Raw genomic sequence first — 560,418 nt, 5'->3', positions numbered from 1 at the left:
ATGCTTGGTGGGCCGGGGGGAGGGGCAGAGGAGGAGGCCGGTGCAGGGAGCAGCCTGCCCGCTGTGCTCAGGGAGCTGGACCTGAGAGCCCATCTATTTTTAGTGGGGCCCGGCCAGGCCAGCCAGCAGCAGCAGCAGGGCCTTTGGCTCCCGGTCTCCGGAGTGTTTACAGCGGCATCTGCCTGGTGGCCCTTGGCACCAGAGGGCCCACCCAACCTGGGCCAGGCCCCCACTCAAGTTTCCGCCATTAATAAATGCCGAGCGCAAGGAAGCCTTGCTCGGAGACCCTTCCCGTCGCAGGGTAATGCCCCTGCGTTGCAGCGCGGCCCTTGAGAGCTCCTAGCTCCTCCTTGGCGGCGGATGACATATGGTGCTGGATTCCAGTCCTAGCTCTGCCAGCTGCCATGTGACCCTGGACAAGCCATATCCCCCCATTTCCCCAGACCTCTGGTGGGCACGATACAAGTTCTCACCCGGCTGTTGTGAAAATGACATGTGCTTGAGGGGCTAGGTGCATAGTACCTGGTCTCCAAGTGGCAGATGTCATTCATAACTCATTTTAAGGATGACGGAAAGGATAGGTGAAGTGACAAGTCAGTGATGGAGTTGGGGGGCTATGCAGACATACCCTCAGATTCTGAAGGCCTTTCTCCACTGATTGTGACTCACCATTTATCTGACAGTAGAGACACCACCTTGCTGTGTCACCACCACTGCCTTGCTCACTGGGCATCTGATGAAAGATGTCACTGGTTTCTAACAGTGTTGACTTGGAATCCCTAGAGAGCTGAGCTGTGGGACTGGTGGAGGCAGGTGGGTGACTCCCAAGGCAGGTTTCCTCATGCAGTGTGTCCTGTCCTTTACTGTCACGTCTACGTGTGTGTGCTCGCGCACATGCGCGTGTGCGCCCACATGCCTGAGGCTGGCTGAGCCTTGTGCTCTCTAGATGCCTAGGAAAGTGAGGACTATGGATTATTGAAAGTCCCTGGGGTCTTGAAGATTGCCCAGGCATCATCCCCTCATCTGACCTGGGACGGTGTGTCCTACCTCCTTCTATGGTGTAAGTCCCAACAGAAGCTTCTGGGTAGCCCCTCTCACTCAGTAATGAATGAAATTTGCCTGAATTTGTATTCCATCCATCTCCCTTGTCCCCCCCTCCCCCGGAAAGTGTCACTGATGGGAGCTTGCTCACTTGGCATCCCTTTCCAGACTTGCCTCTGAAGGAGAAGATGATGACCTGGGGGTGTAACAACCTGAGGTCCAGGAAGCCATTCTAGGGGCCTCTTGCCTCTTTAGGATATCAGATCCTTTGAAGTGGGGCTTCTTGTCTGTAGCACTACAGACATTTAGGGCCAGAGAACTCCTTGTTGTAGGGGGGTGTGCTATGCATTGTAGGATATTTAGCAGCATCCCTGGGATCTAGCTACTAGATGCCAGTAGCACCCACTCCCAGTTGTGACAACCCGGAATGTGTCCAGATGTTGACGTATGTTTCCTGGAGGACAAAAATGCAGGCAAAACACTGCTTTGGAGCAAACCCATGAAATAGGGGCTGTGTTACTTTGTTCTGAAAAATGCTGCCGCTCCTGGATCCTGATAGTGTCCAGAGCCTGGACCCACTCCTCAGAGGTTCCCACTGATGGCTCTCAGTCTAGTAGCTGGCTTCTTGGACGTGTAGAGCTGTTCCCTGCCAGCAGCATGGGCAGAAAGATGTGATGCTGGCCTCATTCTTCATGCCCCCACTCTGGCCTCTGTTGACCCATCCTCTCATCCGCACTGCTTTGGCTGAGAGGGGACCAGACACCACACCACAGGAAAGCATTTGGATGTATTGGAAAGGGGAGGGGGAGCAAGAAGGAGTGAGGCTATGAGGCATCATTCACGGAGTCTATACCTTCTGTTCAACACGCCCCCCCCCCCGCCCCAGCCCTAACCAATGGCACTGAGAACAGTCCCTCAGCCTGTGAGTTACACCCTGGGGCCAGCCTTCCTCTACAGACTCACCTCTTCCTCTTTCCTTGCCAACTCACACATGCTGCAGCCGTAGCTGTGTCCACTCCTGCACAAACACATCTACGTGGCCTTTCTGCTTCTAGGCTTTCCTCAACACACTAGCCCCTCCCCCCTGACACCATCTTGAACAACATGGGACTCAAGTACTTCCACATTCTGACCTAACACATTTCTCTACCTCGTTGTCTTAGGATATGACAAACGAGGGGCTCTCTCCATTGTTGGGCAGACCTTTAACGATTTTAAACACAATGAGTTAGAAATTTCAGGACACCAAAAGTCAAAGAGCCGTCAAAGTGGTTGTATTGCTGCCTTTATCCCCCATTACACTGAATACTCAGACATGTCCTACTGGCATCTACACAGCTTCCACCCTTTTAGTTGAAGATGGGGTTCATCAGTTGTCCTAATGGTTCTGAGCCCTGAGCTGTCTTGCAGATGGGAGGTGGTTGACAGGGGGGAGGCTTGCTTCTGGCAGATGACATTTTCAACAGAAGGGGTGTGTTCTGACTCACGTTTTTGTTTTTCCTAAGGAATAGTGGTTCTTTTTTTTTTTTTTTTTTTAGGATTTTATTTATTTGAGAAAGAGAGGGAGAGCACAGAGGGAGATCGAGAGGAAGAAGCAGACTCCCCACTGAGCAGGGAGCCCGATGCAGGGCTTGATCCCAGGACCCTGAGAACATGACCAGAGCTGAGGGCAGATGCTTAACTGACTGAGCTACCCAGGTGCCCGAAATAGTGGTTCTTCAGGGACCACCAGCCCTAACTCTTTCACCCTTCTAGAGATCCCAAGAGGTAAGTTTCTCCCTTCTGCATAGAGATGAAATAGGCAAAGCCAATACACAAAAGGCTTTTAGCAGGTGATTTGTAGACATCACATGGTTTTCTCCATTGGTGCAGTGGGGAGGGAGCACGCAGAGAGTGGGGCAGCTCGGTAAAGAGCACGGATCACGTCCCAGACTCTTCATACCCTTGCTTCTGCTGAGATGGACAAATTGTTACATGAGAGACCAGAAACCTTTTCGAAAGCTGGTACAGGCCTCCTGTGGTGTCTTCACTAGCCTGACTTGGCTCATTCCCGTTTCTGAATTTGTTATTGCTGTCACTTCTTCCTGAAATGCCTGTTTGGACATTCCTGGCAAGTACAGTCTAGCCATCCTTTGAAGTCTGACACTGGCTCTCACCTCCACCCTGAAGCCTTCCTGGTCACCCTGGTTCTTGGAGCTCCTGGAGAATGCCAGTTCTCTGTGGTGCCTCTCTTTTTAACCATCTTTAGTTCCCTTTTTCTACTGGAATGGCACAAACATTTATTTTTTTTAAAGATTTTATTTATTTATTTGTGAGAAAGAGAGAGAGGAGTGGTGGGAAGGGGCAGAGGGAGAAGGAAAAGCAGACTCCTCACTGAGCAGGGAGCCTGATGTGGGGCTCGATTCCAGGACCTGGTGATCATGACCTGAGCTGAAGGCAGACACCTAACCAACTGAGCCACCCAGGTGCCCCTGACATGAGCATGTAAATGTTAGTTTTTTAAAAAATGCTCTTCCAAACTACCTCAGGTATTTCCTATTTGCATAGGAAAGTGTATGGTGAAGTCATTGCCTGGCCTCAGATCACATTAAGCTCTCTGAGGGCCAGGTCAGGGTCTTCCTCATTCCTAATCCACCCCCCACTACCCCCCACACACTGTGCCTCCTATGTGTATTGCACACAGGAGGCGCTCAATAGATGCTTGAATCAAATTGGGCAGAATGAACGCTCCCAGCCACCCAAGACTTGTCCCTTTAGCCCGGAGGTGTAGCAGCCTTGCAGAGACTTGTAGCGTTTGCTCTTCTGTGCCTTTCTCTCAGACCGTCAGAGAGTGGAAGAGAGGGAGGTTAACCGAGGACAAGCAGCTCTAAAGGCACCTTCTCCCACTGCTGACAGAACCATCTGGAGCATGAATTTGGGGGAGTGCTTGGTTCTAACAGCACTGCTGGGTCCCCTGCCGCCGCCTCCATCCCGCCCCAATCAGGAGCCAGAAGCTGTGACATTTCTGTTCAATACAATTCCCTCTCTCAGCCTTTCTAGCCTGTGTCCCCCTGGTCGGCCTGTCAGCCTGTTCTGGCATTTCTACCCATGACGCCTTCATCGGTTTCCCCTCTTTTTCCTGTCCATAGCTTTTACGATCCCATTTTGTTGCACACAGTGATGTGCAAATGTGGGAAGCACTCCATCCCAAGTTCCAGGGAGTTTGAATTTTGGAGTCTTTATACACTATGGCATTCTTGGCCTTTTCCTGGGGATGGAGATGATGAGAATCAATTTGTCTCTCACCACCACTTCCAAAATATCTCCGGCCGTGCCAAGAGAGGTATCCAGTGGCACATGAAAGCCCATGGAGAGATTACCTCTTCAGCTTCGCCAAGTGTTTATTGCCCAGCCATTGAAATGCCCCTTGCATATTCCTCGATCCGCCTCTCCGAGGGACACCAGAGGTCCTCGCACGGACGTCACGCTTCCCAGTTCACCCCTCGGTGGTCAGTTACTCCTGTAGAGAAGTGTGCACTTTTACTCTCATAAACTCAGGTCGTCCTCACAGTAATTCAAGGCAGGGCTGATACATTTATGCACATTTTATTGACACTAAAACAGGATCGAGACATGGGATTGTGCGATTTTCCCAGGGAGTCAACACCAGCTTCTAGATGGGCCCAGGGCTCACACCAAGCCTCACACGCTTGCCATTCTGTATGCTTTAGTGGGGAAGGGCACGAGCGTCTTTTCCACCAGCAGGCTGAGATTTAGGCCAGCCACTTTTTGCAGGGCCCAAGGCAATGCCCTGAGTGACGTGTCCTGTGGGAGAGAGCACCCACGCCTGGGGTGGGAGGTTGTCTAATGAGGAGAGTCACAGGAAACAGCTCTGGAGGGCTTGCACCAAAACACAAATGAAGTCAGAACGGGCTTCTGATCAGTCCCTGGGGACTGTTGGAGTGAGGTTTGGTGCCCTTCTGCCCCAAACGGGATGGGCACTGTGGCCTGGATCCCACAGGGGCAAGGGAGCCAGTTTCTCGTGTCAGTGCAGACTTCAGCCCTGCCTGTCCCTGGGGCACAGCCTCTAATAGGAGCTGCGGGTATTTTTAGTTTCACGTCGGCAGGCACAGGACAAGGAGAGCTGGACAGGAACAGCTAATAAGCCATGGTCCTTATTAAGTTGGGAAGGGTGAAATGAGGGGGAGGACAGGGAACTTGCTGGAACTTTTGCACATGCCTCATTTTCAGAGAACTCTTTTTCCATAATTCACCAAGAAAGATTGAGGTCAGGGTGATTATGCTTAGCCCCAGTTAGAGAAATCTGAAAGTGGAGCATGCTCCCCTCCTGTGACCTCTCCCAACAGGCCCCCTGCTCTGCCCTCTGGGTGACGAGGCTGGGCAGGAGGGATGTTCAGCTTTGGGACTTGATTATCAGGGCTCCCCCAGTGGGGGTGACTCCAAAGGACAGGATGAGAAGCCAATTCCCAATGAGACCCTTGTAGCCTCAGATGATAGTTGAGCAGTATCAACTATAATCCTTTTTTTTTGAAGATTTTATTTTTCTTTTTTTTTAATTTATTTTTTATTGGTGTTCAATTTGCCAACATACAGAATAACCCCCAGTGCCCGTCACCCATTCACTCCCACCCCCCGCCCTCCTCCCCTTCTACCACCCGTAGTTCGTTTCCCAGAGTTAGCAGTCTTTACGTTCTGTCTCCCTTTCTGATATTTCCCACACATTTCTTCTCCCTTCCCTTCTATTCCCTTTCACTATTATTTATATTCCCCACATGAATGAGAACATATAATGATCAACTATAATCCTGATTTTGCGGGTGAGGGAATGGGGGTTCAGAGAGGTGCAGACACTGTGCAAGGCCACACGGCCGGGGCGAGGTAGAGCTGGGTCAAGCTCGGAGCCCTAGGTCAAGGTCTACCATTGTTTTTCAGTATATCCTTCTTTTCCCCCAATGACAGGCAGTTGTGTTGGAGACTCCTTATCCATTTTATTTAACTGCACACATTTTTTTCTATGCCAACTCTGTGTCAGGAACTTCCTCCCTGGCCTGAGGCAGTGAGGACGATACAGATGCTCCCAAGAGTCCTGGGCTTAGGGAGAGCAGCATAGAGGCCCCTTGCAGCCGACCCTCGGCACAGCCAGTGTGCCAGCTTGCCCGGTGGCAGAGGCAGCCCGGCAAGCGCCATTGAAATTGGCAAGTTTCCAGCCTTTGGTGCTGAGTACGAGGACACTCGAAGCTCTGCTCATACAGTCAGTTCCCTTCTGTGCAGCATCGTCCAAGGGTGAGACTGGTGGAAGTGGCCAGGGAGGGGCAAGGGTGCCCTCAGCCTTCCTCCAGTCCTGTAGCTCGCACTGGGATGCTGGCAGCCTGGGGGGCAGGACTCACCAAGCGAGCGCTTGGCAAATCTGCAACCAAGATGGTACCGGCTCCAGCTGCTATCAGCCGCTCTTTTCCTTCCCTGCCACATCTTTACGGTTTGAGAGCAGGAGACAGTGAAAGCATTGATTTGGGATGAAAAGCATTGAAGTGGGTTCTCTGCACCTTCCTGCCTCAGTGTGAAGCCAGCCATGACATGTCTGCCCATCTACCCATCCAACAATCCATGCTCTCACACACTCTTTCATGTTGATCCATCCAGGCCCTCTACCCCGTCTTGTCCATCCATCTCTCACTTAGCCATTTGTTCACTCATGCCTCCCTCTCTACCTGAACATTACCCCTCAATCGCTCTGCCAACCCCATTCTTTTATCCCTCCCATCTGACTTGTTCCACCCATCCATTCATCTCTTCACCCAACTGTGACCCACCCCATCCATTACCAGTTCCTTCATCCCATCTGGAACCAGACACTGTGCTCCAGGTCCTGTGTCTGGAGTTGTGGGGACACAGAGATGAATGGGTCTCTCATTGTTGACCTAGAAAACAGTGCAGATTCATTTATGAAGGGAGCAGTGGAATCAAAGAGAGAAGGAGAAGAGGGAGCTGCAGCTGGATCAACCAAGATGATTAGTCTCTGCATTTTGGGAAGATAATAATGGAAAGAAAGAGAGAAAGAGAGAGTGGGTAGGGGATAAGGAAGGCAGGAAAGAAGAAAAGAAGGAAGGGAGGGAGGGAGGTGGGAGGGAAAGGAGGAAAAAGTATGTGTTGAGTACCGGACCCTGTGCTAGGAGCGTTTACTAGTCTTACTTACCCCAACCACCTTTCTAGGTAGTTCCCTGCATCTTAGAGATGAGGAACCCCAGTTCCTCAGGGCCCCTGTTCCACATGAATAAATCATGAAGAGCAGGGCTAGGTTGAACATGCTTGCTAACACAGAGCATCAGAATGAGAGCCTGAAGCAAACAGGTCCAGGACAAGTGAAAACCAGGCTGTCTGACAGTTAACTTCTGCACTGCGTTGCCCGGAGGCGTATTCGGATAGGAACCACATAGTCACTCCTGTGGTGACCGGTGAGAAGGAGGTTGGGGGCAGGGGGACACACACAGCTGTTGGAGTTTGATGCCAGGTTGTACCTGTTGGATGAGGAACTAGAGCATCCCTTGGTGGCTGTGCCAGATCCAGCGTCCTTCTGGAAGATTCCTGGCCCTGGACTCTGTCTGCTGGGGATGCACTGAGCACCCTTAGGGAGATCTATAGGCATTTGCATGCCAGTCCAATGTCCAACTTTTCTTTTCTTTCTTTAAGATTTTATTTATTCATTCATCACACATACACACACACACACACACAGAGAGAGAGAGAGAGAGAGAGGAGCCAGACGTGGGACTCGATCCCGGGTCTCCAGGATCATGCCCTAGGCTGAAGGCAGCGCTAAACCACTGAGCCACCCGGGCTGCCCTGCTTTGCTTTTCTGGTCCAGGTTCTCCTCCTGGGGAGTGTGGGGCCCCTGGAGACCAAGCATAGCCCCAGGGATGAGAGCTCAGCTTCACCTCCCATCTGTTAGGGCTTCAGCCAGGGTCCATGAGCCCCAGCCCCAGGCCCCTCTGGCACCCAAGGTGTGCAGTTTCCCACTGATGTATCACTCCTGGCACTTTCTGGATCCATACCCAGTTCTCGTTGTTTGATGCCCCCAAATTGTTCACTGCCACCTGATGAACTCTAAGTGTTGACAACCACCACCCCAAGGCTGGAGGATTTCCAGGCGGTTAGGTAGGTGGCCCAGGCAACCATGGGCTCTACGGAGGGAGACGGCTTTGTGGGGCGAGGGGCGGTGGCTCTGCAGTTTACTACACAGAGGCTGTCTAGAAACAGCTGCAGAGCTGGTGGGTGGGTGGGAGGGGAATGTGAAGGTGGCCGGCTGAGGGGCAGTGCAAGTGAGAGATTCTAGAATGACACAGGTTTCATTTATATGAGCCCCACTGGCTCCTCCAAACCTGTGGGTCTTTGCGTCTGAAGCCAGGCTGTCTGTCTGTTGAGATACTATTTGGCTTTGGCTTTGGCTATCCTGGAGAGCAGAGTTTGGGGGAATGGAGTGCAGGCGCCCAGGTGCTGGAGCAGAGTCCCGTGGCCCCGGGGTGGCTGGGAAGAGGGGATGTGTGAGGAGGGCGGCTGCCTGAGGCCCCAGTTACCTCAGCCGTCCTTCCTCCCCGGCTTTCTCCCTCAGCATGACCAGGCCACCCACCTGCCAGCTCAGCTGTCCTCCTTGCTCACCATGTAATCCCTGCCAGGAAGAGAGGGGAGAAACATGAGCCAGCCTGCTCCCACTGCATCCTGCCATCCTGTCCTCCCTCCAGCCAGGAGGGATGAAGGGAGGGGGCCGGGGACAGGGGAAGGCAGGCCCTGGGGAAAGCTCCCAGGCTCCGTGGCCTCCTCGATGTATGAAAACCACAGAACGGACGCCTTCCCTCTGAGCCCATGTTGCAGGGACTGCTCTCGGCTCCTCTGGCATCTGGACACCTGCTAGGCACGTGCCATCCGGCAGAGCCTCTCCTGCCTCCCCTGGACTCCGCCTTCCCCTTCACTTCCCTGGGTCTGGGGTGGGGTAGGGAGGTCCCTGTTTACATTTTCTGTTTACATTTTCATCCTTAAAAGATCGCCCAGCATCGCCAGGCAACTTGGAGCCTTGGTCTTCTGATCTGTAACCTGGGAGCAGTCCTGCCCACTGTCCAGGGTAGAAGACAAAGTGAGGTGGTGCAGAGTGTGGTGCCTGTTCTGAAACGGTGCCAGTCCAGTCCCCGAGCCTGGGACGCGACCACAGAAAGGCCGCCGCTCACCTCTTTGTCAGGGCACCTCTGGGGCGCTGGATGGGAGGAGCGAGGACAGAAACAGCCCCTGTGCACTCACGTCACTGCAGGATCTCAGGAACATCAGGTGGTGGTGTGTCTACTGTGTGTTTGTGTGCAGAGCGCTGCTGTCAAAACCGTGCCATTCATCTGTGTTCTAGAACAATCTCCCGCCTGCCCATGGCAGGGATTCCTTTAAAGCAATTCCAGGGGTGTGTGCATATGTGTAACAAGACCACTGTGGGTCCCCCACTGGTGCTGTGGGACCTTGGGAGGGTCACGTCATTTCTCTGGGCCTTGGTTTCTCATCTGAACAATGGGTGTGTTGATTCCCGCCCGGTGCAGCTGTTCCAGATTCAGCAGCTGGCCTTCTGCATGGCCTTCTGCATGGCACAGGGTAAATGAGGGATCCAGTGACATCTGTCCCCTCTCCCCCATCCAGCGCAGAGGTCTTCTCCAGGTTGCCTTCGGGTCTACTCCAAGAAGACGGGAGAGGACTGGCTAGAACACAGGATGGTCAACAGATGTGGGGAGCCCTGGCTTCTCACCAGACTCTGGAAGTCTCTGCAGATCAAGGTGGGGCAGGGCTGGCCTAAGGTGAGCAGCGTGAAGCCACTTCTGGGCTCACCCCTCAAGTCTGGAAGAAATCAGGCTGGGGCATTAGGGCCCTTCACCAGCCTGGCTTCTTCTCCTCCATGTCCTGGTATGAGAGGGGACCAGGGTGAGGGCCTTGACCATGCCTCTCAGGGAGAGAGGTCAGGGCTGGCCTGTGTCCATAAGACCCCTAGCTCCCGGTGCTGTAATGGGGATACGCTTACTTGGAGCCAGGCTTCTCCCCTCCCCCTGCCCTCCCCTCGAGGCCTCTGGTCCCTGGAGCTGCTGTTGCGCAAGCAAAACCCCACAGGGTTACCTGAGGCAGGCTGGGCCCAGGGCTGGGCCAGGCCCTGGAGCACAGTGATGACAGGGACCTGTTGGTGGCAGGACAGTTTGCACTCCCCAGGTGGTGGCTGAAAAGCTGCCACTGAGGGAGGAGCCTGTGATGACATGTGCCTCTGGCCAAGGCCTGACAGCCATCTGTTCCCAGCCACCAGCCTGGGGGCCTCCAGGGAGGGAGAAGACAGGGAAAGAAATAGCAAGAGAAACAGGGGACAGAGAGACACAGAGACAGGGACACAGAGACAGAAGAACGGAGACAAGAAGAAAGAGAGAGAGAAAGAGGTAGACAGAGAGATAGCAGGACCCACAGACAGAGACAAAGAGAGACGGAGGGAGAGAACAATAGGAACAGAGGAGCAAAGAGAGCGAGAGAGAGAGCGAGAGAGAGAGAGATGGGAGGGGACAGGGAGGGGTGGGAGAGAGAGAGAGACAAACAGACAGACAGAGAAGTAGAGAGACAGGGGAGGATGGACATGGAGGGAGACACTGTCAGGGAGAGAGACTGAGAAAGACAAATTCCTGGAGGCAGATAAAGAGGGGGTGCGTGCTGGGGTAGCTGGGTTGGAGGGGGAGATAGACCAAGGTGCTTCTGGTCAGGCTCCTGGTGGAAGGAGAGCCCTCATGAGCCAAGGCTTTTTCAGTCTCAGCACATCAAGAGGGAAGAAGTCACATGTGACCCTGGGCCCCTGAGTCTGAGGTCCTGATGGTGGTTCTCAGGTGTTAGTGGGCCACAGAATCCCCGGGGGGCACGTTCTAGTTCAGGTGCCAGGCCCATCCCCAGAATCTGACTTGCTGGGCAAAAGGAGTTTACTTACTCTTGCTGCTTTATTACAAAGGATATTTTAAAAGCTCGGAACGAACAGCCAGGTGAAGAGATCTATAGGGTGAGGACAGATGTGAAGGATCCCAAGACTGCATTTTCATCAGGCTCCCCAGGAAATTCTAGTGTGGGGTCACCCCAGTTACAGTCAGAGACACTGCAGCAGGAGGAGCCGGGAGTCGGTGGCCCTGTCCCGTCCTGGCCTGGCCACCCCGTGGACCCTGGCTGGGCGGGGGCCAGGGTTCTGAGGGAACTCTGTCCACAGACTTGGGGGCTTCCCACATCCCTTGTTTCACCAGCCAGCGATCCCCAGGAAGGCTTGGGGCCCTCTGTCTACCTGTGGATGGGCAGACAGGGAGGCTCCTTGGTGGTGCCTCAGTACCCCCTTCTGCAACTCTGTGCAGTCGAGGACACTCAGCGTCTGGGCCAAGGCAATAAAGACAACATGACACGTTAATTTATCCATCTCCGGCTATGGCCCAGGCTCTGTGCTGAATATGAGTTCCATTTGTCGCTTCAACAGGGGAAATGTTGTCACTGTCTCTACCTTGGAGGTAAGGAAATGAGGCCCAGAGATGACAAGTGACCGTCCCGAGGGCACACAGCTAGTAAATGGCAGAGCCTGGGCCAGACGCCGTGTCCGTCTTACCCTAACACCCATGCTCAATTCTCAGCTTCTCCCCTATTTCTATTAATGGCTCTACTGGCTCTCAGGCTGAGCTCCCAAACGCAGCTATCTTGGTCCCTCCCCTGTCCTCATCCAATCAGTGTCCCAGGCCCGCGGGTGCCAGCTCGGGTTCCCCCTGGAATAGCTCATCCCCAGTTCAGCCTTTGTACCTCTAGCACCGACCCGCGCGGTACTCTGCCAACTCATCCCCACCCCACACCCCCAAAACTTGTTACCTCTACCCCTGGATGTGAGGAGGGGGGGCTTAAGTACTCTGTCTTTCCAGGCACTCTAGAAGACGGCCCTCGGCAGATTCTCACGCTAACACTTTGTGAGACTGGGTGGGCTGGGCTGCAATCCCAGGTCAGCAGGACGGAAGGGGAATGGCTTTGAGTGAGGCAGGGAGGAGAGGAAGGAAGATTTTTTTAAAAAAAATTTAAATTCAATTTGCCAACATATGGTATAACACCAGTGCTCATCATATTATGTGCCCTCCTTAAAGCCCGTCACCCAATCACCCCATCCCTCCACCCACCTCCCCTTCTGCAACCCTTAGTTGGTTTCCCAGAGTTAGGAGTCTCTCATGGCTTGTCTTCCTCTCTAATTTTGCTCAGTTTCCCCTTCTTTCCCTTATAATCCCTTTCACTATTTCTGATATTTCACATATGAGTGAAACCATATGATAATTGTCTTTCTCTGATTGACTTATTCCACTCAGTATAATACCTTCCAGGTCCATCCATGTTGATGTAAATGGTAGGTATTCATCCTTTCTGGTGGCTGAGCAATAGTCCATTGTACACATATACTAAGACTTAAGAAGCTGTGCCTCTCGGTCCGGTCATGGTCTCAGGAAGCAGGGCCCGTTTCTTGAGGTACACTGGCTGTTTCCAGAAAAAATTGGGAATGTCATCTCTTGAAATGGTATATTTCAGCAGCTCACAGAACCCAGGAGACAGTTTGCTTACTCTTGCTGATTTATTACAAAGGATATTTTAAAAGCTAGGAATGAACAGCCAGGTGAAGAGATCTATAGGGTGAGGACAGATGCGAAGGGTCCCAAGCACAGGAGCTTCTGTCTCTGTTGAGTTGGGGCGCACCACCCCCTCCCGGCACATAGATGTACTCACTAACCTAGAAGCTCTCCAAGCTCCATGCTTCTGGGCTTTTTAGGGAGGCTTCATCACACAGTCATGATGGTTAGTAAACCCATTTCCTTGCTCCAGTCCCCTCTCTGGAGGATGGTGGTTGGGGCTTAAGCTTGTAATCATGGCTTGGGTTTCCAGGAGCCCACGAAGAATTAGCTCCTCCTAGCCTCCTATCACCCAGAAATTACGAGGTTTTTAAGAGCTTTGTGTTGAGAACTGGGCTCAAAGACCAAATATTAGCAGGCATTGGAGGCAGAGACTAATATATACATTTTAGTGTTTCACAATTTGGCAGTATGAAAAACCCAGTGGGACACCCATGGGCCAGCTTCACAGACATATCTGCCTAGTGACACATCCTGGAAGGGGACTCCCTGGCTCCTAATGTGGTAGCTGGCAAAATGTGCTCCAGCCACTCAGGAGGGACGTTCGGGGAGCCGCCACACATCGGATCACAGGCCTTTGCTCAGAATCCTCTGATGGAGGGGCTAAGAACTTGAAATGTAGAGATCCAGTGTGCTCAGAGGTTGCCTTGTGGGACTGCCCTGAAGGGAGGAGCTTGGGGCCTGTAGAAATGTGTAAATCCAAGTCTACACTTTGCAAACTCTTGGGGTGCTCTGATGTATTGCTTCTTATGTCGCCCTAGCTAGGTCATGGATGGAAGAAGCCACAAAGCCCATGACCATGGGCCTCCCTCTCCATACAGTTGTCCACCTTGGTGTGAGGAGGAAGTTGAGGACTGAGAAAGGCTGTCCTGGTGGAGCCCACGATGGGAGGAACCGCTGGGTGGCCCTTGGCCCCCAGGAACTGTCCTCCCAGAGCAGAGAGGTCAAGTAGGAGGTGGCATTATGAGCCTACTGACTCCTTGACCTTCAAGACAAGGCAAGAACACATTCTGGACAGAGCTGCTTTTAGCAAAGTGGGCCTTCCTCTCTTTTGAATGGCTTTCAGTCCAAACGGTGTCCAGTTAACTCCCATGATAAAATCATTTACGTTTCCTCTTTTCACTGAACTCAGCTGCTCTTCAGGTAGACTGCAGAGTACTCACATCTTACAGGTTTCCACAGAGGTGAGTGCACTCTCTTCTTTTCCCTTGGACTGGTTCCTTCTTAATAAAGTGCATCTTACTGCTATGTTTCTATCAAGAGGCCACCACCACCATCTCATCTCCTCTACTTCTACCTCTACTTCGACCACCATCACCACCTCCACCACCATCACCATCACCACCTCCACCACCACCACCATTTCCATCACCTCCACCACCTTCACTCTCTTATACCCAAAAGACTTTGTCTTACATCTCAGAGACTCTCACTCCTCGAAGTTGCAGGTAACGAAAGAGGCAGACTGTGCACTAGCCCAAGGAGCACAGGCCATGGATTCAGAGCAACAGTCTTTTTCCTCCTCTTTATGAGCCTGTTCTTGGGGGTTCTGGCCAGACACTGTGCTGGGGAGATGTTGGGCTTCTCCAGCCCTGATGCTTGTCACCCGCATAATGCAAGAGCCTGGCAGGGCAGGAATGACCAGTGACTCTTAGGCCCCGCTCTCTGGCTGCTTTGCGTGGCATGGCTGCACGAGGCTGTCGGCAGCTGCTATGTGCTCCGACAGATCAGCTCCTGCGTGGTGTGGACCAGTAAGTATTTTGCAGAACGCCAATGCTGTCCCAGGCTAACCATGCCTCCGTTCTTGTCACTTCTTGATGAGGGTGATGGTGATTTCTAGTCATGGTAAAGCTCTTTAGTCATCGTTCCATAGTTTCTGGAGGACTGAAATGCCTGGGAAATTGGGCCAAAGATCTGAAGTAAAAATAGAGCCACTGCGTCTTAAAAGGTAGAATTTGGGGACCGGAAAGTAATTTCTGAGCACAAGAAAAGGTTTTTGACTATTGTCAACAAGATAAACCAAATCAGATACGATTTTTGAGGCTCTCTGAGCTATTTTCACAAGTTGTTTTGCAAGTTGTTTGCCACCAATGTGAATACACTCCTCCCCAAACCACACAGCGCCGCTCTGCCAGGGGCTGGGAGTAGGGGGAAATGGGACGTGACTGCTAGTGGGTACAGGTTCTTGGTGCAGGTTGGCGGAAATGTTCTGGAATCAGATAGTTGCACGACCTTGTCAATGTAGTTAAAATAACTGTAAGGTGCAAGTGTACATTCTAAAAGGGTGGATTTTATAAGTGAATTATATCTGTTTTTAAAGAGAAGAATTTAAAAAGGTGCACCTGTTGGAGAACAGGGTCGACAGTGAGGAATCAGAGACAGGAGAGAGAGGGAGAGAAGCCAGATCCGTGATCCCACTTGAGCCCCTATACCGGGTCGTGCCAGAAGTCAGACTACCTTGGAATGTTTCAGGTCCGTGAGCCAACAGATTCTCTGTTTCGTAGCTCAGGGTAGATCAGGTTTTCTGTCACTTACCCCCAAAGGATCCCAGGCTGGCACATGTGCCCTCTGAACCCCAGGGGCTGGGCCTCTCGGGTAGCACTCTTTCCTCCCGTCCCCCACCTGTGCCCCTGTTGGCCCTAGCTCATACTTCTCCCATTTAAAAATTAGTTCCCCCCGATGCTGCTTTATACTTTTTCCCTTCCCCATTTCACTCAAATCTCCCAAAGGGGGGTCCACATGTGCCATTCCGCTTCCGGGCCATCTTTCCCTCCTCACCCCTGCCTTGCTCACCTCCCCACTTCCACGGGCACGCTACTGCCCTCCGGTGGCCGAGCACGGCCTGCCCTCCCTCCACCAGGGTGGGCTCAAACCTCTGCTCCTGCCCTTTCTGGAGGTTCCTTCACCGTCTACTCATCCGTGCACGCTTGCAGCCTCCCCTGACTCTGGGCTAGGCCTCCACTCTGATCTGCTCCCTCTCCCAGGGCTGCTCTCTCCATGCTCCATGCTCTGGACTTATCCCTGGACCCCCTACCTGCATGTCAGACTTGTCCTCCCCTCTGACCTTCTCTTTCTGAGGCCTGCTCATGGATCCAGCACCCTGTCCTCCTCTTCTTATGGTCACCCAGTCACATCGTGCCATGTCCTAAGTATTCCTGGTGTCCTTGCTCTCTCTGCATCCCCATCACTAGGGCCCTACGCTCATCTGCTCGTGGCTCCCTTTCTGTTCTCCCCTCTAGTGTTCTCTCCTCTACTTTCACCTCTTGCTGTGCTCAGATTTAACGCACAAATCTAAGTATGCTACTCCCTGCTCAAACCCACATAGGATCAAGTCCAAGCCCTTGGCAGGGCACCCGAGCCGCCAGGCGCTGGCTTCCCCCTGCTTCTCAGATGTGTCCTTTGTCATCTCTCCTTAGGCATGAGCTCTTCCAACCCAGAACTCCCCGTTGGTTGCCATGGGAACCACGCTGCCCCACATCTCTCTGCACGTGGTGCGCTCCTACCTTCAGCCCCCTCCAAAGATGTTTCTACTTCTCAAGACTGGACCAGGTGATACCTTCTTGGGGATGCTTTTCTGGACTCCCCATCCGATATCTCCCCTCCCTCCACTTCCGCTGCCAGGTCACATGCTTTTCCTGGTTTCCACAGAGTATTGGGATTATCTCTGAGAGACTGTTTATAGCTGTTTCAGTGGGTTTCACATCTATGCATACTTTGTGCTTCTGGAGGGCAAGGCTGTGTTCCTCCCATAGTGTCGGACACATACTGGTGCTTGTCCAAAGCTGAAAGAAAAAGCAGGGTGAACCATAACAGCTGACACTCCCTGGCCACTCACCATGTGCCAGTTACCACCCCCAAACCTCTTGGTATATGACTCATTTAAAGCCCACAACAACCTTATGCAGTGGGTGCCATAATAGTATCCATTTTTACAGATGAGGACACCGAGGCACAATGAGGCTAAGAAGCTTGGCCAGACACGTGCAGCTGGATTCAAAGCCAGCTCTAGGGGCTGGCCGGTATCTGCCACACTGTGCTGCTTCTGCAGATCTGTCCACACCATCGCTGGCTCGCTGACTCCTGCCCTTCATCCCCCCCACCCCCGCCCTGCTGGGAATGCCAGGGCCCCAGTCATGTCCTGGGGATATTGCTGGGGACTCAGCTCAGGCCCCACCTCTCCCTCTGCATGAGGAGTTCCCTGACACAGCAGGAATGAACCTTTTACATATACCATTCATCGGAACAAAGCACAATACCCCCTTCCTCAGAGCTCATTCAGGTCCCACTACCAGTAGAGCTGGTGACATATGGGCCCATTAGACACTGACTCTGAAGAGACACCACCAATGATAGCCATGCTTTGGGAAATGTCATCTTTCTGTGGGGGGACATGTTAGTTTACTCAAAAGGGAAAAAAAAAACACGTTTTAATAACTTTCCCTTATTTGGTATAATTACAGTTCATAATCTACTGCCGTTTCTTTGCTTTATCTTATTTGCTCTCCCCTACTTTCCTGTTGAAGTGTTTAGGACAGGTTAGCCCCATTTTATTGGACAGACAGCTGAATGTCAGCCAGGCTGAGTCACTTGCCCAAAGCACCACAGTGCATCAGGACCCAGGTTTGTTGGTTCTAAGCTTGCACTTGTTCCTTGCTTGATGGAAGTGTCTAGACACGACCTGGCTCCATGCTGACCCTCAGTAGGACACCGTTCAGCTGGTGGGTAGCCAAGGAAGCCCTGCACTTAGGGATCTTAGCACAGCCCAGGGTCCCTGGGTTAGGACTGCAATGTATGAATTTGTGTGTGTGTGTGTGTGTGTGTGACACAATTCAGCCCATAGCAATGTGTGTGCTCTTCTTATGTGTGTGTGTGTGTGTGTGTGTGCACGCTCTTAAAAGAGAAAAAACAGAACTACGTTGGTGAACTAAGAGCCCAGTCGGAAGCTGTCACGGGAGGGCAGTACTGTTCCGCGTGCACTGAAGCCCTGACAGCTAATGCCACAGAATGTGACTGTCGTTGGAGATAGGACCTATTAAAGGGGTGATTAAGGTAGAATGGGGGGCCATTATGGTGGCCCTAATCCAGTAGGACCGGTGGCCTTATAACGAGAGGAAGAGACACCGGCTAGTGCGTGCAGGGACACAGCGGAAAGGTGGCCTCCTGAAAGCTCGGGAGAGACCAACCCGGTGGATGCTGAGATCTCAGACTTCCAGCCTCCAGAGCCGTGAGCCAGTGAAGGTGTGTTGTGTAAGCCGCCCGGCCTGTGGCTTCTGTGACGGCAGCCCGAGCACACTCAGATATATAGATGTTCCAAAGCTCTGTGTGACCATTTATTCATGTTCGGTTTTCGATAGTCCCAGCCTTGTGAGCCCTGTGAAGTTTCCCAAAACTCTGGCCATGGAGGCGCAGGCTCTGTGATGAGTCCTGCGAAGTCACCACCTCGGGAGGCTGCGTGCCGAGCAGCACAGGAATGAGGCAAGGATTCCGGACAACCGTGAGAGCTCCAGCTGGGCCACTCTGGGCAAACAGGTAGACTTTACTGAGCCTGTTTCCTCCCTTGCTAGATGAGCTTGTTGAGACGCGTGACTGCGTCCCCTTCCAGCTCAAGATGGTCATCATTCCCCGGCAGGAGAGAGTAGAGCATTTCTGGCTTAGTGAGGCTATGAGACGTTCACGTTTCCGATTGGGAAGGTCCAAAGCCCCCCACCAGTCTCTTTCTACTGAAAGGCTTACATACAAAAAACCCTTTGGTTTCTTGGCAGGACTGTAGCTGGTGGCTGGGCGAGGAGGTGGCTCAGAGATCTAAAGGAGCCTGGGACTGCCAGCTCACAGCAGAGGCGGCAGGAGTTTTATGAGGACTTCAGCGAGAGCCTTTGAAACTTTCTGCTATTCAAGTCTGTTTAGAGTCTGCTTCTGAAGCCTGCTATCTTTCAACTCCAGTATCTTAATTCTTCCCTCCTGCCCTGGTGGCAGGGCCCAGAGGAGCTTTGCAGGATGGTGGCACTTGTCAGTGAAGCCCTGGGACAGGTGGCTCTCAGGACGGGAGCCTGGGAACACGCAGGGGTGGGCCTCGGAGTGGGACGAGGCTCAGGATGGGGAGAGCTGGAGGGGGTGGGGAGGTGGACACTGCAGGCCCAGTTCCTGGGAGGGTCAGGAAGGTATGTCTTTTGAGGCAGACACCACACAGAGGGGGCTGAGCAGGTGTGGAATCAGCCTTCCATGACCATTCAACTGAGAATAGATCACTTTGTTCTGTGATACTGCGTAAACTGTGAAGTAAAGGACTTTTACCCTGCTGCCTTTGGGGATGAACCGAGAACACATGGGTAGCAGCAGTAAGGGCCAAGCACAGATGGGAGGGCCAGAAGCCCTAAAGCTCTGTTAAGGTGGAGGATCTTTTTTATTTTTATTTATTATTTATTATTTATTTATTTTTTATTCATGAGAAACACAGAGAGGCAGAGACATAGGCAGAGGGAGACGCAGGCTTCCTGCAGGGAGCCCAATGCAGGACTTGATCCCTGGACCCCTGGGGATCACGCCCTGAGCCAAAGGCAGGTGCTCAACCACTGAGCCACCCAGGCGTCCCAAGGCGGGGTATCTCAATCTTGGGGTGCACATGCCCTAGAAGGCATGGGGAGAGGCTTCATGGATCTCTAAGCCTTTGAAAGTCACATGCAAATATGTGGTTATTTTCATAGGGAGCATGGCCATGAAGTTATGGCAGGAAACAGCAGAACCTAGGAAAAGGTGATGAGCATGAAAACCATTTGGAGTCTATCCATCTGTATGTGGGGCGTGGCGGGGAGAGCGAGTGGATCCCGGCGCTGATGCTGGCTGCGGGCACAGAAATATCTCCCAAGAGGAGGAAGGACATTCAAAACCACGGAGATGTGCCATTTATTGATGCAGCAGGAACTTTACCTGTACGATCTCAGTTCCCACAGCTACTCCGTGGGGGTGAGCATCGTGACCCCACTTTGCACCGGGACCCGGGGCTCAGAGAAGTTAGAAATTTGCCCAAAGCCATGCAGCTAACAAATCTGGCGAGAGTAACAACCCAGTCCTGCTGGCCCTTGGCCTCTTCTTCTTTTGCTCTGAGTGCTGTTTGGAGGGTCTATGCCTCCAGGTCGGCCAGCCCACTTGGTTCCACAGCCAGTGAGTGGCCTTGTGGGTGCTCGGGGGGTGAGTCTTCTGAGAGGGAATTCTCTAAGTGATGCCAGGGACTGGGGCTCTGGTCTAATCTGCTTCCTATTATTCTCAATAAATGGTCTTTCTGAGTCATCAATTGTTTCATTTGAGAGCAGGTTAGAAGAATTGGTTCCCAAATCCTGTTACTTCTGGGTGCCCCAGGGAATTGAGGCCTGGGGTCAGCTGGTCACTCTGGATATCTTTCAGCCTAAATAGACATAATTGAGAAATGAGTCTGCAGTTGTCTTGGGAGCAGTTCATATCAGGTACCAAGAAGGGCAAATCCACACCAAGAGCTGCACATCATCGTTAACTGGACATCCTAGGCCCTGCGAGCCGGTAGCAAAAGCTCTAAGCAGAAAGGATTTGCTGGAGACTTGGGGGTAGGCAGAAATGGCAGGAAGGGGAGCAGGCTCTGTGATTTGTTCCCTCTGAATTGTTGCTTTCATGTCTCTAGAACACCATTGTTAATACGTGCTTACTGATAGGGATGCCTGGGTGGCTCAGCGGTTGAGTGTCTACCTTCGGCTCAGGGCGTGATCCCGGGGTCCCGAGATCGAGTCCCACATCGGGCTCCTTGTGCGGAGCCTGCTTCTCCCTCTGCCTGTGTCTCTGCCTCTCTCTCTCTCCCTCTCTCTCTTTCTGTCTCTCTGTCTCTCATGAATGAATAAATAAAATCTTTAAAAAAATAAGCATTTACTGATAACCTACAGGACGTGAAATATTTTCTTGAGTGCTTCACACTTTTAACCTCTTTCTTCATCCTCCTGTCCAAGTGACCATCCGTTGGCATGGAGGAGTCCCTCCGGGACGATGATGGTGAAGATAAGAGCGAAGACTCATATGGTGCTTACTGCATGCCAGGCACTGTTCTGGGGATATTACTCATTCAGGACTCACAGCGACACTCGGAGGAAGGTACCATTATCATCTTATCTCACAGATGAGGAAACTGAGGCCCCAAGAGATTAAGTGATACACCTAGGATGTGCAAGTAGGCAGGAGTGGGAGAAGGGATGGGAGCCTGCGGGCAGGCATCTGACTTGGCATCTGGGAGACAGAGAGTCGCCAGAGGGCTTTGGGAAGGGGCCTTAGATTCTATGGACAAAGCAACCACAGTTTTGTTTTCAGATCTGTCTGAGGATTGTTAAACTGTTGTTCATACCCCATCTCTGAAAGTCCAAATGGGATAGTCGGGCTGCAGCCACACCTGGGAATTCCTCAGTAGAGGGGGTGCGGGGCTGGGGGTGGTGGAAGTTTTCAGGCACCAGAAGCTAGCAGGTGACACATCCGCACCATGTGGTTCTATGCTTCGCGAAAGGAAAGAGGCCTTGCGTGGTTTTCATCATCTGACATTTGATTTAAACTTTTTCCAGTTTTATTTTAATGTTTTGAATCCACTCTCTTGAAGAAAATAGTTTTGTATCTAATTCTGAGTGTGAAGGTTGCTAAGACACTATTCATAGAAGTCCACAATTCCAGAGCTGGAAGGAACTTATGAGATAGGATCCAATGCCCTCATTTTACTGATGAAGGCACGTGGATATGACCTGTTCAAGGTTAGACAGCAAGCACTCGATGACGTTAGGAGCAACCCAAGGCTTTTATACAGGACTGAGAATCAAATAGTAAGAGAGAAGGAAAATCACTGTCTTTTAAGGTTGAAATTTGTTATCAACCCAGACTCCATCACTTATAAGTGCTAGAAAAACCAACAGAAGTGATGATGCACCAATAATGTATCATTTGCACACATGTCAGTGCAAGGGCCTGGACACTGGCTTTAGACATGATGTTCAAATGACATAATCAGGACTCAGTCCTCTGCTTCCCTCTTTCCATATTCACTCCATTTTCAGGCAGATTCTTCTCACGAGCTACCCGAGCAGCTCCAAGGTGCCTAGTACCTTTATAGGCTTCGCAGATGAAGAATCCTCTTCCCCACTTCCCACCACCACCAACTCCGTCTTGTTAGCTTCAGTTGGCCGGGTTGGGGTTACCTGCCCACATGGGAAGCCAGGAGATGCGATGCTCTCAGAAGCTACATGCCCAGCCTTGGGCCTGGGGTGCAGTCACACCCACCGCCAACCATATTGCCTCAAGGCAAGATGGGGTGCTGCTAACAGACCCGGGAGAAGTGGATGTAAGGCAAGCACAGCAACAGATGTGCACTCTAGGGTTTCATGAGAGCGAGTTGCCGTAAGACCGTTTTCATTCTCATTTGGCCTTTGCCATGGAAGGAAACGTGCTGTTGCCTGGGGCCTCCAGGACAGTTAAGAGCGTCTTCTCTTAGACTGGAAGAAAAGGCAAAAGATCTCTCTCATGTGTATCAGGGCCTGGAAGGAAGCCCCTGGCAGGTGGTACAAGCTGCCTAGGAGAGCTTTAGGTTCAGACTTGCTCAGAAACCCTCAAAAGGTGCCACATCCTGGGGACCCCAGTGGTCAATGGCATGTCCCCCTCAGTGCCCTCTCCCACGGGGCTCACTCCCACCCCTGCTCCCATGCTTCTTCCCTGAAAAATGGGGAGCCAGCTGTTTGGGGCTGATTGTGTGGTCCTGGCTGCACAAAACCTCTCTCCACTTTGACCTTCCTTCTCCCTCAGGGGCTGGGGCTTGAGTCTAGACCTCCTTCCATCTTTTCCCATGCTTCTCCTGTCAGATAACTCCAGGTGGGCAAACGTCTTTATAGCTTAAGCACAGGCTCCTTCACGAATCCTTTACTTTCTCCCACCACCTCCTACTTTGCCTCCCTATCTCAAGAGAGTCGCTCCCCCCATTATCTCCAGACATAGCGCCTCCAGCACAGTGATGCCTTCCTGCAGCAAGTAGAAGATTCCCTCCAATTCAGCAAAGGCGTTTACCATCCTGCAAAGCAGAAAGTCCAGAGGTGGGGCCGAGTGGCACGACACAGGGAGACCCAGGCTCAGGTTCCCCAGGATCTCTGCTCCGCGCTCCTCTGTGGCACTTTGTTCTTGGCAGCCTCACTGGTTACGGCAAGATGCCTGCCTGCAGCCACGGGGACGACATGTTCTGTGCTGTTGTCCGGCCAGGAGCCCTCTCCTCCACCCACAGGACAAAAGAATATTCCTTTGGTGTACTAGACCAACTTCGGTCTCACGTCCCTCCCTGGATCCATGACAATTGCCAGAGGGATCCCAGGTGTCGGTTGGATTCCTGAATACAGCACTGGGAAGAGATGTGCTTACCCTGCTGGCTCCCTGAGCCCAGATCTTCCCCGGAGCTGTGGCTGGTCCAGGGGCCTCGGTGTCATGTGGCTAGAATGGAGGAGGGAAGGGACTGGAGGCTGGGTAGACATTATATCATGTTTAATTGGGCTGTACGTGTTTACTATGTTCTAACATAAATGTATTTTCCTTAAAAGACACGGTATTGCTGACATAGGATTGTTTTAACAGACCTTTATGGATTTAAACTTATATCCTAAATGTCATGTATAAAATTGTTTGCATGGGGAAAATGCCTAGCCTCATGACAAAATGTCTTATTTATAAATGCATCTATACCAATCTAAGCCATGTTGAGTTGAAGCAATGATTAGGATAATTAAGACTTTGTTGGGGGAAGTGTGGTCACTTGGACTGCTTTCAGAGCTCTGGGCAGCACTTTGTTTGACCCATGCACTGGAGTGAGCACACAGACACAGATACACAATTGGGGTTTCTCTCTGGGGACGGCCATCAAGCCCCTTGAATGAGGGTTCCCATCTGCTTTTATCCTTTGCCCTTCGTCCCAGGGTCTGGCCACAGACATGTGGTCTGTGGCTTTCTGTGTATTGATAAGAGTCTGTGTTTGGAACAAGAGAACTTGGGATTTCACCTTCGGATACTCATCTTTAGCCCTTTCTGAAGAACATTCTGGATTTGGGGGCAGGAAGACGATTTGGGGAATAAGAAGCCATAGATGCCACCCCGTCTTAGCTGGTGCTTTTTGTCTTTCTAGTTCGAATCCTGAATCCAGTGATTTACTTCTTTCTAGTCCGTCCACCATCAGAGTTCCCAGGGCTTGGGGGAGACCACCCAGGCATGCCATAGTGTATACAGTGGAAAAGAGCATGAGCTTGTCAACGGCTTCGGGTTCTGGTGGAATGGGCTTCAGTGTCCTCGCAGTTAGAGGGGGGACACTGCTCCAGTGATTTATTTCGCTGCCATATATTGAGGGCTTACCCTGTACCAGGCTCTGGGCTACCAGTAGGTTCTATATCACTTCATCTCGTTCTCAAAAGCTGTATGAGGTAGGTTTCATGAGCTGTATTTACAGACGAGGAAACTGAGGATCCAGGAGGTGAACCCTGACTTGCTCAAGGTCAAACTGTCAGCCTGTGGCAGAGCTGAGGTTCGAGCCTGCTCTGTGTGACTCTAGTGTCCCTGCTTCCACCGGCCCCTCCCTGCCCAGGGCTGTAGAGAGGAAGAAATGGGAACCTGGGGCAGAGCTCGGCACCCACTGGCTGCTCAGCACATGGTGCTGGTTGCTGCCACTGTTGTTATGAAAAGCAAAGGTCCTGGATACTCCCCAAACTGACAGCCGGCCCTGCAGAATCTCGAGCTGGCTATGGTCTCCCTGAAAACTTGTTTATTGGCCTTGTGGTTGTCTGAAGAAAGAGTTGTCTGTCCTCTCTCAATTGCTCGGGCCCTCAGAAGGTAGGCTCGAATTACCGGGCACATACACCTGTTGTCCTGGGCTGGGAGGGGCTGGGGAGCTCAGGCGACCAAGCACACATCTGACCTGGGGTGGGGTCAGCAACGTCCTTGGCAGGCCCAGGTGCTGGCTGGCCAAGGGCCTTCCAGTAGGGGCTGCAGAGGGGCTCCCATAGCCAGAGACCCTCCAGTCTTCCCCTTGTCATCCTGGAACCCCACTATTCATCCCAGACATAGCACAGGCTCTTCCTGGAGGCAGCCCCATATCAGCAAAGCTCAGAGCAGCTCCCCACCCAGGGAAAGGTCAGAAAAATGCAAGTAACAGCAGCTACCATATCAGGCCAATGCTAGCAGGTGCTGCTTAGTATGAAAAGCTGGGCTCAGTGTTCTATTCGCTGTCTTCTGGGAGTCCCACAGCACACCTACTGAGTGCGGCGCTCTCATGGGCATCATTGCAGGGCTGGAGAAACAGGCCAATGAGAGTGGTAACTTGCCTGACTGCACACAGCAGGCACAGTATGACCTGCGCTAGGTCATTTTCTCAATTGCAAAGCCTTAGCGTCTCCCCCAAAGCAAAGGATTGGGGCGGGGTCATTTTATTTTACTTTCCTTCGGTAAACTTTGGCATGACGACAAAGCGGAGAAAAGTGCCATCCATGTGCCAGGACACTGTGTGGTTGCTCTCCTCATCACCAAGCCTCACAGAAGTCTTGTAAACTATAGCTCAGAGAGGTCAGGTGACTCACCCCAGGTCACACAGCTCTTTATGCCTGCATAGAACCAACTCTGGTCACCCAGGAAAGATGTACCATGGAGAAATTCTCGAAGTGCACCAGGACACACATTTTCTGATGCCTGCCAAGTGTATCTCCATCTTCATCAAATTTCTCAAAGTCTGCTGGTTCGTCTTACCACATCTTGTGCTTCTTTGGGAGAAACTGTAACTTAGCTCAGCTGAGCCTGCACCGGGTCTGGAGAGGGGGGTTCTAGCCTGGACGAATGTGCTGCTTGTCACCCCAGGGACCCAGAGAGCTGGGCGATGGCACCGTCCTTATGGCTGAAGTGTTCTCCCTGACGTTTGTCTCCATTAAGAATAAATCCTGACCCCATGAGGCCTGCTGGCTACAAACCTTTGGCACTTTGGCTGCAAATGAGGTCAAGAAGAGGAGGCTGCGGGAAGTATGCAGTTCAAATGGGTGCTGTTGCAAGTAACAGAATCCCACTCAATCTCACCTGACCTTTTAAAAGCCACTTTATTGGAAGCACATGGAGGTTATACACAGACTCCCAAGAGAGTAGGATATCAGGCCTCAAGAAAGAGAGAAATCCAGGCTGCCTGGGTCCTGCAGCAGGATGAGGAGCAGCTTCCTCGGGGTGCTGCCGTCACGATGGGCCACCCACAGCCATGGCCTGCTCTCACATTCCTGTGTGGAAGTCACTGTTTTTCAGATTTCTGTTGCCAAACACAATTCCCAAACAACGCAAGGTGTTGTTTTCTTTATTGGGTAGAAAGATTCTTTATATACAATGGCAGGGAGCAGAAAAAAATGGGCTCATTTATGGCTGGTTTACAGTTGCATTTGGGGCTCAGACATTGCCAGGAGGCAAGAGCCTCTGCAGAGAAATGATTCTTCATCTCTGCCCACAGTCACCAGACTATTTGCTGAAGATTTGATAGAACCTGAGTGAAGGGGGCCCAGGGAGAGGGCTGTCTTCGGGGGGCAATCTGTGGGTGCTTTTGCCTCACCTGCATGGACACGGCCTGATTTCCCAGGGGCGGGTGGTGAGGTCCCAGTCCTCCCCCTCCTGGCGGTGGGTCCGAAGCACCCCCCAACTGACTGCTGCTGGCTGCAAATGTCCTGGAGGTGGTGCGGGGAGAGGGCTCAGGGCTCTGGGCGCCGGGAGGAAGGCAGTGGCATCCTGAGGAGTGTTGGCAGCCATGCTGTGGCCAGGTGGGCGGTGCTCCCCACCCAGGCCCAGATGCTAACCTTCTCTATCAGTCTCCTGGCCTCTGGCCCCTACCCCAGGAAGCAAATCCTCTGGCTCCTGAGCATGGCCATCATTTTCTGTGAAGGGCAGGGGGTTGGCCTGGGCCCCATGCAGATGGCAGGCAGGTGCAGTCACCCTGTGCACTATGCTGCATCTGCACACTCGTCCTCCTGGTCCAGGAGCAGGGCGTGAGCACCATATAGCTGGTGCCTCCCCCTCCCAGGTGTCAGACCAGGCTCCTCCTCCTCTGGCCACAGGAGGACCCCGCTCCTCTTGGCTCACATCCTGTTCAGCAAATACACACTGTTGTTCTCCAAACGCTGGCTGAAGTAAAACGGCACCCAGAGCTCTGAGCGGAAGCTAGCTACCCTGCTCCTCTTGTATCTTCCCTTTTTTCCAGCATCATCAAACATTTCCTGAGCACTGGTCTGTGCCTGGGCCTGTGCTGAGGGGTGGGGGACAGAGATGTGTGGCTGTCCTCGGGGGCTGCAGGCTATGACAGGAGCCAGATGCACAAGCCAGCTGGGAGGCCGCCAAGGCACCATTTCTCGCTGAACCTTCTTCAAGGACTCATTCTTGAGCGTGGGCTCAGCTTCTTTCTCTTCTGAGTCTCCAGGCCCCACGTCCATTTCCTTCACCAGGTCCTGATAGCCTACAACCTAGATAATGAACAAGTTTTTCTGTCTTATATGACAAGGAGTGCTTCCCTGGGATTGTCGCAGGTGAAGAAGCAAGCATTCACTCTGTGTGTGTGTGTGTGTGTGTGTGTGTGTGTGTGTGTGTGTCTGCGTGTGCGCACGTGTGTATGTGTGCGTTTCAGGAGGACTCCCACATCTGCAGAGGAAGAAGGCCGGACCAGAGCATGGGCTTGGGGACAATGATGTGAGGAGGGCCCGTGTAGCGGGTTCTTAACGAGAGGAGTTAGCCAAGCTCCTGACCAGCCAGCACAGGGCTCTGAGATATCAAGCAGCCCCAGGTCAGCCAGCCACGACCTGCCCGAGCTGTGGAGGGTGGGAAGTTGGAGGTAGGACAGGCTGGGTGCTTGGGCTCCAGGTGTCCCTGCAGTCAAAAGCCACTAATGGAAATAACCACCGGGGCATGATTTTTCATGCCCTGATTCCAATCACAGACCTGTCATCCAAGAAGAATATTGAAGGGGAAATTCCATTTCCTTTTAAACCAAATGTTCCCCACAGAAGCCAAGGGCTTGTGGGAACAATCCTGATTGGAAAGGCTTGAGCATATATTGTTCTGGCTTCTCGAGTGAGATGTGACAACACTCATCATTTATTGAGAGATGAGTTTACGGAGAGAGGGGGCCTGCCCACACGTGGCGGTGACCTTTTGTGCTTCCTTGGACCAGATACTCAACCACAGGGGGAGCTTGGGGCCCATCTGGTCCTTGTGAACAGATGGATGTGGATGCTGGCAGGTGGGGAAGCTGGGCATGAGGCACTGCACTGCAGAGGCACCACATTAGGGCCCGGTGGAGTCCCCGAGGGAAAGAAGGGGCTGGGTACCACTCCCAGAGCAGAGCCCGGAGCTCAGTGTGCGCACCCTCTGCTTCTGCAGTTATCCACACGTGGGCATTTATTAAAGGACAGAGAAGGAAGGAAGGCGAGAGGCCCGATGGCCTGAGCAGCTGACGCAGGGTCAGGCAGCCAAGTTCCCCTCCCTGGTCTGCCACCGGTAACCTCTGAACGCTGATGGCTGGTAGTTTCTGTTTTAAGTGCTTAGAGGCACTGAACTCAGTGAATCCTCACGGCCACCAGGGTAGACAGCCCCACTGTTATCTCCATCTTATACTAATAAAAGCTGAGATTCAGAGACGTTAAGTAACTTGCCTTCGGTTACACAGCTGGAAAGTGCTTCTGAGCTTTTCACCTCTTCACTGAACTCCTTCCTTGTTTGGGCAATGCTCTGCTCCCTGTCTATATATGAGACGACATCCTGGATGGGCTCTTTTAGAGATGCATGGGGACTTACCATGTAGGTGAAATCTGCCCACATGGCGACCCTTGATGTATGATAATGGCCTGGCAAAATCTGGCCCCAAGGGGAGCATGTGAAAGGCAGGCCTGTTGCTGAGGGCACCATTTTATTTACTCCCCAAATATGACCTACTCTGGAATCATGACCTCCTGTCTTTTGCTGCGTGTGCATTCTCTGTCTGGGACAAGACCTGCCTGCGGCAAAAACATGCCCCATGGTGTCTCCAGCAGGGGTACTGGGTAAGGGTGGCTCCTCCAAAATGCCTCAGGGCAGTTGGCTGACGACAAGTCTGTGCCTCTTAGGCTTCAGGACAAGGGAGGCAAGGACACAGCCCAGGGAAAGTGACCAAACACCCTGTGCTGGTCAGACAATATGAGGGCCCTGTGTCCAGTTCTATTTTAAACAGTAACTTTTCTAGTTGCAAATGGGAAGTAGTATATACCTATTGTAGAATTTTTTTAAAAATTTATTTATTTATTCATGAGAGACACAGAGAGAGAGAGGCAGAGACACAGGCAGAGGGAGAAGCAGGCTCCATGCAGGGAGCCCGATGTGGGACTCGATCCTGGGACTCCAGGATCACACCCTGAGTCAAAGGCAAGCGCTCAACCACTGAGCCACCCTGGCATCCCCTATTGTAGAATATTTGAAAAATACTGACAAAATATAAAAAGGATCATCCCCCAGAATGCCGCCGATATGTATGTCCTCCACTCGCATTGAAGGGTGTTCCTTCCTGTTTCGTGTGTGTGTCTGTGCGTGCACGTCTGTGCATAGGTATGTGTGAATGTGCAACATGGGCGTGCATCTGTGTAATATTGGGTATATAGCAATGCATCTTTCTTTTTTCTACATTCCTGAAAAAGTTAGGGTTTTACGGTCACATAATGCTGCATCATTACATAGACACAACATAATTTATTTGCCCAACTTCTCATATATTCTTCCATAATAAAGGCCAATGTTTCAAGGGAAGAGCTTTAAGATGAACACCTGGCTGCATATGTAGATCATTTCTTTAGGATAGTCAGATTACGGAAAATAAAAACTAGGAACATTGTCAAGTTCCTTGATATCCATTGCAAAGCACCAGCTGCCCCCCTCCTCAAGGGGCTTTGATGCAAGAGAACATGTCCAGGGCCAGGTGATTGGTCTGAGGTGGGTATCAGCTCCCTTGAGGGATTATTGAGAAGATGAGAGCCTTTTCATGTTGAAAAGGGGGGTGGTGTGAACAGAGCAGCTGCCTTGAAATGTTTGAAGGGACATCCTGTGGGAAGGGGAGTGCATTCTTATGATGACTCCATAAGGTGAAACTGGCACCATGGAGAGATGTGAAGGAGTAGCATCTTGGCTTAACGTAGGAGGAACTGAAAGCAAAGCAAAGCTCAGCGTTGGGTGGAGGCTCGTAACGGGGTATCTGGGCTGGTGAGGCGCACACTGCCTGCTGGGGCAGAGGCAGCCCGGCTGTGGCTGAGCGCCTTCCTGGAAGCCTTCACAGAGGTGGGTTGTAGACGGGTCATATGGTAAAATGTCATGTTATAAAAGGGGCTGTGTGTGTGTGGGGGGGTGCCTGGATGGCACAGTTGGTTAAGCATCCAACTCTTGGTTTTGGCTCAGACTGTGATCTTGGGGTCTTGAGATCAAGCCCTGCCTCAGGTTCCGTGCTCAGCATGGAGTCTGCTTAAGACTCTCTCTTCCTCTCCCTCTCCTCACCCCTCAAATCAATCAACCAATCAACCAACGAGTCAATCTTTAAAAAGAAGGGGCTGATGGGGGGGAGAGAGTTCCTACAAGACGTAGTCTTCATAGTCTTTCAGAGTGTATTCTCCAGCATGTTATGTTGGTTAATTTGTTCTTCCTTATAATCACACACACACACACACACACACACACACACACACACACACCTCAACTCGGGGCTACAGGTTTGGTTCTTTCAGTAATGCCTACAGGTTCCCACCTTCCTGTCAACTGCATTAAGTTTTTCAGACATTTTCTAATCAATATTAGCACTTTCAACTAATTGGGGAAACCAACACAGATGAAGTTAATGGGGCTGGGAGAGAACTGCCAGCTCGCTCCCGTGTGGGGCCACAGAGTGGGATGGGGGTTGTCCCCTGATGCAGACGTGTCTTCACATTCAGGTGGAGCTGTTGTGTGAACAGCATGGCTGTGCAGGTCGTCCCGATGTGGAAGACTGCCTGCATGGCCTATCCTGCACAGCGGGTGTGATGAAAAGCAACAGCCAGACACACTGTGGCAGGCATGGGTGGCACACTCTCCAACTTAATTTCAGGAGGAAGACCTGACCAGGATTTGCTTTCAAACCAGCAAGCTGTATATCTATGCAGCCATGTGTAGAGATTCCCAAAGTGGCTCTGGGCGGGGATAACCATATAGGTGCCTGGACAGTTGACTCTGGGAAGTTCTGTAACGAGCTGAGCATGGATCAGTAAATCGGTTCCTTTCATCTGCTAGCTTCTCTGGCTTCCAAGTGAAGGGGGTTGAAGTGGTGCAAAGGCTGGGGCTGCCCTCCCCACCCTCTGCCTCCAGAGCCAATTTCCATAGGGATGGAATCCAGAGGCCCGGAATACCCCTCCCGCCCCAAGGAATGCAATCTTGCAATGTCTTGCTGGGAGTTTGCAGCTGCTGCCTGTCAGGCTGAGATTGTTGAGAGGCTGCTCCAAGCTCCAAACTGCTGCTAAAGCCACATGCTCTGGAGAATGGGATACTGGGCTAGCTCCAGGACCCAGCCTGAGCATCAGCCTGCAGATGGAATAGGGAGCAGGTTTGTGGCCTCCGCCTGGGCTCAGAGAGTGCTACAGGGGCCAGCTCTCTGGGCTTCCCTTGTCCTTCCCTTGTCTCTAGGCAGATTGACCCCATACACCCATCCCGCAGGCGACCTTCATCAGCGCCTCCCGTGAGAAGATTCCTTATGTATTTGTTTTTGTTGTTGCCAAAGATCATTTGTATTTTAACTCAGGGTGAGCACTTCACTCATTTATCCACCATTCCAAGCACCACCATGTACCAGGCACTGTACTAGGATCTGTGCTGAGTGGGCACATAGTTTGGCTCATCCTGGGCATTCCTCTCTCCAAAGTGGATGGTTCCAATGAGCCCATGTGTCATGGAAGGGTTAATGTTTGGGCTCCTCATCACCCCATAGAGATTCACTGGGCCTTTCTACAGATTTGGTCAGGGGGCTTGGAGCCAGAATACAGACTTGGGCAGGTGAGGAGCTTTATCTGAAGGGGCCCAGTGCAGAGAGTGTCAAGGCAGACATGAGTCCTTCAGGGTAACTACTTTGTCCTAATCACCTTTGTGTTCACTGTGCCTGGTACTAGTGTTGGCATGTTGGGTGCTTCATGAGCAGTTGTTGAATGAATGATCGGAGTCCAGTCCTTAGAAAGCAAGGGTCAAGAGAGGAGGTGCATGAAGTCCTGGGGAATGGATAGGCCACAGACTGCAGAGAAAGGCAGTGACCTGGAAGCTGGGAGGGCACAGGACTGACAGTGAGGCAACACCACAGGTGGAGAGAAGCTGGAGTTATCTGACATCCCAGGTGGACACATGGACACTGGCCTTGAGCAAGACAGAGGACGTTCACTTCCAGTTCTCTTCACTTCCATTCCTACCATGCCAGCCCTGTCCTCACCAGCTCTCCCCTGGTTCACTTATAGAGTTCCCCTGGTTCCATTCTTGCCTTCTCCCAATCTGTTCTCCACACAGCAGTCAGGAATGCAGTTTTCATTTTTACAAAAGTGATATATGGACATAATTTTAAAAGGCTTCCAATGGACAACAGCAGGCTCTTGTTGCACGACTCGTTGGTCACATTTCATACTTCCCAGAGGTGAGCACTTCCAGCTCTCAGCAGCTGCCACCATGCTTATACTGCTAACATTTGGCTTTCAGGTTTTACTTATTTTCTACTGAATTCCAAACATGGAATAAGACTTCTGTCTCTTATTCCCCTGCCCTCATCATGCAGACATGTCCCAATAACATCTTGCTAACTTAGCTACATCACAAGTTGGATTAAGTTAGCAGTCTATATGCCATTGCTGTCCATGCAGGGTAGAAGGGGTGGGGGGAGTCCCATGGATCCTCAAGGATCTTCAACCCATTCTCTTGTGTTCAGCCCCACCTGTCCCAGCCTCCGGAGCGGTCTTCCTTCTTCCAGTTCTAGATGCTGAAGCAGGAACCAGCTTCCTTTCTGGCTTCCCCTTCTTCAGACAAACATAGTTGTCCCTTGCTTGGTCTGCCAGTGTGGCTACCCTTGTCCATCTGCTTTCCATATTACATATGTTCATATGTCTAGTCTGCTGTCATCTCCCTCTTATTCTTTTTGTCTTTATGAGTTCATTTTGTTTTTACCTCTTTGTCATTTTGTTGGGATTTGGGGAGGACACAGGTAGTCAGTCCAGCATGTTCAATTTGGAAGCCAACATAGTGCAATTGTGTTCAGCATACACTGCTCAAACTTTCTTTTTTTTTCAAAAAAGTCCACCCCCCACCCCCGAGATTTATTTATTTGAGAGAAAGAGAGAGAGAATCTCAGGCAGGATCTTAAACAGGCTCTGCACCCAGCATGGAACCCTACCTAGGGCTTGATCTCACACCCTGAGATCATGACCTGAGCTGAAATCAAGAGCCAGACACTTAACCAACTGAGTCACCCAGGTGCTCCTCAAAAAATCATTTCTTGGGGCAGCCTGGGTGGCTCAGTGGTTTAGCGCTGCCTTCAGCCCAGGGAATTATCCTGGGGTCCTGGTATTGAGTCCCACATCGGGCTCCCTGCGTGGAACCCGCTTCTCCCTCTGCCTGTGTCTCTGCCTCTCCTTCTCTCTCTGTGTGTCTCTCATGAATAAATAAATAAAATCTTTAAAAAATCATTTCTTGAATGATCAAATGGCATATTATTGATATAAATATTGCCATGTACAATGATTGTTATGACCTATGCTGATCTAGGGCATAGTTTCGCTCTGTGTGACAAATAGATTGTAGGGGCAACAGGAGGAACAGTCAGTTTTAATCACCCAGGTGTGGGATGGCAATGGTTTAGGTGAGGGTGGCAGCAGAAGGAGTGGTGAGAAGTGTTGCATACTGGACATACATCCACTGAATTTTCTTAGGGTTTCAAGTAAGGGGAGTGAGGGATGACTCCAAGAATTTTGGCCTGAACATTTTGGCAAAGGCTGAGGGGTAGAGGAATTTGGGGGGTGGGATTCATGAATAATAAGAGAATTGGATCCATGAAATCAAGCCTAAGGTAGCAGGAAACAACACAGAGGGCTCTCCTATGTAGTTTAAATCACTGATGACTTTCCTTTGCACACAAAGTCAAGCTCCATGTCAGGATGATTAAGAACTTACAGAACTGGCTTCCTCTCACCTTTCCCACCTTACTTTTAATCCCTCTCTCCAGTACCCACTGCCCTCCCGCTACACCAGCCTTCAGGATATTTGCCCCAGCTCCTCTGTATGAAATGTTCTTTCTTGGTGTGTGTGTGTGTGTGTGTGTGTGTGTGGAGGGGGGACCTGAAATGCTTCTAATGCTGTTTTCCAAGTGGCTGCCTCCTTATCATTGAGATCTCAGTCTGAATGTCACCAACCCAGAGAAACTTTCCTGTCACCTAATTTACCACTTTATATTATGTCATGCTGTTTTAATTTCATCATAACACATTCTACAAACTGGTATTTTCTTGTTTGTGAGTTTATTTACTATACAAACTTATTAATGTGCCTGAGCTATATTAGAATGAAAGTAGCCTTGCCTGTCTTGTTTCCTGCTATGTTCCCAGGCATAGACCTATACCTAGTGCATAATAGGGGTTTCACATTGCTGAACGAGTGAGCATCACACAGAGCCTTCCATCTGAAGGCAATTTTCCTACCGGCTCCCCCACTTTTACCCTCAGTTCACTATTTGGTTTTCAGGTTTTTTAAAAAAAGATTTTATTTATTTATTTATGAGAGACACACAGAATGAGAGGAAGAGAGAGGCAGAGACACAGACAGAGGGAGAAACAGGCTCCATGCTGGGAGCCCGATGTGGGTCTCGATCCCAGGTCTCCAAGATCACGCCCTGGGCTGAAGGTGGCGCTAAACTGCTGAGCCACCCGGGCTGCCCCTCACTATTTGGTTTTAATGTGTACTAGTTTTCTGCCAGGACCTGAATTGGCTGCACTTCACAACTTCTGATCATCTGGAAGCTTCTGGTTTCCCAGGAGGGTTGCTGGTGGTACAGAATCTCAGCTAACATTCTGGGAACCAGTCAGAGAGGAGATAGTCAGCAGGCTAGGCTGGAACCTGGAATGTCTCTCTCCCTGGCCAAGGAAGATCCAGGAATCTGGAGAATCTTAAAGTTTTCTTCTTCCTTTCTTGTTTCAGTCTCAGTCAAGCTAAAAATACCATTATTGGAAGGAAATGAAGGGACTTGTCTTGACCCTATGACAGGGATATCTCTCCAAGAGACCTCTGATTTTATTTGCTTTCAGCTGAGTAAGGATATGGTTGGTGGGGTCAGGGGTGGTCCTAAATAAGGTCCTTTCTCCTTAAGGAAGAAGAGAAGAAGCTTTGTGTGCTATTTGTTCATCATCCTGGCTGCTTTTAGATGACTTGAGAAAGCAAACCTCTACTCTAATCTAAGGTATTTTGACTTCAATTTTTGTCCCCAGAAATGCATCCTAAACTCTGCAGCCAGAATGATCTTTTTCTCAGATAAATCTCTCTGTGCTTTGCTTTGGATATTTTCTATTGACTTGTCTTTGGATTCACTAATCCTCCATTCAGCTGTGTCCACTTTCTTTAACATATTAATTATAACTATTTTGTTTTAAAAGATTTTATTTATTTATTTGACAGAGAAAGAGAGAGAGAGAGAGAGAGAGAGAGCACAAGCAGGGGTAGTAGGAGAGAGAGATGGGGTTCGATCCCAGGACTCTGAGATCATGACCTGAGCCAAAGGTAAACACTTCACCAACTGAGCCACCCAGGCACCCCTAATCATAGCTATTTTAAAGTGTTCTAACTTATTTCTATTATTCATTTTTTTTCTCTTATCAATTGCATCTTCTTATATCTTTGCATATCTAGGAATTTTCATTAACTTATTTCTATTATTCATTTTTTTCTCTTATCAATTGCATCTTCTTATCTCTTTGCATATCTAGGAATTTTTCATTAAGTGTTGGTCATCATGTATAATAGAATCATAGAGGTTTTGGGTGATATTCTCAACCAGCAAGGGTTCCTTCTTTGTTAGGTGGAGAGGGTAAAAAGACTACTACCTCAATCCAATCAGAGATTGGGCTGAGTTGGAAATGGATTACAGTTTTAGTAAGACTCATCTTATCTGTAGTTTGTCCTTGTTCTTTGGGTAAAATCTTTCTGAAGTTCTGATTTACAGCCTGCTGGCACTCTCTCCTCAGCCCTGAGTTCCTCCCCCTTTAAAGGATGTGTTACAGGATCAGGAAATTATGGCTCACAGGTCACATCTTGTCCACTGCCTGGTTTTGTATGGCCCACAAGCAAAAATGGTTTCTACAGATGAAAATTTGCAATCTGTTTGGTGATGGAGAATATTAACTCTGAATCCCTATTAAGTGAAATGTTATCTTATCCAAAAGAATTATGTTCTTCTTATAAGTAGACCTGTATTACAAGAAAACAATTCATCTTAAATTATTTTTAAGGCAATTTGAATTTAGTCAAAAAATTTGTGGAAATCTGTTTTCTCTTTTGTTATGTAAGTACCTTTACAATGTCCTCTTAGTCTTCAAGGCACATATATAAATATTTACCATAAAATAAATACATATTGGGACATCTGGGGGGCTCAGTTGGTTAGGCATCCGACTTTTGATTTTTGGCTCTGGTCATGATCTCAGGGCATGGAATTGGGCCCTGCATTGGGCTTTATGATCTTGGGGAGTTTGCTTGGGGTTCTCTCTCCTTCTTTCCTTTGGCCCCTCCCCCCACTTCCACTTTCTCTCTCTCAAATAAATAAATAAATCTTTAAAAAATAAATATATATTATTTATAACAATAATTATTATTATATAAAATGTTTACATAAGAAGTTTGCTGACCTCTGATGTATGAATTAGAGTTTGATCAGAGCAGCAGAGCCAACATGAATGACATGGAATGATGATTATATGGATTAGACCTTATGCAGTTGTGGGAGCTGGTAGGGGAGCCTATGGAAGGCTGCTGTGTCTGTGTCTAGTGGTGGGCCTGAACTTGCTCTAGATCAGCAGAGTATTGTTGCCTCAATCTGCTTTCCAAATCTCAAATTTATCTTGTGACCACCCATAATCTGGTACAAAACAAGGAAAAGAATTCTGGGAAAGGACTTCCAATTTAGTTAAATTAACACAGTTAACACCACTGATATTTCAAGTGTAGATCTCTATCTTTCCCCTCTGAGTATGTTCAAAATTTGGCAAGGATCCTAAAAAAGACTGACATGTTTGTCACAGCCCCCCTCCCTCTGATGATGGGGGGCGTGGAACTTTGTTCATTTTTCCAGTCCTGGTGCCCAGTCTCTAGTGCTGACCTAGGTCAAAACCAACTTTGCTTTCGGGCTCCTCCTATTTCCAGTCCATCAGCCAGCCCGTATGACCTTGAAGATTTTACTTGTTCCTTTTTCCTTTTGAAGATTCCTCTGGCTCAGCCATCACCAGCCTGTGCCCTGAATTGACAAGGGTCTTCAAGGAAGAACAGTGCCAACGTTCATGGGCTCACCTACGAAAGGCTTTTCCTTCCTTGGACTTTAGTTTATCTAGACTTCATTGCTTCCATAGTACTCTTAGATCTTTAAAAAAAAAATTTAATAAAAGATCTTGAATTTTTTCCCCCAATTTATCCTTTTCCTCCTAGTCATTGCAGCAGGAACATTGGCCTGCTACAACCTTTCATATCCTGCCTGAATACAGAAGTCTCTCTCAGGTAAATCCCATGAGGCCTCTTTCCATTTCAACTGTACTTTCCCATTGGCCTCCGGATAAAATCCTATCTCTGCACATATTGCTCTCCATGCTCTCTACTTACCTATTCAGTCTCACCACCTGGACTTACTCTGTTAACTGACTCTGGCAACACCTTGTTGCCTGCACTTTTCCAAACGCTTACTCTCTCAGGCCTGGGTGCTTTTACCCATTAGTGTCTACCAGAAATGTCCTTACATGATTTTTCCCTTAACAAACGTCAGTTAATCCTTCAAATTCCAACTCAAATGCCAAATTCTCTTTAATAGGCTTGGGTGCTCTTTTTCCTGTGCTCTGTATTGCTGTGTGCTTCTGTGAATGTGGATTTATGGTCTCCCTTTCCAGCTCCCTTTCCTTCTCTGATAAGAAGGGTTGGGCCTTGTTCATCCTTGCGTCCCCAGCACCCAGGGCCTCACCTGACATCCAGTAGACATCTACACTGCGCAAAGAGAGACTGAAAGCAGAAGGCGAGAAGGAGGAAAAGGAGACAGAAAGAATTAGATAAAGAACAAAAAAGACAAACAGAAAGAGAGAGAAAATGATGGAGGCCCATCTTTGAAGGGTATTCTGCTTGAACCCAGAGATCACTATGATTAAGAGTCATTCCAACCCCAAACCTGCCATGGGAAGATGCTTATGCCACAGGTCCCTCTCCTCTGGAGCCAGGACTAGTTCACACTTGCTATTTGCAGGAGTCTGTTCCCAGCGCACCTTTCCGATGAGCCAATCTGCCATCATGGTCCCTATGTGCTTTATTTGGACTGACTGGGCAAGCTAGGACTTGTCCATGGGCTGGAAACTTCTGCAAATAGTGTGTGGATCCCAGAATGGAAGGGCGATGGCTTGCTGGGGAGGTGGGGCCTGGCAGGAGTTCGTGAGCTCTCTCTGGAGGAAGGCAGCCCAGGGTCTGCCAGCCTCACAGAAGTAGACCAAATGGGCTTTGATCTCCCCTATCCTCTTAGACCTCATACACAGGCTCCGGGAATTACGGGGTGCACACAATGTCCCCAGGCTCTGTCTAACTTTTCAGAGCCCTTTCTATTTAATACCTTAGCAGGTGCATAAGCAGCCCTGGAAAAGCAAAAAGAGTAAACAAAACTAACCTCCTGGAGGCTAAGGCTCCCTCATCCCACTGTGAGGCTTCAGGGTACCCAAGGTTTATTCACAGGATTGATCTACTTTGTCTTCATGTTGGTGAGAGTGCCTGACCAAATTCCAACCCTCGTTCCTGGGACCTGAGTCCCCAGAGCAGGTGGTGGTTGCTCACCTGTCCCTGGGCCGGACCACCAATGGGCAATTCACATTAGCCTCAGATGGATGGTTGTCACTACCCTGGAGGGTACGAGTTAATGATGTTCATTGAAATTAACTGGAATTGATGGCTGCTCAGCCCTTCTCTCACTCTGGGCTGGAGCATGGCTGAGGACCCTCTGAGATACCGCTGGGTGAGGTCAGGTTTTCCTGGAGCATAGAAAGGGCCGGGCCATCTCAAGAGGGCTGTAGGGTCCCCTTTACTCCACACACCTCCTCATGGGCTCAAGGGCTTTTGCTATCTGGAGTAAGACTTCCTTCCCCCAATGGCCATGCCAGAGAGGGAGGGATAGGTTAACTCAGGGCAGCCACAAGCCCAAGGATGGCAGACAAGCAGCACCTGTGATGGCATTGTCCCTGGAGGGCTCAGGGCAGACATCCCGAATCGATGCCCGCACTCTTGCTTGCTGTGCTAACCTCGGGCCTCAGTCCGCAAACGAGCACTCCAGGTAGCCCTACCAATCAATCACGGTTGGCAGCAGAAATGAAATCCATTTGCCATCCTTACATTAATCTTTTATCAGAGATTAATTTGTCCGATTGGTTAAGGATTTCCCACAACAATAAAGCTTTGCCTAGTGGAGGCCGGGTCCCTGAGGGAATAGGGAGGATTTTCATCATCTTGATGGGTCATTGAGGGAATGATCAAGAAGCCTGGAAACTTAGAGGCTCAGATGATGGAAGTGGTCACTGAGAGCCCTGTCCGAGATGCCCCTTCAGGCTTGGGAGGCCCTCACATTTGCCTCGTTCTGTGGTATCTTGCTGGTTGAAGAATTTTGCCTTTACCCCGTCACAGCACAGATACGGTTCTGGCAATATCTCCCATTTGTACATCTTATTCTCAGACTCTTGGGTTTTCTGTTTTATTACATAAGCATCAATTACTAGATATTTATATCTCTTGAAATTTCAGGGCATTGTCCTGAGACGTGGGGAGGACCCATGCCCCTCTGCAGCCTTCTGACCCCAAATGATAAGGTCTAAGGGTATTGGGACTTGACTGTGGGAAGGTGACCAAGCAGGATGAGTCAGGGTGGGCAGGAGTACAGCTGTGCATGTGCGCGAGTGTGTGCAACTGCATGCCTGTGTGCATGTGTGTGTGCTGGGGAGTCAGCCCACCGTGGGGCCTCAGCTGTGTCAGAGCGTGTCTGGAAGGTTAGTTGAGGTTTGGTTTTGTTTTGTTTTTTAATATTTTATTTAGTCATCTGAGAGAGAGAGAGAGCAGAGAGCACAAGTGGGGGGAGCAGCAGAGGGAGAGGGAGAAGCAGACTCCAAACAGGGAGTCCGCCACGGGGCTCGATCCTAGGGCCCCAAGATCATGACCCAAGACAAAGGCAGATGCCCAACTGACTGAGCCACCCAGGAGTCCTGATTAGTTGAGGTTTTTATGAGGGACTGAGGAGCTTCTAGGGAAGAAGAAGGCAGGCGGGAGTCAGTCTAAGGAGCAAAACCTCTGTCCTTAAGAGGGGCTGCCACTTGGATTTGTCCCCAGCTCAGCGTCCTATGGACATATGTAAAACTCAGGTTCAGATGAAAGGAGACTTTTCAGTGGATACCTTGAAAGATTTTAGGTACAGGAGCAGCCTCGCTGTGGCCCCAGGTGGCGGAGCCTCCATCAAGGCCCAGAAGGCCATGTGGCCTCAGCCCTCAGGTTCCAGACGCTAGAGCCCCATTCTGGGATCTTCAGGATTCCAGAACTTTCTTGCTGTGGTGGCTGCACTGTGGTCCTGGGGTGTCTGGAGCTGGCTGAGGCCTCAGCAGCTGACAGCCTCAGACAAGAGGGCTTGAAGGGGAGGAGAGCAGCCGCTGCTAAGTGGCCAGTGGCGGACACGTCCACGGCAGGGGAGAGGTGGCTGAGAGCTCCTGAAGATCAGCAGGGGTCGGATTCGCTTATCACAGAGCAGGGCTGATTGGTTCAGCGTCTTCCTCCTGCACTGGACTGTGCCCTCTTTGAGTCTAGGGACTGCACTTGGCCCCGGACCTTGCATAAATACTTCTCGAATCAACAAATGAGCATTGTGCGGTGTAGTAATGTTTATAAATATTCTCCCAGGGAAACTTTGCATCCTGCCCACCCTGGGAATAAAACGTGTCCCTCCCCATTTCTAGAGACAGTCTGGGAAAAGGAAAAGAATTCAGACTTTGGAGCCAGTAGAGCTGAGTTGGCAGTTATTACCTGTGTGCTTGGGGGCGGGTCATTCAGCCTCTTGGAGTAAGAAGGGTGAAGTATTTAGCCCCAAGAACCTGGTGCCCCTGGATTGTGGTTGATGGCAGGGAAGGTTGATGGCAGGTTGATCACCGAGACAGCTGGTTGGGCTCGGGCATGGATCTGAACACTGGGTCTTTCCGATCTGGATTCAGTGTCACTGCACCCACGGCACCAGCTTCGGTGGGACTCTCAGTGGGCAGACTGGTTGGCAGAAGCAGCCAGATGTGGAGACAAGTGTGGTGCCTCGGGTGAAGAGGTCTGGGGCCGGCTGGGGTGGGGACACCCATGCTCTGTCTCCGCCTGGCGGGGGCCTGGTCCCGGCAGATGTGCTGTAGCCCAGCACCAGCCCCAAGGCCCCAGGGTGTTTGGAGCTCCAGGATCGGCTCCCAGCCCCTTGAACCTGGCACAATGGGCCCACCACTCTGGGGCTCAGGGACACAGAAAGGTCACACGGGAGGTTTGAGGCCTAGCTGGAGGTGGCTGGTTGGTTTTTCCCGGGGAGTTTTCAAAAGCTTCGGTGGCAGGATCCCTGGGTGGCTCAGCAGTTGAGAGCCTGCCTTTGGCCCAGGGCGTGATCCTAGAATCCCGGGATCCAGTCCCACATCGGGCTCCCTGCATGGAGCCTGCTTCTCCCTCTGCCTGTGTCTCTGCTCTGCTTCTCTCTCTGTGTGTCTTTCACATGTAAGCAAAAAAAAAAAAAAAAAAAACAAGCTTCGGTGGCATCAGTGGTTCCAAATGAAGACTCTGCAGGCAGCCAAGGGGGGCCACTCACTATTGGCCAGGAGCACACACCCGCTCCTGAACCGAGGTCCCGCAGCATCTCCGTGAGTAGCCTGGGCTTTGGTGGGTTTTCCCTCAATAAGTGAGAATCATTTATATCTTTGAAAGATATTCTTGCAAAAATAACAGGGACATAGTTGAATAATTCAATTAACAAGGTTTGGCTGACGGTGGACCTGCCTCACTTCTTCCACCCTGATGCGCTATTCTCAAGAGAGCCCTGGCTCTGGCTTCTTCTGTTCATTTCTCCCGGCAATACACGATTGTACTTAAGTTTCTTGATTTTCCAGCTTCAACATAATCGATGGACTTGTTATTTCAATATTAGGATTTAGTCCTTTTACACACACACACTTCTATTCCTCCCTTCTCTCAATCTGCTTAGATCACAAGATTTGATTAAATAAATATTCAGTGTTTACAATAGTATGACTACAAGTATAACTGACAATTAAGCAGCCTATTGTTCCATGATTACATTTCCATTCTTTAACAACTTATAGCTTATTGTTTTCTGGGAGGGTGGGGTAGGGGGGTAATTGCCTCATTTTTTATTTGCTTTAGCTTCCCATCTCTATCACTAGATCTCCCCATTCTCTTTCCCCAGCACAGCTGGGAACTGCCAGCTTCACATCTTCTTGGGGACGCCTGCTCTGAAATCTTCCGTCCCTCCTGGTGTCTCTCCAGGCCTTCTGCACACCTGTGGCTGTCGTCCTACGGCCTTCCTTCATGCCATTCTCATTCTCATCATGAATTAGCCTGTGTTCCGGGTCTGATTTCTTCCTCTTCCTTAGTATTTTCCCCTGTGAGTCATGATGTCCTGTGGCTTCCTGAGAAAGGTGCATGATTCTGAGACCTTGAATGTTTGTTGAAATGTCTGAAAATGTCTTTCCAGCACGGGAATAATCATTTGACTATTTATAATTATTTGATTTGTTACATGACTATTTTTTTTTAAAGATTTTATTTATTAATGAGACACACAGGCAGAGGGAGAAGCAGGCTCCATGCAGGGAGCCCAACAGACTCGATCCCGGGACTCCAGGATCATGCCCTGGGCCGAAGGCAGGCACTAAACCGCTGAGCCACCCAGGGATTCCCCTGTTACATGACTATTTGACATCATTTTTCCTCATCTCTTTGATGGCACTGCACCGCTGTCTTCTAACTTACTGTGAGAAGTTTCTGGCTGGAGGTCCGATGCCATTCTCATTCCTCACCATTTGGAGGTGACTTTTATTTATTTCTCTCTGGACACTTCTGCCCCAGTGTTCTGAAACGTCATGATTACATGACTCAACAACATTTGCTTGTCACTCTGGGGCTGCACACTAGGATAGTTTTTCCACCTCCCACAGTTCTGCATGGGCTCCTGGGGAAGGATCCAGAGCAGCCGTTCCCTCCTCTTCCATTTTGGCCAAGTCCCAGATGAAGTGTTGGATTGTCTATGCCTCTACAAGGGAGCTCGAGGGTCCATCCAAGTAGGCTAATCTCATCAAGTCCTTTTCATTTCCCCTTGCCAGCAATTGGTTCAGGGATGGGCATGTCACTTACTTCCACCCAACGTGACCTGAGGGAGATCTGCTGGGAAAGCACCCCTCACTGAATTAGGGGATGCCTGGAAGAAATAGCCCTTCTTCCTGTCTGATCACGATGCCAGCTGCCATCTTGTGACCATGAAGGGAGGTGCCTTGTCTTCAAGGAGAGAGGTACAAGCTGAGAAGGAGAACACTTGTATCCTTCATGATACAATAGAAGCACTGCAGTAACCCATCACAGCCACCCTACCTGGGAGCCCCTTGTTAGATGAGGTGATAGCTTTTCCCTGTTGTCTAGGTCCACTAATTTATTCCTTGCACCTGGATGCTTCCTAACTGACAAGGTGAATGTTGTTGGTATGAATAAATTATAGTCCCAGCCTCCAGGGCCCGGATATATGCTTAAATCATGGAGCTAGTCACAAGGGTTCAAGCCAGGTGCAGGTTTGGTCCTGGAGTAAGATGTCAATCAGAGCCAGACAAGGGACACACATGTAAGGTGGTGATGTCTCGTGGTTAGGGCTCCATGCTCTGGAATCCCGGCTTTCATACTTGCTCACTTGGTGAACTTGGTGAGCTACTTCACCATACATCAAAGCCTGGCTTCCTCCTCTGTAAAAGGAAAGTAATCACAGTATCTGATGTTGAGATTATCAAATGAGATAACACGTAAAACCTCAGGACTTTGCCTGCACAGAGCGAGTGCTCATGACCGCCAGAGGGTGGACCCCCTGAATGCTGAGCCAGGGCCTCTTTATATCCTCTGCATAAGGGATGCCGAGGGCCCGAGCCAGGAGTGCCTGAGCTGGGCTGCTGCTGAGACCAAGGCCGAGTGGATGCCAGCCATGGAGAAAACATTCTCCCAAAGACAGTGGGGAGGAGACTCACAACAATTTGAAACATCACCAATCCATGGAAGTCACACGTTTGAAGATTTAAAGAAAATACTCTAGATCAGCGGTTCTCAAACTTAAGCATACACTGGGATCATTTGGTGACTTGTTAATCACAGTTTGCTGGGTCCCACCCTAGAGTTTCTGATTCAGTAGGTCTGTGGGAGCTTATGCATTTGCATTTCTTGGAAGTTCCTAGGTGATGCCAATCCCTCTGGTCTGGGTAGCAGAGTTGGAGAACCATTGTGTGAGACGAGGTGAGGAAAGAGTAAGACCATGAGGGAAAATCATTTGCAGTTAATGTCTTTTTAAATTTTAAATCTTACTTTATTAAAATTATGTTACTATAGAAAAATGCAAACATCCACAAAAGTAGAGAGATGGATAACAAGTCCTCATGCGCCCATCACTCAGCTTCAACATACACCAACTCATGTCCCGTCTTGTGTCTGTGGATGCCTTCTGAATGTGCCCCTCCTCCCCATGGCCAAGAGCACAGGACCCAGCCCCATCTCAGGCTGGCTCCCAGTGCTCATCTTTGGGGTCCAGCAGCATGGAGACATGACCAAGTGAGGTTGTTTTTGAAGAGCTGGAACAGGCATCTCTTGACAGCCCTCTGTCACCCTCAGACATCCACCCCCAGCATGGGTAGGCAGCCACAGCAGTGCCATGCTATCTGTAGCCAGCTGCTCAACTGGATGGCCATGGGCTCAGGTAGCTGTGACCACCAGTCTTGGGCTCTGAGGACTAGCTCTCCTCCAAACAAGCCAATGCCCTGCCACTCCACCATTCAATCACCTACAGTGTTCCTGGTTCTGGTGGGTGCTGGGGAGACTGCAAACAACAAGGCCCACTCCAGCTGGGCGACTTGGCCCATAGACCAGTGATTGTAAGACAGCAGCCGAGTGCTTGGGTAGAAGCTTCTGCAGAGAGTGTCATGGGAGCTCGGTGGGGAGCATGCTCCAACTCCAGCTCAGAGCGGGAGGCAGGAGGTCTAGGGAAGCCTTCCTGACTTGCTGATGCTGGCCCTTGTCTTCAGGGCCGAGGAACAGAAGGCCCTGGCCACCCTTGTTCATGGGCCATGCATCTCTTGCTGTGAGAGTCATCCAGCCTCTTCTCAGCTCATGGTTCCTGCCTGCATTCTCCTTATCAAGTGGCCAGGGCACCACTGTCCTTCCCCCTCTCCACGGAGCCTGTGCCCGGCTGCAGCCCCTTTTGTGAGACACTGTGTAGATGAGGCATGAGGGGTGGCACTGTGGAGGTTAGGGGCATGTTCTGGACTCTTGACAGGCGCAAGGGTTGGAGGTCAGCTGCTCTGGAGTTAAGCAGTTTTGCAGCTCTCTAATCTCTACTAAGTTTCCTCACTTATTAATCAGAGCTATCCGGCGGTGAACTGCGCTCCTCCTGGCTGGCATGTGGGGGTGGGGGGGGCATCCTGGCATTGGCTGCTCGGTGTGTGCGTGATAGGCATGGGGTGGGGCCTGCACTTCTGCACATTTAGGGATGGGGTTGATGCCTGGAGGGCTGTGCAGTCAGGGAAGGGGTTTTTCCTCTCTGGGTCGGGGTCAGAGACAGACCCAGAGGGCCTTGACCTCTTCAAGGGGTCCTGGTAGACTGGTCTGCACAGAGCTCTCAACTGATGATTTACAAATGTCCTCTTTCAAAGAACGTCTGAGTTTCCCAACATTCTTATTACACCAGAGCCCTTGTTCCAGATCTCTCTTCCCATGACTAAACACAACCCAGCGATTTATCATCATCTTTATATTTAATTAAATTGCTGTTCCCCGTTTAGTATTTTCAATTAAGCTCCCAAAACCAGATCTTACTTATAGATCTAAGTTTTACATTGCAGGTTCTTTCAAAGGCTTTGTCATGGGAGCTTTTTTTTTTTATTACTATTAATCCCCTATAATAAATAACATCAACTCCAATAATGCTACACTGGTTGCTTTCTCCTGACTCCCGTCTCCTTCCACATTTGTTATTGACTCAATTTATGTTCCTTTAAATCTGTTTCAGTCTGGGTGGCAATTCTCTCATTTACTGACTGATCAATTTGAATTTGTTTTATAAGATTCCATTAATTACCGTGTCCAATTCTCTCGCAGTGTCTGGAAGCAGGGCATCCCTTCAATCCTTTAGAATTCCCTCCAGTCCCTCCGGCTGCATATTTTCACAGGAATGATATCTTCGAGTTAGGACTGGTGGGCCCTCAGATGCTTACATCATCAGATATTTTCAGCTTCATTTGCAGCAAGGAGCAGGTGGCGGAGTTGGAAGTGGCCTGCTTCTCCCTGATTCCTTAGTCCTCTCTTCTGGCCTCTTCTCTGGTGAATCCCCTGAAAGCCCTGCGGGGAGTGGACACGAGGTTTGGAGAGAAGGTCTGTTTCTGAGCAGGAGCACTGGGGGACTCACGGGCCATTCCTTTTGTGAATGGCTGGGATTTCCTAGGATTGGTCCAGTCTGCCACATAGCAGCCCCCTTCTCTGGGCCAGCCTCCCTCTCCCAGAGGCTAGAGGTGCAAAGATGCCTGAGCTTTGATTAATTTCTTCCTTTTCCTTAAGCTGAACCCCTCACCTGGCACTGTCTCCAGAGCCATGTGCAGCAGCCTCCCAGCCTCCTCTGCCCTCGTCATTTGGAAAGACATTTATTCTGTGTTACCTGGTGGCCTGATCATTTTGCACCCTTTCAGTTGGTTGGTGACTTACAGGGAGCACGCGAGGCTGCGCGCCTAAATCTCTTCAATACTCAGGTGCAAGAGGAGGGATGTACGTGACAACTTCGGGGTGTGCGTTAGGTGAGCACCACATTCCAGAGTATTACCCACAGACTTACTGAAGAGCAGCCTGGGCTGTCAAATCTGTGTCTCCTCCCTTGGCCACAGGGATCTGGAGAAGGGTTGAACTTTAGACTGGGGTTGGCTTATTGTCTGGGGCAGAGCAAGAGCTGGTCTGATAACATTCCTCTTCCTGGATGTGAGAATGGGACAGTGCAAAGCAAGTCAGTTGGTGGCTGAGTGTGAGGATTCAAACAAGTGGCCTCTGGCTAGCCAGGTGACTAACGGCAGAGTGCTGGGTGAGCCTGGGTGTCTTGCTGCGCAAGTCCCAGGGCCATCCTGATTGTGGGAACTCAGTTTCTAGCTTCCGTGAGGACCGCAGGTTGGCAGTGATTCCTGTCCCAGATGCCCCCAAACACTGCCATATCCACCCCAAATGCTACAATATCCACCCTGCTCCACACACACACACACACACACACACACACACACACACACTCCTTTCTTTAGTTGGCTTGAGAGATAAATATATATATATTTATTTATATTTCTATTTTCTTGCAAAACAAAGCACCTCACCTTGAATAAGGGATGAATTTCCAAAGAACAATACACAAGAGATGATAATGCTCTGCTGAAGCCTCATTCCATGCGTCCTTGAAGAGAGCATCTTTAATAACGGCAAGGACAAAAGGCCAAGGCCATTTACAGAGAGTGTATGTTCAGGCCACGAAAAGTGGCTTAAGAGAGAAGACAAAAGGAACTATGCCTGTTTCTAAAAGGGCTTGAAAAATTCTATGCAATATGAGTTAGGAAGCTTCTTTATGATGCAAGGTATTTTGAGGCAGAAACAAGTGCCCAGGAGTGAGAAAGAAAGAGACCACGGAGAATCGCTGTCCTTGTGATCATGTAGGGTTTGACTCCCATCCACTGCTCCCTGCTGGACAGGGCGCTGGTGATCATTCAGCCTCTGCTGGGATGTCTCTGGAGATGGGGATCTCTCTCCCTCCTCCCTTCCCAAAGGAGCCCCTCTAATTTGCAGTTTATGGCAATCTGTTGGTTTTCCTGACACACTTCTATTTTCCCTCCAGTAAAGAACAGCCAGGCTATTTTTTCTTTGAAGAATCACCTCTCCTCTAGTCTCAGTCCTTGTGGTTTAGGCAGGACAGACTTCACCTCTCAGCTTTAGTGGTGGGCATGTGATCCCAGGCTGGCAAATTGTCACCTTTCCCATGATGGCCATAATGACTGGTTATATGACCCAGCGTGGGCATGTGACGCAGGCTGTCCAGCAAAAGCCAGCCCTGACAGTTTTGATGATTCCAGGCTCAGGCGAGAGACATTCACTCTTTTGGTTGTGAAACTGATGGGACCTAAGCCTGGTGCTACTAGTGACCATATTGACACCCCTGGAGGAGGATGTGCCTGGAGATGGAGTTAACATGGAGAGAGAGTGTGCAAAGATGGGATGCCTGAAACCTACCTCTGGGCTCACATGTAACGTGACAAACAAACCTCCCATCTAGCTTAAGCCAATTTGTGTTTGGTTTCTGAGTCCCAAATGATCTAGGAAGCATTGAATTATTAAAATTGTATTACCTTTTTGTTTATTGGAGTGACTTCCCTACAACCCTCCCCCCCTTTTAAATCTTTGTTTTGCCCCCTGGATCACAGAGAAAACATTCATTTCCTCTTTCATAGGCTAGCCCTCACTTAAAGCTGGCATCGCTTGGCTGCATCTTTACTTCCAGATTATAAACCTCGCCAATCCTTGCACCAGTTCCCCTTGTGACAACATTTCCAATCTTCTCACTATGCAGGTTACCTTCTTCTAGGCAAACTCTCACTTCCCGAGGGTCCTCTTAAAGGTGGCTCCCACATCTAAACTGGGGACTCCGATCAGACTGGACTTCATGGGCTTTCCTTACTGGGATGGACTCTCTATTTGCAGTAATTCAGTTTCAGCCTCCAGAGTCTCAGTGCCTGGGGTGAACTCCTGATGCAGTTGAGGTCATGATTACATAGAATTGTTTTCACAGCAGTTGAGGGGAAGCCAGACCTCATCCCTTCTTCACTTCAGCACTAGTTAGCACCTCGGCTGTCACACAAATGGAACTCAGGCTTCCCAGATTTGGTAGCTGTCTGACCCTGAGAGAGCTGCTTAACTACCTAGGATCCTGCTTCTTCTAGGTGTGGCATGGGCAGCTTGTTAGAACTGCCAAGTCTTCAGCTCCATCCCAGACCTATGGATCCAAATCTGCATCTTAACAAATCCCCTGATGAACTGCATGCCTATTAAAGTATGAGAAGTGCTCTCCTAGGATGAGTGCTTTTTGCACCTGTGCAGTCAATTTCTTAAAAAAATAAAAGCTTTATTGAGATATGCCACGTACCACATAATTCATCTATTTAAGTATACAAATCAATGTCTTTTGTTTATTCACAGTGTTGTGCAACCATTGTCACATTCTAATTTTAGAGAGTTTTTGTTTCCCTTAAGAAGAAAACCCATACCTATTAACAGTCAATTTCCATACCCCTCCTACTCCTAGCCCCCTGCCCTAAGTAACCACTAATCTACCTTCTGTCTATGGATTTTCTCCTTCTGGACATTTCATATAAATGGAATTACACAACATGTGATCTTTTGTGTCTGGCTTCTTTCACTTAGCATAATGTTTTCAAAATTTGTTATATGTTAGCATACCAGCACTTCATTCCTCTTTATTAGCCAATGATATTCCATTGTCTGGATGTACCATATTTTGTGTACCCATTCATCTGTTGACAGTCATTTGAGTTGTTCCCTACTGTTTAGCTATTAAGACCAGTGCCGCTACGAACACTCGTGCACAGGTCTTTGTGTGAATGCATGTTTGCATTTCCCTTGGCTGTATACCTAGCAGGAGAATTGCTAGGTCATATGGTAACTCCACATTTAATTTTTTAGGAAGTGCCTAACTGTTTTCCAAAGTGGCTGCATCATTTTACATTCCCACCAGCAAGGCATGAAAGTTCTAATTTTTTCAATTCCTCACAGGCACAAATTGTCTGTCTTTATTATCCGTCCAAGTGGGTGTGACATAGTATTTCGCTATAGTTTTGATTTGCATTTCCCTAATGGCTAGTGATTTTGAGCATCTCTTCATGTGCCTTTCGACCATTCTATATCTTCTCTGGAGAAATATCTTCAAATTCTTTGCCCCTATTTAAATTGGGTTGTCTTCTTACTATTGATTTATAGGAATTACTTATTATAGATAAAAGTTTCATATCAGATATAGGATTTGAAAACAATTTTCTCTCATTCTACGGGCTGTCTTTTTATTTTTTGATAATATCCTTTCAAGCACAAACGTTTTTAATTCTGTTGAAGTCCAATTTATCTATTTTCTATTTTATTACTCATGCTTTTGCTATCATTCCTAAGAATCTATTGCTGTCTTAGGTCATGAAGATTTACTCTGATACTTTAAGAGTTTTACAGTTCTATCTCACACATTTAAACCTGTGATCCATTTTTAATTAATTTCTGTCTATGAAATGAGGTAGGAATCCAACTTCACTCTCTTGCATGTTCAGTTGCCCCAGAACCATTTGCTAAGGAGACTGCTGTTTCCCTCATTGAATGGAGTTGGCATCCTTGTTAAACATCAATTGGCTATAAATGTAAGAGTTTATTTCTGACCTCTCAATTCTATTCCATTGATCTCTATGTCTGTCCTTATGCTGGTACTACACAGTATTGATTACTCTAGCATTGTCATAAGTTTTGAAATTGGGAAATGGAATCTTCCAACTTTGTCCTTTGTTTTCCAGATTGTTTGGACTATTCTGGATCTCTTCAATTTCTACATGAATTTAGCTACATGATTAGCTTCTCAATTTCTGGAAAACAAAAACCTGGCAGCTGGGATTTTGGTAGGAATTGTGTTGAATCTGGAGACTAACTTGGGGAATATTGCTAACTTAACAATGTTAATCTTCCCAACATTAAACATGATATGCCTTTCCATTTATTTATATCTTCCTTTATTTCTCTCAACAAGTTTTGCATTTCTTTTGTTAAATTTATACCAGTACTTATTACTTTTGATGCTATTGTAAATGGAATTGTTTTCCTAATTCTAGTTTTAGTTACTTAATTTAATTGTTCAACTTGCACAATTGAATTTGAATTGCTAGTGTATAAAAAATACATTTATTAGTTCTAATGGTGTTTAAGTGGATTCCTTAGCATTTCTTTTTTTTTCCTTAGCATTTCTATAACCAAGATCATGTCATCTGAAAATAGAATTTTACTTCTTTCTTTCCAATTGTGATACCTTTCATTTCTTTCTCTTACCCAACTGCTCTGACCAGAACCTCCAGTACACATTAAATGGAAGTGGAGAAAATGGATATCCTTATATTGTTCCTAATCTTAGGGGGAAAGTGTTTAGTTTTTCACCATTTGGTATACTGCTAGCTATGAGTTTTTCATTAATGTCCTTTAGCAGATTGAGATGTTCCCTCTGTTACTAGTTGAGCATTTTTATCATAAAAGTGTATTGATTTTTGTTACTTTTCCTGCATTTATTGAAATGATCTTATGTTTTCTGTCCATTAATTTAGGCCATTAATATGCCATATTATAGTCATTGGTTTTTAAAAAAGATTTTTATTTATTTATTTATTTATTTATTTATTTATTTATTTGAGAGAGAGAGAGAAAGTACAAGCCAGGGGATGATGGAGAGGGAGAGGGAGAAGTAGACTCCTTGCTACACAGTGAGTTCAATGTGGGGCTCCATCCCAGGACCACGGGATCATAACCTGAGCTGAAGGCAGACACTTACCTGACTAAGCCACCCAGGTGCCCCTACATTAATTGATTTTTGAAGGTTAAACCAACTTTGCATTCTCTGGACAAATATAATTTGCTCATGGAATTTAATTATTTTTATATGCTGCTAGCTTGGGTTTGCTAGTATTTTGTTGAGGACTTTTGTATCTAATGTTATAAAGAATATTGTTCTGTAGGATTTCTTTTTCTTGTGACATCTTTAGTTTTGATATCAGGGTAAAACTGACTTCATAGAATGGATTGAAAAGTATTTCCTCTTTTTCTAATTTCCTAAAGTTTTGTGAAGAACTGTTTTTAACTCTTTATGGAATGTTTGGAAGAATTTATCAGTGAATCCCTCTGAGCCGAGGCCGCTTATCTTTATGGGAAAGTTTTAAATGATCGGTTTGATCTCTTTATTTGTTGTAGGCCTATTCAGATGTGCTATTTCTCCCTGAGTCAGTCACAGTAATTTGTATCTTTCTAGGAATTTGTCCATTTCACCTGAGTTATCTAATTTGTTGATTTACAATTATTTAGTATTCCCTTATAATCCCTTTTGTTTTTGTAAGGTCAGGAATGATGTATTCTCATTCCTGATTTTAATTATTTGAGTTTTCTCTCCTTTTTTGTTGATCCGCATAACTAAAGGTTTATCAGTTTTGTGGACCTTTTTAAAGAACCACCTTTGGTTTTGTTGATTTTCTCCTATTGTTTCTCCTATTGTTTTTCTAGTCTCTGTTTCATTAATTTCCATGATAATTCTTTATTTCTATCCTCCTGCTTGATTTGGATGTAGTTTGCACTTCTTTTTCTAGGATATGTTTTTTTAATCTGAAAGAAGAGCATAATATTTGCTCCAAAGTATGTTGTGAGGATTAAATAAAAATGTGTGCCTGGCATATAGTAGGTGTTCAATAAATTGTCAGTTTCCTTTTTTATTTATCCATCCTTGTTATTTTAGGCCCATAAATCTAGCCTGTTGATGCCTTTTTGAATTTTGATTTCATCATCAAAGGGCATTAGTCACGCTGCTCAGCTGTGTTTCATCTGCAAATCTGATAAAACATGATTTGAATACTTACATCCAAGATGTGGATGAAAACCATGAAGCAGGGCAGAAGCTGATGGTATGCCACTGCAAACTTCTTCCAGATGGACATCAATCCATTAGTCAATGTCCTTTGGGCACTGTGGTTCAGCAATAAATCTACCCAGCTGTCCACATTTGCCCCTGCCAAATGCCCTACTAAAGCTGTGTTGTCTGTGGCACTCCCCAATTCTCTCCTCTTTACAGTGGGCTGCTGGCCTTGTCCATCTGTCATCTGTGCTCCTTCCTAGGTATGGTAGATTGAAAAATTATCCCCAATTTTTCACACCTCTCTGCATTTACACCCTTGCCATAGGCTTCTGAGTAGAGTGCTCTTTACATCCTTTACTTTGATTTTGGCTGTATGAGTTGCTTTGGCCAATGGCATGTGGATGAAAGCCATAGTATATCAATTCCAAGCCTAAGTCTTAAGAGGCCTCATGTGTTTGTGCTCATCATCTTGTACCTCTGCCATGGCCCCGAGAAGAACATGCCTAAGCTAGTAGTTCTCTGGTCCAAGGAGGCTAAGAAATTTGTGGAACAAACCTAGACCTACAATCCTGTAGCATGAAGTGGAGTCTCTAGCCAACCCACAGTCTCCGGAGAATAAATGATGGTAGTTTCAAGCCAAAGGGTTTTGGGGTGGATGGTTGCACAATATTGGAGCAACACTTGATCAATATGCTAAGCAAGACCCATTAGAAGGCTATGCCTGTGGTATTTGGGAAGAAATGAGAAGAAATGGTAGAGTTACCTTAAAGCTGAGACTCTGTTCTGAACTAGTGGAAATAGTTTTGGGCTAAGGCTGGTTTACAGAGAGTTTGATCCTGGCCCCGGAAAGCCATGGGCAGCTCTCTCTTCTCTCTACCCGTAGCATAAGGGCCTCTCACTAGCACAGTGGCCTTTGCCATTTTTCTGCAGGTGGGGCATAACTGGTGGACCATGCCCATATGTGAGATGCATTTCCTCCACAAGATCCAGATTTTGACAAAATTCAGAAAGATAATTTTGGGGAAGTAAGTCACTTCAGTGATTGACAAACACCACAACTAGTGGTACTGATGTAAAGCGCACTCACACGGGGTCATGGCTTCGATCCTGAACACGTATCTACAGGTTATTTAACTGCTTTCTTTCCTATTTAAGAAAGCAGAGGAGTGAGATTATTATTATCCACCAGAGGCCAATTAACTTGAAAGCAAGTGAAGCTTCAACCCCAGGCCCCTCACTTTCTGAGCCGTTTTTAAGAGTCCTGGCAGGGACCTTCACAGTGTGTGCATATGGTTCTGCATTTTTATGAAATTTGCAAAGGTGAGGGGTTTGAGCTATAACAGTATGGCCACTGTCCATGTCCATTCTTTCTTCTGCTCTGCCAGACTTCTTTGTGTCAAGTGGCATTGGAGTGGCCAAGGGCCTTGCTAGCATCTGCAAAAGGGGTTGATGCTGGGACGCATTTAGTTTGGGTTAGTGGGATATATTTCTGTGGTTTGCTTCACTCTCGAGGATAAGTCATTGCTGGCCCTGCTGGCCTTGGGTTGGCTTCCAAGAATGCTCTTCCTGCCCATTCTGTGACCTCTCACAACACCATGACCTGAATGCAGCTCCTGAAGCATTTGGGTAATGCAGGAGGAACAAGGCTTGGAATGTACAGAGACTATGGTAGGATAGTCTTCTGATTATTAGGCACATAAAATTGTAAGCAACGGATTCAACTCTCATCAATGTCTAGTCAAAACAGAAGTTCACTTGTGCAGGAATATACTCAGTAAGGCAGGGCATACAATTATAATTGTATGATACATCCCTTTTCACTTTTTTTATGAGAATTATGTAAAATAGAATCGATTAGAATTCCTATGCTGCAGGCACAGGCCTGTGGAAGTACATCAAACTTCAAGTACAACTGTAGCAGCTCATCGATGAAAGAAACTTGACAGAAGTTTTTCTAAATTTGACAACAATCATAAAAATGCACATAACATTACCGATAATGAGGGGCAAAGCTAGAAGAAACTTCTCTAAACTATCAATAATTTAAACCAAATTTCAACCCTCGATCTAGAGGAAAGAGTGAATGTCTATCTGTTCTCTCTAGAGAAAATATTATAAAATCATTTCATATGGAGATGTAATCAGAGTATACAGCCAGAAACTATAGGAAAAAGGCATTATAGAGGCATGCCAGGCAGTGAAGTATTATTTTTCAAAATTATATTATCTTTCTAGATTCTGTGCATATTGTGTGTACACTGTCAACACTTGGTGATTTCTAATTGCCACCGTTGATATTTGTCATAAAAATTGTCATTTGCTGTCATTTCTTTTCTCATTCCAAATCAATCTTCATTTTGCATTTAACTTTGTGTGTGTGGTTTTATTTTTCTTAAAACACACCCCCAAAATTGTGTGGGTTTTGGCTCCTGGAAAGTCTGCTTCTGCCCCAGTCGGCCAGAGGTCATATCCCAAATGCCTGTGTGGGGCCAGGAGCACCTCAGCCGGGGAAGTGGTATGTCCACTCAAGGACTCAGTGTCCCTCAGAGAGAGCCCTGCTTCCTGCTGAAAGGACAGAGCCTCTCAGCTCCCATCCAGGACTGGAGCTGGGGAGCACAGCCCCAGGTTTTCCATGAGAAGCTGAAAATATAAATTCATATACGAATTATCCCAAGCCTTAAAAGTTAACATGCATGGAGGGTGTGGGCTGCCATTTGCACCCCCTCTTGAGAGAACTTTACCCTGCTCAAATTTACTTTTTAAAAGGCAAGCAATGTGTAAGTGCCAGAGCTTTACTGTTGACAACAGTGGCTTGCCATGGGCCTCCTGGTGACACCAGTAGGTCAGGACACTGCAGCAGGCACTGGGGCCTAGGGAGTCTCTAGGGTCCTGTGGCTCTGATGCTCCGAGGTTTCTGTCCAGCAGGCTCTGGGCCACCTGGCAGCGGCGCAGGTGAGGAAAGACCGTGAACTGTGGCGGCCAGGACGTTCTCCTGGGCCTGGGCGGGCCTGGGGGCTCGGAGGAGCGAGGGCAGCAGAGGCCACATCCACAGAGCTGGGGCTGTGTCCTCTGTGGCCTTGAAGGTGAGGCGTCTGTGCAAGGGCAGGGGGGATTGCAAGAGTTAATGTGATAATGACCGTTGATTATTTTAAGCCACATGGAGGAAAAATACATTATAAATAGCAAGGGCCATCACAGATTCAAAGGGTAAGTGTATTGATAGCCTTTTCCTCTTCCTAAGATTTCTGATGTTTCAAAACAAGATTATTTCGGGAGTGCATCTATTTTAATTCAAAAGATTCTCCTATAAACACGTTTCATGGTGAGAGAGCCTGTCTTCTCCTGTTCTCCCCTAAGTTTTTCCACGGAAAGGCAAAGCTCTGGTTTCACACACCTCGTGCCGGCCTAGAGTCTTTAAAAACCTTTCTGGGTGCCACCTGGCCACCATGCATGTTAGCAAAAGCCTGGCTTTGGGTCGGGTTTGACATTTTAATTCCCAGAATCCACCTTGTTTACCACTTGACAGCCGGCTTCATTTTGAACGAGGTGCTTTGCAGCTTCCAGGTTCCAGAGAGGGACACAGCGGTGCATGCGAGTGCACGTCTGTGCGCGCACCCACCACCCACCACCCACCACCCCCACCACCCCCACGAGGTTATTGTTACTGGGGCAGGCTGAGCTGCCACTGGCTCTCCCTGCCCCACAGCCGGCCAGGAGATGCTAAAGGGTTGGCACAGGGCGAAAGCTTGACCCGAACACGCGCTGGTCAATAAAGGGCATTCTGACTTCTTTGGAGCAGGCTCGGGACTCAGGCCACGGCTGGTCTTGGGCCTTGACAAGCTGGTATTTCTTCGCTCGCACAACATAACTTCCCCGGATCTACAGCCCCAGCCCGCAGCGCCAGATGCTGAAGTCAGGCAGGCAGCTCAGATTCCAGCGGCTCCTGTTGCTCTCACTGGGATTAGCACAGGGAACGGCTGCGCTGGAGCTCTGGGGTGGCGTGGCCTTCTCCTCTTCCAGCCTGGCTGCAGTTATGTCTTTGCAAGCACTTATTTTTAAAAAACGACTTTTGCTGTCTTGCAGACATGTCTTCCTCATGATTTCTCTCTCTCTCTCTCTCTCTCTCTCTCTCTCTCTCTTTCTGTCCTTTCCCACCCTGCACACCTGTAGCCCTCACATTTGGGGCAGCTTGCTTGGAATCTGATTCATTCCTACAGATACTTGAAATTGGACAAAAGTGGTTTCAACAGAGGAGATAAAGACACCGTCACCATCTTGGAGTTCCACTTACTGCATGAAGCCTGATCTGCACAGGGGAGGGCAGGGGGATTCGTTGCTTCCAGCATGGCACAGAAAGCTCCATTTAACAGAGAGGGAAGAGGAATAAATCCCACTGGCCCCTCTCTACATGAACCACTAGTGAAGGAAGACAAACTAAAATTTAACAGTGTTAATGCTGTTGAATTGTGAGTTTGATTAAGGTGGGCAAGCAGTTAGTAAAACACAGGCCTGGAGACGAGTTGTTTACATGCTCAGCAAATGCAAAATTGGTGATTCTCCTAGGTGAGTCTCCTATCTGGGTGACTTTGGCAAAGCCTTGGCCATGCATTTGGCGTAAGTGCATGGCTGCGATATTTCATCAATACCCCATGGAGTGCACACTGGGGGGGCTGAAGAAGGACAAAGGCCACATTCGATGTAAAGAAAGTGTCAACTAAATGTGGAGAAATGATGGAGGGCTGCATTCTGAAAGGTTATAAATAAATTCCTAATTGTAGAGTCAATCCGTGTACTTAAATAGAAATACTCATATGGCAGCTTAAAAACTCTTTGGATATTTATGGGCAAAATGCTATGATGTCTAGGATTTGCCCAAAATACTCCAGAAAAATTTTTTTTTAAATGTCTATATGTGTGTGTTGGGGAAGAAAAAAGATAAACAGATGAAGTTGTCAAAGTGTTCAGAATCGTTGAGCTTAGGTGATGGGAATGTGGGGGTACGTTGTACTATTCTCTCTACTTTTGGATCTTCTTGGAAATCTTCCATAGTATAAATCTTCCCTAATCTCCAAAAAAATTCCCTGGAGACAATTAGAGGAGAGATAAGCAGGGAGATTCAAAATTTAAAAAAAGAAGATATAGAAGAAAAACATGAAGGTCCAAGTAGATAGATAAACACAGTGTATGAGCAGACAACTGGTTAAAAATATCGTGTTTCATAAGATCGGAGAGCCTATTTATCTTCACTGAAACAATTAACAACATTTAAATGAAAGCAGTAGGATGCCTTTGCTCTTCCCAGGCAATGAGCAAAGATTTAAGGAGTAGGAGCTCCTAATTTCAGTGAGCGTCAGTACCAGGCCTCCCTAAGCAGCTGCTAAGAGTGCATACCAGGACAACTTTTTGGAAGGCAAATTAGCAATGTGATTTCAACAACCTTCAATTTTTTCCTATCCATTCAGCCAGTAATTCCACTTCTAGGAATTTTGCCTAAGGAAACAAGTGAAGACACGTGTCATGCTTTGTGATATATGTATATGGATGACTGTGCTAGCGTTATTTAGGAGAGTAAAAACAACTGGAAATGACCCAACATCCAACAATAAGCAACGACTTAGATGATTTTTATATAATTAAGTTGTGCATTTCTCCAACAGATATTTATCAAGACCCCTCTACAAGTCACACATGGTGAACACAAAGATGGAGAAGACACAGTCCCTATCCTCAGGGAGTTGATAGGGTCATGGGAACATAGATTAGTGACCCAAAGACAAAGGCCGTTTCTATAATGGAGTGTCCTGCAGATATTAAGACAGAAGTTGCAAAGGATATCTTTGCTTTAAGGTATACTACCCTATGTAAAAATGTTTAAATAAAATTTAAAGATTGATAAAGTAATCTGCAAAATGCTAACAGATTTACTTCTGAGTGGTGGGATGAGGGGTGATAATTTTTCCTAAGACTTTACTCTGACTTGCAAATTTTTGTCTAATCAAGCTTATAATTTTATAACTAGGAAAATAAAAAAGAGGAAGGTGCTACATTTAATGAATGACCATTATATGCCATGTAGGTTTCTGGATACCACACAACACATAATACACAAACACACATACCGTGTATATAGTCTTATTTAACTCACACCTTTTAGAGGTAGATTTTATGTTAAATATTTATTTATTTATTCAAGCTTTTATTTAAATTCTCTTAACATAGTGTAATACTAGTTTCAGGTGTAGAATCTAGTGATTCAACATTTACAACACCTGGTACTCATCACAACAAATGCCCTCCTTAATACCTATCATCTACTTAACCCACCCTTACCCACCTCCCCTCTATTCAACTTCCAATTTTTATTTTTGAATAAGTCATATATAGTTTTTGAATAAGTTATATAAGTGGTTCCAAAATCAAAACAGTGTAAAATGCTATATAGTGTAAAAATCTCATTCTCCAAAGAAAAAAAATTCATTCTCACCTCTCCTCAGAACCACTCTTTTGTACCACCATCCCTCATCTTCACACCAGATTTAACCAATTTTTAAAAAAAAGATTTATTATTTACTCATGAAAGACACACAGACAGAGGCAGAGACATAGGCAGAGGGAGAAGCTGGCTCCTCACAGGGAGCCCGATGTGGGACTTGATCTCCAGACCCAGGATCACGCGCTGAGCCAAAGGCATATACTCAACTGCTGAGCTACCCAGGTATCCAGATTTAACCACTTTTATTAAGTTTTCTGTGTTGTTTATGTAAAATAAGAAAATGAGATATATATGTTTTAAAGATTTTATTTACTTATTTGACAGAGAGAGCGTGAGAGCATAAGCAGGGGGAGTGGGAGAAGCAGGCTCCCAGCTAAGCAGGGAACGCAATACAGAACTCTATCCCAGGGTATTATGCTGAGTGAAGTAAGTCAATCGGAGAAGGACAAACATTGTATGTTCTCATTCATTTGGGGAATATAAATAATAGTGAAAGGGAATAGAAGGGAAGGGAGAAGAAATGTGTGGGAAATATCAGAAAGGGAGACAGAACATAAAGACTCCCAACTCTGGGAAACGAACTAGGGGTGGTGGAAGGGGAGGAGGGCGGGGGGTGGGGGTGAATGGGTGACGGGCACTGAGGGGGGCACTTGACGGGATGAGCACTGGGTGTTATTCTGTATGTTGGTAAATTGGACACCAATAAAAAATAAATTTATTATAAAAAAATAAAAATAAAAATAAATAATAAAATAGAACTCTATCCTAGGACCCTGGCATCATGACCTGAGCTGAAGGCAGATACTTACGCCTCTGAGCCACCCAGGCACCCCTGAATGGTTTCTAATAGGGTAAGTGTGGCCCAAAGAAGTCAGTTATACTTGTCCCATTTTATAGATGGGGAATAGAGGTCTCAGAGAAGATCAGTGAATTGTCCCAAATCAGAAGCTAGTAAATGATTGATGAAGGCCTCAAACTCAAGCCTATTAGAGTCAGAGCCCATGTTTTCTCACAACTGGACTGAGAGATAATCATCACAGATATAACTATACTTGTTATATACCACGAAGAATATACCAGGAACTTAGAGTTTTGTACAAAATGGTCAATTATTAGCTTATTAAAACTATTTTAGGAAGGAGAGGAAACAGTGGAGACCTCTGAATAATTGTGAGCCGGAAAACTCAGGAGAAAGGATTTGGAGAGTGGAGAGGTGACCAAAAGATTCAAGAGGACTTTGCAATGACTTGGAGGGACTCATAACCATTGGAATCAATACATTTGTTGTTTTGGGGTAAATGATGCCTGCTGGGGCAATTGCTTACCAGTCTTTTCTTAAGCTCGGGGAAGAGGTAGTGCCTGGCCATGATCCCTCAGTGTGGGGTTTTCCTGGTCAGTTCCAGCTTCTGAGGTCTGACCATGGCAAAAGGTCTAGGTGTGTATGTGGTGGAGGTGGTGGCAAAAGAGTTGTTAGCAAGGCCAGATTGGAGCTGTAGGATGCTGACTCCCATAGGCTGAAGACCAGTGGCCATAGTGTCCTTATACCCTGGGTTAAGTGCTAAAAGGGCCTCTGAAAAGGTGTTAGCAAATAAGAGATGATGAGTCCTGGGTGTCCAAATAGAGAGCACACATTTCAGCTCCACTCAGCAGAGAAAGGCCAAGATTTACAGGGAAGGACCCTCTTGCTCCCCTCTACTCCCCAATGTAATGTGTGGGTAAGACCACATGAAATCTAGGACACAGAGCTATATCTGAGTCTCAGATAAACAGCTTGAAAATTTTTAGTATTAGGATATTCCGTGTCAGTGTTTTATTTGCTAAATCTGAAACCTTGTCATAGGGGCTCAGCTCAGACACTCCTGCTAGCACCCATTCTTTTTCTGTACCTGTTTACTATGCATAAGAGAAAACATTTAGGGGAGGAGGGATTGAGGAGTTTCTGCCTTTAGACTACTTCCATTTTATGGCTGTTGGTGAATCTACCTAGTTGTATTAACATCATTTCCGTATAACTTTTATTTACTCATTTATTTATCCATTTATGGATTAAACTACCTTTAAATATTTTTTATTTTACAGAGGTCATATGTGTTCATTGAAGGAAAAATAGATAAAAATAGATACATGTATAGGTACACAATACCCAAGTATGTAACAATTTAATTATACTTGGAGTGGACAGAAGAAAATGTAAAGAGTAACTAATAGAATTGCTAAACACCAGGTAAATGGAGCAAGCAAGAGAAATCAGTTACTTAAAAATCTTTAAATTAAAAAAATAGTAAGTCAAAGTAAATATATGAAACAAAATAACATAGAAAATTATTTTATATAAATATATCTATAATCACAATAAAAATATACCAAACTCTGTAGCTAAAATATACAATTATCAGATTCAATTATAAAATCTATACATATTCTGTTTGCAAGAGCCACATTAAAGCAAAAGTGCATGAAAAGGCTGAAAATCAAAGGTTGGAAATATAGATTTGCCAGGTAAAATAACCAAAATAAAGTTGATATACCTATGGCAATATCATATTTTTATTAAGTTTCAAATTTTAATTCCAGTATAGTTAGCATACAGTGTTATATTAGTTTCAAGTGTACAATATAGCGATTCAACAATTCTATACATTACTCAATGCTCATTGTGATAAGTGAACTCTTAATCTCCTTCACTACTTCACCCATCCCTCTACCCACCTCCCCTCTGGTACCTATCAGTTTGTAGTCTGTAGTTAAGAGTCTGTTTCTTTATTTATTTCTCTCTCTCTCTTTCTCTCTTTTTATCCTTCGTTTTGTTTCTTAAATACCACATATGAGTGAGATAATATGGTATTTGTCTCTGTCTCTCTCTGACTGACTTACTTCACTTGGCATTATATTCTTTAGCTCCACCCATGTTGCTGCAAACAGCAAGATTTCATTCTTTCTTATGGATGTATATTATCTCATTGTATATATTTATAGCACGTCTTCTTTACCTATTTATCTATGAATGGACACTTGGACTGCTTCCATAATTTGGCTATTATAAATAAAGCTACAATAAATATAGGGATGCCTATATCTCTTTGAATTAGTGTTTTTGTATTTTTTGGGTAAGTATCCATTAGAGTGGTTACTGGATCATAGGGTAGTTCTATTTTTAACTTTTTGAGGAACCTCCATACTGTTTTCCACAGTGGTTCCACAGTTTGCATTCCTACCATCAGTGCATGAGGATTCCTTTTTCTCTAGATCCTTACCAACATTTGTTTCTTATTTTTGATTTTACCCATTCTGATACGTGTGAGGTGATATCTCATTGAAGTTTCGATTTGCATTTCCCTGATGATGAGAGATATTGATCATCTTTTCATGTGTCTGTTGGCCATCTGTATGTTTTCTTTGGAGAAATGTCTGTTCATGTCTTCTGCCCATTTTTAATTGATTTATTTATTTTGCAGGGGTTTGTTTGCGTTATATAAATTCTTCATATATTTTGGATACTAATCCTTTATTGAATATGTCATGTGCAAATATCTTCTCCCATCCCATAAGTTGACTTTTAGTTTTGCTGACTGTTTCCTTTGCTGTGCAGGAGCTTTTTATTTCAATATAGTTCCAATAGTTTATTTTTGCTTTTATTTCCCTTTGCCTCAGGAGACATATCTAGAAAAATATTGTTATAGCCAATGTCAGAGAAATTACTGCCCGTGCCCTCTTCTAAGATTTTTATGGTTTCAGGTCTCACATTTAGGTCTTTAATCCATTTGGAGTTTATTTTTGTGTATGGTTAAAGAAAGCGGTCCAGTTTTAGTATTTTTGCGTATAGCTGACCAGTTTTCCTAGCACCATGTGTTGCAGAGACTCTTTTGCCTATTGTATATTCATTCCTCTTCTGTTGAAGATTAAGTGACTATGTAACTATGGTGTTTTCCTCCCCCTGGGTTTTCTATCCTGTTCTATTGATCTATGTGTCTATTTTTGGGTCAGTATCATACTGTTTTGATTACTACAACTTTGTAATACAACTTGAAGTATGAGATGTGACACCTCCAGTTATATTTTTCTTTTTCAAAATTGCTTTGGCTATTCAGGGCCTTTTATAGTTCCATACATATTTTAGGATTGTTTGTTCTAGTTCTATGAAAAATGCTATTATATTTATAATATTCCTGGTATTTTGACAAGGATTGCATTAAATCTATGGATTGCTTTGAGTAGTATAGATATTTTAGCAATATTTGTCCTTCCACTTCACAAGCATAGAATATTTACCCAGAATAAATGGACAAATTCTTAGAAACATCTAACCTACCAAAGCTGAAGGAGGAAGAAAGAGAAAAATTTTATTTTATTTTATTTATTTATGATAGTCACAGAGAGAGAGAGAGAGGCAGAGACACAGGCAGAGGGAGAAGCAGGCTCCATGCACCGGGAGCCTGATGTGGGATTCGATCCCGGGTCTCCAGGATCGCGCCCTGGGCCAAAGGCAGGCGCCAAACCGCTGCGCCACCCAGGGATCCCAGAAAGAGAAAATTTGAACAAACTGGTTAGCAGTGATTAAATTGAATCAGTAATCAAAAACTGCCCCCCCCCCCCAAAAAAAAAAGTTCAGGACCAGATGGCTTCACAGGTGAAGTCTACCAGGAATTTAAAGAGGAATTAATACCTATCCTTCTCAAACTATTCCCAAAGCTAGAAGAGGAAGGAAAAATCCAAATTCATTCTATGGGGCCATTATTCATCCTGATACCAACACCAGATAAAGACACCACAGAGAGACAAAACTACAGGCTAGTATCTCTGATGAACATAGATGCAAAAATCCTTAACAAAACACTAACAAATCAAATTCAATAATATGTTAAAAAGATCATACACCACAATCAAGAGGGAGTTATTCCAGGGATGCAAGGGTGATTCAGTATTCGTCAATCAATGTGGTACATTACATCAATAAGAGAAAGGATAAGAAACATGATCATTTCAATAGATGCAGAAAAACATTTGAAAAAATACAATGTCCATTTATGATTTACAAAACTCCTCTTTCTTCAGTCTCATTGTTAGTGTATAGAAATGCCACTGATTTCTGGGCATTGATTTTGTATCCTGCCACACTGCCGAATTGCTGTATGAGTTCTAGCAATCTTGGGGTGGAGTCTTTTGGGTTTTCTATGTACAGTATCATGTCATCTGCGAAGAGGGAGAGTTTGACTTCTTTGCCAATTTGAATGCCTTTTATTTCTTTTTGTTGTCTGATTGCTGAGGCTAGGTCTTCTAGTACTGTGTTGAATAGCAGCGGTGAGAGTGGACATCCCTGTCGTGTTCCTGACCTTAGGGGAAAGGCTATCAGTGTTTCCCCATTGAGAATGATATTTGCTGTGGGCTTTTCATAGATGGATTTTAAGATGCTGAAGAACCAGCCAACAAAACTAAAAGACAACCTACAGAAAGGGAGAAGATATTTGCAAATGTCGTATCAGATAAAGGGCTAGTATCCAAGATCTAGAAAGACCTTATTAAACTCAACAGCAAAGAAACAAACAATCCAATCATGAAATGGGCAAAAGACATGAACAGAAATTTCATCAAAGAAGACATACACATGGCCAACAAGCACATGAGAAAATGCTCCGCATCACTTGCCAGTAAAATACAAATCAAAACCACAATGAGATACCACCTCACACCTGTGAGAATGATGAAAATTAAGAAGACAGGAAACAACAAATTTTGGAGAGGATGTGGAGAAAGGGGAACCCTCTTGCACTGTTGGTGGGAATGTGAACTGGTGCAGCCACACTGGAAAACTGTGTGGAGGTTCCACAAAGAGTTAAAAATAGAGCTACCCTATGACCCAGCAATTGCATTGCTGGGGATTTACCCTGAAGATACAGATGCAGTGAAACGGCAGGACACTTGCACCCCAATGTTTATAGCAGCAATGTCCACAATAGCCAAACTGTGGAAGGAGCCTCGGTGTTCATCAAAAGATGACTGGATAAAGATGTGGTCTATATATACAACAGGATATTACTCAGCCATTAGAAATGATGAATACCCACCATTTGCTTTGATGTGGATGGAACTGGAGGGTTTTATACTGAGTGAAGTAAGTCAATCGAAGAAGGACAAAAATTATATGGTTTTACTCATACGGGGAATATAAAAAATAGTGAAAGGGATTATAGGGGAAAGGAGAGAAAATGAGTGGGAAAAATCAGAGAGGGTGACAGAACTGGAGAGACTCCTAACTCTGGGAAACGAACAAGGGGTAGTGGAAGGGGAGGTGGGTGGGGGGACGGGGTGACTGGGTGACGGGCAAGTGCCCCCACCCAAGTGCTCCTATCAAGTGCCACTGATAGGATGAACACTGAGTGTTATACTATATATTGGTAAATCGAACTCCAATAAAAAAATACCCTCAACAAAGTAGGTCCAGAGGGAACACACTTCAAACATAACAAAGACCTTATATGAAAAACCCACAGCAAACATCATACTCAAAGTGGAAAAACTGAGACCTTTCCCCTTAAGGTCAGGAACAAGACAAGGATATCTACCCTCATGACTTTTATTCAACATAGTACTGGAAGGCCTGGCCTCAGCAATTAGACAACAGAAAGAAGTAAAAGGCATTCGAATTGATGGGGAAGAAGTAAAACTTTCACTATTTGCAGATGACATGATACCATATTTAGAAAACCCTAAAACTTCCGCCAAAGAATTATTGGAACTAATAAACAAATTCAGTAAAATCACAGTATACAAAAATCAGTGTACAGAAATCTGTTGCCTTTCTATACACTAATAATGAAGCAGCAGAAAGTGAAATTATGAAAACAATCCCATTTACAATTGCACCAAAACTAATAAAATTTCTAGGAATAACCTTAACCAAAAAAGTGAAAGACCTGTATTCTGAAAATCATAAAACATTGATGACAGAAATTCAAGGTGATGCAAAGAAATGGAAAGACAGTCCACATTCATGGGTTGGAATATCAGGTTTTTTTTTTAAAGATGAAAAGAGCAACATATAATGATGAAATCTTCAGTTCATTAGGAAGAGATAACCAATAAACTCAAATATAGTTAATAACATAGTCTCAAAGAAACATAGTCTGCAAAATTTGACAGACTAACAAGGATAAATTGACAAATATATATCATACTGGGAAATTTTTGTTATGCTTCTCTGAGTAATTAATAGATGAGCTAGACAACACATCTTTCATAATATTCAAACAATATAATTAACAAACTTCATCCAGTGAACATATATAGAGAACCATAAGAAACTGGAACATAGGGATGCCTGGGTGGCTCAGCGGTTGAGAGTCTGCCTTCAGCTTAGGGTGTGATCCAGGGAATCAAGTCCAGCATCGGCTCCCTGCGAGGAGACTGCTTCTCTCTCTGTCCATATCTCTGCCTCTCTCTGTGTGTCTTTTATGAATAAAAAAATCTTAAAAAAAAGAAATTGAAACATATACATTCTTCTCAAGCACACAAGAATCATGTATAATATGAACCAAAATCCTGTCATTAATTAGGTCTCTATATATTTCAAAGAATCAGTAGCATAAAGACCACATATCTGATCTCAAAGCAATTAAGGGAGAAAAATATTGCTAAAAATAATTTTAAAACCCCATACATTCTAAATTAAAAAACACACTTCTAAATAACTATGTATTTAAAAAGTACTCAAAGTGGACATTTAAAATACTTAGTATGAGGGAGAGCTTCCAGGCCTGAAAAATCACGGCAGCTTCCCCATCTGTTTAGCTCCACACATCACATGCAAAGTCAATTAAGTCCAGAGGAAGGACAAGTAAATCCTCTCTGACCCACACCTTTACATCACTGTGAGATGGAGACTACCACAAACTTTAAACTAACTGTAAGTTGAGGAATAAACACCATGCTCCAACAGAGCTTCTGCAGATCTGTGGGGAGGACAGTAGGGGAAAAGAGGCTTAGAAGAATGTGTGAAAAGGAAAATAAGGAGAAGAAGGCACAGACAAAACACATACAAAATCACTACCAGAAAAATAAAGGCAACAGTAAGTGTCAAAATACTGAGCACAGGGCTGGGACACAGTTCTTCACAGCTTGGAAGGGAGCTGGGCTGGAAATGGCAGCTGCAGAAAGGCACAGCATCTAGGAGATAATCAAATAAATAGGGATGAATTATTCCCTTTGTAGATCGACGCAGTAATCATATCTGAGTGTATCATAGTACATCACGGTGATATAGTAACAGAGGAGAAATACTGATCCTGCAGAAATGAAAAAGGAACAAGAAATGCCAAGCTTTTTCATTTCCCTCATCATCATCATCTATAAGGAAACTGCACTTTATCAAACTGACGAAAGAGATACTCTTAAGGTGTGAACTTGATCCATACTATGCTCAGGAATAAAAAAAAAAAAGAGAGAGAAAAAAGAAAAAGCCTAAGTCCATATAAGACTACTAGCTAATCAAAATTCTTCCCTAACAAACACCCACAAAATGGAAGAAACTGATCACACATGTTTCAAACTGTGTTTAAATCCACTTAAAAAAGCACTTAGAGATTTAAAAAAAAAAAATTAGAGCCAAAATTAAAAAAACTAAAAACAGAAGTGAGCAAAACATATGAGGAAATGCAACAAAATTTGACCAAACTCAGGAAGGAAATTGAAGAAAAAAAGCAGCACAATTTCAGAAATAAGGAATAAATGAGAAGGCATGTGAGAAGGAATATAATGAAGTGAAAATTTTTAAAGAACACCGAAAAAAGGGAGAAAAACAACCAAGCAGAAATGAAATGATGAAAGAAGCGTGCGTGTTCTGAGGGGGCATGGCCTGTTGGGCTGTACTTGCAGTTTACTTGATCCTGTCTCCTATTTAATTAGATTATGGGGGCTGAGGACATGATGTCCTTCAACTTTCACCCTCTGGCTTCCCGGCCCTGGGCAGTCAGCTGCCACCGTGTCCTCACTGCCTCCGCTGGCCTCGACCCCTGGGCCTCCTTCCCTCTGCCACCCTTCTCTCCTGCATCTCCACCATCTCCTTCTCCTCCAGCTCTGTGCCCACGAAACAGAGGATGAGAGGGGTTGGCAACAGGCCAACCTGGGTGGGTGGGAGACGCCAGGAGATGTCACTAAGAGCAGCTTGAGGGCCAGGACCATGTGTTACCCCCGGGGGCCTCACAAATCGTGGGCTCAGTTGTTCTGGAAAAGTCTCCCTGGTAGCAGGAATGGGCAAGGCTGGGCAGGAGGGCCCAGGGCCGGAGGCAGGGATGTTGCTGCGGGAACCCGCAGAGGTGGGATGTGGGGTCAGGCTGTGGAAACAGAGATAAGCGGGATGAGCTCCAGGAGCTGTTTGGGTTGGGATTCTTCTACATTGTGAGCTCCTGGTACTCCTGGGCTTGCTTGGTGGAAGCCCTGGAGCGGCCCTGAGTCTTCCCGTCCCACCTGGAATGGCATAGGATGTGACAGTGTGCAACAGCCCTGACGTCAGGACAGCCGTGGTCTTTCTTCACGCAGTCCTCACACCCAGCTGGGAAGCTGAGCTTATCCGCCTCCATAGGAACCTGGCGGAGGCTGCTTCCCCTGTTCCTCTCCCACACTCTCCCCGCTGACACACCTCCGTCAGCACTCCAGCCGCAGCCCAAGGTCTCCTCATCCAGGGTCCAGGACTTTCTAACATCATCCCCTATAATTTACAACCTTGTCTCCCATAGCAACCCTTCTCCTCTCCCTCCCCCGCCCCCCACCCTCCCTCCCAAAAGTGTTAGGGTAGGAGGCAGTGCCTGGGAGTCATGGTCCTCTTTGCGGTGCTTTATGGGGCCCACCCTGAACTATTCAACTAAGCCTGTGGGTCCTCGTGGGGTGTGATGTTCACCCCACCCAGTCCCAAACACACACCTGTGCTGACTGTCCCTGGGCTCAGAATCCTGCTGGGAGAGAACCAGAGCCCGGTCCACAACTGAGATTCAGTTATCTATCACTTGATGGTAGATTCGCTGTGTGTGTGGGGGTGGAGTGGGCTGTGAGGAGAGAATGTACTGTGCAGACTAATGCCAGGTTGTCAAGAAGGACAAGAGGGAAAAAAGAAAGATCGCATCATTACAGAAGGGATTAGGCTCAGAGGCCAGACTTAGCCTCAGATCCAGCAGAGAAGGGGGTACTAGGCTAGGCTTGAATACACCCCAGCATAGGTCCCTAGGGACACCTTTGGATTCTTAGGAGAAGGTGGTCATAAGATGGAAGGGAAAGAATTGTTTCTTTAAGAACTTAAACTACACTTCTAGGGAATAGGGTGGTAATCGGGAGGAGTCATTTGCCTAGGGGCCCAAGCAGCTCTGCAGGGGCCCTCGGCCTTCTCCTTGCCCAGGGCGGAGCAGTGGGAAGGAAGGGGCCAAGTGACCAGTGGAGGAATCAGAGGCTCCAGCCCTTGAGTGAGAACCTGAGTGGTCCCTGAGCATGGCGATGAGTGGGTGCAGAGAGCATCCAACGAGAGAGATCTCAGAGAGGTGGTGGTAATGACCCAGGTGTGGCAGGACAGCTGTGGGAAGGAGCCTCGTAGGGCTTCTCTGTCGGAGGCCCTGGAATGTGGGGAACAAGGTTAAAGCTCCAGAGGAAAATAGTCTGGCAAGTAGCCTAGTGAGCTGGATGTGCCCCTCTTAGGGCAATTGGCTCGGATCTGGGCGGGAGAGAGACTCATGTGCAACTTATAACTGTGTTTCTGATTCTCTGGGCCTGCTGGCAAAATTCTGAACCCTCACTGGAAACTGGATGCAAATTTGGGACAAATATTGTTTGTCAAAAAGCAGAGAGATAAGGATCTTACCAGAAAGCTATCGATTACTTATATACTCTTTAATGAGTTTCTTTTTAAAAATATTTTTTATTTAAATTCAATTTTGTTAACATATAGTGTATTATTAGTTTCAGAGGAACAACTTTGTGATTCATCAGTTGTATATAATTCCCGGTGCTCATTCCATCACATGCCCCTGCTAATGCCCATCACCCAGTTACCCCATCGCCCCCCACCTCCCCTCCAGGAAGCCTCAGTTTGTTTCCTGTAGTTAGTTAAGAGTCTTTTATAGTTTGCCTCCCCCTGGTTTCCTCTTACTTTCCTTCCCTTCCCCATGCTCCTCTATTTTGTTCCCTAAATTCCACATATGAGCGAGATCTTATAATTGTCTTTCTCCGATTGATTTATTTCACTTAGCATAATACCTTCTAGTTCCACCCACATCGTTGTAAATGGTAAGATTTCATTTTTTGATGGCTGAGTAATATTCCAGTGTGTACATAAACCACATCTTTATTCATCCATCTGTTGGTGGACATCTGGCCCCTTTCCACATTTTGGCTATTGTGGACATTGCTGCTACAAACACTGGGGTGCAGGTGCCCCTGTTTGTATCCTTTGGGTAAATACCTAGTAGTGCAATTGCTGGGTCACAGGATAGCTCTATTTTTAACTTTCTGAAGAAACCCCATACTGAGTTCCAGAGTAGCTGCATCTTTAATGAGTTTCTGCATGTGTTTTTCTAATGTAGATTATTCTTCATTACCTGAGCAGAAATACCAGCCCCTCCAAATATTAAAAGAAAGCTTTATTAAAGTTTAATTATATAAAATAAAATGGTGTAGTTTAAAGTAAATAATTTGATAAGTTTTGACATATGGATATGTCAAAACCTGTGAAATCATCTCCACAATCGAAGTAGTGAACATATCCATCACTCGAAAATGTTTCCTCATGTGCCTTTGTCATGTGTCCCTCAGTCCTGTACCTGCACCCCACCCCTGCTTCCCACTGCTGCCTGGAGACTTTCCACAAGCAGTAAACCGGGGTATCTCAGGACTCACCCCATTTGTTTCCTGCTTCTCAGGGATAACCCTTCTCTGCTGCCCAATGCCCAATGTCTCAGGCACCATTGTTCTGTATATTTTGCGTGGGTTTTGTGGTTGTTCCAGATCAGAGGGCAAACTTGGTCTCTGTTGCTCCAGCTTGGATAGAAAAGGAATTCCAACCCCTCCTCTTGAGTGATTGTCTGCAACTTGATATGAAAACAGTGCCTTCCCAACTTCGATTCAGAAAGTCTGAGTTGTGCCATGGTTGATGTCTTGGGTATCCACTATGTAAGAGGTTCTCTCACTCCCACAGTCATTCAACAAAGAAGTGATTTTGAGAATGTTCATGTGCAGGGCTCTCTCTCCATTGGGGATACAAGACAGACAGAGTTCCTGCCTTCACCCGAATCTCTGTCAAGTGGAGACCCAGACAACTGCACAATCTCGGGGCAGTGGAACAAGGCCACATGAGAGGTGGTCATGGCCATGGTCTATGGGAGTGTGTGTTCACAGACTGGTGCAGATGCCCCGCGGGCCCCATTTCTTCTCTCCCCAGCCCACCTCCAATTTCAGCTGCAGCCATGGTGGCAAGTTCCACATGAGTTCAAGCCCTCCTCAAGTGCCCCTTGCGCATCTCCACTTCTCTGCCTCAGGCCTTCCCTGAAGCTTCAGAATCCCACACATCTGCAGATGAGAGCACCTCTGAAGTATAGCCTGGAGGAGGGAGTGGGAAGTTAACAGGCATGTCAGTCCTTAACCAATGGGAGATGGGAAGTCCGCCTCTTGTCCTTTGTTTTTTTTTTTTTTTTTTTTTTAAGATTTTATTTATTCATTCATGACAGAGAGAGAGAGAGAGAGAGAGAATGAGAGTGAGGCAGAGATACAGGCAGAGGGAGAAGCAGGCTCCATGCAGGGAGCCCGATGTGGGACTCGATCCCAGGACTCCAGGATCACTCCCTGGGTGGAAGGCAGGCACTAAACCGCTGAGCCACCCAGGCATTCTGCATCCTTTGGATGGACAGTCTTAGGGGGGTATTCTGCATGCTTCTCATCTCAGGGGTTCCAGCAGGATGGAGGCCTGATTACCTGCAGTGAGAGTTGTATTGGTTTTCCCTCTCTCCTGACTTGCTCTCCCCAGATCTTTTCTCCCAGTCTCTGGACTAACTTCCTGAATAAATTGCCCACATCCAAATCCTTGCCTCAGGATCTGCTTCCAGAGTGGACTCCAATTAAGACATACACTTATCTAAACTTCTATAGTTCCATTTTACAGGTGAGAAAATTGAGTCATGGAGCTTTTCCTGAGGTCGCGGGACTAGAAAGTGACAGATTCAGTGTACAAACACAGGTGATTGGACTTCAACTCCCTACTTCTTTCCGTGTACTCTGGATGCCCCCAGAAGCCAGGTTAATAAGAGCATTGGTCTGGAAGAGCTGCAGGGAGCTTGTTTTGCATCCTCTGGGGGCCCAGCAACATCTCTGTAGTAATAGTGAACCCAGTAGTAAAGTGAAACAACTGTGCCTGTGTGGCAGTATGTGTCCAGAGAAGTCGTGACAGCCTAGGGAGCAGTGCTTGAGGCGTGGCTTTGAATCAGCGGCCATATACATGCAGGGTGCTGGTGTTCAACAGTGCAAACTCATGGCCGTGCCCTCAAAGAGCTCACAGTCTAGGTAGGCAGCGAGAGAGGGAGAGGCTGCTATTAAGTAGTAGGGTTGTAGGCTAGGCAAGGCTGCAGGGGGGCACCCAGAGAAGGAGTGGCCAGTGTGCCCTGAGAGGAGAAAAAAGGACACCCAGCCTGGGGGAACAGGGCATAGAGGCCTCCAACGGCCCTTGTCCAAGGAGTCCTTGCTAGGTGGAGAAGTCGATGCAAGGTGTGCTGGGGGTGGGGATGGCAGTAAGGTTTGGGGAGGAGGAGGCAGGATTCAGAAGATAGGCAGGGAGTCGGTCCCAGAGGTTCTGGGTGTCATGCCAAGGAATCTGGGCCTGGCAGTGGGAACCACTGAAGCTTTTAAGTAGGTCAGTGGTTTTCAACTTCAGCAGTATCACAAACACTTGGAGAGCTTGTTAAAACACAAATTGTTGGACCCTGCCCTGAGAGTTGCTGAATCGATAGGCCTGAGATGTGGTCCTGCATTTTTTTCTTTTTTAACCAGTTCCCAGGGGATGCCAATCCTGGTGGTCCAGATCCACACTGTGAAGTAGGCAGGTGAAGTGCTCAGATGTTCACCGGGATGGCCTGCAGAGGGACGAGCTGGAGCAGAGAGGTAGGTGGGTCCGACGGCTGCTGGCTGCTGCCAGTGATTCAGGGATGGGCTGGAAGGGCCCAAAGCAGTTGTGTAGAGATGGGGAGAGGGGGATGGGAGGGAGAAATGGACAATCAACAGGACTGCAGTCATTTGGAGAAAAAATAATATAAAAATCTAAGTGGGTCTTATCATTATCTCAAAATCTCCAGAAGGGGAGTCTGTGAGTCCAACCTGGGGAATTGTAGGGAGAAGCCAACAGACCCTCCTCCTTCGCTTTTGTTCCTTCTACCTCCTTCCCCTCCAAGTTAGAAGAGCAAGAGGAATTGTTCAGAGAAAGGAAAAATGCACAGGGAAGATAAAGTGGGATGATAACACAAAATAAGAGGTGAGCAGAAAATTGATCCCCAGCTGGAATCCAGAGGCCAGGAAACTGGGCAGCCAGAGGAGAGTCAAGAGGACAGACAGACAGACCTGTCTGTCTAGCCCTGGGCCTTGCTGGTGGAGGGGTGGGGCCCCGAGCTGCTAATGGGTCAAGGTACCCTGTGATAGGTCCAGTCTCCCAACAGTTAATTCAGCCTTTGCTACCAGCTTCTGCTGGCTGGTTTGGCTTTGGAGGGAGGAGCACTTGGAAGCAAGTGCCCCACGCAGCCAGATAACACCTTACCATCTCATCTGCTTTACCTGGGTTGCTCCTTTCCCCAGCCCAGTGCTCTAGAGACCGAATCAGCATTAGCATCCCCTGGCCAACTGTCCCAGTGTGAGCCCTTTGGGACTCATTCCAGAATGAGCATTCTTATCCAAGACCAGGCCAGTCATTGGCCATGGCTGTAAGGCATGATGGGAAGGGGCCTCCAGCTGCATTTTGGCCCACTGCTCCGGCCAGAGCCCTTCACTCCCTGCTATGAAATGTCCTGGCCCTTTGGGCACCTTCTGGAGGAGCAGCCCCACAGAGCGCAGCCTCCCTGCTCCTGACCCCGGGAACTTCCAGAGCAGGACCAGCCCCAGCAGTCCTAGGGCCAGAGTGGCAGGATTCCCCTGACTTTCTCTCTCAGCAGCTCATGGGATGGGGTGGAGTTGCCTTCTGCTTTGAGGCTCAAATAGCTTCAAGGCTGCTCAGGGTGCCTGGGCTGCTGAGGCCAGGCCTGAATGCTGGTGCCTGCGTCCCACCCTCTGTCCCAGGGGCACCAGTCCTACACTGACAAGACAACAGCCTCCCCATGGGGGCAGTTGTGGGAAGGCCAGCTCATCTGAGGAGGGTTGTAGAGGAGAAAGAGGCTTTCTGTAAGCCAGTTCCCCATCCTTTGGCCCCAAGTTCCCTATTGAGTGTTCACACTGCTAGCCTTTCTCACCTGGAAGTGCTGGCATTCCTATTCTCATAACAGAAAAGGGTCTATGTTCAAGGTCAACAGATTCTCCAGGGAAAACCTTGCAGGCTCCTTTAAAAATGAGGTGAAATTCACATAACATAAAATTAACCATTTAAAAGGGAAAAATTCAGTGGCATTTAGTACACTCATAATGTTGTGCAACCACAACCTCTGTCTGGTTTCAGAACGTTTCCACCACTCCAAAAGAAAACCCTGAACCCATTAAGCAGTTACTTCTCATTTCCCCTCCTCTCCAACCCCTGGCAACCACCAATGTGCTTTCTATCACTGTGGATTTGCCTACTCTGGACATTTCACATAAATGGCAGCATATAATGTGTAACCTTCTGTGTCTGGCTTCTTTCGCTTAGCAGAATTTCCAGGCTCTTCCACGAGTAGCATGTGCTAGTACTCCATTCCTTGCTGTGGCTGACTAGTACTCCATTGCATAGATACACCCCATTTCATTTATCCAATCATCCACTGAGGAACATTTGGGTTGTTACCACCTTCTGACTATCATGAATAGTACTGCTAAAAATATTTGTGTACAAACGTTTGTTTGAGTATCCATTTGCAACTATTTTGGGTGTTAACCTATGAGGTGGAATGGCATATATGGGAATGGGTTATACGAGAATTCCATGCTTGTCTTTTTATCTTTAACTTTTAGTTCAGGAGTTCTCATGCCTCAGCCTAACCCTGCTAGAATTTCCAGGACACCATTACTAGTGCAGATGGCGGCTGGGTTGTAGCTCAGGCAACTGGACCAATGGGTGAATGGTGGTGTCGTCACTACAGGACTGCAGTAGGACATGGGCGATGTTCCATTGGGATGTTAGATTTGCAGTGCCTGTTGGATGCCCACAGGGACTGGCCTGTGGGGAGGGATGGTTGTGCTCACCTGCAACCAGAGGGAAGAGTGTGAGCTGGACACTGACGTGGGTCTCAGTAATGGCTCAGGCCATCATACACGTCTTCACTCGCTAAGCACTGACCATTTCCTCAGGTACCATTGCAAGCACTTTCCACTACTTAACCACCCCAACACCCCTTTGAAAAATCTTCATTTTCCATATAAGGGCAAAAGTGCTGGCTGTCTCAGCCCTTCCCATATCCTACAAGCACTGAGCTCATCGACTTTATGGTTGCTTTGTTTCTGGCTGCTCTCCTAGAAGACTGAGCTCCTTGAGTGCAGGGACGGTCTTTCCTCTCTGCCCCCCTGGGCCTGGCTTGGGGGCTGGTGTTCTTGTGCAATGGGTCCTGGGGGTGAATGGGTTTCCTAAGTTAGGGCTTCAGAGTGGGAAGAAGAACGGGCTGGAGTGGCACCGGGGGAGCCCTGACATTTATGGGCAAGTGGAAAAAGAGTAATCAGTAAAAGAGACCAAGAAACACGCTCAGAAAGGGAGATGGGAACCGGAGAAACCACAAGGGGACATAGTTTAAGGTCAGTCAGAGCAGAGGCCGTACCAGATGTTGCAGGATTTCGTCTCATCTGGTTGAAGAATGAATCTCACGGACACAAAAGGGTGAAGTGAACTGAAAGTTTATTACGTGTTGGGCAGCCCGGGTGGCTCAGCGCTTTAGCGCCTCCTTCGGCCCAGGGCCTGATCCTGGAGACCCGGGATCGAGTCCCACGTCGGGCTCCCTGCATGGAGCCTGCTTTTCCCTCTGCCTCTGTCTCTCTCTCTGTGTCTCTCATGAATAAAAAAATAAAATTAAAAAAAAAAAAGAAAGTTTATTACGTGAAGGTGAGAAGGAAAGGAAAGAAAAAATCTCTCCAGAGTGAGAGGGGTCCCGAATGGTTCTCCAGTGGGGACTTTTACGGTCAATCTTTTATAGAAAACTGACCAAGGAACTTAGATCTTCTTGAGGTCACCACTTAGCACCATGTTTATGTCTCCTTGAAGTTGGGTCACTTTCAGTGGTCAGTTTGTAACTATCATGAAACTCTCTTGCCTATAACATTTAAGACAGACAAGGTGGGTCTCTCGGGGTTCCCTTCCCTCTGGTTGCGCATGCCTCAGCGTTTCCCCACCGCTGGGATCCCTGTGGGCCTGGTCACGCAGCCCCCCTATCTCTCCCTACCTAGCCCCACGCGGCCCTCACTCAGTGTGACCATCACTGCGAGGAGCCCGGTGCTGGAGGTAAACAGTCCAGCGGACGTGAGCATGCGACACGACCCCCGTACCCCGGTTCTCCCATCAGGGAGCCGAAGCCACCTTACCCTCCTACCTCCCCCCTCCACCCACCCCATTCCACAGTGGGGGCAGCGGCCGACTCCACTTCTGGGTGGCAGATGATTAGGTACACGGCCAGCACGTTCGCTTATCCCCCTGGGAAGGCATTAATTACAGTCCTAAAAAGAAGACAGAATTTCCAGGGTGCTCCCCCCCAGAGGAGGTGAGGCCAGGACAGGGAAGAGGCCTAGTGTCACAGGGCCAGGCATCATAGAGGAAAAACACCTTCCGCAGGGAGGCAATTGCTCCGGGTCTCATTAAAGCCATTAAAATGCAGGGCTGACAAGCAAAGGTCCTAGGCGGTGGCCCGGGCCTCTGGGTTCAGAGCCCGTGGAAGCCCCCGCCCTCCTGCCCGTCCCGCCCGCCCGCGGTGACCGTCGCCGCCGGGGCTCGGAGTGGCTCTCGTGGCCAGGAGAGGAAGGCCCGTGGGGTGTCCAGGCCAGGAAGCGGGCCCAGAGGTCACAGGCAGCGGGGACGCCGTGCTTCCATCCTCCGTTCCCGCCTCACGTGGGCCACTCGAGCCCACGGCCCGGACGCTGGTCCTTCTCTCTGTCCGCCGTGTCAGTGGCTGGCTGGGCCGGCCTTCCGAGGCCGCTCTCCCTGCGGGCTGTTTCTGCTCATCCCCTTATCCCCTTTGCATCCGTCACCGCTCTATTTACAGTGTCTCTTGCTCTATATTTATCCTGGCTCTTCCCCGCCTTGTGTCCCTGCAGTCAGCGCCCCCTCCCCGGGGACCTGCGGGTCGCTCCCGGGGCTTCGCGGCCCACCGGTGACCAGGGCCCTACTCCCGGCCTGGGACCGTCCCGGCTGCGGGCCCGGACTCTGCTGAGGACCCTCGTTGTCACCGATGGGCGCCCAGGCCACGCTCCATCACTCAGACAGGGAGCGAGTGCCCCCTGGTTTCCAGAGCCCCCCACTCCGCACCGCCACCCTGGGCGTCCGCGCACAGGGTCAGGCACAGACCCCAAACTAGGGCTCTGCAGGCCAGCTTCCCCCTCAGCTCCCTGGACGTAGGTGGCAGGGACACAGGCACTTTTACAAAGGAGAAAGCAAAGGCTCAGAGAGGGGGACTAACTTACCTGAGGACACAGAGCTAGACAGCCACGGATTGCTCTTGGCCCGGGGACCCCCACCCGAGCACCTTGCAGTACCGTCTCGGGCACCGTATTGTGGGCCACGGACGTATTAAGCCGCACACAGGTGTCGGTGCCCGTATTGTATCTGCGAGGTTTCTATGTACGCACGTGTGGGGATTGTTTCTGGGTGTGCCTCTACGTGTATTTTAAGATCCGTTTCCTTTTTAGGGAGCCCCTTAGAACAATGTAAAACGCTCCTTCCAGTCTTTGCTGGAAATGTGATGAAACAGTGTCTCTGAGCCCAAAGGACTTGCCAGGCAAGGCCTCTGCCTCCCAGGCTGAAGCACGCTCCTGCTGGCCTTGGCATCCTATGCCATGCACACATGGGGCTGGGCCAGGCAGGGGGAGTTGTAGGTTGGCCTCAAGGAGTCCTTGTGTCTCAGGCTGTCTCCGGCTGAGCCTGTGACAGCCATAGGGGCCGTGCGGCTCTGGCTCAGAGACCCTGGGCTGTCCTCTTTGTCTATCAGGAATCTACTCAGAAGGCCACAGTTTTTCCCCAGGGTTTTTGTGGATGACACAGCTCATCTGTCAACAGAAAGGCTGTCCCCAATGTGAGGAGGGCCTCCTCCTGCATCCTAGCCCCCTCCCCTTTATCAGGCAGTAGGTTACTTTCCCTTGTGCATTGACCTGGGGCTGCCTGGGCTTATGACCACGCCCAAGGCCTCGGGCTGCCTTGCCTACAGATTTTCAAACTGTATCCTTGAGACTCAGCCTCTCCAAGAGGCACTTCAGTGAGGGCTCAAAGCCAGGAGTGGAGATGGTATACTCAGAGGATGGGACTCTGTTTACCCTCTTCTGCCCACGGCAGCCCTGATTTTGTGTGTTCTGCAATTGGGCTTTCTTCTAGGAGCTTGGCTAAGCCAGCACCCAGACTCATGTCACATTTTTATTTGTCTTCTTAAAAGGGGCTACCACATGACTCTTAGCTAGGGATAAGCAAGATTTCAGCCCTGCAAAGCCATCCCTCCTTCCCCTGTGGTTCTGAGAGAAGCAAACCTCTCGTGAGTGCTGGAAAGAACATTCAGGGCCACCTGGGCAGCTCTGACATGCCTCTCAGATCTCAGCAGCACCCTGGGCTCCCTCTTCACCACGGAAGAGGCCAGGACATCTGGGGCTTCTTGGGCAAACTGAGTATGAGGGCAGCTTGTTCTGACCTCAGACTGGAGGGTGCTGGGCCATGTGGCCTCCAAGAGCTGGTTTATGGAGGACCCAGAATGTACTACAGTGGAGGGGATGCCTCACCCTCCACTCTGTGGGAACTCCTTCTAGAGCCCTGAGCCCTGGAGGCCCTGGGAGCTCCCACCCTGTCCAGAGCTGCCCTCTAGTGGAGAGTGCTCAAATGGCGACTGAGCCCTCACCTCGACTTCCAGAGGGCATCTCCAGGGGGCTCCCCTGGAGACAGGGAGTGGGGTCCACCACACTGCAGGCACAGAGCAATTTGGCTTAAGAGCTGTCACAGAGCTACTCTAAGGCTGATTGGCCTCTAAGCGGGGACAGAGATCACGCTCTCCTTCTTCAGCCTCCTGTGCCCGCTGCCTGGGGCTAGGGTCTCTCCACATGGCACAGCTTCTCCCAGACATGCTCAAGGTACTTCTTCTGAGGCTGTGACCAAATATCAACTTCCTTCCCCCCTCCCTTTTTCAGCTTGCCTCCCTTTGGGGAGAAGATCCCAGAGAGGCACCTCAGCTTTGGTAACCCCCTACCGCCCACAGCTGGGGTACTGCTGCTAAGGAGTTGAACCCTCACCTGGCTCTCTGAGTGTCTGATGCTAGAAAGAGCTGTGAGAACTGGAATGGGGGCTTCACACGCCCCTGAATGTGAAGTCCCATAAACAGTTGCTAATGCAACAGCACAAAGTGCTATTCACACTTGGCCTCTGAGTGATGGTGCAGGAAGAATGGCCCCTGGTTTGGAGAAAGGCTTGCACCTGTGGTCCCTGGCTGGGCCAAGCCCCATACAGGGGGCAGGAGGAGCTTGTGGTCCTGCTGGGAAGCTGGAATCGGTGGGGTGGCAGGCAGGGATGGACAGAGGAGCTCCTGATGGTCACTGAGCCCTTTGTGCTGGGGCATTTGCCCAGCAGAGGGGAAAGTCTCCACTCAGCACTCCAAAGAGTATTTTGAGTGTTCCTGGTCTGGATGGATTTCTTCATTCTAGCTTTCCTGAATTCAGGTTAAAATCAGAGGAGAAGAGGGCCCATGCCTCTGTGTACTAAGCATTCCCAAAGGGATGGTCCATGGACAGCGGGGAAATCCTCCTCCTAGCACTGACCACTCTGCAAAGTGTCAGGGAGGCCCCTAGATAGTAAAGAAGAAGATCTTTATCAAGAGCCTGGTGTGGGAAGTCAAGTCCTACCATGTGCAGGGATGGAGGGCTGCAATGTTTGGTACATTTCAAGGACCAGTATGATGTGGGGTCTGAAAACCAGTCCTATTCTGACAGCTGAAGTTCCAGCTAAACCTGGAAAAAAGGAGACACACGGGATAGGGAGCAACAGTCACGTCTGAAGACTTGTCCTGCACCCTGTCCTTCCAGTTCCAGGAGGACTGGTAGGAGAAACTTCCATATGGGCCCAGAGGTCACTCAACAGCAGAAAGACTCTCATATCTGGGTCTCTGTAGAACTGGAGTTGGGACCCTGTGGACCTCAGGGTCTGTCTAGCTCCCAGGTTCTGAGCCCCTGAACATAGACCACTCTCTTTCCATGGAGACATCAAGCAGTCAGATACCTTTCCTTTTGCGATTTTTGCATGGAGTCTTGGCTGCTTACCCTCAGCTGGTGATGACTCTGGGACCAGAAGGACCTGCAGGATGCAGCACGTGTCACCCTTAGGCCAAGACTGGCCACCCAGGGAGCACGTTACTACACAGGACAGAATCCAGATTTTGCCAAGGAGCACAAAGAGACTGGATAATGGGCGGGTGAGCAGTGGTGTTTGCCAGAGTCCAAGCTCTTCTAGTCCACAGCCTCACTTCTCAGATAAGCGCACTGAGATGCACAGAGTTCCATAGCTGGTGCTGGACTTGGTTCTAGAACTCAGAACTCTGTGCGCCCACCACAAGGTTGTTTTATCAGCACTTCAATGATATTTATTAAATATGCACAGGATTTGGTGATTAGCAGAATATTAAGGGCAGTTATAGGAAGAGGAATCAAGAATTATTCAAAAATTTGAGGTCCTCAAGAGAGGAAGAATGTGGGCACCTGGGTGGCTCAGTGGTTGAGTGTCTGCCTTTGGCTCAGGTCGTGATCCCGGGGTCCTGGGGATGCTGTTTCCCCCTCTGCCTGTGTCTCTGCCTCTCTGTCTGTATCTCTCATGAATAAATAAATAAAATCTTTTTAAAAAGAGAGAGAGAGGAAGAATGTCCACAATTAGGGAAGAGATGAGTGATGAGCAAGTTTAAGTTGGATGCGTGCGTGTAGTAGATTGTGGGGAGATGGGATGGTAGGCACAGGAGGTGCCGCTAGGAGGGAGGATGGCACCAGGATGGCAGAGAGTCCCTGGGACAAGGATGGGACCTTCCATGGTCACCTGTGTCAGCAGGGCCTAGAGGATCCCAGACTGGAGAGAGCAGAAAGGACTGGGGGTGCCTGTGGGAAGGGTGCATCTGGGGGGAAGCTGAAGGCAGTCTGGGTGCTGAGGATGTGAAGGGGACCCACTGGCAGTGAAGGGAGGCGGAGCAGTGGATGGTCATATGGGGGTCAAAGATCAGGGAAGGACCAGTTTGCAAGATTGATGGGACAATGATAGACGTGTAGGCTTTGGTGGAGGAGTCAGAGGAAGCGGGTTTGGGGGTGCAGAAGTGAGCAGATGGACTGAGCAGGGAGGGAAGGGGCAGAAGGGGCTTTGGCACCAGGTGAGAGGAGGGGTTGATGTGAGGGCTTCAGCCCTGCGCCCAGGTGAGGGGCTAGGAGAGCAGGGAGGTTGTGGGGGCCGGGGGCGGGGCGAACCTGTACGTGAGTGTGCATGCGTCCCCATGTGTGACTCACCACCTGAGCCTACGCTGGGATGGGGGCCAGGGAGAGCATCCATCTCAGTGCTGTGTGTAGAGACGGAACAGCAAAAAACGTTTATGAGCACAACCTGTCTGTGCCAAAGTCACCCTTGATCGTAGCTGTTCTCGATTATCAACCCTTGATGGGCTGCTACTGGGGGTAAAGATGTGATCTGGGTGTTAGCGGGGCCTCCTTGAGAGCTGGGTGAGATGGGCCCCAGCCCACCCTTACTGCACCGTCCATGGGAGCCCGAAGGCTTCGCCGCATGTCTGCAGGTGTCTGGACCCAGGCTATTTGTACCCTTCTCTACCCTCGACACTGCTTATGTCACTGCTTGTGTGGTCTGACGACCACACAGAGTAAGCATCTCCCTGGAGCTCTCCAGAGAGCCCGGACACTGCAGGGCCCCTGAGGTCGGGTGTAGGGCAGGGCAAGGCAATGGCCCTGCACCTGCCCCTTCTCTCTACTGTATTCACTGTCTGCCCCTCATGGGAGCCTCACACCAGCCCTGCTGCATCTCTGACCCTCCCCAGCTTGTCTTCTCAACCCTCGCTCTCTCCTCTTCCTCTTTCTCTCCCCTGCCTTTTAGAGTCTTCCCACGGAATGTACCCCCTACCTGAAGCCTTGGTTCCAACAGACATATTTCAAGAGATTCTTGCCAAAAGGAACGACAGCATCCATTAGAAGACTGCATTAAATCAATTTTTCACCACCCACTGATTATTCACATTTCTGCTTAGCTTTATTTTAGGGAGCCCTTGAACTCTGCACTTGACTCTGATCCTGTCTATCATGTTCTCTACCACGCATAGGGCCTGATGACTCTCTGGGTAATATGATCACATGATTGTGACTCCCCAGAACACAGGAGACACTTTCTATGCAGAGGAAAGATCCTGGGCCAGGAGCAAAGAGCCAGGGCCGTACCCGTAGCTGCACCACTGACCATTGTAGCTCGGGGAGAGGGGAGCAGGTTTTGTCTCTCCCTGGGCCACTGTTTCCTCATCTATCAGGTGAGGCTGTGCCAGTCACCCTGATGGGCTCTTTCAGCTGGAAGATTCTGGCTGCAGGTTCCCAGCTGCCTGCCTCTCAGCAGCGCCCCCCAGCTGGGCTCTGGCCCTACTTGTTCCAATGCAGCCACACTCTAGACCCTACATGGCCCTGCTGGGTGTGAATGCAGCTCCTTGAGCCAGCCTGGGAGACTCCCTGGGTACTATCTCCTTTCTTGCTCTTTGTCACCCAAACCACCAGCTGCTCCATTCCCCTGATGTTTTATGCACACTCAAACCCAGGGCATATGTTGTTTTGTCATCCACTTCTCTGGGGACTAAGCTCTAGCTTTAGGGTCAAGCTGGAGTTGCTTTAGGGTCCTTCTGGCCTACAGACCATCCCCATGTGTACCTCCCTATGGGATGGGGTTCTCGTTATTAAGGAACAGATACATACTCTGTCCATTAATTTGGGTATCCAACAATTCCTTCTGTAATGGGTTGAATGGTAACCCCCAAAAGTTATATCCAAGTCCTAACCCCCAGTACCTAGGAATGTGACCCTTTTTGGAAAAAGTTTTTGTAGATGTAATTACATTAAGGATCTTGAAGTGAGATCATCTTAGATTAACCATCTGGGCCCTAAATCAAATGACAAGTGTCCCCATAAAAGGCAGAAGAGGAAAAGACACAGAGAGAAGGGTGTGGGGGAGTTCACATGAAGGTAGAGTCAGAGACTGGAATGATATGGCCACAAGCCATGGAATACCCAGAGCCACGAGAAGCTGGAAGAGGCAAGAAAACAGTTCCCCTAGAACTTATAGAAGGAATGTACCCTGCAGACACCTTCATTTGAGACTCTTGATCTCCAGAACCACGAGGTAGTAAATTAGTGTTATTTTAAGCCACTAAGTTTGTGGTCATTTTTTTAGCAGCTTTAGGAAACATGAGTCTCTGACCAAATGGGTCTGCCTTCCCCATTAGAAGAGCAGCCCTCTTTGCCTGGGGCCCGTGACTTCTGAGGATTCAGAGCCTCACCTTGTCAGCTCCTCAGTGTTTCTGCAAGAACTGGGAACTGGCCCTGTACAGAGGACATACTTTTGTCTCCAGTACCATCACCCAGTGGCTTTTCCTGGCAAGGAAAACCTCATTCCCCTCTCGTGCTGTTACATGAGACCATTCCGGTCCCAATAACAGGAAACAAATCCAAATGAACAGGAAACAGGCAGGATCTGACACTGACTTGTAACACCTGGATTTTAAAACGTGAAACCAATAAAGCCTGACTCGTAGGACTGTGGTGTGGAAAGAACCCCTGGTTCAAGGGATGGCTACCATGGGAGGAAGGGAAACCAAGTCACCTTCCCAATGTTCAGACTTTTATATAGGGGTTTGGGCCTCTGGTACTGCTGTATAAGCATGAGAGCCTTTTAGGACAAGCAACCCTAAAGCAGGAAATACAGCTACAATTATTGCATGTGCTACTATCGATAACAATAAAGACAAAATCTGCAATGCAATAATAAGACTAACAAAGGTTTACAATGTGCCAGGCACTCTTCTAAGCATTTAGCACATAACTTCTTTTTAAATCCCTTGTAGAGTACACAGATGATTTTTTTTCTATTGAGATATAATTCACATATAACATTATGTTAGTTTCAGGTACACAATGTAATTATTCCATATTTGTATATATTGCAAAATGATCCCCACAATAAGTCTGGTTAACATCGATGACCACACATAATTACAGATTTCTCTTTGGAAAAAGTGAAGGTGGCCAAAAGGAATAAACTTCCAGTTATAGAATAAATAAGTCCTGGGGGGTGTAATGCATAGCATGGCAACTATAGTTAATAATACTGTGTTATGTGTTTGGAAGTTGCTAAGAGAGTAGACCTTAAAAGTTCCCATCCCAAGAGACGAAATTGTGGCATCTCCTTTTTCATCTTTGCAGTAATCTACACAATATTTGCCTTTATTGTTCCTGTTTTGCAGATGAAAAACTGGCACACAGAGAGGTTAAGCAATTGCTTAAAAGACAATTAGAATGCATGATGAGTCTGACTCTAGGGAATGCATTCTTTTTTTTTTTTTTTTTTGAAGATTTTATTTATTTATTCATGGGAGATACAGAGAGAAAGAGAGGCAGAGACACAGGCAGAGGGAGAAACAGGCTCCTCGCAGGAAGCCCGTTGTGGGACTCGATCTGAGACTCCAGGACCACGCTCTGGGCTGAAGGCTGCGCTAACGCTGAGCCACCCGGGTTGCCCTAGGGAATGCATCCTTGAATCAAGTGTGAAAATATTCACCTGCACCATCACAGATCCCAGAGCACGTCCCTCTTCCTGGTGTCATTTTGGTGCCCAGAGCAGCAGACAGTAATCCTCACCTGCATTCTTCAGATGAGGAAACAGGTCAAGAGACTGGTCCAAGGAAGTCACCAACCTTGTTCCTGTTCAATGTCTGTCTGGTATATCTGTAGAGCAGGGGCCTGACCTAGGGTTATGGGGAGGGGGATAAATACAATCAGTGAAAGGGCTAGCATCTATCCCCACCATCTGCTGGGGATGGTGTTAATGCGTTATCATGGGCTCATTCAATTTTCCTAATAATGCCTAGAGGTGGAGACCAGAGAAGCTTGCTTGAGGTCATATAGTGAGTAGCCAAGCCAGAGCTAGAAATGCTTTGGGATCTGGGATTGAGAGGAGCTCAGAATTTAATGCAAATAGCTTCCATATCCATACTTGGAGACTTAGAAGGGGTGATGTTTTCTTTTCTTTTCTTTCTTTCTTTTTCTTTCTTTCTTTCTTTCTTTCTTTCTTTCTTTCTTTCTTTCTTTTCTTTCTTTCTCTCTCTCTTTCTCTCTCTCTTTCTTTCTTTCTTTCTTTCTTTCTTTCTTTCTTTCTTTCTTTCTTTCTTTCTTTCTTTCTTTTCTACAAAGCTGTGGTCATCAAGACAGTGTGGTACTGGCACGAAAACAGACACATAGATCAATGGAACAGAATAGAGTATCCAGAAGTGGACCCTCAACTTTATGGTCAACTAATATTCGACAAAGGAAGAAAGACTATCCACTGGAAGAAAGACAGTCTCTTCAATAAATGGTGCTGGGAAAATTGGACATCCACATGCAGAAGAATGAAACTAGACCACTCTCTTTCACCATACACAAAGATAAACTCAAAATGGATGAAAGATCTAAATGTGAGACAAGATTCCATCAAAATCCTAGAGGAGAACACAGGCAACACCCTTTTTGAACTCGGCCACAGTAACTTCTTGCAAGATACATCCACAAAGGCAAGAGAAACAAAAGCAAAAATGAACTATTGGGACTTCATCAAGATAAGAAGCTTCTCTCTTGGTTGTAAGGTGCTGCTGCAGGATGACAGAGGCTCGTGCCTGCTTTGTGCCTCAGAACCCATGGCCTGCTTCCCCCGCACCCTCTCCTGGATTCTCCGGCCAGGACCCCTCCCTGGATTTGGAGTTCTTTGTATTGACTACACTTGTGGCTCAAAAGACTGTTGCTAAAAAAAAAAGGCTGAGGGGTCTTTCTTACTCTTAAATGATAACCTTCTCACGCAAAAGAGCTTCAGCTTTGGGTGGGAGGAAGGACTGGAACCAGCCTCCGTTGTCACTGGGGTGATTGGTCTGCACATGCTGTCTTCTTCCGTGGAAATGTTCAGAAAGCCCCACCCCTGAGTCTGCAAGCCTCCCTTGGCTGACCACCAAGCTCTGCCCATTCGTTCTCCCAGGACGTCCCCCTAATTAAATCTCAGGGCTTTTAATTTTCATATGCATGAATATGGAACACGAACGAGTGAGGCCGGGAGAGGACCGGGGTGGAAAGGCCTGCCGCAGCCGGAAGGGCAAGGTCAGGACTTGGACTCCCTCCAGGAGGCTCCCTTGGCATTGTGCAGACTTCAGAGAGGCTGGCTCTGAGGACGTGCTCCTGGATTCACCACAACGCTGAACTGAGGACCACTCATTCTGTCTGAAAGGGCAAGAGGGAGCCCGTGCGTTGGCAGAGAAGCTGTCAGCAAAGCCACTGCCTTCCACCCTGGGCAGTGAGGGAGCGACACGCTCAGGGCAGGGGCCTGGCCGCCACCAGGCCCGGTCCACCTGGCCCCTCAGGAGTGCTTCAGGAATGCTGGCTCTGAGGGAGGTGAACAGCTTGCTGAGATGTGCCTCTTCGTCTCCACCTTTCATTTTTCTTCTCTGTGTGAATCCTAGGATGTGCCTGAGCCCCTCCCTTGTCCTCCTCCTTTGTCCCTGAGGTAGACCACCTTCTGAGAGTTTCTCTTAAACCTGAAAAGGAAGCGAAACCCTGTAGGATCCTCTCTTGCCTGCTCTTTTTTTTTTTTAATTTTTTTTAAATTTTTATTTATTTATGATAGAGAGAGAGAGAGAGAGACAGAGACACAGGCAGAGGGAGAAGCAGGCTCCATGCACCGGGGGCCCGACGTGGGATTCGATCCCGGGTCTCCAGGATCGCGCCCTGGGCCAAAGGCAGGCACCAAACCGCTGCACCACCCAGGGATCCCTCTTGCCTGCTCTTTATTGTTCCTATAGGAGCAAAATCTTCCAGCGGTTTCCGTCCTGAGATTTAACAGAGTTGCCACATTTTGTAGCTAGTTGGGCAGGATGAGAAGTGAGAAACCTTGATATCAACCCCTTGGTTATATAGTTATGATGTGTGGGACCAGCAGACACATCAATGCCACTGTGGGGAAGGTCCTTGCCTGCCGGATGGTTAATACAGCCGTGAACGTAGGCCTAACCCTACAGGCCCAGTCTCTAAACACGTTGGTGGGCCCAAAGGGAATCCGTCAGAGAGACCAAGACTGAGTGCGTGCCTTCCTACTTAGCTGCCATGAGGTGGGCATTACTGAGGGTGAGTTTCATATCATGAATGCAAATTTCTCCCCTCCACTGTGGAAATGTGCCATTCTCTGGGGGAGCTGGGCCCAGGTAACGTGGCTCTCTCATCCCCTATTTGGCACAAATACGCATGAGTGAGGTTGTTGGATGTTAGGGATTGAATTGTGTTCCCCTAAAATTCATGTTGAAGTTATGACCCTCAAGACCTCAAAATGTGGCCTTATTTGGAGATGGAGTAATTATAGAAGTAGCCAAGCTAAAATGAAGGGTGGCTTCTAATTCCATATGACTGGCGTCCTTGTAAGGAGGGGCAATTTGGGGATCCCTGGGTGGCGCAGCTGTTTGGCGCCTGCCTTTGGCCCAGGGCGCGATCCTGGAGACCCGGGATCGAATCCCACATCGGGCTCCCGGTGCATGGAGCCTGCTTCTCCCTCTGCCTATGTCTCTGCCTCTCTCTCTCTCTCTCTCTCTCTCTCTCTGTGACTATCATAAATAAATAAAAAATAAAAAAAATTAAAATAAAAAAATAAAGTAAAAAATAAAAAAAAAGGAGGGACAATTTGCCCAGGAGGGAGATGGACAGACACAGGGAGAAGAGGGCGTCCACAGCCATGGAGAGATCCTGTCCTCACAGCCCCCAGCGGTGTGTGAGACCTTGTCAACACCTTGATTTCAGAGACTGAGCCTTCAGAACTGGGAGACACTATGTTTCTGTTAATGAACCACCCAATTTATGGGCAAAGTGATCCAGGGAACTTCATCAGTCAAACCAAAACAGAATAAAAGTAAACAAAAAACACTTCTGGGTAAAATTTTAGGACTCAGTGAATAAGTGGGGATGAGAAGTTCCTCCTGAGGTTGGGGGGTGAGAGTGGGGCAGGTCCCAGAAAGCTCACCAGGCAACTTGTAGGGCAATGTATTTATAACATTTCTAACTGTGAAGAAGGCAAAGGCAGTTGGCCAAACCAAATTAAAGGGCAAGAACACTTCTATCGTTAATTTTTAAAAGTAATTTACAAGGCTCATTATAAACTGTGGCTTTTCTATAGTTCAGGGCAACACTGGGGCATTCCATTTTGTCTAACTTTTATGAAACAGGAATCGGACAGGCCGGGACTCCATAACGAGAGGTGTGAGATCAGTACCTCTAAGATTTATTAGGTGTCTATGAGAGATATTATGGCAGCTTGTTTAGTTCTAAAACAACCTGCTTAGGAGATATTTTTATTTGTTTTGAGATAACCCTGAGAATCAGAGGGTCTAAGTCACTTGCTGAACTCACACGGTGAGCTATGTGTTGGAGGGATATTTACATCAAATGCACATATTCTTTTCAGAACGACTGGTTTCTGCTGTGAATCAAGTGTCTCCACCAGATATCTGAGATGACGTTGGTGTTCCTCATCCTGACCTCTGGCCTAATTTAGCCTAAGCGATCATTTTAAATAAGGTCCCCTTCTTAGTGACCCAGTGAACGCTTTTCTGGCTTCATGTGGCGAATCTGCTTTTGGTGGGGTTGGGGTGTTCCACTCCTCCCTGCTCATTTCTTGGGGTTAACACCACAAAGGTAGGGTAGTCCTCTGACGAGGACTGCAGATCCATGCCTCCTCTGTTTTCTTCCAGGGTCAGAAGGGCAGCCCAGGGCTGGCTTCGCCGACTGTGTAGAGTATGTTCTGCTGGCATGTGAAGAGTATCTGAGCACGAGCTGTGCAGGGATGGACCACTGAGCGGCGTTTGGTAGAGCTCGAGCCTGCCACTAGTCATGGTTCACCAAGCAAGCCTAGCCTCTTATTTCCATTTTGCTTCAATGCCAAGTGGCACGAGTTTGCAGATGCCTCATCTTTAGAGGAAGGCAAACACTTTCTGGTGGGACTTCAGAGAAAGCCCTGCACGTTCAGGTTGGGGTTCCTCTTTCCAAAGCCTTCCAGGGACACTGGTGTTCTGCTGTCCCCTGGATCACAGCGCCTCGCCTCTTTTACCCTGACTTCAAAGGGAGAGTATGTGACAGTCTTTGCCTCGTTGGGCAGTACTAACCTGCTTCATTTGTCCCAGTCTGATTCTTTGGCATTCCTAACCCGTCTGTGGCCCCACCCCGAGCCTGGAGCCTCCTCATGGGCCCCAAGGTGCTGGTGGCCACTTGCGTGTCATTTCTGCAGCTCTCACCTCTCCTGCCTACGATGCTTACTCCTCACGAGGGGGTGGCTTGCAGAATTTGGAAAGGCCTCGCTCCCCCAAACCCGCCAGTGAACAGAACACCTCCTCAACAGCACTGCTTCTTACTCCTGCCACAAAACTAGCCTTCAGCTCACCTGGTTTCTTGGTTGTTGCTTTTTTATTCAATCTCCAAATTATTCGCCTGACAGAGCCATCATCTTTCCTCCAAGCTTGGAAACTTGAGCAGGAACCAGAACCACCCAGAGATCTATTAAAACCAGATTGCTGGGCTCTACCCCAGTGCTTCTGACTCAGTGGGTTGGGGGTAGGGCCTGAGAATGTGCATTTCTGAGAGGTTCCCAGGCAATGTTGATGTTACTGGTGAGAATAAAACCTTGAGAACCACTGTGGTAGTGCAGGTGTAAGGTATTTAAAACCCTGTCTAATATGAATGTAGGCTAATATCTCCATAAGACAATGACGAAGTTCATGTTCATTCATTCAACAAACACTTATTGAGCACCCATTGCTCACTAGCCAGGCTTTGGGGATGAAATAGTGACTGGGATGGATCTGACTCTGCCGTCACAGAGAATGAACCAGACCAGCTCTGATGATTCAGGACTCAGGGCTGTAGGAGGGAAAGTGCAGGCTGCTCTTGAAGCTCAGAGCAGGAGGCCCAGCCCAGTCTGATGTGGGAGTAGCGAATAAGGGGGAGGAGAGTAGTCATGTAAGGCTTCCTGGGGGAAGTGACATCTATGCTGGATCTTCCAACAGAGATAGGAGTGAGATAGAAGAATTTGGAGAGGGGTTGTGTTCTAGGTAAAGGAGAGAGCACGTATAAAGATCTGTGGAGAGTTATGGTATGGTATGACCTGGAAATTGGAAGAAGTTCAGTAGTAGTGGGGAAATTTCTGTGTATGAGAGCAGGACAGGGAGTAGGGAGAAAGGCTGGAGGCTGGCATTGGCCATGGTAACAAGGTGAAGCTAGGGCAGCGGCTCCCCAGGTAGTCCTCAGACCACCAGCAGCAGCAGCATCACTTGGGAACTTGTTGCAAATACAACTTCTCAAGCCCCTTCATAGACCTTTTGAGTCAGAAACTTTGGGGATGAGGTCCAGCCATCTCAGTTTTAAGCTGATGCTGCTCAAGTTTGAGAATTACTTGACTAGAGAAGCTGGAAGAAGCTGGGTAGGAGCTATGTAAGTTGTACTAGGGCATCTGGATTTGATCCTACCACAACCACATCACAGGACCATTTCTCAGAAAACACATTTATTGAGTAAGCAAACAAGTGAAGGAATTTAAACAAAATGGTAATGTGACCTACTTGCCTTTTCAAGAAATTGCTTTGGCCAGTGTGAAGGATGTCTTTAACAACATTTCTGTGCATAGTTTTGTTCTCAGGATTAGCTGTCTTTACATTGAGGTAAGGTCTTGGAGTCATAGTCACAGAGGTCAGATGTTGAAAGTATTGGCTGAGCCTGACTCCCCATGACTTTTAAATATATTTATTAATATATACCAACAATAGAATCAACTTGATCAACTTGTATGGAATGAAAGGGTATTCTGGTTCATGAAATGTTCTGGACAGCTGGGGTTGAATATACTCATACTGTAAAAGTACTTGAGATCAGGGTGCTAGATGCTCTCTCTCTCTCTCTCTCTCTCTCTATTAGGATCTACATCTTCCATGATTTTCTTCTCCTGACAACTCTGGAGAGGGTCAGAGATGCAGATATGAGCAGCCCTCTGGGAAGCAGCAGAGTGTCTGTGACTATGAGTCAAGTCTTGCTCTGTCTTTTCTTGTACCCAGTTCTGGTTCTGATTGGAAGCCCTTCCTCGGATTCTTGGGAGCCTGTCCCCTCCAGCATGAAGACTGTCCCAGCGTTCCTGTAGAGCTGCCATCCTATCTGCCTGGACCTTTTGCCACCAGGGCAACCCTGCAAGGACTGCTCTGGTACTAGAAAGGGTCCTTCTTGCCTGCCCTATGCACATCCCCAGTGGAGGCTGAGTGGGCCTGGTTGGGGGCTATATCTTCTGTCACTCTTGGGCCAGTGATGTGGGCCTCTGTGCCTGAGTTCATGTCAGGCCAATTCAGACTCCTCCCTTGAGAATGTGGGAACACACAAAGGATTGGGCCCTGAGCATAGCAGCTGGAGGAGCAGAGCCATAGTGCGGGGACAGTGAGGCTGGCACGGCCACAGGGCTTTGTGCAGTCTGAGTCATGTGGGAGCAGAAACCACATGGTGGGGAGGTGCTGGTCAGAGAGAAGATGCAGGAAGATGTCTCAGAGGCACCGAGGGAGAAACTTGTCCTCATGGTTTTCTAGCTCTCTGGCTGCTTGGACTTCCAGTTTTCCCACAATCCGCAGTTTCACTCCATGGCATCCAGCAAGAGCTTCTCCACCCCTATCCAGTAGCACGTTAACAAACTGGCTTGAGAGATCTCTGTTCTTTGTAGCTCTTCGTCCCTCAGTGGTTGTCCCATCACTGGTTGTGTGCCTGGGGCTGATGGGTGCTCTGTGGGGCCTGCCTGCCCCAGGGATGCCTATCCTACCCACAAAGACTGTGCTGTGCCCTGGGGACCAATCTGTTCTGCATCCCAGCTCTGCCATTTGGCTCCATCTTGCTGCCAGTGGCCCTATGGGCTCAACTGTGGGGAGAGGCTGGCTGTGGACATGTGCACACTGGTGTAACCTGGCCTTTTCAACCCCTGGGTGGGGAAAAATGGGGTTTCAGGTATCCAGGTGCCCAGCTATTGACATGGACATGCAACACCATATGGCTGACTTGTAATGCATGTGGCATTCCTCCTCTTGGCCAAAGAGGAGGCTGAATGATGTTCCCCCTTCAATTAAAAGACTGCATCTGAAGGTTAACTTGATAGTCACTTAAAAACAGGCCTGAGGGTTTTGGGGAAATGGAAGGCACGTGTTCTGGCCCTCCTGGCTCCACTCTTCAGTGCATGTCAAGATGGCAGGCTGGCGGGCTGGACTTCATGGGCATGTGACCTATGAAGTTTACATTTATTTTTAATAAATCTTAACAAGGGACCCTGCATTTTCATTTTGCAATGGGCCCTGGAGGTGAAGCAACATGGCCTACAGACTGGGCCCTGTTCTCATTCTTTCCTGACCTGCACACTGATTATTCCACTGCAACTTCGGGTGTCCTCACCCAGGTCTGAGTACTCTAAGTTCTTGCCAAAGACATTATTCTTGTTGCTTGTAAGACAACATCTTTGAGTGTCTATCCTTTGCCAGGCAGCATGCTAGTTCAGGGAGCTCTTTGTCTAGGGGAGGAGATAGATGCATAACTGGATAATCAGCATTCAGGGGTGCCTCATCTGGCCTAGCCCTGGGGGGAGAAGATCCTTCTTGAAGGAGCAGACATTTGAGTTGAGTGTTGGGTGATTAATGATCCTCCAAAGACTAGGGGGAAAAGATACTCTAGGCAGAGTCATCCAGAGCAACGATCTGGAGATATGGGAAGTCACAATGTGCTGAGTAGCTTAGAACCCTGAGGCAGGACATAGTGTGAGGCCGGGAGTGATGAGACTGCAGGAACCACCAGGGTCAGACCAGGGAGCCTTTTACATACTCCAGGAGCTTGGAATCTTTGGCATCAAATGGGGAGCCATGGGAGGATGAGCAACAGGAAGGAACGTGATCAGATTTGCATGTTGGATAATCCTTCAGTGGCTGGGGTGTGGCCAATGGATGGAAGGGCATGAGTCAGAAGGTTGTCTGTAACATGCTACCCCATTATTGAAGATTATCTCTAGCTAGTCAGACCCGAGTTTCCCAGGAACAAGGACTGTGTTTGTCCTGCTGCAGACTTTGCCTACGGATCTTCATTTTGCAAGCCTTGCTTCACAGTTACTGGAGCTCTAATTAAGGCAATGAAAGGCTTTAATAGTGACCAGAGGCCTTTTCCCTCCCTTCCTCTTCATGGTGCCAGAAGGCTCTGAGAACCCCTCTCTCTTCTCAGTTGGCATTGGCATCCCTTCCTAATTCTGGGAGGGAGCTGGGTGCTGGAAACCCTGGGATCCAACGTGTCCAGGGACTGACTGCTTGCACGCATGACACTAGGAAAGAGTAGCTTCTCTGAGTCCTAGCTCATGGGGAAGCATGAAAACAGGTAGTGTCCTGGGGAAGGCACATGTCTAAAGATGCGTCTCAAAACTCCTGCCCCCTGGTTATTCAGTCAAACACTAATCTTAGGTACTGCTGTGTGGGGACTTTTTTTTTTTTTTAAGATTTTATTTATTTATTCATGAGAGACACAGAGAGAGAGAGAGAGAGAGGCAGAGACACAGGCAGAGGGAGAAGCAGGCTCCACGCAGGGAGCCCTATGCAGGAATCGATCCCAGAACTCCAGGATCACGCCCTGGGCCGAAGGCAGGAGCTAAACCGCTGAGCCACAGGGATCCCTGTGTGGGGACCTTGAAGATGCATTCGGTTGCCAGTCAGCTGGCTTTAAGGCAAGGTGCTTACCCTTGGCTGCCCAGATGGGCTCCGTGTCATCACATGAGCCCTTAAAAGCAGAGGAGGGTGCAGGAAGATTCCAGGCATGAGAAGGAATGATATGCTATTGCTGGCTCTGAGAAGGGCCACGTGCAAGGACCAGACTGGGTTCTGGGCACTAATTTGGAAGAGCCCAGGTAGAGAGCCAGCAAAGAAATGGGGACCTTAGTCTTCTGAGTTCAAGTAACTGGATTCTGGGAACAACCTGACTGCACTTGGGAGAGATTCTTCCCCAGAGCCCCCAGCAGGGAGTACAGCCCCCCTGTCCCTTTCTTATCTTACCGGAGGGCCCTGGCCTGGCTGGAGGGCCTGCTTTGATAAGGAAGGAACAGAAGTCGGGCAGGAGTCTTGGGCTTATTCACAAAGTAGAATAGCTTTGGGTGGCTCTGTGGGAAGGGAGGCAAGGCTTCAGGTGGACCCTGGATACAGGCTCTTTCTTTCTTTCTTTCTTTCTTTCTTTCTTTCTTTCTTTCTTTCTTTCTTTCTTTCTTTCTTTCTTTCTTCTTTTCTTTCTTTTCTTTCTTTTTCTTTCGACTTTACCCATTCATGAGACACACGCAGAGAGAGACAGAGACATAGGCAGTGGGAGAAGCAGGTTCCCCATGAGGAGCCTGATGTGGGACTCAATCTCAGGACCCCAGGATCATGCCCTGAGCCAAAGGCAGATGCTCAACCACTGAGCCACCCAGGCCCCCCCCTACTATGGGTTTCTTGAGATGCAGGCACTAAGTACCTCAGCAGTTCTGAGTGTGGTTCTGGACCAGCAGGGTAAGCATCCCCTGGGAACTTTCAGAAAGCAATTTCTGGGTTCTGCCTCGGGACTGCTGAGTCAGGAAGTGTTGGGTGAAGGCAGAAGTCTGTGTTAGCAATCACCCTCCAGGTGATCCTGATGCTGGCAGTGTGTGAGGGCCACAAATGTAGCTCCAGGACGGCAGTCTCCCCCCTGGCCACGCATCAGGATCACCCGAGATGCTTTCAAGATTATAGCTGCCTAGACCCTACATGAAACCAATTTATTAAACATTTCTAGGGCACAGCCTGGACATTTGTAATTGTTAACAGTTCTGCCAATGACTGTAACGTACATGAGAGAGTTGTCACTCAGGTGCCTGGCACATTATTGAAGCTGAATAAATTTTTCCTGACTGGATGGATGGTTAATAATATACTCTGAAAAATCCTGATGTAAGTGATTCTCCACCAGAGGAGTAACCCCAAAGCTGGACCATACGGGGCCTCAGGGAGTTGTGGGGGGCAGCCGGGGGTCAGCTTTTGGAAGAGTATGGCCAACTTAGGTCCTGGTGTCATCCTCTGAGCGGTCTTCTGACCTCTAATCTGCTCTGTGTTTACCCAAAAGAGGCGGAGATGAGATGTGGAGGCAGGAGAGCCTACATTTACCTCTGTTCCCTCTTAACATCATGTCTTCAGCCCTGGTTTGTGGAGTACAAATTGGTGTATTTCTGAGATATAGGTGAGATGTAATACGTCAGCTCCTCTATCGTGCCTTTGAGCTTCTTTCCTGTCATTTCACTGATGTGCAGGGCCAGCATGTCAAGGTTTCTCTTCTTCTCATGTGGAGGCTTTCTGCAGTAAGGTAAGCTGCCTCAAGTGTGAGATGGGTCCTTGTCTTTGTAGTCCAAATAATCAGGCCTCCCTGGAGGGTGGATAACAGAGAGACCCAAACCACAGTTCTCAAATCTGGCTGCCCATTGGAATCTCCTGAAGGGGCGCCTGGGTGGCTCAGTGGTTGAGCGTCTGTCTTCAGCTCAGGGCATGATCCTGGGATCCTGGGATCGAGTCTTACATTGGGCTCCTCACAGGGAGCCTGCTTCTCCCTCTGCCTGTGTCTCTGCCTCTCTTTCTCTGTGTCTCTCATGAATAAATAAATAAAATCTTAAAAAAAAAAAAGAAATCTGGAAAAACAAGTGACCATTCATACTACCAGTTTCCCTCTAGACCCATCCAGCCGGGAGATTCAATAGTGGAACTCAAAATCTTTTAAAATAGAATCCTCAGAGACTGATATCTCAGTGCATGGGAGTTTGGGGATCACTGCATCCTAACAAACTCTTTTCACAAAGTTATGCTCTTTTTCTAGAAAATGAAAATAGGTCTTAGAGTTGTTACATGTGAACTGGTTTTAGAAAAAAAGATTGCACATCAAAGCTGCATTACTTAGAGTGGAAATTAAAGAATTGCAAATACTTCAGAAGCATCACAATCCTTTCTACTCATCTTTCATTTCTTTTCCACTAACCTGATTCTATTCTCAGGACTTGGTGGTACCTCTCATCCTCATCTCTGATTTCAGAATTTAATTCCCTTCCCCCCGTGATTTTGGGGTGTTATGCTAGTTTGTCATCAAGCACCATTCAAGATGCTTCTACGTTTTCCCCTTCCAGATGCAATCACTGCTTAGGTGTAGCGAAGTGGATGGGAGGTGATGGAATTGATCTTTCTACCGACAGGGTCTTTGCCATTCTCCCTCTTAGCATCCACCTTCTTCTTATCAAATGGCAAAGGAAAACTATAAATAGTTAAATAATAGTGTTGTCACCCACTCTTGAAATTTCCTCTTGTGTCTGTTTTGTCTTACTGGTACATGGGCTAATTAGCTTCCAAGTCTTTCGAAGTTACAGCTTGTGTTGATGCTAATTTGGAAAACAATGATAAGATCTACATACCAAACACTTTCCTCTCCATTCCCTTAGTAACCATCCCCAAACCTGATACAAAATTATCAATCCATGTTGCCCAGAAAGCAATTTTAGGAATATATTTGGACAGATGCTAACAAAGGGAGTCAACATCCTCACTTCCGTTCCTGGGCACTGAGGCTCACAGTGGGCTAAAGTTCCAAAGGCAGGAAAACCCAGCCTCCTGCTTCCACACCATTAACTCTACTAGATCCCCGAATCTGGCCAAGAGGACCTTCTCTGTCTTTCCTCCAGGCCGAATGGAGGTGGACTGCCTGAAGGGCTAGTGAAGAGCAATCCATGTCCATCTCCACCCTCACAAGGCACCGGATCCGGGAGACTTCATTTTCTAGTAGCTGTTCACTGACACTTGAGGAATACCCAGAATTTTCTTAGAGGATATTCTTAAATCCATATGCATTCTGGATCCCTGACTTAGAGGGGAACAAGTTACAGGGCTGAGGGTTATTTGCAAGCATGCTGGTGAGATCGAGTTGCAGACATCTTTGTGCAGGAAAGTGGATCCAGCCATCCAAGGTGGGCGGGACAGAAGCAGACATAGGCACGCTGAGCAGAGGCATCCCGGCCAGGCCCGTCTAAAACATCAGTCTTGGCCACCCCACTGCCTTCTCCCCTGCAGGCACTGTGGGCATTGTGCTGTTTCGGTGCCAGGAGAGGAGGTGGATGGGAGAAACCTGACCCTTTCATGCCAGACACCCGGTGCAGCTGATGCACGGCTGGATCCTCTTGCCAGACTTGGCTGGTCTCCCTCTCTGTTCGAGGCAGCATTAAGAAGATTGATTTCTGTTAGCTGGCCATAATGGGGGACTGTAATGGCTGTGAGGGAGACACTTGGCTTGTGGACACCTTGTACGGGTGCCAGTAGCTTTGAGGGAGACCACTTGACAGAGAGCCAAGCAAGGCTTCTCTTTAACTTCTCACTTTTCTGTTTTTTCTTCTCTCCTCTTCTCTTTCCCACACTTCTCTCCTATCTTCCATTTGCTTCTCCCTTTCCACTCCCTATTATCTCCCTCATGGTTTGGAAATTTCCATTCAGAGCTGCTCTTGGCTTTGGATGCAGGGTGCTCTCTTGCCTAGGTTTTTCTCATCATACCCCTGCCAAGTGCACACATGGGTTCTCTGTAGCCCCACAGTGGGGGGCTCTCACCTCTTCTCCATGACATTCCAAGATAGCCCTTGGGCTCATCTGCCAACTGCAAGCATTTCCTTGTGGAGTTGTTCCCAAGAGGGAGCAGAGAGCTTGGTCATCTCAGAAGCTGAGAGTTGTTTCCAGGAACTCGGCTTGACTGTGACTCAGTTTATGCTGCTTGCAGCCTTTTGGGATGAGGAGAAGGGAATTTGGCTTCTGGTAGGTGGAGATCGCTAACTGGGCTAGTGCTACCAAGGCACTGTGGTCAGTGAACCTCTCTCCTGGGAAGGGCTTTCTAGATTCCAAAGCATGGGCATAGGCTGTGGCCTCTTTCACATACCCCAAGGTGTGCCCAGAGGTGCCCAGACCCCTCTGAATCATGCTTGCCAGCCCCAGCCTCCCACCCACGTGCTTAGAGACAGCAGGGCTACAGGGTGTCCCAGGGGGACAGCAGATACAGCTGCTTCCTCATTCTTGTCCCCACCCCCAGTTTGCAGGATCCTGCTCCCGTTTGCTGCCACCAGCACTCAGAAATGAGGCCAGGCCTCAGAAAAGACAAGGAGACCCAGCCATCATTTAGAGGTGGGCAATGTAGTGGGCTCCTTTCCTGCAGGGGCCAGTCTCTTTTGGAGTGGTCTGGCTGGGAGGAATTTTGGAGGCCACTCAAGCCACTCCCTAAGCTCAGGAAAAACAGCACTCGTAGAGGCCAAGTCTATTTTGAGCATTAAGTTCCGGGCACTGCTGTTGTTATGGGTAGGTGTGGGGGAAAACTCAAGTGCACCTGCCATGTTACCCCAGTCCCAAGCAGATCCCCCAGCAAACAGCTTCATGAGTGCCATTTTAGAGCATAACCCAGAAGAGAGAGGGCCCCATACAAATGAACCCTGCCCATCTTTCCAACCTCATGTCCTACACTTTTAGCTATTTGCTCCTCACTTACTAGACTTCAGCCCCACTGTCCTCCCCTGGCCTCTGGCATTTGTGTTTACTTGATTAATGTTATGTCCTCATACATGCCCCTCCCTCCCCCCAGTGGCCCTGGGTGAAGTCATGCTCCTCATCCCACCAAAGGCACCCCTCTATCATGCAGTGTTTTACTTTCTACATGAATCTTAGTTGATATCTCTGAGATGATCTTACTTGGTATTGTTTCGTTTCTCGGGGGGATGATTGTCACCCCTACAATTTAACATCCATGAGAACAGGGACTTTGTCTTCTTGTTGCTTCTCCAGCGCCCAGCCTTGGTGCCCAGCATGCCACAGGTGCTCACCAAATACATGCCAAATAAAGCATCGACTAACAGCAGGAACAGAGAGCCTCACTCCGCCACTGCAGAGCCTGGGAGTGAGTGGGGAGTGGTGGTAAGCTCTGTCCTCTGGGTGCCAGAGGTCAGGAGACAGCTCCCATTCAGTGGGCCCTGGGACAACATTTCTGATCTAGCACCTCTCCCCATGTGGCTGTGTTGTTGGTTCACAAATTAGCCCCCATACATGGAGGCTAAAGAGAGACTGAAGAAAGAGGCCGCTCCAGATTCGTAGGTGGCAGGCGTAATAAGCAAGAGAACTTACACTAGAGGCTCCTCTTGGCCCCAAAGCAAGATCTCTGTATCCTCTGTCCAGCATCTTAAAACTTTGATAAAGGACTTAATGGAATTCAATCACAAATACCATCCACATGGTCTCAACAATCCTTGAGAAGAGCTCCCACTGTGGGAATAGTGGGCAGACTTGTATTCCAAGGCAGGGGAGGGGGTGACAGGCCTTTGCCTAGAGTTGCCTCCACCAGGCATCCCGTCCTCAATAACCTCCTGGCAACAGGCTGATATCAACGTCCTTCCCTCCTTGTCCCCTTCCACAGGCTCTCTGGGCGATACTGGTACCCGCACCCTTGCTCCTTCCCTTGCGCTAAGTCATGAAGCTAAGGAACGACACAAATAATTTACTCTCCAATTTAGCGTACAAACTTAAAAACTGAATTCTTAACTCAAGGCAGCATAATGACATACCACAATACTAATATAATAGAGAGGAAAATTGCTTTATTAATCCATAAACACCTGCTAAGGAGAGAGAATTCTGTAAACAGAAAGACTCTTGTGCCCTCCCTCTGTGAACACACACACACACACACACACACACACACACCCTCAGCATTTGTGTGTGAGGGAGATATCCCCAAGGGTTCGGCAGTGATGAAGGAGATGATTACTTTGCAGAAATACAAATGGCCTCACAGATAGCATTCGATCTTCTCCCAAGATAGACAAGAGCCCATCAAGGGATTTAGCAGGGCACACTTTGGGGGAGAATTGGTATATGAATACCCCAGCTTCCTTGCTTCCTTTGGGGGGTGACATCTCTTAGGTGTGTGTTCTGCACTGGCTCCCAGTGTTTCCCTAGAGGATTAGTATCTAGTCACCCATGGTGGTGACTGGCTCAAGAGATAGTACACCTTTACTGCCTGCTTCGCCTTTGTCCGGCTCTCCCTGGCCCTTCCCCACCCTCACTGATCCAGGTTTCCTTCCCAACCTGCCTTAGTGAGGTCCCTAGAAACAGAGTTTGAAAAAGGGTCTTATTCAAGTGACTTAGTGGGAAGGGGAAAGAGGCCTGTAAGATAGGGCAGGGGAAGGGGTGGAGCAAAACTGTGGTCTTGCCTGGACACTGGCTTCAGCCTGACCCCAGGGGAACTCTGGAGTACAAATAGTACCACAGAGTTAGTCCCCCTTGGAGTCAAGGGAACTGGCCTTTAAACCCCTATTTCAATTAGGCATTTCCTGAGGATTTTCCTAAGGGTGGAAGAGGGCAGGTAGATCCTCCTAAATGAAGCAGTGCCCATTTGGCCAAAGGCAATGTTCCAGAAAAGGGCTCAGCTGAGCTGTTGGCGGCCAGCATTCACAGCTGGAGATGGGTGCACCAGTCAGTAAAGGGGAGCACCCAGTGTACCTCCATATGGGCTCTTATTTTCATCTTTGTCTTGGGATATGATTCTCGGGTACGGAATAAGATAAATTTATCTAGATCTCTGGGACAAGGGAGACCTCAAATCCCTTGATGGCAGAGTCAAGTTCCCAATGTCCATTTGGTACTGGAGGTCATTCTGGATAATTGACGGAGTTATTCAAACACTAGGTCCTTCTCTCTCCATCATTCTTTCCATGTGAAATGGTACATCTCCTCCTGGAATGACCCAACCTCTCTTTTTCATTCTTCTCATTCTTACTGCCATTCAGTCATGGACGTGGGGCTCTCTGCCTCCCCAAACCCCTCTTTCCTGCGTCAGGTCTATGTAGGGAGCACTAATGACTGAAATGGCATAAGTGGCCAGCTGCTTCTTCAGCAAGCACTTCCCCACACATTAGTCTGTGGGCAGAGATATCTGTGGCATTGTAGGACTGGGTCTCTGACTCACCTCCCTACAAGTAGCTTTGCCCCTCTGAGATGCCCTGCACCCTGCTTTGTGGGGACTTGATACCTGCCTAATCCTTGCTAATAACTGGCCCAACAGAGCCAGATTCTGTTTCCTAGAGTTCTAGTCAGCAGCTGGTTGGAGTTGAAACATAATGCAGGCTATGTATTTTCTAGTAAACAAACTAAAAAGGTAAAGAAAACAGGTGAAATACATTTTAATAGTTTAATATATTGTGTGATATTATAAATTTAACATGAAATCAATATAAAAACTATCAATGAAGTATTTTACATTTTTTTTCATACTAAATGCTTGAAAGCTGGTATAAATTTCAGTATATTTTATACTGAAAGTGCATTTCAGTTTGGACTAGCCCCATATCAAGTGGTCAATGACCACATGTGACTAATGAGAACCATATTGGGAAGCTCAATTCTAGAGTCTTTGGTAGTCAGTCTGGCTTTATTGACATAGCTTGACCATGGGGTCTAGGCTGAACTAGGAGACAAGAGAAGCCAAGAGTACCTAGTGCCCTTGGATGATGTAGAGGAGATGGATTGAAGTTGAAGCTATAGGGTGGTGGTGAGGAGGGGGTGAGGAGGGGGGTGCTGCTAGCCTGGGAGGTCCTGGTCCAAGAGGGGAATTACCAGAGGTGGAAATCATGGAAGTGGGGCAGTGTCTGATGCTGGTGGCTGTCAAGACGGTGTGGAGATAGGGACCAGTTACCTCAAGTGATGAAGGAGCTTTCAGGTGAGTGTTTTTAAGGCCTGTGAAACCATCCATGACACTGATAGGAAGAGGAACAGACAGACAAGCCATGGCACCCATGATGATGCTATTTGGGGAATCAGGACTGGGTTAAGATGAGGTGAGATCAGAGCCAAACTTGCCAGTCTGTGGCTTGTCTATTAATCACTAGAAAACCCAACCATCCTCAGTTCTATTTTTTCTAAGATTTCAAAGGCGAAAAGGGACAAGCACAAATTTAAGTAGCATGCTTCCTATTGCATTATCAAGTCCATGGTGTAGCTGTTAAAAAAGGCAAGGTTTTGTATTGACCTCCTCAAAAAGCACTTGTGGATTTTACCATTAATAAGTCCCCTTTGGTTCTCCCTCCAATTAGTTGTGTGACCATCTAACAGTATTTTGATCTGGACTGTATTTCTTGTTATAATGATTAGCATTTCATACCTCGGACTCTCTGTGAAGAGCAAGATAAATTGCCTTCATTTCTTCTCCTTGATCAACCACATATAGCACTTCATAAAGAAAACGATCAGATTGTGCACTCTCAAGTGCCTGCTAACTGACTTTTGAGCAGAATATATACTCACTTCATTTTTCAGATGGGTAAACCGAGGCTTTGGGCAATTACTGGACTCATCCAATTGACTTGCTTTTTTTAAAAAATGGTAAAACCCAAAAAATTTCCTTCCTAAAAATACATGGAAACAGTTAGTATGGTGGTTTCTACGTCTCACTTTTGGCAAAATTCAATCCTTCAAGTTTGAGGTAGCCGGCCAAGCCTCTTATTGGTTTAAGAACATTTCTAAGGTTAATATTTTAAAACAATTGTTCCTCAGGTAGGCCTTTCGAAGTGGCAAATTCTTTTTGGAAGCAACTGAAAACACACAAAGTATGCACACACACAATCAGATAAAGACAGACACACACACATGTATGAACACACACTCCTATGGGAAACCTGATACTGTTTTCTCTTGTTTCTTCTGTAACTTGCCTTTTCACGGAACCCTGGGTCTTGGAGACCTCCTCGCATTAAGTTGCACATCACTCTTTTTATACTTGCATAATACTTAGTAGTATGACTGGATCAGAGCTTAGTGTTTTCCTTAATTAATGGCATCTAGGTTATTCTCAATTTTGTGCTATTTTAAGATTTGCTGCACTGAACATCTCTGCACACGGCCTCCATGGTTTTTCCTCCAGGTTAGTGCTGATCAGCGAAACAGCAATTCGTAGAGATGCCCAATTTAGGTGTTCTTAGATACTGCCAAAATGCCCCACAGAATAAAACTGCGATTTACACTTTTACTGTCCATCTGCCCACAGCCTTGCCTGGATTTAATATTAACAAACATTTGTTTTTACCAGCCTGTTGGGTGAAAAATTATACCTACCTCATTTTGAGGAGCTAGTTTTACTATGGTAAATATATACAAAATAATGACTAGAACTACATATATATGTATCTATGCATGTATAGACACACAATTTAAATATTAATAACTACTACTCAGTTGAATATTGATGTTGCCTTAGGAGCATCTTCCCAATAGTGCCGTAGTAATTCATTCATTTTTGCTCCTGGATAAGAATATACCCAACTTTATTTATTCTTTTGTTTCACAATCATGGACATTTGAGTTTTTTCCTGGGTTTTTCTTGCCTGTTAGGAATTGCGCATCAATGAATTTCCTTGTGTATACTCTTGGTGCACACATGCATAGTGCTGCTAAGGTGTACCCTGCTGTGAAATTGCTGAGTTGTAGAGTGTAGTGGAGATGGCCAGTTGTGCACTCAAATCCTTTCTCTCCATCTGCCCGCATGGGGTCCAACCAGACCTCTCTCCCAGCCACATTTTGGTTGGATGTGGCCACATGACTGAGTTCTCACCAATGGAATCTCAGGAGTTCCCACTCTGCTACTTTGGGATCAGGACTTTAAAGCAATGAGTATAAATAAATAAATAAATAAATAAATAAATAAATAATAAAGCAATGAGTGTACTTCCTCCATGCTCTCTTCTCTCTTTCTATGGCCCCAAACCCAAACGTGGTGGTGACTCAACTTCAACTTTGCAGAAAACAACAGAGTCCTACATATTGGTAGAGCAATGACTTAGAAAGAACCAGTTACCTGTATGACCATGAGGATCAAAGTTGTCCCACTGATCAGGACAGTAAACTTTGGGTTTGATATATGAGAGAGTAATACATTCTTTACCTTTAAGTTGTTTTATCATTAGTATCTGCATTATGGTAGCCTGTACTTACTCTAATACATAAGAAAGCACATGTTAAACTTCACTGAATAATGCCATACTCCCATTCAGAATGTTTGAACCGATTGATACTCTCACTAGCAATGTATGAAAGCTCCCATTGCTCTATCTCCTACCAACTCTAGCTGTTGTCTGAAATGTCTATTCAGATCTTTTTCTCTTTTGAATATCGGACGCTTTTAAAAATTATGGTTAAATATATATAACATAAAATTTGTATTATAACCATTTGAACTGTACAGTTCAGTAACATTAAGTATGTTCACAATATTATGCAACCATTACCAGTATCTATTTCCAAAACCCATTCATCACTCCAAACAGAGACTCTACCCATTGAGCAATGGGTAGTTCCCCATACCTCCTTCCGGGTAACCTCTAATCTACCTGCCTACCTGAGATATCTCATGTAAGTGGAATCATACAATATTTGTCCTTTTTTGTCTGGTTTTAAAAAATAAAGAACACTTCATGAATTTGTGCAGATGCCATGCCAATCTCTATCTACATTATTTCAGTTTTATTATATGTGCTGCCTAAGGAAGCACTTGAGCACTTTTAAAAATGTTTATTTCTTATGGTTTGTAGAAGTTCTTTATACAATCTGGATGTTAATACTTTTTAAATTAAATGGGTGGCAAATATTTTCCCACTGGTGTGGGTGGCTTCACTATGTTTATGGTATCTTTTAGTACCAAAGTTTTGCATTTTATACAGTCAAATGTGTCTGTATTTTCCTTTGTAATTTGTGCTTTTTGTGTCCTGTTTATGAAATTCTCCTCCACCCACCCCATGTCATTAAAATATTATCCTGTATTTTCTTCAAGAATATTTTGAAACTTTTGTGTTTCATATTTGTTTTTGATCCGCTGGAATTGAATGTGTTTGGTGTGAGAGGAGCCTAATTTTATTTTTTTCAAATTGTCTCAGCAACATTTATTTAATAGTTGGTTCTTTCCAGTATTTTGTTAACATTCTCTTCTTGACATGGATTTTCCATATACACATTGGTCCTAAATCCCTACATTGGTTCCATATTGTTTTAATTATGCCTTCCATTTTGTTTGTCTTCAAAATAGTCTTGGTTGTTCTTGCCTTTTGCCTTTGAATTTTGGATCAAATTGTCGAATTCTTCAAAAATACTGTGGGTACTTCTCTTGTATTAAGTTTATATTTAAAGTTGTAGAGAATTACCATCAGTTTTCTTACCCACGAACATAATGTATCTCCCTCGTTACCTACATGGACTTTAAAGATTTTATTTATTTGAGAGAGAGGAAGAGAGAGAGAGAGAGCATGAACAGGGGGAGGGGCACAGGGAGGAGAGAATCTTGAGCAGACTCTCTGCTGAGCATGGAGCCTGATGCTGGGCTCCATCTCAGGACCCTGAGATCATGACCTGAGCCAAAATCATGACTTGATACTCAACCAACTAAGCCACCCAAGCGTCCCTAATAAAGTATTATAGTTTTTTCCATACAAGACTTCTAAAGCTTTATTTAAATTTGTTCCAAGATACTAGAATTTTTGTTCTAATTAAAAATTATTACGTATTACATATTATTTTCTGTAGATATTTAGGGAAGCAACCAGCAAACTTGCTCATCTCTTATGCTTGGTCTACTGGTCTGTTTGTATAGTCTCTTGGGTTTTCTAGATAAATAATCTTACTGTTTGTGATAATCTTCCTGTTGGTTCTCTTTCTTCCTTATGGCTTTCATTTCTTTTTCATGTCTTAGGATGCTTGCTAGGACCTGCAAGAAAATGCTGAATAGCAACAAGGAGAACAGGCATCCTTTTTCCTTAACTGTAAAGGGAATACTTCATTTTTTTTTCCGAAAGAGTTTTATTTATTTATTAGACAGAAAGAGAGCACAAGCAGGGGGGAGCAGCAGAAGGAGAAGTAGAAGCAGGCTTCCCACTGAGCAGGGAGACCAATGTAGGGCTCGATCTCAGTACCCCGGGATCATGACCTGAGCTGAAGGCAGATGATTAACCGACTAAGCCTGTCAGGCCCGCCCCCCGCACCCCCCTTCCCTGTTCCAACTTTCTGCCTTGCATTCATTCAAAGCCTTGTTTCCAACTGATATACATTAAAATTCAAGCTATTAGATTTCCCAGAACAGGGACTAATCCCCACCCACACTGCAGTGTAAGCTCCCACATTTACTATTTGGGATTTTAGTACTTCTTTGTTTCTAGGCCCTTTGGGAATACTTCTTCTGAGCTCTGCAATATATTGAGAAGAAACTATTTTACACATTATTGAGTTTTTCTAGCTGTGTTTAGCAAGAAGTTTTGCAGGTTAACTTATTACCATGATTGAGAATTATTCTTTTACTATTTATTTTTCCCTTTGTTTTCGGTATTATTATTATTATTTGCCAACCTGAGTCTTTTTAACCAAGTCAGTTCATTTATACTTGTTATTGGAAGTGATTATGTTCCCATATATTCTTACTGTTTAAACTTCATTATGTTTATTAAATATTATTTCAATTCTTTTTTAAAAAAAATCTAGGGGTATATTTTGGTTTTGTCTTTTTCAGGATTTTCAAAGGCATATATATTTCTTTAAAGTATATTTATAAAAATTTTTAACTATTTAAATTGTTTTTAAACCAACTTCAATGATTTTAAAGCAATTTCAATATTTGTAAGATTCGAGCATTAAAAAAAAAACCCTACCCTGAATCCCACCCACGTGAACAGGGAATTTCACATAGCTCTGCTACCCTTCCTTAAATGCTTCTTCTCTTAAAAAAAAAAAAAAAGCTTCTTCTCTTTGTTCTTAATTAATATAATTCAAGTTATTAAATTTAGGATTTTGTCATCAGAATTTTAACAACATGTATATTCTTTATTGAGACTATTTTTGACATTTCAATTCAATTTATTAGTAGTTTGCAAACATTTAGACTTCTATCTTAATTGATTTTATTGCTTGTCACCAAATTTCATCTCTTTGTCATTTGAATATATTTTCAAGTAAATTTTTTTCTGAACAGTTGCAAGTTTTCTGGGACCTGAAAATATTTATTGCTTTCAGTATGCTGGAAATATATTTTCTGTGTCACAAATTTTCTCTTATAAAACTCTATAGCTCTGGTTGCATTTTCTTTTGGACCTTAGTGTTATGAAGTTAACAATCTTTATTCTACTGTAGGTGATCTGTTTGTCCATGTGTGTCCTTAGATAGATGTCAGATTTCTTTAAAATATCCATATGGTTCAAAAATGTTACCTAGATGTAACTATCAGGTTTTTGTTCAATTAGGACGAGGTTTATTCCTTCATAGCTCTGTCACTACTTTCATGGCATTTGTACTGGTATCTCCTTTAATAATGCACTTAGGGACTCTTTCAAGTCCCCAGGCCTTTGCAAGTATGGCCACAATTTTGCATGTGTTGGTTCTCTGTTTTCTGTCTTCCATGTGTTTTGTATTTTCTCTAGATGTTTTCCCTTTTTCTGTCCATTTTGTATTCATTCTTGGAGAGATTTTCCAATCTGTCTTCTACATCATTCATTTATTGCTCAACAGCAACATATCTGCTCTTTCCTGCTATACCAATGCGAAGTTAGATCCCTACACAGCATTTCTGTTTCTTGAAAACTCTCTTTCCCTCCCCTTCTATCATTCTGTTCTCTTTTAAGATTTCATTCATTCATTCATTCATTCATGAGAGACAGAGAGAGAGAGAGAAAAAAGCAGAGACATAGGCAGAGGGAGAAGCAGGCTTCCAGAGGGGAGCCCGATGAGGGACTCGATTCCAGGACTCTGGGATCACAACCTGAGCTAAAGGCAGACACTCATCCACTGAGCCACCAAGGTGCCCAGGTGCTCCTCTGTTGTCTTTTCTGCTTAACCTGGTTTCTTGTAAGCTTGTTCCTTTTACATGTCATTGTCTTCATGCATGCCAAGAAGCTTCCTGAAAATGTCTCCTGCCTGTGCAGAGCACCATCTTCAAAGGGATGCTTCCCTCTGGGTCCTGGAGGTGCTGTTCCTGCTCTTTATTCTGAAGTATTCCAACAGACCACGAGTGTCTTGATTCCTCTTTACTTTTCCTTGAGAAGTAAGAGATTCATTAGTTCTTGCTGTTTTTTGCTAGGCAAGATGAGTGGATTGGCTTTGGGCCCTCCATCTTTCTCTTGCTTGATGGTTGAATCATCTGTTTAGACCTACACTGGAGGGCCAGCCAATGTTCAATTGCCAATTGCCAACAGGCTTCATCTAGTATATATCTGCTCTACTGAGATGGCATCTTTCCCTAACCACCAGCCTGATTCTCTGGTGCTCTGATCTAATGTGTCATAGGAAAAACAATGCTCAGAAAGCTGCACAACTTCCATAGTTATTACTGTGCCTGCTCCAGCCTCTTGGCCAATCTTCATATCCTGAATACATTGTGCTTTCACCAGCCCATCTGTCTGGCCAGTTGTCTTGCTCATTTTTGGGCTCTTCTAGGGTATAAGAAGACCTTGGGGAAGGGAGGAAGATGACCTGGGAAAACTTCTTCATTCAGTGTGAAGCAGAAGCAACAAAACAAAGAATATTTACTCCATTCTCTGGTTAGTACAGATCTTGGGTATCTGAGTCAGGTATTGAGAGAGAGGGAATGACAACGTATCTTCCTATTTCTTCAAAGCAGGTTCTCCTTATAGAGGAGAAGTTGGCATATGTCATCCATGCTCTTGATAGGTTGTTCTCCATCCAGTTTCATCTGCCTTATAAGTATTGTCAGTTCCTTCCACATCCTGGCAATTAGGTTGTCTGTCAGAGTTCATTCACTTCGTTAGTGTGAGTCTTCATATTTGTCTGTGTTTGCTGGGACATGTTCCTGAGAAGCAAGGAAAGGCTTGCTGGAAGCTGCTTGCCAGAGGCCATTTTGTACAGAAAGCACCACAATGCATTTCAATGTCTCTCTTCCCAGCGAGCCCATGAGATCCTTAAAGGGAGGGGCTGGGCCACACATATCACTGAGTCCTCAGCACCTTGAAGGCTATGGACCCAGAACTGCTACCCAATACCTGTTGAAAGAACAAAAGCCCAGGTGGCTTAGTGGTTTAGCGCCACCTTCAGCCCAAGGCCTGATCCTGGAGACCCGGGATAGAGTCCCATGTCGGGCTCCCTGCATGGAGTCTGCTTCTCTCTCTGCCTGTGTCTCTGCCTCTCTCTCTCTTTGTGTGTCTCTCATGAATAAATAAATTAAAAAAAAATTAAAACAGAAAGAACAAAGGAAAGGAAGCTTTTTGTTATTTGTCTTATCTCCTCTTGTTAAAATGTTTCAAATGACTCGTAAATGGTTCACCTGCTTCTCTAAAAAGAATTGAAGAAAATGTATCTTGCAGCCCAAGAATCAAAGTAAAGGTAGCTTGGGTCACGGAGGGTATAACTAAAGCTTACATTTATGGAGTTAAGTATATTTAAAAAGAAAAAGATGGGATAAAGGAGCAACTTAATGTCTTTTCATGTACAAGATAGCCATATGATCATCCTCAGGATGGCTACTATTTGCCTACACTCTCCACAACTAGGGAGAATGAGGAAAACAGGCTTAAACTATAACAAGGGGGATGTAGCTTAGAGGTGAACAGATCCTTTCTGTAGGATAGCTTTATAACATACAGAATTGTCAAGAGAAGTTGTACAATTGTACTCACCAGAAATGTTTTTCAACCTTTTAGACAGACTCTTTAGAGGTGAGGGTGAATTGGGTGACTGCTCCAAACCTTCTAAGCAGAAGGGCTTCTGAGCCCTAGAAGAAGGGTCAAATTGCCCTTGGGTTCCTGGGAATCCTTAGCTGCTGGCTCAGAGGCAAGCATGTGTAGCTTTGAAGGAGTGATTTAGTGATACCAAATAGCTGGGTGATTAATCAAGAAAACAAGTGAGCATTTGACATCAGAGAGAAAAACAAAATAGCCAAGGAGATGCTTTGGGGAAAATAGGCACCCAGGCTTGGATTGCCCAACCAATGCTGTTTTCAGGGATATTTGCAAATCACAACCCATTGCAAGAGAAAGATCAATTTGCTGCACAGCTAAATTAATATTTAACTTGTTCAAGAAAAGTCAATCCCCTGGGTTATTAGAGAAATTAACAAAAGCCCTAAACTGATGCTATTCTTATCTGAGCCATCAGCATGCTCTCAAAGTCATCAATGCTGTTGTCCTCACCCCTTCTGATCTGAAGTGCCCCAACCCCACCCCATCTAACCCTCTCGTTTAACTCCCCCCCCCACTTCTTCCTATTCTTGTCACAGAACCCTTTCTTCAAACAAAACCTGGTAGCGATGCCCCTAAAACAAAAGGTTGCTAGAATAGAGGTGGGTCTGAGGCCCCATGCCCTGTTCACTTAGGTACTTCCCCACTTGGCCAACCCCTGAGATGACCTGAGAGCACGGTATTAAACACCTGGGCAAGAACAGTGACTCCCAAGTCTCACTGGTGCGGCAGAATCAATTGGGGCGGGGGCTATGAAATCATATTTGTGGGCATCCCTACTGACTTCAAATACCCAGGGGTGAAGCCTGGAAAATTAGAAGACATTTCATCAGAGATTCTTGTGTAATTTGGCTGGTATAGCCTGAAAGACCCTGGCAGAGTGCTCCTTGGGATCCCTGTACTTATGGTCTGCTGGGGTTCTTCCAGGAGTGATGTTTTGAAGTTGGACAATGGTCAGTTCTGTCTTCAGCCAGGTCTGAAAGAGCCACTCAGTACTGTCCAAAGAGATGGAGCATGAGACAGTGGGCGGGGTGACCAGCTGAGGGATATCAAGACATCCAGGGAGAGGCGGGGTTTGGCAAGAAGCAGGGTGGGAAACTCTACTCACTTCATCTCAGTTTTGTACGTAAATGTCCAGCACGGTGCTTGTATGCAGAAGGATGCATAACCAGAAGCCACCCACCCCCAACCATGTCTAACTGCACCATCACCCTTTAACTGTTGCCTTGCTTTACTGTCCTTGCTTTACATGCTGCTGCTGCTTTGTCATCCTTCCCCCACTGCTCTGTATCCTTCCTACGAGCAGGGACTATGTTGAGTCCCCACAGTGAGGCACAGGGCCTGCCTGGCTCATCACAAGTACTCAATAAATATTTGCTGAGTAAGTGGGTGAGTGTGTGGCTAGCCAGGTGCAGGGGAAGGGGAGCCTGGGTGTGGGTGTGGGTATGGGGATCAGGCTGGCTCAGCAGCCCAGGCCCAGAAGGCAGGTTTCAGGGAGCCTGCAGAGAAGTCTGGATGCCTTGCCAGAGTGGTTGGTCTTTCTTTAGCAGACAGTGAGGAGCCACTAGTTTTCTGTGCTGGGGAGAGATAAGATCAGGTTTGGCTTGAGAAAGATTAGTTTGGCAGCAGAGTGCAGAAAGATTAGAGGGGGAAGGAAAAGAAGCTGGGTGGCTGAGACTCTCCAGTTGTCCAGCTGAAGGAATATGGTCAGAACTGGGACAGGCTCATGGGTTTGGGACAAGGGCACTGGGAGGAAGAAGGTGGCAGGACAAGCTCTGCCAGACATGCCTGTCAAAAGTCTGTGACATAGTGAAGGAGAGAAAAGAGTCTGAGACTCATCCATCTGTCCACAAGTGAAGGGAGGGCAGGCGGTAGAAGAGCAGGTGAAGCTGCCAAGGAATTGTCCATTGAACTAGAGAGCAGAGGTTCCAGGGACAGAGGTGGTGAAGGGGCTTCTTTTGAGAGTTGAAGAGGGTCAGCAAGAAGCAGTAAGACAGGAGGAACACGGGGACCACAGAAAGGGAGGGCTGTGGGAGACTTGCCTGCCGGTCCCTGATGCAGTCACTGATGTGGAGGGTGCTGAGGATCTGGGCCAGTGATGGGTAACTGGGGGCGGGTCATTCCCATGGTGACTATTCCAGAGATGTTGGGACATATTCAAGGTATCTGGCAGGGCAGAGGGCAGCTGGCATGGCGTTGAGGTGGCTGATGCGGGAATGGATCTCCCTTTCAGGGGCAGAGTCAGGGTGGGATGGTGGGAGAGGGGAGAGGGAAGCAGTGCAAATGAGAGTGGGGGGAGACAAAGCGGTGTCAGGACAGGGACACAAATCTGGCTGTGACTGAGGGGGTGCACAGCAAGGGAGAGACTCTGCACACAGGTGGGAAACGGATTTAGCAAAGCTTGGGAAGGAGAGCAGAGAGCGCTGGACGGGTCACCACATCTGGCCATTGTTAACTCATTGACAACTCTGGGAAGGGCTTGGTGGGGAAGAGGCAGCCGCCTTTGCTGCTTTTAGGGGGGCCATCTAACAGGTCCTCCCTGACCCCATAGGGCCGGGCCATCATCAGCTCTGGGGTGGGGGTGATGGGGTGGGGACACTTCTCCAGCACAACATTACAGCCTCAAAGCAGGTCCTTGATTTAGAACACTATGTCCAGAGACAGGAAGGGAGCCGGGCCTGGGGGACTCACTCCTACCTCCAAGGCCCCCTCCTCTTGTTGCTGCCTATTCAGGTCCTTCCAACCCATGCTCAAGGCCTCACCCACGATCAGAGGGCCTTTCTCTGTGCCTCACCTTGCAAAGCCCTCTGCAGCCCCTCCTTCCATCTGTGTTTTTTATAGCAGGCTGTGTGGCCACCTGATAGTGTCCCACCTGACCTGACTTCTGGGGTCAAGCCTTCTGCATGCTCGCTCGTAGAATGCACTCAGAAGCGAAAACTAAAGCCCGCCAGAAACTTATGGAGGACTAGAGCAGCAGGGAGTTGGACATGAAGCCTATCCAGTGCCCTGCACACACTGGAGCAGTCGTCCAATCATTCTCTGAACCTCATTCATTCACTCACTCACTCACTCGCTCACTCAGTCAACAGATATACCTCATCGCCTTCTATGGGGCTGGCACTGCTCTAGGCATTGGGCATTCTGTAGTGAACAAAACAGACACGAATCCCGAGAATGGAGACCTTCTCCATTCTAATAGGAGGGAGGAAGACCACCAAACACATAATTGATTAGTAAAAGCCATACTGGGTCAGAAGGTGAAGTGCTATGACCAGGAGGGATAGGGTGTGCCTTCGGGTTGCACTGTAATGGGTGGTCAGGGTAGGTGTTGGTAAGATGAAATAAGAAAAAAAATATATATTGTTTAAAGCTCACCCCGTTCCGGTGGGCTAAAAGGAAGGGTAAGGACCGGCACCGGTTCCCCGGGCTGGGCCGCCTCGGTCGGGAGCGGGGCGCGGGGCGCGGGGCGCGGGGCGCGGGGCGCGGGGCGCACGGTGCGCTTCTCCGAGAGCACCACGAGGGGGAGCCCGGCCCCCTCCTAGCGCCTTCCAAGCCCTCCCGCACAGCCTCGCAAGCAAAAGTTTTTCTTAAACTAACAATGCCAGCGTAAGGAGGTGCTCGCGCCTGATTGGCCGGGGGAATTTTGCAGGTTTGATTCCTTGATTGGACAGGAGGTGTTAGGGGTGGAGAGAGAGCCGATGGTGGGGGATCCCGCGCCCTCCCCCGTCAGTCTGGCCGGCTCCGTCCTCCCGCAGGCTCCGCTGTAGCTCGCAATGTGACACCAGGACGCACACGCACTCGCGCGCTCTCCGGCTCACACTCCCTCGCCCTCCCTCACAGACACGCGCACGCACACACCCACCTCTCCCATAAACACACACACACACATGCACACCCACACCCACGCGCGCCCGCACCGCCCCACGCGCGCACACTCCCGCCCACGCCCACGCCGCGCTCCGGGGAGTCCGGTCCCAGCGAGAGCGCGAAAGGATACGGAGAAGCCACCGGCGGGGAGTGCAGCGGCGCCCTCCCCGCGCGGCCGCCTCGGCTCGGGCTCGGGCTCGGGCTCGGCCTGGGGGCCGCCGGCCGGCGATGGCCCCGGATTGCCTGCTGCTGCTCCTCCTGGCATCCGCAGCGGCCGCGATGGAAGGTAACGTGGCCTCCGCCGAGCGAGGCGGCGGCGGGCGGCGGGCTCCCCGGGGCCGCTCCGGCCGCTCCGACCCGAGGGCACGGCTGGGGGGGCGCCCCGGGCGCGGGGAAGGGCCGGGCTGGGCGGCACCCCCGGCGCGCCCCCGGCTGGCCCTGGCTCGCGGCGCCCTGCGGCCGGCTCGCCCGCCCCCGGTCCCGCGCCCCGGCGCTCGGGGCAGCGCGGGGTCCGCAGCCCGGCCCGGGGAGCACGGGGCCCGCTGCATTGCGGAGCGGGCGGGCGGGCGGTGCAGGCGGTGCGGGCGGTGCAGGCGGTGCAGGCGGGCGGGCTCCGGAGTGCGGACGCCGTCGGCTCCCTTCCCTTCCCTTCCCGTCCCGGCCGCGGACGCGCTTAGGGGGCCGTGCGCCGCCGATTCTTGTGCTCCGCTCGGGCGCGGCGGGCTCCGGGGCTCCGGGCTGGCGCCGAGCGCGGGCCCCCGGGAGGGGCGCGGAGTTCCTTGGCCGGGCCCTCGGGGCCGTCGGGTGGTCCCGCAGCCGTGGAGCCGCAGCTCCCCCGGGAGGCTCGGGGCGGGCGACGCGGGCACCCCCAGCCGTCCGGAGCCTGGGAATGGGGGCGCGGTGGGTGGCCGGTCGGTGCGGCCGAAGCTCTCCCAGCGGCGCCTCCTGCCCAGAGGGGAGACTCGCCGGCCCCGGGAGCGACGGGCAGGGACCCCCCCCACCCCCGCGCCCCGCGGCTTCAGCTTCGGCCGAGCTTCGGGCCAGCGCGCCCCCGGCCCCGCGCCTGGCGCAGCGGGGAGCCCCCGCGAATCCGCGTGGGAAATCCCTGCCGCGCTGCCCCCGCCGCCCCCGCCCCCTGCAGCCCCCCCCCCAGAGCGCCGCCCGGCCCGGGCCCCGCGGAGATGCTGCGGGCGGAGCGCCTGTCGGGGGCGGGGGCGGGCGGCCTCTCCGCCAGGACGACCCCCGCCGCCGCGCCCGGTTCTCCCTGCGCGCTCGTCGGGCCGCGCCGCGCCGACCCCGCGGCTGCTCCCGGGAGGCGCCTCCGTCCAGACCCCGCGGCCCGGGCCCTCCCCGCCGGGTCCCGCCTGCGTCCGGGGCGGCGCGGGGCGCGACGGTGGCTGCGGGGAAACCCCCCCGGCTTCCCCGAAGGTGGTGCTCGGTGCGCCCCCCGCTGCCCTTCCCGGCCGCCGGCCTGAGCGGAGGGCTCGGAGGTGGGGAGCGCGGGCGCCGGACAGCCCGCGGCGGAGATGCTCGCGCTGGACCTGCGGCGCCGAGGCTGGCAGCGCTGGGCACGGGGCGAGCCGGGCGCCGCCGCTTCCACGCCGCTTCCACGCCGCTTCCACGCCGCTTCCACGCCGCTCGGGGCCGCCGGGTGGGCGAGCGGGAGCCACGCGCCCGGCCCCCTGGGCTCCGTAGCGCCGGGGCTGCGCGTCCCCCCCCCCACCTCGCTTTCCGCGCCCGCGGGGGTCAGGGGCTGGGCCTCGGGGAGCAGACGGGTGCCCACTTTGGGAGCCCGGTCTCGGCACTGGGTCTGCACCGATGGAGGAGGACACATGCACGCGAGCAAAATTGTTTGGAGAGCAGGTGCGTGGGAGCACACCCGGCGTCTGGATGCCCGCAGTTTCCTTCCTAGACCGCTTCTGGGTGAGCTCTCCCTGCCTGCTGGGCTGGCGCTGCCCGGGAGAGGGTGCCCGGTGCGGGCGCCCAGCCGGGTCCCTGGGCCCTGCCACTGGGTCACCCGGAGGGGCTCACACTGTGGGAGTTGCGTGCCTTCTCTCAGCACAGCCCTGGAAACTTTGCCCGTAGCCTGGCAAGAGGAGCCTGAGTCCCTGGGCTGGACACCTCTCCAGCAAGGGTTAAAAGAAACGCCACATTCAGCAGAATATTAAAGCAGCCCCGCGTCCCTGCTCAGCGCGCAGGGAGAGTACACACCATTCACTCCCATCTCTCCTCCAGCGAACGCAGGCGGGTTCATTTTCTCCTCTTCACACACGGAGCCCAGCCGCCTTCCCGCCTGCCTGGCTGGGCCGGGGCCAGCGTCGTTCGGTTTGTGATGAGTGAGGCATAATTATCAGAAAAGTGGATCAATGAGCTGCCTGCACAGACAGCAGATCCCTCCCCAACTCTGCCGGGGGCTAGGGGCATCGCTGCTGACTTGGTCCCCCGAACGCGTCTGTCTTCTTTCCCGGGGCGGGGTCGGGGGAGCGCTCTGGGGTAATTGCACTGGGGTCTTAAGGCCAAGGGCAAGCAGCTCCAAGACCAGGCAGTTCCTCAGTCCAGGCTGGGGCAGGAACAAAGGGACACTGGCGGCCATGGGCCAGTTGGGGACACTTGGCCAGACAGGCAGGCTCCTACCAGACCCTCTGCCTGGGCAGAAGGAAAGAAGGGGCTGGTTGAGGTAGGGTGTGGGAAACCCTCACTGCAAGAGAGCACCCCTTCCCTCCTCTTCCCTCCTCTTCCCTCCTCTTCCCTCCTCTTCTCCATTCCTAGCCAGAGGCTCTGCTTTGTGGGGAGAGAGAGAGATGCCATTGCAGGGAAGGGCTCTCCTGGACTTTTAAAGTCTATTTTCAGAGGAGAACAGGGCAGGCTGGGAGGCAGGGATGTCGATATCCTCTGGCCTTCTGGACACAGAAGCAGGCCTTTTAGTCTCCAGACAAACACCTCCCTCTTCAAGCCCATGTCTTTTTACACTGGGTCTGGAGCTTGTTGGGAACCGGCTGCTGGACTCTTCGAGGGAAGGCAACCATCTGCATTCTCTGAGCTGCCCTTTGGCCTGTGCTCTTCAAAACAGGGTCTGGAGGCCTGGGCTTCTTTCAGGGTGTTTGTGCAGCAGTAGGACACGTTGGGCTGGCAGCAGACACCCCGCCCTCAGAGTGGACAAAGCCTGTTGGCCTCTCTGGGCAGCAGCCACCCAGAATCACTGAAAGCTTGTAGCATCCTCCCGGCTCCACCCCTGGCATCCACAAATGACTATGTACCTGCAGGTGGCCTCAGTGTCTGGATACTGGCTGACCAGAGCACGCCCACGAGACCTCTTAGGTGTGGCCTCAAGTAAAGTCCTGGCCTTGCCGTCCTGGAACCCGCACATGTGTTTGATTTGGTAGTAGATTTCTCAGGGTTTGACAGGAGGGGCTGCTGAGGCACGGATACATACCTGAGTTACCGTGCCCCTTTCTGGCATGCCACACCTTCAAACGCAAGGGCCCTGGGTTACAGGGTACACACTTAAATCTCCATTACAAGTTCTCGGTGAAAACCCCCCACGCTCCGCCCATGTGTCTACAACAGGCCACTGGGCTCCACACTGATTGGCTGTTTCTGCATTTTATGTTAATATTTCTTTGCTGTGTGTGCATCTGTTTTGGGCATCCATCAGTGTGCATGAGCGTACGAGCAGTAGCAGGCGCCAAAGATTAAAAAAAAAAAAATGTCTAGCAGAGAAAAGTAAATTTGAGGAAATTCTATTAGATGATTTTATTTTCTGTGCATGGTGGAAAGGTGCCTATTACTCAGTGTTTGTGGAGGGACCCCCTCAAGCCAGCGAATGGAATGCCGGTAAGGTAGGCAATGCTGCTCTGGGTAATTGCTTGAGAAAATTCTTGGCAGTGTAAACAGCTGCACAGGTTGGGTCCAGCCCCAGCTTGAAGTTTTCTGGGTCGACAGAGCAGAGTCGCCACCTGTGGTGCCGAGGAGCATGAGGAAGTCCTGCTGGGCCACATAGTATCCTGCCCCAGCCCCTCTTGCCATTTGGTGACCTGTGCAGACCCAGACTGAGATCCCAGAGCCCCTACCCTGGCGCCTCACAAGTACGGATCCTAACAACCAAGATGTGCTTTGGGAAAAGCCCTTGAGGCAGAGGCATGATATGGCATCCTTTACAGTTTCACGCATCTAGAAGTAGTCTTGGATAAAATAGATTGGACCAAAGAAACAGGGTGGTGCCAGGGAGTGCATGACAGCACCTTGACCCCTTCCTCCAGAACGAGTGTCTGGACCCACCCCCAGCCCACTTACCATACACTATGTATTCTCTGGTTGGTTGATTGAATTTCATGAATTTGGGGTGGTGGAGAAAGGTGTAGGGTCAGGAATGGGGTCTGGCCATGAGGATGGGGCTGAGTCCACATGAGGTGGAGACAAATGGCTGGATTGTGAAGCCAGGGTACTCCCCGTAGATTTTTCATCCTCCTACTCTGTGGCTTGGGGAAATCACCTAGTCCCCCTGGCCAAGTGTCTTTCTCTGTACTGCGGGGTCATGACTCACCTTTCAAGTTGGACGAGTTATATATGTTACAGGGTATATCTGTACTATCTTAAAAATTAAGGTGCTCTTAAAGTCAAAGATACTTTTTGATTATTGAAACAAAACAGTCAACTGGGCATGTATAGCTAGTCTCTAAGAGTTCTTAATGACACTCAGATTTGGAAGCAGAGCATGTGCCAGTGTGAGCAAAGGATGGAAACAAATTTTTAAAAAAGATTTTATTTATTTATTCATGAGAGAAAGAGAGAGAGAGGCAAAGACACAGGCAGAGGGAAAAGCAGGCTCCATGCAGGGAGCCCGAAGTGGGACTCGATCCTGGGAGCCCAGGATCACACCCTGGGCAGAAGGGAGGCGCTAAACCGCTGAGCCACCCAGGGATCCCCCTGGAAACAATTTTAAAAACCAAAAGAGGGGAGTATAATCTTGGGCAGTGGTTCTCAGGCTTCAGAAAGCCTCACGGCACCTAGGCAATTTGTAATAGACTCCTGGGAGCTCACTCCAAAAGTTCAGCAGGTCTGGATGGACCCTGAGAATCTGCTTCTGGTCTCTCTAGACGCTTCCTGGAGACATTGCCCGGGGAGAGGTTCTCAGCTAAGCTACATTCAGAAATCATGGGTAGTCTTGCTCCCTTTTGCACTTGCTGAGTCAGAATGGCCTGGACATCTGCATTTTAACAGAGGGCTCCAGTGGTTCAGGTGCAGGCAGCCTGGCACCGGTGTATTTGGGAATTGCCGATAATAGCCAATACTTTACACTAGGTGTTGTTCTAGGTGCTTTACATAAATTAATTCACTTAATCTGCACAACAACTGTATCAAGTAGGTGCTGTTACCAACCCTACTCCCATTTTTCAGGTGAGAAGACTGAGGTACAGAGTAGATAAGTCATTTGCTAAGGTCATAGCTAGTTAAATGGCAGTGCATCTGAACCCAGGTGGTCAGGTTCTGGAGTCCGCGTTCATAACCATCCACCTGACTACACCACTCTTAGTGTGTTTTGCATGAAAAAAGGCTCGTATCAGCCCAAGTCCACGGGCAGAAAGAATTCTGGTGCTAATTCAGCCACTGGCCTTGGGTGCTTCATTGATTCCTGGGCACTCCATGTTCCCATGGTCCTGGGAGAAGAGGTGAGTGAAGTGCTCAGATAATCTCAGTACTTCAGCTCGAACACCAGTCTCCACGTAGCCCCTTCCTGCCCCTTTCTCACCTCCTATCCCTACTCCCACCACACACACACACACACACACACACACACGCACACACGCACACACAGTTAGAGACCAGCACTGCAGCATGGCTTCTGATGAGGAATCTAGTAGAAAAACCGGAGTATCTTTCTTCCCCTCCCTGGCCCGGCCAGCTCTCCTAAGGAAGAAATGATTACAGACAAGTGTCCCCAAAGGAGATGGGCCTGGGCACCCCGTGCATTCCGGGGGTAGTGGAGGGGGCACATGAGACCCTTGCCTGTCTCCACCTGACCGCCTAGAGCACATCCCTCCCCCTGGACTTCGGGAGTCTGCGTTCCCTGGAAGAGCTCCCTTTATGTCTCCCTCTTCTGCACTAGCCACTTAAGCAACCTGAATATTTCTATCAGATTTCCATGTCTTCAAAGGTGGTGGGGAAACAGAGCATTGGATGCCTGCCCTTCTGAGGAAATTACTAGAGTAATAAAGTAACACCCTGGGAGAGATTTCATAGTTAAAAGCAAAATAGTACATGAGAAATGCCTCAGCTCCTTCCGTGGATTCCACTTCAATTTCAGCAACAGTTGGGGCTCTTGGTCAGAGTGTCTGACGGTGCTTGGCGAGGGGGCATCGACCGGCCAGCTCAGGGCCATCGAAGACCCCTGACCTCTGATGTCTGAGCTGCCTCGCTGGCCTGTGTTGATCGCTCATCTGGGGGTTAGGGAAACGGGAATATGCTTTCTAGGGAGGCCTGGAGGATGGGGGGGCTGGTTCTCTGCTAATGGAAAACTGCTTTCCACCTGACCGAAGCCTCAGAGAGCAGCCAGATGCACGCTTTGCTCCCTCTCTCCTTGTGCCTCAGTCTCCCCGTTGTTGACTCAGCCTGGAGGGGGGGTCACTATGGTGGAGAGGGTAATGGGGGCTTAGGGTGGGGGCAGACCCTGGGGTAGAAGCAGTGCTGGAAGTAGGGGGGTTGACAATTATAAAACTGGGGCGCAGTGGGGTATGGCGACCCCCCTGGCTACTTGTGGGTGGCATGGGGCTCCTCAGAGGTTGGTGCGGTTTCTGCAGGGGCAGCTCAGGACCTGGGTTTTGGGCAGCAGAGATGAGTGAGGGCCTCAGCCTCGTGCCTTCCACGAGGCAGGCCCTGTTCTAGGACCTCCCACTGGCCAGCAGCAGGCCCAGGCCTGTGTAGGTGGTGCAGGCCGCACTGGGGCTGCGTCCCCGCTGGTCCCACGTAGTGTCACCTGCCAGTGCAACTGGCTTGTCAGTTTGCCTCTAACGCAATCAAGGAGAAGGCTTCATTTCCACAGCCTAGAAAAGGCATCTCGCTCACCTGCTCACTCGCTCGCCAGCCGGATGGGGTGTTCCTCAGCTTCTGAGAGAATGCCCAGAGCTGAAGACCTGGGAGCCCTTCACCGTGCTGGAAGACCCTGCCGGTGACTAGGGCTTCAGGATGAGCCATCTGCTAAAGGGGGAAAAATGGTGAGCGGGAGAAGGACCTGTTTCCCCCTGCATCACCTGTGGAGGTGTCCCTCCAGGGCAGGTGAAACCCTGGCAGCCCAGACACGCCATTAGCAGCTGCTTAAGGACGCTGCGCTGTCCCCTCATGGAAGGTTCCCCTGGAGTTCTCTGTAGCAGAACTGGGCCAACGTGGACACGCACAGGAAATTTCTTGAGAATTACCAGGACTCATTTCTGCCTGTGGATTGCACCTGAGGCCCTGAGTCTCTCCTCTCTCCCCTCCCACTTCCTGACAGCAAGTGACAAAATGACTGATTTGAATTTAACCTCCTTGCTCTGCTTCTCCATCCCCCAGTGGAGGTGATAATGAGCAGAGAAATGGGCAGAGGCAGGTGGCAAGGAGGGGAGGGGACAAGCGAGTGGAGCTGGGGCCCTGGGCTGTAGCCTAGCACTGGCCTCTGAGGGGTCTCAGAAGCTCTAGGGAGCTGAGACAAGGGGTAGGACTTGAAGGGAAGAAGCTTCCCAGAAATCCTATAGTCTCGTGGCACTAGAACCGGGACTGAACTAAGCTCCCATCCACCGTTGAGCCTTTACCACCTGCTGGTGCCTGTGTGTGTCTTGATCCCATACCCTTAATATCCAAGGACTCATTCTCCCACTTTACAGGGGAGGAAGCCAAGGCACTGAAGGGTTGTTACTGCTTCAAGAGCTAAGATTCAAACTGACCTTCTGACAAGTAGGATGACTCCCCAGGCCTCTGCCTCCCCATTCAGCACCTTTTCCATTAACGTCGCTTATTCAGGAATTAATTCAAGGAGCATCTATTAAGCATCAGTTGTTCACTGTCCTGCCAGGTGCTATCAAAGGTTCCAGACAGTGCCATGGGTCTCCACATTCAGGTTCCTGTGGCCAGGCTCTTCCTTTGCTTTCTGGAATTGCCCTACTTGTGCCCCCAGCTGGAAGAAACCTGTTTTCCTTCCGGTTTGCCTTTTCCTGCATGCTCTTTGCCTCTCCTGTGTGCTCCCCAGCAGGCAGACTGTGGTCATGATAGGTTTTTGTTTTTGTTTTTTTTCTGTATGTCCATCTGGCACTTGTTTCTGATGAGCTGTTTTGCTTAGGAGGTTGCAATTTAGCACCTGTGCCTGGCTTTTAGGGGTGGGAGTTGGAGGGAGTTTGGGGAGCAGAGTCCCCGTGGGTCTCCTGGAGCTCCCTTCACAGGCTCATCCTCCAGGGGAAAGGAGAGCTATGGGTGCTCACCTTTGGGGACCTCCCTGGCTTCTGTCTTGTGGGTCCTGTCCTACCTCGGGCATTGTTGCTTCTTGAGTTTTGGCTGCTCCCTCCCTCCACCCCCCCCCCCACCTGGCCAGGTGCAGACACGGTGACATCAGAGGAGGACACTGGGATTTGGCATCAGCTTTGAGCACAGAAGGGTGTGTGGGAGGATGGGGAGGAGAGCAACCCCTCAGTGTCTTAGTCTCACTGGGCAGTGACTGGTCCCCCGTGGGACTGTGACTGTGGAAAGGGCTGAGCAGGAGGACTGGGTTGATTGCACGCAGCTCCATCGACGCTGGCAGCAGAGAGAATGCCTTATCTGTGAGAGGCAGCAGGCCTGCAGTTAATTATGCTGTTGTTTTCCTCTTGCTGTTTTTCTAACACATCAAGGTAGGACCTTTGCCCTTGGCTTTCTCATTGATGCTGAGGCTGGAACTGAGTGGTGAGCCTGGAGGAGGGGAGAGGGAGAGGAGGAGCCTCACTGGGGAAGGGACCCATCCAGGTATGCTTTCTGCCCCTTTGGCAATGCATCCAAAGGGCCTGGGTGGAGGAGCACAAACTATAATTTTTGGGGCAAGAAAGAGGGCCTCAATATCATCAGAAAATGCTTTGAGTTTTGGCAGATGCTCAGGGGCTTGTGTTGGGCACTGGTCGGACCAAACTTGGGTGTCAGACCACAGATTGGTATTTTGGTTTATCCTGGCCACCATGTATGGGAATCTCTTCCAGCATCTTCCTGACCAGTGCAAGACCCTTCACAATCCAGGCTTTCCTTTCCTCTTCTCCTCCTGGCCAGCAGCATCACCTGCTGCGTCATTTCCCCCTACTCTGCACAGGCACACACACACTACACAAGTACATACATCTGGGCGTCATCCCATTTTCTTTTTTTCCATCTGTGCAGAGGCCAAACTGAGCTTCTGCTGCTGTGTGCCTCTGGGTCAGCACCTGCCTGCTCTGCCTTTGTTGCATTTCTCACTGATCTTTTCTTGGCTATTCTTTAGAATTCATGGTCACCTCCTCATGGAAGCCTTCCTTCCAGCCCCAGGCTGGATTAGGTGGCCTCCTGGTCACTACCACAGCTGCCTGTGCCTCCCTCTGGTTTGTAGTTGTGTGTTGCTTTCACTGGATACCCCATAGCGCTGTGAGCCTCTGAAGGGTGGGGCTCTATCTTAATTGTCATGATATCCCCAGCAAGTGGCACGTAGGTAGCATCGATAAGTGTGTGTTGTGTGAAAACCTGGGATCATGTCCTGTATAGTAGTTTAATAAAACATCTCTGCAAAATTTTTGATGCCCTTCTTATCAAATATTAAGTCCCAGCTCCTCTCCCCTTCAATCTGGGTTGGCCTTACTCACTCTCATGAATAGAATATGGCAGAAGTGATCCTGCAGGACGTTGGAAGTGACATCAGAGAGGATTCCAGCCTCTGCCTGGCTCTCTCTCCTGGCATGCTGGAGACCCAGCCACCATATTGTGAGGAAGCCCAGGTGACATGGAGAGGCCATGTGTAGATGTTCCAGTGCTACAGCCCCAGCTCAGATCCCAGCCCTCTGCTAGCATCAAATGCCAGACATTGGAGTGAAGGGGTTCCAGATGGTTTTAGCCCCCAGCCTTCTAACCATCTCTGTTGACTCCCAGTGGGAAGAGACAGGCTTTCCTCACTGAGTCCTGTCCAAATCACAGATCTGAGAACAAAATAGATGTTGTTACTGTTTAAAACTATCAAGTTGTGGGTTGGTCTGTTATACAACAATTGATAAGCAAAACATCCTAGCAGAAATAGAAGAAGAAAAATGGATGGTTTAGAGAAGACCAGAGGGGATTTACTGGAAAGCTGGGGAGCGGGGGAGATGTGGTATGTCATTCATTCAACATCTAACATGTATTTCTTAGCCTCCTACTATGTGCTAGGCTGTATGAGTAAAACAGGATATGTCTTAGCTCTTGGGGTGGGGGGGGGCAGTCATTAAGACAACAGATAACATAGAATATAATTTTAGGAAAGTGCTGTGAAGGGATAAACAAGGTGATGTGATAGAAAATGACAGGCTTGTACAGGCTTGGACAACTTGAAATGAGGGAGAAGATGGGGAATGGAAGGCCTCTCTCTGTGAATACGTGAAGGCTGGTCTGCCAAACAGGTTAGCTTTACTCTGGATGCAAGATAGATTTTTGACTTATGAAATTCTTTCCAGCCAAGCTGAACCAAGATGCAGTGGGCTGCCTTGAGGGATGATCAGTCCCATCCCAGGTCTCCACGTGAGGGCTGAGCCACTCCCAGACCGGAGATCCCAGATTCTACAAGAAGGAAATGAGGAGTGGGAGCAAAGAAACAAAACTGACAGCTTTGCTTAGAAGCCATCAGTTTCATGACTACTCATGCAGAACACAGTTATTGAACATCTGCATGAAAAACATTGTACTTGAAACTGAAAACATGAAGGTAAAGAAGCCATTCCTTCAAGGAGCCACCTATTGACAGACTGGTGGGGGAGACAGACCACAGGCTGGAAGAAGACATATGGAGTCTGATAAATGTGGTATACCAGTTACACGCCAGCTGCTAGAAGAGACCAGATGAGAGGGTCATACTTCCAGCGGGAAGGATTGGGGAAGGAGTGTGTGTATGTGCATGATGGGCGTGTGCATGCATGTGTGTATGTGGGAGACAGACCATAGAGAGATCCAGGGTGGAGGTCCTTGGAGGATGGGTAGAAATTTGTCAGATAGAGATGCGAGTGGGTAGGAAGGGGAAAGCAAGCCTGGATTATTCTTACTCCTTGTCTCCTGGAGGTGGAAATCTCCATCAAAGGCTTTGCCTATTCTATTAGCCATATCTTTGGTTGTAGGGACAGATGTTCAACTCAAGTGGGAGGAAAGCAAAGGGCAGGGGTGAAGACTGGCACTTGTTATTACCAGACAGCATGGTAATAACTTTGGTTATGATTATATGTGGGGCCACTAGTGCAGTGTCAGGACTCAATCTCCCTTTTCCCATTCCTTATCTCTGTGCCTGTGTCAGCCAGGGTCTTGGCAGAGAACAGACGGCACTCTCGAAAGGTTGATTTAGGAGAGTTTAGTGAAGAGACTCTTTGTGGAGTTCTGAATGGGGTTAAGGGAATCACTGCAGATGGGGATGCAGCCAGGGGCTGGCAACAGTCATGGAAGCCATGACTCCCCACAGCCTGCAGGGCAAGGGGAGGGAAGGTGCTATGGAGACCTGGCAAGAGCTGGAGCATGGGAGAGGGCTCCCTGACCAGGAGCTGTAGATATAGGTAGAGGAATGCAGCTGCTGCCCAAACCATGTGGGACCAGAGAAGGGGCACTGTATTCCCTGAACTCCTTCACTTGCACTTTCTCTCTTCCTGCCAGCACTTCCCATTGGACGAACTCAGCAAGGAGGCAGGAGGCATGGAAGCCTGCTTCAGAAAGGTCAGTCTCCTGAGGCTCAGAAGAGAGCAAAGAAAGGTAGAGAATGGATCTGAGGGGACAATGAACAGAATCATTTTTTGTTGACTTCATCCTCAGGCAGGCCTTCTGCAAGATGGTCATGTGGCCACTGGCAGCTCAAACTCACATTCTTTGGAAACTTCCACAGAAAGATAAATGCTCACTCCCAGGAGCTCTAGCAAAAGCCCTGGAACTTTTGTCTCCTTGGCCTTCCTTGGGTGCTAAGCCCCTCTTGGCGAGGCTTGGGGTGCAACTACCTCTGGGGCTGGGGGGAGAGGGTTAGCCCAGACCCATCTGAAGCACCTGGCCTGAAATGAGGACTGGCTCCCCACAAAAAGTCAGGGTGTTGTTATAAGATGCAGGAGTGGGTGTTCAACCTTTCTGCATAACTGGATCATGGAACATGATGAAGAGCAGTAAAGGAAAGGATGTGGGCCGTGGGTAGGGGAGGGGCAGATGGGGCCTGCTGTGTCTGTGGTGCTCCTGGTAGACCTGGGAAAAGCTGCAGAAACTGAAGGTCATGGGGAGAAGTAACAACCCAAGGTGGCTGGGCAAACAGCTTCTTTCTGGATGAGAATGTTCCCTACATTCCTGAGCATCATGACCAAACTCGAAGTCATGAACAGACAAACAGCAGGGGTGTTTGGCTACAAGTAGTGATTTCATGACAAGGGTATCTCAGCCAGACTTTGAAGGAGGAGGTCTCCTATTTGGGGCAAGATGAAAAAACACTGCATGAGGGGCCCTACCTCTCACTGTCGCTCTCAGGGTTGCAGCATAGATAGCAGAACATCTTAACCTAATCACTGCATTTAAATTGGACCCAGTGGAGAGCAAGAATGAAAGAAATGCAAACTCCTGGGAACATGGGATGGCTCCTTTCCCTTCATGTCTTGGCGTTTTCAATCCTGGCTTAGTCTCACCTGGAATTTCCATTTTATATCAGTAGTTTGTTTGTTTTCATTCATTCATTCATTCATTCATTCATTCATTCATGAGACACACACACACACACACACACACACACAGAGAGAGAAAGGCAGAGACATAGGCAGAGGGAGACATAGGCATCGGGAGAGCCAGATACAGAACTCGATCCCAGAACCCTGGGATCATGACCTGAGCCAAAAGCAGATGCTCAACCGCTGAGCCACCCAGTCGTCCCCATCAGTAGAATATTTATCTGCTGTGCTCTGTGCGGTATTTGTCAAGGCTCTGAGACTTGTATAAAGAAGGCGGGTCTTCAGAGTCCTTCGCAGACTTTTTCCTTCATACTTTAGAGGTCTCTTCCTCTCTTGAGGAATCTGCTTAGAATATATCAGAGGAGGACTCCATTTGCCCTTCCAAATTCCCTGCTCTTGGCTCCAACTTTCCTCTACTCCCAGCCAAGCAGAAAAAGAACAGTTTCAATTTTTTTTTTTTAACACAGTAGCACAATGCTGCTGCTCTGCATGAAAACCCGTGGTTTTCTTTTTCCAATCAGAAGAAAGTAATTTTCCTTTCACTCACCTGACTAACTTGTTCAAAGCGTCCCCACCCCACCCTTTTCTGATATCTCGCTGCTAAGTATTTGCCAATTCATTTGCATCTCAATGGTTCCTTAGCAACTATCGTACCCTCGGGATTAGGTACAAAGCTGCTCTCTGACACAGACCGCCTGGGCTACATTGCCCTCTTTTACGGTGCCTGAGTTCCCAAACCCAGCCTGCCCTGCCCAGACTCGAAACACAAAACAAACAGCAAACAAACACGAAACCCGGTTACTCACAACTGCACAGGTTCTGCATTACAATGCACTTCCTCCTCACCTTATCAGAGCATGCACGCTTCCAGGCGACCCTTGCACAGAGATGCCCCCAGTGGCCTGTTAGCCCCTGAAAACCGTCCTCTAATACCTGTCTCCAGAGAGACTCCAGATCTCAGCATCAGAGGAGAGTCCCGTCTCCTTCAGGCAGGCGGGGAATGAGGTCCCTCTGACAGATCCAGGTGTGAGGAAGGTGCGAGGGCCAGAGCGCAGGGCATCGCTGCTTCCTGGGCCACCGTCACAGGCTGTGTCCTGCCAGGAGCGACCCCGGTTTGCTACCTATTGGTGAGCTCTCGGGTTAAATGTCAAGAAAGTTCTATTTAGCATACTTAGGCGACTCTCTTCATCTGCGGTCCTAGGAACTGTCACTATTCACTTGACTAGAGAATGATTGCCCACGTGAATATGCCAAGTGTGTGCGTTTTCTCTAGTCCTGGCAGTTGATGTTCTTTCTCTGGTTGGGCTGGTGGCCGAGGGCGGCACGGGCGGAGAGCGTGTGTCTGTGTGTGCGTCTGTGTGTGCATTTACGCAGATGATATAGACAGACAGTGACACTGGACCATTTAGCAAATTAGAGTATTCCACCCCGAGGAGGTGGTGCTGTTTCTGTAGCGCACCAGGCCTCCGCCACCAGGGCTCAGCGGCATGGAACAGCCTGGCAAATGGAAGACACTATTCAGAAAAGGACAATGAGAACAGAGCTCATTCTACGGTAGGGCTGACCTTTGCGACTCCCACTTCACGTTGTTATTAAATATCGGGAAGAGACTGAAAGAACAATTATAGTATTGTCATCATGTATAAGCGCACAAAGCAAGCCATTCCCGAGGAGGCTCTGGCTCGGCTGAGCCTGACAAAAGCGGGGCACTCAGCTACGGCGCTGATTTTCTTCTCTGGAAGTTGTCTTCATTATTTAGCACAGCAGAAAACCCTGAACGTGCCGTGCGCACTGCTGCCATCGCAGGTTCCAGAAAGCTCAGATGTCAGGGAGGGAAGAGGTGGAGGTGCTTGGATCTCTACTCGCATCCCTGTGGACTGCCATGTGGAGTCTTGGTTGCAGCCGGCTTGATGGCCTGGGCCTAGCTGGGTGATGGCTCTGGGGGTTCTGGGGGGCGTTCGCTGTGCTGCGCTGGTTTCTTTCATAGGAGGCCCGGGAGTGCCTGGCTTTCCCATGAAGAGGTAGGTGTCCTATAGAGAAGGATCACGGGAGCTCCTGTGGCCACGGCCTCCTACACACCCACCCACCTAAGTTTGCCACCCAACTATGCCGAAGACGAGGGCCCACCACAGAGGTCATCTTAACAGGTGGGAATTCCACACCTGGGCCTAGGCGCTGCCCTGCAGTGTCACTTTCTCCCATGGAGATCTGCATCGAGACCCGTGTTTCTCAGCCTTCTCGTTGCAACTCTAAGGAGTCTTTTTTTTTTTTATTTATTTTTTTTAACTCTAAGGAGTCTTTAGAGACTTTTTCTTCTTGAGCACTCCACGCCCTATGAAATGTAGTATGTACAGATGCACTGCATGTCTGTTCATGTACTGAGGCTTTTTGATGGACCCCAAACCATTGTAATATTTAAGTGTTTTTGTTCCCCTGTGTCCCCCAAGAATCAGTTTTCACCTCCATTCGGAATCAATCCATGACTGAAACGAAATAAGCCTGGCAGCCAAGTAGCCAGCTCTCAGCTGAGTTAGACCACTGCTTTGCACCATCTGTTTCTCCATCGAACTTTTACCCAGTGTGGCACCGACCTGTTGGAAGAGGTGTCCACCTTGGCTGATCCAGGAGGTCCCCTGCTGGCTGGGATTAACCTTTAGTTGTTGGGTCCTGGGGCACAAGGTCACCAGAAGCCTCAGGCAGTGGTGATTTACCAGTAGGGGTGGAAGTATTTCATACTTTAACAAGCGTGGCTTTATCAGCGTGTACTTTCTGAATGGCAGCCCTGAGCTTACCAGATTTGAAAATAGTTTTTTGAGTCTGTGGTCTATTTTTTTTTATTGTGATTTTAATTTTTTTAAAAAAAATTTGATTTAAATTCCAGTTAGTAATATTAGCTTCAGGTGTACAGTTTAGTGATTCAGCACTTCCATACAACACCAGTGCTCATCACCATAAGTGCACTCCTTAATCCCCACCTGGGTCCATTTTCTTTAAATAAATAAATTTTCTTGATATAACTTACATTCAGTAACAGTCACCAATTTTAACTGTATAGTCCCTTGAGACTTGACAAACGAATATGGTTGTGTAGCCATCGTACAAACACGATACAGAATATTTTCATTACCCTCATGTCCCTTCACTGTCATTCCCCTCCCTGTCCTCTTATTCTCTCTCAACAACTGAGCTGATTTCTGGCTCTCTAGTTTTGCCTTTTCTAGAAGTTCATATAAATGGAATCGTAGCATATGTTTGCCTTCTTTCACTCAGCATAATGCATTTGAGATTCATCATGTTGTTTTGTGTATCACTGGTTCCTTCCTTTTTATTGCTGAGTACCATCCCCATTGCATAGATAAATCATGGTTGGTTTATCCGTCCAACAGTTGATGGGCGTTTTTTCCTAGTTTCTAGTTTTTGGCTTTTTTGAATAAAGCTACTGTGAGTACATGTCTTCATATGGACACAAAATGAAAAATAGGTTTGCATTTCTCTTGGTTAAGTACCTAAGAGCGGAATTGCTGGAGAATATGGTAAATGTATGTTTGACTTTACGAGATTGCCAATTTGTTTTCCAGAGTGGCTGCACCACCTTGCATTCCTACCAGAAACATATGAGAGTCCTGGTTGCTCCACATCCTTACTGACAGCTGATATTGCCAGTCTTTTAAGTTTTAACCATTCTCTTAGCCATATAATGGCATCTCATTGTGGTTTCCCCGTACATTTCTGTAGTGACTAGTGATGTGCTTTTCACATGCTTCTTAGTCCTTCATATATATTCTTTGATGAAATGCATGTTCAGATCCTTTGTCCATTTTTATTGTTGGGTTGTCTGTTCTGGGTCCATTTTCAACTTGGATGGTTGTTTGGAGGCTACAGAGGAATGCCACCCCTACTTCTGCGTGTCTGGGTTGCTGTGTTGTGCTAAGAAGACCATGGTTTGTTACCTGCTGGGTCTTATTCCTGGAGTGGAGGTAGAGATGGACCAAGATCTTCCCCACAGGGATGGTTATTAGTTATCAGGGATGAAGTACATCCCCAGATAGGGGCCAGGACCCTGGAAAGTGAGCTGTCACTATGTGACTATGTGAGCCTCCATAGGAAACCCAGCTTTGGGTGAACCAGGATTGTGTTCCTGGTATTTATTTCCCGTGTGTCATCCCCAAATACTAACCTCGTCTCCACTATACTCCTGGATATGAAGGAAGGACTTGTGCCCTGATCCCTGCTTGGTATTGCAGGAGGAACTGTCTCCCCATTGGTGGCAGCAGAAATCAGGTAGATGTCCCCAAGGATTCTGCTTCCCTGGGGTGTTCTTATTAGAGGTATCTTTTGGTTTAGGGTTTTATTTTTATGAAGAAAGGTGTGATTTTCCCATGAAGGGTATTCTCATCCTACACAGGGAATCACATGCAGGCTCAGGCCAGATGCTCAGGGCTGGGCACCCCAGGCTGCTCATCACCTTGTTCCTGCCACTCCAACTCCGAAGGGGTTTCACAGCCCTTCTGATTGGTGCTATGTTCAAGCTGCAGAAGATGCCTTTGGCTCATTTCTGAACTTTAGATGACAGACTCGGGATTCCACAGGCTTTCTAACACTGGGGATGATGTACGTGCTTCAGCCATGCCTACTGTGATTTGCATGATGATCAGTGATCACAGTAATCGTGGGGGAGGTGACAGATGACAAGGATGCAGAGAGACCTGCTGTGGTGTCATCAAAGATTGGTATGCTGAGCCGGGTCCCACGTCACTTCTCACAAGTACCTCTTGTGCCCATGAGCAAAGCTGTGGTTGGTGCTATGTCCTTTCTGGCTGTGGGCAGCACAGGGTCCCCCAGAATCCAGCCCAGGGCCAGGCACTTGGTAAATGTGAAGGGATGGATGAATGGATGAGTGGATGGACAGGGTCTCTGTTATACTGCGTAGGTCACTCAGGGAGAGGCTGATGCAGGTGCCCCCACAGCATAAAGCCAGGGACTCATGTCAAACAAAAGAGACCATAGCAGATGAGAGCCTGAAGATCTGATTGTGGAGACATGACTGGGGTGACCAGTGCTGGGTACAGAGACCCAAGGTCAGATGAAGAGCTGCCATTGTAAGGCCTGTTTCTAGGGGAATCCTAGGGGTAAGCTGTGCCTCAGATATTTGGAGATGGAGAGTGGTGGGGAGTACATCATGGGAGAAGTAGCAGAAGCAGAGGTGTGGCAATGAGAAAGGGAAGCAAGTGCCTGGAAAGGAGAGGCAGGTGCCTGGAATAGCAGGTGAGTGCTCAGGGGTACAGCTGGTTGGTCAGTGCTGTGGAAAGTGAGAGGACGGAGAGTTTGGAGTAGGCTGGGTTAGCCAGGGTGGCTTCCTGAAGGTGGGGGTAAATTTTGAAGGAAAAAGAGAGTTTGCTGTGGTAAAGGAGGGAAGGCATAGGTCTTCCTTCCATCCAGACTGGCCCAGTCCAAGCTGACATCATCTGGGGTGGTGAACTAGCAGACAGGTCTGTTTCTGTGATGCATGCCCCTCTGTCTAGGACATCGTGGCTCTACAAAGGGCAGGAACTGTTCCTGTGAGGGAGGGCCCAACATCACTGCTTCGTCCTGAATCCTGTGGCCCAGTTGACATTGCCCACATGGTTCACCTAGAGGAAAGCAAGATGTTTCTTGCAATGCTCTGGACCAGCTTTTCACTAGCTATTTACTTTGGTCTCATGCTCTGTGTGGTCCGTGGGCTTCACCTGAGAGCTCCTTGGAAATGCAGTATCTCCAGGCCTCGCCTCATAGTGACCAAATTCAGATCCACCTTGATCAAGAGTCCTAGGCTTTTGATTTCTGAGTCAGGGAAGGAGCCTCTTTTTAAGAAAAACAAAAAACAAAAAACAGATCTTATTTATTTATTTGAGAGGGAGGGTGCTGAGTGCACATGAGCAGGTGTGGGAGGAGCAGAGGGAGAGGGAGAAGTAGACTCCTAACTGGCCTGGGAGCCTGATATGGGGCTAGATCTTAGGACCCTGAGGTCATGACCTGAGCCGAAGGCAGATGCTTACCCCAGTAAGCCACCCAGGCGCCCTGAGGGAAGCAGCCTCTTTAAACAATTTAACTGTTTTTTGAGCATTTTTTTTAAAAGGAACCATTCCAGATTTAAAAACAAAACAAAACAAAACAAAACTAAGGAGACACAACAAGTAAATATAACACATGATCCTTAACTAGATCCTGTACTGAAAAAAGAGTTGTTCCAAAGGATAGTATTTGGACAACTAACAACTGACAATGGGCTCCCAAAATTAGGGTAGAGGGTCTCATTAGATGGAAGTATTATAACAATGTTAAATGTTCCAAATTTGATAACTATATTGTGGTCAAGTGAGAGAATACCCTTCCCTCTTGATGTATGCAGCCTACTCTCAGAGGGTTCACGGAAGAGAATAAACAAAATAATCAATGTGTGTATATATATTATAATAAAGGCACATATAACACAACACTGTATATGAAATTTATTATATCCCATTTTACTATGTGTAGACAGAGAATGAAAAAAATTTGGCAAAATGCTAAAAATTGGTGAATCAGGGTAAAAGGCATATGGGGGTTCTTCGTTCCATTCAAGCAACTTTCCTATGTGAAAAAAAATGTTTTTTAAAAATATATGGCTAGTTTAAAAGTTTGATGGATGTTGTAGGTTACCCTCCAAAAAGGTTGAACCAATTTCTATTCTCACAACGCCGTGAGAGGCTTGGTGCAGCTGTTTGATGGAGCTAGTTTTAGTCAGCTATTTTGATGTCAGAGACTTTTTCTGATGGGGTCATATATCAGTTTTGACCCGGGGACATTTTGCTTTTTTCCCAGTGTATTATAAATATTTCTAAAGGTACAGAGTTCAGAGTGCAATGAGCATCTATTGTCCATCACCCAGATTCAATAGTTGTTAATATTTTATGATATCTATCAGAACACAGTTTTGGGGGAGGTTGGGAATTGAGACTCAGCAAAATTAAGTACTTGCCAAAGGTAAGTGAAAGAGCCAGACGTCATATCCTCTACACCTGGCTCTTCATCTCCTGTTACCCAGATTTTCCAGAATTGTTTCTGGGTCTGATAGAGCTGATACCTTTTTTCTTGAAGCAAACTGGTAGAGCATTGGAGGTGGACAGATCAGAATTTGAACTCCAGCTCTGGCCTGGAGGGCAAACTCCTCACCCTCTCCTGGCCTCAGTTTATTCATCAGATCAGTGGGGACGACACCTCTTAACCTGTTCAGATTGTTGAGCAGGGTCAGTGAGACAGCCCGCCGAAAGCATGCGGTAGTCATTATCATCATTATTTCTCCTGTGTCCTTCATCTAAACAGATCTCCAGGCCATCTCCTCCAGGTCCCTGCCTTTTCCCTGCCTCCGGTATGTTGTCTGGCCCGTGGACTGCTGGTGTGTGGCTGTCTCATGTACTCCAGTAGATGGGGAGCCAGTGCTCCAGGAGTGTCTGAAAAGTTGGTACACAGGCACATGTGCTGGGGTGATGTTCAGCAGCCGGCTGTCACACTTCACTGACCCAGAATCCCAGGCCTGAGCAGCAGGGCCTCCCACCCAAGTCACTAACCCCCAGGTGGGCAGGCCTGGACAGAGTCCCAACAGCCCTGGACTAGCAAGGAAAGGGCCTGTGGCCCCTTGTTCCCTTTCCACCCTGTCTCTAGGACTACTCACTGGACCAGAGTTCCAGTTTGTGGGGAGGAAGTGGCACAGGGATAGGACTAGGGTGCAGAGAGAGAGGCACTCACCTTGGGTGCACAGTTTAAGGAGGAACCCCAAATCTCAGTAACCAGGATAAATATTTTTTAAAAATAAAATCTTTAAACTCTGGCTTGTTCCTGGCTGCTTGTCTTTGTAAATAAAAAATAAAGCTTCAAAATAATATTCGAAGGTCTCACTCAGTTGGTCTGCACACCTGCTTTGTGGTCCTTGGAATTGGGCTGGTTGGAGAGCACACTCCTGGCACTTGTTCTCAATACAGCAATATCAACAAGTGTGCCATTCTAGAGTTCGTTCAGTGCCTTCATCCCTTTTTATATATGTGGTTTTGTTTTGTTTTGTTTGTTTTTACTGAAGTTCGATTTGCCAACATAAAGGCATTCTGTGCTCTTAGCACTTGGCTCCCCAGGCCTGTGGTCAGTGTGGCTGGGAAGGAGGCATGTGGGGTGGTGGCTTCAGTTGGTGCTGGGTGGCACTTGTTTTTCTGTCATGGTGGACGAGATACACAGAGTCCCTCTCTGGCCTTCGTACTGAAGTATGCCTCTGTGGAAGAGATGGGGTGCTGGAGGTTGGAGAACTGGCTCACATTTATCTGCTGGTGAGCTTGGAAAGCCACTCATTTTCATCCCTAGTCCAGTGGGCGTGGGGGTGATGGGGTTTAATCGCCTCCAGTCAAGGTTCTTCAGTAAGAGGTTGTGGAGTAGAAATTGGAGCCAGTGTGCTCCAGTGAAATGCTTTGTTCTGGAACTGGGACATGCTCTGGAAACGCAAGCTGCCCTTCTAGTTGCAGTGGATGTGATGGATTCTGGTGGATAGTGTTAGTTCCTGGCCTGAGGCTGAGTGAGTGATCACACCTATAGAGGAGGATCAAGTCCAACACCTCACCCAGCCCAGAGCAAGAACAGATGGAGGGGCTTCTCAATGTCTAGCCAGGTTCACAGATACCTCTTAAGATCTTGTGCCTTTTCCCCAGCCACCTACTTCTCAAATAAGTGACTCCCCGGTGCTTGCCCCCGCTGCCCCATTCCTGGCTCACCTAAGAATTGTGGGGTTGTCCATTCCTCTGACCCTTCAGAGAGCCATATGGAGAGGAAGGACATGGAAAGGGAAGACATAACGGGGTACCACAATATGCCGGCCGAGTGGTTACCTCACACACCTGGATGATTACAAGGCCATGGCTATAGATTTCACTTTTACCTTCCTTTGACTTGTCATTCCACAGGCGGTGGAACCTGTGGCTGGCTCTTGGGTAATGAGATTGGAAGTCCCTGGTGCCATATTTAAGAACCTGACAGGCAACCAGCCAGTTGGGGGTGGGGGGTTCCCTTGGCTTGCAATAGGCAACCCAAGCATGGTATGACCATACTGCTGAGGACAGTGCTATGGTTCCCCAAGAACTCTCCAGGCACCTGCCCTCTCCTCAGGTAGGGCTGTGTTTTAGGGTTAGTAGGGGGCTGATCAGAGGCTGAGGAGCAGAGGGTAACAGGCATCCTGGCTGGAAATGGGGCGGAGGTGAGAAGTGGGGGCAGATTCGTTCTTCAGACTACCATGAGATGCATGGTGGTCAGTTTATGAGCAGAACTGGTCATCTGGACAGGATAGAAATGAATCTGTACATGGAATAGCAGACAGGAGAATGCTTTGCCAGTTGGGAGTTTTGCTAGATGCAGAGGTGAACCCCTCACTGAATACAGAGAAATGGGAGCTGGATAGGCATCAGCACAACTCTGTCTTACATTTCTGTACTAAATTGGGGTTTTCCATTTGGAGTGTGTCCATCCTCTCTGTGCTTCCTCAGGCCTATTGGGGCTGGATTTGGATTTTTTGGATCCAAAAAATTTATGGATTGGTGTTTATGGATTGGTGCCTCGTGTTTATGGATTGGTGCCTTGTGCAGACTGGCACGGGCAGGCAGGGTGTGTGCCCCACAGTTACTCCCCATTTCCCAAGTGTTGGTTTGCAAACTAGGCCCCATTAGGAGGGCACAGAGATGGAAGAAAGAGACAGACCACTCCAGATCGGTAGGTGGCAGGTGTAATAAGGGTGCTTCAGTACGAGGCCTATCTTGGGCGCCACAAGACTCTTAGATCTTCACCAGAATCTTTTTTTTTTTTTTTTTTCTCCACCAGAATCTTAAATGTTTATTTAAGAGGCCTTAACAGAGTTCAGTCATGCTTACCATCCGGGTAGCCTCAACAGCATATTGCTGTCTCAAGCCTATGTCCTTGAAAATGGCTTCCACAGTGGGGACGCGGGCAATGTGTACCCAAAGGCAGGGGAGGAGGGGAAAAGATCCTCCACCGCCCAGGTCCAACTCGTGGGTCAGTCAGCGGTCAGGTCCTCTCAGTGACCTCCTCCAACACCATGAAGGACATAGAATGGTGCTCCTTGGGTGGTCTCAGAGAGCAGGTGCCCATCTGCTCTCTTGAGCACCTCTCTTGAGCAGTTGGGCCACTCTTGAGGTGTGGGTCTTGGGCAGTCATCTCGACCTTGGCAAAATGGAATGAGTAATACCTCCGTACGGGGATTTCAGTATAAGATAATATATGTCTGTGCCACTACGGTGCTGGGTATGTACAGTGCTTTCTTTCCTGTGCTCTTTCTTTCCCTTCTCCTCCAAGGCTTGTAGTGTAGGGGTTCTGCTTGGGGAGTCTGAGTCTCCACTCCGTACCCACTGCAGGCTGCATAGACATTGGCCTCGTAGCTCCCCCTGGTGGGCAGGGTGGCTGCCCTAGGACTGGTTTTACCCGCGGCCCTGCTTCTCTTATCTTTCTGCCCTTCTTCTGTGCTTCCCAGTGATGGGCAGCCAGGAGTACGGTTGCCTCCTTACCTACCCTGGTGCTGCCACCCCAGCCTCCTGCCCTGCGCCTTGCTGGGATGGGCCCAGCTCAGAGGACAGATGGATACCCCTGGTGCCAATTTCCGATTTGGCCGATGTCAGCTAATTGCTGTAACAACCGGCTCCATATGTGTTATCCAATAAGATAAAGTGTATTTCTTCTTCATAACACAGGCCAATGAGGCCAGCGGGAGCTCTGGCCCATCCCATCATTCAGGGGCCCATGAAGGAGAAGACACCCCGTTCCTATGTCCTTCACCCCCGAGGTGATGCATCCTTTCCTCTGTTCAGTGGTCCCATCCAGATACAGCTGAGAAGCCGAGTGAGGAAGAGGGTGCTGGTTTTAGAGGGCAGGTGACAGTGTCCCTGCTGTGCACCACAGCCCCTCTGTAGGACAGGGGATGCCTCCCTGCCCTCAGGGGAGGCCTATTCACAAAGAGGGCTAGAAAAATCCCTGCTTCTTCTCTCCCTACTTCCCTGTCCTTCCCTCCTTCTGCCAGCATTTAGAGAGCATTCCCTTGGACCAGAAACTGGCTGCCTTGATGAGGTGAAGGAAGAGATACCTGACTTTTCACATCATGGAGGCTGGGCTCTCTGATCACAGAGCCAAAAATTATCCACATTATTCCAACACAGAGAGAAGTGATGAGAATAATTAAGGGCGAAGCACTTCTCCAACAGCAAGTTCTTGGTGTTGTTTTGTATTTATTTCTGTTTGCCTGGGCGCCTGCAGTGCACCCCCCACCCTGGCTGCCTCCTCTCTTCCTGGCACTTCCCGCGCTTCCTCCTGTCTCCCAACATTTGCACCTGCTGTTCTGCGGCTGGGTAGAGGGAACAAAAGTCCCATAAGCTTTGAAAGGGAGAACGGATTTTAAAAATTAAGGAAAAGCATTAGACTTAGGCATGTAGAGGAATTTAAAAAAATGATAATAAAGTGGTAAAAACCAGGGAGTTAATTTTTAAATTTTTAAAAAAGATTTTATTTATTTATTCATGAGAGACACAGAGACATAGGCAGAGGGAGAATCAGGTTTCCTGTGGGGAGCCCGATGCAGGACTCAATCCCAGGATTCTAGGATCATGACTTGAGCCAAAGGCAGACACTCAACCATTGAGCCACTCAGGGACCCCAAAACCAGGGAGTTTAATTGTGTAAAAGAATTTGTGAAAAGTGAAAATGGCTCAAGTACAGAGAAAAGATAGGGATAGAAATAACGATGGAATAAAAGGGTAAACCCAAACAGACAGGAGAAAACATGTGAAATCCAGAAACCTAAAGTACTCTAAGGTGAGCCTATAATAACATAAGAAAACAAAATTCAGAAAAAGACAACCATTCCCAAGCCTGGCTCTGTGATTGTTCTGGTAGGTGCCTGCATCTCTTTCTCTGAGGACTCTCTGGGTGTGCAAAGTTCGAATGCAAATAGGAACGTGTTCCTCCTAGGAGGAAGAGGCCCCAGGTGGGCACTGTGAAACTGGGGAAACTGGGAGGCTGGGCAGCTTGCACTACTTGTCACGCCCCTGGAGTCCAGCCCTTCTGGTTCTCCCTTCGTTTGTGGCAGCTGTGTGGGACACAGTGGTTGTGGGGGTCGGAATTTGAGGCCACTAAGAGCAGAGGAGCCCCTCCTAGATGGTATATCCTGGAGAACATTGGTGACATGGAAATTGAGACAGTGTTAAAATGGAGGAAGAGGAGGCCCCTAAGGCCTGGTGCTGTCTGGGAATGTGCAGAGGAGCTGGGAGGTCTCCCTGTTCCACTTCTGGAATTGAGGAATGTATGCTGGGTATAAAAGGGGTGCTTCAGCTGGCAGAGACACCCCCTTTCTCTCCCACTGCCCTCCAGCCTGGAACCTGGTCTCCGGGTCCCCACAGACCGTGTCCCCACTATGCCACAGGCATGCACATACTCTGCAGACACCCTGTGGCCTAGGCTCCCGGGCCCTGGCATCTCTCTGCTCTGACACTGACGGCCTTTGGCTCGGACCCGGCTACAGGTGAGCTGAGCTGTTACAGGCCGGTGCTATGTGCAGGACGGTGGGGGCGGGGGCGCTAGCTGCCATGTGGGAGTCCTTTCTTGTTCCCACTGTGAAAGGATTTGCTCCCTAAAGTCAAGACCTTGCTCTGACCCTTCAGGAATGCTCATGATTCTTTTTTTTTTTTTTTTAATTTTTATTTATTTATGATAGTCACACACACACAGAGAGAGAGAGAGAGAGAGAGGCAGAGACACAGGCAGAGGGAGAAGCAGGCTCCATGCACCGGGAGCCCAACATGGGATTCAATCCCGGGTCTCCAGGATCACGCCCTGGGCCAAAGGCAGGCGCCAAACCACTGCGCCACCCAGGGATCCCAATGCCCATGATTCTTATTTTAAGGTGTAGGATATTCTGACACACGATTTGTGAGCAAGACCTCTCTGGCCTCTTGCTGTCTTGTTCTGATGAACCATCCAACGCCAGAGCACGTTCCTTTTTAATTTCACCTCATTTTGCAAAGATGACAGATCTAGATTACATCAGGGACCCTTCTGTTTTAAAATAGCATACTTTTTGCTATTAAAAATTTTTTTTTGTTCCAATCACCTTGTGTCTTCTCAGGAGCGGTGGGATGGTTTGTGGGAATTGGGGTAGCAGATTATAGCTTTGACTTGGCATAAATGAACCCAGATGGTCTAACCAAGGATCATACTGAGCTGATTTCTCAGCGGGACTTGCACCCTTGCCTCAGATCTGGCCAAAAGGGAAGCAGAAGTGCCCTCGGCGGGTGGACTGGTCCACCGCTCCTGTCCCTGAGACCACCTGGTTTCCTAGTTCCTTTCACCCTGCACGTTTCCAGACACTAGGTTGAAAGGCTTGAGTAGCTTGCTCCTGGGCCTGTGGCCTCTCAGATGACTGATTGCTTTTGCTTAAAAGCTATTACATCTCAGGAGAAGGTGTGAACTGGTGTACACAATTCACCTGCCTCCTTAATGGAGGAAGGAAATTCAGAGAGAAGTGTCCAGAAAACAAGGACAGGCCAGCGTCTCCCAGAAGAGAAGTGTCTTCTGTGAGCTATGAGTGTGGTAAGTGGAATGGGCCAAGTTTGCACAGAAGGGAAAGGCTGGAGGGGGTCACTCTGGACTTCAGAACTGGAAGGAGCAAGATATTTCCAGAAAAAACCCAGCACATTTCTGTAGCAGTCTGGGTTGGGGGTGGGGGAATGGTAGTGTTTGACTCTTGGCTGGAGGAAAGCTCCTTGTAATCCACAGAGGCTGTCTTCAGCATCCAGGGCTTCTGGAGACTTCTCAGATGGGGTCACCGGGGCTAGAAGGTGAGTGCTTGGGATGGTGGGAGAGAGATCTTTCTAGACTAAAGAAGGGTCAGGCTCTGGACTATGGGGTGTGGGAAGAAAGGAAGGAAGGTAAGGGTAGAGGAAGGGATGGAGAGAAAGAGGGAGGGAAGTCGAGGAGGTAGAGTGGGGCTGAAGATGACCTTTTGCTGCTTCATGTGGCCCTTTCTGGGCAGAAGCACCTGCAAAGGGACGCCTGAGTAGCTCAGCAGTTGAGCACCTGCCTTTGACTCAGGGCGTGATACCGGATTCCCAGGCTCGAATCCCACGTCGGGCTCCCTGCATGGAGCCTGCTTCTCCCTCTGCCTGTGTCTCTGCCTCTGTCTCTCTCTGTGTCTCTCATGAAGAAATAAATAAAATCTTTAATAAAAAAAAGAAGCACCTGCCAAAATGGGCCACACATGCTCTTTAAGTCAGCTTGGGGTGCGAGTGGGCATGGAGGGCTGTTCAGAGAAGAGAAGACTTGCCTGCTGAGCACCTGCCTTGCCCCAGATGCTACAACACCTAACCCTCATGTATGCTTTGCAGTAACCCAAAAGGCTCAGTCTCCTCATTTCCATTTTATGGACCAGGAAACTGAGAACTAGTTTGGCCAAAGGAAAGGCAGGTTCTTTCTACTATTCCCATGAGGCGATCATTGACAGGGAACCGAATGAATACTCAGGGAACTGCCAAGTGTCCCACTGAACGAACATCATACATAGGAAGATCCACACCGATATCCTCTTAGGAAATTGTAAATACAAAGAAATTCTATTGCCTGAAATCAGAAGTCGGTGATAGCATCAATTTCTATGGCAACAGGCTATGATGTCACAGACAGATGCCTTCAACAGCAGAGAGACAGCAGGCAAGGGTAGTGGGGAGCCATGGGGGAGAGGATGTCAGACGTGAGCTGTTCGCACAGATGCTGAAGGCCTTCCGTCCACCCTTCCCCCAGCACCTGCTGCTGCTTTTTAAAAGCACTGACACTTGAAGCAAATACATGAGCTTTATGAACCATTGAATTCTTCACCTTGCAAACTCACACAATAAGCCAAAACAAACATGATTTCCCTGAATGTTTTCTTCGAATATTTGCAAAAAGAACCATACTTTGTTGTTGTTGTTGTTACTGTTATAATACTGGGTTCTTGCATTCCACTGAGTGCTGGTTGGTTCTTTGTGTGTCCAGCGCGGTGAGGCTGTTAATTCCTGTTGACATGATGTGCCAGGGTCGGGATGGCAGTGCGACAGGACCTGCTGGGGCTCGAGTGCCGGGAGGCAAGTGGGTTTCTGGAAGGAGATTGGCAGGTGAGGACCAGGTGTTGAACATGCTGGGGCTGACTGCTGGTTGGTATACCTTGGACTTAAAGAGTCTAGGTCTGGGGCTTGCAGGGTGTGACACACAGCAGCTGTGTCCCCTTGCCCTTGCCAGCTGCAAGCTTCATCGTGGTGCTTCATGTTTTCAAACCTGTGGCCCATTATGATTGTTCAAAAATGGCTACAACAGTATCCGCCATCCCACCTGCTCTTCACCAATGGGCCTGTGCCAGCGTAGTCTCCTGCCTCTCGCCTTGAGTCTGGACTGGTTTTGGTGACTCACTCAACCAATAAAATGTGGCAGAAGTTCTGGGACATCTGAAGCTAGGTCATAGGCAGCCTCACAGCTTCCAGCTGGGTCTCTGGCACTCTGCTCCTAGAACGCTCACTCCGGGAACCCAGTTGTCATGGTATAAGATGCCCAAGCCACATGGAGAGGTCCATGGAGGGACTGCAGTTGACAGCCCCAGGTGAGCTCCCATAATGCCAGCCAGCACACCTGCCAGCCTTGTGAATGGGCCATTTGGTTACCAAACTGGGAAGAGCTTTCATGACTGTAGCTTCTACCAACATTGACTGCGATGTTCTGAGCAACCCCAAGTGAGAACTACCCAGTTGAGCCCAGTCAACCTGCAGAACTGTGAGGCGGACTAACATGTTATCGCCTCAAGCCACTATATCTCAGGGTGATCTGTTACAAACAGTAGATAACAGGAGATGACAGATCAAAGGGACACAAGCCATCACCTGAAGCTGTCATGAGGCAGAAGCCAGGCAGGCTCCAGGTCAGTGACCAAAGGGGCAGGTGACTGTTCCTGGCATGGGCCCTAGGGTTCAAGGCTTCACACCTTCGATCCCAAAAGGAACAGTCGGTGGCCTGTCTGTTGGGGAATCCTACTCTGAGGAAGGCACAGTGGAGGTGTGGGGATCATCTGTCAGTCAACTCTATAAGCTTGGCGATGGGTCTGCAGTTTGGCAACGTCACTGCCCATCAAGCCAGATCTATTCTAGCTCTGATGGGATCATTTTGAACCTAAGCATGCAGGACTGTTCATTTCATCAGGTTGGTTTTGGATGAGCATCCCAGCAATTGAGATTGGATGAGTGTCCCTTGCAGGGTTTCATCCAAGTGGTTGCTGAAAATGCCAAAGAGAGCAGAGCCTGTGAAATCTCACAGGAGATGCTGCTTCCACTGGGCCCTCTTTGGCTACTGCTCTTACAGCTGCGAATCCACCAATTTGTACTTGTCTCTGCCCAGAGCTTTCCAGCTGATCCGCCATTTCATGAAGTGCTTTACTGAGATCCAGATACACCATCATCTGGTGGCCTAGGAAGACTTTTAAGGAGGAAAAGAGATTTGGTGGTTCTTGCTCAACCCATGGTGTCTCCGGGCCATCTCTACTTTCCTCTGTGTGTAAATATACCCCAGTCTCCACCTTCCACCATGGCTTGGCTCATGGCACACAGTATTGACTCTTTCTCCCTTAAGGAAATAATGCGTTCGCCTCCCAGTTTTCTACCATGGTTTTCATCCTCTGTCATTCCTTGAAGAATATGGTCATTCTCTGACTATATCTGTATTGTCTTTCTATATTGTATTTTCTCCCAGATAGTATTATAACATAGAAGGTGCTGGAAAACGTTTTCAGATGCATAGCTTAGAAGCCGTATACATTTAGGAAGTTCTTCCTGTTATCATTTTGATGTCTAGCCTAAACCAGTCCGGATGCTTTGCAGTCTTTTTTCCTCACTTCTTTCCCCCTCATCTCACATGGGCCAGACATGGGCCTCTCCTCAGCAGTACTGCTTTGCATGTAATTGACGATGCTTGCTGTGTCCTTCATCTGCCTTCCCTGGTTCTGGATAAATAACCCCCAGCTCCTTGTGCATCTCGTCACCACTCCTGTTTTTCAGGGCCCTAATCAGTTTTATTTCATTCTCCACTATAAATGATTTTAAAGCCCCTTGGAAATATAAAGGTTGTCTAAATAATAAATCATCATTTTGGCAAATGATACCGAGACATTTAGAGACATAAAATTAATCACCCCTTATAGCTACCTCGCAGCTTTTCCACGAGGAGTACAAAGTAGTTTGTAGAGCTCATAGTTAATTCTCTGCCCAGTCCCAGAGAAAGAGGGTAGGGGTCGTTTATCTATTTTACTGGGGGAAAGGTGGCGGAGGTGCAGGTGACTTCGTCCTCAGCACCCTGTGGCAGGCACGGTCCGTGGTGTGAAAGAGGCCTGGGCTCTAGCTCTCTACCCAACATCTGCTACCACACCCAGGGGTGCGTGGTCTCTTCTCCAGCTGGAGGGCGCTATGCGACGGGCTCCCTGGGCGGGCATCATTCCCTCTGCAGCCTGTACCGTGCCCAGGCTGATGAACATAACGCACGCTTTCCTTAGAGCGAGTTCTCTGCCCGGAGTGCTGCAGTGTCTCCCACAGCATCACGTACAAGTGCCACAGATTCTACCAATGTTCACGGAGCCTCCCTTTCCACATACATCAGCTCGTGAATTATGCTCGCTTTGTAGATGAGGAAGCTGGGGCTTGTGGCACCCAAGTGGCTTATTCAGACTCACGCAGCTGCCCTGTGGTGGTGCCAGCATCTGAGGCCAGGTTTCTCTAACACCCTGGTCTAGCGCTTTCTCTCCTCTCTGGTCTGAGCTTACGGCTGTGTCCTTGACGATTCTTTTGGTTCTGAGCGACAGTGAGCAGAACCGATGCATATGCACACGGAGACTCACACCGTAGTGGCCCGTGTGATTGCAGGAGCAGTGTGGTGCTGCTTTCAGGCATGGCATGAGTCAATATGCTAGCAGGACTCAGCTCCTGCCCCGCTTCGTCAGGGTTAGCCTCGTGCTCTCCCAGCATGGGCAGCAGATCCGTTGTCCTGACGACAGCAGCAACAGGGAGATTCACTTCTTGGTCCCTGCACTGTCCTGAGGTTCATTCTGAGTGATTCCAACCTAGATCACATGCTCATCTCTGAACCAGTCACCATGCCAAGGGGCTGGAATTTATTGATTGGCCCAGAGTACTCCTTCCCCTGGGGAGCTGGAGGTGGTGGATGGTGTGTGTGTGTGTGTGTGTGTGTGTGTGTGTGTGTGAAATTGCAATGAGTATAGGGGCACTTATGAGAAGTAGGGCAACAGCCCTCCCTTGGCACTCCACCCTGGGTCCTCACGTTCTGACTGGGCTGCTCCTCAGATGGGCATCCCCCTGCCCCACCAACATCTCTTCACTTATGCGTTTTTCCTGCCCCTGCTTTTCACCCTTCTCGTCTGAATCCCCCACACCCATTGGCCTGTTTCACGCCTCCTTGGACTGAGGAAGGCTTCCTGGACACCAGGCCTCAGAGGCTTTATCTCTTGAGGTCCTGTGATCTGTACCTTCATTTTCCCTCATTTGGTACCCCATCGAGGAAAGACATCTGCTTGGTACCTTGGACAGCTTTCAAGAAAAGAGATTATGTTCAAGTTGGAATAAATGTGCAAAATTCACATCTCAGCGCTATTTGGGCTTTTGGTGAATAGTTGGTGAAAAATCACTGCAGCAAAGGATGGAGGCAAAAAGAACCATGAATGAGAGGGAACAAAAAAGATCATGGGGTCTTAATAGACCCATGATGAATATGACTGAATATAGTGCTATCAGGAGAAGTCTAGCATGGACCTTCCAGCTCCCTGAGTGGGATTAAAACAAGTAGGGCCATTCAAGCTGGGAAGTTGTCCTCTTGCTCTCTTCCCCGTCAGTTAGAATCTTCTTAGAGACTCATCCCCAGTTGGGTCACTAGATGTGAAAATGTGTGTTAATTCCCAGCATCTGACTCAACCTAATTATTTTACAGATTAGGGATCTGAGATTGAATTAATTCCCCAAGAATCTTGCAGTGGGTTAGCGGCACAGCCAGAAGTAGAAATCCTATTTGGTGCCCTTTCCAATTTATGTGGTTGTCTAGGGGGCCCAGCAAGGTGCATAAGGCTGGAGAATGACTCTGTGAGGCTGGTTTGGGGACTGCAGGTTGTCTCCAACCAAAAGGAGGCTGAGGGTCACAGAGAGGGTCCAGTGATGCTTTCGTGGAGGCTGGTCAGCATAGTCCTGGCACATGTGGACATTGAATCAGTACATGGACACCTGGATTGGCTTGATGGTGCTTCTCAAGTTTGGAAGCTTCTAGCTAGGAAGATGCCGCCTTACTGGTTTCTGTACTGCAGGAGAATGGGACAGAGGCTGGGGTGGGCCACACGGGATGGCTGCTGGGTCCCATCTCTGGAGGCATTAGAAGAGAAGATCTGGGTGGCTCAGATATGAGCTGCCTGAGGCTGGCAGGTTGGGGCTTTCCCTCACCCGGTTCATACTCTGGGAAGTACCTACCATCCCCATCCTCCTCCTCGTCAATGAAGTATTGCTGTGCAAATGTGCTGCTTCTCAGACATGATTTGAATAAACGGAAAACTCTCATATGGAGTATGCTATTTTTAAGAGATACTAGTTAAGGAATAAAATTCTGTGAAACACACAATTATTTAGCGTCTTTGTTTAGCAACATTCTTCTAATTAACCACCACTAGCATCTATTGAGATGCTGGGCAAGGACACCCTGCTATATGCTTGCCTCAAACGGGAAAAAAATTGGTTCATGTTCTTGACCCAAATCCTGAGTAAGCCTCCACTTTAAGGACCTGAGTCCATCACTGCAGGGGCAGGGGTAGGAGACTCTCTTTGTTCTTGGGGCATGGGGACTTTGTCACCTTCCTTAGGTGCCTCTCAGCAACTGCCTCCCTGGGGGGCTTTTAGAACCCCAAGGGCCGGAGAAGGCTTCTCCGATCATGCTGTCCTCTGTACACCCTCCCCTTCAGTCCCTTCTTAGAGCTCCTTTCCATTTATCCTTAACAAAAACCTTTTAATTTTGAAATAATTTTAGACCTACAGAAAAGTTTTTAGTACAAAGAACTCCATTATGTCCTTGTGACAGGTTGAATTGTATCCCCCACCAAAAAAGATAGGTTGAATTCCTTACCATCCCCCTTCCCATGCCTCAGAATATGACACCATTTGGAATTAGGGTTGTTGCATATTTATTGGTTAAACTAAGATGAGGCCATCCTGGAGTAGGGTAGACCCCCTCATTCAATATGACTGGTGTTCATATAAAATAGGGGGGATTTGGGGTGGCCCGGGTGGTTTAGTGCCACCTTCGGCCCACGATGTGATCCTGGAGACCCAGGATCGAGTCCCAAGTCAGCCTCCCCGCATGGAGCCTGCTTCTCCCTCTGCCTGTGTCTTTGCCTCTCTCTCTGTGTCTCTCTGTGTGTGTTTCTCATGAATAAATAAATAAAATATTTAAAAAATAGGGGGGATTTGGACAGTTCACACACACAGGGAGATTGCCGTGAGAACACGAAGGCAGAGATCGGGGTGATGTACCAAGAAGCGGAGGGAGGCCAGAAACTGCCAGAAGCTGGAGGAGACGCCTGGAACAGGGTCTGCCTCACAGCCCCAGAAGGAACCAGCCCTGCAGGTACCTTGATCTTGGACGCCCAGTCTCCAGAATAGTCGAAAGATAAATTTCTGTTGTGAAAGCCCCCCTCTTCCTCTACCTGGGTGGCTTAGTAGTCGAACATCTGCCTTTGGCTCAGGGCATGATCTTGAGGTTCTGGGATCGAGTCCCACATCGGGCTCCCCATAGGGAACCTGCGTCTCTGTCTGCCCATGTCTCTGCCTCTCTTTGTGTGTCTCTCATGAATAAATTAATAAAATCTTTAAAAAAGAAAGAAAGAAAGAAAGAAAGAAAGAAAGAAAGAAAGAAAGAAAGAAAGAAAGCCACCTCCCACCCCACGCAGTGTGTGGTACTTTGTTACAGCAGCCCTCGCAGACTAATACATGCCTTTGCTCAGATTTCTCAGTCATCGATGTTCTACCACTTTCTCTCCTGCACACACACACACAGAACTGTCATTTTCTGGACTGTTTGAAAGTTGTATGTGCAATGCCTGTCCATTGCTAAGTGCTTCAGTGTTTGTTTCCTAAAGACAAGGAAATTCTCTTACATTACCATACTTATAAGGATCAAAATCAGGGCATTAGCACTGATACAACACTAGTGCAGTACCGTTTCAAATGTAGAGACTCATATTTTGCTATAATGCCAAAAAATAACTATTTTGATCCATTTTATCTTTTAAATATACATATTTCCCAATTAATTAATTCATTTATTTTAAGGAGGCTCCACACCCATTGTGGGGCTTGAGTTGCATGCTCTACCAACTGCGTGAGTTGCACGCTCTACCAACTGCACCAGCCAGGCACCCATAAACAAGTTTTTTTTTTTTTTGAAGATTTTACTTATTTATTAGAGACAGAGAGAGAGAGAGGCAGAGACACAGGCAGAAGGAGAAGCAGGCTCCATGCAGGGAGCCCAATGCGGGACTCGATCCCGGGTCTTCAGGATCACGCTGAAGGCAGCACTAAACCACTGAGCCACCAGGGCTGCCCCATAAACAAATTATAATTAAAGTCTTTAATTTTTTTCTCGAACAGCATTTTCTTATTTTTTAAAAGACTTTTTATTTTATTTATTTATTCATGAGAGACACACAGAGAGAGGCAGAGACACTGAGGGAGAAACAGGCTCCCCGCAGGGAGCCTGACGTGCTCTATCTCTTCCTGTTCTCAGCCGGACTTCTCATATGTGACCATTTTTATTGTATTTACTTTTTTCTCTTCTGGTGATTATGCCTATGTAACATGTGTATCACAATGTGTCTTGGTTTATCAAATTCAGAGGACTTTTGCATACACTGTCTGTTGACTTACCTGAAATAATAGATTGAAGCTTTAATCTGTTTATCCTTCCCATTCTCCATACCCCATTCCTCTGAACACCCAGATCTCTATTTCTTGCTTAGTCCAGCAGATGACATCTCTTGATTTTTTTTTTTTTTTTTTGTAAGAGGAGGACTGTGGCACTGCCTGCTCCCCAGCAGCTCATCCTGTCTTGTCAGCTGTGCCTTCACTTTTACATTGTGAAGGTCGATGTTTGTATTCAGTTCTTTAACCACAGTGGAACTTTTCATAATTTGACTGTGGGTTGATTCTAAAAGACAAAATCCATCACATAGCATTTATGACATCATAATCTGGAAGTGTTGTTCACCACAAGGCCAGCAACATGCTGTTGATTTGTCTTTCTTGTCCAAGTTTCTAATGCCATCGCTCCTGAGCCATTCAAAATTAAGTATTTCTAGCATTTTTTTTCAAATGATGCCAGTTGCTCAAAATAATGCTTTAATTTGGTCTGTTACATGTTTGGAGGCTGTCTTCCTTGTTCTTTTTTCCTCTTGTAGTTTACATCCTTCCTTCCTTCCCTCCTTCTTTCCTTCCTTCCTTTTTGTAGTATATGCCAGTATCATATCCCCAGTTTCCCCCCATAATAAGTTTACCACAAAGTATTTCTAAACAACCTATCACACTGTGTAACTGAGCTTGCACCCTCTCATTTTTCAGAGACTTCCCTCCTGAAATTCTTCACCCTCATGCTCCAGTCCTGACTGGCTTTCTGCAGGGTTGCTGCACAGTGGGCCCTGCCCCCCGCTCTGCCCCTGCCTGGGGACTTCTCAGCTCTGATCTTGTGGATTGATCCACTCCCTGTGTCCTGGCCCCTTGTCTTTCTCTTACATGATTGATACCCTTGTTTGACTACAGTACTTCAAATAACCTCTAAGAAAGGGGGCCTAGAAAGTAAACTTGGTATTAGCAGGCTGCAAATGGGAGCTGGGTGCCTGGCATGAGCCCTCATGGCTCTTCTTTTGCTTTCCTGTTCTGTGTGGGGAGAGTTCCTTTGCTTCATCCTACAACCATTGTTTGAAAGATACATATATTTTGACAATAATTTTCTAAGCTTTTAAAGATCACTTTTGTCTGTTTGCTCTATTTTTTTTAATATGGTGTCCTATTCTTGCTGCTTGGATCTGATAGAAACAATGCCTTGTTTCTATCTGAAGGTACCGATTAGAGAATTTTTTAATGGGGATCAGGGGAAGATGAGGAAGGGCTGAGGGAAACTATTTTTTGAATTGACCATTTTTCCTATTTGTGTGTCTTTTGTGTTGCAGGGCTCCTCAGAGATCTAGTCCACATTTAAGAATCAGAGAGACTCCATCTCTGTTCTTGCCGATGACTTTTTGCATCCTGCTTCAAAAGGAAGCACTTGTCTGTGGGCTTTCATCAAGGAATTTAATGAAGTCTTTTCTCTAGCTCATTCTCTCTGTGGGTCTGGGTTTCTGCCCCCCTCTACCTACAGGAGGAGAAGATCCTGTGTGTTCAGCCTGCTGTTTTCTGAAGGCTGTGTTTTCTTTTTCTTTCTTTCTTTCTTTCTTTCTTTCTTTCTTTCTTTCTTTCTTTCTTTCTTTCTTCTTTCTTTCTTTTTCTTTCTTTCAGATTTTATATATTTATTCATGAGAGACAGAGAGAGAGAGAGAGAGGCAGAGACACAGGCAGAGGGAGAAGCAGGCTTCTTGCGGGAAGCCCGATGCAGAGCTCAATCCCAGAACCCCGGTATCACACCCTGAGGCGAAGGCAGACGCTCAACTGCTGAGCCACCCAGGTACCCCTGAAGGCTGTGGTTTCTTAAGGGTGCAATCTGTTAAACACGCAGACTCACTAACTGTTATTGGTCCTATTCCTCAGTGTGAAGGGATCCCTTATGGGCAGCTGAGTTTTGATGGAGATGGGCTGGGAAACGCTGGAGAACCTGGTAGAGAAGATCCCTTCTTCACAGGAGGTCCTTCCTATCCTGAGGCCTCAGGACTTGGGGTTTGGGTACTTTGCATTTGCTTGCATGTCATCCATAAACAGCCCAAGGAATAGAGGGCCCCTCCGATGCTCTCCCTCCAGTTGTGAAGTGGAAAATGATTTCCTACTCTTTACATAAACTGTAATGACATCCCTCGTCCAACTAGAGAATTGCTCCTAAGTCCTTCTAATAAAGAAATTTCAGCATGGTCTCCAGTGAGGAGATCATTGAACCATTAAGAGGGTGTGCCTCGTTGGCGTAATGGAGATCCAGTGTCCTGTCTAGGCAAATTACTGCCCGGGGCTCTGAAAACACTCATAAATATGGGCCCCAATCTCCCCCAGAGCTTGGGAGAGCAGCTGGGAGGCTAGGCGTGGACCCACAGAGTTCCAGAATCTAACAAGGGAGCTGTGGCACGTTGAGCTGGAGCCCTGATCCCCCAATCCTAGACCAGCTTGCTGATCCCATAGCTGGGCAGATTTAGGTGCCAGCAGGTGCTCTGGGACCATGCCTTCTCATCCTTTTCTGGCTCACTTTCTCCATCTTATTTTCCCCAGGTTTATAGACTGGCTCATGTCCCCCCGAAACAAGCAACACAGGCTTGCTTCTGGCCTGTCCTTCCCCTCTGATATTTCTCCCTTCTTTTCCAGCATCTTTGACAGTTCCCACATGCTGCCTCCACTTCCTTGAGGACATTTTTTCCCTATGATTGGGGTTGACTCTTCATCTCCTTGCTTTCCTAAAGGTTGCCTCTCTACAAATGGAAAATTACTTTCCACCTTCTCTGCCTTCAGGCCATTGTGACTTGGCTCAGTACTCCCCCCAGCCCATTTTATATGATTTATTGCCTCCCCCTAATCCCATTACAAAGGAGATATGTGCTTCTGAGCTTTCCTTATTTTCCAATGTGGAGATTCCATATTCAGGGACAGCTCACAAGTGATCTGGGATGTCATAAGAGAACTGAATTTCCAGATCTTCAAATGAAGTGTCTGAGTTATTGTACCTCCCTGAAAATTTGCTATATAAACTGGGGACACTCCCTAGCTCCCTAGCTTCTGCCATCTGAGTGTCCCTGCCATGATTTCTCCCTTTGCCCCGTTACCACCGGTGCTAGCATATCTGTCCTTGGTCAAATCACTTAAAACCAATATTTGTCCTTAAGTCACTTAAAACCTTGAATAAATGTATTTCAAAAAGGAAACTTGATTCACCTCTGTCAGGGAAAAATCTCACTTCTCACAAATTGAAATCTCACTTCTTAACAAATTGCAGATAACTGTAAACATAAGGACATTGAAATTGATGGGTATTGAAATCTAACTTTTGACTCCGAGTCTGAAACTTGCTCTTGATTCCTTAAAAAAGTGAAATGAGGATGTGGGAGAGAAGTGCTAAATGACACCCTAGTCCCCAGCTGAAGCTTTCTCCTCCTCCTCCTCCTCCTCCTTCTTCTTCTTCTTCTTTCTTCTTTTTTAAATATTTTATTTATTTATTCATGGGAGACAGAAGAGAGGCAGAGACAGAGGCAGAGGGAGAAGCAGGCTCCCTGCAGGGAGCCCAATGTGGGATTTGATACCAGGACCCCAGGATCATGCCCTGAGCCAAAGCAGAAGCTCAAACCACTGAGCCACCCAGGCATCCCTGAAGCTTTCTTCTTGATAATCAGAAGAACCAGAGAAGAGTTGTAGAGGATGCCTCTTTCTGACCCAGCGAGGCAGCATATTCAGTGCTGTGGCCATGCATTCATGGTGATGTGGCTCACACTTCCAGGTAGTGCTGGTATTGGGTATGGTGCAGCAGTAGCCAATAATACTGGTTTATTATTTATTTAAAAAACTCTTTATAAGTGAATTTATTTTCTCTGTGGAGAAAACAAGATTTGAATATTTGTGCTCAGGAGCCTGACTTTCTGCAAAGCATGCCTGGATTAGGGTTAGGGTCAACTTGAATCCTTTGTAGTTGACCTTAGGGATAATGTCCCAGGACCATGAGCCACCATCTGGCAAAAAACCATCTTGAGGTCCCTTGGGACTCTCATCCCCCCGTGAGTGAGACTGTAGGGGCAAACCCAACTGGACTCTCCAGCTTTAATCTGATGGTGGTTCCACGCTGACCCTGTGACACTGCCTGGGAATGGTTGGATGGGAGGCACAGCACAGGATACGACATGCCAAATGGACCAACATTTGTCCCTGGGACTGTGAATGGGCAAGCCGTGTCCCCAACAGGCCAAGCAGAACTTGGAACACAATTTTTCCATGGAAACAATGTACTAAAGGGTAGTTAGGTTTTATGGTATGATTGGTTCAGGATAGTAAACTTTCATTGAGCACCTAATATGCTCCAGACACTGTGCTGGGACTAGAGAACATATAAAGCACTTTTTCAGGCTAAATGGAGTTCAGTCTTGAGGGAGAAAGAGCAAATGTGCAGGCACTGGCAATTCAGCATGGTGGGTGCCGGCGCTGAAAGAAGCGAGGGTGCTGTGGGGTCTAGCGGAGGGGCCTAGGGCATCTGGAGGAGCTGCTCTGAAGCTGATCTCGAAGGGCGAGGAGGTATTTGACAAGTGAAGGGCAGGGAGGTGGGGCATGCACAAGAGCAAACGGCCAACCGTGGGGCAGGAGCCTGACCAGCTCTGTGTATATTTCTCAAGTGCCTCGAGCTTGGAGAGGTAAGGTGAGAGGGTTATGGAGGCCCACCAGACCCCTAAGAAGCATGGACTCTCCATTTTAGGGAGGGGAACCACTTACCTTTAAGAAAGTTGCCCTGGCCCAGGGCACGATCCTAGAGTCCCGGGGTCGAGTCCCACGTGGGGCTCCCGGCGTGGAGCCTGCTTCTCCCTCCTCCTGTGTCTCTGCCTCTCTCTCTCTCAATCTCTCTCTGTCCATCATAAATAAATAAATCTTTAAAAAAGAAAGAAAGAAAGAAAGTTGCCCTGGCAGCTGTGTGGTTGATAGCCGAAGGCTGCTCGGACAGAGGGAACAGACCAGCTTCTGTGGCTCTTTGGGTGGAGAATGGAAGACTGGACCAGACCAATTGCCAGGTTCCCTAGAATGCAAACTGCATGATGACAGGGATCTTACTCTGTTTTGTTCAGACATCTCTTCAGTGCCTAGAATGGAGCCTGATACAAGGTAAGCAACCAATAAATAGGTATTGAGTGAGAGGCTCAGACTGAAGGGGAGGTTTAGGGACTCCAGCTTTGCAGAGATGAAATGGACATTTGATATTCCAATCTGGATTCCTAACTATCCCATTTAGACCTCTGGAGCCAAGATTTGTTCTTTTCTCTTTTTTTTTTCTCCCCACACAAACCAAACTGACTTATGGGTGGTCTTTTGGGATGTGAGGGCAGGTTGCCTGGGACTGTGTTTGGTGTGATCATCCCCAGGATCCACTCTAGGATCTTTTCTGCTGGATTCAGATTGGCCAGTCCCATTCTCTCTTCTTTGGTCATTAGTAAAGACAAAATAGTGCTCTACCTTTTTTTAATGCTCAGAACATGTCACCTTCTAGCTGTTTCTTAGAGATGGCCCTCCCCTTTGAGCTTTTTACTGTTAACATCAGGTGGTCTTTTCAAATATTCCCAGTTGGAGGTTGTCTTATAATCTTTGAATTGAGGACAGCCAGGCAAAGGTCTCCTGGCCATTAGGGCAGTTTTGGATGTCACCCAGTGGAGGAACATGAACAGCCACACCATCAAAATCTGTGATTAATAGACATAATCTCCACCAGAGCATTAATTTTGGGTATAATCAAAGCCTGCTGAATTACTTCAGTGTCAGACCTTGACAGAGAAGTCAGCCTGGGATTAGCATTTTGATTTAAAGTTCAATGGGTGGTATTTATCTTTATTTCTGCCACATACGAGTGATTGTCTGTCCTGGAAAATAAAAACAAATGCTACTTCCTCAGTCAAGTGAACAGGGGGTAATTTAGAGGCGCTCTCTCACGGTTGGGTGGACACACGTGTAATGGGTTGGCAGCCTCTTTTGGCTTCCAGAGAGTGTCTGGGATTCAGGTTCTTGGTTCTGTCAGAGGTCAGGCGACCATGGGAGAAGTTGTGCTAACATCTGAACAGGTATAGGACTTCTGATGGTAGTGCCTTAGCCATGCCTTTTCTTGAAGTGAGAGATACTGGTGCGTATATTGGAGGTGGTAGGGACTGTGGAGAAACCAGGTCTATCCCAGCGGGACTGGTGTCTGAACACCAGAGATCCCTTCTCCTTCCTGAGCTGGACAGCATTTATTGGTGGTAGATTCCAGATTCTAGCTCTTATGATTGCTACTGCCAGCCCTGCAGAGGAGCTGATAATGGGAACAGATTCACATATGTGTGCGTATGACATTTGTTGATGTTGACAGAGCAGCCAGGCACTGGCCTACTGTCTTTACCAGTATTATCTTGAATCTTGACTACAACACTTTATAGTTAAGGACATGGAGGCCCACAGAGATGAGATGACATGCCTAACAGAAGTAGAAATGGCAGCCAAGAGTCCAGTCCAGAAGAGCTTGACTCCAAAGCCTGTGCTATTCCTGTCCTAGCATGTGATACATCCAGCCTAGTGGAGCAGACTTGGGTGGAGGTGAGAAGACAGGCCACTGAAGGAGGAAGATGGTGGCTCTGTGAAGGAGGAAGGCCAAGGAAGGTGTGTCAGGGCTTCCCTGGCTCCCCAGGGCTGTATCCATTCTCAGCCCCACATCAGCATCCCCTTTATCAGAACCTGGGGATTCCTGTCTCCCTGCCTGTGGCCTCCTTTGGTTGAAGGTTGGAGGCTGCAGGTATGGGAGCTGTTTTGGTCCTAATAAGAAATGACTGGCGCTCTACCAAGAATCAGCAAGCTTCTTCATAAAAAAGGTTTGAGAGAAAGGTTATGTCATAGCAGTTTGTATCTTCTGTGCACATTTCATTTGAGGGCAGAAGTTGATGCAGAGGGTGTCTGGAGATGGAGAAGGGATGCGTCCTCCCTCTGGGAGAGCTGTCCACTGGGAACCCGGTGGGCAGAGCCATCCTGGTCCCTCGGGCCACGCTGGACACACTGAGCACCCCAAAGGCACGATCAGTCCCTATTTGTTCCAAAGTTGATTTGACTGCAAGAGTCAATGCAAGGCATGATTTTAACATATATTATACTTAGCTTTTTCAATTAAAAAGTAAATTATTAATAATGGATTTAAGCTCTTAGATTTTCATAAATCAGATGCAGGATTTTTTTTAAAAGGTGCATTTAGAGAATTAACTTCATTTGTCTGTGTTTAATTTTGCATCTGAAAATGTAGTAATCTTTTAGGAACTTTTTTTATTCACACAAATTGAAGCAGATATTTGTAAATTAAGAGGGAAACCATCTCCAATCTAGCAGGGAAATGATATATATTTGGTGAATTTTTTTAAACTATATTAAGCAAATAAAGTGTAACAGAAATAACAGACGTTCAAATTATTTTGTTTGGTTAAAACCACCTATTTACACATTATAAATATCTACATTCAATAAAAGCACATTTTAACAAAACCATGCACACGCGTTGTTAGTTTTTCAGTTATGAATATGAAATGCGGGCTTAAAAAATAGCAGTAAATATGAATCAGCCTAAGTTTAATCAAGATAAGAAATGCAATATTGTTTATTATGCAGCGACTTCAGCATTTACCTTCTCCTTCCTGCTAATTTATTGACCGGAAAAGAAATAGAAGCTCTCCTACTTTTCCAATTCCCAAGTGACGAATCTCGAATAAATTTGTTTAAAGAAAGAAGACATTGTTTCTATATTTATAGAGGAGGCTACTGTTAATAAAAGGTTATTTTATCATTTTAATATTCTGATGAGTTTAGGTAATGACTTTAACTTACCTAAATTAGTCATCAGCAAATACCTACCTCTTAATGCGTTCATGCTGAGGTTTGACTCATAGAGTTGATATTGAAAAAGGATGATCGCTAGTTGTTCATGTGGCTGCAGGCCAGCGTGTCCCTGCAGTTAAAAGAGTGGCTGCAGCCCTTTCTCTATGGAGACTACTAGCAACCAATGTGTCAGGAGCGTATTGGGACCTATTTGTAAAACTTTCCTTTAAAAGATTAAAATAACCTCGTCTTTCAAGTACCCCGTAGCTGAAGAATGTATTTTCTATTTCATGATTCTTTGAGCTGCAGTGTATATTTTTGGCCATAAAAAGGCAAATTGATGTTTTAAATGGAGATTAATTTTTTTAAATGATGTTTTAAAACCTGGTTTACTCCTAAAGAATCCCTGATTGTCATTCCTCTTGGTTCATGTGGGTGCAGATGTTGTTGACATAAGCTTGAGAATGACCACCAGAGGGTTCCCATAGGGTTCAGGCTGCTGTGCAGGATGCTCCAGCTGCCCAGAATGATGGCAGGGGAGGCGACAACCAGTCTTGCTGTGCAGACTTTGTTGGAGCAGGGGAGGTGTGCGGCTGTTGGAAAGGAGGCCTGCGGGGCTGAATCTTAGTGGGCAAGAGAGAAGTGTTCTTGGCCTGGGGCTTCCTTAGGACTTGTTTGCTCATATTTTTACAAGCATGATTTTTTCAAAGGAATGGAATCTTACAGAAAGTTCTCCCCTGGCTGCCAAAGATTGAGAATTAGCCAATATGAAGGAGCTAGATGTTAGGGGCTATTTGATGGATTTTTTTTGTTTTTGTTTTTTTTACCACATCCATACAAGGAGGATTTCAAAGGAAAGCAGGGAACATGAATAGTCTCATTCATGCTGTTTCTCCGTTGAGGGTGCTCTCTAGATAAGAAAAGCTGTGATCCCTGCCCCACAGAACAGGCACTGGATGTTACACAGCCACGCACATAGCCATACACAAAGAGGAGATGGCATCTAGGTGGACCCCAAGAACAGACAAGCAGTGAGGGCAGGAGTATAGGGAGTACAGAACTGGGATGTGGTTTGAGTGGGATTGAGCTTTGGGACTATTTGAGAAGTTTTAGGGACTCATTGGTCCCGGACTGTGCTGGTCTCCCACTCTGGCCTCTTAACACCCTCAGGCACCAGTGATCAGATTTCATGCAACTGCTTTGGGGTCTGCCTGCGGTGGAGATTTATCATCACAAGGGAAGACAGAGGCTCGGATCAGGGAGATGCAACACAGAAAGGTTGAAGATATGTGTCAGCTGAGGTCACGGGTAGCCACAAGAGACCCTTTACGCCCTCATCTCCTTTTATAGTGAGGAAAGTGAGGCATAGAAAAGTTTGGTGATCTGGGCAGGGGCTCACAGTGTGTTGGGTAGCAGAGCCCAAAGAAAATCCTGGTTTCCTGATTTTTTTTGTCCTAATCTCTTTGTCCCCTCATAGCTTTTCTGGGCTTATTTTAGCTCTTGGGAACATCCCCTGAGTGTCTTCTCTACAGTCTCCTAGCAGTTTATTCTAAAATGTTATTATCCTGTTGGTCAATTAGTTCTTTCTATTATGTCATCTATTTTGCCCAAATTTAAAGCCTTACCCTCTCATGCTATGCTTGAAAGTCATGGGAGAATAATTGCTTAGCACTTTCCTTTAAAAAAAATCCTTCACTTAATAGAATCTTCTAATCAATCATATGTAGCCTTTCTTGTTCTTTGAAAATTAATATCTGGAAAATTCATGGTGGTAGCTAGATCTAAGACAACTCATGAGCTTCCAGCTTGCTAATGAGCCCAAAGCAGCCACCACCACCTGGTGGCAGTGTACCCTAATTACAAGAGAAGTACATAAAAAGAAGGCAGCTTTTTTGCATGTAACTTTGAAGCTAGAAAATGAAGGTGAACACGCTACTCCCAGGGAAATTCTAATAAAAACAAAAGAATGGAGTAATTAGAAGTGGTCTGGAACATGTTCAAGTAAATTCTTTTTTTTTCTATTGTATATTCATTAATTCATCAAATAATGTTCAGATGGAAGAGAACCAATATTTATTTGCATACTGCCTCCTTTTGCCAGACATTGTGTTAAGTCCTCTCATTTGATTCTCAATGTGCAGCCCCCAAATATGATCCCTATTTTACAGATTCAGAGGTTGACAGGCTAAGATACATAATCTGGAACTCTCAGGGTTAGGATGTGAACTAGATCGTTCAGGCCCAAGGAATTGTCTTTGTCACCCCGCTGCTGCTGATTCTGCAGAGTCCTGTGCTCTCCCATCATCAGTGCACAATGAATGGGCTCAGCCCTGTCCTTACCATGCTTATTATTGGCTGGTGGCTAATTCCTGTCCTTGAAAGAATGAATGATCTGAGCTTCACCTGGACTCCTAAAGCCTGTTACTTTATTGTTGGGTGTTCTGGCTGTGTCATCAGCCACTGCCTCTCATGAGACAGGAGGGGGTAGAATGAATCCTGGGGAAGAGAATGTGACAGGAGCCAAGAAAGAGGTTTTAGGTTATGAGAAGAGGACACTGGCATGTCTTTAAAATACCTCTGCCCTTGGGCACACTTTGGAAGCCCTGCTGTGCCATGCGCTCAAGCACAAGACCAAGGATGCCAAATCCTGGTCTCCTGACTAGGTCTAGCCTCAGGCCAGGCTATCCCTGAGTAGGATGACCAGTGCTGTGGACAAATCCCTGATGGAGAGGTTGTAGCCTGAATGGGCTCTGGCATAGGGCCGGGCGGTGGTTGAGTAATACGATATGGACCTCAGAGCCACCTGGCAAGAGTTTTCTATGTCCCTGTGAGCAGAAACCCCTCACCCATCACCCCTCACCCTTGTAAGGAGGGAGTCTGACTCCTTAGATAGTGGGGACTGTTTGTGTGTGGGATGAAGAAGCTTCCAAGTGATTCTACTGTGGACCCTGGGGCACTTTTTGGGAAAAACAAGTGAAAAGTAGAATGTGCTTCTGCTTTGTTAAGGATTAGTTTAGGATGGGCTAGGACTGACACCTCATTAGGGACTCTAGGCCATCCCACTAGAAAGTCTTGGGGCTGGAGCAAGGAGTCACATTTCTTTGTGGGACCCCATTGCTTCTCTCTGCCTGCGAGATCTCTTTATCTCCACTTGGCTCCTCCATTATTGTCTTGTTCTCATTCCTGTTTTGGTCAGTTATTTCTGTGTGTCTATCTGTCTCTCCAGGTAGAATGAATCGCTGGGGCACAGAGATCAGGTCTTACTCGATTAGTTCCCCATGGTGCCTGGCACAGGGCTTGGCCTGTAGGAGACTCCTGTGATAGTGTGTGTGAGTCATCTAGAGCAGGGCCTCAGGCTTGCCAGGCACTACAGGTTTTGTAAGCAGGTGAGATGGCATGATGGGGGCCATGGAGATAGATGAGCCCATTACCCATCTAGTTATATGGGCATTGCCTCATCTTCTGTATTTTCAAGGGGATGTTACCCAATTTTTAAATTTTGATGAAAACATGTTTTCTGTCTTTTTTTTTCTTTTTTACATCTCCGTGTAGTTGGTTGCATTAAAAACCTCTAAATTAAAGCACTATAAATAGTCTGTGTATGCCCTAGTCCTTTACAAAATAGTGTCTTAGTGTGCATGTTTAATGAAATGGGCCTTGGCAATTGAACTTCTGTCTTTCAAATGAGTGAATGTGTAACAGCACCCTCTTCGTAGGAAAGAAAAATTTTATGAAGTTGTCTGAGTTAGAACCATAACAATGCCAATAAAATGTATTTTATGAAGTTGGTGAGAAAGTTGTAATGTGGATGCCATTTTACAGTGCGCAGAACTGGTACATGTTGTAAATGCCAACTCCCTGCCTGTCCCCTTGGCCTCTTCTTTGGTGGCAGATATGAGGTCCCCTCCTTTCAAGAGTCCCCAGAGAAGCTTCCAGCACAGTGGTGGACACATTAGTGGCTCTGGCCACTCGAAGCTTCCAGCACAGTGGTGGACACGTTAGTGGCTCTGGCCACTCACAGCCCTTCAGCTCACTTCCAGATTGACTCATTCTGGGCTGTTATTGGCAGGTATTATTAGGAAGGGTGAGTTTTGAACTGCATGTGATGTGCTGCTCCATCTCAGGGCCCCTTGTAGGAGATGGGATCCCTCCCTGGACTCCCACACTTTCAGAGTCCCCCTCTCCATGCCCCATCAGCAGAGGATGTGTATGCCATGCCCCACCAGTAGAGGCAGAACTCACTGGCACTGAATTGTGACTGGAATCCCCCGTTCCTCCTGGGTTGTTTTCATGATTTCTGTGAAGAGCTCTGATGTGAACAACAAACAGTGGCTAGGATGTCCCCAGAACTCCATTAGATGCTTTGGCTGCCCCATGTTCAGATCCAGCCCAGAAGCCTTGGAGGAGCAGGACTTCCTGCCCCAGCAGGCTTATTCCTCTTGGTATTCATGCTCTTGGCCCAGGGCTGCCTTTTGGTGGCACTGTCTTTCCTGAAAAGGCATATGTCAGTGTGTATATGTGTGTGTGTGTGTGTGTGTGTGTGTGTGTGTGTGTTTGCGTGTAGGGGGTGGGAGTAGGCAGAGATACTGAGGCTGTTCACCACTGCACAATGCTGAGCTTGGGTGTGTTGCTTTCTAGGGAACACAGACAGAGACGAAAGATTCCTAAAAGGACGCAGGAATGAGTCTAGCTTAAACAGCTCTCTACTCACTTCACCACTGATTTGATTGCAAGAGCTTATTCTGGGAGTGGGGGCCTTCTCACCTGAAGAGTGGCTGAAACTGTGGGAAGAGTGTGAGCAGTGAATCAGGCACACATGCATCTGAATCCTGCTTTTACTTTATACTTATATGAACCTTAGGCCAGCCAGTATGTCCTCAGTCTTTTCCTTTGCAAAATGCATTTAATAAAATCTCCTTTTCAGGCTTAAGTGAGGGAATTTGGAGCGTTTATCAGAGAGTCTGGCATTGTGTATGGATTTATTTAATTCTTTCATGGGGCACCTGGGTGGCTCAGTCAGTTAGGCATTGGACTCTTGATCTCAGCTCAAGTCTTGATCTCTGGGTCGTGAGTTCAAGCCCCCTAGTGGGCCCCGTGCTGGGCATGGAGTATGGAGCCTACTTAAAAATTTTTTTGAAAAAATTCCCTTATTCATTCGAGTGTCCACTCTTTGGGGGTCTCCCTCATTGCTTTATGTCTTGATGAGCTTGTTGGCAGCGACTTTGAGAGCTGGGGAGAGAATAAAAGTAAGAGGACATCATAGACATATAATTCCAGTGGGCTCCTGAAAACTCCCTCATAACGTGCCTCACTCTTGCATGCCCATGCCATCTGGAGCCATGCCATCACAGCACCCATTCCATCTGGGACCTGAGCCATTGCAGTGCTGGTAGCCAGAAGACACTTTCCTGAGGCACTGATTAGAAAGATTTATTTCTCTAATAAAAAACAAAAAACAAAACAAAAATCCCTCCAGTTTCCTTTTGAATGGGGAAAAAACCAGTCCTATTTCCTTAGCCTGGCTTTCCACAGGTCTCCTTAATTACCTTTAGGCAAATCTCAACCTAATCCAACCTGGCCCTCAAATCAGACAACTTGCACTTCCTCAAACATGACTTTCTTGTCTCTACACTTTTGGCTGTTGAGTTCTCTCTGCCTGAAGTCCCTTTGCCACTGTCACCACCTCTTAAGACCCCCCCACATCCTTAATGGCCTTGTTGAAGTGATGCCTTCCTCTTCTTTATGCTATTCCTATTGTGTCTCTTGCATTTGTAGGTGCTGTAAACTCAGTACAGTGTTATAATTATTACTTCATAATCTTGTGTTTTTGAAAGACATTAGTAAGCCTTTCCATTATCATTTCTTTTCATGCATTTCTGTGTTTCCACATTACCTTCTGGTTCATTTTCTTTTATACTGAGTGACGCCCTTTACAATTTTTTTGTGAGGGATATTTTCTAGCAATGAATACCCTCTGTTTTTATTTATCTGGGAATGTCTTTATTTTGCCTTCTTTTTTTTGTAGGATAGTTTTGCTGGATATAGAATTTTGGATTGGCAGATTTTTTTTTTCCTTTGAGCACTTTGAATATCATTCCACTGTGTTTGGGACTCCATTTCAGGAATCAGTATCAATCAGATTGATTTCCCTTGTATGTGATAAATCATTTTTATCTTGCTGCATTTACATGCTCTGTTTTGTCTTCTAAAAGCTTGACAATGGTGTATCTATGTGGGAGTCTCCTTAACTTTGGGTTCATTGAGCTTCCAGAATGTGTATAGATCAGTGTTTTTGATCAGATTAGAAAAGTTTTGAAGCATTGTTTTTCAGAAATTTTTGTGTCTCCTGTTCTCTTCTTCACCTTGTGTATCTCTCATCACACATATATTGATGTGCTAAATGTTATCCAACAGGCTTCCAAGGTTCTGGTGCTTTTCACTTTAATCTTCATTCTGTGTTCTTCAGATATGGTACTTTCTATTGATCTGTCTCAAGTTCACGATTTTTCCTTTTTCCTTCTTGAGTTTTTGATTGAGTTTCTCTAGTAAGTTTTTCATTACAGTTCCTATACTCTTCAACTCCAGTTCCATTTGGTTCTTTCTTTATAATTTTTGTCTCCTTAGTGAAAATCTCTGTTGATTCATTGTTGTCACATTTTTCTAATTCAGTAGATATGGTTTCTTTTGGTTGTTGAACATATTCGTAATAGTTGATCTGAAGTCTTTGCTGAATCCAATATCTTGGGACTCAGAGACAGTTCCTATTGACCACTTTTTTTTTCTTGAGTATTGATCACACTTTCCTGTTTCTTTAGATGTATCATATTTTTTAAATTTCAAGCTGGACACTTAGATAATATATTTAGCAACTCTGGGTTCTTTTTTTTGTTCCTCTTGAAGACTGTTACTGTTTTTGTTTGTTTATTTGTTTAGTAACTTGCCTGGGCTAAATCTGTGAAATTTGTCTCTCCTGAAGTGTGTGGTCACTGATGTGTTCTATGTTCAGTTTGTTTTTTAATTTTTTATTTTTTTAAAGATTTTATTTATTTACTCATGAGAGACACAGGGAGAGAGAGGCAGAGACACAGGCAGCAGGAGAAACAGGCTCCATGCAGGGAACCCGACGTGTAACTCAATCCCGGGTCTCCAGGATCACACCCTGGGCTGAAGGTGGCGCTAAACCGCTGAGCCACCCGGACTGCCCCAGTTTTTGTTTTTTGTTTTTGTTTTTTTGTTTGTGTTTTTATGTTTTATCTTACTCTCTTGGGGTAACCCCCCTATCTGGGTAGGTGAGGGGTCTTGCAAGGGTCAACAGAGTTTGTGCTCAAATACTTTGTGTCAGTAAGTCTCCCATTCTCTGTTCATGGATCTGCGTGTGGGTAAAAAAGCACATTCAAAATTCATATCATCCTGAAATATACTCTGGCTTTGATTTTGCTTCTCCTATGAGTAAGCACAGTGCTGGTGCTGCCAGTAGGATGTGAATATCTTGGGTCTTCTCTGGCTTCACTGGATATATGTCTAGCCTCAATCAGCCAGAAATATGCTTGTCCCAACCGTGACCACAGCCATACCTTCTGAGATCTTCACTTCTACTGACAGTGCTCCTGGATGTGGGCATCACCAGCCACTCCAAATCAAGTGAGTCCTCTTTGACCCCACACCTCCGCTCTTTTCATGTCATTTCCTTTCCTGGCAGAATTTCCATGTCAGCTGAGGTGGGGGGTGGGTAGGAAGAAGGAAGCAGCCCTACGCAAGAATGACACAGGTTCCCACCGCTTTTTATCCAATGTTTAGCCTTTGAAATATAAACACTTCTCAGATGGTCTCTGATAAATTTCCAGAGTGCTGAAAGCGTTGTTTTGTTACTTTTGCCTAACTTTGTAGTTACTTTTTAAAAAAGAGAGTAATCTTTTCCCTCTGCTCTAGCCATGCATCTCTACCCGGTTGTGTATTTTTTGATGTGATCAGCTTTTTCTTGGCTGTGGAGTCTGTGGAGAGCTTGAGTTTCCTCCTCTACTTACTCAAGAGCTCCATCCAAATCTACTTTGGATTTGTCTTTGAATCCTCCACGTGTGGCATCAAGCCTGGTGCGCAGCAGGTGCCCAACAAATGTTTGTTGCACTTATGATATGAAAGATGGCTGACAGATGGCATGATCCATTTAAACACTGGATGTGGACTCATGCAGATCTAGCTTTGGGGCTCAAGTAGAGTGCTTCCCCGTATTGATCCTTGGTTTCTTATCTGAAAAAAAATGTCAAAAATAAAAATCACTTCTTGGGATATTTGTGTGAATTAAATAAGATAAGATATAGAAGTCATCTACAACAATACCCAGCCTGAAGTAGTGCTTTGTAACTATTAATTTCATTTCTTTCCATAAGATGTGGGATTAATGAAGATAATATGCCTTGGGTAATCTGGTTTATCCATCCATCCATCTTTATACAGATGCCAAGATAAATGAAACATGATGCATGCTCTGGAGAAGCACATCTAGTAGAGTAGACAGCTATATAAATAGACAATTTGTAATCCTGTAGGCAAGAGCTATGGCAGGCATCAGTGAAAAGCCACAGGTATAGAAGTCAGAGGAATGACATTGAGTGGGGGATCTGGTGTCTGTGACGCTTTGCTGTGGCTTTGAAGCTGTCTGGTCAGGGGCAGGGAGCCAGAGTTAAGTAGAGACAAGACTGCCTACCCACTTCCTTCATCCCATAGAATCTCAGGGTCTGGTCTCTTTTGGGGAGGTAACCCAGCAGATGTCACATGGTGGTGGTCATCTGTGTGCTCACACTGCCATTTTATTTTTCTTGCTCAGAAATTTATCACTTCTATCCATTGTTTTACCCCAAAGCACTCACATGTCATACATAGTTTTTCAGTGGAGTCCAGGAGAGCCTAGGGAGCTCTTGCTTTTTTTTTTTTTTTTTCCTTTTCATGGAGGAGGCATCCTCACCTTTGTAAGATGCCTGGGGCTATATTCCCCACCACAACACACATACACACACACAGACACACACATATATTTAGCACTGGGAGGTTTCCTTGCCTGGGTCAGAGAGAAGAAGACCTGTGGTCATTTCTATCTACCTCTGCAGAAGGTCTGCTGCAGTGGGGCACACCCTTGGGGAAGTGGGGCTGCCTACCTGCACTCCAGAGTTGCATTTCCTTCTCTGCTTCTGTTGCCTCTTCTCCGGGGCCTAGGGCACAGGAGGGCAGAGATCAACACACAGGTTTTCCCTGAGTCTTTTAAGCCAGCAATAGTTTTTCTCTGCAAACACAGACTCATTTTAGAAGGCGAGTACTCAGTGCTGTGTGTGAATAGAAGCCCATTAAGAAGTGGTTCACTGCTTGCACATTTGCGACCTACCAGGGCAGGGCCCTGGGGTTCCATTCGAAGGGATGTTAGCACAACCCAGTGCAGCCCAGGTTGTCCATAACGCTGCCTCCACACGACCTCCCAAGCTCTGCATTGTTCCCTCCACGCACATCACCAGGAGCGTTGCCCAGGTGCTCCTCTGCTGGCCCTGGGAACTTTATAGCTCATATTTACTATTCATTATTGTTTCCAAAGTACATCTTGGGTGATGTCTGTTCAGTGGTAAAATGACTTCCCCCCTCTTCTCCATGGAGTTACACCAAAACCTGCTCCTGACTGAGGGCGGGGGACAGGCCTCTTTAGGAAAGCTTTTGTGGAGAATGAAAAGACACAGAAGCTTTGCTCACCTTTGCAGTGGTGGTTTGGGAGGAAAGGCTGAGGGCAGCCAGGGCCACTCGCTGGTCCATTTTAGAAGTTGAAACTGAAACTTCTGGGGATTTACGCCGCCAAGTCACCTGGCTGAGGAATGGTTCAGGAGGGTCATGTGACAGGAGTCAAGGCGAACACAAAAGAATCCATTTATTATCCTGGCAGGAAATTTGTTCTTTTGGATGCTGTAGCTGCAGACATAATGATTTCATTTCCTTCAGTGAAGGGAGATTAATGGCCCTTACCCCTGGGCCTATGTGGACTGCTGTTTCCTTCATTTCCCTAAGTGTTGTCAACTCCGGTATGCCTGCCTTCCCGTGGGGTCAGAGGGCATGTGCCAGTTCACACTGATTAACAGAATGTGGCCTTCCCTGTGGAAGGCTCCAGGATACCCAGAGGTGACCTGGGTTAAAACACACACATCATGGAAAAACACATCCCAGACAGAGAGGCTGTTCACGGGAGCCCCTGAGAGTATCCAAAGCAAGCAGGGCCAGGCTTGGTTCCCCTCCTGCATCAGAGATGGCTACTCCTCCTGTGGCTGGAGAAGTGTGCTAGAGCACTGACTCCCCAGGAGATGGCTAGCGCTAAGATGGCACTGCCACCGGCCCATTTGCTATGCAACTTGGAGCAAGGTCCCTAACCTCGCTGAACCTAGTTTCCTCATCTGTAAATGTAGAAATGACACCTACTTTACCAGGCCTTGGAGAGGATTAAGTGAGATCTGTGCCAAAGTGCTTTCAAACCAAGGTCCTGTCTGGGAATGGTGGCCACTTGTGGTGCTTCTAAACTCCTGGTGGTTGTGGGGAGGACATATCTGTTGTTGAATTGGTTTTGTTGAAAGGACATGAGAAGGTGGGTGGATTGAGCCTATTGGTCTGCCCTAGATGAGGAATTTAAGAAGGCAGAAGGAGGAAACCAGAAGGCCTTTGAAGGGAATGTCACTGGATGAGCTAAGGTGGCAACTTCTACCTGGCTCCAGTGTTTCATATTGTGTAAAGCAGATGTCCTATATGGGGAGTCAGATTCCATGTCTGAATAAGGATCAGAGTTGTGTTAAAAAAAAAAAAAATCAGGCTTAAACAATTTTCCCACCGTGGCCTTCAAACATTGTGTGCTCTGAAGCCCTGCCTGGAGTCGGGCCCTGGATTGTGAGTCACTGTGGCTTCCTCCTGCTGAGCCTGCTCATAAGTGGTACTTAATGGCTATTTGCTCATTATACATTTTTTAAAAGATTTTATTTATTTATTCATGAGAGACACACAGAGAGGGGCATAGGCATAGGCAGAGGGAGAAGCAGGCTCCCATGGGAGCCTGACATGGGGCTCGATTCCAGGACCCTGGGATCATGCTCTGAGCTGAAGGTAGAAGCTCAACCACTCAACCACCCAGGTGTCCCTCTTGTTATACCTTTTAATTAACACCTTTGCATTCCATAGAGATGCAAGGTGATTTATTTGGGGAAATATTTGTATTTCTGTAGGCCTCAGTTTCTCATCTGTGTCTCCACTCCACCCCAGCCACACATTCCTAATGGAGAGTAATGAGTTTCTTACGCTTTGCATGAAGAGATGTCAGATTGAATATCATGAAATTAAACTGAGTTAAACTGACATTACCGTTGAATACGGGACTATGTGACCAGGACGAGGATTGTTCCCTGGGGCCTCAGAACAGGTTGAAGCTCTCAGCAGAGGTGGGCTTTAGGGTAGTCTTTCTGGAGGCGAGGGTTATCTCGATGAGGCATTACTAAAAATACGTTAAATATGGATAACAGAGCAATTTTAATAAACATTTTACTTTTAATATGTTTATAGTGTTGTTAATTATCTCTCTAAGTGGAGAAAATAGAAATTGTAGCACATTGAACAAAGATTGCTGATTAGGATAATAAAATGGAAATTTTAATCAAGACGATAACTTGAAGTTAAAGGGGGTTTTCTCCTAGGCTGCTGGAGCTTTCATCTTTATTAAACACCCCATTTATCATCACCACTCCATTCATCGTGAGCATTAGATTAATATTGACAATTTAAAATAGAAATAACTTTTTCTTGCCATTATGGTGCTGATTTGATAATGGTGCCGGAGACTTTGAGGGAGCCATCACCAGCTGTCGTTTCCCTCCCCTGCTGCAGTCGGCTGCCACTCTTCCAGCCAAGCCTGAAGGCACCAGCCACCCGGCAGAGAGGGCTTTTCCTGCCAGGAAGCTCCTCCATGACATGCAGCCCACTAATGCTCCTGGGAAAGCAAAAGACCTCTGGTGGCTTGAGGTGATCTCTTCATGGTGGAAGCGGGCTGCCCAGAAGTCCCAGCCTCTGACTGCCTGTGCCCACAGAGCAGCCACAGGTGCTCCCCAGCGAAGAGGGGGAGGTAGATTATGACCAGTGCAAGAGCTATTTATTGAGTACCGGGTAGGTACTATGGAGTGCCCACGGAGGTGGGATAGCCCTGCCCTGTGGAGACCACACCTGTGCCTAAGGCAGGGGGCCTGAGTTTCAGGTGAACCACTTGGACAGATGCACCCCAGAGATTTAGGTGGAGCTTCTTAAAGTGTGGTGTCCAGGCCACCAACATCAGCGTGCACACCAGTGGCTGAGGTCCACTGCTCCTAACCAGTGGTTCTTTGACTTCAAAAGAATCATCTGGGGGCTTGTCCAAACATATTGCTGCTCCCCTGTCTTGAGTTTCTGCTGAGTAACTTCCGGGTGGAACCCAAAAAATTGCATCGTGAACAAGAGGAAACTGATGACCATGCTTTGAGTACCACCCCTGAACCCCACCAGAAAGATGGCTAAGAAGAAGACCGAGAAGATTTCATGGAGAAGGATCTTTTAGCTTTTGTAGGAGAAGTTGAGCATCAGCACGTAGAGGCGAGAAGTCCCCTGGAAGGTGAAGTGGCCAGGGTCAGAAAGAGGAGGTTTGGAGTGCAGCTGGCCCCTGGGGTGAGATATCTGGGTTAAGAACCCTTGATGGCCTACGAGCAGGGGAACCAGCAGGTGGACCTGGGAGTAGGACAGGGGAGCTCTGTCTCTGCCTCTGCAGAGGGGTGAGTGCACCTGGGGGAGCTATTGCTGCCACCATGAGAATGAAGAGGGGCCCCCGAGGGTAGAGTTAGGAGATCAGGGGTTAGCGGCCATTCATTCATAGCAGCTGGACAGCTGTCTCCGGAGTGCAGCCCAGCCCACACCACGAGCACCTGTGCCCATGCCTACTGTTTGGGTTAACTGCGTTTCCCTACACTGCTGTCTTTGCTGGGCAGGGCAGGGGATGGCCCTGGGTGTGCGCCCTAAGCTCTGCTTCACATGCCCTGTGCTGGGGGAGAAGGATCACCTTGGAAAGAGGATTGCCCCTGCCTTGTGCTGGGTCTGCTGGGCTCACCTTTGGGGGTCACCTCAGCAGCAGGGGTCCCTCAGCTGTGTTGGCAAGCTGCCCCGGATGGTGCTCTAGGGTGCTGGGGAGGGGACAAGGTCATTGACGCCTGCATGGTGCTGCCTTCTCTGTGGCTCCACTTCATTCTTTCACCTTCCCCAATCCTCTAGGGCTTCTTAAACGTGCTACATTGCTTCTTAAAAGGCCTCTTTCTTTTCCTTGATCATAAAATTGCCAAGGAACAATGGCTGTCATTTAAAACAGCAGCATTAAAGCTCCTTCCCACCAGTTACTGCCATGTCATCGCCTTCTACATCAAAGCAGCACGGAGCTCCCTGGGGAGGAGAGGTAGGAGGGCCTGGCCCATCGTCCCGGTGCAGGGGGGCCAGTCAGCATGCGGGCTGAGACCTTCTCTGAGTAAAAGGATGTCCTCCACACTGGCCCCTGGGGAGACATCCCTGGTCTGGGGCTTGAGAGAATGAGATTGGGGGCCTATAAGGATGGGAACCCCTCAGTCTTCTTGAGAATCCTCTCGGCCTGCCCTCACTGACTCCTCTCAGGCAGGGCCGGGAAACGGGGGCATGGAGCCAGAAGGGGAATATGTCCCAGGCAGGGAGGAGAGAAGGGGTCACAGAGCCTGGGGGCTGATGTCGGGGTCTTGGTGCCAGCCACTTATGCTGGCCCCAGAGGGTTTTGGGGATTGTTCCTAAGCCAGTAGAGGCAGGCTGCACTATGTGCCCACATAAGCTATGGGGATCCCTGACTTGCTGTCTAATGGGGCTGGTGAGTCATAATCCAGCCCACTTCCGCTTCCCATGGGGAGCACCTGTGGCTGCTCTGTGGGCACAGGGAAGGCCACACAGTCCCCGCATGGAGCAGTGTCAGCCACATCAGATGCCCCCGGCTGGTGTGTCCAGAGCCAGGAGGGTGATTGTCCCCTTCCCCTTGTGGACAGCCCTGCAGAAGCAGCTGGAAGGGAAATTGCATCACAATAGAAGGATGGTCCTTGACCTCTACCCCATCAGGAACTGCTTTTCTCCTCTCTTCCCTGTTGGATCATTGCCCTGTTTCCTCCTGGGCTGGAGGTCTGAGTATGTTTGGAAGGAAAGGTGCTGGTCCTGTGTCCTTCTGGGATCTGGCTGGGAGCAGCCAAGAGGGAAAGGGAAACTGAGGCCCCCAGGGCTGGACAGACTTGATTCAAGGGAAGGATCCTGGCTGTAAGGAGCCTACTGAGCAGTTGCCTACCTGGCTCCTTAATGCACTGCCACCTGTCTCAGTGACAGGTTTCCAAAGGCAGTTGGGTCTCTGGAGAGACTCCTTTTGGGGCCTCCTTGGGGTCTCCTCCACAGCCTTTTCCCCATGGGGTGTCAGTCCTGTGCGGTCCAGCTCCTCCTGGCACAACCTCCTCTCCTCTCTCCTCACCACCCCCTTTCTTCCCTTTCATTCTGATCTCTCACTCACCCCTCCACTCTTTGCCATCCCCCCACATCCTCCTCCTGTAACTTTGCTTCTAGAATCCCCTTCTTCCGACAGCAGCCCCCCCCCCCCTTCCTGGTGGATGTCTGCCTTGTACTCGATGCATATTTGTATGGCCGGGCTCAATGGGGGCTATCTTCGCTTCTGCACTCTTGTTCCTTGGGCCGTTGCCAGTTCATTGTGGGGGCACAACCATGCTCATCGTCCTCAGGGCTCTGCCCCATAGGCAGGGTGGTCACTTTTCACGGCCTGACAAGGGATAGTTTGTTTCAGATCTGAGGTTTGTTCACATGTTGTCTTATAAAAGAAGGTATGAATATTAAATCCCCCTTGTTTCACATTGAGTGAATTATGTTGGCTGAAAATCATATAATGGCACAAAATCTTGAACAACAACAAAAAACTCCTGTAACCTTGTTTAGCATTTTGTATCTGTGTCCGTGCTCAGAGCCAAGCAGTCATCCTTTGCCAGGCTCTGGAGACCTGACGTGTGTCCATGGACCTTAGGATGAGCCAGGGATCTTACTGTGTCCTTCTTTGCTCACTGTCTGTTTTGAAACTCTGGCCAAAGGTGGATTTTCGGTAAAACCCCAGGGCTGTCAGGGTCTGTCCAAGTTCAGATTACGTGCCCCGCCCTCATCCTGTGCAAGCGGCTGTGCACTTAACCCACCTCAGGGGTGTTTTCCTACCCGTTTTAAGTGGTCACAACAGGACAGCGCACCGCCATCTGGTGTCATCCACCTACCCCCACCTCTCACCGCTGTCCTCCTCCGTGGTCCCCTCCTTTCGGCTGCCCACCCCTCTGGCAGTCTGCCTGGACCCTAAATCTGCAGCCACAACACACCCTGACACTCCCACCCTGGCGAGCAGCATTCTCACAGATGGCTCTGTTAAATCTGGATGGGTTCCGAAGATGTTATTTGATTTCTGCGGCCCTCTTGTGCCAAGACCATATGGGGCTACAAGGAGAGAAGGGCAGAGGGTCAGGCACTTGCTCCCCCACCCCTCCCCCTCTGTATTTCCTATGGGTACTCTTTTCGTGGTATTTTATTAAATCCTTTGTGGTGAAATGATGGGATTTTGAAGAGGATTTTTATAGGCGCATCCAATTGCAACAGAATGCATCAGCCTCACCAGGAGGAGAACTGAAGACCTAAAAAGCCACAAAAGTAACATTTGGAGAGGATGAAACTTCTCTTCTCTGAGATTTTTGGGCGCTAGATTCCATGTGTGCAGTAAAATGTAGAGACAGACAGACGGATGTACAGACCTCCCCAAGCATCTTGATTATTGACTTGTGTTGTAGGAAGGATGGCCCTGTCTTCAGCGGAGGGTCACAGACACGGAGTAAGGAACAGGGACAAGGAAAATCAGTGTTGGCTGGGGTCGGGATATCCCCACTGTCCACCTTGCTGCCGGCCGACGGTGGGGAGAACGGGGAGCTGCTTTCCCACCCTGAGCCTCACGTATCCATCCGTAGTCAGACGGGCAGATGAGGTCACTGGCAACTCTGACTGTCACATCTGAAGACCAGGCTGAGGGTGGAGTCGGGGGCAGAGGGAGGGAGGGAGAGAGAGAAGTCAAGGCCAAGGAGTGGGAGCGAAAGAAGCAGAGTGGAAGGTGGAAACAGAAGTGGGGGCAGACATGAGAGAAAAGCGAAGAGAGAGCCAGGTGAGCCTGCCCTGGGAGCTGGTGTCAGAGGGGACAGGAGCCGTACGTGACCGGCTGGAGGAGCTGCTGCGGGCTTGGGCTCCTCCGGGACATCCGCCCCCGCCCCGCCCCGGCCAGCTTGGGCGGTGCCAGCAGAGGCAGCAGGTGCCTCCGAAGGCGCCTCCGTTTGTGTGGTGCCCGGGGGCAGCGTCTCACAGCGAACCTGGAAACGGAAAGAAAGGCAGATCCGTTTCAGGGATAAAATCAACAGATTTTAGTGAAGGCTGTGGGAAGGGGCGGGGAGGCAGTCAGAGGTGGCATCCAGGTTTCTGGCTTTTACAGCCACTGGATGGTGGTGCCACTTGCTGAAATGGGAGGGGGTGGACGACTGCTGTGTTTGGGGGACTTGACGCGGCTGTGTAGATCTGGAGCTCGGAGGAGAGGTCTGCGGTTGGCGTGGACTTGGAAAGTTGGTAGCTGCGGCATAGAGATGGGGGATCCCCATCAGAAGCACCATGGCCCAGCAGTATTCTTGGCCTCTTCTCAGAGAAGAGAAGAGCTTTGGGGAGGGAGAGAAGGTTCTGGGCTCCACCACCCAGAACTAGAGCCAGGGCGGGGAAGTACGCAGCCTGGTTCCATGCAGGACTAACATCACATCTCTGTGAAGTGCGTTCTCCTCAACCAGCACCAGAGTCCATCCAACACATTTTCCTTCACGTGAGCCCATACTCAGCCCCGGAATCCCTCGCTCCAGAAGCTTCTATCAGTTGCTCTGTTGGCATGCAAGCAGGTGCACATGTTCCTCTCCTGCCCTGGAGATTAACCAGAGGCTTCTGTGCTAACAAAACAAAACAAAAGGTGTTTATCTTGCTGCAAGCTCCAAGATGACATCAGGTGGGACTGGCCAGCGCCCTGGGTGTATGACAGGCCTGGGGTTATTGGGAGTAGTTGATGATAGGTGTGCCCGGGAGGTGCTCAGGGAATGTGTGTGGAGTGAACAAAGGTGTAGAGGAGTGGGCGTGTGCAGCCTCTTTGGGGCAGAGGTGTAGGATCCTCTGATGGCCCTACATCAGGGGACTAAGCCAAGCTGAGCTGAGCCTAGGAAGAGCTGAGTTGAAGGAGGAGGCTCTTTGAAAGGTGATCTGTGTCCTCACCTTGATCCTCTAACGTCTCCCTCTGGGTTATCTGGGATCCACTGCGAACTCCGCCTCCTGGGTGCCCGTCCTCAAGGATTTGCGTTTGCGGCACCCCGCTTTGGGGAGATGCCATCAGCCCACACGGAGGGGCTGTAGACGAACAGCCCCTGGAAACCCTGGGTGTTTACTGTGAGTGTGTCGTCGGCAGCACTCATTGTGTTACACGCCGCCCTCTGTGAGGCCCCGTGGGAGGCATTTGCTTCAGGTTTCCGGATCAGGAACGGCTGGGCTCTTCTGTGCAATCATTCGGTTTATGTCCTGTGGACCCCGTGACCCGTGTAACTGATCGGGGTTTCCTCGTCCATGGACTGTTAGAGAATCCGGCTCCCAATGTGTGGCTCGGCCATAGAAAATGAGTTGCTTTAGCCCCACTGGGGGCTCCAGATTATGCCTTTATTTTAGGCTTGGCTTTTTCATTCTTACCTGTGTCTCTTTAAAAGCTTTTTATTGCTTTTCTTCTTATAAAACAGAAATAGATGCTCTACAAAATGTTAAAATATAGAAAGGTGTAAGGAGAAAACAAAATCATTTATAATCCCTACCCCCTCTTGTTAAATTTTGTGTTTCGCTTACCTGTGACTTTCCTATACATTCATGAGCATACAACATAGAGGTGTGTGCACACATGCACGCACACAAACACAATATCCAGACAATTTCACCACATTACATATAGTGTATGGTAATGTACACAATAGCAATATATATTTTTATGTGGTTAGTTAGATATAATATTTTACATAATTTTCGTAAGACCTACCTTATATCTTCTAGAATAGAGTGGGTTATAAAAAAATAAAATGTAAGATTTAAGGCAGTGACTTCCAGGGAAGCTTTGGAACCCAGAGGCAAGGTTTGCAGCAAAATCTAGAGAAGAGCCCAGAGGGGCTCCCCAGAAACTAGAGGCTCTGGACTGTGGTGAGAGACATGTACCTCTGGGGTGGAGGACCCCTGGCAGGCTGCCTCAGGTCCTTTAGGGGGTGTTTGAACACACTGGAAGAAGTTCAGAGGTGTCCATTGGATCCCAGAGTCAGATGGAAAGAAATTTACCTGTTGAATCTATAGATAGAATGTTGGGACAGCTAAGAGGTGTTAGAAACGGGGGGAATGTATGGCCTCTGCGTGATAACCTACTGTTCACCTGAGCAGAAATATCAGAAGTCACCTTAAAGCAACAAGCTGGCTCCTAGTTACAGATTGGGCTGGGACCTGATTGAGTATACTAATTGTAATGGGAATTCTGTTTTAGAAATATCTGCTGATAGGGAGGGGCGCCTGGGTGCTGCAGTTGGTTAAGTGTCTGATTTTTGGTTTCAGCTCAGGTCATGATCTCATGGTTGTGAGATTGAGCTGCTAGTTGGGCTTCGTGCTGGGCATGGAGCCTGCTTAGGATTCTCCCTCCCTCTCCCTCTGCCCCTCCTGCTCATGCTCTCTCTCTCTCTCTCTCTCTCAAATAAATAAATAAATACATCTTTTAAAAAAAGAAATATCTCCTGATATATTGTTCTGTATCTATAGGCTTATTTATTTCCCTGCAGCCCTTCCACCAATGATGTTGGCGGAAGGAGGAGGGAAAAATACTGCCCAGTAGGGAAAAAGGAAGCTAGGAGCTAGAGAAGTTTCTGCTCCACTGTTATAACTCATGTCATTGAGCCCTGACCCGGTAGCAGGCTCTCTTAGCGTATTATGGGTATTTGCCATTCAGTCCTCAGAGCAGCTCTATGAGATGGTAGTATTGGGATCATGCCCATTTTATAGATAAGGAAAGAGAGGAAGAGCAGAGTCAGTTAGTTTTTTTCTAGGTCATGTAGCCACTAATGGGTAGAGCTAAGATCCAAAGTCAAGGAGCCTGACTAGAGACAGCGGCCTTAATTTATGAGGGTCTAGGGCCCAATCAGGATACAAATAAAATCCTTTTGGTTCCTGGAGGAAGACAAAAAGAGAGAAAGGCAAGGGTGGAACTGAGTGCCTGCACCCCACAGCCCCACTTCGGGATGGGGGAAAGTGAGGGGCTGCCACGGGCTGGGAAACCCATAGACAGGTTTGGGGGAGTGGGTGTATGGTGGTATCAGCAGCTGGGACCAAGCCTGCAGTGTGGCCGCATCAGAAGCAGGAAGCACCCTGTGCAGGCATCGGTGAGCCTGATGGGCCAGGCAGATTCAGCATCCCCTCGGAGGGCAGGCCTGGCTCTCGGCGTGGATGGGGACGGGAGCAAATGGCCACACCCCAGGAGGATAACCTAGCTTCCCTGCACCCCACTCCAGCTCAGTCCTAACTGAGAGGTTCTGTGAGTTAAACATACCCTAGGTTTCGTAGACTTGATATGAATAAAGGAATAAAATATCTCAATAATTTTTATATTGATTACATGCTTCACTGGTAATATGTTGGTCATATTGGGATAAATTATTAAAATTAATTTTGCTCTTTTATTTTATTTTCTTAATATGATTATTGAAAACCTTGAAATTCTGTATATGACTTGTATTATATTTCTGTTGGACAGCACTGATTTAGACCAGGAGGAAGGTCAAACAAAACAAGGTTTCACTTTCTGCAGATCTCCCTGAAGTGTGGGAATTTCTGTTGTGGAAAATGAATCACTAGAAGGAAGTGTGGGAATGGAGACCCTCCCGAGTGACTGGGCAGGGTGTAGTAAGGGCTTGATGCCAGGAAGGCAGCAGAAGCTGGATGAGCCAGCTCCAGGAGGCAGCACCCTGTGAGCTCCACTGAGGCAGGCTCCTGGGAGACCCCAGGCTACTCCTTGCCCAGCATGAGGCTGTCCCCCTCTATCTGCTCCCCCCGCCCAGGCACGTGCTCTCCCTCTTCTCTCAGTGTGTCCTCCCTCCCTCCAACCTCTTGCTTCTTTTGAACTTGGCTTCCACTTGGCCTAGGCTCCTCCTAGCTGTCTCAGCCTTCCAGGTCTTACATCATAGTCCTGATATAGGCATTCTGGTTGGTGAGTCACCTTTCCCAGCTGGCCAGGTCACGGTCACTGAATGGCTGAAGATGTCGGTTGCTGGCCTCTAAACAGAGGCCAACTTGACATGTGCCCTTGAGCAGAGGGCAGGAAAGTTGGGTCTGCTGGCAGCAGATAACAGAGGGTGGGGTGATTGATCATGCCAACAGAAGCAAAGACTGGTGGCGTCCATCCCAGCACTGTGCTGGCGGGACGGCAGTGTTCGTTCTGAGTACTATTCATAAGTGATGTCTAGTATATCCCTAGGGTAGAGGAGGACAGAAATTGCTGGAGCCTGATGCTGTTAAGTAGTTAATTCTTAAAAAAAAAAAAAAAAAAAAAGATTTATTTATTTATTTCAGAGAGAGAGAGAGAGAGAGAATGAATATGCATGCTCAAGCAGGAGAGAGGGGCAGAGGGAGAGAGAGAGAATCCTCCAGCAGACTCCCCACTGAGCACAGAGCCTTATGTGGGGGGTGGAAGGTGGGAGTGTGGGGTCGGGGGGCCAGCCAGAACCTGGAGATCATGACACGAGCTGAAATTGAGAGTCAGATACCGAAATGACTGAGCCATCCAGGCCCCCCAAGTACTTAATTCTACCATCAGTCACCCTGTACCTGTTGGATAACACGACTCTACATGCAGCTTGTCTATAGGGAGAGAGCATGTACTGGTGAGCCGATGTAGGTTTTCTGGTTACCTGGATGGGTACTCATTTCATTTGAAAGCAACACTTGGCATCCTGGTTATACATCACTCTTGGTGAATGTTATTAGCAAAAGTGACCACACTTGGGGGTCTGACCTGGTCTGGGATGATTTCATGAAAGATGATATCAATTTGGCAGGCTTTCTGGAAGCCATCCAGGGGGCCTTAACCTGTTTCATCCCCCCACCTAACTCTTCCAGAGCTGCTTCAGACAACTTTCTCTTGTAAGCCTTATGGTCCCATCAATATTATCATCATCATTATTGTCAACTCCAGGATATCACCACAGGTTGGGATGATATGGAGTCCTTGCTTGGGGCCCAGAAGCCTGTCCTGCTATCACCCCAGGTGCTCATTTGGTTCCCTAATTGGTCAGAATCAAGGGCAATGCTTCGAGTGTGTTTATGTGAGCACTCGAAGTGGCACGTGGGAGGGCATTTGGGGCTACCACAGCTGAGTAATTAAACAGGGAGAATGTATCTGATGTCCAGGTAATTACTGCTGAACATCTGCTAAATATGAAGTTTCATTGATGCCTGGTGTTGTTAGGCACGGAAGTGATGGTGTGTTTGCACTCAACATGGCAAGGGATGATTTAAAATCTGTTCCCATCAGCAGCCCACAGAGCAGCCCCAACATAAGGAGCCTGGAGCTTATGTAACTTGACCCAAAAATCACTTCCAGGAAAGGGCACAGGAAAGCTTCTCTACTTTGGAAAGGCTGCTAGAAATAACAGCAGGGAATGACGGACAGAGGAACAAGAAAGGACCCTTGAGAGGTGGTCAAGTCCACTCATCTGATGGATGAGGAAACTGACACAGCACGGGGAGGGCAAGTGACCACAGACTCAGCGACAGTGCTGGAGCTAGGATAGGCCAGCTCATCTCCAGCCAGGACCTCTCCCCACTGGTCCCCAAAGACCAGCCTGTAGACCCCTTGGAAGCACTGGGCCATGCCCACTGGAACATGGGGATCCAAGTCCTCCCTACCTGCATAGTCACATGAGCTGAAACCCATGGAGGAAGGAATTCAGGGAGGTTTCACCTCTGGTTTAGAGAGCTTTTACTTCTCCCCTCCCCTTGGGGCAGGAAAATATCCTGAACTTGTCTTGATTCTTTGTGCCCTGCTTCTCATCATCAGTGTCTCTCAGTTAATTGTTTTAGGTTCTGACTCAGGGACATGTGACGTGGTATCTTCTCTCCTCCCTCCCTCTCCAGTTACTGCTCCTCCTTAGGCCTCCTTGGGAGACCATCAAATGATGGTTGCCAAATAGAGAAAATTCTTCTCCAACACAGCCTTGGAGTGGTGGTTATCAGAAGGCATAAACGAAACTCATTTAGGCAGCACCTTCCACCCCAATCATCCTGCTGGAAGTTAACTTGGGAGTGCTAGGAGCTTCCCGCCTGTTCTAGCTCATTCTGATCAAGATGAGTGGCAGGTCTGCGCCCTGGTCAGGGTCCCGTGGTCCCAGCCTTGAGATCTCTAGGGGGCCCACCCCACAGTGCTGCTATGTGAAGACTGATGCCCGCAACCCCCTGACTGAGATCCCCCCTTCCCCCCCCGCTGGAGCCTGCAGCAGCCAGTAATAGGACTCATAGTGGCTTCCTTCTGAGCCTCAAGACCCTGTCTTCTGTCCCTGTGGAGCCTGCCAGCTGCACCATTAGGACTTTGAATTTCCCTACGCAAGAGCAATCCCTCATTCAATTAACAGGCATTTATTTGCAGATTTCCTCCTTTTTTACAGTAATGATTTATGCCATAAAATTCAGAAGTTCATTTGTTGGTGATTCCTCTTCCAGTATGTCCAGATGCATACAAATTTAATGCTCATATTTTCCTTGTTCTACATGATCTCTGCCATTTTCATTTTTGATAGCTTTGTCATCGTCCATCAAGTGGCTCTATAATACTTAACCACTCCTCTGTTTCATGAAATTAGGATAAGTAGATCTGTATTTCACTTTCCTTCATAGTGTGTTTTCTTTCTTCTGGTAAACTCTGAAGAATGGATTATTTTTGAATACCTTTAGAGCTGTTCTAAGTACAGAGTGGCATCATATGCACATTTAAGTGACCAGAATTCAGCTCTAGCAAAGGAGGAAGGGTAGAAATACATACACACATGTACATGGACACAGGGGAAGGGATACAGTCTCTGCTGATCCCTCAACCCTCCTCCCTCCCACAAGTCTCCCATTCTGGAAATCTCTCCCCACACCCTCATTAAAGATTCTGGTGTTAAAGATGCGTGGTTTTTGTGTTCTCTGGCACCTAAGTGTATACCAACTGCTTCATCTGGCACCTAGCCACAGAAAGGGGCCATCTGTTTCTGGGCTGCTTGGAGAACTGGAAAGATGACATGGTGGTCTCTAGCATGGTGCCTTCCTTGGGGACTCTCAAGGACAGTTTCGACCATAGGGACCTTCAGACCTAACCGTGGCATGAGAAACAGCTCCACTTAATGCTTTCCAAAAAGGTTTCTTGGTGCTGTCACTGGGAGTGACACTAGAGCCTGTCACCAATCATCACACCCACCATGCACCCCGGCTCACCTCAGATTTAATAGGATGAAAAGTAGCACTTAGGACTCACTGCTTAATCTGCATGTGTTTGCTGCCTATTTTGTTTTACTTTCTCTGTGTTTCCCCAAGAAGCGCTTGGTGATTGCATGGGTGAGCAAGAGGCGGTGAGGAGGGGAGAGCGTGGAGAAAGGGCTTGTGAGAGGAAGTGGGTGGACTAGAGTGCCAGCAGGAGGTCAGGGCTGGGTTTGCAGGTGTTGGAATCGTGAGTGGGTGTAGCGAGGAGTGGGGCTGGGGGCAACATATTACATGCGGAACCACACTGGGGTCTGGAGGAGCAGGGAGTGACCCCGGGGCCAGGAAAAAGAAGGAGGTGAAGTAGAAAGATGACTGTGTCATTTCTAGAGTTGGTCAGGGCCAGGGTGCTTAAGAAAGCAGTCAAATGCATGGAATGTGGCTAAGATCATCAGTGAAGGGGGCTGGAAAAAGTGGCTTTGACCAGCTCGTTTCCTGGCACGGTGAGATGGAATCCACGTCATCAGGGACAAGGAGGCAAGTGCACCTCTATGTATAGAACATTCACCTGAGATTCAGCAATCAAAATTAGGGAATTTGCTGTGCCAGCTAGAGGAGGCAAACAGCAGAATAAGGAGGACCATGCCAGGTTCCAGAAAAGGAAGCTGTCCTGGAAAGAAGGTAGGTGGAAGAGTTAGGAAATGGATGGAGTGGGGGAGGGGAGGGAGAGACAGGAAGAGAACACCCCCCCTCCCCTCGCAGAGGTGGGAAAGATATGTTTAGCTCTGTTGGATTAAAAGGATGGCTCTTGTGTCCCTGGCCCTGACCAACTTCTGCCAAATGTCTAACTACAGTATGCAATTTGGAGGGGTGAAGAGGAGCCCTCAGAAATACTTAGCAGCCTCCCTGCCAGGTCAGAGTGGGGGCTCTGCTCCACAGGGATTCCTCAGAATGTCCATCTTGGTCTCACTGATGCCCCTGCACACAGCCGATTCTGTGTCTCTGATACTGCTGACCATCGTGGGTGAGGGAGGGATCCTGTGGGCAGCAAGAGAGCATAGGGTTTGCCCAGGGTCTTCCCTGCCTGCCAGGAGCATGTGGTCCAGTGCAAAGGGTGGTGGGGCTCAGGGGCAACCCCACCTGGGTGTCTGGCAGAGGGAATGATGCCTGGGAGAAGCTCCTGGCTCTCTGGGGAAGGAGTGGTTGGGCAGGTTTGGAGTTGGGGTCAGCAGAGAGGGAGAAGGAACAGTCTGAGTTGGGCCCAAAGAGGTCAGAGCTGTGTATTCCATGGATTTCCTTAGTCTGTCTCCCTGGAGCCTTAAAATAGACTTACGCCTGTCTTAACCACAGTTTTCCCCCAGGGATACTGCTGAGTTGTTTGGTCATGGATTTGTTTTTCTGGACAGGCTGTTGTTTCTTTGGTTTAAATCATGTAAGTTCCAAAAAAAAAAAAAAAAAAAAGGTACCCAATTAGAATAAACCTTTAATTAAATCGAAACACCAATTAAAACATATCATCAATTAAAATAGAACACTAATTAAAGTGCTCCCAACTACAGCAGCCAATATGGCCCCGTGGCCTGGAAGCACCAGCCTTGGTCATGGGGTGACTGAAGGGCTGACTGGACGTGACACTGTGGCTCTTGGGGTTTGGGGATCAAGAAGCAGAAGGCTGGCTTTGGGCCCTGGGAGCAGGACATCTCTCTTGTGGAGTTGTTCAGTTCCGTGACCCAGTTGGTGACCCTCTTGCTCCTCTTGGAGGCAGAGAAGCTCACAGCATGTACTGTCCTCCTGGGCCTCGGAGTAGGAAGGGCTGCAGGACACACTCAGGACTTTGCATGCACCACACCTGATGGAGTCACTTTGACTTGAAACCACATGGACATTGGTGGGTGCTGTGTTCTTCCCACTTAGGATGGAACTTGGGGCTGTCTGGGTGGTATGGCTTTGAGAACCACTGCGTGTCTGGCTCTGCTCCAAAGGGCGCTGGACATCAGCTGGGGTGGGTCGGGTCTCCTGACCTGGCAGACCTGGAGGACCTGGCGGACCTGGCGTTCATGGTCTCGTGTCACCTGGGCCCTCCTCCCTGTCTTTCCTCATCTCTCACCATCCTGTGTGTACAGAGGCCCTCTACTCAGCCACTCCAGTCTCCTCGCTCACTGGTAAACTGCTGGAAGAGATAAGATGTTCCTCTAGAGCTGTCCCTGGCCACCTACTCCCCATGGCCCACTTAGCCCTATCTTCTTGCTGCTCCTCTAAGTCTGTATGTTGGCCTCGATGGGCCTGTTTCACGTCCTATTGCAATTCCTTCTATACACAGCCATTTCAATTCCTTTGTAGAAGTCAGGGTATCAGTTAAAAATAGCATGAAGTTGCATCTTGTGTAGTTGACTAGGTTTTTTTAAGGGTAACAGTTGACCTTTGCTTATCATTTTAGCCACAAATTTTTATAATTAACTCATCAGCTTTTAAACTTTACGAATTTTATATTCCTTCTAAGGAAGCATTCTATTTTGCCAGGAACAAAGTGTCAGTGTGCGAAAGAGCCCTCTCTGTCTCTGTCCAGCCCTGCCTGCCTGCGGGGCCTGGGACCACCGGGCCATAACCCGGACCCCCGCTTACCTGATGTGAGCTCACTTCAAGAGCAGGCGAGTTCTTAGGTAGAAATCAATATAACCTCATGCGCGTTAGTCTTTTAAACCCAGTGCTCTTAAGTGGCAGCTAGCTCCACCAGGAACAAAAGAAGGAAGAAATTAGGTAAAAGGAGAATCAATATTTGTGTTGGGTTTTTAAAGACTTAACAGTCTTTTACTGTACTTGGTTCCGGGGAAGAGTGGCTATTATTCCAGAGCTCCTGGAGCAAGCCTGGGGAAAGAAACTCAACATTTTGAATTTCCTCTTTCACCTCAGAGCCTGGAAATAGAACAGGTGTGGCACACCCTACGAAGCATTGTTCCTTCTTCCTAAGGTTGTATCCTCTTACGCGGCTTCGTATTTAATGCAGGGACCGGGATAAGCAGGCCTGCTGTGTGTCAGTGTCCTATGGACAGACTATGTGTCCCTTGTCCCATCACCTCCCACGTAAAATGGGGAATTGCAGTGGGCTCCTCTTCACAGCCTGGAGTTAGCGTTCCTGGGGAGGTGGGTGGTGGGCAGGTGGGGCTCAGGGCGGTCCTGTGTGTCACGATGAAGGCTGTCTCGTTGGGAAAAGGCTTTGGGGAAAGTGACGCATTCTGTCCTCTGTTCTGCTAAGAACAGCTGGGATGGTGGCTCAGGGGCTCCCCTGCCCCAGTGCTGGGCCTTTTTACATTTGTTAGCCCTACTGCTGTTAGGTGCTTTTTTTTTTTTTTTTTTTTTTTTTTAAGATTTTATTTATTGATTCATTACAGACACAGATTGAGAGGCAGGGACAGAGGCAGAGGGAGAAGCAGGCTCCATGCAGGGAGCCTGATGCGGGACTTGATGCCAGGACCCCGGGATCATGACCTGAGCCAAAGGCAGATGCTCAACCACTGACCCACTCAGGTGCCCCCCTGTTAGGTGCTTTTGTATGAGGTTTTGCTCACCTCCTTCCCTTTAATGCCCTGTTCTGTGGCTTGTGAACCATGCTTGGCAATCCCAGTGTCAGGAGAAGTTTCCAGATGACCTGGGCCCTTGTTCCCAGCAGTCAGGAAGGGCTTCTTGACTTCAGAAACGGCCTGTTTTCTTCGTCCCTGAGGTCGCTGGCCGGCCTTTCCTCCATTTGTTGGGATACCTTTGCACACACACACACTGCCAGTTCCTCTCATTCTCATTTGCTCCTCCCTCTGCCTCCCCACCCGTTCTTCTCTGATGGCTGTACTTCTCTACAGAGCCACAGGCTCAGAGGAAAAGAGAAGCCAGCAGACTCGAAGGAGAGACATTAATTGTTCTATCTCCTTGAACCTTACTTTTCATAAGAACCAAAGCAGCAGGTGGGGGACTCTCTCACCATGGCCAAGAAATGTGGGAGCAGTAGAAGGCCCATGGAGGTGATATGTCGGGAGGAAGCGGTTGTTCATTTATTCAGTGCAGCAGATGTCTTCGGAATGCCCATTCACTGCCAGCTGGGCTGGCTAGAGTGGGTGTGGGCTACAAACCCACCCGCCTGTCCTTGCTCGGCTCCCAGTCTTTGCCTAGGGCTATGGGAGCTCCCTGCATGGCCCTTGCAGAGGTCAGAGACTTTGGAGACATTTTCTCAGAAGAGTTTCTACAGTTTTTTTTTTTCTGATTTTTGAAGAGGTTCAAGATGTAAGGATTTAACATTTAAAAAAATATATTTTATTTATTTATTTGAAAGAGAGCACAAATGGTGGGGAGGGCCAGAGGGAGAGGGAGAAGCAGACTCCCCACTGAGCAGAGAGCCTGACTCGGGGCTCAATCCCAGACCCTGGGCAGATGCTTAACTGACTGAGCCACCCAGGTGCCCCTGAGATTTTAAATTTTTGGACCATGGTGTATGGTAAAAAATTCATATCTTGACTCTGTATCACACCTCTGTGTATGTATATCTGTGTGCATGCATGAATGTGGGGTGTGTGTGTGTGAGACAGAGACCGAGACAGAGAAAGAGAGTTTTCTGGGTATATCTCTATGTACGTCTATATCTCATCTCTGAAACAAAAGTTCTCCAAACAATGGTTACATTGCTTCTACATGCAAATCAATATGGCATTTTCTTTTTTAAAAGAATTTTTTTATTAAGGTATGATTGCAATATAACGTTACATTGGTTTCAGATGTGCAACATAATGATTCTATATTTGTATAAATTGTGAAATGGTCACCACAGTAAATCCAGTTACTATCTGTCATCATTCACAGTTATCTTTGAGGATTTATTCTCTTAGTACCGTTCAAGTATTCTCTACAATATTATTGACTTCAGTCACCGTGCTGTACATTATATCTCCATGACTTATTTATGTTATCAATGGAAATTTATGCCTCTTGACCTCATGCACCTCTTTTTCCCACTACCCTACCTCCTTCCCTTCTGGCAACTGCCAACCTGTTCTCTGTGTCTATGATTTTTGTTTTGTTATCTTTCATTTTTTTTTGTCTCTTAAATTCCTCATGTAAATGAAATCACATGGTATTTTTCTTTTTCAGATTTATTTTGCTTAGCCTAATTCCATCACAGTCCGTCCATGTTGCAAATGGCAAGCTTTTATTCATTTTTATGGCTGAGTAGTGCACACACACACACACACACACACACACCATATCTTCTCTGCTCATTCAATGGACACAAATTGTTTCCATATCTTGACTATTGTAAATCATTATGTGCTAAACAATAGGGGTGCATATACTTTTTCAAATTACTGTTTTCACTTTCTTCAGATAAATACACAGAAGTGAAATTGCTGGATCATATGGTAGTTCTATTTTTAACTTTTTGAGGAATCTTTATACTGTTTTCCATAGCGGCTGCACCAGTCTACATTCCCACCAACAGTTCATGAAGGTTTGTTTTTCTCCACATCCTGGCCAACACTTGTTTTTTTTTTTTTTTAATGTATTTATGAGAAACACACACACACACACACACACAGAGAGAGAGAGAGAGAGAGAGAGAGAGAGAGGCAGAGACACAGGCAGAGAGAGAAGCAGGCTCCATGCAGGGAGCCTGACATGGGACTCGATCCCAGATCTCCAGGGCTGAAGGTGACACTAAACTGCTGAGCCACTGGGGCTGCCCCCAACACTTGTTTCTTGTGTTTTTGATTTTAGCCATTCTGACAGGTATAAGGTGTTATCTCATTGAAGTTTTGATTTGCATTTCCTTGATTATTAATGATGTTGAGCATCTCTTCACATGTGTGTTGGCTATCTGGATGTCATCTTTGGAGAAACGTCTGTTCATATCTTCTGCCCATTTTTAATTGGATTGTTTGTTTTGCTGCTATTGTTTTATGAGTTCTTTATATATTTTGGATATTAACTTCTCATTGGATATATGATTTGCAAATATCTTCTCCCTTTTAGTTGGTTATGTTTTCATTTGTTGATGGTTTTCTTTGCTGTGGTTTAGTTTCCTTTTCTTGCATGTGGCTGTTCAGTTTTCTCAACACCATTTACTGAAAAGACGTCCTTTCCCCACTGTCTATATATTTTGCCTCATTTTTTTGCAAATTAATTGACCATATGGGTTTATATCTGGTTTCTCTATTCTATTCTATTGATAGGTGTGTGTTTTTATGCCAATACCATACTGTCTTGACTACTATTGCTTTGTGATGTAATTTGAAATCAGGGAACATGATGCCTCCTGATTTGTTCTTCTATTTCAAAATTGCTTTGGCTTTTGTGGTGCCATACAAATTTTAGGATGTGTGTTCTATTTCTGTGAAAAATGTTGGAATTTTGATAGGAGTTGCATTGACTCTGTAGATTATTTTGGGTCATCTGGACATTTTAACAATATCAATTCTAATCTAAGAGTATGGGATATCTTTCCACTTATTTGTGTCTTCTTCAAATTTCTTTTATCAATGACTTATAGTTTTTAGTGTACCGGTCTTTCACCTCCTTGGTTAAAGTTATTCAAAGGTATTTTATCATTTTTGGTACAATTGTAAACGGGGTGTTTTCTTAATTTCTCTTTCTGATAGTTCCTTATTAGTGTATAGAAACACAATCAATGTTTGTATATTGATTTTGTACTCTGCCAATTTACTGAATTTATTTATTAGTTCTAATAGTTTTTTGGTGGAGTCTTTAGAGTTTTTGCTATATAAAATCATATCATTTGCAAATAGTGACAGTCTTACTTCCTCATTTCCAATTGGAAGCCTTTTTTCTCTGTCCTTGTCTAATTGCACTAGCAAGAACTTCCAATATGATACACCACTGAATAAAAGTGATGAGAGTGAGCATCTTTATCTTGTTCTCGAACATAGAGGAAAAGCTTCTAGCTTTACACCATTTAATATGATGTTCTAAGCTGTGGGCTTATCATATATGACCTTTATTATGTTGAGGCATGTTTCCTCTATATCCACTTTGTTAAGAGTTTTTATTATAAATGAATGTTGCATTTTGTAGAATGTTTTTTCTGCATCAATTGAGATGATTATATGATTTTTATCCTTCATTTTGTTAAGATGATGTATCACATTGACTGATTTGCAGCTGTTGAACCATCCTTGCATCCACAAATAAATCCCACTTGATCATGGTGTATGATCCTTTTAATGTATTGTTGCATTTGGTTTGCCTTATATTTTGTTGACGATTTTTCTATCTATGTTCATCAGGGATATTGGCCATTAGTTTTCTCTTTTGTGATTTCCTTGTCTTGGTATTAGGGTAATGTGGCCTCATAAAATGAATTTGGAAGCATTCCCTCCTCTTTGATGTTTTGGAAGAGTTTGAGAAGGATGGATGTTAAATTTTTGAATATTTGGTGAAATTCACCAGTGAAGCCATCTGGTTCTGGACTTTTGTTTGTTGGGAGGTTTTTGACTAAAAGATTCAATCTCCTTGGTGATAATCACTCTATTCAGACTTTTTATTCATGATTTAGTTTTGGAAGATTGTATGATTCTAGGAATTTATCCATTTCTTCTAGTTGTCTGATTTGTTGGCATATAATTGTTCACAGTAGTCTCTTATGATCCTCTGTTTTTCTGTGGTATTTGTTTCTCTTTCATTTTTAATTCTATTTACTTAAGGCTTATCTCTTTTTTTCTTGGTGAGTCTAGCTAAAGGTTTGTCAATTTTGTTTATTTATCTCTTCAAAGAACCAGCTTTTAGATTCATTAATCTTTTCCATCATCATTTTAGTCTTTATTTCATTTATTTTTGTTCTGATCTTTATTATTTCCTTTCTTCTACAGTGTGCTTCATTTATTCCTTTTCTATTTCCTTTAGGTATAAAGTTAGATTATTTTTTGAGATCTATCTTATTTCTTGAGGTAGGCCTGTATTGCTATAAACTTCCTGTTTAGAACTGCTTTTGCTGTGCCCCATAGATTTTGGTATGCTGTATTTCCATTTTCATATGTCTCTAGATATTGTTTTACTTCCCGTTGATCTAGTGGTTATTCAGTAGCATGTTGTTTAATTTCCAAATATCTGGATTTTTCCAATTTTCTTCTTATAATTGATTTTAAGTGGCTGGAAAAGATTCTTGATAGGGTTTCAACCTTCTTAAATTTATTGACACTTGTTTTGTGGCCTAATATGTGATCTATCCTGGAGAGTGTTCCATATGCACTTGAGAAGAATGTGTATTCTGCTGCATTTAAAGGGACTATTCAGTATATATCTTATTAAGTCCAACTGGTCTAATGTGTCATTTAAGGCCAATGTTTCCTTATTGATTTTCTTTCTGGATGATCTATCCATTGGTGTAAGTGGGGTGTTAATATCCCCTACCATTATTACAGTGCTATCAACTTCTCCCTTTAGGTCTGTTAATATTAGCTGTGTATATTTAATTGTTCTTATGTTGAGTGCATAAATATTTATAAATGTTTATCTTCTTGAATTGACCCCTTTATTTTTATGTAATGTCCATCTTTGTCTTTTATTATAGTCTTTGTTTTAAAGTCTATTTGTCTGATGTATGTATAGTTACCCCAGTTTTCTTTTAGTTTCCATTTGCATAAAACTTATTTTTCTACCCCTTCACTTCAAGTCTTTACATTTTGTGTGTCTTTACATCTGAAGTGAGTCTTTTATAGGCAGCATAAGGATGAGTCTTGTTTTTTTTTTTTTTTTTTTTTTTTTTATCCATTCAGCCATTCTATGTCTTTCGATTGGAAAAAATTTAGTCCATTTACTTTTAAAATAATTATTGATAGGTATGTGCTTATTGCCATTGCCATTTGTTAATTGTTTCCTAGGTGTTTTGTAGTTTCTCTCTGTTCCTTTTTTCTTCTCTTGTGGTTTGATGACTTTCTTTAGTGTTATATTTAGATTCCTTTTTCATTTTCTTTTTTTTTAATTTTTATTTATTTATGATAGTCACACACACACACAGAGAGAGAGAGAGAGAGAGGCAGAGACAAAGGCAGAGGGAGAAGCAGGCTCCATGCACCGGGAGCCCGACGTGGGACTCGATCCCGGATCTCCCGGATCGCGCCCTGGTCCAAAGGCAGGTGCTAAACCGCTGCGCCACCCAGGGATCCCTCCTTTTTCATTTTCTGTGTATCTACTACAAGTTTTTGCTTAGTTATCATGAGGTTCACATATAACATCCTATGTATATAACAGTCAATTTTTAGTTAATAACAACTTAAATTTGAATGCATTCTGAAATCCTACATTTTTACTCCCCCTTTCCACATTTTGTTTTTGATGTCACATTTTACATATTTTTATTTTGTGTATTCCTTAATTAGTTATTGCTGTTTTAATTTAATTTTGTTTTTTAACCTTCATACTAGCTTTAGAAGTAGTTAGCCCACTACTTTTATTATATATTTACCTTTTCCAATAGCATTTTTACTTTCATGTATTTTTGTTATTAATTAGTGTCACTTATTTTCAGCTTAAAGAAATCACTTTAACATTTCTTTTAAAGCCAGTTCAGTGGTGATGAACTCCTTCAGCTTTTGTCTATCTGGAAAGTTCTTTATCTCTTCTTTAATTATGAATGATAACCTTGCTGAGTACAGTATTCTTGGTTAGAAGTTTTTTCCTTTCAGCACTTTGAATATATCATGCCACTCTCTTCTGGTTTGCAAAGTTTCTGCTGAAAAATCTGATAGATTTATGGAGTTTCCTTTGCACATAATAAATTGATTTTCTATTACTACTTTTAAGATTCTCTTATTATCTTTACTTTGACATTTTAATTATAATGGGCCTTGGGGTGGATCTCTTTGAGTTTATCTTATTTGGAACTTCCCTGGACCTGGATGTCTGTTTTGTTCCCTGGATTAGGTACGTTTTCTACTATGATTTTTTTCAGATAAGTTTCTGCTTCTTTCTTTCTCTTCTTCTGGGACCTCTATAATGTGAATGTTATTCTGCTTGATGTTTTCTGTAAGCTATTTTCACTTTTTAAAATTCTTTTTTCTTTTTCTGCTCTGTTTTAATGAGTTCCCTTGCCCTGCATTCCAGCCTGCTGATCCATTCTTCTGCTTCATCCAGTCTGCTGCTTAACCCTTCTAGTATATTTTTCAGTTTGGTTGTATTCTTCAGCTCTGTGACTTCTGTTTTGTGCTTTCTTATGTTTTATCTCTTTGCTGAAGCTCTAATATTGTGTTCATTCATTATTCTCCTGAGTTCAGCAAGCATCATCATTACCATTACTTTTAATTCTTTTCATGTAGATTACTTATCTCTATGTCATTAAGGTCCATTTGTGAGGTTTTATTTTGTACTTCTGTTTGGAACATATTCCTCTGTTTCTTCATTTTTCTTAAGTTTCTATGTTTATTTCTATATGTTAGGCAAAACTGGTACTCTTCCAATCCTGAAGGAGTGGCCTTGTGTAGGTGATGAATCTTATTGTTCAATCATATTCTAGACCTTGGTTGTCTCCTGAATCTTTGTGATTGTTTAAACAGCCTAATTTACTCTTAATATATCCCTGCTGTTGAGGGTGTGTGAAGACATGTCAGTGTTCCAAAGGGGAGGATCTCATTTAGCACCTAGTTTCAGGTCAATTGGCAGCAAGACCCTCAGAAAGTAGCTTTTAAATTATACAAATATTAGTCCTGTGGGGCTATAACCATAATCCCTGTGGGCCTCTAGACCAGGAGATCTGGAGGTGGCCCCCAGGTGATACTTATGAAAATTGGGGCTCTGGACAAGGTATTAGCTTCTTTCTAGGAGGTACTCTTGAGCTGTAGGAAGGCCACAGGAGTATGCAAAGACAGTATCTCCCTGGTTATATTCCCTGAGAGTGCCTCTGTATCCAAAAGATGTGTGGCAAACTCAAAACCTGTCCCTCATACTGAAGCTCCAGGACACGTTACATGGGCTTTTTCCACAGGAAGACTGGTGGTGTGTTTCCATCTGCTGTCTGTGTAGTGTCCTGAGGGTGGTGGCCTGCCAAGAACTGTCTTTCCAATTGTTACAGTCCTGTGGAGCCCAGGAATGCAAGCCCCCTTGGTGGCCAAATGATCAAGGTACATCCCCCATGTGGATTGCATGTGCCCACTGCCTTTACTGAGGCAGCTGGAAGAATGTATGGGGTGGAGCACACTTGCCAGCTTTAGCAAGGCAGTTGGGAAAATGCCATGTCTGTGCACCCACTGGCTTTAGCAAGGGAGTAGAAGAGTGTCTGCACAGGCCTGTGGGATTTTGCAAGGGAGTGAGAGAATGCTGTACTGTTCATGCGCTCCCTGGCCTTAGCCAGGGATTGGGGGACAACCACAACTCCTCACTCCCACCAGCCTTAGCAAGGCAGGAGGAGGGTACTATGTCCACCTGTGTTAACAAGGGAGGTGGAGAGCACAACAGTGGCATCCATAGCTCCTCTGTCTCCATGGAGAGTCCCAGCTGTCCCCTGTCCCTCCAGCCAATCACCCCAGATTAGCAAATGAATCTCTTTCACATATAGTCTTGGTGCTTTGCAAAGTACCACTTTTGCACTTGGTCCCAAGGCAATGTAGTATTTTCTATTTTATTCTTCTTGATTCTATTATGTGCTATTCTATCTTATTTCATTAAGAAATACTGATTGTAACCCACAGAATTGATTTCATGACTCAGTAATGAGTCACAACCCGCACTTTGGAAAACTCTGATCTAAAGGAAAAATGTTAAGAATCACTGATCTGGGAACTCCCAAACTTCACTAGTGGGAATGTAAATTAGCACATTCTTAATGAGGGCCTTTTGGCAAAATCTATCAAATTTACAAATACATACACCCATTGACCCTGATGTTCCATTTCTAGGAATTTATCTTGCAGATATACTTGTGCAAAGTGATGTTCAAGATAATGCTCTTTTGTTTATAATAGCAAAAGATTGGAAACAACCCAAGTGTCCATCATAGGGGACTGGTTGAATAACTAATGGAACATCCACACAATGGAATAATACTCTGCAGCTGTTAAAAAAAAAAAAAAAAAAAAAAAAAAGGATGCTCTCAATGACCTGAATTGGAAAGATTGCCAAGACTTATTAAGTCAAACAAGCAAGATGCAAAACAGAGTATTTAATATGTTACCTTTTGAATAAAAAAGGGGATAATTAGACTCTATATTCACACCTGCTTGTATTGGATTAAACCATATGAAATCACATTTTTAAAGGTCAAAATGATTGAATATTGGCAATTTCACATGGTTCAATGTAACATGTGCATACAAGAAGGATAAGCTAAGAAATGAAGCTATCTGGAGAAGGGTGGGGACCTTCTCACTGAGACTCATTGAAATAAGGAAGTTTTGAGGTGGTTAATGGGAAAGGCATGGAAGTCTATCTGAGCTAGGATGGAACCAGGGGTGGCCCCATGTCCAAGTGGGGCGAGCAGAAGCCTTCTGTCCCTGGCCTTACACTTGGATCCCAGGCAGCACCAGTCCCAGACAGTGGGCAAGAGGCTACGACTGGGTGGACCAGCTGCTGAAAAATTCCTCTGTTTCTCTCCTTCATCCTCCCTTTTTTAGATATTGTGTGTGAATGGTATGGTGAGAATGAGTTGGAAATTTAACTTTTTCAAAATTTTAAATTTTGAAATGCAATTGCATATGGCAAAGAAAGTGTCAAAGATCAGAAAAAAAAAACAAGTAAAATCAGTGAATCACTGAAAGACTAATTAGTAAAAGTTTATTGTGTGCACACATGGAAAAGATAATTTGCAAACCGGGAGCACTCAAACCAAAACATGCAACGAGACTCTGAGATAGATTGTTATAAAGTAGTGTGAAGGCAGCGACTGTTCTTCACGGTGATTGGTTAGACTATTAGAATTTTCCTAAATGAAAGTGAATTGTTTATTGCTTACCTCATATCAACTTGGGGGAACAATTTAAGTTTCACTTAGATTTTCAGAGGCATTAGCAAGAAGTGACCCAGGTTGACTTAACCTCACTTGCCTTGCAAAATAAGCTAAATCAGGCTTTGGTTGTATGACTAGACTGGTTTTGTCTGTTCAGGGTATTTTCAAGGTGGGTCTCCAGTTGTATTTGATTTTAACAAAAGCATCACCGAAGGAGTGTCAGTCACCATAGGCTGGACCAAAGTGGGCTTTTTACTTCTTAGGGCTAGGCTGGAGAGGGTTCAGGACTCACGAGAGCTTCCCACAGGGAGGGACCACTTCTCTCTTGCCCGGTACCTGCTACCTTCTGCTCAGCCTAATGGTCAAGCTCTGTGAGGTTCCTAGCATCCTAGGGTCATCTGGGTAGGTGTCTGGAGGACTTGGTCATTGCTGAGGTGAGGGTGGATAGAGGTGGAGCCTGGTTTGTTCATTCTAAAGTTCATGCTGATTTTTTTCATGGTTCCCGGGCCAAGGAGGATCCTCAGGCAGCTGGCAGGGTATATTGCTAGCTCTTTATAGGGCACTTACTACCACGGGGAGCTGGATCTTTGGGCTATAGACTTGGAAATTTGTTTTCATCAAATGTGGAGGATAGATCTATCTCTTTAGGGCAGAGTCCCACACTTTAGGCTCCCAGAGGCTCAATGTGGACAGAGCCCTGTGTATTTGTTACCCTGGGAGCAGAACTTCCAAGAGGAGCAGATACCCAGGCTCTCTGGCAAGGACACACTGTCCCTCAAGCAACTCTAAAGGGGCAGAAAAACCTCCCTTTGGCAGGCAAGAATCTGAGCTATGTAGGTCAGTCTGGGGTTATGGAACACCAGCCCTGATGTAGACGTAAGACCTGGGGACTTTGCTTTTCCATTGAAGATGGGAAGTACATGTGTGCATGCTGTGGGGGTGGGGCAGTGCTAGGAAGGCCATGGACTAATTCTCTCTGAGAAGTTTTTTTATCCTCTAGGTGTGACCATTCTCCCCAGTGGGGTACATTCCTTCATTAGCCTTATGAATATCTTTAATTTGGTCATAGTTGATTCTAGCTCGACAGAGATCTTAAGTATCCCTCTGAAAATACCATGTTGGAATATTGACATTTTTCTACTTTATATATGTATGTAGGTAGGTATGTCTGTATGTTTGTATGCATGTATGTATTTTGTAAGGGGAAAATATTATGCTCCCTCTCATTTTCTGCCTACGTTTTACCCAGCACCCCACTGCTCAGATAACAGAAGCATTGGACAGTGGTTGGTACAGAGATTGGTGTGACCACAGTGGGGCTCTGTGAAATGAATCAGGAAGTGCTGGGGAGATGGAGTGGCCAGGTAGGAAGCTGCTGCAGAAGCCCTGAGAGCATCCCAATGTCCCAGGCTGGGAGGAGCAGGTAGGTGAAAGGGAGTGAGAGGTGCCAGTGGCCTTGAGAAGGAGGAGGCTTCAGCTTCAGAAGCTGACTCAGTTTCCGAGGTAAGAAGACAAGACACCACAAGCCCCTGGCTCCAAGTGTGGTGTTGGGGAGTGTGATGGAGAGCAGCCTTGGGGAAAAGGTGCTGCATTAGTTCAGAGCTGGGCATTCCGAGTTGACTTGATGATGGGAATGGAGATCCTCCCTCTCTACCTCCCTTGGCTCCGATTTCCTGACTCCAGTAGTTAATCTCAAGATTAGAACTGGGTTCAAGATTTTGGTCAAAAGTTCATAGAAGCAAAAGACGGTGACTCACTCAGATGGAGGAATGGGTGAACTCCTTTACAAGGGAGCACAGGGGAAGTAGATGGCCAAAGACCAGATCCTGAGGAACACTTTATTGGGGAGTGCTGTTCCCTATCACTGATTATTGGGTTTTGTGCTGGCAGTGAGGAGAGAAGGCTGAGCAGACAGTAAGCTGGTCTCCCAGGGCATCTGAGGGAAATGCCCTGGGCACCGCATGTTGGAGTCCCCTTCCCAGGGGCTCTGGTACCAACAGTTCCTTCTGCCTATAGTGGAAACGGAGCTGGGGGCATTGGAACCAGCAGAATGTGTACCCTGAGGACAATTAACAAAGACCTCATCTCTAAAAGTAAAATTCAGGGAGATTTGAAGGGAGGGTTCTGCTGCATCCAGGGGGAAGATGAGGATTAGGTGAGGCATTGATCAATGAGTTAAGATTTAACAAAAAGATACCAAATGATACTTAAGTGCTTATCTTTCTTTGCTTCTTGTTCTTAAATTATGTATCAGATTTAAAAATGTGGACATGATTAATGCTACTTAGGATCTCTGCCTTGGCTGTTTTAACAAAGACTTATATTTTAACTTAAAGAGCATAACTGAGAGGAGATTCTTATCATTTTTCATCAATTAATTACCATGCATGAAGCTCAGCTGTTTGGACCCCAAGGCCACACGCAAAGGCAGCACTGCCCCCTGGGTGGTAATTTACCCTCATTCTGGACAGGGTACTTTGGAGGAAAGAAACTACCTCATCGGTGCTGCAGCTGTGATGTGAGGTGAAGGTTATGGGGCGTGCAAAGGTTCTGTGCTCCACGGAAAAAGGAAACAGATGTAGAGGGTGGGATAGGGGGGAGAAGTACAGTGCCGATGCTGGGGCAGGGGCTAGTCTCAACATCTAGATACATTAGGGAGAGTCATTGGAGAAGCTGGTCTTTGAAGGGAGCAGGTGTGGTGGAGGGCTGGGGAAGTGAAATATACGGAGTAGGGTCCCAACTTGCACAGTTCAGTTTGCTAGACATTTATTAAGCACCTACTATATGTCAGGTTCTGGAGATATAAATAGGAATAAGATGCATTCTTGGCTTCTAGTTGTTTATCATATCATGGGGAAAATGGACTAGTGAAGAGTTGCATACATACCTGTGGTCTCTTCAATAATGGGCATTCGTTTAAGGCACAGAATCAGGTCTCCTCATGGGAAAATAATGAATCCACATAGCTGTCATCTGCCACTGAGTAGCTACATGGTGCATTTGAGGCCATGGACCTCCAGAGTTTGATGAGCTCTAACCAGAGGGATGATTAAGTGGGTTCAGATCTTGCCTCTGCCTCTTACAAGTTGTGTAGCCTTGAAAAGTCATTGAATATCTCCTTGCCTCAGTTTCCTCACAGCGATATTTACTTCACAGGGCTAGTGGAAGGATTAGATGTGTTATATGGTGTTAGCTTTGATGATGGAAAAGAAGGAGCAGAAGTTGTGTAGAAAGCCAGATTGGAAGAGAGTTCATAGAGGAGAGAAAGCTTTGTAGGTGATTGATAGAAAGCCCAACCCAACATGACTTAAACCAACAAGGAATTTAAGACTGTCTCAGTGGACCAGAAAGATCAGACAGTGCCATGGATCTGCTTTCTCTCTCCCCCTTGGTCACTCCTTCTGGGGTGATCCCATTCTCCCAGATTCTCCACATGACCTTACCAAGATGGCTGAGGGCAGCTGCTGGGACTGTGGCCTTCCAGGATGGATTCAGTAGGAAATACTAGCAAGAGTTGTTATTCTGGAACTCCTAAGAAGAGCCCTTTGATGGACCTGGGAGGGTTAAGCCTGTGTTCCTTCTTGAATATCTCCCTGAGGTTGGCTAACTGCTCAGGGGTCACTCTACTCTGGCCACCTAAAGCGCACCCTCTACAGTGGCCACTTATGGCTTCTTTTAATGGAGCAAGAACTTGAAGACCCTCAAGCATTTTGAATTCAAAATCTGCTAGATTTTTAGTGATACTGTTTCTGATCTTTTAGCTTTGTCTTACCCTGTCCAAAAAGTGAGCAATTTCCTAGCAACTTGCGTCTGTTGTCTTTCCAAAACATTCAACTCAGTGTCATAGAAGCAAAAGCTCTTTTTCCACATTTATACTTAATAGGTTTATTAATAGCTAATTAAATTAAGTATTTATAATAACAAACACAACTGGCAAATAGTTGTGTGGACACACACAGCATACTGCAGGTAATTATTCTACTTCACTCGTGGGACACAAGTTTAAGAGTCTCCTTGAGCTGTCACAAGGCTGTGGGCATTGGCTCCATGCCTTTGAGAGAATGAATAGAAAGAAGAGGTAAAGCAGGCAAATCAGATAAGGTCATTAACGAGAGTTTCCACTGCCCAAGTTTGTTTTCCAATGACTGGAACAGATGGGCCAGTTGCAGTGGATGTTGAGAGAGCCAACGGTCTAGAGAGAGACATAATGATGTTAGTCCATATCTAGCCTGATGTCCGCGGTCTGTGGATATCCAGTCTGAGCAAGGAAGGTTCTCAGAGCAGAGTTCACAGGGGTGGAGCGGGGGAGATTGGGAAAGCATAGCCCCAGCCTGCCTATTTTAAGTGTATTCCATTAGGGCATGGGACAGAGAAGAGGATGCCATCCCCTGGCAGAGCAAAGCAGGGGTTAGCTCTAGCTCATAAAAGGAAGTGCACCCCTCAGGTCATCTGAGGAGTATTCAGGAGGAGTTGCCCATCCAGGAAGGCCAGTATGGCACTGAGCCCTTTGTTAAGGAACCCAGGCAGGCACAACATTTTTTTGGATCCCATGAGATTCAAAATCTCAAGCAGAGGCTGGCATCACCTAATGCTGCCTGGGACCGCCTGGCCTTGGCTGCAGTGTGCTAGAACATTCCAGCCTCAGAAAACCCAAGACATAGGCACATCAGGTTTGAGGAGCTTCATCAATAGGATAGGAACAAGGATACCTACCTGAGGATTAAATGAGATGAGAACCACCATGTTCCCAGTGTAAAGTACACACGTAGTATCAGCTTCCTCTTCGTCGTGTCTCCCTGGTTTTCAGTGTAGAAACAGAGGCTCACAGAAGTTAAGAAACTTGCCCCATTTACATGGCACAGGCGTGGGTAGAGGAGGATCCCAGAGCTCCCTCTTTTTGTCCCAGCCCAAGTTTGGTCCAAGTTGCTCCTGCTTCTCTAATAGCTCAGCCCCCTGCGATGGCCCCTGTGATGGCCATGGCCCTTCATGGTGGGTTACCGCATAGGGAGAAAGGCCTCTGCTGAAAAATGTAGCAGAGATCAGAAGAACGGAGGCCAGAGGGAGGCCACAGAAATACCTAGTTACTAAACCGGTATCAGATAACAGCCTCTTACACCAGGTGCAGCTCAGGGGTCGGAGCCGTGCCAGGTAGGTAGTGTCTACAGCTCCGGGCCTGACGGGGAGGCCATCGCTGGTTGATAGCACTCCCTCTTCCTGCTAGTGCATGTGTGCCCCTGGGGCTGGAGGGCTCCTTTCATGGTCTCAGCAACAAATGAGTCCATTTGATCAATTCTCTGGGCCTGGGGACTGGCTGAGCTGAAGGAGGGAAGAATTTGGCAGGTGAGGTCCCCAGGTGCTGGCATCAGGGCGAGAGGGAGGGGTGGGTGGTAAAAGCTCTGGAGTCCTGAGTCCTGTCTTCCATGTGGATTCATTTGCCAGGAATGAATCAAGTGGATGTGGGGCTGTTGGGCTGCCACCTTGCCGTATTCATTATTTACCGTGTATGGTCATTATTATTAGAGACTTTATTGAGTGCACTGTGCTTTATATTCCAGGGCTCCCTAGGGGATCTCCACCATGTCTGGACTTTTAAATACTATCTCAGCACTATGTCTCCCAAACTCATTTCCAGCCAGGACTGTCCACTCACTCCCTTTTGTCCCTGGATCACTCAGCAGGGATGTCTGACAGGGTCCTCAGGGATAGCATGACCTCAGTCGTGCTGTTCTTCCTCCACTCTTTACACCACAGTAGATGGTGTTATGATCCACTTGGTCACTTGGTCATCATAGCCCCCAAGCGTGGGTCATCTCTAATCCCTCCCTTGCTCTCGTGGCACTTACCCCGCAGACCCTGCTGGCTGTCCTTCCAGAATGCCTCCTGGATCTGTACACTTCCCTCCACCTGTACCACCTGGTGCTACACCTGGCAATCCTTGGCCTCCCTACCAACAGGCACTGCCGCTTCTGGGCTCCTTGTCACCCTTTCTAAGTCAGGTGATTTTTCTCTCCAGTGCAGAAGCTCTCAGTGTTTTCCCATTACACTTGACATAAAACCCCAACTTTGTACCATGGCCCGTGGGTCCCCGTGTGCTTTGATTCTTGCCCATCTCTGTAACCTTGCCTCCTACTTCTCAGAACCCTCCAGGCTGCACAGACCATTCCGGCCAATTAACAGACCATGCTTGTTCCCCTCTGAGGGCCTCTGCAGTTGCTAGTGTCTCTGCCTGGAATGGTTTCCTTCAGAGTTCTTCGGGACTGGCTCCTCATCACTCAGGGTCTACTAAATGCCAGCTTCTCAGAGAGGTCTTCCCAGCCCCCCTTTATTAAATAACACTCCGCTGCTCCTTATCCTATTCTCTTGATGTATCATATATAGAGCACTTATAATTATCTGAAATTATCTTATTTATTTACACTTACTCGAGCAGGAACCATCTGTGTGTGGGTTCTGCTCTGAACAAGGCCTAGCACACTGCCTGGGACATAGTAGGCTATCAGTTAATGTTCTTGAGTGAATTCAGGAACGAGTGTTTTTCTAATTTCAATAATAACCCACCAAAGTGGTTTCTTTTGCTCGGTATTACAGTAAGTTCAAGTTCTCAGATGTCAGCTATCTTGCCTGAGGTCATCCAGGCTTATAAGTGGCAGAGATAAACTTCAAAACCAGTTTTATCATATTTTGACACCCTTCCTGGGGCCGCACCACTTTGCCAAGACAAACCCACTTGGGGGCTCCTCTCAAAACAGAGACCTAGGGGGGTGTCCTGAGAAAATGTTACTTAGCTGGCTCATGGTTATCCTTACAGAAGAGTTACTCTTGCAGGGCCCTGGGGTCTTTGCAATTACTATCATCATCATCCCAGTAGCTGCAGATGAGGGAGCATGGGTGAATGTGTGGGAAGGGCAGGTGGCATAAAGAGTGGCTGCCCTGAAGCCGTGGGTCCTCACAGGGACCACACCAGTGTGGCCTTGTGGTGGCTTGCAGCCAGCCTACCTAAGGGGGGTGAATACAGTTAATTTCACCAAGCTACCAAAGCAAGCAGGGGCAGTGTCTGAAAAAAGTCCAGAAAAGTCCCTCTAGAATGGAACCACTGGGGTAGCTAATTGATAGCAATCATTGGATGCTGTGTTTCCATGTGGTAACACAGGTGCTGCCAAATTGCCCTTCTATCTACCTGCACCTGCTCTTGTCTCCCATGTGGAGGGGACCCCTCCTTCTTTAAAATCCTTGACTTTCTGGTTGTGTCCCCCTTCTTCATTTTGCTTTGTATACATTCTGTTTGCTCTGAACCTTACCTGGCCCCTGCAAATAAAGGTGGCCTCTCACAACAAATTGGCAAAGGATTTCTGGATTCAGGGTAAAGGCTTCACCTCCCTAGGAGAGAACTGATGATCCCACCCTCTCAGGGGGCTCCAGGATACCTCACAAAGTGGCCTTGACATAGTTTACCCGGGCGCTTATACGCACATCTGAAATATGGCTCCTGTTCAAGGGAGAGGCCTTTTGCTAATAGTGTCTTAGTTCTCTCTCCATTGCCTCTTCCGTTCCTTATAATTTGGATCTAGCACAATTAATCAGATTGTGAGAGAGTCCAGGAACAGTAAGCAGAATTTGCCGTTTCCATACAAAGCTGAAAGACATGGCAATTTCACATGCGGCGATTAGACGTTTTTATGGCCAGCCTATCACATTACACGCCACAGCTTTCCAATAAATAAAGGAGAGCTGGAGTGGGGGTGCCGATTGTGTAACAATCCAGCTAACAATATCGTGGACAGAACGGTGCTTTCTTGACATCTAATTTACTCAATTACATGAGTGATCATGTCACTCCCTGCTTAAGCTCCTTCAATGTCTTTCCATAAATTAGAATGACGGGTAAGTACCTCAGTGCTTCCCTCCATGACGGCACTTACGGCAGAGCACTGGGAGAGGATCTTCCCACATGCCTCTCCCACCAGGCTGGGTGTTCCGTGAGGCAGGGACCACGCGATTTTTCCTAGTATCCCTTGACTAGCACAGGCCTAGTGTCCCAAGAGAACCCTCTTGGGGTTCTGAGTGGTTTGCTGAGTTGCCTGAGTGGATAAATGACTGAATGATTAACTCGAGATACTGTGAAGCAGGGGCGAGGTGGACCGGGGAACACTTCGCAGACCTGATGTGGCTCCCGTTCTAGGCAAAATTCACAAAATGACATTTCTAGATATTTGACACGTCATCTGGAATTTCCTGTCTCGGTGTAGACTGTTACACTTGAATCGTTAGCTTAGAATTATGCACTTAGCTGCTCATCCTGTGACAGAGATCAAGAGAACATGAGCCCAGGAGAGAAAAAAAGAAGGGAGGGTGGAAGGAAGAGAGGGAGAGAGAGAGAGAGAGAGAGAGAATGTGAGGCGAAAGGTAATGATGCCTCTTCTGTTCTGGTTCTCCTGTTTTCCTTGTGACCAAAACGTCTTGCTGCTCTGAGTTGTGATAAGGGATTTGTAATTTAGACTGGCCTTAACACCTAATTCATCCCATCCTTATCCCAAATAAGGGAAAACTTTTCTGGGGCTATATTTGCCACGTCTAAGTGACCCAGATGTTTTGGGGATATATGCTGGTTTTATCTGCATCCTATTAGCTGATCCCAGTAATTATCTTTTTATCTAATCTGCAACTCAGCAATGATAGTGTTTATATTTAGTGAAGACATATGGTAGTGGGGACTCATCACATGCTCTTGTCAATTCACAAGGTTCTGCTTGGAGCTACCTGTCGTGTAACCAGGGATGTCCTGCTCCTTAATTCACCCCCACCCCTTCCTGCTGCGTTTCTGGAGAAGCAGGACTGGCCCATGGTATCATGTCCATAATGCCCCATCGTATGTCCTGGGTCAGCAGGTGGGGGCAGACCGTGTCCTGTGACAGTTCTGAGGAGGGGCACTTACTTGGGGTGGGTTTAAATGCAGGGGAGGGGCCTCCAATGTGGGTTGGGGAACAGAAATAAACAAAACCAAGGAAGCAACCTCTCGCTAAACCTCAGATTCCAGTTTTGGCAGAGTAGCTCCTATTGGGAAGTCACTGGCAGGGCTTTGTCACTCTGGTAGCTCTGAGAGGTTTCAAGAAGAGATGAGGAAGGAGGGTGTGGTGTTCTCCGCTGTAGAAAACCTTTGTTAGGAGCTTCAGCTGCTTCTGTGGGTTGGTTCTAGAGTGGAAGTGTGAACTCACAGGGCCTGGCAAGTGATGCCTCCGGGGAGAAGCCTGCCACTCACCTGCAGTAGAGCAAGCTGGACCAGATAGATCTTCAGATGTCCTTTAACACAATCTGGAAATTGGGACTTTTTTTTTCATGTGAAAGTTTTGCTTTTTTAACATTAGCAACAGATTTCTAAAATATCATATGCTGCTTCCTCCCCTCCCCCCACAAAAATCCGTGGGTAGCCTTGGAATCATGGATCTTCCGGCTCCTAGAGGCAGCAGGGTGGCCTGGATGACTTGGGAGACTTTTATGTTGAATTCCTTGTGGGCACACAGTGATTCTCCAAGTCCTCCTCTGAGAGCATAGAAATCATGTCTGATGTGGAGACATGACCTTCTTTTCTTGCTGGAAAATTTGCAGGAGGAGTAACCCCAATGCGTGGGCCATGACCATTACCATAGTTACCCGATGGCCATCTATACAGTGTGGGCCTTCCTCTGTTTGCCTGTCTGGCAGGCTGAGCCGTGCAGCTGGGCCCTTCCCCATGCTCGGGGTCCTTGAGCCTGTCTGTGGGAGACAGTCACTTCCTTCTGTTTCCTCATTGCCTGACTCGGATGGCTGGTGGGCAGGGCTGCCCAGAGCCCAGCTCCTGGAATTCTTTCCTTTTTAAAGGTTTTATTTATTTATTTATTTATTTATTTATTTATTTATTTATTTATTCATTCATTCATTCATTCATTCATTCATTCATGAGAGACACACAGAGGCAGAGACACAGGCAGAGGGAGAAGCAGGCTCCCTGCAGGGACCTGGAGTGGGACTCGATCGCAGGACCCCAGGACCACGACCTGAGCCAAAGGCAGACGCTCAACCACCCAGCCACCCAGGTGCCCGGGCTCCTGGGACTTTAGGAACTCCTCTTCCCAAGGGATCGGCCTCCCTGGTGCTTGCTGGCACCTGGACAGTCTTCAGTTATGCAAGGCCAGGAAGCAGGGCAGCTCGCCTTAGACTCCGCATGTGGCTCTGCTGGCTCCCGGGAGAAGCCGAGCTCGTCCCTGATCCCTTCCGTGTGAATCAGCCAGGAACAGCCGACCCGCCCGCCTGCTGGCTCCGCAGGACCTCGTGTTGGCGGCGGAGGGGAGCAGAGGGCCAGCTGGGAGGGAGGGTCCGGGCAGATGGAGGCACCGCGGGCGGGGGAGTCGGGGTGTGGGCGGCCTCCCGGGGAGCGGCAGGCAGGGGCTGGCGCAGCCCTGCGGGGAGCAGAGGCCGGCCTGCAGGTGGGTGATGGGGACCGCAGGCCTGCGCCGCCCCGGGCACCGTGCAGCACCCGGAGCTCTGCTTTCCACGTCGAGGAAAGGCCGAGAACTACCGCTCACCGAGGCGGTGAGCTCATGTTTGTGAGCTGGCTTCAGACGCCGCAGATGGCTCTTCCTAAGCGACATGCTTGGTTATTCCGTTTACCTGCTTTTATCCCAGTTCTCAAGTACTTATTTTTTCCCAAGTCTTATCTATCATCTATCTATCTATCTATCTATCTATCTATCTATCTATCTATCTATTTATCTATTTATTTTTTATTGGTGTTCAATTTGCCAACATACAGAACAACACCCAGTGCTCATCCCGTCAAGTGCCCCCCTCAGTGCCCATCACCCAGTCACCCCCACCCCCTGCCCTCCTCCCCTTCCACCTCCCCTAGTTCGTTTCCCAGAGTTAGGAGTCTTCATGTTCTGTCTCCCTTTCTGATATTTCCCACTCACTTTTTTTCTCAAGTCTTTAATGCAAACGTTCTAAAGACCTAGAAAACGGAACAGATGGGGGAAGTGGCCACAGGGCCTCTCGAGCCTCCAGCACGGCCTGGGGCCCGGAGGTTCTGGCCTCCGCCCCTAACTGGCCTCCGGCACCCAGCTGGCCCCCTCGGTTCCTTGGGTCACACACGGCCTCCAGAGGGAGCTTTTGGAACCTGCTCTTGCCGGAGCGCTGGGTGGCTCAGTGGGGGTATGCGTGTGCCTTTGGCTCGGGTCATGATCCTGGGGGCCTGGAACTGGGCCCCGCATCAGGCTCCCTGCTCAGTAGGGAGCCTGCTTCTCCCTCTGCCCCTGCCTCCTGCTCATGTGCCCTCTCTCTCTCTCTCTCTTAAATAAATGAAGAAAAATCTTTAAAAAAGAAAACTGCTCTTGTCACCTTCCTGCTTCACAACACCTGGTTTGTAATTCTGCACGTAAGCTGTGCCCTGGGCAGGGGGAGGGAGAGAGGAGATGGAGGGGGGGCCCAGCTGTTCCCTAGGCTTATGGGTTGGGGCTGCTCAGTCCCTCCAGGATAAGAGTCACGGCTCCCAAGGTCTCTGGGGCTGTCCCCTTGCAGATGTCTCAGGCCCATCCTCCTCTGCCTCTTTCCCCCCAGCGTCCTGGTTAAACTCCTGGGGCTGAGTGGCCAGTGCTGTTCCCAAACCACTCCTGGGGTGTGGGGGTGGGGCAGTGAGAAGGGGCTCCCGCGCTTTGCCTGCTCGTCTCCCAGGTGCTCTTTCTTTTCCCTCCAGCCCTCCTCATTTGCCAGGTTCCTGCCCAGGCTTCACGGCTCAGCCTTTGTAGGGTTGCAAGCAATAGAAGTTTAACTTAAAAGAACTTAACGGAAAAGTGAATGTATTGATTCACAAAACTTGAAAAGTAACATGCTCTCTGGGTCCAGGGGCTCAGGCAGCCCCAAGAGCCGGTCTCTCCCATCTCATGGCTCTGCTGTCTTCTCTGTAGGCTTTATTCTTCGGCGGACCCCCACAGTGGGGGCAAAGGTGGCCACCTACAAGTTCAGGCTTAAGATACAGCCAGTGTGCATTCCGTGGTAGTGCCAGCAAAAGGCCCTGGGTGCTGGCTCAGTGGGCTGGTCTGGGGCTTGGGATTAATGCTGGTGGCGGGGGTGATAGGTTAGAACCAGGTAGATGTTTGGTGCAGGATGAGGAGGGTATGAGCCTGGCTCGATCCCATGGACCGAAAACGGGAGGGAGCATTTACCAGAGCAGAATTGTGTGGTCTCACTAAAGGAAAGGGCCAGAGATGCCGCGTGGGCAAGCACAGTAGGTTCCAGCACACCTTCCTTAACTGCTTCTACCAGCCTCGGAGTGGCTTGGGGGTCGTGGTTCCGTGCTTTCCACGTGCCTTGCTGCCCTTATTAGAGTGGAATGAATTTTTGTTCATTCACCTGTTTCTCCCAGGGACCTGTGAGCTCCCCTGAGGCTGGAGTGTGTGTCCCCTTAGCTCTGACTCCTCATCGCCCGACCCAGAGCCTGCACCGCATGGGGCTCACTGAACAAGGCCCCGTCTTGGGCTCCCGCACAAATGGAACCACACTGAGAAGAGTCTGGAGTCTGCTGGCAGACCTGGGGGTTGCAGTCCTGCCACCAGGCTCGGACTCTTGCCAGACACATCGGCCCAGATCCTGTGGGTCTTGTGGTCTGGTGGGGTCCTCTGTTTAGGTCTGCTGCTTTGTGAGCTGAGAATGTGCCACACGGACAGGATGACAGTGCTGCCCGGCAAGGACGGTGGTGCATGGCACATTGTCACAGGAGCTGGTCCTTCTCCTTGGGGGAAAAATCAACCCAGTGGCCAGCCCCTGAGCCCCACAGAGCAGGGCCAGCCCTGAGGCTGCGTTCCTCCTTTCTGAGCACCTCTCCTTATCCTCCACTGAGCCTCAGGCCTCCAGCCAATCCCCTTCAGCAGTTAGCTAATTATACCTGACACCTGCCTTCCATGTCACCTGCTGAGGCAGGGAGTCAGCTAAGATTTGCCATCCTAGGCCTTCCTCCTCCCCTGTAGCGATAGGATAACTTGTCCCTGGGCACCCAGGGTTGCCCAGGGTTGCTGGGTGAAGTTGGGGTGAATCATGTGCAGTCCCTTGAGACAAGGCCAGCTGCTTCCTGTCTGCCTCTGTGTGGAGGTTATCACCAGTCCTCCCAGTGATGGTGTTGCTGAGCCTGAGAACGTCAGTTCTTCACAGCCCAGCTAGGATGGCGGTGGGAAGTCTGGGAGTTCTGGAGAATGTTCTGGTCCCGTCTCCATTGATCTTTCTGACAGATATTTGACTTCAGAACAAGTTTCAGGCTGTTCTTAAAGCAGGTTCATTTCTTTTCTATCTTTTTAAAAGATTTTATTTCTTTATTCTTGAGAGACAGAGGGAGAGAGAGAGAGAGGGAGAGGGGCAGAGACACAGGCAGAGGGAGAAGCAGGCTCCCTGCAGGGAGCCCGATATGGGACTCGATCCCAGGATTCCAGGATCACGCCCTGGGCCGAAGGCAGATGCACAACCACTGAGCCACGCAGATGTCCCTTAAAGCAATTTTTAAAGAAAATAGCTCAGGTGAAATGAGCTATTCTGAATAATTCATTTTCCTTCTTCCAAACTTACATTTGCTTTTCTCTCAGTGGAGAATCAGCCAGATGTGAAGCAGGGATTGTTGGGGGCTCATATTAAAGTTATGAAAGGACAGAGGGATGCCGGAAACCCCGTGACTGTCGACAGAGAGAAGTGATACAGGGGTTGACATCACCATGCACCACTGGAGTAGAGGTCTCCTTGCAGAGCACCAGGCAGCCCATTGGGCTGGAGGGCCAAGCTCCTGGGGACAGCAGGTGTCACTACTTCTGGCTTCCAGATGGCTGGTGGGAAGGGCAGGTTTGGCCCTTGATGAGGACTGTGACAATATATAGGGACAGTGGTTTTCTCAGTCAGGAGACCCATGCTGAGGGGGAAGTGACCTCCAGTGCCTTGTAGCCCAGTGTTTCCTGAACCTCTGTCATTCACACAGCAGCCAGCTTGTTGAATTTTGGACATAGGGGTTTACTACCTGTACCACTGTTGATGCACTTATAAAAATTTAAGTACGTTCATTTGTAAAAGAAAGTTTAAATCACTCTAGTCTGTGGAAAATTGGACATATACAACAAATACAGGACAATTGTCAAGATGAATCAAATGAAAAATTGGATATTCAGCTGTAGCTAAAATCTAAAGCCTGTTTTCTACATTTGAATATCCAGCGTTCAAGAGGTATTAAAGAAATACCACACCCAAATTAAGACTTTCTCCCTTAAGGTCATCAGAAGACAGTTGAGAGGGGCATGTGTTTCTCCCAAACCAACTAGGTATGATTTAGTGTGGTGTTGGCATCCTAAAATTGCTTTGTATGTTACCATTAGTGCTCACCCTGGAAACTCTACTCTCCCAACTCTCTGCTCCCATTTTGCAGAAGGTGTGACTGAGGCTCACTTATTTTTATTTTTATTTTTAGTTTTAGTTTTTAGATTTTATTCATTCATGAGACACACAGAGAGAGGCAGAAACATAGGCAGAGGGAGAAGCAGAGACTCCCCACCGGGAACCTGATGCGGGACTCGATCCCAGGACCCCAGGATCATGCCCTGAGCCAAAGGAAGACATTCAATCACTGAGCCACCCAGGCACCCCCTGAGGCTCATTTATGGAACAATATATTCAAGGTGCCCAGAGCTGGCCAGAGACAGCACAGAGTGAAGCCCAGGTCTGAAGACTGTTGAAGGAACTGGAATCATTGAGTCATGGCTCAGCCTGAAAAACCAACATCTGATCCCAGTTCCAAGCCAAAAACATTTACTAAGCAGAGAGTCCATCAAAAAATGCAAAGGGTAGAGATCCAAGGAGGAAATTGGCCCCATTTCCTGAACTTCAGAGGAAGGGAATCTCTTTTGGACAAAGTTCTGGAAGAGAGAAGAAGAGGTCTGCAAAGTTGTTATAGAATGATTTATATCAAGACCTAGCCTGATACCATGATAACAGGCAAAATCAAATCCAAGAAGGACATTGGTAGGGTTCATCCGTGAAGAAATTTTAAGACAAAGGTCAGAAAATTATATAAATGAGGCTTGAAAAAAATCACATTCCCCAGAGGGCATTTCTGATTTGAAGCACAAATAATAAGGGACTTCTCTGAGAATCCTGGATTCCTGTTCCTTTATATCTACCCCAAATGCTAGAGTTTGGGGGCCTTCCCTGACACCACAGTGCACTCCTTTGTCTCAGCTGTTCAACTGTGCCACTTACTCCAGGGCTAAAAATGGCCTTGTTGGGGGGAAAAACTGTGTTCTGGTCTGAACTGGCCTATGTGGCCAAACAGTAAACACAGAACCAAAGGTGACCAGGACTTTGCTGTTCTCTAGCTGTTGAAGAACTGCCTGGAAAATGTGAGGGTGCCATGCTGGTAGAGTGGGCTTCTGTGGGAGTGAGTTTATTTATTTTTATTTTTTTATGTTTTAAAGATCTTATTTATTTATTCATTCACGAGAGAGAGAGAGACACACACACAGAGGCAGAGACACAGGCAGAGGGAGAAGCAGGCTCCATGCAGGGAGCCTGATGTGGGACTCGATCCTGGGACTCCAGGATCACATTCTGGGTCGAAGGCAGGCACTAAACAGCTGAGCCACCCAGGGATCCCCAGAAGTGAGCTTCTTTAATGTTAGCAGTGGCTAACACTAGGTTTATTATAGTCTCCTAGGCCAACAAAGGTGCTTTGGTGAGGATGCCTTCAGGTCTGGTTTGCCTACTCTGCAGTGAGCACCTCCCAGGTGCTGCCCATTGGAGGTACAGACTGGTTCTGCTCCTTCTCCTGTGTCCATCCCTCTTGTCACTGGCCTAAAATGTTCTTGGTGCAGGTCTGCTAGTGGTGGCCACATGTCCACAACTGAGAGTTCTTGGAGACTGCAATAGCCCACCAAGCCAGCCAAGAGATGGCTTCAACCACTTCAGATGGCATGGCAATGACGGCCCAATACTAGGAACCCCGGGGCCAGACAGCTAGGCCCATACAGCTGCTCAGCCAAGATTTCTCTTCCAGGGCCACCATTAGAACACCCAGCCAGTGCTTGGCCGAGTAAGGCCACAGTAAATGAGCAACTCTGCCATTGAGCTATGAGGCTGGTGGCCTGCATGCCTTCCAGGCACATTCAGCACTGATGAGAATCCCAAATATTTCCTCATAGGAAGGTTAGGCAGCTGGGAGTTGGGCTTCTGGGTCCTTCCTTAAAGAGGGAAACCTGTGGTTGCTTTATCTGTGAGAGGAAGGGGTGGTGTGAGAATTACATGGACAAGGGTTATGGAACTTGGGAAGTAGTTAAGAGGAGTAAAGCTGTCCATCAGGGAATAGCACCAGTTCCACCCCCTGCCTCAGCAGATCAAGGGTAGCACATGGGCTGTGATCCAAAGAGTTCGAGCACTCTGCCCTAGTGGGGGATTCTGGGTAACTGAGCCTTTGCTGATTGTGGGAGGACCCTTTGTTAGCAGTGACCTAGAGTCTTCCTACCAGCATCCTTAATGTAGAAAGTGGCACTTCTTGGGGAGGCAGAGACTCCAAAAGCAGAGGCCCCCTCACCATGAGAAGAGGCGAGTGGGTGTGTTTCACATGTGGATGGATGGGTAGTAGGTGTATAGCATGTACCCAGTGGCATGTTGTATATAGATGTATGTGTAATGAGACGGAACCTGTGGGTGTGTGCAAGCATTTAGGAGCAGAGGATTGTCTGAAAGGAAAACACACCGAGAAACAAAATGCAGACACCAGGCTGATTTGAAATCAAGGTGCCTTCGTTGATAGTGGAGATGAACCCCCATTCCAGAGCTCCTTCCTCTGGCATCCCACCTGCCTCAGATTGATGAGGCCATGAGAGACCACTGGCAGAGACTGAGTACTGGCCATCTGCAGAGCCGGTTCAGAGGAGATGCTCTCCTGGAGGAGCCTCTTTCATAAACCAGGCGAGATCCACAGGGGAAGGAGGCCTGACAAGAGATGCTAATTGGTTTATGTCCATCAGCAGAGCTGCCTCAAAAGACTTCCATGCCAGAATGGTAAATAAATGAATAATTGAGAGTGAGGAAGAACCTCTTAGACAAGTCAGCCCCTTAACACAGGCATAGATCTTATTTTTAATCCTCAGAATTTTGACTTTTCAAAAAGAGCTTGACTTGGCAGGCAGTAGAAGAAAACGTAGGAGGGACTGTTACGTCTGGCCGTGGGTTGGCACAGCTTCCAATCAAAGATGACTGAGCAAATGAAAATAAGGGTTCACGGAGGGTTAATAAAGCTTTATTGCAAAAACCAAACAAAGAATTCATGGAACAAAATGATAATGGGGAGCTGTCCAACTATATTCTTTGGGATGCATCCAAGACTGTAATCAGAGGCAAGCTAATTCAGTACTAATTTCAGGAAAAAAGATGGGAAAAAATGGATAATTAGAAAAGAAAATGGAAACACTAGAGGAATCATATAAACATAAATTAGGTCCCAAAATACTAACACAATTAATCACAGCCAGGGGTGAATCAAATCTCATCCTATCAAAAAGAACTGAATATTTCATAAAGAATACAAAAGAAGGATGAACTGAGGGGCATTATAACCAGCCATAACTTAAAAAAAAAAACAACTACCACTTGTCAGAAATTAACAACCGAAATGTGAGAGAGAAATAACATCTTCATTAACCAGTGGGGATGAAAAATGGACTCAGGAAATACAACAAATGCTCATATTCCTCAAAGCCCAATCTCCTTCTATTGAAATTACAGCCATAACTTTCAAAAATCTTTTTATTTTTCCTCTCTCAGGAACAGAATGATTCATTGTATATAAAAAAGAAAAGAGAACAGAGGAAATAATTAAAGCTATAAAAAAAATTCCCAATTACGAAGCATCAGAGTCCAGATGGCTATACCACAGATTCACCATGAAGAATCAACTTGCACGCGCATGCATGCCCCAGTGTGTGTGTGTGTGTGTGTGTGTGTGTGTGTGTGTGTGTGTGTGTGTTGAGGGGAGAACATCTCTTCTATGCTGGTGGAGCCAGAGACCTGCAGAAGGATGTCCTGAGAAAACACTTCTTTCTGCCTGCAGTGAGAGTGTATTAGGAGTGGAAAAGAATATACAAGCTCGTGTATTCCTCATTTGCTCACCCATATTCCTAATTTGCTCATCCTAACGTGTTGGCACTCTACCTTGAAGGAGGAGAAGCAAGCCATAGTCTGTTCCTAGGGGCAGCACTGGAAGCCTGTCCCAAGAAGACCCCTGGAGGAAATGAGGGCAGGATGAAGAGGAGAAGTCTCAGAGACAGACATGAGAGTCACTGCAAGGGATCTTTCTGAACACAGAGTGTACACCACCTCTCTGATCTGGGCCCTGGCTGTCTTACAAAGAAATGTCCTGCCGTGGGGGGTAGTGAGCCCTCCATCTCAACAGGGGTGGTACAACCTCTTGGCAGAAATGTTGAGGGAGAATTTGAAAGGGTCCTGCTTAAGCCTTGTGTTTCATAATTTTGGGATTGCAAACTGGTCCAACTTGAAACCCTCTTAGAAAGGTCGAGTGATATATTTAAGATTTCTGGAGGAGTTCAGGGTCACATGGCTGGCTTTGAACAACTGGCCATGAAAATAAAGGACATTGCTTCACTCATGAAGAGGAATTGAGGGAGGTTCTGGACAAGGGGACGGCTGCCTGTTCGGAGATTGGACCTTTCTGAGTAACATCTGGTTGTCCTGGAGCCTCTATAGCAGCTCCCAGCAGGGCCAAGATGCTCAGAGGGCAGGTGTTGCCCTGCCTGGGTTAGGGGAGAGAGTGGTCAGGGAGAGAGTCCTCGGGTACCTTTCTGGCATTGGGAATAAATGGATTTCATACATCTCATGGCAACTCTGTGAGTCACAAACCATTTTCCTGAGTTTAAGCAGTAAAGAAGTGTAGCCACCTCGAATTTAAGTGATTTGTGCGAAGCCACACACATGTGGTAAGTGGTGGAGGGATGGGATTTGAACCCATGTCCACCATTCTAGAGCTGGGTATACTGCTCAGTGCCTCCTCTTATTCTGGTTTCTGGGTATCAGGCCCTATGGCTATAACAGGGCTGCTCGGCCAAAGATATCCAAATGGCCAAGCAGTGTTCCAGTGTGAGGCGCCATTGGCTGAGTCCCACGGGTCAGAGGCTGTGGTCCCCACTGCAGCACGACAAGGAGCAGTGACAGTGTGGGGAAGGGATTTGAATGCTCCATGTTGGGGAGTGCGCAGCAGGAAGAATTCAGAGTCCGGGAGCAATCACAATTCTATCACTTCATGAAGCCTCAAAGAAGCCTTTTTATATGCATATGCTTATTATAAATCAATGAACGTGAGCCTTCTTTTAACTCTTTGAAAATATATGCTTGGAGCCAGAGCTTCTGAGATGCCCTTCCTGGGGATTCAGAAGTTCATTTGATCAGAAGGTGGTCTGTTCTTGCTAAAGACTATGGTGGGTTCTAATTAGTTGGGGTTCAAAGTCTGAGCGAGCACTGCACACAGTTCTGTTAGTTAAACAAAATATCAAAAATCAGCATAAACAAGCAACAGGATATGAGTTAATAATACCATTTCCCTTCAAAAGATTTGGATGACCCAGACCGCATTTCCTTTGGCTAATTTGACTCTTTGCATTTTAAGAGGCCAAGGCTCCAGGGCACTAGAAAATTGGCAAGAAAGCCTCTCGGTTTCCTCCGTTGTGTGGGTGAGCTGTGCTGTGCCCGCACCTGACACGTGTGAGCACAAGGGAAGTGCTGGACCGATGAACAGAAATTGAGCAATCCATCTATTTAGAGCTGGTCTTAGAAATGTGGTCAATCAGTGAGCATTTATTGAACATTTATGGAAATAAAGGCCTGCTGGAACTGACGTCAGCCCTTGGAGGAAACACGCGTGGATACGGTGATTTGCATACTGGCTTTGTCTTGAATTTCCCAAGTAATTGAAGAAAGAAGTTTGAGATTCTAAGAGTGCAGAGAGTTGTCTCTGCTCTCTGAGGAGATGGAGGAGTGCATGGACACGGTCGGGAGAGACACAGAAGATAGAAAGGGGGTCGCAGTGGGACTTTTGGAGATGAACATCTGAGATGAGAAATACACCGGGTGGGATTGAAGAAAGCCGAGGAGCTGCAGAAGAGATTAGTGCTCTTGAAGACAGGCTCATAGCAACGATCTAAAACAAAACACAGGAGGATAGAAGATTGAGGAATAATGCCTAGAGCGTCCGTGAACCGTGGACCTTAGAAGAATGACACAGAATAGTACGTGCATGATGTTACGAGTCAAGCAGCAGCCAGAAGTGCAGAATGAAAATTGGTAGCCTCTTTGCCCCGTCTGCTACCTGTTTCTCTCCGCAGTGATAATCACCACTAACAGTTTCCTGGGCTTCTTTTCAGAAACTAAATATGCCCACATCCACCTGTTTGTATTTACATATCCGAGAGGTGATCCCAGGTAACCAAGAAGCAACAGACTGTCTTCCCCACTTCTGTGACTCCAGGACTCCTTCACCAAATTGCCTTACCTGGTCTCCAAGGAATTTCATAGAGCATAACTGATACTGCAAGCCAGAAGGGTTCCATGGCCTAGAAAGTTGGGAAACGTCGGAGACAGCAGAGTCGAGCGAGTGGGCTTAATTGCTGCTGACTTGGTGGAACATTCGACTCCCGGTGGAGGAGAGAGTGAGCAGTATTCCCCAGGCTTCTTTGATTAAGGGACTCCTTCGAGGAAAGGGGTATCCTGTCACTCCCACTGGAGGTACATTCTTCGGGGGATGCTGTACTGCCAACACCTGGAGAGGGCGGCTTGACTGGAAACTGAGTCAGAACGAAGGGGCCATGCTGCGTGAGCCTGAAGACGGGAAGTGTGAGGGAGCTCGGGCAGTGTGAGGGAGCTCGTAGCCTGGGACGCTGAGCAAGAGCCCAGGTTGGGCAGGGTTGGAAGCTGACCCCACCCACAAAAGTGGTGCCACAGGGAGCTGAGGGTTGGTTAAAGAGTTGATAAAACAAAACTAAACAAAAAACCTTTCCGGGGAGAAGCAGATGATTCAGCAGGTGAGTTTAGTTCCAGAAAAATGTATAAAGTGTTGGAGAAGCTGGCTCTGCTGCTGGAGTCGAGCAGAAGCAGGACGGTTTGGGGGCCCATTTTCACAAATGTGACAGTGGCAAGAGCAGAAGGCATGGAGTCACATAGCTCTTCTGCTTGCTACCGGGTGACCCTGTTCACTTTACTCATGCTTTCGGAGCCTCAGCACCATCATCTGAACTAGGGGGATTATGACCCATGATGCATGCTTGGCCGGAAATAACTGACTGACTTCTCACAACAACCCCAGAGGGGAAGTGCACTTTAATCTCCAGGCTTCACAGGTGAGAAAGAACTGAGACATAGGGAAGTTAAGTCATTTATCTAAGGCCACACAGCTTGTAAGGGACAGAGATGAGAATCAAACTTGGGCACTATTTTCTGCCATGCCCACAAGGCACATCATTGTAAAGGCAGAAATAAGGATCCCTGGTACACAGAAAGTGCTCCATAAAATGTTAGGTCCCTTTCTTCCTGCAATTAACAACAGTAAAGGTATTTCTTGAACAAATATTTTGTAGTCATAACAGCAGCTAATATTTTTTGAGCACTCATAGTGTGCTGGAAACTGCACAAACCTATTGCATGTTTTCTCTTATGCCCCCAACAACCCTGGGTTGGTACTGTTGTTATCCCTGTTTTATAGGTCAGGAAGTTGAGGCTGAGACTGAGGTTAAGTTACTCACACAGTTAGTGGTTGGTGGGGTCTGAGGCAGTGTCATGACTTCTGTCCAAGACCAGGGGCTATTGCAGAGTGATATAAACCAGAGTGGTGCTTCTTTCCAGTGTGTTTACCTGGAAGAAAACTGGGAAATTGGAAATTAGAAGTTGGAGATGCAGAATCATGGTGCAACAGACATAGGGCAACAGGTATCCATTGTTACATAGCAAACTACCCCTAAATGCAATGGTTTATATTACTTTCTCTTCTGATTTCACCTGGGCTCACCTGTGCAGCTGCATTTCGCTGAAGGGTCAGGGGCTCTAAAGTGGTCTTGCTCTTGTGTCTGGCAATCGGTGCTGGCTGTTGGTTGGGGGACTTGTTCTCCTCCATGTGGCCTCTCATCTGCAGTGGGTCCACTGGGCTTCTTCATGCCATGGTGAACACAGCGGTGAAGGACAAGGGTGGAAGCTGTCGGGCCTTCTGAGTTCGTGAATTCACACATCACATCCACCCACACTACTGGCCAAAGCAAGCCACAGGGACAGCCTGGCCTCAAGAGGGTGGAGAAACAGACACTGTCTATTGAAGGAAGATGTGGTAAATCACATTACAAGAGGCATAGACACAGGGTGGGAAGATTCATTGGGGACCATGACCACAACCATCTACCATACCACATTTGGGACAAAGGGCAGCCAGGAAGAGAATATTTGCATAGGAAAGAATAGCGAGTATTTATTCATTTTCATTTATGTCTTTTGATGTTAGAGCAAAGGCTACCAAAACAACTGACTCCTTATGAATCTGAATAATGCAATAATGCTTGGGGAGTGATGATAAAAGAAATCTAGTTTTTGTTTTAACTCTGCAGGATGATCTATATTGTAAGTTAATAAAAAGTTGAAGATTAATGAGATTGTATCTATGAAGTATTTAGAGCTCCTTGTAAGGAGTGAGAACTATATCAGTATTAGAAGCATCATCACGCAGCTATCAAAATGCCATTTAAAAGAGGACAGGTCATATTTTCTACTTGAAAAGATTTGCTTCTGATTTTCAGGGGCAGCCTGGATTTGTGTAGAGTGTCTTCTCCCATTCCTCTTGGCAAAAGTGGAGTGAGAACCTGCACTCCTCTTGCTGGGAGTGCTGCGGAAGGGGCCGCGTAGAAAGATCCATCTCAGGAGAATTTGCCCCCTTCCCTTGAGGCAACCACCAGGGGCAGCTGAGGCATACTGTGTGGAGGGAATCCTTTCTGAGGGTAGGGAAGGAATATCACCCGGGAGGCAGCATCTGTGGTTTCACACAGGGGCAGCCTGTTGGAGCTCTGGGGGGGCCTTCCCGTGCCTGGCCTGATCTGGCCTGATGCACAATTTATAATATCACACTAGAGTATCTCAGCTCCACACCAATATAGAAGGTCTCCACAGTGAGTTCGGTGTCCTCAGGGACCTGGGAGGTCCATAGTGAGCTCGCTGTCATCAGGGAGGAGATTCTTTATAGCATCTAAGGACCTGCGGTAAAAGCATTCTGTGGTCTGTTGTGGCCTATATCCCTAGTCCCTCTAGGAAAAGGTACCCCCTCTTTTCTGGAATGAAAGCACGTCTTCCTGGAACGTGAGTCTTAGCCACATGTAACTTGCTTATTCATTAGATATATTGAATGGTGCATACAGGGCACTGTGCGAGGAATGGAGACCCAGCAAGGAACGAGACAGACAAAATGTCTGCTCTCCTAGAGCTTTGAAGAATGTTCTGGAAGGGGAAGCAGGTTAGTGCAAGAGTTCTGAGGGGTTGGGGTTTGGCAGATTCCAGTAGCAGAGAGAAGGTTAGCTGCTAGCGGCTGAATATAGGGCTCAGTGTTGGGTTGAGGTAGACCCCATAGAAGCCAATCATATAGGTCCTGGTAAGGAATTTAGATTTTCTGCTGAGTACCATGGGAGGCTGTTGAACAGTGTTAAGCAGGAGGGTGAATGGATATGACCTACATGTTTAAAAAATCCCTCTACCAATTGAGTAGGGGAACAAGAGAGGAAATTGAGGGAAGGGACCATTGAGGAGCAGGTGCAGGAGGCCAGACCTTATGAGATGATGGCCTGGGCTGGGGTAATCAGGAATGAGAACATATTTTTGAGGGGATTGCACATTCTGCATTCATCACAACAATAAAGCTTGAGTCTTCAAAGTCCCAAATAGTGGGCCAATTTGGGCTGTGGGTCCCGGACCTGCAGATCTCTGTTTACTACCATTTGTCATGAGGGGTACTTGGGTGAAAAACTGTGAGGAGCACTCCCAGACAGAATGTGTTATGTTAGAACGAGTAGGAAGCCTTCTGGAATAAAGAAACAAGAGGAAATTTCTAACTGTTCTTATTTTATTCCACTCATTGACATCTTCTGATGCCAGTACTACACTGTTTTTACTGGCTATGGCATGATGATATGTTTGAATATCTGGTAGGACTAGTTGCCTCTTATTGTTCTTTTATGAAAGCTTTCCTGGCTTTTTTATCATATACACTAGAATGTTTCAGACCTATAAAGAGTAGAGAGAATAATGCAGCACTTTAAGAAAAGAAAGAGAAAAATGTGTTTAGAGACTGACCTCCCAACCACCCAGCTTCTGGAATGTCTCCAGTTGCATCTTCAAATTCAGGGGAAGCCCCCTCCACCTCACTTCAGCCCCTACCCTCCTCCCACCAGGCGGCCACTGAAGTCTGTGCTTTTTATTTCTGCGCATTTTATTCACTTAGAGTATCTGTGTATGTGGACCTAAACAAAACAGTAATCTAGATGTATCTAAATGCTATGTAAATGGTGTACTTTATGTGTTCTTCTGAATCTTTGCCCTTCTTTTCACCCAACTCTACATTATGTTTGAGAGATTCATCCGTGTTCAGACAACTTGCTTTTAGTCCATTATTGCCACAGCTGTGTGGTATTTTATCGTATGAAAATACCACAGTTTATTCATTTTCCTGTTGATGGGCATTTAGCTTGTGTATGATTTTCTGCCATTATAAACAGTACTTCTACTGACATTCTTGTATATTCCTAAGAATTTCCCTTGGATCTTTTGCATCTCTACCTAGGAATGGAATAGCTTGTTCATAGAATATACACTGTTCAGCCCTCCTAGGTAGAGTCAAACTACTCTTTGCAGAGGGTGTACCTGTTTATTTTTGTTTTAATTTTACAATTAGCTTTACCATTTCCAAATGAACATAGAAATAAATAAGTTGTATTGGATTATATTTTTATTTATTTATTTATTTATTTATTTATTTATTTATTTATTTATTCATGAGAGACACAGAGAGAGGCAGAGACACAGGCAGAGGGAGAAGCAGGCTCCATGCAGGAAGCCTGACATGGGACTCGATCCCGGATCTCCGGGATCATGCCCTGGGCCGAAGGCAGGTGCCAAACCGCTGAGCCACCCAGGGATCCCTGTGATTTAGGAATAATTAACATTTTATGATGTTTAGAATTCCTATCCAAGAATATGGAACTTCTCTTTTTTCTTAGTAAGTGTATCTCCAGGTATGTTATCTTTTTTGTTACTACTGTAAATGAAATTTTTCTCTTCCATTCTGTCTGACGATTGGTTGTTGTTTGCAATGATAAAAACCATCACTTTCTATGTATTACTTTGGTAACTTACCCTTTTTCTCTTCAGAGCAGATTGCAAGTTGGTTGCCTTGGGCTTGTCAGGTGTACAATCATATTATCTACTGATGTTGACCATGTTTGTCTCCTTCTGAATTCGTACATCTCATTTCCTAGACTAATTGTTTTGTCTACTGTCCCACAACACTGCTAAATAACGGTGGCAAATGTGGACATTGTGCCTTGTTCCTAATTTCTATGAGAAAAATTCTGGTGTTATTCTATTAAGCATTTTGTGTTGAGGAAATGTATATCATCATGGCTGAAGATATCCATCTATTCATATTTTATTACGAGATTTTAAAAATCAAGAATGAGTGTTGAATATTATTTATTGCCTTTTCAGTGTCCATTAAGATGTTTAGATAATACTTGTGTCCAGTAATATGGATAAATTGTAATATGGATTCTCTAATATTGAATCACACTTGCTTTATAATCAACCCCATTTGGTCCTTGAGTGTGTTGTTGGATTCTCTGCCAGTAATTTATTTAGGAATTTTACATCGATACTCATAAGTAAGCTTGGTTTCAAAGGCCTGTGTGGGTGTTGGGGAGCTATGTATAAGGCACCCTGGTCGGATCAGGGTGTTAGAGTCCTCCTTAACAGCTTCCACACTTACACCAAAAGCCAGTTCTCATGATTACTTGGGTCCCCAAATATTCCACAGACCTTTAGGTTTCCAGAGATGATTTTCTCCATCATCTTGTCACAGGATGGCATGTCAGATAGGAGGGGGTCTGTTCAGATTCCTTGGGAATGGCCATGAACCACAGCCCTCTGTTACAGCTCATGTTATTCTCTCTCTAGTCAGGCTTTCTTCCATATAAGTGAGTTTTGGAGAACTGGGCATAATTCATTGTCTGAGCTAACCCTTTCCCAGCCCCCTTTCTGCTCTGTTTACTGCTTCACTAGAAATTCTTTCCAGTTTTCTAAGCAGATTTTTTTTTCAGAGTTGAATTTATAAGGGAGATCTTGGATTCCAGAATGTATTTTTCCAGAGAAAGGAGGTTTTAAGTAGCAGTTGAACTACTTCCTTATCCTGGCCTTGAAGCCCGTTTACAGCTTAATGTCCCTACCAGGGGTCTGGGTGTGGTAGTCTCAACCACAGCTCCTCCCTCACTCCTTGTCTTGGTTTTGTGACAAGAACCTGAGCTGAGTTCCGTGCTGGTATCCTCCCCAGGAGCCCATTCTTTCTGACCTTGGCCCGACCAGAGCATCTTTACTTTCTAAAGGGCTGTCGGTTGCTTCTGGGGGATTCTTTAGACTGGGCTGCCTACTTGCACCAGAACAGGTTAACTCTATTTAAGAAGAGGTCCCCTTCTCTATTTGCATGAGAAAAGAGAATTCCCTGCATTTTCACAGGAGAAAGCAACTGCCCATCAATCACTCCCTAGGTGACCCCTCAGGAGAACAAAGGGCAGTTAGTTTTTTAAGTCAAGGGTTTGTAAGTTTGGGGTTACCAGCAAATGGGTTCTCTCTTGGTAGGACGCTTTTCTTTTTCTTTTTCTTCTTGATGGACAAATTAGGCTCCATTTTTATTTCTTTCTGACTCCAGGCATCTCTGTAGGTCTCTATTCTCTGGCTTTCCCCATCCTCTTTCTCTTTATTCTCGCTTTCCCCAGTTGGCTACCATTCTGTGCCCCCCCCCCCCATCCTATCTCTTGGTGTGTAATTTGTTTGCAGTCAGGTTGTCTCTTTGATTTACTGGGCCTCTTCTCAGCAGAATTATAATAAATGGATTGCTTTGCTGAGCCCCAGCTAGTTCAACACCATTTGCTCAGCCTGGGTCAAGCCCCTTGCAAACAGAGGATGCGTCCAGCCTGAGCAGAGGCACATGCTTGCGCACACACCATATCAGTCCTCTGCATCGTTTTCTAGCCAAATATAATGAAAAATCACAAGTCATCCATCTGAGAACCAATGAAGTTACGGTCACGTGGGAAGAGACGTGCTCAGGACAGCCTGCCTTCCCACGGTGCAGTCCTGGCTGCTGATGGCTCGGGGCCTAGAGATTGTCCCGATTACAGACTTAATTAGTTGTACATTAGCAAATGTAGGCTTATAAAACCTTTTTTATTTGCATCCAGAATACACATAAAGAGTGTAAACCTGAACTCTGCTAACTGAAACGGGGAATAAACAAATCCGTTCATGGGTCGCTCTGCCTCAAACACTTTCAATGGCTTTCCTTTGCACTGAGAATAAAGTAGAAAAACAAGCATAGAAGCCATATAAATCCAAACAAAGAACATCTTGATGTGGCCTCTGAGGCCCAGCTTGCCTGGATCCCCCTTCTGTTCTGTCCAGTGCAAGTGTGACCTCCCTGCCCTATGCATGCACATGCAACACACACACACACACACACACACACACACACACACACACACGTGCGTGCACCAGACCCTGTGAGGACTTTGGCCTCACCCTTGCCTCAGCCTGACAGTCCTGCCAGGTACCAGGTCCCCTCCTTCAGTAGGCCCTTCTACCAATCCATCTAGGCTCAGCTTCAAAGCTGCTTCCTCCAGGAAGCGTTTTGTCATCTAAATGCTAGGTTCTATTATCTTCACCACCCACTGTCATCCTCCTCTGCGTCACTTAATGCAGTGGTCATGACATGAGTATATGGGCCACTCCTTGAGGGTGATCGGTCTATCCCTCCAAAACATACCCCTCCTGTATGTGGGCTCCTGTCTGTTGCATTCTGGGCTTCATCTGCAGAGCAGGTGCTCCCTAAGTACCTGTGGGCAGGGCTGAGTGAAAGAAGGAAGGAATGCCAAGAGCAACAGCAGCTTTGTCTCTCTTCACTAAGTTGTTGGGAGAGATTTGCAGCGAGGTGTGAAATCTCTCTTTTCTTAGCTCTCTCTGTTTCCTTGTCCTCACTTGCCCACCTTGATCGCTGTGCATGGCTCATTCTTTCTGAGGTGAGCCCATGCTGGTGTCTCTCCATCAAGGCTGGAACCCGAAGAACAGGGCTTGAGCCTCTCCCCATGTGCATGGGCTCACTTCACCTTCATTGAGTTGCGTTGGTGACTTCATCCAGCTGGGGGTCTGGTGTGGCTGGTCAGAGCAGGTACAGAGTGGCTGCAAGGCCTTGGCTGTGGGCAGACCCAACTCCCTGTGCTGTCTCGAGACCCCCCAACTCCTGGTGGCAGCTTCCTCATCTGAGGCCCCTTCTAATGATATGTTTTGAGTTCTCTGAAGCAGAAATGCCTACCAGCCTTCCAAGAGGTCATCTCAGCCCCCTCTTCGCATCCAGGAAAGGTGGCACCTGGTATGTCTGTCTCTTCTCTGACATCTGGGCCCTCCGTGTTGTCCTTCTCCCTGACTAGCGGTGTTTGTGAAGACCAGAGCTGTTGATTCGGTTCTTTGGGTTCTGGAGGAAGAATGGGGAGTTTTGTTTGGGCCAACGGCTCCGATGTAGCACATCAGCCAGCCTCTGTCCCCGGACTCTCTGCTGTGGGCTCTGCGAGATTCGCTCCTCAGTTCGGCATTTTGTGAATACATCAGTCAGACAAAGTACATTTCCCCTGCCTCCTCCTGTGGTCACCTCTGATCCACAGAGCTGTGTTGAAGAGCCAAACGCTTTGTTCCTGGAAAACAACCCCTTCTGATGGTTTGATTCCCCTACCTGGTATTTTTCTCTGTAGTCTCTCATTTTTCTCTTTGTCTCGGGGAACGAGGAGCTGCGGCTGTTATGCCAGGGCCTCTCCTTGTCTTGTTTGAGTTCAGTAAATCTCCAGCATCTGAAAGGATGACAGCCTCCAGCCTTGGGCTTCTGTGCAGAAACAGGCTGCCTAATGTATAGCCAGAGCTTCTGCTCTAATAATCAGCCCCCCTCTCTTCTGGAGATTTGCAGTTTCAAAGGTGTCATTTAGACAAAATTAATGCAAAATGGGAATCTGAATTGGGAGAGCCCTCTGCCCTCCACTTGCCCCTGCTCTCCCTGTGGCCCGGTGGGCTGTCTTGCTTTTTCTGGCCAAGCCTGGCCCCCGAGAGTTGACACCCACAGAGATCAAAGCCGCCTCTATCTTGTCTTCTCATTCTGCATTTGCTGGCTTGCTGGATGCCCAGTGAATTAAACATTTCACCCAGTGACAGAGGATCAGGGTTCAGATGGACACAGGAATGGTCTTGGTGGCCAGTGTGGAAGGGGGTGTCGGAGAGTGACTGCCTGTCCTTCCGTCATCGCACTCGGCGGGGAGGGTGAGCTTGGAGAGAAAAATCTCTAACTGTTACCAATGCATTTTTTCCCACAAAGAAAATAAGGAAGCCACAGCTTTGAAGTGGAAATTTTCTAGGCTTGGAAGAAGCTGAAAAGTAAAATATGGTGCTAGGGACCTTTTGTGTGCAGATACAGAATCTGAAAACATGTACTTTCCCATTAAACATGCTCAAATATCCTTCTAGTACTCATGTAAGCAGACGTGAGTTTGCCGTTTATAAGCTCTCAGAGGAAAAGCCACCCGAATGTTAAGAAGGGCAGCTTAAGTTTCTATTCAGGTTTATGCTGCTGGAGAAGGTGGCCTGCTACTAGGGAAAAGCATGCCAGGTTTTTCTTCTGCATTTTGCAACGGATGGGCAGGGGGATGGGAAGTGGGTACAATTTGAATCCAAACTAAAAGGTGCATGGGCCCTTCCAGAAGGTCACCCTTGACCTTTCTTTTTCAGTTCCAATTTCTGCAGCCTTTTCAATCATTGTTGGAAAGGGCAAACGAGACTTGAGGATGAGGTAGGGGTTGGGGAAAAACTAGAATCTTCCCTTGGATTCCTCCAACTTTCTTCCACATAGCCAGTAGCAGGCAGTTGAAGCAAGAGGGGGATGTGGAAATAGAAGCATTTTAATGGGTGCCCGCGTCAGGTATATGGTATTTTAAGGCCAGGGAAAGACGTTCTGAGACACAATACCAGCCAGACTGCCCAGACCTCCAGGCTTGTTCATAGTTCCAGAAGGTCCTCTGAGTCCTCCTTGTGGAAGCCATCCCAGAGATGCCCAGTCTGTGTTTCATGTGTTTCGGCTGGATGTTGTTTTCTTCGGTCTTGGCGCCCTCCTTCTCATAACCTGGCACACTGGATGGAAGTTATCCTGTTGGTAAAGGGGGACGATCAGAGAACCTACCTCATGGGGTCATTGAGGACTGTGGAGACACTGAGACCATGCCATGAGTGTCTAATAATAGTTGACATTTGTGGCAGTGGATATTGGTGTTATGACTGACAATCCTTATCTCTGTCCCTGTTGGCATGCTGCTGCTCACCTGCCTTGTTGCTGAGTGACTTGGTGGTTTCCTCCTGTCCATGGCCTACTCCCTAGCGGGCTGGTCTCCACCGTAGACCTTCACATAGTCGCCCCCCTCTAGCCCTTATTCTCTGCCCTGAAGCCTCTTGGAGGCTTTGCTCATCGGTAGCTCCCTGTGGTGTCAGGCACAGAAGGTAGCCTTACTTGGGCAGACTTGCTAGAAAGCACTGTGGGTTTGGTGTTGACAGAGGTGGCAAACTGAGTACACAGCAGGCAGCCGTAGGCCCCTGCTCTGGGGCCCCACCAGAGGCCCTCTGATTCAAAGAGGCAGAGGGGGCAGCCCTGGTGGCGCAGCGGTTTAGCACCGCCTACAGCCCAGGGCCTGATCCTGGAGACCCTGGATCGAGTCCCACGTCAGGTCTCTGCATGGAACCTGCTTCTCCCTCTGCCTGTGTCTCTGCCTCTCTCTCTCTGTGTGTCTCTATGAATAAATAAATAAATAAATAATCTTTAAAAAACAAAACAAAACAAAGAGGCAGAGGGTGGTGAAGCGTCAGCCCTGGTGGTTCAGCCTCGTGACGGAGAAGCTGAATGGGGAGTTCCCTCCTGGCAAATGTCACTCTCCTTATGTGGTATCTGTCTTGTCACCAGCAGGGCTGTGAGAGGTGTGTGTGACAATGAGGGAATGGACCCATACGGGGGTGGGGGTGTGTAGGGGGGCTGTTGGAGGGCTCTGGTGCTTTGGTGAAATGACTGTGCTTTAGAGAATTTTCCTGAAAAGCTGAGGGCAGAGTTGTTCCCTGATTCTTTCTCACCACCAGGTTTAAGTTAGGAAGTCTAGGGCACACCCCAGCGCCTTCACCATATTCATTCCTAAAGAGCAGCTTTCTTCTTGGTCTGCTTCCCACTCATAGGAGTCTGGAAGATTCCACCTTCCTTTGGCCTGGAGAACCATGAAGGGCTACAGCATCTTTAAGGGGAGGGATGCCACATCCAGCCACTCCCTGACCCTTTGGGACTCAGGCCAAGGGCACAGGGACCAGGGGGTGCCCAGGCAGCAGTAGCCCCTCAGGAGAATGATACTGCAGGTCAGCAAAACAGGGTGGTGGGCTCACATGCAGGTCACACAAGGTGGTCCTCCACCACAGGTGCGTCCAATCCTCAGGCACCATTGTTCCCCTGTCCAGAATGCCTTCCCTGCCAGTCTCTTCGAGGCCATGACTCATCTAGAACTCAGAGGGCATTTCCTCTGGGCTGCCCTGCCTCCCTAGACTCCTGGTTCTGAAATGGCAAGCTCCCATCCTTCCTTTGCATTGTTGACTAATGCATGGAATGGATGTTGGATGGAGGGTCACTTCTCACTTTGGGACCTTTATTACCTACCCCCACCCCAGACTCTCCTTTTTCTTGGCTTGGAAATCCCGGGCCTAGCTGTGAAAGATGGAGGCTGCTCTGGGGCACCAGCCTGAGTGGGTGGGTTGTGTTTGCCCTCCCTCCACCATCTTTCTGGTGGGCAGCTTGGTCTCAGTGCTCTGATGAAGGGTGGGAGTTTAGAGCTGCTTCTTTTGTCTTCAGGGACAGCCTCCCTTCTCTTCTCTTAGAGCCCAAACTGCATGTGGACCATGGCCTAGGACCACGATGCTCCCTATGTTTCACCATTAAACATCCCTCAAGGAGGGACACCTGGGTGGCTCAGTGGTTGAGTATCTGCCTTTGGCTGGGGTTGTGATCCTGAGGTCCTGGGATCAAGTCCCGCCTCTGGCTACCTGAGAGGAGCCTGCTTCTCCCTTTGCCTGTCTCTGCCTTTCTCTGTGTGTCTCTCATGAATAAATAAAATCTTAAAAAAAAAAAAAAAAAAAAGCATCCCTCAAGGATTCATGGCTGGGGCCTGATTAAATTAATCCTGAGAGGGCAAATCGATGCTGTCTCCTGCGCCAGTGGCATCAGTTGGCATGTCAGCCAGGTGGGCTGCCTAGAAAAAGATTGTGCCTGGGTGGGTTAGTGTGTGGACAGTATCTGTCATGGGTGAGGGGAGAGGTATGGCTGCATGATGCCAAATGTTTGGTCATCCCAGCTAGCCCCTTCACGCCCGGCCTCCTATAAGTTGCACTTTTATAGTCATCACCTCCAAGAGTCATCCTGTAAAGGGGCTTCGTTAGTAGCCCCATTTTCAGATGGGAGAAATGACTTGATCACAGTGGTACTGAGTGCTAAGGGCGGGACTGGGAGGAAAAGCCAGCTCAGCAGGATTTCCAGCCCAGCCTCCACTGGCTCCTCCTTTCTGCTGACCCCATGGTCTTGTTCAGTGGCACAGATTTGGCTCCTCTGTGTCGCTGGTGGCAGGCCAGCCCTGATGTTCCAAACTCCCAGGAGATCCCAGGCAAGTATGGGCAGTCAGCATGCTAGCAGGTGATCCAGGCCTTCCGCACAGTCTGGTTTGGAAGCAGTGTTGTGTTTTCTAGGCGCCCATCTGTGGAGGAGAGCAGTGTCTGCGCGGGTCTGTCTGCTTCCTGAGGAAACAACTGATGCTCAGGAGTGGAAATGTCTGCCCTCTCGCGTGTGTCATTTCATTTCTAAGCCGAGAAGCTCCAGGGCTTCTCAGGAGATGGATCCAGGCTTCAGGAGCTCTGTCTCCAGGCCCTGGGAGTGCTTCGATGTCTTCCTTTCTTGCTGGAACGAGATGTGTGCGTTGCTGGGTATGCAGCAAGCTGGCCGAGAGCTCCAGTCTTGTGTGCCCCAAATTCTGATTCTGGCTGGTCTCGTGAGTGAGTGCAGGTGGAGGGCAGTGTGTGGGGTAGCATGACCTGGAGGGTGTCCTTTGCTGGTTCTTAGTGGGCTCCCAGCAGACGAGGGAGGCACCCCTATTGAGCAGTTCTGGCTTTCTTACTTTCCCAGTGTGCTGATCAGTGAGGCAGAAGGCGAGAGGAGGGCCATGGGCTCTTCCTACCATGGGTGCATCTCAGGGCTTAGAAGTAGAAAAGACTTACCTTGGATGCCTGATGCATGAAGTTCATCCCTCATCATCCTCATTATCATCTTTATCATCCTCCTCAGCCTCGGGGACCTGGAGGTTATGGACCATTTTTGCTGGATGTTCTAGGCAGAGAATGAGACAGCTCCTCACTGAGGTTGGCCCGAGTGTTCATTTGCTCCTGTCATTGCATCTGAGATCCTACACCGAGCAGCTTGCTGATCCCCGTCGCGCACGGTTCTTGCATGCTTCAGTGCCTTTGTCCTTGCTCTTCCCTCTGCCTGGAATTCCTTTCCATGCTTCTTGGACCAGCATACTTCTACTCACCTGCTCAGCCCCTGCTCAAGTGCCCCTTCCCATCTGACAGAATAAATATATTTCCAAGGATGGTGTTGAGCACATTCTAAAGTTGACCTCCTCCTTGTTTTCAAGTGCCCTGCACACACACACACACACACACACACACACACACACACACAACTTTGGGTTTATTGAGGAGAAGAGCTTTCTACATAGGGGCACAGCAGAAGCAGGGGCAGGAAGTCATAACTATACCTGGTGAGTTTGTGAAGTGATGGAGATACTGATAGATCCAGAGCTTCTTTCCAGGCCAGGAGTGGCAGGACATGGGCCAGGTGGGTCATGGATGTCACTGACATCCAAGCTGATGAAACCATCCCAGGAGAATGGCCTGTGGGGTGAGACAAGACCTTCCTTGGAATCAGGTAGTGGTTGTAGTATGTTCTGAGGCCTCATCTTTGAGCCCAGTTTCTCTGTCTCTAGAAATGTGATAATACAGCCTGCCCCTTAGGTTGCTGTGGGAAGTATGTGGGGTGATGCAGGTAAAACACTAGAAGGTACTCAGATGGGGTGGCTGTGATTGTGACAGTCCTGGCTGAGAAGCTGAAGCCTTTGGGAGCAGAGATCTTTCCGTATATAACTTTCGATCTGCTAGGGACCTAGCATGGTGCATATGCTTATTGGCTGCTCATTTTTTATAATTGGTTGAGCAGAGATTATACCCTAAGAAGAATTTTGAGCCAAAAGAAGAGAGGAGGCCAAAGGAAGAAGGCTCTGGCAATGCTGTGTGTGTAGGTAGGTTAGAGGTAAAGTAGGGGTGTTGGAAGGGAGAGAGAGGTGAGGAAATATCAAGCATACTCTGAAGTGACCTGGAGGGGTCTTTGGAATGTCATGGAGACTCTTCTTCCTGCTTGGGCTCATGGGGCCTAGTGGGCAGGTAGCCTTGGGCAGAGAGGTGGAAGGGACGGACATATGTATGGGTAGAGGTGCTAATGGGTGTGTGTAGGTGTTGGGGTGTGTGTGTGGGTGGGTCCAGAGGACCCCATGCTGACCAAAAGACATATTTCTGCCCTCATATGACTTAAAGTTGCATGGGGAAGAATGGCATCTATGAAATCATTACTTGAAAATGTGGTGAGTGGTCAGATGAGAAAATTCAGGAATTCTTTGAGATTTCAAACAAATACCTAATTCATACTCGGGGGCTTGGGGAAGGCAATTTGTTTCAAAAAAGCTTTTATCTTGTGGTCTTATTTATCACAATAAGAATAATTTAATAATTTTTACATGGATAAAGATGTTCATATTTTCTTTAGCATAACCATGATATGGGATGCCTGGGTGGCTCAGTGGTTGAGTGTCTGCCTTTGGCTCAGGCCATGATCTCAGGGTCCTGGGATCAAGTCCTGCATCAGGCTTCCTGCATCAGGCTCCCTGCATGGAACCTGCTTCTCCCTCTGCCTATGTCTCTGCCTCTCTCTCTCTCTCTGTCTCTCATGAATAAATAAATAAAATCTTAAAAAAAAACTATAACCATATCATGATCATATCAAAAAAAAATTAATACTAATTTCTTAGTGTTATCAAATACTAGTCAGCATTGAAATTTCCATGTCTCATAAAAGTTTTTTTTTTTAAAGATTTTATTTATTTATTCATGAGAATGCACAGAGAGGAGAGAGAGAGAGGCAGAGACGCAGGCAGAGGGAGAAGCAGGCTCCACGCACCGGGAGCCCGACATGGGACCCGATCCCAGGTCTCCAGGATCGTGCCCTGGGCCAAAGGCAGGCACCAAACCACTGCGCCACCCAGGGATCCCTCATAAAAGTTTTTATGGTTAGTTTATTTAAATCAGGATCCAGACAAGATCCACCTGTTACGTTGGGGTGAATTGTCTTTTTATCTGTTGAAAGCTTTTGGGTCAGAGGGTTATGATCCCATTTGCATTTTAGGAAGCCCGACCTATTTGTAAGATGGATATGGGTTTGGGAGGGGCAAGAACTCAGGTGAGACGAAAGTTAGGTTGATGCTGTTGTCCAGAGGAGAGGGGTCTGGTGTGGGTGGGTGACAGCGATGGAGGTGGAGGCAAATGGACTTATTGGAAGGTATTAAAGAGGGTAAGCACAGAGAAGAGGTAATAGACAAAACAGGTGAGAGGAGGGAGCCAGGAATCCAGGAGAGGGTAGAGAGCTTTGGCTTGAGGCTCCGGCAAAAGGATGGTGGTAAACCTCTGGGATCCTGGGTCAAGCATGCACTCCAGTACTTGTACATTTATGTATTGTGTGGACATGTGTGCATGCTACTGTACTAATATATTCTGTGCATTTTAATATATGCAATAAAATAAAAACTATTTTAAAATCAAATAAAGATGAAATAAACAATATTTTAAAGTATCTTGCCATGATTAAATGCCTTCTTAATCTCATTAGCCGGTACAGCAAGGCAAAATATACACTCAAGGAAAGGTTCGTCATTAGCAATGGCAGGTATATATCCATATTTCAAAGAGTCTTCTTGATTATTTGATGTTTTTGGCCAATTTTCAGATCTGATTAGAGAGCATGGCTCTCAGCTCCTTGTGTGGCTGATGAAGAGCAATTACTAAGTGTAGGGCAAGTGTCAGCAACCTCAGGCTCAATGGGCTTTATTTACACTTGAGGTATTGGGATGGTTCAACTTGTGAGTTCTTTGCAGGAAGCTTTTAAAGGTCCTATTCCATTTTTATAAGGGTTAGTTTCGTCTAAACCAGATTGTAGAACCTGTCAGTGCTCTTCACTGGTCATTTATAAACTGTAATGTCACGCTGCAAATGAACACAGAGTTAGGGCCCTCTGGCTGCTTTCTGTATGCTGCCCTCCCATGCTTCTTTCCGGACAACTCAGAAGCTGTACCTGACACGTGACCCCTACCATAGCCTGAGCGAGGACACCCAGGGTCATCTGTATGACTCAGCTCACTTTTCCCCTTTCCTTTTATGTTTTAAGAAGAAATAGAAATGGAAGTGCAAGCACCCCACTTAGAGCCCTGGGTTGCTCTATGACAAGCCAAGGTTGATGGAGGGTCTTGTGCAAAGTGGTTAAGAAAGAAGAGGCCCTAAGGAGCCTGTTGGAGGCTCTAGTCTGGGCTCTTGTATTCCAGGTACCTCTGTAGCTCATGGCATCTGGCTGTTGCATTGCTTCCTATTTGTGCTGGAAAGGCAAGGGTGGGTGTATGAGGAGGGGAGGGGCAGGGAGGGATAGAGCTTTACATCTACCCTCTCTGGCCTCTTCAGCAGGCTGTCCAGGGGAGAAGCCCCAGCTTACCCCCAGGCCTGTTGTGTGGGCATGTACAGTCAAACCGGCACAGTTAACAGCATGAGTGCCATTAAAAATGAATTTGCCTAGGATTGTTGCTGCCCTTTCTGAGAATCACCTTCCCTGCAGGTCCTAGGGGCTGGAGGTCCATGGTTCGCTCACTCATTTCCCTCCCACCCAGCCAGAGCCGAGTGTGCATTCTAGGGATGGTGGACCACCCTAGAAATGGTGCAGAGATGCACCAGGCCTTTGAGGCCTCTGCAAAGGGAGGGGCCCTGGGATGCCTGAGTGGCTCAGTGGTTGAGCCTCTGCTTTCAGCTCGGGGAGCCATCCCGGGGTCCTGGGATCAAGCCTTGCATTGGACTCCTGCAGGGAACCTGCTTCTCCCTCTGCTTATGTCTCTGCCTCTCGTTCTGTGTCTCTCATGAATAAATGAATAAAATCTTAAAAAAAAAAAAAAGGGAGGGGACCGGGTGCCCATCAGAGAGAGAAATCAGATAATGGATTAACCAGGCAGGGTTGGCAGAAAAGAGATGTGTGAGGTTGTTTAAAATTGGTCAGTGTTCTACAGGCCGGTTGTTATTCCGTTACTGCTAATCCTGGATCGTGATGAACCCCCAGGAGATCGCAGGGCTCGCACGCCATTCCCAGGCTGAGCAGGTCCACCTTGACCCCACCACAGTCCACAGCCACATGTGCCCAAGAGGGAAAAAGATTGGAGGAAAGCAGGCCCTAATTGGCTGTGACTGTAACATTGCTGCTTGAGGGTGTGCAGAGGCAGTACAAGCAGCTGCTCTGGCCCTGGAGCCCCTGCAGTTCTGGGGACAGGAGCAGGTACCTGGGCACTGGCAGGAGGGGGTGTCCGCCTTAATGGGACTGGCCGCTGCCCTGCCCAAAGGAGCTAACAGGATCTCCAGCCCCTGTGGAGTTCCCAGCCCTGGAAAGCAGGTCGAGTGTGAGAAGAAGCAGTGCTACTGGCCAATTAGGAGCCCATGCCGCGTGGCACTCTCTCCCCCTGAGTGATCATTTCCTTCCGAGGCTGGGTTCTACCCTCTGATTATCACAACGCCTTGCCTGTTTGGTTTTTCTCCACTTAACTCCCACACTCATTTTGTGCATGAATGAGTACAATGAAACCAGTTTAATTTGCTGTTAATTCTCTGTTCAAAATATTCTCTTATGTTTAAGAGACATAGTCCTTTTCATCTTTCTGCGGTGGTCTGGAAAGAAGGCACCTGTTGGGGTGGCAGAGGGGGCGAAGAGGGCTGTGGGAGATAGGCACAGGTCTTTGGGGAGCAGATGAGCACCACGGAGTGGGACATCCCCTACAGCCTGTTTGGGGGGAGGGTCCATGGTGGTGGGGTCTTTATACTGTGGAGCTAGGGGTCAGTTTGTCATGGGACAAAATTCATGAGTGGGAGAAATACCTCCCAGGGAGGGGCTATGGCGGAGGGATTCGAGGATACAAAGCCAAGCTGGCTTCTGTGGACCCCACATGTGGGCATGAGGAATTGAATTCTGTAGCTGATCACAGTTGTGAGGTGGTCGGGGAAGACATCTGATGTACTTTAGAGAGACGAACTTTACAAATTGCTCAAGCTTCGCTAGTCTGAAAGAAATCTATTTTTGACAAAAGTTGCTTGTTTGGGCCAACCATGCCTGGCTCTTCCACCTGTCTGCTTTAACCAGGGGCCTTGGGGGAAGAGAGCTTTGCAGCTGGTGACAGGTGTCCAATCCCCAGGAGCAGGGTTGCATTTTGAGTGACGAATGACCTACACAAGAGGCGAATCTGCCAAGCCAAAGTAGTGAGTGGAGCTACAGCTTTGTTGCTGATCACTGGACAGTCGCTCAGGCCACGTGGAGGCCGAGGCAGCTGGGTGGGTGAAGTCAATCCATCTTAAGGGTCTGTCTCATCCTCCAATAACTGCAGGAAGACCCCATCCCTTGAGGAGAGCACCCTTTGGGATGCTTTTGTAAGTCGCAGATGGAGGAGGTTGAGAAACCACCACGGATCAGCTTCCTTCAACTTTCCTCCCTGGAGCTATCAAAAGTGCTGGGTGAGGACACCCAAGAGCCTCCGGGAGGGTGTCAGGCATTCCTCTGTATTCCTTGGCATTCTCGATTCCCAGCCACCACCAACCTACATAGGAGGGCAGAGTTCTGCTTTGGGAAATGTATGTGCTTTATCCATCAGTTCAGGGCATCTATAGGGACCACTTGCCAGGTAAAGATGCCCAGGTGGGTGCAAAGGAAAAGGCGATGAGCACAGGTGGCCCATGGTGGGTAGATTTACAGAGGCCAGCCAGTATGGCTGTGGGGCTTACCACACTGTACTCCCTGGGGTACTGCCTGGCGAGGAGTGGGGAGGGAGTCCCAGAGTCCCAGGATACTGGGAAGCAGGGATCTTTGGAGCAGACGCAGCTCTGAAGGTGAGGTAGGGGGGTGCGCTGGGCTGGGTTGTGCTCAGCGAGCAGTTAAGGACCCCACCTCAGGCATGTGGCTCCTTCCCACTGCCCCCACTTGAAATGAGCACAGTTTGGGATACTGGGGCAGGGATTCCCACCAAGGAGTAAGCTGAGAATGGACCAAATCAGGGTCAGTGTGTTGTTCAGGGGCACTATAGTTGTACCAAAGTGGAGTATCATCGAGGGATCTGGGTGGCTCAGTCAGTTAAGTGTCCAACTCTTGGTTTCAGCTCCGGTCATAATCTTAGGGTTATGAGATCGCGCTCCATGCTCAATGCAGAGTCTACTTGTCCCTCTCCCTCTGCCCCTCCTGCCCTGCCCCCACTCAAGTGTGTGTGCTCTGTCTCTCAAATAAATAAATAAATAAATAAATAAATAAATAAATCTCTAAAAAAAAGTGGAGCTTTTTTTAGCTTTTTAAAGCTCATCTTAAAGGATATAGAATGAAGGTAAACACAGTGTGTGCCCTGTCCTCTTGCCTCCTTTACTTTGTTATGAAATTTTCTTCCTCACCAGAAAAGAAGTCATGGCACTCAAGCTCACGTGTCTTACCAGGTGTGTCTCTACCACAAGCTGGGCCCTCCTCATCTCTGGCTTCACATCCAGCTTGTGAGCCACGTGGATGGAAGGCTGAGAATGGTGAGGACTGGCCCTCTGTTCTGCTGCTCCCACCACGCTGGCCCTGCCACAGCCACTCTCTGCTGCCCACTTGCTGTCCTTCTCCTTGGCAGCCAGTACTTGTCCGGTGGCAGCTACTGACGATGGTCTGTTCCTGGAGCCTCACTTCACAACCCACCATTTATCCTTACTCTGAAGAGTCTTGCAGTGAGGACACTGGTTTAATTAACTTTCTAACCAATTTGACCATACCCTCTATTTTCCCCTGGAATATATATTCTTGTTTCCCAGTTCCATAGATTACCCTTTGAGGAACTTGGCTCCAGACCTCTCATTCTCTTATTTCTTCTCCCATCCAAATCCTTCACATAATCCAAGCTGTGCCTCTCGTCCACCTCTTGCAGGATATCTTCCCTGATCATTCCAGGCTCACCTGTTCCTCCGTCCTTCCCAGGGCCCTGCTAGTCTGCACCAGTTAGCTCCAAGGATTCTTTTGGAGACTGAGGTGATAAAGAACATTTTTCAGGACAGTCACAAGCCCCAGGGTCATGACTTTCCAAGAACCTGATCACTACTTCCAACCTCTGCTGTCACTTGCCATAATTCCTCACTCCCACAGCCCCAGTGCCCCTGAACTCTGGGGCTCTCTGACTCTCCCAAGTCAGAGAATTTCACAGCCTTCAGGCCAGTGCCTCAGCTAGCTCACCCCCATCCCTGATCTCACCTTCAGGCCCAGGAACCACCCATCAGCCAGCTCAGGGCTTGCAGCAGCCCTGGCCATCCATTCACTGAACAGGTAGTGAGTATTTACAGCATGCCTGGGCCTGAGGATATAGGTGTGAACAAGATAGACCATACCCCTGGGATCATGGGAGAAAGATGCCATTCCTGGCTGGATTAATTCCCTAGGACTACCATATAAAATCATGGTAAGCCGGGTGCTTAGAACAATAGAGATTTATTCTCTCACCGTTTTGGAGGCCAGAAGTTGGAAATCAAGGTGCGGGCCAAGGTGATTCCTTCTGGAAGCTCTGAGGGATAATCCCTTCCATGACTGTCTCCTAGCTTTTGGTGGTTGCTGGCACTCCTTGGTACTCTTTGGTTGTAGCTACATAAATTCAATCTCGGTGGTGATAGGAGCCTTGTTGTGTCCATTACCTCCCAGCTGCCCTCTAGGCTATGGAAGGTGCATAGAGCCTTGCCATTTCCCCATGACTCCTGGGCAGGCCTTGGCCTGTTTGCAGTCAAATGCTCTACCACTGAGATATACCCCCGGCCTGTTTGAATTGAGCATCTTGCTCTTGGCTTCCCTTATGAAGCCCCCTTTGCCCATCTGCTGACTTCTCTCCTTCTGCCACCTGGCTTTGCTATGTTGCATTTTCTCTCAACTGATCTCCTTCATTGTGCCTTTGATTATGGCTCTGTCAGATCAAAGAGGAGTCTTCTCTCAGCCCAGGGCCTGTGGCCCTCCTGAGTGCTCCCATGGCAACATGTCTCTGTGGATGTGCCAAGTCTACAGACCCCCCAGCTGACAGATAAACTAATTATCCATGTTTCTCTGAAAATTCAGTCATGGTGAGTGCGACCTGGGCTCCCTGTATTTCTCCTGTTTCCCTTCAGACCTTCTAGGAAGGACTTAAACTCTGTCCTAAATCTGGTAGAAACCAGTTAGCCCATGAGGATGGCATCATAGACCAGAGTTAGGCTAGTCATCTTCCATGGGTATACTCTGCCTAGAATACCTATAAATGTAAACCATATTTAGTTTTGTTTTTGTTTACTAAATACCCCTGGGGTTGCAGCTGGTGTCTTTCTGGTGTTCTGAAGGGTCACACAGACTTCTGCAGAAGTCTGTAAGTGTGCTGATAGCTTGAAAGCCATTTTATTATTGTATGCTAAAATAATGAATTAATTGATCAGAAATTACAAGAACAAGTTCAGCTTTCACTGAACAAATTATGTTAGCATATTTGTCCAGGCCAGAGTCCTTGCCTGTCTAGATGATGGGTGGGCAAGCAGTGGCCTGTTTTCATGCCGTAATAGCAAGGCAGATTTACATGAGTGCACCAGAAACCTTATGGCTCACAAAGCCTAAAATATTTACTATTTGTCCCTTGGCAGAAAGTTTGCCAACTGTTAGCAAAGATTATTATAGTGGACATCATTTAGCCCAGCTCCTGGATAGTAAACTAAGGCCACCTGGGAAGGGTGTGCTCCTGAGTAGGCTGGATGACTTCCTGTAGAATGATGTTCTTTTCCAGCCAAGATGGTGTATCATCTTCAGAGATTTAGGGAATGCAAGCCAAGACTCAATTAATTGATGGTGCTATGGCTAGTGTGTATAGTAAGATCTCAAGCAGTAGGGCACATACCTATCTCTTAGTAGTCTTTTGAAGATGTGATAATGTCTTTGAAAACATTTTATAAGCTCTAAGGGCTATTTATTAAAGCGTATGTCAAAATCCCCTCAAAAATGAAATACTTACATATAAATCTAACAAGATATGGATGAGATCTTTATGAAGACAATGGCAAAACTCTGATGAACAAAATTAAAGAACTAAGTTGAGAGATATTCCATGTTCATGGATGGGAAGATTCAATATTGTCAAGGTGGCAGTTCTTCCCAACTTGAGCTATAGATTTAATGCAATCCTTTTTTTTTTTTAAGATTTTTTTATTTATTTATTCGTAGAGACACACACAGAGAGAGAGAGAGAGAGAGAGAGGCAGAGACACAGGCTGAGGGAGAAGCAGGCTCCATGCAGGGAGCCCGACGTGGGACTCGATCCTGGGTCTCCAGGATCCCACTCCAGGCTGCAGGTGGTGCTAAACTGCTGCGCCACCGGGGCTGCCCAATTTACTGCAATCCTAATGAAAATCCTGACAGGTTATTTTATGGGCATAGACAAAATGATTCTAAAGTCTATATGGAGAGATAAGAGACCTCAAATAGCCAAAATAATATTGAAGAGCAAAGTTGGAGAACTTTAAGACTTACTATAAAGTTGCAATAATCAAGAGAGTGCAGTATTGGCAAAAGAATACAAACATAGATCAATGGAACAGAATAGAGAACCCAGAAAAAAGACCCCCACAAATATAGTCAACTGATCTTTTACAGAGGAGCAAAGGCAATAAAATGTAACAAAGACAATCTTTTGAACAAATCATACTAGAACAACTGGACACCCATCTGCACGCGAAAATTGAAGGATCATGGAGCTGCTATCAAGACACAGACCTTACAGTCTTCATAAAAGGCATATATCTTAATTTTTTATCTAATAATTTAAAAAACAGTAATAGATAATATTAATGAGTGATTATTATGGGTCAGCTGTAATGATAAACACTTTACAATAGCATCATTAGCTCTTCATACTACCTCGAGAAATAGTTATGTTGTATCCACGTTACCAGTGAGAAATCTGGGGCTCAGAGAGGTTGTGTGGGTTGCCCAGGGTCACACTGTTATTATCTATTTGGATTAGAACCCATGTCTTCTGACTTCAACTCCAATGCTCTCTTAACTGTACCATAGCTGGCTAGGTAAGGGTCCTCCAAAGGAGGCAGGTATATATATTTTTTGGCTGATTAGTAAAGCTTTGCATCTTTATTTATTTATTTATTTATTTATTTATTTATTTATTTATTTTTTGAAAAATTTATTTTAAATCCAATTAATTAGCATATAGTGTAATACTAGTTTCAGAGGTAGAATTCAAGAAGAGTTGGATATAACACAGTGCTCATGACATCACGTGCCCTCCTTCAAGCCCATCCCCCAGTGACACTGTTTCCCCAACCCCCTCCCCTCCTGTGACCCTCTGTTTCGTATGATTAAGAGTCTCTTTTTCCTCCCTCTGTTTTTATCTTCTTTATTTTTCCTTCCCTTTCCAGATGTCCATCTGTTTTGCTTCTTTAATTCCACAAAGGAGTGAAAGTATATGGTAATTTTCTTTCCTGACTTATTCCTTTTTTTTTTAATAAATTTATTTTTTATTGGTGTTCAATTTGCCAACATACAGAATAACACCCAGTGCTCATCCCATCAAGTGCCCACCTCAGTGCCCGCCACCCAGTCACGCCCACCCCCCGCCCACTTCCCCTTCTACCACCCCTAGATCGTTTCCCAGAGTTAGGAGTCTTTGCATCATTTTTTAAAAGGAAGGGCAGGTGGGCCTAAGGAATGTGGTGAAGCATGAAGAAAACACAGCCCATGTCTCTGGCCATTCCTAGATTTAGCACTGAATTTTGGCTGCTATGGAGTGAAGTTCCACATCATTTTGCTGAAATGTGAACCTAAGATGTAAAGCACAAAAGGGCCTTCCAGGAGGTACACAATTTGCCGTTTGCCATCTATCATCATTCCATACATTATATACATCAGAGCAGCTCTTATGATGTAGAGAAAGGGTGACCCCTTCCTTCCTGAGAAAGCCAGCCAGTAATACTGCTGATGGAAATCAGGAGGAGGTTAAGGAGAATTGACATCTTACAAGAAAGAGAGTACACTTGATTGTATTACTCAATTTGAAAATTAATAGAAATCTTAGAACATGCCTACAATTAGATATTACCAATTGAGTGTCCTTGGGAAATGAGGAATAACCATCCATGGGCCTGGTTACTTCATATGTGCTCTCGCCTCCCACACGCCACAACTTGGCCTTCCCTGTCTGGGCCCCAGACACACTGCTGCCCTTAAATTCAGGGTCTCCTGGTACAGAGTTAGAGACCAGTACGTTGCAGATGTGCTTCCTCCCCTGAGAAACTGCAGGCTGGTATCCTGGCTAAGGAGTTGTTCCCACACTGATTCAGTCACCGGCCCATTCACCCAAATGCAGATGGGCTGCTGGGGCTCTCACCAGCTCCTGGATGCATTCCTACCTCAGAGAGCCCACGGTGCCCTGAGCTGTGTATCCCATCTTCCTTTTTGCAAGCCCTCACCCCTCCTATTGTAAACACAAGATGTGGGGCCTTCTGTGACTGCAACTAGAGACTTCTATGTGTCAGACACAGAGGTGTTAGTATTCCCAATAAATGCATGGGGTGGGGGCCTTGCCAAGCCTCCCAGAGCTCTGACTAGAGAGGCGCTGGCCCTCGTCCCTGGCCTTCCTGGGTCTAGGACGTAGGGCTCTGGCCTTGCTTGCACAGGGGCCCCACGCTCCCCTGGCATCCCATGCGGGCAAACGTGCAGGGAAGGGGATTTGTTCCCTGTGCCTGTCACTCTGCACTGCGTGGAGGGAAATAGGGCTTTTGTGAGCTCTTAAGCGAATCCGCCGGCCCATTGTCTGGGTCTGCTCTCCACAGAACTCCACCAGCGCCCATGAGGACGGGGCGGGGCTGGGAAAGGCCGGATGTATGCCCGGCTAGGGCTGAAAACACTATTCATCCCAGAAACACCCTATTAAGCAGCAACAATGGCACAAAGAGGGAGGAGAGAGGAGCCTGGAACGAGGAGGCAGAGGCAGCGGGCAGAGGGAGAAGGAAGGAGAGGTGAGGGTGGGGGAGGGAGCGAAGAGGCCCAGGGGGAGGGGGGAATCACAGGGAGGAAGGGCACCCACACCCCAAAGAGAGGCTGCTCATCATGTCCTTGGGGCCCCGGGGAAGGATTTAGAGCTCTAAGAAGCCACTCCTGCGGAGACACCCACCCCTGGCATGCTCAGTGGGGTTCACAGGGAATTGATAGGGAGATGAAAGGTAGGCTGTGCCCACCGGGGAGGTGAGTCCCCTTCCCTCCTAAAGCATTTGAAGTCCATGGTGGGCCCTGTCCCATTACGACAGTGCAAATGAGGTAGTAGGCTGAAAGAAGAGCCGAGGGGACCCCGAGTGTGGGGGAGAGAGAAAACTCAGAAGGGTTTATGAGGTTTCCCCTCATAATCCAAAGGGCTGCCAGGGAGAAAGAGGTGGTTCTTTTGGGGGGTCCTTTTGGGGGCACAACAAGGGCCAAGGAAAGGAAATCCCAAGGAGTCAGCCTTCGGAGAGCTGGAACAACCTGAACAGCCAGCCTGGAAAGGTAGTGAATGGCTCATCCTCAGTGGTATGTAAGCAGACACCAAATGATCCACTGATGAGTGCACTGTATCAGAGGCTCAAGCTTAGGATGGTGGAGTATACCAAACTTCTGGAACTTTTTAAAAAAATATTTTATTATTTCTTCATGAAAGACACACAGAGAGAAGCAGAGACATAGGCAGAGGGAGAAGCAGGCTCCCTGCGGGGAGCCGGGCGCAGGACTCCATCCTAGGATCCTGGGATCACGCTCTGAGCCGAAGGCAGACACTCAACCGCTGAGCCACCCAGGGCTCCCTCTGGAGTTTTTTAGACCTTGAGAGGTTCTGAATTGAGAACGATGCTGAGATTTGGGGCCCAACCCCCAGCGTATTTGGATAAGAAGTGATAGAGTGTCCAGACATCTGAACAAGTTATCATGTCCAAGCCAGAGCACATGGAACAGAGCTCCAGGTCCTGAAGCCACTGGACTTGAACTTTCCTCAGGTCGGAAGGAAGAGAACTGCAGGTGTCATTTTTCCTGAAGCCTGTTCTTTTGGTCAGAAAGCCAAGATAGAGAGTTGAGAGGTACCAGCCTCTCAAGGAGACCCCTGCCTCCAACCTGGCAGAGAAATACAAGGCCGAGTAGATGAAGGACTCTCCCCGTGAGCTTCCTCACTGAAGAGGAGGGGGTGACTTCCAGGTGCCCCCCACTGCCAATTGTTAACTTAGAAGCTGCACTTCAGCATCCACTCAAGGAAGAGCCTCGGTCCAGAAAGGCCCAGAGAACCACCTCATCCGTTGTCCACCAGGGGCACTGGGCAGAGGGATAGCCAGGCTTGCACTGCATGCTGATGGCAGAGCCAAGCCTGGACCCAGCGCAGGTCTCCTCTGTGGTTGAGAGCGCTGCCGGAAGCCCAGGACCTCCAGGTTATGCCATCACATTTACCCGGTTCCTAAAGCTACAACGCCAGAGCCCTGGTAGCTGCAGGAGTGTGACAGCTCCTGCCTTGGGAGGTTTCAGGCTCCAGACTTGCCCCTGCTCTCCCTTCCTGCTGTGGGGGACAGATCAGGTGCTCACAGCCAGAGCAGAAGCTGGACTCTGGCCGCCAGACCCGCGGCCTACAGTTGTGCAAACCCAGCAGCCTCCCTTGCAGGCCAACAAGGGGAGTTTTGCCTGGAGCCTCAAATCCCTCTGGAGATATTTCTGCACAAAGACATGCACTGCAAGAGTTTTACAAGGCTCAGGGAGGACATTTGTGGCATTGAGACTATTTGGGACCTCAGGAGATTCTGGAAGCCAGGAGCCAGTCAATGTTATTGATTGGGAAACACAAATAGAAATCTTCCCAGGGCCCTTCCAGACACCTTGGCAGTGAGAAAGAGGCCTTGGGGGCACGAGTGAGAGGCAGGGCTGGACAGGCTTTCCCTGACAAGGAGAAATGGAGCGGCAAGAGGTCCATTCTTGAGGGCAGGAGGCATTTGTGGAGTTCAAGGGCCCTTGCCGGAGGGGCCTTGGGCATCACCCCATCGATCCCCCATGGCTGCACAGCTCAGGGAGGCCTGAACCATGATCTCACAGCTAAGAATGAGCCATTCCCTGGCAGGCTCCTCTTGGGGTCTGCTCTTGGTGGTCCATTGCTTCCATCACTTCTTGCCTCCCTTTGACACTCTGTGTAGTTAACAGTGGTCACATGGTGCAGCAGGACAGGGTTAGACCTGTGGAGAGAGGACACGTTGCAAGCAGTTCCGGATCAGTCCTCCAGCACAGGGTGAAATGATAAAAGCAGGCAGTGAAGCTTGCACTGAGTGGTGGCTCTGGATGGAGGCGAGGGTGGGACAGACATGGTGGCTTGAGTCATCAGGAAGGTCTTCTGGAGAAAGAGTGAGTGGGCCTCCACCTTGCTGCCTACAGCCCTGGAACCTAGGGCTGTTTGCACAGCTGGGCCCACCGGTCAGCTCTCCACTGGCTGTGAGTTGCCACTGCCAGGCATCCTGCAGGGAGCCCGTGCGGGTGAGCCTTGTCACTTGGTGTTGCTCTCACAGAGCCTACAGGACACTGTGCCAGGAAACCACAGAGAAGGTGACACAGAACACAGGCCATAAAAGACCGAGGTGCCAGTGGGGGTGAAGGTGACACAGAACACAGGCCATAAAAGGCCGAGGTGCCAGTGGGGGTGGACTGCATCTTCGGGTGCAGGAGGAGAGTGAAGCCTGGGTGGTCAGGCAGGCTTCCCAGATGGGACGAGAGTCTTCCCAGCTGTGGCCGGAGGAGTTTGGTGGGTGGACAGTTAGGGTGGGATGAGGACAGATTCGGTCTGGGGTGCCTGGGTGGTGATTCTGGGGGCTGCAGTAGGCCAGGCTGGCTCTCTGGAGAGGGAGGGGGAGGCCTCTGAGTGAGGGTAGGGTGGGCAATGAGGAGTCTTGAGGCTGTGTGCAGGGAGAGCAGTGGGGCACAGCAGACCCAGCACTGTAGTCTGACCCACAGACCCAGCATAGGCACCTGGAAGAGGGTGTCAACAGAGAGGGTTAGCACCTGGTGGCAGGTGAGCTTTGGAGCAGCCCTAGGGGGCTCTGGTGGTCCCTGGGGACTTAGCAGCCCTAGTCTGGTTCAGGATGTGTCCAGAAGAACATGAGAGCCTGCCTGGGCAGCCCCCACCCCTTCCTTTTCTGACTGGTGGCCCCTCACCTGGCACATCCTCTGAGCCCCTGCCACAGCCATCCCCCTAGGGGTACCTGGATTTCTCTGAGTGCTACCAGTGTATGCAGGGACCCTCGGGCCAGTCCCCATGCCAGTGGCTTCAGAGCGTTACTGTGCCATAGATCAATCCAGGATGAGGGCACAGGAGGGCCTGGAAGGGGAGGCAGACGGCAGCGCGTTTCTTCTGATGAACGAGCTCGGGCCACCATCCGTCGCTGGCCTTCATTAGAGCTGCAGGGAGTCATTTTGCATGGGTGTGTGGGCTCTCCCCCTGCTCTTCTCCAGGGTGACTGATGCCCTGGGGGCCACACCCCCCAAAAGTGAGAGGCCCTCTTTTCTTGTGCGGGAGAAAAGCAGGAGGCAGCAGGCTTATTATGCATGGTCTCTTTCTTTTCTTTCTTTCTTTCTTTCTTTCTTTCTTTCTTTCTTTCTTTCTTTCTTTCTTTCTTTCTTCTTCTTTCTTCTTTCTTTCTTTCTTTTGCTTTCTTCTTTCTCTCTTTCTTTCTCTTTCTTTCTTCTTTCTCTTTCTCTCTTTCTTTCTCTTTCTTCCTTTTTCTTTCTTTCTTTCTTTCTTTCTTTCTTTCTTTCTTTCTTTCTTCTCTCTCTCTCTCTCTTTCTTTCTTTCTTCTTCTTCTTCTTTTTTTTTTTTAAAGATTTTATTTATTTATTCATGGGAAACACAGAGAGAGAGGCAGAGACATAGGCAGAGGGAGAAGCAGGCTTCCCACTTCGGGAAGCCCAACCCTGGGATCATGACCTGAGCTGAAGGCAGACGCTCAACCACTGAGCCACCCCGGTGCCCCTGCATGGCTATTTCTTATGCACCACTGGTGCCCACTCACTGGCGTGTCAGAGTGGCTGGGGTGATCACATTTCATCTCCATCAGAACTCGTGGTGCTGGAGGGCTGGAAATGCCGGGCTCCTCAATTTTAATCGTTCTTTGACTTTCCTCACACAAATGCAAATAGGTGAGCACTGAGCATCATTGCACTCCCAGCCAGGCCTGCACGGTCGGTGGTGGGTGTTGATTTAAATGATGTCCTTGGACCACTGCATCCCTCTGTGATTCCCTTTTCTCTCCCTGTGCCTTCTGTGTGTGTGTGTATGTGTGTGTGTGTGTGTGTGTGTGTGTGTGTGTCTCATTGCTGCTGGGTGGGGCAAAAGGGCAGGTTCACGTTGTTGTCAGGGAGGAGTCTGGGTCAGGAGGAGGTGAGGCTCAGCTTCAGGTCTGGTTATAAAGGCCCCAGGGTTGCCTGATGGCCAGGGAGTGGACAGGGCAGCCAGCAGTCAGGCCTGGGCCAGAGGCAGCCTCGGAAGTCTGCTTTGCCTTTGCATGCTCACGTGATCTGGTCAGTGTGGCTTGTGCCTACAGGTGTTTGATGCCTAAGAGATCTGGAGATCCCTGGCCAAGGGTGGAGACCCCCGGTTTTCTTCTTGGTTCTCTGGCTGTGGCATATCTTCAGGATCTGAGAGGGTGTTGGACCATCTTAAAGGATGAAGGAATACAGAGATCAGAATGGAGAAGGGAACTGAGATGGAAGGAAAAGAAGACAGAAGAAGAAATTTGGCAAAGGAAAGACTGTGAATGTTTGGGATTTTTGTACCCCAGATGGAAGGCTTTCACTCTCCCCCTACCCTGTTTCTATTTTGTCTCACCTGTGCAGGCTTCTCCTTCATTGTAGAATGGCTGTCAGTCCTGGCAGCCCAAGTCCCGCATCTGCCACTGAGCCATGCGGAGACAAGAAGTTGTGCCCTGGGTGGGGAGGCCAAGGTGGAGAACACACAGAATGAGTAGAAGCTGTGCAGGGGCACGGGGAGGGGGATGCTGTGGGAGTATGTGGGTCACAGGACAGACACTGTTGTCATCCTGTCTTTGTTCTGAAGAACTACCTCCGACCCTGCCCCCCTTGGGAAAACAAGGGCAGTGGAGCTGCTTGCCACCCCCTTCCCAAGGGCTGTGGATACAGGGAGAGACCCTTGTCTTAAGTTCTTGGTGGCCTCCTCAGAGGGAATCTGAGATAGTAGATGGGAGAGGAACCCATTGCCTTGCACTGTCACGGGAGGGGAGCAGGGTGCAGAGGAGGGCAATACTGGGGGCACTGGGCTTGGGGTGTGGCTCGTTCATCCATCCCTTCCATGCCAGCCTCACATGCTCTGCATGAGCTCCAGGGCACTGAGAGGAACCCGGTACCCAGAAAGCCCAGCGCTGCTTTCTGGGCTTCACCTTGTTTCTGGGGGTGAGGCGGGGGAGCCACTCGTTAATCTGGGCTCCTTCTTGTTGGCCTTCCCCATTGCTTCAGACCCAGCAGGGCCACATGGGGTCCAGCTGGTCCTCCCGGCGGAGCCCACAGGACAGGCATTTAGCGAGCTCTAGCGGAGGCTGTGGCCCTCCCCAGGTCCCTTCAGGCACAGCATCTGTGGGGGGAAGGAGGCTGCAGCAGGCCGCCTGTCTGTGGTTGGGCAGGGGGTGGCTGAGGAGACGCTGATGTGGTTGGAGGTTTAAATGTGGCTTCTCCATCAGCTGAGGCTGCCAGGGCCTGGTGGAGCCAAATGCATCCTTCAGAGGGGCCTTAGGGTGGGAGACTGGTCGCCGGCCCCGCCCCACTGGGCGCAGCTGAGGACCTCGGGCTGGTGAGAGACTGCGCTGTGGTGAGAGACACCAGGTGAGGGACACCCAACATGGAACCTAACCACAGCCTCTGTGTGGGGACCCCTATGACAGCTTGCCAGAGGCCGCGAGAAGCCCTTGGCGAACAGTATCTCATGTTACCTTCATGCGGGGGACGGCCAAGCATGAGCTGTGGGGGTCCCAGTGACTTGCTGCTGAAGGTCGGACAACCGGCTGGCGGTGGAGCTATAACCCCCCACCCCTGGGTGCATCCGATCCAAGTCCAGTGTGACCAGGACTCGGCCACTCTGCAGGCACCCCCTCCTGCGTGCCGTGCCGGAGGATGTGGCGGGAGAGGGGCGGGAGACGTGGCGCTCCCCCCCCGTGGGCTACTGACACAGGTCCTGAGGGTCAAGGGGGGCCTGGCAGGAGCACGTGGCAGCCCAGAGATGCGGCTGAGGGAGATGAGTGAGCACAGCAGCGAGGTGGCAGGTGCCTAGACAGCCACAGTGGTGGGGCACCTTCCATCCCAAGGCCTGAAGGGCAAGGGGAGGGACCCCGTAGGCAGAGGGGGGCACCAGCCTCTGCCCACTCGGGACGGAGGAGCCAGGGATGTGCTCCCGTGCTGAGGGGCCCAGCTGGTGCGGTCCCTAAGGGGCTGCCCTCTAGGAAGAAACAGGGAGGAGAGGGATCCCCACAGGATCTGGACAAGCAAATGAACACTGTTCCTTGCCTCCTAGGAAGGATGTCTTTGAGGGAGACACCAGCCTTGTCTGTGCCTATATTTGCCAAACTCTCAGCATGCGGCCTTTTGTTGGAGAAAACCTTACAGCTTTATCCCCGGCATCTTACCCTCCTCTTGTGGATTGAATTGTGCACCCCTAAACACACCCAAAAAAAGGTGTATTGAAGCCCTAACCCCCAGCACCTCACAATATGACCTTATTTGGAAATACGGTCATAATGGATGCAGGTAGTTAACATGAGGTCCTGCGGAAGTGGGATGGGCCTCTAACCTAACTTGACCGGTGTCCTTGCAAAACAGCCATGTGAAGACTGAGACACGCAGGGACAAAGCAGAGATTGCAGTTATGCAGCCGCAGGCCCAGCGGCACCAAAGTTTGCCAGCAAACCACCAGAAGCTGGGAAAGATTCTCCCCGACAGGTTACAGAGGGAACGTGGCTCTGCTCACACCCTGATTTTAGACTTTTAGCTTCCAGAACTGAGGCAATACATGTGTGTTATTTCAAGCCCCCCCCCCCCGCCCCACCCCCGGTGGTGGTACTCTGTGGCAGCCTTGGGAAACTAATACATTTCCCAAGAGAGTTGCCCTTTGGTGTCTTGCTATGTTTCTTCGAGAACACTCTAAAGACCTAAAAGCCAGAAGTTACCATCTGATGCCAGAGAGGAATGGGATCCTCTCCAGCCATATACCATGTCTGGGGCCAGGGTGGGCAGAGAGGGCCGCCCTTCAGGGGCTTATCTCCAGCCCGTTCCAGCTCCCCAGCTGCACTGCCCATGCCCTGTCCCCATGCTCTGGTCTGTTGCCCTGTGACCCTTGGTAGAGCCCTCGGAGGGAGGGCAGTCAGGGGCCTGGGTACATGTTCTCAGGCTGTTCTCAGGCTGTGCCCCGTGTAGATCAAGTGCAGATGGAGAGCTACCCCAACTCCCTGAGGCGTGCTGCTGTGTTGTGACCCATCTATGTATGCTGTGGCTTCCTTCTGTTTATGGTAATTAATTGCACCTTGGAAAAGAAGAGAAACAGAAAGAGGAGGGGGGGCGGTTACTGCACTGATCTGCACATTCCTTAAAAGAGCAAATTTCACAGTTTGTATTTATCATTTAAATGCCTGTTCTGACTCAGTCAGTCCATCAGTCAGCAGATGGGTTGGACTGGCTCATCTGTTTACTCGGGCTTGTTTCTCTTCCTTACCGGCCACCATGACACATCCATCAGCGGAGACTTCTCTAATAATAGCTTCTCTTACCTAGCATTTTACACTTGGCAAAGACAGTCAATGAGTGTTAGTCCAATGTTGTTGTTAAGAATACGCAGAGAGCAGCTCTCTGGGCATGGTCTGGCTGGCTCCTGGGTGCAGGCGGGGCTGCCTCTACCCGTGAGGATCAGGCTTTGATGCTCAGACGTGACTTCCTTGGCGTGTCAGTTGTGGCACTGGGACTAGAACCCAGGACTCCAGAGTTGCTTGAGTGTTTTGCTCAGCGTGGCCGTGTTGCTTTTGAACCATTTACATTGGCACCAGGTGGCTGAGATGGGAGCTTCCATGGAGACATCAGTGAGGAGGTGATTGCTGTAATCCCCGTGCATGGTGGGGTGGGGGTGGGGGTGAAGCCCTGGACTCAGATAGGTGGCTGAGAATGCGATGGAATGCACAGCTGCGGAAGGTGCTGCAGAGAAAGAGTCCCTGGGGCATGGCAAGTGATGTGATGAGACTAAGGGGAAACAGGGAATCACAGCTAGATGCCTCTGAGGCTTCCCTCCTGGACTCCAGGGAAGGGTGGTTTGGAAAGCTTGGGTGGGGGCAGTGTGCACGAGAGGATGTGTGGTGTAGAGAGAAGATTTAGTTGGGCTGGACACACGGGATGGGATGCGCAAGGCTTCCTTGGAATACTTTCTTACTTTAACCTTTTGTAGCTGTGCTGGGTCCAGGCTGGTGATGCCAGAACATGGGTTCTTGAGGCTGGTTGGTGTCCTCAAGAGTTCTCACTCAACCAGTTCACTCCAAACCCAGAGCTGGCAAAGTCTCTGTCTCCCTTGGTCCAAGGAGGCAGCTTGAGGCCAATTCCAAGGGGGTAGGGATGACATTCCAGGGAGGCTGGCCAGTGCCAGCAGCGGAAAGTGTGGGCGTGGTGTGAAGTTGGGGGTTGGAAGCTGTTGGTTCTGGGACTCTGTCTCAGGGACTGAGCATCCAGAGCAGGGCCACATGGGCACGTGGAGGCAGGACACAGCTGTGAGGAATGTCAGGGAAAAGAGCCACATAAGAACTCTGCAGGGAGGCTGGGCTGAGTCCTTGGCAGGCTGCTGTGATGGATGGAGCAGGGCCAGGGGTGCGGGCACCATAGTAGCCAGGGTGGTGGCTGGAGAGCATGGGCTCCAGGTGGTGCTCGGGCTGCCCTGCTGAGCCAAGGTCTGGAGGGCAGCACGGGCATCCCCTCACTGTGGTCAGGGCAGGGGTCCCCAGCACATTCTGGTCCTCAGCACAGTCTGGATGTGGGCATGGGGGAGACTGTTTAATGGCTATCTTACCTGCCAGTTCAAACTCGGTCGTAGGGCAGGGATGTGTGTGTGTGTGTGTGTGTGTGTGTGTGTGTGTGTATAGATGTGTGTGTAGGGGGTGGTGACCCCTGTGCTTTCATCAGCCAGGAGTTGGGGAAGGAAGGAGGCAGTGCCAGCTGTCTGCCAGGCTCCAGTACCCCTGTCATTTTATTCAGTGCTCACAACTGTCCCAGGGATTCCTCTCTCCTGCCGTACACTGAGGCTGTACATGCAGATTTATCCGCATGGTTATTTGATTAAGTTCTGTTTCCCCGCTTGCCTGCAAGCTCCCTGAGGGGTGAGATGTCCGTCTATACCCTCTGCTCCTTCTCTGATGCCTGCGCAGAACTCACTCCGCCCCTAGCAGTTGCTCAGACAGCTCTTTGCTGAACGGATACCGGGGCCACTTTATACCATTGCGTTTCAGACCTCTCCCAACCATCCCAAGCCCTCGCAAAGGCTCTGGGAGGGAGTTGGGGCTTCAGTGAGCTGCCCCTCAGCTCCTTGTGTGTACCTAACAATAGCTTGGCTCTTGCAGCTACAGCATGGTGTGGGTTCCAGGCTTCAGGAGTTCCTGGGCCCGGAGGGAGTACAGGGCAATGATGCATGGCTGTGCTGGCTCTTCTGGGCTCGGAGGGCCCACAGCCTCACCTCTTCAAATACACAGGAGGCACTGCTCCGAGAAGGCCTGGAAGCCCCGATTCCATCTGTGCATGTTGTTGCATATTGTTACCACCACGGAAGGACGTTGTAAATATTTTCAGCTGAATGTCTGATTAATGTCTCTCCAAAAAGAATGGCAGAGCTGTAAGGAGAGGGGTTTATTTATCTCTCTTTCACCATGATGGGTATCTAATTCATCCCAAATGTCAATACATCCCGAGGTGCCAATCCAGACAGAGACAGTTGCCGCCTGCAGAGCCAGGCAGCAGCTGCCTCTTCCTCCACGCAGAGGGCTCCGACCTGGCCCCTGACCCAGACCTGCAGGCACCGGCCTCCAGAGTTGGAGGGGACACCCTGAGAGTTTCCCTGTATCAAAACCACTGCAAGGAAATTGTTTCCTGGGAAAATGGGGTCTCTCTGCCAGGCTTCTCATGTGCCTGGGTCCTCGGGTTCTTGCTAGCCCAGCCAGCTCTTTCCAGAGGCCTCCTTCTGTCTCCCCGCATGGCCTCCCTCCCCTCCTGCTCAGTCTTCTCACCTTCTCGGATGTTTGGGGTGGCTCCCACTTCCTTCCCATCAACCTGTTTCTGCTGCCGCCCTTGTTGCCTCTGGGTAGTCACTCTGTTCTCTGTCCCAAGAGCCAGGTGGAGCTCTCCATCCTTCCCTCTTCCCCACTACTCACCAGCACCCGGAGACCAGTGTCCCATCGCCCTCTACCTCCACACAGTGTGGAGATGGGCCCACTCATTCCCCACATGCACAAGAACCCCATCCATTCCCTTGAATTTCTGTCTCCTTCTCATGCGCTCAGCCAAAATAGTAAGGCGAGTGTGACTTTGCTTCTTGTCCTTCCCTGGACTAGACCCGAGTCTTTCTAGGGCACCCACCTCTCTGATAGGCTGCTGTATCCTCAACGTGTCACTCCTTGGTCTTTCCAACGTGCAAGGAAGAATGTAGATGAGCTATTATTAGATATTTAATATTGTTGAGTCTTACAGATCTCTTATAGGTGTCTTACAGATAGCACCGTTAGGGTTTTTGCAATAGCTAAGGAAACTGAAGCTTGGCGTGATTAAGTGATAATAATAATAATAGTAATGATAATGATGATAATAATAATAATAATGGCATATTTGCAGTGCTTTATCCCCACCCCCTACCCCCAGTCCTGTATATTAGCTGGCTCTAGCCCCATTCCGTGGATAAGGAAGGAGGGAGAGACGGATGGGGATGGGAAGGAGAAAGAGGGAGGGAGGGAGAGAGAGAGAGAGAAGAAGGAGAGAATGAGTGATGGAAGTGGGATCCGGACCTAGTCTGCCCACAGCTGCACCCACTTTCCCCCTGTGTATGTGCCCTTCCCAGCGGGCAGAGGCCAGGCGGTGGGTGGAGCTCCCAGAGTTGCATCCCCTGTAGGCATCAGATCTGACAGCAACACATGCACCTCCAGCTGGTTGGCCCCCACGCCACTGTTTGAGAGCAGAAGTGATGGTAAATATTTAATTGTGCTTCCACCATAACTTTCTGCCAGAGCTCTCAATATGCTTTATAAATGCAAATGAGTGCTCTTTTCCTCTCCAGGGAGATGTAAACCTCCTCAAATCACTTTTATTCAGCCCCCACCAGAATGTAATGCCATAATCAGGAGCTCTCTGTGCCAGAAAAGAAACTGCCCTTAATCATATCGAGTGGATGGTTTATGGTTCTGTGGTCTTCTGTCTCCACAGCGGGCAGGATGCAGAGAAATGGATTCCTCTTGCTGCAACTTCTGTCCAGTAGGGTGGATGAAAACATTATTTAGAAACAGTTTCAATTATAGCCCTGGAGCAGGTGACTATGAATATAATGAAGTCTTAGATTATATTAATGGGGTTAACAGGACAAACTAGTGCTTGGGAGGTTTAGAAATGAAGGCTAATTCTTATTTTTGATTCTGAACTCTATTTCGCTTGCTGCCACTTCCTCTGCCTCTTTACCACTACTTCCTCTTGGTCCTGAGGTTAAGGCAGGGGTGATGCGTTATTCTGGGGGCTTTTGTGGCTCCTTGGCTTTAGGAGCAAAGCACCCACCCTGACCCCAATGGCCACAGTAGAGCCCCAGAAGCCCACATGTGCCTGGTGGGTGGCACACTGGGGTTTGGAGCTACGGCATCAGGGTGGGAGGCTGTGTGACCTTGCAGGAGGCACTGCTCCTCTCTGCACACTGGTCCCCAACTCTGTCAAATGCATTCACTGGCTCCTGCTTCAGACCCACCTGGCGGAGGCATTTTAATCATGAAGATGAATTTCTGCAGAGCCTCATGGAGTGTCTTTTGAGAAGCATGTTATGTAAATTCGGTGTGTCATTATGATCATTATTAGTGCTGTGGAGTGGAGATGAGGGGGAGAGGGAGGGTTGCTCCAGGAAGGGCCCGGCCTCCCCAGCTGTCAGAAGAATCAGAGGAGAAAACAAACTCAAGAAGTCTGTTCCAGCGCTTACCTTCCTTCGGATGTGCGCCGGGTAGGGCTCTCAGTCCAAACCCAAACTCAAACGGGCAAGAAAATACAGCTTGTTATATTTACTCTACTTCTCTCGATTTGCTTTTTAGACCCCCATTCCCTCAGGGTGGCAGAAATGTGACCAAGGTTAAGGACTGGTTGTGTAGTGCCCAATTGTGGAGGAAGCTGCCTCACTGGTCCTGTCAGCACCTGTCCACACCGCACTCATTGAGACTCCCCATAGCCCGTCTGACCCTTGCTTATATATAGTATAGTCCACGCAGGTCCCCTCTGTGTGGTTCTGAGTCCCTTTCATTAGCCCCAGCAGGACCTAAGGCTTCCTCCGCTCTGTCCAAGCCGTATCAGCCTGGTGGAGTTGCTTGCTGCTGTGGTACCATGCTGGCATGCTGGCCAAGGCCCTGTCACCTCCACAGATTCCCACCATCCATTCTCTGGGATGAGTCACTAGGAGACAAGAGCATGGTGAACCTGTTTTCTCAACACAGGTCCTCATTTATCACTTTGATTTTCATTCCCTCCGTCCTGCCCATAGGGTGGCTTTCTTCCCAAACCTTTGGTTTATGCCAGGAGTCATTCCTAAGGGTCCCACAATTTTATAACTGTGCATTCTGCATTCATATCTCCCATCTCCTGCCTAAAGCACTGAACACAGAATAGGGGTGCTCAGGAGAAAAAGGAAACAGAGGAAGGAAAAGCCAACACAACTGATGTCTATTTCCCCCTCCTCTGTTTGCTGAGCACTTATACAGTGGGGCCGGTACCTTTGATGCATGTCCTGAGAGATCCAGGTGGAGAAGACACCTCCACCAGCCTAAACGGCACCATTGTGTGAATTTTAAAAAGGTGCCCCTCTGGAACAACTGGATATCCACATGATAAAAACAATTGTACATTTGATTCATATCCCCTACCTTACACAAAAATTAACTCAGAATAGATCACAGACCTAGGTAGGAGAAAAACCTTTGTGACCATGGGTTAGGCAAAGATTTCTCAGTATGATACCAGACCATAAAAGAAAAAAATTGATAAATTGGACTTCATCAAAATTTAAGACTTCTTTTTGAAATATACTGTTAAAGAGAAAAAGATAAGCTGCAGAATGGAAGAAATTATTTGCAAAGTATGTATCAGGTAGAGGACTGGAATCCAAAATATATAAAGAACTCTCCAAACTCAATAATAAGAAATGTGGAAATTGTAAAATCTTGAACACACTGCACCAAATGAAAAAACTACAATGAGATACTACCACGGACTGGTGAAGATGGCCCAAATTAGAAATGACCGACCATACCAAGTTAGTGAGGATGTGAAGGAACTGGACTGTGCACACACTCTGACATATAGCCCCAAACTGGGAATAACAGGTGAACCAGTAGACAAACTGCAGTGTGTCCATACAGTGGAATGCTACTCAGCAACTAAAAGGGATGAACCGCTGATATATACAACACGATCAATCTTTTTTTTTTTTTTAAGATTTATTTATTTATCTTAGGGAGCATGCAAGCAAAGGAGGAGGGGAAGGGCAGAGGGAGAGAGAGAGAGAGAGAGAGAGAGAGAGAATCTCCAGCAGACTCCCTGCTGAGTGTGGAGCCTGATGCAGGGCTCTATCCCATGACCCTGAAATCATGACTTGAGCTGAAGCCAAAAGTCAGACTCTTAACCAACTGAGCCACCCAGGCTCCCACAACATCTAACCAATTTTAAAAAAATATATATATCCTAGGTGCAAAAAGCCAGATAAAATATAATATGTACTATATTTATATAAAATTCATATAAAATTCTAGAAAATCCCAGTTAATCAATGTATAGTGATAGAAAGCAAATCAATCATTACCTCAGGACATTGATAAGGTGGGACCCGGCCAGGAGGAAAGGAGGATTTATGAAGGGACAAGACACCTCTGGGAATGATGAATATATTTATTATCTTGATTGTGGTGATGGTTTCACATATAAAATATATGACAGACCTTATCAGATTATATGCCTTAACCATGTGCAGTTTATTGTATGTCATTCCTACCTCAATAAAACTGCTGAAAAAAACCAAAGAGGCTTTTGGTTTTGCTGTTCAGGAGCTCAGGAGCAGCTTTTGGGGAACAGTTTCCACTGAGAGGTGTGGACTGACAGCGGTCAATAATAGGCTGAAGAGCAAAAAAGAAAAAAAAAAAAGAGGTGCCTCGTCCTCGGGATGCTTGACTGCTGTCTGCCAGAAAACTGGTCTTGTGAACAGCAAGTGCGTGGTCACTATGTGCCTGGTGATTTTGGTGTGTGAACTGTAGCTACTGCCACGGCTCCCAGCAGCTCCCAGCTGAGTCAGGGTGCCTCTTTCCCTGACTGGCCGGGGGATCAGTAGCCAGGAAGCGGGCCGCAGGGACCTGAGAGATGGTGCTTTGGTGTGAGTCCTGGCTGAGTCTTGGGGAAGGGGATGGCATGCATCTGGGCCCAGGGGCAAAGGGACCTGCAGGGAGGCTGAGTCTTGGGAGAGTGATGGGGGCCAGGAGAGTCGATAAGAAACCACCCAAGGGTGTCAACATGGTAGGGGACAGTTGTGGGGAGAAGTGGGGACAGACACATGAGGCTGGAGAAGCAACCCAGTGGGGAGGAAGAGGGTAGAAATACATGGCTCAGGAAGGCCAAGGAACAAATTAAATCTGGCTGCTGGGTTGACATAGCTCTGGAAGAGCTTCTGGAAGAGTATGCTGGGAAGAAGCCATGTGTGGGGGTAAAGTGTCTGGAGCGATGACTTCATCCACCACAGGCGGCTTTTGGGCTTTCAGGGAGAGAGTAATGGATGTAGCATCAGGATACCTGATGGTCTGAGCCATGGCATCCTGAGGAGCCTCTTCCCCTCTCTGAGCCTTAGGTTTCACAAAGAGGCCCAAGGCTCCTGACACTGACATTTACAGTCCTTAGTAACCTCATAAGCATAAGGACCACTGTCTAGCAATCCTTATGACTCACCAGATTTTCTCTTTTGACCCACAGAAACTTTAATGGACACCAGGACAGCTACTGCAGAGCTGGGCTGGACAGCCAATCCTGCATCAGGGGTGAGTGTCAACCATCCATTCTTCAGTCCTGCTGTGTGGTCCTGGGCCTGTAGGATGGCTGGAGGAGCAGAGCCTGCATAGGGCAGGAAATCTGGGGGGATGGAATATAGGTGTGAATGGCTATATCCCCTGCCCATCCACAGAGAGGCAGGACCAGGGGTCTCAGAGCTGAGCCTGCTCCCTCGTGTGGTGTTGCAGGCCATCTCCTGACACAGTCCTTCAGGGAGCTGGCCCCTAGGTAACTGTGTGGGTATAGGGCTAGTGGCTGCCAAGAGCTGGGCACTCAGGCTGGTGGTGCTGATACAGATCAGAAATCAGAAATCTGTGATGCCCACAGGGCTGCCAAGAGGCAAAGGCATAAGGAGAACTAGAGGTCAGAAGGGCTAAGGCTTTCTTTCACCTGGTGCTTGGCTTAGAGAGATATTCTTCATTCATTTGGTCAGTGTTTGTGCCCCTGGTCAAACCCTGTTAATTATAAGAATGGACCAGCTCTGAGGACCTCATGGCCTCCCATGGGTGCTGGAGACCACTATGTTCATGGATAGGCTAAAGGACATCTCTTCTTTGTGGGAGTGGAGAGATCAATAGGCAAGTATGGCCCAGAGCTGGAAGTGAGGAACTTAGAAGGGACACACAAGCCTTTGCAGAGAAGGTGCCTGCTAGTTGGGGTGTACAGAGTATGTAGGAGTTTGACAGATGGTGAATGAGGAGTCTGCAAAGATAGTTCAAGTAGGACCCATAGTCAATTGGAGGGAGAGGGTCATGAAAAGACATGAGAGAGGAGAGTCTGTGTTTCTGAAACATGGCAGGGTATAGACAGTGCTGAGATAGGGCTGGGGTATGAGCTGGAAAGGGGCACGGTGGTAGGACCGTGCCTACCATGCTGAGGCAGCACTGTCGATTCTCTCCTGTAGGAAATGGACAGATCCTGAGCAGGAGAATGACATGGCTTGCTGACAGGACTGTAGGGAACAGTTGAGAGAAAAGCAGTTAAGAGCCTCTCCCAGCTGTCTTGGGTGGGTCGGAAGAGAGGGCTGAAAACAGTCTACTTAGAGGGCTGTTAGAGCAAAGCAAAGGAGGAAGGACTGGCAGCATTTGGCAATGGATGGACTGCCGGCAGGGACGAAGCAGGAGATGGAAGAGGAGAGATGACGTCCAGAAGCCTGGCATGGGTGACTGGCTCCCCGCAGGGCTTGATCACCAGGGGAGGGGGCAGGGGAGTGAGGGGACTCTTCACTCCAGCAAGGGAGCCAAGTCGGCGGGGGCAGGGCAGTCCACGTCTCCCGTCTCCTTCCCTGCCCTTGGTGATCTCTAGCCTGAGCCTGTCTACACCCTGTGGTGCACGTCACAACAAGGCATAACCAGGCCGTGGCCCCCTTTTACTGTAGGGACAGTTCTAAATGGGACACTAGGGTCCCAACAGGCTCTGCCTACTTCCCAGCTCTCGCTGTCTCCCTTCCAGCCCCAATACTTACAGAACAGCCCTCCCCAACTCCCAACCCCCGCCAGGAGCAGGTGTCCTATCTTAGGAGTCAGGAAGGCAAGGATTAGGATGGGTTGGTGTTTGCCGAATCAGGACCAGGGGCAGGGGCCAGTCCTGCCCATGCTGACCAAGTCCCAGTCCTGCTGGGAGCACCATGGGCTACAAGGGAACCTTTCCCACTTCTACCAGGAAATTTACGCCAAACCAATGAGGCAGCAACTCTTCAGGCTGCTGGATATTAAGAACTTGCCACTCTTTTACAAATTACGTTATTGTTTGAAGGCCTGTGTTTTCATGAGGCATCGACATGATTTATGGTTAATTTTCCCCTTGATTTTTGTACACACCACCTGTCTTCTTTAAACTTCTGCTCTCCTTTCCCAAGGAAGATTGTCCTTTAGGAAAACACTCAAAGTCAAGTGATGCCCTTTAGAGACAGCAGCTGGCTGGGCTGCTCCATGCTTGCCCTCCCACTGGTTAGCAGCCACGACTCAGCCACCTTTCCCCCATGCTTTTCTCTCAAGAACTTACAGCCGGGTACTTCTTCTCTTCGTGCCCTGAGCAGCTTCAGAGCCTGTCTGGTTTATAGTGAGTGGTGGGAGGGTCAGGCTGGCCCTCACCCAGGGTCGAGAGGGAGGAACAGGGACTATGCTTCCATTTCTCACCCTCTCCCCATCGCCCACTCTTCTCATCCTAGGCTGTTGCCCCCGATTCTCTGAACACCCCAGTGGCTCTCAAGTGTGTGTCCCTATCCCATCTTGCATTGGATGCTCATGAGCATGTCAATCTAAGCCTGGACCAAACAGAATTCACCTCCCTTCCCATCTCCCACCAAACAGGTGGGCTCCATTTTACCACGTCGTAGAGGCCAAACACTGGAGCAATTCTTCTGTATCATCTTCAGGCCCATCTGCAGGGACACCTTCGTTGCATCCCTGACCTCGCTGGGTCCGCATTCCAGGTCCACCGAGGGCCAGGGTACTTTCCTCAGTAACACTTGGCACGTTACATATTTTGCCTCTTTATATGTTAGTGTTGGGTTAATTTCTACCCCCCTGGCTTCTAGCACCCCTTTGGTCATACCAAAGGGGTAATCTCCAAGGTAGCTGGGGTCCTGCCTATTTGTGCACCATTGGAAATTGACCACCTAGTTCACCACCTGACTTGGGTCCTTGTTGCAAGTTTCTGACCTGGGCAGGTGGGTCGATGACAGTGCCATTCTCAGAGATGGGGGACATGGGAGGAGCAGCATGCTTGGGCAGGAAGAGGCCGAGTTCAGCATCAGACCTGTTGAGTTTGAAGGGCACCCATGGGACTGGCTCTGCCAGTGCTTGACTCGTGAGCAGTGGAATTGGAAGGCAGGCAGCCTCACATCCATGGGAGGGGAGCCTGGCATGGCTGTGGCCTCCCAGGGAGCATCTGGAGGGAGAAGAGGTGACAACTTTGGATGAGCAACCTGCGCTGCAATGTCAAATACAGAAGGAAGAACCTGGGAAGGAGGCTGAGGAGGCAGGAGAAAACCATGAGGTGGTTCTCTCAGAGGAGCCAGGAGTGTGTCAGGGGGGAGGGGGGTCAGAATTGGCAAGAGCCTCAGGGGTTGGGTGGGCTCAGTTACAGGGCCCCTGTTGGTGACTTGTGTGGAGGGTTTCACAGGGGACAGGAGTAGAAGCCAGAGAGCAAGAGTTGAAGGTCAACGAGAGGTGAGGCGATGGAGACAGCACTTCATGTAGGGGAAGGAAGACCACACATGGGGATGGAGGGAACGGGGCTGTGGGTCGTGTTGGCCTTGCAGGGGACGGGATTCCTTTTCTGCTGAAATGGCAGGACAGAGATCAAGGGCCTGCAGAGAGATATGGGTACTCAGGTTTGGTGACAGAAGCCATAAAACAGAAAATTCTTTCAATGATCTATCTTCTCGCTGAGGTTAGAGGCCAGATTCAGACAGCGAGGGTGGGTGGTCATGGGTTTAGGAGGGTGGGGCAGCTTTGAAGGAACCACTGCTAGAGAGCTGGAGAGAGGCATGTTTAGAAGGAGTGTGGTGGCCTAGCTGTGGTGGCGGGCCATGCGTCTGCGACACCTCGATCAGTGGGCCTCCTTCAGTTGTCTGATCATACTGGAGGAAATGTGCTGCTGGAATCATCCTGAGGTGTGGATTTGCAAGCACAGAGGGCCTGGTCCTCGAGGACCAGGAGTAGAGGACATCGGTGAGAGGAGGTTGGTGTCTTGTGTCATGGCATCTATTCAGTAAGAAGAAGAGTGAAGCCACAGCAGTCTGACCACTGTGACAAAGTCTAGGGGCCCAGATGGAGGGGTGGAAGCTGAGACTCATGAGACTGGTGGAGGGCCATAGGCCGTGGACTTGAGTCAGGGCTTGGATTTAAGACAGGTAGAGAGGGGATCGCCCGGGTGGCTCAGCGGCTTAAGTGCCTGCCTTCAGCCCAGGTTGTGATCCTGGAGACCCAGGATCGAGTCCCATGTCGGGCTCCCTGCATGGAGCCTGCTTCTCCCTCTGCCTGTGTCTCTGTCTGTCTCTGTCTCTCCCTCTCTCTCTATCATGAATAAATAAATAAAATCTTAAAAAAAAAAAAAAGACAGGTAGAGAGTACTTCTGGGTAGTAAAGAGGTCCAGGGAGAGGGGCCAATGTCAGGCATCTGAGAAGCCAGGAGCTTGGGTGGGTGGCCCACATCTTCGTGGGACCCACTGAGGCAGAGACATCCCTCATCCCTACCCTCAAGAGGGAGCAGAGGCCTCAGAGCCTCTCTGCAGTCTGGATACCGAGCACGCATGCTCACGACGGAGAAGGGTGGGCTGGCATTGTTCTGGTAGCCTGAGTGTTCCCAAAGAACTGAGTTTGCCTGACCAGAAGGAGCATAATTCTTCCAGGGGGCCCACCTGGCGTTCCAATGAACCCTATCCACAGGGCATGGCCTGTGAGGCTGGCTCCTCAGAGAGAGGCCGTGGGGTTCTTCCTTTTACGGGGCTCACTGGGTGTCTTCACTGCTGTGCTCGAGAACCGCCAGTTGTGGAGACGAATTGGACTGCCTGCCCCACACAGAGCCCACAAACTGTTTTCAGTTATGTTGCTGGAAAGCAGATCATAATATTCCGTGGCACAACCAGGAAGGAGTTGTACCCAAATGTTGCTTTCAGATCTAATTGCACCGTTAATTCAAAGCCTTTAGGTCGAACCTGAAGTGGAGGCCACCTGGTGAGCAGAGGGAGAAAGGAACATTTATAAAGTCACAAATGCCAGGGAGGAGCTCAGCTCCCAGCAACTGTATCCCTGGGGACCCTCACTGGTGACACTGGCATGGTGCCGGCTTCTGACATAGTGTCCATGGCTCTGTGAGCTAACCAGGTGTTGCTGTGTGGCCTTCCCCGCTGGCCAGAGGATGGAGCAGCTCTATCTCTATCCCTGGGGCTCAGCAGCAGCCCAGCAGGCGGTAGACTCCAATAAATGTTTGTTGGCCCAATAAATGAGGAGAACTCTTGATACTTTTGCATCTCCAACCCAGGGTTCTGAACTTAGAAAATGTTCAATTTTAGTATATGTGCTGCTGAAGCGAGCACGGAACTTAGAAAATGTTCAATTTAGGTTTACTGTAGCCCAATAAAATGTTTGTCGTAGGCCTCTCAAAACCCAGTTGGTTGTCAGTATCTTTTTAAAGAGCTTACTTCGTGATGCAAATGGTGCCACCTCTCCTGAGGTAAACATGATCAAGGACACCAGGACACCTACCAGAAGGTGCCAGTTGCTTTCAGACGCTGGATGGTAGGTCAGAAAAGCAAGCCCAGGTGCCTCTAATAGTGGGGCTTATTCCACTTGCTTGTTGGAAATCCAGCCCCAGAGTTGTTTTGCTTTTCAAGAGTTTTTCTGGGGTTCGCTGTGTACTGGGGCCGCCGGTGGCTTCTGTGTTGGAGGGACATGTGGCCTTAGTGTAAACATCTACCTGAGTGATCTTCAAAGAGCACTCTGTGGGCTTCCAGACCCCAGCTCCATCTGCACTGCCCTTGGGAACCCATCTTCATAGCCTGTGACATACTCTGTTGACTACTTTAATATTGGCCCATCTTTATGTGCCAATATGGGAAGGGGAATTTGATGGAGGAAGGATGGAAAAAGCAGTCCAGAGCCAAGCCTGATGAGCCTTCAGGATGAGTGTGCTGGGTGTGTGTGCCTATATATATGTCTGTGTATATGTGTGTCTGATTGTATATCTATATGTGTGTGTGTATATGTGCACATGTGTGTATATATACGTGTATGTGTGTATGTGAGCATCTGTATATATATGTTTATATGTGTGTCTATGTATATGTATGTGTGTATATATGTATATGTGTGTATGCATATATGTGTGTGTATGTGTGTCTGTATATATGTATATCTATGTATTTATAGTCACCTGCATACCTGTATGTGTGTCTATATGCGGGTCTGTATATGCATGTGTATGTGTGAAGTTAAATGATTTCAATCCTGGAGTTCTGAAAGTATCTTAAATGATGGGAGGGTTATTGGACTTAGTGGCAGAGCTTCCAGAGGAGGCCACCGTAAAGGGAATGACACGAATTTAAACATGTGTATCTGGTAAATGAACTCAGTATGTCCTGACACAAGATACACGTCCACGAGAGCAGGACAAGGGCCTCACTGCACAGCCACTCCTTGCTGTCCACATGGACCCTCCTGGACACTTGGCTGTCCTAGGCCGCCTCTTGCTTCCTGTCAGTCATCCAGGCACTCCTGCCGGCTGCCCTTATCATGGGAATAAGGAAAGCATGCTCAGGAGAGAAATCCACTCTAATAACACCCCATTCGTTCCAAGGCCATGCAAAATCAATTGAAATTTATCTGTCTGATGGATGAGAAGTTCTGGAGGAGCTCTGAAGGCTCTAGGCCTTGGCATCAAATAAACTGGCTCCCATTCCAGCTCTGCAGCTCCCCTCTGTGTGATCTTGGGCTGGGCATTTAGACTCTTTCAGCTCCAGATTGGCCCTCTCCTCAGTGGGGCAAAGATGGCATCTTTTCCATAGATGCGATGAGTCAGTAAAACATTTTCTGCGGTAAACATTCAAGAAGTGTTAGCATAGTACTAACCCTTTGGAGGACTGGATTTTTCTCTTTTCTTTATTTGATGACTCAATCATGTTAATGAAGACAGAAAAGCCCGAACTAAATTAGGCAAATTCAAGAGAAATTTAGCTCTGGGCTAAATGATTTTGTGAATGGAGTTTTCTGGTGTTTGAATTTCAGGCCTTGACAGGGGACAGGCAGGCAAAGGGGGTTGGGATTGGTCATCCTTTCTCAGACTGACACTACTACCTAGGACTTGGGAGCCTTTGGCCTGGTCGCTTATTGCTGAAAGTCACACTTTTATATCGGTCAGGTTCTCTGGTGGCCAGTGACAGAAAAGCCCAACTCAGTCTTAAAGGAGGTGCCCTGCCTGGCTCATGTAACTGAATGGTACAGGGGCTGATGTGGCTTGTGTGGGCTCTCCAGAGGCTTTGGTCTCGTCTCTGCCCCTGCTCATTCTTTCTTTCCCCATCCACTTTCTCCTGTGTCTGCTCTCATGGTGCTGGCTCCGTGCTGGGCCTCCTCTAGGTCACAAGAAGTCTGCAGCAGCCCCAGTCCCTACAACCTCATTCATTCATATCCCCTGGGGAAGAACACATCCCTCCTTGTGGTTGCCTTGGGAGAAGCCCTTGAAAGTAGCTCCGAATGGGCCTCAGGGGCTTGGCTTGAATCCCATGGCTGCCCTGAACTAGTCCTGCACAAGCAGAGCGCCCGGTGACCCAACTAAATTCTGTGCCCTACCTCTGTGTTGTGCTGAGCCCACCAGAAGCCCAGGGATGGAGGGCAAGAGGGAGTAAGTCCCCAGAAGGAATTGGGGAATAGCTACAGGAAGGATGAACAGGTGCTAGATGGGGAAAAATTAGAACTCGTGTATCACAGGCCGTAAGTGCATGACAGCCATGCACACATTAATCCTCATGACAGCCCCACTTTACAGATGAGGAATCTAAGGCACAGAATCAGCTGTGAAATTACTTCCAATCACATGGCTAGAAAGTGCCAGAGCTGACATCTGACCTCCAGCAGGCTGCCTCCTGCTGACCACCTTGCTGTACCATCTTTCCAAATGAAGTGCTGCCCACCGTGGTGTCTCCAGAGGCTGGCTCCAGAAGGAGCTCCCGGGTTGTGTGGCCATGGGCTCCTCGAATGCAGGCTCCCTATATAAATGTTTTTCCCTCACAGCGCGGTAGATGGATGGTATCCTTTCCCTGAGCTGTTACCAGGAATGAATATTGCTTTCTCCATTGAGAGAGGCCATGCCTCCCAGGGAGTAGGCCTCTGACCTCCCCGCTCCTTCCCTCCGTTCCTTCTGTCCCCTGGCCTCCTCAGGTAAACCACTGAGATAAGTCAGAGCTCCCCACCCTGGGCCTCCCACCCACTCTTTATCTTTTTCTCTCGCTACCAAAAGGCCTGTAATTAGAAAACATTAGCAGGCTCCAAACAGCTTTCATACCTGAAACATCCTCTGTAATTGCACTCAGCAGTGCTCTTCCCTGGCTATTAATGTCACTTTTATGAAGCAATGAGGAACAAAACACCCTGAGGCACTTAAAACATTTTTTTATATAATATGCGTCTTTTAGGAATGGAAGTTTAAAATCACCTGCCTGACAGAGACAGTGATAGACAAAGGCACGGGAGCCGGGGAGGTGGGGCCCCAGGGAGAGGAAGACAGTCTACAGAGGTGCTGAGGTGCCCCTGCCACTCTGGGAAGAGTGCTAGGGCTTGGTGGGCTGAGGCCCAGTGGGACCCCAGGAGAGGAGAGGTGGGCCAACTGAGAGGCAAGGGCACCGTTCCGGCTGGCTTCGTCATTTGTCATTGCTCTCTCATGGGGCTTTTATATGAGATCTTCTCTGTGGGCGTGTGTGTGGGCCTTTAACAGAGAGGCCAATAGAATGTCACAGATGGCCAGTGTCATTGAGAAGAGTAGTTATTATATTGGTGGTATGACCATGTGTGTGTGGGCGGGGGGGATAAGGTAGGAGTGGAAGAGGGAGACAAATTAAGGGAGAGATGCTTCCCTAGCTCGCTTGCTGTATTAAAGAACTTTGGGAGTTGTGGTGGGTCACCAGAACCTTACTGTCTGGCAGATTGATCATCTTGCTCTTGGAAAGGGCTCAGAGCCACGATCAGCAGCAGAGCAGGAGAGGTTTCTGTCTGCAGACTCCGTGTGAGAACCCCAGAGGTCACCCAGTGCTCCTTCCCCCTTGTGGAGGAGCCTTCATCTGCCCAGGTCGATAGGTGTCTCTGCTCTCCTCCGAAAAATTCCCGAGAAAGGCAGTCGCCCCACTGCATCCCAAGTTCCAACCCTAAAAGCCTCCTGCCGCTGGTACGTGAGCCTGAGGACCAAGGGCCTGATGATGGAGCTTCTCAAGTTGAAGGCAGGCGTGGCTCTCAGGGCAGCGGAAGGAAACAGGTCTCCTGACACAGGCACGAGGGCACAGCCGAGGTGGGTCAGCAGAGCCTGAACTCACAGCTCCGGCACACTACCTGCCTTGGTGAAGGAAAGAGAGGGGGAAGGGGGACAACTGGGTGGCTCAGTGATTGAGCATCTACCTTCGGCTCAGGGCGTGATCGCAGGGCCAGGGATTGAGTCCCACATCGGGCTCCCCACAGGGGGAGCTTCTCCCTCTGCCTGTGTTTCTGCCTCTCTCTCTGTGCCTCTCATGAATAAATAACTAAAACCTTAAAAAAGAAAGAAAAAGAAAGAAAAAGAAAGAAAGAAAGAAAGAAAAAAGAAAGAAAGAAAGAAAGAAAGAAAGAAAGAAAGAAAGAAAGAAAGAAAGAAAGAAAGAAAGAAAGAAATGGGGCAAGAGGAAGCTTTAGAAGGAAGGTGAGGCAATTGCGAGGCCTCACAAAGACGGGTAGGTGGAAAACGGAAGAAGGGAGGGCAGAAGCGGCAGACACAGGTGGGCACCCTGAGTCTGGCCCTGGAGGCACGAGCCTGGTCTCTGTGGGAACAGAGCTGCCTTCCAATGATGCCTTTGGCTTTACCTCCCCTCACGGCCAAAGGTTCTAGAATCATCTGGCCCAAATCGCACTGTATGGCAGTCTCCCCTTACCCACAGTTTTACTTCCAAGGTTTTAGTTACTCATGGTGAGCTGCAGTCCAGAAGCAGAAGAGCCTCCTTCTGATGTATTGTCAGGAGGCCAGTCGTAGCCTAACGCGGTGTCACAATACCTACATCATTCCCCTCACTCCCTCTCATCCAGCGACGTTTTATCATCTCGCAGCATCACAAGAAGGGTGAGTGCCATACAGTCAGATATTTTAAGACAGAGATGCCACATTCATATGACTTTTGTTGCAGTAGATGGTTATAATAGTTCTATTTTTTTTTGTTCTTGTTGTGAATCTTACTGTACCTGATTTATAAATTAAACTTTATCCTAACTATGTACACCCAGGGAAAACATATATAGGGTTCGGGACTATTTGCAGTTTCAGGCCTCATCTGGAGGTGTTGGAACAGGAACCCCACGGATAAAGGGGGGTTGCTGTACTTCTGGTGGTATAAAGGAGCAAGCCCAGCATCTGGAATCTAATGTCCTGGGTTTATTTCCATTTTCCTTTCCATTCTTTAACTCCTCTGAGCCCGTTTCCTGCCCTATCACATGGGTAATGTAAGATCTTGTTTGTACGGTGGTTGGCAGGATTAGATATTTACTTTTTTTTGTAAACTCTGAAGCTCAGTCAGTACCACTTGCCCTGACTAGTGACTCTGGCTTGAGGGACTTGACTAGCAAGGGGTGAGGGTGTGAACTGGTTGAGGGGGCCCTAGAGAAACAAGATCAGCATTCCAGTGTTTCCTTTGGGAAACTGCTCCAACGTGAATACCATCAGAGGGCCCACCCTGTTATTAATAACGATGTTATTGTTAACGATAGTGATAACCACCGCTACTACTAGTCCTCCTTAATTAAGCACCAGCTGTGTACCAGGCACTGAAAATTACTTGTCTGACCTCAGCGAACTCTCTCCAGGCCTGTGCAAGCCAGGTGCTATTCCTCCCACTCTACAGAGCAGACACGGAGACTCGGGGCGATTATCTAGAGTCACAGGACTGCTTGGGGGTGTTGCTGAGACTGACCCCAGGCCGGTCTGGACACAAAGTTCACTCTTGTACCTCTGCCCCCAAAGACTTATGAAGAAGGGATCTCAGAGTCATTTTGTCATTGAGAAACTGGGGAAGAGGGGCGAGGAGGGGCAAAGGTTTCCCTGTTTTCTACGAAGAGAAAGAGAAGGTTTGAGAGCCCTGTGCTAATGAGCAGTGCACATTTTAAGCACGACATGAATTGTTTTGTAAAGCAAGTTGTATGGGGAGAGGTGGAACAGATACTTGGTGATGTGTGCAGTTGGGGGCAGGGAGCACCAGGTCCGGGAGGACCTATAGGGATCCAGAGGAGGACACTGGTAGTCCCTGGGGATGGCTGGCTCCAGGCAGTGATGCAGGAGCCTGGGGGTCAGCTTCCCCTCCTAGACCTCAGTGAATGTTCAGGCAATAGGACTCCTAGGAAGTGAGATGTATGAAGGGATGGGCCCCCATGAGTTGCTTTGTCCCATCCAGTGGCCTCATTGGCACTTCTGTAGAGCCAGCCCCTGCTCCATTTGAGGTGTTGCTGTGCCGATAGTATAGAGGGGGCGTCTAGTCATGGCACATCCTCTTCTCCATGGACCCTGTCCCACTCACCACTCTGGTGGTGGCAGCATGTCCAGTGCACTGCCCGGTGTTACAAAGGACAGCCAACAGGGAAAATGTTGGAGTCAAGATTTGAACTTATTTTGCCGATGGAGAGCTCTGCCTTCAAACTAAGATGGTTAGTGGCGATGGTCTGCATTTACGTTTATACCTGAACAGCTCATTCTGCAGCAACAAGCCAGGGGCGAGCCAGGTGGGCAGTGCCCCAGGTGGCGGGGACTTGCATGTGGCTGGTCACTTACTCATGGGGACTGAGCACAGGATACAGAAGCAGGAGAGGCCAGGCTGAGCTTGTGGTATTTGGAGTAATCCAGGTACAAGTCACAGGTGATGGTGGTCCTGGTGTGTGCTGTGCTGGCCTGAGCATATCACCACAATGGGACCATTCTGGAAGCCGAGTTTTAAAAGAAATATTGGAAAATCTGGAGCATGCCTAGTGCTAGGGTCACTAGGGTGACCAGTGATCATGTTATTCAAAGAATCTTTGTGGACCTGGGAACCTCAACGCAAAGACAATCTGTAGCAAAGTCCGGGAGGCAAAGGAATGAGAGCAAAGCCCTCCCCAGGCTTCCCAGACCACACCCTAGCAGCTGCAGTCCCAGGAAAAAAATGCCTTGAAGTGGGTCACACACTGCGGCCACACTCTCACAATCAGAGGAGAGAGAAGACAGGGTGGAGGGCAGTGTGTCCTCTTCCCAGGCTAGATGTGATTTTCTTGAACCCTGAGAATGAGGATTTTTCCCCAACCTTGAGATGGCAGGAAGCCACGAAATTTAGGGAGACCAGCCTCTTCCATCCCCCACAGCTTGCTCTCGTCTCCAGGACGGCTCCAGCTGGCCACAGCCAGCCTGGCCCTGGTGCAGCCAGAACTCTCTGCTCTCATGCATTGAGGAGACCACGTCCCTAGCGGCTGGCCCAGTGTGGTGGCCCAGCTTCAGGCCAGCCTCAGGCCAGTCTCTGCTATGCGCGTCCTGAGCAGAGATCCCTCCGAGCTGCAGGGAAACGTCCTCAGTTTCTCCCATTGGTAGCTCTGCTCCTCCCTCATCAGTGGAACCCCGATCTGGGTAGAGCAGGATTAGGCAGCTGGGGCCTGGGGCCCTGCAGCTCCCGCCCCTGCCTTGTTCGACAAGGCCTTGTTGGACAGCAGTGAGGACCACATTCAATCGACAGCTTAAGATAATCACATGTGTGAGGCACTGGGATAATGACAGCTGAATACCCTGCCACGGTTGCCATAGTGACCAGCCAAGCACTGGTTCCCTCCTTTTTTTTTTTTTTCTTTCTTGTTTTCTGGGCCTCCTTGTTATCGGGCTGGCTGGTGGGGTGGGGGCTGAGTTTGGGAAATGGGAAAGAGGGGGGAAGGGGGAGGGGAGACCCAAGGGGGCAGCCCATTATACTCTCTTTAAATACCCCAGCTGGAGGTGTTTTAAATCCCAACAGAGACAGAGAGAAACAGTGTCTTAATCCCTAGCTCCCTGTGAATTATTTAAAGGGATCTTGTCAGAAGGATGAATTTGTCACTGTTGCAGTGTCAACAGCAGCAGCAGCTGTCATAATGGCTGAGGACCCCACTCCAGGCAGGGCCTGGTACAAAATGCTGCTGCCTGGTGGAAGTTACAGTGGCCCCGGGGGCTGTGGACAAGGAGCCCCCTCCGGAGGCACAAGCCTGCAGTGTTTCTCCTGGCGTGCTGGCAGAGACCGGGGTGTGAAATGTGCCAGGATGCAAAGAGATGCATGCCATCTGGACCTCGGGCCCAGCCAGCCTCGCTCTCTGTTAGTGGCTCCCAGAGCCGTGGGATCTCTGAGCAGTGAGAGGTGCTCACCCTGGCTGGAAGTGGGCAGAGCGGATCAGTGCTCGTAAGACGACTGGGGGGCGGGGGGGGGTCATACCCAAGAGAGGGCACACGGGCCCCACCTAGGCCCCAGCCAGCACCTGCAACCCCAACCGCACACAGGCACGTACCCACACATGCACACGCATGTGCAGGAACCAAAGAGGATACACAGGTGCAAACAGCCGGACAGACAGGGAAGAGTCCTAGATCATACACACCATGGAAGGGGAGCCAAGACTTTTAAGGAAAAATAACAGGCCTGTGCTCAGGGAGGGGCTAAGCATATGTCTGGGGGGGGGCGCTGATATCATAATAGCTGACTTGCAAGGGGTCCCTAACTCAGATTTAAGTACTTGACGTGAATTGTCATGTTTAATCCTTACGACCATCTCACAAGGTAGGTGCTGTTAGTGTCCCTGCGACAGAGGAGCAGCCGAGGCTGAGAGAGGTTTAAAGACTTGCCCACGGTCACACAGCTGCATCTGGCTGACTCCCGAGTCTGTGAATTGAACTCTTGTGCTGAACCGGGGGTCACCACGACTTCTGGAGTCCTGTGTGAGGCATGGTGACAGCAGTGCTTCTTAATCCCAACCCTTTTGGAGTAAGCACAAAAATCTCTTTCCCAGCGATCCGGATGTGTTTCTGCTTGGGGCCATTTCTCCTGCTTCCACCTCAAAGGCGATATTTCTTGCATTTTTCCATCCAGTCTTTTTTAAAAGGATTTTGTAGAAACTTTTAGAGACTGCACTGGGAAACAATGAGTATGTTTTCCATATTCTAATCATTTCCATACCTAACTGTGTCCCGTACTCCCCTCCCAGTGCTCCTCTGCATGGCAGAGAGTAAGTGAATAGTTGATGGAATGCGCTGCTCTGTACCACTGCAGTAGCAAAGCCCTTTCCAGCAGCCCCCGCCTCAAGGTAGCCAGTCCAGTTCTTGGGCAGGCACACCACATGGAGCCATGGTAATGAGTGGGGGCCGTTCCTGTCCTCTCGGCCTAGCACATCTGGGAGGTAAATTAAGGCTATTGGGAGGTGGGCTAGTGCTCGCAGCCCTCAGGAGGGCCATTGAGTACATCTCCGCCTTGGTTGGTTGGTGTACTAAATGGTAGATCCCTCAGGGCTTGTAAGAATTTATGCCCCATGGACCACATTTTACATTTTAATTAGTCCTCTAGCTTGTCTAATATCTCAGCTTTTTCAGACTTAGCCTACTGTCTACACAGTGGCCACATGCTTGGGGTCCAGGCCGATTGGATGGCAGTACCAGCCCAGCCCGAGCAATCTGCTACCCCAAAGAATCAGGGGCCTCCTGTGGGCTCTGTGAAGTTGTGTGCTGTCGGGCCTCAGTGGGCTTCCTGTTCAGAGAGGCAGCCGTCTCTAACTGGGGTCTGAAAGTGGGTCTTTGGGTTTCCTCTGATTGGGCGGTGCCGGGGAGGTTCCATATGGTTCCGTTGGGTGTGTTGGCAGTGACGGTTTGCAAAATAACAGGTTCCCTCAAACAGCAGTCTGTGCCCAAATATGGACTGAAGGAAACCTAAGCCTGTGCACGGAGTCCAATGTCATCTCCTCGCGGTTTGAACTGGTAGCTGACAGGGCTCCAGGGATTGCCTAGTTGAGAGAAGGGAATCCATGCTGAAACCTGCCCAGAGGAAGCCTGGAGATTTCAGGAGGGGCAGGGAAGGGGGCCACTGGCCCTCTCTCCGGGCCTCTGAGGAAGTGGATTTCGTCCCTTTAGTCCTACTGTTCTGCTGACCAGACACGGGATTATTTATCCAAGGTGGAGGAGACGATTTCCACATCCTGATGTGTCAGCCAGAGATGGATCCTGTGGTTAACCTAACAATGGTGATGCTGCTGATGATAGTGGAAATGATAATTGGTACCTCCTGAATGGAAGTTGCGTGCAGGCACACGGTGCAAGATAAGTTACTTACACGATCTTTCGGTTCTCCCGGCACCCACCAAGGTAAACAGTCTTTTGCAGGTGAGGAAACTAATGCTCAGAAAGTCGTCCATGGTTATAGCCAGAGCTATAACTGGCAGAGGTGGGGCCCGCCTGGCCTCTGGCAACCTCTCCTGCCTCACATCCTCCCTTTTCCCCTTGCCCTGTGAGATTTGACAGCCACCCTGGCTTCCGGGCTTTCTTGGCAATGGACTAGGCACATTCCTGCTCCAGAGCATTCATTCTTGTTCTCTGAGCCTGGAACACCCCTCTGTCTGGTGCTCTCTAGGCTGGTGGCTCTTGGTGTCATTTAGATCCCTGCTTAAAAGGGGACCTTCCCTGATGACCCCACTGCCAGCTGTCATTCCGTCCCCTTATCTGTTCCTCAAGTGTATTTAACAGTCTGACTTGATATTATTCGTTTGCTGGTTCATCCTTTGGCTCACTCTATTAGAATACGAAGTCCACGAGGGCAGGGACTTTGTCTCTTGCTCACTGTTGGGTCACCAACACCCAGAGAAGACTGCTTGGGGGTGTAATAGATGCTTGATTCTTTATTTTAAAAAGTGAGTTAAATGCGCTGGGCTTCATACAAATCAGAATAGCTGGGATCTTGTTAGGCTAATAGAGGCCAAAAAGCCGGTTTCAATTATATCTTCCTCCTAAATAGCAGTGTCCAGAGGAAGTGTCCTTCCCGGTCAGGCCCCAGGGAAATGGCTTATTCAGGGCAATTCTTAGGATGCAGCATCATGGTAGCCTTTGGGCTTTCGGGAGGGGCAGGGTCTACAGGAGGATGTTGCAGCAGTCCAGGGAGCAGATAATTATCACAAATCTTTCCAAAACTCCATACTTGGAACTATCAGCTTGCTTCTCTTCACTTTATTTTATAGTAGCTCTTCATTTTTGAGCAAGAAATATTATTTCTTAGCTTGTTCATCCATCTGACTCATCAGATTTGGCTCCAAGTGCTTTTGTCTGTTTCTGAACTCCAAATCCACTCTTGGAAGATAAAGAATGTGTTTGAGTTTCTGAAGGTTGTTCTAGAAGTCAGTGTAGATGGGCAGGTAGATAGAATCCATGGCAGTGGTTTTGAAGGGGAACAGCATGTTTTAGACACACACACATCCAGACTGCAGATAGTGAATATACACCCAATATGCACTGTTCAAATGTCAACAGACACTGCTGGTCACTACTGAGCAACAGACCTGCAAGATCTGACTTCCAACAAGCAAGTTTAACAAATCTAGATCTTTGGAGGAACCTAGAGGTGTCTTTCTCATACATCAAAGTCATGGTCTCAAAGCCTGAACAAGTACTTTCTAATGGTTGTCATTGTTTTCTTTACTATGCTTATCTCAAGGACAGGTGGTCCATTTGCATCAATAATAGTGCTCTTTCAAAGGCTGTTAATATTCTGCTGGTTGTGCAAAGCTGCTCCATTTCTTCTCCCAGCCATAAGTTAGCCTGGTGTCACCAGCAGTAAGTCCTCAGGAAAGGACCGGGGGCTAAGGAGGCAGAGAAGTTAAGGAACAGACCAGGGCCTTACTCATTCCCTCAATCTTCCAGTATTTTTTTTTTAAGATTTATTTATTTATTTATTCATGAGAGGCAGAGAGAGAGAGAGAGAGAGAGAGAGAGGCAGAGACACAGGCAGAGGGAGAAGCAGGCTCCATGCTGAGAGCCTGACACGGGACTCCATCCTGGGACTCCAGGATCACGCCCTGGGCTGAAGGCAGGCGCCAAACTGCTGAGCCACCCAGGGATCCCTTGGTCTTCCAGTATTTATTGAGGGCTAGGCGCTGGGATTATGGAGAGGTTCCCAGCACAGTGCAGCCCACTAGGGACAAGCCCGTGGGGAGGATGGATTTGTGTTTTAGAAAACTCACTGGACAGGGGCGTTAAAGAGAAAGCCTGGCAGAGTGACCAGGAAGGGGAGGGATGTCAGTGGGGAAAGGGGCAGACCGCATGGATGAGCTATGGAGGAGAAGAGAGATGTGGGTTTGGCACCTCAGCTCCGCGATGGGCGACAGAAATGGGTGGGGGGGAGTCCAGAGTGCTTCCTGGATCCCTGGCACAGAGACTGGCTGGTGGAGGTGCCATCCGTGCACAGGAGGACTGCAGAGAGCGTGGGGGAGCACCAAGTCTTCATCAGGAGGCGTCCAGCAGGCAGCTAGGGAAAGAGTCTAGGGGCACTGGGGAGAGGTGGAAGTTGGTGATAGATCTTCAGGAGGTTGCAAACTTATGTGTGGACATCTTCTAGGGTAAAAAGTTAGAGGAGAAGGGATTCCTGAGAAACCAGTGGATCTCACTGGTCCCAGATATTACTGAATAAAAATGCAGCGGTGTAGTAGCAGTGCTGCAAAGCTAAATGCATAGAATTACTGTGCTTGTCGAAATCAACTAATAAATTAGTCAAAACATAATTCCCTGTCCTCAAGGAGCTCACAGCCTGGTAGCGGAATCCAAAGTCCTACACGAAGCAATTAACAAATCGTTCAAAACGATGTATTATGAAATGCTAAATTGTGTGGAATAAGCTCAATCATGCTTTTAAGCATTCGGGAAAACAGTAGCTGAATATAAGTTAGGAAGGCGTCGTGGAGAACAGAATACCTGAGCCCCCTCACAGGAGGGAGCTACACGGAGAGCTTGGCTCTCGCACTCCTCAGCTGCCCGACTTCAGACCAACTATTGAATGTCTCTGGGCCTCAGTGTGCCCATGTGTCAATGAAAGGTTTCCATCAACATGATCTACAGTGGATTCCAGCCAGGTTGGTTATCCTCTGGTTCTGTGTCTTGGAGGAATGGGATGAGGGTAGAAGAAAGGAGTTAAGGGCCAGTCAGAACAGCAACAACATCAGGAGGCAGGGATGGCCACTGTCTCCATGTGCAGATGTGAGAGGATGTATCCCTGGTTTGAATCCTTGCCATCTCTTGCCTGGTCTGTTGTCATTACTTTCTGACAAACAGCAAATCAGGGCATAAGTCCAGGCATTAAGTAATGCCAGCCCCAGCACCTGGTCATGGGAATGCAAGAGAGAAGCCAAATAAAAGGAACATTGTTCTGGAAGAAATGGCAAATTATGGTGACAAAGTGGGTGTGTTGCACATGGAGGATGCTTTTGGCCTGACACCTGCCTGGCTCCAGGCTGCAAAATCAAGTGGTCCTTGAGTGGGCTCCTGGACCCAAGATTCTGATCCCATCTTTGGACCACCCTAATGATTCTACTCAGGCTCTCAGAATCAATGATAGGGATTCCACTTCCTTGGTCACCTGTCCCCTCTCTAGATGCCATCTTTGCCTCAATTCAGGCATCACTTATTCATTCACAAATGAACTTGGTCAAGCAAATGCTGATCACTTGGGATATAGGGATAAAGGCATGAGAAGGGCATCCCTGGCTCAGTGGACAGGACAAGCAAGGGCCTGAACTTGCAATGGGCATGCCTTTTGTGGGTAATAGAGACCAAGCCAACATTGTTGGGTGTCGAGGAGTAGGCTGGATCAGATAACAAAGAATGCTTTATTTTTTAATTTTAATTTATTTTTTAAAGATTTAATTTATTTATTCATGAGAGACACAAGGAGAGAGAGAGGCAGAGACACAGGCAGAGAAAGTAGCAGGCTCCATGCAGGGAGCCCAACGTGGGACTTGATCCTGGGTCTCCAGGATCACGCTGGGCTGAAAGCGGTGCTAAACTGCTGAGTGACCCGGGCTGCCCAAAGAATTTTTTAAAAAGATTTATTTATTCTTTTTAGAGTGGGATAGAAAGCATGAGCAGGGGGAGAGGCAGGAGGAGAGGGAGAGAGAGAATCTCCAGCAGACTCCCCACTGAGCACAGAACCCCACTGAGGGTTTGATCTCATATGCTGAGTTCATGACCTGAGCTGAAACGAAGAGTCAGACAACCGAATGAGCCACTCAGGTACCCCAAAGACATTTTTTAAAAGCTAGATTGAGGTATTAGTTACATGTCATAAATTTATTCACTTGAATTGTATAGTTCGATAATTTTTAGTAAGTTTACAGAATTCTATAGTTATCACCATACATTATCCCATTTTAGAACATTTCTATCACCTCCAAAAAAGATTCTTCTGCCCATTTGAAATTACTCCCCATTCCCATCTCCAATGTCAGGGAAATACTAAGACTTTTCTATCTACAGATTTGCCTTTTCTGGACAGTCCATGTATGAGGCATCATGCAATATATGGTCTCTTAAGTCAAGTTTCTTTCAGTTAGCATAATGTTTTAGAGGTTTGTCCATGTCACATGTACCAGCAATTCATTCTTTTTTATTTCAGAATGGTATTCCATTGTCTGGCCACATCACATTTTATTTATGTGTTTACTAGTTGATGGACATTAACATGGGTCTTAGGTTCTGTATTGGAGTGCGGATGAGAGCTCCAAGAAGGGAGGACTCAAGTCAGATTGTAATGCAGGATTATGAATTTTAGTCCACAAATAAAGATGCATAAGAAAGGTCCTGGACCTTATTTTTTTTTTTTCAGTCAAATTATTTCAGACTCTGAGTACTCCCTATCCCACAGATTGGTGAGAATTTCTGCCGCAATTAAGGTTTTTTTCAACCATGCTTGTGCAAAACTCCCAGAGGTTCCACTCAGAGCAAATTGGAGAAGGCTTCTATCTTGTCCATAAGCCCATGATCCTCTGAGGTCCAGCCACCTCCAGGTGTTGTGAGCAGATATAAAACTCTGGAAGTGGTGGTGGCTGCAGGTCACAACTGTTCATACCTATCTTTATATATATAAAAGAATATCTGAGGCTTGATCCTACAAGCGAATGGCTGGGTCAAAGGGTATATGCAGTTATAGTTTTGGTAAATAAAACCAAAATTTTTATAGAGGCTGTATCAATTTGCCCTTCATCTAGCTACGTATCAGAGCGCATATTTTCCACATCTTCTCCAACACAGAGTGCTATCAAACTTCTGTCCCCCCCCCCAACAAATGTATCACAATGTGGTTAATTATCACTTTGATGATATTAAATGATGTTCAGTATCTTTTCATAAGTTTATGAGTTGTATCTATCTCTTTTGTAGTGAGCAGTTTGTTAGTATCCTTTGGTTGTTTTTGTATTTCATTAATGATATATAGATTATCTTTATATATTAGGGGAAATTAACACTTTATCCATGATAAATTACAAATAGTTTCTTCCCAGCATGTTTCCATTTTTTTTTCTCCTTTTGATTTTATTTCTGGCCAGTTTTGCTATGCCCTTAACAAAAATCGTGTAGAGTTGAATAGATCAGTCGGTTCATTTGTGGCTTCTGAGTTTCATGTTGTAATTACTATACATAAATTGTCCATGATTTCTTTTAGTATGTTTGTGGTTTCATTTTTAATGTTTAAAGCTCTGATTCACTAAGAATTTCTCCTGGAAGTAAGGAATGAGGCATGGATGCAAAGTTGTTTTTTCCCAGATGGTTACTTGGTTATTGCGATGATTTCTTAAAATGATGTACCTTTCCCCTATTGATCTGAGCTGTGGCCAACATTTTAAATGTTGAAAAAAATTTCTGATATGACTTCTAAAATATTTCATCAGTCGTACTGTCACCAGTAGGCTTGCGAGTGCCCTTTGCTCCAGATCCTTACCAAGACTTTGTATTTTGTCTTTCTAATTTTTTGCCAAGCCGATAAGCAAATTATGGTGCTTTGTTGTCGTTTTAATGGGAAAAGACAATTATATAAAGGAACACAGGAGGCAGTATGTCAGATGTCTGGAAGGAGAGGCTGAGAAGCTGCCAGTGAACAGAGACCTTTAGGAAATGAGCTTTGGGACAGGCTGTGAGAGTGCGTTCCAGGGACTGGGGCCGGCACAGGCCTTGGCTGAAAGAATCTGGATATTACATGTCAGTGGGGTAGGATATCCAGTACTGGTAGGCTCCTCTTTTATGGGGAGCTGGGAGGCAGTGTGCCCAGGGACACAGTGTGGCTCAAAGTCTGGTTGGAGAGATAGAGCCAATGCGTGAAGAGTGTTAAGGGGATGCGTGGCCCGTGGTCTGGTCAAGTGTCTCTCTGGCCCCTGCCCAACACTTGGCTCATGAGAACCTAGGGATGCTATCTCAGGGTATCTTTTTAGTAGCCACAGGTCTAGTGCAACCTATAGCCATGTGTTGCCAGAACCACTCTACCCACCTCCAGTTGTCCCACCCATGCATTGAGGTGGCCTTCCAACCCAGTTTCTACATCAGAGAAATCTTCTGAAACCTCAGCTCTGATCACCTGTATTTTCCTCACTAAAACTCATCAGTGACTACCAGTTCCCCTCAGGATGAGATTCAGAGTTCTAGGCCAGACTCATCCTTTCCTCAGTCTTATTCCTGCACCTGCAGTTTTTAAGACTCTTCTGTCACAAGGGAGACATGACTCCACGGCACCAGGCCATATTTTACTCCCACAACCCCCCCCCCCAACCCCAACACACACACACTCTTTCTCTGTCCCTCTGGGCACCCTGCAGACACACATTCCTCCTGACTAACTTCTATCTGTCCCTTCTCTCTCAGTTTGGAGAGCCTTCGGTGACGCTCTTCTGTGTATCAGGTACATCCCCCCTTCCTGACACCCTGTAATTTCCCCTCACAGCAGTTAGCACGAGTGTCATTATTTTGTTATTTTAATAAGCATTTGTCTAATTTCTGTTTCTCTCACTAGATTATAAGCTTCATATTGTTGTATCCCCAGTGGCTAATAGAACGCCTGGCATAAAGTTGGCATTCAGTAAATATTTTTTCCATTGATGAATGAACGAGGTATAACTCTAAAGCAGTGAGGCTGATTCCAAATATCACAAACAAATAACAGCATTTATCCCTCCCTGCTAGGAATGCCAAGCCACCCTCATCTCCGTTTGCCAGAAGATTCTCTGTCTTCAAGGTTCCCAGCCCTAACTGCCACTTGCCTGGAAGGCGTTCATACCTCCTCTCGCCCACTCTGATCATGTTTTCCAATCCCCGTCGTACCTACTGGCAGGGGAATGAAAGGGAGAAAGAAATGAATGCGAGGCATTGTCATGGCCTTTCCCCAAACATCAGGGAGTTATGATCTCTCCCTAAGCATCTCTCCTTTCTCTCAATTTCCCTCTCCCCTTTCCCTTTGAATAGACAGCTGTATTCCTCCTAATTTGCTTTGATCACTCCCTTAGGAGCTGTCATGGCATCATTTAAATCTGTGTAGGATTTTATAACTCGGGTCACCCAGTATGATTCCTCATTTTACAGATGAGAAAACTGAGGCCCAGAGAGGTTAATGTTTGAAACGATTGCTTCTGTTGGGTCTTATGATACCAATCAGTGTCATGTTCTAAGATAAATGTTCTCAATATCCCAGCTCTGTAAGAGTAGAAATGCCTCATTCTGTCTACTTAAGACCTGCTGGTGGTGCCAGTCTCGGTGCTAAGATGAACCCTGAAAGGTGGGCTTCCCGTCCTGCTCCCATGCAGTAAAGCTGCAGTGGTCTTGAGTGGGTCAGGGACTCTGGCTGGGACAGGTCCCTGTCCTAAATGGGGCTACAGGCTTCACCTGTGCATTGACAAAGGTGCCTTGAGTTTGTGTAGAGACCTCACACAGCCCAGCTGAAGTCTTCCTCCCTGTAGTATCCTGTTTAAACACTTGCAGAACAGCAGGAAAAAACAAACAAACAAACAAAACAAAACAAAACAAAAAAACAAAAAAACCTGTCCTTCCCTCAGAAGTCACTTAGGGTCAACTGGGAAAATGGTATCTCAGAATGGCCATGGAAGGGAGAGAGTTCTGAAAATCTGAACTAAAACAACTGTCAGCAAATTCTCCCCAGTATATTTGCTTCTGGTTCCAAAAACCCAGGCAAGCAGAACATAACTTTAACCAACACACTTAAATAGAACATAACTCAATCTTTAAGAAGGAGTAAAAGTTGTTTCCTTGGCATCTACAGAATCAATAAGAAATCAAGCAAACTCCAGGTGAGGTTTGGCAGTGTGGAAGGATCTGGAAGGAGCTTACCCAGGACTCCATACTGGGGAAGGGACCTCACCCAGAGGTGCTGGAAGGGGCTGGGGGGAAGGGCCTTGGATGGATTGCTAGTCTGCTGCTTGGGAGGTGGGGCCTGGGCTGCAGGAGTGACTGTGAGGTTACTCCACAGGCCTGGGCGGGCAGGACCAGCTCTCCCTGTGCCCATTTTTCCTCCATTGCCATGCCTGGTCTTCAGATGCTTTGGCGCATGCTCGAAGGATAGCCTGGCTCTCCCCCTCTTACAGGGGGCTTAATTCTGTGTAAGAAGCAACTGTGTATATTTTCCCTACACACAAGATGGACTTCAACTTTCTAAATGAAGAATTCTAGTTTGTACGCTTCAGCTCCACACTGTGAACAATAAGCCATTAGCAGCACAGTAGTTAAAGAAATGAGTGGTACTATTTTCTACTTTTTTTTTTTTTTTAGTGCCACTGCTAAATATTAAGATCAAGGATCTTAATTTATTTTTTCTTTTCACTATTTAAGAAGCTTAACTTCATCTGTCACTTACTTGTTTCTGGCAAGCAGAACACAATTTAAGGAACACATTGAAACTTCCTGGAACTACCCCCAGTTCTTGAGGTCAGCATCCTGAGAGCTCCCCAGTATGGAGAGCTGCTTCCTCTTCCAGCCCAAGGAAGGAAGAATGACCTGGTGACTCTTCTTTGGCTCCTGCCAAAGAGTGGCTTGGTTAAGGAAGCTGTGACTTTATGAACCTCCTGCCCCTTTTTACCTGTTACTGAAATAAGTTAGTAGGTGCATTTCTTGGGCCATTCAAAACACTTCTTCCTCTCTCCTTTCTATCCTGTCTCCTCTTATGGCCATGTGACCAGGGGCAAATTGCATATCTTTTCATCTGTAAATTGGGGTGACAGTATCTAGTTTTCAATGTTATAGGGACGATCAAGAGATGGCACTTAATAAATACAGTGTTTCTCTTCTCCTTCCCACCTACAGGGCTGCTAAAAATGAGTTTTCTTTTCCAATGTGAAGTGTGCTGTCTCTCCCCTGCTAAGAAGCTCTCCTTCCTCCCTGTGTGACACCCTCCAGCATCTTCTTCCATCCTGTCCCTACTTGCAGTTTGCAGTTTGCACACAATGAAGTTTGCTTTGTTCCTTAAGGATCTCACGTAGCAGCCCCTACTCCTTTTTTTTTTTTTTTTTGCTAGCAAAGTAAACGTTATTATGGACCTGAGGTTGGAGCTCCAGGTCCTGCAGAACACTTGAGAGTTGGGGCCAAGGCCTCTCGTGTTGGCCTCAGCAACTCCATCCCTTTCAGACTCAGGTGGAGAGAGGCTGGTTGGGGGAGACCTGGGGTCACAGCACATGCCGCGGAGGAAGGCCACCCTGCCTGCTAAGCTAGTCAGCTCTCCCTTGATCGGTCGCTGCAGCCAGACCACTCCTGCCTCCTCATTTCTTGGATCCTGGCTTTTTAGGTTTGAGTGTGGGTTTGGCCTTTTTCATAGGACTCTTGTCTCCCACCAGTTTTCTGGTCTAGGTCTTTCAAAGGGATCAATGTTATTAAACAAAAGTTTATGAGAATCTATGCTTGTTGAGAAATTCTTAAAAGCCTCGTATTCATATGCTTTTCACAACTCCAAAGGTGCTTCACCACCATAAAAGAATTAGGTTCAGAACTGAAGCTTTCCAAGATGAGGAATGACCTGTAGTCAGACCCCTCATCCACAGAGTGGCTGTGGAGAGGAGAGACTGTGGCCCTTACGTATCAAGTCCCTGCTGGGCAGGAAGCTGCAGGTTGACCCTGTGGATGTAATGAGCCAGAGTCACAGCAGGAGCCGCTGTCTGTTAGGTGCAGAAGGGCTTCCTAGAGTGAAGTCTATTATATGTCAGGATGGCCAGCAGAGAAATCTTTGAAATCTGCTTATTAGGAGGTCTTTAAAAGCAGGTTAGAGTGGTGGCTGGGTGGCTTAGTTGGTTAAGTGTCTGCCTTTGGCTTGAGGTTGTGATCTCAAAATCCTGGGATCCAGTTCCATGTTGGGCTCCCTTCTTAGTGGGGAGTCGTCTACTCCCTCTCCCTCTGCCTCTCCTCTCCCTCTGCTCATGCTCTCTTTCTCTCAAATAAATAAAACCTTTACAAGGAAAAAAAAAAAAAAGCAAGTTAAGGTTAGGTGTGCTCATTCATTAAGCCAGGCAGCTAGACTGGTGAGCTCGTAAGGCCCCCTCCAGCACCAGGCTTCTCTGCTGCCTCTCGTTGTCTTCTCACCCTCTCTTTTGTGTTTTTGCATGTGTTCATCCGTGACCGGCTTGGGACAGTGGGAGGAAGTCAGTGGCTATGATGAAAACCTGAACACCATCCGCACCTACCAAGTGTGCAACGTCTTTGAGCCCAACCAGAACAACTGGCTACTCACCACCTTCATCCACCGGCGGGGGGCCCATCGCATCTACGCAGAGATGCGCTTCACTGTGAGGGATTGCAGCAGCCTCCCCAACGTCCCTGGCTCCTGTAAGGAGACCTTCAACCTGTACTACTATGAGACTGACTCAGTTATTGCCACCAAGAAGTCAGCCTTCTGGTCTGAGGCCCCCTACCTCAAAGTAGACACCATTGCTGCAGATGAGAGCTTCTCCCAGGTGGACTTCGGGGGAAGGTTGATGAAGGTCAACACAGAAGTCAGAAGCTTTGGGCCTCTCACCCGGAATGGTTTTTACCTCGCTTTCCAGGATTACGGAGCCTGTATGTCTCTCCTTTCTGTTCGTGTCTTCTTCAAGAAGTGTCCCAGCATTGTGCAAAATTTTGCCGTGTTTCCAGAGACCATGACTGGGGCCGAGAGTACATCTCTGGTGATTGCCCGGGGGACATGTATCCCCAACGCAGAGGAAGTAGACGTGCCCATCAAACTCTACTGCAACGGGGATGGAGAGTGGATGGTGCCCATTGGGCGCTGCACCTGCAAGCCTGGCTATGAGCCTGAGAACAGTGTGGCCTGCAAGGGTAAGTCCTGGGGCCTCTTAAGGCCTCTGCTTCCTGCACACCTGGGGTGGGGCCCAATCTGCCAATTTTCCCCACCTCCAGCCCTGGGTCATAAAGGAACAGAAGAGCCTAATGGCTTGTTCTAAAGCTCTGAGAAACCTACATTCCCAGTGCTAGGCATGATGAGTTTTCAACTGTGTCCAACCAGAATGTTGGTATTCATGGTGGGAGAAGAGATAGGGAGAACTCCAAATGGTAGATAATAACTTAATAACCACTTACTTATATTTAGTTTTGGGCCACGGACCTTCATATTCCCTCGCACATGCACATGTGTGCTCTCTCCCTCTTCCCCTGCCCTCCCCTACCACAGACACACACACCCCTGCATCATGTTAGGACCCATGTTCTGAGGCGGAGAATGTGGGTTGCCATAGACAGTTCACTCAAGGGTAGTTAAGAAGTGGCTGAATTTGGAAAATATTTTAAGTCATTTCATTTCGGTTCCCTGACTACCCAACTTGGCCCCGCACCTGTGTAGCTCATTACCTCAAAGTCCTACGCTCAGCTGTCTTACCCCAGGGACTCAATGCCAGGTCCTGGGGCAGGAATGGGGGCTAGCTTTCATGTGTCCTGGAAGAAGGTGAGCTGTTAGAGATGGGGGGAAGTGGTACCAACTATTGTGTTACTTTTGCTTGAACGATACAGAATGGTGCGGCCTTTGTAGTTTGGGAGTGTCAGGGAACTGTGTGCTCATACTGGCTCTGCTCAGTCCAGGAGAGCATATGTCTAAAACCTGGTAATGAATGAGCTGAACTGGCTTGAAATTCTTCTCTGAGGGTAACTAAGAGGGTCTCAAGAGCCTATACAGCTCATTTCTCCAGTAAGTTCGTGGGAGCTTGAACACGTGTAGCAGACATTAAGAGCTGGGGAAGAGAAGACTGTTCTCTTACTACATTTTGCCCATGACAGTCAAAGTTTCAGATTCACATAAACCTCAGAAATGACCACCATGCCCCTAACTCATCTTTTAGGTTGCTTTGGACCACTGGGGGACAAGTTGAGGCTGTATTTGCTCCTTCTGCTCTGCTGTGGGCTCCCTGTCAGCATTCCTCCCCATTGTCACCCGCCTCCCCACCTGAGCACCAGACTGCCCTTGCCTGTCTCCCCCCCCACTCACTCAGCTCCCCAGATGCCTGCAGCCACACACCAGGCACAGGATTGCCAATGCCCGTCAGCTCAGCAGTCCTTTGGACTCAGCTAATTGCTTGGGCTGGGGCACTCCTGCAGCCTCTCTGAGGACTGCTGAGAGCAGAGAGCCCGGCCTTTGTGTCTTTATTGGATTTCTTGGTGATGGGACCTGTGATGGATGGTGTGGAAACAGAGGGGAGAGAGTGCCAGAGTGAGTGATGAATCAAGGCAGACAGTTTTAAAACCAGCCTTGCCTGGCCCCACCGCACTCCTCTCTGTCCCCTTGGTTGGGGGTGGGCAGGAGGCGCCCTCTTGGGCACTTGTCAGGGTCTGAGTGGGGACCCAGGCACTAGGCTGACTTCTTAAAAAAGGTGCAGGTACAGCAGCTTCCAGGCAGGCTTGCAGTAGCACCGGTGATTTCTGCAGCTTCGGAGGGCTGCCATGCTGCACTTGCTGGCTGGGGCCCTCTTGTTTTTCTCATTATTTCCCGAGCAGAATGGCAGGAACCAGAGCAAGCATTGACTGGTTCTGATTTAATTGCAACTCTGGGAACAAGCTCTCATTTCTTTGGGCTAATTGGAACTTTTCTCTTTTGGTTTGAGGGGGGGGTTCTGCTGTCCTTGCTGCTTGTCAGTCACCCCCTGTGGTTGTTGTGGGAGGGCCTATAGAGACAAATGTGTCAATTCAAGTGGTTTCTTTCCACTTTCCCTACCCAGCTCCAACCCCCTTCTGACTCTTGGTGGACATTCCTAATCTAGAGTTATTATGAGCCTGGCGCTTGATTTCAGACATTGCTTATTGCCAGTGCATCGGAGGCTGGAGGAAATGTGGAGGCCAGGCACAGTCACTTTGCCATTTAAGAGGCACAGGCAGCCATACTTTGGTGGCATTTCGGAGATGGGGAGTGGCAAGCTCTGGTGACAAAATGGATCTTGCAGCCCAGCAGCCTGGCTGAGCTTAGTGCCCCTAGAAGGGCAGAGAAATACCTTTGTTTTTCTGTCTCAAGAACTTTAAGACGCATCCTCCAAATCTTAGCTGTTGGCTCTGCTGGCAGTCGGGCTTTGATGGCTGAGCCAGAGCTCCCTTCCCAGCCTGCCCCAGGGAGGTGAAGAGGTCTTGGCCATTGATGGTGATCTTGGGAGGACCCTGCGCCCTTTGAATGGAGATGGGCAGTACCTGTGGAAGATTTTGTGATTGGTGTCCGTGGAGTGTCTCCGAGCGAGGGTACCACACCCATTTTGGCTACTCATGCTGTGCTGTTCGGTGGGCACCGTATAGCCCTACACAGCAGTTCTGGGGTGGCCTGCCTCATAGAGCCAGTTTTCATGAGGCCAGAAGTGTGGAGAATGGGGGATGCCAGTGAACTGTGGGTGAGCCTCCATCAGCTGTCTTGGTAGGACTGGAGAAGGAAGGCAAGCTAATCTTCCCTAGCACAGCTCTGAGGATTAATGCCCTGGAGCCTGGCTGGGCAAAGCCTGGGTAGCTCTGGGCTTCACACAGTTATACTGATCTGATAAATGTTCTTTTCTGGATATTTGAATCTGAGCCTTTGCTTGTATCAAATCAATAGAATATCCATTATATTATACTTTGGCAAGACAGATTTTTGACATGGATAGGAACGTTATTCTGACTTTCACTTTGCATCTGCTAAACCCTCTCCGGTCAAAGTCACGGTGACCAGTCGCTCGGTTTTGCAGAGACACCTGGAGACCAATTAGGCATCCCAGCCAGTGAAGAGTGGTCCTGGCCTAGAGCTGCTCCTGTTCTGACGAGGGTGGTGACGAGAAGGGGGCAAGCAGAGAAAGCTGTGTGTGTCTGTGTGTGGGGGGGAGGTAGATCTTAAGCATTAGATTGTGCTGCAAGTGACAGTTTCATTTTCTAGAGGGCTCTGTGACCCAAGGCCTCTTCCAAACTCATCCTTGCTGCTCACACAGGTTGGACCAGTCAGGGAGAATCATGGTAGCCTGCTAACCCCACCAGTGACTCTGACCCCATCTATGAAATTGTTAATTACTAGGAAAATGGCCCATCTGCCCCGACTTCAAGCCTTATGCTCATCGTGTAGTGGATTAATGAGCAATCATGGCTTTGCCTTGACCCACCCCATACCTCCCCTACTCAAGTTGATGGCTAAATCGATTTCCTGTGTGGATTCCTGCAGTCTGTCCATCCTTGGGGCCGGGGACACTGAGAGCTGGTGCTCAGCAAGCTCATTCTGTGCTGTGGATCCTGAAATACTGTTCCAGCTGAAGTCAGCATTGGGGAGGTTGGCTGAGCTGAGACTGACAATTGTTAGAGGGAACCTGGCACGGGCAGGCCTCTTAGGTATCTGTCAGAAGCCTCCGGGCTACAGTATCCCATTTAGGTGCCCAGGGATGGGTCTCAGGTGCTGGGACAGACGCGGGCAGCCAGATCCTAGCTGGAGCAATGCACCCATGGGGCTTGATTCTGTCTCTGCCCCTGAGAGCTCCTTGAAGGCTTGGCTTTCCCTCCCAGGCATAGTCCCTGGAGCTTCCAGCAGGAGCTGCCTCATTAGCCTGCCTCTCCAGCCACTCAGAACTCAGGGAATGACAGTGCTGTACATGGCCTTCGCTGTCATTCTCCCTTATTCCTGCTCCTGTGGAAGGTTAGGCCAGCCTGGGCTTACCACTGTAGAGGGCACACACTGACCCATGGGTCCCAGGCCTTCATTGTTGGTGCTGTTACTCGCGGGGCGTGCAGGGAGATGAAAGGGTGGAGGGGGTGCCTCCAGGTGGAAGAGGCCTAACCTAGGGACAGGAGCTGGTTTTAGTGCTGGCTCTGCTGTGAGCTTCTGGTGGTTCATAGGTAAGTCCTTCACCACGATAGCCCTGTCTTCTCTGCCTGCTTCTCACGGTGGGTGAAAATCAAGTGAGTAATGGATGTGAGAATGCTCTGAAAGCCATGTGTGATGCCGTGTCACTGCCCTTAAGCCTTAAAACACACCGTGTGACTCTGGCTTCTAAGGGAATAAGATTCTGGAGTGAAGGTGACATGTGGTACCCCCCCACTCAGAGGCACAGGTCAGCAGGGGACCTGGATATTCATCCCTCACCTGCCCGCACCTGTGCAGTCTCAGCTCCATGACTGCCCAGCAGCAGCCAGTGGTCAACACATATAGGTGACCCACTGTCAGGGGGTCAGTTAACACAAATTTGAAGGGTGTGGCTCATTCAGCTGCCCTGAGGCAGGGGGTATAGGCAGGTGGGCTTTGTGAGCAGGTCTGGGAAGACTCCCCAAGCCTGAGAGAGATGATGGTTACCTAAAGCAGTGATTCTTGACCCCAAGGAGCAAGAGAACCCACAGGAAATGTTTGATAAAATGATGTCCCCAGGTGGCCCCTTCTGAGATGTACTGGGTAAGTCAAGTGGGGCCCAGGCCAAGAACCCCTGATATAAGCTCTAGACCAGAACCATTGGTGTTGTTGGAATATAGAAGGAGGGGCTTAGGGGAGGTCACTGGAGCCTTCTTGGGCTTGTGGGGTTTGTAGAAAGAGTGCACCTAAGGGGGACATAGAAGGTGTCTGCAAAGAGGGACTACAGGAGTGGGCTGGAGAGGGGAGCAGACTGAGCAGGAGGCCAGCAGGCCAGCAGGAAGGACAGGCTCAGAACATCACTGCATCTGGAGGAGAGGCTGAAAGGCCATAGAGGGCCCTGACACCCTGAGCTGCTGGAAAACTGCAGAGGAGAGAGGGCAGAGAGCTGAGGGAGGCCTACCTGGGGTTACAGAAAGGAACAGAGGAACAGCCTTCCCCGTGGCTGTGTCACTCAGGACCATCCAGAGAGCAAACATTAGAGGTGCCACTGCTGTCTTCAAGGGCTCGGTCGAACCCACAGGATTCCTATGCCCTGCTCAGGGCCTGCCATTTCGGACTAGGGCTAAAGATCCCTGTCCCAGAACTAGGAATCCACATGGCTTTTCCCAGGGGACTCTCAGGTCAGCTAAGACCTTTCCAACTCCTGGATGTTGGCAGGACCTTGACAACTTCTAGAGAAGACAGAGCAGTTCTTGGTTCATCCGTGTCCTCCCCCACCCCCTCCACCCCCGTGTGTGTCAAAGCTCTGATGTAGGGCCTGAAACCTCCCCAGCACTGTCTCATGCAGCCCTCCCTGCACTCCTCAGGCCAGCCACTTCCCTGCCTGCACCCCAGAGGCCTCCTCACCTTCCCCGCTGTTCCTGCAACTCCCCTCTATCCAAATAGGGACTTTTTTCCTTAGTAATTTTCCACCTACATGTAAATTCCTTCATGCCTGGAAACCCAAGGGACATTTTGAACCTTTCAACAGTTTCGGCGCCTTTGTCAACTTGAGCGGCAGAGATGAGCCAATTTATAAGCCTGGGGGAGTTGAGACGAAAAATCTGCAGGATTTGAAGGTGGAGAAAAATGTGTCTAATTTAACTTCCCTTGGAAAAAAGTTGCTGGGGCCTGTTTCTATCTCCCCCGGGGTTGCTGATCCTGGCTTTGGGTCACCACTTCATCCTCAACCTGGGTGCTGAAAGAGGGTGTGTGTGTGTTTGTGTGTGTGCACACGTGTGTGCATGCACCGAGCTGGCAGCTGCTTCCAGGGCACTGGGGCACCCCGTCTACTCACTCCAGCCCATCAGCTGTTGGCTGAGAGTGAGAGGAAGCCTCCTCTCAAGCCCCAGGGAGATCAGCTCCGCTCAGGGCTCGGGGAGGCCAGGGTCATTAACACCACAGCCTTGTAAGATGAGCTTCATAATAGGATTTCCCAACAGGCTACTTCATTTAGAAGTCTCTCGGGCTTCCTCTACTCCCTACGGTGGCCCTGCCCAGCGCCCTCCAGAGAGGAATCCAGTGTAATTGGCTGGATGTAATGGGCTGTGACACCGGCATGAGCAACAGCAAACAGAGCTGGAAGGATGCCCCACTGCCTCACCGACTCCAGCACATGGGACACAAGCACTCGGTCCTGGACTCTGGTGGCAGTAGGGGATGGCAAGGGGGGTTGAGGGGAGGAGCTTTGGGCTCCAAGTCCCCTGTGCTCTGTCTACTGCTCCTCTGCCTTTGAAAGACAGGGGCAGATTCCTCTAGTGTTGACCAAATAATTGTGATTTTCCCAGGTCAGTGCTAGAGTGGCGGAGATCGATTTGGCAGTGTTCTGTGCCTGAGAGCTGCCCTGGGTGGGAGTCCACGACTTAATAAATGTGTGCTATCAAAGATGCCAACAGGGACACCATGTCATCACGCTCAGGTGGTGTGGGTAGAGGAAATGTCCCTGGGCTAGCAGTCTAGTTGGTGCCACCACTTACTCCACCATCATTGGCCTGTGAAGAACTAGAGTCTGAAACCACCCAGGCTGGGTGGGCATGTGAAATGCTTAGAGACCATCTATGCTGACCACCACTTTCTCCATAGACAGCGGGTGGCCAGGCAGCGTTTCTGGGTACCAGTCTAGAGAGCCCTGGCTGGGTTAACAACAGAGCCGGGATCAGAACCCATGGTCTGGGGAGGCCGCCATCTGCTCTGCGTCTGAGACTGGATTTTGTTGAAATTAACCATCCTTCAACACATAGCATGTATCTTCAGGACTGTCAGACTTCTCTCAGCTCTTCTCTCATAGATGCCCTCCCTTGTGTCTGTGTTGTCCCTTGTTTTTTTTTGGGGGGGGTGTTGGGGATCCCTGGCACCATGTTCTCTAACCGTACTTTTCTGCACTGTATAGAACAGAGCTCCACATTGACTATCGCCATCTTCATTTTAACCTCTCTGGGTGCAGTAGTGTCTCTCCAGATGCCCTGACATGTAGATCTGCTTGTGAGGCCATCCAAAGGGTGTGCAGCTTCTCAGTGTAGGGGGGCAACCCCAAGCTCTCTGGGAAGGATGAGGTTGAGGCTTTGTGCTTACAGAAGAGGGCAGAAGGAAGGTGGTGAGACTGTGGGCTGGAGGCCTGGTCGTGGCTCTCTAATGGGCACCAAGGACCAGCATGGGTCCCCAGGGCTGAGTCCCAGCTTAGGCAGGTCAGTGATCAGACTTAGCCACTTTGCTCCCTGTCCTCATCTCTCTGGAGCTGGGCAGTCCCTGCCTGAGCACCAATATCCACACAAACTCCACACAAAGTGAAGAATTACTACATTTGACTTTGAAGCATGAAGCTGAAGATCAAACTGAATCTGAGCCCACTTGGAGTGGGGGCCTTCAGTGCTGGGCCCCAGGGAGCTCTGATGGTCTGAATTCTTTTTCTACTGCTTTTGGCCATTGACAGGCTGTATTGACAGGGCCCTAAGGCTCTTGAGTCTTATTTCTCCCTGATGGCATGGGCATGAAGAAGACTGAGAAGAGTCAGTCTAGAGCAGGTGCCGGCAGAGAAGGGATGCATCCCAGGCACAGGCAAACCACCAGGAGCAAGCTTTAGTTTGCCAAGAAGGCTCTGACAGGGACAATGAGAGAGAGGCACTCTTGCCTTTTCCTAGGGGAGGGATCTCTGCCTGTAGAGGTCCTATCTACATTCTCCTTGCTGGCTGCACTAAGGCTTGGGTATCAGATACTTGATAGGGCAGCTGAGCCTCTTGAAGGGCCAGCAAGTGAAGGCAAAGCAGGCAAACCCTAGAAAGATGTGACTTCATACAGAGGAACATGCCTAGGTTAGCTCTGGTCCCCAGGAGCTATATCCCTTATGATGGGAAGCATCCCACCTTCCTGTGTGCCCTCCCAGCCTACTACAGAATGAGTCCATGCAGCTGCACGTATGCTGGACTCATCATCTTGTGTGTGTGTGTGTGTGTGTGTGTGTGTGCACGTGCACATGCCTGTGCTCATGGCCAGGGAGTCAGGAGGAAATCAGTTCAGCCACATCAGGCCCTGGAGAAGTTGGTGAGGGGAAGGAGGCGCTTCTGAGAATCACAGGACAAAAATTCAGGGCCAGGATGGGCCAAACCCAGCCCTAACAGGTTTTCATTGAGGGTAGGGCCCAGTTCAAGGGAAGATCTGGACAAAGAAACGGGCCTTTAGTTTCTGGCTTCTCCTTGGCCCCTGTCTGGAATAGCCCACCAACCCCTAGTGGTGCACATTCCTAGCTGTCCTAGCTGTCCTAGCTGGACTTACTTGGTCTTTGAATATGACCTTTGGGGACCTGTTCTGGTAACATCCTTGCAGGCGTGGGCAGTTCTGGCCTTCCATTCCTCAGTCAAGTTGGATTCCACTCATGAGTTCGTGTGGCTTGAGTGGTACGTGTGCTCATTCTTTCTTTAAGTACTAACTGGGCAGCTACTGATGCCAGGTCTTTTATGCTTCTATACTCAGATTGAGCGATTATACTTCTAAGAATTTGCTCCATTCTTAGTTCTCAGAAAGTGCTCACAATACCCAGAGGACAGGGGAGCCACAAGTGGCTCTGTTGCCCTGATGGGACCCAGTAGAGGATAGCCCCTCCCAGCTAGGTGAGACCTCTAAGAGGAGTTGAGTCCAGCCCACCAGATAACACTATGAATTCCCACTGTGGTCCCCTGGCCTGCTTTCCCACACCTCCAGTACAGAGACATTCGGACTTCCTGAGGCAGCCTGGTTCATCAAAATCCTTCTTCCTAATACTGAATCAGGGGCCCACTGATCCAGTCCTTGGAATGGGACTTTTATGCAAATCTCTCTTCCACCAAGTTACCCCTTGTAGTGATTATTTTTAAAATGTTTTGGGGTTAAGCATCTGACTCTTGATTTCAGCTCAGGTCATGATCTCAGGATTCTGGGATCCAGCCCCGTGTGGGGCTTCCCACTCAGCAGGGAGTCTGCTTAAGATTGTCCCTCTCCCTCTGTTTTTCCCTGTTCATAGTCTCTCTGTCACTCTGTCTCTCTGTCTCTCTCTCTCAAAAAAAAAAAATGGAATGGGTAGTACATATGAAAAGGGTTTCCCTCCCACTCTGGTCCGCACTAGGGTCCCTCGCTGTTACTGTTTCTGATACTCTCTTGCAAAAAAAGGCCTGTGCATTTGCACACCCAGAATATAGATCTACTTTTTCCCCACCTGTATAGGGACATATTACCAGGGCTTCCACCCCCCCTACACCCCTTTCTTATTTAACAATGAAAGTTAACAGTAGCTTGGCTCTATTACATAGAAATTTGCCTCATTTTAAAAAATGATTCTGTAGTGTTTTATTGAACAAGTGTGCCTTTTATTGGTCCTTCATTTATATACATAGAGGTTGCTTACTTTTTTTTTGTTAGTTATTTGTAAACAATGTTTCAACAAACATCCTCGCATCTATCTTTGAACTTGTGTGGGAGCGTATCTGTGAGTCAAATTCATTAATTAATTTATTCAATGAATATTTATTGAGGCCTTTCTATGTGCCAAGTACTTTTCTAAGAGCTAAGGATGCAGAAAATTCTTAGAAGAAAAATTGCTGAATCAGAGTATAAAAGTTTTTAATTTTGATAGATATTCCCAAAGAGTCTTCCAAAAAACGGTGTTTTCTACTGATTTTGCTACTTCCAATCGTGTAAGAGAGTTCCTATTCCGCACACTTTTGCTAAGAGAGTAAAATGTCAATCATTTTTATCTTTGCCAATCTGATGGATGAAAACTGGCCTCTCACTCTGGTTTCAGTCTTGTTATGAGGGACATTGAACATAGCAAACTTCCATGATTTGCCCTGTTCAGGAATTGTTCAGGGCTTGACAAGTGTTTCCGTTATAACACATCATTAAATCAGGTGAGTTTGCTTGTTACAGACCATTTGGAGTTTGCTCCCTCCATGGTATGGTCTACCCTTCACTTTTCTCTGTCTCATTCCCTCCTGGAGGGCATCCTGCCTTTTATCTGCTCTTTACCCACCTATAAAATCAGGCCGTTTTGGCACATGTCACTCATCCATTTTGGCATTTCTCACTTGGTGGCAGGTGACTAGTCTGCAGATGGTACAGGGCAGATGTTGGTGCTCAAGGGCCAGCCCCTTCTCCTGGTCCAGTCCCAGGAAAGCCAGTCAGCCTGATTTGATGGAAATCACACCTCACTTTCCCATCCTTCCTCTCCTGCCTAGAGCTGGTTCTGGGCTCCCTGTACACCCTGTGCAGCCCTGCTGTGCCCCACATATCTCTCAGCTCTCAACCTTTGGCCCAGACCCCCTGACCCCACATCCTTTCCTTTGATTCTCCCAGCTTGCCTCTGGAGACTCGGGCTTCAGCACACCTTGGTGGCTCTGCCTTAACCACCCCTTCCTAAATCACTAGTGCTCAACCCTCACCTACCCCAGCCTCCTCTTTATTTCTTCTGCATCAATCCACCCTCAGAAGAGCCTCCCAGCAGCCTCTGTCCTGGCCCTGACCAGGCAGCTCTGTTTCTGCTTAGGAGGGCCTGGTCTTAGCCCTGGGCAGCTGTTCACTTCCTCCTTCTTTTTGTGGCTTTTGTCTTCCAGCTCTGCAGGTTTTCTTTCTCTCTGAGGCTACAGAATTCCTTCCTCCTTTCCTTATTTCAGTCCCCCTCTCCCCTCTTCCCCTCCCCTCCTTACTTCTTCCTTTTTCTTATCCTGCCTCCTTGCTTGCTACTTTTCTGTTAAAAATAAATATATTCAGGTTAAAGAAATGAGTCAGCTTAAAGAAAAAAATAAATAAAATAATACGTTAAGAACCTGGCACGTGGATATGGCAAAGCCCAATAAAGATGATATGCAAATGACTGATGTTTGAAAAGAAGGCTGAGCGCATGGCCTAAGGAAGCAGGACAGTCCCGTGGTTCATTGTTGCATCATGGTGAGGGCTATTTGAGTATGGAGCAAACCCTTCTGGGTTGGCTTCCGGCTTGCACTGAAGCACTAATCTAGTGTGGCTATCATCTGCAGAGCACTCACTATGTACCAGATGCTCTGCCTAATTCTTTTCCTGCATTATCTCGTAAATCCTTAACAATAGCCCTGTGAAGTACATATGATTTTCAACCTCATTTTTCAGTTGAAGATACTGAGACACAAAGAAGCTCAGTAACTTTGCCAAAGTCACACAGTGTAAGGACTCTGGGGCCGGCTGATAACTGCTGTTCTCTACTCCCCCTTACATACACTCCCCAAACTGGGGAAGAGTGAGATTCCTTAGGGGCAGACTTGTGGTTGTGGTGGGGTTTAGGGCTTCAATATCCCATTTGGACTGAGATATAATCCTTCACTAAGGGACCTAAGGAAAAGTCATCAGTTTGATGGGCATTTCCCATTGGCTAGGGATGACCCAGGAGGTCCATGGAGGGATCGTGCTTGAGGCCAAACCTGTCCACCTCCATCTTGTGCCCGCCTTCAATCTCAGCCTCCTTCTCCCCAAGCTCCTCATGGGCATGGTCATGCTTGCTGTGTCTCTGCATCCCAAATGCCCGCTCCGTGCCATCTGTTAAATGAGAACAAAACAAAATGCATTGAAAACAAAATTTGTGGAAACAGGGTGAGAGCCTAGGAGGGAGAAAGGCTTTCCGTTAGGATGTGTAAGAAAACCTCCCAGCAGCACCGAGTAGCGTAAGCTCTGAAGAAACCAGGCAGGAGCCACGCGGGGGTTGCTGACAAGGCATGCGCTTGTAGAGGTGATGATGGCAGAACCAGATGGAGGAAGTAACCAGGGATGGCGGAGGCCTTGTCTGTCTGTTGTCCAATAGAGTGACACGCTGTGCACACACACACAGAACAAAATCAACAGAATGGCCGCAAGCCCATACGTCGTGAAACCCTTTCACTAAAAGTTGGTGAGAACGCCTCAGTTTGACAGAGGACATAAGGTCAGTGCTACGTGTGTATTTCAAGTGGAAAATGACAATCTGCTCTTTGCACAAAATGGATAGAGCTTCTCATTGAAATCGTATGGAATATGCAAGAACTCTGCCAAATCATGAACTTGGCAAAAATTTGCCTGTTCTGGGAATTAGGCGACTTGAAGGTTTCTGTTTGGTTTTTGGGTCCGCCACACACATGCCTGCATTGATCCGAATGTGGAGGTCCTGGTGACGCGGGGCTTTTCTTTCCCTACTGGTTCTGTTTGTCTTCCCTTCTGCGTCTTTAGCCAAGTTGGTCTCCCTGTTTTCTTTTCCTCCATTTATTCTATTCTCTTGTCTGTCTTCTCTCTGGACTTGATTCAAAAAGGAAAAAAAAGAGAAACACATTTCATTGGTAGAAGTTTAATGAATGGATAGTTATTTCCTTTCACCGTTTTTATTTTTTCCCTAGGAAACTGTTTAGATGCAAATTGCAATAAAAATGAGTTCTTTCATTTAGTATAATGCAGGAAATCAATGTTTATCATTGAAATCAATTGCAAATATTGTAAGAGTGATTTTTGTCATCAAAATTATTAATATATAATCACACGTGTTGATAATGAGATCATTCATTAAAAAGAACAATAACTTTTTTTTTTTAAATGCCTTCGTAGAATGCTCTGCTTCTCTGTACTCATTTTTTTTTTTCCTTTTCTGGGGCATATTCTTCTTTTTTCAGCTTCTTCAACCCCATTATTGATTATTTTCCCCATTGGAGAATTCTTTCAAGCTCTCTTTTCTCCCCTAACATCTTTTAAATCTTTCAATCCAGCTACCGGTTAAAAACCAGCCACCAAAGCTGTTGATTGTTGAATTTAACTTTCCCAGTCAGGGTGACTAATTCAGTCTTTGGGGTTGATGATGCCGCTCTCCCTTTGTGGGTGCCTCTGCCCACTCACCTAAGAATTTCCTCTAATGGAAACTCAATTATTTGGGCTTGACAGCACCAAAGTGAGCAGTAGATCCCTCCTTCCCTCCAGGACTTTCTGCAGCCCGGGGGGCAATGGCTTTGGTACCCAGAGAAGGCAGCACGTCAGTACACAAGCCAACTAGACAGCCATCCACCCACTTCCTAAGGACCCAGGAGGAGGAGGAGACAGAGGTGGCTGCCCCTGGACATCCAGTGGGTTGAGGGCCTCCATCCTCTCCCTCCCCTAGCTTCCTCCAGGGGCAGGGCCCTTTCAGGCCTTTCCCCACAGACTCCTTTCCTGCCTGTAGCTGTGTGCCCGCCCCTCCTTCTAGGCCACAAAGAGCTCTGTAGACAGACATTGTGCGCTGTTTGCCAACACGGGGGCCCAGGGACACAGAGGGGGCGAGGGAGAAGCCATCTGCTCTCTCCTTTCACACAGACCTTTGCTTTCTCCCTTTCACTCCCCTCGCTCTCTGTCTTTGAACGTGCATACAAAAATAAAAAAAAAGCAGTTGCTAATTAGAGCAAGAGAATGAGAGTGAGCCTGGAAGGGGGTGAAGCGGAGAGGCAGGCCCTGTGCAAATCAGCCCGCTGGTAAGAGCCAGTCGGGGAAGCATGAGGGGGGCGCCGAGGGGGCTTCGGAGGGATATTTTGACAAAATAAGCAACAAAGCTTCTTCTTCGGAATGGCAGAGGGGCTTTGTCTTAAATTCTCATCACAGAAGGGGAGGAAATAAGAAATGACAGAGTTTCTTGTCCACTCCCACTGTTGGTGTCCACCGACCTTTGCTCTTATATTTTCACTCCTTCAATAGTCCAGGAAACAATAGTCTCTATCAAGGGGACATTTAAGTGTGTCCTTTTATTGGTAATTTTTGTTCTGGCTGATAGCTAGTGGGAACTCGCTGGCTTCGCTTCCCAGGCTGGGCTGGCTGAGAGGGAGCTTCCCCATGCAGGAGCAGCTGAGTCATCAGGAAGCCAGAGCTGGGAAAAAAAACCCTGACAAATCAAGACTTTCTGTTGGGGCTGTTTTTCCCCACCACTCTTTCCTATTCTTGGTGCACCAGGTGATTTCTTTGCTCAGCCCCGTGGTGCTGACCTGGCCAGGAGCAGCTCTGATGTGTGCGTGCTGAAGTGCGTTGGCAGGGGGGCAACTGCAGCCCATGTTAGAACAGGATGTTGCCCCAGCCCTGAGCTCTGTAAATCCACCCCATGCTCATGGAAGGTTCTGGACACGGCAGCTGCCAGGGCCAGAGCCATCTGCCTGGCCATTCTGCCTGGACTTAGAATGGAGTCTTCCTATCTTCTTTCAGCCAGGTTTACTCTGAAGCCAGGAGGACCGCCTCTGGAAGGCCCGATGACCCGGTGGCTAAGCTAAGCCTCAGTAGAGATGCAATTTTTTCCAGGCATAAGCTTGAAGGACTGATGACTCAGATAAGGAAAGATTTTGATGTCAGTATCCCATGTGTTGAAAGAATGAGGTGATTACGGGGGTTCTTGTGAACGTGAACAAATGCAAACGAGAACATGGAAGCCTCGTCATGATACACACTGACACGAACTTGTCAGAGAGGAGAGGAAAAGGAAATAGAACCTGGAAAGAAGGATTATAATTAGTTCACTCTCTTCCATGGGATGTGTAGGTGATGGCTACCCATGAGAACACAGAATGACATGTCTGGAACTGCTGGGAAGATCTCCTGACTCTGGGATGAGGTCCCCAAATGAACTTTTCAGGGTCCATACTCAGTGCACCTGTCTCTGACACACGGGGTGCTTCCCAGGGAGTTCAGTGCAGCCTGCCTTCACCCTGCCCGAGGACCCCCTCTGGGGAAACGAGGACACGAGTCTACACACCATGCACCAAGCCAGGCCAGCAAAGCTGTTGAGAAAAGAGCCGTGGATGGGGTGTTGTTCAAAGCCTGCGGCAGGAAAGGTTGGACTGTTCCAGTCTGGCTTCGCGTTTATTAGCAGAGTGGCTTCTCTGGGCCTCAGTATTGCTCTGCATTAGCTGGTTGTTTAACACTGGACTCAGGTTTGCTGTGAAGACTCTATGAGACTCTGCCTCTATGGAGCTGGGCAAAGACCTTGACACCTTGCAAGGGTTCAAAAATGGATGTTGATGTTACCGGCATTTTTGCTGTTAAATAAGACGGAGGATAATTTTCTGTTTGGTGCTGGTTCCCTTGAGACATATGAGAACTCTGGGAAGAATGTGATAAACGTACAGAGATTCAGTAAATATTAAGAAGGCTTAGATAACATGATCTGGGTCATGGGTACGTAAAATATTTTAATGCAGAGTCATTGAAGATGGTGGAAGCCACCCATCTAGTCATAAATGGATATGAGTTTGCTCAGTTTGTCATTGCAAGGTTAAGTTCTTCTTTAAAATTCTTTTTTTAAAAATTTTTGTGACTTTACATTTCATTTAAAAAGTTGTCTTATAGAGGCATATCTGGGTAGCTCAGTCTATTAAGCACCCAACTCATGATCTTGGCTCAGGTCATGATCTCAGGGTCATGGGACTGAGCCCCACATTGAGCCCCATGCTCAGTGTGGAGTCTGCTTGAGATTTGCTCCCCCCCCCCACTCTCTCTCTCAACTAAATAATAATGAAGAAATCTTTTTAAAAAATTGTCATATAGAAAATCTGACTGTGTTTGGTAGGAAGTTTTATGAATTTTTTTTAAAGATTTTATTTATTCATGAGAGAGAGAGAGAGAGAGAGGCAGAGACATAGGCAGAGGGAGAAGCAGGCTCCACGCAGGGAGCCCGACATGGGACTCGATCCAGGGACTCGAGGATCATGCCCTGGGCCAAAGGCAGGTGCCAAACCACTGAGCCATCCAGGGATCCCCAGTTTTATGAATTTTAATGCATGTACAGATTTGTGTAACCACCCTACAAAGCAGAACACAGAAGAGCTGCCTTATGATGTTGCTTTGTAGTCTTTGTGAGCACACGTTGTGACTGCTATCAGTGATCTCGTCCCCACCCCATTGTATCATCTGAGATTGGCTTCTTTCACTTAGTGTAATGCCTGTGAGATTCACGTAAGCCTGTGTTTGTATCAGTACTTTGTTGCTTTTTATTGCTGAGTAGTATTCCATCATATGGATGCACCGTAGTTTGTTTATCCATTCACCTGTTGAAAAGCATTTGGATTGTTTCCATTTTTTTGGTAATCATGAATAGAGTTGCTGTAAATATTCAGGGACGGGTTTCTGTGTAGACATATGTTTTCATTTCTCTAGGCCAGATACCCAGGTGAAGGATTGCTGGGTCATCCAGAAAGTGTGTGATTAATTGCCAGATGGATCTTCAGAGTGGCTGCTCCATTTTGCATGACCACAACAATTTTTTTGCATCCTTTGCAGCACTTGGTATGATCAGTATTTGTTATTTTAGCCATTCTGTTAGGTGTGTCTTGGTATCTCGGGTGGTTTTTATTTGTGTTTCTCTAGTGAATAATGATGTTGAATGTCTTTCATGTGCTTATTTGCCATTTGTTTATCCTCCTTGGTAAAGTGTCTATTCAAGATGTTTGCCCAAGTTTTAATTAGGTTGCTTGTTTTCTTACTATTGAGTTTCGAGAGATTTCTTTATATATTTTGGATATGTCTTTTTGTTGAATATATAGTTTGCAAATATTTTCTTCCATTCTGTAACTTGTCTCTTCTTTCTCTTAACACTGTCTTTCACAAAGCAAGCATTTTCAATTTTGATGAAACCCAATTTATCCATTAAATGCTTTTTTTTTTTTTTAAATTGAAGGCTTTGTTTTCCTAGAGCAGTTTTAGATTCATAGCAAGATGAGGGGAAGGTACCAAGATTTCCCATGTGTCCCTGCTTGCACACATGCATAGCCTCCCCCATTTCAACCTCCCCACCAGGGGTGGATATGGATCACAGTCAGTGAACTTATACTGCTGCTTCATAATCCCCCATAGTTCACATTGGGGTTCACTCTTGGTATTGTACCTTCTGTGAATTTGGACAAGTGTATAATGACACGTACCTACCATTAGGGTATCATAATGTTTAGTTTCACTGTCCCTAAACATCCTTGGTGCTCCACCGATGCATCCCTCCTTCTCCCTTAACCCCTGGCAATCATTCATCACTTTACTGTTTTGGAAAAAGTACTTTTTCACTTTACTTTTTTGGAAAAGCCAAAAGTCACAGCTTTGGCTTTTCCAGAATGTTATATGGGTGTATACAGTATGTAGCCTTTGCAGGTTGCCTTCTTTCACTTAGTAATATGCATTCAAGGTCTCTTCCTCATGCATTCCTCATGTCTCTTCATGGCTTGACAGCTCATTTCTTTTAAAAGCTGAAGAATACTCCATTGTCTGGAGAATGTATTCATTTATTTCTCAAGGTATCCAGCCAACTATCTTTTCAATTGATCCAGGTGATGGATCATACTTTTGGTGTCATGGCCAGTAAAGTAATTCCCTGCCTAACCCCAGATCACAAAATTTTCGCCTTATGTTAATCTTCTAAAAGTTTTACACTTCTATGTGTCACATCATGTCTGTGGTCCGTTTTGAGTTAACTTTTGTTTAAGGTATGAGATTCAGACTGAGGTTCATTTGTTTTATCATTTTGCCTCTGATGTCCAGCTGTTCCAACATGAGAGAGCTGTGGGGATGGCTCTTTCACCTCCTCCAAGCCTTTGTGTGAATAATACTGTCTCTGCGTGATCCCTGAGTGACTACCCCATTCATGGTGTGGGCCACCCCACTAATGGCGTAGGCCACCCCACTGACAGTGTGGGCCACCTCACTCACAGTGTGGACCACCCCACTCACTGTGTGGGCCACCCTTAACAGCCTTCCCCTTATCCTACCTTGTGTTATCTTTCTCCATAGCACTCACCATGTGTACACATCTGACATAGTGTACACTTACTGATTTTTTTTTTAATTTTTATTTATTTATGATAGTCACAGAGAGAGGGGCAGAGACATAGGCAGAGGGAGAAGCAGGCTCCATGCAGGGAGCCCGACGTGGGATTTGATCCCGGGTCTCCAGGATCGCGCCCTGGGCCAAAGGCAGGCGCCAAACCGCTGCGCCACCCAGGGATCCCACACTTACTGATTTTGTGCACGATCTGCCTCTCCTCGCCGGCACGCAGGCTGCATAGGGGAGGGATATTTGAGTATGTGTGGGGAGGGGGTTGCTTGTGAAGGGATGTGTCCTGAGTTGCCTGTCAGTGTGGGGTGCATGAGGAGACTGGGGCCACCTAGGGCACACGGCTGCAGAGGACAGAAGGCACAGGCCTCCCCATCTCACATGTTCATCAGGCCAAACAGGTTTGTCAAAGTTAATGCTCAGCTCTGAGCTCTTCTCTCACCCACCCGCCTACCATATTGTTTGAGACAAATAAGAACTTAAGCAATTAAACCATTTTCCCTCTCATTCTTAAAGTATTTATCCCTTGAAACGTAAGCTTTATCCCTTTTTCACCCTTATACTCCTTGAGAGAAAGAAAGTGCTCTAATGCCCTGGGAAAATTATCTTAAATTCTAATCAGCCCTCCATCCGGGGTGTTAGAACCGACTCAGAGATGAGGTGGTTGGCAGGGCAGGGGGCACGCAGGGAAAGCTGTTTAGGCGGCAAAGTCAGCTGGAATGGAGGCTTTCAACTGGCTGCTGGTGCTTCAGTTCCAGCGAGGGGGCTTAACTCATCAAGTGGGAGGCCCAGGGAGTCCGAGAAGCAAACAGCGCAAAGATGTGGAGACACCCGCAGAAGGGAGAACAGATGAAAGAAACTGGGGTACAGAGTTGATTAGCTTCCTGTCCCCCACAGTGGAGCCTTCCTCTTTATTCTGTCCCTACCCTGAGTTCCACTGTCACTCTGCCCCAGGCTTTTCCAGTAGCAGGTGGAGTGGGTGCCTGCCCTTGTGTCTCCCTGGGGTCTGCTCTGCGATTTCTTTATTGGATAGCCTGGGGGTTGGCTGGGTGGGGAGGCGCCGGCTGGGCCCTTGAAGCCTGTGTTTCTGCAGCAAGCACACTGTTCTTAAAGTGAATGTTAATTTGAAGTCTTGCGGGGAGAGAGGGGGACTAGAAGGAAGGGGATGGGAGGGCTGCCACTGTGTCTGTCAAGACCTGGCTGATGGGCAGCCCGGGGGGCTCAGTGGTTTAGTGACACTTTTGGCCCAGAGCGTGATCCTGGAGACCTGGGATCGAGTCCCACGTCGGGCTCCCTGCATGGAGCCTGCTTCTTCTCCCTCTGCCTGTGTCTCTGCCTCTCTCTCTCTCTCTCTCTCTCTCTGTGTGTCTCTCATGAATAAATAAATTTTTTAAAAAATCTTTAAAAAAAGACCTGGCTGATGAGGGCTGGCGGGAAGCATTTACAGAAGGAGCTGATCCTTTCCCTTCCTCGATGCAGGGGAAACCAGCCTCCTAGATGCCGCCGCACCTCTGGCCCTAACCCGGTACCCTGCATGTCCAGTGGGTCCTGGCAGACGGCCCTCTGTTCAGCTAGCCCTCCTGCTCTGCTCTTTGATGATCTCTGAACAGCCAAGGCTCCTTGTCTGTTTGGAATCCGGACACATACCATGTTTGTTCCCACGAAAGCAAACCCATGTTGTCTCCAATTTCTGTCTCATTTCTACCACTGGATGGACCAAGTCAACTAATTTTCCCTTTTGATAAATTTGTTTCAGTTCAGTGGGAGGAGCTGCTGATTTTGAGTCATCAGACCTATGAAGGTGGGGGAACCCAACTTGTAATATTTCTTAAATTATACTTTAATGAAGACGCCCATTAACACTTGTAATAATTCACAGAAAGGAAGCCCAAGCAGAGTTTGTTGAAATGTCTTCCTTTGTCTTTTCCTTTTCTTTTCTTTCTTTCTTTCTTTCTTTTTTTTTTTTTAAGTGTTACCAGCTTAAACAGAGGTTTTAATTATGGAACAGAAACAGAAGCTAGCAGAGTCTGGGAATTTCCTTTCACCTGTGTGCACCAGTCCTTAGCCACACCTTCCTCCTCTGGCTCCTCCCAGAGGACTTGCCCCGGGAGAGGCCACCTCTCCCCTTTGCCCTCCCCTTCCTTCTGCTGCAAAGCATCCTTGGCTATGAACCAATGCTGTGTGTAGATCTTCCTGGCTGGACAGAGAGTACCTAGGTCGTTGCGTCTTACGTGTGTGTGTGTGTGTGTGTGTCCGTGTGTGTGCATTTAAAGAGGTAAAGAGGGTTACAAAATTGTGACATGATTTAAATGTTTGCTTTCAACAAATAAATGCTTTTAACATACAAATTGCAATACTCTACGTAATGCTACCAGAAGATACTCGCAGGATTCATAAAATGTATTCATGTCCAGAGCCCTAGAGGATGGCTGGTTGGACAATGGGATATAGTTTTAAGTTGTATGGACTCCTTTCAGTCTTGTGAGGAGATCTCACTGAGTGTGAATTTGAGGTCTTTCCTGAATGGGAGTGGGGCCGGATGGTCTCCTTACCCTGTCTGTGATGGCCCTGCGAGGCCTCTGGGTCTGGGAGGGTCAGTCTCGTGTGTATCTGCTCATCCCAGGTTGGTCATATACTCCTTCCGGGGAGCCTGGTCTGGGTCTCCCTCTAGAGCCAGGGTGGGTGCTCCATCAACAGAGACATTTGGAGTCAGATTCAGAGGACAAAAATCTGACGCAGGATTGCACTGGGGGCTGCTGGTGCAGTCACTCTCCTTCCTCCAGTCTGGGGAATGTGTCCTGTTGCGGAAACCCCACCCTGAGGCACCCTCTGTGATTCTAGATGCTCATGGGCCCTGTCACCCAGGTCCACAGCCTGCTCTAAATCCACGCACACAGCAAAAGGACTGTTTTCTCTGGCTATGTTGACTGGCTCCCTCACTGTCCCCAGGGAGCAGGGCAGGGGGAACTAGATAGTGAAAGGGCAGGGCTGACCAGGGTTCAGAGCCCCAGGGGAGGCCCAGCTCAGCTCCCTGCTTCTTTATTACAGAAGAGCCAACTGCAGGACTGGCAATAGGAGGGGAGCTGAGTAAAGCTCTCCTGGACTGTATTCTGGTCTTTGAAAGGAATCATCTGGGCAGAATTAGAATGTCCAGAAGTGCTAAGTGTGGGTTGGTGTGGAGGTTCCCAAAGAATATGGGGACAAAATAGTTCTGGAATGCTGATCCCTAGAGGAAGATCCTACAGCTCCATGCTCCAAGGACTTATCCCTTCAGGGAAACATTAGGACCCATTGTCTGACCTGGAAAAAAACACCGAGAAGCACATGGGCAGAAGGGACTATTCAAGGGCTGGTAGGAAGTTGGTGCTTTGGCTGAAGGGATGGTCTTCAGAGAGTGCTAGAGAATGCTTTAGAGCTGCATCTGGCCCGGGGGGCCTGTCTTGTCTCTGCCTGTATCTTGCCTGGTGGAGATCATTGCCACTGGCAGGGTCTCCACCCGAATCCTGCCCCAGGGCTCTGTATCCACCTCTTGTCTCCAGACACATCTTCCTAAATCCCAGACCGGCCCAGGCATCCTCCGGGCTCACACGCTCTTATAACTCCCCACTGCTGGAAGAGCACGTGCTCAGGCAAGTTGAGAGTGCACACACACACACAGATACCACAGGCCTCAAGCCCAGCGTCCTTAAGAGTGTGAACTCTGGGTTTGAATGTGGTTGCTGCTGCCTACTAGCTGTGTGACCTTGGGTGGGTAAACTTAGGTCTCTGTGCCTCAGTTTCCCCAGTTATAAAACAGGCATTATAGCAACCTGCTTCCTAGGGTGGTTGTGAGAACCATGTGAACGCTTGCGGAGTGCTTAGGCCTCTGCTGGGTCTCAGGGAGCCGTGGGCATGTATTAACCGGGGCTCTTTCCCAGTCCTGTCGTGGGGCATGTGGAGCCCTCCCCTTTCCACTCAGCAGTTTCAACTTGAAGCCTCCTCAGCCTTTCAAGGCCTCCCTGAGCTCCTGCCTCTTCTCTCAAGAGCTTTGGATTTCCTGGTCAGTTGACAAGGGGACATCCTTTTTTGTTCCCACCTGCCTCACTTATCTTTGCCTATCTGTTCCCCACCCTCTCTGTCCCCTGCCCTCCAAGTGCTTGAGGCCAACTCTGGGCCCCTGGAGGGTCAGCAGCCCTCTTTGTGGCCTGTTCCTTGCTTGTAGAGCTGCTTCTGTGTCACACCTGCACGTCCATGTCCTTCTTCCCGTTTGCACTCTTCTCCCTGCCACTGCCCACCTCCCTCTTCCTCTTGTCTTCCCCTCTCTCCATCTTTTCCTCTTTGAATCTCCTTGCTTCTCTGACCTCCCCCACCTCTCTCTTAATGAGAACTTTCACACATCATATTGATTTGGAGTTTTAAAAAGCCAGAATTGATTTTTCTGGGGGACTTTTCACGATCTTATTTTTAAATGTAGGAAGAAAGCTGTTTCCAGAGCTGTTGACTTTGTTCTATTGAGTTAGGAGTCGATGTTGGAAACTCTTTTCCGGAGACTCAGAGAGCTCAGGGACCTCCAGTGCCATATCTAATGAGCTGTGGGTGGGGGCCGCCCTCCCTTCTGCAGCCCGAGCCTAGGAGCAGAGGGCCCTGGCAGGGGGAGGCCTTGCACACTGGCCTGGGTTGGAGGATGAGGCTAAAGAGCATGTCCAGGGAGTGAGCACAGACAAAGCAGACATACTATAGGCCTTATGGAGTAAGGGGCAGGCTGCGGGACAACAGTGGTGGGAATTTGCAGACGAGGCCACAATTTCTGCTGCTCTGGCATCAGAGACAGGTTCTAGGGACCGTCTCATCTATTCCCACATGTAGCATGTACTGATCTGACACCTGTGTTGCGTGCCCGGCCCTGTGCTGAGGGTTTTGCCCACATCATCTCATTTAATCCCAATAACCCCAGGATTCAAGTCATATTATTTACACCTCACTTGATGAGTAAGACAACATTTTAGCAATAAATTCAAGTTAGTTAAGGGCAGGGGTCCGTGGGTGGCTCAGTCGGTTAAGTGTCTGCCTTCAGTTCAGGTCATGATCGCAGTCCTGGGATTGAGCCTTGTGGCAGGCTCCCTACTCAGTAGGGAGTCTCCTTCTTCCTCTCCCTCTGCTCTTCCTTGTGCCCTGCTCCTGCTCATTCTCTCTCCCTCGCAAATAAATAAAATCTAAAAAACAAAAACAAAAACAAAAAGTTAGTGAAGGGTAGTGGGCTAAAAAAACTATCTGTAAGGGTGTAATAATAGAAAGATCTAAAAGAGCAAATGAGGGGGAAGAAAGGCAACATCTTGCCTACCGGGATGTTTGTATGTGCACATATGTTCACACGTGTAGACTGCTTTAAATCTTTTTGGGAATAAGGCTGGATACATATAAATAAACGAACAGAATAAATGAAATAGTTGAAGATATTGGATGAAGAGAAATTAAAGGCAGGGAAGTAAGATGATCTGTAGCCAAAGGTCCTGACTCCCATGTTTGGGGTGGCTCTTCTGAATCAACAGGTTGATCATCACCAGGTTTGACCTGCTCCCCGCTTCCTTGGGTGCTGCAGTCATGAATTGTGTGCTCCTTTTGCCAAGAAGAGTTCAAAGCTCCATGGAAGCAGCCAGAACAGGAGACTCACCACACCTCATCTGACTCGGGCTTCTGGGCAGGGGCAAGGAGGATGGGTCAAGGGCATTCCTGGGTTGATGCAGCAGCCCCACCCTGGGCGCTGAGCCGGGCGGCCCTCTGGCTAATGCAGAACAGGTTCCTCACCTGGCTCAATAAAGGCAGCATGGGGCAGGGTCATTTCACAGGAAGATTCAAATGGTGTGGTTTGGCAACTCTAATATTGTCTAGATGTGTTACAGAACAATTTTGCTTTTTTTTTTTTTCTACCTGGCTAACTGCTCCTCATTTTCAGATTTCAGCTTATGGGTCACTTCTTCAGAAGCTACCCCCTCTCCTCTGGGTGCCTATGATACCCGTAGTGGCCAAGGCATTTCTTTTGTAATGCCACACATGCTTCCCTAAACAAACTTTTCTGTAAAATTGCAGTCTATGATAACAGTGCTTCTGGGGGAAAAAAGGTTAGGGGTTGTCATTTAACATCTGCAGAACTTTGTAGCCAAAGCCCTAAGAAAAACAACAATCCTTATGAAAACAGTAGCTCAGATAAATCTCTTTCAGTGTTTGCACCCAGCCTCACAGGAGGTGGAGGCTTTTAGCTCTGAACCTTGGGGCACTTCCCTTTTCTTTGAAATGTCTGTCCTGGAGGGCATTCACTTCTAGTTGAGACCCAGTTTACCAAAATTATAGATCCGAAAGTTCTTTGTGGATGATTTAACACAGGCAGAAAAGTCTTCGTAGCTTCTTCATCTGCATTCCTACCTTCAAGGCTTAACAGAGTAGAGGACTAGAGGTCCTTGAAGCTGCTGGCACCACAGTTTACTCGAAAGGATGCACTGGGCTTTCAGCCCAAGCTTCGCATTGTCACAGGGTTATTACAGTGACTGGCGTGAGATGTGGGGGAGAATGCCTCAGGACACCCCCAGCTCCTGACCTGTTTTCTTTCAGCAAAGATGTACTCTAGGGCGGGGCACTGGCCCACAGGAGCCACCCTGCTCAGAATGGACTCCCACAGCCTGCATCTCTTTCATAGCACCTCTGGGGCCCATGCCGTGGTGACTCCCCCCAAATCCTCTTCCCTCGTTTTCAGATTTTCTTCTCAGTAATGATAACAAGGCTCATAATGTTTCTGGCAGACTCTTTTTCAATGACCAGGACACCCTCTTGTCCCTTCTTCTCCCATGTCCCCCACTCAGTTTCTTATCGATGATCCCAAGCACATAGGTATTCCCAGGGTGAGGGGTCCCCCACCTGGGGTCCCTAATTTGCTCCTGGGGTGAGATGCTCCCCACCAGGATCACTCTCTGTGACTCTTCCTCTCACTTGTCTCCTCTGCCTTCTCAGCTGCTTTTCCCTCCCACCCCTACCATTGAAAGGATGAGTTTTCCATTGTCCCAAGATGCCTCTGGCTCCCCTTGAGTTGTCCACAGGAGGCACAAGGGCAGAGGCCTGACTCCAGTGACCATGCGAAACCTTCAGGGCTGGTGAGAGAGCCTCTGGCTCTCCAGGCCAGGCTGGTGGGATAGCTCTACCTGCTGAAGAAGAAATGAAGGAGACTTGCCTGGCATCCTCCCGGTCCTCTGTGTGCTCCTGCCTACAGTGTCCAGGCCTGTTTGGAGGGTCTTTATTTATTTTTTTGAAGATTTTATTTATTTATTCATGAGACACACACACACGCACAGAGAGAGAGAGAGAGAGAGAGAGGCAGAGACACAGGCAGAGGGAGAAGCAGGCTCCATGCAGGGAGCCCGATGTGGGACTCCATCCCAGGTCTCCAGGATCACGCCCTGGGCCAAAGGCAGACGCTCAAGCACTGAGCCACCCAGGTGTCCCTTGGAGGGTCTTTAGACAGTGGGATCCATATTGGAGGAGCCAGGCATCTCCACTGCACCCACACACCAGCCTGGGGCTGAGTTAAGCCCTTCTGAGGAGGTAGGGCTGCCAGTGGAGCCTCAGAAGTTGGAGGTGCAGGCTTTTCCCTCCTCCCCCCACAGGGCCCCCTGCTACCCAGGCCATTGAGCTATCAGATTCTGTCCATTCTACTGATGCAGATCTCTGGAGCCTTCCCTCTCTCTCCATTGCCCCTACCCTACTGCAGGTGGGCCCTCTCTGGTCTCCCTGGCTCCTGTCCTCACCTCATCTGCCCCATGGCTGCCCCAGGGGCTTTCCAAAAAGTAAAGCTGGCCCCAGCTGCCTGTGCCAAAGTCTTTAGGTCTCTCCACTGCTTCCAGGATAAAGTCTGACACAGTCCCCTGACCCACCCTTTAGCACCAGGGCATTTAGTAATCTGGCTCCTGGCTACATCTCCAGATCCATTTCCTGAGGCCCCACTTCATGCTTCTGGCCAGACAGTGCTCAGGGATTCCTAGAGCTGAGTCTGGCCATCAGTGCTGTTGACACACTCTTTCCTCTGCCTGGGTCTCCCTTCTCTCTCTCTCTTTGACTGGTACAGCTCTGGGTTTGCTCCTATAGCTCCTTCCCTACTGGTACAGCTCTGGGTCTGCTCCTGTGGCTCCTTCCCTACAAGGTCCTCGCTGTCTTCCCCCGCAGAGGCATGATAGCAGTTCTTGCTTCTGTGTCCCTGGTGCTTTGTGAGCATGAGCTCGAGTGGCAGCTGTCACACTGCACAGCAGTGTCTTCTCTCCTGGTTCCTCACAGTACTCTGTGCTCCCTGAGGGCAGGCAGCCTCCAGGTCACTTCTGCGAATCCTCATCTGGCCTAGTGCGGGTGTTGCGAGCACTCATTACACATGCATTGGATGAGTAAATGAAGGCAAGAGCGGTGTGGGAGCTACACAAAATGTGAGAGGTGGTGGGCACTGCTGCCATCTGGCTTCAGGGGAACCAAATAGAACTGGCCTTCTTGGGTGTCCTCCCCGAGGACATGCTGTCCCTGTGGAGGGTGGAACCAGGCAGTGGACCCCATCCTGGCATCTGGAAGCTAGACAAACACTCAGGATTTCTGGCCCCATGATATAGTGTGTCAAAGCCCCCAGGGAAACAAAGCAAAAGATGTCGGAAGATTTTTCTTTGGGGAAAAGAAATATTCTCAACTAATATATTTAGAATAGAACAGTATCTTCTACCTTATGATTTGACTGATGGAAGTAGTGTATTTAAGCTATTTTTAACCTGGAATCTTAGGAGGAAGAAATCTAGTGATTAGATATTTGGAAGCTATTGTGTAATTTTAAAACTTTGGTAAAGGAGCATGTTGAAAGAAAGAAAGAAAGAAAAAGAACCCAACCAGATTGATGTGTTTCAGTTCTCCCTGTAACGTTAGACTTTTGTTCTGAAGGAATCCATTGTCTTCAGGAAGGGGCAGCCAAGGGTGTGTGTGTGTGTGTGTGTGTGTGCATGTACGCATGTGTGTGTGCGTGTCTGTGTGTAACTCACTCCCTTCTCCATAAATAGCTTAAGATTACATTCTTTGCCTAAAAAAACATTTTACAAAGGGCCTCCTTCACTCTAATGACAGCAACAACAAGCATTTGTGCAGGGCTTGGCAGGCTGCACTTTCTCATGTATTTTTTCAACACTCTTGTGAGGAAGTTATTTGCTGTGATCATTATTATTCCCATTTTGTGGGAGGAAAAAAATGGAAACAAGAGTGGCTGAATGACCAGCCCAGGACCATCCAGTCAGAGCATGGTTATATAGATGGTGTTTGGGTCCAGGTCCTCCTGCCCTAAATCATATATTTTTCACTATTACTCTGAGACCTGGATATGAGAGGTATTTGGGCTGTTCCCCATAGGACACTGCCAGGACCTCAACTAGCAGAGTTGTTTTCCTTACCTGTTGCTGCATAACAAGCCACTGTTTTACTTCTCTGAGTGAATCCCTTCTTTCAATGGGAACCATTTTTATTATGCTCACAGATTCTGTGGATTGGGAATCTGGACAGGACACAACAGGGGTGGGTTGCCTCTGCTCCATTACAGCTGGGGCCTCAGCTGGGGGATGGAATCATCTGAAGACTTCTTCACTTACATGTGTGGCCCCTGGGCTGGGATAACTAGAAGGCAGAACTCAGTTAAGAGTTCTAGAACTAGGGCAGCCTGGGTGGCTCAGCGGTTTAGCGTCACCTTCAGCCGAGGGAGTGATCTTGGAGACCCAGGATCGAGTCCCATGTCGGGCTCCCTGCATGGAGCCTCTTTGTCTCTCTGCCTGAGTCTCTGCCTCTCTCTCTCTCCCACTCTCTCCCTCTCTGTGTCTCTCATAAATAAATAAATAATATCTTTAAAAAAAAAGAGTTCTAGAACTGTACTGGAATGCTTATGGGTGTCCTCTCCATGTGGCTTGGGCTTGCTCATAGCATAGTGGCCTCAGAGCAGTCACACTTTTTTTCATGGCAGCTCAAGACTCCAAGAAAGAATGTTTAAGCGAAGAAGGAAGAAGCTACGTGGCTTTTGTGACTTAGTCTTAGGAGCCACATGTCATCACTTCTGCCATACTGTACTGGTCAGAGTCACAAACCCACTCAAGTCTAAGAAAAGGGGACCCAGATGGCCACCCCACAATGCGAGGGCTATTAAGAATTTGCAGCCATGTTTTTAAAACCACAGCAAAGTACTTCTCTTCTGACTAGATTGATCTGACTTCAGTGCTGTCTGGAAGAAAGCAAACGAACAGGATAACCTCTAAAGAGACTTCCTAGCCATGAACTCAGGTGATACCTTAGATTTCTCCATCTACATGAGAAGACAGGCCTTCTAGATTGCCCCATTTAGTTCTTGCTGGCAGTACCAGGGCAGAGAAAAAGTGGCCCTTGCCACCCTCTGCTGGGAATACATACTCAGTGCATGTCAGGTGGATTATTGGGTGCCATGGGCTAGGTCAGGCACTTAAGTATTACATAATTTTGGGATTCTCTGCCCATTGCTCCTAAGCCATAACACTACATCGTCTTGCGGGGAGTATACTTCATCTGGCACAATCTTTGGGAACAAAGGGATTGAGAACCTCTCTGAAAGAGAGAGGCTGCAGAGACAGCTTCCTGGAAATTCAAAGAGCTGTATCCATGAGCTCCACAGCTTTCCCTTCTTCAAGTCTGGACCAGGGAGATGAGCATGGACAAGCAGGGGATCAGACCTCGCAGGGTCATCTTTGTTGTGCCAAGCCGGTGCTGACACATTAGGGTCTCCTGGGACACACAGTGACCAATTTCTTCATTCTTGGTGGCCCCAAATGACCTTTCTTACCTTGTTCCCCACACCTATTCTCACTTGTGCTCCAGCTGCACCACATTTTGTCATTAGATTTTCATGAGCCATCATGTTTGTACCAGTTAGCATAGGCTAAGTTATATCGCAGTAACAAACACTCTCCCAACAACACATGCTTATTTCCCCTCATAGTGTTGTTTATCATGAGTTGACAGGGGTTCTGTTCTGTGCCATTGAGGGTCACCTGTTAGAGGTGAAGAGAACTCTGGTGGGTCTAGCACTGATAATTAAATGTCCTGGCTTAGAAGTGACATATGTCGGTTCTATTTACAACTTACTGGCCAGACTAGACTCATGGCCTCACTTCCACCTCAGATGGTCCAGGAAGCACAATCCCATGATGTCCCTGGAATACAACTGGAAAAAAAAAAAAAAAAAGGCCAGTCGCATTGACTGCTACATGACTACCACAATGCTCTCCTTAAATCAGTACCTGTGCCCTCTTTTTAGAACTTCTTCTCCACGTTTTTATTCATGCATGCAGGTCTGCATGCAACTATCCATCTACTCATCCACCCACTAATACTTAGTGAGCCCCTGTCCTGTGTGCCAGGTATGGCTGTGAATGTCAAGCATGTGGGGATGAAAAAGTTCTCTGGAGAAGTCCATAATCATACTGGAGTTGTTCAAATCTGTCCAACTTTTCCGGGCCATAGCTCACTCTCCATGAAGACAGCTAGTATTAACGGGTCCTTGCTCGATGATATGTCATTAGTGGTTAAGCACAACCACAACTATCACTGAGATATTTTCAAGCCCTTACATTAAGCTTCACACTTTGCTAAGAGTTCGGTTTCACCCGCACTACAATTTTGAGTGGTTGGCCATATTATGCCCATTTACAAATGAGTAAATTCACCCTCACAAGGGTTAAGGCACTTGTCCAAGATCACACAGCTACTAAGTAGCAGCGCTGAGGTTTAAATTTGGCCTGAGTCCACGTCCTTACCCTTCAAAGGCTGCATTACACTTAATCTTAAATGCTCATGCAGTTTTTTCTGTGTATCAGAGCCCTGGAGAGCGCAAACAAGGATTATTCTCTGCAGTCATACTATGAGCACTTAGAAGGCAGAGACCATTTCTAGGGCTTTCGGATTATTTGACTCCTTGATGAGCAAATGAAGGAGGGAGAGAGGGAGGGAGGGAGAGGAGAAATGAAGGGAAAGAAGGAAAGAGAAAGAAAGGAGCAAGTAGAGTTAGAGCAGCTGATTTTCTGAACGTGGAGTGAGAATCCTGCCAGCGAGGCGCAGTGGCGGCGGGGCCGTGTGCGCGAAGGCGGCTCATGCTCTGATCCTGCAGAAAGGTGCTGTGTACACCGGCAGTGCGTGCTTTAACCCGACCAGCAGCGACGTCTCCGAGGCGGGGCTGCTCTCTTCACCCCACTGTCGGGGGAGTCTCCGGGCGGACGGGCTCTGCGCCTCAGCGTGTCTCATTACCGCTCAAGAGGATCTTCAGTCTACCACGTCTGAACCGACTACAATTAAATACACAGATGTATTCCTCCTCACTCGGCTGCTGAAAAGGAAATATTTTTGAAAACTATGACAACTCAGTATCACAGCTCAGAGAAGCTGGAGGAAGGAAGAAAGGGCTACAAAGGAAGCATTAAACAGAATTTTTAAAGGTCACTCTCTGATTTTGTGCATTACTTTCCAAAGCCGTATTTTGAGATTAACCAAGCAACAACAACAAGCCGTGAATGTCACAATTATGGCTAGCCTCCGCCCCGTGCAGTTAGATAATGGTTTCCTTTTTTTTTTTTTTTAAAGATTTTATTTATTTGCTCATGAGAGACACAGAGAGAGAGAGGCAGAGACGTAGGCTGAAGGAGAAGCTCCTCCTGTGGGGAGCCTGAGGCAGGACTCCATCCCAGGACCCCCGGATCACGGCCTGAGCCAAAGGCAGCTGCTCAACTGCTGAGCCACCCAGGTGCCCCTAGATAATGGTTTCCACTGGGAGCAACAATGGTGAGGCCTGAAAGTGGCGCCTTTTTCTGCAGCCTGGCCCTGTGTGCCAGGCCCAATTTGTTTTCCACTACTCGGTCTTTATCAGAAGAACAATCTGCAATCCCATGCTGTGCTTATCTGGTGCTGGAGCCTTCCTCGACTGGGTCTTACACATCGATTTAAGGCTTGGGTTAACCTAGATTCTTCTAATGTGGCTTCTTGATGGCTTTGATTAAAAGGCCTTTCCTCCATAGTGTCTTTTAGTCTCCAAACTTGAGAATGAAATGCTTTCTTCTGTGTTCGCTCCTTCATCAGGGAGCATGTGTGTGTGTGTGTGTGTGTGTCCCTCTGGATGTGTGTGTGTGTGTCCCTGAATATGTGTTCATGCTCATGGATGTGTGTGTGTGCTTCTCTAGATAATATGCATGTGTGCCCCTGTGCATGTGTGCGTGTGACCATGCATATGCTAGTGACTACTGTGTTGGCAACTTTCATCCTGGAGATAATGTGTAAGTGCCTAATTGCATTTGCTATTTAGCAATTAACCACTTGCAGGTGCAACTAGTTGTAAGCACAGTTCTGCATGTGTGACTAATTGCAGGTGTAAAATATTCACCTCTTCAGTTCCCTTCATGGCTCAGTGGGGCTCAATGCTAATTCTCCCTCACCATCTGGGTTCAGTCTCATCCTCTGGCCGGAGCATCTCCGAGGGAGAAAGGCCCAGGGGGGAAGTGGGAAAGCTGTCTCAGAGCAAGAAGGGACACATAGGTGAAGGGGAGCAGGGTGGAGTTGGGAGACTTTGCAGAGCCTCAGAAGCTTAGCTAGTGAGTTTCCTGCCCACTGTGCTGCCCACGCAAAGCAAGGTGGCGAGCTGGGTCCTGGGGCTGCAGAACCTCCATGTCAGGGGCCTGGCATGTCCTCAGGTGAAGCCCTCTGTGATGGGTGTTGGTTTCTGAAGGGTTTCCCTCTCCTAGGACCCTTCGCCCAGGCAGCGATGCAGATCCTCCTAGAGCTGGCTGATGGAAGCTTGGACAGATGTTCAGGAAGCTTGGATCTCCCTGCAGTATTGCCACTGCCCTGTGTGATGGCTGCACCCTTGCTCTCAGCAGCTGATCTGCAAAGTGGGAGTGACACTCTCCCCTACGTTCCTGGTGGGCCACCGGGGTGTCCTGAGGATTAGTTAGGTGGATGTGACTTCGGTTTTGGACTTGCCTGGTGAAGAATATATTCTGGGGGCAGGTGACTCTTGGGTGGCCATGGGCACCTGTAATATGTTCATGGTAAAGATCTCCACAGGGGATCCCCTTCTGTCAAGGGGATGAAGAAGTAGGAGCAAGGACAGAATTCCTGGCCCTGAGATTCACTCCTGTGCCTTTCTCTCACTACTAGTTGCAAGTGAAGGCCTGAGAACAGACCCTCTTCTGGACAAGACCCTCTTCTGGGCTGTGAACTCCCTGCAGCCGGGCCTTCTTCCCCTGCCACTGAGGCACACCCTCCTGTGGAGAGGGACCCTGGCTGCAGCCTGCAGGGTGCCACTCCCCACAGCTTGAGGCCTCCATAGGAGGGGCTTCTGGGAAGTGAGAAGGGGGAAAAAGCAGAGTCTGGAGGAAGAAGAAAGGCCAGGAAATAGCTGGGACAGTGTCAGATGACAAGCAGGCAACCAGATGAAATGTCAAGCTCTCTAAGAAGCTTCTCTGGAAAGTCTGGCCGGAGAGCTACTTCCAGGCCCCAGACAGGGAAAGACCCTGTCCTGGAGATCCAGAGGGATAGGAGCTCCCAGCCAAGGGCCTGTGGGGAGCCACTCTTGCCACATTAGACTAGGTCTCCCTGCTGCTCTAGACATGCATTTCCTGGGGTGAAGGGGGCAGGGGCAGCCCAAGGAGAAAGCCTCTGTAAGCAACAGGCAGGTGTACTGCCTGGTGGGGGTGTTATAAGGGGCCCAGGGAGGAGGGGTGAGGGTGAGGCCCCAGGCGGAGAGGGAAACAGGCACGTCATACGCCCCCTTGTGGTTAGGATTAAGGAGCTCAGGTGGCCACAGTGGAGCTCCTTGGAAGGGTGTGAAGCCCAGTCAGGACCTCCTGGAGCTTGTGACTCCCAGAGTTTACTCCAAGGGGGGGCTGGATTAGGAGGAGCCACTAATCTGGCGTCACATTTTCAGTGCAATCCTTTTTACTGTGTGGCTGAACTTGGTTTCCCGGTCCTGACTCTTGGGTGCCTACTGTGGGCAACTTTTAGTAGAGTACCCTGTAGAACTTTCCTTGACCCTGGGACCCTTGGCCTGCCTCTCGGTGGCTCATTGGAGTGCGACTCAAGGTGGTTTTCTGTTGGGATTCATTTTAGCTGGCCCTTTATGCCATATTTCTCCAGATTTCGAAAACTCCTTGAAAACAGGAATGAGGACTTTCCTATACCTCCTTCACCACTCATTGGTTGTGCCCTAGATTTCTTATCTATAAAATGGGATAATAATAGAGCTTATTTGATAGGGTTGTAGGGAGGATTAAATGAAATGAGCAAAATGCTCACCATGTTAACTAGAATGGAGCAAACCCTCATAAAATATTAGTACTCAAGTTACTTGTATAATTCTTGCCACTCTTATTTTTATTCTTCATTTTATTTTTTAAAGAGATTTTATTTTTTGTTCATTCATGAGAGACACACAGAGAGGCAGAGACATAGGCAGAGGGAGAAGCAGGCTCCCTGCAGGGAGCCTTATGTTAGACTCGATCCCAGGACTCTGGGATCATGCCCTGAGCCAAAGGCAGATGCTTAACCACTGAGCCACCCAGGCGCCCCTCTTAGTTTTATTTTACTGAGGCTCCTTCCTTCCAAGAATGCCTGCCCCTCACTCCCCAGGATGGCTTCAGGTCAGTGTTGTCTGTTGGCTTTGGATACCAGCACCCCATAATTCTGAGACCATTGTGATTTGAACATGAATCGTTGGCTTACTCATGACAGCAGATGGCTTTGGGGACTGCTGGGAAGCCTTTGGTCCGGAGTCACACACAGTTCCAGCCAAGCAGAAAATGTGTTTGCCCCAGATAGTGGCCATCAGACATAGATTTCATGCGCAACAACTCTAGAATGAGACACGAATAAGGAAGTCTGCATTCTGACCATTGCCTTAGATGATAAATTCGGCTTAACGTAACAGGTCAGGATGTGATCATTCAAATGCCAACTCCTCAGCTTCATCCCATGATCATGGGGAGCTGACTGTTTTCCAGATAATTAAAGAATCTGAATGCTGGGAGAATCCCTCATGATTATTCCATGAAACCATCTTTTTCATTTGGGAAAAGTGGTGACAGAGTGTTCAGAGAATTTAGCCAGAGTTCAGCCTACGCAGGGTGCTTTATCTCTTAGCTCGTTCTTTTAAAGTCATTCCTGTCAAATGCAATGCAGCTTAAAAGAGCCTTTCTTAATTGCCAATCCTCACAAATAAGTATATGCATCGATATGTGTCTGTGCGCATGGCATCGTGCATCCCAGCCAACATGCAGCTGATTCCGGACGTTAGCCTGTGGGACTGGCTGAGGTTCAGCATCAGCCAGATCACTTGGAAACACCCAAGCGAGGTTCCAAGAGAACTTACTTCTCTGGAAATCGGAGGCCTACTACAAAGAACTCTGCTTTTTGAGTTCATATTAGACCAGAGGCCAGCCCATGGGTTCCATTTTTGGGACCAAAAATGATGTGAAATACCAGGCTACTAATATAAGCTTTCCATTAAGGATATTAAAACACACACACACACACACACACACACACACACACAACCCAAATGATAACATGAGAGCTGCTATCTATCGTCCGTGCATCATTTCTTAAAGAGAGGTGAGTTTAACACCAAAACAAGGACAAAGCAGGGGATCTCTTTGTCTTCAACTAAAGGCATGTAATTGTATTTCTAGAAAAGCCTAACTATGTGTTTCCAAAATAAAAAGGGGGAAAAATACAATCCCAGAAATTAAGAATTTAATCTTTATGAAAAACTTTGTGAAAAGTTCATCTTTGTGAAAATCTCACTCCACTACATTTTCCCCTTGTGTTCCTATAGCTTTGTCACTTCTGACAGACCTAAGTATGGGGATAGCTGTTCTCACCGATCTTAGGATGAATGACATTTTCTTTCTTACCTTCTACACCTCATCCAAATGCTCACCTAGAGGTAACTTAAACCATGAAATACTGGGCACTCATTGATCTTCAGACGTTAACTGAATCATGACCCAGCGTTCTGAAAACAACAATATCAATAGGAACAATTGCTAACATTTATTAAGCATGTAGTGTGTATAGACACTGCCCTTCCTAAGTGTATTATGTACATCAGCTCATTTAATCATCACAAAATTCACTGACTTGCGTCCCTACAAAATTCGCTTGTCACAGCCCCAATCTGCAATGTGCCTGTGTTTGGAAATAGGGTTTTAATAAAATGATCAAGATTAAATGCAATTATAAGAACAGGGCCCTCCTCCAATAGGACCAATGTCCTTATAAGAAGAAGTGGGGGCACCTGGGTGGCTCAGCGGTTGAGCGTCTGCCTTCGGCCCAGATCGTGATCCTGGGGTCCTGGGATCGAGTCCCTCATCGGGCTTCCCAGAGGGAGCCTGCTTCTCCCTCTGCCTGTGTATCTGCGTCTGTGTCTCTTATGAATGAATACATAAAATCTTAAAAAGAGAGAGAGAGAGAGAAGAGGGGAAACCAGAGCTCTCTCTCCATGCACGCCCAGAGAAAAGGCCACGTGAGGGCACAGTGAGAAGGTGCCATCTGCAAGCTCGAGACAGAGAGCTCTCACCTGCTGGCACCTTGATCTGAGACTTCCATCCCTGAGAGCGGTGAGCAAAGAAATGTCTGTTGCTTCGGCCGTATCAGTTTGTGGTGTTCTGTGAGGGCAGCCTGGGCAGACGAAGACAGCAGCCCTTTGGAACAGGTACCCCTGCCGGCTCCGTTTTGCTGAGAAGGACCTCGAGTCCTGGGATTGTGACCAGCGGGTCCAAGGTGGACAGCAGTTGTGCAGCCTGGCCTTGTTCCAGGGCTGAGCTGGTGGCCGGGAAGGGGCTGCCCGCCGCTGGGATTGGAGCGGGAGGCGGGCGGGAAGGGGGGTCCTCGCCCCCCACTGTAAGCCCGTAGCCCCTGTGTCTCCGCGCCGCAGGACAAGGCCCTGTGTTTTGAAATGCCTGTCACCTGGGGAGAGGGGGTGGCCGTCACGGAGGAAAGAACGGATACAAAGTCCTGGGCCCCGAGCTCGGCACAAAGTGGGCCAGAGCTCCAGAGAGGCTAAAGGGACGCGAGGAACGAGTAAAGGAACAGTAGGCCGCCATCCCTATGTCTTCGGCTTAATGTGTGTGACCGTAGTCCTAGAACAGCCTCGCCATATATATATATATATATATATATTTTTTTTTTTTTTCAAAGAGGAGCAGTTAGCCTAATGAAATGAGTAAACATGAGCACAACGAATCACTGTCAGGTTCTAGAAATTGTGCCTTGAAGTGCTAACTGCCCTAATAAGAGCAAGCAGAGTAAGCGAATGCGCCATTGCGCCGAGAATAGGCCTGTGGACCCCGAAGGGCCTGCCCCTCACCTCCTGCCTGTTGCTGGCGGCTGCCCGCTGGCCTTCGGGTGACCTGCTCCTGGGCGTCTTACTTGTATCACGCACGGGGATTTGTGTGTAGGGTAATCCCTCCCCAAACACAGCTTCTCTTTTTATGAAATTCTGGTATCCTCGGATTTATTTCCGTCTACTTTGAGGATTTCTGTTCCAGGATACTCAGGTTTTGAGTCACTGCTGCTGGGGATAATTTAGAAATAGAGAAACTGGTGGGCGGTAGGAGCAAAAGGGAGCGCGTGGAAGGCGGCGTGGCAGCAGACGCTTCACAACACAGTCGTGGAGGAGGGCCTGGGCCTGGGACGCCTTCTGGTTCCAGGGGGCTCCGTTGGCAGCGCAGGTATGTGTGGCCTGGGTCAGAGTCCTCGGCCGGGCGCGGGGGGCTCTGGCTGTCTCTCCTGCCAGGTTCCTAAGCAGGCTGAGGCCTCAGAGCCCGACGGAGCTCCTCTGAGCAGATTACGTCAAGATTCCTGAAAATGTTGCAGGCTTCCCCGTTACTGTGGGTCTCCGGCCTCCCAGGGGAGGCAGAGTCGGGGCCCAAGTAGCAGGTGCTGTAAATCAGAAAAGCTCTGAATATTTGATTGGAGGACAAGATGAGGCCACCCCCCACCAAAAAAAAAAAAAAAAGTGAATTACTTTGTGCATAACTGCAGCAGAGCAGAATCACAAATGCCTTTTCAAAACTGTGAAGAGGGAGATTCTGAAAATGTTTCAGCAAATAGAGTCCAGTTAATGAGAATTACTAGCATGGGAACCATAATTATTACTTTTAACTCAGGCATCCTGTTATTGATCTCCTATTTCTGGTGGGACATTTATAATTTTAGAAAGGTGACTTCGTTTTTAGTCATTAAAAACATGTTAATGTGAAATGCTAATAAAAATGACACATTTTTATTAACATTCGGAGAAGAGGAGAACAAAGTATAATGGAGAAAGTAAAAAAATGACTTTAAAACATCCAGAAACAACAATTGTTAGATTTCAGTCAACACCACTGTATATATGTCTCTGTCATCTAGCTTCACTGTGACTGGAAAGATAGATGAAGAGTCAGGGCTGATTTTAGAAAGCTGTGATAATGGTACTCTTGAAAACATTAATTTTGTTTAAATGTAATCTGAAGAAAAACGAATGCAAAATGGAGGAAATCGCTCCACTGGATAAGTGTTTCTTCTGCACAAAATATATTATTTCCTGAAAGATTCTCTTAAGATTAAGAAAGAATATTTTTAAAAAGATGAGATTCAAATCATTGTTCTAAATGTCGTATTTCAATTATAAGTAGCGGACAGTCAACCCCTTTCTCTGAAAGACGAGGAGATCGGTATACTTCCTTTTCTTCTGTTTCTTTCCTTTGCCGTGCCTCCTAGTTTTTGTTACTTTTTTAAAATTATTTTTTTCGTGCTGAGGTGTATAACAACGTCAGAGTGTTTGCATTGTATTTCTGTACTTAAAAGACCGTAATGACTCCCAGTCGCTCCCTCACGGCTTCTCTATGCCGAATTCATTATTTGGATTTATCTCTTGGTTGATTGAATTTCATTATCAAGTAATTGTTCCCCGTGGAAGGACTCATCGTTACCTGAGGTTCTACGTCCATGAGAACACCTGCCTGCAAACGTCACCGTAGACAAGTCTGTGCCTCCGCTTCCCCTTTGAGTGACTTGCTCGCTCCTCTGCTGCTTGATCACTTCTTCATCTTTGAATTTAGCCACACCACCGGGCTGTGCCTTGGACTCCGCTGATTATTCCTTCATTTTCAGAGACATTTTTTCCTGTTAGCTCTTTGAATAACTTCCACCCCCCACCCTTTTCTGGCGGGGGGCCTCTAGTTTAGGAATACCAGTCGTCCTCCATAGATTATTTTGTGCTTCTTCTCACCTATTTTTTTATGTATTTACTCTATGCGATCTTAAACTCTATCAATTCTGTAGCCATTTCTACTTTATTAGTTTTACGATATCGTTATCTTGATCCATAACTCGTTTCTTTAACTGGGCAATCTCCTTTTCTAATTTTAGTCTGTTGTTTTATCATTTGGCTTTGAGCTTTTGTACTATTGAATTCTCCCAGGAATGAATCCGTTTGGATACTTTTCTTCTGTTTCTTGGGCTGTATTTTCTTCCCTACTGAGTTCTTTTTCTATTTCTTTTCATTCTATGTTTCTGAATCTCCTTCTTATTTTCGTATAGTTGGTAGTGAGTTTGCGTATTTGGCCAACTGCTCGTTTCTTTCCGTTGTGGATGCTCTTGACAAAGACAGCTCTGTGCAGATCTCCTGTTTTCTGATGTGCAATGGATGGCTCCTCACAGACTCTATGCTGACTTTGCCTGAGCCACAATTGGGAGTGCTGGGTCACCCATCCCCTCTGTACCTTTCTGTACCTGGGGGAAGAGGAAAGCTCATCTGGGTCTGTGCACAGGCTTTGTTTTTGTTTTTTGTTTTTAAAGGTTTTTATTGATTTATTTGAGAGAGAGAGAGCATGAGAGCAGAAGCAAAAGGCCAGGTAGAGGGAGAGGGAGAAGCAGACTCCCCACTGAGCAGGGAGTCTGATGCAGGGCTTGATCCTAGGACCCTGAGATCATGACCTGAGCTGAAGGCAGATGCTTAACCGACTGAGCCACTCAAGCACCCCTGTGCACACTCTTTGAGGGAGACACTATGTCTGCTCTCTGTCTAGGACTTTGTAAAATGCTTCCAGCCAGGGCTGGTCTTCCTCCAGCTTGGGGTGGGAGCAGGGGGTAAAGCCTTGGCATTTGAATTGTTTCCTTGCTTCAGAATAGAGCCCTGCAGCTTATCTTTCTGTAAGGCTGTTAGCCCTGAAAAAGATGATATTTTTTAAAAAGATCCTTTTAATTTGTTCTTTTCCCACCCTCCAGATGAGGGGTTCCAGAAGGAATTCTCAGAACCCTAACTCACCAGTTGTACCCGACCAGCCCTGCAGACCTGTCTGGACCGCCTGTCTCACACCTAACCCCTCTGCACACTGCTGTCCCCCTTGCCAGCCACCCCTCCTGCAGGCCTGCTTCTGGTCCCATGTCTGCCTCATGTTCTCTTCTGACTTGAGGCCTTCCAGGTGCTGATCTCTCTGCCTGGCTCACTCTTCCCCGTCCTCCCCCTCATTCCCCAAGTCACAACTCAGCTCAAATGTCTCAACTTTGAGGAGCCCCCACAGGTCCCTCACACAGGGCGTCTGCTATTTGCACCGCTCTGCTCTCCCTGATGAAATATCTCTTCTTCTCCAAGTTACGGTGTGCAGTCACTTTCCTGGGACTTGCCCTGGATGGCTGAGTCTGGAAGCAGGCTGGTTTCCAGGGCTGTTGATTCCAGCTACCCGTTCTCCCTGCGTGACTCTCTCAGCCTCCACTTTTTTCCAGCTGTATTGTAGAAATTTAATCCCAGGTGCCCTGTGAGGAAAAACTGACTTTTTCTTTTTTTTTTCTTTTAATTTTTTTTAAAGGTCATATTTTAAATGAGCTCAATGTTGGGACCTAGAATGTGATGCTGGGGCTGTAGAAGCCTGTGATTTATAGTGCCAAGACACCAGCCCAGCATGTAAGAGGGCAGTCCGGGGAGCAATGGGCTTCCCTGGGATGAAAATGAATGCCTGAGATCATGCTCACCTGGCGCTGTAGGAATCACTCACTTCAGGCTGCATGCCTATGAGGATGTGGTGATGCCTCTGGGACAAGCATCCCCAAGCAGGTGACAACTGATACGCGCTCCAGACTTCCCTCTGGTCCCAGGGCTACACTACCAAGCTTCTGGTCAGTGTGGTGAAAGCAAGCTGTTTGTGTTCTTGTTTCCTGAAACAGAGGGATTAAAGCAAGACTAACATCCCACCAGTATTGACTGAGCGTCTCCTATGTGCCAGGCACTGCTGTCAGCATTTGAACACAAGCAAAAAAAAAAAAAAAAAAAAAAAAAAAAGATCCTGCCCTGATGAAAGGGATCTGCACTAGCGCTTGGGCTGCTAAGGTAATGCCCTCACAGTCCCTTGGGCCTACAGCCTCAGCAGTTGCTTCCTACAGAAAACAGAATGTATAGAGTCAGATGGTGGCAGGGTCGAGTCTTGTCACACACTCCTCCATGCTGGGAGTTCCCTGAGGGCAAAACTTGTCTCATTCATCCAACCACCTTGCAGTGAGACAGCAAATAGGCCCTCTTCTTTCCTAAACCACACTGGTCCTGCTCTTGCGGCCCCTGGGTACCACTAATGAGAGGAGCCTATCTGTGGATTTCTGCCTCTTGTTTCTCACCAGAGTTTGGGCCAGACCGATGGTCTCCTTGCTTCCCAATTCCAGCAGCCCCTGGCCCTGTGTTCTTTTCTGAAAGCCCTTCTCCAGAATGCACCTGTTCCTGACAGGCATCTCGAGGTCCAGAAGGATGCCTGCCCGACCAGAAGGGGTGCTGTCCTCCCTGCTCCCTCACTTCCACACCGCCAGGTTCCTGTCCGCAGTTCTTGCCCTCTCTCTTTTGAAGCACAGCAGCACAGGCTGCTGGCTGCCCTTGCTGCCAGAGCACAGCCTGGGAAGCCATCCAGTCTCATCCCCATGCCAGGTGAGCAAGACCTGGGGAAACAGATAGATCTAATCCTGGCCTCGGAGGGGACAGCTAAATTGTCAAGCAGCACACTAATGGGGGCTGCTGACTGCACAGGTATCTCTGGGTTATAAATGCCCAGCACCAGAGAGCCTCCTAAGTCACACAGAGGACAACTTTATGATCCAGAAAGTAAAGAACTGGAGCAAGATCAGCTTGTGACAGGAAGCAATTGATCGGGGATGGGAGAAAGCTTGGCCCAGGAGCTCAGAAGTCCATAAACCATGGATACTCAGTGCTTCTGGAGGGGACCTGCACTGACCACAACACAGGGATGCCCAGGAAGCTGTGTGAGTGCTCTGGATGGCTGTGCAGTGTAGACCTGGAGCACAGATGGAGACTGCAGCTGGGATTCCCGGCCCCACCCTGGGAATTTCTTTCCCTCACTGCTCTCAGAATGATATGCCTGTTACCCAGTTCTGATCATGAGCCTCTCCCATGAAAAAGATTTCAGTGGCTCCCTCATCCCCCTAAGAGTCAGGCCAGACTCCTTAGCGTGGCCTTTGGGGTGCTTTGGGATCTTAAGTGTGATGAGCTTTCGGCTACATTCAATGTCTTGGATTTCCCCAGTTGTGATGCATGCTCTCACCTCTGGGTCTCTGTATAAACCATTGATTCCTTTTACCTTGAAGGCCATCCTCCCCCTACCTCTGCTCATTTGGCTTTCTGTCACTCATGCTTCTGGCTTTAGCCCAGATACCACCTCTTCCACTAAGTCTTCCAGGTTTGGATGCCTCTTTCATGTGCATACCCTGTCATAGCATTCATCACACAATAATGTATTTGCTATTTCTGTTTGCTTATCTCCGCAGCAAGATCTTGGCTGGAGTAGGGTAGGCAAGGTTGGTCTTTTACTTATCATTTTGTTCCTAGGGCATGGTGCAGTGTCTGTCACATGGAGGATATCTGTTGAACAAATGATTGAATGAATGAATGAATGAATGAGTGAGTGAATAAGTGATATGATAAATAAGTAAAATAACATGACAAAGTGGGGGAAAATGTTGGCCCTCCTGGGGCATCCTCTCTCCCTGCTTCTCCTCCCTCCCAGAGATACAGTCATCACTGGGACTCGCTGCATCGCCATCCTCTGTTGCTCTGTGCCTGGGAATGCTCTGGCTGGTTGCAGTCCCTCCAGATGCCTCAGTTAACCCTTTCTAGGAAGGCCTCCATGAATCCCTTGTGGGGCAAAATTCCCACTGTGCCTCTCCAACCTCCAGGGTTCACCTGGCTTCTTGCATAACTCTGGCTTGACACATACTTTGTTGCATTTCCGTTATGTAATGTCCCATTTTTATTTTAAGATAAGTACAGATCCTTGTGCAGTTGTAAGAAATAATACAGAGAGACTTATGTGCCCTTCATGCAGCTCTCCCCAGTAATAACATCTTGTATGACTGTAGTGCAATATTACAATGAGGACATTAACATTCATACCATCCACTGATCTTATGCAGATTTCGCCAGTTTTCATGCACTCACATATGTGTGTGTATATTTAGATATTTTCCATTTTATCACATGTATAGAATCAGAGGGCCATCGCCACAGTCAAGATGCAGAGAAGTTTATCACAAGAGTCCTGAGTGATACCCTTTTATAGGCATAGCCGACTCCCTTCTTCCTCCTTCTCCCTCATCTTTGGCAACCAATCTACTCTCCATCTTTATAGTTTTGTCTTTATAAGGATGCTGTATAAATGGAATGACACAGTTTGTAACCTTTAGGGATTGGCTTTTTTTCACTCAGCATAATTCATCTGAGATCATCCAAGTTGTTGTGTGTATTAATTGTGTGGTCCTTTTTTATTGCTGAGTAGTATTCTGTGGTTTAGATGTGCTGTAGTTTGCTTCACCATTCACCTGTTGAGAGACAATTGGGTTGTTTCCAGTTTTTGGCAATTATGAATAAACCTGCTATAAACATTCATGTTCAGGTTTTTGTGTGAACATAAGTTTTCATTTTTATACAGATGGGCAATAAGCACATGAAATGGTGCTCAACGTCCTCAGCCATTAGGGACAGACCAGCTAAAACCACAGTGAGATACAACTGCATACTTAACAGAATGGCTAAAATTAAAAATAATGATAACACCCAATGCTGGCAAGGATGTGGAGAAAATCTATTCCCCATACGTTGCCAGTGCCATTCTGGAAAACAGTGCCATGGTTTCTTACAAAACCAAACGTGCTTATCACATGACCCAGCATTTGTACTCTAGGCATTTTAATTGTATTTTAAAATAAGTTTGAAATAATTCATGCATAATTCATATTCATGGTGAAAAATAGAAATACATAAAGAAAAACATCAAGGAAAAATCTCCCATTGTCTTGCTATCTAGACATAAACTATTAGTAATGTTTTAGCATTTGTAAATGTGTTTTAGCATTTATAAAAGTGTACAGCATTTATAAAAAATGACATTATATACTTTCTTGACTTTTTTTTTATAATATATTGTTTCCCCCTCTATGTCAATGGGTGCCTCTGTATCATGTTAACACTTGCCTTATGTTAAATTCAGTGACTTATTTCACTTTTTTCTCCTGCTCAAAACAATACCTGAGGAAGTTCCTTGTTCACATATTTTTGATAACTTACTGGATGATATTCTAAAGATAAATTCCGAGTAGAATTTTTGAATTAAAGTGTTTCCCATGTTTAAGGCTTTGGATAAAAATTTCCATTTGCCATTCAGAGATGCAGTACTGATGATGTGTCCTTCAGATCCTGGATGCCCGTGAGTGACCCCCGACTGTTTCCCAACAATGGTCATTATAATTCTTTTGATTCTATGTTACTATGATGGCTGAAAAATGTTACATTTTAGCTACTTGAATTTAGATTTTTAAATTTGATTACCAGTTGGACTAATTAGTTGTTTGTATCTTTATCTATTTTCAATCATCTGCTTATATTTTTTACTCATTTTTCTTTTTTTTTTTAAAGATTTTATTTACTTATTCGTAAGAGACAGAGAGAGGCAGAGACATAGGCAGAGGGAGAAGCAGGCTCCCCGCCGGCAGCCTGATGTGGGACTTGATCCCAGGACCCTGGGACCATGCCCTGACCCAAAGGCAGAGGGTCAACCACTGAACCACCCAGGCATCCCTCTTTACCTATTTTTCTACTGATTTGAATTCATTGTATACATTTCATTGTTTCCTAGTTTTGTATTTTGATTTAGAACCATATTTTTGCAGCAAATCTTAACGTTTTTATGTAGTTACTTGGTCTTTCTCCTTACATGCTTTCCCCTCTGGTTCCTTCTTTGAAAGTTACCCTAAACTTACATAAATGCTCATTTGTGTTTTGCCATATTTAATTTTATGGCTCTATTTTTCATTAAAGTATTTAATCCAGTAGAGATTCATTTTGGGGATTTGGTATAAAGTAGGGATTTAACTTGTTTTCCAGCAGCTAACCTGTGTCTCTGAGTCATCTCCCATTTCCCCTGACTAACAAGATCCCCTGCATCACTGCCCGTGTTCTCCACCCTCCGGTCTGTTCTGTGTCAAAGATGTTTGAAGCCACCTCACTCCACCTGCGAGCAGCCTGCTCTCTCTCTCCAACATGGTCTTTATCATTTTCTGTGATGTGTCTAGGGTCTCTTTTCACTGACTTTGCCTGGTGAGCCCATCTGTCTGTACACACAGGCCTTTATCTTCAGTTTGGTAACAATTCATTACATTATATCTTTCATTTCTCTTCCACTTCATTTGTGGATTCTATTTTAGGAACCCTCATTATCTACATGTGGCTCTTCATTCTCTCTTTTCTAGCTCTTTCACCTTCTGCCATATTGTCGTGATTTCTTTCCCATTTGTTGTGTGTGTTGCTGACTTGATACTCCGAGGCTCCGCTGCTAGTCTTCCCTGCCTGCAGAGTGGCTTTGCTTCTGTGATTGTGTCTTTAGTTCCCTGGCTGCCTCTCCGTTTAGAATGTACCTTCCTCTCCCTCTCGTCCTGCAGATTGGACCTTTTTGTGGCTTTCTGCCCCTCTGGCTTAGAAGCCATGCTTTCTTGTAAGCTACTGAGTTAAAGTGTACAGCTTCCTGCATTTTTCTTCTGCATTCTAGGGTTATCTCATTTTTAGAGGTATGCTCTTCCTCTGAGTCTACGGGATGGTGTCCCCATTCTGGTGTCTGTGGGGTTTTCCCTTTTACTTGGAGCATGATCGATGTTGGTGGGATTTGGCGAGGTTCCACAGAGAGGGTGAGTGGCTTGTTCTGGGGTCTTTTTCTGGCCTCTTTTGGGGTGATTTCATGCCCTTCTCATTTCTGTGCTAGCTGTGGAGACTGATGTGTGTGGTTTCCCCATCACCTACTCCTATTTAAAATGTCTCCCTCGATGTATCTCTGCTCTGCCCAGGGAGCATATTCCTTTGACCAGAGGGTCATCTGGTTCTTTGGTTCATCTAGCCTGATTCCATATGTGAAAAGTACAGTTCCCTGTCAGCACCACTCCTATCCTCACCCTTTCCCGCTACCGCTTCCCCCTTTGGCCGGCAGCTCTCAGAAGCTTGATGCCCCTTGCAGGCCTTGGGCAGCTATGTTCTGTGCAGCTGTGTTCTGGGAAGGGAAGAGGGCATAAGGGATGAAAAGGAAACTTCCTTAACCTTCAGGATAGCCCAGCTCCTCACTGGTGGCAATTCTGGGCCTCTGAGACAGGGATAGAGGGTAGCACTTTCTGCCTTTTTTCTCAGGCAGTCTGTTTCAGGTTTTCGAGTCAGGGTGAGCAGGTCCTAAGCCTGGGTGGGTTCTCTCAACCCATCCCTGGCACAGATATGCCTCTTCTCTACTCTGATACTGGACTTTCAGTATTAGTTTGGGTAAAGGTTGTCGTGAGTTTTTGCTGTTTGTCTGACATCATAATAATTGTCCTAAAAGATTGTGAGTGTCTTGGGGCCTGCTAGCCCCATTTTGAGCCCCAAATTCTTCTGCATATAGTATGTTAAATCATTCATTTATTGGTCTGCCCCCCCACTCCCCCACATACATTTGTCTGTCATCTTTTTGAAAGAATTATAACTCCCCGCTACATCAACAGTGCCTAACACAGGGCCTTGTATGTACAGTGTAATATTTTTAAAATTAAACTAGGATATGATTTCCAAGACAGGGAACATACAGAGAGAAGAAGAAAAGGAGAGTGGACAGAGGGACTCTGAGGGACCTGGCAGGAGCAGGAGAGAGGTTCATACATAAGCCAGCGAGGGAGGCCCAGAAGTTGCAGGCAGTGAAGTCAGGATAGTAGAGCAGCTCTGAGGAAGCACAGGGTCCCAGGAGGAGGCCCGAGGCGGGACAGGTTAGCGATGGTGGGGTTGGCCAGCTGGCAGGGAAGGGTGATGAGGGAGGTGATTGTATGCCTGGGCCATCATGGGCGACCTTTCATTTCAGGAGGTGGACACAATCCTTTCTCAAGTTGGAAGGCCGAGTGGGTTGAGGAAGAGGAAGCGGTTCAGTGCAGATTTAAAAAGAAAAAGGAGAGAAAGAAGAGGGCTTGAGGGGAAATCAGCATGCCAGAAGGTTTTTGTTTTGGTTACTGATGTTGCTGTTGTTGGAATGGGGAAGATTTGATCAGCTTTATATCCTAAGGGAAGGAGGTCGTGACTAGAAAGAACAATTTGTAGACCGAGAAGGCGTCTTTGAAAAAGCCAGTCTGACTCTGATCTGCAGAGGGGGTGAAGTCAGCCTTGTGGAGAGAAAGCATGGTCTGAGAGCTCCTGAGGACAGAGGCTGCCTTTCCCTGGGTCCAGCCCGTGCCCAGCAGGGCATGCGGGGCACCTGTCAGTGGGGACAGGAGGGCCATGGGCTGTAGTGGGTTCACCTAAGGTGGCAGGAGAGATGGGGGGGTGGGTGCTCTCTTCTGCCTCCTTGCAGAACAGGGGGCAAGACACAGCCAGGCCTGGAGATAAGAATAAGAATAAGAATAAGAATAAGAATAAGAATAAGAATAAGAATAAGAATAAGAATGAAAAGGCTTCCTCCTAGCCCTCAGGCCCAGGCTAAGGACAGAAGAAGCCTCTCAGCTGGATGCAGGGTGGCACAGCAAGAGAGCCTGGAAAGCCTCTTGTTTCTGGTGGCCTTTTGCCATGTGCTAACATGGATTACTTTTCTGGAAGGCTTGAGGAGTGCTTTTAGAAAGTAGCTTTGATTTAGCCAGGAGAGGGACTTGCCCTGGACCCACACCCTCTTTTCCTTACCTGTCAGGTATTGTGGGGTATTGCTCCTACGTTCTGTCTCTAGAGATATGAAGGTCATTGGCTAGAAGCCTCTGTGGAGATGGTCCTTGGGGTCCAGGCCCCCTGACCCCCAGTGTCAAGGTCCCTCCCCTCTGGGCCCCCCCTCCCCCTCTGGTCACTTACTTCACCTAGGACAGGCTTGAACCTGACTAAGCTGGCTCAGCCCTGGCAGCTGGACGAGAAAGCTGGTGGTGAAATAGGCAGCTCTGAATTCTGGCTTATGATAGCCTTCTTGGGCTGAAAAACAAGATCTTACTTAATTAATCAATTAGTAGGTAAAACATCTTTGAGAACTTTCTGTGTGTCAAGTACCAATGCCATAAAAGTGATGAGGCCATCATCCCTGCCCTTGAGAATCCGTATCTAGTTCAATGAGGGAAACTCACTTAAATAAAGGCTTTTAAACTAGGGGAAAATTCATGTGAGGTGTAGACAGTCCATTTAAATGAGAGGCAGAGGGATGGATTAAGTAATCCCTAGAGTCCTGTCCCAAACAAGCAGTTTCATTATAAAGCAGGACCTGCAAATTGGCTTTTCCTTTCAGTATTCTTCATTGCCCTTTCAAACAAATAATTAACCATGCAAAAATCATGCAGCATATTCTAGAACTCAATTCCTAGTACTACTCTCCAGAGTACTTGAACCGTGCCCTGGGGTTGGCATTGTTACAAGAAACTCTTGATGAGAATAATGCCTGATATTGTGCAATTGTGTGCAGTTGGCCTTCCTTGCATGGTTCTGTGTATGCACATCAATTACACGCATTCGGTATAATTTGTCTTTTTAAAATCACACCTTCTATTTCACCCCAAGAAGATAAATGGATCCTGCCTCGGTCCCAATTCCATTGATTTTTCTGTGGTCCTATGGCGAAGCTATTATCAACACTAATCTCAAACCCTGCTAGGAGCCAGGAAGTCCTTAGAATACAGAGCACCAATTTCTGCGACTTCCAACTTATTTTTCTTTTCACTGGCTTTTGTTCTGACTCCCCTCTCCTCATCTCATTTTCAAATATGATTTGATTATCATCCTGTGAGGTCTGTTCCACCGGCTCTGAGCAGAAACCTTTTGGACACTTCCAGCCTGGAGGAGGTTGCCAGGGGTCTCTCCTGATGGAGCGTGACCCTCCCCGGGGCAGAGTAGCCCAGCCACTTTGAAGCCTCACATTATGGCTTCCCTTTCTACCAGGGTGAGCCCACACTCTTCACCTTGCTGCTCTCAAAATGATTTTTCTAGGGAGAGGCGGAAGAAAAGAAGAAATACGGGGATTAGAATGGAGACTACAAGGCACTGGGGAGGCTTTTGACAGTGAGCTCAGTGTTTGAAGATGGAGAAGCAATGATGTTCCTAGGACCTGAAGCGATCAGTGTCAGATGGTCATTTGTTTCCACCTTTCAGGGCTGCTTTGCAGCCTTCCTGCTGTCGCACATCCCTCCTTGTGCTGGACCCAGGGCCAAATTCAAGACCTTAAGAGATCACATGCCAATTAAAAATCATATTGATTAATTTTCAGAAGGCAAAACATTCTGTTCATTAAACTATTTCCAACAGTACAAAGGGCATTCAGTGAAGAGTAAGTCTTTCCTCACTGCTGACCCTGGGCCCAGTGGCCTCCTGAGCACTGCTCTCATCGGCTCCTGTGGAGCCTTCCAGAGACAGTCTATAAATCAGGTGTGCACTCAGTTCCTCCTGCTACTGCTACTGTCCACATGGCTCCTTCTCTTGTAGCCCTCTTCTTTTCCATCACCCTCCTCCTCTTCCTCTTCTTTTTTTATGTATTATCTTGTAGATGATACCGTACCAGAACTCATAAGCCGGCCTCACTCTAAAGGGTTGCATGGTATTCTCCGGTGTGGATATACAATAACTTATTTAACAAATCCCCTATTGGTCGCTATTTGGTTTGTTTCCAGTCTTTTACCGTTAGAACGAATACTGCACAAAAGGATTGAAAGCAGGGACTCAAACAGATATTTGTACAAAAATGTTTACCGCAGCATTATTTACAGTAGCCAAAAGGCAGAAATATCCCAAGTGTCCATCAGGAGATGAATGGAGCAACAAGAGATGGTATATCTGTACAATGGAATATTATTCAACCATAAAAAGAATGAAATGTTCAGATACGACTTAGATGGACCCTGAAAATAGTATGCTTAGTGAAAGAAGCTGGACACAGCAGAACAAATATTTATGATTCTGCTTATATGAGGTACCTAGAACAGGTAAATTCATAGGGACAAAAAAGAACAGAGGTTATGGGGGATGGGAGAAAAGGGAATGGGGAGTTACTGTCTGCTGGGCACAGAGTTTTATGTTAGGGATGATGAAAATGCTTGGGGTGTGGATAGTGGTGATGGTTATTGTGAATGTATTTAATGCCACTGAATTATATACTCACAAATAGTTAAATTGATAATTATCATATCATAAACATATGTTTCACCACAGTACAAAGAAATGACAATAGAAACGCAAGAATATGCTACTGAAGCCTAAAAAAAAAAAAAAAATGATGCTGCAGTGAGCATCTCTGTACAATAGGGAGCTCTGTAGGAATGCAAGTGTATCTGTATGATACATTTCCAGAAATGGGGTTATGGACTGGGAAAGCATATGCATTTAAAATGTGGATATATGATGGCAAATTGTCTTCTAAAAGATTGTGCTAGGTAATGCTCTGACCCATGAGATATGAGGTTGGTTTGATGCCAACCACAGTCTGATATCCAGCATTTTGATCTTTGCTACCCTAACAGCTGAAATACGGTGCCCCTTATAGATTTAATCTGTATTTCTCTTAGGGTCTTATGCTATATGTGTGGGGAGTGTCAGAGACTCCACAGATCAGGAGTCATCTCGGTCCTGGGTCAGGACAGAAACAGGCCAGGAGCAACCTGGAGGCACAAGGGAGCCCTGACTGGCTGGGGCGTGAAAGAAGTATTTCTGACTCAGTTTGCTCTTTCTCCCACCTCCCTCTACTTGCTGCTTCAACCTTCTCATATGATTCATGGGGCCATGGAATGGCACATTGGAAGAGAGCCTACCTAACACAGCAGGAGTCCTTGATATGCTCCCTTCCTGCCCTTGAAAGCCTCTGAACACAGCTAGTGATAGCAGGCTTACTCCTTCCTGATCTTTATGGGAGCCATGCTCCCATTAAATGCACCTTCTGGTTTCCAACCCATAATCTTAGACCTTCTGAAGAACCAAAACAAGTGTGGTCCTTCTTTTCACAGCTCTTGAGCCAGTGACTTGCAAAGATAAAGCCTGAAACATGATGGTGGTGAGTAGATCCATGAATAAACGAATTCTCTGCAAACTCTAGTTACTCGGGTTCTTATCATCCTATCCTATGGCTTCCACAACAGCAGAGAACTCTTTGGAAGGAACCTCTTCAATTGAGAAGATGGTGGGTGGCTCTTTTTGGGATGCAGCTCTGTCCTGGGTCAGTGTAGGAAGCGTGTAGTCACCTGGCCTGCCTTGGTCTCCTCCACATCGTGTGCTGCGGAGCCACGGCTCCTTGATTTACGTGCAATTGTCCTGTCTAGACAGCACCTTCTCTTGGCTTCAGTCCAGAATTCCAAACCCCCACGATCAATCTGAGTGAATCTTAGCTCACTCACCAGCACTTTAGTCATTTCTTCCAGCTTCCTGTCACTTCCTGATTTGATATACATTCTGTTAAATATTTTTCCTCTACTTTATGGATTAAAATGTTGATTAGGTCAGGACCAAGGGCAGTGTCAGGTGATGACATCCCATTTCTCAAGTCTGACAGGATACAGTTACTTAACAGAATTATTACTAATGGGATGGCTGAAGTCTCGGCCAACTATCATGTCCGTGGTGAGATCATGCAGGGCTCAGACTCTGCTGAAATCAGGATGACCAGGACTGTGGGAAGAGGTCTAGGGGGGATGAAAAGGGGACAGCTACTATTAGTGCCTGAGCTCTGACTGCCATGAAAGAAGCAGATTGTGTAGTGTAAGTGGGGGGACTCGGGACAAAGCACTGGCTTGGTATGTGGAACTGAAAGACATGTAGGTATAACATGAGAACACAAATAATGAATACACTCATACCGCTTACTACGTGCCAGACACGGTACTATATACATTTATGTGTATGAATTCATTTAATTCTCACACATCCCATGAGGCAGAGGTAATTATTATCTCCACTTTACAGATGAGGACACTGAGGCACAGAGAATGGTTAAAGCATTTGCTCTGAGTCATACCTCTGGTGCTTAAACCCACGTAGGCTGGCCCAGAGTATGGACTCTGAAGCGCTTCCTTTCTGTGACCTTGGGAAGCTCAGCCTCCATCGTTACTGTTGAGTGAATTTCAAAGAATGCATTGGCATGTTCAGCTTCTAGAAAGAGGACTTGGAAAATCCCCGGGATTCTGGATCTCAGGGTAATCTCTCCAGGACCAGCAGTAGCTGTGGAATCTTCTCTCAGCAAAGTGGAAGAGTAAAAGAGACTGCTAGGAGTTGTTAGATAATCTCTCTCCAAAGGTGTCCCCTTCGGTTCTGAATGTGTGGTGGCATTTCCTGGCTAGTAGGAATGGCACAGGGCCAGCAGGAGAAGGTCTGGCTGGAGGGAGGGCTTTGCCATCACCTGACACCTTGGTCTTCAGTGGCGTCAGCTGTGAAAACATGAGACTGATCTAAAAGACAACTTCAGTGTAGTTATGGTCTTCAGCAACAGTTCAGAGTGTCTTGAGAGGGGAAACATAAGTCACATATCCCAGTGTCAGCAAGATAAGTGCAATCAGTGCCAGTAGACCCTTTCCTGGACAGGCATTGTCACCGGGGCAATGGACTTGGCCTATCCATCATACTCTGTTGCAGAGCCACAGAGCCCTGGGTTGCCCGGAGAGCCGGGAGCAGCATAAACCTACATCCTTCATCAGATCCAGCAGCAGATGTGAGGGCAGGACTTCTCAGCACAGCAGCAGTGAGAGCTTTCTGGGAAGATCGGAAGTCCACTGAAGATGCCCTGGGCCACCTGCAGAGTCTGATTCAGTCCTCACAAGCTCACACGTGGGGTGGGGTGAGGGGTGGGGCGGAGCAGGCATCAGGACCACCTGGGAGGTGCTTCCAGGTGTGATTCTGATATCTGTCAGAGTTTGTGAACCGGTGGTCTGGGGTATGGCTCTGAGTCTTTTCTTAGAGCTCTGAGTGTTTTGCTGTGCAGCTAAGACGATATAATCTGCAGGCTCTCCTAGGTGTTAGGGGTGCAGAGGGTAGCAGCCGAGAGAGAAGCAAAGGCAGGCCTTGGGATGGGCAAGTTTGAGCATGGGCTACCCTCAAAGGCTGTAAGCACCTGCCCAGGGCACCAGAAGGTTTTCAAACTGCCAGAGAAACGTCTTAATACAAAGCATTCCAAGGTTGTCATAACATCTTGGTACTGGAAAATGCTATTTGTTGGACCTAGAGTAGTTCAGTTTTTAGCTGGCTTATCTCTCAATTTGACTTCTTTTAACCTCATTTTAATTATTTTTTCCTTAAGATTGATACAATTTAAGTACTAATTAGAACATCATTGAAATCTCTTATTCCAAACAAAGACCTTTCTGATTATGCTTCTTAAGGATGTTTTTTTGTGAAGGGGATACAAGCCCATTATTCGTTTTTTTCAATTAGGTGGTATACAAATGTGCCCCAAAAAAAGAGAAAGAAAAAGAAAAAGAAAAAAAATTACTTCAAATTCCACCACAGAGAAGAAATTAACATTTGGTGAACATCATCACCACAATTCTTTCTCTGATAGCATGATAGCTAATTAGGTAAATTGAAACACTTTTACAAAAATAGAATGTTACTGTACACATTTTTAAATTAAAAGCAATATGTTTAATTTGATTTGAATTTAATAGACAAAAATTCAAATGGAACCTCAGAAAGTGCTGAAGTTCAGAAATATTTTTCTTCGTTGCAAGTTTTCAATTTCTGAAACAATTTCTGTAAAGTTTCTAATTTGGGCAAGGGGAAAGATGTGATTTTTTTTTTCCCCTCAGTTCCAAAATTTCAGTGTCTGGCAATGTCCTGCCACTCCCCACACCCCAAACCCTGGATGTCTTAAGCCACTACTTTTCCATCGAGGAGCTTCGTGGTGTCTGTGCTCTGCGCCCTGTGTAGAGGCTTTGCCAGCCCCCCACCCTCTTCAATGCCATTCCCTGTCTTTCACGCTGATTCTTTATTCTGGCCAGTGGTCCCAGGCTTTAAAGTGCATATGAAGTGCTTGAGGGTTAGGTTAAATTGCAGATTTTGGTACCGTAGGTCTGAGGTGGGGCCCTAGGGCCTTTGTTTCTAACAAGCTCTCTCATGATGTCTGTGTGGCTGCCCCAGTAACCAAACTTTGATAGACAGGTTCTAACGTTTTTTGTTTACTTCAGCGTCAACCAGATTCCATCCTCCCCCACCCCATACCTTGCGCTCATAGCCTCTTTGATGTCATGTTCCCTGAATTGTGACATTCTTGAGAATGCCTGCCTCTCCTTGCCTATTGGTGTGCATGGAGCAGAGAGTAACCTGCCTGGGTTTAAAACACATAGATGACCCAAAGTTGTTTTGCTCACAATTGTGGACATTGCTTCAGTGTCTTCCGGCATTGAACATTGCTGTGGTCAGTTTAGGGCAAGCTTGAGTGTTGTTGTTGTTGTTTTTAGGTGATTTGCCTTTCTCCACCTGGTGGATGTCCAGGGGAGTCCTTCTTTACTCTTGAGGTTTAGTGATTGGCCAGGATGTGTCTTGATTTGATGGTGGGATGTATTCTGGCTTTTTCAAATGATAGTTTCAAGCTTTTAATCCAGGAAACCTTTCTCCCATAGACCTTCCAATGGTTCTAGCTGTACTTTTGGTGTCTCTTCGGCAGAGCAACAATGATACATATGTGGGTGGATGCACAGGGGTGCGTGTTTTTATCACAGGTGCTGTGGGCTGTGACCCACGAAGCTGTTTCCGTGCATCCTCCACACTCTCTTCTGGAAGTATCTCTGGGCCGGGGGCTCTCTGCCCAGAAGCACTGGAGCCAACATAGAGACAGAAGAACACCCTCTGGTCTATACCGCAAGTTCCCACACTTTCCTCTGTATCTTGAAACTCTCATATACTGGGGCGCCTTTCTGGATGTGACATTTGCCTTTAGAGAAATCCAAATCTTATCCAAAGTCTGAGGAGCTTTGTCAGCTTTCAGTATTCTTCCAAATTCCCCTGCATTTTCTCTATGTGGTTTATAGTGATGGCTCTTTCTTTATTTTAATGAAGGTTGATATTTCTTCTCTTCCTATAAGAAAAATCCCTTTTCTTTTGTGCATTTAGTTAGAGATAGGTGGGTGGAGGTAGAAGGCCTCAGAAACAACTTTGCTTTCCTCTACCTTTCTGTGTTGCCAAGACCAGGATGTGATTTAATTGGGTCCACATTTAACCGACCTATTTTCCCCTGTTTTCCAAGATCTGTAACAAGGCTACTGGGGGGCAGGGGGACACGTGACAGACAAGTGCCTGGCACTCTGTCCCCACTGCCCCGGTTCCTGGAGCTGTGGCAGCTCTGTCCTGAGGCTTCCTGGGGCCAACCCTTTCAGAGGGGGAATCACTTTCAGCCCACACTTCTCAGGTTGTGTCTCTAGGCAGGCTGTTTTTGAGCAAAAGGGGAATGAGAAAAAAATCTGAAACTACCAAACCCACCAACCCAGCTCCTTGGGTGAAGGCCCCAAGCACCCATCATTTCACATGCAATTATTTGCATATCTGTGCTTTATTGGAAGATGGGGAATGTTGCCTGGAAGCACTTCAAGGTGGGCCAAACCTCCCTTCTTCAGTTAACTTCACTCATGCCATGACATCATAATAGACATGGCCCCCAACCACTGCAGAGTGAAGGCTCTTCAGTCTCTGGAATCACCTCTACCTTTAACCCATTTAGTAGGATCCGGCCAAACCTGAGGGGCATCCTCGCCACTTCTGAGAAAAGAAAGTTGAGAACACAGAAGTGGGAATCACTCACCCTCTTGGCTTGGATGAAAAAAACATGAAACCGATGACAGTATCCCCATTATCTCAGGACCCTAGCAACAGCCACTGGGCGACCCAGGAAGGCACAGGCTGTGCTCTGCCCCCGTGGTGCCTACACAACCATGCTCTGCTCCCCTTTCTCATGGCCTGGCTGTGGAATCGGTGCCTGCCTGTGGGGAGGAGGGGAGCAGAGCAGATTGCAAGCGCCGAGAGGCAGCAGCCTGACTCATGTATCACCTCCGTATGCTGACATGGCTCCCAGATGTCAGAGGACACATCTGGGAGAGCTAGCAGACACAGACAGACACTCTTAGTGTGACAGCAGGGACGGGAATGAGAGGAGGTGTCAGCCACTGGGCCGAGAGCCCTGGGGCCAAACTCCACTAGGAAAGAAAAGTCGTTTTGTCCAGACCCCTGCCTTCAGCCAAGACTGCAACTGTGCTCCCCCTCACAGCCACTCCACGGTTGGAAACACCTCCCCTAGACGGTGTCCCCAGCCTCCCTTGATAACCACAGGCTAAAGTTACAACTGCAGTGGTTTCCTCTTGGCTGTGGATTTAGCACATTGTAAACACTAGATTGTAAAACGGACTCAGTTACACACCTAGCAAGGGAGCTCACTCCTGCCTCAACTCTGCTACTTTTAAAAAATCTGATGGAATAAAACCCCTGTGGAAGTTGAAGATGGGATTCCATGTTGTAGTGGACTTAACCTCTGGGTGGGAGGGGCACCCCCTCCCCCGGAGTTGGAACACCCATTCCTGCTTGGAGGTGGGGAGGGTTGTCTTCCTGGAGAGTGTGAGGAAATCCATAGGGCCCAGGGACTGCTCCTCTCCATCCCTGGGGAACTAGAGCCCGGGTACCCAACCGGGTAGCTCAGCTACTCAGATGCTCCTGACTAAGGCTTTGACTTTTTATTTTATTTTATTTTATTTTATTTTATTTTATTTTATTTTATTTTATTTTATTTATTCATGAGAGACACAGAGAGAAAGAGAGAGGCAGAGACACAGGCAGAGGGAGAAGCAGGCTCCACGCAGGGAGCCTGATGGGGGACTCGATCCTGGGGCTCCAGGATCACGCCCTGAGGTGAAGGCAGATCCTCAACTGCTGAGCCACCCAGGCGTCCCAGGCTTTGACTTTTGAGGGAGTGGCTGGAAGATTCAGGAGAGCTGGGATATTCGCCACAGCATTCAGTCTTGGCAGATGCATCTGCATCATTTGGAGGGCGGGCAGCGTAGAGCAGCCATCGGGAACGTGCAGCCAGGCCCAGATCCTCCCTGACGTGTGGCCGGGGCTCTGGGGCCCAGCCTGCCTAGCCTCCCACCCAGCCTTTCTGATGATTCGGAGCACTGTTCTACGGCCTTCCAAAAGGCTGCCTTCCTTTTCTGTTTCCTTCTTTTCTGTTTACTATAGCTAGGAGTCCTCACTGATACAAGAGCGGTGCTGTTACTATAGCTAGGAGTCAATTTCGGTTACTGTAGCTAGGAGTCCTCACTGATTTAAGAATGGGGCTGAGTTTGAGTCAGCCTCTTAGGGGAAGGCTGCTTCTAGCAGAAAGACCATACCTCTTGAGCAGATCAAGAAATGCCCATTTGTAATTCAGTAAATGGCTATCAAGTGTATGCTGGGGGCAGGCACTGTGCTAAAACACCAGGAAACTTGTGCCCTCATGGAGCTTAGGCCCTGGTGGAGGAGACATGCCTGTCCAGCTTCCAGGTCACCATTCTACATGAGTCCCGTTTGGAAAGCTGCCTGCCTGGTAGGAGCATGTGCCATATGTCCAGGAAGCAGGTGCCCAGCAGGCCTTGTGGAGTGTCAAGTAAGGTTCTGGCATTCAACAGTGGCAACTCATCTAGAGACCAGCTTTCAGGTAGGCACAAATCATCCACTCTTTTATGGGCTATTACAGCTATTTCGTCTAGTCTTTGCTTTCTCATTTTATTTTCCTCTTCTTATTTAATAGACCTCGAGAGAGAGAATTGCTGGTCATGGCCAATCATAGATTTACGCTCTGTCTTTAGGGGTGAAGGGACACTGGGCTGCCAGATGTGTATGTGTTTGGCATGTTAGGAACCTCCATGTGGCACTCCAGACTCCCATACAGTACGCAGGCTCCAATCCTGACTGCTCCTTGGCAAGACAGGCCCGTTTGGACCCGGAGCCTGACAGCCTGCAGCCTCCTGTAGGCTGGCCCGTAGCTCCCACCTTCCAGTTGCTGTCCTGTTCTGGTTTGCTTCTCTATCGCTAAAGGTACTGGGCATCTCAGCGCTCATCAGCAGGAGCCTCAGACTCCCTGGCCCAGTGGCCTTGGCACGTCCCAGAGAGCAGGCAGGGGGCATTCCCCAATGGAAAGGTAGCAAACATCCCTAAAGTGCTGACCCTGACTCGGCTAAATTTAAGAAAGCTAGGGGAGCTTTTAAACACAGACTGATGGGGATCCCTGGATGGCTCAGCGGTTTAGCACCTGCCTTTGGCCCAGGGCGTGATCCTGGAGTCCCGGGATCAAGTCGCACGTCAGGCTCCTGGCATGGAGTCTGCTTCTCCCTCCTCCTGTGTCTCTGCCTCTCTCTGTCTCTGTCTCTGTCTCTCTCTCTCTCTCTCTCATAAATAAATAAATATTTAAAAAAATAAAAAATAAAAAAAATAAACACAGACTGATGTCAGCCCCCACCCCTCTCCTGTCATTCTGACTGAATTGGTCCTTGTGGGGTATGGGCCAGATATTTTAAAAAATCTTTCAAAAAAAAAAAAAAAAAAAAGATCTTTCCAAAGTGATTCTTGTAAGCTGTCAGAGTTAAGAAACACTATTTGAGTTTTTTGTTTGTTCGTTTGTTTTTTCTGAGATAACCCTTTGAAGAGGAACCTTGAAGAGTTTAGGAAAAGGAGGAGTCACGTCAGAGGTAGAGCCTGAGAAAAAAGGGGTGGGCATGGCTAGTGGGGCTGTGTAGAGAACCTAAGAGCACAGACTGGACTGTCAGGCTCTGCCAAAATATAGCCACAGTCTTGACACATCTCTCTAGCAAGAGGCAACTAATAATTTCTTACTTGTGTTTGATGGATCTTCTCTTTGGCCATGACCCTGGAGAAAAGAGGAGGGGAGCAGACCCTTATAGTCTCAATCACATCCTCTCTGTAGCCCACCCCTTCTCTGGTGGGAAAGGGGTAAGCAACAGAGTGACGAGGATTTCAGCTGAAGTCAGAGGGTGGGAAGGAAAGTGGAGAGAGAGTGGCTGGGACTGGGGCTACTTTAGAAGGATAGTCCAGGAAGTCCTCTCTGAGCTGAGGGTCGGAAAATTAGAAGCCAATCATGAATTGATACTTGGGAGGTATCATTCCCAGAAGAGCATTCCAGGAAAACCCAGCAAATGCAAAGGCCCCGAGGCAGGAAGATCTTGGCAAGACTGAGATGAAGTCTGAGAAGTAGGTATGGGTCACGTGGTGTGGGGCTGGTAAGCTGTCCTCAACTTACCTTTCTGACAGGTAGAAATAACCCTGTTCCTCTTCAGCATTGTCATGCCCCCTCCTAGACAGGTAAAAGTGGAAATTTAGAAATTGAAGAGCCTTCGCTCTGAACTGATCCGGGGCCACATCTATTATGATGTCACGCCTTGAAACTATACCGGGGAAGGGAGGTTTGGCCCACCGTGACACGCTTCCAGCCAACAGCCCGTTTTCCAAAAAAGCACAGATGTGCAAATAATTGCATGTGAAGTGATGGGTGCCTGTGACTTTCACCCAAGGAGCTGGGTCAGTGGCTTTGGTAGCTTCAGACTTTTTTTTTTTTTTTTTAATTTTTTTTTTTAGTTTCAGACTTTTTTTTCTCATTCGCCATTTGCCCCAAAACAGCCTTCCCGGAGACACACACTTGGGCTGAAGTGTACTTCTCCGGGGAGTGTGAAGGAAGCCACTGGAGAGTGTGGAGGTGGGGAACGACGGTCTGACTGCGGTGGGGTAACAGCACTAGTGACCACAAGCGCCGCCGCTCCGGCCAGTGTGCGGGGAGGGCCGCTTGCCCTGGAAATCAGAATGGAAGGCCAGGAGACAGGGGCTGAGAGGGCAGTGCCCTCCCGTGGCCACCCTGCACGACGGTGACCAGACGGGGTCCGGCCTGGCAAGCCCGGAGCAGCGGTGTCCCCCCTCCAAGCTCAGGCTCCTCCCCCTTGCCAAGAAATCAATAGCCCGTCCCCTCTCTTCTTTCAGGATCCGAATAGGAACTTCACCGACGTGCGTGGCCTCCATCCCATCCATCTGATGATGGGTCTTTCCTTCAAAAACGTCTGTTAGGCTTACTTCCCAGGACCCCGGCCAGGACTATTTTCTTCCTGCAGAGATTCCCAAGCAGCTCTCCCCTCAGGCCTGGGCTTTCACTAGCCAGTGACTCCCTTCCCTTCTCTCCAGGCAGCGGATGAAGGCCGGGAGCTTGAGGGGGAGTAGGAGGCAGAATTGGCAGACGTTTTCCTCGGGCAGGCTGGGAAAGATTGTTTAAATTTAGGCCTTACCCTCCCAGAATGAAAATGAGTTATTTTTATGTGAGTAAGTGTTAGTTATTGAATTAAATATAAGTGCAGGGCACTTCTCCTAATTTATAGCTCCGGGCCAGGAGCTGAGGCGGCCTGCGTCATCCGGGCGCCCTCCTCCACAGGCCACGCTGGCTTCTCTGCTTCTCCCACCCTCTGTGTTCATCCGTCTTGATTGTCTCTTCCAACTTTGTCAAACGTAACGCGGAAGAAAGGGAAATTAAAAGAAAACAAAAGAGAGGTTTTTCCGAGAGGGGAAATCAGATTTATCCTGAGGTAATTAGATGTGTAGGAAACTGAGAACAAAGGATTGCAAATAGTGTGTGTGTGTGTGTGTGTGTGTGTGTGTGTGTGTATGAGAGAGAGACACAGAGAGAAAATAAATCATTATTTCCCAGGCAGCCAGAGCCCTCTGATGAATCTTAAATTCAGGTGCCTATGAGGTGGAATTGGCAGGAGAAGCCAAACGTGGGCTTTGTGTGGCTGCAGCTGAATGCTCAGGTGTCCCGGGCAGCTGCACAAGCCGCTGTCAGCTTCCCGTGGCTTCCCACAGTGCCTCAGCCGGCCCCGGGTGGTGGTGGGAGGCAGGGATTGCTGAGCGAGCCCCCCCTGCCGTGGTGGGGTGGTGGGAGCACGTCCGTCCACCCCCTTTATATGCAGCCTTTTGCTCCTACCTCCCTGCAGAACTGACCTTTCCTGCCCGTGCTCAGGGCCCTCGGCGCTGGACTTTCCTTTTGTCTTTCTCATCCTCTAGAGGCTGCATACATCGGGAGTCAAGGACTGTATCTTTTACTATGGCGTTCCCAAGTGTCCACCACGGGGCCTGGCCTAGTGCCCTCAGTACGTGTTCGGGGAATGAATAAGTGAGTGAATGAATGAAAGGGTCTGGGGCGACCCTCATTCATTAACATCAGACACACTGAGATCATCTCACTGCCAAGTTTGACAGGTGCGTCTCCTGCACCTGTGTTGCGAGGTGGGGTGTGCTGGGAGCTCCGGCAAGGACAAGGCGGGGAGGAGAAGCAGGGAGGTGGAGATAGTGCTTAGACTGGGCCTTCCAGATTGATGGTTTTTGTGAAGCCCTTCTCACAGGGCGTGCTTGAACTCCAAGCAAGCAGCAGTCACCCCCGTCGTCCCCACACTCTGCCCCACTTAGACCCGTGAAGGCATTGGTCCTCAGAGACAGTGCTGACGAGTGGCCAGCAAGCCTTCCAGAAGCGGCTGTGACGGTCATGCTGAACAAGGACCAACCTCCTCAGAAAATGTTCTGGGGCTATAGTCTACACAGCCCATCTTCTTATCTTCCAGCCTCTGGGGTATTGCGGGTGCTGTGAGTTCCTTCTGCTATAGCCTTCCTCTCCTTCTTCAGCGACCAGCCCAGATACCACCTTCCTCCCCTTAGCAGGTTCTTGAAACTTTGTTTATGCCCTGGCCATCTCCACCCTGTCCCATGGTTGCTCCTGATGCACCTTTTCCCATGACCTACCTGTCCATGAGCTGCACAGGGCCGGAATAGCATCTCGTCCAGCCAGCCTAGGAGCTGCTGAATAAACGCAGGGCTGATTTCCTCCATAGACCAGTTTCCTAATGCTTTTTGAGTGGCACTGTGTGATAGGGGGATTGTACGTGAGCTTTGCGTGATGATCTCCTTTCCTCTTCCAGGCTGGACAGGAGTGAGTCTTGCCAGCTGATGGGAACGAAGGATAGAAAATTCTGGGCTGAGGCTGAGCCCTGGCGAGGCGGAGGCAGAAGGGGCCAGAGAGACTGTGGGGGCCTTGGGGGAGTCAGCCTAAGAGCCTGTGTATTCAGAGGGATCTTGCCTTTCTACCGAGGCTTAGGCGTCGCAGGTGGCCCAGCCGAGCTCTGCCTGCAGTGCTGCGGAGTGTCTGGAGGCTGCATCCGGCATTGCCCTGCCCTAGTCTGCGGCCCTTAGCAGGGGTGGGGGCTGGCAGGCTACCTCCCAGCAGCAAGCTTGGGGACTGAGTAGAGAGATTCCTCCCCGCTCCTGCCAGACGCCTGAAATTCCACCATGATACATTATTATTATTTTATGGCGGTAAAATACACATAGCATAAAATATACTTTATTAACCATCTTTAAGTGTGCAGTTCTGTGGTGCTAAGTACATTCTCACTGGTGTGCAACCATCCCCACCCTCCATCTCCGGAACTCTTTTCATCTTGCAAAATTGAAACTCTGTCCCCATTAAACACTTATCTCCTCATTTCCTCCCCCATCCTCCAGCCTCTGGTAACTACCATTGTGTTCTCTGTCACTGTGAGCTTGTGTGTGTGTGTGTGTGTGTGTGTGTGTGTGTGTTTGTGTATCCATTCTACATATAGGTGAAATTATGCAATGTGTGTATTTCTGTGTCTGGTTTATTTCACTGAGCATAACGTTCTCCAGGTTCATTCATCCACATTATCACCAGTGGCAGGATTTTTTTTTTTTTTTTTACCAGTGTCAGGATTAACAGCCTTTTTAAGGGCTGCATAATATTCCATTATATTAAGCTATATCGCAGTATATACAATGGAAATATATATATTCCATTATAAGAAGTATGTATATCTCACATGTTCTCTAATCGTGCAGCATTCTTTTCACTGGATTCTAAAGGTTTGTTAGAGCCTATAATGGCAGTCCTTGTTAGAATAAACACCACTTTGGATTAAAAGACCTTCAGGTTTATCAAAGATACCAGCTTTACTATTCTTTGTGGACTCAGCCCCACAAAGGACAGAAACCTAGATGAACTGGAGCATATGAATGGGGGGCCCTTAGTCAGTGGGGCCCTTAGTCAGTGCTCTTGTCTGAATATTCATGTCCCCCCCCTTCAATTCATATATTGAAACCCTAACTTTAAGGTGATTAGGAGATAGGGCCTTTGGGAGGCAGTTAGTCCTGAATGTGGAACCCTCACAAATGAGATTAGTATCCTCATAAAAGAGGCCCCAGAGAGCTCTCCTCATCCCTTCAGCCACATGAGGACACAGTGAGAAGTCTGCAGGCAGGAGGAAGGCCCTCCCTTGACCATGCCAGTACCCTGATCTCAGACTGCCAGCCTCCAGAACTATAGGAAATACATTTCTGTTGCTGATAAGCCACCCAGTCTGTGGTGTTTGCTTGTAGCAGGTCACAAGGACTAACAGCCTGGTCAGCAAGGGTGAGGCTGCCTCCAGGAGGGTGGGTGGCCTTTTAAAACAGCCTCCCCCCTGTGGTTCCCTGGGGCAAGGGAAGTGGGGGAGGGGTACGTACCCAAGCAGATACAGACTTTTAAAGGACTTGCATTGCCATTATTCATCTCTTCTGGCCAAAGGCATATCTGCAGATGAATATTCCAGAAAATATCATTTTTTTTTTGTTTTCAAGTTATAGAAGTAAAGTGTGCCTATTGTAGAAAACAAGGACAATACGGGAAATATAAAGAAAAACTGGAAATCACCCAGAATGCCACTGCCTAGAGATCTTTTCTTGCCAGCCCTTCGGTGTATTTCATTTTAGCATTTGGTGTGTATGGGATCATATTGTAAGCAATTTTATGTCCTTCATCCATTGAGCATTACACTGTGATCATTTTCCCTGTCATTAAATTTATTTGAAAACATCATTTTTAATGGCTGCGTAATATTCAGCCTTGTGGCTGATTCATAATTTATTTAACCATTTCTCCCCTTTTGGGCACTGATGTTCATTCTAATTTGTAGATATTATAAATATCCACAAATAATGGTGCTGTGAACACCCTCATACATAAATCCTTGGGCGCTTTGTGCTTATTTCTTGAGGACAGATTCCTAGATGTGGAAGAGAGGGGATATGTATTTGGTAGTAGATCTGGGTAGTAGATCCCAAGTTGCTTTCCAGCAGAGTCTCCCGGTGAAGGCTTTGCCCCACTAGAAGAGAATGTCCTCGTTCTGGCACTTTCTTCTGCATTGAGCATTACTTTTTCGTAAATCACTGCTAATGTGATAGAATACACACTGCTCCTGAGCTGCTTTGTCATTTGCTCATTGATTTTGCCCAATTTTCCAATAGGGTGTCATCATTTTCCTTGCTATTCCTAAAAGTTCCTTCTACATGAAGATTCTTCATATTTTCCCAAATACAATACAAATATTTCTCCCAGTTGGTTATTTGCCATTACATTTTTTATAACAGCTTTATCGAGATATAATTCATATACCATACAATTCACCCCATTAAAGTGTACAATTCAGTGGTTTTTAGAATATTCATAGAGTTGTACAGCCATCGCCACTATCAATTTTAGAACCTTTTCATCATCCTAAAAAGAAACCTCATACCCATCAGCAGTCACTCCCCATTTCACCTCAACGCCCCTCCCCCAGCACCTGGCAACCACTAATGTACTTTCTATCTCTATGGATTTACTCGTATTCTGGACATTTCATATAAATGGAATCCTACAATATGTGATCTTTTGTAACTGGCTTCTTTCACTTAGCAGAATGTTTTCAAGGTTGTAGCAGGTCTTAGCGCCTCAATTCACCATTCAATTTTGCTTATGATTTTTAATAGTAGAAGTTTAAAATTTTTATGTACTAAATGTTTTGAGCTTGCCTTTCGTGATGTACCCCCTCTCTCCTCAGGGCTTTTATGCTTACAATGTCCTTCAGTTAAATTTACAACTATATTTTCTGCGAGTTTTTTTTTTTTAATGCTTCATTAAAACATTAGAATAATTAAATCTCAAAGTAATATATGGATATAGTCCTGTTTTAAATGGCTTTCATTTTTATACCAACTCTTCAATCCACCTGGCATGTATTTTAGTAAATAGTAATAGGGTGAGAGTCTAATTTAATTTTTTTTCCAATAGCCAATTGTCCCGGTGCATTTCTACCCCATTTACTTGTACTGCTTCCTTTGTAATTTATTAAGTTCTTAAATGTAGTTGGGTCTATTTCAAGACTCTTCTGTTGCAGTGCAATCGATGATTGCACCAGTGCTGTGCATTTTAATTCTAACAGTTGTAAAACGGCAGACAGGCTGGTTATTAGACGAGTTACCTCTCTTTATTCTTCTTTCTACAGACTTGAATTCCTTTGCCCTACTCCTTCCACCGGGAGATCTTAGAAGTTTTTTCTTCGAAATTCCTTCTGTTCTTTTTAGCAGTGCCTCCCCTCTCCCCAGACCAAACAGCCACTAGTAATTTCATTGCTTATATTTTCAAGTTAATATTATTTTAGGAATTAATTACATTCAGTCTTCTGTCCAGGGGCACATCTTCCCATTTTGTCAAATCTTATGTTATATATTTTAGTAATGTTTTTAATTTTCTTCATTTTGGTGCCACAGTTTAGGGTTATTCTTATGTCTTTGATTGCTTTTGCTATTTTTTATTGCTGTTGTGAGCAGATTTTTAAAAGTGGCTATTTCTAATATTAAAGAAGGTTCTTTTTTCCCCTTTGTAATGGTCTACATTCCTGAACCCTCTTTCTAATTATGATATTTTCCAGTTGTTTGCTTTGCAATCTCTGTGTCTGATCATACTATCTGAAACCATGATTATTTCTTCCTTTCTAATAGTTAACATCTCTAATTTCTGTTTCATTTCTTATTGCCTTAGTCTGATCTTCCAGAAAAGTGTAAAACATTAGTGAAAGGGAACAAGCTCATTTTCTTTCTAATTTTAATGGAACTGACTTTAGTTGTTTCATTATTAAGGATAGCGTAAGTTTAAAATAGAAAACTAGGACGAAAAATAATGTATATTTACTTGAAAGAATAGTAAAGAAGAATATATTCAGTATGTTTTAAGAAGAGCATATTGTTTTCCTTGTTGCTCAATTGACATGCGGTTTTGATTAATGTTAATAAAAATAATAAAATTGTACTTTAAATTTCAAGAATAAATCTTAGTTGGCCCTGGTGCATGATGTATTTGGTACATGGTGCTTTTATTGAGATGTTCACATCTGTATTTTCGTGCACATTTTTATTTTAGTTTTTTTAGTTATATCGGTACATTTTGGTATAAGGTTTTACTGACTTCATAAAACAGGTGAGTATTTTTTTAAGGTTTTATTCATTTATTTGAGAGAGAGAGTAAGTGAGAGAGAGAGAGAGCATGAGCCGAGTGGAGGGGCAGAGGGAGAGAGAGAAAAGCAGACTCCGCACCGAGCAGGGAGCCTAACATCTGGCTGGGTCCCAGGACCCTGGGATCGTGACCTGAGCCAAAGGCAGACACTTAACTGAGCCCCCCAGGTGCCTCCAGACTGGAGTTTTAGATATATTTTAATATCTAATATTAGATAACATATAATATTAACTATAATATATAACAATATATAGTGTCAACAAATCATGGAGCTACCTATTTTTCTAAAAATTTAAAAGACTCCCCCTGTAAAAGTATTTAGTCTTGGAATATTTTTCAGATATCAACTTCAGTAGTTTTTATTTTATTCTGTCCTCAGATTTCTTGTTTTATCCTCTGTCACACTCTGATAATTTACACTTTCCAGAAAAACTATCCAATTTGTTGAGATTTTTCAATTCATTAGCAAGTCTGGTATAGAGGGATTTTTTTAGACAAGAAGAAAACACCGTCTGTGGTTGTGTCCCCTTTTTTATTACTTATGTTATTTGTTTTCTCTCATTCTCATTATTTACAATAATACTACAGAGAACTTTACATGTAAATGGGTTTTATCGCTCACCTCCAGCTTCCTATTCTGGAATGCTTCATTTTGATTCATCACTCAGGCAGTGGAGTATGTTTTCAAGTAATCTTTTTCTCTTCTAAAAGATACATGTCATAATGGTAGAGTTCATGCGTATTTTGAAATGGCTTTGTGGCTCCACTTTTTTTTTTTTTGAAATTATTTATTTATTTATTCATGAGAGACACAGAAAGAGAGAGAGGCAGAGACACAGGCAGAGGGGGAAGCAGGCTCCATGCAGGGAACCTGACACGGGACTCGATCCCGGGACTCCTGGATCATACCCTGGGCCAAAGGCAGACGCTTAACTGCTGAGCCCCCCCGGCGTCCCATGACTCCACATTTAGACCATGTACTCATGTACTGGATTGGTTGAGTATAACATTTCAAGTCACAACCACTTTCTGCAAAACTCAGCGGGTGTTGTTGTCTGATGTTTTCTGTTCTTGCTTTTGTGTTGTTGCAGAGGTGATCTGAGGCTAGTTCTCCAGTGGTTAGCTCACTTTTGGTTTTGCTTTGCTTTTGCTTCTTTTCCTGCCTGAATGCTTGTAGATTTTTAAAACTTCTTTCAGGTAACATTATTAGGGCCTTTGCACCTAATGTAGTAAGGAGTATGAAGCATGCGTGTGTGTGTGTGTGTGTGTGTGTGTGTGTGTGTATTTCTGTGAGACAGAGGGAGGGAGAGAGAGAGAGACGCAGTATGATGGGGGAACAGGCATTCTCGTTGCCTTCAAATACATCTCCCAGGCAGTGCAGCAGTTTTCCTCATCCTTGGCATCGTTGATGTCCTGGTCTAGACACTTCTCTGGAGAGCCATCCTGTGCATCTGAGGATGGTTAGCAGCATCTGTGGTTCTCTACCCGCTACATGCCAGGAGCTTCCTTTCCCTTGAAGTTGTGATAGCTCCAGATGTCCCCAGACATTATGTCCTAGGGGGCAAAATGGACCCCCGTGGAGAATCTCCACAACAGAGAGTGGCATGAACGTGTGCTCTGACCTCAGATGCGGGAACCCAACAACCTCCCTTATTTCAGCTGGGCTCCAGCTCAAGCAAAAATATATATGTGGGCCTTGGTTTGTGTTTTTCACTTCCACTCCCACGCTTTATAATTGGTGGAAATCCCTCAAGGTGTAGTACTGTATCAAATTGTAGTTTATGTAGTAGCATTTGAGTTTTTACTGGCCTGGTTTTCCCTGGTCTTTAGTGGGAACCTGGGAGAACCTGGGACAGGCAGAGCTGGCCAGCCACTGTTTTTCACAGTTCTCCTTTGCGTTGGATTTTCTCACTCTGTGCATTTTTATACTCAAACGCTTTAAAAACATTTTTTTTTCCTTAGGGGAATTGTTTTTTAATATAAATGCTAGTGTTTTTGGGTGACTATATATATATATCACTGGTTCAGACAGTGATTTGGGATGCCCAGTGAAGTAGTTTATTCTGGGCCACACGGAGAAATGGCCCTCTGCGACCTTAAATCCGTGGGCAGCCCCTCCAGACCCGATGACACTTTTCTCAGGCCACATGCGCTAATGACGACTGAGCTGAGCTCTCAGCTTGCAGGCTACACCTAGTCAATTCTGAAACCAGGCAGTGATGAAAATCCCCTCTAAATGCAAAGAAGTGTGAGACTCAGTCGAGGCATGGTGTGAAAAACAGTTTGGCTGCATACCCTTTGCCCAACTTCATCTCAAGAGACTCGGGAAAAACACAGAAACACCTCCTTTCCAGTATTGTTTATTTTCATGTCACAAACTGTGCACTAGAATGAAAACAGGGCCCTAGTGCAGCTCTGGTTGTGTGAAATGTGATTTTACTTCGTCTATTTTAATCCCGGAGAGGGAAAGTTCCAAATTATCTGCTAAAGCCACCTTCTTTGAAACCTTTCAGCGGCATGGTTTAGAAACAAGGATGGGTGTCGCCAGAATTTAGGACGTATGTCTGTCCCTCGCCAGAGCAGAACATGTGTTTGGGGGCTCCTTTTGTGTTTGGCCTCCCTCTCTCCCACCCTGGAGGGGGGTGATGCGGATTAGCATCTTCCTCTGCCATGGTGTGGCGGGCCTGCTTGGGGGAATGGCAGCTTTGCATTTTTGAATTAATTTTGTTTTTACCAAAGTGATGGATTTAAAAATTCAGTTTGTACCAAAATGAAAGAACACCAATCTCCTGCCCACCTCCGCCACCCCATCCTGCTCCCTGACACTTTGCTCTACTTCATATATTTACTTCCATTTTTAAAAATCATACTCTTATAATGCTACTTATTGATGCCAGTTTAGACCTTCTCTTTTGGTTGCCAAGGATATGGCTCTCTCTTGTGCTGTTCTCCACATTTTTCCTCTTCTTTTATTTTCCTAACATCTTTCTATTGCTCTATCTGTTACTTGTCTGTAATGTTTTGGGTCTATGTATGTGACGTTGGGATGTAATATGTGTGCAGTAGAGAATTGATGCTTATTTATTGTGTCGATCTCTATAACTTTTTTGGTAAAAGTTATATCCTGCTCCCATCATTATATGGATGCAGCTATTTTTCAGTGCCGAGCTGAGTAGAGTAGTGTATGGAGCATATGGTGACTTTCTTTTTCGTACACTTTTTAATAAAATCTGGGATTAATGGTTTCCTCATTTTTTTTCATTTATCTGATTTTCTGCGTACTACCTATGTTCTTTCCATGGAGTCAACCAAATCTGTCCAGTTATAACCAAGATCATTTCCCAAATGCTCAGAAGGTTCTTAGTGTCTCCCACCTCCATCCTGAAAGCATGTTGTGTCCATCCTGCTCGTTCTTCGGTCCCGCTGCACAGTTAGTGCTAGGACTTGTCTGCGCTACTTTCGTTTATTGCTGGTGTAATATATGTACACTTTGTGCTTTATTTATCTGCTTCTTTGTTGGAGCAGGGTCGTCTGTGCCTGTACGCCTCACCTCCACTCTCTGAGAACCATGCCCCTGGGGGACCCAGTGACCGAGCCACTCACGTGGCCCCTTTAGAGGTGTGGACATCGTGGCCCTTATCTCAAATTCAGTGTTCACTCCTCCCACCAAAAATATATGCAGACCTTTGTAGGCTGAGTCCCCTTCCTGGTGCTCCTTATCCGTGAGGACTCACACCTTTTCTACTGCTTTTTGTCATTTACTGAGATTCCAGGAGGTGGCCAAGAGAAACCTGTGTGTGAGTCAGAGATTTGAACATAGATGGTTTTGGTGGCAAAAATCCATACGTCTGAAGACCATGACTAACACAGTGGGGCGGGGAAGAGGAATCTGAGGCTGTCACCAAAGAAGGAATAAGAGCCTCCGTGCTTTGAACTTCGAGAAGGATTCCTTTTGTGTTGAGATAAGGTATTGCAGGAGATTCCTTTCCTGCAAGGTGACAATCAAGGTAGAATCTGGAATGGTTTACTGCGGGTTTGGCTGAAAGGCAGAAGGAAATACTCGGAGAACTCAAGCCCAGAGCTCACCTTGAAGACAGGGCAGCAGTAACTTCTGGGAAAGGTCAGCTCCATCTGGGAGCTTCCATCATTATAGCTGCTGGAGTTCCCAGAGTTGACCATCACCCCAACCCTGCAGGACATGTGCAAGACAGCTGCTTGAGTCCTTAGGCCTCAGCCCTTCTGGCTATAAAGTGGGCAGATTGTTTTCAGCCTTCTGGGGAATGTGCCTGTGAAAAACACAAGGTACACCAGGGGTTGGAGGTTCCACAAGCACCTTTGACCATTGACTTAGAGCCAGGCCTGGCACTGAGGATTCATACACGTAAATCCTTATTCACAATGTATCTTAATATCTTCCTAGGAAGTGGGAAATAGCTCAAACCAGAGTAATATCCTTTAAAAAGGAGGAACTGCTGTTTCTGAATAAATTGTTTGCAAATAGGTTGAGAGAGGGAGAGAGAGAGAGAGAGGGAGAGAGAGAGAGAGAGAGAGAGAGAGAGAGAGAATCCGGAAATGAAGACTAATAAATCACTAGACCTTTCCTGTTGCATCAAGAAGGTTCCATCTAATTCCTGTGTGCTCCAGCCCTGGCCCAGGAGCACTCAATAACGTGTCACAGATTCAGAGAATTTAGTTGCTGGAAGGGGCCTGAAAGGTTCTAGCAAACTGCCTCCCTTTGTAGATCCTGCCGCAGAGGAGCCATTGTGCAGCGCGCTCTCCCTCACACCATTAGTGTCAAACCTTCGTCAATATTTAAACATTCATTATTCAGAATTTCATTTCTCCGCTCCTCTTCTTCTATTTTTTTTTCCTTACTCGGAGAAGGAAAGAAAAACAAGGTTAGCAACTATATCCTGTATTTCTGCAGGAAAGAAATGAGCCGCTTCAAAGCTGAGCTGATTTACTGGATAAATATCTACTTAAGCATTTGGGGGACTTTAAATGTATATGATTTACCAGAGAAATAGGGGGCATCCTTCAGAATCCACTATGCAAAGATATATTGACACAATTTCAACTGTATGGTTATGTCTCTGATAAATCATCCTGCCTCCTTCAGACCTTCATGGTCCACTGGAGATAAAATATGCAGTGGCCTTTGGGGGAGGGCAAGGGGCAGGCGGGCAGGGGTGTACAGCTAGGTCTGCTGGGAAGGATCTCATGGGGAGGCTCCTGAGTTGGGGAGACTGGGAATCTAGTGAGAGGGCACGGGCTCCTGGCTGTGCATTTGTAGCCAGGTTCCGAAGGCTGTGGGAGGCAACTGCTGTCTGCCTGGGGAAGGACTGGAGACCAGAACCCTGAGCAGGAAATGGGCAGGTGGATTGTGGTGAAGTGGTAGCTTTAGGGCCTAGACAAGGCTCAGCTCTGAGTCACAGCCACAGGGACCCTGACCAGGTCTTGCCAGGTGGCTTTGCCCAGGGAGGCCCTTCATAGGAGATCAGGTGACCCTATCAAGGCAGCTGTTGTGTCTTTGGGCAACAGTGCTTTCTAAGGTTGCTAGAGTGGGGCTTGTGGATATATAAGCATATGGGGGGCCTCAGCCCTATAGCTGGTTTGTAAGTGCAATGTTTTTTCACTGGGTGCCTTTTGAAACCGCTCATGGAGGAGATCCTATGGATGGACCCTGCTTGTGGGACCTGAGTAGGACTTACGGCCAGAAAGAAGCAGGATGACTGACAGAGAGGCTACCAGTGCAGCTGAAGGAGAACAGAATCTGTGTATCGGAGGCCAAGATGGTGGCCCAGGCTTCACATACTATCCAGGCTGGCAGGATCTTCCCATGGGCACTTCTGCTTCCTGCTGAGTGCTCCCAGGTATTTCTAGGCCAGCTCTGGACTTGTTTCCTCTATGCCCATATTCTGAGCTCATTCTTTTAACTCCACTGGGGTTTGGAAGCACATGGCCTGAGCCCTAGAGTTTGCTGCTCACAGAATGGGCCTGAGTTATGCCAAACAACCCTCTTCCCTCTCTTTCCCTCTCACATCTATCTCTCTTTGGGGAAGCTGCAGAAAAGTCTATGTCACCCTTGTTAAGGGTCTCAGGTGTCTTTTTATGCTTAAAGCTGTGTCTACGACCCCTTTCTACTGAGAAGGACTGGCTTATTACCTACCCATGGAGCTGGGATTTTACTGCCTAGTTCCACAGAAGGGAATGCTAGAACTGCATGGGAATAAAAGAAAAGTCTCTTATTCCAAGCCAGTATTTACAATAATTACATGAATGGTAAATGGAACTGGGAAAGCAAATTACCTTCAATCTTTTATTGAATCTTTTATTCTTAAAGTAGATTCTAGTGTGCACGTCTTTGAGTAATTCAAGAAAGTGGTTAAAATCCAGCAGGTTCTGTGTTTGGGCATGGTCTCCCACTCAGGACTGTCCTGCTGACCCCACAACGGCTTTCATATGCATCACATGGGCCTGGCTCTTGTTTCCGGGAAAAGCTGGATCAGCTGGAAGCCTGGTGTCCATCAGCTCTGAAGTACTGTCTCAGCATCTCCTGCATCTTGAGACATCTTTGCATGATGCATGAGTCATAGGCCATTCTAAAACATATTTGCTTATGGCAAGGGTCAGATGACTGGCCCATGTGGAGGCCTATTGGTAACATGCCAGGGCTCTGCTATAATACAAAGAAGAGAAAATTGGTCCCTAAGGAGGTTGGTGCCTGAGATTTGTCAAAGTATCTGGTATAGCCAGGTCTACAGGTTTGAGGAAAGGAGGGACATGGGTCATGGAAATCCCACTGGGAACTAGCATTCATTTATCTCTCCAGCCACCCATCTCCATCCTTTCCCTGATTCCATGTACATCCACTGAGTATCCTCCAGTGGCTACTGGGCTCTAGGCTAAGTGGTGAGGCCACAGGCAAGAAGCTCCTCCTGACCCCAAGGAGCCCACTGTTGGATGGGGAAGATAGACTATTCATTGGCATGAATATTCATGAATATTCATGCCAATGAATAGTATAATGAGGCTGATGGAGCCCTGTCTCTGAAGAATCAGAGCCTTAGGCCCATATTATACTTAAAAAGGGTATAGGTATAGGGGGATAGTGCCAAGGAAGTCCGGGACCTGTCCAACCAAGTGGCTAAGGCTTGCTTGAATTGGATAGGGAGAAAATTAATCGAGGAAGTGTTGAAATTGGCACACACACCTGTCCAAACTGCCTAGGATGGAATGGGGTGGCAAGCTCAATGGCCTATGAGGTCAGGAGCTCCTGGCCACTTTACTACTCTGTGCCATGTCTACCATGTGAGTATCCTACAGTGTACAGATTATTGTGCCCTGAGATTGGGAGAGATGTGTCCCCTGTAGGCTTGAACATCTTAGGTTTAGCTATATTTACCTCATATTAACTAATATTAACCTCCGCCCTTAGACCTGTGGAGGGTCCTCCTAACTCAGCCACCATGATAGTGTAACTGGTAGGTGTCCTGCCCTTGCCTTCCTGTGAAACTATGTCTGAACTAAGGATAAGTTCCTTAACCTCTCTGGTTAGTGAGGACCTTGTGCCTATTTAAGAAACTTCTAGAATGACACGTCTTACTAATGACACACAGCCAGTTCAGAAACCCAAAAGTGGATTCCACAGTTGAGATCTGGAGGAGGGTATAGCAATGGATTGAAGTGGCTGGGATCCAGAGCTGCAGAGGTTCACAAAAGTGTGCACTAGGCTTGATGAGCAGTCATGATGTAGCCATAAACATAGCCTTCTGTTCCCTTGATTGATTCAGGCAATGGAATGTCATACCAAATGGGCAGGACAGGGGCTCTAGGATGGTAACTGGACTCCCAGAAGATGGATGGGTGGTTATTCTGTAATCAGACATTCTGGGGCTACATCCTGACCCGGGACACCTCCAACCTCACACCGGGCCTCTTAATGAGAGAATTAGCACTTTACCACAGAGCCTGAGTAACTTCTCAGGCCTGGAAGGAAGAGAGGATTTTCAGTGCAGTAAATCATTCTGAAACTCAATCTCCTTACCCCAGATGCACACTGAAGATGAAAAGTTCGCTCTTTGTTTCAAATCTCCATGAGATGGGATGAATAGTAAGATGAGACACTCTGGCCTCCGGGAGGATTTGCTAGAATTCTTCATAGTTGTGGCCTTGAAAACTGGAGAGGGTTCAGCCCCTCGAGGGGAAGTCCTTTGAGGATGAATATGCATAGAAGCACTTGTTAGTATCTAAGGGAGAAAATGACTGGTTTTGCATATATTGGCTTTTAAAGGTCATTGGCACTGGTTCCCCACGTCAAAATGTTGGAAGGGATTTAGAAATCATGTAGGCCAAGTCCATTTTACAAACGGGAGACTGAGGTTCAGAGCATTCAGATGCCTCACCTCTGGCCAGGGAGAGCAGCTGCGTCTCATCCCTTACCCAGTCCTCATGGTGCTGACTTGTGTAGACTGGCTATTTTGTACTCATTCATTGAAAAGGAAGGAGCCAACAGATACAAGGTTGAAATGTGGATTTTAATGTCTACATGGAGTGGGTACTTATTAATTCATTGCATGAATGGTGGATTTCATCAGGCCTCATTGGCTCTCTTCCTTAGCCTTTGACTGGTGGATGATTTATGCAGAAGAGTTACAGGAATTCTGTAGTTAGTTTTGGAATACTTTTCTGGTCTGGCCCTTATGAGGCCTACCCCTTTATTGTCATCATCATTGTCTACACTCACCAGATCCCCCAGCCTGAGAGCCTCAGGAACATCTGGTGTTATCATAAGAGCTCTGGGGTGGTGATCCCTTTGTGCAAGCATGCTCCTCCCGTCACCCTTACCAGGAGAGATGTGAGGGGCATGTGGGCCATTTGTAGCTCCGGGGGAGGGGGTAGCCTTGCCAGGCCCTGGCTTATGTAACATCTGTGGGTTTACTAGTCACCTGTGGTGGAATAGAGATGATAGCAAATCCTTAGACATTCATCCCGTGCAAAGATGGTTTCTAATTACCCTCCCCTTGAATCTCGGCTGCCCTGTGGCTGTTTTGACAGACAGAGTGTGGCAAAAACAACAAGTTGCCCCTTCCAAACCTTGCCTTTAAGAACATATACTGCTTCCTTCTTGGCCTCACCATGTAACAGTCTAGCTACCATGCTAGAGAGAGTACATGGAGAAGCCCCAACACTGCAGGCCAAGGGAGATGGGCCCAGCTGAGTGCAGCCTACCAGCCAGTCCTAGCAAGCTGCCAGCAGGTGAGTGAAGCCATCCTTGGAGCCTCCAGCTCCCTCAGTCCAGCCACCAACTGAATACCACTGAGGGACACTGCTCAGTGCCATGTGGAGCTCGAGGATCATCCCACCAATCTCTGTCTTAATTCCTGACCCATGAAAACTTTAAACATAATAAAAATATGAGCTTGGAGTCTGACTTCATGGGTTCAAGTCCCAGCATAGCCACTTTCTGGCTGTGTGACCTTAGGCAAATGCTGATCCTCTCTGAATCTTAGTTCTAACACCTATAAAACTGGGCAACACTCCCCTCCTTTCAGAACTGTGAAGCATTCACCATGGTAAGGTATAAGGAGCCTGGCATGTAATAGGTATGCAGTAAATCTAAGCTATCCTTTCAACTTTTTTCAGTAAACCAGAATTCTCTCAGGCAAAGGTGCCTTAGGAATGGCTCCCCCCACATGCACTATGATGTCCTGAGAGCTGCCTGGCTTGCCCTTTTGGGGACCTGTGGTGAAAGGAGGGAAGGATGACCCAAAGACACTGAGTCCTGGGTCTGGGGATATTTGTGAACTAGAGGCCCATGTGCCAACCTCCAAGGAACAAGGAACCACACAGAGTTTATGGATGAGACACATCTGCATCTACGGGCATGCCCATGTGCTCATGCACGGGCACATGTACATGCGTGTGTGTGTTTATGTGTGTGTGTGTGTGAAAGGGGAGCAGTGGAGGATGAAGGGTTCAGGCCAGTGGATGTGGCTGTAAGGAGCACTGGAGCAGGAGCTGTGAAGGCTCAGAGAACCATGTCAGGGTCCAAGCAGGTCACTGCTGTCCAGCCTCAAAGGTAATGCCCAGAAAGCTCTTTCTAGACTGTAAAGCACTCTATGTATGCAAGGCATTATTTTTAATAGCTTGACAAGGAGGAGGAGGAGATAGAGGAAGCGGACGAGGAGAAATCCGCCTGAATCCTCCTGATAACAATTTTACATCTATAATTCCTTCCCCTTCTTACTGCATTGGAATTTTATGGGGATTAGTGAGCATCCAGCTGCAGAAGGCCCCGGAGCCCCTTAGGAAAGGCTCAGCCTGGACTTTATTTAATGAATCCCCTCAGAGGGGATTTTCCTTTGTGGCAAAATGTTCCCTGCTGGTAGGGGATGCATTCCACTGCCTAGGGCCCCTTCCCTGGGTTTCTGTAAACCAGGAGGGAAAGGCTGCATCCATCTTCAATACCTCATGGAGGGCATGTGTTGGTTGAATTACTTAAAACTCTGGAGCCACAATTATAATTTCCTTCCTCCTTGTCTCTTCCCTAGAAAGAATATCGCCTTGCCTCTCATTCTCCATCCTTCCCCTGGGAATCCTTGGAATTTATTTGTATGGCTCAGGAGTACTGGGTGTTGAGAAGTGTGAAGTGCCTGGGGAGCCTTCTGGGGCCCATGTGCTGGTCTTTGCCTTTGGGTAGAGCCACTTCCTCAAATAGAATTTTTCAAATGCAAGTCTTCCAACCAGTCTTGGATGAAGAACCCCATGATCTTAGCCTCCTTCATAGCCTTGAACAAGGCCACTCCTCTGAAAATGGAAAGGAAGCTCCGGACTACAAGATATCATGATCCAGAATGTGAAAATTTGAAGCCTAACATTTGAGATCATGATGATAGGGTGGCCAGACAAAATACAGAACCCTCAGTTAAATTCAAATTTCAGATAAGCGACTGATAGCTTTTTAGTAGAAGTGTGTCCCAAACGGACCTCTCACAAAGAATGATTTTTCAGTGCATGTCCTATGCAATATTTGGGATGTACTTAGACTAAAAATAAAAATTACTGAAACACAAATTAAACTGGGTAGGCAGCCTGTATTCTGTTGGCAAATCCAGGACCCTTCCTAAGGACTGCCCCTCCTCCTGCAGTGCTGGTAGGGTCTTGCACACTGACCTGAGGTTTGCTGAGTCTGCAAGACAGTCTTCACTGGGCTGATTGTTTCCTCTCAAGAAATTCACTTGAATCAAGGTCAGTGGCCCCAGGTAGGCAAGGTGCGCCTTATTATCTGGTCTGTCCAAAGAGCAAGTGCATTCTTCAGCTGATCTGGAGAAGCCTCATGACTCCTCCCCTAATGCCCTGTCTTTAAGCATATTAATAGCTCTCCATGCCAAATAGCAAATGCTAGATTACTGAATCAGAGATAAAGAAGTTGACTTCTGAGATTTTATTTTCTTATTTATATCCTACTCTCAATTCAAAAGGAATATGGAATATCTGAGTCCCTAAATACAGTTGGGTACTTTTTTCTCTAATGTTTTAACTGTTAGTAAACCAGGCTCAAGCTTAATCAAGGCTAGACTCAGAAGGCAAAACCCTCCATGAGACATACTTATGCACCTGGGTTGCCCTGGGGCCAAGGCCTGGGATGGAAACTCTCCTGGCATCAGGTCTTCTCATTTCCTCCCTGTGCCCCTCCATACCTTCTCCCTTGACTTCCCTGTCTGGGGAGGCATCTGTCTCTGTCTGATTTGGGTTGCCTTGAGGACTCCCTGCCCTCTACCATGCTCCATTCATTTCTGCTCCATCTCCACAGCAGAAATTCTCAAGCCTTGTGCATCCATGGAAATGCTGCCTCCAACATGCTTGATGCCTTGAGGCTGGTTGGTGCCTGTACTCAGACCCTGCTCCACAGGTCCTCTCCTGAGTCTGTGCCTTTTGGAGGAAGAAGTAGGATAGGGGCTGACCTGTACGTTGCCCAAAGCCCAGGGCAGGAGGAGGATGGTGAAGTGGGGAGCACTGAGAATGGGGCATGTCGGCTTCCCCGTGAGCCCAAGCCAGTCCTGCCTAGGGGGTCTCCCCGAGACTCCACTCTTCCAGGCAGCCTTTGGCTGAGGGTGGAGGACAAAGACTCACCCGAGAGTGAGTAGGACAGTCACAGATTGGCAAGGCAGATTTTGTGCAATCTATGTCCTGAGTAGTGAATTTATCAGGAAATTAAAACTGAATTCGTCTCACTTTCCAACCACTAATTAACAAAAAGAGGTCTGCTTATATTTGTTGCCTGTATTTGCCGCGGTCCCCCAGGAGATCAAGGGGCAGACGTTTCTGTGTGTGTGTGTGTACATCGTGTACAAGTACAGTGCAGGGCCCTGTGGTCGGTGGCAGCTTGCTGCTGCTGGGCCAAAGAAAAGGGAGCGGGAGTCCTCTCGTGGCAGAGTCGGGCTGTCCTGGAGGAGGGCAGCTGTGCCCGCATCTGCCCTGAGGGGCAGTCCCAGAGGATGCAGGCCAGCATCTCACCCCTGGCAAGCAGCAGAGTAACTTCAGCTCCGCCGTGTGGTCAGCCGTGCCCAAGGGACTGCAGAGCCGAAGAGCTAAGAACGCTGGCTTCCTGGTCGACAGAACCAAGATCATAATCGCAGTTCTGCTTCCTTATTTGCTGCTGTGCTGTTCCATACGGGGCGCATCACTTCACCTCCCCAAGCCTCAGCTTCCTGGCCTGTAAATGCAAGTAATTATATTTGTTTCATAGGCTAGTTGGAAAGATCAGACAGGATAACATAGGCAAAGGTCTCAACGCAGTGTCTTCTTCCCTTAGTAAATGTTTAACAAATGGTACTGATTATTATTAGAAAACATATTAATTGGGTCTGTAATGTCTTAACACATTTGGTTGTTTTTAAAGTGATGCCTTTTAAGCTAAATTAAGCTGCCTGCTTAATTCAACTATATGCTTACTGCCTGCATTGCAGTATAGACTGTATCTTTCCTGAAATGTTTTTCCCCTATATTTTTACCTTTGTGCTTTCTTTCCTTGATGTGCTTAATCTCTTGAGACATCTCAGAGGCAAGGCTGAGTATGAACAAGATAGGTAGGTGTTTAGGAGATGTTTGAGAAATGCCGAGGAATTTAAGCTGCTGTGGTACAGAGGTTCTCAAAGCGTGCTCCACGAACCTCCATTCCCACACAGGGTTCTTTTAGGAGGAATTCAAGGCCAGAGCTATCTTCATAATAAAATTTGATGCCACTTACCTGTTTCACTGTGTTGATATTTGCATGGCTGGTGGATGAATATTGGATCTGCCTGCCTGAAGCTGGTATTTTTAATTTTTGCCCAAGCAGACTATACTGGTAGTCATCCTGTCCTTTACCAACAATCACTCAAAAAACTCCTAGAAAAAACCAATGCCAGTTTCACTTAAGAATGCCTTGATGAAGCACTAAAAGTTAGTAATTTATTTACACCTTGACCCTTGAGTACATGTCATTTTAACCTTCTGTGCAATGAAATGGTAAGTTCAAATAAAATAAAATACTTCTACATCCTGAAGTATTATGGTTGTCTCAAGGACAAGCATTCATGTGGTTATTTGAGTTGCAAGCTGAACTAACCACTTTTCTCCGTTTTTTTTTTGTTTTTTTTTTTTAAGATTTATTTACTCTAGAGAAAGAGAGAGAGAGAACATGCATGCACAAGCAAGTGGGGGAGGAGCAGAGGGAGGGAATCTTTAAACCTACTTCCTGCTGAGTTCAGAGCCTGATGCAGGGCTCAATCCCAGAACCCATGAGACCACCACCTGAGCTGAAACTAAGAGTCAGATGCTTAACCAACTGAGCCACCCAGGTGCCCCCAAACTAGTCACTTTTTTCAAGGAACATAATTTTCAGTTGCAAGAACATCAGACACACAAATTAGGGCTGTTCAGACTTGGATACTGCATTGAAAATTAAGAGGAGTGAGCTTACCATTCCAATGAAAAACACTGAAGGTATTGGTTGCTAATGATAAAACTTGAGCTTTCAAGTAAAATTGGAGTTTTAGGAAAATTGATAGCTTACCATTTTTTAAAAAGAATATTAATGAATATATTTTTTGATACTGTATGATGTGTCAACATTTAGAAGATCTTCATAACTCAATGTACTAATATTTGCCAAAAAGCAATATGGGATGTGACTAAATCAAGCTTAGGTAAAAGTTGCTTTGACAATTCAAAATAGGGGCACCTAGGTAGCTCAGTCTTTAAGTAGCTATCTTCGGCTCAAGTCATGATCCTGGAGTCCTGGGATTGAGCCCCACATTGGGCTCCCTATTCAGCGGGGAGCCTGCTTCTCCCTGTGCCCCTCACCCCACTTATACACACACATTTTCTCTAATAAAAAAAAATAAAATCTTTTTAAAAAAGAAAATTCAAAATAGATGAATGTATTTTAATACAACCTGAATGCATAATTTTCATTGATCAGGTTTAAGATTCCACATTACAGCTAAACTTATTGAGTTTTAATGTAGTATCAAAGAAAAATATCCCCAATTATCTGAAAAGGCTACAATAACTTTCTCTCTACATTGTTTCCTTTTTTCTTTTTCTCTTTTATCAATTTTCTATATATCATCAGTCAAAATGACATATTACATCATATTGAATGCAGAAGCATAAGTAAGGATCCAGCTATCTTGAGTCAAATATAAAGAGATTTGCAAGAACCATAAAGCATTGCTAGCCTTTTTTACCTTTTTTGAAAATATAGGTTTTTTTAAATAAAAATTTGTTGTGTGAACATGCAATAAATTTATTATTGGGGTTCTCAATAATTTTTAAGAATTTTAAGGGGCCCTGGAACCAAAAAAAAAAAAAAAAAGAGAGAGAGAGAGAGAGAATGGCTACTCTAACAAATGTTTTGTTCTTTCTGAGCAATATCTCTACCTACACTTTAAGTATGGGTGTATATGCCTCTCTCCCTCTCTGGACATGTAAGCTCACAGAGAACAGCTTCATATTTTTGTGTCATACCCAACAGCTCACACATGGCAGGGCATGTGATAGATGTTTGGTAAATATTTAGTGAATGGGTTAATGAGTTTAGATTGTCTCTCCACCTATAAAAATGGGATCTGTTGGCCCACAGGGTTACCTGAAATAATGCCAGGTTATGACCTCAGGCTCTACCATCCAAGAGACCTGATTCCTGTACATATCTGCTCTTTGGCAAATGTGCGATTTAAGTTAAGTTACTAGATTTCTAGCCTAAGGTATGAATCCTCCAATTGAGAAATAGAAATCCTTAGGCCCTAGTCCAGACCTACTGGATCAGAAACTCTGGAGCCAGGGCCCAGAGATCTGTCTTTTAACAAGCCCTCTAGGTGATTCTGATGCACCCTTAAACTTGAGAATTTTTATATCCCCTTTGTTCTCCTGTAAAATGAAGAATAGAACTCTAACTCCATAAGGTTGCTGACAGATTCCATGACATAATAATCATAGAATGCTTGGCAGTGCCTAAACCCTCACTAAGCAGGACCTATTCTTACCTTAAAGGATGAGAAAGCCTAGACTGTTTTACATCTTCAACAGCTATTTTCTTGTCCATGGCCCTAGCCCTTGCTCACCTTCTGTGGCCCTGAACCTAGGATGAAGAGTGTAGTTGAGCTGGAGAGAGAACAGAGATTCCCAGAAAGCCAAGGAGTGACAGTGTGTGGCCAGGCCCTCATGCCTTCTGTTTCCTTCTCCCTGCCTGATGAAAGTCTGTTGACCCATAGCAGTACAGGTTCCCTGGTCCTACCTCCATAAGGAACAGCACCCAACAGTGTAGTCATCTCCCAAAAAGACCTTGATGGAGGAAAAGAGAGGAAGAGAAGCGGGAGTTTGGAGAGAGGTCAAGGGAGGAGAAATTCTGAGCAAATTAGAGCAAGTAACCTTTGCAAATGGCAGCTGGGGAAGACAGAAGGTGAGAAACTGTCATTCCAAATTGCAAACTTGACAAAGGAAATGAATCCACGCCTTGGCAGACAGGTGCCTGAGCTTCCCTGTGTCACACTCTGCAGCCTGGCTTATCAGAGGCCCCATTCCTGTGACCCTATTGAAGGTCCATTGACATCTGCAAGTCTTCTTGTTAATTGGAAATGCATCAAACTGCACAGTCAGCAAAAGCCCATTGAGGATTCAGGGTCCCAGTAGGACTGGCTGACCTATTAACTGCGTCTCTGCCTGTAGCTCTCAATTTATAAACCCGGAGCTCCCCAGGAGCAGGATGCTTCCTCTCTTGTGCATTGATTCACTCATTCATTCATTTATCCATTTCTGTGTTCCTTCCCTTAACAAACATTTATCCACACCCTGCAGCAGCCGCATTTTACTCTAGACTGATGGTTCTCAAACAGGTACAATTTTTTACCCTTTTCCCCCAGGAGGCCACTTGGCTTTTGGTTGTCAAATCTGGAGGGTGTGCAGGCAGATAGTGGTAAGAGATGATGCTCTTGAACATTTTACAATGCAAAGGACAGCCTCTGACAACAAAGAGTTATTTGGCCCCAAACATCAGTAGTGCCATAGTCAAGAATGCTGCTCTGGGTGGGAGATGGGTATTCGAGGGTTATGGAAGGAGTTAATACGTGGAGGTGGCAAATACCAGACTGTATCAGCAGAGGGAAGAACTACACAGTGCAGCGATGGCTCTAAGAGGGAGCATGGGGAAACTTAAGATTGTTCTCTCTAAGGGTTGATGGGAGGTGCTAGGGAGGGCAAGTGTGACTGCAGATTGAGGTCTCAGGGGAAGAGAGGAGGGAAGCATTCCCTAGTCTGTCTTTTGTCAAGTCTTAGAAAGTCTCTCCTCTCACGAGGGCAGAGGATCTTAGATTTGAAGTGGTGCCGTGGGGAATAAGGGGGCACGGTAGCCAAGTCTTCACACCCACAGCTCTGCCATGGGCATACTCATGGTGGGATCTAGTCCCATTTTCTGGGGCCTGTGGCCTCCATAGCAGGGCTGAGGAGCCCTTGATTATGGGACTTCTGTGGCTTCCGCTTCTTCCAGCTTCGTGAGGAGGCACAAAGTCGGTTCACTCCTCCTTCCTACCCCTGTGGGCTTGGTCGCTAAGCCCACAACATGTGATCAGAGAGGAGTAAGGACTTGGCTGTTCCTTCCTTCATTCATTCATTGATCAAACAGCCCTAAACACCAACTTTGTGCAAGGTTCTATGTAGGGGCAGAGGTGACTAAGCCATTCCCCCTGCCTGTGAGAAATTCAGGACTCATGGGCTGACTTCTAGACCTTGGAACTCTGTGTTCCATGTTCTTCCTGGTTGGAAACCTGAAATGGGACAAAAGCTGAATGGGCCTGAGTCTAGGTGTTGTTCTGCTGTAAGCTTCTGACGGTACCCCAGGACAAGCGGCCTGAAGGACCTCACCCTGGGAGTGAAGCCTGCTTCCCCCTTCCCTTATAATATTCACAATGTGAGTGTAAGCTCAAGTGTAGTGGGTTTTCTGTTGCCTGTATTCAGACTGACATAAGAACAAATTAGAGGGAATGATGCAGGAATGCAGACAAGCTATCATGTATGCGTGACTGTCATGCGGGCTGCTGGAGGGGGCTTTCTAGGATTAGACTATGGGTTTTGACTTATGTGTTGACTTGATAGCCTAAACTTTGAGTTAGATAGGGACTCTTATGAAGCCACTGAAATATAATGACCGTCCATAGCCCTTGTCAATTCTGTACAAGAGAAGACACCTTCATCCCCACTCCCCAAAGTGGCAAGGACAGAATAATAAAGGACAGCCCTTTAAATGAAAATGAATTTATCTTTGTTAAAACGTCCTGACATTTTCATATTTGTGTCATCGTACCACAGCCTAATTACATTGTGGGCACGCTCTCCTGGGGGTGCATCCTTTCTACATGGGAGGGTAAGTGGCCTTTAATTATCAGGGCATGCTTTTTGTTCCTCGCCGCTATGGGCCTCACCTCAGGCAGGAGTATCTCCTCAGAGCCTCTGATCCATCCTAGCTGCTGCTGAAATAAGTCAAGTGTCTACCACCACACGTGAGAGTCCTTCTATCCCTGATTTTCTGGGCTCTATTATCCTCACTTCAAGAATGGCCAGAAGGAAGGGAAGTAAGAAATGCAACAAGCTAGATGCTAGACTGCAAGGATCATCTCATTCTAGCCTACTCTTGGCCTGGGTCCTCCATCATCTTCACTCTTCCCAGAGTTTATTTTTTTCCTTGCAAACCTAAAGCAGGACCGAGGCACCAAAGTAGTTATTCTCTAATAATACTCCCCCGACCCAGCCTTCTTCCTATCTCTGCATTAATGACTTAGTCCCTTGGTGGTTCTCTCTTGAAAATTTAGGAATGGCTCAAGCAAGCTGTCATCTTTCTAAATGATGTCTGATCACAGCCTCAAGATTGATTAGCACCTGCTTTCCTGCCCCCCCCCCCCCCCCTGCAGGCATCTTTGAGAGCAACATTGCTGAAAGATAACAACGGTAGAGGCCTACGTAATTCATAAATGGCTTTGGCTGCGTGGGTTTTGATGAGGCAATATGGAAAATGATTGCATTAAGCATTGCTATTTATTTACTTGACTTTGTACAGGACAATCAATTTGTTCACGTTCTGTGCCTCCTGTCAGGAAGTTAAACAGCAGAGAAGGCAGGCTGGATGCATTACCTCATTGCTCTAAGAGATGCTGTCACTTCTCAGATCACTTTAGATTGTTTTTAATAACAGCATCTTTCATTCCTGTCCACTGAGGGAGCGGAGATTCTCTTTCCACAGAAAACAGGACACTGAGGAAGGTGAGGTCTGACCAGGAAAAAATGAGCTCATTTTTTTTTGAACTATATGAAAATGCTATTTCTGTAGGTCAAATATCAGCAGTTTCATACAGATCAACCTAATAGTTTAGCACAACCCCTTGCCAGAGCAGAGTTAATCTGTCCGAGGCAGGCAGGAATTGGTCCTGTTGGAGCCTTTAGGAAAAAAAATTCTAGATCCTTGCAGAAAGAGCCAGTCAGTATTCAGCCCTGGTCACAGTGAACCTCAGACGGTGGTTATGTAAGAAGACTGTGGGTCAGAGGCTGAACCGAACTCACAGAATGGGGCTGATGAGGGTGCATGCATCTCTGCTGTGTGTTGATTGAATATTTTTGGAGATTCTGGAAAATGTCTCAGAATGATAGATGGTCTCTGAATTTGAATAAACTCTGGAAATCAGACTTCTAGGTTGGAGGGAAAAGCTGTTTAGAGAAAGAAAAAGAGAAAAATAAAAGAGAAAAATTGCTTTTATTTAAGAAGAGTGGAAGAGAGAAATTGCTTAGACATACGGTTGAATTTGAGTTTAGGCTCTCTCAGCTCTGTGAGCAAGTCTTGTTGTCTCCAAGGACGTGTTTTTTTTTTTTTTCTTCTTTTTTTTTCTCATCTGTGAAAGAATCAGGTTGGTGTGATGGTTAATTTATTACATCAACTTGGTTAGGCCACGGTATTGTTTGGTCAAACATTATTCTAAATGTTTCTGTGAAAGTATTTTTTTTTAGATGAAATTATCATTTAAATCAGTAGACTTTGCGTAAAACAGATTACACTCCATAGTGTGGGTGGACCTCATCCAATCAGTTGAAGAGCTTAATTTAAAAAAAAAAAAAGAAAAAAAAGACTGACATCCCACAAAGAAGAGGGAATTATGCCAGCAGACTATTTCTGTACTCAGGCTGCAACTCTTTCCGGGGTCGTCAGGCTGTTGACCTATCTTCCAGATTTTGAACTTGCCAGACTTCATAATTGCATGAGCCAATTCCCTTAAAATCCCTCTTTCTTTCTCTCTCTCTCTCTCTCTCTCTCTCTCTCTTTCTCCACATACATACACACACACTCTGTTGCTTATGTTTCTCTGGAGCATCCTGACTCACACAGTGGAGAAAATAATTTTTAAGTTATCTCACTCATTCATTCAAGGCATGAGGAACCTGCTTGGGATCTGACATGGCACAAGGTACCTTGGCATTCACTTAACCTCAAGGAGACCACACCTGTTTCATTCCCTGCCGGGTCTCCAGTTCTCTGCAAGCACTGAGCACAAAATTTGTTTCTAGTAAAGATCATTTCTTTTCCATTTTCAGCTTTTAAATCCTGGGTCTGTTCCGGGCATGGGGAGTTGACTTGGAATTGGAGCAGGATGGTGTTTCTGGAAGACCTGGAAGGCCAGGGGTGAAGAGGAAAATTCAGAGAGCTCTGGAAAGATACTAGGAAGACTCAGGATGAGAGTGCTATGAGCTGAGCATCTACTTCCCTCTGTCCTGGAGGGCAGTATGGTGTCCCACACAGGTGAAGGAGGGCAAGCACTTCAGAGCATGGCCAGCTGAACTTGCCATTGCTGCAGCAAACACCCTGATCATCTGCAGGGAATCTAGGACTTTGCACAGCACCAGCTAGCATGGATGTGAGCTCACTGGGTCTTCACAGATTTATCATAAAAGATTTACATCATATACATATTTATCGTTCTTTTTTTCCAGATGCAACACAATTTCCACAAACACTGCATATTTATTCCTTATAAACTCAAATTTATTATAGATTCAATTTTCTTTTTCTCTGCATGGGTTTATCTTTTCCTTTCTGGGTATTTTCCTGATTTTAGAGATGCTTCCTTCCAAAGGCATCCATTTATCCTTATGCTTCCCATTGCCTTATAGCTCCTCATGCCTTACGTTCTACATAATATTTCTCTGGCTCTCAATTTTCATTTTTACTCAAGTAAATTAAGATCTTTTAAATATGTAATTAACAGATGCCTACTGTCAAAAATTTAAGAAGTTAAACATAACAAGGAGTAGGCAAAATAGTACCCAAAACGCTGTTAATATTTTGGTGTGTTTATTAACTGGTATCCTCTTTTTCTCGTTTATTATCCTTTTGTGCCTAACAATCTAGTCTAAGCATTTTGATAGAAAAAATCATGAACCTTATTTTTAATGGCTGTCCATTTGGCTGTCTACCTTTGGGTATAATATCCTATACAAAACAATTTCCATAATGTTGGACATTTGGTTTGAAGCTGCTTTTCATAAAATGACTATGCATAACACTTCAAAGAACATATTGCACCTACATCTCGTCTGCCTTTTGGGGTACATATTTAGGAAAGACTCGATCATAATGCTGGCTCACATCTAGTGAACAGTCCCGTGAGCCAGCCCTTTGCTAAGTGCTGCCTGGTTGTTTCTGAAGCAGCCATATGGAATTGATACCATGACTCCAATTTTTTGAAGAGGAGAACACCAAAGTGTGAGGAGGTTATGTGTCTATAACTTGTCTATGGTGACCATTCAGTTAGCAAGTGGCACAGCCCAACTCTGAGGATGAATGGGCCCATGCAGTCAAGACCTGGTACCAGCCGACACTTGGTAGGTGCCATCAAGGGTGAGTGCTGGCATTTCTATGGTGAGACTTCCACGGCCCAGGTCTGAAAATGGGCCTCATTTACCCCTCCCTATAGGGAGTCTCTCTCTATCCCCATTTGTGCACCTGTCTTGTAGCCTAGAGGATAGGAAAGCAGGAAACACCTAGTACTTCCCTGGGTGCTCTTTCACTTGGAGTTCTCCATCACATCCCTAATGGCCTGGCCCACAGCTCTTCCATCTCCCTCATCTTAGCACCAGTAGCCCACCTATCAGCCACTAGCCTCTCAGAGAAGGAACAGTGTCCACTTCTGAGTCTCAGCCACCAATACCAGGTGACCATGATACCAGGGAACCTGTACATCACTATAGAGGATTGGGCTGCTCCCAGCAGAGCTGGATCCTTCAGCCTCCAAAGCCCCCACAGGGCGGGTGCCCACCACTGCATGCAGGAGGGGTGAGGCTCTCTCCTGCAGTGCTAGTGTGCCTCACAGGCCTCTCACCCCCTGGACCACCTCTGCCTTGCAGGCTGAAGAAGCTCTGCAGACTCTTAGCACACTTCTTATTCCTTTAGACAGAGCAGCTTTGCTAGGCTCTTCCCAGAATGCATCCCCCTCAGCAGGCATTTGAACTCTCTAGAGCTTCTGGAAGGCCCCGTCATAGACAGAGCTGATGTGATGCTCTGTGTTTTACCCTGGAGGTAGCAGATTTCACCATCGGGGTCGAAGCTGGCATGGAGAGTAACTCAGGTGTGCTAAGTGTGCCCTGGGGCACTCCCCAGCAAAGGCAGGGTCACAGGAAGGCAGACATGAGATGGCAACATTAAATCCAGGGCTGGGAGAAAGAAGTTAAATTCTGCCTTTCTATTCCACTCCGGTCTCATTAGATTTCTAGCAGATTTCATGCTTCCAAATGCATTTGCTACACAGAGATGCTTGGGGTTTCTTGGAGCCCACAAAGACAGATGGTGGGGAGGGGCGTGGCTGTGTGGTAGGGGACTCAACTCTGGCAGCAGGGCTACTTGCAAAGCAAGGAGCTTGAAGAGTATGGGAGGGGATAAAGGACATGAGCCCCAAAAGAAGATTCCTGCCCAAGTGCAGACTCAGAGCAACCTGGTCCTCCTCAGCTCTGCTCAATACCCACCCAGGTAGCCTGTGAGAAGGATCCACTTATGCGGAGTGGTGAGTTCGAGAATCCCCTTGGGGCCTGCTCAGTGACCCCTGATTAAGTGGGTACTGGTATCTTGGAAAAACCATTAGACCCACACCCCCACACATGCCATGGCCACATCCTTCCTGCTGCCTTAGATCCTGGGAGCAGGTGAGATGGGACCCGGGAAAGGAGCTAATGCAGGCCTAGAGGCGTCCTGGTTACACACATGTGCTCCAGGTGCCACATGGATATGTGGACTTCATGAGAAGTCCCTGGATGAGAAAGGCTTACAAGAAAGAGGGCCAAAAAGCAAGAGATCACAGACCCAAGGGGTCTAGCGGCAGGTGAGAGGGATGGAGAGCAGGCTCCCCTCAACATCCAGCAATGACATCAGTGGGTTCATTCGCATCCCCCTCCAGGGACAGCTCCATTTGTCCCTCTCCTCTCCTTTCTCCTTTCTCTTTTTCTTCCTTCTCTATTATTCCTTTCTCCTTTGAGGAGTTTCTGGTGTGCCCTACCAGTGGGGTTATCGTGTCCCCCAGACCCCACATCCCCCAGCCCTATGCAGTTTTTAAACCTCCCACCTGGGCCTATGGAGGGACCGCTGTGCCCTCCATCTATGATGCTTGCAGGTGCCCACTGTCCCGCCTTCTCTCCACGGGACTGGCTCCCCTCTCCAGCTCTTCAGAAGTGTTCTGTTCCCCACCCCACCCCCAAGTTCCTGTGGCTTTAGTCGCTATTTCTTCCTTGCAGGTTTGCTGAGCATGGAGACCACATTTTCCAGTCTCAACATCAGATTCCCCGATACCCGTGCACAGATGTCATATGTATGCGTATGTCTGTACATACACACACACTGTATGTATAAGCGTGCATATGTCTGTAGGAAGAAACAATCTTGTCTTTTGTTGCCTTTACCAAAAGCCCCGGCCAACCTAGGCTGCAGGGCTGAGCCCCCACCCACTTGGGCATTGCGCTCCGGCTTTGTCTTTTACGTTAGCTTCATTTGAGCTGCCTTCTTTTAGTGAGTTTATTTTTCTCTCTCAACTGGAAAATCACATTTGATCAGCTGTAGAGAGCAATCAGATACCGAAACATTGGGATTTCGCCCCAGAGGCAGCCCCTCCAAAGCCGGTAGAGATTCTCTGGGGCGAGATGGGACTCCTGGAGGGACACACCAAGGCCCAGGAGCAGTGGGTCAGGCAGACGGTGGATGGGCACAGATGGGGCCGGGGGGAGCGAAGCAGCCGCATCAGAGACTGGAGAAAGCTGTGCTGAGCGGAGTGGGTTTGGGCTGGTGCCTTCTGTCTGCCTCACTGTCTCCCTCGTTCCTCTGCTCTTCATCTCTCTTGATGAACGTGGCGTGGGTGGATGAGGTGCCTCGCGTCTCAGCACCGGTGTCGGCCCCTCAGCTGCCGGGGCGAGCTGTGCGTGGGAATGGTAGCCTCCTGGCCTGGCACTGAGCTCTGCCCTCTCCTCCCGCCTCCCCCCTCTGCTGCCAGTGGGCCCCTGCGGGCCCTGGGGAGAGGGAGAGCCTGGCCACGATAGGGACTTCTTTGCCAGCTTGCTTTTCCCACCAAGGAGAGCGTGGCTCTCCTGCTGCTGTAAAAACCATCTGAGCTGCACCTCCACCCTCTGCCCACATCAACCCCCCGGGGGGCCCGAGGCAGCCCACACCCCTGAGGGACCTCCCACCACCCTATGCACCCCACCTTTATGTGGCAGCCCGGAGTCAACGAAACACCTTACTGGCTACTGCTGTTCAATCGTCCCCAACATCAGAAGCTCAACCTGCTGCTTCACCGCTGGCCACCCACCCCCGCCCCGCCACCCACGCTGGGCATCTTGGCTCAGCCATGGCCTCTCCTCCCTACAGGCCGCAGAGCTCTTGTTCCTTCAGCTGACACAGGGCTTCTGTGAAAGGGGTCTGTGGTCAGAACAATGTAGTGTGTGTGGGTAGGGCTCTTCTGCGGGACTCCACAAACCTTTTGTATTGCAGTGTGCTCCTCAAAGACTCCAGTAGGGATATTTAGTATTAACCTTTCCCTACACTCTTTTGGCCACAGGAAGCTTTTCTCCTCAGAACACCTGATGATGCCTCACAGAAAATACAGTTTGGGGAAGCAGTGTGGGAGAAGCTTAAACTTGACTCCTCACTCACGCTCATGAAAATGATCCTCGTGGATATTACCAAACAAATCAGATTTGCAAATATTTTTCATGAACTACCTATGTGCAGGGTCTCAGCTTGGTCCTTGTGGGGTAGCAGATTCTTTTGCCCAAACTACGTTCTGTGATAAAACCAGGCAACTTATGTTGGGCTTCTCTGCAAGGTTTACTTATGAGGGAGGAAAAATTTTATCAGAGAAAGAGTCTGCTCCGGGTGAACACGATCATTTACTGCTTCACAGCTACTAAGCTGACATTTAGAATTCAGGTGTCACCAGGAGTGCCTGAAGTACCACGTTATCTGTGATATTATGACATGGGTCACATGCCTGGCAGCTCACCCCATTCCAAGGAGGTCTCTTGATTTGCCATTGCTTGAGGAGTGAACTCCCACCTCCTTGAAACAACTCAAAAGGAGGAGAGGAGAAGAGAGAGGAGGGGGACAGAGTAGAAGGAGAGGAGGAAGGTAGCTGGGGAGGAGAAGGTGAGGCACAGGCAGTGCCTTGCACCCCATGGGGGCTTGGGAGAGCAAAAGTTGCCAAGCCTCCCAGCTTCTATGACAGTGTCTGTTAGGTAGGCATGGCTTTTGTTTTTTTGTTTTTTTGTTTTTTACCTGTTTCAGGTATGGGGGAGTTTTGCTTCCTAAGGGGAGTAGAGGAGAATGGTAATAATGTAGACAAGAAAGCCACTATGTGTTCTATTCCAAATAGCATTCCAAGGCCTTCAATTCCTAGGGAAGTTGCATAGACTCTTAAAGGCCCTGTGGTGGGGGCTATGGGCTCTGGTTCCAGCTGTGCCACTGCTGATGTGTGACCTTGGTCAAGTCCCTTGGCCTGTTTGAGCTCCACTGTGCTCATGCATAAGGTGAAAATCAGTCCCAGCCACAATTCTCAGATGCAGTGGTTATGAGGGCTGAGCCAGGAGCCAGACAATGAGGATGGATGGAAGTGCTTTGAGTATATTCATGAATTTGTGCAATCATCACCACTATCTTACTCCAGAACATTTTCATCACCCCAAGAAGAAATTCACACCCATTAGTAGGCTCTCACTATTTCTACCTCCCCCCAGCCCCTGGCACCACTAATCTCCTTTGTATCTCTATGGACTTACCCACTCTGGACATTTCATATATATGGAATCATATAATCTTTTGTAACTAGCTTCTTTCACTTTGTATAATGTTTTCAAGGTCCATCCCCAGGATAGCACATAACTGTACTATATTACTTTTTATAACTGAATAATATTCCATTGAACGGATATCCCACATTTTGTTTATCTCTTCATAAAGTGGAAGTCAGTCTGTTTCTAATTTTTAGTCCTTATGAATAACAATAAGTATTTGTGTGTATGTTTTCACATAGACATACGTTTTCAATTCTTTTGGGTTTGAAATTGGAATTTCTGGGTCATACGCTAACACTATGCTTAATTTTTTGAAGAACTGCAACACAGTTTTCCAAAGTGGGAAACTGTTTCTTATTCCCTCCAGCAATGAATGAGGGTTCCAATGTCTCCACATCCTCTCCAACATTTGTTATTGTCCATCTTTTTGATTATAGCTGTCCTAGTGGATGTGAAGTGGTATCTCATTATAGTTTTAAATTACATTTCTGTAATGATTAATGGGATTGCGCATCTCTTCATGTGCTTATTGGGGCTATTGATACATTTTCAGAGAAATGTCTATTCAGGTTTCTTGTCCAATTTTTAATTAGGTTATTTGTCTTTTTATTGAGTAGTAAGAACTCTTTTGTTTTAAAGATTTTATTTATTTATTTATTTGAAAGAGAGAGAGAGTGTGCACACATGCACCAGCAGGGGGAAGGGCAGAGGGAAAGAGAGAGAGAGAGAAAAAAAGAGAGAGAGAGAGAGAGAGTCTCAAGCAGACCCCATGCCCTGCTGAGTGCAGAACCCAAGGTGGGACTCAATCTCACAACCCTGAGATCATGACCTGAACTGAAATCATAAGCCAGATACTTAACCGACTGGGCAACCCAGGCGCCCCTAAGAGCTCTTCATATATATATATATATATATATATATATATATATATATATATATATATATTATAGATGCTAGTACCCTAATAGGTATATGATTTAAAACTATTTTATTCGACTCTATGGGTTGACATTTCACTTTGTTACTAGCATCATTTGAAGCTCAAAAGCTTTTAATTTTGGTGAAATCCAATTTATGTATTATTTCTTTTTGTTGGTTGTGCTTCTGGTATCATATCTAAGAAACCATTACCTAAATCCAAGACCATAGGATTTATATCTGTGTTTTCTGCTAGTGTTTAATAGTTTTAGCTCTTATGTTTAGATATTTCATCCATTTGAGCTAATTTTTATAGTGCACTCTTTTAAGATAGTCACTTCGTTTTTATTTTTTATTTTATTTATTTATTTTAAAGATTTTATTTACTCATGAGAGACACACAGAGAGAGAGAGGCAGAGGCATAGGCAGAGGGAGAAACAGGCTCCATGCAAGGAACCTGACATTGGACTCAATCCCGGGACTCTGGGATCGCACCCTGAGCCAAAGGCAGACGCTCAATCGCTGAGCCACCCAGGCGTCCCACTTCATTTTGTTTTTAATTTGAGTTGGGTCAGGCCAAACCCTGTGTGGATCACCATTTTGCAAGTTCTGAGCAAAGGTTCTATGAGGGCTCTCTACTTCTCTGTTAGGCTGCCTGCTTTTTGTGAGTTGGTGGAGAATAACCTAGAACCAGTTAGGAAGAGAATTTGGAGCAGGACCTCCAGCATCAGTACAGGCTGATGGGGGCTGTCATGGGCAAGGAAGTGTGCTGGGTCTCCTGATGAAGAAAGCCATAGATATGCTTGTGAGCTGGCCTCAGAACTGGGTGAGGCCTTGCCAGTTTATACTGAAGCTGACTGTAGGTTCTGTGGGCTCAGGCCTGGCATGTTCACTCAGACATGTCCTCCCAGAGCCCAAGCACTGGTCTGGTTTCTGGAGATCTGGGTCCTATTGTGATTTCTACTATAACCAGCTTTGTGTTCCTAGGTCACTCACTAAATCACTCTAAGCCTCTGGATCTTTCTCTGAAACAGGACATTGGGGACCTTGTATTAAAGATTTTGATAATTGCTTAAGTCACAATGACATGAGGTACTGCTAAAAGTTAAACTGGTTTGATCATGGAAGTGTTGAGTAGTGTTTCCCCAAGTGTGTTATCATACAAATGTGAGACACAGTAATTGTGTGGTCGAATGACTGAGAATCCCTAAATAAAACACAAATAGGTTTCTTTATTATGGGATTTTCCAGAGCCTTTCAAAGAAGATGTAGCCTGAATCTATTGGAGGGAGATGTGCTATGCAGCATTTCCTAAATTAGTTTAACTATGAAAGAAATATTGTAAAATGTGAATGCTGCCAATTTCAAACAATGTGAATGAAACCACAGTCCTGGAACTGGTCTTCTGTCTGTGTGTGATGCTGTGTGGATCAGGGGCACATTATCCAACCTTGTGTATGGAAGTATGCCTCCCAGAGTGAACCTCACACATCGGTGAGGTTTTATAGGCACACCAAATAAAAGTCCATCAGTCTGGCCTACATGTTGGAAAGAGACTCTGTTTTAGCCTGTGGGTCTTTCTGATTTTTACTCCTGGCTGATCTGACATTCAGGGATGCCCACGTTCCTCTCTTGGGCAGCATTGAAGGGCCACTCTGCCAAGAATCCAAGAATCCTCCTGACTTGTCCCAGATCAGTAGGGCTTTGGTCTTTGATCATGTCAGAGGTAGAAAGCCAGGTGTCTCTGGGCTCAGCTACCAGCACTAGTAGCAGTAGAACTGACCAGGCCATTGGATTTTATAATTTTAGACAAGTGTTTGCAATATTTTACATTCTTAAAATATAGATTGAGAGTTACATGTTGGATAGCAGGTTTGGAGGTGGGCATGGGGCATGAAAGACAGAGTTCTGGACCTGAGACAGGTAGATGCAAAGGGACATCAGACTGCAGGCTTTATTTTGCACGTAGTAAAAAATGGTGCATATGGGCAAGTGTTCATTATATTACAGCATAAGTGTGGCCATTTGGGCCAGTTGATCTATCTGGTCTGTTTTCTCTCTCTCCACAAATCTAGAGGCTTTCTGGCATCAGCAAGATCACTTCCTTGAGGGTCTTTCTCAAAGGCTAAGGAGACCTGCCCACTGCCCACCTTCCCTTGCTGACCTCATCTGGTTCGGCTTTGGCACATGTCTTGCGAATTTTCTTCACCAATTGAGTATGTTTTGCTGGTAGAACTGCTAAGGAGGTCTAGATTTCAAATATCCATCCTGTTCATGCTGGGACACAGGTGAGGCTAACACAATCTCTGCTCCTGGGGACATCAGAGCCTCATTGAGGGAGACTGCACCCACATAACCACATCACAAGGCTGAGAGTAGTACGATATCAAAGGAAGGCATATATAGAGAGGAGTGGAAGATTGTTTCCAGCTAGTCTGAAGGACAGGACACCTTCATGAGAATAGAATGACCTTTTAAAAGAGTCTTTAAAGATGGTAGGGCTTGAATGCACTGAGATATATTCAAAGTTGGAAGGACTCATGTGGGTTTTTCCAAGAATTCATAAAGGGGAGCTGCAGTTATATGACAAGATAATGTGCTAGATCAGAATGTGCACAGTCTTCCATACTGGACTCTGGGGGTTGACAATTTAAAACAGGTTGACACCTCTTTCTGTTCTAACACCATTTCATTTGAGGTTCAGTGATGGCTTCAGAAAGTGGGAGGGTGCTCCTCTTAGTACTTTATTTTGGTAATGAGTGAAAAAGCTCATAGCTCTAAATACCATCTATATGCTAATGACTGCAGAATTTACATCTCCAGCCAAGACCTGAGCTCAAGAGTCATATATTCACCTGCTGACTTGACATCTCCCCTAGGATGGCTAATAAGCTTTTCAAACTCAATGCATCCCACTCGGAACTCTTGATTTTTCTCCTTCACATCGATTGCTCCCCACTCTTTAGCATCTCAATAAATGGCACCATCACAGATCCAGGTGTTGAATCAAGAAAGTTAGGTCATTCTTTTTTTTTTTTTTTTTTTTTTTTTTTTTGGAAGTTAAGACATTCTCTTTTTTTCCAAACACACAAGGGTTTATTTACAAGCTCGAGCTTGGGTCCAAGTATACCCAACACAGCGGAGCAGGGACTTGAACCCCGAAGTGGGTTCCAGCTTAGTTTTATGGCCTGGTCTAGACATTCTTGACTCCTTTCCTTAACTTAATATCTTCCCTAGCCCTGCTTCCACTTCACCAAATTCTGTTGGCCCCACCTTGAGAATACATTCTTGTCTCTGCTTTGTTCCATCTCCACTGCAGGGCTCAGCCCAGTCTACCATGCCTCTCTTTTTAATGAAATCAATTTCTTACCAGCCCTCCTTGACCAGACCCCACTCTGTGCTCTGAGGTATATCCTTCTGCTCTGTCCAGGCCCACAGAGGTGCAGCCACACTGACTTTCCTGCTATTCCTACTACCCTAAGGTCATTCTTACCTGAAACCTTTGCACACTATTCCCTCTGTCTAGAGAATTATTTCCTCTGATCTTTTGTGTGACTGGCTGTAAACTTAAAGTCTAAAGCACCCTCTACTCCTCATTCCTGTCCTTTCATTTCCCCTGTTCTGTTGTCTTCAAGGCATTTATCAATGAAATTTTTTTGTGCATTAATTTATTGTCCATCTCCTCCCCTTCTCTCCTCACTAGAATGGAAGCCCCATGAGCTCTATGAGAGCAATTTCATTTTTTGTCTAGCTCATTGTTGCATCCTCTGCACCTGCCACCTCATAGGAGCTCAAAAATATATTTTTAACATATTTATGATGGAAATTTTCAAACATATACAGAAGTAGAGAGAATAGTATAATGAACCCTCTTCTATGTATCACTCAGCTTCAACAATTTATCAACCCGAGGCCAATCTGTTTTCATCTATCCCCCTGTATTGAAGCAAATCCTGGTTATCATATCACTTCATCTGTGATATTTCAGTGTATATCTCTTAAAGATAAGGGTTCTTTAGGAAAAAAAATAACTACAATACCATTATCACATAATTCATAGTAATCCCTTAATATCATTGACTATCCAGTGAGTTTTCAGAACTGAATGTCTTGCTTTTTTTTTTAAGTTTATTTGAAGTAGGCCCTAAAGAAGGTCTTTAAATTACAATTGATTTTTGGTGCCTTTTGAGCCTCTGATAATCATAGCTCTCTCTGCAACTCTCTTACTTTTTCTTCAAACCTATTTGTTGAGGAAACTAGGTCCAGCAGGGTATCCTATAGTCTAGGTTTGCTAATTGCATTCCAGTGGTGTTGCTTAACATGTTCCTCTGTCCTCTGCATTTCTTGCAATTGGAAGAGGTTTGATTAGACTCAGGTTTGTTCCTTTGGAAAATAATACCACTGCAAGCTCACAGTCTTCTGTCAGGAGGCATGGTGTCCCTGGTTGTCCCTCTGTGATGTTAGAGGGATTGATTCTTTTCATCCAGATCCAATATTTCATTTGAGTTTACAAAATGTTAACATTCTAATTCTGTCATTCTTTCTGCATATATTAGCTGGAATACTTTTAGAAGAAGCTTACCCTCATTAGTTATTTGGTTACCCTGAGGTATAGTTTGTATAAGAATGGCAGAGAAATGCTTGATTCTTTCTTTTATCAGATTTCAGGATAACAGTCTGGTTCCTACATCCTCCAAAGTTGACCAATTAGGATTTTTGTTTTAAGTATCATCATGAGCTCATAGATTTAAATATACTTGATGCATTTCAATCAATAGAAATATGTTGAATTAATGAGTGAATAATTGAACAAATGCAAATTTAGAACTTTCTATAGGCTTTCAGTTTTTTCTTTCCAGACTTTATAGTCCCAGATTTCATATGCAAAACCATTGCATGATTTTTTTTCTAGAGTTAATTCTATTCCTTGAATTTTTACTTAGTACTCTGGGGTTTAATTGAATAAGTAAAAAGCAAGCCCTGCTTTTAGGAATATTCTTATCCATCTGCTACTGAACAAAACAGTTTTAATTAGATCTCAAATCACTTCATTATCAAAATCCACTGATGTGTTTGCCACCTGAGAATGTGCTGGTCATTAGCCCAGAAGCAGCAGCACTGACCTGGGCCTGGTTCAGGCTCCTGTGCTGTGGGATTGGGCCAAATATCTCCCCCCACGCCTTAGTTTCCCCACCTGCACATATAGAGATGACACAGGTCATTACCAGGGCTCTTTCTAATTCTTATATGATATGGGGTGCCTGGGTGGCACCCTATTCGTAGTTTTGGCTCAGGTCATGATCTCAAGGTTGTGAGATCGAGCCCTGTGTGGGCTCTACACTCAGTGTGGAGTCTACTTGAGACTCTTTCCCTTTCACTCTCCCCCTTTTCCCTCCCCACTCACACTCTTTCTCTCCAATTAATCAATCAGTCTTAAAAAAAAATTCTTATATGATGGGCAACTGTCCTTTCTTCTTGCTACATGTAACCTCTAGATAAAGGCCATGTGAACATGTCAGAGGGGCAAGCAAGGCAGCAGTGCAGTGTTGAGGAGTTAGGAGGGAGAGGCCAAGAGAGAGAGGCCACCACCACACATAACTCAGCCAGCTGCTCAGAAGGACCCATGGCTGGAATACATTTGTTATTCTGCGAGCTGTTTTCTTTGAAAGCTTTCTAGAGTTTGCTAGGAGCTGTGGGTGTTCATCAGGTTAGGAGAGATTTCTGGAAGTGTTTGGTGGTCTGTCTGTCTGTCTCTCTTTTTAAGATTTCATTTATTTATTGATGAGAGACACGCGGAGAGAGGCAGAAATACAGGCAGAGGGAGAAGTAGGCTCCTCACGGGGAGTCCGATATGGGACTCGACCCAAGGACCCCAGGATCATGCCCTGAGCTGAAGGCAGATGTTCAACCACTGAGCCACCCAGGTGTCCCTGTTTGCCTCTAAAGGAAGAAACATGAGGGGCTGGGTACAGGAGCCTGGTGCTCTAATGCCTGAACCCTCCCACCCCTGACCCCGCATTTCCTGATAGGGCTGCCCCCACACCTTCAGTTCCCCTGTTCCCTGTCCCTGCGGCCCTCCCTGGAGGCAAAGGCAGCTTTGCCAGCCCCTGGCAACAGTGCCTGTCTGGGAATTCAGACATTCAGAATGCCAGGGAGTCTGCTGGCATTTTCCTTTTGTCTGCACAGGGGTAGATTGTATGAGAATCGATAGCCTGTATTCTGGGAGCTCTGATGAGCAGGCCTGCTGCTGAGTAGTTGTCTTCATCCCGCCCTCCAGTCACAGGACCCTCATCTTCCCATCTCTGTCAGTGTGCAACCCAAGAGCCCGAGAGGAAATCAGCTTATCTGATGCTCACGTGGACCTGATGAAGTATCCGGAGGTGATGGAATGTCTCTTCTTCCTGCTTCCCAACACTAGCTGCCAAGAGCTGGAGGACGATGGCCTTTCTATTAGCCAGGGATGGGGCTTGGCAAATAAGGGGGTGTTTTATCTTCCATGGCATCATCTTCAGCTCCTCTTACCCCCTCTGTGGGAGGAAGGGAGGCTGCAATCCCGCTTCCATCCCATCACCCTCACAGTTGTCCATCACTCTTCTCTTCCTGGGTGTGCAACAGTGGGCAGCAGACTCTAAGATAGAGGAGGTTTGCTCTGGACCCTGCAAGGGGCTGATACGATGAGGAGCCCCACACCTTTCTCCTCAGCACCCTTTAAGTACTGTCAGATTATTCTCCCATTTGAGGCGCCTGAGGATAAATGGATGGTCAGAGTCCCGTTGGTGGTGGGAAACCATCCTAAGAGGTGGTTTTTAATACTCATTTAGAAAGAAGAGGGAGTGGTGATACAATTGGAGATCCATAAGAAAGATAAGGAAACTCACACCCTTTCCTAACACCACATGCAAATGTTAAATCAAAATGGATCATAGACCTACATTTGAAAACTAGAACTGTAAAACATGTCAGAAAAAAAAAATTGTGACCTTAAGGCAAAGATTTCTTAGATATGACTCCAAAAGCACAATCAATAAGAGAGAAAATTGATAGATTGGACTTCATCGGAATTAAACCTCTTGCTCTTCAGAAGATTACGAGACATGGCATAGACATGAAAGAAAAGATACTTGTACCTCGTAAATCCAATAAGGGATTCATAGTCAGAATATATGGAATCCTTAAAACTCAGTTAATAAGAGGTCAAACAGGGGTATCTGGGAGGTGCAGTCAGTTGAGCAACTGACTCTTGGTTTTGGCTGGGGTTGTGCTCTCAGGGTTGTGAGATCAAGTCCTGTTGGGCTCTGCGCTGATCATGGAGTCTACTTCAGATTCTCTATTCCTCTTCCTCTGCCCTTCCTGCTTGTGCTTTCTTTCTCTTTTCCTCTCTCTCTCTCAATAAATAAATATATTTTTTTAAAAAGTCAAGCAACTTGATTTTTAAAGTGAGGAAATATTGAATAGGCATGTTGGCAAAGAATACATGCAAGTGGCTGACACACACCTGAAAAGATGCTCAGCACCATCAGTCAGCAAGGAAATGCAAATTAAAAACACAGTGAGATACCACTTCACATGCACTAGGATGGCTATAAATTTAAATTTTAAAAAACATGGAACCTTTGTATAGTAGTGGGAACGTGCAATTGCACAGCCACTTTGGAGATTTGGCAGTTTCTTAAGTTAAACCTGAATTTACCATATGACCCAGCAATTCCACTCCTAGGTTTCCACCCAAGAGAATGAAAACATGTCTTGGGATCCCTGGGTGGCGCAGTGGTTTGGCGCCTGCCTTTGGCCCAGGGCGCGATCCTCGAGACTTGGGATCAAATCCCACATCGGGCTCCTGGTGCATGGAGCCTGCTTCTCCCTCTGCCTATGTCTCTGCCTCTCTCTCTCTCTCTGTATGACTATCATAAGTAAATAAAATTTAAAAAAAAAGAAAAAGAAAACATGTCTCCACACAACTCCTAGCTTGCACATGTTCACAGCAGCGTTATTCATACTAGCCAAAAAGTGGAAATAATACAAATGTGTATTACCTGGCAAATGGATAAATAAAATGTGGTACATCCATGCAATGGAATGTTATTCATCAAGAAAGAGGAATGAAGTACTGATACATGCTATGAAATATATAAACCTCAAAAACATAAATAAAAGAAGCCAGATGCAGAATCTATATATTTTCATATAGATGGAATCTATGAAATATCCAGTAAAAGCTAATTGGTAAAAACAGAAAACAGATGGGTGGTTGCCTGGGGTTGGGGATGGGAGCAATTATTGGCAGCAAATGGGCATGAGGGAGCTTTTAGGGGTGATGGAAGTGTTCTAAAACTGGATTGTGGTGATGGCTGCACAACTCTATAAATTTACAAGAAATCTTCAAACTGTATACTTAACAATTAATTTTATAGCATATTAATTATACTTCCATAAAGCTATTTAAGAAAAAACAAAGAAGGTAGAGAAGTAGATTCCAGCATGTGCTTTGCCAAAGGTACCACGGGGGAGAGGGAGAAAAGGGGAGAGTGGGCTCAGGAACCCTTGGAACATGCGTGTCTCAGGGCAGATGCAGAGCCTGCCTGGTCCAGCCCGCTGAGCTGAGTCCTGAGCACCTTCTGCTTCCCCCTGCAGGAGTGACAGCCCTACGCAGCTTGCGTTCGAGCCTTAGGCCCCTGCTCTTTGCAGCCTCTTCCCTTTGCAGCTCCTTCGCTCTTCATGTCCCACATAGCACAGATGTCCTCCTGCTCCCTGTATCCCCTTGGCCACTATGCCTCTCTGACTTGTGTCACAGCCCCTGTCCCAGCTCTGGTGTCAGTCATCCCCTCCCACCCTCTCCATTGTCCTAGAACCTGGTGCTCTGCCCACTGATGGGCTCACCCTGCTCTTCGGGGTACACCACTGGTTCATGAGATGGCTGGGCTTGGCCTTGTCAGGAAGGGTCTCAAATGTGGGGAGGAGGAAGACTGGGTGACTGAAGGAGCTGACTGGGTGGAGAGAGTGTGGGGTCAGGGGAGCTGAAGGGCAGCATGTGGGACGTGGGACGCACAGCACTTCCCTGCACCCACAGGAAGAACTAGAGCAGCCCAAGGAGGCCTGTCTTGGGGCCATAACCCAGCAACTGGAAGTAGGAGCAGCTAAGGCCTTTTGGGTTGACTTTGCTGAAGTTCAAGAATTGAGACCCCCTGAAAGGTCAACCCTTTCTGTTGGCTTGTTGTCATTTACTTCTGAGTGTTAACCAGCCCCACAGAACTTTGAGGCTAATTTTGGAGGCCTTATTATGGGGTAGATCCTATAGAAAGCAAGCAATAGGCATCAGTTCACTCAAGCCTCACAAAATCCTTGGAAGTAGATGGTGTCTTGTCACTCCATTTTGCAAATGATGGAACTGAAGTCCAGAGGTAAAGCAAATTATCCAGTGTTTGAAAAGCGGTCAGTAGCAGCACCTAGATTGGAGCCCAAACAGTCAATCTAGTTCCTCTGCCTAGTGTGGGTTTGATGGTATAAGAAGCCAGACTCTTAAAGGCCCACTATGAGAAGGCTGGAGGCCCTCAAGATAAGCTCATCCTCTGAGCCTAGTGTGGGGAAGAGGAAGGAAAGGAGTAGGAGAGAAGCTGACATGCTCTGGACAGAGGAGAGGCATGGATCCTTCTAGGGATGTGTCCTGGGAGCCTGTCTGCTGGAGAGAAGGGAGCCAGATGGGCAAGGCACCCAAGCTTAACTCTCTGGCTACATCTGAAATGTGCGCATAGATGGAAGCCTGGGCCAGTAGCTCTGCCCATCCTTTTGCACACCTTGGCATGGGCACTGCAGAGCCAGTACCTTCTTTGGCCGCAGCCAGCTTGCAGGATGGGGGTCTATCTTCTGAAAGAGCAGTCTGTAAGGCCAGTGTGCTGGTGGCCAAGGACCAAGGAGAGGGTGCTACCTATGTAAGAGGGAGGGGGACTGCAGCAGAGAGGTGAGGAGCCGTATTGTACTCTGCCCAGAAAAATCTGAGCATGACGGGGATCCCTGGGTGGCTTGGCGGTTTAGCGCCTGCCTTTGGCCCAGGGCATGGTCCTGGAGTCCCGGGATCGAATCCTGCATCGGGCTCCCAGCATGGAGCCTGCTTCTCCCTCTGCCTGTGTCTCTGCCTCTCTCTCTCTATGTCTATCATGAATAAATAAATAAAATCTTAAAAAAAAAAAAAAACCTGAGCATGGGTCTTTCTTAGGGAGGATGGGGGCTCCCAGTAGCAGAGGGCTGGGCCTACAAGAATCCACTGACAGAAGACTCTTGAAACTTGAGAAAATTTTTGCCTTCTCCTAGTATGGCTTCAGATTCAACCTGTACTCTTTGAGTGCCTGCTGTATGCTTGGCTTCCTGGACAGAAGCCTTCTCGTGGGTTTTGGTGGGCTCACTCTCTTCTCCAATCCCTTTTTCTTTTCTTTGATTTCTGCAACCACAGTATCCTCTAGAGAAGGACCTCAGGATAAGAGTACTTGTGAACCGTTCCCTCCAGCATCCAGTGTCTAACAATATTATGCTGAGACCAAAACAGCACCTGGGGAGTTGTGGACACGACTTTAAAAACCCGACCAGCCACTAAAGAGTTACCTGCCGTAACATACACTTAGAGAATTGTGCCTCTCTTGGGTTTGGCGGTGATGACCCAGGGGGCCCAGAATGAGTCGTTCATAGAACTCTGAGACTGCAGGATGATGGTAACTATGGAGGATGGGCCATGCCTCCATCCACAGGGTCTTATACTTCCATCTAGTTGGGACCCATACTTCCACCTAAAGGCCCATGTCCCTATTCAAAGGGGCACCCCTGTCTTCATCTAGTTGTGCCTTGTGAGGACACTTCTGCCTACCACTGCCACCACAAATTCCCTGACTGCATTGACTCAGGTACTCTGAAAGGCTCTACCCCAAACCCCATGTGGGAGGAGGCCTCAGTCTGCCTCCTGCCTCCCAGAGACCAGCCTTCAGAGAGCAGGGCAGGGAGACCCTTGAGGAGCAGTCCTGAGCTCCTTCAGGGCTATTCTCCTTCCCTTTCCCTTCAGCTTGATTATTATTCCAAAGGCCTCGTTATGGAAATTACAAAATAATGGTTCTGCAATTTGTGCATGTGTGGCTGTGTGCACGCTAATTGTCATCCGTGTACCCTCTCAGAGGGGCTGCAGGAGAATCTGGACGTAGCTCACTCTCTGCTGCAGCCTTGCCTTCCTCCCCTCCTGTCCTCTGTCACCTGTCACCGCAGCCATCTCCCTTCCCCAAGGCATGGGGAAGGCATATCTGACCAGAAATGACCACCCCAAGCCCATGTGTAGACATGTCCAGAGGGGCCCAGGACTCAGAGAGGTTCCTTGGCTGGAAGAGGAGATGCACATCTCTGTCTGTGAAGCACACACACTGTTTTAGCAGAAAGCCTGTTTATTTGGGGTGGCTTTGGGGGGCTGGTGGAGATAAGGAGGCACACTGCCCCCTTAACACTGTCACTGTGGCAGATCTACCCTGGCTTGCCCTATCCTCTTGGGTGGGAGTGGGGGGTTATTTTCAACGTTTGGAAAGGGGATGCAGGGGAGAGGGGTATATTACCGTGAATCCTGGTCCAGACGTGATGCTCTGAATGGGGTGATATCTTGGCTTCAGAGGGAAGTTCCCAGAGTGGGTGGAGTGGCTCTGAGCCAGAAGTCGTTGAAGGGGAAGCCGGGGCTGAGGCAGAAGGCAGACAGGGCAGGAAGAGACATGAGCAGGAACAGCCTGCCTCAAACCCAGATTAGTCAGATTCTTTCTAAAGGAAATTGTTCAGGGAGAAAGCTAAGCTTTCTTTTCCAAAAGGGGTAAATTGCTTTAATGGAAATATCCCTGGGGACACTCGGGGTAGAGCAAAGGCAGAAGCTTCAGAGGTCCATGTTTGGACAGCACGAGGACAGTGTGGTCCGGAGAGGTTGAGGGGTAAGCACGTGTGAGAAGGACACGGAAGCATGTGCTGGCAACAGGACAACTTGGCATCTTTAGGACCTGAGTGCCAGTGAGCTGGCTGGGGGTCATGATCAGAGGCTTCAGCCCCCAACTGCTCTAAGCTTCGATCAGACTCTGGAGCAATGTAGACCTGGGCTGAATGTCGATTCTCTGGCTTACAGCTAACTGGAGGCCCAGGGATGAGCTACTTAACCCCGCTGTGCCTTGGTTTCCACGTTTATTTAAAGGTGTAGTGACAGCACCGACTTCGAAGGCTGGTGGGGGAATCGAACATGACATCGTGACTAAGCGTTTAGCACAGGATTCACCCAGAGCAAGTCCTTGTCCACAGTGGCCGCGTGCTGTTATTACTGCACATGGTTATTGGGTTGTTTTAAGAATTCAGTGATACGGTTATATAATTTGTTTAGCTCTAACACAGCCCCTGGCATGAAACCACTGTGCATTCAGTGTTGATGGCTTTCGCCCCCAACCTCTTCTGGGTCAGACAGACATCCTCCATTCCAAATCGCCATCCCATCTCCCACTAGAGAAGTGAGGTGAGTCAGGTTGGGGTAGGGGGTGAGGAGAAGGAGCAGCCCAGCCTGGGATTCCACCTTACACTCTCTGCCATCAGCGAAGCTCACGAAGTCTTTGAGGAACTTCAAATTCCTGGTAGCTTTGAGTATGCTCCTCACACGTTCTTAGAATGTGTGGCATAAAAGGAGGTCTTTGGGAAGAATTCATTTTAACCTATTTTAGTAAAAAGCTGTGCGCAGGGAGGAGGAAGGGAATTGGCATAGAAATATCGCAGGTGATTTCAGGTAGAATCAGATTTGATATAGGAATTCAAAACTCTTGAAAGAGATGGGGAGACAGAGGTCAGACTGGACCACCGAATACTGTCAGGTTGGCCACCAACTTCAGAGAGTCTGTAACCAGAAGATCCTGTTGACCATGGTCACAGCTGCCTCCAGCACTGAGGCAGGTGCATGCAGAAGAAACAGCTGGAGGTCACTGCACATCGTATGCCGTGAGAGGGCCTCTCATTGGCAAACTCTAATCCAGACCCACAGACCAGCATTCTGGGAAATGTCAGTCCCCTGCTCCTAGCCTCTGTGAGCCTAAAGGAAGCATAAAAGGTGGTGGGGGCTGGTTTCCCAACAGATAATCCATGGAGGTGGGGATCTGACCCTTTTAAGATTCAAAAGGCAGTGATCACAAGTGTAGAGGCAGGATCCCCTTCGGGATGGCAAGAGGACACAGAAGGCTCCACCATTTTCTTGTGGGCCGAGAGCTCAGAGCCACACAGCTCAGGGGGAGAAAGAGGAAGGAGAAGCAGAGGCCTGGGTACCTCTCTGTGAGGCAGATGGAGCAGCAGCAGGAATGTGAAGATCTCAGCAGGAGAGCCAGGCTGGGAGGCATTAAATGCAGGCCCTCCCCAGCATGGGTGATTGGCAGGGTAGGTGGGACTCAGAGTTACAGGAAATCTTATGCAGTTCCAGAGGACTCCTGAAACTGAATCAGGACTACAAGAAGAGCCTGGAGAAGCTAGGGTTCAGTGGGAGGACTGCAGCATCACCATGGACAGACATGAGAACCATAGGGCCAATGGGGATATAAGACAATCTTATGATGAATTCAGTTCGGCATGAATCCAAAGCCACCACCTGGGTCAAGCAGGACTTTGGACGCAGAAGGGTACAAACATGACCTGGAGACAGCCCTTGCTCTCAGAAGCATATGGTTTAGTGAGGAATGATGATGATGGTAGTGGCAGTGGTAGTGACGAGGAGGAAGATAGTGATGAGCTAAATTTTTTGACTGCTTATTATGCAAATTATTTTACATGGATTATCATGCTTAATCTCCAACAGTACAAGTAGGTACTCTTATTATCATGTACTAGCATTAAATACTATTATTAACAGGAGCTAAGATTATTCCTAATTTATAGATGGGGAGCCTGAGGCTTGGAGAGGTTGGTGACTCACCTGTGGTCACAGCTGGTAGGAGGTGGAACTGGGATCTATCTGTGGACTCCCTGACTCCATATCCTATTGTTGTAATACAAGACAGACAGCGTTGGTGCGATGCCGGGATGCAATGCACGGATGGTAGTCAGGGGCCTTCTGGGAGGAGACATTCGTGCCAACTGGGAAATGAGAGGTCTCAGTCATGGCTAGGATAGGAATGTGAGGTAAGGCATAGGGGATAGGCACATTTCCGGTGCAGAGATGGGTGAGAAAGACATCTAGAGAGTAGGATCCATGTTAGCAACATCTTAGAAAGTCACTAATAGTCACATAGTAGGGAAAAGTGCAAAAAAAGAAAGTCTGAGCTCTTAAAAGTTTGTCTTGCCTAATACCCACTTTTTTGCTCATTTAACATGAGTACATGAGCACTGTTGACGTACTGGCAGGCAAAGTTGCGCAGGGAACTGGGAGCAGCTTGGCGGGGGAGGCAGGCAGGTAGACAGACAGCCATACCCGGGTGGGCAGTTCTGCCGTGAAGGCATATGGGAGTCTAGGACTGGTGCAGAGGAGGGCAGTTCTGACACATGGGTGGGAGGTTCTCAGGCAGCTGCCAGGTGTGGGTGGGCAGGGGCAGCGAGAGGCTGGAAGTGAGCAGGATCATCGACCCTGAGGGGCCGTGGCATAGCCACGTTCAGGCACAGGGCTTCTTTACCAAGACAAGGGAGGCCTCAGAGGCGTCGAACAGGAAGGTGGCCCCATCAGACCCCTGTTAGTGGAAGATTTCTCTGGCAGGTGTGTCGAGGAGGCAGGCAGACATTGAGGAAACCAGGCAAGAGGTGACAAGACAAGGGCTTGCACTAAGTTGGGGACAGGCATCAGGAGATTTGACAACAGAGAGCTCAGAACGTGGAAAGGGCAAGATGTGATGACCGTTGGATTCAGGGTGGGGAGGGAGGCTTAGGGAAGCAACAGGTCATGGGAAATGTGCCTGTCGGCTATCCACAGGATACATCCTCTGCACAAAGATTGAAAACGCAGAAGAAGGGATGACACAATTAGGGCAAGGCCCGGGTCCCAGCCTAACAGGCCTGAAATGGGGCTGGGAGTGAGAGGGAATGGGGTAGGGTGGGGTTCCTCTCTGGCACAAGGAGAAGCTTCTCCCGAGTTCATGGAGGGTTTAGGGTGGGGAGTGGCAGATGGGAGGTGGTGAGCCTCCTGTTTTAATTGTGTGTTGTAGGCGGGAGTGAGTGCTACGTGGATCAAGTTAATAAAAGCCTACACCTTAAAAATAATGATATTCAAGGCCAAATGAGCCCCTCACATTATCGATGCCTCTTGCTCCATCCCCTAGCTTTCCAAGGAAGCCTGAAGCAGTCTTTGAGGCCCTGGTCTCCGTGGGTCTCCAGTCCGATCCTGAGGCCCCCTCACTTCCCAGGGGCAGGTGACAATGGCACTCACACGGGGTTGTGTTTGGTGGCAGAGCTGTGAAATAGTTAATCTAGGCAGAGAGTAAAATCTTTGCTGGATATGGTTCCTCCCTCTCCCTTTTCAGGAATAGATTTTTTTCTTAGCTCAGAGATAACGCCAAGAAAATGATATAAAAGTAAAAGGGAAAGAGAGGGAAAGGAGAGAGAGAGAGAGCAAGAGAGGGAACACAAAGTGCCTTTAATTTGAATAGCTTTTCCCCATGTGAAAAAGCGACAGTTCATTGCAAAATATTTATCTTCATTACGGTTGGTATCATTATTGATGGAGAAGCCCCATAGACTAATGGGAAAATTTCTCTAGAAGGCCTGAATCCAGATGAGCTAAGTCTCCACTTTGCCTTCAACGTGCTGGGTGAGCACAGCCTTTTAATTTCTAGGTGCCCCCGCTGACCCATGGGTACAGCCGGGAAAGACAAGTCCTCGTGGCTGGACCGACCTCTCAGAGCTGGAAGAGGTCTTCTAGCTCAGGGTGTGAGCTGCTGGTGGCACAGACTGCTTCTTGTTCGCCTTTGGATCATACAGGCCCTTTCCTAATAAAGGCGTGTGTGGTGTGGCTGAATGATGGATGGATGGTGTGAGAGCGAGCGTGTGTTAAAGGGATAGGTGGATCAATGAATCCAGTTGAACCATTCATTTCTCCAAAGGGTCAGTGGGGTCCAGAGAGGAGGCTCACACCCATTAGCTGCGGAGTTGGCCTGAGGTTCAGCTCTTCCTCCCCAGGGGCCTTGCTGTCTCTGTCCCTTCTGCTGAGAGGTGTTGTAAAGCATAAATGAGAATGTGCTCTTGCAGTTATTTTTGCTATTCGGAATAAAAGGAGCTTATAAAAATCAAAGTATCATTTATCATGATGGATGTTCAAGAGGCTCAGGTTAGCAGCCTTGGAAGCAGTAATTCACAGTAAAATCAAGCCTCGTATGTGTTCGCCAATCAGCAGCAAAGGCGGGGAGCTCCCCGTGTCCCCCTTTCCCAGACAAGCCCACTGTGGGCTCTGAGAAGCTACCGTGGGACTTGCCCAGGACTTCAGAGGTAGCCAGGGTTTAGGAACTGGTTCTGGAGCCCAGGTGTGTGGAGTCAACAACACTCAGAGTGAATTTTGCTGTCTGGGTGCCCCCTCCTGTGACATTCTGGGGCCCGGTGTGGAATATGCAGCCGTGAGCAGGAGAGTCCCGGGCTCAGAGCTGTGTCTTCTGCTGCCTGAGTCAGTGGATTAACACACAAGGTACTGAGAACGTCTCTGACTTTGAGGAATTCCTGGAGGGGAGCTGAGTGTGTCTTCCCAAGCTCATTACCTGGTCTCAGAACTTTATAGCCATACCCCATAAATTGGTACCACGTGACATTTGGCTGTTTGCTTGGAAGAGACGTCAGGGGTGACTTAGAGCTCCTGCGTGAGGGTTTCCGGTGTGTGTCAGCCCATGGAAAGCTTGTGGAGGATGGAGACCTTTCTGGGTTGTTTTCTCTCTTCAAACCCAGCCACTTGCAGGCCCAGGTTTACTGCTCTGAGATTATAAAGATGCTGAGGAAGCGATACTGGGCCTGGCTTTTCCTGTGGCCGCCTTGGATGGCATCTGCTTGTCTGGACAGAGATGGCATCACACGTGTCTAATGCAGGTGGCTCACCTTGTCCTGGGGGTGTCATCCAGTACCCTGGGCACACACTCATCCCACACAGCTATAGCAGGAGGCATCCAGACCATTCTCTTGCTGCCTGCCTCTGCTGCAGCCACCCCCCTCCCCCCAGCCATGACTGGCCTCCCCCACCACGTGTCCATCTCAGCGCATTACCGACACCTCCTTCTGTCTCAAACCGCTTCCCTTCCCCCAGGGAGTGCTGTGGGTTTGAAATGATGGTCTTTAATCATTTCTTAAGTGACCAGCCCAGAAATCATTTCTTAGTGCCATACACACAAATTAAATCATAAATCCACACCAGGCCCTGCCCAGGAAGGACTGAAGTGCAGCCTGATTCCGAGCAGAGAGGAGGCCTCCGTGGGAGGAGGAGATTGGCACACACCTGGAGGAAAGGCCGGGGCCTCGGAGAGAGGGAAAAAGTGCCCCTGCTATCAGAGCTGGGGCTGCTGTAACAGTACCATAGGCCGGGGGGCTTAAGCAATATTGATTCTCACAGTTCTCAAGGTTGGAGATCTAAGATGAAGGAGCTGGTGTCTGACTCTGTGCCTGGTGAGCCTGAGCCCTGGTTTGCAGAAAGGTGTCTTCTGAAATCCTCACATGCCTTTTCTTTTGTGCTTGCATTCAGAGAGAAAGAGGTATCTCCTCTTTCTCTTTTTGTGAGGGCATTAATCCCATAAGGGCATTAATCCCATTAATCCCATAATGTATCCATATGACCTCCAAATACCATCACACTGGGGATCAGGGCTTCAACATGAATTTGGGGAGGGGAACACAAGCATTCAGTCCATCACACCTGTTAACAACTCCCCTTTCACAGAAGGGTCCCTTGGATGTCTGTTGTCTTGCTCTCAACCAAAGAGGTCCCAGAGAATGCAGATAGGTATGCTCTGGGCATTAGGAGGGTACCCATCCATCTCAGGGTTAGGAGGTCTGGGCAGCCCCATGCAGGGTCAGGCTATCCATAGCTCACCATCCAGAATCAGCCAGGCCCGAGAGGTTCTCTGATGACCTCTGAGAGGCCAGAAGGAAGAGGGCAAGCAGGATTACTGGGAGAGTAAGAAACTGGCAGGCACTCATCAAGGGAGATGCACTAGTGCGGATTGAGTGTGGTTTTCCTGAAACATGTCTACGATTCCTACTCATTTTGAGACTCAGTTTAACATCATAGCCCCCTCTAGGACCAATTCCAGCCTATTTGAAACATCTGATATCTCTCCCCATGAAAGCAAAGATTCCTGCTTCACTAGGTTGGTGATGGGTGTGCAGTAAGGATGCTACCAAACTTCGTAATATCCTTGACTCTTTCCTACCACCATACATTTGCACATGCTGTCTCCTTTACCTGGAATGTCTTCCTTCATTTTATCTACCTAGTAAACTCCTATTCATGCTTCAAAACCCAGATCAACCATCCTCTCCTCCAAGGTGCCTTTCCTCTCTCCCAAGTAACATAGAGAGGGGACTGCCTCTCTTCTCCCTCTCTTATACGTGCTTCTCTGCTCATTACTCATGCTACTTTATAACTACTGTTGGTTTTCAGTTCTTCCTTCAAGATTTGTGTTCCTTGAGAATGGGGGCTCAAGCTTACCCTGCTCTGTATCTCTAGTGACCAGGCCAGGCCCTGGATCCAGGGAGTGATGTTGCCGAAGCCTTATAGTAAAGCAGTTTGGGGCCCCGGGGTGAAAGAGCTGCCACATAGCTTTTCTTTGCCTCCAACATGCTTTGTTTATGGCAGTCACTCAGTTTCAGAGTTGAGATTCTGAGTTTCTCCCTCTACAAAATGGGAGAAATAAAACCAGTTCTTTGACTATTTCAGAAGCCTACAAAGAAGATGAATCTGAGAGTGGGTTGGCGGGGGAATGTGTCAAAATGCTTTAGCTCCTTGAAAAATTCCATTAGAAAGTCAAGGTGTTGGTATTGCAATTATTATTTGATTCCCAAATGGTGAGAGCGCTTCCAGAAATGTGCTTTGCTTGATGAACCAATACATTTTCAGCCCCCACTGATGAATTTGGGAATCGAATACCTGTCATCTTGAAATAATTGACACATCTTGGTGAAGCGCTTACATTCCTCTGATGAAATTTTGGATTCTTATTGAAAGCGAGGAGAAAGACGTGTTACATGGGAGCTATATTGTTTTATGGACCTTTATCTTGGTTATTAACAAATGAGCGTTATGTGTGGAAATGGTAAAGGGGGAATTCAGTAATGAAGTTTCATAGGATTATAATGATTATTAGCCTGATGATGATGAAATCCAGGTTATATTGCATGGAGTTTCCTTGGCACTCACTGTTCCTTGGCCCCCAACGCTGATGGACAGCAGGTAGGCTACTTCTGTCCTCATACCCCACTCTGAAGTTATCTGGGAAGTAGGCATAAAAGTGATAGGCTCCTTTAGCATATTTGCACTGGGTGTCAGTAAACAATAGTAATTATAGGTGCCCACATGTCATGTCAGTATCTTATAAACTCAGAAACTGGCACCCACTAGAGCCACGAGAGGTAGGAGCAGTTCGTGCCAGTGACCGCTTACCCACAGCTGCTGCTGAGCTGCCCCGAGCATCCTCCAAGAAAAACAGCCAACCCACCGTTTACACCCTTTTCATTTCCCTCTGCTCACCGGAAGCCACTGGGAAGATGAATTTGCCTTTCAGAGCTGGCCTCTGCAGGATACCCAGTGACCACATCCATACATCACCTTTTTACACCCGGCCGGGAATGCAGGCAGCCAGAGACTCAGAGGTCTCAGAATCAGCATACGACATAGACTGTAGTTTTTTGTGTCCCCCCCCCTCCCTTTGGAAGTAGAGAAAGGAGGGCAAGGTGCCTTAGCAGAAACAAAATATGTGAGTCCCTTTCCCAAGTTTCTCATCTGGACTCACGTGCCCTTGAATGTGTTCTTGAACCTTAGCACGCATGCTCACAAACACAGAGTGTCCCCACCTGTGTGAATAACCTGTTAGTAGCTGCACAGGGCATCAGCTTTCAAGCCAGGCAGACCCGGTCTTGAATTTTGCCTCTGCCAAGGACTAGCTGTGAACACCACTAGCGGTTTTACCTCCCTGAGCCGTAACGTCATTGCCAGTGAAACAGGAGACCAAGACTATTGTTACTGCATTTTATGGATGAAGAAACCAGGACTCAAAAAGCTGACAAAATTCAGTTCCTGTGGCTATAAGTGGTGCAGCCTCTAACTCTGAAGGAAGGTGACGCTCTCATCTCCACGAGTGATGTTGCCATAGTTTATATTTAATGCGATACACATTAGCTTTTGTTGGTTCCAAGGAAATTTACTTGATTGTTAAACACTCCAACCACTGAGCTCTCGAGTCTCTGGAGTCACCCAGGCAGCCCATGTTCAATTCCTGGCTTCACCATGGACTGGGGGACCTCAGATAAGCTGTGAATCTTATTTTGATCCTTACTTTCTGAATGTGCCAAATGGGAATAATTGTAGCAATGTCTCTTGGGGCTGTTCTGAGCATAAAATGAGGTCATGCTAAGCATGTAGCCCATGAAACATGCTTATTTAAATACTGGTTATTGGGACATCCGAGGGGCTCCGTTGGTTGAGGGTCCAACTCTTGGTTTCGGCTCAGTTCATGATCTCAGGGTCATGGGATCAAGCCTCATGTCAGACTCCATACTCAGCATGGAGTCTGCTTGAGATTCTCTCTCTCCTTCTCCTTTGGCTCTTGTGCACCACACTGCATGCTCTCTTTCTCTCTCTCTCTAAAAATACATACATACATACATACATACATACCTACATACATGCATACATACTGGTTATTGATACTATTAACAACATTATTGTTACTAACAGCAACACAACTTTATAATGGATTTCAGTAGGGTGGTAGTCAGCCTGCCAGCCCACAGAACTCACCTTAGAAAGGTGCAGAGGCTGGGAGTGCGCTGGCCCAACATCCCATCCTATCCTGAGCTCCGCAGGACATGCTAGTCTCTCATTTAATAAAAGAGCCTTACTGGCCTGACCCAGAGGCCTGGAGGTGGAGGATGGGCAAGGAAGAGCAGGCCCTTTCCATTGCAGTTGGGGCAACCAGCATAGTGATCTTCTGTCCAGCTGGGCTCTTGTCATCCCTTTGGCCCTGGGCTTACTCCCTTTGGGGAAGGGCTTTCCCAAGGTGCTCAGTAGGACTTGCCCCCACTTGCCCCCATTCTTCCCCCCAGCCCTCACTTGGGCCCACACCTGCTGCCCCTTCCCTAGGCCCTCCCTGACATGGGGCCTTCAGTTGAATGGCTCTTCCCAGAAGTGCACATTGAGATCTAAGTGCTAAGTGCACCCTTAACACCTCTGATCTTTGCTGCAAGCTTCTCCCTTAATCATGTTTAACTGACAAACCTGAAGGTGGTTCGTAATGCTAATGTTCATCCAGGAACTGCAAATAGGGAGGACACAGAGCTCTGGAAATTACCTCTCAGCACCTGGGAATAAATGGTGACTTGGAGAACACAACTATTCCATGCTCTCCTGCTTCCCCCCTGCAGCAGGAGCCCTCTCCCACCTGCTCCGATTGCAATAGCCACGGGGCTGCTCACGGTCTCCTTTGCTCAGCTGCTCAGGAGGAAGGTATCCTCCTTGTTCTAGAACCCGTGAACCCCATTTCTCTGTTCAGAGGCTACTGGAGACTTGGTGAGGTTCCTGAGCAAAAGCCATGGGAAAGACAAAATGCATTCTGCCAAAGTTGTCTGCCTTCTGCCCTTTGGATAAATGTCATGCCACGGTTCTGCTTTGTCACTTCCACTCCCACTTGGAGAATCTTTGGGGATGAGTGCAACCTTATTATTTCAGTATTGATTATATTGCTTCTGGTTGTTTCACTTTTTCCGAGTCGACTCTGGGACTTGCAGAGGGCTCCATCCACTGTCACTGCAGTTTAGGCCCTGAGATGGGGTACGACAAGCTCTCCTGGCAAGGGGGAGGCAGAGCCAGTTAGACCTCACCTTGATTCCTCTGTGACCTCGGGCAGGCCACCTTTCTCTGACATTCTTCCAAGAGGCCCATGCCACACTCTTGGGCTGACAAGTGAGGCCAGTGTGGAGGAAGGAGTCCTGTCTTTTATCTGTCAAACAGCTCTGGTAATACAGCTTGAGAATTTCAGCCTCCAAGCTTTTGCTCCATCATTACTATAAAATAAAAATCATTTCTTTTGCTCACTTGTCCCACTTGAATGGTGTGTAATATCGTTACAGATTTATGTGTTTATGACTTTGTGACCTGGGGAGAAGCTGGAAATTCCACTGTGCCCATTTCTACTCCTGGGTTTCTGTAAAGGTCACAGCAAAATTATTTTATCAAGTACACCACAGAAGGGGAAAATCTTAATCTTATATTATACATATGCAGCACTTGACCTTCTCTTGAGATGCGGCACCTCTTAGCTACACTTACTTAAACATAATGCAGCTCTTCCCCGGATGCACACAGAGAGAATAATTAGGTGCCCTGGCATCCCGGCCGGAGAGGAGGCTGTGCTGTGGGGCTGACCTCACAGAGGAGAAGGGGAACGAGTCAAGGATGGTGGGGGCAGGGAAGAGGGTGAGCCTCACAGAGCTACAGCAGGCTCATTCCCATGAGGGGCCACGTGGACAGGTGGAGCCGACACTGGCTTCTTCTGCCTCCCTTGTTGACTGTGCGCTTTTAGTCGGGTCATTCATTACCTTCTCTGGGCTTTGGTTTCCCCTTCATAGGTCCGGGATGTGCCATCTTTGATCCATGGGGAGCAGCTGCCCGGGGCATTGTGTTAAAGATTCGGAGCTCTGGTCTGGGTTGAGTGAGAATGAGAGCTGTGATTGATTAGCAATGTCTGCCGTGGGCAGCACGTGAGATAATGATTGTAGCAGTGCTGGCTAACCTTGTTCCAGGGTGTTTTTAAGGTCTTTTCCCAGTCTGGCTACCTGTGATTGGTGGACTCGCCAAAGCCCTGGGGTGAGGAAGCTTGGAAAAAGAAAAACAATAATCAATAATAAGCTTTCCTAGGAGAAGGGTACTATTTGCTTTGTCATGTTTTGGAGGGGAAATGATATTTGTGTGATGCATCCAAACATTGCTTGTTTGTTTATTAATTAATTTATTAATCAATTTATTTATTTATTTTCACTCTGAAAAGCAGAAAAAGCAGAGGAAAGCAGTGTTATTTTTCTGGATGTGATGACTCACCAGACCTAGCCATCTGTGTGTGAACAGGTGGCCAGCCCATGCCCCCTGGTTCACAGGAAGAGTGAGGAGCTCTGGGTGGCTTCTTACCATTGTCCATCCTTGAGAACCACAGTGAGAAGTCACCTTCGTTTATCTTAAGAACTTGGTTATAAATTATTTTTTAAGGGAATCCATGAAGGTCTGTGTCAGGGGAAGTGGTTAAAAATAGGTTTTTCTCAAAGGGTAAACACTTCAGTCTGAAAATGTGGGAAGATGCCTGACTGCCAGCATATGTCCCCCTAGCCCGCTACCCAGAGCTACCAGATTGATGGTGTTTTTAGAACTTTGGCAGCCAAGCTCTGACGTGGATGGTGACAGGGCCTGGGGAGGGGGTATCTGGGGATTCCCTGCCCACACCCCTGGCATGGAAGTGGAAACCTAGGCCTGGCAGGCCCGGTGGCCCACTGGGCCCAATTAGGAGAGATGACCTTGGTCCCTTGGAGTGGCCAAAGTGATCTGACTCTCACCTTCTTGTTTGTTGGTTCCCAGGGGCCCTATGAAGCATCTCCCTGGTGATGAGAGAGAAATGGGGAAGCCATACTCCCCTAAAGAAGTCTGTCCTGGCTGCTGGCAGGATGCTAAAGGCCTCTCTCACTCCCCACCCTTGCCTTGGCCCCCAGCACAGGTTCATCCACCTCTTTCGCCACCTGACTATGACATTGACAGTCCTCCTGCCCTTGGAGCCCAGCACTTTGAGATTTCTATCCCCATCTGGACATTTGCTGCCTCTGGATTGGGGGCTTCTCCAGGCTCCCTCCCACTTCTCATACCCCACACATCTGCCCCACTCCTCAGTAAGAGCCCTGTTTTTTTGCTTATGTAAGGAAAGTGACTCTCATCTCTAACTCAGGGCACATAGAAAGTGCAAATGCGTTGTGTGGAATGAATGTATCAAAGGGAAAGGCTCTGTTGGGCTGAAGCTTTAGGAAGCAACTGAGGACTTACAGAAGCTACTGGCTGTCCAGGTGGCCTGCAGGGGAGGGCTCAGGAAGTGCTGCACCTTCAGGGCCCAGTGGCATAAAGTAGCTGTAGGGATGGATTTCCAGCCAGCAGCCCCTCCCCACCCTATTACCAGTCCTGGAGGCTCTTGTGGCCATTCTGAGGATTCCTGCATCTGAAGACTGATGCATCCCCTTCTTGGGGCAGGAGCTGCTTGAGCCTTGTTTGCAGGCTTGCAGTTAGAGGACAGACACACTTGGGGCAGCCACAGACTCAGGGAGCAGTCACAACCAGCTCCCAGAGGAGCCAAACCAGTCCTGGTTTTTGAGTGAGCCCTCACCCTGCCTTCTCTGCTCTGGGCTCTTTCCTAAGGTAGTTCCCAACCACCTCAAAGTCATAGAGACAGTGGATACACACAGCCAGAGCATTGGATGTTTAAAAGAGAACTCTAGAAAGAGGAAAATGTCCAACTCAAGTGAATGAAATGTGGAGGGTGGGCTTTCTGGCACCAGTAGGGATTCAGTGCGTATCTACTGAATGAGTGAGTGATCCCAATGAGTCACCAGGTCCACTTCTTCTTCTTTTTTTAAATTTTATTTAAATTCAATTTTCCAACATATAGTATAACACTCAGTGCTCACCACATCTCATGCCCTCCTTAGTGCCCATCACCCTGTTACCCCATCCCCTCACCCACCTCCCCTTCTGCAACCCTTTGTTTCTCAGAATTAGGAGTCTCTCATGGTTTGTCTTCCTCTCTAATTTTTCCTCACTGAGTTTCTCCCCTCCCCTTATGGTCCCTTCCAGTATTTTCTTATATTCCACATATGAGTGAAACCATGTGCTGATTGTCTTTCTCCAATTGACTTATTTCACTCAGCTTAATACCCTCCAGTTCTATCCACGTCAGTGTAAATGGCAGATACTCATCCTTTCTGAGTAATATTCCATTATATACATATACCACATCTTTATCCATTCGTCTATTGAAGGACATCTTGGCTCTTCCACAGCTTGGCAATTGTGGACATTGCTGCTATGAACATTGGGGTACAGGTGTCTCATCATTTCACTGCATCTGTATCTTTGGGGTAAATTACTCTTGAATCCATCTACTTCTTTCTGTTCCCACTACTCTGATAATTATCATTCTTTCTGGGCCACTGTATTTCCCCCTAACCATCCCTACCCTTTCAGTCCTTTCTCTCCCAGAAGCCAGTGTATTCTTTCAGAAACAAAAACCCAATGGTCTTTCACCTCATCAGTGGCTTCAATGAACCTAAAGATAATAAGGTCCAGAGGCTTGATGACATGAACTCAGGTTACCTCTCTAGACATTTTCCTCCTTGCCACCTCACCCCTGCCCACCCCAACTGCCCTCTGCCTGGCCATGGAAACGCTACTCTCAGCTTCTTGACTGAGCCACATTCTTGCTCCTGGTCCTTTGTACATGCTGCTCTCTCCATGTGGAGGGTTCCCTGTCTCCCCTCACTAACTTGTCTTACCTCTGCCAATCTGTATGGCTCTTATTTATTCTTCATGTCTTGGATGCTACTTGCTTGAGACCCTCCCAGGTGGAGTTAGGTCCCTGCTTTGGCCTCCCCACATTGATTCCCACCATTAGAATTTCCAGTGTAGAGTCTGCCTTCCTCCACTAGGATGCCAATTCCATTAGGAAGTGTGTTTCATCTTTTGATGTATTCTGGGGCTTGGCACAGCTCCATGGTAAGTGGCCAACTTAAATACTTTGAATTCAGCCTGGCTTCTCACAGAAAACATCCAGCTGCTATTTATTGAGGAGATGCTACATTCCAGAAGGTTTATGTACATTACACAGATCTTCACAAAGCCATGAGAAGAAAGTTTTCTAGCACCCTGTTTTAAAGAGGAGAGGGCTGAGATTCTGAGGGCTAAGTAACTTGCTTAAGATTATACAGCCAGTTAAGTGGCAATTTTCTCAGGCCCCAAGGCCATGATGTTTCCACTCTACCAGCTGGTCTAGAGCAGTGGGTCTCAATGTGGAACTGCATCAGAGTCTCCTGGAGGACTTGCTAACACTCAGGTCCTTGGGCCCCACCCTGGAGTTTCTGGTTCAGTAGGTTTGCACTGGGGTCTGAGGCTCTGAATTTTTGCAAGTTCCCAGTGGATGCTGCTGCCATTGGTCTGGAGATCAGAGCTGGAGAATCACTTGCCTAGATCAATAGGAAACACCTGGGTCTGCCTTAGGGCTACTCCCACTTTCTAACCACATTGCCCTTGGGCCAAGATTATAGGATGCAGCTCTGAGCTCCCTTTGGAGAGGCTCTGATGCCTGAAGAGCCTCCCACATCTGGACCTGGCCTTGGCTGTGCTGTGTCTAGCTGCCATCGCTGACCAGGGCCTAAGTGCCTGCCCCTCCCCCTTGGGACACTGCTCTTCTGTTTGTCATCCTTCACTCCCTACCAGTGACCTCCCCATTCCCATTTCACCGAGGCAAAGGTCCCGTCCCCAGCCCACCTTTTTAACAACTTCCATGCTGATTGATGCATTCTAGGCCCACTGCCGCTGCTGCCATCTGAGCAGCTTAATAGCACGGGAAGTTACAGTCTTGTCTGTGTCGTGGTGCCTGCAGCATTCATCAATTTCAGCAAGTGTCACCAAGAGTGATACAAGTGTGTGACACAGCTAAATATCCCCTCTGCACAGGCCATTACAGCTGGCACCTGGCCCAGGGAGGCAGCAAGTGGAGACCCATCTGGCTTAGTGTGTGCACGTCATAGACGCGAAAGAGCCGGGGCCCAACTCCTGCATGGCCCTTTTAAATGGTTTGCATTCCTAGCAACCTCTAGGACTGCCCCAGGCAAGCCGGAGCTCTGCTGTCTGTCTCCACGTTGGCACATTCTTTTCCCTTTGCCCCACCCTCCCATTTCTTCATCAGCTGTTACCCTTCCTTCAAGGTCTGTACATATCTACCTTCTCCAGGCAGCCTTCCTGGCTCCCCTTCACTCTCCTCAAGACCTCCAGCACGGGGCATCTCCACCCTGGTGCAGGGTTTTTCTCAGTAAACAGCCCACTCTGACCTGCCCTGCTTCAGTTTAGCTCCATTGGGATGTTCTGGCATTGTTCAGGGAGATCCATTTCTGGGAAAAGCAGAGGCTGCTGGTTAAGAGTAGACAGGGGAATCTCAACACGGGGGCCAGTGCCACCTCCCTGCCATGGAGCTTCATGCCTGGAGTTCTGGAGTCAGTGACCCATGGCGTCAGCCACCAATAATGTGAAGGTGTTGGAGACATTTGGCCGCTGGAATGACTCCCAATACCAGGCTCCACCTGGGGCCACAAGACCTCTGGGGAGAGCTGTGCAGAGCTGAAGCACATGCTTCAGGAGCCCTCCACTACGGCCACCCCCACCCTCATCCCATAGCTCTCAGCCTTTCCTACAGAGCGAGACCAGAGTGTGGAGAGGAAGAGGAGGTTTTAGGAGCAGAGAGCTGAGCTCTGTGGCCTGTGAACCTTTCTTCCTGGCTAGGAACTAGTTAGTGCCTTGCCCAGCTCACTGTCACCCCTCGAGGCTGGCAGACCTCCTGAGCCAGCTGCTGAGCAGCACCTGCCTTCCAGAAAAAGGCACCCGGTCCTTAAGCAGGGGATGAATATTCATTGGCATGAACCTTTGCAAACTCATTTGGGGAAAAAAATTAGATCAGGAGAAGTAATCAGATTATTAAAAAGAAAGCAAGGACAGAAGGCGGCGGTGGAGGGAAGAATCACATTTAAAATGCAAGGAGAGATTTCCTTCCTGCAGAGTAGCTGTGACCCCCTGGACCATGCACCGGGAATAGTTAAGCTCTCCCACATTTCTGCTGCATAAAAATGTTGTTTTTTGGAGGCTTCAGTGGATGGGGGGAGGGGCAGAGGCGATGCACGCCCTCCACGTATGAAAATTATAAAATAATGTTTGGAGGTTTTCATTTTATCTTCATTGGATATCGGGGAAAATCATGAGAGCTAAAGAGGCTCCGGTGAGTGCTGAGTGACAGGTTAAAGGGCCCCAATAAAGATTAGATGGTCCACTATCTCCTGAGGAAATTGCATAAAAGTGGTTATTCCCTCTTGCTTCTATTAATTTCCTTTTCCTGGCTGCTTCGAAATGCTTCATAACCTGATGCTGCAGATGGGGACGAGAGGCGCTTTCCATTATCTCAATCACTGCACTGTTTATGAGACACTTAATCTGTTTCTTTATAAAGTAATAGTACTGTAGGTGATGGATTTAGTGTCACTGGAAGTCTGCGCACAGGGACGGGAGGGGAGGGGGGTTCTCCAGAGCATTGTAAGCACCAGGTCATTTGTTACATGGTTGAGGCTCTGAGAAGTTGGGTGGGCGTTTCAAGGTGACCTTCGGATATCAGCTAGAGGTCACATGTACCAGTCCCTTGTCACTTGAAAGGGGAGAGAAAGGCTGTGTGTTTTTCCTGGGGAATGGCAAATGCACACATGCTTAGGGACCTGGCACTCAGATCCTGTCTCTTCCTGTCTGCCAGAGTTGGGGGTGGGGAAAGAGGCCTGTGTGGGGAGGTGCTACCCAAAAGCTCCATTTATCACCTGTCTGAACTGTGATCACTTGCAATGGAGGGAAGCAAGCCCCCTTTTCTTAAGGAAACAAAGCCAGCTGGGCTGTACTGGCGACCTTACAGCCTTCCTGCTCCCAGGTGTCTCACTGACCAAGGTCTTGTGCCAATAAGCGGCCAGGCGCAGGAGGCTCCTCCGTTCCCACTCACCTGCTGGAACAATAATGAGACCCTTCTGGCTGAGATCTGGGCTGGGCACTCTCTGACCTAATTTCCCTTCCTGTTCTTCCACTTCTTACTCCTTGCTTTGTTTTTGCCTCTCTTGAGACTTACCTCCTAGCTGCCACAAGAAAATGCTTCATAGGGTCCTTATCTCATGATGACACATCCTCGTCATGATGCACGTCCTGCCTGATCAGTCCTCTCAGCCTGCGTACACATAAATGTCACACGGATCATGCCATACAGGATTCAGCTTTCATCTCCATTGTCTGCCTCCCTGACCTGGCAGGGTGCTTCCCCATGCCTGCACCCTACCTCCTGCACTGTGCTCTGTCCTTCTAGCAAGGTGCCTAGCCCTGGGCAGGTCTTCCTTAAGCCTTGTTGGGTGAGGGGCTCATGTGTAGCCATAGTGATAGTGCTTGACCATACTTTGATATTAAGGGATTTAAAAACTCTGAGTTTTGCTTTAATAATATTAAAGCTAAGAACTGTGTTATCTACCTCGAAATTACCTGAAAGTGTGGATGTGTGCTTGGCTAGTTGATCATAGCATTATTATTTTTGTGAATATAGAGAGCGTATAGGCAGGTGTGCCATCCCCATGCAGCCAGAGTGCCCACCACTCTTCATTGTGTGTTACTCCCAGCTGCTCTCCATACTCTGGTGACGTATCTGTGCTGAGACCATTTGCTTTTGTTTCCCTTGGCCTAAATACTCTTTGTTAGAATCTCCCCCAGAAGCACCATGTATCACCCCTAATTAAAGCTGCATTTTCTCAAGGGGCAACATCATTTTCTTATTTATTTTTCTATGTTAAATTTCTAGTAAAATAACAATGTTGTTAACGTCTGTTTCTTATTAGTGGTGTCTGATACAAGATGAGTTAAAAAGGCTTTGTGGACTAGTCTGGCACTTTAACCATTATTTAAAGCATTAATTCTATGGGAAAATATAGCTCAAGTGTGCTAACAAGTCACAGTCTAAAAGTTTAATAGCTGCCTAGAAATGTTGCTTCTTTATAAATTAGGGGATGCTTAGACACAGGTTTTATTAAAATGTTAACTTATGGCATCTGGTTATTAAGAAGATTCATTCATTTTATAATTACATGTAAAATATATCTTACAGATATAATGATTCACCATTATACAAAACAGAAATAATCTGTGCAGAAACACAGTCTTCATTTGGTTCCAAGATTGATTTGTCTGCTTTGGGACTCTAAACTTATATTCTGACCCTGAATTCTAAAAGTTCTTGCGAAGAAAACTTGTTTTTCAACAGGGAGTGGGTAAGCAGAAGTAGAAAGAAATTTGCATTATTTAGCATTTATTAATGCTGGGTACATTTTCATATTTGAGTTTATTAAATTCTAATGACCTGTGGGAGTTATGAGAAGTGTATGTTTCTTTTTTTATAGATCCTTTTTACAGACAAACAGATTGAGGCTCTAAGGCATTACATAACTTTCCAGTGGTCACCTCGCTGGGAATGAGCAGAGCCAAGAAAGGGACCCAGGGCTGTCTAATCACTGCTCAGCGTTCACTGTCCTGGAAAGGATGGAGTCACAACCCCTTCCGGGACCTCTATCCCTAACCTTTCTCTGACCATCTTTCCCTAAAGTTTGTCTTAAACCTGCTTTCCTTCATTTCCTCCCCTTGTGGATTTGATAGCATCTAGAGTCTTCAGGGCACCCAGTTCTGAGCTTCCTCCATCAGGAATCTCAAAGGAAGGCACTTTCTAAGTCCTCTGCTACTTGTGGATATCAGGATGATTGTTTATGCTGTTAACTTATTAAATGTAAAGCAAGTAGGCTTTTAAATGCTCAAAAGAAAGTGAAAACACCGTGTTCCTCTTGGACTGATACATTAAGGAAATTACAGTGTAGCAAGGGACCCAATGAATGCTTGTGATTCACCACGCTCTCCTCCCCCACTTTCCAGGGAAAGGGCTTCTGCTGTGTTTGGGCAGCCTGGGATTTCTCTGTGTTCTTTAGCTCCAGAACTGAATGGCCCAGCGATGCTGAGTGATTTACAATGGGAAGGATCAAATGCTTCTCACAGGAGACAAGGGAGAGATGTGGAAAGAAGAAAGGGAAGAGGAGAAAGACAGAGAGACTTTCCTGAGTGGGCTTGCAAAGATAGATCAGTAAGCCACATTTGAGGCTACTTTGGGTTTGCCACTTAGAGACACTGCTGATATTTTGTTGAGTCTTGAGTAAAAATGTAATTTTTTTCCTCTACTGAGAAATTTCTTTTGAATGTGCTGAGGTGGGTGAGCAACTAGCCCATTTTTACATGGGTTGCAACCAGGAATCTTTAAGAACCTTACTGGGTCATCTCGATAACATGCTAGTGTGTTTCATGGAACTTGAATTCAGGGGATGCTCTACAAAATAGGGCTTTTTGGTGAGAAAACAGGATTCTGTATTTCTTTTTTTGGAAGTTCTGAGAAATTCTGTAATAAAAATGAGATTAGCTTTTTCAATACACATTTTCAAATATCTGGCCACAGAACCCTTTTGTAAGTGACAGGTGCTAACAATCCAAAGAACATGGACTCCATGGAATACTTGGGTTATGCCATCCCAGAGCATTACATTTCAGAAATTACCTCACATCGGAGATGAGCTCCTACCCTGAGGGCACTTCCAGAGTAATTGATATCCTGTACTTCACTACAAGTGAGCAAAGGACAGAGGAAACTTTCCCAGCTTAGGAAATACTCCTTCCTTCTTGTTTTAATAGAAAAACTGTGGGTATTTTTCAAATAGTTTATATGTATATCATCACTATCATCTCTCCCACTGTGTGATTCTGGGCAACTTTTTTAACCTCTCCATGTCTCAATTTCCTCATTAGCAAAATAGATATAATAATAGTACCCCATAGAGTAATGCATGCAAGGCACTTAACAAGAATGTTTAACGGGTAGTGGCTACTGCCATTATTAAAGAATATTCTATACTTTCCAGAGGGAACAATATATTTGATAAGATGAGCTTTGTGTAAGTAGAAACCATTATAATGGTACTTCTGTTACAGCAACAATCACATTGTATTATAATTGTATGACTATACTAGATCAAGAGCTCCTTGAGGGCAGGCTCTGCTCTCTAAATTCTCTGGATGGAATTCTCAGAAGAGTCACAATAAATGTTTGTTGGATGAATTAGTGAGAATGTCAAATGAGTTAACCATGCAGTGAGTTTTACTGTCTCCAAAGAGGATGAGTCAGAGCAAGTTTCCCAGGGACAAGAAGAGTCCAGAGCTGTAACGGTGAGGAAGTAGGACAGGCAGGAGCAGTCTTTTGAGGAATCTGCAAGAAGGAGACCAGATGTCTGGAGTAGAGGGTCTCTGTAGATGAAGCATGGTGAAAGTCTAAAGGATGGCCTGGAGCCAGATTTTTTGGAGCATGGCTTCTCATAGGCAGACCACACACACAGAGAACTAAAAAAAAAAACATGCCTCATGTCTGAGGGTACCTCTAGTGGGCATCGGGCTGTACCAGGCATTCCCAACATTCTCCACTGTCATATACATGATAGATGACACCAAGTGCATGACACATTCCCTGGTGCACTGCCTGAAAAACCATCTTTTTTTTTTTTTTTATCACACCCCCCGAAGCATTTCAAAATGCAATTAAGGGAGAATGATATTGTTAAGCCAGTAACCTTGAAATCACTTTAATTTCTTTTTAGAGAATCACTCATGAATTTCAGTTCTTTACTATCATTCGTAACAAGTGCTTGTTAACGCAACTTACAGTGACCCTCATGAGTGTTGCAACATGACATTTAAGAACCATGGGTCTGGTCCATTATAAACAAGGAACCCTTCCCATCTGAGGATATTAGGTGAGATTTTTTTCAATGAGTGGTTCTGGGTAAGGCCCTGGCTGTTAACCAGGTGGAAGAGGGAGGGAATAACCATTTATAAAGCACTTATGTCCCAGACACTGAGCTACACATTAGATTCATTTTCTCAATTAAATCTCTCGACACACCTGAAAGGGAAGAATCATTATTCATATTGTTCAAGTGAGAGAGGACATTGGTACCATGGAAGGTGTATTTCACTAAGGATATTTAAAGAATTGGAAGTGTTAAATAGGGGCTTCCTTAATCTGAAATGCTCACTTTGTGCAAGGAGGTATCTCATTGTCCTTTTCAGGGGGGCAGGATCTTTCGTTTTCCACATCCAAGGAAGGGCTTCTGACTGCCACTCTTTCATTAATTCTCAGATGGTCTCTTTGTGTTCCAGCCTGCCCTGCCGGGATGTTCAAGGCCAGCCAGGAAGCTGAGGGGTGTTCCCACTGCCCTTCCAACAGCAGATCCCCTTCAGAGGCATCTCCCATCTGTACCTGTCGGACCGGCTATTACCGAGCGGACTTTGACCCCCCAGAAGTGGCATGCACTAGTAAGTGTCTAGTAAGGACTCTGGGCTGTGGAGTTTGGTTCCCTGACAGTGCAAGTGGCGGGTCTGGGACAGGAAAGACTAAGATGCCGGGTTGTGCAGTACAAAAGAGAAATGCTGGTTGTGGTGCTGAAGTGGACAGCTCCTGGGCTGTTTAGTAGCACAAGGTCAAGATTATCATGTTTTTCTACACTCCTCCTCCTAAATGAGTGTTCCTCCCACCGACACAAGACAGCTTCTGCCCACCAGATGTTAAAAATGACAGCCTTGAGAGTTCTTTTTTTTTTTAAAGTTTTCATTTATTTGACAGAGAGAGAGAGAGTATGAGTAGGGGGAAGAGCAGAGGGAGAGGGAGAAACAGATTCCCCACTGAGCAGGGAGCCCAACTTGGGGCTTGAACCCAGGACCCTGGGATTATGACCTAAGCCAAAGGCAGATGCTCAACGAACTGAGCCACCCAGGCACCCCATCCTCAAGAGTTCTTGAGTGCAAAGTCAAGATCCACTAGGCTAAAGCAACAGTTCCTAGTCACCTCCTCCAAGAAGCTCCCTTGGTCCTTACAGCTGACAATATTCTCTATTTTCACCACAATTCCTGTATTCCTGTATACAATTCCTGTATCCTATTTTCTCAACGTCTATTAATCTTATTAATTGCTCAATTATTTTGTAATCTTCCCTTCTCAGTTACCAAAGGAAGATCTTTGTGTGCTGGGACCATGTGTTCATCTCCCTGTGTCCCTTCCAGTGCTCAGTATGGTGCAGCACCTATCCGCTTGCCAGATGATAATACCAGAGTCCTGGCTGCAGCATGCATCTCTGAGGCAGAAATTCTAGGGTCTGGGGCTAATGCATCCACTTCACTGCTCTCCCATTCTCTGTTGTAGAGGGAAGGGCAGTCATCTTGCCAGAAGTGGATGGGGGGCAAATCCACTCCCTGGGTGGGAATCAGGGAGAGGAAAATTTTGTCCCAATATTCTCTCCCAAAATCATGGGGAAATAGAAAGCACTAACTCTGTCTGCACTGTGCTTTAGAGAGCTTGCTCTGGCTCTCCTCAGTGTTGTAGTTCTGAAACAAAAATGCTTTTTTTTAAGTATTCTCATCATATTTGGAAGTCAGTGTTCCAGGTCAGCCTCTAGTTATGCTACAACTTTCTTCTGCATTAGATGCTGTTGCCTGACTCCCTAGACTTCCCATCACCTCTTTGAACCAAATCGCTCCCTCCAACCACCAGGATAGAAGGGCACAGAGGGAATGTTTTGTACACACTTGCAGTTTGATGGACAGAAAAAATGATTCAGGTCTGAATAGAAGAATTTCTTAATTCTTGCCTTGCAGTGTATGTAAGGGGAAAGAAGAGGAAATGGAAGTGTCTTCTAGATCAAGGTTCTGAGATCGATCAATGCTTATAGATTTGGACTGAGGAAAAGCTCCTCCTCTTGTAAGCTGATTTTCCCCAGACCTCCCTCCCTGGTGCTTTATATGAACAGAAATTATTCCTTTTCTGCTGACCGGAGTCCCTGTCTTCCTGTGGTGTATCATCCCCACTGATTCCTGAGGTTCCATGTGGTCTCTGTGAGCATGTGAAGTCCATTTAATGGACTTCTTTAGAATCTGAATCACTGCTGCCTAGATGTTCATACCAAAGACTAGTCTCCATGAGTGCCAAAGCATATGTCCAGGGTCTCACAGCTTCCCTTCTGAAAACATTCCCATTTGCTTCTGCCATGAGCTCTGTCTTGCTGGTCAGGCTGTCTCTGCAGATCAACTCATGGAAATAGAAGTCTGGGTCCCCAGCTTCCCACTTCAGCAGACACACCCTGTAAATCCATCTAGCCCCTGCATAAGGTCACCTACACAGATGATAGGCCAATGACCAATTGCTCAGAATGCCAATGTGAGCTGTCTCCCCGCCTATATGGCACCTCTCCATCCACCTCTCAATCCTTATCTTCCAACCATCTCACCTTATGTGCTTGAACCAATAGGACCAATTCCTGGAATAAATAGCAATATCCCAAAGTTTTCAGTCTGCACATTGCAGACCCTCATTCTTCTTCTCCATCTACCCATATCCTAAGTTCACCTCATTAAAATCATACCCCACAGGGATTTTTTTTCTCTCCCATCTCTGGTCCAGCTAGCTGTGGAAGCAGGCACACTTTCCTCACCCCCTGTGGCCCCACTAAAATCTCCCCACCTTGTCCAGAGAGGGGATGAATGTCAGACTTGTATGTGTCCCCACACCCTTTCCATGGTTTTGTGCTCTTATGCCCCCAGATATAGAACACTAGGGTCAGACCAGAAATTGCCAAATCAAAGCCACAGTTGTCTGTGATGGTCAGACCCCAGGTCAGCTCATGGATGCATCTTTCAGCCCCTGGTCCTGGCCTGCAGGATCAAGCATTTGATGAGGAACCCAGAGGCCAGGCTGGGCCACAGCACAATAGTAGGCAAAACAAGTGTAAATAAACCTATTATTTTATTGAGCCTCATTATATATTTGATTTATTGTGTGCCAGGAAAGTACTGTATGAAAAAGTCAATTTGTTGGCTTTTATAATCTCATTAGGGTTTCCTTTTAAAGCATTCTAATTGGAGGTGCCATCTGTTCTTTTAAAAAGGCATCGCACATCACCACAGTAAATAATTTTTCAGATATAAGGAGCATATCTGGAGCTTTTGAGGCCAGGCATGGCCTAGCACTATAGCCTGGGGCCCCGACTAGTTCCTTGAGTGGAGCAAGGCAGCCAGGCATGAGCCCAGCCCAGCCTGGGAGAGGGCAGTTGGGTTGGGGAGGGTGCAGGTGCTTGTTCACTTTGCAAGTGTGGTTCTCCATCCATCTAACCAGGAAACAATTGTGGCCCAGCAGGGCACAGGGAAGACCCAGCTAAGGGGGAGCTCTGTCCTTCAGTGGGCATCTGCAATGTCTAGGTGGCTGTCAGGGAAAGGGAACAGTGTTGGGAGTGCCCGAGAGCCCAGACCTTGAAGTCTGGAAAGGCCTCAGACTTGGCCTGTCACCATCATCTTTAAATGTGATTATATCATCAGTTCTACTCATTCACTGACAATATTGAAGGTTTTATCAGGAATATTATGATTTAAAATGTGTTCTTTTACAAAGCTAAAATATCTATCGTGCATTAAAATTAGTATTTTTTTTGTGAATCCTGTTAGTCTCCTGGGACCAGCATGTATATAGTCATAGTAGTTTTATAGTGTTAATTTATTCTCAATTAATCTAAACATTTAGAGGGCATGATAGCTTTTGTAGCCTTATGTGGGCATTTCTTCATTTTCTTCTTATTCTCCCGGGAAAGCTTAGAATCCCCTTGACCTCTGAGAGTCCCTGGTAGCCTTGGGTGTCCAACATTGTCCTTGATGAGGTTCATGGACTCAGCAGGGATTTGGGTACACCCCAACACAGTGTCACAGGGAGTGGTATGAGCTCTGAGTGAAGTCAGAGGAGGGGGCACAGTGGGCCCTGTACCTTAGCGTATGATGTTCTTGATACCACTCTATGGACACATACCTCCCTTCTTCCTTCTCCATCATCCTCACACCTCTACTGGGATTAAGCAAAATAGTTTTATAGAGTCTTTGGCACAATGCCCGGTTCATAGTAAACTCTCAATTGATGTTAGAACTTGCTTTGGTTACATCCCTGGAAAGTGTGAAGATTACAGCAGATAGGGAAGCTTCCAGCCTGCTAGGATGTTGGAGCGCTAAGAATAAAAGCGACATTCTTAGGGAGAATCCAAGTGCACTGGGCATCACAGAAGAAGCTGTGGTGTGACCCCAGACCACACAGTCACCTGGGCCTGATGGAAACAAAGAAGTGACAGCCCCCGTGGGAGCAGATGCACTGTGGGAGAAGGAGGGAGGTACAGACCACAGACCCAGCATCCCAGACGCCAGCTGCCCCGGGGGCCGAGAAGCTGGGCAGGAGAGGTGGCCAGCAAGACTGGCTTTCAGTCCTCAGGGAGCAGGGACTGGTTCAAGCCCTCAGGGTCAGACATGCTTCTACTCACAAGAGGGTCTGATGGCACAGCAAGTGTGACACGGTCAGCAGAGAGAGGAGCAGGCAGGAGAGCAGGAGACAGTGCACGGCAGAGTGAGACCAAACACCTAAATGCACATCTTTGGTTTTAAATAATTTCTAGTTTGCTGGGGGACAAAATGGAAAGGAGGAATTTATGAGGCAGGTGAAAATAGATAATTATGCCTTATAAAATTGCGGTCTGTGAAAAACTATGCAGAAGGACTGGTGTAAAAATAATTTCCTGGTTACATTTCTGACCACAAAACCCTTTTTTCTGTCACCCTCATGGAAGAAACTTTGATGGATCACAGAGACAAGCTAGTGCTTGTCTTTGTTTCTTTATTTCTGCTTCAAATGCCAGTGGGTTTCCCTCTGCAGATTTAGATCATAGAAATGTAATGAAGGGGCTTCGGAGATCGTAGTTTCATCCTCTGGGCCCATCTGCCGTCCCCTCACGAGAGCCCTCTGGGGTCGCCTGGTGACCACCTTGACCCACCTCCTGACTCACGGGTGGAGGCCGGGAAGCTGAGTGGTGAAGCAGGGTCTCTGGGTGTGGATCCCAGCGGTGTGCCCTGGTGTCCAGCACAGCCTGTGAGAGCAGGAGCTCCTTATAGGAGGGAACTGGGCATGATGGAACTCAATGTCAGGAGCTTGTGAGAATTACCAGACGGAGGTCAGTGCAGACCCGAGGTGAAAGCTTGGGTCTGCCTGCCTCCAATGCCATGAACTCACACTCGGTGAGAGGTAAAATTTGGCACGTTGCTTAGGAAGTTGCTGCAGATGGCCATGGCAATGGTGATCTGCTTTCACTCTTGAATCAACCACCCCCAGAGAAAGATAGGAATCCATTCTTCCCTCTGCCTTCTCGGCACATGCCAGTTTGTCTCTCCTAAGCTCCTGCTTTACCTTTAAGGTACTCCTTCTTCTCTTTCATCCCAACCATCCCAGGGCAGCAGGGTGGTCCCTGTGACACGGGGGTTATGGACTGCCCAGTGTGGCACTGCCCAGACCCTGGTCTTCCCTGGCAGGCTGGGTGAATTGGAGGAGGACACCAGGCCCCAGAGGGTGGGGAGGGCCTTGGGATGGCAGAAAAAGAAGGAAGTTCCTCTGCAGCCAGGCCTGATGGTCTTTGGGCCACTGTGAAAAGTCTGTGAGGACATAGGCTCATAAACCTTCTCCGACCAGCCTTGAGGCCTGCTGGACCACGCTCTTCAAGATCTCCTGTGATGTTTTTTTCTTTATAGCAGTGGTGTTTAAATGCAGTCCCTGGGCAAGCAGCCTCAACACCACACAGGAACTAGTTAGAGATAAAATTCTCAACCCCTCCCTAGGCCCACTGAATGAGAAACTCAGAAAGTAGAGGTGTGGGGGAGACAGCAATCCTAGTTTTTAACAAGCCCTCTAGGTGATTCTGAAGCATGCTAAATTTTGAGAACATCGCTTTAGAATTAGGTTGTTTCTCTGTCCTCTGCTTTATGGCTCCTGGGGGAGAAAGGCCATCAAGTGAATGCAGACTGGAACCACGGGGCCTCCCCCTCCCCATTTGTGCCCTGTATATCAGGCTGGAGAAAGAGGGACAGAGACTGTAAATACCTGCATGTGGAAGAGCAGGGGTGGGGTGTAATATGAGTGTGCATGTGTGAATATGCATCAGTGGTTGTGTGTTTTGAGGGAAGGTCTCACTAGTTCTCAGAAAACCCCCCACTTGTCCTGGCCCAGTGTTTATGTCATTCTCACTTTTGGGTGGTTAGAGCAGTGTGGAGACCTCCAGGGCACCACATTAGTTGGGGCTGCAGGCAATGATGAGAGACGGAAGAGGGTAGAGGTCAGGGAGTGTGGCTTGATTAGAGTGGGCTCAGGGAGGGCTGAGAGAGAAACTGAGGCAAAAAGAAATTGAATGGTGGGGCTCACTCACCCCAGCTCAGAGAGTTGGGCAGGGAGAGAATATAAATGGGTGAGGAGCTCATAACTTGGCTGGTCTTCCACCCCACTCAGCAGGAACTAAGCCAGGAGGAAACCTTTATGGTTGTCCCTGAAGACCAACAGGGTAGGGAGGTCCCCCCGAATCACAGACATGCCACCTGAGTCATAGCTCATCAATTGGGGACTGCTTGCTTGTCTACATGCCCACTTTAGGGATGATCTTTTTTTTTTTTTTTTTTAAGATTTGAGAGAGAGAGAGAGAGAATGAGCAGTGGGGAGGGACAGAGAGAAAGAGAGAGAGAGAGAAGCAGACTCCCTGTTGAGCAGGGACCCCGATGTAGAGCTCAATCCCAGGACCTAGAAATCATGACCTGAGCCAAAGGCAGGTGCTTAACTGACTGGGCCATCAGGGCTTCAGGAAGAGACACACTGTGTATCCCATTCTATAAGTAAAGGACTACTTAATTTTACTCTGATACATGATGTTGCCCATGAAGATACAACATCTGTGTTTTTGTGAGGGAGGAAGGCTGTGTTTTCCTTGAGGCAAAATCCTGATAAGGGTCACAGATGAACAAGAGTTGTAGGACAAGCTGTCCTGCTGGATGCCTGGATTTGACTGGTTCATCCACTTAGGTGCGGATTTGAGGGACTGTGACAACCAACGAAAGCTATTTATAACTGTCGCTGCCATTTCCAGAAGGGTCAGCTCTGCCTTTGTAAACACACTTCCACACTTCTATCATCTACAATTTCCTTTCACAGTTGTTGACCTGAGTGGGTCTAACCCTTAGGAGGCATCAGAGAGCTCAAAGTTTTAAGCTGACAGCCAGGGACACGCTACATTTCTGTTGTGGCTTTTCATCATGAGGGTGTCTGGAGTCACAGATTGTTAACATTCGGAGCCGCCTTCAAGGTCCTGCCATCCAAATCTGTCCTCAGTGTCAACCTCTCTCTCCAACAACCTGAATATTGTGATGACAGACAGCTGATAGATTTTGCAGGACAGCTCTGTTCCATTGCCAAGCAGCCGTCATCCATCAGTGAGGAGCCTTCTGGCCCTTGGGTTGGGGCCTGTCTTCTTCTCCTCCTCCCCATTGGTCGGCCACTGAGGACCAATGTTCTGCAGGCCAGCAGCTACAGTGTTTAAGGACAACTTCCTCATCCTTCCTGAGTCACCTACTTTAGGCTAAACACCTGTTATGTTGTCTATTCCCCAAAGCACATGATGTCCTAAACTCCACCGTCTGAGCTGGCCTTTTCTGAATCTCCCACATTTATCAAAAAAGCTCTCAAGATGTGGTGTCGTAGCCAGAAAGAAACGTGTGACCCTCACCTAAGAGCACGGTTCAGTGGAAATGTGATGGATCTTCTCCTGTGCCTGGGATACTGTTGATTGTTTACGGGGGTTGCAGTCCTCATGCTCTAGCTCCTACCAGATGTTTGGCCACCACACATCGAGGGGTTTTGTTCGTCCCTTTGGGAAATGCTGCCTATTTGCATCTTTTTTTTTTTTTTCCTGCACTGATGAGTGTGACTTCAGAAATGTGTCTTTTGGACCTATGCATAGTGCTCTTTCAAGTCTGGATTATTTTGAGTGCGATTTTTGTTATCTTCCAAATGAGAAGTATTAGCCTAATTGTTAAGAGTGTGCCTGGGTTCAAGTCCCGCTTTGCTGTTTGCCAGCTGTGTGATGTGGGGCAAGTGCTATGGCTTCTCTGTGTCTTCATTTTCTCATCCATAAAATAGGTAGAGTATTGGTGTCTGCCTCACCGTGTTGTCAAGGGTATAGCACCTGTCATAATACTATTTAGAATGCAGTTTGGCATACAGGAAACACTCAATGAAAATAAGCTATTTTATTTTATGGCTATTATTAGAGTTGCTTACCCTACTTTGATGCTATTTGCAAAGCAGCTAAAACCCAAGCAGCAGCATTATTATCATTTAGCTAACATTTCCTCCTTTGGTACACAGGGTTTGTGTACTTTTTTCAGTTACCATTGTTGAAACCTAGGCATACTCTTTTTCTCTGCAGGCTCATAAACATTTGGAAAAAGAAACAATGTCATTTGGCCTGACTTGTACTTAGAGACACACGCTGGTTCTTGTCACTCTTTGCGTGAGGCTCACAAAGCACCGCTTTAACTGTGAAGTTTCAGAAGGAGGAGGGGATTGTGGTAAAATGTAGTCATTTAATCTGTTCTCTTTCATTGAAAATGTGAACGAAACCGTCCACCCTGTGGCTCTAGGACCCTGTTGTGTCATGAATGCTCCTTAGCAGTCTTCAGGCAATGACTCTGATGCCAAATTTGCAAGCTCTGGTCCTAGATGGGGCTGGTCTGAGATGCATGTTGGAACTTGATGGTAACTGTAGCTCATGGTTCTTAAGTATTCCCTGCTCCCAGTTCTTCGCCTCAGGGGAGAAGGCAATCAGAAAGAGGTGGCTTTACAACCTCTGTCCTCTGCCACTATCTCTGAATATTCTGTACTTGTTAGAGCTATTCAGGTATAGGATGTTCTCTGTCTGCTGGACAGGAAGCTCGTTGACATCCTGGCCTGATTTTTTTTTTTTTTACCCTCTTCTATACAGTAGTTGCCCAACATAGTCAAGTGGTAAGAGCCCTTCTGTTGGAATCAGATAGACCAGGGTTAACTCTTGACTCCATGCTTCCCTTGCAATATGGCTTTGGGTAAATTACCTAACCTCTATGAACTTTCATTTCTTTTCTGTGAAATGAAGATACTGTTTGGTTTTGTCCCCATTGTGATGATGTATGTAAAATAACTACCTCAGTGTTAGACATATGGTAAATGCTCAATAAGTGATTGTCCTTATTTGGTTGTTATAAATAAGGACAAGAGGTGAGCCTGGGTCATATCTCAACTGCATAGTCCAAAATAGGAACAGAATAAAAGTGTGGGGGAAATGGGCATTTTACAGCAAATACTCCTGGAGAGCCATCCTAGGTTGGCCGAATGGTGACACCATCACCCCATCTCCACCCGATGGAGATGTGATAATGTGATCACAAATCTGTGTATCATTTGTGCAGACCACTTTGGTCCTCAGTCGTCACAGGTGCTCCCCAGATGGCCTCCTGATATCCTCTAGTCTCCCCTCTTCCATCTGTGTAACTTAGTATCAGACCCTGATCCAATTCTGACACCAAGTCAGAGGCCAAGTTCAAGTGTCATAGTGGGGGCTAGGATGTATCTCATTCCCAGACTTCTGGCCACTGTTGTCTCTATGGCCACTTTTTGAGGTCACTACTATCAGTCAGCCCAGGACCCCATATGGACCACCCCCCACAACCTTGATACTGACCATTGACCTTGTCTAAGAATTGGGTTTGGAATCTACCTTTAATTCCATAATGGGCGAGTGGGGGGCAGAGGGTGTCCCTGGCTCCACCTCTCTTTCATTCCATGGCCTTCCAGTTGCCATCTTAGAAACCTGGTATCAGCCAGTCCTTTCCCAGACCAGAACTGTGACCTTCCAGATTTTCTGGTTTGGGAATACATGTGAATGTGGCAAGGAAGCCAGAACCAGAGACCCACATATATCACCATGGCTTCACTTGTGTGTGACAGAGACCAGGACACCCAGTGTCTTTGACTGTCACCAAAGATTTAGAAGGAAGCCACTTTCCATTTAGTGTGAAGGTAGATTACTAACATTGTCCAGGGAACAAAAGCCACCTGAGTAATTAGTGGAAGTATACAGAAGACATCCTTGTGATGCCTGCCAAGTGGGCTTCTGAATTGTGTGGCAAGGTGGATGAAGTGAACAAAAATGGGTCTCATTGTCAGTTTGGGTATGCCCATGCCCTCTGAATTATGTGTGGCATAGGACTGGGTTGTCAGCATTTTGTAGTGATTTATTTTGTAACTGTGTGCCTGGTGCCTTTAGAAACTTTCCACACAATTGGCTGGAAAGTACCCAGTCGGAGCCAGACACCTGAGAACTATTATGTTATAGGGTTGGCTGTGGGCTTCAAGGCTGGCCTCCGCAATGGATAAATGATCATGGATGCCTTTGCAGAGAAAGAGCAGGCTACAATCTGAAGTCAGCCTGTGGAAGGGCCAGGATTCCCTCCAGCCTATGCCAGAGACCACCTCCATCCACTCAATCAACAGTGCTCTGACTCTGAAGTCACATCAGGAAGAGTGGCTTATCTCAGGGGCTAAGGGCAGAGGGCCAGAGGCTGCCTGGACACAAGGGTCCCACTGTCTTCCCATTATATTCTATAGAGAGAAAATCAGGGCAGTGGTAGTAGTGGTATGCTGTCCTCTGCATGGCTGTGGACTCACACTTGGAGGAGATGCCCAAGGCGGCCTTTTGAGCAGCTCCTCTGGGTCACCTCTGAGCTCTGTTCACCTTGAAAATGGGGACAAAGGCTGTTCAATTGTGCTGTCTGGAGTGAGGCCTTCATGGCATCTGTGTAGTGAGATGAAGCTTGGTACGAGCTGGCTGTGCTGACCAGACGTATGCAGAAGGTGGGTGGTTTGGCGGGGGGCAGGTGGGCTGTGGGCAATGGGAAGCTATGGTCACTGCCAAGCCCTGACGGTGCTCAGTGAGCACAGATGGAGGGCTACTCGGTTCCTGTAAAGAGCACGCTGTCTACTGGCCAGCAAAGGGGGACTGTGTGTGAGGTGAGAATTTGTTTTTCTTGTGAGTGAAGGGCAGTCTTCGCGCCCAGGCTCTGTGCAGAGCTCTAATGAGGGTAGCTGTGCCCATACCTGCAGCCCCTGCTCAGGCCTTAGGGCCAAGGCCTCTTCTGAGCAGACCTCACGTGCTGTGTGCCATGGCACTCCACCACCATGCCGGCTACAACAGATTAGATTGGGAAGGTAGGTGCCTGACAAGACAAGATAATAGCTGGCGCTGAATGAAGTCTCACCACATGTGAGGCATTGTGCTGAGTCCCTGATGTGGATCTCCTCAATCAACCTCACAGAATATAAGCCAGGTACCACTGTCATTCCCCATTTATAGGTGACAGAACCGAGCTCCAGAAGGGCTTGCGCGCAGGTGAGTGAGTAGGCCTTACTGGCTGGGTTCAGGACTCTTTCCCTTCAGTGTGAGGCTGCTTCCTTCAGGAAGGAGGACCTCTGCTTCTGAGGTGGCATGTCACCAAACTAATGACACCCCACTTGAGGCAGTGAGGGATCACACTTCATCGTCTCAGACTCGTCGTGTGATCTATATGATGGTGTCTGTGAAGCCTGTCTTCTGCGAGGCTGGGGCAGAAAGAATTGGGCAGGGGAGGCACCAGTGTCCTCTGCTGTGGACCCCTGGGTGAGCGTTCGGGCTGACTCCATCGTTTCCCTACTATACACAGTCCTACTGCAAAAATGCTCACACAGACCTCAGTAGGGTGGGGCAGGGGGCACACATACGCTGGTATTTGTGGAGGAAATTCACCTAGAAAAAGAATTGCTGGGCTGGGGGGCACATGCACGCAGAAAGCCAATCAGTATTACCCCAGTGCTCTCCCAAAGGACTCATGGGTATAACCCGTTTATACCCTGGCAGGAGTGTACATCTTACTTCTCCATACATGGGCCAGCTTTTACTTTTTGCTGATTTGACTGATCTAGTAATTTTGACTAGTATTTCCCTAATTATAAATTAGTCTGTATTTTTCATATGTTTCTTGACCAATTTATCTTGTCTTCTGGGAATTAACTGTTTATAACCCTTGCCCTTTTTTCTATTTAAAAACATTGATTTCTAGATGCCCATTAATTATATGTGACATCTGTCCCCCCAGCCCTCCACTGATTTTTAACTCTATATATGGGCATAGCATTTTGTTTGGTTTTGTTTTGTTGGTCATATTGATGTTTTTAATTTTTCAATTCAAACCTGACCATCTTTTTCTTTCTGGTTTTGGAAATTTGTGTAATGACTTTTGCCTGAGTTTTGTTTATGTCCTTCCACTCTAAGGTATAAAAACAATCTCTTATATTTTCTTTCAATTCGTTATATAGTGTTTAGGTTTAGCTCTTTCCTCCATCTGGAATTTATTTTTGTGTAGCATGTGATACTGGTGTTCTTACACCTTATTAAAAATAACATCCCATCGACTCCACCTGAATTGTCCACATGTTAGTGAGATGCCTCTTTTATTATCTACTAAATGCCTGTATATGCTTATCTTTATTTTTTTCCATCAAAGAATGTTCTGTTCTGGCATCATTTCTAATCTGTTCTAAAGATGGTCGCTTTATAAACATTTGAGTAACTTGTAAATCAAACCCCTACGTATTACTCATTTGTCAAAAATGTCTTGCCCATTCTCAAACATTTTTTTCTTCAAGATGAACTTTGAAATCAGCTTGGCTCATTTCATTAAGCAATCCTATTAAATTGAGATTGGGATTGCATTGAATATATGGATCACTTTGGGAAGGTCTGTCATATTTATGATATGCCTCTCCATCCAGGAGCATGGTATTCAAGTCTACTTTTGTGCCCTTGAGTAAAGTTTTATAGTTGTCTTCATGCAAGTATTATTATATAGGCCTTGTGAGACTTAATTGTATGTACTTTATGGATTTTGTGGCTATTGTGAGTAGGTACTTTCCTTCATTATATTTTTAAATAGGTTATGCTTATCCTTAAGAGATGACTCCCTTGTGGTGGGAATAGTGAGCTTCCCATCAATGGAGGAATCAAATGGAGGATGGCCAACCACGTAGGGACTGCAGAGGGCATTCACCACCAGGGGCACACTGTGATATGCAAGGTTTCTTTCTCTTCTAAGAATAAGTGTGTCTATGAAGTGTCAGAATGAGGACTTGATTTTGGATGACCCATAACTTTCTGGGAGGATTATCTACTTTCTCAGTTTCTCTTTTTGTTGCCCTGACCTTGAGTTGTTGTTTTTGGAAACTGGATCTTTCCTGTATCCCTGGAGAGAGGCGGCACAAGTTTCTTTTAGAACTGAAAGGGACAACGCCTGGAAGATTCTTCTGTGTATTCCCAGGGAAAATCGAATGAATAATCCATGAGTCCAGGGCACGTATCTTCACCAGCCTTGTCAGTCAGTGGTTAGTTGGCTGTTTTACAGGTGCCCATCTCCCCTGCAGAGTTTTGAACTCCTCAGGGCAGATGTCAGTGAATTTATGATAGCACAATCTTATACACAAGGCACAGCACCCAGTGGTGTATCAATAAACGTGTCTAGATTGATCAGTCACACATCAGTGAAAGATTAGGCCCAGAGAGTGTAAGTGACCTGCCTAAGGTCACACTATGGCAAAGCTGGCACTCAGCCCCGATCTTCTCTTTGTGAGTCCACTACATCTTTCAGGACTCCACAAGGCTTCTGAGCCTCGTTTTAGGGCAAGGAAAGAGATCGTGAAGGCCAAAACTTTAGGATGACGTAACCTATAGCTTTCCTTGACTCAGAGTGTTCCCAAGGAACATGTAGAAGAGAGTCATGTCAAAGCTTCCCTCTCCCTGGCCTCACCTTTGACCACAAATAGAAGTTCAGCCATGTGTACCTCCTACATGTAGGCAGTTGTGTGAGACATTCCTACTAAAATAAGCTGCCTCCCCAGGTACAGGCATCTCAGCCATACTCTGTGGCCTTATAGAAAGTAGACACTTGGGCTCCAGCTCAGACCAGGTAGAGAGGCTGTCTTTTTTCCCAGAAAGTGAAATCCACCCCCTCTCTCCCAGACAATTAGCTCTATTGAAGCAGGAGAAACAAGAAGTACTTTCTACCAACATTGGTGTTTGGTGAAATGTGTAACACTAGGTTCTCCAATTCTCCTGAAATCCCTCCCAGCAGGGTCCCTCCTTGTTTTGACTAATCATTTCTTCTTATTACTAACTGTTATGATTAGGAGAATTGCCTGAGTACAGGCCCAGTGTTTCCAAGACCCTAATGAGCAACACGTGCAGACTTGCTCAGCTGAGCGCTGGAGCCACTGTTGCTCTGTCTCTATAGGGAAGCCACTGAAACAGTTCAGGAATAAGAGCTTCCTGCCACCCTGAGCACCCCCTCCCCACACCCCTACGTCCAGCACTTGGCTGCATTGGCATCACTCCTGCACCTGGGTGGAAGAGTTGCTAAGGATGAGCTTTGGGACTGGCCAGGCCTGTATTCAAGTTTTGATTCCACCACTAACCAGCCTCGTGACCCAGGCAAGCTCCTTAATGTCTCTGAGCTACAGGGTCCTCATGTTTAAAGTGGGGATAATATTTCTATCTCATCGAATGTTGAGAAGATGAGATTTTATTAAATAACATATCAAAATACCAAAGAGCATATTTTGCATCTAGGATTTGTTATTAAAACAAAACTCGGAATTCCATACAGAACACCACTGAATGGGAACTAAAGCTCTGCTCATTCAGATGATCCCTGTAGAAATCTACTTTAGGAAAATAGCCGGCCTTAATCATCATGCCACTTAGTGGCATGAAGCAAGTGAGTTCCACCAAATCAGTGCCTTGTCCTTCCGACTTCCATGCAGATGGCACAGGTGTCTGTCCACAAGAAGCCTAGGTTTAACCACTTCCAAAGGTGGCATAAAATTATCTCTGGGAACATTGGGATCCAGGGATGTTAGGAAATGTAAAGCAACATGACTTCCCCAGCTTTCAGCTACCTCTTCTCCTTGCCTCAGAAGGACAGCCTGCATTTTGAGGGGAGTAGTCAGGGTGCCAGCTTGCAATGGGACAGGTACCACTCAGCTTTCTAGCCCTGCTGCCTCTTTGGAAGGGGCACTCAGAACTTTACACACTATCATCTTCACATTTTAAGCTAACAGTATTCCAAATGTCTGGTGCTCATCACTCACAGATTGTAGACCGTTCTCATTCTTTTTGTAGGGATCCCAAGCCTCTCTAAGCTTCTACTATTGAGTGAAGGATTCCTCACTAGTCCATTTCGATGCCCCTACTTTGCACCAGGTCTCTGATAAATTATTTGTGGTTTTCTGATATGGCCTCAGACAGCCACCCCATATCCCCCAGTGAGAAAACCTGACAACTCCTGCTGCTACTGACTCCTCCTATTATGGTGTTATTGGTGCCTGACATAGAATTTTAGGAACTGCCCCACTGTCACCCATGGCACCTCTCTGAGGGGGTCAGGCCGCGAGCAGGCACATGCCCCTCTCCAAGGTTCTGAACCAGCACGCACACCACATCACAACGCTTTCCTCTAGGACAGTGGTCACTCTTGTCCAGTCTCTCCCAGGAATTCTACACCAACTGCAGGAAGGATGGTGTCTTGGGAGGGGAGAGACAGGGAGAGAGATAGAGCTGAACTTAAGCTGGGAAGTGTCATGGCTACACATGGCACCTAAAAGAATAGGGGTTTTTTTTGTTTGGCATCGTTTTCGAATAACCAGTTACCAAAGAAGGAACCACAACTGAACATGAAACTGACTTCATATTTATTCGATAACTTTACCATCTTTCTGATAGTTGCAAAATTTCCCTCTTTTGGCTTATGTCCTGATTTCAGCCCCGTATCCTGTGTTGAGAGCAAAGGTATAACAATCAGCCTGACCTGGTTTTCTACCTATTTTGCCTCCATAGAAGACCTCATCATATATCTACAGCCCCATTTCCATGTCTGTCTGTGTTTCTTAACTCCTATCTATCTCTCCATAAAATCTCAAAGGACTTTCCCCTTTCTCCAGGAAGCCTCCCAATTATTCAGACATGGCTCCTTAAGTAACGGCTCAGAGTGAGCAGTAAATAAAGAGATGTCCCAACAGTACTGTCATTTTTTATAATTAATCCTGGACCACCCCACCCATGTCTTCCTGGGCCCCCACACCATGCTTTTTGCACCATCCCTACCCCTGATGTCATTTTCTGATCTCCCTCTCTATCCCTTCTTAACCCTTAACCCACATTAAAATATGCAGTCAGTTTTCCAAACTACCATCTTGACTCTTCTGAACCACAAGAACATTATCTCTGCATTATTTTGTCTTACTATATTTAAGAGTCTTGAGTATCAACTGTCCTTGGCTCATTCCCTGTTCCTATTCCAACCCTTTCTCATAAAGGAAGATTGAGTAGAAGATATAGTTTGCTGTGGGAGTAAAAGAGGGGCTTCCCTGCCCACAGGGTGAGGGAGAACAAACAAGCCCAGGTAACATGTCAAGGCCAAACCACCCTTGGGAGGTCAGGGGGCAGATATATAGGTGCACAAAGGAGTTAAAAAGAGCTGGATCCATTCTGGCATTATAGCCTCATGCCCAAGATTAGGCTTCTCTTCCTTCCTGGATGTGCTTGCTGGGGTTAGGGGACCTAAATTGTATAGACTGGAGCACAGAGCCTCCAAAATGTTCTCCTCTCATATAGCTCCAACCTGGTGACAAGGCCCCCAGATGCCATCTCCGAATATTTTGTTCTACATTGATCTTACCTTTCCCCAGACATCTGTAACTCTTTGTGTCTGTATTACTTACTTTGATCCTTACCTGTATGTGTCCACAGTTCCCACTACTCCATGAGTGGGTGGGGGGCTCACCTCACTAGAAAGCATCTGGGTTCACCAACATCATGGGCTGAAACCTAAGTATCTTCATGGCTTTCAGTGTCCAGCACAGTTCTGGGCATGGGGTCTCTGCCCAAGGAATGAGGGGCTGCACAAGGTCAGTCTTTATTGGATGAATGGTTTGGGGTTCCAAATCATCTAATAATGACAATACTACTAATAATAGCAGCTGATATTTACGGAGTTCCTCTGTGTACCAGCCACACAGCTAAACTCTTTGGGTGTATTTTCTCATTAAATCCTCAAAACTACTACTTTTTCAGATGAGAATATTAAGGCCTAGCAATTCGTCTTCTCAAGGTGCACCCACAAGAGAATATTTTTGAACTTGGTTGCTGTGAACATCTAGTGGGTTCACTGGTTAGATACAAGGAACTATAAGTCCCTGGGAACCTCTGAAAAATGATGTGTGTATTCAAGAATTTGTCCATTTTTCTGGGGAAAATCTTCATTGCTTTCATCAGATTCTTCAGGGGGTTGTACACACAATGTGGAGGAGCCCATCGTTGGCCTGATGCAGAGCAGCATAATCTCAGCCTGCACTTGGGGTCTCCCTGGAAAGTTTTACCTCATCATGGTTGCCACCCTCACCAGCTCCCCTTGGGGAGGGATGCAGGGATGTAGAACCTGGCTGCAGCAGTATAGTTAGCTGGACCCTGCCTGGTTGGCATCTTGGACCAGACTGAAGTTCACAGCTAAATTCTGAGACCAGGAAGTTGGCCTTATTAAGATTCCTGATAAAGGAATTGGCTTTTAGGGCTTACCTATCTTCAGCAGATTTTCCCTCTGATTACTCAGGAGTGCTCTTATTTCCAGCTTAATGCCTACAGATACACTCACCCACTCTCTCCCACCCACCCTGGCTCTCCATTTTTCTAAGAAAAAAAAATCATCTGGCCTAAATCACATTAAGAAGCAGGAGATTCTATCTCAATATGGCAACACTTGGGCCAATCCTATGTCTCTAGAAGGATCTTTTCTGTTTAACTCTTTGAGTTCCCAATACCAACCATACTATGCAGGCTGAGCCAACCCCTTGGCCACATTCTGGAAGACACAGAGCCCCATCCCCATAACCCAGGACCTACCATGCCCTTCCACTTAAATCAGCTCAGTGGTTTTCCCATCTTTTAAAAGGACTGAGTCTCTTTAGCCTTTTCACAGGAAGCTTTCATCAGTAGTAACCGTGGCAACAGATCAGAGAAGCTTCAAAAAGCCTGTCTGTATGTAATTAAGAAAAACGAGGACGTGGACGCAAGAGCAGTGAGCTTACACAAGGAGCCTGTGGCTCTGAGCCCTGCCACTGCACGCACTGAGGGCTTTTGCTGACGGAGATGACAGATTTTCTTCTCCCTCTGACTTCCCTCTTCACTCCCCCTTTTAGCGTTTTTGTGTGGTTGTCTCAATTGGCCTGCTTCCTGGGGATATTGCTGGGAACTCTGGTTCTGGAAAGATACTCCCTGCAGGGCTAGGGCCTCAAACCCAGGGAGGGCAGCTTGAATGAGCAGAGGTGGTTCAGCACCTTTCCCTTGGGAGGTTTATTCAGAGGCTAAACCTGCTCTGGTCAGGCTCTCCAAGTACAGGAGAGGCAGAGCAGCCTGCTGGCAGGGACATGCCCTCATCATTAGGCCAGTGGAGCAGAGACCAGGGACCAGCCACCCAGACATTGGGCCCTGCCTTGTCCTGCCCGGGGCAGACCTCCCAGGAAAAGGAGCAGGAGCTAAGCATTGTTGGGAGGCAATCTTAACCTGGTGACTGTTTTATCTCTCAGCACTTATTCTTACTTGAGTCATCTAATTTTCTCGATGTTTTCCTTCTTTCCTATCTGTTTTCTCTTACCACAGTGTAAGATCTATGGGAGCTGAAGCTGATCTGTCTGGCATTTCTCCTAACCCCTGAGTGCCTAGAATAGCACAGAGTATTTGTTAAAGGAATGAATGAGCAGATGATGAGTAGGGAACAGGATCCCAGTCATCGCTTGTGGCTCATGCTTGGGCCACCTCCACAGGTGTGCTCTGCGATCCCAGGCACTGTGCTGGACTCCAAGATACCAAGACACACCGTTACTGTGGAGGATACGTAGCAAGGCATATTGGGTTCTCCCAACTCTCCTTGAAAGGAAAGGATTAAAGGATTCAGATATATGCAACCAGGGACTCAATAACCATGGGCCCTAGAGGCCCCCATTCATGCCTCACAGATGCATTTCTCTGGAATGTAGCCATGAATGCGAAGGGGGCAGTAGTTGCTTTATATGAAGGCTATTTCTAAATAAACATGAAAAAACCTTCCTGGAGATGCACCACTTTTCTTCCTGAGTGGGAAGCAGACTTGGGGCAGCATCAAATGAAGTCTTCCCAGATGCCATGGACACCACTGGATTAGGGACAGGGAAGGCGTCTTCAAACCAGCTCCTCCCTTGCCACCTTTATGTCACTAAAGCCTCTACCACTCAGGGTCACAAGCAGTGAGTCCTCACTGCGGCCATGTCTGTACCCTCCCTCTTCCCCACAGCAGGGCATCTCACATTGGAGTGGGGTGCACACATATAATCTTAAACCATGTATCCTGAGCAGAGGTCAAAATCAGGTACAAGGGTTTTGCTTCCCCTTGGCAAAGAGCAGGGGCCTGGGAACCTTGGAGACGAGCCAGCCACAAGCTCCTGCCCACCAGGAGGCCACTGTGTGGTGAGGACAACACAGAGGAAGAGGTCATCACCAGGCAATGGTGGAATCTGTGTTAGCATCTAGAAATGAGCTTATGGAATACCAGGGGTGGAGGGTATATGACTGGAGGCATCAGTCAAGCCTCCTGGTGGAATGAGTGCTAGATCTTAAAGGGTGTCCAGGAGTTCACCAAGAATATAAAGAGGAAAAGAATTCCAGACGGCAGAGAACACTGTGCAGAGGCTCAGGGGCATGAAGAGAGTTTAGTGTGCACAGGAAATCACAGGAATCTTCCTATTGGCCACGATGTAAGGGCAATGGTCAAGTGGCCAGGGGTGAGATCGTGAAAGACACAACTGCATGGGGACTTGAAGGATGTGGATAGGAGGGTAGATTTTGGGCCTTTGGGGTTTGAGCAGGAGAACACTATGATCTCATGAACATTTCAGAACTCATGCTCTGGCAGGAGAGAATGGATAGGAGGGATGCAAAACGATGTGGGAGGATTTATGAAAAGGCTGCTGCTATAGGGCAGAAAGGTCCACAGGGCCTGTAGTTCTGAGGTGGTGGAGGTATTGAGGAAAGGAACGTTCTGAGGAAAAAGAGGTGGGGCATCACTGTGGTGACAGTCCATCTGCGGGGGACACAGAAGATGTGACTGTCAGGGTCTGGTTGGTGATGACTCACGGTGTCAAGGAAGGGAAGGGCTGAATAGGTGTTCCCTGCATTAATCAGGTAGGAGGCCACAGGAAAAGTGGACGTGGTGGGAGGAGTGGGGAAGTAACCAGGCTGCACGTGGCTGAGCAGGGAGAGAAGAGAGCCTCCACTTTGGAAAGCTCAGCCAGAGAGCAAAGAAGAGAGAATGTCAATGCAGAAAGATGCCAATGACAGCGTTTTGGTTTTAAAATGGCAAAAATGGGGGCAGGCTGGGTGGCTCAGCAGTTTAGTGCTGCCTTCAGCCCAGGGCCTGATCCTGGAGACTCGGGATCGAGTCCCACTTCAGGCTCCCGGCATGGAGCCTGCTTCTCCCTCTGCCTGTGTCTCTGCCTCTCTCTCTCTCTCTCTCTCTCTGTGTGTGTGTGTGTGTGTCTCTCATAAATAAATAAATAAATAAATAAATAAATAAATAAATAAATAAATCTTTAAAAATAATAAATAAATAAAATGGCAAAAAGAAATGGAGGTTAAGCAGAGCAGTGGAGTCAGGGGAGAGGCTGAAGTTGAAAGTCTTGGGGGACAGGAGATACTTGAAATGGGGAGGCCTCCAAAGGGTAGGAAGGATGGGTGGCCACCCTACTGGGCAGTACCTATCCCTGCTCCGTCACCCAAGGCTGTTCCAGTGAGAGCCTCACGATGTCCCAAGAATGCAAGAAGACAGCACTGTTAAAGAATTCACTCCACACCCAGCGGAAAGCAAGCACTGGAGCAATGTATTTATTAGGAGTATGAGAAACGGTGGCCTGTGGAGAGTCGAGGCTGTCTTCTGAGGCAGGGAGCAGGTGGCGCTGACCACTGGGGGCCTGTGGTCCGAATCTCATCCGTCTGAGCAAACAGACGCTTCCAACACAGGCACTGGCCAATATGCACATTAACGAATAGTGCCGCGTGAGGTGAAGCTGCCCTGGCCCGGAAGAGCCCACCACCGGCCATGCCGACCACCCTCCCAGTGCGCTGATTCAAGAAGAGATGGATGTTTATCCCTGGGCAGGGTCTGGGTGGGGGATTCTTGAATGCTATTTGCAAGACTTCAGTAAAAATGCTTCATGGATCCTGCCCTGTCACAAGCATGTATGAAAGTTGTGCTTTAGCTCAGGCCTAATGGGCTTTATATACTACAGTACTGATTTTCTTTCACATTTTAATAGAACCCGATTTAATATTTGCTTTCTGCTCTAGCTGCTTGCTGTTGACTGATTCAACACAGAATCCTTCCCTGGTGCCCCCCGACTTTGTTGTTATTCCCTCATTTTGTTTGTTGGCATTTGATTCCTGTCTTCAGCATGAAACACTTTACACATGTCTTCGTTCAGCTGGCGACAGTCACGTGCGTGAATTCTGAATGCATTACTATCCAGAACGGCTGCTCCAGCAGACCCCCCATTCGGAAGGGGGGCTTCTGGGTAGGATTCATTTTCATCGTTAGACATTGAGGATATGCAGCGCTCAGCTTGGGAGCCTGCGGCCATGGTCTGTTCTGTTCTCGGGCAGGAGATTCTCCAATTTCATCAAATGTCCAGCACTGTGGCTGGTAATTCAGAAACATGTTGCCTTTCTACAAAGGACCAGGCTTTCTAGAATCTAGTATTTAACAAGGCATTTCAACCTCTGCCACAGGCTGAAGAGCAACCGTAGACAGAGCTGTCCAGAGGCAAGGGGCAGCTGCCCTCCTTGACTCCCAGTGAGCCTGGCTGGTTTGCAGGACAGAGAGTCTGTTCAGATCTCCTGTTTGCCATGAACAGATCTTACCCTCCACCTTTGGAGCACCATACCAGTGTAAGGCCAGAGTGGGGGATGGCTTTCTCCTTCGTAGGGAAAGATAACCTGCTTTACTAACAGGCAGCACAGGGCTATGGTTGAGAGCGTGAGCTTTGGAATCAGGCAGACGTGGGTCTCCATACTGGCTTCAGTTCTTATAGACCGCGTGAGCTACAGCCAGTCTCCATTCTCAGCTTTAGTTTCCCTGTCTATAAAGTTGAATTAATCATTGTATCTTCCCATGTAAATGCATGTCAAGCAGCTAGCAGAATGTCTGGAACAAACCTCTCTGCTCTTTTTATAGCATGGGATCAAAAATGGTGGCTCTATGGACCTCCCACCTAACTTTGCTTCTTGTCTTCATGCTTGGGCACTGTGAACTGTTCATCTATCCAGGGGATGTGGCGGTCTGTCCTGCAGAGAAACACTGCCAGCACGGACACACTACACAGACCCCAAATTGTGTGATGTTTTGTCCAGGATGCCAGGATGTGTTGGGGCTTTTGCTGGGCCACTCATGTCCCCCAACTCCCTGAGTTCTATACTAATTAAAAAGACAGGAATCCAATAATTGTCTAATACATATACATATTATACTCTCATAGTCCTAAGAACAAAAGGACTTGAAGCCAAGTCACCCTTCTCACCTTTGCACACATGACTAAAAGAAGTCGTCCCAGGGGTCTCTTGGGTGGCTCAGTGGTTGAGCATCTGCCCAAAGCATCTGCTCAGGGTGTGATCCCAGCGTCCTGGGATTGGGTCCCGCATCAGGCTTCCCACAGGGAACCTGCTTCTCCCTCTGCCTGTTGTGTCTGTCTCTCTGTGTGTGTCTCTCATGAATAAATAAATATAATCTTAAAAAAAAAAGAAGTTGTCCCAATGGGGACGCCTGAGAGAGGAGTTTGGGGTGGGTTGTCATCTCTGTCCACCACATTTTCTCAGAATGGACTGGAACATGGAGATTTGGGATGGAGGAATAGGAGGTGATGTGTGCAAGTGACAAGGGTGGGAACATACCGGCAGATGGAGAGAGGCTGGAAGAGGAAGCCCTGGCCAATCCTCACTGGGCCCTTCTTTGTCTCCCTACAGGTGTCCCATCAGGCCCCCGAAACGTCATTTCCATCGTCAATGAGACATCCATCATTCTGGAGTGGCACCCACCAAGGGAGACAGGCGGGCGGGATGATGTGACCTACAACATCATCTGCAGAAAGTGCCGGGCAGACCGTCGGAGCTGCTCCCGCTGTGATGACAATGTGGAGTTTGTGCCCAGGCAGTTGGGCCTGACCGAGTGCCGTGTCTCCATCAGCAGCCTGTGGGCTCACACCCCTTACACCTTCGACATCCAGGCCGTCAATGGAGTCTCCGGCAAGAGCCCCTTCCCCCCACAGCATGTCTCCGTCAACATCACCACGAACCAAGCCGGTGAGTCTGATGGCATCTGTGCTCCTCCTTCTGTCTGCGGGGCTGGCTCCTTGGCCGTCTCTGTGAAGAAGCAGAGCTGTAGCCCCACCCATTCTGCTCCTGGGCCCCCTTCCAGGAGTGAAGGGGTCAGGTGATGGGCATTTGTGGCCACGGTGGAAACAGGTGGAGTGTTCCACCTCTGAGAGCGAGCCGGATTCTGAGGGATGTTCTCAAGCAGGGCACAAAAGCAAAGAGGCATATATCCAAGTCAGAGTAGAACCTAGTACTCTCTATCCAGCTGGGGCTTAACTGATGCCTTTGGAAAGATAGATGGAAAAACAGACAGACGGACGGGTGGGAGATGGACAGACAGATGGGCGGATGGGTAGGGGGATGCGTGGAAGCCCTGCACGATCTTCAGAACACCAGTGCTGCTTTATCAGAAAACCCAGTGAGAGAAACTTCCCAGAAACCACGTGCTGGAGTATTGCCTTCATAGATTATTTTTCAATTAAGCCACGTAATTCAAGGGTGCGTTCTCCTGTACCGCTTGCTTAGATGGATGCTACACTGTTATAGAGACCTCAGATCGTGGGCAATAGATCACTCCTGATAGCCCGTACATCCCTGTGGCATGCACAGCTCAGAACACATTTGCTTCTCTTCTCTTTATTTCTGTGTCTCTTAGTCTTCTGACCTTTTCTCTTTATTACCTTTTACACCTCTTGCAACAATCCATTTCTTTTTATATCCATTTAACTAGTCCGTTCATGCACTCATTCACTTATTTATTTACTCACTCATCATTAAGAGAGAGTTAGTTAGCATCTGATGTGTGCCACGCTGTGGGCTAGGCACTGTGAGGAATACAGCGATACGTGGACACCACTGTTTCTCCCACAAAACTCATTAACTGTGGAATTTGCAGGCTACAGACACAAAATCCGAATCTGCAGCGTGGTGCATTCGAAGTGTGGGTACCGCGCACATGCGGTAAATACCGAGGGAGTTAGGGAGAAATGAGCAGTCTCTCCCCTGGGGTGATGGCGCAAGACTGCAGAGGGAAAGTCTATAGGCAGTGGGGGTCGTGGGCAATGGACTGTGATCTTATTTGGAATTATGGATTTTTCTCAATCAACAGATTGTAGCAGGACAGCTTGTTAGTGGAATAGCTGGAGCAAGCACTCTCGCTCTCCCTCCGTGTAGCTCCCCCTTCTTAACCTTCTCTTCCCTACTCTGTCCTTGTCTGCTCCTCACCTCCCCAGCCTCCGGCTCCTTCTGCCTCTTTCAATACTAGCATCTTTGATGGCAGATGATTCTTGGGTTTAAGCTGTCAGAACTCAGGAGAAAAAAAGGTGTTGTAGGAGAGCATGGCTGTCCAGATGGCTGCGTTGTTGCCGTGAGCATGTGTGTGTTCGCGTGTGCATGTTTGTATGTATGTGTATGATCACGTGTTTGCATGCATGCGTGTGCAGTGAGAAAACAGGCGTGGAAGTGTGGAAGCCTCCAGCTGGTGACCACAGCCCCAGCGCCTTGGAGACAAAGGTTGTGACAGTCTGTCTTACCCAAAGAAAAGGGGATGGTAATTTCTGGATCACGTTGAGCACGGAACACGGGCAGCCTTTGTTAGCATTGTTTCCCTTGGAGAGTTTAAGGCAGAAAACTGGCTGAAATATTTTAGTGTCCCAGCTTCTGGGACTAATAATCCTGCCAGGCTGTCATGTCATGCTGGGCTTGGCTGTCTGCTCTCTCTCTCTAAGAATGTGCGAACAAACCTGCCACTTATAGCGGTTTGCTTTGATTCCTGCCCCTCCCTATCCTTACCCTGCTATTCCCGAACCTGCCCATCTGCTTGTCTTGCCATCTGCACCTTCCCAGGCTGCAGAGGCGCCGAGGGACCAGGGCTCCTGCAAGGGGCCAGGCATTGCCAGCATCAGAAATATTTGTTGTTATCCTCACTCACTTGCTCCTCCAAGACTATCTTTCTCCTGCCATTTGTTCCCCCTCTGGCTGCCCCTTTATTCTTAACCTTCCCTGATTTTGGAGTCCCAGCCCCATTGGCATCTTCCAATTTATGTTTTCTTTTGGGTCATCCTGGAATTTGGATGTTGGAAGGTTTACAATCAATGAGGGAAGGATGCTTCTTGGGGGCATGGAGTATGACAAAACAAATGACAAGGTGACCCGTGAGTCCTAAGCTGTGGGCTGTGGAGCTCTGAAGGACATGGTGCTATTACACTGCTTTGACAGATCTATGTGTGAATGAAAACTATTTTTAACCAACAGATAATTCTTTTAAAAGATGGGATCCTTCAAAATAAACACCTGGGCCTGTACCTCTGCAAGAACAGTTTAAAAACATGAATGGAAGTGACGTTTTTGGGGGGAGGGCATGGGGAGAGGGAGAGGGAGAGAGAAAGAGAATCTTAAGTAGGCTCCAGGTGAGCTCGAAGTGAGGTTCAATCTCACGACCCTGAGATCATGACCTGAGCTGAAATCAAGAGCCACCCAGGCACCCCTAAGTGACACATTTTATAAGAGATGAAAGAGAGACTAAGTAGCAGTCATCATAAAAGCCATATCACTCAAATCCATTAAAGGCAGAGGTAGACGGACCCATGTAAGTCCGTAAGTCATGACACATCTAACCCCTTTCCAGGGACCCCCGAGCTCTTCCAGTCTGGGTAACATCAGGTCAGCCTCCTCACCCTGACCTCATGGTATGGTATGGCTTCTGCCACCACTTTTCTACTGCCTGGGTCATGAGGAGGTAGGTGGAAGGTAAATAATTTGACCCAGAGTTGTTCTAGAATCCATCCTTAAGTCACATGGTAAGTGCTGTTCCAATGCCTATCCTAGGTCCAGAACTGCCCAAACTGAAATAAGTGGGGACCATTGAATGGATCCTGATTGAAGAGTAGGTGAATAATTATTATTATAACTTAATGCTTCATGCTTATGGGTCTGTTCTGTTTGTTTTGTTCTTGAGTTGACAGAATTTTGGAGCACGTGGACCAATTTGATCCTCATAGTTACCCATGACTTGGGCGTTGTTCCTGTTTCAGATAAGGAAGAAAAGGCTTAAGGGGGTTTGAGAATCTAGGATTAGAAGAAGTTCAGCAGGGCATCACCTTTGTTTCTGCCTTCCTATGGCCTGTCCTAAAGGGTTGGCAGTCCTCTGAGCATACAGAGATTTTCAGAGGCAGCCAGTGCCATCCTGCTGAGTGGGCACCTTACCGTACAGCCTCTGTTACCCTTCCACAATTTTCTCTATGACAAAGAACCCCAAAAGGCTTTTTTTCCTGCCTCTGGACGGAAATGGAGATACGTGTATGTTTGTTGAGGGATCTAAAGTGTCCCCAAAGTGAATTGGAGCTTGACAAGTGGGTGTCAGTAAGAGTCACATGAGAGAAGGGTTTGGATAAATCAGCTGCTAAGTGGTCTTTGACTTGATCTGAAGCTCGATGCTCATGAATATCAGACTGTCCTGGGAGGCTGCTTGCTGCTCTGGGCTGGTTTTTCCTTTGGTCAGAAGCTACTGACCACATCTATGGCTACACATGTAGTTTTTACTGTTCAGTAGACACAGGATTGTCATGCTCTTCCTTCTCGGGGCTGCCCAAACATGACACTGATGCTCTATCCCAGTGGAAGCAGGCAGCTCATCCTAGCTGATTGAGGTCTCCAATACAGAGAGTTATGGTTGGCATCAGTCCATCAGAGGGAGTTACCAAGAGGCTTTTCTTGACCCTAAGGGCTGGGATCTAAGAAGAGACCTTAGGAGGTTTATTTTTTTTTTATTTTTTTTTTATTGGAGTTCAATTTGCCAACATATAGCATAAAACCCAGTGCTCATCCCGCCAAGTGCCCCCCCTCAGTGCCCATCACCCAGTCACCCCAACCCCCCCCCCCGCCCACCTCCCTTTCCACTACCCTTTGTTTGTTTCCCAGAGTTAGGTGTCTCTCATGTTTTATCACCCTCACTGATATTTTCACTCATTTTCTCTCCTTTTCCTTTATTTTTATAAGCATCTTCTGGCCCATAGAGCACACAGAGACAAGCATCACCGGGGGGATACTGAAGGATCTCTTAGGTCCTGAAAAACAGAAGACTTCCTTCTATCTCCTTCTGTGATGGCCTCAGTCATGTCTATAGTCATGACTACTCAAAGATCTTGTATCACTTGGAGAGCAGCAGAATTAGATCTCACCTGGCCCACAGGCAGTGGCAGAGAACTGCCATTTGGAGCACCTCCAATATGCCACACTCATGCCAAGTTCTTTACAAAGTTGAGGTAGATCAGATGAAGAAACCGGGATCAGAGTGCTTTCAGAATCTGCTCAACATCCCACAGCCAGCAGTGCTGTTTCTAGGTTTCAAACTCAGATTTGTGGCCATTTTATCCTCTGACTGATCAAAAATCGCATTATGGTGAGCCAGGTAAGTTGTGAGCTCTCTCTAAGCTATTGCCACATAGCTGGGCCACTTCAGCTGTCAAAAAAAATGTCCATCATCTCCGGTCAGAGTTGGTCATGAATTATGCAAGCTCAGGTTTACGTGAGGTCTTCAGGGATGCAGCCTTGCACTGAATACAGCTGCCTGGAGTTTAAAATAGACCGAATCAGGTGGCACTGTCTTTGTTCCAGTGGCCAAGCGATCTGCAGAGAGGTTGTTATCACCACTAACTCCTGCAGTCACTCTCTGGCACCTGGCCCCAGATTCAGACTGATGGCCGGATCATCTGGCTGTCAGAGAGAATTAAAGTGAATGACAAACTTTACTTCTTTTTTCTGCCAACTAGATTCAGAATGTCAGAGTTGGGGAAGGGGACCTCAGAGGAAATCTTGGAAAAAATAAATAAGACAAATCAGACGGGCACATCTAAAAAATCAACTTGCCGCAAAATAAAAGAGTCAGTGAACTTGGGACCATCTAAGCCAGAGAGAACAAACTCAAAGGCCCAGGAGGCCTGGCAAGGCAGTGGAGAAGAGCAAACCCGGGCAAAGTGTCAGGCAGTAGGGAGTGGTGAGGACTGCAGAGAACTGTAGAGAACAGGGCCAGCCTCTGCTCAGGGCTCCAGCAAGCGGTGCCGTACCTAGCACTGCCAGAGCTTATAAACTGAAAACCAAGATTTAAAATGGTGACAATTAGAACATTTTAAAGTACTTGGGAGCCAAACAAATCCAATACTGGGTTTGACCTATTGGCTGTGGTTTGTAGCCTCCAATTCAGAGGGCTGATTTGATTTACCCAAGTCTGAATGGCAAGTGTGCTGTGTTGACCTAGCCTGATATATTCCACCATGGAGCAGTCACCTTTCTCACCTCCTGGGGTTTGTTTGTTTGTTTTGAGATTATTTATTTATTTATTTGAGAGAGAGACAGCAAGAGAGAACAGCAGCCAGGGGGAGGGCAGAGGGAGAAGGGAGAGAAGCAGGCTCTCCGCCGAGCAGGGAACCCAACACGGGTCTGGATCCCAGGACCCTGAGGTCATGACCTGAGCCAAAGGCAGATGCTTAACTTACTGAGCCACCCAGGAGCCCCCATCTTTCTCACCTCCTGGACTCAGTACAGTAGAGGTGTGGCAGGGGATCCTGCAGTTGGACCCTCTCTATTCTTCACATGACTCCGACAAGTTCACCTGAACTGCCATGACCCCTCCTTTCTCAGCTGTAAAAAAGGAGTGACAACACTTGCTCCCTAGCGCTGTTGTAACAAACAAATGAGATGGGAAAGAAAGTCACTTTTCGAACCATGCTGTGGATGAGGGGATGAGCGTCATTCTGGGCCAGACAGCAGTTTGCTGGACTCTTTCCCGAGGCCGTTTCCTTCCAAGGCCCCTGCATCTCTTTGTTTGGAACTGATGTCATCCCCATCAGATAAATGACTGGTATCTGTCCATTCTTCGAGGGAGGAGGAGGCACCCGAAGGGTGAGTAGCAAAGTCCCAAGGAGTTGATGAGGGCAATAGTGCCAGAACCTGTGTACCTGAACCAGGCTGATCCTGCCGCTCAGAGGAGCCTTATCTGTCTTTCCTCTTCGTGTGTTTAGAGGAGCAGCACTTGCTCTCTTACTTTTATGATGCCATCAGCAGTATTTATATCTGACATTTATATTACGCACGGTCCATGTGTGGCCCACTGTGCCTATTGCATGTGGAATATTAACACATTCACTGAGCCTACAGACACAACCCATTACTTAATTTTGTTTAAAAGATACTGCATTACTTCCATTAATGGTCAGAAGCCCCTATAGTTTGTCCATTTTAAAGGTGTTTTTGAGGCTCCTAGACAATTAAAGTCACTCAGAGATGCTACTTTTCCTACAAAAGAATTACCTAGCCCACCAATTCCTCTGAACACATCACCTAATTTGCATTATTCCTTGGTTAAATATAGTATTTGCATGCATAAAGAATAATCTTTGAATATGAAAAGGAATTTTATGATATTGCAATATATCGAGCTCTTTGGAGGAAAGATATTATGTAAATCTCAAAATTAAATATTAAAACAATATTACAGTGCTGCCTGTAAAAATTTAGAGTGTTAAGATCCATATGCTGAAACCAGTTCATTTTTAGGGGCTGGTCTCATTGGAAATTAGTAGGCGAAATTTGCTCCAAAGTAGAGAAAAGATTGAGTCAGAACTTTAAAAAGACTGGAATGACTTTAAAGAAAACTTTCATTGAAATTAATAAAGAAAAGTTTAGAAACCTTAAGTAAACGAAATTTTCACCTTTCTTAATTCAATTTCACAGAGCATTTCATTGCTTTCAGCCCATTGTTGATTCTAAAAAGGTTGTTTTTATTGTTTCTTAAGCCCTGACAATGAGAAGAAAATTTAAGTGGTCTCGAAGAGTTCTAGGCCATTTTTGCAAACAGTGGTGTGTTGTCTGTTGAACTGAGTGCGTCAGCAGATAGTGCAGCTCTTGATCAAAGCCTTGGCTTCCACCCCTCGGCAGTCTTGAGGCTCTCCAAGAGACGGTGAGCTCTATGGGAAATCAGACTCTCTCACCTACCCAGCTTCGTGAGGGAGGGACCATACCATGCTAGGCACAGGAACCTTGGTAAATACTTGCCAGGATCCTCTCATCCCTACATATGAGTTAGGACATAAATGTTTGGCTGGGGTGTGGTGATAGCCGGCTGACCGGGTGTCTTTCTCCTCTGTGGCTCCTAAAAGGAAAAAGGTTGGGAATGATCCTAGGATGATGCCAGCAGACTTGATCCATTCAGAGGAGCATGGTGAGACTCGTACTCTAAGGGGTTTATTTATTTAAGCACTTTACCTTTGGAAATGTATTCATTCATTCAACACAGTCTTCGTGACTGCCTTCCACAGGCTGACTCATTGGTTCCTGCTTCTAGGGGCTCCCATTCATTCACTTTTTCTCTCTCTCTCTCTCTCTCCTTTTTTTTTTTTTTTTAGGTATTTAAAATTTATTTATTCATGAGAGGCACAGAGAGAGAGGCAGAGATATAGGCAGAGGGAGAAGTAGGTTCTCCGTGGGGAATCCGATGCAGGACTCAATCCCAGTACCCTGGGATCACGGCCTGAGCCAAAGGCAGACACTCAACCACCAAGCCACCCAGATGTCCTCATTCACTTTCTCAACAAATATTTATTGAGGCTTTCTGGGTGTCATGCACGGCTCTAAGCATCAGGAACATGGGTGCAAATAACAGAGATGACAATCTGTGCTTTGTGGAGCTCACATTCTAGTCCATGGCACTCACCGAGACTGGGGTCAGAGGCCCAGACAAGGCACAAGGGAGCAGACAACTAGCTGGTCAGCAACACAGAGGGCCCTTCAGGGGAGCTCTTGGTCCACGACCCACTGTGATGCCAGCCTCCTCTTTGCAAAAGTTCAGCTGCAGCCACAGGTACCTGACAGAGAGCATTTCAGTATGTAGTGGCTGCTGCTGAAAGGTGAGTGTTGAGTGGGCGATTCCATTGCTCACTGACTGACCTATTGGGACTTCTCGTGGACAGATATCACCCGCTGTACTGAGCAGTGGTTGCATGTGGTGGTTCTCTGAGTTTCTGGTCCTGAGCAGTGTCTGGTGATGCTAACTTCTGGGGAACAGCCGAGAAGCACCCTGCCCTGCATCCCTGCTGGGATGACTGGAGGGCCCCATGGGGCTGGGCGCTCATTTGCTCATTTTATTCTACCTGGGGCTGGGCGCTCCAAGTCTGTAGTTTGTTATATGAAAATGGGACAGACTGCTGGCAGTGAGATTGTAGCAAGTTCTTACCCTGTTCCAAGTCCAAATGAGATTGCAATAACCCTCCTCATAGAGGGAACCTCACTGAGGGAACTTCTAGTTGGATTATGAGATAGTTGCTATTCGCCCTGTGGCCTTGGCAAAGGAGATGGGAGGGAGGAGGAGTCCTGGTGATGTGCCTGCCCTCCACTCCTCCAGCAAATGTCAGCTCCGTGAGCCCCAACTATAATCTTCCGGACAGCATCCCTGTATTCATCTTATTGGCTATTGTTCCCCAGTGTCTCGCTAGATGCCTGAAATAATAGAAGCCAATTAATGTTTATTGAATGGATTAATAAATTATCAAGTAGATGTATGAATGAATGCCTCAGTCTTTCTTAGACTCATCTCAGGCATCAGCAAATGGTGCAGCTTGAGCTGTGGCCCTTGCTTCCTCAAGCATCTTTGGGCGGGCGCTGCGATGGGAGTTAAGCCCTTACACTCTTCCAGATGTTGCTGAGACGTGGAACTTCCTGGGGGCACTGTCCTCCCCTAAACGTGGCCCTGTGGGAGACACCCCACTGTGACCCAGGCTGCCCCTGCCCTTCAGGCCAGGAGCCAGCTGCCGGAGCAAGCCTTGCGGGGGTGGTTGGGCTGGCGTTCCGACGCGCTGTCTGTCCACCGGCATGCCAACTCCGTGCCTATCATTTTCACAGCACCAGCCATGTTAAACAGGCAGGAGCACCAGGGGTTTTTGAATGCCGCAATTAACAAAACAGTAATCAAGCTAAGTGTTTAATTTCAGAAAATTAACATCTTCTCTAAGCGGATGTGAAAGATGGAGAAAAAAGGCACATTAAATGTTCTGGGTAAATAAAGGCAACAGCAGACCACAAATATTTTCCAGTTCAAGGGAGACTTTTTGCCACCCCTCAGGCCTTGGGATGAGTTGCCTTCTGAGACCTGGGCTGCAGGACATCAGCGAAAGAATGGAGCCCTAGGATTTCAAAATGTGTGTGCTTTTGTCTTGTCTCATCCTCTTTTCTTCTCATCTCTTTTCTTTTTTTTCCTTTTCTTTTCCTTTCTTTTCTTCTTGTCTCTTCCCTTCTCTTCCCTTCCTTTCTCTTTTCTTTCAGAACAAAGCAAATGCTTTATCCATCCAGAAGAGCTCAGGGGAACAAGGACCCTCTGTGAGCATATCTGCCCCATAGAAAATCCTGATGTGTGTATTGTCCTTCTTTGAACTGTACTAGTCATAAAGATGACACAGTGAGTTCTTGAATGTGCATTAGTTTTTCATGAGCATAGGCCATATTTCTCCTGATAGACTTTACAGCTCCTGAGGGAGAAGACCAGGTCTCACTCTTCCACTAACCCCTGTATGTCAGCACAGTGTCCTCTGTTCTGAGATGTCCTGACTGGCTTTACATAATGTTCATGGTTTTGTGATGCCTCATAAACCAGCCAGCTGGCATTTGTTTGTAGGCGCAGGTTTGCATGTGGGGAGGGAAGCTTGTGAGGAGGTGGGTGCGCAGGGGGCTGGATAGGGACAGGACCTCCTGGTGTCTGTTGGCTTATCCGATGCCTCACAGAAGAGAGTGAGGGCCCAGGACAAGGACAGCAAGGGCAAGGAAGGCTGTTTTGCAGCAGGAACCAGGTGAAGTTTGAGCACAATAGGCAGCCTTGAGACTCGGTGATGAGGTGCCACAGTTCTACAGGGAGGGAGGGCACTCAGGGCTTGTGGGGGTTGCACTGAACATGACCACACGTCCTCAGAAAGGGGACTGGAAATTTGGCTAAGTGAGCAGCTTTCCCAGGGGGTGTTTCGCAGGCACCTGACATGGAGAACAGAGAAAACAAAGCAGGAGACTGAGCACATGGATTGCAAATACATAGACATGCCAGGGGCTCCCAGAAGTGCTCAGGGACAACGACCAGGGGAGGGGGGCTCAGTTCTGCACATGTGTGATTTGTGGAGATTTGAGTTCCCAAGCCCAGCACTAGTTATGCAGTTGGACATTTTCTCCACGATGTGAGAGATAAGCTTGGCTGAAGATAAGCTGAGGGTGAATGGAGAAGTATTGGGGTCAAAGGTTTGAGGATCGTGGCAAGTTTGGCAGTGCTATTGCAGAGAATGGGAGATGGGATTGAGCAGAGAAATCGCTCATTTCCAGAAAGCGTTGAGGGCTCCTAGGAAGCTGATGATCATGTGTTTACAAGGCTGTCCATCTGCCCTGGTATGTGACTTTCTCAGCACTGCATGGCTGACCCTACAGGAAGTTAATCAAGGATCTCTCTTGGGATGAGTTTTGCTGGCTATGTGCTCAGAAAAGATAAAGGAGACTCATGCTGGAGGGTTCAGGAGTATTGCCAGTTGTGTTATTGCAAAGATGGAACTGGGGTGGATAATGAGGGATGCAAATAAGGAAGAGAGATAATGCTTAGGGTGGAAGTCAAGTCCGAGAGGGCCGGATGAGCCAACCAAAGTTCTGGTGGCTCATCAGAGGTTGCTGAGAGGAAGGAGAAGACCTGAGTTTGCAGCTTTGAAAATGGAGCAGGTGAGGCTGAATCCAAGTGTGCCACAAGAATGGGCAGGTGCGTAAGAGTGGTGGGGCCAGGGCACAGAAAGTACACTGTTCTGGGGGGACATGGGAGTCACCCACCGAAGGGCAAATCCTGGCGTGGAGAAGACAAAAGCTCAAGTGTTCGGTGAGTCGGGACTGGTGGTAGGAGGGAGAACACAGTGATCTCAAGCTTGGAGACTGGCAGCCCAGCTGAGACACACTTTAACAGAGGGTGTAGGAGATGGTGAGCAATGGTGTGGAAGTGGTGACTGGGAATAGGGACATAGCCCACTTCCCGACCATGAGGTATGCTGGGCATGAAGCTGTAAACTGCCACACTTTAGAGGGCTGCAGGGCAGAGGTGTCCCCAGCAGTCATAGTCCAGGGGAGGGAGACCCATACCTTTATGGGGATGGTGGCATACAGAGAGGGGCTCGCAGCTGGGCATTGAAGGGTGGAAACCTGCCTGCAGGATGAGGGGTTCTGGACCTCTGGGTCCTACAGCTGGGAGACTTCCATCTCCGGATCACAGAGGATAGTCACAGAGACTGCAGGCACAGCAACCCTGCCCGGTGTCAGTGGTGGCACTGTCAGTCTGTGGGTGGTGGCAGTAGGTTGCCCAGATGTGAGGGGCGCCCTACTGGGCATGTGTGAGTGAGAGCCAGTTGTGATGGGCACACAATCTGCTGCAGGGTATCCTTTGCTCTCTCCCGTGGCCTCGTCAATGTCAGGGTTTCTGTGAACCGCCTTCTGTGATCAAACATTCAACAAACTGGAGCTGCCATCATGCTTGTCTCACATTGGGAAAGGCTAACGGGTCTGCAGGAGGCACGGCTAATGGGTCTGTCCTCAGCCTCCTTGCCCTGGGACAAGGCATCACCTGACAAATGCCCCTCATATCCCTTCAGAGCCTCCTACTGCTACAGGGCCATAGCACTCACCATTCTTTCCACAATAAAGGGCCATTTCCTGGTGCGCCTCCTGGTTACCCCAGCAGGGAAGAGTCAAGCAGGATGACCTAGGAGGGCCCCCAGGATCCCATGAGCTAGATGCTTCCTTCCTCTGGCACAGACCTCTGCACACTTCCACCTCTCTGGAGACCCTCGATCTCCCTGAGGAGCTGTCCTCCCCTGTGCTGGGCATCCTCAGTGCTGGGGCCTGAGTGGAGGAGGAGGGGAGAGATGAGCAATGCCATCATTTCTGGCTCTGCTCTCACCTGCTGAGGACTTAGGGAAGTCACTCTCTATCTAGCCTTCAGTGCTCAGATCCATAAATTGTGAGAATTGGCAGAAAACTGAATGACCTCATATGTCCTCTCAAAATTTTATATTCTGATCTCTAGACAAATAGTTCCCAAATTTGAGTGTGTATTAGATACCCTGGAGGGCTTGTTTAAAAAGTCTCTCTCTCTTTTTTTTTTTAAGATTTTATTTATTTATTCATGAGACACACACACACACACACACACAAAGAGAGAGAGAGAGAGAAGCAGAGACACAGGCAGAAGGAGAAGCAGGCTCCATGCAGGGAGCCCGACGTGGGACTCAATCCCGGGTCTGGGCTGAAGGCAGCGCTAAACCTCTGAGCCACCCGGCCTGCCCTGGAGGACTTGTTTATTTTTTTATTTTTTTTATTTTTTTTAAAGATTTATTTTTTTTTAATTTATTTTTTAGTGGTGTTCAATTTACTAACATAACCCCCAGTGCCCGTCACCCATTCACTCCCACCCCCCGCCCTCCTCCCCTTCTACCACCCCTAGTTCGTTTCCCAGAGTTAGCAGTCTTTACGTTCTGTCTCCCTTTCTGATATTTCTGATATTTCCCACACATTTCTTCTCCCTTCCCTTATATTCCCTTTCACTATTATTTATATTCCCCAAATGAATGAGAACATATAATGTTTGTCCTTCTCCGACTGACTTACTTCACTCAGCATAATACCCTCCAGTTCCATCCACGTTGAAGCAAATGGTGGGTATTTGTCATTTCTAATAGCTGAGTAATATTCCATTGTATACATAAACCACATCTTCTTTATCCACTCATCTTTCGTTGGACACCGAGGCTCCTTCCACAGTTTGGCTATCGTGGCCATTGCTGCTATAAACATCGGGGTGCAGGTGTCCTGGCGTTTCATTGCATTTGTATCTTTGGGGTAAATCCCCAACAGTGCAATTGCTGGGTCATAGGGCAGGTCTATTTTTAACTGTTTGAGGAACCTCCACTTCTGAAATAAATTGAGGAAGACACAAAGAGATGGAAAAACATTCCATGCTCATGGATTGGCAGAATTAATATTGTGAAAATGTCAATGTTACCCAGGGCAATATACACGTTTAATGCAATCCCTATCAAAATACCAGGGACTTTCTTCAGAGAGTTAGAACAAATTATTTTAAGATTTGTGTGGAATCAGAAAAGACCCCGAATAGCCAGGGGAATTTTAAAAAAGAAAACCATATCTGGGGGTATCACAATGCCAGATTTCAGCTTGTACTACAAAGCTGTGGTCATCAAGACAGTGTGGTACTGGCACAAAAACAGACACATAGATCAATGGAACAGAATAGAGAACCCAGAAGTGGACCCTGAACTTTATGGTCAACTAATATTCGATAAAGGAGGAAAGACTATCCATTGGAAGAAAGACAGTCTCTTCAATAAATGGTGCTGGGAAAATTGGACATCCACATGCAGAAGAATGAAACTAGACCACTCTCTTTCACCATACACAAAGATAAACTCAAAATGGATGAAAGATCTAAATGTGAGACAAGATTCCATCAAAATCCTAGAGAAGAACACAGGTAACACCCTTTTTGAACTCGGCCATAGTAACTTCTTGCAAGATACATCCACGAAGGCAAAAGAAACAAAAGCAAAAATGAACTATTGGGACTTGATCAAGATAAGAAGCTTTTGCACAGCAAAGGATACAGTCAACAAAACTCAAAGACAACCTACAGAATGGGAGAAGATATTTGCAAATGACATATCAGATAAAGGGCTAGTTTCCAAGATCTATAAAGAACTTATTAAACTCAACACCAAAGAAACAAACAATCCAATCATGAAATGGGCAAAAGACATGAACAGAAATCTCACAGAGGAAGACATAGACATGGCCAACACGCACATGAGAAAACGCTCTGCATCACTTGCCATCAGGGAAATACGAATCAAAACCATGATGAGATACCACCTCACACCAGTGAGAATGGGGAACATTAACAAGGCAGGAAACAACAAATGTTGGAGAGGATGTGGAGAAAAGGGAACCCTCATACACTGTTGGTGGGAATGTGAACTGGTGCAGCCACTCTGGAAAACTGGAGGACTTGTTTAAACACAGATTGCTGAGCCCTACCTCCCAGAGTTTCTGATCCCATAAGTCTAAAGTAGGGCTCAAGATTCTGCATTTCTTGCCAGTTCCCAGCTGATGCTGGACTGGGATCACATTTTGAGAAGTAGCAGGGTCATTCGATCCCAATGAAGAACCCTTCCACGCAGAGTTAATATCACAAATGAGAGCCTCAGATGTAAACCTACATCCCCAGAGCAGCCCCCAACCTATAACCCCCAGTTGTCATACCCTTGCCCTTGGTTTGGAACCAGGCCCTTCGTGGATAGACCCAAGAAGGAAGCATCTGTCTGGGGTACAGGGCGGACTCAACCACACAAGCCTAAAGCCCTCACTGTCTCTCCCACTCCCGCTTCATTGAGCCCATGGTGAGACTCAGGCAATATTCTACAACAGATTAAAATGATGCCACCCCCACAAAGCAGTCCTTTGTCCTTAGTTGACTCCAAGGTAAAGAGGGAGATTGGAAGGGGGTGTCAGGGTCATCTCAAGGCAAGTCCAGAGCAAAAGCCAAGAAGCCAATGTTCAAAATAGGAGAAAACAATTAGAAAAATAATTAATTCTGTTTTTGTATTCATATCCAGTCTCCAAACTAATTGCTTATTTGTTTAATCTACTTTGGCCAGAAGTGTTACTGCACCAAAAATATTTAATGAGTCAGGCTTCCTAATGTAAAATTCAAGCATATTTGTGCAACGAAATGAGTTTTCATCATCAGAGGGAGAACCTGTTATCTAAGCAATACCTTCTCGACAAAGTTATCTCCTAGAATAGAAATGTCAGAGGAAACACAATTCATCGTTTGCACAATTCATCTGTGTGCAAACTGCTCTTCTTTGTCTTCAGTACTGGTGGGCCTGAAGTCTTTAGCTGACATTTAAATCTAGATTTTTGTTTTTTCCTGAGAATATGTTTCATGTAAGGAACAAGATAACCTGCTGCCCCCAACTCCTCATTCCCAATCTCATCACCCATGCCTTTTAGGAGCCCCCATAGTTTCATCTGAGGCCTCAAGGGGACTTCTGGAGCCTGCCCAGAATTTTTGGATCTCCCTGTGAGCCCTCCAGAGTCTAGGCCGGGAACATAGGAAATGGACTAGTTTCAGGGCTCTAGGACTCCTGCTTCTGATTTACCCAGAGCAGCCCTGAATTGTTCTGTTTCACTTTTAATGCTTCAAGGAAAATTTTTTGGGGAGGAAGGATTCCACAGCTCTTAAAAAAGAAGGAAAACTAGAAAGCTACTGAAGTTAGACTAGCATTTCAGCTGAAACTTCCCAGTGAGGTGAGGATGGCCTCAGCCTCCTGGCTTCTGCCTCTGTGCCATGTAAAAGCACTCCTGCCCTGAGTCCCCAGAACTGCTATATTCAGACCCACTCTGTATTCCTCCCCCGGTACAGGCTCCCAAATGCTGCACTCCACCTGCTTCACAGAAGGCTGTCCACACCCTTGGCTCCTCTTTCCCCCTGGAGGGCGACATCCATGTTAGGTCCCGGTACATGATTTGCTGACCCTTTTACTTCCAGTGTCATTAGAGAAGAGCCTGCAATCATTACAGTAAGGGCAAACTTATATGGAACATCTATTATGTGCTAACACAGTGGGAAGAGGCTAAAGACATGACTTATGCCCTAAAGAGTTTATTATTCCAGTGATGGAGAGCAGACATGAGCACCTGGAAAGTTAGACCACAGTGCACGGTCCCAAGGTAGCAATTACAGACGGTGAGAGTTACTAAAATAAGGGCTTTGAGTTGGGGGGGAGGAAGGAAGGGGTGCTCTGCAGGGTGTGGTCAAGCAGGGCTAAGGCAGGGCAGCATGTGGCCTGGTCTGTGCCTCTGAAGACTGCTGGGTTGTGAAGAGACATGTCGGAGATCCCCAAAGCCGGGCTCTGCTGGGACACGGTGTGTGCAGCAGCTAGAAGAAAGCAACAGGCTCCTCTAGGGGACAATGTGGGGGCAGCCTGGGCTGGCCAGTAGCTGCCTCATTGTTAAATGTTGGAGGGGACATTAGAACTTTTTCCATTGGGAAGCCATTGAAGATTTAAAAAAAAAAAAAAAAAGATGTATTGATTTATTTTAGTAGGAGAGTGAGTGTGAGGAGGGGGAGGGGCAAGGAGAGAGAATCTTAAGCAGACTCCTTGCTGAGGGTGGAGCCTGACTAGGGGCTCGATCTCATGACCCTGAGATCATGTCCTGAACTGAAATCATGAGTCACACACTTACATGACTGAGTCACTCAGGAGCCCCCTGCCCCACCAATTGAAGATTTTTGAGCATCAGAGGAATATGGGTGACTCTAGCTTTGGAGGAGTAATCCAGCCACAGTGTAATTTGAAGGGAAGAGGCCCTGAAGTGTACAATGGAGGTGGGAAAGGATATTAGGTGTAAGGAGATACAGGTGACAAGACCAGGAGAAAGGCAGGGACAGAGTGAAAAAAGCATCCATGACACCTGGGCCTGAGTCACACTATCAGATGGGCAGCCCATGGCTCATCCCCTCCTCAGGGTCTCGAGGTCTCCTTGTCCTCAAGGACAAGAAACCTATTGTTTACATCCTAGATTACTTCCCAGAAATACTTTAAGTCATCTTGAGATGTCCCAGGAAATCATCTGTCTTCTGGAGCATCTATCACACCAGCCTCTAGGGAACCCTGTTGTTAACCTTCCTCTTCTCCAAGCTCATTCTTCTCCATCCCTTCCATCTTGACTGGGTGGACGTGTGTATTTATCACCTCAAAGATATTTATCTGATAAATGCCCATGACTGGGTCATGCTTTTCACATTTACATCAGGAACTATGCCCAGGCATTGCTTTGGATTTATAAAGAGTAGTGAACCCAGAAGGAGACTACGAGGTGGTTGCTGAGACTGGCAGACTAGACTCAGGTGGAAGGAGCCATGGGCCGTACAGGCACATGCACAGAACATTTGAAAAATATATAACATAGGATTAATACTCCTGTTTTACAGTTGATGCATTTGAAGCCCAGAGAAGTTAAGTGACCTCAGTCCAAGGTCACACAGTAAGCAGATGTCAGACTAGGAACCACATCTCCCTACAGCATCTGTAGAGCCCTAGGATCCTGACTACTCCTCACACTGCCTTGTTTTCCCCATAACTGGGGTCTGTGGTCTACAGATTGCAGATGGTTAGTCCAAGAATAATTTGGCTGGGAAATGCTATTCTAGAAAGAACAGAAGAGGTTAGCATTACCATATGATCTAACAATTTTACAATTAGATATACGCCCAAGAAAAATGCAAACCTAAGTCCACACAGAAACTTGTACATGAATGTTCCTAGCAGCATTATTCATGACAGCCAAAATGTGTAAACAACCCAAATGTCCATCAACTGATGGATATCTGTCCTAGAAAAAGCAATGCCCGGGAAGGCAGAAGAGATTACTAAGCCGCAGAGGCACACTGTTCAGGCTGGGGCAGCAGCATCTCTCTGAGGGGTCGCTGTGAGGACCTCCCCTTCCCCCGAACCACATGGAAGGGCCGGGCCAGGGTATATATTCCCCCCACCCGCCCAGCAGGAGTTATCATGAGGAATACAGATGGGCCTTCTTCTGAACCTCTTTGGAAAGCTTACATGTGAAAGTCCCCCTAAATGGAGAGGTCATTTATCTTCCAGGATACTTACTAGGGCTGTCACCTGAGCCAAGGTGAGAGGGACTCAGCTGTGACCTGCACCCCAGCTTCTAAGGTGGGTGAGAGGTGGCCTCAGAACAAGGCTGTCTCTGGCACAATTTCTACTTGCAGAGCAGCATTGTTTTCCCTTTAGATGAAATCTGCCAAAAACTTGAAATCCAACTTTCATATTTTTATAAACTCTCAAGGCCTTTTCCTCTAGTAGATCAGCTTAATTTTGAACGTCTGTGTGTTGCTATTATTTTTTTTCAAACTACGTTAAGTACTTTTGATGTCTTAAATAAAATATTTTAATACAGTAGACTGTTATATCATTTATTATATCCCCAGATGGATTATGGCTAAAGCTGTTGAAAGAATTATTTTGACACAAAAATCAATTAAGACATTAGGAGGCAATTTTTAATAAGCAAAGATAACATGCTAGAACTCAGTAATTGTCCTAGAAAAGAAGCATCAACTCATTCTCATATTTTGGGATTTGAGATGCTTAATTGTTGGGGGGGGGTGGAATGCCCTTATTAAATAAGGAAAACAAGGGGCACCTGGGTGGCTCAGTTGGTTCAGTGTCTGCCTTCGGCTCAGGTCATGATCCTGGGGTCCTGGGATCCATCCCTGAGTCAGGCTCCCTGCTCAGCGGGGAGCCTGCTTCTCCCTGTCCCTCTGCCTGCCACTCCCCCTGCTTGCGCCCTTTTCTCTCTCTCTCTCTCTCTGTCAAATAAATAAATACAATCTTTTAAAATAAATAAATAAGGAAAACAAAATAAGAGGAAAACTTTGAATATGCCTGAGTTGGTAACTAAATTAAAGGATCAAGGAATGTCATAAACATAAAATACATGATCCAGGTGAACCTGAGATTTGGCAGCAAGACTTCCACACGTGAAGACTCAAGGTTCCAGATTTGGGGTTAACTCCTGAGATAGAGTCACGCCACCCTCCCAGACCACAAGCACTGTGATCTCCTTTGGAGCCGTCCTTACAGATGGAGGGCTGGCTGGTGTCTGGCCAGGCTCAGCCCTGAGGCCATGGGTGGTGGTGACCGATGATCAGTTTGAGCCCAGGTTTGCCCCGTGTCACCTGCAAGTTCTTTCATAACTGGCAGCCGGGGCCATCCTGTCCTGGCAATTTATCCACATCTCGTTTGTCAGCTCAGGCGAGAACATTCTGTACACTTTCTCTGCTGTGTGTGATATACTATCTTGGATCCGCCTGCTTCAAAAGCAATTTGGGAGTATGATCTCCCCAAAGTCTTCCTTGGTGAAAAGAGACTGACTCACTGACTCAGCCTGTCTTTGCATTTTTTCCATCCCTGAGCCCCTTGACCAGTGGAGGTTAAGTCTCTTGCTGCTTCTACACATTTAAAGGGCCTCTTATTATTAGCAGTAGCCTCTCTTATCAGACACTCTGGGTTCTGGTTCTTTTCAAACCCAGCGGATTCTTTCTCAATGCTTGACAGGACACTGCACTACCTCCACATTCTTTTTTTTACATCCCAACTTATCAAGTCCAGCCTCTTTATTTTTCTAAGAAGGAGTATGGAGCAATTTTGATTATATTTGGGGCTTTGGGGCATCTCCTCATTAGGACAAACACATCCTTTTTGAACCTTTAGTAACTTTTTTTCCAAATAGCCCCTAAGTTAATTCTTTATTCTTACTTTTTCTAAAGGAACGCCCATATTTATTTCTTTGCTAAATTTTAATAATTTTGTGAACTCTTTATTTTCATTTTCTTCTCTCTGTAGAATGTTTAATTTAGTCAAAAGCCTTCTTGCAAGGGAGAGATTCTTTCAAGCATTCGGTGAAACTATTCCTTGAATTGAGGATGCAAGTGTATGGAGAAAAGACAACTGGCCAGGACTTACTGTTGAACCAGCATAGTCAGGGTTTATGGGGGCTGCTGCATTGAATTAATCTTCCCATCCCTCTTTAATCTGTCTTAGTTTTGCTAGAAGGTGGTGTTTGTGTGGATATCTGAGCTCATTTTTAATTTTCTGTTTTGTTGGAAGGTTTCGTAACATTTAAAACACCAGATTTAGAGGTGGCATTTGCACTTGGAGAAAGAAAAAAAAATTGTCACCTTGGGTGATCACCAATGTCAGAGCACCAAATATAAGTTAACCTTGATTTTCGGGGAGCAAGAGTAATACTCTTTTACTCTCTCCCATGTGCTAAATCTCATCTCAATTAAAACAAGACATTTAGAGTGACCTGTGTGAGAATAAACAGCCTTCAAGGGGGCCTGTAAATATCTGTCATCACCACAAATCTGAGCAGTGTGGGCAAGTGGTGACCATTACCCTCTGGCAGCTTCCCTCCAGATTCACGTACTGATTGGTTGCTGGAGGGTCTTTGCCATCTGTGTAACTGGGGTGTTTCTCTCGGATTTGGCTCTGGATTGCTTCTGGATCACCGTGCTCTGTGATTGACTCTTCACCATGTAACCTCAACTGGATGCCAGAGATCTTCAGGGCAGGGCTGTGGCTTTTTTTCACTCATTATTCTGTCCTCTGTGATTAGAGCAGGGGCCTGGCACAATGTTTGTCAAATATGTTGAGTCTTGAACGATGGCTTTCCAAGGATTAGAGGCAAAGAAAATAACCAAGTCCACCAAAATCCTCAGACCGTTAGGGTTGATCTTTCCAATTTTTAATCCATGGTGCTTTAGCATTCGAGGCAAAGGAGGATCATGTAAACCTATATAGCATTGACATGGTTGGCAACCTGTAAATCATGTTTCCCTATAGGCTGGAGGGCAGCATGGAGCAAGCTGGGCAGCAAGTGTGGCAGGGGTGGCGGAAGTAGGCTTCCCCGGATTGCCTGTGTTGGTGGGCCCACCAGGATCCCCTCGTGATCTGGCCTGACTCCAGAAACTGCCTGACCTTCCTCCTCTCCCTGGCTCTGCACAGTGCACATGAGGTCAGGAATGCCAGCCATGAGCCATCCCCGCTTAACCATTCAGCCTTTTGCTAACTCTGAGTTCAGTTCCTGGTTTCCTTTTACATAATTTAGCAGCAGCGTTTCACACATTCTCTCCTCCTGGGGACACTCATTGCCTCTTGACTTCTAGGTAATCACACTCCCCTGCTTCCTACCATCTCATTGGCCTTGCCTTCTCCTGCCATTTGGCTGTTTCTCCTCATCCCCGGAGTCTTAGACCAAATATTCTCTTCTCATTCCCTCGAGGATCTCTATCTGTTCTGCAGCTCCCCTTATCTTTGAAATACTGATGGCTCTAAACTGATGTCTCCAGTCTGGACCTCTCATACACATGTTTGCCTTCTCAGACCGCTCTACTATTTCTTGAGGCATCTCAGTTCATGGCAGCCCCACTCTTCCAGTTGCTCAGGCCAAAAGCCTTGATGTCATCTGGGCTCTTGTGTTTCTTCCCCATCCCACATCCGGTGAGATGTGCTCAATCTATTCAGAATCCGACCACCCCCATTCTCACCACCTCCACCACTCCAAACCTAGTCCAAGTAGCCACAGTCTCGCAGCTGGATCATCACAAGAGTGTTAAGATAGAGCTTTCCACTTTGGCATGGGTCCTGCACTCTATTTGCAGTGCAGCAGAGGGTGATGTTGTTAACGTGCAAGTCAGATTATGTCACTCCTCTGCTCATCACCCTCCCGTGGCTCTCCATGTCACTCAGGGTGGAAGTCTGCCTGTGACCTCATCTCTGCTCCAGTTCCTGTGGCTCTTTGCTGCTCGTCTGGAACACCAGACTGCTCCCAGGTTAGAACTGTTGCCCTGGCCTTTCCCTCTCAAATGCTCTTCTCCCAGGTGTCCACATGGCTTCCTCCCCTCCTTACACCCCATGCTTCTGCATCCACTTCTTGGGCAAGGCCTTGCTAACCCAGTGATTTAGAACTATAGCCTTCTCCCAGCCAACCCCTGCACTCTGGCCTTCTCTGTCCCTTCTTCTCTGCTCCATTTGTTTCTGTTTTACTTAATATTTTAATGTAACTTCTGATTGACTGATTACATTTGGCCTCTGAATCCCCCCACTAGAAAATAAACTCCATGAGGGCAGGACACTGTGTTTCATTCACTGTGGAATCTCTAAAACCCAGAATGGTGACTGGCATGTGGCAGGTGCTCAGTGAACATTTGTTTGATCAATTAATTAATGGACCTGGATCGTGATGCTAAGGAAGAAGGAGGAGGAAGAGAAGTTGCATTTGATGGTTGAATCAGGATCAAATATTATTTCAGTTTACCAGATTAATAGGCCCAATGCTACACCATAAAGGCAAAAACATACATGTAAATCCCTGTAGCCAAGGCAAGCAAACTCTACCAACAGAAGAGGAGGAGCACACCAGGAGAAAACCCTAGGGGTTATATTTGAAGGTGATTTCAGAATTGAATGTCAGGGATGTGTTTTTGATGCAAAAAAGGCTAATGGTCACATTAATAAAGTATAGCACACAAATCATGGGAGATATTAGTTTTACCCCAATCTTTGCTGCTTCAACAGCAGTGGGAGAATTGGATTTACCTCTGGGCCACATGCCTAAAGAGACAACATGAGCCCCATTGGGAAAAGAGCCACCTCAGGTGGCAGCGTGTCATGGGATAATTGCTCATAGCATCTGGCCATTCTTTTCAGCAGGAAAAACTCAGGGGAGACCTAACTAGTTTCTTTAGCTATTTGACAAGCCATTCTGTGGAAGAAGGAACATTCTCTATTACTTTAGTCAGTGGAACTGAGAAGAAGACAAATTTCAGATAAGGGTAGGAAGACATGCAAATTGGTGAGAGCTACCCAAGTATGAAGCCACAGCTCCTAGAGGCAGTGAGCATCCCGTCCCTGGGGACACAGCAGGGCCCAGCAGAGAATACTTGATAGGGGAATTCAGGACTACATTAAATCAGATCCTCCCTGAAGCAAACTCCAGGATGGGATTAGAGGTGCCAGAGACTGGGGAAATGGAAGGGGAGGCCAGGGGAAGCTCAGAGAGCCATCAGATCACAATGAAGGAGAGAGGGCAGGAAGGAGGATTGGATGGGAAGACTCTTAGGCTGCCGTGCTGAACAAAGAAGCATTGGTGAGTCTAATGGGAAGTCTTTGGGCAAAAGCCGCCCAGCAGAAGAGTCAGGAATGGGCCTTTCAGAGCATCCTTACTGCTCTCAGTCGTTGGCTGGAAGCAGCCTGTGGGAGACGCTCTGTTTCTGAGTGCAGCAGCCCAGGGCCCTGAGTCAGCTATGCTCCCGGGGTCGGGGGAGCTCTGAGAGGCACATTTTCAGGGCCACCCCAAGGTCCCTAATGGGAACTGTGCGGGGTCCTGGGTGGACTCTCTGATTCTAAGCCCTCCTAACACTGTGTGCTATCCTGTGGCTCCGGGGACTGTGGGCATCTTCCCCACAAGTGCTCTGCTTCCCTCCCCCACTGCCCCCCACCCCCGCCCAGCCTAAGGGCCCGCATGTAGGCGTAGGCGGTGCTCACTGAAAGCCCAGTGAGTGGAGAGCAGAGAGCCCATCGACCCCCACACCCAGACCCATAGCCATGCTCTGGAGGGGGACCCGTTAACTTAAAGTGAGGATAGTAAATGTCACTCTGCCACAGTCCCCAGAGAAACCCGTGTAAAGTGGAGTTCATGTGAGGAAACGACCTTCATAGCTACAGAAGTGCCAGGACTAAACTGAACAGCCCCTGAGCAGAGCGCAGACTGAAGCCTCATCCATTACCCGCCTCTTCCCCTAGAAAGACAACCCTCATTTGTTATTTCCAGACTGTTTTCATTTTACTTACACCGTGTGAAAAGCATTGAATTGGGAAATAAATAATATTATTTCCAAACAGAGATTTTGGAATCACTTCACGGATTTTGGAATTATTATCCTGTTTCCAAATGTTTGGTTTGTGTATCATTTCTTCATTTATATTTGTGAGCCCTTTATTGCAAATGTCCTCATTTGGAAAACTCTGACAGAAGTCTGAATGAACTCGGTTGTTGGTCTGTGTTCATGTCTTTTTGAGAGATGCCTCCTCCCTTTCTCTTGAAGTGCAGAAAAATCTTACATGCAGTTTCAGGAGAGATGTTTGCTAGAACGTTCCTTTCTATTGCAGTAATTCTGCAGTGACCAGTTCTACTCTCTCACTGGCATCCCCGTCTCCCGGTTCTCTTCTCTACCGGCTTTGCCCATTAATGCAAGACTGAGATTCCTTCACCACCTTCTGTTCAAAAACATTCCATTGTCCCTCCTGTCCCACTGTCCTGGAAGCCTAGACTTGCCCTGGTTGTCACACCCTCCCTAAATGGCCACACTGTTTTCATGGGATTCCTCCAACCATCTCTTTTTGGCCATGCCTTTCTCCACCTGTCCATGCCCAGAAAACACTGAGTCCATTCCAGCCCTGCCCTCATTCGTGTTCCCCTGTCCTAAATTATCACCTTTTCTCTCCTTTGGTGTTTGAACTCCATTCATTATGCAAAACCCACAGGAAGTTCTGCACAGCAGCTCAGCTAGTGAGAAAGAAAGGGTAGGTTCAAAACCAGAGACACTTCTCTCATTTATCTCTGAAAGATGACATGTGTCATATAATCAAAGGTCTGTTCACCAGCCCTGTCTTTTCTTCTCTCCACAGCCCCTTCCACTGTTCCCATTATGCACCAAGTCAGTGCCACGATGAGAAGCATCACCTTGTCATGGCCACAGCCAGAGCAGCCCAACGGCATCATCCTGGACTATGAGATCCGGTACTATGAGAAGGTGAGTCAGCTCTGCCTTCAGGCTTCCAAGACACAGGGCCAGCTACTGTTCAGTGGAGGGAGGCCAGCTGAGGGCACAAGTGGAAAGGCTGGAGGAAGTTCTGAGGTAGGGAAGGATCTGCCCATGGAGGTCAGGAGCTCCTTGGGAGAGTTTGTTGGGTCTTCATTGGCAAAAGTCCCCGAAGTCCAGAGACTTTTTGTACCAACTCAGAAGAGACTCTTCCAAACTACCACCCTGCTGTCCCAACAGCTCAGTGCGCTGCTATAGGCAAAACTGATCCTATTTTCCCAGTTGTGTGTTTGCTACACTAATGTAGATGCCACAAAACTGCCAGGTGTCCCCTGAACTTTCCAAAGATTTTGTGGTTTCATGGACCAGTGTTTTCCAAAGTTTTTGATCATATTCTTCCACTATAAGTTTATTTATAAATCATATGCTAGTACTACTGCACTAATCTATTTGTTGAGCTTAAAAACATGTAAATGGAAATTTTAAAGGATGAGATGGAAATTAAGAGAAATAGAAATTTGTATATTATCTACGGACTGTTCTTTAGCAACTGTTCCTGGGGCCGGCAGCAGGGTACTTGCTGCCAAGAGAAGGGAGAAGGTGCCCTGTGGGGTTGATTTCCTTGGTCTCTGTGGGGGAAGCACATGTTAAACTATAGCATTTGCAAAATCCCAGGAAAATACTGACCCAACACATTTTTTGTAAAAACACCAGATTCATTGATTTGTTCAGCAAGTATTTATTGAGTGCCTGCTATTTGGCAGGTACTAGTCTAGGATATATTAATAATCTACACAAAGATTCCTGCCCTCATGGGCCTTACTTTCTAACAGAAGGAGACAGAAAATGAACATAATAAATAGGGAGGTCATATAGTATGTTAGAAAATGAATAATGCAAAGGGAAACAGAAAAAGCAGAGCATGGTAAATGGGATCAGGAGGGTCAGGTTTGGGCGAGGAGCAGGTTGCAGAATTAAATAGAATGGTAAAGGTAAGCCTCTTGGAGTAGGTAGGTTCCAAGTAAAGACTTGAAAGAAGTGAGGTTATTGTGAAGCAGGGGAGAGAGAGGCAACTGCCTGTGCAAAGGCCCGGAGGCAAGGTCATGACTGGTGACTCTAGGAGCCGGAAAAAGACCAGCATGACTAGAGGGGTACAAGCAATGGGAAAGTAGTAGAAGGTGAGAGAGGTAACCAGGAGAGGTGATCATGCTGGACCTTAGAACTGCAGCTTTCCCACTGAGTGAGACGAGGATCTGTAGCAGGGTTAGGAGCAGAGGAGAGACAAAATCTGACTTACATTTTTAGAGGATCATTCAGCTGTTCCATTAAAAACAGGCCTACTAGATTACAATAGAATGAGAATGATGGTGGCTTGATGGGAATGGGAGAGGGCCAGGAAGACAGTAAATTCTAGATACAGAAACTAAAGACAGAGCAGCAGGATTTCTAGCAGGTTGGACCTCAGATGTGGGAGGGTTTGGTCCTGCCCCAATAGGAGAATGTCCCTAGCCATCATTGACTTAGTAGGAGGCTTGCTGTGCTAGAGCTTACTTGGGGTAAGGGAAGGGACAGAAGCTCAGCTCGATGTCTAAAACACTTCTGAGATGGCCAAATAGAACAGGCAGCTAGATGTCCATGTCTGGAGTTCAGGAAAGAGGACCAGGTTGGATAAGTCCATCTGGGAGTTGTCAGTCTGTAAATGCTATGAAGGCGCTGAGCCTGACGGAATCATCCAGTGGGGCAGTGGAAATAGGAAGAGCATCAGGGATGGAGCTCTCCATCCCTCCGGCGTGGAGGTAATGTTGAAGAGTGAGCATGTTGAATGTGACCACCTTGGGAAGCAGGGCCCTAGTTTCCAGTGCCCTCTGTAGCTAACCAGCCATGTGGCCATGGTCAAATTACTTAGCCACTCTAGGTCAGTTTTCACACTTATAAAATGCGAACAGTTTACCCCCCTGAAAGTGGAGGGCCAGATGGATCAGCAATCCAGCCTGTAAGGAGGTATACTCTTTGGCCCTTATAGCCAAACCTAGAAGCAAGGTGAGGATTAGGGAGCATTCTACTCTATCTAGAGAACATTGGGCTTTGTAGATTCAGATAATTCAACGAATTGGGGGTTATTTAAACCATCTGGATTTATAAGCAACCATTATATCCAGTAAGCTTTGAATTTGGGGTCCTTGTTTGTGGGATATTTTTTATCAGCTAGTACTGTAAATGTTGGCTTTCTACCACATTTTGGACCACATGTGTCAAACGATTGTCCACACAGTCTCATTTCATCATCCAAGTTGACCTGAGAGTTCAGTAGAGTATCACCTGTGGCCAGTATATGATGCAATATCGGAATCACCAATAAGATTCCAATGGAGCCACTTCCCCCATACACTTGAACTTGAGCCTTAGAAGCTCATCTCAGGAAAATAATAGTAATTTTTCCCTCATATGCCCCTACTGGGTGCCAGGAGCTTTAAAAATATTTTCTATTTTTCTCCTCACTACCCAGCCTGGTCAATATTCATATCATAGCTGTGGGGCAAGGAACCAATGTACGAAGTTCAAAACAAAACAAAACTTGCCCACAACCACGCAGCTAGGAAGTGAGTCTACAGCCTGGGTTCTTTACCTACAGCAAGTGACAGGGCTGGAGAGGGGCTAAGTATATGGGAGCCACCTGCTTTCTACTTCATCTGCCGGGCAGAGGGCATCCACCCCAGCATAGGCGGTGGGCTTTGGAACAGACTCCTGCCTATGTCCCTGGACTCCTTGCTCCCCAGTCCACACCCCAGCTCCTCTGCTACTTTTCCCTTTACATGAAGACCTCCTCCTTTGAAACACTGTAATTAACTTTAACTTCTGATGCTATGAAGGAAGCTTATTCCCCCATTTCAGACCACGTCCCTACTCCTCAGTAATTTATACTAATTATTAACAGACACACATGCACAGCAGCTCAATGCCCGAGGCAGCTTCCACACCTCAGTGAAGCATATTATTGTCCTCACTCCAGAGGATAGAATGCTTTCCTTGGGAACACAGAAGATTCTTTGCCCAAGCACTGGTTACCGTTCAGTATGTTACTATGCAGCTCTACACTTCACTTATAAAGTGCTTGACTGTAAGATCTGTTACATTGCCTGGACCATTCCTAATACAAATAAAGAAAAAGACATTACCCTATGAGGGTATTTTGAAATAACCACAATGATAATAATTCATCATATATTGAGTATCTATTATGTGGCAGATATTCACAGATACATTAGCTCTGATCCTTAAAAGAAATGAAAGATACTTGAAAGCCTGGTATAACCAATTTATAGATGATGGCACTAAGTCACAGAAAGGTCAAATGACTTACCCATGACCACAAAGGACCAGAAGTACGGACATTTTTACTATATTTCAGTGGCGCAATCTTCTGAGCTCAGTGTGCAACTGGATTACAATCATGCCCATGCTGAGCATCTCAAAATTAATGGGGCCTCTGAAATAAGAGAGTGCATCTTCATTTTTAAATCCAAATGCTTATAAGCGGAATGATCCGCCTGCCTGCTCCACAAGGCCAGCGAATCCTGTCTTTAGAAGATGCAAACACAGTAGAACTCAGCCTGGAAGATATCCTGGATTCAATCCAAAGAATCAAAAGCACTATTCCTCCATTGTGTGCCACTTCTTCTAAGCCAGGAGTCAGCAGAGATTTTCTGTAAAAGACCAGACAGGAAATATTTAAGTTTGTGGCCATATAGTCTCTGTCCCAACTACTCAACTTGCCTTTATAGAAGAAAAACAGCCATACACAATATATCAGAAGGTGGGCGTGACTGGGTTCCAATAAAACTTTATTTACAAAAACCGGTAACTGGCCATGGACCATGGTTTTCTAACCCCTGAAAACTCTCCCTGGATCCCCTACCTCACATCACTCTCTCAGTTTGTGCTTAGAACACCTTTCCATTTCAGGTCTTACGAATAGAATCAATGAGGCTTTCGCCTCCTCCAACAGCTCATTAATAGAGAGCTCAGATGCCATCGAGCTGATGACACTCCCAAAGCCTCTCTATGTTCATCTCCTTCCCATTTTAATATGCTTCCATTCATCATTCTCTCTTGTTTACTGTCTTGTAGCACTTTTCACTCCTGGTGTCAGCGCTTGTAGGCAAACCATGGGAGGAGCATCTACATCTGCTCTCAGCTGTCGTAATGATTAAGCGTTTAGACGTTTACTAGCTCTTCATAATAACTGTCTGGGCCAGAATGGGCTGGTTTAGGCCTTGGGAATTTCTACCCTTCAAATTTTAGGATCATTTTCTCCTAGAAACTCTTTCAGGCCTTGGCAATATCTTGTGCTCGATCGATTGGTTCAAATAACTGGTCTGAAGTGTGGTGTTTATTCATTCATTTAGCACCGAATCGTGGAGCACCCAGGCGGTTTGGTGCCAGCCCTGTGCTACATGTTGGGGATGGGAGCTATGGTCTCTGCCCTCAACAGCTACAGTCTCGTACCTCTCACATGCTTATAAAATCAATCATGAGAAAAAAGAAAGAAGGAAGGAAGGAAGGAAGGAAGGAAGGAAGGAAGGAAGGAAGGAAGAAAGAAAGAAAGAAAGAAAGAAAGAAAGAAAGAAAGAAAGAAAGAAAGAAAGGAAGGAAGAAGAAAGAAAGAAAAAGAAAGAAAAGCAAGAAACCGTGCTCTTCACTCTCACTCATTTGTCTGAAGTTGATTAATGGTTTTGAAGGGAAGAACGACTAATACTCATTTTAATCACTGAACTTCTTAAAGAATATGTGGGCTATAAAGTGATTATGGGTTAATGTTTTTGTCCTCACAATCCAAATACCAAAAGGCAGTTTTCAGTAAAAGAACTGCCGGGTCAATGTTTTACTTCTTTCAAGCAGTGCCTAATTCCACAGATTCTGATAAAACCAGAGAATCCAGACAGCTACTTGCTATCCAGATTTTGTAGCAATAGGATTTTATCCTAATTTGCAAGGTGATGAGGTGATTTTTATAGTTTCAGTCTCAGATCTCCAGTGTGTCAAGATAGTAATGACCAAAGTTCTGGATGATATTGCTTCTGTAGTGGCCAACTGTCTTTCTGCTGGATTTCTGATTGGGGGTAGGGGTTGGGGGGAATCCTCCTTCTTTTTAAATATATCAAATGATGCATGGGCAGTCCTTCCCCAGCAGTCGTTCCTGGAAGCCGGTGGATAGCCCCTCCATGAGGACGGGCATGTAACCTTCAACTGTCTATTCAAACTGGCCTCCAGCCTGTGGTCCTTTAAACTGCTTCCGAAGCATTTGTCACCACCCCATGTGTCGCCACACTCCAGATAGGCTCAATTGCTTGCAGGCTTCTGAATCTCTTTAGGCCTTGCTTTCACATGTTCTAGTCAGTTCTCACTCTTCACCTTTTTCTACGTGGCCAGTTTCTTTCACCTGTCATGACTCAACTCATGTCACCCTCCCAATCTCCTTATCAGCCTGAGTTAGGGGAACCCTCTGCTCCCCCATGGCCCCTTAAGCTGTCTTCTGACAAGTCACTCTGTCAACACTGCTGTCAGCGTCTGTTCATTTGCTGGTCAGTCCCACAAGATTTTGTGTCCCCAAGGAGAGGGGCCATGTCTCAGTCCCTGCAGCCCCTGTGTAGCACCCAGCATGCGATAGTGTGTCATAAATGTGGCTGCCTGGCCACATGATTGAGTAAATACACATCAGGTCACCTTTGAGACATTTACATGTTTTAAAACAATGGCATTTAAAAAAAAAATCATTCCACTGTATTCTTTTGTCCTGGCTCAACTCCCCAAACTTTTGTCGCTTGTCTGAGGATGTGGTTTACACGTCTTGCCAGCAGTTTTCCCCTCATGTGTCACCATACTTCTCAAACCATTGTGCCTAGAACTCATCACAGAACCTCAGATCTGCACATTGGACTTAGGGGCTTCCCTCTCAGTGACCCAAGCTCTCCATTTTCACCAACATCCCCATTTTGCTCCAAGATTCGTGTTCCGGACAGGGACAGGCCCAGACTCAAAACTTTTGTCCCTGCACACTTGGAGATAACCCATAATCTCTCAGATGTGCGCATGCAAATGACCAGAGCCCCGGCTGGTGTGTAATGACGGAGAGCAATGAAGAGAATCCATGGGAAGCCTTCCTGGAAGAGGAGGCCTTAGAAGTGTGGGCATAGGGAATCTGCAGGGTGCAGAGGAATACTGGAGAGAAGAATTTTAGACTGAGAAAGCAGACTAAGCAAAGGCCCTGGGGCTGGGGGTATGGTTCCTAGAGGAACAGTGAAGAGGCTATTTGGGGGATGTGAAATTAGAATTGCTTCTTTCTACAGGGCCTATAAACATAGATTTAGGAGTTTTGTTTTTATCTGGTAATAGTTTTTCTTTTTCTTTTTTTTTTTTTAAGAAAATAAGTTTAGATGATTTAGTGTGGTGGGGGGAGTAGCAGAAAAAAATGGGAATCTACAAAAGTCTAGGCACAACCCAAAGTTTTCAGCAAAACAATCAGCAGCAAAGAGAAAGCACCCTTGAAGGGCACCCACCAAGGGTAGAGGAGTCAGAAGGATGAGAAACATGAGCAAAATCTGTGCATGCCAGAGGACAGTCATGTGTCAATAATAGGGACTGTGGGAGACAGGGTGGAAGGGTCTGGACAAAAGTGACAGGGGTAGGGAACTGACCCCTTGAATAGGTGAGAAGGGACAGGGCTTGCTCTCCAGGGATCAGGGATATACCCCCAAATGCTGGTGGAGAGGGAACTGGAGGTGACAACCTAGACAGGCCAAAGCGAAGGCAGAGCAGGTAAGCCAAGTAGTGCAGAATGGCCTCTGGCTCTGCAGCAGAGTGGACACTAGGTCACTCAGCTAAGGACTCGGACTTGAGGAAGCTTAAGGGGTGATCTAGAACAGCCGTGATGAGGAGTGAGGAGAGAAAAGAGGAGGCCTCAGGAGGAGCAAGACAAAGGGCAAATGTCCAGTTTGCTTCCACTGACCTCAGAGACCTGACAGGATTTTGCAAAGCTGCACGTGCTCTGTTATTCTAGCAATGAACCCTGTGGTGGGGAAGGAGCTAGGAATGACAGTGAGCCTCCCTGAGAGCCCAGCCATTTGCTCAGAGCCTTCTTTTTAGAACACCGCCACCTCATGACACAGAGCTGATTCCTTTCATTCCCTTGGCCCAGGCCAGACCATCCCCCATTCAGAGGGAGGGTCTGGGGCTGATGACGGCTTCTAACTGGTGGGGCCCCGGTGCTCCAGGGAGGAGCAGGTAGGGATGCAGCACTCAGGAGCAGGCTGCACACTGTTCTTGCTCTTTTTCAGGAGCACAATGAGTTCAACTCCTCCATGGCCAGGAGCCAGACCAATACAGCGCGGATCGATGGCCTACGGCCAGGCATGGTGTACGTGGTCCAAGTGCGTGCCCGCACTGTGGCCGGCTATGGCAAGTTCAGTGGCAAGATGTGCTTCCAGACACTGACGGATGGTAAGAGGCGGGCCAGTGAACTGGTACTAGGCCAGCACTTGGGGGAGGGAAAGAAGCCCCGAGAAGCTACCCTCGCAGCCCAAATGCCAACCTTCCCTGGATTCCAGTGCCATTCCCTTACCTCCGGTGGGGCTGTGTGCACTTGTGTGATTCATAAGGCAGGGCATCCGTCTGAAGTCTGGCCCGTTTCTCTCCTAACATCTCATGGATTTGCCTTCGAAGGGTCTCTGCACCACATGCAGGGAGGTCACTGCAGTGAGACCCACACATACCTCGGGAGTCATGTGCCCTCTTGCCTCTGGATCAGGACCTGGGTGCCTCCACTATTTTCCCTTCACTCCCACTTCACCCCCTCTCTACTGGGGGACAGGGAGCTGAGCTCACAGCCTAACGGCACGAGCCAAGGTCTCCAGGAAGGAAACACAGGAGCAAAATTTGAGGTGCAGCAGTCCCTTGTACCCAGTATCTCAGCTTATTTGGAGCAGCTTCACATGTGACTCTAGTAGGTCCTGTTCATGTGTCATCAGAGGTAACAGAGGCTACCTTCCAAGCCATCCCCAAAGTCAGTAAGCCTGTCACCCCAAATACTTCCACCTTTGGGCTTTGTTAGTTCCCTATTATAACGATCTCTCCCAGTCAGTCCTCCGAGAATGACCTTTATGAATGGTGATGAAAATCTGATTTCCCTGCAGCCTGAGCATTGAGCATGGGGTACCTGCCTGTGTGTTCACTCACTCTTTTCCCTTAGCCACCCACTTACCATGGTGCATGCTTTTGTTTATGGGTTGACTATCTACCTCTTTTATTTATTCATTTGTGAGCTCTTGCCTGATAGTTTTCCAAACACCAGTCTATTTTCAACCTCCTCAACTGAAAGCCTTTAATTTTTCACTTATTACTTGCATTATGTGCAAAACAGTCAGCTTTTACAGAACATTTTATTTTAGGCCCATACTCTCTGACGAGGCACGTGATAGGACTCAGGGTTTTATGCTGACTCACATAATAATTTTTTAATAATTTAAAAAATCACCCAAAATATTTTAAAAATTAGATGATCTCATGTGAAAACCATAATGTGCGTTTTCTTGTGAAAAATTGCAAAGAAGCCAATGCTGGTGGGCATTCTGGTGTGAGGGCTCTTCCCCTGAGCTAATAGGTGGCTGCCCCTGTGGGATGCCTGCCCCTTCTCAGTGATTTGTACCCAGATGCTTGCATGCGAGCTGTCTGACCCCTGTAGGATTGGAGTTTGCAACCTATTTTGAATTTTTTTAGGTGAATCTTCACAATTATTTTGAGGATGCTGAGACGGGATGGAAAGGCAAGCCAGTTTATTCAGATTAATAATGCTGCTGGTATGAAAAGAACGCAGCTGTCTCCTGTCCCCTCTTTGCACCTCACTTACTATCTGGATTTATGGGCACTTAGGCATCAGGAAGTACACAGGATTAAAAACCCAAAACTCAGAATGCTCTGAGCACTGGTCTCTTGGCAATTCTGCTAGACAAATCAAGAAGTAACAAATTTCCCCCAAGAAGACTATTCCTTTTACATTTGGCAGTTAAGTTTTATAAACCCAAGAGGGACTAGATGTAAGAGAGTTTTGGTAAGTGGCCAAATTCAGGAGTATTTATTTTAATGACTGAGGTTCACACATGGGTAATAATTATACTCACTGAGGCTTTGGGCCTTGTCTTCAGCACAAAGGTGAATCTGAAGGTTGACTAGTGAAAGGGTCAGTGGAGCAAGGAGGACCTGTGGGATTCCACCCAGAGTCAAAGACCACGCCTTGGGCAGGTGACCACCACATAGCACAGAGCCACCCTGGTCCTGAGCTGCTGTTAGCTATAGTGTGCCTACATTGGTCTTAGCTGCTGTTGTTTTAACCCATCCATAAAGTATGGTATCTATATATTTATCAAACAGTCCAGGTGATTCTTACGCTCCCCGGAGTTTGAGAATCATCCTTCTACTCTGTGAGCGGAAGAAGATACTTCTGAAGATAAGGGTGTTGGTTCTTGAAGCTTCTCACTCTCTAGAAATCAATTTTAAAGACTGGAGGTCACATTGCTTTATGAAGTTTTTAAGGTATAAAGATGTTTTTATGGACTCTTTGCTGTGGTTCCTTGAATTTTTTTTTTTTTTTTTTTGCCAAATTCTTTTTTTTTTTTTTTTTTTTTTAACATACGTGTTACAGAAAGCTCTCAGCTGAGGGAAACCTTCCATCTTTAAATCGATGTCTGTGGAGTGGTTGGCTTCGAGAATAACATCCTTGTCTTTGGAAGTCACTTTCTCCACCCACAGAGTTGAAGAGTGGTTCTTAAACTTTGAGGAGCATGAGAATCACCTGGAGTACTTGGTAAACACGCAGAAGTTCTTTGCTCAGAGGTTCTGACTCAGTAGATCTGAGGAGGGGCCTGGAAATAGTCCTGTTTAATCATTGGGCTCGGGTGATTCTGATGCAGGACATGGGAAACTTCACTTCAAGAGCTATTTATTGCCTTTAGGGTGGCCAAATAGAGGACAGCCAAATAAATTTGAATTTCAGATAAAGCCAACAACATTTTAGTCCAAGTATCTCCCGTGCAATGTTTGGGGGCATACTTATACTAAAAGATTATTCATTGTTTATCTAAGAGTCAAACTTAACTGGTCAGCTGTATTTTTATTTACTGTATTTGGCAACCCTTATTGTAATAGAACATATAAAGCTTGACCTCTATATGCCTCAGTCCTGAACACCAGGTGAAAGAATAACCATAATTATTATTGTGCCAGCCGGGCCAAGTTGTTTCTATGGATTAAGGAAGAGTGTCAGTATTTGGGGTCCCCCTGACAGTACAGACATTATGAAATGTGCCCCACAATAATTTGATTACTTTGTTATTGCCTTTTTTTTTTTTTTTTTTTAGCAGAAAAGAGTCTGAGAGTCAGATGGACTAAAGACTTTGTTCTTTGTCCAAGAGCACAGGGCTCACACACACACACAAAAACCAGACTTTGGGCGAGCTCTGGTGTCCTCTGTGACTCAGGGGCTTCCCGTCCTCCTGAGTCACACACCATGGTCTTAACCTTGACAGAGGCCTCAATCCTGTTCTTGAGTGGGCCATTTCCCCACTGTTTCTTCATCCCCCGCAGCACCTGGCACAGGACTGCCCAGCCGCAGAGACTCTGTAAATATCTGCCTGGTGAAATCTGTGCACTCTGCTGGGCTTCAATACCTTTGTGTTTCAGGAGATACTTCCACAGTGGTTTTCAGTCTTCCCTCTTAGATCATCCTTAGCATGACTGACAGTCCTTTGAAAGACCTTCCAAATGAGGGCTGTAATATGGAGTCACCTCTGCCGTGGGGACAGATGTCATCAGCATTTAATTCTGAGCTTTTCTCTGTCGCTGCTGTTTCATTTTTATTGTTGCTGTCATTTGGCTTTAGTTTTTTTTTTTTATTTGTGATTTGAAGCTCCCTCTTTGTTTTAGTTGGGCTTCTGACTCTGTAGCATAGAAGCCATACTCCACATATACATATATATTTATTTATAGTGTCTTTGGTGTCATGCATTGAGTCCCAGCAGTATGCAAAGGGCACACAGGAAGGACTCTAATGGCTCTTTCTCACCTAGATGACTACAAGTCCGAGCTGCGGGAGCAGCTGCCCCTGATTGCTGGCTCGGCGGCAGCCGGGGTGGTGTTTGTAGTGTCATTGGTGGCCATCTCCATCGTCTGTAGCAGGTAGGCCTTCCGCTTCCGCTCCCAGCACTTCCTCTCCCACTGCCCCAGGTCCAAGAAGCTCCTATCTGCTTACAGGCCCCTCCCAGGCCACACACAGTAGATGGGGCCTAACTATTCACAGACGTGCTGCCAAGCTCACGGTCATCCCCTCTGTCTCAATCCACGGGCAGCCTAGAATTTGCCAGATTATGTGTTTTCTCTGTGCCTAAGATAAAATCCCCCGTAAGAGTTGGGCAAGGCTATGAGTAAACAGCATCCATCTTCCAATCTCATTTTATTCTCCCTCACTATCAGAGTGACAGTTCTCAAATTGCATTTGATCCACTGGTTCATCATAGCCTATACCACAGCCCATCCTCTGGTTAGGGGGCCAAGGCCCTCGGTAGAGGACACAAGGCAGGCAGGTAGGAGGGGAGCCTCGGAGAAAGACAGGAACTCCAAGTTCTGCAGAAGGGCAGGCCCTGAGGCCTTGTGAATTTTTAATACTGTTGCTACTGCCTTTGGGGGTTAGCCCAGATTCTGCTGCAGAAAGCAGTGTAGCTCGCTTCTCCAGAGCTGTTCCATGGTGCAGTCAGCATGCTGACAGGTGTCCTTAGCGCTCTGCCCGCAACCCTGATGGGGATCCACGGCCCTGCCTGGTCTCTGAAAGACCTTGACTTGAAAGCAGACCCGGCTGCCTACAGTGGTGGTCAAGCCAGGAAGCAGGCCAGGAGCTAAATGTTAACGTGAGAGCTGCCCAGTTCCCAGCCCCAGGAGATGCCTGAGTGGGTCCCCATCAGGACAGGGGAGCTGGGTGGAGCTCCCTGGAGCAGAGCAGTGAGCTTGCACCCCAGCTGAAAGAGCTCCTCTTGCTTGCATCTGCAGGAAACGAGCGTACAGCAAAGAGGCCGTGTACAGCGATAAGCTCCAGCATTACAGCACCGGCCGAGGTGAGTAGAAAGCACACACCTGGCGGAGTAGGTGAGTACTTGGAGTGCTCCTTAGAGCCAGGCTGGCTGGTCCTGACGACAGAACCCCTTCCAGCCCCCGGTGCCCCAGCAGTGGCTTCTCTCTGCAGGTTCCCATGGGCCACGGGCTGCCTGCCCCTCTGAAGTCTGCCCATTGTGGGCACTCGTTGGGCGCCTGGCGAGTAGATTATCTTCCACATTGATAAGCCCATATAGGACACAGAATGCAGGGAAAAGATTGGGTTTAGCAAGTCAATGAATCCTGAAATCAGACTCAGTGGGAAAAGATGGAAGGTTCTCTATTAACATCTTTTGCCTTATCTTATCCAATTGAGCGGCTGGGGAATGTGTTAACCAAATTCACAGATAAGCCAGAGAACATGAATGTAGGAATTAAAAAGATAGCAGAGCCCAAGAGGCCAGAGTGTTGGGATATCTCCCAAGTGTTTTCTTTTAAGCAGTACCTTGAAAAGTTTTTCTCACTCATTATCCTACCCATCTCTTTTTAAAAAACCTATATGTAATACTTTTGTGGCTAAAATTTCTCCTCACCAACGTACAATGTAAAGTCCTATGTCAGAATTATTCTTCTATCTGTGTCATTACATGGCAGGATCTGTAAAAAGTCCCCCTAGGTCAGTTGGGCCACCTCTCACTTCCAGAAAGCTTAGATCCTTGGGACATGTTCTCTTTCTAAGTAACTCCTTTTGAATTCCTCTGATGCCCTCAGAAATCTGTGCCAGCACCTTGCGCTATGCTCTGTCACAGGCTTCTTCTGTAAACCTCTTCTCACCTAAATCCCCCGGTGCAATGCCAGCCCCTTTCTTCCTGTTCACTCAGCAGTAAGCATGAAAAACAGACCTCCTGGACACACACAAACCCTCAGCATGCCTTCAGTGGGTAGTTCCTGGAGTGAAAATGGGCTCAAAGGCAAAATTTCTCTCGGACCCAAATCCTCCCTTCTCCAAGGTTCCCCAAGGCAGGAAAGTGAGGCCAGGACCTTCACCCAGCAGCTCCACCCCAGGTAGCTAGTAGCATGGCCAGCGCTGGCTGGGACTGTACCAAGGTCACTCTGTAGAAATGGCTTTGCTCTCTGGGGGCTTTCAACCCAAGACCAAGAAACTGCCAAGGCTTTGTAGAGGATGGAGCCCCTGGTGGCTGGCTGCTGTTACAGGCAGTTATTACTGGGAGGGAGGTGGGGGCTCAGTGTGGGCTCAGATGCCCTGACACGCCCTACCAGGGGTCTGGGGCAGGCTCCAATCAGCAGCACAAACAGGCTGGGGGATTGGGAGAATGGACCCCTTCTAGGGCTACAGGCAGAGTTCCTGCAACACTGAGTCCCATTTACTTTTCTTGCTTTGCCTGTCCAGGCCCCCCTGGGCCTTCATTTTAACCAGTTGTAACTGGTTTCACAGGGGAAACCTTACTGTGTTCCTTCTCTTTTCCTGTGTCCTGACTCTGTGCCTTTCTGCAAAATCTACAGATGTGTTTAACTTATTTTAACCTGTGCATTTGCCCTTCCAGGCAGTGCCTTAACTTCCCCAACTAAAAAATAAAGACTTTGATTTTTCTCTGATTCTCAAGTGAAGATTCCCCCTCCACCAAGCATCTGAATTACCTGAAGGGTTTTCTCCATCTGCCTGCTTCCCTGCCTCTGCCTCAGGACTCGGACATTGCCCCTACCCACCCCCTACTTCGGGCTGACACCTGGCCATATGAAGACCCATGGTGAAGTCCATTTCAGATGTGGCATCTGGGTGACCTCTTTTGACGAAACATTTGAGATGGCCATGTCAGCTGGAATGCAGAGGATGCAAAATTGTGTTCAAGAGGAGAAATGCCATTTTGGAGACTAGAGATGCCCTAGGGTGAGAATGGGGTGCCCTAAGAAGGAGCTCCCCTTGTCAAATGGCAGGCAAGCTAAGCCTTGTCACTTCTTGGGCAGGGTACAGCAGGCATCAAGAATCCAGTCCAGGTGCAGCTTGGTGTCCTTTGGACCACATCACCCTGAGATCTGGCCATCCTCCTGCTCTGGAGGGGTGCCGCTCTGCTGGCCCACCACGTGGCACCCACGTACACAGAGATATGCTTCCACAACACCCGAGCCCCTTCTGGGGAACTCTGCTATCCCTAAGGCCAACAGAAGGAGGTGTCCATGGTTGTTAGGGTGCACAGAGAAACCAATCCCCAGTCTGCAGTAATGGTGTCCTGCTGCAGCCAGTGTGGACAGCTGAGTCCACGGTGCCATCCATGATAAGCTGCACAGTCGCATCCCTACCCCTCAGACTGGACACTGTGCCACACAGAGTTCACTCCCTTGGCTGCTTTAGAAGGCTGTCTTCTTTTTAATTCAGCTCCCCTTTTATAAGTGCCCTTACCCCTGTCCATAACAGTTCTGGCTCCTCTTTGCAACCCAGTTCCCTAAACTCCTAGTCTCATGCACTGAACTGCATTAGTGCTTTTTCTCCCAAGCACATCCATCACTCTGACCAAAGCTCTTACTGTTGGAGAATCACAGTTGAGAGGCTTTTAGAGCTGGGGGAAGGCTCAGCACACTTGTAACAGAAGAGAAAACTGCTGGCTCTGATGGAGGACGTGTCTGGCCCAAGACGGGGAAGGAGTAGGAATATTTAGTTATAGAAAGCCTACTCTGTGCCATGAATTGGGAACTTTCTTCTGTTAGCTCACTTAGACTCATCCAACCCTGACAACCACTTAAGAGGCAGGCATTAATAGGGCAGGAGTCATAGGGCTCCTAGGTGGCAGAGGTAGATGGCACACTATCTAAGTCTGGCTACAGAGTCCATTCTCTCTCTTACCATATTGCAGAGACTCAAGGTGCCAGGTGATCAGGAGCTGGTGAGGATAGGGTAAGGACTAATCCCTGCGGTCCTGGTTGGTGGTTTATCAGTCCTCCAACCCTGTTTCCCACTTTAGAAGGTGGAAAGGTCAGTTATGTCTAATCTGAGTGTGTCTACATACACGTGGCCAGCAACTGCAGTCTGAGGACTTCCTGCCTGGGAAGTGATGGGAAGCCCACAGCAGCCCCACCTCTCTTCCCCGTGGGCAGGCACTAGGGTACCATAGAGAGGCCCGGTGGTCCCTGCACTCCCAGACCGTCCTTTCAAGCTGATACAAAAGCTAAAGGAGAAATAACAGAAATCTTTCCAGATGGAATACCTTCTCTAGCCCATCCAGATATGGAAAAGATGTTCAGTTTGAGAACAGTGTGCTTGCTGGGGCACTGAGTTATGCTCCCTCCGCTGAGCTTGGAGCATGTGAATAAGCACAGAAAGGGGAGGCTGAATTTGGGTGAGAGAGATTAGAGGAAAGGCAAGTTGGGAAGAGGATCTGCTGAATGTGATGCTAGATGCTTGGATGAAGAGCCTGGAAGCCTATGGTTCATGTTCAAGGTGGGTGGGACCGTGGTTTTCCCGTGTCCAAGGAGAGGCAGACAGATGGTGTGTTCTCATGATTTCTGTGAGCCAGATCTCAGAAGGTGCTCTCTGGCTGACTAAAAATTGCCTGGACAGGATGATCCAGGTAGGCCAGGGTAGGCTTGGGAATCTATCTTAGAAAAGTTCTAGTCAATTCTGCATTTGGGAAATGCTACTGGGCATTTATGGGGCTTATGTAACTACACACCTGATGCCTCACTGATTTCTGAGTTGGGTGAAGTGGGGAGGGGTGGGGAGAGAGGAAGAAAAGAGCTTGGTAAGAGGTCAAAGGCTTTCAGAAAGCAAACCTATCACAATCACCTCCGTGTTGCAGGCAACTGCAGATACAATGACACATTTATTCTTAAGCCTCGAGAAAAGCAAAAATAAATAGGGCACGTGCCCAAGGACCGGCAAAAGCTCTAATTTCCACCTAGGGCAAGAGGACAGAGCACTGAGATTACAGAACAGGGGTGTGAGCTTGATCCGGGCCAAATGCTTATAGAGACCAAAGCATGTGGGTACTGGGCATTTACAACTGAATTCAGTGATCATTGGGAACCACAGTGGCTTCTTAAGAAAAAAGAATGAAGACCTCATCTCATTTACTAGGGTTATATCTTTAGTAATTTCAAGAGGAATTGAAGATGTAGTGAATTTTTATTTTGGCAAAAATATTTGATGATCTCTTAGGGAAAGTGGTGTAAAGTAAGTACAGAGCTTGTCTTCATACCCAACGAAAGTAGGTTAGTGACTCTGTCAGCCAAGAAGGAAGTCACTAGCTTTATTCTAGTCCATGTCCGATTCAATCTCTTGTTCATTTGATTGTTTTTTTAAATTCATGAGTCAGGTGCAAGCAAGCCTAGGGATGCTTATCAAGTTTGTAGGTAACAGTTGGAGAGCATAACTAACACCATATAAAACAATCAAAATTCAGAACTATCCAACAGCTTTGAATGCTAATTTGAAATCTGCAACATGAAATGTTAGAGGGATAAATCTAGAATCTAGTGTTTAGGTTAAAACTAAAATAAAGCAACACAGAAAGGAGGAGACCTGACTTGCTATTCGTTTGTGTGAAAATGTGTAGGTATTTAGTTTACCACATGCTTAATATAAGTGATATATAGCAGAGTGAAAAGCCAAGCACTGTTACTGATGCAAAACAAGAGTAAAAATAATGTCCAGTTTTGAGTACTTACTGTGTTAAACACTTTACCTCTATTCACTCATTTAATTCTCATAACTGTCCCATGAGGTAGATTTTGCATGTGAAAAAAAAAAAAAAAAAAAAACAGCCTCAGAGGGGATAGATAACCTGTCCAGAATCTTGGAATCAATGATTTGCAAAACAAGGATTTAAACTCACATCTGTCTGACTCCGGTTCCTGAATCAGAAGAGATGATACACAGACACGCTGTCCTCTGTGCTAGTAAAAACACACCTCCAGTGATGTCCTTGGTTCTGAGGACCCCATTTCAAGAAGAGCATTATTGACAAACAGCCTGCCTGTGGAAAGTGCCAACTCTTGGTCTCTTACCTTAGAGTCTTGGAAATACCCGTACGGCGCTGGGGAAACACAGGCAGGGATCAAGCATGATGCTTTTATGGCAAAGGAAAGGAAATGGTGCTGCCATGCTTCATGAGGTTAAATGGAACCATCTAGTCAAAGAGCAGAGTAGACAGACATTGGATTCAGTATAGAACTCCCCTGCCCCCCTCCACCCACCCAAACTGGAGCTGTCCACCGCAGAGCCAGGCTGCTTTCTGGGGAAGTAAGCTCTCTGTTCTTGGAAGCATTCAAGCTCAGGCTAGAGAGCAGCCAGTAAAGGATGTTGTGGAGCGGGCTGCTGCTCCAGGTGGGAGATTGGACTAGATTAGACCCAGAAACACATCTCGCTCTAAGATTCCACACCCAGCTTTCCTGACTCTGGGTGGTAGATGCACTTCAGAGCTGTAAAGGACCAGCAGCCAACCCACTGGAAATCACCTTGGGCACCAGGGTGAAGGTCGGGTGGATCCATTGCCTCTTCTGGAAGTAACAGGAACATTAGTAACTGGTCATGAATACATGAGGGCTTATAAGGAAAGGAGAAAAGGCTCCCAGGTACAGAAGGGGGCGGAGTTTTCAGTGGGTGCTTATTAAATGGCGAGTAAATTTAATGAGCAACTCTATGGCTGTTGCCTTTGGGTTCCCAACGACACTTTGATGGCCCAGAACCAGTGGGCCTTGCCTGGAAAGAGCTGCCTGTGCTAGTCATTGATGCCAGAAGCAGGAGGTGTTAATCTCTTTTTCCTAAAGTACCTTCCTCAGTAGCAAGTAACCTGTGGTCCACTTTCCATCTCTTGGAGACACATATGAGGCAATCACTGTGGTTTTAAAAAGAAACTTTAAAATGTGGTGAAACTGCCAAATACAAGGAGGGAGGGAGATCCTGCTTGGATCCTCTGCTTTTCCACTGAATCACTGCCTTCCTGGGGGTGTCCCTCTTGGATTCTTCCTCAAACCCTTACTGGGCACCCATGACCTCTGCTCCTTCCTGAAAGAAACAACTGCCCATCGCCCCGATGTTGGCCTTCAGAATCAGGTGGAGCAGACTATAGTTTCTAGTTTCCATCAAACTTTCCTGGTAGGTTAACTCCAGGAAACTGCCTATCAGGTCAACAACTTCAACCACCACTGATATGCCTCCTAAATCCACAACTGGAGATTTAGATGTCCAGCTCTGTTTCCATTCTGAGTTTTACAACTGACTTCTAGGCACTTGCATATCTCACCTGTGTATTCAAGGTGTAAAAGCACATGTGCAAAATTCCCTGACAATGTGGTTTCTTTTTTTTTTAAGATTTTATTTATTTATTCATGATAGAGAGAGAGAGACAGAGACAGAGAGAGAGAGGCAGAGCCACAGGCAGAGGGAGAAGCAGCCTCCATGCAGGGAGCCCGACGCAGGACTCGGTCCCGGGACTCCAGGATCATGCCCTGGGCCAAAGGCAGGTGCTAAACTGCTGAGCCACCCAGGGATCCCCAGACAATGTGTTTTCTTTCCCAAAGTCCATTACCTGGTAAATTGTACCACTCTATTCCAGAAGTCTTGGCATTGATTTGGATTCTTCTCGTCTTTCTTCAATTCCTTGTCTTTAAATGCTCACCAAGTGCTATCAATCCTCCCTTTGAAATTGCTCTTGCTTCTTCTGTTGTTCTCATTGCAGCGCTCTGGTTGAAAACCCTGCATCTTGCACCTTAATTACTACGGCAACCTCATAGCTGTTTTGTCAGCCTCCAGCCCCTTCCCCACGACATACATGTGAAGGCTGCAGCCTGCCAATAAAAGGAACACCTAGCTCTCGGGGCTGATGGATCTCTCATTTGTTGATGCAACAGTTGCCAGCACTGTGTGTCTGATGGCATCAGTCTTAGTGCCTTTGGTTTAGTCATCAAGGCCCTCCCGTACTAGAACATCAGTGCTCTTCCACCTTGGTCCTGCCTTCCCACTGCCTTGAGGCTGGTCACACTCTCCTCGTTCATACAAGAGTGGGCTTCTCTCTGAGCTTTGCCTTAGATACTCCAGGCTTCTCCCTCTTCAGTGCATGACTATGGGATCTGTCCTTCTATGATTCTGACCTAGAACACTGACACCCATAGCCCTCTGCCTTCTCTGGTTTCTGCAGCATTGATAGCTCATTTCCGGGTGTGTGCTCTCGATTCTAGACTCTCCAGCCCTATTCCCCAAGTATTTCAGGTCTTCGTCATCTGAAGAACCTCATGGGCTTTTCTTTTCCTATAGCTCCTGTAGTCACTAGAACAGTGTCCTGTCAACATTGAGACAGATGAGGGGTGATCTATGTACTGAGGCAGAGTCGGGGATGAAGTTCCTCCCAGGGATTGGATCTTATGTGTAGATCCCTGAATTGCTTCCTGCTTGTGGTTAGATATCTGGACCAAATTTAGGTGAGTCACAAAGATGACAAAGTCTGCCTTGGATCCGGAATGGGACACAAGGAAGCACACTTCCCTCTTCCATGTGTCTCCGTCAGACCTGCTGGGACACAAGATATCAGTGACGGGGAACAACCTAAATCACTACCTCTCCGGAGCCATACTGTGCCATTCTAGGAATCCTCAGCCAGCAGGAGGATATCAGGCTCTTCCTGGCACCCCTGAAGCCTCCCAGGCTGTCATGCTCTCCATGGACACCCAAGATGTCTGTAGCACTGATTTTTCTCACAGAAAAGCATACTTTCTGCATGTGTGAGAGGGTTGAAGAGGAGCACTCAGTCTTCTCCTTCAGCTATTAATCCTCATAGGTCACCCCCTAATTCGAACTGGCACTTGCCCAGCCTGCTTCTGCTCAGCCTTGAGATCCTGGCACTTGCAAGCGGGGCTAACTGACTTTTCAGATACTCTCTACACATCTGCCAGCATCCCCAGAATTTGTCCCAGGCACTTTGCTTTTGAGAGCCCCCAGTCTACTGGTGTAGGGTCTCTAACAATGGCCAGGAGTTTCTTCTGCTTGCAGGAGTGCTCTGTGCCACTCAAGAAAGCTCTGAATAGTGGCTAAGTCATTTCTCCCCAGACTTCTCTGCCTAAAGCTTTGGTTCATGGGTAAGATTTGGCTAATTTCCTGGGACTGTGGTCTTTTAGAGCTTGAGGCAGTCCAGGCTGCACCCCCTCCCCAGCCATAGCATAAGTGGGTTTTGGGGTCAATGAACAAACATACCTGCAAATGAGTTGTTTATAGAAATGAATGGATTAGAAGATTATAAAATTGAAGACTTTTTTCTCTCTCAAGACACTAGCAATCAGATGTTTAGATCCGTACATACTACTTTTGTGCCAAAGGTATGGAACCTATGTTAAAAATAAGAAAACAATTGGTAACTGTTAACTATTATAAATATGTAATATTAACAATAATAATAATGTGAAACACCCTACAGAGCATTCTAAAATGCCTTATATTATGAGCTATATTGCATCTGATATTATTATTACTACCACTGATAATATTTCCCCAACACTCATAATCTGAGAACAATTTCTGAGCCCCGTCTCCAAATGTTTGGCTGTGCCTGACTCGGCAGCTGACTTGAATTCCTTGTTCACTGTCTGGTGATTCATTGCACTAAATACCATTTTCCTGATAATTAAAAACTGCTCACTGGCAAGTGGGAGCAGGAACAGGCTGATGCAGGATTTATGCAGAAACACAAAATGAGCCAAAAGACAAATGACCTGTTCCGCCTAGCTGAAGGCATTTTTTCTTTCTCATCATCTTCGGGGACTTGAGAAAGCCGAGCGGTAATGCAGGAGGGAGTTGTGGAGAGCTGTGTTATTCCGGGATGAGGTAGATGCAGGGGCGCCCTTCTTGCCAAATCACTTTCCTGATTTTGAGCCCCGGATCCCTGCCCCCAGCCGGAGGAGTTAGGCCGGGACCCTACTCATCAGGAGAAAAGCACTGATTCTAAGCCGTTTGGTAGACTTTCGATTCCAGTTTCCCTTCCTCCATGTGACAAAGGTATCTTCAATTTCAGGGAAAACAAGTCATGATTCCTACTGTTGCACAGATGCAGAACTTCAGAAGCACATTGCATCAGCCCTCCTAGGCTCTTCCGTATGGCCCCCTCTTGCTGCTTTGTGAAGGGCTTCACTGACAGTCAGAACCCTGGTCTCAGAACAGCCGTGACATTGCACACGTGCCCCCTCCACCCCCATTCCTTAATTCTACAAGTCAACAAGGTAGCAAACCTGTCCGTGTAAGTAAACCACACTCATCATTGAAGTGTGAACTTTCTCCCACCTCGGTGCACTTGGTCGCCTATTCTTGACTTGAAAGAACACCAGCAGCATCAGGAGATGAGCCGACCGTTCCCCTCTGGGAGTAGGTCCTTCCCAGAACTGAGGGGGGCTACTATCCGTAAAGCTCATTAACTCAGAATGCTTTCTCATTCATCCTTATATGTGTCTGTACTAGCAAACCATTCATTACTGCACATTCTAGATTGTTTAATTAGTCTTTGTGGAAGAGTTCCTGTAGGACAGCTTAGCATACATCGTTTAAAAGCCCTTGATCTAAAATAACAAGGTGGTTATTTTTAAAGTAACTAATATAACTCTTAGTGGCTTACATTCCCCCACTGGCCACCCCACTTTGCTTCCTCATCCTACCTCCCCAAACACTTCCTAGAACCATTTACTGATAATCATCATGAGTACGTCAGCGTGTGAGCCCTCCCCGAAAACATCAGGCGCTGTGCTGGGTATGTCACTTGCAATATGTTCTGTAATATCATAGTCGCCGTGGGAGGGAGGTGCTAGCTTCCCCACTGGCAGAGGAGAAGCCTGTTCTAAGAGATGGATGCGGCTTTGCTGTGTTATGCCAGGCTAGTAAGAGGCTTTGGGGTTCTGTCCTCGCCTATTGGCCCCAGCATCTGGGTCTCAGCCTCCTCCCCTCTCTGCATGGTACAGAATTCGGGGAACGTTACAGGTTGCTGACACTAACCTGCTGTCTGCTTGGCATTTTGAGGGGCTCTATTGTTGCCTCACCTCTTGCCCTCACCCCTTCAGCTCACGCTGGCCAACTTCCACCTGCCACATCCGTGTTTCTTCGCCTCAAAGCTCTCTCTGGCCACGGAGGCTCCCTGCTCACCTGTGCAGCTGCCCCACCAGAGGCTGATGGGAACTTGGGTGGTAAGACTGGAGCTCCCTCCACCCAGGGCAGGCCAGCTCTGAAGCATGTGGTCACACACACCAACTCCCAGAGCTTTCCCCGGGGGACTTAAGCCTGCTTCGGCTACTCACAGTGGGAAGTGGCTTGAGATCACACTTTTTCTAGGCAGACTTTTTTGCCCAGTCTCACTTCCCCACTCACCTGCAGGTACTGCTCGGGGCCATCTTTCAGATAAGCCACTTGGCTCTCATCACCTTGTCCCAAGGGTCGCTTTTGGTGGAGCCCAAAGTATGGCTGCCTGGAGCTGCTGACGTGGTTTCGTTAGACACTTCAGTCTGGTTTCAACCGTTCTTGCTCTTCACTTGTTCTTCATACCAAGTAAAAAAGAGATGACCTCCATCCCTACTATCCTTTTAATCCACTGTTAGCAAAGTGAAACACCTCTGTCTCTCTCTCTCTCTCTCTCTGTCTCTTCCTCTCTCTTCCCTCCCTGCCACATTCCACAGGGATTAGAACATTCTTCATAAAGTGAGGATCTCTCTGTTTGCTTGGTCCAAATCTCAGTCAGCTGATTCCAAAGTCAGTGTTGTCATCCCCAAGTTTCCAAGGAGCATTCCAGCATGCTGTTGACCATCCTCAAGCAAGCAGGCTAGCATGCTAAGAGTGGGTTTTCTTGACTGAGAATGAACTATCTTTCAGAAAGAGTAGTTCTTCGGGGCATGGGACCTGGCTCTCTCTCTGACTTAAAAAAAATCCCCTTCACTTCTTTCTGTATCTTCCTTCTCCCGCTGGATTGTATTCTAGTACTTTTAATCCTTGCCTGAATTATGACCAAAGCAACATGAATTTGGCGGGGTGGGGGGAGGGGGGGGAGCTGTAGGGTCGGTCCTCAGAGTTTGGGGGGATGAAAACTGTCAGAACTAGACCCTGGTTATAGACAGGGCTGGGAGTCAGCAAGATGAGGCGCAGTGGGGGTGAGCAGGGGTGGTGTTCGGGGAACCTGGAAGACTGCCTCAGACTTGGGTCCCAGTCATGGGTGCTTGGCACATGGGCCTCTCCAGACCTGCCTGTCCTGCTGACCTGACTCTTTCACCGACCAGACAGGAGCAGCAGGCAGGGCGAATGCCTCCTCTTCACAAGGATGCCATGCTACACCGTGTGTTTCCTTTGCAAAGTCCTCTCCTGCCCACCACACCACCACCGAGGAAACAGTGTCTATACTTTGCCTAATGACACATCAGACACTTTGAAAATTACATCGTCAGTGAATCCATTTGCTTCTTGGGCTCCATTTCCTTTTTTGTGTCCTCTCTCCTCCACTTTTTTGAATATATTTTTTCTGCAGTGACAATTCTCTTGTTTTGTCCCCATGCACACCTATTTATCTTGCCACTGTAAATATCAGTGACAAAGTCTATATTCCTTTTTGTATTTCTCATTCACCATTTCATTCGTTTTTCATACTTCAGTGTGTCTGAAGGCATGGGTGTTCATTACCATTTTTCTTTCATTCCACCTCATTTTTTTTCTCTAGACTTTGCTCTTTTCTCCATGAGTATTTTCTAAGCTTTTCCCTTCATGTTTTCTCTTCTGGTAATTCTGTCTTGACACTTCTAACTTGAGATTTTTCTAATAGCAATTTCTCCTTCTCCTTCTCCTTCTTCTTCTTCTTCTTCTTCTTCTTCTTCTTCTTCTTCTTCTTCTTCTTCTTTTTAATCCATCCTCATCCCTCTTGCAGCCTTGGCCACAGCCGTCAGTTATAACCTTAACAGTGGCCTCCACTCAGAAAAGTTGTCAAGTTGATAAATATTGATATCTACCCTACCATTTTACCACCACTTTTCTGCTAATGCATTTGGTTGGCATCAATCAGTTTCTTTGCCTTCTGTGAGCGCTCAGTGTGGGAACTGGTCCCGATCTGTCACTTATAAGTAATCTGCTCCACATTTCATCAAGAGCTCAAAGGGAGAAGAAAATATGGAGGAGAAGTAGAGGACAGAGAGCCAAGCTAGTGTGGCCCAGAGGGAAGGGAGCTAGGAAGACCCAACAAGGCACAGAGAGGCAGTCTGGTGTGCAGGGGGGACCCGCCCGGCCATACCCTTACTGCTGGGGACAGCAGCCAGGACTTACCGCACCATGTCCTCATTGGGATGTTAACCCTGCTTATCTCCTCTAATAAGGCTCCCCAGGGATGAAGATCTACATTGACCCCTTCACTTATGAGGACCCCAACGAAGCTGTCCGGGAGTTTGCCAAGGAGATTGATGTATCTTTTGTGAAAATCGAAGAGGTCATCGGAGCAGGTATGGCTCTCCCCTCCCCTCGTTTCTGTTCTCTTGGTGTCCAAACTTCTTCCCACCATTCTAGGTGCTCTCTTTCAGCATAAAAAGCCATCCCATTGGGAAAAGAGCTTTTAACATCTTTCTCCCCAGAAGATGAGTCTGAATCATCTACAATGTATGTCTAGGATCTTTTGGGGACCTTGATCATGGTGACCAAGCTTGACTGGTGTTGCAGAGAAGTCAGCGGTAGTTTTGCAAGATTCAGGCATAGCTCTGGAAATGGACTACCAAATGTGGGTAGAAAGAGAGATACACGGTACATAACTGAGAAGACTTTGAAAGAAACAGATTTTTAGAAAACTTAGTGTCTCACTCACTGATAATATCTCCATGGCTCTGGATCAAGATTTCTTCCCAAACTTTCAGTTCTCCTTTTCCTACATACACGTATTTAGAGACAGATCACAATCAATTGAAGAAGGACCACTGTTTCCAGAAGAAAACCAACCCATAATGTATTTCCTATAAAAGAACTATGATATGGACAGTGACCCAAGACAGATTTCACTTCTGAGAAACATGTGTGCTTTCATCCATCTTACTGCATTGGAATAGAAACCCAGCCCAGCAGAGAGCTAACTACCTGACATGCTCTCAGGAGATCCTACCTAAAGACTGACCTAGAATTTTCATCTTTCCTTAATGGATCAGTAGTTGAGTCAATTTGGCAATGGACCCAGCCTTATTAATGTTAATGAGTAAGATATCCCAAAATATCATCACTTCATAAGTAGTCTCTTTATGTCTCCTCTGCTACCTGTTTTGAATCTTCTTAAAATTGTGTTTGGTTTGTGTCCTCTTTCCTACTTTTATTGTCTTCTATGACATTCTTTGTCTTTCTCCTCCTTCAATTCTTATCAACCATTGTTCAAGCTTTCCTCATTCATATGATGTCGTCTTCGTTTTAGTTCCTGCGTTCAGAAGTGCTTTATTCATATCAATATTTGGAGATCCATGGAGTTGCCTCTTCCTGTAATGTTTTAACACGATAAAATATGCTTAGTCAAAGTCTTATAGACAGCCACGTCGTATATTATCTTTAGGGGGAAAGCCACTATCCTTCCATTCACTGCGTCTCTTAATGCACTAAGGGGTCAAAAAGCCATCTGTGAAATTGGAAGTCACATTTGAAAGCTTGCCCCATTAGGGCCACCATTTTCATGCTCTGGTTTCTCTCTTAAAGAGTTCCGCACTCATAACATCTCTGTGGTGGCTGCTAGAACTGTCCCTGTCAGGACACACCTCTCCCCTCTCCCCACCCCCAGAGGAGTTCCAGCCGGGTGGCCATAATCTGATCCACATGAATCTATACATATTTCCCATTGACTTTCATTAAATATGTTACTGAACCACGACTTTCACTTCTGTGCAGATAATTTTCTCTTCCTCCTTAGATGCTGACATATTTAAGGATCATGCCTTGGAAGGCTGGATACCAGATAAATTGGATTACTCGTAGGGGCTCAGATTTCTCCAGTGAACTTGAAAGAGTGTTGGGGAGGCATGCTTCCAGTCCTGCACCCTGTTTCCCCACATTATTAATTGTTGTTATGTCATGTGGTAATGGAGCTAGTGATTTTAATGTTGTTATTTATGTCATGTGCTTAGAGCGATGTGTTCTGGACTGCATTTCACCCCAGAGAGTGCACATCAGCCCCCTCCCGCCTTTGTCAGGAGAAGAGTAAAGAGCCTTCTCACTTTATGACCCTGCCGGGGAGTGACAATTTGGGGTGAGCTCACCAACTGCTAGATGCCTATAAAGGGACATTCGATGGCCCTGCTCCATCCTTCACTTTCCATTTTTGTGTAGCTTTGTTGCTGCCACTGTGTTTGTGCATCTTGCTCAGAGAAGGTCAGTCCTGTCCATGGCTCACCCAGTAGTAGGGAGCGATCGATACATTTAGCAGTTTATAAGATGGCCAGTAGCACAGGGTAAAGATTGTGCCTGGTCGCTGCTGACCACCCTCTACCAGACACTCATCTCCTTATGATTCAGAAATTCTGGGGCTAATCCCTGTGGATATTAATTCACTATGTGTAACGCGATGCAGTTTTTAACAGAAGACACTCCTAGCTGGAATCAATCCCCACTCTCCAGTTCTTTCTCTCTCCTCTCTCTCTCCACTCCTGCTTCTCCCACACCCCACCTCACTGAGACTGGCTTCACTTTGTGCTAAAAGAGAGCTGGTGTGAAGGTCAAGTTAAAAAGAAAAGAATTTTGTAAGTTAATATTTATACAGTGTTATTGGCAATACTGCTCTTAGCCTCCTGGCCAATTGGGAGCAGGGGGCAAACACTGGGTTGCAGATGGTAATGACAAAGGAAAAGAAGACTCAGAGCCATTTGTCCTTCCCCTGCTTGTGTAACCTTCCTCCCCACACCCCCCCCCCCCCACAAGCCCTTATTGAATACTTCCTACATGCTGGATGTGGGGTTCTGGAGATGACAAAACAGCAATCCTCTCCCCTCCCCAGAGGTCTGGCAATCTTACTGGGAAATAGACCGGTAGTGTGTTCACTGTTTCACCCCATCCATGACACGGGCGTGTACACAATGTTGGGCCAACACAGAGCTATGTTGGGTTCCTTGTTCTGGAAATGGGTGTGGACATCAGGAAGGCTTCCACAGAGAAGATAACCTTTGGCCTGAGCTTTAAAGGATGAAAACTAGGAAAAAGAACAAGCTTTTGTGAAACTCATTAGGGAATGAGACAATGACAGAAGAGGAAAATTACATGATTTAAGGAGAGAAATGAATATGACCTTCTAGCAGCAGGATGCTGGAGCCAGCTGGCACTGCCTCACAAGGGCCCATGGTGTACAGTTCTTTCTCGTCTGGTGTTTGGTGATACGTGTTGGTAGGGCGACCCCAGCCCCAGTTAGGAGTATTTACACAATGGGAATTGGCAAATATTACAGATGGAAGGTATTTGTTTCTTTGTTTCTTTGCTTTCTGTAGAGCTGGTAGTAGAACACTTTCTAGTACATCCTAAACTTCCAGGCTGTGCAAGATTATTTCAAGAGGATGCAGAGGAACCTGCCTATGCCTGCTGAGTGTGGAACGCAAGGAGTGGGTTGTGATCATTGCAAAAGGGATTGAGTTTAGAGTTCAAGAAGATCCGCATTCATGAAACATTGATTTTGTCCCTGAGACTGTGGTGGATGCTGGGAAATGCATGATGCCTAACAACCCCAGCCCTATAGGAGTTATCATTTAACAAACACACAGTGCCATTCCACAAGAGGGTGGTGGGCCATTGACAGCTAAGACAAGGGACCCAGGGGACAGATAGTCCTGGAGATGGGGGAAGAGGCTTGAGGGCAGGAGAGAATCCAGGGAAAAAAGACCTTAGGGGCCCCTGAGGATGTGGAGGCTGACACTCCATTGGCACATCCTGAGAACAGGGAGAGAAGGCTGACAAGGAGGTGTTTCCTGAGGGTAAATAGCAAGTGTGGAGTCTGGGGAATTAGGCTGAGACCTGGAGTTCCAGGAGCTTGGGTATGGATTTTATCCTATAGAGGGAGGATGGTGTGAGTCTTAGGTACGTGCCTGAGCAGGCTAGGTGATAAGAATGAGGCTCTGGGGACATGAATCTGATAGATGCTATATCCGGATTCGACTAGAAGGAGTTGATGAGAAAGGGTGAGTGAATCTTTGGAAGCATGGAGACCAGTTATGGGGTTTTGCTTGGAAGTGTGGGGAAGGTTTGAAATGGCCACCGCTGGAATGGAGGTGGTAGGCTGTGCTCAAGTAACTAAACAAAACACACACACACACACACACACACACACAAAAGTAACTAAACAGATCTAAACCCGAATGTATCCAAACATGGTGAATGGAGCTGATGGGGAGATGCTACATGGAGGTTGTGGCCTCCAGTTAAACACTTGGGTGGGGGGGGTAGCGGTCATGCATGTGAGTAAAGGCCAGTAGAGTCAAGTCTAGGTGCTGAAGCTGAAAAATTGCAACAACTGCCCAGGTCTTCTCAAGTTGTTGGAGATGTTGGACAAAGTAACCATGACCTGGATATGATAGCATCCAAGAAGACTGAGCGATGATGAACTCATTAACTATCATGCAATTAGCTGCCTGTCTTTCATCATCACCCTCAAAGTTCCATGACGGCCACACAACCTCAGGGTTTTGTTAGTCTCGCACCTGGCCTGGTATTGCACTCAGATGTTCCATCAAATGTTTGTTGCATATGGTTGAATGAAAGTGGGTCCTTGGGAGGAGAGTAGAGCAGGGAGGAAAATTTGGGGAACTGGAAGAGCTTAGGAGAATGGAGAAAACCCAGAGGGAGGTGAAGGGTCCTGAGTCACTTGGCACTCCAGAAGTGGCCCAGTGGGATGATGTCCAGCCTTTCACCCTTGCTGCAGATAATAGATGTCACTGGTCTCTTCAGAGAGGGCCACAGGCCTCTAGTGTCTTTAGAAAATATCATATCTTTGTAACCATGAATTTTACTCATAGGAGCCATCTCACAGGCCAACTCCAATGCACTGGTTAATTCTGATCAGTTTGATCCATAGATTCACCCAGAGCATAAAGCAGGGTGCCATCCATAATTGGGCTCCATGGCATGAATGGCAGTCTGGGTTGTGCAGTGTGTAACCTATGTAGCATCCCTGATCATGACTGTCAAGTACCTGAAAATGTAGGTAGAGGTGACACTAGAGGGTGGCGTCTGGAGGAAGATATGGCAATTGTATTTTATTAATAAATCTCCTCCTCTGACTCTAGCAGCTGCCAATTCAGCATTTCCACAGATCACTTTTTTGTGAGAGAGGGGCAGGTTTATGGGGAGAGGGCTGCATGAAGAGAGCTGTGGAGGGGAATCTGTGATGTGCACAGATTGGGAATGGGACCAGAAGGCCCACTTGTTCCGTCTTCGAAGAAGATGGGTTTCTTGGGGGGTGCTTTGGTAGAAAGGCCACCTGCCAGCCTGACTCTCCTGGACTTATTCAAAGTGAGGGTAGGCAGCATGAGGATGGCCTCAATATTGGATAAGAGTCACAACAGAAGGGTTTCCAGAAAAGGAAATCAGATAGATGTCTTAAGTAATTATAATTAAGGTAACTGGCATATATTGAACACTCACTATGGACATACTTTACAAGCATTGTCTCACTTTGCTCCCTTAATGTGAGGTAGGGTGTGTGTGTGTGTGTGTTTGTGTGTGTGTGTGTTTAACCTGGTGAGGAAATCAACATTCAGAGGATAGCTTGCCAAAGATTGTGCTGCCAGCTGAGTGAAAAATAAAGCAAGAATTGAAACCCATACACAAGTGATCTAGGTCTGAGGAACATAACCCCCACCTACCTACCATTATTGGATACCTACCAATATTCAGTTACTATTCTGGAAAAGAGCTGTTGAGTATACAGGGACATTACTTCTGATGGTAAACTCAGGGAGTTTGGAATATGCACACCTCCTTGCTGGCAATGATGATACTATCCTGGAATTCATCATGCCCATGGGGTAGGCACCTCACATTCCCTGGGGAAAGCAAGTTCTTCCATCCTCCAGTCCTCCTCCTCTAGTATGACCAGTTACCGACCTTAAGAAGGATAACGATGAGGATCAAGATATTTAGCATGTTCAGCTATATGTGCTTGCTTACATTATGCAACTAATGTCATCTATTGGTGGGCAGTTGCCAAATGACCACAAACAGCTATAAGAAAAGAGAAAATCAGTTTGCTCTCACCATATTAGGTATCGTGGACATCATGGCTGTCGAGCAGGTTCCATCTCATCTGCTAATGCCAGTAGCCTGGTAGTGGGGACCTGGGAAGCTCTGCTGAAAAGGAGGAATAGGAATATTGTGATCGATAAGGAATGTCTGTCCTGGGTGCAGGAATGTCTGTCCTGGGTGTCTGTGATCTGGGAGGTAGCTGACTGTCTGCCATGGTTTTACTATCCCTGGTTTAGCCATAACCTACTTACCTTGCATGGGCTAGTGTGATAAAACAGGCTGGAAATCTCACTTTTAAAACCTAGTTTAAATTTATTCTTTAAAAGTTCCTTTTCTGGTGGAAGCTTGAATTAGTAACTAGAAGCTCTGCTTTCCTTTTTTTCCCCCAAGGCAGTTTGTGACTTCAAAATGCTGCTAAAAAAAAAAAGAGTACAATTGTGTGTAGATTTGCACTGCACATAGCCAACAGCCACTGCTTGAAATACCTGCTGGCAGGTTGGATGTTTCATTTTCAAAAATTGAAAATTCTTTCCTTCTGATTTTATATATAATAGTTGAGGCATTTAATGCTGCTGAACCACTTTTTCTCTCTTCCTCATTTTGTCAAGGAAAGTAGGAAAGAGGATCTGGCAAGGAGCTGAAAACTTGTAGGGAATTATATCAGTAGCTGTCTGGAGGACAGTTGTGGGAACTGGCTAAATTACCCTCAGCTGACAGCCTGGAGCGCCAAGGTTCTCAAACTTGAGCCAGGCATCAGAACCATCTTGGAGGCATATTAAAACTCCTGTCACCGGGCTGAGCTTCTGAACCAGAAGGTCTAGGTAGAGCTACAGAATCTGCATTTTCTAACAAGTTCCCAGGTGATTCTGATGCTGTTGGGCAGAAACCACACCTTGAGAACCAGTGCTGAGAGCCCCTGGCCCCCAGACTGGCCTGAAGCTGGAGCGAGGTCTTACCCAAAGGGAGGTTTGGCGGTAGAAGAGGTTCTAAGGTCAGCTGCAAAGATGCCTGCCAATCAAAGTCCAGCTAGAAGAAAAAATTAGGCTGGCTACAATTACTGTCAGATCTGTGTAGAAAGAACCAACCATAACCACTACCCAGTCATTTCCTATAAGCATCTATTTTAAATATGATGTTAATGCTTGATTTGTTGAGAATATTTTTAGGTATTATGAATTTTTATCAAAAACTGAAAAATGTATGGCCGTGGTTTGGAACTCATGTAGAAGCAAGCTCTTTAGAGCTCAGATCATGGCAAATCAAAGCATCACAGACAGCAGGTTCTGGCCCTAATTACAGGAAAGGTGTCAAGAAGCAAAAATAGTTTCTTGAGAATGATATATGAACCTGAAGTCAAAGATCAAGGAGACAGAGTCTCTCAGATGGTAAGCCACACCAACCCTTGGTTTTCCGTTACTAATAATGGCAGTAGGCCTTGACTTCCACTCCCTATGAGGGTGTGGTGGTGCTAGAGGGCCAGAGCCCTCACACTTTAGTGCCCTAGGCTTATCTGGGGATGCCTTCCACACCCAGATACCTGGCAGCAGGCCTTCCCCACTACACCTCTGTCTTGGGCCCCTTCAGTTTTCAGATACCTGCTCTTCCACCTTTTTCTCTTCCAGAGCCCATACCCATGCATTACTACCCTCACGCCCCTACCCCTGACTTGTCTTAAATTGCTGCCCACATGTGTCTCCACAGCTTGTAGTTGCACTACAAAAAGCACAAAGCACTTTCTCAGAGACTTGACACCCTGTGAGGAAGCCCCCATGGTTGGTCCTTTCTTTTTATTGTGTAAAGCTGAGGAAACTGAGCCTGGAGACATGCCCCGCAAGTCGATGGCCAGGCTGGCGTAGATAGGAGCTGCTTCCTCCACTCCCTGCCAGAGTTCCTCTCCTAGCACTGGGGCCACTTAATGAGAGGGTGGAGCACAGCCTCTGAGTGAGAACTGTGGACTAAGTGGCTTCCTTTGCAAGTGGGTACTTTGAAAACCTCTGGGCTTGGAGAATATGAAGCCATTTCTTTGCCAGACAGGAAAGGAGCTATTTTTACAGAATCAGTATGAAGCCACTGCTTCCCATGACTGCAGAGCAAATTCCTGGGAGCAGTCACGCCACTCCCACCATAGTGACTGACTACAAAGCCCATTACAAGCTACCCAAGAACAGCACATCTTTTTAAAGTCTATATTTTTTTAGAGTGGTTTTAGGTTCGCAGTAAAATCAAGTGGAAGGTACACAGATTTCCCATATACTCCTCGCTCTACACATGCACAGTGTCACCCACTATCAGCATCCCCCACCAGAGTGGTACCTTGGTAGATAAACCTACACTGACACATCATTATCACCCGAGGTCCATGCTTTACATGAGGGTTCACTCTTGGGGTTGTATACTGTACGGACCTGGACAAATGTATGATGACACCTATCACTATGACAGTTTCAGACAGAGTGGTTTCACCACCCTGAAATCTCAGGAGAGCACATTTTTATTTCATAATTTTCAAGACCTATGTGATGCAACCTGCGCAGAGGATACAATTTAAAGCTCAAGTAGTAGAAGCACTACACTCGGATACCAGTCAGCCACAAAGATTAGACAATGAACTAACATTTGTCAGTTAAGAAAGTAGTTTGAGCCACACTGTTCTGTGTAGATAGAGCTTGCCAAAGCCACACCTTCACTGGTTTCTTCCTTTTCTTGTTCTTTCTTTTCATTCACGTCTATGAAGCCCACACTCTGTGGCAGGCCCTGTGCTGTGAGAGGCAGCCTGTACACAGGCGCTGCTTTCCAAGGGATTCAAAGTGGCAGTGATAAAGTCCAGGTATTCTGGGGCCTTTGGCACTTCCCCCGATCCATTTGAAATATGCTTGGGTGCTTTAGGCCCGTGGCACTCAACCTGGCTGCACATCAAAACACTCTGGGCAGCCAGTCCCATCTTCACGGGTCACCACCCTGGGCCCCATGTCCAAAAGGGCCCACATTTAGTTTAATGCACTGCTCTCCCAGTCTTGAAATCCTTCATAATTTTTGAATGAGAATTCCTTCAGTTTCATTTGGCACCTCGGTCTGACCCATAAATTGTGTAGCTGATCCTTTGGGCAGCTGTTAACTATGTCCAGGCTCAGGGTGCACCCAGACAAGTGAATCAGAGTTCTTAGAGGTGGGACCCAGGCCACTACTCTATACTTTATACGAAGTGCACCTGCTCCCCTATAGTGGGTGGCCAACTTTGGGAACCACTGGTGGTGGTCCCGTGTGTGTGTGTGTGTGTGTGTGTGTGTGTGTGTGAGGACATCAGATTCCCCTGGAGCCTTTCCAAACTCTACACACTAATGTAGAAATTGATGAATATTCTGATGCCTAAATATTCTGACCCCACCTGACTCCCAGGCAGGAAGTTTCAGTGAATGTGAGATCTGTCTAGGAGATAGTCCTACTCCATTTTCAGTTCCCTGCATATGAGTTGCCGTGACGGTGACTGCACTGTTGGGGCACAGTGGTCCCTGGATTGTGACTTCATATCACATGGCTATGTTCCCTGCGGCACCGCTGAGTGAGCATACCTACCAAGAGGCAGTATGGCAGGAAAAGGGGTGGACTTGGACAGCATCCCTGGCTCTGACTCGCAGCTGGGGGCTTGGGGCATGTTTTCTTTGTGCCCCAGTTTCCTTACGAGTAAAATGAGCATGATAACACCCAACTCACAAGGGTGCTGCAAGGATAAACTGAGATAAGACATGCAAAGAGCCTAGCACATTGCCTGGCACATAGTAGGTGGTCAATAGATATTGACGTCATATCTCCTCCAAGAGGAAATGTTACCATATCTTTGCCTTCAACTTCCATCTTTTTACTAAAAGAAAATGTAACTCAGTATTATAGCAATAAGGAAGAAATACTAACCAATATTCTTCAATCGGTATACTTATCAAATATGCAATTTGTATTCATGCAGCTCATGGTTACTGAATGCTTCCTATGTCAGGGTGTCAGAAGGATGGATTTAATATCTATACACACATATTATAGATCATACATACATACACACATATATGTATATTTATAGACACATGTATGTGTGTATACAAATATATACACACATATATACACATACTATATGCACACATATATACGTACACATACATACATACATATATATGACAGGTTCCTGTTGTGGAGCACTTTTAAGAAAATTTTACTCAGTTGAATAACAAAAGTAATGCTTATTGCAACAAGTCAAACAACATAAAAGGAGCTAAATTAAGTTTACTAACTTTACTTCCCCACTCCTATTCCCACCTTGTAGGGCAACCATTTTTAAAAATAATTTTAAATTAAAAATAATTTTATGTAGATTTTTTTTCCATTGTTTTTCTTTTGCATCCACACACACTCTGTTTGGCTACAAACTGCACTCACATTCTGTAGCTTTCTTTCCTTTTCTTCCCCATTTAACAATACAAGTCAGGACGTATGACTCATCTACTAGTTCTCGGTAGCTCATGGCATTCCACAGGATGAATGTGTCATTTTCCAGCCATTTCCCTGGTTATGGGCATACAGTGTTTTGCTGTAGAAGAAAATGCTGCAGTAAACAATCTTTTATAAGAAATTTAAATACTGGTACTTCCTTTTTTTTTTTTTTTTTTGGATAAAGCAGGGATAGAGTCTCCAACAGGTTATAACCCAAGAGCAGACAAAGCAGAAGCCAAACAGGTAGTAATAAATATGCTCCCCCACCTTTTATGGGCATGCCTACCCCATACCAGGCACCACGGTGGGTCCTACAAGCTAAGAACATGAATGAGACTTAGTCTGACCTCAAGCAGTTCACCAAAGCAGCATTTGGTTAATGTCGAAACCAGTGTCACTCACACATGATCTATGCCTTAAGCTCCGCGTTGAAATCATCCTAATGGTGCTTGAGCCAACCTCTACTCCAGCCCTAGCTTCCAACAAGTCCCCCAGACTCTGGAGCAGTTTGGTATAAAAAGCCCTTTTTCTGCAGCTTCCTTCCAATGACTTCTGCAGGAGAAAACAAACAAAGGGAACTCCCAACCAAATCACAGAGATGTTAACTTGCTTTTCTCCTTTGGCCAGCAACAGATTCTGCTCACAGTTGGGTCCATTGTTTTCTTCCAGAAACTAAAGATAAAAGAGGAAGTCTCTCCCCGACCCCCCTCCACCAGCAGAAAGCCAGGAGTCTCCCCATCAGGCTTTTGACACACATGTCACTGACGTACTTGCAAGTAGATGCTAAAACTGCTTCACATGGAAGAGCTGGAAGTTACAAAGCCAAGCTAAAGAGTAGAATAATTTTTGAAAGCATGTTTAACAGGATTCAACAGATTTTTTTTCTTAAAGCAGCTATGAAATAGTGTCACCAGAATTGTTTTTACTCCGGGTGATTTTACTGCACAAATGCTTAAGTGCTGCAGCACCCATGGAGGTGTACCACTCGTGTTTGCGCGGAGAAACCACTTGGCTCTTCAGCTGCCAGGAATACAGGTAGCTGCCAGCCCCAGCTGGGGCACCTTCGGGACCAGCCTCAGCCTTCCCGCCAGAGGCCAGCTCCTCCCGGCAGCCCAGGCCAGTGACCGAGCTCGGTGGGAGGCTAGGGCCTGGGCCTTCCCCGCATGGGTGCTCTTTATTCTGGAACGCTCCAGGGGTGGATGAAACCGACAGGCCTGCTTCAGCCCGGTCTGCATGGCCATCTGGAGCTCTCCTTATTCATTCCTTCCTGCTCCCTCCTTTCTTCTTTTCATAAGGTCAGGTCTGCACTGTGATCTGGGACTCTGGCCAACCCTGCTTCCTCCCCTTCGATCCTGCACAGTGTCTGCTAACTTCCCTTCCTGACTTCTCAGTGTCCGCTCTCCGGGGGACCCAGTAGACACAGAAGTTTTCAGGGCAGTGTAGGAACATAAATGTTGTACATCTCATTCAGAGCACTAAAGAACCCGTACATATCCCCTAGCCCCTTGGATGTTCTTGCGTCAGGCTCTGCTAAAAATGAATTATGATCTGCCAAAGTGAAACTGACCGTTTCATTTCGATTATTCAGCTGGGACACAAATGGAAAACCAAACGTGAGGGAAAACAAACTCATATATACTCTGAAATTTCCCTTTAGTTACCCGAGCTATTTTGAAGAACCGAGGCAAGGAACATGTTTTAGTGTAACCTCTGTGTTTGCAGTGAACTGATTGGGATCAGGACACCACAATGAGAGAACACTGTTGCTATCTCTGTCACTTTCACGGCAATTCCACTCTGAGCACTGTTGTGCCCACCACTATGGTGCCCTTGTGGTTCCACAGACCGGGAAGGAAATGGGTACTGATTGCATTCTTGTTGCAGGGGAGTTTGGAGAGGTGTACAAGGGGCGTCTGAAACTTCCGGGCAAGAGGGAAATCTACGTGGCCATCAAGACGCTGAAGGCTGGATACTCGGAGAAGCAGCGTCGGGACTTTCTGAGTGAGGCCAGCATCATGGGTCAGTTTGACCATCCCAACATCATCCGCCTGGAAGGCGTGGTCACCAAGAGTCGACCTGTCATGATCATCACGGAGTTCATGGAGAACGGTGCTTTGGATTCTTTCCTCAGGGTAAGAGCAGCTCCAGGGTGTGGATGACGTTAGCAGTGTACAGTGCTGGGGACACGTGTCAGCATGAGGACACCGCTGCTTAGGAATCACCCGATGAAGTGTGAGTGGGCGTTGGAAATGGTAGCGAGGTTGACGGATCTGTTCCTAAAAGGATAGAACAAAGAGAAGCCTGTGGACCCCTCAGTAGGAGGATAGCGTGGAGTAGGGCCTCGATAAATGCTTGTTGGATGAATACGAATGAATAGAGGTGGGTGAAGAATGGCCATCGGCATCTGCATGAATCACGGAGATTGAGGAGACTTTCAGCTGCTGCACTGCCCTCTGTGATTCACGCAGACGCCGGTGGCCAACTGCCTTTTCCCCGCCACAGCTGCCCACCCAGCCTACTCCTTTCATCAGAGATAATACGGACTGCCCTTCTCTGATGCCCACGCCACCCACCCTTGGAGGAGGTGCTCCTGGGCAGGAAAGGAACAGACAGTGTCACAAGTATTCACAGGTCTTTTCTGGGCTTGATGAGGAATTGTGACTCCAAAGCAACCTGCAGCAGAGGTGAGGGGGTGCCTTGAGGCCTATGGCTGGGAGCTCTGTAAATGGTCATTGTCATACATGCTCACATGGAGCCATGATAGAACCACCTACATTTCTGTGGGACATCACAGAGTGACTCCGAGCAGGGGTAGGTGAGAACATCCACAATGCCGATGTCTGGGGAGTGGCAACTGACATAACACAGGCCAGCCAGCAGGTCCCGCCTTGGACCAGAGCCTCAGCTGGGGACTGCTGGGGAGCCTGAGAGCAGAGGGTGCACGGGCAGCATCACAATGGGGCAGGGCCTTGTGAGCAAGGACTTCAGGGTAATACCAAGTGGCAGGCTATGCATTGTCACCAAAGCTACCAAACAGTAGCTGGGGCTGCAGATCAAAGGACCATTCATCTGCTTGATCTTGAAATATTCATGAGGTGACTGCTGCGATCATGCCCTCTCCTGGGTGCTGGGCCTATAGACATGAAAGAGACATTGCTCTAATGCTATGTAACAAAACACCCAAGATTTCAGTGTCTTACCATAATTTATTTTGTTCATGAATCTGCAATCTGGGCAGGGCTTATTGAGGACATCTTTGTTCCCTGTGGTGTCAGCTGGGGAAGTTAGAGATCTGGGGCCTGGAATCACTTAAAGACTCACTCACTCATCTTGGCTTACTTGGGCTTCCTCACAGCAAGCTGAGTCCCAAGAACAAATGTCACATGAGAAGAAGGCAGAGAGGATGGACCACTTCTGTAACTTAACTTCAAATTCCACAATACTCTTCAACCTCTGTGATGGGCTCCCCAGATTCAAGGGGAGGAAATAGGCCCCACATTTTGATGAGAAACAACATGATGTCATCTTACACATAAGGGATGGGAGGTCCTGTTGTGCCCATCTTAGATACTACAACCCACCACCTCGGTCCCTTCTCTGAGGACATTAGTGCCCAAGGCATCCAGCAATCATCCGCCTAGATTCTTTTTGTTTCCATGTGTGGTGTAAAGAGGTGTTGTGAGCCAAGACGAACTGAAAACATCCAGGGAAAACTTTAAAGAGGAAGGAGAATTATCTGATATTAGGGAATGAGGACCTCTCCGGCAGGCGAGGGGGCAGGCAGGTACAATGGAACAATGGAGCAGTGTGTGCGAAGGCCAGAGCCAGCATGGCCAATCTGGTCATCTCTCAGCAGCTTGTGGTGGCTCCAAGGCTCAGAAACAGGGCTGACAGGCTGTGGTGTGGAAGGATAGCTGAGAGGTTTGTCTACAAGTTGCATTTGCACATACCGAAGCTACCTTGGCAGGCAAGCATACACTTTTGCCTCCTCTGGGTTTGTAGGCAGTAGTGGCTTATGTTTGGTAGGGGGCATGGGAAGACAACCGATGGGGATAATGTGCTTTGCCTACTACAGCTTCCTTGAGGGTATGGGTTATGCCTTTTATTTTGAAACCCCCAGTACCTAACACAGCGAGCACCTGGTAAATGCCGGTTGAGTGAAAAACATGAAAAGCCATTTCTGGCACAAAAGCATCTGGGAATGGCAGGAGAAATGTAGTCCTCTTGAGTGTACATGGTCTCTTGTTCCTATAGCCAGACCTCTCATGTCAGAATGGGGTGTATAGACCATGCTTTCCTGGGGGCATTCATTCGTGATCAGAGATCTCATGAAGACAACCAAATAAAAATGAAGAGAAGACAATGTTAGGAGAAAATGTATTTTCTGGAACCAGCCTCCAGACCTTTTTAGGTGCCATTTATTTCCTATGAGTCACCTGACCGTACTTCCCAGAGTCCCAGCGTGATTTGAGGACTGTGATCAGACTTTCTCCCTGGAACATACAGGGGAATGAGGAGATTCATTCTCAGGAGCCTGCGGAAAATCAAAACCCCACACTGATGCTCCCTCCACACAGGGCTCTTTCCATGTGGGGCCTGGGACATGGGGGCATGTTAGACACCGGTATTTTTCATGATGATAAGGCCCAAGTGGTAGGAGTAGAGCCGGGGGCAGGAGAGGAACACAGGGAAACAGAGGATGAGGGATGACAAGAAAGGAATGGCCAGAGCAGGCAGTGCCAGGAGGAGAGAGGAAATGAAGCGTTTCTGACTCCTCGCACGGCATGGAGGCAGGTAATCTATAAATCTAATTTCAGCCCTACTACCAAACCCTGGAGCATAGCAACATTAATTGATGTATCTGCTGCTTGGTAAAATTGAAAAGTGGGTCATCAGTTCAGTTCTGCAGGGTCCATCTTCTGGGAAGTAGTGTAATTTTAGGATTACCATCCAGAGAAGAAAGGAAAAGAGTTAGTCCTCAATTTGAGCCCTCCCCCCACCGTCCCCACCTCGAAACTGGTCACTGTGGTTTATGCTGGATGGACATGGCAGCTTTAGAGAGTGGCTGCAGCTCCAGTTCTCGGTCAGTGTTGGAGAGGCTGTGGGCATCGGGAATCCGGGGAGTGCACTGGACATGGCTTTTCACAGCCCACCCACTGCCCCTCTTCCATTGCAGGACTTAGAATCCTTGGCCTTCTGGAAGGATTAGAAGCACCATTATTTTTTAACCACACGTTCAGTCGGTACATTATTATCTGTTTTTGAAAATGCCAGCACCATGGGTTATGTAGCATGAAAATCCATAATGAAATATTTCCTTATTGGCACTCAAACCTAGGGGACTCAATCTGGCGGCTCTTGTATAATCTTAGGTACACCCCCTCATCAATGTCCCTCTTGTGCCATAGCCCAGAAGGTCAATGTATTCTGTAAGGCCTTCCTGCCTAGATTGGCCTTGTAGTTACTGCTGGCTCATCCACAGGTGGTCATAACTGGAAGACTCTTAGAAGGTAATGAGCAATGTCAAATGTGGACATTTCTTATCAGGGAGGCTCATTCATGGGCAGGAGCTAGATGATCATAACTCAGACGTCAGGAAGAGAACACCAGATTGGACATCCCAAACCTAGGTTCTGCTTTGGGCTCCACTATGAGTCACCTGGCGGCCTTGAGCAAATCTTTTAACTCTATTTCCCAACCTATAAACTAAAGGCATTGAGCTGGATGATCTTGAAAGGTAGGTCTCTTACAGTTAAAAAAAAAAAAAAAATCTGTGATTCATTCTCTTCAAACAAATCAAATAAGGGTTTCATTTCCTGAAGTGGATTTGTCAATGAAAGTTGAAATACCTAAATCCTTCCTGCCTAATAAAAGGGCTAGCAAGTGGCTTCAGTGAATTTGCTGAAAAGCAATTTCAGCAGAAAGCACTTCATGAAGGAAAGAAAGTTTAAATCACTTCACCCAGGCCTGTATTTTTTCTCTATACAGTGTTTTTACGATGTGATCAGCATGGAACCTGACCCTTTTCCAAAGTCACTAAGAAAACTAGGCCTTTTCTGTCTTGTTTATCTCTGTCTGCTGGTATTCTTATCTTTGGAAGTTCTTCTTGGAGAGTTATACCAATGAACTGAATATAAAACAGTTGATCATATTAGGGGATCTTAATATGCTTATTATATCTTTAAGTTTCACCAAGATTATGAACTGAATGGGCATGATCCTGTCTTACTGTGATATGTGATTTCCCTTCAGGTTCTAAAGAAAATGTGTTGCCATTGCAAAGTCAGCATATTCCATGGAAAAGGCCCTGAACAAGAGTTAAAAGATTCAAATAAGAGTAGCATATTTGAGGTACACATGCCTCTACTCTTTCTTTTTCTATGACCTTGGCAGACATCATTAATCAATCATGTCACTTTTTGCTGCAAAGCTTATACGCAGCCTTATTCTCCACACAACATTTGAGGAAGTCGTTACCAGTTGATCAGAGATGGGATGCCAGTGAAGTAATTTGGTATTCTGGACTTAGATTCTTGTTATAAGTCAAAGCCACACAGTGATTTAAGGCTGATGACTTAAACTTTCCAGACTTCCTTTATCTCCTCTGAAACCATCACCTGCCTTACACAAAGGAGGATCAAAACATATTCTAGAAGTATGACTTGCCATTCAAAAGTTACAAAATGGAAGAAATCATGTTTGTTAATTAACTGACCCAAATTTTCAGCCTTCATCATTAGCTGGGGTGTGGGCTGTTGGGGGGCTCTACTACAGATGCCAACCTGTTGAGCTCAGAATGCACTAGGTTCACCAGGTGAACTAGGTTCTCCTGGGGCAGTGATCCTAAGGTGTCTCCCTAACACACCAGATAGCTGTGGGAACCTATAGTCTTGGCCCCAAGTGTCCTCCATCCCTCTCACCAGGCATCTGAGCACGTGGAGGAGGTGGTTTCTGAGACATTATGGCCTGGCTGATAACACCAATGGTCATTGCTGCTGTCTTAATATTCACGGCCACCGTGAATATTGTCCTTTCACATTGTCTCATTTAATCTCACCAAAATCCTATGGAGAATGGACACTGTGTTCTTGTTTTATAGATGTGGGAATGACGGCTCTGGAAGTTAAATAACTTGCCCAAAGGCACACAGCTAGTGAGCAATGGAGCCTAGACCCCAGTCTGGGTCTGTCTGCCTCCAAAGCCAGGACTTTTAACCACTTCTTGGCCTTTGTTGACTCCAGAAACTATAAGGATGACTGATCTAAATATTAAAACAAATCAGATAGTAAAGCTGTTTGATGAAGGCTTAAGTGATTTAAAGTAGAAACAGACATATTGCTGCACATTCTTTCAACATTTCTTTTTCCAGGGTTGTTTACAACCAGCACCAGTCCCCTCCCCAAAATCTATCTACAAGCCAGCTTCTTTGGGGAGACATTCATTTTTAACCACATTGTTGTCTACACTTACAGAGAGGAAGTAACAAACTGAATTGGAAAAATATGACCCTTGTGACTCGCAGCTGAGATACATTTCCTAATATACAGAAGTTGCATGACAACTTTCTGGGGAGGCAGGTCTCTAGAGACCTACTTAGAGAAAATGAATGGTGCTAGCAAAAGCCTGGCTAACTTCTCGAGGAGGTGTTGATTGAAGTTCATTAGTGAGAAGGAGGATTCGCATCACTCACAGCACATCCAGCTCTCGCAGATGGGCACCATGTGCTGAACACCAGTCAGAGTTTCCAAAAAAGCAGATCTGCACTTCCTTTTGGAGTTGGTTAGAAGAAAATATTGCAGAGAAAGCATTCCAGGCAGGCTGGGAGGGGGTTAAGGTTTGAGTTAGAAACAGTCTGGAACTTGGGGTATGTCGATCCCAGTGTGTTTTGGGGGGTTTGCCTCTGGCAGGGGACTCAGGAAGGAGTGGAGGGAGGATCAGTTGGCTCACTCTAATTGATCAAGGGGCAGGACCCTGGAACACAGACCTAGGTTCACAATCTTGCATGAGGAAGTCTTCAACATTCCCACTATCATGGTTAGACTTTTTGATTGGTGGGGCTTTCTCTAATAAACAGGGTATTTTTGCAATAGCCGTTTTATTTTCCTTATTTATTTTTGCATAGAAAATGCATTTGTAGAAACACATGCATAAATGATGTATCCCACATATATTTAAGTGAGGTAGTGCATGTGAGCACATTATGTATCATCTCGCAGGCAGCAGGTGCTCAATAAATGGGAGCTGCACCCACCGTTTATGCTTTCTGTGTTCACATGAGGCCACTGGGGAGTGGATGCCTTGGCTTGTGCCTACACTAGATCTAGGATGTTCCACCTCCTTCTACCTCTCCCCTAGTCAAAGCAGCTCAGTGCCTGGGCCATGCATTACCTATAGCCCTTAGGGCAGCAGCTGAAGCTGGATTAGAAGGGAAAACGTGTTGTTGGAAACACAGCACAGGCTCCACTGATTTAACCAGTGTGTGCAGAAGCCAAGACCCAGGAGGTTTTGGGGGCAGGAGGAAGGGTGGTTCATTCACTGAGGTGTGTCATCAAGCCATGAAGGAGAGCTCACCCAGGAAACGGTGAACCCACCATTGACTGGAAGAGGGCAGCCCTGTAGGTTGGCCTGAGGAGGAGAAGCAAGAGCTCCCATTGGCTAAGAGGGCCCACATGTCAGACGCCGTGTCTGTGCTTCTCCTGTCACTGATCCCTTTGAGGTGAGTGCGGTTATGCCAATGTCGAGGTTGGCAGCCCTGGTAGGACCCAAAGAAGACACCTTAAGCATTTAGTTCTGGAAACAGGGAGATATGTAGTCATAAATTGAGCATATGTCTGTTGAGTTTTTTCTATTTACATTAAAGTTCTTAGCCCTGGGAGTACTGTGGTGACCATGAGAGAGAGGGTCTTGTCTTCAAATTGGTTAGAGTCAAGCTGCACAGAGAGACAGACAGGTGTGTACATACACACACACACCTAAAACTTGTGATGGGGCACCTGAGTGGCTCAGTTGGTTAAGCATCCAGCTCTTGATTTTGGCTCAAGTAATGATCTGAGGGTCATTAGATCAAGCCCCGCACCAGTCTCTGCACTCAGAGGGGGAGTCTGCTTGAGATTCTCTCTCTCCCTTTCCCCTCTGCCCCCCCCCCCTCAAATAAATAAATCTTAAAAAAAAAATAAGAGCATGCACTAAAGACAGTAAGATAGGAAGTGCTAGGTATATCTGGAGCAGGAGAGTAGTAGTTATGGAGACATTGTCTCTAAAGAAGGGACACTTAAGTGGAGACCTGAAGGCGGATGGTGCTGATTGTGGGGAAGAGCAGCAGGGATGGCATGAACAGGAACCCTAATGCAGGAAGAGTTTGGCTTGGGAAAGGACTGAGGGGTCGCCAGTCACTGTGGCTGGCAGGTGAGGCAGTGGCTGATCCCCCGGGGTCCCAAGGGCCATGCTAAGGAGTTTGGAGCTTTTCCTTAATGAAATGGGAAGCTGTTATAGAGCTTGAAGCCAGGGAGTGGCATGGCCTGATTTATGTCTTGCAAAGACGGCTCTAGCTCCTGTGTATAGAAAGGGGGGGGGGGCAGGTGCCGAGAGGCTGTTACAGGTGATGGATGACGGTGACTGGGTTAGAATGGAGGCAGTGGAGATGGAGAGGCGTGGATGGCTTTGAGATGTAATTTAGAGATGGAATCGACAGGGAGGAGAGAGCGGAGCATTCAAGGAGAGGGATGAGGTGAGAATGGGAGGGAGAAGGGCACAGTGAGCAGCATGGCCAGCGACCAACAGAGGCTGACAAGCAGCAAGGCTGTAGCACCTCGGCTTCTGTTGAACCACCGAAGCCCATCTTGATCCCAATGTCCTTTGTGTCTCATTACAGCAAAATGACGGACAGTTCACGGTGATTCAGCTGGTGGGGATGCTCAGGGGTATTGCCGCGGGCATGAAGTACCTGGCCGAGATGAACTATGTGCATCGGGACCTGGCTGCTAGGAACATCCTGGTCAACAGTAACCTGGTGTGCAAGGTGTCTGACTTTGGCCTTTCCCGCTACCTCCAGGATGACACCTCAGACCCTACCTACACCAGCTCCTTGGTGAGTCCTTCCTGATACTCTCGGATAAAAGCATGGCATGAGTAAAAAGTGGCTGCACGTGGCTGGGCTAGGGACCTGTGGTCAGGCACACTGTGTGGGACTGGGACCTGAACTTCTCTCTCTACTGGGAGAGGCAGGTGCCATATGGAGAAACAATAGCAGCTGGTTGTCCAGGCAAGCATTTGGGCCTAGGCCACAAGGAAGGGTCAGGATGTCTGCTCGGGAGTCCTGGTATTCCTTGGCCAATGGAAAATCATTGGGCATCAGAGGGGAATCCAGGCAGCTGGACAGTGGCATCAGAGACATTCATCAGCAGAAGTAGGCGCTGGTGGGGTTGGGTACTTGGTCACCGGGCAGACCCTTGGTGCCTTTCTCTTCTCCCTCTCTGGGCCTTCCAGACAGCTTGAAGTACCATCTGCATGATGAGTACTCTTATGCTTGCATTTCCTGCTCAGCTTGCTTCTCCACAGTCCGAGCAGCTCCGGTCACCTATGGCCAGCACCTAGCTCATACAGGTCCAAAGCAGAGCTCTTGTTTTACTCCATTTTCCTCCCCAATCTCTGTGTCTCAGTGGTTGCACCAACTCAACTAATGAAGGAAATCTGGGAGTCAGCCTTGATTTCTCTCTGCCTCACCATCCCGTCCAAGCCCTCCATGACTCACACAGGTCCAAATAAAACCTGCTCCTTTCTTTCCTTCTCTACAGTCCCCACCCTATTCCAAAGCACCGTTCTCTTTGACCTATTCCCTTCTAGTAACTTCCTAACTGGTCTCCATGGTTTCCTCTTGTCTCCTTATGTCCACTCCCAATATATTATTATAAAAATAAGAACAATACAGAGAAGTAAAGGGGAAACAAGGTAACCAAGAGACCACAATTGCCCTGAAGCATCATGTAGTAAGTATTTTAGGCTTTGTTGGCCAAGAGGCAACACAGAGGATATTGTGTAGATAATCAAATAACCATTTAAAATATAACCCTTTAAAAAGATATAAATACCATTCTTAGCTCACTGGCTATAAAAATCCAGGTGACCAGTCAGTAGTTTACCAACTTCTGTCCTGAAGCATCAACTTTAATAATCAGGTGTGTCTCTTTTCACATTTTTTTCATTGTTCAAAATTTGAAATTTTTTATTTTATAAAAATGAGATCATACTATGCCTGTTTCTCTGCCTTGCTTTTCTCATGGGCATTCTTCCTGCCAAACTGCTTTTCTAAAAGTTTGTGAACAGTGACTTTCTGCTGGGAATGTATGGTGCCCATCTTCCCACATCCTTACCAGCACTGAAGGTGATCAATCTTTAAAAATTTGCCAATCCAAAGATGAAAAATGACACTTCATTTTGTTTAAGTTTGCATTTTCAACTGACTGTTAGAGATATTACTTTACTGTCTTTTCACACAGTTATTGGGATTCATGTTTCCTCTTCTGTTAATTACCTATACGTGTCTTTACCTATTTTTCTGTTGGGTTGTTTGCTGGTTTCTTAGAAATTTGTAGGAAGTCTTTTTATATTAGGGATGTTAACCCTTTGTCTCCACATACGATACAATTAGTTCCCCTACCCCCCATCTGTTGTCCTTCTGCTATTATTTATGATATTGTTGGGCTTCCAAAAGTGGTTAATAATATTCATACAGTCAATAATATGCATCTTTTCTCTCTACGTCTTCTTGGGTTTTCTGGTTTTCTTAAAAATTTCTTTCGCTCCAAAGTTATAAAGTGCTTTTTAAAGTTTCCTGTACTATCTTATTGGGGGGGTTTCTCTGTATTTAAATATTAAGCACACTTGAAATTTATTTGTTTTTCCCAAGATTTTATTTGGAACAATTTCAAGCATACAGAGAGCTTGATAGAATTTACAGAGAATAGTCATCTATCTACCGCCTATGTTTTAGAATTAATATCTTGCTATGTCTGTTTTATTATATAACTATCCATCTGATCTGTTCCTCTGTCCATTCTTTACTCCATCTTATTTTGTTGGTGCATTTCCAGATTTCATGTTTCTGTTGGCCATCTGTATGTCTTCTTTGGAAAATTATCTATTCAGATCCTTCTCCCATTTTTAAAATCAGGTTGTTTGTTGTTTTACTGAGTTACATGAGTTCTTTATATTAGATATTATTGGATATATGATTTGTAAATATCTTCTCCATTCAGGAGCTTGCCTTTTCATTTTTTTGATAGTGTCTTTTGCTGTGCAGAGGCTTTTTAGTTTGAGGTGATCCCGTTTATTTCTGTTTTTGTTTCCCTTGCCTTTGACACCAGATGCAATACAAAACATTACTAAGATTAATGTCAAGGAGCTTATCACCAGTTTTCTCCTAGGAGTTCTATAGTTTTAGATCTTACATTCAAGTCTTTAACCCATTTTGAGCGGACTTTTGTATATGACATAAGATAATGGTTCAATTTCATTCTTTTGCATGTAGCTGTCCAGTTTTCCCAACACTCTTTATTGCCCTTTCCTCATTGTATATTCTTTGCTCCTTTATTATAAATGAATTACCAGATAGGCATGCATTTGTTTCTGGGCTCTCTATTCTCTTCCTGTTTTTATGTTTTTATGTCAATACCGTACTGTTTTTGATTACTCTGAGTGCTTTACAGGATAGTTGGAAATCAAAGACTATGATATCTCTGGCTTTGTCCTTTTTTCTCAAGATTGTTTTAGCTATTTGAGTTTTCTTTGTGATCCTATGTAAATTTTAGAATAATTTGTTCTAGCTCTATAAAAAATTCCATTGGAATTCTGACAGGGATTGATTGCACTGAATCTGTAAATTGCTCTGGGTAGTTATGGACATTTTAACAATATTAATTCTTCTGATCTATTAAAATGGAATAGTTTCCCATTTGTGTCTTCTTCAGTTTCTTCCTCAATCTCTTATAGTTTTCAGTGTACAGGTCTTTCATGTCCTTGGTTAAATTTTTTCCTAAGTATTTTATTCTTTTTGATACAATTATGAATGGGATTGTTTCCATGATTTCTCTTTATGATAGTCCATTATTAGTGTATAAAATGCCACATATTTTTGTACATTAATTTCATATCTTACAACTTTACTGAATTCATTGATTAGTTCTAACAGTTTTTTGGTGGAACATTTAGGGTTTTCTATATAAGGTATCATGTCATCTGCAAATACAGCTTTACTTCTTCCTTTCCAATTTGGATGATTCTTATTTCTTTTTCTTGCCTAATTCCTCTGGCTAGGACTTCCAATACTATGTTAAATAAAAATGAGGCGAGTGAGCATCCTTGTCTTATTCTTGATCATAGAAGAAAAGCTTTCAGCTTTTCATCACTGGGTATGATATTAGCCATGGGCTTGTCATACATGGCCTTTATTATTGTGAAGTACATTCCCTCTATACCCACTTTGAGAGTTTTCATCATAAATGGCTGTTGACTTTTGTCAAATGCTTTCTCTGTGTCTGGAAGTGATCATATGGTTTTTATCCTTCATTTTTTTAATGCTGTATATGACATTGATTGACTTGTAGACATTGAACCATCCTTGCATCTCTGGAATAAATCCCACTTGATTATAGTATATGATCCTTTCAATGTATTATTGAATTTAATTTGCTAATATTTTGTTGAGTATTTTTGCATCAAAATTCATCAGGAATATTGGCTTGTAATTTTCTTCTTTTTTTTTTTTTTTTATGGAGCCTTGGTCTGATTTTGGTGTAAGGGTAATACCAGTCTCATGAAATGAGCTTAAAAGTGTTTCCTGTAGGGATCCCTGGGTGGCGCAGCGGTTTAGCGCCTGCCTTTGGCCCAGGGCGCGATCCTGGAGACCCGGGATCGAATCCCACGTTGGGCTCCCAGTGCATGGAGCTTGCTTCTCCCTCTGCCTATGTCTCTGCCTCTCTCTCTCTCTCTCTCTCTGTGTGAATATCATAAATAAATAAATAAAATTAAAAAAAAAATTAAAAAAAAAAAGTGTTTCCTGTAATTTTTTGAAAGAGTTTAAGAAGGATATGTATTATATCTTCTTTGAATCGTTGGTTGAATTTACCAGTGAAACTATCTGGTCCTGCACTTATACTTGCTGGGAAGTTTTTGATTAGTGATACAATCTCTTTACTAGGAATCAGTGTATTTATATTTTCTGTTTCTTCATGATTCAGCCTTAGAAGATGGTAAAGTCTTTATTTCTTCTAGATTGTCCAATTTATTGGTGTATAATTATTCATAGCATTTTCTTATAACTTTTTGTTTTCTGAGGTATTAGTTATAATTTCTTTTCTTTCATTTCTGATTTTATTTGCACCCTCTCCCTTTTTTTCTTGGTGAGACTAGCTAAAGATTTGTCAATTTAGTTTCTTTTCAAAGAACCAGGTCTTAGTTCCATTGATATTTTCCATTGTTTTTTTTAAATCTCTATTTCTTATTTATGCTCTGATCTTTATTATTTTCTTCCTTCTACTAGCTTTGGACGTTATTGGTTCTTCTTTTTCTATTGCCTTTAGGTGTAATATTAAATTGTTATTTGAGATCACTCTTGTTTCTTAAGTTAGGCCTGCTATTGCTATGAACTTCCATCTTAAAACCACTTTGCTGCAGCTCAGAGATTTCGGTTAGAAATGAATAAGCCTTAAGTGTACATCTATTGAGTTTTAACAAATGCATATAACTGTGCAACCCAAACCCCTGTCAAGATACAGAACATTGTCATCACACTAGGAAGCTCCCTCATATCCTTAACCATTTCACTCTCATCCCGCCCCCACACCCAGAAGCAACCATTGTTCTGATTCTTTTTCCAACCATGGGTTTGTTTTGCCTGTTCTAGAACTTCACATAAGTGGAATCAGACAGCATATTCTCTTTGTGTTTGGTTGCAGTCTGTGAGAGTCATTCACATTGTTGTGTGCAGCAATAGTTTGTTCCTATTTATTGTAAGTTCACTATTTATATATCTATTCTTTTGTTGATAGACGCAAGGTGTATTTTCAAACTTCTTTTTGAGTATGTATTAGGATGTATATTTTTATGCTGTTTTCATACAGGTGAATAGATAGTTATGTCAATACCATGTATTAAATATATTATCATATTTTATTGAATCACTTGTCATCCTTGTCATGTGTTAAGTTGCATATATGAACTTTGTTTTGATTCTCATTTCTGCTCCATTGATGTATTTGTTTATTCTATGCCCAGCCATATTGTTCTGGTTGTAATAATATTAGTATGAGTTTTACTACCTGGATTATTTTGATTATAATAACCTTAGCAAAAATTTTACTGTTTGGATAAAATAAGTTATCTTTCTCTACTCCTTTAAGAAAGTCTTTGTTAGCTGTTCTCAAATCTTTTCTCTCATATGTGATTTAAAATCACTTTTTCCAATCCTAAAACATGCACATGTATACCTATACTTACATTTGGAATTTGAATGGAACTTGATTTTAACTTTGAAAGGACTGTGAATCACCTAAATAATTATGTGAACCAAATATTTGTATATGCCTTACATTGAAAGTATTTTAGGTAAAGGATTCTCCACCTGATTTTCTTGCATACATTAGTTAGATCATTTATTGCAATTTTTGTTTTTCTTCTAAATGATAAAGCTTACCAACCCCAAGATCTAAGAGCTCTTAGTCTCCTTCACAGTTGTTATGTTAACCTGACTCACTATAATTATTATATTATTTCTCCAGGCTTGCTTTTTATCCAAAACAGAAACAAATAACATGTTTGCTGATGAATTTGTGTTTCTAAAAATACAAAGAATTTATTCACATGAAAAGTTATTTATTGAACATCTACTATGTGCCAGTACTGCTCTGAGGCTAGGCACACAAATAGGATCAAAAAGAGACATTTCCCACACATCACTCACAGTGATGAGGAAAGAGACTTCTCCTTAATGAGGAAAGAGACTTTAGTTAGACACATAGGCAAATAAGTGCAAAATTACCTGTTGAGAGAAGAGCCCTTGTGTTCTGTGAGAACTTGAATAAAACAACAAGTAACAATATAATCTGACTATATCTAGGGGGATGAAGGAGGGCTTCCAGAAGAGGAGATGGTACTCCAACAGATTTGAAGAATAAGTGTTCTAACCTACCCCAGATGAAAGAGGTAGGTTAGAACACTGAGAGATATAAATAGCACATGCAAAGGCCCTGTAGCAACAGAGAAAATGGAACATTAAAGATGTTCAGAGGACCCCTATGCCTGGAATTTGGAAAAAGAGGAAAAATTGGCCAAAGAGTTCAGCAGCAGCTTCCTGGACCCTCATGATGGAACTTAGGGGCTTCAAGCAATGGGGAATCATTTTAGGACTCTGTGTGTGTGTGTGTGTGTGTGTGTGTGTGTGTGTGTGTGTGTGTATGCACACATAGATGGATATACATGACCAAAAGGTGATGAATTTGCATTTTAGAAAAATAACCTGGCTTTTCTCTTGCCTTTCCCTTACAATCTCTTCCCTTCTCATCTTTCAAAACAAAGCAAAATACTTTATTGGCTTTCTTCATTTCATCTTTCACCAAAAGGCCACTTGGCAGGCCCAACCAAGATAGATGTATCAAGCAAAGGAGGCATGCCTAGAATCTAGACCCACGTGTGAGGGAGCTGGCAGCCCAGCAAGGTTGGGAAATTATCTATTTACAGGGAGATTGGGAAATATATTTGAGATAATGGGAGCCATTGGAAAGGGAGATACAAATATGGAAAACATGAAAACTAGAATGAATTACATGGTGTTGAATTGGAATTGAAGACATTGGTGTGAATTTGAGGTTTTTAATATATAAAGAGGTAGAGAAAAAAAATGCAGGGTGAGAGTGCCTCGAAGCTATGACACCACGTACAATACAATTACCTATATGTAGAACTTACAAAATTGTTCCACTGGTTCCTGAGGCTCTGTTAATTATTTTCCCCAATTTTTCTTCTCTATTCCTTATAACTATCTTTAAGTTCATTGATTCTTTCATTTGCCATCTCCATTTTGCTAAAAGAAAGTTCATCTAGTGATTTTTTTGATATTGTCTTTTTTAGCTTTTATCGTTTCTTATTAATCTATCTTTTATAATTTCCAATTCTCAACTGGGGTGTTTTATCTTTTATGCATTATAAGCATATTTTTCTTTACCTCATTGAGCATAGCTATAATAGCTGCTTTAAAGCTGAGGTCGTCCTGAGGCTGGCATCTCTCTTTCCCATGAAAATGGGTCACATTTCCCTGACTCTTTGTATGTCTAGTAGTTGTGGATCACACACATTACGAACATTATGATGTAGAGCCTCTAGGTGCTGTTACATTGATTGAGTGTCAATGCTTCTGATTTAACAGGAAGTGAACTCGGTTAGACTCAGCCTGCACACTGTCATGTCTGCAGTGGGCAACAGCTCAGATTTCAGCTCCTGTGGTTTTCAGTCTGTGTCATCCATGCATGATTCAGGGGTCAGCCAGAGAATCAGGAAAAGTTCATATCTGGAATTTGGGATTCCTTCTTCATGGCTTTCTTGTTTCCAGGGAGTCCTCCCAGCCCCAGCTCACCAGCCACCTTGATTATCCTGACTCCTTCCCTTGGCTCCTCCAGCCAAAAAAGGGATGGGATTTTCAATTGGAGTTTTAACCACAGGGCAGAGGGTCCTCAGAGCAAAATCGCAAAAGGTGAAACTTGCCTTGTGGTGTTCAGTGTCTGGAATGCTTAGATAGTTTTCCTTTATGTTTCTTCCTCTTATTTCCTGTCTCTTCTCTTCTTTTTGTTCTTACTCACTGGAGAGTCTGGTTGTTGGAAGCATCACCCCCCACACACCAAAAGTGGAACCTTCCACTCCTTAACCCTGAATCAGCAGTTCCCTAAAACAATCCTTAAGACCTCTGTATTCCATCTTAATTCTCCTATTTCATGCATTTCTTTCAAGACCTTTAAAACATCATCATCTTCTAATACATCTTGTTTTGCTCTTTAAGTGAAGACCTCATTAATAGCTATTAAAGTTTTCTAGTTTTCCCTATTTGGCCCTCAGCTTTTATCACTTATTCTGTCTTAATTCTCCACCATACTTTTCCCCAGGTCTTCCTTCTTTAAATTGCTATTTCTAGCCCCAGGATCATTTCTTTCCCACCAGGCTCCTGGAATAATGAACAGATAGAGAATTTGTTCCTTTGTGCTTTCTTATGGTTGGAATCAACCCACTAATCTAAGGAGGAGTTCTGAGCTGCTGTGACATTCCCACCCTTTAAGAGGAACAGATACTTGAGCTGGGCTGGGGTCTCACATCTGTATGATTCACAGAACTTTATTTTGGGAAAAAACGTGTCTGAATACTGGAATGAGTGTTCACATTCCCGTTCCCATCTGTCCTGATTTTCCAGGGCAGCCATAACAAAATACCGTAGTCTAGGGGGCTGGAACAGCAGACTTATTTCTCACAGTTCTTCTAGAGCCTGGAAGGTCCAAGATCAAGTTTCTGGCAGATTTGGTTCCTGGTGAGGGTCCTCTTACTGGCTTGCAGATGGTCGCCTTCTCCTCGTATCCTCATGTGGCAGAGAGCAAGAACTCTGGTCTCCCCTCCTCTTCCTCTAAGGACACTGATTCCATCCTAGGGGTCCTGCCCTCATGACCTCATCTAAACCTAGTAACTTCCCCAAGCCTTACCTCCAAATCCCATCACATCGGGGGTTAAGGCTTCAGCACATACATTTTGGACACGAGCATGCAATCCACAACACCATGCTTGTGTGAACAGACCCCTTCTCAAGATTTGACGTCAGAGGTCACATTCTGGTCATTATTCGTCCTGTCATCTGTTACCAAGAGGGGGCAAAAAGGCACACACGTACCAGGAAAGGTGCCACATGTCTGATGAACTCTTTGTATTAGGGGCTCATGTACACACTCACAAACCCCATCTTCACCTTTTATCAGCCATGTTGGTGGACAGAGCCCCAACAGGATCCCACAGATCTTCTCTGCGTGATGGCTTTCCGTTGGTTAAGTCAAAAGCTATACTCCAGCGTGGTTTGCTTTCTTCTTCTCCTCAGTAGAGAGAGACCCCATCCAGTCCCTTTGTGAGAAAAAAAATCTTCCCTCCTTAGTATTCAGCTAGGTTCCCTCTGCCAAAGTAGTGTCAACTCTCCCATCCTTCAGAGCCGCAGGCTGTCTCTCTGAGAAGTCTCCAGCCTTGCTCGGTGCCTTCCCTTGGCCTTGCTCCCTGCAGGCCCTCCCTGTTTCATCAGGAACTGCGCTCCATCTTCAAGGCGCCTCTGATCTCCCTCAGCCCCTTCCCCTTTGCTCCTCCTGCTGCTCCTTCCTCTTGTCTCAGGCCCCAGCCCCTCCCACACCGTGTTTCTGCAGCTTCTGATGCTTTCTGCCTTCGGAACCCGCCGGTCTCTCCTCCTCCTTGCTTTCTCTCTTCTAATGTCTGCTGGCATTCTCTGCCCCCTGCCTCCTCTGTGAACCTCAAACAGAGCTGTTGCCTGGGCATCTGCCCCTCCTGGCAGGAGGCAGGAGCCATCTTCTCAGACAATTTGCCAGCTGCACCTTTGTCCTTCTGTGACAGTTGTCTCCTTTTGCCAGATCTTCCTTACCTGCTGCGCTGCCTGTTGCTGCCCTCCTTTCCCACGTGGAGTGCCTGCACCGGCTCAGGGACAGCTCGGCTGTGGCACTTCCTCTAGGATCTGCCCCTTCTGTGTCAGACTCATCTCCTGCTCACTTCTGGGCCCTGGGCTCCGAGGGCCCATCCTCGCCCTGGGACCAGGGACCACCTCTCCTCGAGGACAATCCGTGTGGGCACCTGGTGCCCGGCTCATCCTGAGCCTGCTGGGGGAGACCAGGCCTGCCCCTATCCCCCTGTGTGCTCTGCAGAGGCCCTGGTTCCCCTGTGATGAATTTCAGTCATCCCATGTCATGATGGGGGCAGGACCCTTGTCTCCTCCTCCCCCATTCCCTCCCCCGCCCCCGTTATTCCCATGAGTTACTGTCTAGGCTGAAGTCTCTATCCTCGCTGTGTTTCTAGGGGACAACATCTGTTTCAGCCACAATACGTTCTGTGCTGAAACCTGTAGGGCCTTTGCTTTCACAGAAAATTGTATTTTAATTCCATGTTATTATGTTGCCCATTTGAGCCCTATCTTCAGCAGTGTCAGTGAGGAAAGGAGCAAAAAGACCCTCTCTAGGACTTTCTTGTTCTCAGACATGCAGTATAGTTCTTTGACATGATAGGAAGAATGCAGGACTTGTATCCAAACTATGCTCCATAAATTTGGACTTAGGTCTCCTCATCCATCAAATGGGATTTGTGAGACAACTTGTGAGATTCATAAGACCCCATGTGCTAAACTGGAAACAACCCCCAGATCTGGTCCTGCCCTGGTCACAGCTTATATGACCATTGTGGGTGTTGCCATGACTGCTTTCCATGCTCTCCCAACCCATACCCCATGGAAGACACACACAGACATACATTCTCAAGGAGAACTCGTAAAAAATAATCCTCTAACTTTCCCTATTCCTAGTCACTCTGAAACAGAAAACAATAAAGCAGAGAGCCTCCAGAATCCCAGGAAAAGATGACACTCACAAAAGACAATTAAGGGCTCTTGTGACAAGATCGCTATGGAAGGATTTTGAAGAAAATTTCTCAGGAGGGAGCAGGAGAAAAGGCAGCTGAGTTACTGTATCCATTGCCACGGCAGTGTTCACATCCCATTGTGCACTAGGAACCCCGGAGAGCTTGTGAAAGCACTGATTTCTGGCCAACCCCTCACCCCCTACAATGGTTTCAGGTCTGTAGGTCTGAGGTGGTGCCCAGGAAGTGCATTCACACAAGCACCCAGATCATGCTGATACCACTACCCGAGCACCACACTTGGAGAGCCACTGCATTGAGACTATTTTAGGGAGCATACTTTTACTTCACATACTTGCATTGCAAGAAATGTCAATTATTTTTCAAAAAGCAAAGCAAGTCTGACAGAGTCCTCATCTTGTCAGTCTGGAAAAGGAAATGTATTTTCCATCATCTTGGAGCTCTTCCTCCCTCTCCAACCCCAGGGGAGTGTGAAGGCCCCGGGGCCACATGTATACACCATATCTCTGTGTCGTCGTTGTCTGGAGCCCCTGTTCCTCTGGTTCAGTTTCACCTTTGTCTGAGGAGGTGGGGAAGGCATGATCCTGGCAGAGGTCCCCACCACAGAGTCCCACACCAGCATCTGCTTCCAGGGCTCAAGGTCCTTACTCCGATCCTGCCACTTGGCTCCCCTAATAACCCAGCTCCCAGAGTCTGATCCCCTCTCCCATCCGTCAGCTGCTTTGGAAGAAACACAAAACAAAACAAAACTAAAAATATTAATCAGCCCTAGAGATCCTGCAGCTGATATTAAAAAGTTGGGGTCAGATCTGTGATTACCTTCAGTCTGGAGATTCTCCTGGTCCATAGAATAAAACTCATATAAATTAACAGTTCAGTCATGTTCATTGTCATGGTCATTAGTGAAGAGGCAGCCCATAAAGTGGGGTTGAACCCAGAGAGTGTTTTCTTGCTTTGGGTTTGTTTGGCCCCCACCTTTTCTAAGTAAACAAGTACTTAAGGAAGGAAGATATTTCAGGGAACCTGAGGGGATCACCCAAGTCTAGGATGGAGAGTTCTTATCTCTCTAGGGAAACTGGCTTGGTAGTCTTTCAAAGGGGCAATCCACGGAGAAAAGATTGATGGAACCAAAACCTCAGCCTTATGCCAGACTCTGAGCCCGACTTGCTCAAAAGAGGGTGAACAATCTGAGCCCCCTTCTCTCTCACATACCCCAGAGGAGAGGTGGACCCACCTCACTGTTCCCCGAAACAGCAGGGGACCAAGGGCGGAGCTGGGAGCACAGGCTTCTCCAGGCTGCCAGAGACTTGCTGTACCACCAGGGGTTGGCAATGCCATTCACAGCCCTCCTGGGGGACAGACTGGGTAGGTGACTCTGTAGTGAGGACGGGAGGACTCTGTGAATTTTCCTAAAGCCTATGGTGAGCAGCTACTGTCAGCAACACGCACAGAAGGCACATGTGTGCTCGTGCGCGCACACACACATACACCCACACGTAGGTAGTACAGGATACACATAGAGATGCGCAAAAGCATAGTCAGAGACACGCAGACAAATGCACACACCTGGACTCCCCAGAGGCAGCCACCCACAGGCACAAACCTAAGCCGGTGCAGGGTGATAGCTGGGCGGTCTCTTTCATTACCGCTGAGGAATGGGTTCCATGCTGTAGTACTGTACTAGACTGTTCTGTTTTTTTTTTTTTTCTTTTATAATGTGCCTAATCCTTAAAAGGTGCAAGGAAAGCAGAAAGTTATCTTGAAGATAATCCTTCCTGCAAGGCTTCAGGAGAAAGCCCCTCTGTCTACACTTTGCAGCTCCGACTTGAGGAAGCTGCTGCTAACTGGGTCACCATCTGCCTGACAGGTTTCAGCGCAGGCTGGGACCTTTGTCCTTCGAACGAGGAAGATCTGTTGGCTTTCTGTCCAGTGACCCCAGGTCCAGCGCTGCTTCTCCCCTCAGTTCCTGGTGGGTTTTTACATTTAAGCCATACTTCTCCTCCCTGTCTGATCCATGGCTTCCCTCAAGAGGCCGTTTTCAAATTATGATTCCTCACTCTTCTTTCAATTATTGAGCTTGGATAACAGGCCATCTCTTGGGTAGATGGAGAGTGGAGAGGAATGAAGACGACAAGCAAGGAGAGGAGGGGAGACCCTTTAATTGCAGCCAGAATAAAACCGAGTCCCGGTCCCCTGGAAATTCTTCTATAGCATTAATTAAGCTGAAGGAGGAATAATTCAAATGCCACTCTGCCCCATGCTCTGCAGCTCAGATCATTCTTCTTCCAGCAGCCCTGCCTCCTCTTTGCTCTGATATCTCTCCCGGGTCACTTTGTCACCACATGCTCAGTTAGGGATATCAGGCCCTGACTGAAATGCCCTTTTGAAGAAGACTCAGCGTAATTATTATTAGTAAGGCCAGTATATTATTAGCACAAGTGAGATGGGGATGGGATTTCAGAACCCCCAGGGGCTGGAGTGAGGCTCGAGTCAGGTTTCTCTGGAGCATATCTCTCTGTTCTGAGCCCGGTGTGTGAAGCCAGGAAGGCAAAGCCCTCCCCTCTCTGTGCCTGTCATCATGCCTGTCACCACAGAGGAGGGGCCAGCTGCCTGGGTGTGGGCCCATGCAGTGCCTCCACTAGCTGCTCACCCAGCCAACACATTCTTGTGAAGCGCTTAGTATGTGCAAAGCACAGCAGTTAACAAAACAGACGGTTCCTGAGCTCCTTGCATTTCCTTCCTGACCAAGAAAAAAAAAAAAAAAGGATGGACATGAAACAACTAATTAAGCAATTAGCTGTGTAATTATGGTTACACACTGTAGGGAAGTATGCATCATGTATATATCACAGGACCCCGAGGAAGGAACACCTGGGCTGAAACCCAAAGATAGAGAGGAGAGAATTTGGGGGGACAGTATGGCCAGTGCCTCATGGGGACACAAACAGGACACAGGCTCACTTCCTCAGCAAGGACAGAGTGTGAAGGCGAGGAGTCTGTTGGCCGAGATTGTGCTCAAGCTCAGAGCGGGGAGAAGCAGCTCTCCTGTAGGAACAGCCATAGGGTGTTGTGAGAGGTGACAAGCTGGGGTGAGTCAGCACCAAGAAGTAGGAACTGTGTGGGCAGCTCAGGTGGGCCCATAGTAGCTTGGATGCAAACTATGAAATCTAGGGTTCTAAGAAGAAAGGAAGAACCAGAAATAAGACCCCAGATGCCAGTCTTCAGAGACTGGGCTGGGGAGCCCTGTGAAGAAATGCAAGGTTGAACTGTGAGGGTGCCTGGGGTGAAGCACTCCCAGTGGAGGGTAGTGAGCCTTCTCAATGGAGGTTCCCATGAGAGTCCATCAAGAAGTCAATGAGCCAATCAATCAAGGATCATTGATTTCCAGCAAGAGGCAAGGACCTCTGCTAGAGAAAGAAACCAACTTTACTTATTTTTAATATGTTGATTGGCAGTAGTATTTGTAAATCATTCACTAAGATGTAGGCTTATTTTCCTGATTCGGTGCTTAGTAAATAAAAGTGTGGAACAATAAGCAATAAGAGGAAGGAGATGGCTTTCAGTGGAGGTGAGAAGGGGATGGAGAAGGCTCCCAGATGAATTAGATAGGAACTAAGCAGTAAAACTGGCCACATAAAAGATACTCATTGAATACTTATAGGCTGGATGGATGGATGGATGGATGGATGATGGGTAAATGGATAAGGCTAGTATGAGGGCTCAGAGCCTGAGAGTTTTCTAGAAAGAAGTAATAGCCTGATCAGAATTAAAGAGGCAAAAAAGTAACTGGTATGCTCATTGGGTAGTGAACAGGATAATTTGGCTGATGTTGGAAAGGGGTGTGCTGGCCAGTAAAATCATGCTATGTTAGTCCTCGAAAGGCCCTGTTATCAGATGAATTGTATTCCCCCCAATAAAAGATACATTGAAGTCCCTACCCCATAACTGGTGACTGTGACCTTATTTGGAAATAGGGTCTTTGCAGATATAATCAAGTTAAGATAGGGTCATACTAGATGAGGGTGGACCTTAAAACCAATCATCAGCATCCTTATTAGATGCGGAAAATTTAGACAGATGCACACAGGGTAAAGATGGCCATGTGATGACAGGGGTAGAGACTGGAGGGATAAATTGACAAGCAAAGGAAAGGCAGGGGTTGCCAGCAGATACCACAAGCTAGAAAAGGCAAGGAAGGATTGTCTCCTGCCGATTTCAGAGGGAGATTAGCCCTGCCAATGCCTTGATTTTAGACTTCCAGGCTGCAGAACTGTGAGACAATAAATTTCTATTGTTTTAAGCCACTCAGTTTATAATACTATGTTACAGCAGTCCTAGCAAGCTCATGTGAATCCTAAGAGACCAACTCTACCCCTATCACTGGGCAGGTGGGCAATCAGACGAGAAAGGATGGAATGTAGTACACAACATGGAAGGTCTTGGATATACATCTGGAACTTACCCACAGTCAGGAGAACCTTACTGCATGATAATTAAGGAAAAGCTAAACAAACAAACAAACAAAACAAACATATTAGAATCCCTGTTTGCTAAATTCATGAAGTGGTGGTACATCTTTGCAGGAGCACTGCCTTCAAAGACCTATGGCCTAAGGGGTTATGCAACAGGGACTTCTCAAGTTCTGAAAGCTCTGACCAGCCCTGAGATTCTGGAAGTCTTTGCAAATCTTCTTCTAGTTCTTCAGGAGTCCTACCATTGGTAGACAAGTTGATTTGGAGGGTGGAGGTGCCTGTCCTGTGCACCTGACCTAACAGGGCCTTCTAACAGGGCTTGGCCTATGAGCCCTCCACGGAGCAGAGCCGCCTCACAAAAAGAGGTCTGTGGGTCTAGCAAATCTCTCTAAGGTGAGGTGTTTCTCCTGGAAAGGGAATGTAGGCCCTTCAACCCAGCTCTCCAAGAGCACACAGAAGCAAGAGTGATTTTCTAAAGACCCCAGTAGCTCAAAACCAGCACTATCAAGACTGAGCATATTGCACTTCCTCTGAGAAAGCAGAATTCCAAATCCAAAAGCAGCCAAGACCCTCTCACCTGGTACAGTTTACAGATCCAGGGGTTAAAAAAAAGAGAGTAGGAGTATGAGGGAGAGAGAAAGAAGAGAAAGCGGAGTGAGGAGGGAAGACCAGGAGGACACCTGATCAAAGGCCACTGGCGAACTCACTTGGCAGATCGTCTAGCTGCAGGGAAACAGGCAGGGAGGATTTTAGAGGTGAAGATTTTATTTTAATCCTCCCACAAAAGCATTCAACTAAACCCTTTCCCTGGGAGAGAATAAGAAAAAGGAAGGGAAGATTCTCTGTGAAAAGATCCACGTAGACCTCCACTAATGTTGCTCACTTAGAGAACACATGCCATCTGGGTGTTTGATAAAAAGAAAACTAAGGAAGGGTCCAAAGCCGTGGATCCGGCTCGTGAATCGCAAGCTGCCTGCCTCTCCTCGCGGCCGGCTCTCTGCTTTGTTGGAGGCGGATAGTTCTTTTCTTGGTGAGCGTGGCTAGGTTCTCAGAGTGACCTGTCAGGGCTTCGTTTGTTTGTTTTTTTCTTGTGGCCAAGGAGCTGAGCAGTGGGGAGACAGAGGCGAGGTGACCCAGCTGACCAGAGCAAGGCTGACCTTCTATTCATTTATCATGTGAGAATTCACCCCTAAAATGCAAAGCCTCAACCCTCCTGTGCCTGGGGCCGGCCCCGTAGCTTCATATCTTGCTGCTTCATGCCAGATGGGTCAAAGGTGCCTGCTTTTGTCCACACGTGTTTTCTGACTTCATGTCTATCAGAGGTGCTTATTCTGGGCACACACCCCAGGACTCTGAGCCATGACTTAGCCAGGAGTGGCCATGGGGCTTGACTTGAAGCTCCAGAATGTTTTTAAACTTCTCTGGAAAGAAATTCGGCCTACCCCAGGGATATAGAAGATGGCAGGAAATCTGGGTGGACTCCACCCCAAAGTGCCAACCAATGTGAGTCCATGTGCTTTTAAAACCAACACCACCAATCAAATGGTCTTAAATGGCTCTGATATTTTACCCTGAGCAATCGAAAGTGCAGAACTTTGGCCAGGAAATGCTGGGGTAGAAGAGGGAGTGGGTGGGTAGAAGGAAGGGGAAGGGGAGGCCCTAATGGGGGAGGGGCCAGTGTACCTCCTAAATTACTTTTTTTCCTATTATACAATATGGTTCTATTATCTTAAAATGATAATTAGTATTCTGCAGTAATTCTCGGTATTAGAAAATTATTTTAGTAAGTAAATAAGACACTATCACTTACAATCCATTATTCAGGGGTTTTTTGGTTGTTTGTATTGGCCTTTGATTCCCATTATCCTACCAGTAATCATTATCTTCAATACAAACACACTAAAGTCATCCTTTCCTTGCTTTATTTTTCAGTGTTTTCATCAAATTTCAAATCATATAGCATAACTCGGTCCAGTAGCTCTAATGACAATTTCAATGCATAGGACTTCACTGCAGATAATTCTGAAGGGTGGTCCCCTCTGTAGTAATAAGGACAAGGATGAATTTTGAGCCAGAAAACGTGACTTGGGTCCTCCTCTGCCAATTATTAACTTGGGGTAAGCCTCTCTGAGGCTCCATTTCATTATCCATCAAATGGGAATAGTAAAGGGATCCCTGGGTGATGCAGCGGTTTAGCGCCTGCCTTTGGCCCAGGGCACGATCCTGGAGACCCAGGATCAAATCCCACATCGGGCTCCCGGTGCATGGAGCCTGCTTCTCCCTCTGCCTGTGTCTCTGCCTCTCTCTCTCACTGTGTGCCTATCATAAATAAATAAAAATTAAAAAAAATTTTTTTAATGGGAATAGTAAAAAAATAGGTAAAAAAATGAGAATAGTATATTATATGTGGTCTATATCACATTATTGTAAAGATCAAAGGAAAAATATCGTGTTGAAGGTGTTTTAATAAATTTCTAAAACCCTATAAAATATAACAAAATAAAAGTTACCATAAAAGCTGATGAAATAGAGTAAGTCATTCTTAATCTCTGTAAAATACATTTTTTTCTCCGATTGGGAGGGGGGGTGTTTGCTCCAATGACACATGATGTGCCAAATATAATTAGCAGTGTAGGAACTAGTTCCATTCAGTAACACAAGTGGCAGGTCTTAATCTAGCAACCAATGCAATGTAAAGAACAGAAATTTGGACAGCAGTGCTATCGAAGCCCCTTGGCTCGGCCATTAACACATTGTGTAACCTGCATGAGATATTTACTTCAAGAGCCTCAGCTTCCTTACCTATAAAATGGGGATTAAAATCTAGGTCTCAGGGTAGCTCGGGTGGCTCAGCAGTTTAGTGCCTGCCTTCAGCCCAGGGCCTGGCCTGATCCTGGAGACCCGGGATCGAGTCCCACGTTGGGCTACCTGCATGGAGCCTGCTCCTCCCTCTGCCTGTGTCTCTGCCTCTGTGTGTGTGTGTGTGTGTGTCTCATGAATAAATAAAGTCTTAAAAAAAATCTAGGTCTCAGTATGATTGTGAAAACTGGAGGATATTAAATATGTAAAGTGCCCAGCAGAGCAGTTGGTGGCCAGTGGATACTTGACAAATGCCCATCTGCTCTCACCAACTCAGGTGCCTCATAAAAATGGGAGTGGAAACATAGCCTGTTCTGTTATAGTGCCTATTCCTCAGTGCAAACTCCCTCATTTGGTGACCAGCAAATGGGGGGAGGATGTCAGCATAATGGGGAAGTCCTATGGTTTCATCTAATCTTGACTCAGGATATTTATGTCTTTTTCAAAAGATTTTATTTAGTTCTTGGAGAGAGAGAGAGATGGAGAGTGAGTAAGCAGGGGAAGGGGTAGAGGGAGAGGGAGAGAATCTTAAGTAGAGCCCATGCTGAGTGAGGAGGCCCACATGGAGCTCCATCTCAGACCCTGAGATCTTGACCGGAGCCAAAATGAAAAGTCAGAGGCTCAACCTGAGCCACCCAAGCACCCCACAGGGTACTTATATCTTAAAGCAATCAGAGACAAGTTTTCTTACAAGGAAAGAGAGAGCCTTAGCATAATAAGAAGAGCTTAAGTAAAAAAAAAAAAAAAAAAAAAAAAAAAAAAAAAAAAAAAAAAAGAACCTTGACAGAAAGATCTTTCTTTTGTGCAAATAGTAGTTTCATGGTTTCCAGAACTGCTGTGTTTTCCACTCTTGTTACCTGGTGAATCTGAAGATGTGGAAACTGAAATATTTTCCTTTGTGTTAAATTTTAATTTGGGAGCAAGGAAATCTACCCTCTGGATCAGATTCGGCATTTTGATGGAACTGATCTCCATGAGATGTGACCGCTGCGCCCCCACCCACCCAGCCACTCCCTAAGGACCTCTGTCTCCTACGAGGAAACACAAAATCCAGGGCTTAGGCTGTAGAAGTAAGGACGGATAGGCTGGTGCAAAGGCAGTTCGTAATTTACCCATGCTGCTATTTCTTTATTAGGAGTGTGGTGTTTTTGTTACATTTTGAATGGTCGTCTCCAAATGTAATTTTTTTCTGATAGGCTGTGTTATTTTATTGTGTCAGTTGGCAGAAAATGAGTTTTGTTTTTTTTTTTTTTTTTCAAAATGTATATATGACATTGTAACAGAAAAGCCTGGATTAGGATATTAGAATCTATTCAGTCAGTTTCAGGAAGCATGCGCTGCGTTTAGGTGTGATCAATACTTGAACCATCAACAGGCCTAGCCATTTGAGACAGGGAAAACTTTTAGGGTCCTTCACAAAATCAAAATTAAAACAATTATGTTCTTACGTATAGGTGAATTAAAGGCAAGGAAAACAATTGTGATGTCACCTCTTGTACATGAGTCTGCAGAAAGCCTCTCTACCCCTGTGGCCAGTGCTCTTCCCTCCACGTCCTGTATTAATAGGGATTTTTCAAGACTTTCATCTCCTTTCCAATCATGTAGCATTACTCGGTCTGAAAGGTCCATTGACAGGCAGTTCAGTGCATAGGACTTCACAGTAAGTAATTATGAAGGGTGGTCAGGGACCCTGCTGGGTGATGGGGACACACAGCTGGGCTCCAGACCATTACTCTGCTTCAACCATGGCAGCTTCTGTTTTATCAATTTTAGATTCTGAGCTTTTACCAAGCTTTCCTTTCAAACAAGTGTTTTGCCACTACACGTATAGTATTTGGAAAGTATAGGCAATCAATTGTGATGATAATAGGTTATTTTATGTGGTCAATATCTCTGTCCCTAATCACACTTGTTCCAGGCCTTCCAGAGAGTCTACAGGCCATGCTAAATATTGGTCTTTGAAGAAGATCCCAGGGAAATTGTATTACATTTTAGGAGCTTCCAAGCTAGGATGCTGTCCATATTACTTTTTTTTTTTTTTTTTTTTTTACTGTCTGCCTTGAAACCACGATAGAAATGTCTTGGGACTCTCCTCTCTTCTCTATAAGAACAACTTCAAATGAAATGCCAGTTTGGTCAGAGAACTCCTCTAGATACCCAATCAACTGAGAAGGAGATTTTTTCAAACTTTTTATATGAGTAAGAATTCCAAAAAATGGCTATGATCTCAATTTGTTAAAACTAATCTCTCCTAGAAGTGAATGCCCTCCAGGTCCTGCAGTCTAAGGTCAGGTCTTGCAATTGGCTGTTCTTCTTCAATCTGGAACAATTCCACTGTCTTTCTTTGTCTTTCATGACATTGACTTTTTTTTAGGAACACAGTCACTTTTTTTTTTTCATTAATAGAACGATCTTCCTTTGGGGTTTTTCTGGTATTCCTCATAATTAGTTTCAGGTTCTACATTCTTGGCTATAATCCTACATAAGTGATGTTGTATATTTCCTAGGTTGTCATTCCTCAAGACATACGAGGTCCATGTGCCCTTCATTGGTGCCATGAATTTTGATCACCTGGTCAACGTTTTGTCCAACTTCTCCACTGTGTATTTGCATACTGTATATATTGCATTTTTTCCCCTGTGATAACTGATAAGCAAACTGTGGGAAGAAAGGCTGTGCAAACATCCTGCTCTTCGTAGAAATCCCCCCGCCCCCAGTTTTAGCATCCATTGATGATTCTTATCTGAACCAATCTTTATTATTATGCTACAGAATGATGTTTTTCAACCCTAGCCACCATGTTATACTTGTCATTGATATTTTGGATGGTAGTTCCATAATCTGATTAAATGTTCCAAATGTTCCTTTACTCTGCTTGAAAAGTCAGCCAAATAACATTCTGAGGATCACATTCTCTTTGATTTTTGCCTGGGAAAGTTTTGGAATGACCTTTGGCTAAAAACATTAAGATTCTCATCTGTTCCCAATTCCTGTCTTAGGCTGTTGACTTGCAGACCTGGTCTTGTTCCATCACTATCCACTCTGCCCACATCTTTGATGTGAACACTCTAATTTATTTGAGGGGGGGCAAAAGAAGGGGGAAACAGACAAGCGCCTCTCTGCCCACAAATATGCCAGCTTATTAATTCCTACTTCTCTGCCCTCATCCCTCTCTGCTCCAGGGATAGGAAGTCCTGCCCTTCACTTATCTAATCCTACCCATCCTTTGCCATAGGCAGGAAAATACAGCCTTGAAGGGCCCAGAAATGTGAAAGTCTTAAAGGCCTTGGGAAACATTGAAATGTTCCTACAGGGTGTAGAGCCTCCAGGAGGTTCTCCAACAAGACCGGATGAGAAGGCATCTCTTTATCTCATGCACAAAAGCCGTAGTATATCTTGGGAACCTTCTAGGACTTCTCTTGACTTGTGGTTGAGGATTATCTCCTGAACCATTTGGGCTCCCACAGAATGGTGAATATGGGTTTTAGGCCTTGCGAGACCATGGATCTGGTGGAAATGGTAACTAGGAGGAGTGTGGTTCACAATTCACCCGCCCCCAGATAAAATGGATTCTGAACCCTCTGAAAAGGGGGTGTTTTGGACTTCAGCAGGAGATGCTACTGTGACTGTCACAATTATAGAAAATTCTAGAACAAAGACCACATAGTCCTAGACAGAGCTTCAAGGCTATGGCAAGTTTAGGAAAGCCCCAAGTCCAGTTAGTGGGGCTGGTGGTGACAGCCACTAAGAGCCACAGAGAAAGGTTCAAGTACAGGGTTGGAGAAGCAAACACTGAGGGGTGTCTTTTTCCACTGTGAAGAACTCAACTGCCTTTGGGACAGCCATATGGTAAATTTATTCACAGGCAAGGAGGCAAAGACCAGGGACCTAGACCCACCAGGTTGGGGAAATTAGGTCTAGGAATGTGGAAACAACCCCAGGAGTTGGTTTTCTAAGGAATGCGGGAATGGAGTGTAAATCCTAAAGCATATCAGAAAATAGATCAGTCACCAGTGAAAGGACAGAGAAGATGCCTGCAGCATTGGCTGAAGTCCACATCAAGCTGGAGACCCCAGCACACCTCAAGCAAGGCTTCTGGCCAGCAGACCTATGCATACCAACAGCATCCGAGGCCAAAGGGTGAGGGATTAGAACAACCATGGGCGCCTGGACCCAAGGCCAGCCTCTGCTGTGCCCTCAACGTTGCTCTCCCAAACTGCACCTGGTTGCGTGTCAGTACCCACCCCCCCAGCCACTGGTCAGTTACTCCCCTAAGCCTCTGCCACACTCCTCAAGTTCTACCCAGCCGGGCATTCTTCTCTCCTCGCCACTGGCCTGGCTTCCTCTTTTATCATGGTATCCTCAGGCTTGTGTGTGCTGCTCAGTAACTGTTTGTGAAGTGAATTAAGAAATTAGGGACGCCTGGGTGGCTCAGCGGTTGAGCATCTGCCTTCAGCTCAGGACGTCATCCTGTGGTCCCAGCATCAAGTCCCACATCGGGCACCCTGCATGGAGCCTGCTTCTCTCTCTGCCTGTGTCTCTGCCTGTGTGTGTGTGTGTGTGTGTGTGTGTGTGTGTGTATGTGTCTCTCATGAATAAATAAATAAAATCTTTTTTTAAAAAAAGAAGTTAACAAGTGACAATATGTCTCTGGTGACCTGAGATACCAAGTAGGAAAATGGTATACCCAGGGAGCAATATGGTGGGCCATGGCAGCTGGGTGCTTCACAGTGGGAAGAAGAGACCCCTCTGTCTCTACTCCTCCAACCCTGGACTTAAAAGCCTTTCTCTCTGGCTCTTAGTGGCTGTTATCACCAGCCCCACTCACCAGACCTTTGGCTATCATGACCTCACTCCTTCCACCCACACCTAGGGGAGGACTGATCCCAGACCAGCCAGAGAGAAGGGAACTTATAGTCCAACTTGGGAGGTCAGCCTATCCAAAGAAAGAAGTTTCTAGAATGCCTTTCTTCAAAGATTTTATTTAATTTTTCATGAGAGACAGAGAGAGAGAGAGAGAGAGGCAGAGATATAGGCAGAGGGAGACGCAGGCTCCCTTTGGGGAGCCCAATGCGGGACTCGATTCCAGGATCCCAGGATCATGCCCTGAGCCAAAGGCAGACGCTCAACCACTGAGCCACCCAGGCGTCCCACCTTATTTTTTTTAATGTTAGTCTGGTTTTATGTATAAAAACAATGCTTAAAAACATCATAAAATAAAAGTGTGTTTAAATCACAAAGTGAAACAGACTTTCTATCCCCAATTCCTGAAAGTCACTGTCAGTAATAGTTTGGTGTGGGTGTGTCTTTTGTGGTCTCCAAAATGGTCTCATCCATACATGCCACCTCTTCATCCACTTGCTCTGTTACTTAAGAGTATGTCATGAACATGACCTTTTCCTCTCTTAGTACCTTACTTCATGCCTTTGGAGACTTCGCTGCTGCCCTTGTCGGTGTCTCAGGCATCCTTCGTATGAAGGAAAGTGGAGACTAACTAGCTCCCTTTGGATGGTCATCCTGGTAGCTTCTGATGTTGTATCACTTCAAACAGAGCTTCAGTGACTGTTCTTACATGGATGTCTCTGCACCCTCATATGGATATCTCTGTACAATAAATTCTAAGAACAGAGATCCCTGGGATATAGAATTTTCACATTTTGCATTTTTAAAATACCTTCAACCTTAAATAAGAAAAAAATAAGAGTAATACACTCATACCTTTTTTTTTCCAGATTCTTTACCTATTATTATCACTTCACCTCCATTTCTTTATCATTTGCCTGCTCCCCCTCCAAAAAATAAACTTTTATTTTCCTAAATTCTTGAAAGAAATGTTGGATACCTTATGGCTCCATGTCCCCATATACTTCACTGTGTACTTCTGCATTTCCTGAGAGCAGGAACATCCTCTAACATAACTATAGTATAGCTGTCAACTTCAGTCATTTGATATGGATAAAATGCCTCTCTGTATTCTAATTTTGTTAACTGACCCCAAAATGTCCTTTTAAGTACCTTTTCCACCTAGTACAGCATCCAGTCTCAGATCAGATGTTGCATTTTGTTGTCATGCTTATTTAGTCCTTTTTAACCTGGAGTATTTTCACAGCCTTCTTTTGTTTTTATGATATTGATATTTTTAAATACCATCTTTTTAAAAAACATAACTAAAACCTTCCTCATTTTCAGTTTGATTAGACCCGGGTTACGCATTATACATTACATAACTGATGGTGTGCCCTTGTCAGAGTATCACATCTGGAGGCACATGATGTTCATCTGCCCCTCGTGGTGATGTTAAGAATTGCATATTTAAAGTTTTGGTAGAAAAAGTTTATTTCCCAAAACATTTTGCCCATTTAACTCCTGCCGCGGTTTGTGGAGTCCTCCCATGTCCCCCATTCCCTCCCTCACACTGAGTCCCATCAGTCTTCCTAACTTTTTCCTGGCCTGTACACTCACTCTGCTTGTTAAGGCTTTGTTTTTACAAACAAAGCAATACATGGTTTTTTTCCCTCCCTATTTCACTTTGAAATACACTTTAATATTCTTATCTCTCAGCAAATGTTCCCCAAACATCAAAAGTGCAGTACACTCACATGGTCTTTTGTATCCCAAAACTCGCTTGGCCTTGGACAGTGGAAACAGTGCAGGTGGGATGGGACCGACCCCTGGCTGAGAGTCAGGGGCTCCACGCTCTGTGAAAGTAAAACAGAAGCCAGTCCTCCACAAATGGGGACACCCTCCTCCATTTCTCTTTCCTTCCTCTTTCTTGTTCCTGCTATAAGGAAAAGGCAGCGCAGGATTTGGCATGGGAGGACCCAGATTTAAGCTCCCTCTCCACCTTGGATCAAGGGTGGCCCCAGGCTGCCCTCCTCTCCTCACCAGCTCCCAGTGCTTGTAAAATGAGCTTCAGAATACCTGCTCCACATACCTGATGGGTAAGGTACACAGGGAGGAGCTGGCCTCCCTGATGGTCTTTGGGGCTGGTCCTGCCCTCCCTGGCCACCCCTCACCCCCACCAGAGGCAGATGTGTGCCTCACAGAACAGGACTCATGCCTGGAGGCAAGCAGAGCAGCCTCGCTGCACATCTCACACTCTGCTAGCATCAGCCAGCAGCTCCTCATACGCCCCTCTGAGATAATTAAGCATTATTATCCCTATTGGCAGGTGGAGACAGTAAGACAGAGTGGTTAAGTGACTTGGTTATAACTGCTGGGATTGTTTGAGAGAGAAGCTGTGCCAAGAAGGGAGTGTGGTTCAGAAGGCCAGAAGAGCTTAAGCTATTTAATGTGACTGATTATTTTAAAATAGCTGTTGGAGGGTGGAGACAGGAAGAGAGACTAGAAGTGTGGCTAGTGGACATTGGTAAGGCACCCCAAATTACACTGTGCTTAAGGAATATACCCAGTATATCTATTAAAAGGGGTTGCCATGGACAGTCTGTTAGATGTTTACATCATGTGAAGAGGAGGGAAAGAATCAAAGGCAGTCGTCAACTCATCGAGGGCGATAGAATAGACCCCGCAGGCTTCGCACATGGCTGGACAGAGGTCTCTGAGAAGTCCCTGCAGAGATCAGCCTCAGTCTACAGACCACAGAGAATCGGCAGCCCCAGCCACGCTGCACCCCAGGGAGGTGCAGCCCTGCCCCAGGAAGCTTGAGGGTCCTCATGCATGGTGCATCGGGCAGGAATGCAATGCAAGAAGAGCGCGGAGCCTGAGCTCATGGGGGAGGCACAGGGGCAAAGGTGGGATGGCCATCACAGGTTATTGACAGAGACAGGAGCCCCGGGGACAGAGGGACAAGTAGGAAAGCCCTGGGGTCAGTCCTCTTAGAGTGGACAGCAGTGAAGCAGTGTGGGTGTGAGTGGGGCTCCGAGAAAAAGCACAGCACTTGCCTCTTTCAGAGGAGCAGTGGATACATAGTGGACATGGCACAGGAAGCAAAAGGTCGATGGCAGGGTGACTGCCTCACCCCTTCCTCAGCCTGCCCCTCCTCCGTTCCCTGATCCTCCCCACAACCTTGTCCACCAAAGGACCCAGAGGTTCACGGACCCCCCTCCACCTCGGGAATGGGCAGTTCTTTTCAGCGGTAGGCATGATGGATTCATTCTTGCTTCACCAGGTCCTTGATGAGGACTGGCTCCCTCCCTGCGTCACCAGCAGTCCACCATCTGGGAAGGCCAAGGGCAGAGAATCTGCAGCCCACTGGGCCACTAAATCCAACCACTCACTCCAGGGGCCTGCTTTTCAGGAGCGTTGAGAGCAAGACCCAGGCTTCTGGGACTGCACCAGGAGAGACCAGGCCCATCCTGTCCCTGAGCCCATTAGCGCTTCAGGATCCCCAGGACAGTGCCCTCTTCAGGGCAGCAGTGGTATGGTTCCCTGGCCCGGCCCAGAGAAGGGAGCAAGACACAGCCTCTTGGCAAGTGAATAAAGGCAGCCAGTGAATTCTTTGGCCCCTGTCTCTCCCCCTTTCTTTTTAATTATAAACTCAGTAAGTGCTGTGTGACAAAAATAATAATAATAATGCCTGTCCCCATCTCAGCCATCAGGGGCTATTTCGAGGGTGAGTAGTAAAAGACAGCTGTTTGCCTTGCTGCTAGAGTACAGAGAGACAGCGTCTGTTTGGTTGAACGGGATTTTTTTTTCCAGCTGGGAAACGTCACCAAGTGGCCTTTCTGTTCTTCACACATGAAACACACACTATCATCCGCATATTTTTAGTTAATTTATGTCCAAATAGGCCTTTCTCTAGCTGCTGGAAAATTATGTTTGGGCTGCAATTACCTTTCGCAGCATCTCACAGAAGGTTTTCAGTGCTCGCAAAGCTCAGGGGAGAGGTAGCAAGGACCCCACTGACTGTAAATCTCTCCATTTGTAGTTATTCAAATCACATATTTTATTACGAGGACAAAATACATTGTGTCATTCATTTTGGAGAAGCAACTAATGCTTCAAGAAAAGCTTTGAAAAACATTCTATTTAGAAACAATTTTGTCTGCAGCCAACGCAGTGTGTCTTTCTAGGTTGTCTTTTCTCCCAGCCCTTTTTCTCTGTTATTTGTGTCATTTGCATGACAAATAAGACCATCCTCTCCAAAAGCTCACCTGTTCCTGCAGCCTGTTTCCCACCTAAAGTTCTAATTCTCTGTATGTTGCATCATAATCCTTAGCATGGTAATAAATTACAGTGTCACCATCAAGATTGTGGCTTCTGGAAAGAAATAAGCAGCAGGGCCAGATGAACTCTCTCAGAAGATGGAGAGACTGTTTTCATGCAAATTCCTGGCATCCTGGGGAACTAGGAACAGCCTCTTTATTATATAGACTCGATTGCAATTCCGCAGCCAGAAGCCATTTCCACTGGCTGTTAGAAGCTGGTAACACTCAAGAAAGATAACCTTTTAGGCAGAACCTGCTTTTCCTTCCTGGCTGATACGGGTCTTATCTGGAAAAATCACTTTGCTGATTAGGTTGGGCGAAATGGGTCAGTGTACTTTCAGAGCGCTTTTGAATAGAGACGTTCGTTCTAATATACTTTCTTAATTTAATGGTTAGAGCCACGTTAGACTTCTCGGTCCAGGGCAGTGGACAGTGACTAGGGAACGGGAGGAGGGCGTGTCCCATGCACGCACCCTGACCGCAGGGCCATCTGTGTCTGAGCTGTCCACAGAGGGCTGCACAGAGCCCCTCTCAGGGGCAGACGCCTCACCTAGGCTGACCAGATGCACGGTCAGGACGGCCACTGCTCCACAGGGAGTGTCCGAAGGCCACTCCAGAGGGACACTTTCTGTGCAATGGAAACTTCAATTCACCCCACACTTGCCTTCGCCCATAGCTATACTTGGTGGAAACTTTGGTGAAACCAGCTTGCTGCCTTTTTCCCATCATTTTGAGATCTTTTGAGGTTTAGCGTAATGTTGGCAAATACATGCCCTATATATAGCCATTCATTCCCTCACCCGTGGCAGACATCGCTCATCAGTCACGGCCCTCTTCCTTGCTGAGCCCAGATGAAGTCTCGGAATCCTTCTCAACCCAGCCATTAACAATGCCCAGAGTTGGTATTCAAGATAAGACCTCACTCAATCCATGATTTATGCTTGGCGGGTCTATGCCAGTGGTTCTTCAAGTGTGGGAACCACACTGGGAATTTGTTAGAAATGTACATTCTCAAACCCTATCCCCAGAACTGGTAAATTCGAAAGTCTGGATTAGGGTTCTGTGATGTGTATTTTAACAAGACTTCCAGGAGATTCTTATGTACACTCAAATTTAAGAACCACTGTTCCAGGCTGGTGGCTGCATTCTAATGACTGCACATTAGCATCACCTGAAGCATGTTAAAATGTTAAAACCTACCAGCGCTTAGGCTCCACCACAACCAGAGATTCTATATAAATTAGGATACGTGTTGGCATTTAAAGAAACGAAGGAAAGAAGGAAGGAAGGAAGGAAGGAAGGAAGGAAGGAAGGAAGGAAGGAAGGAAGGAAGGAAGGAAGGAAGGAAGGTGGGAAAGCCTTTTCCAGAGTGATTCCAATGAACAGCCAGGTTGGAGAACCACCAGCCTAGGTTTTCTGGGTATGCCAAGAATGAGGGTATTGATGCTGCCTTCAGCTCTTGCCGTACACAGCTAAGATGCAACTGCCTAGGCCTAGAGTGGCCAAGCTGGGTCTTTGGCCACTCTGGTACAATGAGGATAGATTCTTCCTTGGGCATATCATGCCTCTCCAGCAAGTAGGAGTAGCGACAGTGGCTCCAGCATGGTCATCAGAGCTGCCTTCTGACTGTTGTCCTCATTACCACACCAGTGGAAGGGCCATGGTGCTGCCTCTTGATGTCCTCTCCACGCAGCGCTCACATTGCTAAAGGAAGGGCAGTTCTTTCAAGGTGTACACTGGCCTGGGTCTGATCAACAGCACCAAGGAAATGTCAACAGAGGGGGCCGAGGTTTACCTGGCGGGCTTCCATCTAAATGGTACAGGTACTCTCACTCCCAAATCCCACTGCCCCCTAGCGGCAGCCCGGGGCAGCTCTGCCACCTGGGAATTCAGCAGCAGTATTTTTAAGCTAGGGCCTAATAAATATTTATATCCTCAGTGTATTAGTTTTCTGTGACTGCTGTTACAAAGTATCACAAACTGCGTAGCTTCAAACAACAGGGATTTATTCTCTCTGTGTTCTGGAAGATAGAAGTCTAAAACCAAGGTGCTGGCTGGATCAAGCTTCCTCCCCCCTCCCAAGGCTCTAGAGAACAATCTCTTCCATGACTTTCTCTTAGTTTCCGGCTATTGCTGTCAATCCTTGGCATTCCTTGGCTTGCAGGTACATCATTCCAATTTCTGCCTCCATCTTCATATGTTATTCCCTCCTGTCCGTCTCTGTGTCTTCACATGGCTTTCTTTGGATACCAGTCATTGGATGTTGGGTATGATCTCCCCATCCAGTATGATCTCATCTTACTTGGTTACATTTTGAAGCACTCAATTTCCAAATAAGGTCACATTCACTGGTACAGAAGGTTAGAACTTGAACATATGTCTTTTGAGGGGGGACGGGATACAATCCAACATACACAACTCAATAAATCTCTTTTAATGGTAACAAAAATACATTGAGCGGTTTACACATACAACATGTTGAATCTTCACAACAATTCCAATATGTTTTATATGTTGTAAACCTCTTGGAGAGTTGTTTATTGTGAAATTCAGAGATATTACATGATGCTCTTGGTCATAAACCTATAGCTTCCAGACTTCAAGGGGATTCCTCATGCAGCATGATCCCAATATTTGATGAACAAGTCTTTTATCACCATACTCAGTATTCATGAGTGTCTGGATTCCTGCTATATCCCCACTGAGACTTCATCTCACACAAGATGGCAGAGAAAAGTACTGTAGCAATGCCTCTCGCCCACAGAAGTGTTACTTTTATGGGCATCACTAGGATAAGTAATCAGCAAGGGGAATCGGTGTGATGCTCAGACTTTGGCCTGTAAAACTCCACAATTGACTGGGTTTTAGGACCAAAACTATGAGCTGTGCCTGTTTAATCCCACTGTGACAGGAGAGTGAGCTGGCTGGTGGCACTGGGGCTATCCCTTGATCCTCGAGAATGGAGCTGAGGCTCATCACTGACTGCCTCATCTCCGCGGGGATGCTGGGCAGCATGGGTGCTTTAAACAACAGGAATTTATTCTCTCTCTGTTCTGGAAGCTAGAAGTCTAAAACCAAGGTGCTTGTTGCAGTCTGGCTTTGGCTGAGGTACTAAAGTATCTCTACACTAAGACCCGCCACCTGTTGGTCACAGCTGCTGGCAGGTTGACCCTGAAGATGGCTGGGTTAGAATTAATCCACGGCCAAATATCTGCTCTTATTTTGTCAAAGTACACACACATACACACACACATACACACACACACACACACACACACACGTTTTCTAGTTTATCTTATGCCAGAGGTAAGGCATGATTATTCTGAAGCAGTGAATTTCAAACTTTTGAAGAATATCTCAGCAGCACAACAGTGCAAAGCTTTACAGGGAAGGTCAGTGTATGAAGTCCTGTGGGGAGCCTAGGGCCCTGATGGTGGTGAGATGCTCCTCCCTCCTCTGACCTTCTCCCTCCTGCACACCCAGCAGTGAGCCATGGCAGCTCTGGGGAAACTGGATCCCTGCAGGATGCAGACTGCTTTCAAGTCCCTGGGGATAGCAGTCACCTGGCATCTTGAAGAAACACTGTGCTGGGGGACAGTGCTCCCTTGAAACCTGGTGTCAGCCTCCCTCTGCCCATGTGGATGCAGATTCCTTCCCAGTGAGCCTCGTCTGTTCCTCAACCCCCTGAGAATTCTTCCCTCATGTTCTTTCTCATCCAACAGGGCAAACCACTCCTCCTCTGTGCTCCTTCCTCCTTCCTGCTTTGGTGGGAGCCAGTGACTTCTAGAGCATGTTGCAATCAAATGAATGCTTTGGCCTTGGGCCTTCTGGTCCAGACTTCCCTTCCAGTCGGAGGACTGTCCTCACTAGCAAACCTCTGTCTGCTGTAACACCATTCCATTAACTTTTCTTCCGTTCTCCCTCCACGGGGCTGGTCACTATATTCTAAATTAATAGCTTTCCTTTCACTCATCCAAAGACAAGCTAAGTAATGATCACCGTAGTTACCTCTGAGCATCAGAAGGTAATGCTGATGACGTGATGCTTGAAAAGCTGGGAGGAATAGTTGAAAATTGTCAGGAAGGACAGCACCCATCCTTGTGCTCCTTTTGCTTTCCCTTCCTTTTGTTCGCCTCAGAGGTCAGCATCTCCTGCTCTCTTGGCTGAGTGGGAGAGCTGGTGTGACAAGCTGTCACCTGTCTGTCCAGGGCGGCTCTTCTGGAAGGCTCTGCTCCCTGCTGGCATTGGAGGGGGGGGGTGGCCGTGACAGGCCAAACTCAGTGTTCAGTGAGGCCCAGCAGCACAAGGTGGCGGGAGGGCTGAGGCGCTTTGCCAGCAGGCCCAGCTCCGCCACTTTACATGCAAGAGGGAGCAACTCAACAGCTGTCACCGGCAGCCCCTGGGGTCTGCTCCAGACTTGGCAGAGAGGACACCTTCAGACTCCCAAACCACCTCTTTGAAATTCAGAAGAGCCACTTCATGTCCCCTCCCCCTCTCTGACACAACCATACACACACAAGATAAGCCCGAACTCGCTTCTCCACAGACCTACACGGCCAAGCTTTCTCTCTGTCTCACACTCTGCTCTCACACATATTGATAAGTACTCACAGAGCCCCATTCTCTCTCTCTCTCTCTCTCTCTCTCTCTCTCTGTCACACACACACACACACACACACACACACACAGGGAGAGTCACATTTCTTCTCTGTCTCACACACACACATACACACAGAGTCACATTCTCTCTCCCATTTACACACACACACATATATATACACAGTCACATTCTCTCTCTCTCTCTCTCTCTCTCTCTCTCTCTCTTTCTCATACACACACACACAGACATACTCACATTCATTAAACTCCTGCTCTCTCCTGCCTCACTTAGCCCAGGTATTGTGAGAGTTCAGAAACCCCTCCCTTGGGGCCCAGGTGTGGTGTCCACCTCAGTGGTGGACACTGGCATCCAAGTGTTTAATGACTCCTGGTTCACTGGCTGAATTTTCCACCTCTCTTCCCAGCCATGGGCACCTTGTAGATAAAACCAGTGAGCTCATTCCTGTTCTGGAGGAGGATGAAAACAAAGCACCCCGGTGCGGCAGAGGTCCAGGCCTGTCCTCCAGGCATTTGTCACGTTGCTGGTATTTGAGCTGAAGATGTCTCCTGCCACGACGGCCTGCCATCATCCTCGGGGAAATCAGGACTGGCTTCTTTGCAGGAAGCTGGATGTGCACCTGGGGAGATTCGGGCCCGGCAGGGCAGCCGTTCCTCCTCCCAGGCTCTGGTCAGGAAACCAGATAGAAATGCACTTTGTTGCTTGCTCCTTTTTCTGTCACTTGCACTCAGATTAACAACTTACACATTTTAAAGGTATTTTTGCCAAAGTCCAACATGCATCTCTGGTGATTGGAACAGATCGTGAGAGCGGTCAGCATAAAAATAGCCTCCTTCGGCGGAGGCATGAGGCAGATGCGGATGGGAGGGGGGAGCCTCATGTATTGTGCAGTCAGAGACCAGGCAGAGGGAAAGGCTGGGGAGGGAGAGCCCGCTACTTGGCAGGAAGATGTGAAAATGAGGATCATGTTTGTTCTAGAGATTGATGAGCTGTGGAGGGCAGTGTTGGCCAGTGCCCCCACTTCACTCCGAGGAGCGGAGTGGCATCGGTTCCCTGCAGAGTGTGCCCTGCACTCCGCCCCCGCCCCCCCATTTCCCTTAGGGACTGCCAAGCTGCAGCCACGTTGGGCTCCCCCTTCCAGGTAGTTATCATCCCTACTCTTACCCCAGCGCCTATGCATGTTCTTCCCTGCCTTGACTTCCCTTCTCCCTCCCCTTTGCCTGGTTAACTTTTGCTTGTCCCCTGGGACTAAACATATGGTGAAGTAACAGTTCCCACGGGTGCAGCATGTCAGGCCCTGTCGCAAGCACTGTGTGGATAGTAACCCACACCATCCACAATCAGACTACATTGTGTGTGATCATTACCCCCATTTTGCTAATGAGAAAGATTGGCACAGAGAGGTTAGGTAACTTGCCCTAGGTCACAAGGGTTGAAAGGGGCAGTACTGGAATCTGGACCCAACCAAAGGCTCTAGGTGCTCTTAACTCCACAGGACGCTGGCCCTCTGGCTACTGCCAGCCACCTTGCCCACCCACTACCTATGTTAGGGAGTCTCCTGGTTGTCACAATGCCCTGTGTCCCCCTGGGCTGCACACTTCTCACTTTCCATCCTGCTAACAACACATTTCAAGTGTCTGTTGTCTGTCTGCCTCCCCATTCCCTATGCAGCCAGAGGGCAGGGACCATGGCTGGCTCATCTCTGGGATACCTGCATCTCAAAAAGGGCTTAGCACAAAGTGATACCCATTGCCTAATGTTGACGGGGCAGATGAATGAATGGATGGCTATCAATCCCTTAGGTACACAAAACAGCCCATGGTGTGGCAGACAAGCTGAAGGCCAAGCAGAGATCCAAGCTGGAAACATCCAGCGTGGGGTTGGAGGGCAAGAAGAGATGCAGGCAGGGATCCCTGGGTGGCGCAGCGGTTTAGCGCCTGCCTTTGGCCCAGGGCGCGATCCTGGAGACCCGGGATCGAATCCCACGTCGGGCTCCCGGTGCATGGAGTCTGCTTCTCCCTCTGTCTGTGTCTCTGCCTCTCTCTCTCTCTTTGTGTGACTATCATAAATAAATTAAAAAAAAAAAAAAAGAAGAGAAGCAGGCATAAAAGTAGAAAGTGGGGATCCCTGGGTGGTGCAGCGGTTTAGGCCTGCCTTTGGCCCAGGGCGCGATCCTGGAGACCCGGGATCGAATCCCACGTCGGGCTCCTGGTGCATGGAGCCTGCTTCTCCCTCTGCCTATGTCTCTGCCTCTCTCTCTCTCTCTCTCTCTCTGTGTGTGACTATCATAAATAAATAAAAATTTAAAAAAAATCTTTAAAAAAAATAAATAAATAAAAATAAAAGTAGAAAGTGTATCTCCAGCCTTTAAAGATCAACCAACACTGAGAGGCAGGGAAGGTAGCCAGTGTCCGCAGAAACCTGAGCACCCTTCACCCCAGGGCAGCCCAGGGCTGTCCCCAAGCTGCAGGATGAGGAACACTCTCCACTGCCCCTGCATACAGATAGAACATGATGAGGAAACTGGGGCAGAGGGCAGCACAGTGTGATCCTGTAGAAGGAGGCCCCCAGGAAGTACTGCCTACCACTTGCCTGTTTTTGCATTTGTTTTGCTTCCTCCTGACTCAATGCTGTGAGCGTTACAGTGCTGCAGAACGAAGACTGCCATAACTCACATCTCACGGCTCACATGGCCAATCTTGTGTAGTACGGAATTGCATGTTGGCTTGCGCATACATTTCCACTCCCTCTCCTACCCACCCCTGCAATGGCCACATGAGGATCAGTGTGCGGGGAACTGGGGACCAACGAAGCTTCAGTACAGCCGTCGCCTCACGGGTGGTGTGCCCACATTCAGTGTGAGAGCAGCACGGCCCACAAGGATCCTCCTTGAGCCCCTGTATGCAGGTGCATAAAGGCAGCGCGGACTACCCTGGCTGTCCTGATTCATGAGACAGGAGGGTAGGGGAGCGGAAAGGATGTGCATGCAGAGTTCATTTTCTCCTGCCTTCAACTAGAAACCTGACAGTTGGGCTGACCGGCTTCTCTGTCTTCCAGGGAGGAAAGATCCCCGTGAGATGGACAGCTCCAGAGGCCATTGCCTACCGCAAGTTCACGTCTGCCAGCGATGTCTGGAGCTACGGGATTGTCATGTGGGAAGTCATGTCGTTTGGAGAGAGACCCTACTGGGATATGTCCAACCAAGATGTGAGTGTCAGTGGTACCTGGTTGCCACAAACCCCCATCCAGGGGTTCCCACGGGCAGTGGCATGCCAGATCTTCCTATCTGGTTTCAGCTCAGGGCCTTACAATCTGAACGTGGGGTGTCCGGGCATGGAGTGAGTGTGGGGGCGGTGCAAGGACCCCCTTGGCACCAATGTTGGAGCCAACCGAGGAGTCCAGGCATGGAGATATGGCAATCCCAATGCCCCCAAAGGCCCATATAGGTGCCAGGGCCAATCCAGGAGCCCCGGGGCTAGTTCTGAATGGCTGTGGACGATGAACTAGAGAAGGATAGAGCAGAGATTCGGCCCTGCTTCAAAGCGCCCAGCCTGCGTGTTGTCCCTGTGTACACATCAGTGGGGAGCAATGCTGTCTGTTCTGACAGATGCGCTGCCGGGGGCCATGGGCTGCCATGAGCCAGTTGCAGTTTCTCTGTGGCTCACACCTCTTCTTAAAGAGAAGAATGGGAAAGGGCCCTTCTTTCCTGAGAGTCTACTCTTTGGGGGCCTTTGTCACCTATCAGTGAAGGAGGAGCTGAGCAGGCTCCCCAAAGCCAGTCAGGTTCAGATGACCCGCGGGAGTGGGACCCTATCCGAGTGGAGGGCACCACCCCTCCAGGCTGCCTCCAAGGACAGCAAGGGGCGAGCAAGGGAGAAGAAGGATCATCTGAGATGCTTTAAACAGAGGTGTTCCGGTTGGGACCCTTTGTTTCATAACTGCTAAATGGTGAGGAAGACTTTTGAGGATGATGTGCTTTGTTAAGGCCCCAGTCGAAAGTCACATATGGATTTCCACACTGCCTTTGATCCTGCGCTCTTCCCCCGGACCATTCCGCTTTTGTATTTTTAATATCTCCTCTCCCTCTGGAGCTGAGAGGATTGCAAAGCCTGCATTCCTGTTCCACTTACTCTTCCCATCTCCTTGGGGGCAGTTACTACATTTTCCAACCTAGCAGCAGGAAGAGGCAGGGCTATCCCCAGTCCAGATCTGCTCTGCTGGGCAACTAGCTACACCATATACATCTCCATGCTTGGGTGGCTCTGGGGCACTGTTAACTTGAGAAATCTGGCCTCACCAAGCCTTCTGTCCAGCCAGAGAATTAGAACCGTGTCAGGTGCTCAGAAGAATGAGAAAGGTGGCGGTCTGAGGGCTCAGGAAACATTTCCCGATGGGACTGTGGGGAGGGGCTGGGTCCTGCTGTAGGGGTGCACCCTGCTCCCATGGGTGCAGTGGCATCAACCCAGGGCAGGTGAAATGGCTGCATCGTTAACCAGGCCCCAGGGCCATGGGTCCCCTCTCATCTATGATTATCCACGCCTCACCTGTACCCCTGTAGCATGTCAAAGCAGTAAATGTCAGAATTGATGTCGAGGCTGCGTTCATGAAATCAACTGCACCCCAGCTGCATCCATCCCGTCAGCTTGAGGAGTAATAAATGTGATTCAGAAACATGGAGGCCCTTCCCTGAGACTTTAATCCTATTAAGAACAATTCAGCACACATAGAATGGATTATGAAACTGTCTGACAGGCAAGATTTGACATTCAAGATATTCTCAGCAAATGAGTTCACCTATGCTGAAAACAAATGGAGCTTCTGGTATTAGACTTCCAGAACTCCCAAATCATTCGCTCAGCAAACACTGGTCACTGCTAAGCACTGCAAGTGTCGGTCGTGCTCTGGGGCGGTCACGGTCCTGCGGCGCATACACCGGGCCGTGGGGACATTTGGTAGGGGCAGGAGGGGAAAGCGTCCCAGGTATCGGATGCTTGAGCTGGGTCTCAAAGGGAAGAGGAACATGTGCCAAGTAGCAATTTATTCCAGTTGTGCTGTATTCTCCCCCCACACACAAAACCCCTAAGCATGGCCCCGAGCGTAGTCCTGCTCTGGGTGGAAGGTGGGCATCTGGGGGCACGAGGCCCACTTGGAGATGGCCCGGCTGAGGGAGAGCCAGGCGGACCTGCATCTGCCCGGCTGCAGCCCCACTCGGCGGAAACCACGGAGGTGGTGGCAGTGAAGGATTCTACAGATGACAATTGAAAGGCTTTAAGAAAGGGAATTGCAGAGGCAAGTCGGAGTGCTGGTAATTGGGCTTCCGGAGCCCAGGAAGGTCTTTGAACATGTACAGAGAGTTTGTCAGCCAGAGAGAGAACTTGGAAGTTCTGCTGCTTGGATGTGATTGACAGAGATAATGAGAGTGGCAGTGTCTGTGGAGAGGAGCTGCGGTTTTACTGAAACATCAGAGCTCAACTTAACCCCCTCTGCCCTGGTTCCTCCACTGCTCTGAGCTTCTCCACTTCACTCTCCTCTGTGGAAGGGGGAGCGGGGGCCCTCGGACTCACTGATGGGAAAGACGTGTCCGGGGGCAGCCGCTAGCCCACTGAGGACAGGAGGGCCAGGGCAGGGGGCCCCTGCTCATCTCCCAAGAAGCTCCAGTCCCTTCCTAGGAGGCACTGGGGTCAGACTACCTGCCTCTGACCCCATCCAGTTCTTTCCCCCTAACCCTACTCCCCCACCCCTGCCTTGTCCAGGTACAGGGAAACAAAGGCAGTCCCTCACCACTCCCTGGCCTGGCCCCTTAGGGTCCAGGGCATTGGCTTGTGCTGACCTTCAGAGGCCCGGAGAGTTGCTGCAGACCATTCCAAGTGAGCTAGCAGGCTGCTCTGCTCGGGTGACGGTTGCCTCAACTGGCTCTTGCTTCTTTATGGAAATACCATCTACTCTCATTCTAATCTCCAGTGTTTTCAACATCCGTGTATCTCATCCTGTTACAAAACAAGGAAAGCGGCCCAGGACTCACTCCCATTCTCAGGTCTGCTCAGAACACCCTATGCCCCCAACCTTGGGCTGTATCTTTCCATACAGTTCAAACGTGGTCACTGGTGTTTACAGCCATCAGGTGGCCAGATGTAAGGTGCTTCTCCATATCTCCTCCCTGTTTTCCATACCTGCTAGCAAAGCAGATGTGACAGAGAATAATTCCAAAACCCCATTAGAGGACCATAATTATTTTTCTGAAATAAAAATGTTTTGATTAAAAGTTATATACTCAGAAAATTTGGAAAGCGCCCAGATCCTTAAAAAGAATAAAATTATTCAAAGGCACAGCACTTCAATGAAAGACTTGAGCAGATAAATCAATTAATGACCTAGGTAATGTTTTTCTTTAGGGTGGCAGGTAAAGGCTTTTTTTTTTTTTCAATGTACAAGAGGCATCAATGCTTCCAGAATATCAACCCAAGTAGTAACAGCAAAATTATCTAGAAGACATAGCAAATGGCATAAAGTCCCATTTTGTAAACATGAATGGCTATCCTCTATTCTGGAAGGTGAAAAATAAAGATCTGGAATCAATTAACCCTCTACTATGTGCTTGGTGCCTCTCAAACACAATCCTCCTAGACCTCCAAGTGACCAGCTTCAGAATAGTAACCCCCTTTGCAGAGACATCTACTGTAGTAGATGTGGCAGGGATGACAGCCTCCATCTGATGAAGAGTTTCCTTCTATTATTCATGTGTGTGATGTTCAACATCCCCTCGTTGTGTCATGTAATCTTTTTAATAACCCCATCTGTGCAATTTTCAGAAGTCAAGTGGCTCTCCCACGGTTCTGGAGCTAAATAAGAAGTGAAACTAGGACTTGAACCCAGGCCTCCAGTGTCTTTGCCCCTAGCCAGCACAGTGTGTGGGTCTCGCTCCTGTCTGACCTGCAGGGAGGAGGGATCAGTGGTTGTGATGGCCTCCTAAAAAGAAAGTCAGTATACCAACAAACGAAAGAAATACAAAAACAAGTGCCAGAAGAGTCTTCAACATTTCCAACAAAGTGGCATGCAGAGGAGACAAGGGAAATGTAGTTAAGTTGCATTTGATCCGAAGCTCACAGACAGAGGATTCAGTGCATGCGTGGGTCCTCCAGGCTCTTGGTACCCTGCCAAGTACCTGGGTCAGCTGGTCACATCATGGAGCTGTGCCACCTGCAGAAGGGCCCTGACTCCAGTGCTCTTACCTGTCATAAGCAGATCCGAGAAAAACTTGTCTGTGGGGATAAGTACTATTTTGGGCTCTGGCATCAGATAATTTGAGCAGAGATGCCAGCAGTTTAGAGGAACATGAGCTGCCCCACATTGGAAGACTTTGGGAGTTCCTAGCCCCATCGGAAATTGAGTACAGACACTAGCCCCTCCTGCCGGCCCTACCTAGTTTGTCCTTAAGAAACCCAAAGAGTCATTCAATGGATAATCCCACTTGTCTCCACAGTGACTGGGGACTCTGTGACAGGGCCCCTCAGTCTGGCTGCCCAGAAGGAGCTGGGAAAGGGTGCCAATTTCTGAGCCAGGCTGATGGGAAGGATGCCCGGCCACTCTTCCTCATGTATTACTTGGTTTAGTTCCATACCCCTGTTTGCTGCCATGAAGACACCAAACAGCTCCACAGGCAGTTCTCCAGGCTGAGATTACAATAGCAGCCCCACAGACAGTTTGGAAAGGGGCTTCCAGGTATTCTGAACTTAAAATTAGATACCCCTGAGACTTATTCTCAACTCTACCATTTCCCAGCTGTGGATTCTCTGGCAGGTTACTTGACTGTGTGCCTCTGCTTCCTCCTGGGGAAAACGGGCTGTAATGCCCTCCTAAGAGGATAGCCGGTAATCTGATTGACTAAAGTTTGGCAGAGGTAAAAATCTGTTGGTGGTGCAACATATTCAAAAGTGAATGCTCACAGTCGACCAGTTTGTATATTGTGCTAATATTGGTATGGTCTGTATGCTCGTTTGTTTTTCCACCACCTAGAATGGAGAGAATAATATGCCTTGATTATCTCTAATGACTTCAGGTCATATTATCTCATACCCCACTTCATGTCCTATATATTGGGCATAGAATGTATGAAAAATATAAAATGATTGAAACTATCTACTTTCTGACTGTCTGCAAGGTCAAAAAAAAAAAAAAAGAATAATCAGTTGAAATAAATCTGACATTTTTTTTTAATCTGACATTTTTTAAAGTAGAGGCAAAAACACCCGAAAATCCCTGAACTCCAAATTATTTCCTTTGTTGTGTAAGGTGCTTGAGCTGTTTATTTTAATATAAAATCAATGTATAATTATTACAGAAAGTAAAAACACAAACAAGTGAAAAAGAGAAACATAAAGAGCGTTCGTGGGTCCACCTGCCCAGAGGCAACCACCATTAACACCATGGTATAGATCTTTCTGAGGTCTTTCGCATGCATGTGTATAATTACTGTTTTTTGTTTTGTTTTGATTTTTGTTTTTTACAAAAGCAAGATTATACTATACCTGCAGTTATGTGCAGCCTGCTCTTTTACCTAATATTACAATGTGAGTACATTTCCATTTCAATAGGCACATTTTTGCAACATCACTTCAAGGCGCTGCTCATTGTATTCCAGGCCTTCCATTGTGGTAGGAGGGGACCATAATAAATTCATATGTTTAGTACTGCGTCGTTTACAATTATTTTCCCCGATGACGAAAAGCGCAGAGGAGGCATAATTGATTTAAATGAATTGGAAATTAAGAAGTGAAGTGTGGAAAAAAAAAAATCCTTACAACACATGAAAAGCAGACAAAAGTACTTAAAGATCCAGAAATCTTAACAAAATTGTCCCCTGGAGTCTGCACAAATTACCAAAACCTGATTGGATATATTCATTTTAGCTTGCCTTGTTATTTTGACCATTGTTGTTGTACTTAACCAGTTTGTGTAGCCAAATTATCTTCAGTCCTGCTCATGTTGCTGCATCCTGAAGATTAAGGCAAACGGTGCACGGGAAGCATCTAGAGGAGCCCTGGCACGGAGTAGGCTCTCTATCAAAAGCTGATTCCTTCCTTCCATTAGCAGTATAAGGGCTAGCCTACCGCAGACTTTGGAGGATATTCTTTATAACTAACAAACTCACTAGGTTTCTTTCCCACATGCCATTGCTTCATCACCCCCAGTTCTGCCATCAAGGCAGAATGGGGCCTGCTGTCCTTTTAAAGAGAGGAGAAGCTCAAGCCATTCACCAGCTCGTTCTTCAGTAAGCATTCACAGAGATCCGGTGTGTGTCAGGCCTTTGCTCCAGGTGCTGGGGACATGAAAGGAACAGTAAGATGTGGTCCTCACTTTCAAGAAGCCCACAGTCTAGGTGGAAAAGGCCAAGTACACATTAAAATCCATGATGGTGAGAGGTATAGGAGCATAGAATGAGGGTACTTGAGTCAGGGAGGCTCTGTCCCTAGGGACTAATTTGTGAATGACTGGCTGGTGTCTCATCCCCCCATTCCCACATGTGTCACTGCAGGTCATCAATGCCATTGAGCAGGACTACCGGCTGCCTCCACCCATGGACTGTCCAGCCGCTCTACACCAGCTCATGTTGGACTGTTGGCAGAAGGACCGTAACAGCCGGCCCCGCTTTGCAGAGATTGTCAACACCCTGGACAAGATGATTCGGAACCCGGCAAGTCTCAAGACTGTGGCAACCATCACCGCCGTGTGAGTCTCATGGAACAGAGTGGTTCCTAGGTGTGGGTGGCCTCATAGTCAGGGTCAGGCCCAAGAGCAAGGCTGCTAGCCTTTTGATTTATTGACAGTGAGAATGAAGTGGCTATGCTTATCCAGTTTCTGGAAGAAACTCCAAGACTTCTCCTTTCCTTTTTCTTTTCCACCTCTCTAAAGTATTCCCCACCTCCAGCGTGGGCTATAGACAGATATCCAGATACCTGTCTGGGTCTCCACCTTCTGCTGGCTTCAGATAAGCTGGGAGCTGGGCTTTGTAATAATTGAACATATGTGATAGGAGTGGGAATGAAGCTCCACTTCTGGGAGATCCTGTTTCCAGAAGGTACCCTTTCTGGTAACCACACCAGGTAGAGCTACAGACTTGGAACCTTGGCCAACCTATTAGCAGGTAAAGGCCCTGATTGCTGTGGGACACAGAAATACAAACCTATTGGACTTATTATGAGCAAATGCACAGAACAACTTTCAGGCTCCTGTCAGCAACTGTCAGCTGTACGTTACTCATCTACATTGCAGTGTTAACTGATTTATTAATTGATCTTATCAATCAAAGCATATTGGACATTCATATGCTAAGCACTATGCCCATTGCTGGCAGTATAGAATGAACAAGAGTGACATGATTCCTGCCCTCATGGAGCTTAGAATCATTTAGGGGGTCATACCCAGATGATCACCCAAAGAAATACAAATGTGAGACCTTGATAGCCACTATGGCAAGATGGTGTGTGGTGTTGGAGAGCATGGATACATACTTCAGGGGGGCATCCCTGATGTTATTTCCAGTTGAGAGCTGAAGGGAGAGAATAAATGAAAGGAAGATGGGAAGAGAAAGACAGGTGTTTCAGGCCAAGGAACAGCATATGCAGAACCTCGAGGGTGGGAAGGACAGGGCCAGTGTGTTCAGAGTCCAGTATGTGAGGGGACTGGGTCAGGACTGAGGCTGATGAGGTGGGTGAAAGCCAGACGCTCAGAGCCTGTAAGCCCTGTTAATCCTTCTGGGCTGATTTTCAGAGAAGTGAGCCCCCATTGAAGGGTGTGACATGAATCAGGGTCAGTGTGAGGGTTATGGACATGATGCATCTGCATTTTTCAAAAAACACCAGGCTACAGTGTGGACCTTCTGTCGAGGACAAGGAACATGCATGAAGAAGATGGGCAGGAGAATATTGCAGCAATAATGACAGAGAAGATAGGGTCTTAAGTCAGAGTAATGATGCAGAGAGAGGTGGATGAGTTTAAGAGATTTTGGAGGTCAAATCTTTAATTCTTGGTGAAGGACTGGGCATGGGTGTTGGGAGTTGAGGGATATTGACATATATTGACATGACACCCTGCTTTATGGGTTGGGTAGCAGGGTGTGTCTACTTTGAGAACCTGCTAGAGAAGGTCAGTGGAGGGCTGCTCTGTTCCATTTATTTCAATTAGCTGAAAATAGAACCAGGGGGAAAAATATGTTACCAATAGATTTGGGAAGGTCATAATGAACTTTATATATTTTTTAAAGAACCAGATGTTTGGATGGTGAAGCTCTTCAGTTCTAGTTTACAGAGGAGTTGTAGGTCTTCTCTTCCCTCAAGACTGCATGCTGTGCCAGTCTACCTGTCTGGGCTGACTGATATGTAACAGAGTCCATAACCAAGGGTACTGGCCACCTTACCTCCAGAAGTCATGCTAACTCAGAATTCTGTAAGGAAAGAAGGGTCAGCACGGGCTCCCCTGTAATCCTCATTCTGTCAGGAAGGAATCCTCATCCTGCAGGAAGTCTATTGTCTGACCAGAATGTGACTCTGTCCATGTACTACTTCTACAGCTGTGGGGTCACCTACTCCTTTCTCTCTCTCCCTCTCTCTCTCTCTCTCTCTCTCTCTCTCTCAGGCCTTCCCAGCCCCTGCTAGACCGCTCCATTCCAGACTTCACGGCCTTTACCACCGTGGATGACTGGCTCAGTGCCATCAAAATGGTCCAGTACAGGGACAGCTTCCTCACCGCCGGCTTCACCTCCCTCCAGCTGGTCACCCAGATGACATCAGAGTAAGTGACAGGAATCGCCTCTATGCAGCCTGTGGGTGGGGATCAACGCTCCTTCCCTGCTATTGCTCATGGTGCGAGTCAAGTCTTGATTTCTGGCCTCACCCCCAGAGCTCCACTTCTGTATAGAACCAAGCCTGGTGCGGAAGTGCCTTGGAAAGATGGAAGGGTTGGGTGGCGAGGCTGAGATCCATCCTGGCCCCAAATGAGAGTTCTCCAAAGTCGTAGCCATATGTCATTTGCCTAATCATCAAGAGTCTATCCTCCATTTAAGTTTTTAAATTTAACCCATCAAAGAGAGCATCCAGATGGAAAGAACACAGCCAGCCAGCACTTTAAACAACATAGCGGGAGGAGGCACTGCACTGATTCAGCAACAATCCCAGACGTACGGGGGGAGCCTGGATCCGTACTTAGATAGCGCTTGTGAATAAGCATACGTTTCCATCCCCCACAAACTATTTACCAGTCTGCAGCTCCCACAGGAGTATGGAGGAATATGAAAACTAAAATTATTCAAATAAGATGAGAGCCAGAAAGGGTCTTAAACATCCATTAGTCCATCGTTTCCCCAAGAATGTTCTGAGCAGCACCCGTTCTGGGAAATGTTAATAGGTTCTCCTTGGAAAAAAGGTCCCCCGGTCAAATAAATTTGGGAAATACTGCATACTTTATCACCCTTTTGGAGACTTGCTACACATATTAGCATTGTAAAGGCCATGAGAAATCCTGAAATAAAGAAACCCATTTAAAATTATTAAATACTGCGGAACCGTATTTTTGAGGGGCAGAGTTTCATGGCACGGTAGGGTGGGAAATAATTATCTAGCTCTGCCCCCTTCCACTCAGCAGATTCAGAAAGTAGGTGAGTTAGTGCCTGAAGATCCAGGGTTCATGAGTGGCAAGGCAGGCGCTACAGCCTGCTTTCCTGAAGGCCACTTCTGTCTTAGCCTACCGGTCCACCCCAGGGGCACAGAGGGCCCATACTTTGCAGCACCCTGGGATGACCTGGAAATCTTCAGAAAATACTAATGCCTGACTTCCACTCCTAGATCTTCTGGTTTAATTGGTATGAACTGAGACCTGGGCTTCCGGGCGTTTAGAACTCCCCAAGTGATTCTCACATGTAACCAAGGCTGAGAAATGAAGTTGGCAAGGTCGAATTTTGAGTACACACACCCTGCCAGAGGGACTTCACCGGATGCCTGGGCCACAATGCGTATGGCCAATGTGGGGGGTTAGTAGCCTGTGACACACATTTCCCAAATGAGAGGATTGGTCAGTCCTCCAGGCAATTGGCAAACACTAACTGATGACCTGTTATGTCTAAGACACAGTGGCAGGTGCCAGGTTTTCCTTCTGCTGTGGGCCAACTGCTGAGTCCCAAGGATGAGGGGTGGTCCCATCCAGCCCCAGAAGCTGATCCCGGACTACTGCTTTGTACCCAGTCTGCCTGGAGTCCCATTCTACCTCTCTGAGATTGATTCTTGGCAGAAATTATGGAAGCTCCATTCTCCAGGGAGATGGTGCATCTAGTCTAGGATCCACTAAACATCAGAATTCATTTTTAAAATGTGGGTTCATTTTTCTGTTGATGTCTAAAAAAGGCACTCCCTGCCACTATGAATTATTGTCAGGCAGCACCAAAAAAAGGGGGTGGGGGAGAAACACTTACCAGTGGAAAACCAGCTTCCCCATCTTGCAGAGCTAACGTGGATGTCCTAGATGATTGGAGAGCCCGGATTCAGGGGCAGAAGTGAGTGCTTATGCCGGTGGGGCTGCTTCTGCTTCCCCACTCTAATGTGGCTGAGTATGGGGCCATCACCCTCTAATCCCCCACGACTGTAAGAATCAAATGTAGTAATTTCCTCAGTCCGGAAAAGGAAAAATTAAGGGATTTAGTTCAAAGTAAAAAATGTCCACATACTATTGGAGCAATTCAGTTTGTTTCTTGAGAGATAAAAGATGGAAAAAGAACATGAGCAACTAAATAAAATAGATTGCAAGACAATTTGTGAATTCGAAATTCGAGCATGCCTCTCAGAAGTGTTTGCTGAAAAGGCATGGACAATTTGACAACCTGAGGCAGCTGCAGCCCTGAGGGGATTGACCGCCAGCTGAAAGGAGAGTTTGAGGAGAGCATGGAGCCTCCTCCATGGGTCTGGGTACAAAATGATCTGCTATGCTAGGGACAGGGGCATTTGGGGGGAATATAGTCTGGACCTTAGAAGAGTTCAGAGAATACCCCTTCAAGGGTGGCTAAGACCAGGTAGTCTTGAATTTGAACCCCAGCTCCATTACCAATTATCTGGTGTGTGTCCTTGAGCATGTTACGTAATTTCTTTGAGACCTACTTGCCGTGTCCATAAATGAGCAAATAATAATAGTACCCATCTCATTGGTTTGTGGTGAGAGGCTAACAGAATAGTGCAAGCAAAGCACCTAGCCTATTGCCTGCCTACAGGATGCACACGGGAAATGATTACTGTTAAATAACTATTATTGACTTTGAGTGGTTTGTCAAATTTAGGAAATGCTTCATTACATATAAATGAGATAGCATATGGCACATGAGAAGTACTTGAACATGCTATTTATTATTATTATTATTATATTATTATTATTATTATTAACTAGGAAAAGAAGCATGGGTCTCCCCACAATTAAATATAAGTCATGAATGATTATATTAAGACTCACAGCTTAAACATGAATCTAATCAAAAGCCCTCTCCTAAACATATTACTTGGATTCCCGCTTGGGCAGATATTTGAAAGTTATTTTGAGATCACCCTTCTTAAAAATTCATGACATTAAAATTCAAACAGAGGCAGAAAATGGAAACTCAGGGGAAAAACATCAGAAAACCCAGCAAACCCAACATCTTTTCGATCTCAGTGGGTGATCACTAATTTAGTCAGAAAGCTCCACAGCATAACTAAAGCCCCATATAGTGTGTGCTTAGAGTGTTTAAAAAAACAACACAGAGAAAAGTTCCAATCCACCTAAGGTCATGGATACAATGAAGGGGCTGCTTCAGAACCCACAGATGAAGAACAGGGCACAACACTTCCAGGACTGTCTAAGTTGGAGGGGCCATTGGAGTCTAGGGCCACTGCATGAAGCAAGTGAAATTGAGCAAGAAAATAATCTAGGTAGACATTTGCCAAAGACTTGGGTAAACTTGAGTGTTGGATTTTAAATACGTTTATTTGCTATTCAACAATATCAAGAGCTTGCCTTCTGTGATGAGTTTTGATCGGTGAAAAGCTGCCTTAACACTAAAGTGTCTTTTTTTATGTCTGGCTTTCTCCCTCCTAGAGACCTCCTGAGAATAGGGGTCACCCTGGCAGGTCATCAGAAGAAGATCCTGAACAGCATTCATTCTATGAGGGTCCAGATGAGTCAGTCACCAACGACAATGGCATGAGAACTCTCATTTTCTGGGGGGAGGAGAGGAAGGAAAAGGACCAGGCTCAAGAGAGAACCAGAGGTTGACCACAGTGGAATGTTCTGGAAAGATTGGCTTCTCAGCTGAGAAACGCATGACATCAGTGAAGAAGAAACTGGACCTGTTCCTAATAGGCGACCTTCGTTTCTCAGTGACAGAGCATGTTTAAGATGCCTCGGGAAACCAAATCTATAATAATAAAAATATGGAAAAGTGATGTTCAACGGAAGTGAAGACAAAACAGTATGCATCGGGGTGGGGGGGTACCAAGAGTAAACTCGGCTCCCACCCTCAGGGCACTGGAGTCACCCATCCACAGGAAGAAAGGGAAGGAGGTAGAGGGAAGAAACAGGCAGTTTTCCATTTTCTTCCTCACCAATGACATTCTTTTCTTTTCTCCTTTTGTACTCCTCCCCACGAGCCCTCTCCCTTCTCCCACATCCATTCCCCTTTGCTCATGACTCGTGTAGGGAAGTTCCTTCAAACAAACCCCAGCTCCTGAGTCTCCAGATGTCGTTCTGTCAGTTGCCAAAGGACTTTGCTGACCACTGCATGGGGGATCCAACCAATTCAATTAATGTCTTCATATTGAAGAAGAGATGTACCTTCAATTGAAAACCTTGTTTTTCTTTTGTTTGCATTTTCTGCAAAAAGGAAAAAGAAACCACAAATTGGAAAAAAAAATAGAAAAACCTGTTTCCGTGTGCAGGAGCACACATATGTGTGTCTGTGTTCTAAAATGACTGTGCTTGTTCGTAACAGATGCAAACAAGAAAGAAGAACCAGGAAGTCTCTGCCCCCGGAAAATCCAAAGGGGCTGGAACGTATTGTTGGTTTTGTGTTCTGGTTGGCCCAGTTGGCCTATTGGCTCAATGGGGAGAGAGGGCAGGGAGAAAAATAAAATGAAAGGGGAAAAAACTCTCAGGAGCTTGCAAATTCAGACAGGAAACAGGTGAGTCGTTTGAATTGGGTGCAGTGTGGGCCATTCTAGAATGATACTGACTGATTAATTATTCTTGGTAACATCTGAAGAGAAGGAGAAGGAAAGTGTTTCTGGAGAATGTTCTTGCACATCCCTGGAATCTGCAATTCAAGAGATGGCAAGAGAGAATTCTTCTTACCTTATCTGTGGACTGGCTTAAGCCGTGTGGCATCCGAGGAATGTTTCAAATGTGTCTGTGTTTCTCTGCATTCCTTCTTGTACCTCATTGTTCAATTCACTTTTGTAAATTCCACCTAACATTTAAATATTTTTAATTTCTCCTTTTATCTTACTCTCCTTGCTAATTTTATCTGTCTAATTAAAATGAGCAGAAGCATGTCTGGGTTTACATAGAATGGTGTCAGAGTGTATGTTCTCACACCCCGGTGGGTCCATCCCCAAGGTACAGGAGAATCCTGAGCAGCTGTCCTTCCTTCTTCCCCTTGTAGGGGAGGGAAAAATATATCCTGGACCTTGTGACTCCCAAGAAGCAGATTATATTAGAATCGCTCTCATCCATGTGACCCAAAGGAAGAACTGAATAAATATGAGAGTCTGAAGCCTCAAATATGCAGCTTAAGAAGTCACTGGCAGATAAATATAAACAATCACCAATAATACACTATCAGCCTTGATTTCAGTTCGTATATTGAGTTTAAGAAGTTCATATCCAGGCCAATTTTGTAAAAGCCACTGAAGACTGTTTTAGACTGCTTGCTTGTGGTATGTCTGTGAACAAGCTTTTGGAGGGGAGAGTGTGAGGCCATAAAAGGAGCCATAAAGAAAAGAAAGGAGGAAAGAAAGAAAGAAAGAAAGAAAGAAAGAAAGAAAGAAAGAAAGAAAGAAAGAAAGAAAGGGAGAGAGAGAGAGAGAGAGAGAGAGAGAAAGAAAGAAAGAAAGAAAGAAAGAAAGAAAGAAAGAAAGGAAGGAAGGAAGGAAGGAAGGGAGGGAGCCACAGTTCCCATGTAGCTTATTTAATGCAAATTTAAGGTGAAATGAGCCTTAAATCTACCCCCTAATCTTGGGTAACATTGTACTTGGGGAGGTCTTACTTTCTGAAGCCCCTTCAAGGAGGCTCATTGGCCAAGGGATACAGTTCTGATGTAGGGGAACCCATCTTAACATATCAGCCTTGTGCTTAACCCTGGGGGGACAAGAGGAGATGGACAGAACTGTCCCAGCAGATTTTCATTTGCAAAGAGCCCCAACCCTGCTATGTAGGAGGTAGAAGAGAAAACTTCCCCTTATTAATAGCTTGCCAATTCCATGCACAATTTGCTAATTACCCCAAAGACCTCAATCCATGAAGTGTTCTTACAAGTCTAGGCAATTCAGCTAATCTACTCTCAATTTTCCACAGGAATGAATTTTAATTTGTCACCAAATTTCTCAGGCAGCATCCTTAATCTGAAATCCTCACTGCATCTCCACCAATGCCAGCCACCTTCTGGCTGTCAACAAAGCAAGGTCAAAGTGAAGTCATGTCATGCCCTTAGGTTGGGTTTCACCATAAGATCCCACAAAGGAGATAGAAAGTGGGAGAGAGAGAGAATCCAAAGTGCACACAGGGAAAGCATGAGGGGTCAGCAGAGCCAAAGCCAGGGCACCTCGAGACCTAGTTCTCAGTGGGAGGGGCATGACCAAGTTCTTGACATACCCCCTTCTCTGCAGATGCCCAGCACAGCTTCACATGCCAGGCTGCCCCCTACCCTACACTCCAGAATGTGGTGTGTCTCTAGTGAGTGAGATATCATGCCTTCCCTCTGTAGCCCAGGGTCAGTCATTTACCTCCCTGAGCCTCTGTGCCCTCTTATGTATAAACGGATAGTAGTAACGACCTCTGATAAGGCCTGTCTAACACTCCTGAGCAGCTTCTCTATGCCAAGCACGGTGTAAGTACTTCACATCTATGAACTCTCTTCCTCACAAGCATCTTACAAAGTAGTAGCAGATACTTTATTGTCCCCAGTTTTCAGATGAAGAAACAGACAAGACCTTTCCTACCTCACACAATGGTGGAGTCAGGATTTTGAGTCAGACAATTTGACTCCGTGCTCTTATCCACAATCCCAGGGGTCTCACACTTGAGCATGCATTAGCATCCCTGGAGGGTGTGTAGAAATGCACATCACTGGGCCCAACCCATGAGTTTTCTGACTCAGTAGACCTGGAGCGGAGTCCAATAATTGGCACTTCTCACAGATTGCCAGGTGGCCAACTGATGTTGCTGGCCCAAGGACCACACTTTGGAAACCACTGCACTACACTAACCGGCCTTCCTGGAATCAGTAATAAATGTGAAGTTCTTGACTCTGGGAGGGATAGTTATTAAAGTTCTTGAGCTACTCAGAAAGAGAGAAATGAACCCTCACCTTCTTGGACATGAAGCTATAGGAGCTGAGGCTGGTCTCCTAAATAGAGGTATCTGTGCTCGTTGGCAGTTTGGTGCCAGGAGACTTAACTCATACCTTCAAAAGAACTCCCCAGAAAAAATGCTTCCTGGCTGTGAGACCCCAGCCTCCAGATTTCAGTTAGACATGCTACTTTATCATCTGGCAGAGGATGAATTCCAATTCAAATTGTTTCTTAAAAACACACTTTGCACAGTGGGCAGTGGCCTGTGGCCCCCTGAGCTGGGCTAGAAAGATGTAAATCTACAGCCGTGCTACACAGCCCAGGATATGGCTTACAGAGACAGGCTCTGTGCCAGGCATGCCTGCAGCCACCAAGGGTCATGCGGGTGAGGACTGCACAGGGAACAGGTGGGCGATATTTAATCAGTGCTCCTGACTCAGGGGTTATGGGAATGGAGGTGATTTATGAGAAAGCCTTTGAGATTATGACCCACCTCTCTGTGTTCTCTCCTTGCCCCCTCTAATAAAGGAAGACAGGGATGAAGCGAGTAGATACATTTACAGAGCGGGTGTTTATTGTGTCATTTGAAGATCACTGGAGCTCATAGATGTCAAACAGGTACGGATAGTACCAAAATCACATGCCTACTCTCACCTACCACCTCCCTATGCCCCTCCCCCCCACAAAGTTATGTGTAGATCTGGGTCAGTGAGGTCCCGTAGGATAATTGAAATCACTGAGGTCCCCTAGTATAATCGAAATTAAGTAAAGGACAGAAGTTACCCTTGGCCATGCCTTTGTGAAAAGAACAGAAACCAGTGAGGATTGAGGAATACAACACCAGGAATACTAGCGGCAGGAGGAGTGGGATTCTGGGCATAAGGTGAGAATCTACAATGTGTCAGTTAAAAGTGCAAGACTCTTAACAGCTAGGGTTTATTCTAAAAAGGCTTTTGTGAGTTAGCCTGGGAACCTCATTATCATTTCAAAAGTAATAATGGCTTTGGCCCCAGCTGAGTAAGGGCATGATTAGGTCCCTGGCAAGTGAAGCAAGGGACAAGCACCACCATGATGGAGTATTAGCAACAAACAGGTAGCATCCAGGGTTCTCCGCCACCAAGAAGGCTCAAAGGACACTTATGATCCATGTCACAGAGAGCTTTGCATTCACTGAGATGCCTTGCAGTTCATATAGAAGTTTCAGGGTCATTTTCAAAATTGAAATGAGATTTTGTATGGTCTAAGATATCAATAGGGCTGGGGGTTGGTGATGGGAGATGGGAATCACTGAAGCCGCAGAAAGGTTGTCAAAAGGGGAGGGGGTGACTGGATCACACACTGAAAGGTCATTCAAGTTGATCGATGTTGAATGGCAACTATGTTCATCACCAGGGAATCTCTTGAGACTAGCAATTTCCAAATGAGAACAAGGGCACAGGGGGCTGATAACAAATTCTCAGTCCCTCTCAGAGAGTACCAGCCCTGGTGGTGGGCAGGTGGGGGTTGAGGTGTCCTACAGATCCTGTTTAAGGCGGGGGGTGTGATGGACAAATTTGGGCAGTGGTGGATGGACCTCCATTATGCGCCTGGGAGAAAAGGAGAGCCCTCTGCCCTTTACCCCTACCCCTGCATCCCTCCTGGGCTGACCGTGTTATTGCAGGCCCTTCATGGGTTCCTGTGTTGCCAGGAGTCACAACGTGACACATGGTGTCCCTTCTCTTCCAGAAACTTCTTGTGATCTCCGGAGTGAGAGTGGACTCAGGTCATGTCCTAGTCACCTCTGTATCCAGCACCCAATACACTGCCTAACATGTGGCAGGTGCTCAATACCTATCTGGTAATTTAAATAAATTTGAGTTGAGAAAGTTTTGGGTATCATCATTTTACCTACTGAAGTCCATGACCTGAAACAGCACACTTTTAAAGAAATTAGTCCCTAGGTATTCAGTTGGAATCTTTCTCACTTATTCTTAACTGCTATCAATTGTAAGCTATTCTAATTTTACTTTTGTGAAGTTTAACACACTCCTTTTCAATGCCGTCTGCATCTTTCACACGATGTCACGGTCTTCCCCAGAGAACCAGCCGGGGAAAGCAGCATCCCATCAGAGTGTCAGTCACTGTGTGAAGAACCCACCCGAGACACAGCAATGAATGCAGCCCTGTCCTTGGTACAACAGAGGCAGTAAGAAGGTCAATGAAGGGCAGTGAGCAGCCCATCCTTCTGAAAGTAGAACCAGGGCTTCTGCCTTGCCAGGTTGTATCCAGCTGGGTAGAAAGGATGGTGGGACTTCCTTTGCCAAAACTGTGTCTTTTACCATTTCCTGTATACTGGGACTTTCTTCCAAGAGTTGTTTTACCATACTAAATCCACCTTCATTCCAAGATTCCTGTAGCCACTCATTCACCGGGGGGGGGGGTAGGTCGGGGGGGAGTTTAATTAAGAAAAGAAAACAAAATTATGGACAGATAAGCCACTTTCAAGGTACTGATATGCTAAGCACATGCTATTTTGGTCTTTTAAAATATAGAAATTCTCTTTTCTTGCATTTCCTTTTCTGCCATTTAAATTCATATCTGGGTGTACATTAGGAACTACTGTAGCTCTGGAAATGGCTTTCTGGCACAGAATAGATGACAAGTTCTAGCTACAATCTTTATAAGCAGAACTCAACTTTGTACATAACTTCCACAGGGAAATAGGGTGATGGGAGCACAGAGAACAGCACTTCCCTTGTCCTAAGGGGTCAAAGAAGGCATCCCCAAGGGAGGTCTGTTAAACTGGAACCTGAGGAGTGAAAGCAATTATCAAAATTGGGAAAAGGAGATGTGAGTGGTGGAAATGGTCTTGTAGGTGGAGGGAATAAAATGGATAAATGTTCCAAAGCCACAGAGGAGGTGGTATGTTTGTGGGATGACAGGCTGTTCAACAAGGCTGGAGAACAGTGCTGGATGTGGGTGCCTGGAGGGGTAGGCAGGGGCTAGATCATGAAGGATCTTATATGGCCTAAGGGATCTGGATATTGTTCTGAATGCAATTGGTGGAAAGAAGGTTGAAGCAAGGGAAGTATATTTTATATAAATCACTCTGGCCACAAAATGGAAAATGGAGTCGAGTGTACTAAACTCAGTTCTGGGAGACTAGTTAGGAGCGGTTGCGATAATGTAGGCAAAGGCTGATGGTAGCCTGGGTGAAAGTGTGAAGTAGCAGTGGGGACAGACTGATTCAAGAAACAGGAAGAAGATAAGATCAATAGAAGATGGAAGGGGATTTGCTGTCAGTGGAGAAGGAGAGTACAGTCAAGGATGAGATTCCAAATTTCTGCTTTAGGCAACTGAGTGGCTTTGTATACCATTCACTGAAATAAGGGATACAAAGGAAGAAGAAATTGGGGGAGGGGAACAATATGAATTTGAATTGCCCATAGGCCATTGGATACAGGGATCTATAATTCAGCGGAGCGCTCTGGGCTGATGGTACAGATCTGGGAGTCATCCTTTATCCAGATGGCCATTAAAGCTGTGGGAGTGGAAGGTTTTACTGCATGAGAATGTAAGAGCGAGGAGAGAAGTGGGCCCCCATGGAACCCTGAGAAACAGCCAGACTTAAAAGATGTTCAGGCAAAGGGAGGCTCACAGAGGGATCAGGATAGAGCCACTGCAGAGAATGAGGAAAAGCCAGGAGTGTGCAGTGTCCATGGAACCAAAGGAAAACCTTTCAGGGGGAGATAGTAGCCCGAGGGCCCAGGGCTGCCAAGGAGAGCTAATACAAGGTAGAGGTTGAAAACTTCCCATGGGTTTAACTGCAGGGGGTTCATGGGTGCCCTTGGTAGGGGCAGTTGCAGCACAAAACACTGGCTGGATTGAGAAAGAGAAGCGTAACTTCAAAGTGGTGGAGAAAATAAGGAGGTAGCTGGATTTCTTCCTCCTTTTGGTGGTTGTTACCTTGTTGGTTTTTTTGTTTTTTTTTTTTTTTTTTTTTAAGCAGGAAAGACTTGAATATGTTTGAAAGATACTGAAACAGAATCCATGGAGAGAGAGAAAGGAGGGTCACTGAGAGAGTGGGTCCAGGAAGGCAGGGAATGCAGCCAGAGGGAGGAATAGCTTAGAATACACAGTGGGCCCAATTGTTTATGGACGATGAATGAAAGGATGATGGCATGAGCTCCTAGCAGAATTTTGGCTCACTGGCCAGCCTCCTCACAATCTCATCACTTAGTTCCCACAGCCTCTTGTGCAGACGGTGGAAGAGCCACGATTGGACTCATGAGACTTGCCATCACACGCTAGTGCGATAGCAGGCATGCTCATTTCTGATGAAGGGGATGGGCAGAGAGTGTCAGGGTCATCTGAGAAAGGAATGGGAAGAATCACAGGCCTTCTTCTCACCCAGAATCCCTCTGGGGCTACCAATGAGACAACATTCAAAGTCCTGATCATGGAAGGGAGGCCTATGCCCACCTCTCTGGCCAAACTGCCCACCAGCCAAAACCTACTGCCTATCCAGACCCTTTTTACCTGGTTTCTATACTCATGGATATTCCTATGCTGAGGAGCCCTCCAACCCCCAGCCTTTGAGCCCATCAGGCCCCAGCTCAGGTGTCATGCGTCTGGTGAGGGTAGCTGAGCCTGCAGAGTCAGGCCCCTCCATATCTATCTCCTCAACAATTGTCCTTATTTCCATCACATTCAACCTTCTAGCCCATGAGCTCCTTGGACCGTATCCATCTGTATATCTCCAGCACCCAACACAGGGCCCACATGTAATAAATGTTTGTGGGAGGGAAGGCATGGCCAGGCCAGGGGAGACTAAAGCCGAAGGAAGGAATGTTCTGGGAGAGTTGAGGGTCAAGAAACTGGTGAGCTCTGGAAATTGGCTAAGAAAGCCTCAGCCGCAGAGAATATAAAGTGTGCCCAGCGGGGAGAGGCTGAGCTAGGATGGTAGTGAGAGGCCATAGGTGGTCACTCTGGCATGGGAACCAGGGCAAGCTCTGGACATCCTAAAAAGTGGAAGGACCTGACAACTGACCAACTAGACAGACCATGGGATTGGGATGTCTGTACTTCAAGGTCAGGTCTTAGCCATAGTGACGGATCCCAGACTCCCAGCAACTACAGTAGTAGGATGGGGAGCAGAGGGTAGTAGTAGCAAAGCAGAACTCCACACATTCATCCACCCAACATGTGTCAGACTGCTACCTGGCCAGGAAGACAGGTCAGATAGTTCAGGGAGGACCCTCAGCATTTCCACTCAAGCTTGGTATATGCTCAGGCAGGTCACCAGCCTCTTCAGCTGCTGCTTCCCCAGCACTCACATGGGACAGACCCAACTAAACCAGGTGGACGTGGGGGTCATTCTTGGGCAATCTTCACTGCTGCAGGACACAGTCCTGAGTGTACACAGCAATCTTTACCTGTTCAGATGCTGTGCCATGTGTTGATTGAGCAGGTGGGCAGCTACATGTGAGCTGGGGACTAACTGCTCTCATCAGGAGCATGAGCAGGAAATAAAGACTTCAGAAAGTGTCCCACCTCAGCTCTACAAACAAAACATACTGCTTCCAAATCTGACCAGTTAGCCTTTCTTTTGCTGGATTGCTGTGGTTCCATATTAACTCTTTGAGTCCCTCCACCCTACCCCACCCCTGGCCCCATGTTGAAGCAATAGGCTTGATGAGAGCCGAGCTCTGCTCCCCCAGCACACAGTAGGAAAGGTCTGGACCCAGGACGCAGAGCATACAGATGTCTGGCATTCAAGCCTATGGGCTTTGGCAGGCAGATTGGGTTCCCACTGTCTGATCGCAGACATCTCAGGGATCTCTGACCACAGAAGCAGATAAGCTGATTAAGGCTCCCATACCAGGTTTCAGTCTAGGAGTGAGAGCTGGGAGTGTTCTGCATTTAGAATTTAAAGTGCATCTTTTTATCAGCTAATTAAAGGAGGTGCTCCTGGGGTGGGGGCCGGAATTATGGCCACTTGAGAAGTTCTCAAAAATAATAATCACAAATTCAATTATGTAATTGGTAATAGAAATTGCTACAATTTTGAGTGTTTGCTATGAGACAGGAACACTGAGTACTTACACAACTGGTATTATCATGCCCATTTGAAAATTAGATAACTAATAAGGCTCAGAGAAGTTCCAGCGGCTTGTTCTAGATCACACTGAAGATTCAGGATTTGAACCCAGGTTATTTGCCTGGAGCATGTTCTCTGAATCACAAACCATTGTGCCACCTGAGACATCTGGGAATTTTTATGGACCACCCCAGGCCTGGCACATAGCATAGGTGATTTGTTTATATGCTAAGACTTTGGGTCTGTAAAACAGGGGTGATGTTGCTATTCCACGAGGTTTTTGCAAGGGTGAAACGAGGAGCCACATATAAATCACTCGGTCTTGTTCCTGGTTTTTAGGGAGTGCTCAGTAAATAGTAGCTATCAGTTCGTTTATTTTACTTCTAGGGATTTGGGAATATGACCTAAAAATAGAAAGCAAATTAGTGCCTGAGGTTTGTTGTAAAAAGTCTTCTTGCTTTCTGATAAAGGTCAACCCTTAACCTCTGTGGATTTGGGTTGGGTTTTTTTTTTTTTTTTTTTGAACTTCAAAGTTGCATGTACCTGTCATCTTAATCATTTCTGCCCTTCACCTTGCATGTTTACAGAGATTGCAATTGAGCTTTGCCTTGCTCCTAGGTGCATTTCCAGGCCACCTGTCATATTGGACCAATGGTTGGATTCTGGAAGCTTCTTCAACATGTTGCATAGGCACTTGCTTGCTTTTTCTCAAAGGTCAGGGGCCTGTCCTCCTGATACTAAAGCAAGTATCTTCTTTGGATTAAAGCCCAATATCTGAGCCTGTCAGTCAGTAGGAGGAGTTTTCTTCAACTAATAACTTTTCAGAGATTTTTTTCTGTGACCAAAAAGCCATTTTTGGAGGTCAGCCTACTGGGTTTCCAAAAGAGTACCGAGTATTCCATCGGTAGGCAAGTGGGTTTTAGGACCTACGTGTCCAAATTCTTCAAAATCATAATAGTCATGCATTTATTTTAATGTACACTAGAGAAAAATATATCTATCACACAAAATGCATGCATTTCTTTCAGAGATATTATTAAGTTTCCTCTTGGAATAAATTTATTCAAGTAAATAGTGTCTTGGTTTTAAAAAAAATACAGCAATCAAATGATAGCACAATTAATATGTAGATATGGCCAAAAAAAAATCATGAAGGAGAGGATTGAAAAACAGAGGCTAGGAAACCCTTGAATCCTTCTCACTTCTCTTTGCATTTTCCGCCCCTCCTAGACACGTCCCACAATATCCACTGCCCTGTGGCTTGTCCTAGAGTTTTAGCCAAAGTAATGCCTGACCCACCTCCTCTCTCACCTGGTAAGCCTCCTGGCCTCCCTTCAAACCTCAGCTCTCTTCAGGGGCATGCCGAGGTCCTCCCATGTGGGTCTGCTGCTGGTCCTCAAGGCCCTGAGCGCCCTCTGCCTCTCACTGTCATGGTGTCAGCTCTCTGTATTCTGATGCTCTGCTTATGTGTCTGTAATCCACTGTCCCAGACTGGGAGCTTCTCCAAGCCGGGAGCATGCTTTCCTCATGGCTGAATCTGCAGGCCTGGTGCTCAGCCGTCACACAGTAAATCTGTTAAGTAAATGAACTGATAATTGAATCCACGTACTTTTGCCATCAGTCGCCTCCAACCAGGAAAACAAAGGACCAAAAAAACCCGTATTGATTACAATGATTCTTCTTGAACTTCCCTCGCCCCAGGCTCAAGGTTGGGCCACTTCTACTACAACTCTTTAAAATCATGTTTACACCACCTGCTCACTTGGTTGTATTTGTGCTTTCACTCAAGGAAAATGCAGCAGCTGAGCAAGGCACCTGGTGGCGGGTGTCCCTGCAGAACAGAGCAGATGGCACCAGGACTTGCATCCACTTTGCCCATTGGGGGAAGGGCTACTTTGCTTATTGGTGGCCTCTTGTCTTACAATCTGATATTTTCCAAACGCAAAGGGCCTACTGCAACTTTGAAAGATATTCTCTCTGACATCCAATTTAACAATTAACAATTTTTTTATTGTTTTTTTTTTCCCACCATGGGGTTCATCTCCTGCTGGGATGTTTCACAGAGAGGGCAGTTTGCCAAGCATTAACTTGTCTGGCCCAGGGGGCATAACTGTACAGCTGATTTCATCGGAGTGAACATCATTCCTTTGGTCTTATTTGCAAACTGTCACATGGTGCTGGGATTCAGTTAACTGTTTGTGGTTCTGAGTCCTGTGATTAGCCAGAGAGAGAAAAATAAAAGGCCGTAGCATCTTTTCTAGACTCTAATGCAAAGGATCTAATCCAGGGGATGCTAAAACTTCTCTGTGAAGGACCAGAGAGTAAATATTTTAGAGTTCTGGGCCATAGGGTGTCGGTCACAACTTTTGCACTCTGCAGTCATAGATGGTATTTAGATGAATGGATGTGGCTGCGTTCCAATAAAATTTTATTTACAAAAACAGGTGGCAGGCTGCATATGGTACATTGGCCTTAGTTGCCAAGCCTGGTCCAACTAGTGATTAAAACCTCCTGCTTTTGAGTCAGGTCAACGTGGACACAACTTGCCTAAGGAAAACTAGAGAGACACTGGCTGGAGTCAGGGAGGTTGTGGCAAAGTACAGGAACCCAAAATATTTGTAGAAGCCTTACCAACTAAATGCCAATCCTGAGATTGATCAGCTTTGTGAGGCAGTCCCTACCAGTGGTGTCTTATGAGCATTCTTGAAAGCTGTTCCATGAGAATCAGATTGTTACTATAACCCTGTTTGTTACTACCCGCATTATGGAGAGGGAGAAACAAAGCAAGTTCCTCAGAATATAACTGTGAAGTAGAAAGGAAATGACTCACAGTCAGTGTTAAAATGGTTGTGGTCCCGAACTAAAGCACCAGGAAGGAGAACAGTCAGCCACCATGGACTCTGTCTCCTTGGCTGATTAGGGAGAGTGATGACTTTCTCCAGGGAACTGATGGAGTCACAGGGAAGGAGATACATGCAAGCAGTGACTCAGGAGAAAGTGGAGGCAACAAAAAACTCAAGGAGAATCTCTAAGGGGTCACAAATATCTATTTGCCCAACCTTCATTCATTCACAGATCTCTACTGAATCCTATAAATGCCAGGCACAGTCCTTGCTCTAAAGGCACCCACCGTCTAACATGGGAGGGAAAGATAAAATGAGGTGTGATGTGCTGCCATGGAGGCAGGAGTCCAGAGAGGAGGCTGAAGAGGCCAGTGTGAGGGGTCGATCGTGGGTGAGGCATCTGGCAGAAATCGAGGTGGGCATTTCCAGACGGCCCCTCACTGTGCACAATCCTCATGGAGAGAGGCTGGCTTGAGAAGCGTGGCCCGTGGCTCCCAGCACCTTCCCTCACGGGGCACCTCTGTGGCCGGCCTGGATGAAGTGACCCTGCATACTCCGATGCTGCCTGCCCTCCTAGTCCCGGCCCTCAGAGCCATCAGCCCACCTCTGTGGCCTCTGGGCCCTAGAGCTGCCCTGAGAGCTTGGTAAGATTTACTGCACGTCACATACTATGAGGAAGTCGTCCCTTCTCCAGCCCGAGATGAGCAGCAAGCAGAATGGGCTGCCTCGCACGTGTAATTAGAAGTAAGAGCAGTGAGGGAAAATTGGTTAAGTAAACCCAAAATGACTTTTTATCATGAAGGAACAAATCTCAGGGAAAAGGAGCTAAGTGAAGCCAGAGCTCACCGCCCTGTTTCCCTCTGCCACCCGTCAGGAGGCATCACAAGGTCACCCAGCCAACAAAGGGCTTTGCCTGCCCCAAACCAGAAAGTTGGTGACCCCACTGCCCAGGGTGAGGGTGGAAGGGAACCTGGAGGGTCTCTGTGTGCTTTGCTGCATTTCTATAGTTTCTGCTACTTGCTTCTGTGGTTCTAGCCCAGCCATTGCGTTACCTCGGCCCTGCCCTCTGGCAGGATCTGCGCTCCTAGGCCAGGACGGCATTTCCACATGGTCTCCTCCAGGCATATTTTCTGTAACTGCCTGCTGATCAGCAGCCCCTCTCAGGGCGTTTATCACCCCTTACGCACCTCTCACTGTCTGTCCCCTGTGCTCATGAAATGCTTCTCAGTTGTCAGCTCCATTTCTATATTTCTATGGCAACCACAACCCCCAGCCTCTTTGCCTTTTCTCCCCCTACCCCCACCCCTTCCTTTTGCAAGTAGGATTTGCAGGGAAGCTGCTGACAGACTGGTCTTCTAGCAATTTCCCTCATAAAACAAACAGCTGAGGAGAGGGGGTGTGTTGGTGGGGCCAGCTCAAGGACTCCCCAAGGGGATAGAGGAGAGTGGTGCACTTACAAAGTCCTGGGGCGCAGCGTTGACAGCCAGCGGTGTGAAGTCAAGTTGGCCTCAGCCTGGGGCACCGAGCAAGGTGTGGAAGGCTCCCTCCAGACGTGCAGGGATGGTGGGCCAAGTGCTAGCACAACCGCTGGCCATCACAGCGGCCTTGGGGGAGGTGTCCCTCCCTGGCTGCTGTGACATAGACCAGAGGGAGCGACGACACAAACTGCAGCCCACAGGGGAAATTATCCCAAATATCCTCATTACCGAGGCAAGTGCCTCTGAACCCGTCAACGCTTAACTGCCGGA

The 560,418-nt window shown here is 47.3% G+C and overlaps 1 protein-coding gene and 7 long non-coding RNA genes across 12 annotated transcripts; 2 read left to right on the top strand and 6 right to left on the bottom strand.

Annotated features, from left to right (window-relative positions):
• Nucleotides 1-73,409: 73,409 nt before the first annotated feature.
• EPHB1 (EPH receptor B1) lies at nt 73,410-547,749 on the top strand. 5 transcript variants are annotated; one of them, XM_077865054.1, is made up of 17 exons: nt 73,410-73,579; nt 126,564-126,623; nt 255,105-255,169; nt 280,520-281,201; nt 406,872-407,027; nt 429,758-430,093; nt 454,456-454,580; nt 461,924-462,086; nt 465,707-465,815; nt 466,680-466,744; nt 479,052-479,174; nt 491,281-491,528; nt 499,268-499,483; nt 534,234-534,383; nt 540,709-540,902; nt 542,808-542,963; nt 546,282-547,749. In XM_077865054.1, the coding sequence occupies exons 3-17, from the start codon at nt 255,113-255,115 to the stop codon at nt 546,388-546,390; spliced, it is 2,889 nt and encodes a 962-aa protein (XP_077721180.1). In that variant the 5' UTR covers nt 73,410-73,579; nt 126,564-126,623; nt 255,105-255,112; the 3' UTR covers nt 546,391-547,749. The 5 variants fall into 5 exon arrangements, with proteins under 5 accessions (XP_077721180.1, XP_077721181.1, XP_077721179.1 ...); XM_077865055.1 differs by lacking the exon at nt 126,564-126,623; XM_077865053.1 differs by lacking the exons at nt 73,410-73,579; nt 126,564-126,623 and adding an exon at nt 114,595-115,011.
• On the bottom strand, nt 162,356-168,966 carry LOC144294328 (uncharacterized). The gene is made up of 5 exons (XR_013361736.1): nt 168,835-168,966; nt 167,194-167,406; nt 166,614-166,667; nt 165,486-165,708; nt 162,356-162,690 (listed from the first exon to the last, which is right to left on the bottom strand). It is a non-coding gene; the product is annotated as an uncharacterized LOC144294328 (long non-coding RNA).
• On the bottom strand, nt 169,043-171,539 carry LOC144293852 (uncharacterized). The gene is made up of 3 exons (XR_013361181.1): nt 171,414-171,539; nt 170,597-170,805; nt 169,043-170,100 (listed from the first exon to the last, which is right to left on the bottom strand). It is a non-coding gene; the product is annotated as an uncharacterized LOC144293852 (long non-coding RNA).
• LOC144293861 (uncharacterized) lies at nt 255,102-259,847 on the bottom strand. Its single transcript, XR_013361237.1, has 3 exons — nt 259,546-259,847; nt 257,843-258,071; nt 255,102-255,260 (listed from the first exon to the last, which is right to left on the bottom strand). It is a non-coding gene; the product is annotated as an uncharacterized LOC144293861 (long non-coding RNA).
• On the bottom strand, nt 359,111-362,266 carry LOC144293857 (uncharacterized). The gene is made up of 3 exons (XR_013361233.1): nt 361,997-362,266; nt 360,113-360,252; nt 359,111-359,578 (listed from the first exon to the last, which is right to left on the bottom strand). It is a non-coding gene; the product is annotated as an uncharacterized LOC144293857 (long non-coding RNA).
• LOC144293855 (uncharacterized) lies at nt 362,240-367,347 on the top strand. Its single transcript, XR_013361231.1, has 2 exons — nt 362,240-362,809; nt 366,979-367,347. It is a non-coding gene; the product is annotated as an uncharacterized LOC144293855 (long non-coding RNA).
• On the bottom strand, nt 457,783-477,498 carry LOC144293858 (uncharacterized). Its single transcript, XR_013361234.1, has 5 exons — nt 477,073-477,498; nt 474,922-475,052; nt 473,264-474,240; nt 471,741-471,862; nt 457,783-458,293 (listed from the first exon to the last, which is right to left on the bottom strand). It is a non-coding gene; the product is annotated as an uncharacterized LOC144293858 (long non-coding RNA).
• On the bottom strand, nt 546,416-557,525 carry LOC144293862 (uncharacterized). The gene is made up of 2 exons (XR_013361238.1): nt 557,139-557,525; nt 546,416-547,055 (listed from the first exon to the last, which is right to left on the bottom strand). It is a non-coding gene; the product is annotated as an uncharacterized LOC144293862 (long non-coding RNA).
• Between the last annotated feature and the right edge of the window lie 2,893 nt (nt 557,526-560,418).

The sequence above is a fragment of the Canis aureus genome, chromosome 22, assembly GCF_053574225.1.
Source record: "Canis aureus isolate CA01 chromosome 22, VMU_Caureus_v.1.0, whole genome shotgun sequence".
NCBI classification, from domain to species: domain Eukaryota; kingdom Metazoa; phylum Chordata; class Mammalia; order Carnivora; family Canidae; genus Canis; species Canis aureus.
Note: the sequence above shows the minus strand (reverse complement) of the source record. Positions and strands in the feature narration are given on the sequence as shown.

What these genes read in the sequence shown, in the direction of transcription:
- EPHB1 (XM_077865053.1), top strand. Translation starts at nt 114,954, where the DNA reads ATGGCCCCGGATTGCCTGCTGCTGCTCCTCCTGGCATCCGCAGCGGCC. An exon ending in CTTCCAGACACTGACGGATG is followed by an intron (nt 462,087 to 465,706) that starts GTAAGAGGCGGG and finishes TTTCTCACCTAG; the next exon opens with ATGACTACAAGTCCGAGCTG. An exon ending in CGAAGAGGTCATCGGAGCAG is followed by an intron (nt 479,175 to 491,280) that starts GTATGGCTCTCC and finishes TTCTTGTTGCAG; the next exon opens with GGGAGTTTGGAGAGGTGTAC.